A 465,234-nucleotide genomic window follows, 5' to 3' on the forward strand; every position below is an offset into this window, starting at 1 on the left:
ATAGAGAAATTTAAAAAGTGAACTGTGTGGTGAAATCGAAGACGAGTAAAGCCAGAAACATCTCAGGGGTGAGAGGGTTACAAATTGAAAGAGTGGTAAGGAAAGGCCTCACTGACAAGATGACATTTGAAGATTGACATTGGCCTGAAGGAGGTAATGGTGTGGACCAAGAGAAGGCCATGGTAGTCCAGGAAACAGCAACAGCACATGTAAAAGCCCTGAGGCAGAAGATTGTCTAGCGGACTCTAAGAACACCAAGGAGGCAGAAGAAAGCAAAGCCAGGGAGGCAGCAGAGAGCCAGACCATGGAGGGCAAGTGTTAGCCAATTTGTTCTGTAAAGGGCCAGGTAATAAATGTTTGAGGCTTTTGGGACCATGTGGCCTCCATCATAACTAGGCAACACAACTATTGTAGTGTGAAAGCATCTATAGACAATATGTAACATATGAGTGTGGTTTTGTTCCAATAAATTTTATTTACAAAAACAGCTGGCTAACTTGCCATCCAGCTACTTACTGTGTGTCAGCACCTGATGTATGACCCTGCAGGTCATTGTATGGATTTGAGCATTGACTCTGAGTGAGATGGGAGGAAGGGAGACAAAGATTTTGAGCATAAGCTCTAAAAGGACCCCTTTCCCTGTTGCAGTAAGAATAGAGCTTGAGGCCAGGTGCGGTGGGTCATGCCTGTAATCCCAGCACTTCGGGAGGCCGACGGATCACCTGAGGTCAGGAGTTTGAGACCAGCCTGGCCAACATGGCAAAATCCCATCTCTACTAAAAATACAAAATAAATAAATTTGCCAGGCATGGTGGCACACACCTGTAATCCCAGCTACTCGGGAGGCTGAGGCAGGAGAATCGCTTGAACCCAGGAGGTGGAGGTTACTGTGAGCCGAGATTGCACTATTGCACTCTAGCCTGGGCAACAAGAGAAAAACACCTAAAAAAAAAAAAAAAAAGAATAGAGCTAGAGCTTGGGGCACACAAGGAGGAAAGCAAGAGAGGAAGCAAGGAAAACAGAAGACTGATGCAGTAATCCAAGGAGAGATGATGGTGGCATGGGTCAGTGTGTTAGCATTGCAATTGATAAGAAATCGTCATATTCTGAATATATTTAGAAGGCTGAGCCAGCAGGATCTGCTCATGGTAAAGATGGTAAGGTACAAGAGAGGAAGAGTCAAGGGAAACTCTGAGGGCTTTGGCCTAGCAACTGGCAAGATGGAGGGGAAAGAGTAAGAGTTCAGTTTCAGATGTGTAAGTTTGAGATAATATTTAGATATTCTTGTAGACGAAAATCCTTGAATTGATTAATCAAGTCAGGTCAGGATGGAAATTAAATTTGGGAGTTGTTGGGGTTTAAATGGTATTAATATATGGGACCAAGGATTGACTGTAAATAGAGAACTAAATGGTGAGAAGACTGAGCATTCCATAACAAAAGGCAGGGCATTGAGGAGGAGCCTGCAAAGGAGACTGAGCTGGTGCAGTAGGAGGAAGAGAGAGTTGGCAGCCGGAAAACCAAGTGACTGAGGTATGACAAGGACTGAGGGGCATCAGATGCAGGCAGAGAACTGTCACGAGGTGGGGACACAGCAGAGAATGCCTTCACAGGCAATGCCCAGAGAGTCATTGGAGCAGGGCCACCCCTGAGACCCTGGACCTCTAGAGCCACCGGTGTGCAATGCCAGCCTGGGAAACCTACAAGCACAAGACCAACCAGTGAGAGCCAGGGCACAGGCTGCACCCAATAAAGCTATGGGGTTGGGGCCACCTGGACCCCTGGGGAGCCAACCCTCACCCCATTGTGACTGGAAGGTGAGACATAAAGTCAAAGATTATCCTCAAGCCTCGAGATTTAATGTTGCTTGCCCTGTTGGGTTTTGGACTTACTTGGGACTAAGCTATTCCTTTCTTCTTTCCTATTTCTCCCTTTTAGAATGGGAATATCTACCATATGCCCATTCCACGATTGTATTTTGGAAGCACATAACTTGTTTGATTTCACAGCTGGAGGGAAATTAGGCTCAGGATGAATCATACTTTGTCAGTCTTACCCATATGTTTACGTGAGACTTTGGACTTAGAATTTAAAGTTGATGCTGGAACAAGATAAGATTTTGGTGGCTAGTGGGATGGAACGAATGTATTCATTTAAGAACATGAATTTGAGAAGCCAGGGACAGAACGCTATGGTCTGAATGTGTTCTTTAAAATTCATGTGTTGAAACTTAATGGACAGTGAGATATTAAGAGGTAGGACCTTTAGAGGATTAAGTCTTGAAGGCAAAGCCCTCATGGATGGGATTGGCATCCTTATGAAAGGCTTGACAGAGTGAGTTTGGTGGTTTTTGCCCTTCCACCTTCTACCAAGTGAGGACATGACAAGCAACCATCTCAAAGCAGAGAGAGCAGCTCTCACCAGACACTGAATTTCCCAGCACATTCATCTTAGACCTTCCAGCCTCCGGAACCATAAGAAATGTTTCTGTTGTTTATAAATGACCCAGTCACAGGTATTTTGTTATAGCAGCACAAATGGACAAAAACCAGTGCTTAATTTAGCCCCGTACAGCCTACCTCTACCCTGCTGCAGCCAGCTTCTGCAGTAACAGGAATGCAGAATGCAAACTTCCACAGGCTCTCCTTGACTACTGTGACTGATCCCTTGTGGATTAAAAACCAGAAGGACTTTACCTATTACTTTGGTGGAATCTTAGTCCACATTGTCTACCCATCTGGACTAAGGCTTACCACATTTCCATCAAATCAATATGAGAGCCTATCAGGCAAAAGGCAATTTTCCCTGGATGGGGAGGTTGAAACAATGAGCACTTGGTGGTCACAGAATACTCTGCAGACTGCAGTCTACATCCCTGGATGTATTGAGCTTCTATTGCTTCTAGATTCACTTCATCATAGCTGTCCTCTGCATCTGGTTGTGGATAGTGCTTTATAGCCTACACTAAGCCTGTGTTCAGGTGACATGAGATCATTTCCCAAAGGGGAAAGAAGTAAGGCACAGGCATAAAAATGCTATTGTTTTGTGAAATGATAGGGCAGTGGGAGAAGGAAATCAAGACCCCAGAGAGTGGGGCCTCTGCTGTTGTGAGGGGGTTGGCTAGCTCTGTCCTCTTCCCAGCCTGCAAGCCAGTGCTTGCTCACCATCCCACATGGGCAAGCTGGCCTGGCTTTCACACTGGCCCGGGCCATGGCAAGAGCACAGCAGGATCAGCTCAGGCAGCGCCTGAACAGGAAGGGCCTGGGGAGCCAGGTCCTGCTTCACACCCGGTGAAAACCAGCCGGGCTCTGTAAAGAGTTTGGAGTTTGTCTTTTCACACCATGGAATTCTCAAATATCGGCCACTGATGCAAAGAATGGTTCTCAATCATTTTATTATAAAACAGAACGATGATAAAATATAAGCTTACACATTAATATTTACATTATGTTCAAAATATATTACAGCTTTAATTTATGAACAAAGACAGGAAATATCCTGTCTTTTCTTCTTTGTCTTTTCTGTTTTCTTTCCATCACTGATTTGCGTTTTTACTTGATCTTGTAATTTAGAAAAGAATGCTTGACAAGACTTTAAGGCCTTGTCTGTACCTTCATCCTGCAATTAAAAATAACACATGCTTATGCTGTAAAATGTACTGTTAAGTGAAAAAAAAGCCAAAAATGTATTAGTACGTCATTATTATTACAACAATGTACACAACTATAAGTATGAAAAAAGACTAGAATTACAGAAAACTAAATCAGTCAGCATAGAGGCATTCTATACATTTTATACTGCTACAGTGTGTCTATAATTTAAGCGAAAAGGGAGTGGAAGAAAAGCTGCTGCCAGGACCCAGGTGATTGGGAGGACCCTACCTGAAAAACTCCAGAACGTTTAAGGCTGTGGTTCCCGCCAGTCAGCAGCATGCGTCTCCATCCTGCAAGTGGGCTGGTGTCTGGCTCAGACATTCCAGTCACCCAGTACTGTCCCCTCAAAGGTCCCCTTGAGCAGTTTTCTTTCCCTTGTCCTCACCTTTCTGAAGGAAGCTTTGCCAGTTTTGGTCAGCTGTTTAACTTTTCCAAAGCTAGTGCTTTGTGTATTTCCCTGCTTGATCTGGACTGCTCTTTTCAAGCAGTTTTCTCTGCTTCTCCTTCTCTTTTATTTTCATATGCTTTAGTATTTATTTTTCCTCCGCTCTCGTTTTTTGTCTGTAGCTGTTTTTTCAGGAGCTGTTTTTATATTTCCAGCTTTATTTTTCTCCTATTAAAAAATAACCACCAACATATTTGACTTTTTTTTTTCTTTTTTTTTAAAACAGAGTCTCGCTTGGTCGCCCAGGCTGGAGTGCAGTGGCGCGATCTCAGCTCACTGCAAGCTCCGCCTCCCGGGTTCACGCCATTCTCCTGCCTCAGCCTCCCGAGTAGCTGGGACTACAGGCGCCCACCACTATGCCGGGGTAATTTTTTGTATTTTTTAGTAGAGACGGGGTTTCGCCGTGTTAGCCAGGATGGTCTCGATCTCCTGAACTCATGATCCGCCCGCCTCGGCCTCTCAAAGTGCTGCGATTACAGGTGTGAGCCACTGCACCTGGCCGATATTCCACTTTTTCAACAACGTCGCGGAACTGGAACGGAAGAAACTGCACAGTAGCTAGTGAGTGGGCTGCTATGTCTATGGCCAAATGCATGAAGACACAGAGCAAACCCCACCTGCATTCCAGTGAGCTTTGGTAACACAGCACTTCACAACCTGGAATGCATTCTTTGACAGCACAGACTCTTAAAGTGACGGTTTAGTTCCCAAACTAATTCGCAAAGGTAACACGGAGAGCTGGGTTCTCAAGCTAACAGCTCAAGATTAGATTCTAATAGGCTTCCGGGACATGCCAGAGGCAGCCTCAGCTCTGAGCTGCTAATGACAGCAACCCCGCCTTGGAATTTACAGGGAACTACTGCAGGTTTGTATCCTGAAACAAAGTAAAGAGCTATCCGAAAGGCTCAAAGCTATTAAGGTCACCCTGCTCTAGCTACACAATGAACTGTTAACACACATACTGGTTTAGGGATAAAGTGGCAGTTTGAGAGGGCATCCAATTTTAAAAAGAGGGAATCCATCATCTGAATTTCTGTGTATTCTGAATTTTCTTCTTCCGCTGTTTTTTGCTTAGGAAATAAGTTCAACAACATCAAACTATGAAGCTTTATATATATCACAGGACAAAACACTAAAGGCAAATCAGGGTATTCCCAGTTTCTCATCACCAAAGCTTCAGCTACAAAGAAACATTCCACAAGGAAAATTAAAAGTAGCAGCACCAGATGGTTCCAGCGCCTACCAAAGGAAGAATGTGATGTGCATTTTAGGAGCTACAGTAACCATTACCTATAACATGCAAAATTTAAAATTTAATTCCCTTGGTATTTACTTCTGTAGCAAACTAAGCTATTCCCCCCTAGGGTGGCTACAATTTTTGTTAAAAGAAAACAGCAAGTGATAACAAGTGCTGGCAAGGATGGAGAAACTGGAACACCTGTGCATTGTTGATGGGGCTGTAAAATGATGTAGCCACAATGGCAACAAGCTTGGCAGGCAGTTCCTCAAAAAGCTAAACAGAGAAGGCTGGGTGCGGTGGCTCATGCCTGTAATCCCAGTACTTTGGGAGGCCGAGGCAGGCGGATCATGAGGTCAGGAGATCGAGACCATCCTGGCTAACACGGTGAAACCCCGTCTCTACTAAAAATACAAAAAATTAGCCAGGCATGGTGGTGGGCGCCTGTAGTCCCAGCTACTCGGGAAGCTGATGCAGGAGAATGGCGTAAACCTGGGAGGAGGAGCTTACAGTGAGCTGAGATGGCACCACTGCACTCCAGCCTGGGGGATAGAGCGAGACTCCATCTCAAAAAAAAAAAAAAAAGAAAAGAAAAAGAAAAAAAAGCTACACAGAGAATTACCATCCTACCCAGCAAGCACTCCTGGGTGTAAAACCAAGAGAATTAAAATCAAGTACTCAAACAGCTACATGTGCACAGCACAATTAGCAGTCAAAAGGTGGAAACAGCCTGAATGCCCATCAACGGATGAACAGATAAACTGGAGTACATACACACAATGGAAAACCATACAACCGTAAGAAAGAAATGAAGCACTAACAAATGCCACAGTCTTGAAAACATGATGCTAAATGAAAGAAGTCAGAAATGAAAGGCTGCATGTTGTAAGGCTCCATTTATATCAAATATCCAAAATAGGCAAATCCACAAAGATAGGATGCAGACTGGGGATTGCTGGGGCTGGGGCTAGTGTGGAAAGGGCAGCAACTGCTTCATGGCTATGGGACTTTACTGTGGGCTGATAAAAAAGAACTAAAGTGTTAATATAGACTTCATAAAATTATCCAAATATCCATTTGGATTGTAGGGACTTTTTTTTCTTTTATTTACATATAATATGTTAAAGGTTTATTCTGACAAATCACATTGAAAAAATTGACAGCAATTTTAACTCTACCGAAGAGAAAAAGTAAATTTCATACTTCTCTCTCTGCTCCCCTAGGACCCAAATGCTTATTCTAAATGGCTAAGAGGCCTTTTTGTTTGTTTGTTTATTAAGACATGGAAAAAAACAAAACACACACAAAAAAACCCAGAACTGGGAAGCAACAGGCTAGCTGCTTCCTGACCCTCATGCCAGAGATGCATCCAGGTCTGTTCCAATGTCCATCGTCAGCACTCACCTTCCAGGCATGGCCAGGAATTACGCTACTACTGCTTCTTACTATTTTAACTTACACCACACTGAAAAAAAATCCTAACCGTGTCCTTTCACCTCATTCTAGGTAATAATATCTGTAAAATCAAATATTTGCTTGGCAACATTTTTCTGAGCCACATTACATACACAAGTGTGAGTAAAGGCTCCTACATGTACTGTTTACCATCATTTCACATCTAGAATTAGCCCAGTTCATTAATACACTAGAACTCCACGTCCATCCTCAAAAACTTCCGAACTGGCTATTGACTTCTGCGAGAGAAATGAAACTGACGTCTAGAGCAGGCACAAGCTGTTGCATTACGTATTTAATTTTCAACTCTCGTGGTCACCAAATGCTTCCCGCATCTACTGGATCTACTCAAAGATTCAAATGAAACTGTATGCATTCTCCTTCAGCTATTATCTTGGATTGCCAAGGCAGCCAGGAAGAATTTAAATTCGAATCTTTTCAGTTTTTCAGCTTCACGGTGGCATCAGGGCAATTTGCTGTTGCTACCTGACTGGCATTCATTAAGAAAATCTGGTAGGAATCATAAATGGTTTTTGAAGAATAAAAATGCCATCTGATCTCCAAGCACATATTAACCACATTCCCAATAAATCAAATGTGAAGGAATAATTCAATTATTATATCAGAATATAATATTCCTGGAAATATGACCTTGCTCTGCTATTTAACCAGAGATTTCTTTAAGTGAAAGAAAAAACAGACCTAAAATGATAATGAATTCATAATCATGTAAAACATACCAGTAACTTCAAAATATCAATGAGAAACAGCTTTAAACTTGCAGCACCACTGTAATAATTGCTATAAAGTTAATAATTAGTTGTAAAAGTGTCAGGTGACCACAGGCTAATTGCAAAGCAAACTCCCCCAACCCCTCACATTCAGTGGGACCATTATAACCCTTCTATTCCTAGCATGTTCGGTTTTATACTTAAACGAGGTAATTGAAGAACTCAAGATTCCTGTTTCATGATTTCAACAGTCACAAAAAGCCTAGTTCTCTACTTCTACTTCTTTAATAATAATCGTTTTGCCTTACAGGCTTTCTCACCTGGTTGAGTTTGGTGTCCTCCTGTTCAGAAATTTCAGCAATGCTCAATTTACTCTTCTCATGGACTAATGTTAAATGCTTTTTATACTAATATGCATCCTCTTTAGGTTTTTCTTTACGAACTACATCATCCCAAGCCTGAAACATAAAGGGCAGGTAGAACATGAGTTAACAAAACCTATAATTTCTTTCTAGGTTCACTTAAGAATATTCCTCTGGAATATTTACTGTTATTATTATTATTAAGGAATATTTATTATTACAACAAATATCAATATATTAATAAACTATCATCAATATATTATGAGTAAATTATTATAACTATATCAGAATTAATATTTGTTATAATAAATAATAAATATTTATTATCATTATTTATTATTCCAGAGTAAGCAAACTGTAGCAAAAAGAAAATTTTCAACTTCTGAAATAACTATTCAAGTCACCAAGAATAAGCATTAGGAAAGCAAAGAATGCATTACTCAAATATCCTTTTCTGTTTTTGTTTTAAATGAGTACTCCTCCTGGTTACCAACTTTAATTCTTCATTTCCCCATCACAGTTTGTTTAAAAGTCAAGCCTTGAGTTAGTTTATCATGTTTCATTTCAAATTTTAAGATATTCTGCACATGATACTCATCTTTCAACCCCTTTCTATTTTAGACCCAGAAGTGTAGGCAAACATTACATACACGTTATAAAGCCATCTAGTAAGGTACATGCCATATATCTGAGTTTTATTCTAAGTTTACAAAATCAGATCAATTCTTCAGCAAAAACCACTAGGTTTTTAACATTTGAAAAAAATACACCATTGAGAAATGGTTTGAAAATCATAGCACTGGCTGGGCGCAGTGACTCATGTCTATTCGTAATCCCAGCACTTTGGGAGGCCAAGGAGGGTGGATCACGAGGTCAGGAGATTGAGACCATCCTGGCTAACACGGTGAAACCCTGTCTCTACTAAAAATACAAAAAAAATTAGCCAGGCAAGGTGGCAGGCGCCTGTAGTCCCAGCTACTCGGGAGACTGAGGCAGAAGAATGGCATGAACCCAGGAGGAGGAGCTTGCAGTGAGCCGAGATTGCGCCACTGCACTCCAGCCTGGGCGACAGAGCAAGACTCCATCTCAAAAAAAAAAAAAGAAAAAAAAAGAAAAAAAGAAAATTGTAGCACTATCACAATGCTATGGTCCGAATATCCCCTCCAAAACTCATGTTGAAACTTAATTCCTGATGCGGCAATACTGAGATGTGACTGGATCACCAGGGCTCTGCCCTCTTGAATGGCAGTCCCATTTATGGATTAATGGGTTATCGTGGGAGGGGGAAATGGTGGCTTTTAAGAAGAGGAAGAGAGACCTGCATGTTAGCATGCACAGCCCTTTCACCATGTGATGCCCTGTACTGCCTCAGGATTCTGCAGAATCTCCACTAATAAGCAGGCCCTTTGACCCTGGACTTCTCAGCCTCCATAACTGTATTCCTTTTCTTTATAAGTTACTCAGTTTCAGATCTTCTGTTATAAGCAAGAGAAAAAAGACTAAGACATATACTGAGTGATTTGCCACACCAGATACTGAGCCTAAGCCAAGGGTCCTGGGTGTGACCACCACAGGTCAGACACCAGCTTCATCGGATACCACCCAAAAGGTGAGCAAGACTCATGAAAAAAGATCGTGGTTTCTGGCTCCTTGAGGCACAGTTCTCATCTTTCCTGGGTACTAGAGAAGAGCAGCCCCCACACAACAAAAGTTGACTGGGCAGCCTACACTTAAGGCTTGTGAACATTAAGTGAAAATAAAAAGCAGTAGTCTACTCTCAAAATACTGTCTTTTTTTTTTTTTTTTGAGACGGAGTCTTGCTCTGTCACCCAGACTCGAGTGCATCCCTGTATATTCTTCTGGATTTTCTGTATAGACAATCATACGGTCTGCAAATACAGGTAGTTATTTTCTTTCCAATTAAAAAATTTTATGTCCTTCGTTTCTTTTTTTTTTTTTTTTTTGAGACAGAGTCTCGCTCTGTCACCAGGTTGAAATGAAGTGCAGTGCAGTGGCATCATCTCGGCTCACTGCAGCCTCCACCTCACAGGTTCAAGAGATTCTCCTGCCTCAGCCTCCTGAGTAACCCACCACACACAGCTAATTTGTGTGTGTGTGTGTGTGTGTGTGTGTTCTTTTTTTTGCTTTGTTTTATTTTGTTTTTAGTAGAGATGGGGTTTCACCATTTTGACCAGGCTGGTCTCTAACTCCTAACCTCAGATGATCTGCCTGCCTCAGCCTCCCAAAGTGCTGGGAGTACAAGCGTGAGCCACAGAGCCTGGCTGATTTCTTTTCTTTTCCTTTTTTTTTTTTTTTTTTTTTTTGAGGTGGAGTCTCGCTCTGTCTCCCAGGCTGGAGTGCAGTGGCACAATCTCTGCTCACTGCAACCTCCACCTCCCAGGTTCAAGCAATTCTCCTGCCTCAGCCTCCCAAGTAGCTGGGATTACAGGTGTGTATAACCACACCCAGCTAATTTTTGTATTTTTAGTGGAGACGGGGTTTTGCCATGTTGGCCAGACTGGTCTCGAACTCCTAACCTCACGTGATCCACCCGCCTTGGCCTCCCAAAGTGCTGGGATTAGAGGCGTGAGCCACAGCGCCCGGCATCTCATAACCTTAAAAAAAATGGCAATTTCATATGTATTAGCCTAACACATTGCCTAGGACCTCCAGTGCCATGTTCAATAAAGACAATGATAGAAGGTACCCTTGTCTACGTGCTAACTTTGATGAAAATTGCTTCTAAAAATTTACCAGTAAATATGATAGTTGCTATACACTAAGGGAGATAGGGCCAGTGTGGTCATGCACTCCTGTAATTCCAGCACTTTGGAAGGCTTGGGGGTAGGATTGCTTGAGCCAGGGAGGTGGAGGTTGCAGTGAGCCAAGATCTTAACACTGCACTCCAGCCTGGGTGGCAGTGAGACCTTGTCTAAAAAAAAAAAAAAATATGCTAGCATGCTAATAGTGCATTATCTGATGTTGACTCTGCCCTTGCATTATTGTGATAAAACCTAATTCACGATGATGCATTATTTGTGTGTGTGTGTACATTGCTGTATTTGACTTGGTATTATTTTATTTAAAATTTTGGAATTCATGTTCATAAAAGTCAATAATAGCTAACATATTTTTTCTATGTTCTGAGTATTGTTAAGTTAGTTTCCTTGAGTTATTTCATTTCATCCTAGAAGGCTTATTGTAAAGGTTATTTCCCCCTTTATCTACCAGGGAGTTAAGGCACAGTGAAGGCAAGTCATTTTCCCTAAGGTCACAGGAGAGATAAGCAGTGGCAGCAGGAGTACAAATCCGGATTGCCTGGCTCCAGAGGCCGAGCGCTAAGCACTGCCCTGTGCCCTCTCCCTGTGACAAAGACTCGTCATTCAGACTGTTCTACCGTGAACTGTTCTTGTACATCCTTGTTCCGGTTTCATACCAAGATTATATTATTCTCGATAGATAATTAGATCGCTCTTCTTTTACTTTTATTTTTAAAAAAGTCAAATTTTTATAAAAACCTATTTCATCCTATCCCCTTTGCTAGACTGACTTTAACAGTTTTGCAGTGGCCTCCAGGATGTACAACATTTGCAAGCTCCTGTCCTGGGGACATTGGGGAGGTATACATCCCATAAAGCCGGGGATACAGACCACGGATCAGCAGCAGACTCCCCCACCCTCCAGCATCCTTTCTTTTTTTTTGAAATGGAGTCTCATTCTTGTTGCCAAGGCTGGAGTGCAGTGGTATGATCTCAGCTCACTGCAACCTCCGCCTCCCGGGTTCAAGCGATTCTCCTGCCTCAGCCTCCCGAGTAGCTGGGTTTACAGGCACCCGCCACCACACCTGGCTAACTTTTTTGTGTTTTTTAGTAGAGACGGGGTTTCACCCTGTTGGGTAGGCCAGGAGTTGGCCAGGCTGGTCTCCAACTCCTGAGTTCAGGTGATCCACCCACCTCAGCCTCCCAAAGTGCTGGGATTATAGGCATGAGCCACCACTCCTGGCCAACATCCTTTCAGTTACTGGGGTACACCCAAGTTCCCAGCTTCCAGCTAGGAGTCATTTGGTCCCTTTATCCCAAAAGACCTGGCATTGTCTTTGGTTTCCAAAGCCCAGCAGGGTCCAGGCTCTTCAGCCTACAACTACTTTGCATTTCTTTTCTGCCTTTCATTCATGGAGATTATTAACTTATTTTCCAGCCTGGGCTTGTCTTTTTAATTTTTAATTTTAATTTTAATTTTTTGAGATAGAGTCTCACTCTGTCGCCCAGGCTAGAATGCAGTGGCAGGATCTCGGTTCACTGCCAGCTCTGCCTCCCGGGTTCAAGTGATTCTCCTGCCTCAGCCTCCTGAGTAGCTGGGACTACAGGTGTGCACCACCACGCCAGGCTAATTTTTATATTTTTAGTTGAGATAGGGTTTCACTATGTTGGCCAGGCTGGTCTCCAACTCCTGACCTCAGGTGATCCGCCTACCTTGGCCTCCCAAAGTGTTGGGATTATAGGCGTGAGCCACCGCACATGGCCTTTATTTACTTTATATATCTCATCTATTACTGCTGCAGTTTGCAGAGGAGAGGATGCCCTCAACCCTAACTTCTCCAAACCATCCCAAAGGGGACGTCTGCTCCATGTCAACAGCGTTGTTTCTTTTAAAGACCATCTGTCTGTCTACATGCCAGATTATAGCAAAAGGATGTCAAGGGAGCGATATGAAAGCAAGCCTGAGAGTCCTGGAGAGAAGGTGGCCGAGCGGCCCTTTGAAGGTGGTCACTCCCTCAGACCCTGCCCTTCCTGCCTTGTTCCTCCAGTTGTCAGATTTGCTGTTGGGGCCCTCACTGGGGAGGAGGGGGGCTGGCCTTCGAGGGAGATGGAGAAGCTACTAGAGGTTCTTTTGGATCCAGAATGGAGGCAGCAGTTCCAGCCAGGTCTGGAGGTGGGGGCTGCCCTCCAGCCCCCAAGGGAATGGTACTGATTCCAAAACGTGGTGAGAACTCCCTGGCTGGGAGAGGGAGGTGCTTGCTCCCTTGAATCATCTGAGCCCAGGCTGGGAGGCCCAAGGAGGACGATGAGGCCAGATCACTCCAGCTCTATCTCCTCCCCTTAACCCTGAGCTACTCACCCTCTCAGATTGCAGTCCCTTTTCCTAAGTGCCCTCCCTGCAAAGTCGGCACCGAGCAGCCCTCCCTCGCGCCAGCTCACCCCACGCTGTCTTTTCTTTCAGCAACCCCATGGGTATGAACTTGAGATGATTCATTTCCCTAAAAGCCTCTTTGGGCTGAGGGAAGGTGTGGGTGGCTCTGTGAGGTTTGGAGTGAGGGCCGCCTCTTCTCAGAGCCACTGAGATGGCCAGGGCCAACGTCCCTGGTGGGTGTCTGTGTCCTGGGCAGTGGCACTGGATGGCACCGGCTTTTCAGGCAACCCAGGTCATCCCCAGTGGTCTGGGAGGCTGGGGGTGCACTGGCTCCTGTTCCCAATAGGGCTGAGGCTCCTTCCTCACCTAATAGGTGACTGTCTTGGAGAGTGGGCACAGAGGAGCCAGCAACCTGGGCGGTGTGGGCACCCGGGAGAACATCTGCAGCTCAGTCTCAGAGAGAAATCTCCTCCAACACAGCTATTGTAGAGATGGGGAAACGGGGCTGGGAGGGAAGGGGGCGTGCCCAAATCACCAGCCCTGGAATGTTTTGGACTTTGTGGGTGGATCTCCCAGGAAACGTGTTTTATGGCACCACCGCCTCTGGTCACCCACCCCGAGGTGTGGCCCGCCTGGACAGCCAGATTAACTGAGGGCCAGGCTGGTGAAGCCAAACCTACCACTCAGGAAGGGGACCCAGCCCTTCTCCAGACAGACTTCAAATCTGAAGACTCCCTTCTTTGGGCCTCAGTTTCCCCACCTGAATTCCAAGGACCCTTCTAGCTCCTACACTCTGGGCCAAGCTTTTCCTCTGAGCCCCAGTCAGCCTAGAGGACCAGGGCTACATCTTCCTTGGACAGAGACCCACCATAGGGGCAGCAGGAGGTAGGGGTGGGGGTGGGCAAGGCTCCTGAAGGGAGGTGGAGCTGTCATCAGAGATGGTGTCCGCAGGCAGTGGGTGTGTCGTGGCTCTGCTACTACTTGCTGGGTGACCCTGTGCCATTTCTTTCCCCACTCTGGACCTCAGTTTCCCTATCTGTTCTATGAGATGAGATGCCTGCGTACATATTTGGGGACTTGGATGTGTGTGGGGGGCAGTTGCAGTGTTTCTTAGGTGTGGTCCTGGGGCAGCCTGCACCACCCCATAGAGATTTCCGGGCCCCACCCTAGGCTCACAGGACCAGAGTCTCTGGCAATGAAGCCTGGGAATTTGCATTTACCCAGGCATCTGGGTGATTCTGACATGATTGAAAAGCACTAGTAGTATATGGCAAGCTTTTTATAAAAGGTAAATTCATAGCTGCCTTTCACTAAACTCATCCTTCCGCAGTAAAGGACACACACCCCAGGTGAAAGTCACTGTGCCTTTCCAGATGTAGAATGTGACATTTCCAACAAGATTCTGTGAACTGTTGCTTTCTGTAGTTTGTATTCCAAAACAAGGGGAATAGCTTTCCATTTTTTCAATATAAATGTTGAAGTCGGATATGCTTTTTCAAACTGGACACACACTCACACAGTTTAGAATTTCAGCTATGGCTTCCTCTCAAATTATCAGCCCATTTCTGCCAGGGAGCAGTTTTTCCAGACAAGACCCTGGACAGAGGCTGGTGGGGCCCCCTCCTCATCAGAATCACTAGATCATGACTGACCCCTAGAGGCGGCTTCTCTGCTTAACTGTCAGCCTGTGGGCTGGGATGTGACCCCCAAAGCTGCAGCAGAAGCTTCCGCCCATCCTGGGCCCCCCTGTCATCTGTGGGGAAAGGCCTCTTCCCTGTCTTCTGAGCCCATCCAGCCTCAGAGTCATTCAGCAGATTGGAAAGTGGAAGCATGTGCTGTGCTTGGCTGGGCTCTCCTGCGCCCCTTTTTGGGGTGAGGCGGAGTGCATTCCAGCCCCAGCATCCCTGCCGTTTATTCCCACCCCTCATCCCCACCCCCATACCCACTCACAAGTAGAAACACAGGCACAGTCACGGGCACACACCGCCCTGGACAGCACCATTTCCAGCCTCAGCAGGGCAGTCTCCTTACAGGGAAGTTAATGAGGCACTAAAAAAGGCTCAGGGGACAGGGAGAATCTCTGTTGAGAAGAGGTTCCTAGATCCGGTTCTGCCTCTGACTTGCTGGGAGTCCTGGAGAAAGTTGCTTCCCCTCTTTGATCTCAGTTTCCTCAGCTGAGAAATGGGGGAGGGGGCCAAATGGTCTAAGGTTCTGTGAACCTCTAAGTCAGAGCCTGTAGCTGGTGGTCAAGATGAGGGAGGGGCCCGCGGGGTCAACTGAATGCTTGAGAGGCAGGACAGGCCCAAAGGTGAGCAACCTGAGCACATCAGGTGGGCGCAGAGCTGATGCATGAGCCCCACAGCCTGCAGAGCAGGCCTGGACTTGGGAACCCACTCACACCAGCCCGGTGGGACTTCAGAGATGTGGGTCCAGCCTCTCCTACTATTGCAGGGCTGGGGGCTGGGAGCTGCAGATTCTGACTCCACAGCTGCTTTAGACATGCCAGATGAGCTGGGGCAAGACATACCCCTCTCTATGAAATGACCAGTCAGTCCAAATAGATGCACTAAAGAAGGGCTGTGGGATGGACCCAGCTGTAGCCTGGGGCTACAGACTGGCTTCCAGGGTACTCAAGCAGCTGGCCTCTGGGGTAGCAGCCCCGGGTGTGAGAGGCAGGACTCAGAATCTAGGCCAAGCCTCCACAGGAATCCCCTCTGGAGAGCCCGGGCACTCTGCAGGAGGGGCAGCAGGCAGCAGGTGCACCAGGAGCACGTTTCACAAGGTGCCCAATATTGCATCTCCTCAGATGGGCAGCGAGTTGGAAAGTGGACACAGTAGGCAGGGTGGCGGCTGCTCCCCACGGCCAGGAGTCCAGCCCAGCACCCACCTGAGTCCACCTCTGTCCTGATCAGTTGGGTCATCTGTGCTCTGGGCCCTCTAGTCTCACCTCAAAAAGGGAGGTCTTTGGGGCGACCAGGTGAGCTGGCCCTTGTGGGAGGATGTAACCGACTCCTGAGCCTGGCAAGCCAGGAAGCCCCTCGCCAGCATCCCTACCCCCACCTCTCCAGCCCCCTCATTCCCTGATCCTCCCATCCGCTCCCCGCCCCAGCAGTTTCCTCTGCTCACGCTCATCTCTTTTCCTGCTCCCAGGCTCGCCTGGTCAGTGTCCTTCACTCTCCTCTGGGTCTCCCTCTTTCCAAGCCACCTCCACTCTACTTGACACATTCTCCATTAAGACACCAGAGTACACAAGCTCAAGTCCCTGCACCTCACCTTTACTCCCGGACATGGGAGGGAGATGACATGAAGAACCAAACGCCACTTGGCAAGGGCTCTGGGGTATGCAGAGGGGCAGATCTGAGGCTGTGGAAGCTCCAGGAGCTCCCTGCAGGAGGCTGCATTTCAGCTGGCTATTAAATGTGGCTCTGAGCTGACACCTCTCCTTGAAACTCCAGACCAGGAGCCAGCTGCCAGCTGGACCCTCCATTTGGTGTCTCGGAGAAACCTTGCACTCTGTGGGTCTAACTCTGAACCCAGAAAAGCTCCGCATCTCAGTCCTGTCTCTTCTTAGGGAAAGCCTATGACCCAGTTGTGCACCACACCCACATTTGAGTCAGGGGCTCCTGCCCCGCACTGTGAGCGCTCTGGATAAGCCAGTGCCGAGGGGGAAAGAGCTCTGAATGCCAAACCATGAGTTTCAACTCCACCTCCAGCTCTGAGAGCTGTGCGCAGGGAAGGGCGCTAGTCCAGTGTGCTGTAGAAAGACCAGTCTGCCACTGTATGGCACATGGATGGCGGGGACAGAGTGCGGGTGGGGAGACCAGAAGGTGGACAGGGCGGGGGAGGCAGGGACATGGCTGTAGCCGTGGAGATGGGAGGACAGACAGGACTTGGTGGCCACTTGGATGAACTGAGGGAGGAGTCTGGAAGAGACACCCAGTTTTGTCTCAGATGTGTGGAGCGTGGGATGCTGTTCATTGATCGAGGGAGGAGGAGGAGGAAGAGGTGAGGCATGGGAGGAGGTAACTGAGCTCTGTCATGAATGTCATTTGAAGTTCCCAGGGAGGGCCAGACCCCCCAGCATCTTCACTGCTTCAGCCGGCCCTTGGGGTACCTGTGCTCCCTGGCCCTCTCAGCTCCCGCTTCATAGCTGTCAGCTGCAGTGGGGGACAGTTGCACAAGGGCCCAGCATGTCTGTGTGTTTAGCCAGGGGACTGCTGCATGGTCCATGCCGAGCAGAAGCTGATGGACGACCCTCTGAACAAAACACATTACAACAACCTGATCCGCCCAGCCACCAGCTCCTCACAGCTCATCTCCATCGATACGGAGCACTCCCTGGCCCAGTGCATCAGTTGGTAGGTGCAGAGGACACGTGTGGCTCAGGCTCAGGTGAAGAGGCAGCTCATGCCCAAGCCCCAGGCAGTGTCCAGAGGAATGAAATGACTAGAGTTGACTTAGATTCACCAATACATGGCGGGGAGGCTGGAGGAGGGTCCATGAGGTTTATAGGTGTCCAATATTTAATGAGTCCACGGTTTTGTTAACAAAAAAGAAGTGAGGGTGGGAGCGGGATCACCACTGGCTAGGCAGCCAATGGGCCTGCATAGACTCTGGTCCACTGAGTCTCCAGCATGACTATAAGCTTCTTCTCCTCATCCTCCCAGCCCCGCCCTACTCTCTCCCCCAGCTTGCTCAGCAGGTGACCTTACAGGCTCCCTACTTGTTGGGGGAAATAAGAACCAGACTGGGGGAACTGATGGGTACAGAGGCCCAGGTATAGGGGCAGGACCCCAGGCAGTGCAGCCCCTACTGAGCCAGGTGGGTGAGGGTCTGGAGAGTGGGCGTGGTTGCTGCAGGCATGGAAAGGAGGCGCAGGTGGCGGCACTCCCAGGGACCACCGTCAGGGTCTCCATATGTGGATGTGTGCAGAGGTGGGTGCTGAGGGAGGAGGTGCAGGGAATTTCTCATCTTCTCTCCACTGCCTCTGAGTTGGAGATGTCAGAGGGAGCCATGGCCCACTGTAAACTAACACAGTGTCCCCACCCACAGGGTTAGAACGCCTCCCCTGGAAGCGGCTCTGAGGGGAGCAGTCATATGTGGAGAGTGCAGGGCGCTGTGTCCAGCCAGGGGAAGGAGGTCACCAAGGGGGTTGACCCTCCTCTGGCCAGGTGGCTGCCTTCTGACACACCAGCCTCTCTCTCTAGCACGGTGGCCCCCACACACCCAGCCTGTCAAACCTACAGCCCTCAAGAAGGCTTTGGCCAAATGAATGAACAGCTCCGTCTCCCAGGAGGAAGCACAGCTGAAGGATGCGGAGGGCAGTAGAGTTGTGGATGCTCCGCCCCCTCTCCCCACAGTCAGACCAGAAAGAAGGGGGCTTTCAGCCAGGCTCACCCAGGCTGGGGTCTGAGTGTCACTGTCCAGCTATTGGCTTCTTGCTTAACGGGTCAGCCCAGCTGCTCCTGTACAGCTGCCACCCTAGTGAGGGTGAACCAGCTGGCGAGTGACATGTCTGATAGTTTGGGATACAGGAAAGATTAGGCTGTGGCTGCTGGGCCAGGAAGGGGTGTTTTTTTCAGGGTTTGTTTATCTATTGACTTAACGAGGGAGGGTTATAGGTACAACCAGTTTAAAGATGGAAATCTTGAGAGAGCAGGCAGGGACTTAGTGCTGGGTAAGGCAAGCAGGTTTGTCAAAGCAGCTCTTTTGGGGAGGCCAGAATCCTGTACCAATGTCCTCAGCACATTCATCAGCTGCTGGGGGAGTGCCGGACGGGGTTAAAGCACAGGAGAACTTTCTGGATGATAGGAATGTTCTATATCTTCAAAGGAGGTGGGATACATGGGTAATGCATTTATTAAAATTGATGAAAATATATACCAGATCTGTGCATTTCACTGAATATAAATTATACTTCAAATTTAAAACATTTTTTAAAAGACAGATGGGCCAGACACAGTGGCTCACGCCTGTAATCCCAGCACTTTGGGAGACTGAGGCGGGTAGATCACCTGAGTCAGGAGCTCGAGACCAGCCTGGAAAACATGGTGAAATCCTGTCTTTATTAAAAATATAAAAATTAGCCAGGCATGGTGGCACATGCCTGTAATCCCAGCTACTCGGGAGGCTGAGGCAGGAGAATTGCTTGAACCCAGTAGGCGGAGGTTACAGTGAGCAGAGATCACGCCACTGCACTAGAGCCTGGGCAACAGAGCGAGACTCCATCTCAAAAGAAAAAAAAAGACAGATGACGGTTTTCAACTTTCACTAAAGGCAGGTAGCTTGTTATAGATTAGCCTCCCCATAAAAGCAGTTAAGAGAAACTGGACAAAAATGTTCCCCCACCACCAAAAACAACTGTTTGAAGGTAATTGGAGACCTCAGTCAGGACTTGAGTGACCAGGCCTAGGAGGTGACCCCGACAGTCTGTAGTACTTTTCCCACATTGGAGATTGGTGAACAGTAGAGGGCTAAGAGGTTAAGAAACTGAGTCTGAAGTGGTGGTTAAGAGGCTGGAGAGCCTAGCTGAATGTTTGGCACTCACAGGGCTGAAATGACCTCATGAGAATTTGGGTCCCAGTAAGGAGATGGGACCTTGGTGGGGACCCTGGAAGGGCCACCCCTAGGAGTCCAAATGAATAAAAAATAGACCAACCGTCACAAAAACTAAGGCCTGCTTTGAACCAGCTTAGTCCCAAACTACACGAAGGTGATCTGCGCTTACTCCAATTGTGTGCCATAAAGTCAAAGTCAATACTCTCTGGAGGCAGATAAAAGTTTACTAGGAACGCCGTAAGACAAGACAAGACTAAATGAGAAAGAACAAGAAAAAAAACAATAGAAATATACAAGAAAAAAACCAATAGAAACATACATGTAAGGAAGATAAGGAAGAAATATTTTTTGTTATTTTTTTTTGTTTGTTTTTTTGTTTTTTTGTTTTTTTTTTTGGAGACGGAGTCTCGCTCTGTCACCCAGGCTTGAGTGCAGTGGCACGATCTCAGCTCACTGCAACCTCTGCCTCCCAGGTTCGAGCAATTCTCCTGCCTCAGCCTCCCAAGTAGCTGGCATTACAGGCATGTGCCACCATGCCCGGCTAATTTTTGTATTGGCCAGGCTGGTCTGGAACTCCTGACCTCAGGTGGTCCATTCACCTCAGTTTCCCAGATTGCTGGGATTACAGGCATGAGCCACCGTGCCTGACCAGTATTTTGCCTCAATTTAAAATAAATAAATTTTTGGTTTTTTTTTTTCAGGTTTGGGCTCAGACTATATTCTAAACAGTCACATGGCAGCTGACTCTTCTCCAGGCCTTGCTGCCGGGTTTTACATGTTTATTGTTTTTGCCTTCTTGTCATGTGCTCGGTAGATGGCAGCTTCCAGGTGCTCCTAAGGGGCCAGAAAAGAGAGTGAGAAGGCACGGAGGCTGCCAGGTCATCCCCCTCGGGGTCCCACCCTCATCAGCTCCTTCAACTGGGTCTCCTGCAACTATTGGGGGGCCACCTCGGCCACCGCTTTGCCCTGAGCTTCCTGCTGCTGCAGCTGGGCAGAGCCTCCTTCTCAGAGGCCAGCTGCTGATAGGCGGCCACGTACTGCTGCAGGGGACCCAGGGAATGGTCTCGCTGCTGCTGCAGACTCTGAGCCTCTTGGCTCTTCAGCTAAACTTGCAGGATAGGCGTCAGGGTAGGTAGTGGCTGGCTTCCAGATTCTGGGCCCATAAACAGGGTGGCGAGGGCACTGTGGGGTTCTGTCATCTGCCCAGGACCCTGGCCCCTGGCCCCTTCTTCCAGGTCTCTAAGTGACTGCCTCCCTTGCCTAGAGGCCCATGCCTCCCTCCGCAGCCTCAAATGTCACACCCTTCTTCCTGCCATTTAAACTGTAGGCCACAGACTGGTGGAAAAGCAGAGGGAGCCAACCACCATCTGCTAAGTTGTGGTGAGTTCGCTCTGTATGATCTCCAGGGTTTGCACCCACCTCCGCCTGCTCCCCCAAAGCTCGGCCTTCTGCCCCAGCTCCCCCAGCCTCTCCTCCAGCTCCTGTAGCCTCACCTCCTGCTCCTGCATCTTCTTCTCCTGCTGCCACAGCCTCGACTCCTGCTCCCGCATCTTCTCCTCCTGCCTCCGCATCTTCTCCTCCTGCCTCCGCATCTTCTCCTCCTGCCTCCACATCTTCTCTTCCTGTTCCTGCATCATCTTCTCCTGCTCCCACATCTTCTCTTCCTGCTCCCGTAGCTTCACCTCCTGCCTCCACATCTTCTCCTCCTGGTCCTGCAGCTTCTCCTCCTGCCTGCACATCTTCTCCTCCTGCTCCCACATCTTCTTCTCCTGCTCCCACAGCTTTTCTTCCTGCTCCTGCAACTTCTCCTCTTGCCTCCATATCTTCTCCTGCTCCTGCGTCTTCTCCTCCTGCTCCCGGAGCTTCTCTTCCGGCTCACACATCTTCTCCTCCTGCTCCTGCATCATCTCTTCCTGCTCCTGCATTATCTCCTTCTGCTCCCGCAGCTTCTCCTCCTGCCTCCACATCTTCTCCTCCTGCTCCCGCCTCTTCTCCTCCTGCTCACGTATCTTCTCCTCCTGCTCCCGTATCTTCTCCTCCTGCTCGTGCATCTTCTCCTCCTGCCTCCACATCTCCTCCTCCTGCTCCCGTATCTTCTCCTCCTGCCTCCACATCTTCTCCTCCTGCTCCTGCCTCTTCTTCTCCTGCTCCCGTATCTTCTCCTCCTGCTCGTGTATCTTCTCCTCCTGCCTGCACATCTTCTCCTCCTGTTCCCGCTTCTCCTCCTCCTGCTCACATATCTCCTCCTGCCTCCACATCTTCTCCTGCTCCCGTATCTTCTCCTCCTGCTCGTGCATCTTCTCCTCCTGCCTCCACATCTTCTCCTCCTGCTCCCGCCTCTTCTCCTCCTGCTCCTGTATCTTCTTCTCCTGCTCCTGCCTCTTCTTATCCTGCTCCCATATCTTCTCCTCCTGCTCCCGTATCTTCTTCTCCTGCTCCCGCATCTTCCCCTCCTGCCTCCACATCTTCTCCTTCTGCTCCTGTATGTTCTCCTCCTGCCTCCACATCTTCTCCTCCTGCTCCCGTATCTTCTCCTCCTGCTCCCGTATCTTCTTCTCCTGCTCCCGTATCTTCTCCTCCTGCCTTCCACATCTTCTCCTCCTGCTCCCGTATCTTCTCTCCTCCTCCCGTATCTTCTCCTCCTGCCTCCACATCTTCTCCTGCTCCCGTATCTTCTCCCCCTGCTCGTACCTCTTCTCCTCCTGCCTCCACATCTTCTCCTCCTGCTCCCGTATCATCTCCTCCTGCTCCCGTATCTTCTCCTCCTGCTCCCGTATCTTCTCCTCCTGCCTCCACATCTTCTCCTGCTCCCGTATCTTCTCCTCCTGCCTCCACATATTCTTCTCCTGCTCCTGCCTCTCTTCTCCTGCTCCTGTATCTTCTCTTCCTGCTTGTGCATCTTCTTCTCCTGCTCCTGTATCTTCTCCTCCTGCTTCCACATCTCCTCCTGCTCCCATATCTTCTCCTCCTGCCTCCATATCTTCTCCTCCTGTTCCTGCCTCTTCTCCTCCTGCACATGCATCTTCTCCTCCTGCTCCCACATCTTCTCTTCCTGCTCCTGCCTCCTCTTCTCCTGCTCCCGTATCTTCTCCTCCTGCGTGTGCATCTTCTCCTCCTGCTCCCTTATCTTCTCCTCCTGATCATGCATCTTCTTCTCCTGCTCCCGTATCTTCTCCTCCTGCCTCCACATCTTCTCCTCCTGTTGCTGGTACAGGCGGTTCCACAACTCGTTCTCTTCCACCTGGGCTTGGAGCTTCGCGGACACACTCTGCAGCTCCTTACCCAGGTGGTCAGCCTCCTCCTGCAGCTGCTGCTGGAACAGTGAAAGTGTTGGTTTGAACCTCAGAAGGAAACAGACTCATGGGATAGTCATATAAATGTAATCTATAAAACAATGGTTTTCACCCATGATCCTTTAAAATATGTATTTTTAAGCCCTAACTCTGAGATTCTGATTCCCAGGCAGGGCCCCACTTTGTAGATTTTTAGCACACTCTAGAGGATTCTATGGCAGGACCAGAACAAGGACCCCAATTTTCTAGCTCTTGACTGGAGCCTCCCCATACCCTGCATGATCCTAGACCATGGTCCCAGCCGGACGGGGATCCCACAACCCCCGGGGCTGTAGCTGCTTGCCTGTGGCAGCAGGAGCTTGGCCCTCTCCAGCTTCCTTTCTAGCTCCTTTACATTGAGCTGGATCTCAGACTTCTCAGATTCTACAAGTCGAAGTTTTTCTTGTAGTTCGGCATTTTTCTCCTTCAGCTCATCATCAGTTATGCTATGGCCAGAGGCAGTAGATAAAGCAATGAACGAAGAACAGAAAGGACCGCTTTGGTGATCAACCCTCTACTTTCACCCCACAACCACAGAACCATGGCATTTGAAGGGACTCCAGGAATTAAAAATCACAGGTGGCAGGCCAGAGAGAAGACATGAGTTGCCTGAGGCTACCCCATGAGTCAGTGGCACAGCTGGCACTAGAGCTTCCCTGTGCACACATGAAAACCTGTATGAGCCTCTCACCATGCTCACCTGTACCCCCACCTCCCAGCACACCCCCCACGCTAAGAGCCCCCAGACTTCCCATCCCACCATCCCCCATCCTACGTGTTCCTGTACAGTTCCAGACTCAGGGCATCCCTCTCCTTTGTTAACTCCTCGATGTACTGCAAATAGAGAAAGGTGAAGTCAGGATAGAGCAGGCAGAGGAGCGGCTGGCCGACCAGGAACAACAGCCACCGTGACCACTCCACACACCACTCCCCACTCCCAGTCACACCTGACATGCTCTCAAGGCACTTCCAAGCCCAGGGTCTCCTTTGGTTTTCTTTTTTTGTTTTGAGTCTTTCTTACTTTTTTTTGTTTGTTTTCAGGCAGATTTTCAGTCTTGTTGCCCTGGCTGGAGTGCAATGGTGCAATCTCAGCTCATCACAACCTCCGCCTCCCGAGTTCAAGCGATTCTCCTGCCTCAGCCTCCCAATTAGCTGGGATTACAGGCATGTGCCACCACACCCGGCTAACTTTGTATTTTTAGTAGAGATGGGGTTTCTCCATGTCCGTCAGTCTAGTCTTAAACTCCTGACCTCAGATGATCCGCCCGCCTTGGCCTCCCAAAGTGCTGGCATTACAGGCATGAGCCAGAGCACCTGGCCCTCATTTGTTTTTCAAAGAACTCAGTAAAGGTAGAAGAGACAGGGAAAGAGACTGAATTCATAGCTGGCTAGCAGGGGCCCAGAGACATCAGATGGTATTGCTATTGTTCTTACTGTTATTACTACCACTGTTGGAACCTTTACTGAGTGCTTCACCAGGCACTGCGCTAACAGTCCCATTTAATCCTCACAACCTCCATAGGAGACGGTTACCATTATTACCTCTATTGTGTAGATGAAAAACATGGGGTATTAAGGGTTAAGTGCTTGCCTAAGATCACTTACAGCTGGTACTTCAACACCCAGGTATATCTGATTCTCTAAGCCCATTCTTTTGCTGGGGTAGGGACACAGATAAGAAGGAGGAAATTAATCATTTGTTGACTTTTTGAAAGGATGATACGTTTGAATAGTCCAAAACTCGGAAAGTACGGAAGGGAAATATTTCCCCCCACATTCTTCCTCTCTCCTGATATTTTTATGATCCTTACAAACATGTTTTTTGTATGTTACCATAATACACATACACACATACACACACACACATGTTCTCCTTCTCTCAACACAGATAACAACGTACTCAACATACTCTTCTGTACCTTTATGGTACCAGTATCCTAACCGCCACTTGGGACTTGGCCAAGGCCACAGCCAAGTATGGGCAGGGCGGGCACTTGGCCTGCGAGCTCTATGTCCAGTGCTCACTCCCCACAGCACCCCCCAACTCACCCACAGCAGCCGACTCAGCCCCAGGCTGCCTCTAACCACCACACACAAAAGCAGCAAGAAATGGCCATGCTGTCTTCTGGGCAGGACACTCCATCCTGCAGAAGGGACTTTTAGGCTCACTCCTCCATCTGTGAAGCCGGGTTCCCAGGGGACGGGGCAGGTGGTTGGACTCACACTGTCAGCCTTATTCTTCTGTGTAGCGACAGCAGAGAGATCCCGCTCTAACTCTCCGGCAAACTTCCATGAATCATGGAGGCGGCTGACCAGATGCCTGGACTCTCCTGGAATGAGAGACATTCAGATGCGGCCCAAAGGACTCCCCATAAAGGCCTGTCAAAGTGCCAAGTTGAAGGATGACCGGGTGCCAGATTCCCACCTTCCAACTGCTGGACAGCACGCTGGCTGTAATAGAGTGCCGTCTGAAGCTCAGTTTTCTCACATGTAAGGATTCGTATGGTATGAACCTGGGCCTTTGGGAGAAAAGACAAGCAAGTGCTGAAAGAGAAGCAAAGAAACCTTCTCCAGAGGACAGGAGGGAACTTCACACCCTCCACTCACCTCTAGCTCCCTCCTTAGGGCTTCCTGATGTTGGTGGCTTGCCTTCTTTTCCTATAGAAAGAGGAAGACAGAGCTCTTACCAGGGGGAGGCAGAGATGGCACAGCAAGAGACATGCCCCCAGAACGGCACCACTGCCCCAGGACAGGCCCACCCATGGGACCAGGTTATCAGGGACCCTGTGTGGATGGGGTGGGATCCGGGGGGTGAGCCTTCTTCCCCAGGCTGGGAGTGGGCAAGAGGAGACTGGGGCCTCTATGGCTGAGTGTCCTCCAAACCCAGCAGACATGTGAGCAAACAAAGAAATCACATTACTTCTTCCAGCTGAGCTCGGTTCTGTTGTTTCTGTGGGGAGAGTCAAAGGAAGGTGACTGAGGGTGGCCCCTTCGACTCTATTCCCCAGGTCAGGAAGTGGTAGGCAGGGGCCAGGGATGGATTTTAAAGGCAAAGTTCTCAGACTCAATGGGAACACGAGCTGATAAACTCTCCTCAACTCCCAAAGATAAAGGATTTTGGTCTTTGTTGGGTTTTGCCCACAGTCACAGAACTGAAAGTCTGAAACTAGATTCTCTCAAAAAGACAGTCACAGAAACCTTCAGAGATGGAGTGTGAGAAGAGGCCACCCTTCTGCCAGCTTGTGATTTAGAAAGGTGCATTCATTCAACAAACACTGACTGAGCACATACGGGCCAGGGACGGTTCTTGACAGCGGGAGTATAGGACGGAAAAGGCAGACAGGAGTCCTCAGTCCCAAGGTTTCCATTCTAGTGGGCCTTTAATTCTCAGACTCTCAGAGCTAACAGAAACCTCTGATACTCTCTAACTCTGCCTCAGGAAATGCAAGCCCGAGAAGGAGAGTTTACAGCAGGCCGTGGACTAGGGATTAACATAAAAACTGCAATGACGAATCTCATTTAAACTTCACAAATGTAAGTAAAACCACACCACTCCTATTTTACAGATGTGAAAAATGAAGCCCAAAGAGCTTAAGCAATTTGTCCTAAATCATATCACCAGCAGAATGGAGAGGATTCAAACCCAGAATTCTTAAGCAGTGCCTGGGAGTTCTTCCACAATCTTAACAATTACCCTCCACCACCCCTTGGGCCCTCTGTCCCCAGGAGCCTCCCAGCCAAGACTCACATCCTCAGGTGAGTGGCAACCACCAGAAGTGGTTGTCTCAGGGTTAGCACCATTATTTATGTTCTTCGTTTTGGTGTCGCTTGCTCCTGTACCAACACTAGGGTTGGCCTGGGGATGGTAGTCTCTCAACTGTGGAAAGGAAGAGCAGTGATACTCATGAGAACTACAAGCTCCTACAGTCACATCCCGCATTACAGTTTATACAAAATACTCTTATGCACCATCTCATTTAATGCCACCAACAACTGTAGGAAGTGTTGTCACAATCACTTAGTGACTGAGAGGGATTGATACCATGGCTGAACAAAAGGCAATAATGGAACTTAAACTTAGTCTTCTGGCTCTGAGCTCTGTGATTTTGCCACAACTCAGCAGCTGCCAGGGATGAAAACCAGAGGCAGAGGTAAAAAAGCAAATATTAAGTAGGCAGGAATGGTTTAGAGTCATACACCCTCACACGTCTGTTAGTGTGAAGAAGGGCACCACTACCTCTCAAACTTTATATTAATGTATCCTCATGGCAGAAGGCAGCCTTTCTGTGAAATCTGGGAATTTAACAGAAAGAGGACAACCCAACCCTCCTCTCAGAGAGAAGTCTTGTATACTTTTATAAATCTAAGTAACTGTCATCCCTAAGTACATTAATGTTTTGTCTCTCAGTAGACTCAAAGGAAAGTGATGCTTCAGAAAGATGCCCCACATTTATCCTGTGGCACTCAAAGTACCCCAGGTGGAGATGAGATGAGGAAGATTCAAGCTGTCAAGTTCAGTTTCCCAATATCTGTTCCACAGAAGATAGGCAGATCTCACTGCAGCAACCACTGACTGAGGGGCACTCTGGTCCCAGAACAATGGAGAATTCAAGTCTGAGGTGGAGAACTCAGAAACAATGTTAAAGTCTCTCTGGAGAGTAGAAGCCTGGGAGAAAACCAAACCAAACCCGTTCTCCCATTGACACTGTCAATGTGTTGAACTGATGGGGGAGGTGTAGCCTTTTCACACTGTGAATGTCTGTGTTAAGGAAGTAAGGCAGCCTGAAACCTCTCTCCCCTAGGTCCCATGGTCCCCATTCCCCATCCAGCTGGAAACCTGTGCTACAACAAGAGGAATCAGAAATGGGCAAAAATACTTAGGGGACCAGGTCCTAAGACCAAAGGCAGGTCTCGTGGCCATAATGATAGTTCCTAGGGGGACTGTGAAATCACTACATTCCACTCCTCAGTGGAGTGGCAGGGGGGACACATGAGAGCAATGCCCAAGTTGTCGCTTTGAGATTGGGGAGGGAGTCGCTGGATTGGGACCCAGGTACTTGGAGACAGGAGCCCAAAGAGCCCAGTGAGGTCAGGCTTGAGGTGGTGGGAGGTGAGGGCCGAATGTGGAGCAGGGAGCCCAAGGAGTCACATGCCCAAAGTCACCCTGGGGCAACTGATGAGGGCAGGTTCTGGGGCACCCAGGTCCTTGGAGACATGAGCCCAAAGAGCCCATGGAGGTTGGGTTTGGGATAGCAGAAGGTAAGGGCAGAGTGTGGAGAGGGAAGCCCCAGGAGTCACCAGCTCAAAGTCGCCCTGGGGTGACTGGCGAGGGCAGGGGAAGGACTCATGAGGGGAGTGGGCTGGCTCACAAGATTTTGGTGTGGGGAACCCAGAGGCACTTGGGAGCACCCAGCCCAGTGTGCCTCAGGAGTGACACAGACTCTGGCAGCAGTTCAACTGTCAGAGGGGACTTGGGGCTGGGTTGGGGTGCTGCAACCTGGCGCGTTTTACCTTTTACTTGGCCTCAGCCAATTTGTTCTGTCGGGTTTCTTTTGGACATCATGGGATGGGTAGGGAGGTGGGGTTGGGGCCACATCAGCACGATCTAGGCAAGGACAACTATACACCTCCAGTCACCTACCAGGTAGCTGTGTGACTGAGCCAGAGGAGGCGTAACCAGGGCCACACTAGAATGCAGAATAGGGGCGTGGCCTTAATGCTTCAAGCCCATTGGTCAATGAGAAAGATGAAAGAGAAAGGATGCGTGTCATGAAGGACCTGTGGTGTCACAAGGAAAGCTGTCCCTGCAACCGCTGTCCCCGCCCACTCCAGGAGAGGGGTGGGCTGGCTTTCACTTTAAAAACTTTAAAACTGTATTACCTCAATTGAGGTACAAATCCTATGAAAATGGAATTTTATAGTGTGCTTGATAATTGATAAAGCAGACTGTATTATCCAACATTCCAATAAGATAATATAATCACAATGATTTCTCTTTTTTGGAAAAGCTTACTCTCGTACTTTATTGTTAAAGTTTTTTTTTTTTTTTAAAAAGAAACATGTATAATATCTTTAAAAACACAAAGCTTTTGAGCCAGGCGCAGTGCCTCATGCCTGTAATCCCAGCACTTTAGGAGGCTGGGGCAGGTGGATCACCTGAATTCAGGAGTTCAAGACCAGCCTGGCCAACATGATGAAACCCTTTCTCTACGAAAAATCCAAAACTAGCTGGGCATGGTGGCAGGTGCCTGTAATCCCAGTTACTCGGGATGCTGAGGCAGGAGAATCCTTGAACCTGGGAGGCGGAGGTTGCAGTGAGCCAAAATCATGCCACTGCACTTCAGCCTGGGCTACAGAACAAGACTCTGTCTCTAAATACGTACATACATATACATACATACACACATACACACACACACACACACACACACACACACACACACACACATACACACACACACATACACACACACACACACACACACACATACACACACACACACACGGAAAGCTTTCCATTTAATAAACACTCAAAGGTCTTTACAAGTTTAAAACAAATACAGGATCCTCTAAAGTAAGGCTAAATGCTAAGTGATGGGGGAGTGAAAAAGGACATAAATAACTCCTACTCTTATGAGGTTAATCACTAAATCCTATTTTTCTAGAATCACCTGGCCTCTCTAAGCCCTGAAAATGAAACTGAATTTCTCTCTCAGTGATTGGCTATGACTTGCAATCATGAAAACCAAGAGTTGTGTTCTGTCACTGTGTAGTGCTTGCTACCTGGGATCAAGGGTTGAGTTTTTCATGATTTGCTCCATTACCTGTGTGCTGCTTATGCCAGACGAAACTAAGCTTTTTTCTAGAGTTCTACAATTTATAGTTAGTATATAAGAGTGGCTCTCAAAACTATAGTCTCTGGACCAGGAGCACCTGGGAACTTCTTATAAATGTAAATTCTCAGGCCCACCCTAGACCTCATGAATCAGAAACTCTGGAGTAGGGCCCAGCAATCCATGCTGCAATAAGCCCTCCAGGTGTTCAGGAACCGCTGGCATACAGCAGATAGAAAAATGTGTTTCCTTCTGTAGGTCCAAAGCCAGGGATACTATATGTTCTGTCTCGATATGAAACAATGACGTGCAATTAAAAGACATGAATCTCCTTCCTACTTCCACCCTCCAGCCAATGTGTTTTACTTTTATGAGTTCAATAAGAAAGCGAGTGGCAATCAGACATTTCTTCTAAAACATATATTTACAGATATCAGTTCTCATCCAGCCTGATCTCATCCAGTATCATTTACATCCTCTTACATCTAAAGTTTTAGAAAAGGATCTTCACAATGTAAGACTCAGGCACACTAGGAGTTCTATGATAAAAGACCAACTAGATCTGAATGTCGAAACTTACTAGAGAAGAAAGGTGGAATCACTGGCTATATTTTCACATTGCATTCAACAGGAAATTAAAGTTTTGAATTTGTTTCACCTTCATCCTTCCAAGTTAATAGAATTAAACCAGAACACTCCATTCTCCCAAAGCTTCTAGCCAGGCAAAGTTTTACTGTATCACTTCTTGCTTTCAATGGATATAAAGCAGAGTCCTGGTAGGCACATTTTGTTTACCTGCAAAGATGCAACACTAAACAGGTCCTTCTGTTCAATATTAAAACAAAAGTCCTGTAAACCTCAGATGGTGAGTGTAATACTTCAGCACTAGCATGAAAGCCTCAGATATAAAAAGATACCAAGAACACCTCTAGCAAAAACAGTAAGCTCTTGGCTGGGAGCAGTAGTTCACGCCTGTACTCCCAGCATATTGGCAAGCCAAGGTGGGGTAAGTCAGGAGTTCAAGACCAGCCTGCGCAGCATAGCAAATTCACATCTCTACAAAAAATTTAAAAATTAGCTGGGCATGGCGGCACACACCTGTAGTCCTAGAGCTACTTGGGAGGCTGAGGTGGGAAAATCACTTGAGCCCAGGAGTTTGAGGCTGCAGTAGCTATGATCAAGCCACTGCACTCCAGTTGGGATGACAGAGCGAGATCTAGATATTACATTCTGTCCTGCTCCTGTTTCCAGTAAAATCACTAAGTTAAAATTTTTTCATGCAGCAGGATAAAAATTAAGTGAAATGTGACATTGGTGCTTGGCTAGCAAAAAATAAAGCGAAATGACAAATTACGTACTGGGAGAAAGTCTTTGTAACCTCAATGACAGATTAAAGGTTTGTATCCTTAGCCGATAAAGAAAAATTTTAAATTACTCAGAGAAAAAAATGATTTCCAGCAGAAAATCAGCAAAGGAGAAACTGGCACTTCCCACAGTAATAAAAATGGCCTATAAGCATATGAAAAAGATTCAAAAGCACTAGAAATCAAAGAAATGTAATGAAAACAATGAGATTTTCTGCCTAAAGACCAGCAAAGATGACAAATGGAAGGGGGAACCTGGAGCTCTGTCCCTGTTGATGGGAGTATAAACTGAACCAATTTTCCTACAGGATAATTTGAACATTTCTTTTAAAAATCTTAAAACTGTTTTACATTATTTTCCTCTAGAAATTCTACTGTATGAATTCAGTGCAAAAATACTTACTTGAGTCCATTAAAATGTACATAGAAGGAAATTCAGCTCTGGGGTGCCAATGATTCACTTAACATACACCCAGATATTAAAAATGATGATGCCAGGATATATTTCTGCCACAGAAACATGCTTAAAATATAGTGAGTGACAAAGGACCATATATTATGATTCTACTTTTTAAAATGTATATAACAAGTGTAAAAAGCAACAAACCAGAATGTTTTGAGTGGCAAAATTAAACTACAAAACAGATACAATTCTTAGAAGATACATACAAAAAGCTCTCCTAAGCAGATGGCCATAGAACTAGAACATTGATAATTTTACTGGGGATGTCAATAGGACTCCAGATATTTCCAAACTCAACTTGAACTCTCATCTTAGGCTTGTTTTGTATTTTGCTTTTCCAGTTTCACTAATGACACAAACATGCTATAAAATGAAAATCCAGAAATTCACATTAAATAAGTATATTCTGAAATGAAAGGCAAGAACAGCATTTTACATATAAGACACTGTTATGACCAGATTAAGAAAATATGGCACATATACACCATGGAATACTATGCAGCCATAAAAAAGGATGAGTTCACGTCCTTTGTAGGGACATGGATGCAGCTGGAAAAAAAAAAAGTAAGAAGCAGTCAATTTTCACATCAAGGACAGCATCTGAGAAGTTTTGTTCTGTGGAATAAAACTATGTCCTGGAATTATTTTAGTAGTGTTTCAATAGTGTTGACTGTATTTTCCAACTTGTTCAGATTATTACCAGTGAATCTTTGTCAGCAGTTCCTTTTAAATGCAAATCAACAAATTCCCAAAAATTTATTGCTTTTTGAATTCTTCAATGTAAAAATCCTTAAAATAAGGTCTGTCTCTTTAAAAGAAACTATGCAGTTATCATTTTGAGAGGTGACAATGTGCTAGCAGCCCTCACTCTCTGCGACTCCTCGGCCTCGGCATCCACTCTGGCTGCACTTGAAGAACGCTTCAGCCCATCACTGCACTGTGGGAGCACCTCTCTGGGCTGGCCGAGGGTGGAGCCAGTTCCCTCTCTTTGCAGGTGTGGAGGGAGAGGCCTGGGCAGGAACCTGGGCTGCACGCCAACCTCACAGGCCAGTGCTAGTTCTGGCGGGGAAGGCAAGGCCACACTTGGAGTGGCTGGCCGGCACCGTCGGCCCAGGGCAGTGAGGGGCTTAGCATCGAGGCCAGCAGCTGTGGAGGTTCCCCAGCACTGGCGGCCCACCAGCTCGAATTGTCGCTGGGCCTCAACTGCCTCCCAATGGGGCAGGGCTCAGGACCTGCAGCCCGTCATATCCAAGACCCTCCCCACTCCCCACCCCGACGGGCACCGCCCCCACACTCTGTGGCACCTGGTACAATCCACCGCGGAAGGGCTGAGGAGTGCAGGCACGGCTCAGGACTGGTGGGCAGCTCCTCCTGCAGCCCTGGTGCAGGATCCACTAGGTGAAGCCAGCTGGGCTCTTGAGTCTAGTGGCAGAGTTGGAGAACTTTTACATCTAGCTAAGGGATTGTAAACGCACCAATAAGCACCGTGTCTAGCTCAAGGTTTGTAAATACACCAATCAGTACTCTGTAACTAGCTAACCTAGTGGGGACTTGGAGAACTTTTCTGTCTAGCACTCTGTCTAGCTAAAGGATTGTAAATGCACCAATCAGCACTCTGTCAAAATGGACCAATCAGCTCTCTGTAAAATGGACCAATCAGCAGGATGTGGGTGGGGTCAGATAAGGGAATAAAAGCAGGTTGCCCCAGTCAGTGGCAACCACACAGCGTTTATGAGCCATAAGGGTGACTGCAAAGGTCTGCAGCTTCCCTCCTGAGGCCAGTGAGGTTATGAACCCACTGGGAAGAATGAACAACTCCAGATGAGCTGCCTTAAGAGCTGTAACACTTACCGCAAAAGTCTGAAGCTTCACTCCTGCAGCCAGCAAGACCACAAACCCACCAGAAGGAAGAAACTCCAAACACATCCGAACATCTGAACACGCCATCTTTAAGAACTGTAACACTCAGCGCGAGGGTCTGCGACTTCATTCTTGAAGTCAGTGAGACCAAGACCCACCAATTTCTGACGCAATTTCTTTACAAATTAACCTAGTATAGTTTTCTGTTGGTTCCATTTTCCTTGTTTTAGTAGCTAGTTTAATTGTAATCTTAATGATTATGTGGTAGAACAGGTTGGTGGAGCTATAAAAATTTCCAGCTACTTAAGAGACAAATTTCAGACACATGGTACGCTTTAATATTACACTTTGCTATAACATGGCTGGAATTGTGTTCAGTTTTTCAGATTGTAGTCTCAACTACATCTCAACAGTTTGTTCTCAGATATGTCCTATTACCATCTTAGTGTAATAGGTATTTTATTGACCAAGAACAATGGCAACAATGTGTATTGTTTTTTGGTAGCAGGAGAAAAGTTTCAAGCCAAAACTTTTAATTGCTTATCTGTTCCATGTGAGGTATAAAACTCGCAACCTTGTCAGCCATCTAGCTTAGACGCATTTCTTAAAAAGTTTGCTGGAGGCCAGGACTACACTCATACCTGTAGTCCCAGCACTTTTGGGAGGCCAGGATGTGGGATCGCTAGAGCTCAGGAGTTTAAGAGCAGCCTGGGCAACTTGGTGAAACACGGTGGTTGCTCCAAGGGAAGGGGGAATTTTTCAAACCTGAGCTGTCCAAGCTCAGCATGAAGTGCAGTGGGCTGCTGACTCAGGCCGGCAGAGGCAGCCAGGAACCATGCAGATCTGCAATCCCTTCTGCCAGGTCTGTCCCAGCAAGTGTCACTAAAAGGCAGTGCTGTGTGCTTCTGTCACTGTGGCAGCCTTGACAAGGAAGGTGGAAGGGAAAAGAGACCCAGTGCTGAACTCCAAGCAGAGATAGGGCTTTTCTCTCTGCGTATTTTCCCTCACCTCCCAGCCTGCATTTGCAATAACATACTGATTTATATTTCTATTATCATGTAACAAAAATGGTTGTAAGCAGCTGTTATTTCATTTTACACACAATGTTAGCTCCTATTTAGATTCCTAACTGAACAATGTCTAAAGAGGTACTTAAACTGACATGAAACGCAGACGATCTTGTGAGCAAATGGCTTACTGCGAGAAAAAAACTTCAAATTGCCACGAGGAGTCCCTCCAAATATAAAAAGGACCAGTGTTTTCAGAAGTATGTTAACTAAAATGTGGCAATGTAAGGAGCGAAGCAGGAAGAACCTTTAAGTCAGAAACTTACAAGTAGTCAATTTCACAGTCAGTTTCCTGGTCGTTCCACAACAAGCTTTGGCATCTGTTTTCTCTACAATGGCAGTAACAGCTATTTCAGAGCAGGAAAAGGCTTAGAGCAGTGCTAGAATATGGTCGTGGCTATATAAAGTTTAGCTATTTGTATATTGTAACAAACCTACAATTTTTTTAAATTGGCTGTCAGTAATAGATTTCTTTTGGAAAAGTAGCAGCCTCCAGTCCAGGGAACACCTGCAGTTCCCACTAAGTGAGCATTGGTGTCTGCTAACCTTTGCCTCTATTTCTCTCAATAATATACTGTCAAGCTGTTCCTTGATGTAGCCATTTTATTTAGTTTTTCTTTTTTTCCCTTTCCTGACACAGAGTCCAGCTCTGTCGCCCAGTCTGGAGTGCAGCAGCGCCATCATATCTCAATGCCACCTGGACCCCCAGGCTCAAGCAATCCTCTGGGACCACCCGCGCGGCCCACCATGCCTGGCTAATCTATGGGTTTTGTTTTGATTTTCCATAAAAGGACTGAGTTTCAGGTGGGCGCGGTGGCTCACACCTGCAATCCCAGCACTTTGGGAGGCAGTGGTAGGCGGATCATCCGAGGTTGGGAGCTCGAGACCAGCCTGATCAGCATGGATAAACCCCCTCTCTACTAAAGAAACATCCAGAATTAACTGGGCATAGTGGCTCATGCCTGTAATCCCAGCTATAGGGAGGCTATGGCAGGAGAAACACCCAAACCAGGAGGCGGAGGCCGTGGCGAGCCGAGACCGCGCCACTGCACTCCAGCCTGGGCAACAAGAGCGAAACTGCGCCTCAAAAAAATCAATAAATAAAAGACACCGGGTTTCACCATGTTGTCCCGGCCCCTCTGGAACTCCTAGGCTCAAACCATCCGCCGCTCTCGGCCCTCCAAAGTCCTGGGATCACAACCATAGAGCCACCACGTCAGGCCGATTCATTCCTTTGGTTAATAAACTGGGCCGGTGCAGTGGCTCACGCCTGCAATCCCAGCACCACCGGAGACCGAGGCGGGCTGATCACCCGAGGTCAGCAGCTGGAGACCAGCTCGACCAACATGGAGAAACCCCCTATCTATCAAAAAAAAAAAAATATATATATATATATATATATATATTTAATGGTGTATATATGGTAATGGTAATATATGGTAATAAAATACAAAATGAGCGCTGCATGGTGGCTCACACCTGCAATCCCAGCTACTCGGGAGATGAGGCAGGAGAAGCACCCAAACCCGGGAGGCGGAGGCTGCAGCTAGCCCAGACCGCACCACTGCACTTCAGCCTGGGCAACAAGAGCGAAAGTCAGTTAAAAAAAAAAAAAAAAAAAGAGACCAGGTTTCAACCATGTTGCCTATGCCAGTCTGGAACTCCTAGGCTCAAGGGATCCCCCACGCCAGCCCGATCTACTCCTTTCTGGTTAATAAACTGGGCCTTGCGCGCTGCCTCACGCCTGCAATCCCAGCACCCCAGGAGGTTGAGGCGCCCTGGCGCTGGGGGTGGGGGTGTGGGGAATCACCTGTGGTTGGGAGTTTGAGACCAGCCTGACCAACATGGAGAAACTCCATCTGTACCAAAAAATAATACAAAATGCACCGGGCAGGGTGGCTTACGCCTGCAATCCCAGCCACTTGGTAGGCTGAGGCAGGAGAACCACCCAAAGCTCGGAGGCGGAGATTACAGTGAGCCCAGACCACGCCACTGCACTCCAGCCTGGGCAGCAAGAGCAAAACTCCGCCTAAAAAAAAATAATAAAATGTTTAAAAAAAAAAAATTCCCTTCTGAATGCTGGAAAGCACCACAAAGTTACAAGTCAAGAAATAATTTGGAGAAAAGAATTAGTAACTTGTTGGACAGACAAAAGACTTTAATATAAACAAATACTTTAAAAATACACATTCGAAGACATCTTCATAGAAAAACAGGCAAAGGACATAAATAGCAAAGTGAGAAGACAGCTTGATGTGGCCATTTTATCCAGGGGGACATTTTGGTGAGCCCTATGGACACAGCTGCCATGATGCCACCAGTGTGACAGCTGTCCCCTTCAAAATGTGTGAGCCCCAGCTCTTCCTCTCCCCCCAACCTCCAGTCCAAAGGCCCTGCATTTTCTCTTTTACAAATACGTTGTCATGAGAAAAAAGAAACAGGATTAGCTCCTTAAAGGGGAGCAACAATCCCCTTCCTACAAGAAATTTTATGATACAGTATTTGCATATACAAAATGAAGCCTAAGAGAAAAGTTCAGTTGAGTATTTCCTCTGTAGTCTGGAGCTAAAACTAAGGAACCTTATCGTGTCCTAAATCTTTTCCTTCTTCCACCCAGTGTCTGTCTGGATCGACATTATTCATTCAATAGCAATTCACTCAGGCAGGCATGGTGCTAGGCCTCGGTATCTCGCTGTGAACCAAAAACAGTCCCTACCTCCAGGATGCAGGCATTCTCCTGGGAGTTGGAGGAGGAACAGGTAAAAAATAATTATATATTCAGATTAACGATATATTGTCAGGTTTGAGGATTGAGGAAAGTGTGTCCACAATTGATGGGTTCTTGGTCTCGCTGACTTCAAGAATGAAGCCACAGACCCTCACAATGAGTACAATACAGTTCTTAAAAATGGTGTGTTCAGAGTTTGTTCCTTCTGATGTTCAGACATGTTCAGAGAACATAAGAGGGAATTAGCACACGCACATACACAGTCAGAGGAAAAAGACAGCCCACCATCTACCAGCCAGTAAGGCAGACCTCAGAAGAAATGAACACTGCCTGCACCTTGATCTTGAACTTCTAGTTGCCAGAACTGTGAGAAAACAAATCTGTTGTTTAAGCCAGTACCCAGCATGTGGTACTTAAGGCAGCCCTAGAAAACTAATACACTCACTGAATGAGGCAGGTAGCTGTATCTTTTCTTTTCTGAGACAGGGTCTCATTTTGTCTCCAAGGCCAGAGGGCAGTGGTGTGATCACCAACTCACTGCAGCCTCGATCTTCCAGGCTCAAGCCATCGTCCCACCTCAGCCTCTCAAGTGGCTGGGACTACAGGCACGCACCAGCACGCCCGGCTTTTTTTTTTTTTTTTGTAGACCATGTTGCCCAGGCTGGTCTCAAACCCCTGAGCTCAAGCAATCTGCCCTCCTTGACCTCCCAAAGTGCTGGGATTACAGGGGTAAGCCACCGCGCCTAGCCCAATTTTCAATAAAAAATTACAATCCATAGTAAAAGGCAAAAAACACAGTTGAAGAGACAGAGCAAGTATAGAACCAGACTCAGACATGCAAAGGATGTTGGCATGATCAGACTGGGAATTTAAAACAACTGATTAATATGTTAAAAACTCTAATGGAAAACGTAGACAACCTGCAAGAACAGATAGGTAATGTAAGCAGAGAGAGACACTTCTAAGAAAGAATGAAAAAGAAATGCTACAGATCTGATATGGTTTGGATATTTGTCCCCTCCAAATCTCATGTTGAAATGTGATCCCAGTTGTTGGAGGTGGGGCCTGGTGGGAGGTGTGTGGATCACGGGGGTGGATCCCTCGTGAATGGCTTAGCAACATCCCGTTGCTGATGAGTGAGTTCACAAGAGATCTCATTGTTTAAATGTGCATGGCACCTCCATCCTTGCTCTCTTGCTCCCACTCTCACCGTGTGACGTTCCTGCTCCATCTTCACCCTCTCCCATGAGTCAAAGTTTCCTGAGGCCTTCACTAGAAGCGAGCAAATGCCAGCATCACACTTCCTGTAAAGGCTGCAGAACCATAAGCCAATTAAATCTCTTTTCTATATAAATTACTCAGCCTTGGGTATTCTTTAAAATAACGCAAAAACAGCCTAACACAAGATCAAAGCCTGTTAACAGAAATGAAGAACGCCTTTCATGAGCTCAAGGTGATAACGACAGGAGGCAGCCAAATGCCTAGGCAGATAGGGGAAGGTCCCCAGTGAAACCCCACCTCCAAGCCAAAGAAAAATTTATTTTATTTTATTTTTTTATTTTATTTTTGAGATGGAACCTCACTCTGTTGCCCAGGCTGGACTGCGAAGGTGCAGTCTTGGCTTGCTGCAACTCCATCTCCCCGGTTCAAGCAATTCTCCTGCCTCAGACTCCCAGGTTGCTGGGACTATAGGCACACGCCACCATGTCCAGCAAATTTTTCTATTTTTAGTAGAGACAAAGAGACAAGGTTTCACCATATTGGTCAGGCTGGTGTTGAACTCTTGGCCTCAAGTGATCCACCTGCCTTGGCCTCCCAAAGTGTAGGGACTACAGGCGTGAGCCACTGCACCCAGCCACCAAAGACAGTTTAAAGCCTGAAAGCCAAGCTACAAGTTAAATCCTTGGACCAGCTTGAGAATTTGTCTTCCTGTTTGGTGTGCTTTCCTTTGCTTGATCTCCACCCTTCATCTATTTTACATATACCTGCCCTTTCTGTACCGTCATGCCCACCTTTAAGTGGTGTCTTTGCTTTAACCTTTTTTGCATATACACAAACCAATCAGCATCCACTCCCCATCCTGTGCCTATAAAGCCCCCGACTCAGTAGAGGAGGAGACTGCCTGACTTCAGGGAAGAGACAACCTGACTTCAGAGAAGATGACCTGTCCTTCCCATCCCCTCTCCACTGAGAGCTGTTTTCATTGCTTAATAAAATTCTTTACCTTCATTATCTTTCAGTTCATATGAGCTCATTCTTCTTGGTCACTGGACAAATGCTCAGGACCCACTGAGTGCGGACTCCCAGAAAGGCTGTCACACCAGCCCTTTGCCCTTGCCAGCAGAGGGCAACTGCCCTTGGATCGAGGCAAGGGGCTAACCAAGCTGCTAACACACCACCGTCCACGGACAGTGGAACTAAAGGAGCACTGTAACACTCCCTCTTGGGCTTCAGGGTTGTGAGCATCCTCACCTGGGCGCCACTGTGTTCCCCTTGAGGTAACATGCCTCGTCTGGCTGTGGGCCCTGCATGGAGCTTGCTCCTGTGTCAGTGCCCGGAGCAGCCAGCCAGATCCCACCCTCGCTCGCTTGCATGCTCCTCCCAACAAAAGGTTGACCACGACAGGCTGAGATGAGGCACCCCTTCCATGAGTCTGGTGAAGGGGCCGAGAAAAATCCTGCCTCAAAGGTAAACTGAATATGGCTGAGGAAGAAATTTCTGAACCTGAGCATATGTCGATAGAAATTTCCAAATCTAGATCTTGGATGGTGGCTCACGCCTGTAATTCCAGCACTTTGGGAGGCCAAGGCTGGGCTGGTCATATGTGTTCAGGAGTTCAAGACCAGCCTGGCCAACATGGTGGAACCCTGTCTCTACTAAAAAAAAATACAAAAATTAGTCAAATGTGGTGGTAGGCAACAGTAATCCCAGCTTCTCAGGAGGCTGAGGCACGAGAATCACTTGAACCTGGGAGGCAGAGGTCACAGTGAGCCGAGGTCACGCCACTGCACTCCAGCCTGGGTGACACTCTGCCTTAAAAAAAAAAAAGTTTCCAAAACTAAATAGAAATTTCCCAAAAAAAGACATACAAATGAACAACTGGTATATGAAAAAAAGCCCAACATCACTAATCATCAGGAAATGCAAATCAAAACCACAGAGATGTCACCTCATAACCATTAAAATAGCTACTACTGAAAAGACAAAAGATAATTTGGCGATGTGGAGAAAAGAAAACCCTCGTACACTTCTGGTGTGAATGTAAATTAGTACAGCCATTATGGAAAACAGTATTAAGGGTTCTTCAAAAAATTAAAAATAGAACTACTGTATTGTCTTAGTACATTTGTGTTGTTACAAAGGAATACTTGAGGCCAGATAAATTATTTTATTTTTTGTAAACACAGGATTCTCGCTATGTTGCCTAAACTTGTCTTGAACTCCTGGGCTCAAGCAGTATTCCTGCTTCAGCCTCCCACAGTACTGTGATTACAGGTGTGAGCCACTGCTCAGCCGAGGCTGGGTAATTTACAAACCAAATCTGGCTTAGAGTTCTGTAGGCTGGACAAAACACACAGTACTGGCATCCGCATCAGACTGCTTCCACTCATGGGGGAATGCAAATGGGAGCAGCCATGTGGAGATCACATGGTGCACGAGGGGCCAAGAGAGAGAGGAGGGAGGTGCCAGGCTTTTTTTTGACAGTCAGTTCTGTGGTAACTAATAGAGTGAGAACTCATTCATTACCTTGAGGATAGCACCAAGCCATTCATTAGGGATCCAATGACCAAAACACCTGCACCACGTCCCATCTCCAACACAGGATCAAATTTCCACATGGGACTTGGCAAGCTCAGACAAACCATATCCAAACCATGGCACATACGATCCAGCATTCCACTGGGGTATGTACACTTGGGGGTATATACAAAGGTAATGAAATCAGTATGTTCAAGAAGTATCTGCACTCCCATATTTATTGCAGCATCATTCACAACAACCAAGACATGAAATCAACCTAAGTGTCCACCAACGCTTGAATGGATAAAGAAGAGATGATACCGCACCAGAACCTGAGACAGCAGGAGCCCCGCCTGGCCCGAAGCCGTTTCCGCCGCAGCAGGCAGAGGGGCTGAACAGGCACTACCAGTCAACGTGGGGTTCCGGAAGACACCCCCTCCGGGCACCCAAGTGCCCCTTCTCAGGGCTCAGTCTGACCATGGCCACGTCCTGCCTCACGCCGCCCCTTAGGCCTGGCATAGAAGCTCGTCAGCTCAGTCCTTGTCCTTAGAGCTGGGCCCAGACCCTGGGTTCTGGCCAAATCCCCACCCGCAGGGCAGCGTGTTTGGTCTGCCACCTTCAGGAAAATGGCCATGGCCTCGGCCTCCCTTCGGGCACCCAGGAATGGGGGGTCTGCTCCGTCCCCCAACTATCCACACTCTGAACCCCGGGGGCTGCGGAGCCTGCCGCCACTTCCTGCGGGTGGGGACGTTCTATGCAATACAAGGTTCCACTTTCGAGAAGTGCAAGCAGCTGTGCTGGTGGGCACAGGTAGGGTCATGTCCTGCCCTTCCCAGCCCTGCCCCCGAACTCCACGCCTGGGGCAGCCCCTCTGGCTTCTAAATCCACGGTTGGGGATCCTTAGGTCATGTTACCTTTTTTTTTTTTTTTTAAAGGAACAAATACACAAACACATTGGTTGACTTTGCTTCCCTGTTCTCGAATACTTGAATGTTGGGGGGATCTGGGAGGTGTGGGGGCCCCCAAGACACCGTCTGCCCAGCCCTGCTGCCCCTCCCAAATCGCGTACAACGGTCACAGTCCGGTGGCCAAAGGGCTGCTGTGCCCTCCCTGGTCCCCACTGCCCTTATCTGTGGACTGCCCCTTCCAAAGACCCCTGGAATAGGGCGGACGGGCAGGCTGCCCTTCCCCCCGCTCCTCGTCAGTGATTTTACGGGGGAATTCACTACCTTTTTCTATAAAAGAACAAGCAAACGGACACCCGCCCTCTGCAGGCACCCAACAGCCATCTAGTCTCCAAAGGTGAGCGACTAGCAGTTTTTTTCCCCCCCCAAAGGTGGGACTGTCATTTCCTTCTCCCTCCCCACCCCTCACATACCATCTGCGACGTGGAAGACTGGTCAGAACTGTTACTGTGCATGAGTGAAGATCCCAGAGCGCCGTGGGCCCCAAGCCAGCTCCCAGCACTGGAGGACGGTAACAGCCATGTGTCAATGCTAAGATGTTTTTAAAAGACAAAAAAAAAAAAAAAACCCAAAGTTTTTCAAAGTGGGAGGAAAACATCAAATCACTTTAATCACATCATACCAGGTGAACTTGTGTCCAGAATTTGTGGGCTCTTGGTGTCACAGAATTTAGGAACAAAGCCACAGACCTTCGTGTTGAGGGTTACAGTTCTTAAACATGGTTTGTTTGTACTTTCTCCCTTCTGGTGGGTTTGTTGTCTCGCTGGCTTACACGAGTGAAGCTACAGACCTTTCTGCTGAGTGTTACAGCTCTTAAAACGACACGTCTGGGGTTGTTCATTCCTCCCTGTGAGTTCATAGTCTACACTGGCCTCAGGCGTGGCAGACATTTGTTCGCAGTGTCACAGCTCTTCAGGCAGTGTGTCTACAATTGCTCATACCTTCCTGCAGATTCATAGTCTATATCAGCCTCACTAGTGAAGCTGCTGACCTTTGCAGGGACTACTACAGCTCACAAAGCACAGCACACTCAAAACAGCAAAACAACAAAGCTGCCACACAACAGAAGAAAACCAGGACTCATTACCGACTATTAGACTGGGCCAGCGTGCTTTTATTCCCTTATCTGGCCCCACCCACATCCTGCTGATTGGTCTATTTTACAGAGAGCTGATTGGTACATTTTACAGAAAGCTGATTGGTCTATTTTTCAGAGAGCTGATTGGACCGTTTTGACAGGGTGCTGATTGGTGTGTTACAATCCCTGAGCTAGACACAGAGTGCTGATTGGTGCATTTACAATCCTCTAGCTAGACATACAAGTTCTCCAAGTCCCCATGAGATTAGCTACACACAGAGCACTGATTGGTGCGTTTACAAACCTTGAGCTAGACACAGAGTGCTGATTGGTGCATTTACAATCCTTTAGCTAGACACAGATTGCTAGACAGAAAAGTTCTCCAAGTCCCCACTAGGTTAGCTTGATACAGAGTACCTATTGGTGTATTTACAAACCTTGAGCTGGACACAGGGTGCTGATTGGTGTATTTACAATCCCTTAGGTAGACATAAAGGTTCTCCAAGTCCCCACTAGACTCAGGAGCCCAGCTGGCTTCACCTAGTGGATCCGCAACTGGGGCTGCAGGCAGGACTGCCCGCCAGTCCCAAGGGAGCTGTGCCTGCACGCCTCAGCCCTTGGATGGCCAATGGAACTGGGCGCCACGGAGCAGGGGGCTGCGCTCATAGGGGACGCTCAGGCTGCAGGAGCCCACCGCCAGGAGTGGGGAGGTTCAGGCATGGCGGGCTGCAGGTCCGGGGCCCTGCCCCATGGGGAGGCAGCTGAGGCCCTCGGAGAACTGGAGCACAGCTCCAGCGGGCCGGCACTGCTAGGAGACCCCGCGCACCTAGGCAGCTGCTGGACCGGGTGCTAAACCCCTCACTGCCCTGGGCCAGCAGCGCAGGCGGTGGGCTCCGAGTGTGGGGTCCACGGAGCCCGCTCCCGCGGGAACTCATGCTGGCCTGTGAGTGCCTGGCAGAGCCTTGGTTCCCGCCCATGCCTCTCCCTCCACACCTCCCCGCAAGTAGAAGGAGCCGGCTCCGGCCTCAGCCAGCCCAGAGAAGGGCGCCCATAGTGCAGCGGTGGGCTGAGGGGCTCCTCAAGCACCACCAGAGTGGATGCCGGGGCCGAGGAGGCGCGGAGAGTGAGGGCTGCTAGCACACTGTCACCTCTCAAACTGATAGAATACCCGTAACAGTATTACGGGTTCCTCAAAAAATTAAAAATAGAACTACTGTATTGTCTTAGTACATGTGTTGTTACAAAGGAATACTTGAGGCCAGATAAATTATTTTATTTTTTGTAAACACAGGATTCTTGCTATGTTGCCTAAACTTGTCTTGAACTCCTGGGCTCAAGCAATCCTCCTGCTTCAGCCTCCCACAGCTGCTGGGCCGAGTGCTAAATTACTTCTCAGCCCAGGCTGGGTAATTTACAAACCAAATCTGGCTTAGAGTTCTGTAGGCTGGACAAAACACACAGTACTGGCATCCGCATCAGACTGCTTCCACTCATGGGGGAATGCAAATGGGAGCAGGCATGTGGAGATCACATGGTGCACGAGGGGCCAAGAGAGAGAGGAGGGAGGTGCCAGGCTTTTTTTGACAGTCAGTTCTGTGGTAACTAATAGAGTGAGAACTCATTCATTACCTTGAGGATAGCACCAAGCCATTCATTAGGGATCAAATGACCAAAACACCTGCACCATGTCCCATCTCCAACACAGGATCAAATTTCCACATGGGACTTGGCAAGCTCAGACAAACCATATCCAAACCATGGCACATACGATCCAGCATTCCACTGGGGTATGTACACTTGGGGGTATATACAAAGGTAATGAAATCAGTATGTTCAAGAAGTATCTGCACTCCCATATTTATTGCAGCATCATTCACAACAACCAAGACATGAAATCAACCTAAGTGTCCACCAACGCTTGAATGGATAAAGAAGAGATGATACCGCACCAGAACCTGAGACAGCAGGAGCCCCGCCTGGCCCGAAGCCGTTTCCGCCGCAGCAGGCAGAGGGGCTGAACAGGCACTATCAGCCAACGTGGGGTTCCGGAAGACACCCCCTCTGGGCACCCAAGTGCCCCTTCTCAGGGCTCAGTCTGACTATGGCCACGTCCTGCCTCACGCCGCCTCTTAGGCCTGGCATAGAAGCTCGTCAGCTGAGTCCTTATCCTTAAAGCTGGACCCAGACCCCAGGTTCTGGCCAAGTCCCCACCTGCAGGGCAGCGTGTTTGGTCTGCCACCTTCAGGAAAATGGCTGTGGTTTCGACCTCCCTGCAAGCACCCAGGAATGGGGGGTCTGCTCCGTCCCCTAACCATCCATGTTCCGAACCCCGGGGGCTGCGGAGCCTGCCGCCACTTCCTGCGGGTGGGGACGTTCTATGCAATACAAGGTTCCACTTTCGAGGTGGGCACACAGCTGTGCTGGTGGGCACAGCTAGGGTCACGTCCTGCCCTTCGCAGCCCTGCCCCCGAACTCCACACCTGGGGCAGCCTCTCTGGCTTCTAAATCCGCTTTTGGGGATAAGTTTTTTTTTTTTTTTTAAAGGCACAAATACACAAACACATTGGTTGACGCTGCTTCCCCATTCTCGAAGAGTACTTGAATGTTGGGGGGATCTGGGAGGTGGGGTTGCCTCAGACACCGTCTGCCCATCCCCGCTGTCCCTCCCAAATCTCGTACAATGGTCACAGTCTGTTGGCTGCAGGGGTGCTGTGCCCTCCCTGGTCCCCACTGCCCTTATCTGTGGACTGCCTTTTCCAAAGACCCCTGGGATAAGGCAGATGGGCGGGCCGGCCGGCCAGCCTCCCCGCTCCCATCTCACTTGTCAGTGATTCCACATTTTGCAATGGGGAATTCACTGTCTTTTTGTATAAAGGAACAAGCAAACAGATACCCGTCCACTGCATGCACCCACAGTCATCAGGTCTCCAAAGCTGAGTTAGCACTCTTTCCCCAAAGCTGGGACAGTCACTTCCTTCTCCCTCCCCACCCGTCGCATACCATGTGCGACCTGGAAGACTGGTCAGAACCGTTACTGTGAATGAGTGAAGATCCTGGAGCACCTTGGGCCCCACACCAGCTCCCAGTGCTGGGGGACAGGAAAAGTCATGTGTCAATGCTAAGATTTTTTAAAAGAAAAAAAAAGTTTTTTTGAAGTGGGGGAAAAACATCACTTTAATCACATCATACCAGGTGAACTTGTAGGTCTGGAATTGGTGGGTTCTTGACTTCACTGACTTCAAGAATGAAGCCACAGACCGTCCTAGTGTTAACAGTCCTTAAAAGACGCTGTGTCTAGAGTTTGTTCCTTCTGACGAGTTTGTGGTCTTGCTGGCTTACAAGAGTGAAACTGCAGACCTCCGAGGTGAGCATGTACTGGAACCATTACATTCCTCCCTGTGGGTTCACAGCCTATGCAGGCCTCAGGCCTGAAGCTGTGGCTGTTTGCGATTAGTATTACAGCTCTTAAGTCGGCGTGTCTAGAGTTCATTCCTTCCCGACAGCTCAGTCTACAGCGGCCTCAGGAATAAATCTACAGACCTTTGCAGACAGTGTTATAACTCATGAAAGTAGTGCTGATCTAAAGACTGACCAGCAACAACCACCACCACTACAAACAACAAAAGAGCAAACGCTCCACAATACAGATGAGAACCCAAACTTATTGTCACTGGCAGGCTGGGGCAGCCTGCTTTTATTCCCTTATCTGACCCCACCCACATCCTGCTGATTGGTCCATTTTACAGAGAACTGATTGGTCCATTTTACAGAGAGCTGATTGGACCATTTTGACAGGGTGCTGATTGGTGCGTTTACAATCCCTGAGCTAGACACAGAGTGTTGATTGGTGCATTTACAAACCTCTAGCTAGACATAAAAGTTCTCCAAGTCTCCGTTAGATTAGCTAGACACAGAACACTGATTGGTGTATTTACAAACCTTGAGCTAGACACAGAGTGCTGATTGGTGCGTTTACAATCCCTTACCTAGACACAAAAGTTCTCTAAGTCCTCACTAGATTCAGGAGCCAAGCTGGCTTCACCTAGTGGATCCCCCACTGGGGCTACAGGCAGGACTGCCTGCCAGTCCCGAAGGAGCTGTGCCTGCGCTCCTCAGCCCTTGAGGGGCTGTGCCGGGACCCTGGGGCTGCATGGAAGCCCACCGCGTGGTGGGGAGAGGTACAGGCATGTTGGGCTGCAGGTCCGGGGCCCTGTCCCATGGAGAGGCAGCTGAGGCCCTGGGAGAACTGGAGTGCAGCTCCCCTGGGCCCGCACTGCTGGGGGACCCGGCTGCACCTACCGCAGCTGCTGGGCCGAGTGCTAAGCTCCTCACTGCCCTGGGCCGGCAGCCCCGGCCGGGGGCTCTGAGTGTGGAGCCCATGCCCACGGGAACTCGCCTAGCCTGTGAGTGCGTGGCACACCCCTGGCTCCCGCCTCCGCCTCTCCCTCCACACTTCCTGGCAAGCAGAGGGAGCCGGCTCCGGCCTCAGCCAGCCCAGAAAGGGGCGCCCACAGTGCAGTGGTGGGCTGAGGGGTTCCTCAAGCACCTCCAGAGTGGAGGCCAAGGCCGAGGAGGCGCGGAGAGTGAGGGCTGCAAGCACACTGTCACCTCTCAAACTGATAGAGCTCAAAAGTTTGCCCTTACACCAACTGTCAATGCTGGAATTTTGTATTCTGTTTTGTAAGGATTTAATGTCAAAAAATCTGCCCAAAAAAAAGAGAAAAGGTGATACACATGTATGCGCACACACACATGGTGGAATACTACTCAGCCTTAAAAAAAGGAAATCCTGTGATTTGTGACAAAATGGATGAATCTGGAGGATGTTATATATTAAGTGAGGTAAGCCAGGCACGGAAAGAAAACCACCTCATCCTCTCACTTACACATGGACCCTAGAAAGGTCCCTAGAAGCAGAGAGTACAATGCTGGATACTGGGGACTGAAGAAGGTGGGGAGAAGAGGGAGGTGTTGGTCAAAAACTATGAAGTTTCAGTTACAAGGAAGAAATTTTGGAGATCTGTTATACAGCATGGTGGCCATAGTTAATAATAATGTATAATTGAAAACAGATTTTAAATGTTCTCACAAAAAATGGTAAGTATGTAAGGTGATATATATAACTAGCTTGATTCGTTTCCAAAAAGGCAATACAGTGAGGCTTCAACTCTACAAAAAAAAAAAAAAAAAAAAAATTAACTAAGTGTGGTGTCTTGTGTTTGCAGTCCCAGCTACTCGGGAGGCTGAGGTGGAAGGATTGAACCCAGGAAGTGGAGGCTGCAGTGAGCTGAGATTGTACCACTGCACTCTCGCCTGGGTAACAGAGTGAGACCTTGTCTCAAAATAAAAAATAAATAAATAAATAAATACTTCTAAGCCAAGAAATACTTCTAAGATTTAGTAAGTTAATTTCTGAAAAATGCCTGACATTGCACTAGCATCTATTTCTACTTCTGTTACTATTTCTATCACTAACCAGATATGCTGGTTGATTACATATGGGATGTAAAAGAATGAAAAGGGTCAAAAATGTATCCTAGGCCTGAGTAATTGGAAAGATAGAAATTGATGGGGAGAGCTGAGAGGTGAGGGACTGGAAACATATGCTACCACACTTGGTTAATTTTTTCTTTTTTTTCTTTTTTTGGAGAGTTGAAGCTTCAACTAGTTATATTTATAACCTTACATACTTACCATTTTTTGTGAGAACATTCAAAATCTCTGTTTTCAATTACACATTATTATTAACTATGGCCACCATGCTGTATAACAGATCTCCAAAATTTCTTCCTTGTAACTGAAACTTCATAGTTTCTGACCAACACCTCCCTCTTCTCCCCACCTTCTTCAGTCCCCGGTATCCAGCATTGTACTCTCTGCTTCTAGGGACCTTTCTAGGGTCCATGTGTAAGTGAGAGGATGACGTGGTTTTCTTTCTGCACCTGGCTTACCTCACTTATTATATAACATCCTCCAGATTCATCCATTTTGTCACAAATCACAGGATTTCCTTTTTTTTAAGGCTGAGTAGTATTCCACCACGTGTGTGTGTGCATGCACGTGTATCACTTTCTTTTTTTGCAGGTTTTTTGACTTTTATTAAATCCTTACAAAACAGAATACAAAAATCCAGCATTGACAGTTGGTGTAAAGGCAAACTTTTGAGCTCTATCAGTTTGAGAGGTGACAGTGTGCTAGCAGCCCTCACTCTTGCGCCTCCTCGGCCTTGGCATCCACTCTGGCGGTGCTTGAGGAGCCCCTCAGCCCACCACTGCACTGTGGGCGCCCCTCTCTCGGCTGACTGAGGCCGGAGCCGGATCCCTCTGCTTGCCAGAAAGTGTGGAGTGAGAGGCGAGGGTGAGAACCAGGGGTGTGCCAGGCACTCACAGGCCAGCGTGAGTTCCTGCGGACACGGGCTCCGTGGGCCCCACACTCGGAGCCCCTGGCTGGGGCTGCCGGCCCAGGGCAGTGAGGGGCTTAGCACCCGGTCCAGCAGCTGCAGTAGGTGCGCCTGGTCCCCCAGCAGTGCTGGCCCCCCGGAGCTGCCTCCCCATGGGGCAGGGCCCCGGACCTGCAGCCCGCCATGCCTGAACCTCCCCCCGCCTCACGGTGGGCTCCCGCGCAGCCCGAGTGTCCCCTATGAGGGCCACCTCCTGCTCCGTGGCACCCAGTCCCATTGGCCACCCAAGGACTGAGGCATGCAGACACAGCTCCTTTGGGATTGGCAGGCAGTCTTTCCTGCAGCCCTAGTGCGAGATCCACTAGGTGAAGCCAGCTGGGCTCCTGAGTCTAGTGGGGACTTGGAGAACCTTTATGTCTAGCTAAGGGATTGCAAATACACCAATCAGCACCCTGTGTCTAGCTCAGGGTTTGAAAATACACCAATAGGTACTCTGTATCAAGCTAACCTAGTGGGGACTTGGAGAACTTTTCTGTCTAGCAATCTGTGTCTAGCTAAAGGGTTGTAAATGCACCAATCAGCACTCTGTGTCTAGCTCAAGGTTTGTAAACGCACCAATCAGTGCTCTGTGTGTAGCTAATCTAATGGGACTTGGAGAACTTGTATGTCTAGCTAGAGGATTGTAAATGCACCAATCAGCACTCTGTGTCTAGCTCAAGGTTTGTAAACGCACCAATCAGTGCTCTGTGTGTAGCTAATCTAATGGGACTTGGAGAACTTGTATGTCTAGCTAGAGGATTGTAAATGCACCAATCAGCACTCTGTGTCTAGCTCAAGGTTTGTAAACGCACCAATCAGTGCTCTGTGTGTAGCTAATCTAATGGGACTTGGAGAACTTGTATGTCTAGCTAGAGGATTGTAAATGCACCAATCAGCACTCTGTGTCTAGCTCAGGGATTGTAAACGCACCAATCCGCACCCTGTTAAAACGGTCCAATCAGCTCTCTGAAAAATAGACCAAACAGCTTTCTGTAAAATGGACCAATTAGCTCTCTGTAAAATGGACCAATCAGCAGGATGTGGGTGGGGCCAGATCAGGGAATTAAAAGCAGGCTGCCCCCCCCCCCCCCCCCACCAAGGCCATCAATGATGATTAGTTCCGATTCTTCTCTGCCCTGTAAGAGCTTTGTTTTGCTGTTTGGGTGTGCTGTTTTTTTATGAGATGTAGTAGGCCCTGCAAAGTTCCGCAGCTTTGGTCTTTGGACCAGCGTAGACTATGAATCCACAGGGAGGAATTAGCAACTGCAGACACGCTGCCCTAAGAGCTATGGCACTTACTGAGAACGAACGTTTGCAACACCTGAGGCCAGGGTAGACTATGAACCCACAGGGAGGAATGAACAACTCTAGACACGCCGTCTTAAGAGCTGTAGCACTCACCGCAAAGGTCTGCAGCTTCACTCCTGTAAGCCAGCGAGACAACATACCCGCCAGAAGGAAGAAACTCCCCACACGTGCGAACATCAGAAGGAAAAGACTCCAGACACAGTCTCTAAGAATTGTAACACTCACCACAAGGGTCTACGGCTTCATTCTTGAAGTCAGACCAAAAACCCACGAATTCTGAACACAAGTTCACCTGGTATGATGTGATTAAAGTGATCTGATGTTTTCCTCCCACTTTAGAAAAACTTTTTTTTTTTTTTTTTTTTTTTAAACCTGTTAGCATTGATACGTGGCTACTGCCAGTCCCCCAGTGCTGGGAGCTGGTCTGGGGCCCACAGTGCTCTAGGATCTTCACGCACAGTAACGGTTTTGACCAGTCTTCTAGGTCGCACATGGTATGCGAGGGGTGGGGAGGGAGAAGGAAGTGACTGTCCTGCCTTTGGGGGGGAGAAAAAAACTGCCAGTCACTCAGCTTTCGAGACCAGATGGCTATGGGTGACTGCAGAGGGCAGGTGTCCGTTTGCTTGCTCTTTTATATACGAAAAGGCAGTGAATTCCCTGGTTGCAAAATGTGGAATCACTGACAGGTGAGGCGGGGAGCGCAGCTGCTGGGCCCGCCCTATCCCAGGGGTCTTTGGAAGGGGTAGGCCACAGATAAGGGCAGTGGGGACCAGGGAGGGCACAGCCCCCCGGCGGCCACGGGACTGAGACCATTGTATGAGATTCGGGAGGGGCAGCGGTGCTGGGCAAACGGTGTCTTGAGGCCCCCACACCTCCCACATCCCCCCAACATTCAAGTATGCTTCGAGAACAGGGAAGCAAAGTCAACCGATGTGTTTGTGTATTTGTTTCTTTTAAAGAAATAAAACTAAACACGACTTATGATCCCCAACCACGGATTTAGAAGCCAGAGGAGCTGCCCTAGGCATGGAGTTCGGGGGCAGGGCTAGGAAGGTCAGGACATGACCCTAGCTGTGTCCACCAGCACAGCTGCATGCACTTCTCGAAAGTGGAACCTTGTATTGCATAGAACGTCCCCACCCGCAGGAAGAGGCAGCAGGCTCCGCAGCCCCCGGGGTTCGGAACATGGATGGTTGGGGAACTGAGCAGACCCCCCCATTCCTGGGTGCCCGAAGAGACGCCGAGGCCACGGCCATTTTCCGGAAGGTGGCAGACCAAACACGCTGCCCTGAGGGTGGGGATTTGGCTAGAACCCGGGGTCTGGGCCCAGCTCTAAGGACAAGGACTGAGCTGACGAGCTTCTATGCCAGGCCTAAAGGGCGGCGTGAGGCAGGACGTGGCCATAGGCAGACTGAGCCCTGAGAAGGGGCACTTGGGTGCCTGGAGGGGGTGTCTTCCAGAACCCCACGTTGGCTGATAGTGCCTGTTCAGCCCCTCTGCCTGCTGCGGCGGAAATGGCATCGGGCCAGGCGGGGCTCCTGCTGTCTCAGGCTCTGGTGCGGTATCATCTCTTCTTTATCCATTCAAGCGTTGGTGGACACTTAGGTTGATTTCATGTCTTGGTTATTGTGAATGATGCTGCAATAAATATGGGAGTGCAGATACATCTTGAACATACTGATTTCATTACCTTTGTATATACCCCCAAGTGTACATACCCCAGTGGAATGCTGGATCGTATGTGCCATGGTTTGGATATGGTTTGTCTGAGCTTGCCAAGTCCCATGTGGAAATTTGATCCTGTGTTGGAGGTGGGACGTGGTGCAGGTGTTTTGGTCATTGGATCCCTAATGAATGGCTTGGTGCTATCCTCAAGGTAATGAATGAGTTCTCACTCTGTTAGTTACCACAGAACTGATGGTTAAAAAGAGCCTGGCACCTCCCTCCTCTCTCTCTTGCCCCCTCGTGCACCATGTGATCTCCACATGGCTGCTCCCATTTGCATTCCGCCATGAGTGGAAGCAGTCTGATGCGGATGCCAGTACTGTGTGTTTTGTCCAGCCTACAGAACTCTAAGCCAGATTTGGTTTGTAAATTACCCAGCCTCGGCTGAGCAGTGGCTCACACCTGTAATCACAGTACTGTGGGAGGCTGAAGCAGGAGGATTGCTTGAGCCCAGGAGTTCAAGACAAGTTTAGGCAACATAGCGAGAATCCTGTGTTTACAAAAAATAAAATAATTTATCTGGCCTCAAGTATTCCTTTGTAACAACACAAATGTAGTAAGACAATACAGTAGTTGTATTTTTAATTTTTTGAGGAACCCTTAATACTGTTTTCCATAATGGCTGTACTAATTTACATTCACACCAGAAGTGTACAAGGGTTTTCTTTTCTCCACATCGCCAAATTATCTTTTGTCTTTTCAGTAGTAGCTATTTTAATGGTTATGAGGTGACATCTCTGTGGTTTTGATTTGCGTTTCCTGATGATTAGTGATGTTGGGCTTTTTTCATATACCAGTTGGTCATTTGTATGTCTTTTTTTGAGAAATTTCTATTTAGTTTTGGAAACTTTTTTTTTTTTTTTTAGGCAGTGTCACTGAGGCTGGAGTGCAGTGGCGTGACCTCGGCTCACTGTGACTTCTGCCTCCCAGGTTCAAGTGATTCTCGTGCCTCAGCCTCCTGAGAAGCTGGGATTACTGTTGCCTACAACCACACTTGACTCATTTTTGTATTTTTTTTTTTTAGTAGAGACGGGGTTCCGGCATGTTGGCCAGGCTGGTCTTGAACTCCTGACCTCATATGACCAGCCTTGGCCTCCCAAAGTGCTGGAATTACAGGCGTGAGCCACCATGCCCGGCTAATTTTGGATATTTTTTTTAGTAGCGAGGGGGTTTATCCATGCTGATTGGGCTGGTCTCGAGCTCCCAACCTCGGATGATCCACCCACCTCTGACTCCAAAGTGCTGGGATTGCAGGTGTGAGCCACCGCGCCCACCTGAAACCCAGTCTTTTTATGGAAAATCAAAACCCATAAAGATTAGCCAGGCATGGTGGGCCGCAGGGGTAGTCCCAGTTACTCTGACAGCTGATATAGGAGGATTGCTTGAGCCCGGGGATCCAGGTGGCATTGAGATATGATGGTGCTGCTGCACTCCAGACTGGGCGACAGAGCTGGACTCTGTCTCAGGAAAGGGAAAAAAAGAAAAATAAAATGGCTACATCAAGGAACAGCTTGACAGTGTATTATTGAGAGAAATAGAGGCAAAGGTTAGCAGACACCAATGCTCACTTAGTGGGAACTGCAGGTGTTCCCTGGACTGGAGGCTGCTACTTTTCCGAAAGAAATCTATTATTGACAACCAATAAAAAAAAATTGTAGGTTTGTTACAATATACAAATAGCTAAACTTTATATAGCCACGACCATATTCTAGCACTGCTCTAAGCCTTTTCCTGCTCTGAAATAGCTATCGTTACCACCATTGTAGAGAAAACAGATGCCAAAGCTTGTTGTGGAATGACCAGGAAACTGACTATGAAATTGACTACTTGTAAGTTTCAGACTTAAAAGTTCTTCCTGCTTTGCTCCTTACATTGCCACATTTTAGTTAACATACCTCTTAAAATACTGGTCCTTTCTATATTTGGAGGGACTCCTCTTGGCAATTTGAAGTTTTTTCTTGCAGTAAGCCATTTACTCATAGGATTATCTGCGTTTCATGTCAGTTTAAGTACCTCTTTAGACATTGTTCAGTTAGGAATCTAAATAGGAGCTAACGTTGTATGTAAAAGGAAATAACAGCTGCTTACAACCATTTTTGTTATATGATAATAGAAATATAAATCAGTATGTTATTGCAAATGCAGGCTGGGAGGAGAGGGGAAAATACGCAGAGAGAAAAGCCCCATCTCTGCTTGGAGTTCAGCACTGGGTCTCTTTTCCTTTCCACCTTCCTTGTCAAGGCTGCCACAGTGACAGAAGCACACAGCACTGCCTTTTAGTGACACCTGCTGGGACAGACCTGGCAGAAGGGATTGCAGATTTGCATGGTTCCTGGCTGCCTCTGCCGGCCTGAGTCAGCAGCCCACTGCACTTCATGCTGAGCTTGGACAGCTCAGGTTTGAAAAACTTCCCCTTCCCTTGGAGCAACCACCGTGTTTCACCAAGTTGCCCAGGCTGCTCTTAAACTCCTGAGCTCAAGCGATCCCCCATCCTAGCCTCCCAAAAGTGCTGGGACTACAGGTATGAGTGTAGTCCTGGCCTCCAGCAAACTTTTTAAGAAATGCATCTAAGCTAGATGGCTGACAAGGTTGCGAGTTTTATACCTCACATGGAGCAGATAAGCAATTAAAAGTTTTGGCTTAAAACTTTTCTCCTGCTCCCAAAAAACAATAGATGTTGTTGCCATTGTTCTTGGTCAATAAATCACCTATAACACTAAGAAGGTAATAGGACATATCTGAGAACAATCTGTTGAGATGTAGTTGAGACTACAATCTGAAAAACTGAACAGAATTCCAAAAGAAAGCCGTGTTATAGAATAGTAAAGTGTAATCTAAAGTGTACCATGTGCCTGAAATTTAATGTCTCTGAAGTAGCTAGAAATTTTTATAGCTCCACCAACCCGTTCTACCACATAATCATTAAGATTACAATTAAACTAGCTACTAAAACTTAGCAAACAAGGGAAAGGGAACCAACAGAAAACTATACTCGGTTAATTTGTAGAGAAATTGTGTCCAGAATTGGTGGGTTCTTGGTCTCACTGACTTCAAGAATGAAGTCGCGGACCCTCGAGGTGAGTGTAACAGTTCTTAAAAGATGGTGTGTTTAGAGTGTGTTCCTTCAGAAGTTCAGATGTGTTTGGAGTTTCTTCCTTCTGGTGGGTTCCTGGTCTTGCTGGCTTCAGGAGTGAAGCCTCAGACCTTCGCAATGGATGTTACAGCTCTCAAGGCGGCACGTCTGGAGTTGTTAATTCTTCCCAGTGGGTTCATGGTCTCACTGGCCTCAGGAGGGAAGCTGCAGACCTTTGCAGTGAGTGTTATGGCTCATAAACACTTGGTAGTTGCTGCTGGCTGGGGCAGCCTGCTTTCATCCCCTTATGTGACCACACCCGCATCCTGCTGATTGGTCCATTTTACAGAGAGCTGATTGGTCCATTTTGAGAGTGCTGATTGGTGCATTTACAATCCCTGAGCTAGACACAGTGCTGATTGGTGCCTTTACCATCCCTTAGTTAGACATAAAAGTTATCCAAGTCCCCACTAGACTCAGGAGCCCAGCTGGCTTCACCTAGTGGATCCCGCACCAGGGCTGCAGGAGGAGCTGCCTGCCAGTCCTGAGCTGTGCCTGCACTCCTCAGCCTCTGGGCAGTGGATGGGACTGGGCGCCACAGAGCAGGGGGTGGCGCCTGTGGGGCGGGGCAGGGGAGGAGGGGGCGGGGGGAGGAGGGGGCGGGGGGAGGAGGGGGCGGGGGGAGGAGGGGCGGGGGGGGGAGGGGCGGGTCTTGGACATGGCAGGCTGCAGGTCCCAAGCCCTGCCCCACGGGGAGGCAGTTGAGGCCCGGGGAAAATTCGAGCTGGTGCATGGGGGCCGGCAGTGCTGGGTGAGCAGAGGCAACCTCTGCAGCTGCTGGCCTGGGTGCTAAGCTCCTCACTGCCCTGGGCCGGCAGTGCCGGCCAGCCTCTTCAAGTGTGGTGCCCACGGAGCCTGCACCCTTGCCCACCAGAACTAGCGCTGGCCTGTGAGGGTGGCGCAGCAGCCCCAGTTCCCGCCCACGCCTCTCCCTCCACACCTCCGGCAGGGAGAGGGAGCTGGCTCCAGCCTTGGCCAGCCCAGAGAGGTGCTCCCACAGTGTGGTGGCGGCCTGAAGGGCTCAAGTGCCCCTAGAGTGGATGCCGAGGCTGAGGAGTCGCAGAGAGTGAGGGCTGCTAGCACATTGTCACCTCTCAAAATGATAACTGTATAGTTTCTTTTAAAGAGACAGACCTTATTTTAAGGATTTTTACATTGAAGAATTCAAAAAGCAGTAAATTTTTGGGAATTTGTTGATTTGCCTTTAAAAGGAACTGCTGACAAAGATTCACTGGTAATAATCTGAACAAGTTGGAAAATACAGTCAACACTACTGAAACACTACTAAAATAATTTCAGGACATAGTTTTATTTGACAGAACAAAACTTCTCAGATGCTGTCCTTGATGTGAAAATGGACTGCTTCTTACTTTTCTAAACACACGGTGGTATAATTAACAATACTCAATTACTTCTGTTCTTTCCTGCATATATAAAAATTAAAATAACAATTTAAAAACTAATGTATCTTCTTATTTCTTATGGATAAGATTCAATGTTTCACTCAATAGCGGTGTGGTTTAAAATATTTTTTTTCATTTACAAGTTAAACCACAATCCACCCAAAGGTAACTGACAGTCTATAGGCTCGTAGTGCAAATAAGCACTTTAGGAATGCAGCAACTGACATTTCTAAACTACAAAACAGATACAATTCTTAGAAGATACATAAAAAAAGCTCTGCTAAGCAGATGGCCACAGAACTAGAACATTGATAATTTTACTGGCGATGTCCATAGGACTCCAGACGTTTCCAAACGCAACTTGAACTCTCAACTGAGGCTTGTTTTGTATTTTGCTTTTCCAGTTTCACTAATGACACAAACATGCTATAAAATGAAAATCCAGAAATTCACATTAAAAAAGGTATATTCTGAAATGAAAGGCAAGAACATCATTTTACATATAAGAACACTGTTATGTTGCCAGGGTTCTTACTAAACAAGCAGATAGTACTACTGTATTTTCGACCAGTAAAGTTTGGGGAGTGTATCTTTGACAACAAAGCAGTAGTCTATCCCATTATTTTATTTTGTTTTTTTGTCCTAATATGTAGTTTTTTTTTGCGGGGGGGGTGTTGTTTAGTTTTGTTTGTTTTTTTGAGACAAGGTCTTGCTCTGTCACCCAGGCTGGAGTGCAGTGGCGTGATCTTGGCTCACTGCAGCCTCTGCCTCCCAGGTTCCAGTGATGCTCCTGCCTCAGCCTCCCAGGTGGCTGGGATTACAGGCACATGCCACTGCACCCAGCTAATTTTTGTAATTTTAGTAGAGACGGGGTTTCACCATGTTGACCAGGCTGGTCTCGAGCTCCTGACCTCAGGTAATCCACCTGCCTTGGCCTCCCAAAGTGCTAGGATTACAGGCGTGAGCCACCGCAACCGGCCTCAATATGTAGTTTTGAAAGACAAATAAAGTAGGGAATTTTAAGCATATCAAAATGGGAGGCCAGGGTAAGCGGCGGAAAAAGATGGAGTAAAAAACCTGCTTTAGGTAGTGTGCTGTTGCAGTCTTCCCAAATCTTCCTCAACCATGTTCCCACATCCATGGGACTCCTGCCTCCAGAGTAAGAGGCAGGTATTCAAAGGACAGTGAATTAAAAGACTAAACTCGATCATTTATTTCTTACTTATGGTCACATTTATCATCTGAAATAATAATGCAACAGTTACTGTATATTAAAGCTGTTCCAACTATTTCAGTCAACAAGAAGTGTCACCCTAGCCTGGCCAGGTTCCAGTTCTAAGGACGTCAGTACTAGACTACAGCTTTATCTGACTAATGGGAACCATCAGTCTGTTCAAATTACGAGGTGCTGGAAGGAGAAAACAATTCTCTTTCCTAAATTTTTATGCGGGTTTTTTAAAATGAGTGAGGAAAAATAAGCAGTTACTTACATTCAAATCCCTGAAGTCTTCATTAGAGTCAATTCCAGTTGTCTGGAATTTCAAATCCAACAACTGAAAAGAATCATAATTCATCATTTAGATACAGAAAACATCACTTTTAAATCTAATACTGGCAAATGCGCCTCTCTACAAATATTCTCTAAGCAATTATAAGCCATTTCACATAAAACTCTTGCAGCTTAAAGATGGTTAAATGATTGACAAAAAAAAGTAATTCTCTTACAGTCTGGCCTATAGCCAATACCTCGTGGGGTCCTTTTCACCAGCAAGCTGTTAATTACAAAATGTGACATATGCAGAGAGACTACAGGGCATTACAAAAGAGAAGATTAATGTTTCTAAACACCGTTTCATTTCATCCATGCTGAGTGTGCCATGGTCACTGTTAACACACCCAAGGACAGTCTATGAGATGGAGAGCTAAATTGTGGGGATTACTAGGAAGGGGCAGCAATGAGTTGACACTGCAGACAAGGGCCTTGGTTGATCACCTGGAGCCTGAAGGACAGTTCAGAGACCTGCACCGTGACTACCCATGTGTCCATCGAAGGGGAGCTAATCAGGAGGATGAATGGGGATACAGTGTCAATGAGCAAAGATATAAAGATAAGGGTTCTCAGTCCAGAAGCCTTGGAAATACAATCCCTAAACTGTAAAAAAGTGTGGGAGAGGCGAACATCACCTTTCGTCACAGCATTCTCTGTTTTTAAAGAGTCGAGTCTCGCTCTGTGGCCCAGGCTGCCATGCAGTGGTGTAATCACAGCTCACTGCAGCCTTGACTTCTTGGGCTCTAGCGATCCCCCCACCTCAGCCTTTCGAGTAGCTGGGACTACAGGTGTGTGCCACTTCGCCCTGGCTGCATCACAACTTAATAACTGGCTTACAAAGAGGAACTTTAGGCTAAAACCATGAGTGTGCCAAAAGAACCATATTTATTTTTGAGAGCAAAAGCTGCAGGTGGTATCAACTCTACAAGAAGCTATTTTTTTTTTTTTTTTTTTTTTTTTTTGGAGACAGAGACTTGCCCTATCACCCAGGCTGGAGTGCAGTGGGGCGATCTCGACTCACTACAAACTCTAGCTCCCGGGTTCAAGCCATTCTCCTGCCTCGGCCTCCTGAGTAGCTGAGACTACAGGTGCCCGCCACCGTGCCTGGCTAATTTTTTGTATTTTTAGTAGACATGGGTTTTCACCATATTGGCCAGGATGGTCTCCATCTCCTGACCTCGTGATCTGCCTGCCTTGGCCTCCCAAAGTGCTGGGATTACAGGTGTGAGCTACCACACCCGGCCACCAAAACCTAATTTTATAACCCAAATGCTGCCTGTTGAATAATATTCAGCCATTTAAAAAAGCTATAGAAGCTGCTTTGAAGCCTTTATAGATATTAAAGGCAGTCTCAAGAAACTTACACTTTCATACCTTCCTAGATAAATTCATGTGTTTAAAGAGCTGGAAAGGGCCTAAAGTGATTCTCAACCTGGACGGCACATCAGAATCACCTGGTACCATTAAAACACAACCCAGGCTACCCAGTCCACAGCACTGACCAATCACCTCAGAATTGCTGGAGATGAGAGGCAGGCTGCCCAGGCCACAGCCCCGACCAATCACATCAGAATTGCTGGAGATGAGATGCAGGCTACCCAGGCCACAGCCCTGACCAATCACATCAGAATTGCTGGAGATGAGACACAGGCTGCCCAGGCCACAGCCCCGACCAATCACATCAGAATTGCTGGAGATGAGAGGCAGGCTGCCCAGGACACAGCCCCGACCAATCACATCAGAATTGCTGGAGATGAGACACAGGCTGCCCAAGCCACAGTCCTGACCAATCGCATTAGAATTGCTGGAGATGAGAGGCAGGCATAAGGTGTCCTGGTTTTTGTTTTTACCTCTCAGGTGATTCCAATGTGCAGCCTAAGTAGAGAACCACTGACCTAAGCTGTAGGCTCCAAGGGATCATCTAATCATGTCCCTCGTGACTCTTCCAGTAGATGGATAGTGGAGACACTTCAATTCCATTTCCATTTAGAAAGAACATAACGAACCAATCACAGCCAAAACCCTTCCCTCTACCTGAACTCAGGAATGCTCCAGAAAAGGTTCACTAAACTCAGTGCAATCTGTATGAGGAGTTCAGGAGAACCCAGCACCTCATAGGCCTACAGATCTGAATGTTTAATAAAGCTCCATCTCTAAGGCATGACTAGAGTTGCTTCTGAAGCATTTTCTGTACTGTAAATGGGTAGCCACTCCTAAGAAGATATATGCAAATGGCCAATAAGCAGACGGAAACATGTTCACCATCATTATTCATCAGAGAAACACAAATCAAAACCACAACGAGATACCACATCACAGCCACTAGGATGGCTATAATAAAAAAGACAGTAACAAGTGTTGTCAAGGATGTGCTGATATGGGAACCCTCATATATTGCTGGTGTAAAATAGTACATACACCTTGTTAAACAGTCTGGCAATTCCTCAAAATGTTAAACGTAGAGTTACCATATGACCTAGCAATTATATACTCCTGAAAACAGGTATCAAACTTGTACCCAGACGTTCAAATCAACATTATTTATAAGAGCCAAAAGGTAGAAACCCAAATGTTCACCAACAGATGGATAAACAAAATGGGATATAGTCATACAATGAAATATTATTTAGTCAAAACAAGGGATGAAGTACTGATACACGCTCCAACCTAGATGAACCTTGAAAACACTATGCTGAATGAAAGGCAGGATATTGCACGAGTCCATTTATACGGAATGCCCACAATACACAAATCTGTACGGACTTTCTATAGAAAGTAGATTAGTAGTTGCCAGGGGCTGGGAGAAGGGAGACTGACTGCTAATGGGTACAGGGTTTCTTTTGGGGGTGATGAAAAGATTCTAAAATGAAATGGTGGTAGTAGATGCACAATTCTGAATATACCAAAAGCCACTGGATTATACAACTTTAAAAGAGTAAATTTTATGTGACTCATAGTTCCGTTTAAAAAAAAAAAAGAGTATGTTTATGTTTCCAGAACCAGCTACATATATAATATGCTAAAAATCTTGTTATCTTCCCTACATTCTAAAAGGCACAATTAGCAGTTAGCCAACTGCTCACTACAATGAGATCAGTCACATTATAACACTGAGTGAAACAGTGTTTGCAGTTAAAAAGATTTTTAAATATATTATCTCCTTGACATAGTTTCCCTGAGAAAAAGATGTTAACAATCATTCCCCTTTAAAGATGAGTAAATACGTTCAGAGAGATTAAATATGGAAGCGTTTCTCAGGGTAAGTGGCAGTGAAATGCCGGACTAAACTCCCACATCCGTGTCTTTCTCACTTTACTGCTCTGCCTAGAACAGGAAAACAGGAACTGGGTGGGAAGAACCTTAGAAGTCATCTAGGCCATGCATTCTCTCTTCTCTCGATCTCTCTCTCTTTTTTTTTTTTTTTTTTTTTTGAGACAGGGTCTCGCTCTGTGGCCCAGGCTAGAGTGTAGTGGTCTGATCACAGTAGGCCACTTATTCTCAACAGAGGCAATATCACCTCCAAGGAAGCCACAACTAATTCTCAGCGGGGAGACATTACAAATCTTAGACATTACAAGATTTGTGACTCTCCAAAACTCATCCCTACCCAACACTCTTATTCCTTAGTGTTGAATTTCTCTCTGAGTATTCTATAAGCAGCTGATGTGGAATTTATGGAAGATACATGAAATGTATGCAAGATCAGTGCTACAAAACTGTGGCAAATAGATGACTTGCGTCAACAAATGACCCAAGTATTTTTTGAGCGTGTCCTACCTGTGGCAACACAAAATCTCTCTCTCATGAACCAGTGTATCTCAATTCCACAGCATATACAGGAAAGAACAACAAAAGAGTACCCAGAGGATTAAAGTCTATGCCACGGTAGGTTGACATTGAAAGCCCTAAAGAGCAGGTAGAAAAAGAAGCAAGTGCACTGGTAAGTTTCTATTAGGTTGGTGCAAAAGTGATTGCGGTTTTTGCCATTTCATAGGATACTACTTAGTGTCCTATAATGCATCGCTTATATACTCTCATAGTGTCTGTCTCAAATCTATTTAAAAGAAAAACTGGCCAGGCACGGTGGCTCACACCTATAATCCCAGCACTTTGGGAGGCCGAGGCAGGCGGATCACGAGGTAAGGAGATCGAGACCATCCTGGCTAACATGGTGAAACCCCATCTCTACTAAAAATACAAAAAATTAGCCAGGCATGGTGGTGGGCGCCTGTAGTCCCAGCTACTCGGGAGGCTGAGGCAGGAGAATGGCATGAACCCGGGAGGCAGAGCTTGCAGTGAGCTGAGATTGCCCCACTGCACTCCAGCCTGGGTGACAGAGCAAGACTCTATCTCAAACAAACAAAAATAAGCCCTCAAAGGATCACTAGTGGTCAGCAACTATACGCAAAGAAATAGGAAAACCTACTAAAAATGGATAAATTTCCAGACACATCCAGCCTACCAAGATTGAACCATGATAAGATCCAAAACCTGAACAGGCCAATAACAAATAATGGGATTGAAGTGGTAATAAAAAGTCTCCCAGCAAAGAAAACCCTGGGACCTGATGATTCACTGCTGAATTCTAGCAAACATTTAAAGAAGAACTAATACCAACCTTACCCAAATGATTCCAAAAATAGAGAAGGAGGGAATACTTCCAAACTCATTCTGCAAGGCTAGCATTACCGTGATACCAAAACCAAAGATGCAAACCAAAAAAGAAAACTACAGGCCAACATCACTGATGAATATTGATGCAAAAATCCTCAACAAAATATTAGCTAATTGAATTCAACAACACGTTAAAGTTGGGGTGCAGTGTCCCAGGTTCACTCGACCCTTCCCGTTTTCCTCTCTGTGTGTGTCTACTTTGCCGTGTTCCCTGGTGGCAGCGGCGGTGGCAATGTTGGTGCATGGGCCTCCCAAGACAAGGGGAAAGTGAGTATGCCCTTTTCTTGCCTCCTGCCAGATGTCTGCAGCCTGGCACAAGCTCTGGCCAGGTCTTCAAGCAAGGGACCTGGAGCTGTTCTTTTCCAATTTCTGGATTGGTAACTTGAGGCAAATTCTGAGTACTAGAGTCAAAACTAAGAGGAGAGTGAATCAGGGGAGTCTGGGGTCCTGAGAGGCAGAGACCTGAAACCATCTAGAGTGTGTAGGTAGCTGGGTGTGTGTTCAGGCCAGTTGCTTCTCTCTAAGCCTCAATGTTCCAGGTACCCTTGGAGGGGCTGAGATCCTGGGGATTCCTGGAGCCTGGCTGCATGACCTGGCCACCCTGATGCCTTTGTGTTCTCCTTGACAGGACAGCAAGGCTGAGGAGAATGGCTCCGACAGCTTCATGCACTCCATGGACCCACAGCTGGAGCTGCAAATGGAAACCACCCAGTACCTGGAGGACTCCTACATGGCCATTGTCAGCAAGACCGTGTGGGAACTCATGGTTGGTGTCATGCCCAAGACCATCATGCACGTCATGATCAACAACGTGCATGCACCGCCTCATGGGGGTGGGGGCTTCTGTAGCACTAGGGATGCAGGTGGCCATGATGGCCTGGGGGAGATGCCGACCAGCCCTATGGGACCAGGTCCAAGGAGGGAGGCATTGTCCAGACCTGAGCTGTCTCATAGAAATATAAGGTGGGACTGAGCGCAGTGGCCCATGACTGTAATCCCAGCACTTTGGGAGGCCCAGGAGAGAGGATAGTTTGAGCTCAGGAGTTTGAGACCAGCCTGGGTAATGTAGTGAGACCTGGTCTCTACACAAAAATTTTTAAAATAGCTGGGCTTGGTGGTGGCACGTGTCTATAGTCCTAGCTACTCGACAGGCTGACATTGGAGGATCACTTTGAGCCCAAGAGGCTGAGGCTGCGGTGAGCGGTGATCTTGCCCACTGTACTCCAGCCTAGCGACAGAGCGAAATCCTATCTCCAAAAAACATTTATTTAAAAAACTAAGTAGACAGGTGTGCTGGTGGCATGATAGGTCCTGGGTCCCCTCCCAGACCTGTGACCTTGGACAGGTGACTTTTCCTCTGGACCTCAGTGTCCCTATCTGAGTGAGAAAAGGGCGGTGGGGAGGCAGATCTTTGAGTCTAAGCGGTGTAGAAGCTGTGTAGAAGCCATACTCAGGGCTCCAAATCCAGCACACAGTCCCAGAAGGGCCCGGCAGGAGGCCAGGGCAGCGCAGGCATCAGGTCCCAACCTCCTTCCCTCTTTGCCCACTCTCAGACCAAGGAGTTCATCTTCTCAGAGCTGCTGCCCAACCTGTACTCACGTGGGGACCAGAACACGCTGATGGAGGAGTCGGCAGAGCAGACACAGCGGCGCGACGAGATGCTGCGTATGCACCACCTGCTGAAGGAGGCACTCAGCATCATCCACGACATCAACACAACCACCGTCAGCACTTCCACAGGGGCCCGTGGACAACTCCTGGCTGCAGGTGCAGAGCATCTTTGCCGGACCCAGGTACCATGGCTGGCCCCCACGGCCCCAAAACCCCCCAGCTGCCATGGCTGAGCCTGGGGCTCTTGGAACGGGCTCCGTGCCCAAGCTGGCAGACGTGGGTGCTCTCTGGAACCATCAGAGAGCTCACAGTTTACGGTGTCAGGGCTGAGAGCTGGGAGGGGGTTGTGTGTGGGGCTGCACTCTGAGGCCACCAGAGGCCTAGGAATGTCATCCTGGGCACGCCGTACCTGTTGTGCAGTCCGAGTCATGCTGCCAGGGCAGAGTATCCAGCTCCCAGCCTGGGAGTGCTGAGAGCCAAATCCACTGCAGAGCAGGGTGAGAGTCAGGGTCCCACCTCCTCTATCTGTCGGCAACCCAGTGGTGATCCAGGATAAAACCTCGAGAGTCCCAAACACACAGTCAACCCACAACACATCTCACAGGCCAGGCGGGGACACACAGCCCCTTCCCTCCCTCCCAGATCCCATCATAGCTGCCAGCGTGTGACTGAAGGCAGGGTCCCTGGTCCCCGCTGAAGCACTATCTCAGGCCAGCAGGCTCATGCACCTTGGCCTGTTGCTCCTTGAGGTCGCCTCTGCTATTCAGACAAGGGGACCACAGTGCCTGCTGGCCTGGCTGAGCCCACCCACCTCCCCTGCCATGGACTCTCCCTCTTCAACTTTTCCCAGCAGGAAGGGCCCAGCCTCACCTATGTGACCTGCAACCCCCAACAAGCTGAGGCTTCCCTCTTAGACTTACAAGTCTATAGCCAGTGGCATCCAGCTGCCTGCCCTCCCTGCCTCCCCCAGGGTCCCTTCAGAGGATCCTGGGCGTTCCGACCACCCAGAGGGTTCTCCGGTGATCACTCCAGACATCCATCCCTTTTAGCTTCATCATCCTGGTTGAAGCAGTGTTCCTTCTCTGTCAGGCCTGGTGGCTGTTACGTTGGGCTCCCCAAGGCAAGAGGTGACCCCAGACCAGGGGTTGGAAGACCGAGTGACCAGAGAAGAGGGAAGCCCGAGGGGGTGAGTATTGGTCTGAACAGTGGGTGCACTGCCTGGGTGCCGTGGACGAGGCCAGCGTGTGTGGGGTGGGGAGGGTGGCCACAGCCCCCAGGCACTACCTGTGAGGCTCCTGCTCCTCCCTCCATCTTCCTCCCCTTTCCCTTCCAGCCCCTCTTTTCCAGGAACCTTGCCACACCCTCACCTGCGCCCTCCCCTCCCCGGCCCTCCCACAGCTGCAGTGGCACACCTGTGCTCTGCACTTGCCTCACCAGCTCTCTGCTCACTTTTCTCTCTCCTGTTTTCTCTCTGCTTTCTCTCCAACTGCCAGCCGATCGGGTCCAGCAAGTCCATCCTGGCCCCGCTTTGACCTCTAAACAGATCCGTCCTCTTCTCGGAGACCTCCCTTTCCAGGCCTGCCTGGGCGGCTGTTCTGTGATTTGACAGTGGCTCCCCCGGCCCCAAAGCCAGCCCCCTTCATCTGTGACTTGGTCTGCTGTAGTGGTGAGCTGACACCTCCAGGTGTGACTGTGGCTGAAAACATGTGCCCCCCTCTGTGGTATGTACCTGCCCTGTTCTATAAATATCTATAAATACATATATGTACATATATACACATACATATATACACATACATATATACACATACATATACACACATACATATACACATACACATACACACATACATATATACACATACATATACACATACATATACACACATACATATATACACATACATATACACACATACATATATACACATACATATATACACATACATATACACACATACATATATACACATACATATGCACACATATATACACATACATACATATACACACATACATATATACACATACATATATACACATACATATACACACATACATATATACACACACATACATATACACACATACATATATACACATACATATACACACATACATATATACACATACATACATACACACACACACACACACTCTCCTACATGTGGCTGGCCGCCTCGCCTCTAGCACTGGGAATCAGTCACCGTGCTGTCCGTCTGGAGTCCTGTGTCCCAACAAGAGAAAGCTGTCCCCTGACATCGCCCCTCCAAAGTGCAGAACCTCCAGTGAGCCTCCCTGTCCTGCCCGGCCTGCGGACAGCCCCCGCCATCCCTCCCGCCCCCACCAAGCATGGGAGTGCTGTGCAGGCAGCGGTGTGGCCTGACAGTCCCTACCAGTCCTGCTGTCCCTCGGCTGAGAATCACACCCATTTCTGGATGGCGGGGAAATGTGTCCTCTGCTGGCTGTGTTCTCTGTGGAGCTCAGGGGAGGGGAAAGGCCAAGCCATTTCTAGGGTGCTGTCGGGAGCGGTGAAAAGGCCATACCCTTTCCAAGGGACACTTTTCCTGGAAAGCCCCTGGAGCTTCCCTGGCTCTTATCCTGTGAAGCCGGCTCTGGCCACCAGGGGGCAGGGCCATGAACGCAGCCTGGAGGGAGCCTGCGGGGCAGCCGGCGCTCTGGAGGGACAGACAGGAGAGGCCACCAGGTGCAGACAGGAGAGGGAGGCACGGGGACGGAATGGAAGACGCCTGGGCTGGGTGGAAGTCAGTGCCCTTAGGTGCTGATACCTGTCTTCCCGGCCACCGCTAGATCAGGCTTCTGAGCCTGTTGGCTGTCAGGGTGGGACCGCGCCCAGTAGGCGCCATGGCAGTCCCTGTGGAATCCCCCAGGCGCCACCAGGCAGCATACAGGTAACAGGCCTGGAAGGTCCCCAACAGCCTAGCTGGACATGCTCAAGACACTCTGGGGCTCCTCGTTCGGTGGCACAAACTCCAGGACCCAGTGAGGGAAACGGGAACACACCAGGCCGAGGAGTATGGCTAAATCCGTTTATTCCAAAATAAAAAGCAAAATAAACAGGAGTCGCATCACCAGGGAGCCACGACCCCATCCCCGCCTCCTTCCTCTGTCCTATGCTAGCAATAAATAAGTTTCCCAGCCACAAATAATCATTAGAACCTCCTGCCCATGTGCCAGCTCCAACCACCGCTAGGTCCGATACAGGGATAGCCCTACCCTCTGGAATATACAAAACGTTACACAGACACAGTATGTACACCAGGGAAGGGGGCCACCCCAGCAGGCCGTACCCTCACCTGGTCCACAGTTAGCCCCACTGTCCTGCCTCAGTTACCTCTCTGAATAAGAAGCTGGGAGCCCTGCTGAGGGAAAAGTTGCTATGGTGAGAGAAAGGCCATCAGGCCTCCAAACAAACCAACTCCACCAGCCTGTGGCTCTTAAATAACAATCATCGTCATCTGGAAATTTAAAGACTCAGCCCTGGTCAAGGTGGCAAAGGGTCTGTTTGTCTTTCCCCATTAGACAGAGGTCTTGTCTTGCTACCCTAATTGTAAAGGGGTGACTGGGAAGGAGTGGCAGGGACATGGTGGCGGTGGAGACTCCAGCCCCATTTCTCCAGGCTTTGCTGACAGGGGCCGGTTTTTAATTTTTATTTTTATCTCATGACTTTTTTATCCCATAATTTATTTTTCATAACTATTTTTGGTAACTTTTCATAAAACTTTTTTCTACTTTTTTGTCACAAGTTTTTTTGCCATAAGTTTTTCACCCCATAACTTTTTTAATCCCATAACTTATTTTGTTGCATATATTACACTTGCATATATTACAATTTTGTAAAAATGAAACAGATTATCTCATGCCAGGCATGCCCAACATTTGCACACTTTCAATACCTTTAATATTATAGTTTTCGAGACACACAAAATAAAATTTTAAGGCAAAAAACAGCACTTTGCAACAATTTAAGAATTTATTACATTACAGTAGCATCACACCAGCAGTCCATGATGCCACTTTAGGCAAAAGTCTTTCAGTATTTCCATTATACATTCTGTTTACAAGAATTCATAAATCGGTAAAATTCATTCTAAGAAAGCTTGGCAAATAAAACTTTGGACTGGAATTGGCATTTCTTTCTCTACTTTTCCTTCCCACCATCTTTATATTAGCAACAGTATTCATATTTTTAAATGTTTAAACTTATTTCAGAACATTAAGCTAGCAGTTACATTTTTTAATAGTTATATTATTTTAAAATGACTCTTTAAGATAAAGTTTTAGAGAAATTTCATTATGGATAGGGCTGATTAACATTTTCAATTTTCTAAAAATCTGCTTTGGTTTTAGAGCTGATTTTTTTTCATTTCTGGAAAATCTATCAAGTTTAATAAATACTTTAAAAACAATTATTATATATTGCGGTCTTTAGGTGTTTTGATTCTTCCTACAGAAATTCAAATTTATTCAGTTGAACTCACATTGTAAAATTCCATGTTTCTGGTGAACTCTAACCTTCCAACGTTGCCTCCTAAGCAAGTTGAAAGTTGCGTTATACTGAATGAGGAAGAGCACAAATACTTGGCTGAATGAGGTATCGCAAAAGTCTGCATGCACTTTGAAGAAAGACTTACGTTATTGTCATACGATTTCCATTCTTTGTAATTTTTTCTTAAATATATGACAAATACCTAAACAAAGAGTGGTATTTCAATTAATATAGTAAATTTATTTTCCAGACTGACATTCAGCTTAAATATGCCAGTATGTGATTTAATCCATAGGCAGCTGAGGAACACATTATTGTCAGATTAGGTACAGATGCTAGCAACTGTCTTTGAACTCAAAGAATGCAAAGTGGCAAGTTCAGAAAATAAAAGGCAGAACAGGACTTTAAGTCCATTTTAAAACACAGGCTAAAAATCGTACCACTGTTAATTAGCTGCATTATTTGGTCTAATATTTTTTCTTTATCATTCTGAAACTGGGTTTATCTGATACATTGATACATTCATACAATTTGGAAGAGTCAGTTGAAGTCACAAGGACCCAATATTTAGTCTTTCAGTGAATGCAGGAAATCCGTTATTCCATCGGTAAAATCATATTGTTGCTCTTCTGTTAACGTCATATTTATAAAAGTATCATGAGGATGCCAAATGCTAAAAATGGAGATGGTCTAGTAACTAGAAATCCCCACCCCAGGGAGCACACGTACGTATCTCCCTACGTCCTAATACTGTGATGTGTTTTGGACACAGACATTAGAACCTCATGAAGTTTTAACTGTTGATTCTTTCCCAAGCATCATCAAGTTATGATTTAGACAATGTGTGACTGAAATTCATTCATTCCTCATGCATAGGCACAATCACATAAATATTGCACAAAATATGCCCCTAACTGAAACCGAGAGGTATAAAAACATATTTCACTCTTCGTAAAGAAGTTTGTGAGGAAATATACCTGTGATTGTATAGACACGTTTCCTGATAATACATTGACATTCACGAACAGTAGATTGCACTGCAGCTTGTAAACATTTTAAGTTGCATAAACTTCTCCTTGATTTTCAAAGATAGTATAATACTGTCTCCTAAAACTCCTTTTTGTTTCAACTAAGTACTCTCATATATTAGTTTATAATAATGTTTGTTATTATTTTTTTTAAGTGTTTTCAAGGAAAGAAGTAAATTCCTATGTCAGAGTAACTAAGGTGGTTGAAGAATAGGTATTAGCCAGAGAGGTCTAGATGGTAAAATCAATCTTCAAGCCTCAAAGAAGCTCCATGAACAGAGAGGAATGCCAGGTGTCACATGGCTTTCCTTCACTCTAATTCATTCTGGACTAGAGCCTCTATGCCTGTTCCAGGGACATTTAAACTCTTAAAGGACTTCTCATGCTTTTTACTAAATACATTAAGAAGAATGCTAACCAGTGCCCTTTTGTGAACTGGGACATGTAGTCATGTGATTAAAACAGGTAATATGAACTCTGATTTTCAAATGTATTACAGATACCAATGCTCTAAGCTAGGAAAGGTTTTCCACATCCACAGTCAACGATGGGAGCCTTTCATTCCTCAGAAATAGTCCCTTTTTAGGTGACGGATAAAGAGTACAACTGCTGCAGCTCCTGATGCAATATCTTCATGAGCCCAGAGCACACATGAATCCTAAGGGAACTACCATAGTACAGCGCTCGTTCTTGGCACCGGAACAAAGGAAACACACTGTATCCCGCACATTCCTGCCGGAGCAGGCCACTGTCCTCTTCTGTGAGATTTAAAAAGCTTCCCCAAAACGTTATTACTCCCATCACCAGTACACAGAAAATGGGGGAAAGGCTGTTTCCAGTTCTCGGCCTTTAAACAACTCTAATGTCAGTACTCACGCTGGCATATAGTACAAAGTAATCAACAGTGCACACTTGAGGGCAAACCGCATATTGAGCTAATGAAAGGCTCACTGTGATTAAGATTAAATCAAACATAATAGCAGAACATAAGCAAATTTTATCTGAATTCTGTAATGAACATACATGCTGTAATAACATTAAAAAAGCATGGCAGCCTATTCCAAACCAGCGAGAATAGTTTTGTGCAAACAGTGGGTCTTTGTGTGTTTGAACTCCCACCACATAACGGCAAACTTGATATACATGCTAATGACCTACAATTATGAAATTAAAACAGAAAAATGCTAAAGGATGCCAGAGTGAACCTCAGTGAAGGCCACAGAGACCCACTCTCTTACAACTTTTTACAAATAAACTTAAACTATAAATTGGAAACAAAAATAATCAAGCGTGGCTCTAACATTCAAAGGAAGGAAATGAATTGTGTAGGAGATTCACCCCATAGCTTTGTTTCTTGTTTTAAAATGTCTTGACCAGCTCTTTGATGATGGTGATGTTTATCTCCTTCTTCTCCGCAGCCAAGCCCAGCAAAAGAACGGCACGCAGCGATTGCTGCCCAAGCCTGGGTGCTCCTGGTGCTCCTGGTGCTCCTGGTGCTCCTGCGCGATGGGCTGTGCAGTGGGGTTGTCGTGGGGAGACCCCTCCGTGGCTTCTCCTTGCCCAGTCTCGGCGCTGACGCTGAGGCTCAGCTCACAAAGATCTTTGGAGAGAGGGAGGCGGGGATCTGAGTGCAGCGCCAGCACCCCCTGCTCCTGCCTGCCCGCCCTGCATGAGGGCTCTATTCACCGCCATGCTTGTGGGCAGCCCCAAGCTCCTGGGGGGGTGGGGCTCCTGGACCGGGCTCATCAGCTGGGTTCTGGGAAGAAGTCAGGAGTTTGCTGTGCTCGTTGATGTGGTCAGCACAAGCCGTAACACCATCTCCTGAAGCTCCAGCAGCTTCACCTGGAGGGAGGGGTGCTCAGCCATCACACCGCTGCCGGCGCCCACCCTCACGCCCACCCCACCCCACCCCCGCAGAGATGTTGCACACGCTACCTTCATCTCCTCCCTGTGCTGGGCCAGCCTGATGATGTCCTCTCAGTGCCACATCTTTGGCACTGCCCACTGGCTCATTTATAAGGTGACGAATTTTCCTGCAGGAGGACAGGGCTCAGACGCTGGGGCCCCTCTGAGGGCCCTGCAGCTCCCCCTGCCATGCCCTGACCTCCCACTCACTGATGGCATCTCTCCCTCCAGTACTGGATGAACTGAACTTCTAGTTTCTCCACACGCTCCCTCAGGTCCGCCTTCTCCTCCAGGAGGTCCATAAGGCCGCTCTGGAGCCAAAATAATGGGGTCACATCTCGGCAGTGACCTGCCCCACCCCTGCCCTTCTTGGCCCATGCCAGCACTCACTCACCTCCAGCTTCTCCATGACTTCCCGCAGGCCCCGCTGGGGCTCCCCGATCACAGACTCGCCCCCAGTCCCTGGGGCTGGGACCACAGAGGAAGGTGGTAAAATGGGTGCGGGGGGAGTCAGGCTCACCATGGCCTCCCAGCTCTCCTGGTCCTCTGGGACGCTCGGCATGGGCCGAGGTCCCTCCTCCTCCTCACTGTCCAGATGTTCTCCTCCATCTCCTGTGGGGAGTGGCCAGAGGGCTCCTCAGACAACCCAATAAGGGAGGTACTGTGGGCCCAACTCTGCCTCCACCCTCACTGGGTAACCCTGAGCCAGCCCCTCCCCAGAGAGGAATGAGCTGCTGTTCTTTATTTTTTCTTTTAAGAACCAAGATCTTGCTATACCGCCAGGCACAGTCCCACTACTGGTCAGTGCAGGAGTTCTGACCTGCTCCGTTTCTGACCTGGGCCAGTTCAGCCATCCTTAGGCAAGTTGGTGGCCCCCCCGCTCCCAGGAGGTCGCCATATTGATGCCGAACTTAGTGCAGGCACCCGGTCAGCATAATGACCAGCTGTTCTAAAGGTCTCTTCCAACTCCTCAATCCTGTGCTGCTAACAGTCCCCCCTTCCTCCTGGGGCTCTGTCCTCTTCCTCTGAGTGGTCTCCGGTACCTTCCCCAGGGAGACCCGTGAGGCGCAGCTGGGCCGTTAGCTGCTGCTTCTGCTGGCTGGCAGCCTCCAGGTGCTCCTAAGGGTTCAGGAAAGAGTGAGAAGGCACGGAGTTTGCCAGGTCGTCCCCCTCATGGTCCCGTCCTCAGCCGCTCCCTCCCCTGGGTCTCCTGTAACTTTTGGTGGGCCATCTCGGCCACCGCTTTGCCCCAAGCTTCCTGCTGCTGCAGCTGGTTCATTAGCTGGGTCTGCTGCAGTAACTGCCTGTGCAGCGCCTCCTTCTCAGAGGTCAGCTGCTGATAGGCGGCCACCTGCTGCTGATAGGTGGCCACGGACTGCTGCAGGTGACCCAGGTAATGGTCTGGCTGCTGCTGCAGACTCTGAGCGTCTTGGCTCTTCAGCTCCACCTGCAGGAAGACCCGGGGCATGACGGCACGTGGCGGCTGGCTTCCAGATTCTGGGCCCATTAATAGGGTAGTGAGGGCACTGTGGGGCTCTGTCACCTGCCCAGGCCCCAGGCCCCTTGCTCCAGGCCTAAGTGACTGTCTCCCTTTCCTAGAACCCCATGCCTCCTTCCCCAGCCTCAAATCTCATACCCTCTTCTCACCATTTAAACTGTAGGCCACAGACTGGTGGAAAAGCAGTGAGAGCCAGCCACCATCTGCTAAGTGTGGTACAGGCCTAATGCTTTCCATGTATTATCTCATTTAATCCTCAGCACCTCTGTAAGGACAATGCTAACTTCCTTTTGAAGTTAAAGAAATAGAGAGAGCCAGGTGTGGTGGCTCACACCTGTAATCCCAGCACTTTGGGAGGCCGAGGTGGGTAGATCACGAGGTCAGGAGATCGAGACCATCCTGGCTAACACAGTGAAACCCTGTCTCTACTAAAACATACAAAAAATTAGCCGGGTATGGTGGTGGGCGCCTGTAGTCCCAGCTACTTGGGAGGCTGAGGCAGGAGAATGGCGTGAACCAGTGAGGTGGAGCTTGCAGTGAGCGGAGATCGTGTCACTGCACTCCAGCCTGGGCGACAGAGCGAGACTCTGTCTCAACAACAACAACAACAACAACAACAACAAAACAGAGACTTAGAGATGCAAAGTACTTGAACGGTGACCAGTGGAACTGAGGCTGGAAGCCAGTTTTAATCTAAGGGGGCTTTTTGCTTTGTTTTGAAACAGAGTGTCACTGTAGCCCAGGCTGGAGTGCAGTGGTGCAATCTCAGCTCACTGCAACCTCTACCTCCTGGGCTCAAGCGATTCTCATGCCTCAGACTCCTGAGTAGGTGGGATTACAGGCATGCGCCACCATGCCCGGCTTTTATATATATATATATAATATTAGTGGAGATGAGGTTTTACTATGTTGGCCAGGCTGATCGCAAACTCCTGACATCAAGTGATTCTCCTGCCTCAGTCTCCCAACATACTGGGATTATAGGCATGAGCCACTGCCCCTGGCATAAGGAGCCTCTTATCCCACTGTCTCTTCCCCTATGATTGGGGGGCTCTATGCCTCTAGCTGGGATGATGATGTCCAGACCTGGGAGGAGCCCAGGGCTACCCACCTCTAAAAGTCAGAGGATAGGAAGCAACAAACAATCACAGGACTGCCCTGGAGTGTGCTGGGGTCACCTGCCCCCAGGCTGGAGCTGCCTCTGGCCTGGCACCTCCCCTCCCCAGAGTTTGGTGCCTGCCTCCCTGCCCTTCTTGGATGGGGCAGAGGTTACCATCTCCTTCACCTCGTCCAGCTTCTCCTGTAGCTCCTCCACTTGCTGCTCCAACTGCAGTGCGCTCTTGTTCTCATTGTTCTGGACAGAGAGAAGCAATCAGCAGCCACCCACTGAAACTGGAGACCCCAGAACTCGGTGTCTGCCTCCCATGGCACCGGGAAGGGTGGAGGCAGGTTAGAAAAATCATCCCCTCTCTCCCACAGCTACCAGAGCAGGGCTCTGGCTCACAGGTGCCTTTAAAAGTAACATTTCATGTGAAGGCTACACTGTCCCATTTTACAGGTGGGGAAACAAAGGCCTGGAGGGCTAGGGAGGAGGGCAGGCTCCCCAGGTGGGGCAACACACCAGCTCCTCGACGCCGCTCTGTGGCTCGGGCAGCTGCTGAAATCTCTCTTCCTGCTCCCGAAGCCTCTCCTTTAGTGTCTGGTTCAGGAGACTTACGTGTTGATGGTTTTCCACGTGGGCCTGGAGCTCTGCTGACACCCTCTCTAGTTCCTTCCTCAGGTGCTGCAGCTCCTCCTCAGGGGGCACAGCTGGGCGCTCCGGGGGCAGGGGTTTAGCTGAGAAAGGAAGCAGACAATAAGGGCCTCTGGATTCTCAAACAAAACAAAACAAAACAAATAAACAAACAAACAAAAACCCCTCCTCTTGGTGCACAGCTCCTCTCAGCCTCCCCAAACTTGGCCTCACTGCTAATGATTCCTCGCACCCAGATGGTAGCCAATCTTCCAACCACTTTCAGATACAGAGCACTGTGGGTGGCTGACAATGGGCCCTCTGTGCTGATGGGGACACTGAGGCTCACACAGATGACAAGACTTGCCGTCTCCTGGCACAGACCTCTTTCCTTCTGCCTCAAAGCTCTTCCATCCACCCACCTCCCTGGGGCATTCTAAGCCCCCCACAGCCCTCTGATGCCAGGCCTGCTCCCAGGTCACACCAGCCCCATCTTACCCATCCGGTTCTTGAGTTTGGACAAGCTCCTCTCCAGCTTCTTCACCCGACGCATGTCATCCTTCTTCTCCTTCTTCAAGGTGCAAACCTGCCCAAAGCACAGGGGGAAAGGGCCCTGGAGAGAGGGGCTGGTGACTGGTGGCTGCCATCTCCCTCTCTGCCCCCACCTCCACAAAGCCCAGACCCATGACCACCTCTTGCTGTACTGTTCCCATGTTACAGATGCTTAGAAAGATCCACTGACCCATCTAAGATGGGGGAGCTGAAGGGTCAGACCTCACCTCCTGTGACATTTTCCTCATCCTCTGCTGCCACCGGGCCCTCTCTCCTTTTAGATGTTGAGCATATTCATCTCTCTCTAGATGGGCTTGTTTTAGCGACTCCTTCAACTGCAAGAATGGGCACAGAAGTTAGGAAGGGCTGTCACTGGTCCTCACCTGCTCCTGGCCACCTGGGGTCATCTTCCTTCCATATCCCTCCCTCTGCAAAACCCCACCTGGGTCAGCTGTGCTTTCAGAAGTGCCTGCTCCTGTATGGACCGCTCTAACTTCCACTCCATACGTGCTTTCCTGTGGCTCGAGGACTGGATGGTGAAGAGTGAGAAGTTTCAATCTGGGGAGCCCGGGCCATTCCACACAGTGCCCCTTAAAAGAGCTACGGCTAGACTCAGTATACAACTCAGTCAGTAAAGATCAACGCACTTCCAAGTCCATGGTCTGGTTTTTAAAAGAACTCAGTAAAGTTGGAAGGGACAGGGAATGAGATGGAATTTACAGCTGGCTAACAGAGGCCCAGAGAGAGCAGATAATATTGCTATTGTTATTACTGTTATTACTACCACTGTCTGAACCTTTATGGAGTGCTTCACCAGGCACCACGCTAGCAATCCCATTTACTCCTCGCAACCACCATAGGAGACAGTTACTATGATGACCTCTATTGTGTAGATGAAAAAACATGGAGTATTTGAGGTTAAATGCTTGCCTAACACCACGTAGGCAGAGCTGGGATTTGAACACCCAGGTCTATCTGATTCTCTAAGCCCATTTTCTTGCTGGGGATGGGGGTACAGATAGGAAGGGGAAAATTAATCTTTCGTTCAGTTTTTGAAAGGATGATACGTTCGCATAGTCCAAAACTCAGAAGGTACAGAAGGGAAGTATCTCCCAGCCACCTATGGCTCTCTCCTGAGTTTATTATGAACCCTTGCAGACATGTTTTATGTATATTATCATAGTATGTACACACACACACACACACACACACACACACACACACACACGCAGGTTTCCTCTCTCTACAGAAATGGTAACATACTAAAGGTAATCTTCTGTACCTTCACAGAACAAGTACCCAACACCCCACCTAGGACTTGGCCAAGACCCCAGCCAGGTAAGGGCAGGGCAGGCACTTGGCCTCCAAGCTCTGTGTCCAGTGCTCCCTCCCCACCGCGCCCCCCAACTCACCCACAGCAGCTGACTCAGCCCCAGGCTGCCTCTAACAACCAGACACAAAAACAGCAAGAAATAGCCATGCTGCCTCCTGGGCAGGCCACTCCATCCTGAAGAAGGGACCCTTAGGCTCACTCCTCCATCTGCGAAGCCAGGCTCCCAGGGCACAGGGCGGGTGGTCAGACTCACTCTGTCCTCCTTCTTCTTCTGTGTGGCGGTGACAGCAGAGAGAACCTGCTCTAACTCTCCTTTACGCTGCGATGAACATTGCAGGCGGTCGGCCAGATCCTTGGACTCCTCTGTAATGAGAGAGTTCAGATGGGGCCCAAAGGACTCCCCTAAAGACCTGTCAAAGTGCCAGGCTGAAGGATGACAGGGCGCCCAGATTCCCACCTTCAAAGCATCTGAGCGAGCGTTTCGTGCGATACAGGTCCGTACTTAGTTTCCCTTTCTGCATGTTCAGTGTCTGGATTTGAACCTTTGGGAGAAAAGCCAAGCAAGTGCTGGAAGAGAAGGAAAGAAACATTCCCCGGAGGACAGGAGAAAACTTCACACCCTCCACTCACCTCTAGCTCCCTTTCGGCTTTCTGTTTCTCATTGTTTGCCTTCTTTTCCTATAGGAAGAGGAAGACAGAGCTCTTACCAGGGGGAGGCAGAGATGGCACAGCAAGATACATGCCCCCAGAATGCCACCAATGCCCCAGGACAGGCCCACCCATGAGACCAGGTTATCAGGGACCCTGTGGGGATGGGGTGGAATCTGAGGGGTGAGCCTTCTTCCCCAGGCTGGGAGTGGGCGAGACGACACTGGGGCCTCTACGTCTGAGTGCCCCCCAAACCCAGCCATCATGTCGTGAGCAAAGAAATCGCGTTACTTCTTCCAGCTGATGTTCCACTTGTTTCTTCTGTTGTTTCTGTGGGGAGAGTCAAATTAAGGTGAGGGAGGGTGGCCCCTCAACTCTATTCCCCAGGCCAGGAAGCGGGAGGCGGGGCCAGGAATGGATTTTAAAGGCAAAGTTCTCAGACCCAATGGGAACACGAACTGGTAAACCCTCCTCAAGCACCCAAGGACAGAGGATTTGGGTCTTTGTTGGTTTCCGCCCACAGTCACAGATCTCAAAGTCTGAATCTGAAATCTCTTCCGAGGACAGGAACATAAACCTCTAGAGATGGAGTTTGAGAAAGGCCCCCTCTTCCACTGACTTGTCATTTAGAAAAGTGCGTTCATTCAATAAACATTCACTGAGCACGTATGGGCCAGGTACGGCTCTTCACAGCAGATATAGGCAAGAAAAGGACAGTCAGGAGCCCTTCGCCCTGGGGTTTCTGTTCTGGGGGGCTTTAAATCTCGGACTCTCAGAGCTAACAGACACCTTTGATACTCACTACCTCCTCTGGAAACATGAGCCCAAAAGGAGAGGTGGCTTGTCCAGAATCGAAGAGCAAATTAGGGACTGAGTCACGGCAGAAATACGGCGCCCCTGACAACCAGTCAGGCTCGCACTTCCCCGAGAGGCCACAGCCCCAGGGCGTGTGTAGCAAGGACTCAAGCAGAGGTGTGTGGAGAGGAGACAGTCGGCAAAGAGGGCAGCAAAAGAAGAGCCATGGTGCGTGCTCTGGGGTCCCTCCAGGTGAGGTCTGGGCACCCCAGATCCCTATTTGTCCTTGGCACCAGGTCCGCCAGCCCCTTTCTTCAGGGCCCCAAGGGGAAACTGGAGCCCAGGATTGGCAGCGTGGAATCAGGGGACCCCACTGGACTCTTACCAAAGATTTGATGGTGTTCTTCAGTTTTGACAGACCTCGAGTCCAGGACTACTGCTAGTTCTTGGGACGGGCTCTGAGGCACATGCAGAGAGGAGGAGGTGGAGGAGGAGTCGGGGGAGAGGTAGAGAGAACAATCATTAGGGCTGGGGTGTGTGTGGGCTATCTCAGCTGGCAGAGGGGCACCCAGTCCCCGCTGTGGGAGGAGGTTGGAGGGCTGGCCTGCAGAGTCACTGTACCTCCGCCCAGAGCCTCTTACCTCCAGATCCTTGAGGGGTGCAGATGACGTAGGGCCCTCTCCGTCGATACCTGTTGCTGACTACAAGAGGTGAGAGTGCACATGGAGATGTTCTCTCCCCCTCAGTGTCTAAGCCCTCTGACTTCCTTTCTTCCCCATCAATGGGCAACATTTTCTTTTCTGCCTATCTTGGACCCTTTGCCCCATAACTCCTTTGTGCCAACTTCTCTCATGGTTCTTATCTCCCCACCATCCCACCGTGGGGCCCTTTCAATGACTCCTGATGGCAAGTGGCTGTTCTCATTGTCCTGGCTTCCCCTTAAGACTGGGGATGAGAAAAATCAAACAATGACCATATCCTGGGTGTCCTGAGTGTTTACAGCAGACCATGTACTGGGGATTAACATAAAAACAACAGTAACAAATCTCATTTAAACTTAAAAAATGGAAGTCAAACGATACCACCTCTATTACACAGATGTGAAAAGGGAGGCCCAAAGAGCTCAAGGAACTTGCCCTAAATCATATCCCTAGCAGATGGAGAGGCAGGATTCAAATCCATAATTCTTTTTTTTTGTTTGTTTTTTGAGATGGAGCCTTGCTCTGTCACCAGACTGCAGTGCAGTGGTGCGGTCTCGGCTACTGCAAGCTCCGCCTCCCAGGTTCACGCCATTCTCTTGCCTCAGCCTCCTGAGTAGCTGGGACTATAGACACCTGCCACCAGGCTCGGCTAACTTTTTTGTATTTTTAGTACAGACGGGGTTTCACCGTGTTAACCAGGATGGTCTCAATCTCCTGACCTCATGATCCACTTGCCTTGGCCTCCCAAAGTGCTGGGATTACAGGTGTGGGCAACCATGCCCGGCCAAATCCAGAATTCTGAACCAGTACCCAGCAGTCCATCCACAACCTTAACAATTACCCTCTACTGCCCCTTGGGCCCCCTGTCCCCAGAAGCCTGGTCAGCCAAGACTCACATCCCCAGGTGAGTGGCAACCACCAGAAGTGGCTGTCTCAGGAACACTGCCATTTGTTTTCCTGTTCCTCTTCACTCTTGCGGGAACACTAGGGCTGTTTCTCTGCCAATATTCTTTTAACTGTGGGAAAGAAGAACAGTAATACTCATGAGAACTATCAGCCCCTACAACCACATCCTCCTTTACAGTTTTTACAAAATACTCTCATACACTATCTGATTTAATGACGCCAACAACTATACAAGGTGTTGTCACAATCATTTAGTGACTGAGAGGGATTGATATCATGGCTAGAAAAAAATAAGAAAAAGGCAAAACTGGAACTTTGAAACTCAATCTTCTGACTCCAAGCTCTGAGGTTTTGCCAAGAATCAGCAGCTGCCAGGGATAAAAACCAGAGGCAGAGGTAGAAAACTAAACATTAAGTAGGCAGGAGCTGTATGCCATGTGGTTTAGAGTCATACATCCTCACACGTCTGTTAGTGTGAAGAAGTGCACCAGTACCTCTCAAACTTTTATATCAATGTTTCCTCACGGCAGAAGGCAGCCTTTCTGTTAAATCTGGGAATTCATCAGAAAGAGGACAACCCAAGCCTCATTTCAGACAGAAGTCTGGTATACTCTTAGAAACCTATGTGACTGTCATCCTTAAGTACACTAATGATTTTTCTCCTGATCTCAAGAGAATCAAGGGAAACTGATGCTTCAGGAAGATGTCCCACATTTATCCTGTGACACTCAAAGTACCCCAGATTGAGATAATATGAGGAAGATGCAAGTCATCAAGTTCAGTTTCCCAAGATCTGTTCCACAGAAGATGAGCAAATCTCACTTCAGAGAACACTGACTGAAGCGCAGTCTGGTCCCAGAACCATGGAGAATTAGAATATGAGGTGGAGAACTCAGAAAAAAAAATGTTAAAATCTCTCTGGAAAGTAGAAGCCTGGGAGAAAACCAAAACCAAACCCATTCTCCCATTGCCACCCAGAGATACTGTCAACGTTTTGAGCTCACGGGGGAAGTGTAGGCTTTTCCCCCTGTCAATGTCGATGTTAAGGGAGTGAGGCAGCCTGAAACCTCTTGCTCCTAGGTCCCATAGTCTCCATTTCCCTTCCAGCTGGAAATGTGTGCTGTGACCAGAGGAACCAGAAATGGGTTGAGAACGCTTAGGGGACTTTAACAATAAGATCAAAGGCCAGTCTTCCAGTAATGACAGTTACTCAGTGGACTGTGACATCACTACATTCCACTCCTCCTGGTTCGGGGGAGGGACCACATCCGCACGATGTCTGTTGCTGCTTCATGATGGGGGAGGGAAACACAGGGTTGGGACCCAGGTCCTTGGAGACTCCAGTGCAAACAGCCCAGGGAGGTCGACCTTGAGGCAGTAGGAGGGGAGGGCAGAGTCTGCAGCAGGGAGCCCCAGGAGTCACCAGCCCAAAGTCACCCAGGGATGACTGGCAAGGGAGGGGCCTGGGGCTGGGGAACCCAGGTCCTTTGAGATGAGAGCCCAAAGAGCCCAGGGAGATCAAGCTTGGGGTGGCAGGAGATGAGGGCCCAGTAATGGAGTGGGGAGCCCCAGGAGTCACCTGCCCAAAGTCAACCTGGGGTGATTAGTGTGGGCAGGGACTGGGCTGCTTGCTGAAGGGGTGGGGCTGACTGACAAAACTTTGGTGGGAGTAGCCCAGAGGTACCGGGGTTAGGGGGCCCAGTCTGGTGTGCCTCAGGAGAGGTATCAACTCTGGCAGAAGTCTTGTTATCAGAGGGGATCTGTGGCTGGGTTGGGAGGCCATGACGCAGTGCGTTTTTACCTTTTTCTTGGCTGCAGCCAATTTGCTCTGTTGAGTTTCTTCTGCCATCGCAGGGTGGGGAGGGAGGCGGGTTTGGGGCCACATCAGCAAAATCCTAGTGAGCACTGATGAACACCTCCAGTCACTGACCAGGTTGCTGTGCGACTGAGCCAGAGGAGGCGCAGCCAGGGCCCCAGTAGAATGCTGAATAGGGGCGTGGCCTTAATGCTCCAAGCCCATTGGTCAATGAGAAAGATGAAAGGGAAAGGGGGCGTGGCCAGACAGCAGTGTGTCCAGAGGGACCTGTGGCTCACAAGGAAAGGTCCCCATGCAACCGCTGTCCCAACCCACTCTAAGAGAGAGGAGAGGCCATCCACTCTGGGAGAGGGGAGGGGCTGGCTTTTGCTTTAAAAGCTTTAAAACTTTAAAAATAAAATGTGTGCATACTTTATATATATGTGTGTCCATGTGTGTGTATCTATGTTTTCCTCCAGAACTGTCTTCATTATCCAGCTTCTATGCAAGGTCTATGATTTTGGCCTATATTTTTCATCTTCAAATACAGTACAAAAATTACCAGTGTTACCTTAACTGAGATACAAATTCTATAAAAATGGAAAATCCATAGCATGCTTGATGATTAATGAAGCAGACTATATTATCCAATATTCCAATAAGACAAAATAATCACAATGATTTCTCTTTTTTGGAAAAATGTTTCTCTTATTCTTCTACGTTTTTGTTAAGATTTTTTTTTCTTAAACAAGAAACATGTCTAATATCTGTAAAAACACAAAGTTTTGGGCTGGATGCAATGGCTCATGCCTGTAATTGCAGCACTTTGAGAGCCCGAGATGAGTGGATCACGAGGTCAGGAGATTGAGACCATTCTGGCTAACACGGTAAAACTCCATCTCTACTAAAAATACAAAAGAAAAGCCAGACATGGTGGTGAGCACCTGTAGTCCCAGCTACTTGGGTGGCTGAGGCAGGAGAATGACATGAACCCGGGAGGTGGAGCTTGCAGTGAGCCAAGATCGTGCCACTGCACTCCAGCCTGGGCTACAGAGCGAGACTCCTTCTCAATAAATAAATAAATAAATAAATAAATAAAACTTAATAGAGCAATTTGAACAAAAGCAGCAATAAAATAATTTAGAAAATACAAGCTATTAAAAAATAATTTTAAAACTTGTGGAACAAAGACAAACAGCACTCAAAGAAAATGTACACCCTTACATGTTTGTTTAAAAAGTAATTTAAATTACATTGATCTACTAAACTAGGAAAAGCAAAATAAACAAAAAGGGTAAATAATTAAGACATAAGGAAAAAGTAGAAAAAAAAGATTTTAAAAAAATACGAAATGAGGATTCTTTCAAAAGACTAAGATAATAAAATAGTGAAGTCTCTGATAAGTAATCAAGATAAAGAAAACCTTGAAGAGAAAAGAGCATATAGCCACATGTGAATATGATGCAAAAAGTGAAAACTACACATCTTTACAACACCTTAGAAGTATGGAGGAAGTGTTCATTTGTTTAAGAATCTACAGTTATGAAAACTAACTGAGGAAGTGGAAAATCTGGAGACCAATATGCAGAAGAAGGAAAAAAGACAAAGACTCATCCTCCAAATTAGATATTTATTTAAACCAGAATTTGTTAGCCTCAGCAATATTGATATATTGGGCCAGACAATTCTTTGTGGAGGGTTCTCCTGGTGTGTTGCTGGATGTTTAGAAACATCCCCTCTACCTACAGAATGCCAATAAGACCTCCCAACCATGACCAGTTGTGATCATAAAAATGTCTCCAGATATTTCCAAACGTCCCATGGGAGGTAAAATACTCCTGCAGTTGAAAATTACTCTGTAAACTAGATCTACATCCTAGATCTTAGAAAAAAGATGTTAAGCTTCCCAAGTCAGCCCTGCATACCCTTGACACTGAAATGAAATAACAGCCTTAAAGGAAACAAACAGAACTATAATCTTATTTAATACAGAAGTAAAAATGTAAAAATAAAATATTACCATAGCCATTCTAACAGTGTTTATTATAGGAATGTAAAGATGACTCAAAATTAGGAAAATTTCATCAGGCAAGTCACAAATTATATTTCTACATGGAATTGAAGGCACAACCATGAAAAACAAAGTAGCTCTATATGCATTAAGTCCATGATCTATTCCAATTTGCAGATATCTTACAGAAGGAAAACTGAACACTGAACACATATTTTCACCATCTGCTCTTTGTCCTGAGGCTCCAATAGAAATACAGTGAAGAATAAACATTGTATAAACACACAATTACAAAAAGGAATGGGGTTACCAATAGAAGAGAATTCATCTCCGTTAGACAACGATAGTAAATGGAAAATGGTTAATTAATGGAGCAAAGCTAACAAAGGTGGAGGTCAGGGGGATACTGAGAACAAGGAGGCTAATTTGTCCCACAGCAACCTGGAAAGGTTTTAGACTCAGATACGAGGTACCCCCGAGAGTGGGACTGATAGGCAAGACTGAAAACAGAGATTAACCAAAAGCCTGTATAGAGAACACATGTTACAGGCCCTGAAACACACTGTTGCCCCCATGTCCTTAAGCAGAACCCAAGCAAATATACCTACCTCAGACAAGAGAATGTAGATTTTACATCCAGAGGAATGGAGTAGTTCCAGCCATCATTTACGATTGCACCAGGAGATAAGATAGAGGGGTGGAGGATAACAATTAGGAATCAGCCTACATTCCCCTAAAAGCTATCAGTTGACAAGTCTTGGCCACAAAGAACTCCCAATCAATTTTTATTTATTTTTATTTGTATTTATTTATTTATTTTGAGACAGGGTCTTGCTCTTTCACCTAGGCTGCAATGCAGGAACGCAGTGGCATGATCACAGCTCACTATAGCCTCAACCTCCTGGGCTCAAGCAATCCTCCTGCCTCAGCCTCCCATGTAGCTGGGACTGCAGAAGGGTGTCACCACACCTCACTATTTTTTTTTTTATTTTTTGTAAAGATGAGGTCTCACTATGTTGCCCAAACTAGTCTTGAGCTCCTGGGCTCAAATGATCCTCCAAATTTGGTCTCCCACAGCTCTGAGATTATAGGTGTGAGCCACCACACACTGGCTCCCAGTCTTTTAGCACCTCTCTCAAATATGAATGAACAAATAAAGGAATTAAAAAAAAAAAAAAAGACTACAGGTCAGGCACGGTAGCTCACACCTGTAATCCCAGCACTTTGGGATGCGAGGTGGGTGGATCACCAGAGGTTGGGAATTCAAGACCAGACTCATCAACATGGAGAAGTTTCATCTCTACTAAAAATACACAAATTAGCTGGTAGTGCATGCCTGTAAACCCAGCTACTTGGGAGGCTGAGGCAGGAGAACCACTTGAATCTGGGAGGCAGAGGTTGTGGTCAGCCGAGATCTCATCATTGTACTCCAGCCTGGGCAGCAAGAGCGAAACTTGGTCTCAAAAAAAAAAAGAAAAAAAGACTACAAGTGATAAGCAATGTAGAAGAGATATTTAAGGAAAGGCTTTAAAAAGAAAAATAAGACCAAAATAAACTAAGAAAAAAATGTATTAAAGAACAAAGAGATGCAAGGGAGAAGACAAAGAGTATCAAAATCACTTCATAAAGACACTTGTGAATATATTACATGTATAAAACAAAACAGAATATGAATAAGAAATAATCAGAGAAGAAAAAGTTCTTAGAACTCAGCGTTCATCCTGGGAGTTGGTCTGCAATGAGCCACACCTCCCGTCATCACGTCCTTGGACAGGTCCATCCCACAGTGAATCTGGGTTGGCCCCAAGACTCACTTTAACCTGTAGCATGTGGTAGAAATGACGCTGGAACTGTTCCAGGTCTAAGCCTTAAGAACGCCTGGCAGGTCCACTTCTGTGCTTCTGGAAGCCAAAACTAAGAATTGACTACCCTCTCGGAGAAAGAAAAGCCACATGAAGAGGCCCGAGAGGATGAGGTGCTATGCGGAGAGAAAGGCCACAGGAAGAAACACCAAGGCAGCAGAGTCCCGTGGGTGAAGACGTCGTCTCAGACATTCCACTACAGCTGAGCATCCAGACGACCAGTCCCTGCCACCGTCTAACCGCACAGTGAGAGCTGCCAAATGAGACCAGCAGAAAAACTGTCCAGCTAGCCCCAGTTAACCCATACAGTAGTGACAGATAGACAAATGTGTAGTTTGATGCCATTACGTTTTGGGATAATTGGTTAAGCAACAATAAATAACCAAAACAAAACTTAAAGTTATGACTCTCCAAATAAAATTTCCTCAAAGTTGAAAGATAAGAAAAATATTCCGGAACTTAAAATTTTTTTAAAAATTAGAAATAACGTGAGATACAAGACTCAAGGCAAGAGGTCTAAAATCCAATTAACAGACACTTCAAAATGAACAAATAAAATGGAAAGGAGAAAGTTAACAACAAAAATATGACAAGATTCAAGACTCAACTTTGAAAGAGCCTATCCATAGGCCGATCCATTTGGTGTACCCAGCGCAATGAATGAAAAAAGACCCACACTAAGTACACTGTTGTGCTATTTCAGCTCACCAAGGAAAAGACAAACTCCTAAAAGCTTCCAGGGAGAAAGTTCTGCATAAAGAAGTGAAACTCAGGATGGCATGAGGCTTCACCACCACAACTGGTTAGAAGACAACAGCACGGACTTTGGAATTCTAAGGTAAAATTATCCTCAACCTAGAAATACATAATCAACCAAACTATCAATCAAGCGTGAGGGTAGAATATGAGAGACGTGAATACTGATGGGGATGTGGTACGCACCAGGCAGTGTTCTAAATGGCTTACATGTACCAATTCAATTAATCCTCATAGCTCCCTAAAAACATAGGTACTACGGCTATTACTGGCTCCCCCATTTTGCAAATGGAAAATTCATGCATAGAGCAATTAGGGAATCATCCCAAGGGCATACAGCTAATAAGTAGGAGAACCAAGATTCAAACCTATCTCGGACTGGCTCCAAAACTCAAACACTGAGTCATATTTTTTTGGAAGATAGAGCTCAGAAAAGATACCACTCCATGCTTTCTTAGGGTTTTATTTGAGGACATTGTCAGGTAAAATGAGAAAGGGTAAGCCAAGAACGATGACATGGGATCCAGGAAACAATGTAGCTACTGTAGGAAAGCAGATGAGAAAACCCTCAAGATGGCATCTGCACAGCCAACTGAAAGAACAACCTGCCAAGATGGGCACAGAGGAGCCAAAGGCTTCAAAAGATAAGGAGATCTCACAGAAAGGGCTACAACAGCATTTTTTAAATGAAAAATTACTACTATGAGGAAGACCTGCAAAACAAAAAGCAGTGCCAAGAAAAGAAATACCCTATCCTAAATAGTCTAGAAAACTTGGCTTTACTCTCCAAAGTCCTAATGATAAGAGATTACTTGTATGACTAAAGATAATGTTTGAGGAAGGGGAAGTGGGTGGTATAAGAGCTAAATTATCATGTATTATAGTAAAAAGTAAATAATTGATGCCTAAATAGGTAAATCCAGGAAGAAGTTAAGGGTGGTTGTGAGCTAGCGGAGATTTCTGTTGCTTGCAGGAGATGACATTTGGGCAAGTCCTTAAGAAGCATAGACAGACGTAAGGAGATGACATTTCTAGGTGAAGGTAACTGAATAAGCAAAGACAAAAAAAGAAAGAAGCAAGAACATTTATGGACACCAGGAATATTAACAACGAAAAGATGGTGGTAGGGAGAAGGGCAATTGTTTGCCTGTCATAGTAAATACCATCAGCTCCAAAGAATGAAAGGTTATTTTTAGTACCTAAAACAGAACAAAGCAATTCAACAGGAACAAAAAAACCTAACTTCTAAATAAGTTGAATGATAAAAAAAAATCATCCTAGTTTGACTTTTGCTTGAGACAATTTATTTTAATCTCTTGAACACTAGAGAATTTTTACTTTCCCTGTAAATAATTCATTACTACTACTACTACTACTACTATTATTATTATTATTATTATTGAGAGGGAGTCTCGCTCTGTTGCCCAGGCTGGAGTGCAGTGGCGCCATCTCGGCTTACTGCAAGCTCCGCCTCCTGGGTTCATGCCATTCTCCTGCCTCCACCTCTGGAGTAGCTGGGACTACAGGCGCCCGCCACCACACTTGGCTAATTTTTTGTATTTTTAGTAGAGATGGGGTTTTCCCGTGTTAGCCAGGATGGTCTCGATCTCCTGACCTCGTGATCTCCCGCCTTGGCCTCCCAAAGTGCTGGGATTATTATTATTATTTTTGAGACGGAGTTTCACTCTTGTCGCCCAGGCTGAAGTGCAATGGTGTGATCTCAGCTTGCTGCAGCCTCCACCTCCCAGCTTCAAGCGATTCTCCGGCCTCAGCCTCCTGCGTAGCTGGGATTACAGGTGCTCGTCACCACACCCAGCTAATTTTTGTATATTTAGTGGAGACAGGGTTTCACCATGTTGGTCAGGTTAGTCTCAAACTCCCGACCTCAGGTGATCCACCCGCCTAAGCCTCCCAAAGTGCTGGGATTACAGGTGTGAGTCACCGCCCCAGGCCTAATTATTTTTATTTGTCTACTTGACTTTTTTTTTTTTTCTATCCCTACCCGCACCTCTTTCCTGGAGTAGGAAAATGTAGGACTCCATGAGTCCATCCCAACATGGACTCCAAGATGCTCCAGGCTGTCTCTCTTACTCATCATGATTCTGTATTACACACCCAGCACAAAGTGGACCGTCAAATAAAGAAAATCTTAGAGTAAAAATGGCCTGCAACAAAACTATGGAAATAGTGAGAAGATCAGGCACTGCCAGGGGTTGAAGGGAGGGACAAATGAATAGGCAGAGCATAGAGGATTTGGGGGCAGTGAAACTACTCAGTATGATACAGTAATTATAGACACATGTTATTATACTTTTGACCAAATCCATAAAATGTCCAACACACCAAGAGCGAACCCTAATGTTAACCATGGACTTTGGGCAATAAAGGTGTATCAGTATAGGTTCATTGATTGTAACAAATGGACCACTCTGGTGCCCATGTTGGTAGTAGGGAAGGCTGTAAATGCATAGGGGCAGGAGCTGTATGGGAACTGTCTGTACTTTCCGCTCAACTTTGCTGTGAACCTAAAACTGCTCTAAAATTGATCTATTTAAAAGAGAGAGGAGGCCAGGTGCAGTGGCTCATACCTGTAATCCCAGTACTTTGGGAAGTCGAGGCGGGAGGATCACGAGGTCAGGAGTTCAAGACCAGTCTGACCATCATGGTGAAACCCCAATCTCTACTAAAAATACAAAAAATTAGCCAGGCGTGGTGGCGAGCGCCTGTAATCCCAGCTACTCAGGAGGCTGAAGCGGGAGAATCGCTTGAACCCAGGAGGCAAAGGTTGCAGTGAGCAGTAAGCCAAGATCATGCCATTGCACTTCAGCCTGGGCTACAAAGGAAGACTCAGTCTCAAAAAAAAAAAAGAAAAAAGAAAAGAAAAGAAAAGAGAGAGAGAGAAAGAAAATGGCCTAAAAGACTACCAAATACCACCAGATGACACTCTTTCTCTCAGAAGCTCCAATGAGGGCTGCATTTGTAGAAACTGCTGCTGCTGAAGAGTGTAGCAGGGATTGTGACTGCCCCTGGCCCAGTTATTCGTGAAGTTCATGAAGTTCATGAAGCTCAAGGAGCTTCACAGTGTTGTCCCAGCCCAGCTCCAGGTTTGTACTTTCCATGGGTGTTATTAAAGATAGGTATTGTTAGGATTCAGGTGTGATGAGGCCAACAGGTCAGGAGATGACTGCCGCTGGAAAGAGAGTTTTTTACTGTTCCCAAGAGGAAGGGGTACCAGGTAGGTCAGGAGATAGAGCAGGAGCAAAAGGAGGGCAAGGGCCTTTCTTATGGTTTCCACAGGAAGGGACAGGTGAAGCAGGGTAAGCAGACTTAGCATTGACTGGTTTGAATAATTTCTGGGGCATGATTGACTGGGGCATAGGGCTGTCCGTAGTATTCTGGTAGCTGGTCCTGGGGTGACTAGGGCAGGTAGATCCTGGCCCAGAGTATAAGAGCCTGAGAAAGGAGGGGGCTGGGGTATGAGAACTGGATTGCTTGAATTTTTTTATTTTTTAGACGGAGTCCCACTCTGTGGCCTAGGCTGGAGTGCAGTAGCGTGATCTTGGCTCGCTGCAACCTCTGCCTCCCAGGTTCAACAGATTCTGCTGTCTCAGCTTCCCCAGTAGCTGGGATTACAGGCATGTGCCACCATGTCCAGCTAATTTTTTTTTTTGTATTTTTAGTAGAGACAGGGTTTCACCCCGTTGGCCAGGCTGGTCTGCAATGGATGGGTTGATTTGTGTACGAAAGGCAGGCTTTCAGGCAAGCTCTTTGCTATCTCTAGGAACTGGCTAATCCTGGGAAGCACAGTCTCTCTCTCCAGAGTCACCAAGGCTCCAAAATGCCAAAGCGTCTGAACCACATGGTTAATAAAATGGAGTATAGTGACGCAAAGTTACAATCTCCAGTTCACAAGTGAGGTCAGAAGCAATTCCAGGAAAATTAGTTTCTTATGGTTACTATTATCAGGCCACTCAGAGGAGTTTTGATTTCCTGAAAAGGAAATCTTCCACGCTGATGCTATAGAAAAAGATCTAATTGCTTCTATAAACTGGCAAGAATATTACCATAACCACAGAATTTTTTGCCAGTTTCCCAACTGGAAAAAACTAAGACGTATTTGAGCTCCTTTAAGTCACTCCTGTTTACCTGCATGGTCTTAAGGTGACTCAGAGAGAGGACACAGGCAATGAGTGGGAGAAGGGCCCAGGTGCCACACCTTACTTGTACTGGCAGATGGGGAGGAACAGCACAGACCGCACATCTGAGAGAAGAACTGGTTACCCACAGACAAGGCCAGGAGTGTCCTGAGGTTACTCCAGGGCCTGAGAGCTTCCAGGCAGATGTAAACATGAAGGGTGGCTTGGAGCAACTGTATTATAACTGCACAATCTGAAGTGAGGCATTGTCTGTGGCAGCAGCCTCCCCGAGCCGGCAATAATCCCTTTTTCTAATCTGGTTTAATTAAGTGGACACCAGGCGTGGATCAGAAGAGAAGGGTCATTTATGGGATTGCATTATTTAACCAGGTGATCACTTAGAAGGTTTTGAGTTTCCAAAACAAAAAGAGACTGTGCTACTAAGAACTGGCATGCAGTGGGCAGTTTAATAAAACTGAAATGCCAGCCGGGCACGATGGCTCACGCCTGTAATCCCAGCACTTTAGGAGGCCAAGGTGGGTGGATCACCTGAGGTCAGGAGTTCGAGACCAGCCTGGCAAACATAGTGAAACCCCCGTCTCTACTAATAATAATACAAAAATTAGCTGGGCGTGGTGGCACGCGCCTGTAATCCCAGCTACTCAGGAGGCTGAGGCAGGAGAATCGCTTGAACCTGGGAGGCAGAGGTTGCAGTGAGCTGAGATCGTGCCACAGCACTCCAGCCTGGGCAACAGAGCGAAACTCCATCTCAAAAAACAAACAAACAAACAACACACACACACACACACACACACAAAACAAAACAAAAAAACAACTAACTTTTCTTTACTGTGTATAGTTTTACTGCAATTCCCTGCCTAACCCCGAACTGCATGGTGGGAAGTGCAGGGATAGGTGAGCAGCGCAGTTCCTGATAGGACTTCCTGCCTATGATGAGACCATTGAATACAGACTGTGAGCCTGTTATTTCCATAATGTTGAAAATGATCATTTGAGGGTGTGGGGAGATGCGGAAATGACTATTTGGGGATCAAGGAGGAATTTAAATTGATCAGGGGTTAGCCAGACTGCATCTCTTTTCATCTTTTGAAGTTTACTGCAGCAAGGTGTTGATTAGTGCAGCATAATGGTCTTGGGACAGGACAGTCAGCATTGTGCAGCTCCTGGCTTTAATCTGAAGCCTACCTTCCTCCCGCAGATCTGTAATAATTCCAAGTGGCAGTATGGTTTTGCTTACAGGTGTCCATGCGATGTGGACATTGCCCACGGAGGGCACAGAGCAGCAAGACCCAGGAGGGAGATATTTCCCCAGTTCTCCACACACCAGGATGTTTGAGAGAAGAGCCAAGTCTTGGTTTTACGACAGTGAGACAAGAACAGAGAGAAAAGAAGAGGAACAAGTGGCTCTCGGATACTGATGAGTTATAAAGAGAAGATCCTGAAGGAATTCAATGTGAGTCAGCTGCTCCCGCACTTGGCGTCTGATGGCGTGTTCTCCTTAAAGGAGTACCCAGAGATCCTCCCTCAGGATTGCCATCCCAAGAGAGTGGAGGCTTTTCTCCTGAAGCTCTTTTTCAAAGGTGCAAAAGCCTCCTGTGCTTTCTGCTCTCATCTGGAGGAATTCTGCCTTCCCTACTCACCTACGTTTTTCTTCATTACGAAGGTAAGGACATAGTTTGCTCTAAAAAGTAGTAAGCTTAATTACGATCTAACCAAAATATCAGGTACCCAGCCACAGTATGTTATCATGAGTTTCAACCCTGCATTGATCTTTACTTTAATGAAAATACCCACTGCTTCTCTCTAAAATCTCATGATGTAGCAGGACGAGCCGCAGACAAAACTCCTCAGACACCAGATTAAAGAAGGAAGAGGTTTTTTTATTCGGCCGGGAGTGTCAGCAGACTCACGTCTTAAGAGCCGAGCTCCCCGAGAAAGAAATACTTGGCCTTTTTAAAGTCTTACAACTTTAAGGGGTCCACGTGAAGGGGTCGTGATAAATCGAGCAAGCGTGGGAAACGTGACTGGGGGCTACGTGCATCAGCTAACAGAACAGAAAGTTTTACAATGCTTTTTTCATACAGTGTCTGGAATTTACAGATAACACAGGTAGTTTAGGCCAGGGGTTGATGTTATTATTATTACTTTGTTTAACTTTTAGGACTGGGTGATGGTGCCAAGGTTGTCTGGCTATTTATCTTACTTTTGTTTCTTTCTCACTCTCCTCCTGTCCTGTGAACTAGGCAAGGTGGGGGGAGGAGGGCAGCAGGAGTAGTAGTGGTCTCCTTCCTTAATGATATAGAAGTAAGCATCTGTGATGCCCAAGAAAACTGTATACAGCTCCTAACACAACCTGAGGGATGATTTCTAATCATCTAATAGAAATATTTATATCTTTCTTGTTTTAATGAGGATTTTTAAGTGCAAGACATAAAATATTAATAGGTTAAGGAAGCTGGACTTAGCTTTCATTCTGCAGGTAGAGGCACAAAAATGATCATGGTTCTTCAAAATGTTAGAGTTGATGTATGATCTATGAATTCCATTCTTAGTTATAAACTCAAGATAAATGAAAATGTGTCCATGAAAACCTGGTCTAAGAAGGTTCATAGCAGCATCATTCATAATAGTCAAAAAGTAGAAACAACCCAATTACCTATCAACCAGATGGATAACAAAATATGGCCTCTCTACACAACAGAATATTATTTCATCATAAAAAGGAATGAATTACTGATGCATGCTACAACACAGATAACCTTTAAAACTATGCTAAGAGAAAGAAGCCCATCACAACATGTACATCTGTAGGTTTCCGTTCCTATGAAATGTCCATAAGAGGAAAATCAACAGAGACAAAGTAGATTAGTGGTTGCCAGGACCAGAGGTCGTGGGTGAATGGGAAGTGACTGCTGACGGTACAGTACTTTTTTTTGAGATAATGAAAATGTTCTGAGATTAGATTATGATTGCATACATCTGTGAATATGCTAAAAACTACTGAACTATATATATTTAAAAATTAAATATGTTAATATTTAATATTTTAATATATTAAATATATGTTAATATTAAATATAAATGTTAACATTTGATACAGTAAATATTTAAAAACATATTAAATGTTTAAATATATATTTAAAAGGGTGATTTCTGTGGTATGCACATTACATCTCAATAAAGCTGTCATTTAAAAAAATTGGCACAGGGACAAGGTGCGGTGGCTCATACCTGTAATCACAGCACTTTGGGAGGCGGAGGTGGGTGGATCATTTGAGGTCAGGAGTTTGAGACCAGCCTGACCAACACGGTGAAACACTTTCTCTGCTAAAAATACAAAAAAATTAGCTGGGCGTAGTGGCACATGCCTATAGTCCCAGCTACCCAGGAGGCTGAAGCAGGAGAATGGCTTGAGCCTGGGAGGCGGAGGTTGTAGTGAGCCAAGATGGCGCCACCGCACTCCAGCCTGGGCAACAGTGTGAGACTCTGTCTCAAAAAAAAAAAAAAAAAAAAATTGGCAAGGAAGTCTTCTCAACTGTTTCTCTTCTCCCAGCCTTCCAAAGAGAGATCTGTAATTGCCTGTTCTAATTTTCCAATCTCCTTCCTTCTCAAGAGAAAGGGTTCTTTCTTGCTAGGAGAGGGTTTGGGTTGGCTGATGTCATAAAGAAATGAAGGCCGGGCGCCGTGGCTCACGCCTGTAATCCCAGCACTTTGGGAGGCCGAGGCGGGTGGATCACAAGGTCAGGAGATGGAGACCATCTTGGCTAACACGGCGAAACCCCGTCTCTACTAAAAATACAAAAAAACTAGCCGGGCGAGGTGGCGGCGCCTGTAGTCCCAGCTACTCGGAGGCTGAGGCAGGAGAATGGCGTGAACCCGGGAGGTGGAGCTTGCAGTGAGCCGAGATCGCGCCACTGCGATCCAGCCTGGGCGACAGAGCGAGACTCTGTCTCAAATAAAAATAAATAAATAAATAAATAAAAAGAGAAGAAGAAGAAGAAATGAAGAGTCGGGGGAGGGAAAGAAGAGTAGGAGAGAGAAAAGGTGAACAGGGCTGGTCAGAAGAGAAAGGTTTGGGGAAGGTAACCGCAGCAGATGTTCTGGGAAAGTTGCAGGAGTAACGGGGACAGATGCAAGAACAGGGGATTCCTATTTTGTGATACCATGGCCTGTGTGCATGTGGACCTATTCAGGTTTCAGAGAATTGCAAGAAAAGGATTTGAACTATTTTGAAGTAGCATTTGGTTGCTGGTCTTCATTTGCCTACGTTTCTCCAAGACAGAACCATAACGGCCCAGACTTATATTTTAAGCGTTTGTAATACAGTCAAGCTTTTATATTTTACAATATATTGAAATAATATATTTTAAGGTTTGTCTCTGGAAAAATTGCCTTTGGCTTTTAGGATAGTTGTGGCAAATTACAGGTTAATTATAAACCCCTCCATTCCACAGTCTCCGTAACATTGAGTAAAATAATCAATCCCCTGAAAAAGTCAAGTTGGTGAAAATGAATATTTATGAACGACTTCTTATGTTACTTTAGGCTTTCATGTAATACAATTTTTTTCTGAGAAGTATTTATTCATCCATGTAGCTGAATGAAAGCTACATGTTTTTGCAACTTCCACGAGAATCTAAAACTACTTAAAAGTTGTATTTTTTTAAAAAATGATATAGCAATTATATTATCCAAGTTTAACTGAAGAGATTGTTTTTGAGGTTTTTTGTTTGTTTGTTTGTTTGGTTTTTTTTTGAAAAATAAAATTTAGGCTGGGCGTTGTGCTCACGTCTGTAATCCCAGCACTCTGGGAGGCTGAGGCAGGCGAATCACCTGAGGTCAGGAGTTCGAGACCAGCCTGGCCAACATGGTGAAACCCCATCTCTACTAAAAATACAAAAATTAGCCAGGCATGGTGGTAGGCGCCTGTAATCCCAGCTACTTGGAAGGCTGAGGCAGGAGAATCGCTTGAACCCAGGAGGTGGAGGTTGCAGTGAGCCAAGATCGTGCCATTGCACTCCAGCCTGGGTGATAAGAGCAAACCTGTGTCTCAAAAATAATAATAATAATAATGTATTATTACTGTAATACCTTATAATACCTGTGTCTCAAAAAAAGAAAAGAAAAGAAAAGGGAAGGGAAGGGAGGAAGGAAGGAAGGAAGGAAGGAAGGAAGGAAGGAAGGAAGGAAAGAAAGAAAAGAAAGAAAAGAAAGGAAAGAAAGAAAGAAAAAAAGAGAAAGAAAGAAAGAAAGAGAAAGCAGAGAAAAAAGGAAAATTTGAAAATATTTGTTCTTTTGCCACCTGAATGTCATAGCAGTGGTTAGAATTTAGGCTTTTAATGTTTGTAAGTGATTCCCTGGGTAATAATCAATCCCAGGCTATAAAGCAAGTACTTTGCAAGAGCTTAAGCCCCTCCCAGCACTGGGCAAGCCATCTGTGCTCAGTGGGGCTCAGCCTCTGTGGGTGCCCCCAAAGAGGCTGATTTATGATCGGCTATAACGACATCCAACTTCAGAAGGAAATCCATTTCTTCTCACTGTATGGGGTAGACTCAGCTCATATAAATTCTGAGGAAGCCCTACAGTTCTGTGATACAAAAACAAGCAGCTGCCGTCATTAGAAACACAGACTATTAAATAACTGCATCCTAGGGTAGCACAGCAAGGAAGTTCCAAGTTAGCAGTGCTGCTGCAGAGTGCTCCGCAGAAGGCAGGATTATCAATTCAGCACAAAGTTGAAGGCAAGAACTCGTGGTATTTCGCTATCATTGCTAGTGATATTCACGGGGCCTGGAAGTCCTATACTGTCTCTTCATGTTTTATATCCACATTTTAATGTTGTTTGTGGACAATACTGGTTGTTACAACAGGTCACTTGTACCATAAAAAGAATGACTGGCACCTCTAGTTACAGGGGAAGACCCACCTCACAGGGACCAGGGAGTAGGGGCAAGAGGCTCATCCCTGCAGCACTTCCCACCTCTTTGTTTGTTTGTTTGTTGAGACGGAGTCTCTCTCTGTCGCTCTATCTCCCAGGCTGGAGTGCAGTGGCGCGATCTGGGCTCTCTGCAAGCTCCGCCTCCCGGGTTCACGCCATTCTCCTGCCTCAGCCTCCCGAGTAGCTGGGACTACAGGCACCCGACACCACGCCCGGCTAATTTTTTGTATCTTTAGTAGAGACGTGATTTCACCGTGTCAGCCAGGGTGGTTTTGATCTCCTGACCTTGTGATCCACCCGCCTCGGCCTCCCAAAGTGCTGGGATTACAGGCGTGAGACACTGTGCCTGGCCCACTTCCCACCTCTTAAAGTGGCCACACATTTCTTTTGTTCCTGACCTTCTCCCATTGGGAAGATGGGCAAGAGCTAGAGCTAGAAGGGCAACTGAAGTGTGAACATACCAGGAAAGCTCAGGGAAAGTGGCCCCCAAACCATCTTTCCCATAGCTCGTCTCTTGGGGTGGGCTTTTCTGCAGTGACGTGATTCAATGTGACTGCATGATTATGTGTTCACAACCAGCAGGCACGGGGCTGGCACTGACTACATGATGATGGGAGGATGGGCGCCGCCTTCAGGAGCTGGAGGAGCAGAAGACATGAACAAAGGTGGCGGCTGATATGCGCAGGGGTGGGTGAAGAGGTGCAGGAGGCGGGCTTGGAGAGTTAAAGAGGATCCACAGAAAGTTTCAATCCATGTGCCGTCAGCTCTTTGCTGGGGACCATTGCCTCTTGGGCCTGATGGGAAGCAGGGCGGAAAGGCCTATGAGGGAACCAAGTGGCTGAAGTGTTCAACCAGGTGTGCGGGGAAGGTGCTGTCCAGGCAGAGGCAGAAATCATGGTCACATCCCGAGGAGGAGCAAGACGAGTTCAACTGGTGAGTCTTAGAAGTCAGCCAGAACCGCCCTCTGACTCTGGTTCCCAAGCTCAAGAGGGACCAAGCCCAAACCCAAGCCCAAGATGGGGAAGTCGTGCGCATCACCGGTAGGTGGCTCAGGAAGAAGCCATATTTGAAAGGGATTCTGGTGCCTCCTTTTCCTTCTTCCCCTGATTCCGTGAAACCCGTTTTTAAATATTGCAAAGAATGTAGGTATTTCCTCTCAAAGCCCCATGTTCAGAAAAATAGCAGCATGCACTTTTGAAAAAGGGCCACTCTATTCCTAGCTGAGACAAGCACTTATTTATTTTGAACAACTGGTAATGATGTATTTTTCAATGAATGAATGGATGTTTGTTTAGAGAAATGTAAACTGAATAATGTTGGTTCTTTTACATACAATTTGAGATAGCTAAATCTCTAGCAACATATTGTTATAACTTTAAAAAAGATAAGCAACCAGTGGATGAGCTTGCCAGAAATGTGATACCCACTTGTGTTATAATGCAGAACAATCCCATAGGATCTTACAAGATGCATCTGCTGCAGAAGAAACAGCAACGGTTGGAACTCAACCCGATCCTAGCAGTACCCTTGGAACTGAAGATCAAGAACAAAGTCTCCAATGATGTAACAAGTATGTTAACATTCTCAGTGTGTTTGCAATCTTTAAAAAGGCCTATCTTTTTACTTTTCATTTTCTTCCTCTCCTCATAGTTCTTGTTCCACCACGTCCTTTGGCTACTTACATACCGTTTTGCTGATGCTAATATTTTCTAGGACATACTTAGACCACTGTGTGATTTTTTTGGTTGTTCCACAGTATGAAAAGAATGGTATTTGGAGGCCTCCATTTGACTGTGGGGACTTGATGCTGTTGAAGTGTGTGCCTGGTGTCTGTTCTTAGTTTTTGTTCAAGCCTAAAACAAGATGATGCAACTCATTCAGAACATTCCAGATAACTCTGCACTTCAGTAGTAAACTTCTAAAGTATGAGTAAGAGGTTATAAATTAAGCAGTCATTCTCTAAAATGTGTGCCTAATGCTCCTCCGAAAGGAAAGAAAAAATAGTCTTAATTCCTGGTGAGACATTCTGAATTTGCTCCAACATAAATGGCCTCCAGCTTCTCTTTTGGCTCATAAATTACATGTTTTGTGGGCTAGAGTAAAACTTGAACTGCGGTAAGCCTTCATGGCTATTCCTTGCAGGTACAGACTGTCTGATAGGAAGAATTTGCATAAAATGAGAACACAAAGCAGCTATCCAAATGGTCCCTACTCCATGCAGTGTCCTTCCCACCTCAGAGGCATGAATGGAGGCTGGGCACGGTGGCTCACACCTGTAATCCCAACACTTTGGGAGGCCAAGGCGGGCAGATCGCTTGAGGTCAGGAGTTCGAGACTAGCCTGGCCAACATGGTGAAACCTGATCTCTACTAAAACTACAAAAATTAGCTGGGTGTGGTGGTAGGAGCCTGTAATCCCAGCTACTTGGGAGTCTGAGGCAGGAGAATCGCTTGAACCTGGGAGGCGGAAGTTGCAGTGAGCTGAGATTGTACCACTGCACTCCAACCTGGGCAACACAGCAAGACTCTGTCTCAAAAAAATAACATAAAATAAAATAAACAATAAAAAAACAAAGGCATGAATGGAATGTCAATAGTTGGTGTGTACGCCATTTGTTTCCTTCAACTTGCTTATGGCGTATAAGTATCCAAGGTACAACCATCAGTAAGTATTGTAGAAAAATATAATACACAGGTCAACATTTACTATGTTTAAATAGCATATATAATTAATTTTACCTTTAATCAGGCTTGTTATTAGAAACATGTACTTGGGGCCCCCATTATCACAGTGTGTTCATTTAGAAAGCACACAGCTTTCCAACTTTTCTTTTGCTGGATAGAGACCCATGTAATCTCAGGACAAAGCCCTCCAAGGTCCCTGAGCCTGACTTAGGTGGACCTGGGTTCCCTGTGATGGCAGGCTCCTGAAGAGCCAGGAGGCTTTTGCTGGCTGGAACTGAGCTGGTGGTTCTGGGGTGGGCCCCCTCCGTGGAGAATGAAGTCCTGACAGCCCCATCCAGGAGGTAAGGTCTGCCCTTCCTAATACAAGATTCTGGACTGCAGGTGCCTCTGGGATTTAACAAAAGTGTGATTTCTGTTTATTTTCCCCTCCTACTTCCTGCTTTCAGTATGGAAAGAGAGACAGAGCCTCATTTATATGTAATTCTAATATGCACACATGCCGAGAAAAAGAGATCTATTTTAAGGAATTGGCTCGCACAACTATGGGGACTGGCAAGTCCAGAATCTGTAGGGAAAGCTGGCAGGCTGGAAATTCAGGTAAGAGTCAATGTTGCAGTCAGTCTTGAATCTGAATTCCATGGGGCAGAAGACTAGGAACTCAGGCAGAGTTTCCATGTGACAGTTTTAAAGAGAATTCCTTCTTTCTCAGGAAACCTCAGTCTTTGCTCTTAAGGCGTTCTACTGATTGGATGAGGCCCACGCACATTATGAAGGGAACTATGCATTACTCAAAGTCTACTGATATAAATGTTCGTCACATCTGGCCAGGTGCAATGACTCAAGCCTATAATCCCAGCACTTTGGGAGGTCGAGGCGGGTGAATCGCCTGAGGTCGGGAGTTCGAGAGCTGCCTGACCAACATGGTGAAATCCTCTCCCTACTAAAAATACAAAAAAAAAAATAGCCAGTTGTGGTGGTGGGCGCTTATAATCCTAGCTACTCGGGAGGTTGAGGCAGGAGAATCGCTTGAACTCAGGACGCGGAGGTTGCAGTGAGCCGAGATCGTGCCATTACACTCCAGTGTGGGTCACAAGAGTGAAACTCTGTCTCAATACAAAAAAGTTCATCACATTAAAAAAAAAATACTTTCATAGCAACATATAGGCTGATATTTGACCAAATAACTGGGCGCCACAACTTGACTAAGTTAACACAAAATTAAGCATCGCAAGTATTATGCAGCCTTGGGCAAACTGCTAAACCTTTCTATGCCTTAGATTCTCATCTGGAAAATGAGGATAATGAACAGTACCTGTCTCATAAATTTGTGGTAAGGATTAAATGTACAAAAACCTGTAACCTCCTCTGATCCATTCTTCTGTGCCCCAAACTACTCTATGCCTGGCATATCTTTGGCACTCAAGTCATGCTAAGTGGTAACTGACTCAGCAGCTTGTAGACTGCGTCTTTCTGCTTACCTCCTTTTTTACTCTGAAGACAACCATCAGGTCCAAGGCTTCCAGTACTTTATGCAACTAGTCCATGCATACCAGGCCTGCTGACTAAGCTAATCCCAGCACTACTTCTGCACCTTCAGTTTGCCTGGGACTGGCCCCCCACCAGCCCCCAGAAATACCTGAGGCACATGCATTGAATTAAACAGTGCTGCAGATCTTTCTAGATTTTTACTTTCTTTCTTGTGTCTTGTGGAAACACTATCTTGATTCTTACTGCTTGATACATCCTACCTATCCTTGGGTCCTAGCTCCTTCTTTCTTCTGTCTTTTCTTTTTTAGTCTTCTACGCAGGGACAGTGTTAAGATGGTGTGATAATTAATTTTATGTGCCAGTTTGGCTAGGTCAGGGCCCAGATCTTTGGTCAAACATTATTCTGGATGTTTCTGTCTTTTTTTTTTTTTTTTTTTTTTGGATGAAATTAACATTTAAATTGGTGAACTTTGGGCTAGGCGCGGTGGCTCACGCCTATAATCCCAACACTTCGGGAGCCTGAGGCGGGTGGATCGCCTGAGATCAGGAGTTCAAGACCAGCCTGGACAACATAGCAAAACCCTGTCTCTACTAAAAATACAAAAAAAAATTATCCAGACGCGGTGGCACACGCCTGTAATCCCAGCTACTCAAGAGGCTGAGCAGGAGAATCTCTTGAACCTGGGAGGTGGAGGTTGCAGTAAGTTGAGATTGCGCTGCTGCACTCCAGCCTGGGTGACAGGGCAAAACTCAAATAACTAACTAACTAACTAAATAAACAAATAAATAAACAGGTGAACTTTGAGTAAAAGCAGATAACCATTCAAAATGTGGGGGATCTCACCCAATCAGTTAAAGACAATAGAACAGAGACCGACCCTTCCTGAGAAAGAAGGAATTCTGCCAATAGACTGCATTTGGAATCTAACTGTAACTCTCCCCTGGGTCTCCAGTCTGCTGGTCAACCCTGCGTAGTTTGGATCTACTACTGCTCCACAGGCTCATAAGCCAATTCATTAAAATACATTTCATTAAATTTTATATGTGTATATAAATGTACACACATATATACTGAGATGTTTATCTCAATATCTTTTGCATGTTTGTGTGTGTGTGTGTGTGTGTATTCTGTTGGTTTTGTTTCTCTGGAGGAATTCTAACTAATACAGATGGAAAGAACAGTCCTCAAATCCATAGCTCTATGTTGGCCCTGAGAGCTAAAGTCTGGGATCCAAGTAGCCCCCCTGCTATAGCTTTCTTTCTTTGAGTTTCTAAGGCTTTTGGGCTTCTGATTCCTGGGGAGGATCAGCACCTTCTCTTTTTCCTGCATTTTCAAGGTCCATGTCTGCTGCCAACCTTTCCCTCAGAGTCTGTTGATACAGATGCCCATGGGGTAAGATATGTACTGGAGTAGTCTAGGAATAAAGACCTGAGTCCTTTCCGCCCACATCCCCCAGCCTAAGTTCCAGAGCTATTTCCTCTTCTGGCTTTAAAACGAAGCCAACAATGTTCCCACACTTCCATTTCCCAAGGAACTGTTATAGCCAACCCTGCCTGCATCCTTAGGTTGGCACCCCTCTCTGTAGCCATGATCTGTTCACTAGCACAGGGAAGAATGGGTGGCCCCTGGTCCATTCTTCCCTTTCTGCCCAGGCTAGTCTTCTCTCTGACTTCATTGCCCTTTTCTGGTCTGAAAATCTAAAGAGAGTATTCCCAACCCTTCTAGGAAATGCGGAAAACACGCCCTGCTGGGGCCATATCTGGACTTTCTGTCTGTATTGGTTTATCTTTATATCACCACTACCTCTGTGTTCACTGCTTATTGCTAACAATGTCTGCATACTTCCCCGCATGCTCCCTACTACTAATAAATCCCGCCATGAATTCAACAGTAGAGTTCAAAGTTCCCTACCTACTGAATAAATTACAATAATGTCTGTTAGGTTAACCTGCAAGGTGCATAAAGTCGATTTTGTTTATTAAAAACAACCTGCAACTTACACATTTTTCTGCATCAGTGAAACTTTGGTCTAAAAATATAATTAACATAATCATCTCATACTCATTTGAAATATAGTCCTGTGGAAAATGCACCTTATTGTTATTTTATCACACTAGATGTGACAGTATGGTATTACTAAACACCTAGAATGTCAGCTCTTTCTTTTTTCTTTTTTTTTTTTTGAGACAGTCTTTTTCTGTCGCCCAGACTGGAATGCGGTGGTGAGATCTCGGCTCACTGCAATCTCCACCTCCTGGGTTCAAACAGTTCTCCTGCCTCAGCCTCTCCAAGTAGCTGGGATTACTGGCACGTACCACCACACCCAGCTAATTTTTGTATTTGTAATAAAGATTGGGTTTCGCCATGTTGGCCAGGCTGGTCTCGAGCTCCTGACCTCAGGTGATCTGCCCACCTCAAATAGGCCTCATGGAACGAGCAGGAATATGGATAATGTCAAAAAACAATTTCTACTTGGGTTGTGAGTCAATGAATGGGGGAAAGTTTTTCTCCTTAATGGGTTTTGCCATATTAACATCAAAATCAGTTGTGACTCCACTGGCCGTCGAGGACACGTGAACTGCACACACATCTGCTGTGGTAAAAGCCCCTCCCCGTGACCTCGGGATGGGACCATGTGCCATCCCAAATCCTTGAGCTCAGCACTGGAGGACAAGGTGGGATGGAATACGACCGCTACCACACAACATGTCACAAAAGCCGGGCTGGAAGGAAATCCCTCAGAGTGGCACATTTCCACTCAGCAGTTGCGACTGATTTCAGAAAATGCACGGTGATTGCTTTGTGATTTTTCTGTCTCCATGCCATGAATGGCTAGAGAGAATGGAGTTAACTGGGAAACTGGGACACAGCACACTTTTGCTTTTAAAACCTCCTTTTTCTGTTCATTTGGCTGTCAAAACAGACAACCTTACTCACTCACAGAAGCATACATTGAGGAGAACTACAACAGAGGAGACAGAAAAGCATAACCGATTTTGAGCTTCATCATGGGATAAACTCAATCTGTAAGTGCAGAGAATAACTCGGAGGAGCTTCTGCACCTACCCACACACATCACTGTGCATTCACCAAGGCGACAGCATCCAGGACCTCGGATCCACCAATGAGAATCCCACAGCAGCAGCCCGGAGGACAGCTGGTGGCTGCCGGAGACATAGGTGACACGCCATGTCCAGACAAGTCTGCAGCACGCAGGGAGAAATGAAGCCCGCATTGTGCTTCGGCTCAAAAATATTTAATCCGTTGAAAAGGGAGTCGTACGGGAGAAGTAGAAAGAAATGCTGGTCATGTATTCTACCTAGAATTGTTCACTCCCTGGTCCCATGAACCCCAGTTCCCCAAAATGGCAGGCTTGGAAACTGAGGCTCTGAGCTGAAGTGACTTGCTCCAGGTCCCATGTTCTGTGCTCTTTCTAGATCCTGTGGCTTGCAATGACTTGGTGCATCTCACCCACAGGATGCGTGTGCCCAGACACAAACCTGAGATAGGCTGGCCTGGTTCTTAAGCTTAAGGATGGAAACACGGTCCTCCCACCTACCCCGGCCCACCAGGGCTTCTGCCTTGGACGGGAAACAGCCAAACTACCACCAACCTGACTCCGCCCACATGGGCATGGTCACCATGGCAACAACGGATGGAGGGTCCAGGCTCTTTGGTTGATTAAATCCTTGGGCATCTTATTTTCAAACTCCCCTCGTCCTCCACCGAACAGACCTGGGCAAATGGGATGGGAGCCTCCTCTGTTTCCATACACGCTTGTGCCGGCCCCTGTTTTCATGCTTATCAGAATGTATTGGTCATTTTTGTTTCATTCCTCGCCTTCTTCCAGCAGCCCTCACCCTCCACGCCCTCCTACCCCGGCATACACACAAAAGGGGAAGGAACCTTTTCAATGCGCCTTTTAATTTCAGAGCCCAGCACAGCCTGGGATGGAGCTCTCTGGTTGTCCTGCAGTGAGCAGAGGTGAAAGTCTCACTGGCCCCAGACCGTGCTCTGCGGGGACCAGTTCTCTGTCCCAAAGCCAGGGCCTCCAAGAGCTGGATTTGACTTCCTCACTTCACATTCCTTCTTGAACCTATTCTGTACCCCCACTCTCTGGTTAAGGTTGCCAGTGAGAACCTTCTTGGTTGTCATCTTTTGGCCTTTCATTAACATTTCTCTTGGGTTCCAAGACCCACACTTCCCCGTGTTCCTCCTTGCTCTCCTGCCCAGCTTTTCCTCTCTTTTTCTGAATCCTGGATCCCGTATCCTTATGTTGCTCCAGGGCCCCACGTCTTCGACATTGCACACTCTCTGAGTGCTTTCCTGATGATCTCATGGGCCTCTACCCTGTAAGTACCATATTTGCCTCTCCAGCCTGACCCTTCCCTGAACCCCAGACTCTCCAATTCGCTGCTTATTCACAGAAGCCACTTGCAGTCTAATAGGCAGCCCCAGCAACACATGCAAAACCAACTGGGGGCTGGGCGCTGTGGCTCATGCCTGTAATCCCAGCACTTCGGGAGGCCGAGGAGGGTGGATCACCTGAGGTCAGGAGTTCAAGACCAGCCTGGCCAACAGGGTGAAACCCCATCTCTACCAAAAATACAAAAAATTAGCTGGGCATGGTGGCGGGCACCTGTAATTCCAGCTATTCAGAAGGGTGAGGCAGGAGAATTGCTTGAACCCAGGAGGTGGAGATTGCAATGAGCAGAAATCGCGCCATCACACTCCAGCCTAGGCAACAAGAGTGAGACACAGTCTCAAAACAGAAAAGAAAGAAAGAAAAAAAACCTCGGAATTAGCGCCCTGCCAAACCCACTGCTTGCTCAGGTCTTAGCAAATGACCATTCTGTCCAAAGACTTGAATCCTTCTCCACTCTTCTCTTGCCCTCACCCCACATCGCAGCCACCAGTATTCTACCAACTTCACCTTCAAACTGTGTTCAGGATCTTACCACTCTTCACCACACTGTCTTCCTCTGAGTCACTGTCCGGACCCTGGATTCCGTCTTATCACTGTACCACCATTACCCCATCACCCCGCCCCTCAAACCCTGTAGACACATCAGCCTTCTCCTGGTTCTGGCTCAGGACTTCACGCTCCCTGATGGTCACATACTGTTCAGAGAGCCTTTTCTTTTCTTTTTTTTTTTTTTTTTGAAATGGAGTCTTGCTCTGTCCCCCAGGCTGGAGTGCAGTGGCGTGATCTCGGCTCACTGCAACCTCCGCCTGCCAGGTTCAAGCAATTCTCCTGACTCAGCCTCCCGAGTAGCTGGAACTATAGGCTCGCGCCTGGCTAATTTTTTGTATTTTTAGTTGAGACGGGGTTTCACCATACTGGCCAGGCTGGTCTCAAACTCCTGACCTCATGATCCACCTGCCTTGGCCTCCCAAAGTGCTGGGATTACAGGTGTGTGCCACCACCCCCAGCCCAGGAGCTTTTCTTACCATCCTCTCTAAAACTGTACCAACCCCTACTCCAGCGCCCTCTATCTCTTACCCTGCTTTGTTTTCTTTACAGCAGGTATCACCCTTGAGCATGTTTTTTGTTTTTTCGTTGTTGTTTTTGTTCTTCGTGTCCTTATTGTCTGTTTTCTCAGAGTACAATGCAACCATCATGATGACAGTGGCTTTGTGTTATTCACTGCTATGTTCCTAGTACTCCTAGTTCCTAGAACAGTGCCTGGAACATAAAGGTCTTTAGTAAATATTTTTAAATAAAAGAATAAAATATTGGACTGAGGTTTAATAACATACATCAAAATACCAATTTCCCCAGTGATACAGAAATCAGATTTAGCAAAGTATGGCAGTGGACCAAACCCAACCCGCAGCCTGTTTTTGAAATAAATTTTTAATGGAACACAGCCACATCCATTCATTTACATATAGTCTATGGTTGCTTCCATGCTAGCCACCAAGATTGAGTAGTTGCGACAGACTGCATGGCCCCCAAAGACTGAAATATTTACTATCTTGCTCTCTACAGAAAAAAATTTGCCAACCCATTATATAGGTAATACTTCCCACCTCTTCTTACGGTTTAAAAAGTAATAAAATAATGAATGCAATAAACAACTATTGCATTGTTAATCCACTCATACATACTTACTGAAAAAAGATAAAATTGTACAGAGTTGTGTAGGGTAAAAAGTGAAAGCCCTCTTTCTCCAGCCACTGTCCCAGCCCTGTAGGAGGTAGCCTGCTAGCATCTGGATTATTTCCAGGCCTTTTTGAAGCATTTCCATGCAAACTTCTGTACTCCTTGAGCGCAAATTAGTTTTGTTTTGTTTTTGTTTATTTTTTAATTGACAAATAAAAATTGCATATATTTGTGGTGTACAACATGATGTTTTGATATATGTGGAATGGCTAAATCAAGCTAATCAACATATGCATTGCTTCATATACTTATCGTTCAAATGAGTTTTGTTATCAAGATTTTGCTAGACTTGGAAGGAGAAGGAAAACTTCCCATCTGTTCCTTTGCTCTGACAGTTTGAATAATGGGAATCACACGCTCCTTGAAGGTTCACTAGCATCCCCCATAACACTACCTGAATCTGCAGCCTATTTCAGGGCTGTATCTCTGACTACCTTTTCAGTTTCTTCAACAGAACCAGCAAGAATTTGGGTCTTCTGACTCTTTTGTTAATTGTAGTAATTTACATTTTTATAAAAATATTCATTTCTTACACATTGTCCAATTTATTTCTATAGAGTTGATTACAAGTTTTAAATCTCTTCCCTATTTATAGTTATATTTCTTTTATAATTCTTCTTTTTTTCTGGATCAGGTCTGCTAGTAGTTTCACAGTTGTATTAGCAATTTTCAAAGAACTCGATTTGGGGCTTATCAAATTTTGTTGTTTGCCCTGCTTGTTTGTTTCATTAATTTCTGCTTTTTTATTTTAAAATTTCTACTTTCTATGCTTTGTCTCCTAATATTTAGAGTTCATTTATTTTCCCTTGTCTTCTTACGTTTTTTGGCCACACCCTGCTGGCTTTACTACACTGAGCCCTTGTCCCAGTATAAACTGTTGGCAATCACAACCATGATTTCCTGGTTTACACATAAATAACAGAACACCTCTCTGTTTTGTTTTTATCTCCAGATACATATAACTTTTTCTTTCTTTTCTTTCTTTTTTTTTTTTTTGATTGGGGATATTCTTTTCTTTGTTATTTCCATTTTCTGGTTTTATTGCATGGTAGTTAGAAAATTAGCCTCAGTGTTTTCCGCATTTGGAAATTCATTGAGACGTTTTGGTTTATTACGATGTCAATTTTTGTAGATAGTGTATGTGTACTTACAAAGAGTGTATATTCTATCCTGAGTTCAAAATTCTGTATATTACTATCGAGTCAGCTTTGGGATCTCAGTATCTAAAACTGCTTTTTGTCTATTACATCGGTTATTTTCTGAGAAAGTTACTAAATCCTTTCATTTTGACTGTTAACTTGTCAATTCATCTTTCTTTATGTATTTTGATAGCATGTTGTTCAGGCATAAAGATTCACTGCTGTTCTAGTGTCTTCATATTCTTATGTGTAAATATAAAATCTGTCCTATTGAATATGTTTGGCTTTAAATTCCTTTTTTTATTTCACATTTCTCATCTTTCACTGATTTTGTAAACAAGTGACTACCTTTGTCATTTAATTTTCAACATTCCTGAATAATTTTATTTTAGAATACTTTTGTGAATGTTAATATGGTTGTGTATTTTATTTACTTATTTATGTTTTTAGTGACAGGGTCTCCACTCTGTTGTAGGTATTTATTTTTAGCACGTCTGATGGCCCATTAGTAACATTAATAGTGATAGAAATGTAGCTAAGCAATATTGAGTCCTACTCAATTCAAGCAATCTCCTGAGCACTTTACCCATGTTATTTCATACAGTGCTCAAACCTATCCTATAGGTAGTTCTTCTGGTTGTCCCCAGTTAACAGCTGAAGAAACTGAGGATTTGAGTGGCTCCATGACCTACCCAAGATCAGAAAGCCAATAAAGGATTGGGCAGGATTTGAACCCAAATACTCTATGAGCACTACATATTGGTCATATTAATTATAATTGCTGACTTATTCAGCTTTATCCCTATCATCTTGTTTCGCACCGTATTCTAAGAGAATTCCTCTGTTCAGTCTTTAGCTCTCTGATAAGATCTTTGGTTAGGCCCATTCTTTGGGAAACAGTCATTCGATTTTTTATTTTAGAATGTGTTTTTAATTTTCTAGAACTGATCGCTTTTCTGACATAGCAACGAGTTGACCTGTGACTAGACAGGCTGACATTTAGATTCTTCAGGTTGCTTGACTTCTTAGTTAGGTATCCTCCTTGTCCCCACTCCATGCAGCTGTAACCTGAAGGTACTGATTCTAGTCTCCAGCTCCAATATCCTCTTTCTCTCTCTCTCTTTTTTTTTTTTTTTTTGGAGATGTAGTCTCGCTCTGTCACCCAGACTGCAGTGCAGTGGTGCGATCTCTGCTCACTGCAACCCCTGCCTTCTCCTGCCTCAGCATCCCAAGTAGCTAGGATTACAGATGTGTGCCACCACACCCAGCTAATTGTGTGGGTGTGTGTGTATTTTTAGTAGAGATGGGATTTCACCACATTGGACAGGCTGGTCTCCTGATCTCTGGTTATCTGCCCGCCTTGGCCTCCCAAAGTGCTGGGATTATAGGCGTGAGCCACTGCACCCAGCCCTCTCTTTCTCTTCAGCACTACCTAAACCTTTAGTGCAATTTCCAATTTTATTTTGGAGCAATGCTAGCAGGTTTATTCTGGACCCAAATTCTAGAACTGCCACCAATCTTATTCCATCTACTTTATATCTTCAAGAATGTTTTGTCTCTTCTGATCTCTTAAAAACATCCTTTCCAAATATTTTTCCCATTCTGTAGGTTGTCGTTTTACTCTGCTGATTATTTCTTTGCAGTGCAGAAGGATTTTAGTTTAAGTCCTATTTGTCTTTTTTCATTTTTCATTTTTGTTGCATTTGCGTTTGAGGTCTTAATCGTAAATTCTTTGTCTAGGCCAATGTCCAGAAGAGTTTTTGTTAGGTTTTCTTCTAAGATTTTTATAGTTTCAGGTCTTACATTTAAGTCTTCAATCCTATCTTGAGCTAATTTTTATATATAAGTCCAGTTTCATTCTTCTGGCCAATTTTCCCAGCACTATTTATTGAATAGGGTGTCCTTTCCCTGCTGTATATTTTTGTTTATGTTGTTAAAGAGCTGTTGGTCGTAGGTATATGGCTATATTTCCGGGTTCCCTATTCCATTCCATTGATCTATGTGTCTATTTTTATACTAGTACCATGGTGTTTTGGTTACTATAGCTTGTAGTATAGTTTAAAGGCAGGTAATGTGATGCCTCCAGCTTTCTTCTTTTTGCTTAAGATTGCTTTGGCTATTCAGGCTCTTTCCTGGTTCCATATCAATTTTAGGATTTTTTTTTTAATTTTGTGAAAAATGACATTGGTAATTGATATTATTTGGATCTGTATCCCCACCAAATCTCATGTGAAATTGTAATCCCCAGTGTTGGAGGTGAGGCCTGGTGGGAGGTGATTGGATCATGGAGGCAGTTTCTTGTGAATAGTTTAATACCATGCCCCTTTGGCACTATATACTGAGTGAGTGCTCATGAGATCTGGTTGTTTAAAAGGGTGTGGCACCTTGCCAGTCTCTCTTGCTCCTGCTCCCACCATGTGAGACTCCTCACTCTCCCTTTGCCTTCCACTATGATTGTAAGTTTCCTGAGGCCTCCCCAGAAACTGAGAAGATGCCAGAATCATGTCTCCTGTCAGCCAGCAGAACTGTGAGCCAATTAAACCTTTTTTCTTTAAAAATTACCCGGTTCCGTGTATCTGTAGCAATTCGAGAACAGGCTAACACAGTTTGATAGGAATTGCATTGAATCCGTAGAATGCTTTGGGCAGTATGATCATTTTAACAGTATTAATTCTTCCAATCCAGGAGCATGGGATGTTTTTCCATTTGTTTGTGTCATCTACAATTTCTTTCATCAGTGTTTTGTAGTTCTCCTTGTAGAGATCTTTCACTTCCTTGGTTAAATATTTTCCTAGGTATTTTTTTCATAGCTATTGTAAATAGGATTGAGTTCTTGGTTTGGTTCTCAGCTTGGTTGTTATAGGTGTATAGAAATGCTACTGATTTTTGTACCATTGATTTTGTATCCTGAAACTACTGAAGTAATTTATGAAGTCTAGGGAGAAAATATTTGCAGACTATGCATCCAACAAAGGACTAATATTCAGAATGTCCAAGGAACTCATACAACTGTACAAGAAAAAAAAACCCATTAAAAAGCGGGCAAAGGACATGAACAAACATTTTTCAAAAGGATATATACAAGTGACCAACAAACATATGAAAAAATGTTCAACATTACTAATCATCAGAGAGATGCAAACTAAAACCACAAAGAGATAAAATCTTGGCAGGGCGCGGTGGCTCACGCCTGTAATCCCAGGACTTTGGGAGGCTGAGGTGGGCAGATCACGAGGTCAGGAGATCGAGACCATCCTGGCTAACACAGTGAAACCCCGTCTCTACTAAAAATACAAAAAGAAAAACAAAATTAGCTGGGCGTGGTGGCGGGCGCCTGCAGTCCCAGCTACTCCAGAGGCTGGGGTGGGAAAATGGTGTGAACCCGGGAGGCGGAGCTTGCAGTGAGTTGAGATCGCGCCACTGCACTCCAGCCTGGAGGACACAGTGAGACTCCGTCTCAAAAAAAAAAAAAAAAAAAAAAAAAAACTTAAGCCTGTCAGAATGGCTATGAAAAGCCAAAAAGCAACAGATGTTGGCAAGGATAACACTTATAGACTGTTGGTGGAAATATAAATTAGTACAATTTCTATGGGAAACAGTATGGAGATTTCTCAAAGAAATAAAAGTAGTACTACCGTTTGATATAGCAATCCCACTCGTGGATATCCACCCAAAGGAAAATAAATCATTATATAAAAAAGACACCTGCACTTGTATGTTCATTGCGGCATTATTCACAATAGCAAAGTCATGGAATAAATCTAAGTGTCCATCAGTGGATGACTGAATAAAGAAAATGTGGTGTATATATTTATATCATGGAATACTGCTCAGCCATTAAAAAAATGAAACTATGTCTTTTGTAGCAACATGGATGGAACTGGAGGCCATTATCTTCAGTGAAATAACTTAGAAACAGAAAGTCAAATAGTGCATATTCTCACTTATAAGTGGAGCTAAACAACGTGTACCCATGGACATTGAGGGTAAAATAATAGATACTGGAGACTCCAAAAGGTGGGGGAGGGTGGGAAGGGGCTCAGGGATGAGAAATTACCTAATGAGTATCATGTACACTATTTGGGTGATAGTTGCAATAAAAGTCCCCGACTTCACCACTATGCAATATATCCATGTAACAAAACTTCACCTGTACCCCTAAATCTAATTTTGTACCCCAAATCTATTTTCAAAACACAGAAAGCACCCTTTCTAAATTTCCAATGCTGCTACAGAATTACTCTCCTTTTTATATCCCTGTGGTCCCTGAAGTAGGATTTAAACAGGCAGGAAGGGTAAATTTTCATGTTTAGTCAGTCACGTTCAACTGGAAATCTTTTCATTTTTTCTTACTCACTAATTATGGCTGTCATTAACTAAGATATCAAAAGGGAATTGCTCTGTTTTCCTTCCTTTCCTCTGGATTATATCAGCTGAATGTCACCTTTGCAAATGGAAACCAAAACCCATCCCACACTCTTGTCATATGGTGGACAGGAACAGTGTCACTCCTCACAGCAGTAGTGTCCCTAAAATTGCTAAAATAGACTAGACAGTAAGAGTGCCACTCTCACACATGTGTGGCCTGTAAACTACCACCCCAGGGGTTACATCACCAATGATGCTGAAAGGTAGGTCTCAAGTGCCAAAACTGTTCTCTTTATATTTTCTTTTCTTTTCTTTTTTTTTTTTTTCTGAGATGGAGTCTTGCTCTGTTGCCCAGGCTGGAGTGCAGTGCGTGATCTCAGCTCACTGCAACCTCTGTCTCCTGGGTTCAAGCAATTCTCCTACCTCAGCCTCCCAAGTAGCTGGGATTACAGGTGCCCACCACCATGCCCAGCTAATTTATGCATTTTTTAGTAGAGACGGGGTTTCACCACGTTGGTCAGGCTGGTCTCAAACTCCTGACCTCAAATGATCTGCCTGCCTTGGCCTCCCAGCGTGCTGGGATTACAGGCGTGAGCCACCGTGCCCGGCCTTCACATTTTCTTTTTAAATTTTAACTATTTTTAATTTTTAGATAAGCAAGTATTCACTTGGTCCCAAAATCAATGGGTTCAAAGTATAAATGGTGAAAATTCTCCCTTCCGACTTCTCTCCTATCCAGTCCCCTTCCCATAAACAGTCATGATTAACAGATTTTTGTACATACTTCATTCTAGAGATATTTTGTTCATGCAAAAGCTATACATATTTTCCTCATTTAAGAAAACCACAAATAGTAGTATATCGTAGACATGCTCTACAACTCACTGTTTTCATTGAGCAATATGCCTTGGAGATGAATCCATGTCTGTTCATAAAGAGCTTCTTTATTCATTTTTACAGCTACAGAATATTTCATTGTCTGACTGTTCTGTTATTTATTTAAGCAATCCCCTACTGACTACTGTTTAGCTTATCTTGTCTTTGCTGTTACAGTGTCACCATGAAGAGACTTGTGCACATGTCATGTCGCATATCTATAAATATAAATGAATTCCTAAAAGGGAATTGCTGGTTCAAAGGGTATTTGCATGCAAAATTTTCATAGATGTTGTCAAATTGTGCCCTGTAAGGGTTACAACAATTTAGACTCCCACAAGTAATTTGTGATTGTTCTTGTTTCCCTGTTTCCTCAGTAATACAATGTGTTATCAAATTTTGAAATATTTGCCGGTCTAGTGGGTGAAAAATTATATCCCATTGTAGTTTCAGTGTGAAATTACTTATTATGAGTGAGACTGAACATCATTTCATCTTTGAAGATCCATATGCATTTTTTTCTCTCTGTTCATATCCTTTTGAGAAAAGAAAATCACTTTTATCTGAGAAATGCACATCTTTCTAATTATCAGGTCCAGAGAGACATTAACATGAGACAAGGCCAGATGCAGTGGCTCAGATCTGTAATACCAGCAGTTTGGGAGGCCCAGGCAGGTGGATTGCTTGAGCCCAGGAGTTTGAGACCAGCCTGGGAAACATGGCAAAACCCCATCTCTACAAAAAAATACCAAAAAAAATTTGCTGGGTGTGGTGGCACGTACCCTTGAAATTAAATTGCCATTGTAACAGTATTAAGAGGTGAGACTTTTAAGAGGTAATTAAGCCATGGGAGCTCCGCCCTCATGGGCGGGGTTGATGCTGTTATAAAAGAGTGAGTTCAGCCCCTTGCCCTCTCTCTTGCCCTCGGCCTTCCACCGTGGGATGACGCAGCAAGAAGGTCCTTGTTAGATGCTGACCTCTCAGGAATTCCTAGCCACCAGAACTGTGGGTTAACACGTTTCTATTTATTGCAAATTACCCATCCCAGGTTATGGCAGCATAAATGGACTAAAACATACAGCAAAGAAATTATTTTTATATGTGATTTGATTTGCAAATACTCACCAGTTTACTGTTTGTCTTGTGACTTTGCTTAGGGAGGGTTTTTGCATGTGGATTTTTCTTTTTTATTTTAGAATAATTAATCTATCAACCTTGTCTTTGATGGTCCCCCAGTTTTATGTTGTATCTAGAAATGCCCTCCCCAGCATTTGATTCAAAATAAGTATGATGGTTTATTCTAATATTTTATATCTTCTTTTTTTACATTTCATTTTTTAATCAACTAGAATTTATCCTGGAGTCAGGTGTGAGATCTGAATTTAATTTTACATTTCTTTAGAGTTTTTCTTTGCACATTAACTTTAGAATCAGATTGTTTTGTTCTCCCTCAAAAAAGAAAATCCTGTTGGGATATTTATTGGGATTGTATCAACTTTATTATTAACACACTCTCTACTATGGATACTGTTTTGGTCATGAATGTTGCTTTCCAAGATTACAGATTTCCACCTGTTTAACTTTTCTTTGTATCTCTCAGGAGTGTTTTGAATTTTTCTTTTTTCTTTTTTTTGAAATGGAGTCTCACTCTGTGGCCCAGGCTGGAGTGCGGTGGTGCAATCTCAGCTCACTGCAAGCTCCGCCTCCCAGATTCACGCCATTCTCCTGCCTCGGCCTCCCGAGTAGCTGGGACTACAGGCACCCGCCACCATGCCCTGCTTGTTTTTTGTATTTTTAGTAGAGACTTGGTTTCACCGTGTTAGTCAGGTTGGTCTCGATCTCCTGACCTTGTGATCCACCTGCCTCGGCCTCCCAAAATGCTGGGGTTACATGAATTTTTCTTTATATGAATGATACACCTAAGAATAATATTCCATTGAGATATATTGCAATTTTAAAATGAAGGAAAGAAAGAAACCCTAACATCTCAGTAGGCCAGCATAGCAATGCTTCCTTCTTGTTCATGCAAAGGCAAGTTGGCAGGTGGTCTCCTCCATCCTGTGGTTCATGTATCCAGGTTCTTTTCATCTTGAGATGTTCCACTGAAACACGTGGCCTCCAGAGTTCCTGCAGCAGGGGAAGAGAGCCTGGAGTAGCACCCAAGCTATCAATTCTCTGGGCCTGCAGGTCATATACTTCCTTCTTCATTTTATTGGCTACACTCATCACAAGACTACCTAACTGCAAAGATGCTGTTAGTCCTTTGCAAAGGTCATGCACCCAGGAAAGAAAGGAGGACAAGAGATACGTTCCACTGGCAGTCTCTCTCACACCAGCAAAACTATTAAGCACAAGGGTAAACTAAAGAAACATTTTGGTCGTATAAAGTCTCAAAATATTTCATTCCAAGGTAGCTTCTCTCAGGAAACCTGTAGAGTGGAGGCTCCACCACAATAAGAGAGCAAACCAAAGAAGAGGAACATATGGCATATGGAGACAAATAACCCAACCCAAGATTGAGTCAAAGTGAATCCCCAGGATGGTGGTGAAGAACATCCCAGGAGGCAGCAAGACTCCACCTAAAAGCGTGTACTGTCTTTGCCTCTGCAAAGGAAAAAGGAACCAACAGAAAGGAAGCTAACCAAGAGCCAAGAAGCAGCACCCAGACCAAATGATGCAGATAAGCAGCCTGTATCCAGCTCTGCCTGAAGCTGGGTCTATTCCTAGGGAGTTTAGTTACATGAGTCAGCGACTTACCTTTGTGCTTTGGCCAGTTGAGGGCTGGTTTTCACTTATAACAATTCCAGTCTGAGACCAGGAGACCACAGAAATGGAAGAAATAAAGCTAGTTCTCAGGGAATTTTATTCTTTTTTGTGTGTTCTCTAAAAAAAAAAAAAAAATGTGTTTAGGCTGGGCGCAGTGGCTCACGCCTGTAATCCCAGCATTTTGGGAGGCCAAGATGGGTGGATCACGAGGTCAGGAGATAGAGACCCTCCTGGCTAACATGGTGAAACCCTGTCTCTACTAAAAATACAAAAAATTAGCCAGGTGTGGTGGCGGGCGCCTGTAGTCCCAGCTACTTGGGAGGCTGAGGTAGGAGAATGGCATGAACCTGGGAGGCGGAGCTTGCAGTGAGCCGAGATAGTGCCACTGCACTCCAGGCTGGGCGACAGAGGGAGACTCTGTCTCAAAAAAAAAAAGTGTTTATATTTGACACATAATAATTGTACACATTTATGGGGTACAGTGTGATGTTTCAATAGATGTATACATTGTATAATGACCAAATCTGGGTAGTTAGCATATCAATCGCCACAAAATTTACATTTATTTGTGGTGGTAACTTTCAGGATCCCCTTTATCAGCTCACTTGAAATATACTCTACATTATTATTAGCTGTAGTCATCCTACCATGGACAGGAACACCAGCATTTATTTTTCCTGTCTAACTGTGACTTTGTGCCTATTGACCAACCTCTTCCCGTCCCTGTTTCCCCTCCCCAGGCTCTGGTAATCACTGCTTTACTCTCTACTTCTATGAGATCAACCTTTTTGATGCCACATGAGTGAGATCATGTGGTATTGGCCTTTCTGTGCCTGGTTTATTTCACTTAGCGTTATGTCATCCAGGCTCATCCATGTTGCTGTGAATGACAGGATTTCATTATTTTCCCAAGGAGTTTTTAACCTTGTTAAGGACATTTGAACTGTCATTAACTACAGTACATTGTCTCTGCTTCTGGACTGTCATCTCCTCAAGGACTATGTGTTTTTAGCTAAATTCCTTGCATGCAATAGAAGCTGGGCAATTTCAGAAGTGAAAATGACACCGTGAAAGTTATTCACAGTTTAGTATTAAGTGAAAGAAGTTAAGTGGGAAGCTAATTTGCTCATTTTTAAAAATGGGGCTATTTGGGAAACTATTTTAAATGGCATTTAAGTGTTGGGATTTCAGGTGAAATTTCTTATCTTATTTTTGTTTTTTGGTTTTCTTCATTTTCTGCCATGAATATTATTTGCTTTATAATGAAAAGGTATATATAAAAACTTGATTGTGAGTTCAAACAATGCTATGTGTCAGCATTAAGCATGAAAGTACACTGAAGAAACATTTTGGTCTTGGTTTGCTGCTATTTTACAAAAGCATTCACTATTTAAATACTGTAACATTTTCCCAAGAAAAGATGAGAAAATTAAAATTTTTAAGAAAATTAAAATTGAGGGTAAGAATTTCTCTCATCTTCAATAAATCATATCACTATGTGGCATAAATCATATCACTATGTGGTATAAATCATATCACTATAATCTATGAAGGTTTTCTTTAAAGATTTGTTAATTCAGTAAGCAAAACAGGACAGACACATTATGAATTTAAAAAAATAACTGAGGCCTAAACATTATTTATTCTTCAGATCCTTTATTATTGAAATATGACGTCTACTAGATAAATCTACTTTATTGTTGAGATATGACATCTACTAGATATGCTATCTACTAGATCGAACCTAGATTCTTAGGTTTACACAGGCCAAACAAATCAGTGTTGCTTCTGTAAAATAATACTTGAAGCAAGAAAAAAAATAAAGAGATTCACATTGAATCTGGTTTATGTTTAAACTAGACATACTCCTATAAGTCCGAAAATGTGCTTATAATTACAAGTATTTGTAAAATGTGTGTAAGTGCCTTTATATATTTGAATTTGATCTAAAAGTGCCTACATTGCCTGTAACACTCTCAAGTTTTCATAGCAGCAATAGTTCCTTAAAAAAATTTTTTTTCTCCACACTCCATAAATCTCATTAAAGACAATTGTTTTCCAATAACATGTACCATGCTAAAGGTATTCATTTTCCAGACTGCATTTACTGGAAGAAATGCACAAACCACTATTGTTCAGAATAGGAAAAATATAAAATAGTGCTTAGAATCTTACGGTAGTACCCAAAACTACCCAAATTGCTGTAATTATTGTGAAAAAAGTAATCACAGTATTTGTTCAATATTTAAAAACACAATTTATTGAGAATCCATATCTGAGTTCTGGGAACATTTTAAAATTTAATATTGTCATATGAGCTACTAATACTTTGTTTACATTTTCTGTATTAACTCACCCTTCTAACAGCTTTACAGTTAAAGTGTTTGTAGTAGACCACTGACCTGGCTTTGCTGGCTTCAGGCTACAGTAAACCACAGTCCTCACTTAACACAAGGGTAGAGATAGATCACCACTAGATGGTACTATGAGGTAATTATTAAATTCCACATTATTTCAACTTAGCATTACAGTGATTTTTTTCTGCAAAGAATAAATCACTCTTACTAGTCTTATCATTCCCATTAGCACCATCTCCTCCTAACTTTAATTGCCTAAAACAGCCCAGTAGGAAGAAATTACAGCCTTTGATTCATAACAAAATATTTTACATGAAGTTTTTGAAGTTAAATAAAATGTGGCTCTGGGAAGTGATATTAATTCCCCGTTTTCTTTCACAATTACCTTGAAGCTCAACAACATGTAAAGGAATGTAAACAAGAGTTTTCATAGTCAACTGAGTGATTAAAAGACAAAAGAGCATTAACAAAAACCAGTTTTGCCATTCTTCATGATATAGACAGTTGACAGCTAAAGCTTTTGTTTATTTTCATTGTCAAGTCTTACATGGAAAGAATGTTTTGGTGGATAGGGTGAATTTTGTCTTTATCAGTGTGGTTCGAGCAACCAGCCTGTGGTTAGAGCAACCAGCCTGTGGTTAATACTCTGTTTAATCAAAGCACTGCAGTTCCCATCAAATTCTCTGATGGGCATTAGCACTGGGCTCAGTCACCCAGGAAAACACAACGGTTTCACTTCAGAGAGTATTTGAAGCCAACTGCACTCGGTTCTGCTAAATGTTGCCATTTTTCACTGAAAAGAATTCCACACCAATCATGTGTGAAGGTCATTTTGATTCTGGTTTGTAATATGTAGATACTGTTCCTGTCTGTTTTTGTGGTCAATTGGTAAGAATGGTAATTCTCCAAGGCCTAAGTCAGCTCAGCTCACAGTAACTCCATTAGAAAACTGTTTCCCCTTCAACCAACTCAGCCTCTGAAAGATTCACATCAGGTCAGAGAGCAAAAATAATATAGACAAAAATGTGTTAAATAGGAAATAGGTTGACTTGGAAAATCCCCAAATTAAATAACTGAAAACTTATGTTTAAGTTTATAAATCTTTTCATCTTTTCATTATGAAAGAACATGTTCCAGTAATGATTAATCATTTAGTTCAGTACTCTCAGAATTAAAGAATGCAGCCAATTCATAATAAGGAAATATTTCATTGTTGTCTAAATAAAAATTTGAAATAAAAATTTGAAAATTGAATGTTTACTGAACATCATAGTGCAAAGTGTTGTGGGGAATGTAAACATGTTTTTACATTTTTTACCTCATTACCTCAAAAGGTAATTCTTACCCTCAAGAGCACATGTGCACGCATCCTCATTAAAGCAGCCAAGCATGAATTGTTTAAAACAGTACAGGGCCCCATATCGCTAGATATCGGACTGTCAGTCAGCAATGAGGAAGGTGTTGGATAAAAGAAGGTTCTTGGTGAGCGAGCATGAAGAGACGCTCTTCCTGGAAGCAATGCGACTTGAGCAGCTCACGGATGGCTGCTTCTTGCCCTGGCTGTGTATTGGCATTGCATCAGGAACATCAAAAGACACCGACGCCTGAGCCCTGCCACAAGGGATTCTGATTTAGTTTATCTGGGTGCTCCCAGGTGAATCTAATAAACCATTACCTTACTGTTGGTCACATGTCTGGCTGATAGTTCAAGAATAGAGCTTGGGCCGGGCGTGGTGGCTCACGCCTGTAATCCCAGCACTTTGGGAGGCCGAGGCGGGCGGATCACGAGGTCAGGAGATCGAGACCATCCTGGCTAACACAGTGAAACCCCAAAACTACGGAAAAATTAGCCAGGCGTGGTGGTGGGCGCCTGTAGTCCCAGCTACTCAGGAGGCTGAGGCAGGAGAATGGCGTGACCCCGGGAGGCAGAGCTTGCAGTAAGCCAAGATTGCGCCACTGCACTCCAGCCTGGGCGACAGAGCGAGACTCCGACTCCAAAAAAAACCAAAAAACAAAAAACAAAACCAAAAAGGAGCTTGAGCCAGAATGTAAATCAACCACGTCACTTAGCCCAGTGTTTAGTTCTGCTGGCGATGGTCTCATGACATGTTGTGAGCCATGAAAGAGGCAGTTGGATGACTTCCCTTCTGGAGCAGGATTCTCCTCTTCTTGGGGCCACATGTTGGGGCCAGCATGACTTTCTATTTATTCCACGTTTCCCCCTTTTCAACACACTTTATGTCTGTAAGTGAAAAATCAGTCTTCAGGCTGCGCACAGTGAATGATGCTGTAATCCCAGTAACTTGGGAGGCTGAGGTGGGAGGATCGCTTGAGCTCAAGAGTTCAAGACCAGCTTGAGCAACACAGCAAGATCCCATCTCTAAAAATAAATGTAAAAAAATAAATTCCATCTTCAATTTTGTTCTTTCTGTATTCTGCAGCCTTGTCTTCCTGTGCGTGTCCTTTAGCATAGGACCTGGTGCAGAATATGTGCGCCATGCAATTTTTTTTGGCTCTTTATTGTGGAAATTTTCAAACATATACAAAATAAACAGAATAGCGTAATGATCCCCTATGTGCCACATACCCAGCTTCGACATTCAGCATTCTGCCATTCCAGGGGCTTCTGTAGCTCCCCTCACTCCCCTGCCCTCACTCAACCATTATTTTTACAGTTTTATTGGAGGTAAAATTGACATATATCAAAATACCATAATGACAAAGTAGCAAAAATTAAGTGTGTATAATACACTTATATATATTAAAATTATATATATTTATATATTAAATATATTAAATATATATTGTATATTAAAATATATATTAAAAATATATATATATTAAAATATATATTAAATATATATATATATTTTTTGAGATGGAGTTTGCCTGCGACACCCAGGTTAGAGTGCAATGGCGTGATCTCAGCTCACTGCAAGCTCCACTTCCCAGGTTCAAGTGACTTTCCTGTTTCACCCTCCTGAGTGGGATTACAGGCGTGCACCACCAAGTTCAGCTAATTTTTGTAATTTGAGTAGAGATGGGGTTTCACCATATTGGCCAGGCTGGTCTCAAACTCCTGACCTCAAGTAATCCACCCACCTTGGCCTCCCAAAGTGCTGGGATTATAGGCGTGAGCCACTGCACCCGGCCTTATTTTAACAAACACACACACCTCTGTAACTCACACCCCATCACGATACAGAGCATTTCCATCACTCCAGAAAGCTCCTTCATGTCCCTTTCCAGGTAACTAACCAGGGGCAACTAGTATGACCTTTTTAATCCACTTTAGATGAATTTCGCCTGTTCTGAAAAGTCATCTCAGCGGAGCAGTCTTTACTTTTTTGTGTCCAGATTCTTTAGCTCCTCATAATTTCTATGAGGCTCACCCATTTCTTAATAATAAATATTTTTGGCTGGGCACAGTGGCCTGTAACCCCAGCACTTTGGGAGGCTGAGGTGGGTGGATCACTTGAGGACAAGAGTTCAAGACCAGCCTGGCCAACATGGTGAAACCCCGTCTTTACTAAAAATAAAAAATTAGCAAGGCGTGGTGGCAAACGCCTGTAATCCCAGCTACTTGGGAGGCTGAGGCACAAGAACTGCTTGAACCTGGGAGGCAGAGGTTGCAGTGAACTGACACCACACCACTGCAGTCCACCCTGGGTGATGGAGTGAGACCCTGTCTCAAAAAAAAAAAAAAAAAAAAAAGGAAGAAGAAGAATAAGGAGAAAGAGAAAGAGAGGAAGAGGAAGAAGAAGAAGAGGAAGAGGAGGAAGAAGAAAAAGAAGAAAAGAAGAAGAAGGAGAAGAAGGAGAAGGAGAAGAAGAAGAAGAAGAAAAGAAGAAGAAGAAGAAGAAGAAGAAGAAGAAGAAGAAGAAGAAGAAGAAGAAGAAGAAGAAGAAGAAGAAGAAGGAGGAGGAGGAGGAGAAGGAAGAAGAAGAAGAAAAGAAGAAGAAGGAAGAAGAAGAAGAAGAAGAAGAGGAGGAGGAGGAGGAGGAGAAGAAGGAGGAGGAGGAGGAGAATTTTTAAAAATAAAGATTTCTAAACTAGAAAGTGGCAGTGCGGGGAGCAGAGGGCTCACAGTAGAGAACAGATTGGGCGAGCAGGCTGGCATCAGTCTGTGGAAGTCCTTGGAAGTCAGGAAGAGGGACCTTTACTCTATTTTCCTGGTACCAAGTTAACAGACTCCTTCATAATTGCTGAGCAGGGCCTGGGAACTGATTTTCTGCCATCATGTTCCACTCCCCACTGCTTTCATGAGTCACCACTGTGCCATTGAGTAGCGGTGCCTATTGCCAACTCTACTTGGAGCTGGTGCATGCACATTCCCTCCTGAAGAGCTGGCATAACTCCAAGTCCCATCCCACACCCCCTGGAAGGATGTGAAGAACAAGTTCAGAACTTGGCAACATGCCTTTGAACGATCGTTCACGCCTCCTTGAGGTGGTGGAGCTGGAAAGGCAAAGGTCAGGAAGATCAGTCAGGAAGCCATGGGCCAGGGCTGGGTGCCAGGAGCATTCAGGACCATGATTTGGTAACTTTGGACCTGGCCCTATATTGCTAGGGAATGGAATCAAATGATCTTACAGGGCTGCCAAGGCTGTTTTGATTTGTGTGGGTGCAATGCAAGGTCAGGAATGCCACAATCCAACTATCAAATGCAGGAGCGATAAAAAATTTGCTGACCAGATCAGCTTAGACATGCAGCATTTAGGTTCTGAAATAGAAATCCAGGTCAGGGACACCGAAGAATACAGTCTGGACCCACGCCAAGTTTGGGAGCACAGGAAGTCCAAGGAGAAAGAGTGAGGGGAGTGTTATTTCTCAGCAAGAAGCTAGAGCAGGATTAGACTGGAGAAGCAGTTGTCCAGCAGGAGAAAGGGTGTCAGGAGGCATGTACCGAACAATAGCTTCCTCCCTAAGTGGCCCACTACCTTCTCTCAAATTCCAGAAAAGCTTTAATTTTGAGGCCTTGGAAGGGTGGGAGAATTTCTAGGCGCCTTATCCTAACTGATAGGATCGAAGAGTTGGAAACTGCATGTATTAATTATCTGTTGCTGCAAAACAAATCACACCAAAACGTAATGGCTTGAAAAGCACATTTATTATTTCATAGTTTCTGTGGGTCAGGTATCCAGCCACAGTTGAATTGGGTTATCCAGCTCAAGACTTCTCACAAGGCCACTGCCAGTAAAGAATCAAGAACCTCATCCTAACATCTTGCAAAGAACTGAATCCTGCCAACAAACATGTGAGTCAGGTTGGAAGTAAATCCTTTTCCTGTTGATCCTTCAGACGAAAACACAGCCCCGTCTGACAGCCCTGTAGCAGACTTATTTGTTTTGCAGACATGTGCAATGAAGCTAAGAATACATGTCCTGAACATGGTCAAAATAGGATGCTTCCTAATCCATGTCCATGGCTTGCCTTCTTTCTAGAGCTCTCCCATGGCTCACATGGCTGTGGATTCTGGTTCTGATACCATGCCATTAGCTCGTACACCATGATTACAACTGAGTTCATCCTCTGGGTCCTAAATGATTTTCATCCTCCTGTCCTATTTTAGTCAAGAGTATTGCTACTTCTTCAGTCCCCTAGCGTGGCAGGCAGCTTTCAGCATGGCTGTCAATGATCTCCATCTCCTTATCTTCATGCCCATGTGTAGTTCCTTCTCCTTGTGTATATGGGCTGGGCTCAGTGACTTGGTTTTAATGAATAAAACACAGCAAGGGTGTTGGATGCCACTTTGGAAATTAGATTATAAAAGACAATGACTTCCATCTTTTTCAGACTCTTTTCACATCTTGCTCTGAAAAAGCAAGCGGGAGAGATTCACATGGCAAGAAGCTAAGTCCTGGAACCAGCATCCCTCGGATGCCAAGGGATGACTGTTTTGTTATTGTCATTATTGTTGCTTTAAACAATTGTTCATCAGAAGAGATCAAAGCTTCGGAGACCACTTTGGCTCTTCCCATTCCTTCTGTTTCCAGTAGAGCTAATTCCTCTGTCGTCTTCCTTGTGACTGTGAGATTCTCATCTTCATCTCACTCTCCACACCCCTCCTAAGTTCAGGCCTTGCTGTCCTCAGGCCAGGGGCACATCTAGCCCTCATGCTTGTCTCCATGTGCCCCTTTGTTTGCCAGATCTCCCTTATAAAACACTTTTTGTCGCCTCTGTATAAGGCACTGTTTAGGGTCACTTTTTGTGTAAGGCACAGAGCTCTCGCCCACCCTTGGGGGCTCCTAACGCCACCCCTTTGTCTTTCCTGATCAAGCCTCACCCAGCCAGCCCATGGTCCCACTTCCATGCCCACTGCCCCGCTGATCTCTGCCCCGTGTCCTTCTCCTCTCATGTACGTGGAAGCTGTGCCCAGTTCCCCTGTCTCTGAGACCTCCCATCCACCAGGATCGTTGACTGTTGACTTTCCTCAGCACTTTTGTACTTGATATTTCCACCCTCTCTTTCTGTCTTAAATATTGACTTGAAATCATTATCTAGTCATTTTTTAATCATAGATATCACTTACTGAAGATACAGTTAATCTTCACAACTGCCGTGCGAAGTAGGTGTGATGATCTCCATTTTATGACTGGGGAAACTGAAGTTCAAGGCCACACAGCTAATAAAAGTCACTGCCAATATGCAAACCCAGGCCCATATACTCTTTCCTACCCAGGGCTCCACTGACTTCTCCTCCATTTGACTGAGAAACACCTTGTTCTCCAAGTCTTCTGAATCCCCACAATAATTGGGGATTTTACTCTAGGGTAGAAAACAAAGTGATATGTGCAAATTTCAACCACAATTTATTAAATATTGACCAAGTTAAATGGAGAGCAAGGTTAATTTATATTTTATTAAAAAAAGTAATGGAAATGTTATATTTTTGGTAACGCTGCATGTCTGTATCAAATATAAGTGTTGAAAATTTTCCATTTCTGGTCAGTTAAGTCTGACTCTGTTCCATTAAATATCTACATTAAATGAAGTACCATACTGTCTTAAGATTTATGCATTTACATGAATAGACTCCAGGGTGTAACACTTTAATCTATAAAAAGTACTAACTAAAAGTAACCGTTGCCATGGCAACACACTGCATGCATTAGTAGCCTTCAAAGGCAAAGTACTTTTGGAAATGAGCATTTACTGATGCCCCAGACTAACCAAAACTCAGTGGAATGGATTTTAAATCACCGTTAACACTTGGAGCTTCATTCCTAGGTTTAAAGTAGATCACAGAGCTTCCCAGCACATATATTATTTTTCACTTAAAGGAGAATACTTCATTAGTGAGCGACTGCTGATTTTCTATACACATTTTGAGAAACTCAAAAAGATGGATTTTAAAGTGCATCTAGATGAGCAAGGTCCCAGAAGAGCTATGAACATTTGGCAACACAAGAATGAGGGAGAATAGAGCACTCTCCCTGCATGAAGTCATTGCACAAAGTCAGTGAAAAGACAATTTGGTCCTGGCTGAGGAAACATAAAGAGATGGATGCAGCCTTCAAGAGCCCAAAATTGCCCTCATGGACCTTGGACGGGCACAGGAAAGCAGTGGCACACAAGACCTGTGGGGAGACGATGGATGTGTAGATGAATCTGTTAACAGCAATGATGGGGAAACCCCCTCACTAGATGGAAAGTATAGAGTTGGATCCCTACCTCACACTGTGGAACAAAGGCAAAGTCCTATTGGATTCACTACCCACATATGGGAAAAGTAAATCCACAACCCAGATACCAAAAGGTGAGGAGAAATGTCTCTGAGACCTTAGGGAAGAGATTTCTTAAACAAGACTCCAAATGTACATATTACAGGGCAAAATATGAAGAACACAACCATATAAAAACTAAACATTTATGATGTATTAGTCCATTGTCACACTGCTATAAAGAACTGAGGCTAGGTAATTTATGAAGAAAAGAGATTTAATTGACTTATAGTACTATAGGCTGTACAGGCAGCATGGCTCAGAGGCCTTAGGAAATTCACAATCATGGTGGAAAGCGAAGGGGAAGCAGGCACATCTTGCCATGGTGAAGGAGAGAGACAGCAAAGGGGAAAGTGCCACACACTTTTAAACCATCAGATCTCATGAGAACTCCCTCACTATCCCTAGAATAGCAAGGAGGAAATATGTTTCCATAATCCAATCACCTCCTACCAGGGCCTTCCTCCAATTTGACATGAGATTTGGACAGGCACACAAATCCGAACCATAACATATGGTCAAGTGCAGCAGCTCACGCCTGTAATCCCTGCATTCTGGGAGGCTGAGGTAGGAAGATGGGCAACACAGAGAAACACCATCTCTACAAAATTTTTAAATTGACCAGGCATTGTGGTGCTTGCCTATAGTTCTAGCTACTTGGTAGGCAGGAGGATTGCTTGAGCCCAGGAATTCAAGGTTATAGTAAGCTATGGTCGCACCACTGCACTACAGCCTGGACTACAGCCTGGGCAACAGAGCAAGATCCTGTCTCAAAAAAAAACTATAAACGTTTCTATTCAGTGAAGCCATCTTAATCAAAGTTAGCAGAAAATAATTTTCTGGAAGAAGATATTTGAAGTGAGTAAAATTGACAAGGGATTAATACACAGGCCAACACTATCCAAGAGAATTGGCTGTGATGATGGAAATGGTGTCAGTCTATGTGGGCCACTGGATAGTTGTAGCTACTGTGCACTTGAAATGTGAGGAGGGTGACTGAGGAGCTGAATTTTTAATTCTATTTAATTACTATTTTTTTATTTTTATTTTTTTAGATAGGGTCTTTGTCACCCAGGCTGGAGTGCAGTGGTGCAATCACAGCTCACTGCAGCCTTGACCTCCTGAGCTCAGGTGATTCTCCCACCTCAGACTCCTGAGTACCTGGAATTACAGGTGTGCCACCACACCTGGCTAATTTTTGTATTTTTAGTAGAGATGGGGTCTTGCCATGTTTCCCAGGCTGGTCGTGAACTCCTGAGCTCAAGCGATCCACCTACCTTGGCCTCCCAAAGTGCTGGGATTATAGGTGTGAGCCACCATGCCCAGACTAATTAATTTCAGTAGCCACATGGGACTAGTGGCTAACGTATTAGCACAGATCTAGAATATACAAGTAACTCCTACAAATCAGTAGGAGTTAAAAACTCAAAATATGAATAGGCAAAAAGAAAAAAATGACTTCATCTTAATTCCTCACCTTAATTTTCCTCTTCTTCCTCCAAGTCTTTTCTTATTTTATTTTTATTCTGTTGTATGCATTTCTTTCTTTCTTTTCTTTTCTTTTCTTTTTTTTTTTTTTTTTTGAGACAGAGTTTCACTCTGTCACTAGGCTGGACTGCTGTGGCATGATCTCGGCTCACTGCAACCTCTACCTCCCAGGTTCAAGCAATTCTCCTGCCTCAGCCTCCCCAGTAGCTGGGATTGCAGGCACACGCCACCACACCCAGCTAATTTTTGTATTTTTAGTAGAGACGGGGTTTCACCATGTTAGCCACGATGGTCTCGATCTCCTAACCTCATGATCTGCCCACCTTGCTCTCCCAAAGTGCTGGTATTATAGGTGTGAGTCACCGCGCCTGGCCCCTGTTGTATGCATTTCTATAATCCACCCCAAATCCCTCTTTGGCAGTGAGATGGAGCATAAATATATGTAACAACAACCCCCACTCATGGATGGGCTGATCTGACTGAGGCTGGTCTCACTGGGTCTTTGAGCTTTTATGAGTTGGGCCAGCACTGGCTTGGGGGAGGAAAGGGGGTCAACATCCTCACATCATGTGCAGAGGCCCTGTCATCATGGCAAACTGTTTATGCAAGTTCATTATCGAGAAGAAATGGATTGATCAACAGAAATCCCGAAGACTTCTAAGACAGTGAACAAAGGACTCCGCTATTTTTTCAGCTCCACATAGGCTAACACCTAGAGGACATGTTGCATTCTTTTGTGATTTTTACACAACTGAGAAGAAATTTTAACCTTGTTTAAAGCTAATACATCTTTTACCAGGCGTGGTGGCTCATGCCTGTCATCCTAGCACTTTGGAAGGCCAAGGTGAGAGGATCACTGGAGCTCAGGAGTTCAAGGCCAGTCTGGACAACATATTGAGACACTATCTCTATTTAAAAAATAATAATAAAGCTGATACATCTTTAGTCAAAGAGAAAATGGAAGAAACAGCAATTTATTACTTAACTGAACAAGAACAACATTTCATTTTATTCTTGTCATTGCACCCTCAGAGAAACATAATTGAGGTGGAGGGATCCAGAGGAAGGGAACCAGTGACAACGAGGATGGAGGGCTCTCCACGGGAAGGTGTGAGAGAATTTAGTTCTCCGTGCCGTGAAGATGGGATTGGAGCCATACATGCGAGGGCGTCACACAGGTGACTGAGCCCTGCAAGTCCCTGAATGATACAAGTGAATGAAGGGGAAATGTGGATAAAACAAACACTGTTTTGCTCAGACAAATGCTTTCAGGAAGTAACGTTGTTTCCTCTGTTGGACAACAATAGGTAGTTTCTACGCCAAAGGTATTAAATTTAAGGATATGAAATTGTCAGTTTTGCAGGACAAGAACGGCTAACAAAAATGGTAACTTCACCTGGTTCAACACGGTCCTCAACCAGAAAAGGCGTCAGAGCCTGCCTGAGACATGAGAAAAGAGGTCACAATCTCTCATTACAGTGAGGTCTGAGGACCCCAGCCCGGAAAGGAAGGGAATTGGTTAGCACCCAGATCCGGAGTCCACGTTTCAGGGAACCAAAATACAGGCAAGCCTCAAGTCCAAAAGGGTGTAAACAGAGAGGCCAGGACCCGACCTTCAGCCGGGCGTCTGCAGAGGAAGTCAGCCACGCAGTGAGGGCTACTGAGCAAAGAGCCTTCAGGTGTCTGTACCATAAAAGAAAAACAAATGAGCTAGGAAACCCCCAAACTATTCAGACAATAGACAATAGAATCCATTGATCTTTAAAACTCCAAGCCCAGTTTTGAGGTTTACATGTATTTTTGTCGAATTGCTGCATCTTTAGACTAAGTGAAGGCAGTTATGAGAACATGCCCCAGTTTTTTTAGGTAACTCCATGGAAGACAATGCATCTTCCTCAGAGACGTCCCCACCCTGACCGTGCAGGAGCTCCATCCAGATGGGCCACAGTGCTCAGAGGTGAGGTGTGGGTGCTCAGAGCTCAGGTTGTGGGTGCTCAGAGGTGAGGTGGAAGCCTTGCAGAGGAAGGCGGCTTTGAAAGAAGTGTGGGGGAAAGTGCAGGAGGATCCAATTCTAAATTCCCATTTGATTGGCTGTGAAATCTCTTCCGTTTTATATTTTGTGATGCAAAATAATGGTGTCTGTTTTTCTTTCATTCAAAATGCATCATAGGCCAGACACGGTGGCTTAGCCTGTAATCCCAACACTTTGGGAAGCCAAGGCAGGGAGATCGCTTGTGCCCAGGAGTTCAAGACCAGCCTGTGCAACATAGCAAGACCCCATCTCTATAAAAAAAATTTTAAAAATTAACTGGACATGGTGGCATGCACCTGTAGTCCCAGCTACTTGGGAGGCTGAGGTGGGAGGACCACTTGAGGCCAGAAGGTCAAAGCTGAAGTGAGCCTTGTTTGAGCCACTGCACTCTAATCAGGTGACAGAGTGGGACCCTGTCAAAAAAAAAAAGCATCATAAAGGCATCCAAACCAGAAAGGAAGAAGTAAAATTATGTCTGTTCTTGGACATGATCTTATATGTAGAAACCCCTAAAGATTCCACAAACTATTAGAACGAATAAACAAATTCAGCAAAGATGCAGAATATACAAAATATAAAATCAACATATAAAAATCAGTTGCATTTCCATACACTAAAACGAACAGTCGGAAAAGGAAATTAAGAAAATAATTCCATTTCTAATAGAATCAAAAATAATAAAATACTCAGAATTAACCAAGAGGCAAAAGACCTGTACTCTGAAAACTATGAAGTGTTTCTGAAAGAAATTAAAGAAGATACAAACAAATGGAAATACAGTACATGTTCATATATTTAAGGACTTAATATAGTTAAGATGTCCATACTATCCAGAGCAATCTACACATTTAGTGCAATTCTTGTCAAAAATCTCACGGGTGTTTTCACAGAAATTAAAAAAAAAAATTGATCCTAAAATTCATATGGTATTTCAAAGGATCTTGAATAGCCAAAACAGTCTCGAAGAAGAATAACAAAGTTGGAGTTCTCACATTTCTTTATTTCCAAATTTATTACAAAGCTATAGTACCTTTAAGGCATAAAGACACACATGTAAATCAATGGAATTGAATAGAGAGCCCAGAAATAAACCCTCCCATATATGGTTAAATGATTTTCAGCAAGAGTGCCAAGATCATTCAAAGGGGGAGAACAGTCTTTTCCACAAATGATGCTAGGAAAACTGGACCACATGCAAAAAATAATGAATTGGATGCTTTCTTTATACTATATACAAAAATTAACACAAAATGGATCAAAGACCCAAATGTAAGAGCCAAAACTATATAAGCCTGAGAAGAAAATACAGAGGAAAATCTTCATGATACTGAGTTTGGCAATGATTTCTTGGCTATGCCACCAAAAGCACAGACAACAAAAGTAAAAATAGGTAAATTATATCAAAATTAAAAACTTTTGTCCGTCAAAGGACACAGTCAACAGAATGAAAAGGCAACCTATGGGATGGGAGATATTTGCAAATCATACATCTGACAAGGGGTTAGTATCCAGAATATATAAAGACCTCCTACAACTCAACAACAACAAAAAGATAACCCAGTTTAGAAATGGGCAATGGACTTGAATAGACAGATATCCAAATAATGTATGTAAGTGTGCAACAAGCATAGTCAAAGATGCTCAACATCGCTGGTCAGTAAAGAAATGCAAATGAAAACCACCATGAAATACCACCTCATGCCCATTAGAATAGCTGCTGCAAAAAACCCCAGAAAATAACAAGTATTGGTGAGATTGCAAAGAAATTCAAATTTGTGTGCCCTGTTGTTGGCAATGTAAATGTGCAGCAGTTTTGAACAACGCTATGGCAGCTCCTTAATAAATTAAATAGAGAATTACCATATGATACAGCAACTCCACTTCTGGGTATGTATCCAAAGAACTGAAAAGATCACAAAGAGATATTTGTACAATCATGTTCATAGCAGCAACGTTCACAATAGCCAAAAGATGGCAACAACTCATATATCTATCAACAGAAGAATGGATAAGCAAAATGTGGTCTGTGTATACAATGGAATATTATTTAGCTTTAAAAAGGAGGACAATTCTGACACATGCTACCACATGGATGACCCTTAAGGACATTATGCTAAGTGAAATACGCCAATCCAAAAGGACAAATACTGAATGATCCCATTCATATGACCTCTCTAGGGTAGTCAGCTATAGAAACAGAAGGCAGAATTGTGTTTGCCAGAATCTGGGGAGAAGGTAAAATGAGGAGTTGTTGTTTAATAGGTATAGTTTCAATTTTATGAGATAAGTCCTAGAGATTGGTTACAGTTTTATGAGATAAGTCCTAGAGATTGGTTACACATTAATGTGGATATACTTAGCACTAGAGAACTGTACACTTAAAATGGTTAAAATGGTAAAGTTATGTCATGTGTATTTTACCACAATTAAAAATTTTTAAAGCATATATCATGAAGAAATATCCTATTTAGTTCTCAAACATATTTAAGTGATTTAATAATTGTGGTAACACATGGTTTAAATGTTTAACATGAGATTACATTTATATAAAGCTTCTTGTACAGTCATTTGACTGAATTTGCCAATCAAGTTAGGTGAACTACTCAATGATTTTCTTGTAGAAACTGCAAAAATCACCCCCTTGATTTAGACATCCTCATGGTATAATTTACAGATTTGAGTTAGTTGGTGGGAATGTAAATTAGTACAGCCACCATGGAGAAAACTATGGAGGTTCCTCAAAAAAGCTAAAAACAGAGCTACCATATGATCCAGCAATCCCACTGCGAGTATATACCTAAAAGAAAGGAAATCAGTATATTGAAGAGATATCTGCATTCTCATTTATTGAAGTGTTATTCACAGTAGCCAAGATTTGGAAGCAACCTAAGTGTCCATCAACAGACAAATGGATAAAGAAAATGTGGTACACATATACAATGAAGTACTATTCAGCCATGAAAAAGAACGAGATCCCGTCATTTGCAACAACGTGGATGAAACTGGAGGTCATTATGTTTAATAAAACAAGCCAGGCACAGAAAGACAAACTTGACCTGCTCTCGCTCATTTGTGGGAGCTAAAAATGAAGACGATTAAATTCATGGGGATAGTAGAATGATGGTTACCAGAGGCTGGGAAGGAGGAGAGGAAGCATGGTTAATAGATACAAAAATATAGTTAGATAGAATGAATACAATCTCATATTTGATAGCACAACAGGGTGACTACAGTTAACAATCATTTACTGTACATATAAAAATACCTAAAGTAGTGTAATTGGAATTTTTGTACCACAAAGAAATGATAAATGCTTGAGATAATGGCTATGCCATGTCCCCTGATGTGATTATCATGGATTGCATGCATGTATCAGAATATCTCATGTACCCCATAAATATATACACTTACTATGTACCAACAAAAATAAAAAATACAATACAATAAAAAGATTTGAGACCAGGTGCAGTGGCTCACACCTGTCATTCCAGCACTTTGGGAGGCCAAGGCAGGTGGATCACTTGAGCTCGGGAGTTCACAATCAGCCTGGGCAACATGGAAAAGCTTCATATCTACAAGAAATACAAAAATTAGGCCGGGCGCGGTGGCTCAAGCCTGTAATCCCAGCACTTTGGGAGGCCGAGACGGGCGGATCACGAGGTCAGGAGATCGAGACCATCCTGGCTAACACCGTGAAACCCCGTCTCTACTAAAAATACAAAAAACTAGCCGGGCGAGGTGGCGAGCGCCTGTAGTCCCAGCTACTCGGGAGGCTGAGGCAGGAGAATGGTCTAAACCCGGGAGGCGGAGCTTGCAGTGAGCTGAAATCCGGCCACGGCACTCCAGCCCGGGCTACAGAGCAAGACTCCGTCTCAAAAAAAAAAAAAAAAAAAAAAAAAAAAAAAAAAAAAAAAGAAAAGAAATACAAAAATTAACCAGGTGTGGCGGTGCACACCTGTGGTTCCAGCTACTTAGGAGGCTGAGGTGGGAAGAGGGCTTGAGCCCTGGAGGCAGAGGTTTTCATGAGCCACGATCACGCCACTGCACTCCAGCGTGGGGAATAGTATGAGACCGTGTCTAAGATAAAAAACGATTTGTGTTAGAATAAAATTCAAGCCAGCTTCAGCCACCAAATTGTGGTCTTCAGCAAGTCTCTTCACTTCCATAAATCTCAGTTTCCTCATCTGTAGTGTGGATTGCTTTGAAAATTGAGTGAAAATATGAGTGTCTGTTTTCTTTTTGCATCAGATGTTCATCCACTTTCCCCTCCCTTTCTTATGCTGGTTCAGGATATTGGGTTCCATGATGCAATCCCAAAGTACAGAGGAAGAAGTGAGCCAGAGTCTTCATCACAGGCCCATTCCTGGGCACAAAGCAATTCTGATAGAATCTTCTAGGGGAGGAGCAAAGAAGTGAGGCCATGAGCAGGCAGGTGGAGCAGCAACCCCAAGGCCTTCCCTGACGCTGCAGCCCACCGGGACCCCAGCCAGCAAATTCCGGTGGGCTCTGTTCAAGGTTCTCCACCGTCCTCCAGATCTGGGTTGTAGTAGTAATTACGGTGACCTTCATTTTCAAAGCCTGATCTCCAAGGCCCTGGAGGTCATGGTGAGGTGAGAAAGGGAAAGTCTTGCCCCTCTTTCCAGGGGTTTCCTGAAACTCAGGGGGAGAATTATGCTTTAAAGTTACTTTACAGCAGTAGTTTTAAAGTGCTTAGTTTTCCTTTGCCTTTGGGAAGCAAATTTCTTCTAAGAAATCTTGAAATATTTTTGCTCATCTTGTATCTTTGAATACAATGATTTTCTTTGTTTTTTGTTTTTGTTTTTTTCTTTCTTTCTTTTTGAGATGGAGTTTCGTTCTTGTTGCCCAGGCTGGACTGCAATGGCACGATCTCAGCTCACTGCAACCTCCACCTCCCAGGTTCAAGCAATTCTCCTGTCTCAGCCTCTGGAGTAGCTGGGATTACAGGTGTGCACCACCATGCCTGGCTAATTTTTGTGTTTTGTTTTGTTTTGTTTCAGTAGAGACAGGGTTTCACCATGTTGGCCAGGGTGGTCTTGAACTCCTGACCTCAGATGATCTGCCCGCCTCAGTCTCCCAAAGTGCTGTGATTACAGGCGTGAGCCACTGTGCCCAGCCTGGATACAATGATTTTCTTTAGTATACAATGCAATGCAATGTAATGACATAGAGGTTGTTGATGCTCGGAGATTCAACAACCCACTCACAATGTAGTAACTTTCCCCAGCCGCCTGTTATTTGCCTGGAGATAAAAATAGGTAGAGATTTCAACGTCAGAGCAAAGAGCCGCTTATTGTATCTATTTAGTGTGTTATAATTAAAACTGTTGTGAATTCTGCAGCTTCATATTGCAGAGGTTGAGAAAACCTTTTTTCAGTTTGGTTCAAGTAAATTCACACTTCCCGAATCCCATTTTGTGTTTTAGGGTCTAAAAAAAATGAACCTAAGATTAAAAAGAAAATGCGGCCGGGCGCGGTGGCTCAAGCCTGTAATCCCAGCACTTTGGGAGGCCGAGACGGGCGGATCACGAGGTCAGGAGATCAAGACCATCCTGGCTAACACGGTGAAACCCCGTCTCTACTAAAAAATACAAAAAACTAGCCGGGCGAGGTGGCAGGCGCCTGTAGTCCCAGCTACTCGGGAGGCTGAGGCAGGAGAATGGTGTAAACTCGGGCGGCGGAGCTTGCAGTGAGCTGAGATCCGGCCACTGCACTCCAGCTTGGGCGACAGAGCGAGACTCCGTCTCAAAAAAAAAAAAAAAAAAAGAAAATGCAACCACACCATTGTGGTGTGCCTGGCCCTGTGTAGAAACTGGAGGGGTGTGTGCAAAGCCCAGCAAATATCCAAATGACACATTCATAAGCTCAGCTGAAGCTTTGTAAGTAAATTCTAAACCAAGGATGTTGTTCGTCACACGTACTTTTCTTCTCAACTTTCGATTGAGGTCAGCTCCCTGATCCCATCATCAACTCTACTCTCACCTTTGAGATTGAGTTCTTTTTTGATCAACTGAACTATTATAAGAAAAAAGAGAAAGAAAACATTGCCAGTGAGGGGAGATCACTAAAGGGGATTCTGTCTATTTACCACCCAGAGGGTTTGGAGCTGGCTGGAGCCTTAGAGACGGTGGGGACATTTGCCCTTGGGGTGCCCTAGAACAGCAGCTCAATCTCTATCTTGAGGAATCTTCCATTGGGCAACAGGGAGCACCTCCTTTTCTCTCTTCCCCAGTGTAGTCCAGAGATCAGCCCACTTGCTCTGAGGCACTGACTCTTGAGGACGTGCTAAAAGGACCTGGGCACAGCTGGCAGTCATATGGCTGTGGCAGTTACGGCCACCACAGTGGATCATGTGGGCACTCTTCCTGCCTCTCTCCTGTGTCCTGACCTCCCAGAGCTTCCTGGTCCTGCTGCTGCTGAGGGTAGCGTCAGCACTAGGCATGCATCTGTGGGCATGAATGCCTTCAGCCAGAGTGTCCCGTAGTTTGGGAGAAAATAACCTTGATATTTAAATAAAACCAATCCAATTGTCCCATAGACAGTTTTTTTTTTTCTTTTGATAAACATAGAAATTCACCCTTCTAGTCTTAAAGCTTGAAACTTACATTTGTTTTATCTGAGTTCCTTCTTCAGGAAAGAACCTTCAGACCTCTCAAGAACTGAAATTCACCAGACCGTCACATCCGACAATAAGATGTAGGACCCCTCATTCGCCATGATTGCTTCCTTGCCCCTCCCTATTTTCCGTTTTCTTTCACACGGTTACATTTCTTCCCTGCTATATGAACCCCTAGTTTTAGTTAGTCAGGGAGATGCATTTGAGACTGAGCTCCCATCTCCTCTGCTGCAGAACCCGATTAAAGCCTTCTTCCTTGGCAATTCTCACCATCTCCATCATTGGCTTTCTGTACCGCAAGCCCCAGGACCCAGACCAAACTCCCGGTATTTCGGTAACAGAAACAAACTTGGGGTTGGATTCCAGTTCTGCCTCTTACAGGTTATGTGTCCTTAAACAAGACTTTCCCCTCCATGTCTTCTTTTCCTCATCTTTGCAGTGGGCACAGAGGCCCTGCTTGGCATAGTTACTCTCAATGAAACCTGAATGTGGGAGCACTGTTTGTACTGTAAAATGCTACACATCAGAGAATTGATTTTACTGTTGTAAACCAAAAGCCTTCAAGCCATACCAGACTTGGATTTGAAATGGCTTCACTGACTTGTGACCTCACCCTAGACTGCTAACAGTGACATCACCCATCCTTCCTCTGCCTGAAAGGACAGCAGTCGAGCAGGCTTCAGGATTGGCTTAATCCAAGTGCTCTAGTTTCTTCTGGGCCATTCCTCAAGTATCTGCCCCATCTTTACTTCCCCCTATAGTGGTGTCCAGAGGAGGCAAAAGAGACTTCTTCCACAGCTCTCTCAGGAGAAAAAAAAAATTCCCTGGAAAGCCCAGCAAACTTCTCAGCATGTCCATTGGCCTGAGTTGGATTTCATGCCCCTTTCTGAACTGACCTCTGGCAAAGGGAATGAGTCACCCTTTGAGCACCTACTCCCAGATCTGGGGGTGGAATCCACTTCCCCTGAGTCACATGGATTCCATGAAGTGCGTTTGTGGGTAGGTAGGTAGGGGAAAGGGTGTGGTGCTAAAGAACTGCACAAAATCGGAGTTCTCTTAGAGAAGAAGCAGTGGTGAAGGGATAACATATGTACATAGAAGAGTCTAGGTGAACACACATATGTTCAGTGTATGACCAGTTTTTGTTAAAAAAAAAAAAAAAAGGAGGGGATGAGAAAGGGAAATATATAAATATACAAGGGAAATATGCAAATATTTTATAAATACAAATATACATATTTGCATATGTAAAAAATATATTTGGAAGGATAAAGAAAGAGACTGTTCATGTGGCTTTCTCATGGACAGGACCCAGATGTCTGGAGACAGGGATTGGAGAGAAACTTTTCATTCTACACTCATTCATATTGCTTAAATTTTGAACCATGTGAATATATTGCTAATTCAAAAATAATTAATCAGTCCATTATTTTTTTGAGATGGAGTCTTGCTCTATCACCCAGGCTAGAGTGCAGTGATGCGATCTCGGCTGACTGCAACCTCCACCTCCTGGGTTCAAGCGATTCTCCTGCCTCAGCCTCCTGAGTAGCTGGGATTACCACCGCACCCAGCTAATTTTTGTATTTTTAGTAGAGATGGGGTTTCACCATATTAGCCAGGCTGGTCTCGAACTCCTGACTTTGTGATCTGCCCACCTTGGCCTCCCAGAGCACTGGGATTACAGGCGTGAGCCACCGTGCCTGGCCAATAAGTCAGTTTTTTTAAGTGGAATTCGGAAGCGTGAAAGTGTGATGGAACATTAGGCACTGCACATCTGGACCCTCTCAATGACTTTGTCAAGAATAAGGTGAATCTATGCTTCCTTATTCATCCTAGGGCCCAGTGGATAACTGTTAGCTCTAATATGCTCTCACACACACACACACACACACACACACACACACACCCCAAACATTAATTTTCAAAGGTAATGCAGTCTGAATTCATGCTGAAGAAGGGAAATCATCTAACTGGTTCATAATCTGAACTACGGTCTCTGCTTCCAATGGGAGAATCATTTTTTTTTTCCATTCCAAACCTCTAAAACCCAGTGATCCTCAACCAAGGGTGATTTCACTCCCAAGGGACATTTGACAATGTCTGAAAACATTTTTGGTTGTCAGAACTTGGGAGCATTTAGTGGATCAAGATCAGGAATGCTGCTAAACATCCTACAATGGACAGCACGGCCCCCCCACAACAAAGAATTATCCAGCCCAAAATGTCAATAGTGCCACTGTTGAGAAATTCTGCTTTAAGACAAAAAGTACCAGAAAAAAGCACAGGAATCAAGCCTTCAGTGGCCACCATCTAGTAAAATGCCTGTCTTTGAAATGGTCACTTGCCTTGCTCTCAGCTGGCTAAAATTCTTACACATGAAAAAGGAAGCAACGTGGAAAGTGATGCTGTCCTGCAACATGAGATGCCCCAGGACTTAATGAAGTAAAGACTTCAGTCTCCCAGTCAGAGAGAGGTTTGCTGCATTCACTTTCAGGGAAAGCCATCCAGCTATGAGGCCAAGCTCTTCCTTCTTAGCACTCTACCGGTGAGCAGTTGGATGTTTTCTTTAGATTAATGTTCCAATGACTGCAATCTCTGCCAAGCATTTCTCTGAAGTGTATAAATATATCAAATCCTCACACCAGCATTTTGAGGTAAAAACATACTTATCTCCACTTCCCAGGTAAGGCTCTTAGCTTGCCACAGTCACATACCTCGGAAGTTGCTGAGCTATTATCTGATCCCTGGCATCTGGCTCCATCCTCCGAGGGCTCTACAGCCTCCATACACTCAAACCATAATACACCTTCATGTACTTTTGTACAATAAATTACTAAGTGTAGATATTGCAAAATTGTTCTCCAAAAAGATTACTCTGATATATTTTCCAATGAATGATCCATGGGAGTGACTGTCCACATCCTCACCAACATTGGGTATCACCAATTTTTTAAATCTTGTACTCAGCCATTAGTTCTATTTTTCATTTCCTCAGAATGAGGAATGAGGTTGAGGTTGTGCATCTTTTCATGTGTTCATTTGTTCTTAGTATTTCTTTTTTCTGTGAGATACTTACCCAGATTTTTACCACTGTTGATCGTTTCAGATTTATGACTTCTTTGTTCACTAGGAACACTTAATCATTGTTCATCATGTATCACAAATATTTTGCTCAAATTATTTTTTATATTTTTGTATTGTACTTTTCTTTTTCTGAGTAAAGGATCTTGATTTCTGAGTAAAAGATCAAGATCTGAGTAAAGGATCTTGATCTGAGTAAAGGACATCTTCACATTTATCAGTCTTTTCCTACTTGGTTTCTTGAGTCTGATGTCATCTTCAGAAAGTTTTTTCCTATAAAAGATAATAGAGAGATCTGGCAAGATGGCTGAATAGGAACAGCTCTAGTTTGCAGCTCCTAGTGAGACCAACACAGAAGGTGGGTGATTTCTGCATTTCCAACTGAGGTACCCACTTCATCTCATTGAGACTGTTTAGGCAGTGGGTACAGCCCACAGAGGGCAAGCAGAATCAGGGTGGGGCATTGCCTCACCCAGGAAGTGCAAGCAGCCGGGGACCTCCCTCCCCCAGCCAAGGGAAGCCATGAGGGACTGTGCTCTCTGGCCCAGGTATTATGCATTTCCCACGGTTTTTGCAATCCACAGAATAGGAGATTCCCTCATGTGCTTACGCCACCAGCTCCCTGGGTTTCAAGCACAAAACTGGATGATTGTTTGGGCAGACACAGAGCTAGCTGTAGTTTTTTTGTTTTGTCTTGTTTTGTTTTTTCCATACCCCAGTGATGCCTGGAACCCCAGCGAGACAGAACCGTTCACTCCTCTAGGAAGGGGCCTGAAGCCAGGAAGCCAAGTGGTCTTGCTCAGCAGGTCCCACCCCCACAGACCCCAGCAAGCTAAGAATCACTGGCTTGAAATTCTCGCTGCCAGCACAGCAGTCTGAAGTTGACCTGGCTTGGTAGAGGGAGGGGCATCCACCATTACTGCGACTTGAGTAGGCAGCTTTCCCCTGACAGCGCTAAGGAGGCCAGGAAGTTTGGACTGTGGAACTCACCACAGCACGGCAAAGCAGCTATGGCCAGACTGCTTCTCTTGATTCCTCTTCACTGGGCAGGGCACCTCTGAAAGAAAGACAGCAGCCCCAGCCAGGAGGTTATTGATAAAACTCCCATCTGCCTGGTACAGAGCTCCCAGGGAAGGGGCGGCTGTCAGGGGCGCAGCTTCAGTGGACTTAAACATTCCTGCCTGCCAGCTCTGATGACAGCAGCAGATCCTGACAAGGAGGATTCTCCCAGCACAGTGCTCAAGCTCTACTAAAGGAGAGACTGCCTCCTTGAGTGGGTCCCTGACCCCTGTGTATTCTGACTGGGAGACACCTCCCAGTAGGGGCCAACAGACACCACATACAGGAGAGCTCTGGCTGGCATCAGACTGGTGCCCCTCTGGGACGAAGCTTCCAGAGGAAGGAGCAGGCAGCAATCTTCGCTGTTCTGCAGCCTCCGCTGGTGATATCCAGACAACCAGGGTCGGGAGTAGACCTCCAGCAAACTGCAGCAGACCTACAGAAGAGGGGTCTGCTAGAAGAGAAAAACTAACAAACAGAAAGCAATAACATCAACATCAACAAAAAGAAGCTGCACACAGAAACCCCATCCAAAGGTCATCAGCCTCAGAGATTAAAGATCATCATTTTTTTTATTGTGTCTATTTGATTTTTCTCTCTTTTCTTCTTTATTAGTCTAGCTAGTGGTCCATCTATTTTGTTAATCTATTTTGTTAATCTTTTCAAAAAATCAGCTCCTGGAATAACTGATTTTTTGAAGGGTTTTTCATGTCTCTATTTCCTTCAGTTCTGATCTGATCTTAGTTATTTCTTGTCTTTTGCTAGGTTTTGAATTTGTTTGCTCTTGCCTCTCTAGTTCTTTTAATTGTGATGTTAGGGTGTCAATTTTAGGTCTTTCCAGCTTCCTGTTGTGGGCACTTACTGCTATAAATTTCCCTCTTAATACTGCTTTAGCTGTGTCCCAGAGATTCTGGTAGCTTGTCTCTTTGTTCTCATTGGTTTCAAAGAACTTCTTTATTTCTCCCGTAATTTAATTATTTACCCAGTAGTCATTCAGGAGCAGATTGTTCAATTTCCATGTAGTTGTGCCGTTTTGGGTGAGTTTCTTAATTCTGAGTTCTAATTTGATTGCACTGTGGTCTGAGAGACTGTGTTATGATTTCCATTCTTTTGCATTTGCTGAGGAGTATTTTACTTCCAATTATGTGGTCAATTTTAGAAAACACGCTGTGTGCCACTGAGAAGAATGTATACTCTGTTGATTTGGGGTGGAGACTTCTGTAGATGTCTATTAGTTCTGCTTGATCCAGATCTGAGTTCAAGTCCTGAATATCCTTGTTAATTTTCTGTCTCATTGATCTGTCTAATATTGACAGTGGGGTGTTAAAGTCTCCCACTATTACTGTGTGGGGGTCTAAGAGTCTCTTTATAGGTCTTCAGGAACTTGTTTTATGAATCTGGGTACTCCTGTATTGGGTGCATATATATTTAGGATAGTTAGCTCTTCTTGTTGCATTGATCCTTTTACCATTATGTAATGCCCTTCTTTGTCTTTTTAAATTTTGGTTGGTTTAAAGTCTGTTTTATCAGAGACTAGGATTGCAACCCCTGCTTTTTTTTTCTTTCCATTTGCTTGGTAAATATTCCTCCATCCCTTTATTTTGAACGTATATGTGTCTTTGCCTGTGAAATGGGTCTCCTGAATACAGCACACTGATGGGTCTTGATTCTTTATCCAGTTTGCCACTCTGTGTCTTTTAATTGTTGCATTTAGCTCATTTACATTTAAGTTAATATTGTTATGTGTGAATTTGATCCTGTTATTATGACGTAAGCTGGTTATTTTGCACATTAGTTGATGCAGTTTCTTCATAGTGTCATTGGTTTTTATATTTTGGTGTGTTTTTGCAGTGGCTGGTACTAGTTTATCCTTTCTATATTTAACACTTCCTTCAGGAGCTCTTGTAAGGCAGGCCTGGTGGTGACAAAATCTTTCAGCATTTGCTTGTCTGTAAAGGATTTTATTTCTCATTGGCTTATGAAGCTTAGTTTGGCTGACTATTAAATTTTGGGTTGAAAATTCTTTTCCTTAAGAGTGTTGAATATTGGCCTCCACTCTCTTCTGGCTTGCAGGATTTCTGCAGAGAGATCTGCTATTAGTCTGATGGGCTTCCCTTTGTAGGTAACTTGACCTTTCTTTCTGGCTTCCCTTAACATTTTTTCCTTAGTTTCAACCTTGGAGAATCTGATGATTATGTGTCTTGGGGTTGCACTTCTTGAGGATTATCCTAGTGGTGTTCTCTGTATTTCCTGAGTTTGAATGTTGGCCTGTCTTGCTGGGTTGGGGAAGTTCTCCTGGATAATATCTTGAAGTGTGTTTTCCAACTCGGTTCCATTCTCCCTGTCACTTTCAGGGACCCCAATCAATAGCAGGTTTAGTCTTTTCATATTGTCCCATATTTCTTGGAGGCTTTGTTCATTTCTTTTCATTGTTCTTTGTCTAATCTTGTCTTCATGCCTATTTCAGTAAGTTGATCTTCGATTTCTGATATCCTTTCTTCTGCTTGATCAATTTGGCTATTGATATTTGTGTATGCTTCACAAAGTTCTTGTGCTGTGTTTTTCAGCTATATCAGGTCATTTATGTTCTTCTCTAAACTGACTATTCTAGTTGGCAGTTCCTGTAACCTTTTGTCAAGGTTCTTAGCTTCCTTGCATTGAGTTAGAACATGCTCCGTTAGCTCAGAGTTGTTTGTTATTACCCACCTTCTGAAGCCTATTTCTGTCAATTCATCAACGTCATTCTCCATCCAGTTTTGTGCCCTTGCTGGAGAGGAGTTGCAATCATTTGGAGGAGAAGAGGCATTCTGATTTTTGGAAATTCAGCTTTTTTATGCTGTTTTTTCCTCGTCTTCTTGGATTTATCTATAAATTTTATTGTGTCAAATAGACACAATAAAAAATGATAAAGAGGATATCACCACTGATCCCACAAAAATACAAACTATCATCAGAGAATACTATAAACACTTCTACACAAATAAACTAGAAAATCTAGAAGAAATGGATAAATTCCTGGACACATACATCCTCCCAAGACTAAACCAGGAAGAAGTCAAATCCCTGAATAAACCAATAACAAGTTCTGAAATTGAGACAGTAATTAATAGCCTACCAACCAAATAAAAGCCCAGGACCAGATACATTCACAGCCAAATTCTACCAGAGGTACAAAGAGGAGCTGGTACCATTCCTTCTGAAACTATTCCAAACAATCAAAAAAGAGGGAATCCTAACTTATTTTATGAGGCCAGCATCATCCTGATACCAAAACCTTGCAGAGACACAACAAAAAAATAAAATTTCAGGCCAATATCCCTGATGAAGATCGATGAGAAAATCCTTTAAAAAAACACTGGCAAACAGAATCCAGCAGCACATCAAAAAACTTATCCACCACAATCAAGTCAGCTTCATCCCTGGGATGCAAGGCGGGTTCAACATATGCAAATTCTTACACCTTATACAAAAATTAACTCAAGATGGATTAAAGACTTAAATGTAAAACCCCAAACCGTAAAAACTCTAGAAGAAAACCTAAGCAATACCATTCAGGACACAGGCACGGGCAAAGACTTCATGACTAAAACACCAAAAGCAATTGCAACAAAAGCCAAAATTGACAAGTGGGATCTAATCAAACTAAAGAGTTTCTACACAGCAAAAGAAACCATCATCAGAGTGAACAGTCAAAATACAGAATGGGAGAACATTTTTGCAAACTACCCATCTGACAAAGGTCTAATACCCAGAATCTACAAGGGACTTAAACAAATTTACAAGAAAAAAGCAATCCCGTCAAAAAGTAGGCAAAGGATATGCACAGACAATTCTCTAAAGAAGTCATTTATGTGGCCAACAAACATGAAAAAAAGCTCATCATCACTGGTCATTAGAGAAATGCAAATCTTTTGATATCATGAAATTTTCATGCAAATCTTTTTGATACCATCAAATTTTATACCACAATGAGACACCATCTCATGCCAGTTAGAATGGTGATTATTAAAACGTCAGATGCTGGAGAGGATGTGGAGAAATAGGAAAGCGTTTACACTCTTGGTGAGAGTGTAAATTAGTTCAACCGTTGTGGAAGACAGTGTGGCAATTCCTCCAGGATCTAGAACGAGAAATACCATTTGACCCAGCAATCCCATTACTGGATATACACCAAAAGGAATATAAATCATTCTGCTATAAATACACATGCACACGTATGTTTACTGCAGCACTATTTACAATAACAAAGACATGGAACCAACCCAAATGCCCATCAATGATAGACTGGATAAAGGAAATGTGGCACATATACACCATGGACTATCATGCAGTCATAAAAAAGAATGAGTTCATGACCTTTGCAGGTACATGGATGCAGCTGGAAACCATCATTCTCAGCAAACTAACACAGGAACAGAAAACCAAACACTGCATATTCTCACTCATAAATGGGAGTTGAACAATGAGAACACATGGACACAGGGAGGGGAACATCACACACTGGGACATGTCGGGGGGCAGGGGAGGAAAGGAGAGAGAGCATTAGGAGAAATACCTAATGCCTGTCGGGCCTAAAACTTAGATGATGGGTTGATAGGTGCAGCAAACTACCATGGCACATGCGTACCTATGTAACAAACCTGCACGTTCTTCACAAGTATCCCAAAACTTAAATAAAATTTTTTTAAAAAATTCCCCAAACTCACTAGAGAGGCTAACATTAGAATTCAGGAAATACACAGAACGCCTGTGAGATACTATACAAGTCAATGATCCAAAATCACATAGTCAATAGATTCTCCAAGATCAACGTGAAAGAAAAAATATTAAAAGCAGCTAGAGAAAAGGGGCAGGACACCTGCAAAGGGAACCCCATCAGGTTGACAGTGGGCCTTTCAGCAGAAACCCTTAAGCCAGAAGAGATTGGGGTCCTATATTTAGCATTCTTAAAGAAAAGAAGTTTCAACGAAGAACTTCATATCCAGCCAAACTAAGCTTCACAAGTGAAGGAGAAATAAGATCCTTTGTAGACAAGCAAATGCTAAGGGAATGCATTGCCCCCAGACCTGCCTTACAAGAGGCCCTTAAGGAAGTGCTAAACATGGAAGTGAAACACTGTTACTGGCCACCACGAAAACACACTTAAGTAGATAGAACATTGACACTATAAAACAACCATACAATGAAACAGCTAACAACACAGCAGGATCAAATCGCACATATCGATATTAACCTTGAATGTAAATAGGTTAAATCCTCCACTTAAAAGGCACAGAGTGGCAAGGTGGATAAAGAAACAAGACTTTTTTTTTTTTTTTTTTTTTTTTTTTTGAGACGGAGTCTCGCTCTGTCACCCAGGCTGGAGTGCAGTGGCCAGATCTCCGCTCACTGCAAGCTCCACCTCCCGGGTTCGGGCAATTCTCCTGCCTCAGCCTCCTGAGCAGCTGGGACTACAGGCGCCTGCCACCTCGCCCGGCTAGTTTTTTTGTATTTTTACTAGAGACGGGGTTTCACCGTGTAAGCCAGGATGGTCTCGATCTCCTGACCTCGTGATCCGCCCGTCTCGGCCTCCCAAAGTGCTGGGATTACAGGCTTGAGCCACCGCGCCCGGCCAAGACCTAACTTTTTGCTGTCTTCAGAGGATCCACCTCATATGCAATGACAACCATAGGCTTAAAGTAAAGGGATAGAGAAAAACCTACCAGGTAAATGGAAAGAAAAAAGAGCAGGGGTTCCTTTTCTAATTTTAGACAACACAGATTTTAAATCAACAACAATAAAATAAGACAAAGAAAGGCATTACTTAATGAGGGTTTAATTTCAACAAGACTTTACAGTCCTAAATATATATGCATCCAACACTGGAGCACCAGATTCATGAAACAAGCTCTTAGAGACATATTTTGTTAGATAACCTCACAAAAATAGTGGAAGACTTCAACACTCCACTGACAGTATTAGACAGATCATCAAGGCAGAAAACTGACAAAGATATTCAAGACCTGAACTCGACACTTGACCAAATGGGCCTAACAGACATCTACAGAACACTCCAGCCAACAACAACAGAATGTACATGATTCTCATCTGCACATGGCACATACTCAAAAACCAACCACACGATCAACCATAAAACAATTATCAAAAAATTCATAAAAAACAAAATCATACCAACCACACCCTCAGACCACAGCACAATAAAAATAGAAATCAATACTTAGAAGATTACTCAAAACTATACAATTACATGGAAATTAAACAATCTACTCCTGAATGACTTTGGGTAAACAATGAAATTAAGGCAGAAATCAAGAAATTCTTGGAAACTAATGAAGACAGGGATACAACATACTGGAATCTCTGAGAAACAGCTAATGCAGTGTTAAGAAGAAACTTTATAGTGCTAAGTGCCCACATCAAAAACTTAGAAAGATCTCAAATAAACAACTTAACACACCTAGAGGAACTAGAAAAACAAGAGCAAACTAACCCTAAAGCTAGCAGAAGAAAAGAAAACAAAAATCAGAGCCAAACTGAAGGAAATTGAGACACAAAAAACACACAAAAGGTCAACGATACCAAAAGTTGTTTTTTTGAAAGAATAAATAAGATTGATAGACCACTAGCCTAAACTAATAAAGGAAAGAAAAGATCCAAATAAACACAGACAGAAATGACAAAGGGGACATTAACCACACAAACTAGAAAACCTAGAAAAATGGATTAATTTCCTGGAAATAACTTCCCAAGATTTAATCCAGAAGAAATTAAACCCAGAACAGACCAGTAACGAGTTCTGAAATTGAATCAGTAATAAAAAACCTACCAACCAGAAAAGGTCCTGGACCAGACAGATTCTATCAGACCTGTAAGGAAGAGCTGGTACCAATTCTACTAAAACTATTCCAAAAAATTGAGGAGGAGAAACACCTCCTTAGCTCATTTTATGAAGCTGGCATCATTCTGATACCAAAACCTGGTGGAGACACAACAAAAAAGGGAAACTTCAGGCCAATATCCCTGATGAACATAGATGCAAAATCCCTCAATAAAATAATGGTAAACTGAATTCAGCAGCACATCAAAACACAAATCCAGCACTATCAAGTAGGCTTTACCCCTGGGATGCAAGGTTGATTCAACATACACAAATCAATAAATGTAATTCATTACATCAACAGAACTAAAGACAAAAACCACATGATCATCTCAATAGATGCAGAAAAGGCTTTTGATAAAATTAAACATCCTTCATGTTAAATGCCCTCAACAAACTAGGCATTGAAGGAACACACCTCAAAATAATAAGAGCTGTCTATGACAAACCCACAGCCAACATCATATTGAATGGGCAAAAGCTGCAAGCATTCCCCTTGGGAACCAGAACAAGACAAGGATGCCCACTCTCACCACTCCTATTCAACACAGTACTGAAATTCCTAGCCAGAGCAATCAGGCGACAGAAAGAACTAAAAAGCATCCATATTGCAAAAGAAGAAGTCAAACCGTCTGTCCTTGCAAACAGTATGATTTTATATTTAGCAAACCCCATAGTCTTTGCCCAAGAGCTCCTAGAACTGATAAACTGACAAACTATTTCAGCAAAGTTTAAGGACATAAAATCAATGTATAAAAATCAGTAGCATTTCTTTACACCAATAACACCAAATCAAGAATGCAATGCCATTTACAATAGCCACACAGAAAGTAAAATACTTCAGAATACAGCTAGCCACAGAGGTGAAAGTTCTCTACAATAATAATTACTGAATTACTGAATAATTGCTGAAAGAAATCAGAGATGACACAAACAAATAGAAAAACATTCCATGCTCACGGATAGGAAGAATAAATATTGTCAAAATTGTCATATTGCCCAAAGCAATTTGTAAATTCAATGCTATTCCTATCAAACTACCAATGACATTATTCACAGAATTATACAAAACTATTTAAAAACTCATCTGGAACCAAAATGAGCTCAAATAGCCAAAGCAATCCTAAGCAAAAAGAACAAAGCTGGAGGCATCACATTACCTGACTTCACACTTTACTACAAGACTGTAGAAAAAACCAAAACACCATGATACTGGTACAAAAACAGACTCAAAGACAAAAGGAACAGAACAAAGGACCCAGAGATAAAGCAGCACAGTTACAACCATCTGATCTTTAACAAAATTGGCAAAAACAAGCAATAGGGAAAGGACTGCCTATTCAATAAATGATGCTGGGATAACTGGCTATGCATAGGCAGAGATTGAAACTGGACTCCTTCCTTTCACCATATATAAAAATCAACTCAAGATGAATTAAAAATTTGAATGAAAAACCTAAAAATATAAAATCCCTGGAAGAAAACCTAAGACATACCATTGTGGACATAGGCCCTGGCTAAGACTTCATGACAAAGATGCCAAAAACAATTGAAACAAAACCAAAAATTGACAAATGGGACCTAATTAAACTAAAGAGCATCCTGCAGCAAAATAAACTATAAACAGAGTAAATAGTGGGGGAAAATATTTGCAAATTATGCATCTGGGAAAGATCTAATATCCAGATTCTGTAGGGAACTTAAATTAAGCAGAAAACAAAAAACTCCATTAAAAAGTTGGCAAAGGACATGAATAGACATTTCTCAAAAGAAGATATCTATGTGGTCAACTAGTATATTAAAAAAAAGAAGACAATCTTAATTATAATGGCACCAAAAAGAATAAAATATTAGGAATAACCCTAACCAAAGAGGTGAAAAACCGCACACTGAAAACTATGAAGCAATGATTAAATAAATTAAGACAGATACAAATAACTGGGAAGACATCTCTTGTTCATGAATTAGAAGACTTAATGTCGATAAGATGTCCATACTACTCAGAGCAATCTACAGATTCAATGCAAGCCCTATCAAAATACCATAAACATTTTTAACAGAAAGAGGAAAAAAATCATACAAAATATAGAACCACAAGAAATCCCAAATAGCTAAAGCAATATTAAGAAGAAGAACACAGCTGGAGGCATCATACTTACTGATTTCAAAATATATTATAAAGCTACAGTAATCAGTGTTGTACTGGAATAAAAATCAGGCAGACCGACCAATGGAATAGAATAAAGAGCATAGAAATAAATCCACACATCTATGGTCATCTGATCTTTGACAAGCATGCCAAGAACCCACAATGTGGAAAAAGATAGTCTCCTCAATAAGGGGTACTGGGAAAAGTGGATAGCAACATGCAAAATAATGAAATTGGACCTTATCTCACACCATATGTGAAAATCAACTCAAAATAGATTAAAGATTTAAACCTAAGACCTGAAACTGTAAAACTACTAGAATAAAACCCAAGGAAAAGCTTTTGGACATTGTTCTGGGCAATAATTTTCTTGGATATGACATCAAAAGCACAAGCAACAAAAGCAAAAATAGAAAAGTTTGATTACATCAAACTAAACAGCTTTTTCACAGCAAAGGAAACAATCCACAGGGTGAAAAAGCAGCCCTGCAGAATGGGAGAAAATATTTCTGCATTCCTGTGTTCACTGCAGCATTATTTACAATAGCCAAGATGTAGAAACAACCCAAATGTTCATAGACAGATGAATGGATAAAGCAAATGTGATATAAAATGCAACACAACGTGACTCAACCTTTAAAAAGAAGGAAATCTTAACATTTGTCACAACATGGACACACCCGGAAGACATGATGCTAAGTGAAATAACTCAGTCACAGAGGGATGAAGACTAATGATTCCTCTAATATGAGCATCAAAAATAGTCAAAAGTGTTGAATTAGACAACAGAATGAGGGTTACCTGGAGATGGCATGAAGGAGAAAAAGGGAGTTGTTATCCAGTGGGTATAAAGTTATAGTTAAACAAGATGGCTGAGTTCCAGAGATCTGCTGTACAATAGAGTGTCCGTAGCTAACAACAAGATATTGTGTCGTAAAAACAATTGTTAAGAGGGTAGATCTCATGTTAAGAGTTCTTATGAAGAAAAAAAAGAGGGGACACAAGGAAAGTTCCAGATATGTTTATTACCTGGATTACAGCAATAGCAACATGAGTATATACATATGTCCAAAATCATCAAATTGTGTACATAAATTGATATGCAGTTTTTTGGGGAGTTTTTTGTTTTGGATTTTTTTTTAGAGACAGGGTCTCTCTCTGTCATCCAGGCTGGACTGCAGTGGTTTGATCATAGCTTACTGCAGCCTCAAACGTCTGGTCTCAAGCAATCTTCCTGTCTCAGTCTCCTCAGGAGCTAGGACTACAGGCACATGCCATCACACCCAGCTAATTTATTTTTAAAATTTTTAATAGAGACAGAATCTCACTATGCTACACACACTGGTCACAAACTCCTAGCCTCAAGCAATCCTCCTGCCTCAGCCTCCCAAATTGCTGGGATTACAGGCATAAGCCCTCATGCCCGGCCATATGCAGTTTTTTGTATACCAACTATATCTCAACAAAGTTGGAAAAACAACAACAAATAACCTTCAAAACAGTAAGCACCAAGCCCAGATGGGTTCATTAATTGAATTCCATCACACATTTAAGGAATAAATATACCAATTCTTTACAATCTCGTCTAGAAAATGGAAACAGAGGGAATAGTTCCTAAATCATTCAATGTGGCCAGCATAATCCTACTACAAACACCCCAGACACAGGCATTACAAAAAATGAAAATCACACACCAATGTTTTTCACAGACATAGACGGAAAAATTCTCAACAGTCCGGGTGGGGTTGGTTCACACCTGTAATCCTAGCACTTTGGGAGGCTGAGGCAGGCAGATCGCTTGAGCCTAGAAGTTTGAGACCAGCCTGGACAACATGGCAACACCTCATCTCTGCAAAAATACAAAAATTATCCAGGCATGGTGGCATGTGCCTACAGGCCCCAATATCCTCTCTTTCTCTCTCTCTCTCTCTCTTTTTTTTTCTCTTGATATGGAGTCTCACTCTGTCACCCAGACTGCAGTGCAGTGGTGTGATCTCGGCTCACTGCAACCTCTGCCTCCTACGTTCAGGCGATTCTCCTGCCTCAGCCTCTCCAGTAGCTGGGATTACAGGCATGCATCACCCCAGTTAATTTTTGTATTTTTAATAGAAATGGGGTTTCACCATACTGGCCAGGCTAGTCTCAAACTCCTGACCTTGTGATCTGCCCGCCTCGGCCTCCCAAAGTGCTGGGATTACAGGTGTAAGCCACCACACCTGGCCATCTTTTTAACAAAAGGTGCTTAACAGCTATACAAATGCAAACAAAAGTGCATCTAGACACAGATTTTATATCCTTCGCAAAAATTACCTCAAAGTGGATCATAGGCCTAAATGTAAAATGTGAAACTTAGGAGCAAACCTAGGTGACCTTGGGTATGGTAATAACTCTTTAGTTAGAACACAAAGGCATGATCTATGAAGGAACGAATTAATAAACGGGACTTCACTAAAATTATAAACTTCTGCTCTGTGAAAGATACTGTCAAGAGAATGAGAGACTGGGATAAAATATTTGCAAAAGACATATTGAATAAGGGACTGTATCCAAAATACATGAAGAACTCTTAAAACTCAACAATAAGAAAAGGAACAACCTAATTTTTAAATAGACAGAAGATCTAAACAGATGACTCACCTAAGAAGATATACAGACAGCAAATAAGCAATGAAAAGACGCTCAACATAATGTGTCATAAGGAAACTGCAAATTAAAACAATAATGAGCTACCACTACACACCTATTAGAATGCCCAAAATCCAGAACACTAACAACATCAAATAATAGCAAGTATGTGGAACAATGGGAACTCTCGTTCGTTGCTGGTGGGAATGTAAAATGGTACAGCTATTTTGGAAGACAGTTTGACAGTTTCTTACAAAATTTAACATACTCTTACCATATGATCCAACAATCATGCTACTTGGTATTTACCCAAATGAATTGAAAGCATATGCCTACACCAAAACCTGCACGCAAATGTTTATAGCAGCTTTATTCATAATTGCCAAAACTTGGAAACAACCAAGATGTCCTTCAACAAGTGAATGGATAAAAACTGTGGTATATTCATATAGTGGAATATTATTCAGTGATAAAGATAAATGAGCCGTCAATAGCTATTACAAAAACATGAAGGAAACTTAAATGTATATTGCTAAGTAAAAGAAGCCAGTCTGAAAAGGCAACAATACTGTTTGACATTCTGGAAAACGCAAAATCATAGACAGTGAAAAAGATCAGTGGTTGCCAGAAGCTCAGGGAGTGGGGAAGGGGAAGAATGAATAGTTGTACCAGAAGGCATTTGGGGGATGGTAAAACTACTGTGTACAGTACTGTAATAGTGGATACATGACACTATGAACTTGCCAAAACCCATAGTACCACACACCACAAAGACTGATTTCCTAAAGTATGCACTTAAAATTTTTTTAAAAATTAAGTAATTCCTTTGTGTTTAAATTTTCTCTGATATTAATACAGCCACTTTGGCTCTTGCAAAGTTATTGCTTGCATGAGATATCTTTACCATCCTTTTATCTCGAAACCCTTTGAATCAAAGTCATGTCTCTTGTAAAGAGCACATATTAGGTGGGTCTTGTTTTTTTGTTTGTTTTTGTTTTTGAGACGGAGTCTCGCTCTGTCGCCCAGGCTGGAGTACAGTGGCACGATCTCGGCTCACTGCAAGCTCCGCCTCCCGGGTTCACACCAGTCTCCTGCCTCAGCCTCCCGCGTAGCTGGGACTACAGGCGCCCACCACCACGCCTGGCTAATTTTTTGTATTTTTAATGGAGACGGGGTTTCACTGTGTTAGCCAGGATGGTCTCGATCTCCTAACCTTGTGATCCGCCCACCTCAGCCTCCCAAAGTGCTGGGATTACAAGCGTGAGCCACTGCACCTGGCTAGGCGGGTCTTGTTTTAAAAAATCCAGTCTTGGCCAAGCGCGTTGGCTCATGCCTGTAATCCCAACACTTTGGGAGGCCGAGGAGGGTGGATCACGAGGTCAGGAGTTCAAGATCAGCCTGGCCCAGATGGTGAAACCCCGTCTCTACTAAAACTACAAAAAATTAGCCAGGCATGGTGGTGAGCGGAAATTGCGCCACTGCAATTCAGCCTGGGCAACAGAGCAAAACTCTGTCTCAAAAAAAAAAAAAAAAAAAAATCCAGTCTTACAGTCTCTATTGTTTGATTGGGGTGTCTAATCCATTCACATTTAATGTTATTATTTGTATGGTTGAAACTATATCTGCCATTTCAATATTTGTTTTTTATGCTCATGACTTTTCATTTTGTTAGTCTCATGACTATTCCTTTTCATTGTTTTCTTTTGTAATAAATAGATACTTTCTAGTGTATTATTTTAATTCTTGTAATTTTTGATAGTTTTAATTTTAGTTCTTTTCTTAGGAGTTGCTTCATATCTGAAGCACTTAGGGAGGCAGAGCTGGTATCAAAGCAGTCAGTTACCTTGTGGATGAAAACTGCTGTCTGCTCTCTCTCCTCTGCTGCAGCCACTGGCTTCTGCTCCAATCTTCCTTTTCAGGGACTGATTTTGCCTAGAGGACCTCCTAAGTCCCAATTTGGCCTGTTGCTCAGGTTCCTGATTTCAATCTGAGCCTGAGGGGCTTAGACTTCTTGACCTGGGGTCCTTTATGCATCACCAGCTATGACCCCAAGGCTTCCTGATCTTTGAGAAGTCCTACTCATCTGCCGGACGCCAGTGACTAAGCTTCTTTTTAATTACAGAAGGCAGGAGCCTGAATCAAATAGATTGGAAAGGTTATTTCAAATGCTGTTATTCTCTTATTGCTTTAAAATAGTACTGGAAACAAATGTCTCAGCCCCTACGTTTCCATACATCATCTCATTAAATCTCTACAAAGTATTAGTTGTGTGCTTTAAATACCCTTGTGCCTGATTTAAGATAAATTATTACTGAAATTGAAACCCTGTTATGATGTGATTATTTAGTGTTAGATTTTTGCTCTATAAAACTACAGAATATCTTAAATATGTTTTCTGATAGATCTAGGGCAGCAAATCCCTTCTGGATATTTTTCTCTGAAATTACACTGAAAGAAATAAACAGCTGTCAGGAGTATGAAGGCTAAACCGTTAGACTGCTGACTCAGTGCTCTGGAAGTTACAATATGTCCTAGAGTGCGAGTCACACGCCTTAACATTCAAGTACTCATTTTCTTTTTTGAGGGTCAACATAAATTAGCTGTGTGAGGTTGAAAGGAGGAAGACACACAACTGGCAAATACAAATGCATGTACAATCGCCAGGCTTCCGGTTGTCCAGGAATAGTCAAACATATAGTTAATACTCAAAATATGGTTAATGCCTCATTTTCTAATTGAGAAAGCCTATTCTTTTAATGGTTCTCTTTATCCATCGCAGCTACTGAATTATATAATTATTTGTTGCTTTGTCTTGTTTTCTCCTCAGGACTCTATAGAACAGTGGTAATGAAGAGAATAGTTACAAATATTTAACCAGTGTCTTTTGTCCTTATACCACATTTCCTTCCAGACTCTTTCATCTGGAAGTCAAGTCAAGGGGTTTATTGCCTGGGGCCAAGAGCAGGTATGTTCTCTCTTGTCAAGAGGCTAGGCTTGAAATCCATGCTTTGTGGATTTGGTGGATTCTTTCAACCGCTATTTGAATGGTCTCGGTATGCCTTGCAGCTTAAACCATCTCTTACAGTGGAGATAAAGAGAGTCCTTCCATCCATCTGCTGGGCCTGCTGGGCCTCAGGGCTTTCTCCGAAGTGGTAGGAGGAAGATGTCACAGAAAATGTAAAGAAAAGTCTACCTCGGCAGTCTACAGGGTGGTGGATAAAAGAAGAGCAGGAACAGTCTGGCGTGGCAATCAGCCTGATGTAGGTGCTGAGTGTTCTTCACAAAGCCCCAGCATGAAAGGGGTGGCTGAGAGCAGGCTCCAAGTCCATGGTGCTAGAGCGAGGCCAGACTGAGGCAGGGCTGGAAGTGGTTGCATGGATGGCACTACAGGTTCTTAGAGGGGTCTAATCTGGGTCCGTTGGGGGCTATGCCACACAAGAGTGGTTCCTGTGCCCACAGGTCCCACCATGAACCTCCCAGCCCCAGGCCTGAGCTCATAAGCAAGCAGGGAGTCCAGAAGCCAAGCAGCCAAGGGCATCCCTGACACCCAAAGCAATGCCACCACATGCAAGGACAGCCAGGCAGATCCAAGCTGGGGGCTGGACAGTGCCCACGGAGCCATTTAAAGTTTTGTGTATGTTTTTTTCCCTCATTTTTAATTTCGTTTGATTCTTATGTACAATGAAGTATTGTGTATGTCTAAAGTACACAGTACTTTAAATCACACGGGCCATTTAATTGGGTTCTGTTGGTTTGTTTGCTTTGCTTTCCTGCTAGTAATAGAAAGTAATTGAGGAAGGCAAGAAAGGATATAAACAAAATAAGAAACGACACTTTCTTTGCACATCCAAATTGTGGCAAGGATTATTGCAGGTAAGTTCCAGGTGGACAGGAAGTACATTCACACACACATGTGCACACATCCATCTGCTGGGAGCCTCTGATTTGTGTAGTTGAGGTACAGAACTTAAGAGAAGTGAGAGTTGAAGTAGGGCAAGAGAACATTCACAAATGTCCAACTAGCTCCTGGTTCTTTTTTTTTTTTTTAACAGATGGTATAGCCCACAAGACCCTAAGATACTTATTATCCGGCATTTAACAGAAAATGTGCCTACCAATTTCAGAAATAATACATCATCATTATCAACTTTATATGCAGAAATGTTCATAATCATATCTTAACAGTTTTGAATAAATGGTCCTAAACATAGTGACTTGCTCTTTCATTCTACAGACCAGCCCAAGATATACAAGATATTCAAAAAGACTCAATGTATATAACTGTCCCTGCATGTACAAAAAATAAAGGATTTTTAACATATTCACGATCAAGCATGACCTCGAGGAAGGGGGCTGGGAGGTTAACACTTGCAACAACACGAGCATTCTCCAAACTCACAGAAAACAAATTTACCTCAGTAAATAGTCTACATGTACTACAGGCTCTGGAAAAATCTGCTCTAAAAATTCTTCACCTTCATCTCCTTTTGATTTCAAATATTCACAAAGAGCACACCCATGCACAGCAATTTCAGGAGGTAATGTTTCCACTGGAATCCATTCCTCCACTCACAAGAAAGAGCGTAAGAGAGGCTGGGCGCGGTGGCTCACGCCTGTAATCCCAGCACTTTGGGAGGCCGAGGCGGGCAGATCACGAGGTCAGGAGATCGAGATCATCCTGGCTAACACAGTGAAACCCCGTCTCTACCAAAAATACAAAAAATTAGCCGGGCGTGGTGGCGGGTGCCTATAGTCCCAGCTACTCGGGAGGCTGAGGCAGGAGAATGATGTGAACCCGGGAGGCGGAGCTTACAGTGAGCTGAGATCGCGCCACTGCACTCCAGCCTGGGCGACAGAGCGAGACTCCGTCTCAAAAAAAAAAAAAAAAAAAAAAAAAAACCGTTTCGGATGCAGGGCTTTAGAGAACACCCTGGACAATCTCAAGACAACTTGTTGTAGTTGGACTTTTTCCCCCTTGGTGGAACAAATGTTTTGGATCCTAACCCCAAATGGTACAACCCTTCTGATTTGCACTTTCCATTTGTAATGAAAGTGGAGACTTTTCTATCAAAGAGCCATCGTGTTCCAACAACATCAACTGGGCTGCACTCTAATTATGAAAAGGCAGGAGGCCAGGCACAGTGGCTCATGTCTGTAATCCCAGCACTTTGGGAGGCTGAGGCGGGTGGATTACCTGAGGTCAGGAGTTCTAGACCAGCCTGGCCAACAAGGCGAAACCCTGTCTCTACTAAAAATACAAAAAATTAGCTGGGCGTTTTGGCACATGCCTGTAATCCCAGCTACTTGGGAGGCTGAGGCAGGAGAATTGCTTGAACTGGGGAAGTGGAGGTTGCAGTGAGCTGAGATCACACCATTGCACGCCTGAGCAACAGAGCGAGACTCTGTCTCAAAAAAAAAAGAAAAGAAAAGAAAAGAAAAAGAAAAGGCAAGAATATCAAGTGATCTTAATAGTTCCTAGTAGTTATTCCTATCAGCCAATGACAGTCAAGGCCTGGAGCTGTGCCCAGTTGCTTATATTTTAGAGTAAAGGCTGGAAGCATTGGCTCAGGAGCTGTACTGCCTGAGGTTGCCCACCTTTCCTATTTGTCACTGTTGTTATTGTATTTTTAACCAGTTATTCTTCCCAGTCTAATGAAAACCCTGTTTATAACACCCACCCACACCCATTTCCCATTAACTGCAGCAACAAAAGTCCCAAAAGCCCCAAGAATACAAATGTGCAAAGGGAACATATAAAGCAGGGACTGTTGCTCGGCGCTGCTGGCAGGACTCTCGCCAGCATAAAGGGCTGCTTGTGCTGGCTGTGTTCATGGTCAGCTGACTGCTGGACAGTAAGCATCAGAAACTCTTGAACCTGCCTGCTCCTGTCTGCAACTGGAGCAACAGTGAACTCAGACCAAAAGCTCCCCGCACATACGCCTGCCTGGGCCCAAGTGAACGTCACTTCTTTGTTGATTGTGCTGACTGAACTCACATCTGCCCAGAAGTTAGCAAACCATTTGTTAAGTTGTCAGCAAAGAAAAGGTGGACAATCTTAACAAATTCAACTTGGGGTTATCCTTTTTTAATTCAAATCCCAGGTTTTAGGTTCCCCGCAAAGTAGATTTTCAGGCATATTTAGGTGAACTATGGGTGTTTTTTGTTTGTTTGTTTTGAAAGGTTATTTCTGGCTGGGCACGGTGGCTCACACCTGTAATCCCATCACTTTGGGAGGCAGAGGCGTGCAGATCACAAGGTCAGGAGTTCAAGACAAGCCTGGCCAACATGGTGAAACCCCATCTCTACTAAAAAAAAATACAAAAATTAACCGGGCATGGTGTGCACCTGTAATCCCAGGTACTGGGGAGGTTGAGGCAGGAGAATCGCTTGAACCCAGGAGGCGGAGATTGCAGTGAGCCGAGATCGTGACACTGCACTCCAGCCTTGGTGACAGAGCAAGACTCCATCTCAAAAAAAAAAAAAAAAAAAAAAAAAGAAAGATGTTTTTGTTGTGATGGTGATTAAATATACACAACATAAAATTTACCACTTTAATCATTTTAAGTGTACAATTCAGAGACATTTAGTACATGCACATTGTTGTATACCACCACTCTCTAGTTTCAGTATACCATTTGCTCACTAAAGATGAAAAATTAATGTAGGGAAATATCTGGAACTATCTTCAAATTAAATATAGCCAAAAGACTATTGTGTTAGGCCATTTTCATTGCTATAAAGGAATACCTAAGGTTGGGTAATTTCCAAAGAAAAGAGGTTTTTCTGGTTCAGTTTCTGCAGTCTGTACAAGCACAGCACCAGGGTCTGCTCAGCTTCTGGTGAGACCTCAGGAAGCTTCAAATCAGGGCAGGCAGGGTCACACAGTGAGAGAGGGAGTGAGAGAGAGAGAGAAGGGAGGAGTCCCAGATTCTTTTAAACAACAAGATCTCATGTGAACCAACTGAACAAGAACTCACTCATCAGCAAGGGGTTGGCACTAAGCCATTCATGAGGGATCTGCTCCCATAATCCAACACATCCCACCAGGTCCCACTTCCAATATGGGGGATTACGTTTCAATATGAGATTTGGAGGAGATAAATTATTCAAAAAATACCATATTTCTTTCCCTTTCTCTCTCTCTCTCTCTCTTTCTCTCTTTCTCTCTTTCTCTCTTTCTTTCTTTCTTTCTCTCTCTCTCTCTCTTTTTCTTTCTTTCATTTTTGAGACAGGATTTCACTCTGTTGCCCAGGCTGGAGTACAGTGGTACAATCAAGGCTCAATACAACCTCGACCTCTTGGGCTCAATGGATCCTCCCACTTCAGCCTCCCAAGTAGCTGGGACCACAGGTGTGTGCCATCACCTCCAGATAATTTTTTTACTTTAATTTTGTGTAGAGACAGGGTCTCACTATGCTACCCAGACTGGTCTCGAACTACTCGACTCAAGTGATCCTCCTGCCTTGGCCTTCCGAGGTACTGGGATTACAGGCATGAGCCACCACACCTGGCCAAAAGGACTATTTTCTATTCACTAACAATCCACATTATTTCTTTATTATTACATATACAAATTGTTTTCTACTATCAATAGCTTTCTTACTAAGCCTGAACCATCTAAGCAAGTATAATACAAATAGAAAAGTCATTAATTATATATGTGTTATTTTTCATAAATTCAAAGCAATCATTCCACTTATTTTAATGTTTTTAAATCACTATCCAACAATGAATGTTTTTAAAGTTCTTAACTGTGTGGTGAGATAAATACTTTGCTCCTTTCATATATCCTCAAATGTATTTCTATTTATAGAACTTAAACACACACATTTTAAAGCTGTCTGACTTTATCAAAAGGTTAGTCTTTGGAAGCAAAAGACCAAAATATTGGCACAAAAAAATTGCTGCTGGAAAATTTGGGGTTGTTATCTTAATAGCATAAGACATAATTAAGGCTATTTGTGGACCCCTGGTTGTGGGTCGATAAGGCTGTGATTAAGTTCTCATTTTTTTAAATTGGTCATAGGTTTTCATTATTCTTAGCTTTTTATAGCCACCTTCCCCTACCAGTAAAAGCCTCACTCTGGTTTTGGGTCTGAGGTATCTTCTTCCATAAGCACCATCCACAGGAGAAATGGTCCTTGATGGTTGCTTGAGCACTTTGCTCCAATCAGCCACAGTTGAAGAACCACTTCTACTTGTGGATGGTGCGTATGGAAGAAGGTGCCTCAGGATGCAAAGGCATAAGAATGATACAGTGGACTTTGGGGACTCAGGGACAAAGGGTGGGAAGGGGGTGAGGGATAAAAGACTATACATTAGGTGCAGTCTATACTGCTCAGATGATGGGTGCACCAAAAACTCACAAATCACCACTAAAGAACTTACTCCTGTAATCAAATACGACTGGTTCACCAAAAACCTATGCAAATAAAAAATTTTTTTAAAAAAAAGAAGATGCCTGAAACCCATAATTTTCATTCTGGCATAGAAACGTCAAACAGAGAGTCTGTTGTACCTGGGCATTTTTGTCATTTATAAGAATAAACTTTGCTTTCAGCTTTTCTCAGAATTGATGTATTGCTTTTCCCCATCACCCACTGAATACTAACCAACCGCAGAGGACACTACATCTAGACAATTATTCAGGTAAGCAGTGACTATGTTATGAACAAGTTAGGACAAGATAAGTTCCAAGCACTGGATTTCCACAAGATCAAACCGAATGGTTAAGCCAGAAATAAATGTTTAACTCACTCATTTGTACCACCAGATATTTTGAAACTTTCAATAATCTATTGCATACTTTTCTTTCCTTTTAAACATACTATTCTGGGCAAAATTTATTCTATGGATTGTATGTGTTATACATAAACACATGTTTCTGGGAAATAATGACTTTACATGATAGACAAGTAAAGAAGTTGGGAAGTGTTGAATCTTGAGTCAAGAGAAGTATTGAAAATATTTAGATTTAAATGAATGCCATGTTCAGAAGGGAGCAGCCTGCCTTTCGGTGGCCTCGGAGGGCGGATCTGACCATGGGAGGAGTCACAGAAAGGCAGCACTGAACTTTGCAGATGGAAGATTGTTACAGACTTTAGAGTTATTCAATTGTGGAGTAGGTGTCCTTCTGAGGCAGTTTCTCTCTCAAAATGCTCGAGCAAAGACCAAACCACTATAGATCAGACTCTTGTAAAAGCAGGCTTGTATCAATTCATTGTTGCTTTAACTCCCTTCTGACCTCAATTTGCTTACATAGCCAGAGAGCGGAGCTTGAACTTCAGGTTTATTGCTAGATTATGAAATAGAGATGGTCTCAGAGTATTTCAGTTCGTGAATTTTTGCCTCTTTCTGAGAAGTAGGTCTTTTCTAAAAGTGGTCCACCCCAATCCATCCTATCCTGCATGCTCTTTTGTGTTGTATTATTTCCAACAAAGAAATGAAATATCTTTCCCCTTCCTTTGCATATAGATTGGCTTCATGACTTTCTTTAACCAATAGAAAGCTTTGGAATTGGCATTGTGACTTCTGGGCCTAGGCCACAAGAGGCCTAGCAGTTTCCGTTTCTGCCTTCTTGGAAGCCACCCGGTGTGTAAAGGAGTCCAGAGTGTCCTGTTGGAGACGCGGCATGGAAGGAAACAGGGCCTGGATGATGAGAGGCCACAGACAGGAGAATCAAGGTGCCTGAGCCGGCCGATGGCTTGGATCTTCCCCCGTTAGCACCACTGGAGCTGAGATGAGCTGTTGCCATCAGCCCTCACCCAAATTTCTGACCCACAGAATTGTGAGCAATAAAATGGATATTGATTTAAGCCACTAAATGCTGGGCTGGCTTATGACACAGAAGTAGATAATTGAAACAGAAATTGCTATCTGGAAGTGGGATACTGTCATAACCAAACCCTAAGACATTTGTCATTGGCTCTGATACTGGGAGGCAGCAGGGGCTGGAAGGGCAGTGAGGAAATTGTTAGGAAGCCTGCAATAGCAGTGAGAAAATTGCTCTTGGAAGTTCTACAAAAGATGTTACATAGTAGTGAGATTTTTGGTCACATTGTCACCTGTAATATCATGAAAGACAGGAATGAAATGTAGTTAATGAACTTGATCTGAGTAAGGAGATTTCTAGGTAAAATATTGAAAGTACAATTGGCTTCTTTTACCCGTGTTGATAAAGTGCAGGAAGAAAGAGATAAATGGAAAGAAAGGACCCTTAAGCTTTAGGCAGCAATAAGAAGAAATAGAGGGCCCAGGACAGCGTCTCTGGCCAGCAAAACATTTTCAAAGTAAGAAATGGCCAAGGTAAGTAAACATTAAATCAAAGGTTTGACTACAAGATCCCTTATTAGTATTACTATTTTAATAACGTCAAATGCCCCTCTTTTTTTTTTTTTTTTTTTGAGTTGGAGTCTCATTCTGTTGCCCAGGCTGGAGTGCAGTGGCATAATCTTGGCTCACTGCAAACTTCGCCTCCAGGGTTCAAGCGATTCTCCCGCCTCAGTCTCCTGAGAACTGGGATTACAGGCATGTGCCACAACGCCCAGCTAATTTTTGTATTTTTAGTAGAAACGGGGTTTCACCATGTTGACCAGGCTGGTTTCGAATCCCTGACTTCAGGTGATCCACCCACCTCGGCCTCCCAAAGTGTTGGGATCACAGGCGTGAGCCACTGCACCCGGCCAAGATCCCTTATTAAAACTTCTATAAGATTTAAGGCGGCACCTAGACTTTCTCAACTAGACAGTTGGACTTCTAAGAATCTTAAGGGCATTTTACCACAGCAGCCTCACATGTGGCCCAAAGTACAGAAAAGCCCATCTTAGAAAGAATTATGGATGTAGTCCTTTTGCCATGGTGTGATCCTCAAAAAGACTCAGTGAGAACTCAGAACATTTTTTTTTAATTTTTAAAATGTGTATACATTTATGCAGTATAATTTTGTTATGTGAATACATTGTATAGTGGTGGAGTCGGGGCTTTTAGGATACCCATCACCCAAATAACATATATTGTACCATCAAGTGATTTATCCTCCTCTCCCCCTATCTCACCACCTTTCCTAGTCTCCGCTGTCTATCATCCGTACTCGATATCCATGTTTACCCACCGGTTAGCTCCCACTTATGAGAGAGAACATGCAGTACTTGACTTTCTGTTTCTGAATTGTTTCACTTAAGATCATGGCCTCCAGTTCTATCCACATTGCTGCAAAAGACATCATTTCATTCTTTTTTATGGCTGAATAGCATTCCATTTAGTATATAGACAGATATTTTCTTTTCCCAATCATTTGTTGATGGACACTTAGGCTGATATCTACGCTATTGTGAAGAGTGCTGTGATACACATGAGTACAGGTATCTTTTTTATAAAATAATCTCTTTACTCTGTGTAGATACCCAGTAGTGAAACCGCTGGATCGAATTGTAGTTCTAGTTTTACTTCTTTGAGAAATCTCCAGGTTGTTTTCCATAGAGGTTGTACTAATTAACATTTCTACCAACAATGTGTAAGCCATTCCCTTTTCTCCACATCCTCGCCAACACCTGTCATTTTTTGTATTTTTAATAATAGCCATTCTGGGCTGGGCGCCATGGCTCACATCTGTAATCCTAGCACTTTGGGAGGCCAAGGCGAGTGGATCATGAGGTCAGGAGTTCGAGACCAGCCTGGCCAATATGGTGAAACCCCATCTCTACAAAAATGTAAAAATTAGCCAGGCATGGTGGGGCACGCCTCTGGTCCCAGCTACATGGGAGGCTGAGGCAAGAGAATTGCTTGAGTCTGGGAGGCAGAGGTTGCAGTGAGCCAAGATCGCCCCACTGCACTCCAGCCTGGGTGGCAGAGCGAAACTCTGTCTCAAAAACAAACAAACAAAAAAGAAAGTGTAAAAATGCCTATTCATGTCCTTTGCCCACTTTTTAATGGAATTATTGGTTCGTTGTTGTTGTTGAGTCGTTTGAATTCCTTCTAAATTCTGGATATTAGTCCCCTGCAGGATACTTGCTAAAGCCAGCTCTAACTAAATGGAGCAGAGACATTTCAAACTGATATGAACTCTCTGGGCCCCCAGTTTTTAGGGGCAAGAAGCAGATTGTGAAAGCTACTTCTAATGAAAATTAAGGACAACTTGGAGGGCAGAGCCAAGAGCACAGAGGATGAACTAAACAGCCTCGAAAAAGGAATGAATCAGGGAATCACTTCCAGCAAGCAGTACCAGACCCTGACTAAGGAACATTTTCTATCTCGGGTAAATATGCGCCTGGCTGGACTTCAGAACTGTAATGGACCAGTGACTGCTATGTGCTTCCCATTCTTTGTCTTAGTTTGTATAACTCAGATGTCGGGAGGTTCAGATAAAATTTTCTGAGCCCTTTGCTGTGGGTGGTAGAAGACACACTCCTTAAAGTCCTTGAGGAGCGTGAAGCAGTCCAGTTCCTATTCGCTCTGATCACCTTCACTGCTGAATCAGGTCAGGGGAAGGAATTTCTCACTGCCCCACATGCGCTGTTCCTATCACACCCTGCGTCGCGTAAAACACGTTTCTTTTTCTCAAAAGCAGCTTTCACACAAGGTGTGTGTTTATGAAGCACATTATAAGAAAGATCTGAATTAATAGTGAAGATGGAGTCACCTCAAGTCTCCAGTCTTTGTTCTTAAAAAGTCTTCTGATCCTACCTAGCTCAGCTTCCAGCCTCCTGCCAAACTATTTAGCCCTCTCTCCCCCACACCTTCAAATCCCGGTCCATTCCTTTGGAGAATTCAGCTCTGGGACACAATCTGAATATCCAAAGGCGCTGCTAGACAGGAATCTCAAGCCCTTTTCTCTCTCCCACTAATCTCTCTGTTAGGGGGTGAGAAACAGTCATAGAGAGGTTTTTACTCCACTGAAAAGAATCACGTTGCCTTCCTCAGAAAGCAGAGGCAGTTATGGGTAATTGGGACTCCATTTTTTTCCCTTTTCCATTATAGTTAGATAGCACTCAACGCAAACAACAGTTGAGATAAGAGTTTGCCCAATAACACTGAGGGCTAGAGTGGAAATCACTAAGGAAGGTATGATGCTGAGAATCTGAAGTTTTATTCCACATGAAATTTAGTACTATTTTAAACTGTTAAGATTGTAGTTATAAAGAAAATAATAAAATTTTAACCTGAGATAAATATCTGCTATTAAGGACAGAAATAGGATGGAATGAAAGAAGAGGCTGAGCTGCTGCAAGGTCACCACCCACGGGCGTCAGATAATTGCTTCCCACGCTGACCATTGATTTCAATTGCTCAAGAGCTAAGTCCGTACCAAACTGGAGTGAAACTATTTTTTAAACAATTGGCTTGCATGCTTAGTTTAATTACACAGTTTTAATTACAATATTTAAGGCTAGTTACAGCTGTATAATTTAGGCATATTTATAATTTTGACATTTGTATATGTACATATGAAACGCATTGTGCCATATAGACTAAGCTGTTGAAAAATTACCAAAAGGTACTTGATATTTCAAAAACTAAGCACAAACTATAAAGGAGAATACGAATCAATTGAACAAGATTAAAATATAAAACTTCTACTGATCAAAAGACATACTAAAAAAAAAAAAGAAAAGTGAAAACTCTGCATAAACTAGGAGAAACCATTTTCAACACATGTAACTCTCCTAAGGGACTAATCCAGAATACATATGTATAAGAAAAAGACAACAGAAAAATTATCATAAAAGACAAATGGAAATTTCACTAATAATCAGGAAAAGTCAAGTCAAAATCACCATGAGATACCATTTTATTTATTTATTTTTTTTCTGATGGAGTCTTGCTCTGTTGCCCAGGCTAGAGTGCAATGGTGTGATCTCAGCCCACTGCAACCTCCGCCTCCCAGGTTCAAGCAATTCTCCTGCCTCAGCCCATCAAGTAGCTGGGATTGCAGCTGGCTAATATTTGTATTTTTAGTAGAGACAGGGTTTCGCCATGTTGGCCAGGCTGGTGGCGAACTCCTGACCTCAGGTGATCCACCCACCTCGGCCTTCCAAAGTGTTGGGATTACAGGCCTGAGCCATCGTGCCTGGCCGAGATATCATTTTATAGTCATCAGGTTGGAAACAAGTAGAGAGCCTCACACCATCAAGTGTTGGCAGACTATGGAATGTCTGGTGTGTGGTGGGGTTCCAGTGGAAGGGCTGGAGAACAATTCAGAACTTTCCATCCAAGCTGGAGTCATACACATATGACCCAGCAATTATGCTCTTAAATCTAGAGCTAAGGGTCTTTTTAACCTGATAAAATTCATACTTTAGAAAATTTTTTTTTAAAGTATAATCATTATTATTATTATTAATTAATTTTTTTTTGAGATGGAGTTTCGTTCTTGTTGCCCAGGCTCGAGTGCAATGGCGCTATCTTGTCTCACCACAACCTCCACCTCCCAGATTCATGCAATTCTCCTGCCTCAGCCTACCGAGTAGCTGGGATTACAGGCATGTGCCACCAAGCCCAGCTAATTTTGTATTTTTAGTAGAGACAGGGTTTCAGCATGTTGGCCAGGCTGGTCTCGAACTCCTGACCTCAGGTGATCCACCCACCTCGGCCTCCCAAAGTGCTGGGATTACAGAAGTGATGTTTCATGTTAAACATCATTTGCATATTTAACCAATCAAATTCCCTTGGCTATTTCAAAATACTATTTTAATATAACTCCCCCTCTCAAACATTTCAAATATACAAAGGGAGAGTTACAAATGTAAGAAATCTTCCTCTTATCAATCTACTAAATTAGCCTTATAAATTTTCTAGAGAGAAATCCTTTTAAGCCTTTCAAAAATCATTTAAAACATTAACATAGTATGCACAGGACATCATAATGGTTATATTTAAACAGAAATTACATAAGAGTACATTGGGTTTTTGTACTATCCAGAGATTATAAATTATTCATTCAGCTAAAGGGAAGTAAACAAGTATGTCAGACCAACTAACAAGGTCAAAAGCACAGGACAGTGATATGATCTCCAGATGAAAGACACCGGAGAACCTTGGGACACAGGACCCAGCATCTCTGAGTTGGGCATCTTCTTAGGAGCAAACTTTGTCTGCCATGGCATCCACAGTTGCCAAATCCATGACTATCAATTGTATCAAGTAGTCCGTTGAAATTAACCAATTTCAATTTCAATTTCACAATCCAGTGATTCTCCTGCCCCACCCAACCCCTGCAAAATAACCTGCCCTTAAATTAGTGAGTGTCTTTCAGGTCTTCGTTTTAAATTTCATTTTCTCTAACTCTTGTGTAAATTCCTATACTAACGCTTAAAATATTCTAATGGAATTTTGAGCCGCTTAGCTATAATTGCATCGTCTTTCTTATCTTATTCAGAATAGTGGCTATCCAGGAGGCCTTATTTTAACATTATGCCATTATGCCGTGTAAGTGACTTGTTCTATTTCTTTTCTTTATTCATAAAGATTGTCTAGTTAATACATGTCAAAATCCCATATTAACAGTCCCTGCTTGAGTCTTCTCAGAATTTCTAATTTAATTTTGTGTGGCTAAAAGAGAATTGCAAAATGCCCAAGCTTAGTTTCTGCTATTAATTTTCTGGCAGACTTTCTGGGATTATTGGTCTATGAAAGCTGATTTCAGGTTATCATCTTATTTTCCTGCTGTTCATTTTAGCCTTTCAACGTATCTTTAGCTCAGAAATGTCTACATTTTTAAAAAACTCTCATTTATAGCTCTAGCAGCTAGCACAATGCCTGGCAAATAGTATATGCTCAACAATTACTGATTAATGGAATGGATGATTAAATCGATTAATTATTATCTTTAGTAATCATTTGTACATTAGTAATCCAAATAATTTCTAAGAGAAATTTAACATATATGGAAAGGTAAGCTAAGAATTAGCACACTATTTCTATAACTGCCTCTCTTATGGTCTTTTTGAAATTTTAATACTTCCTCTCAGCCACAACATCAATCTGACAATTAGCCTCACATTCTGAGCTTCCAATTGATGATGATTAATAGAGCAGAATTTTATCAAAATCCTGCAATGGATATTTTGTTGTGCAAGGAGAAAATGTTATAACGAAGGGGTTTTTAATTACCAAGTGATTTGTGTCACTAACCCATGCCTGACCCTGTCCCTTCCCACCTCTTGATTAGTCTGATGATGCCAGACATGGCTCTGGGTCAAAAGCAGAAAACACCAGATGGTGTCATACCACTTAGAGATAAAGGAAAAACAAACGAAGCTCATTTGATGGGGTAGGAGGAGGGGTAGCATTGAGTAGATGGTGGAACACCAAAATCCCTGGATGTGAACGCTGGGATCTGGATAAATTTCAGTGATTTACCTATAGATTTTGAAGAGAAATTTAAAATCTTAAAGAAACAATTGACATTAAAAAAAAAAAAAAAGATCATACTTACTGATGAATGATTAAGATCCTTTATGGCAAAGACCGCAGGCTGCTTACCCAATATCCTCTCTCTCCTTCTGCCTTAGAAACATAACTCAGATTTTTCTTAGGGGAACGTGTGCCAAGCTAAAAAGCTTTACTCCCCATCTTCCCTTGCAGTTAAGGGGCTGGTCAATGAAATTTAAATACAAGTCTTTGATTGGTATTTCCTGCAACTCTCTTTACAGGAGGTTTTTCATGCCAATGAGAGAAGAGCTTGCTTGCCCCTTGTCTTTCCCTTTCTATTCTCCTAAAATGCAGACCCACTGGCTGGAGCTCTGGCAGACATTTTGTGACCTCGAAGATGCAAGCAACATGTTGAAGAACGCAGAGTGGAAGGAAGTGCTTGGGTCCCTCATGGCGTGGTGAAGCTACCTTACCCATCCTGGACTGGCAAGACTAATATTTATTTATTTATTTATTTACATCACAGAAAAAAAAAAAAAAGGCTTTAATTTATTGAAGCCTCTATGCTGGGTTCTTAGTCACTAGCACCAACATGATTTCTAGCTGATAATAGCCTAGAATTTTGCATGTTTGCTACACAACAAATCAAAGATCAGTTCACTCCTAAGACAAACATTTATTAAGCACCAAATGTGTGTGAGGAACTGGGCATGGCATTATGGGACTCGAAAATGGATCAGACAAGGATCTGTCTTCCAAGTAGTCACTGTCTACCGAAGGAGATCAGACTTGTATACTTGCAATGGTAACACAAGATAGAATCACAGAACAGCTGACAATAGGCCTTCAGCCTAGGAGGCTTCCTGAAGAAGGTGAGGTGTGCAGATTGTGAACTGAGCAAACTTGAAAAAAAAATGCCATCACAGTGTATAGAAGAGAAGAGGAAGATGGCACATTCTCTTGAGAGGAAGAGGCACATATGATTGATAGTTCCTTCTGTTTGTTTCCTCCACAATTCGTCTGTACTTAAGAGCCACCAGAGACCAAAAGTGAAAGATGCCACCAGGAGCTTTGCCAACTCTTGGCAGTGCTTGAACCAAGCACTCCATGGAAGAAATTCCTCATTCACGTCAATGGAAGGAAACGATTAAAGTGGTGAAAGAGCTGTTACCTCCACCAAATGGGTGCTGAACAGTTTAGCCCTGGCACTGACAAGTGCCAGAATTAACTGCCCTGCTCCTCACGCAAACCCACCCTTGCAGGACGTAAGCAAGTATGTATTCCCGCATTCCCCAGGATCGCTGGGTGACTCTCCTCCATTAAATTCCTGTTTATATAATACAAAGGCTATTTCCTGTTTTTTTTTTTTTTTTTTTTTTGAGACGGAGTCTCGCTCTGTCGCCCAGGCTGGAGTGCAGTGGCCGGATCTCAGCTCACTGCAAGCTCCGCCTCCCGGGTTCACGCCATTCTCCTGCCTCAGCCTCCCGAGTAGCTGGGACTACAGGCGCCCACAACCGCGCCCGGCTAGTTTTTTGTATTTTTAGTAGAGACGGGGTTTCACCGTGTTAGCCAGGATGGTCTCGATCTCCTGACCTTGTGATCCGCCCGTCTCGGCCTCCTAAAGTGCTGGGATTACAGGCTTGAGCCACCGCGCCCGGCCTATTTCCTGTTATTATATACAAAAATAGTCTCCCAGCCTTTTGAGGTCTGAGATAGCCTCTTTCCTTTCTCCTTTTACCAGCTTTTCACTGCAACAAGTGTCATCAAACTTCCCTGATCTTTCTCTCAGCAGGTGCCTGTGTCTATGGAGAGGGGAATGTGACATATCTGAAAAGGCACTTAACAGGTATCAGAACATGTGTGCTCTAGATGGGACTTTACTGTTATCTGTGACTTGGTTTACATCCTGGGGCTATGATTTTCATATCTTTCAGCAAAGGGAGTGTCACTAGTAAATCTATAAGGCCACTCTCACCTCTAAATATATCACTATATCTATAATTGCTTGGAAATCATCACTCACCTGACATTATGGCTCTAGGCAGCTCCAGTTTCCTGTAAAGGCTCCTTTGAGGCCAATGCCTTATGAACTATTATACAAGAAGATATATTTAATTTCAATGACCACATATTTTATTTCTGGAAGTTCAGTCCAGTTTTTTCAAATTAATTTTTTCTTGATACTAAGATGTTCTTGTGCTATGTGACTCCTTGTTTTATAATCTTGATATTTTACTAATATTTATTTATTATATTTTCTGAAGTTCTGAGAGTCTAACCTTGTTGACTATTGTGTCTGTTGACTCTTGGCATGGGTGAATTGTTTCCTCATGTTCTCGTACTTTAGGTTTGTGAGCTCCCATTTGGTGGACGTTCCATGTGATCTGGATACAGGTGTATTTCTCTAAAGAGGTTTTGTGTTGCTTCTGCCAGGTGCCCAGCAGTAGTATCTTCCTACAGTCACTAATTCTTATGCTAATATTTCTACCTAGGGGTTACTGGCTTACAAGGGTAATGTAATTTAGAATACTAGACCAACATGAGGTCCAACCTTGGATTATCAAGATTATCAGTCTTCTCTGGGAACAGTTTTCCCCTCGTTTTATTCTTTTCTTTTCTCTTTTTATTATTTATTTATTTATTTATTTATTTATTTATTTATTTATTTTTGAGATGGAGTCCCACTCTGTCACCCGGGCTGGAGTGCAATGGCGCAATGTCGGCTCACTGCAACCTCTGCCTTCAGGGTTCAAGCGATTCTCCTGCCTCAACCTCCTGGGTAGCTGGGATTACAGGCACATACCACCATGCCCAGTTAATATTTTGTACTTTTATTAGAGATGGATTTTTGTCGTGTTTGCCAGGCTGGTCTCAAACTCCTGACCTCAGGTGATCCGTCCACTTCAGCCCGCCAAAGTGCTGGGATTACACCCCTAATTTTATTCTAACTGGAGTGCAAACCAAAACACAAAAGCTTTATTTTGTCTCCCTGTGTCTGCAAATTTTTTTTCTAGTCTATCATGTCTCTGTGGTATAGCTTTATCCAGGGTCTCAGTTCAACCTTCCCAACTCCCTGAGGCCCAAAACCTCTCCTGGACAGCAGGTGACCATTAAAATCCAAGCTGCCTAACTACTGAGACCAGTACATCACTACTACCCTTAAAGCAACTACAGCATCAGCTTCCCATATGTCTGCTTGTTGATTATCTCTTTGTTGTCCACCCTGGGAATTCACCATACTTTCTTGCCAGCTGGACAATGCATTTTTAAAATGTTTGTCACATGTCATTGTTCCAAGGTCTATTCTAGCAGGATTGCAGTCCAAAGATATTTGTTTAAAAAATGAATTGCAGGGCAAGCACAGTGGCTTATGCCTGTAATCTCAGCACTTTAGGAAGCTGAGGCAGATGGAACCCTTGAGCCCAGGAGTTTGAGACCAGCCTGGGCAACATGACAAAACCCCATCTCTGCGAAAAATAAAAAAATTAGCCAGGTGTAGTGGCACACCACTGTCGTTCCAGCTACTTGGGAGGCTAAGGTGGGAGCATCACTTGAGCTCAGGAGGTCAAAGATGAAGTGAGCCATGATTGTGCCATTGTACTCCACTCTGGGTGACAGAGCAAGACCTTGTCTCAGGAAGGAAGGAAGGAAGGAAGGGAGGGAGGAAGGGAGGAAGGGAGGAAGGGAGGAAGGGAGGAAGGGAGGGAGGGAGGGAGGGAGGGAAGAGAGAGAGAGAGAAAGAAAGAAAAAGAAAGAAAGAAAGAAAGAAAGAAAGAAAGAAAGAAAGAAAGAAAGAAAGAAAGAAGGAAGAAAGAAAGAAACCCTGCTATCTCCATCTTAAGTGATTCCACGTTTTCTGTTTTGTTCTTTCTCCCCATAAGTTTCATAAAGGCAGAAACTGTGTCTTTGTGTTGTGGTTATTGGTTTACATAATTGCAAAGCCTTTAATAGAATGCACAGAACATATATGCATAAGTCAAAGAGGAATTGTAATTCAAATACTTATGTAACCACATCCGCATGACAAAGAGGGCACCCCAAAAGCAACCTTATAAAGGTAGCCACTATTTTAACGTTTAAAATATTCATTTCCTTGCTTTTCTTTACAGTTTTACTATATATATATTTTATATATATTTTTATATATATACAAACAATGTAGTTTAGTTTTACATAAAGTTGAACTTTAAATGGGATCAATGGGATTGTATAGTAAACACCAACGTGCAACTTGCTTCTTTCACTGAGCATTAAGTCTGTGACGTTCATCCATTTTGTTCTGTCTAGCTGTAGCTCACTGATTTTCATTTCCTTGTAGGACTGTAACAATTTAATTATCTGTTCTCTCTTGATGAACATTTGAGTTATTTTCAGAATTTGGCTTTTATGCAAATTGCTGCTATAAACGTTTTGGTTCCTGTGAATTAATGCACGTGTGCAAAAGCTCCTCTAGAAAAGATAATTAGAAGTGGAATTGCTGTGGAATTGTATGGCACATCCTCAATACTTAGCAGGGTGGATCCAATCAGAAGATAAAAACCACGTAATTATTTTAAACACAAAGGGTTTAGTTTAATATAAACTCCTCCCGCAAAGGGAGAGTTTAGTATAAAGAATTATTAAGTTGGGATAAAGGAGTAACTATAGAAAATAAGAAAGGCTGCACGGTGCCCTAGAGCCAAGAGGCAGTTACCCAAGGAAGAATAAACTTGCAAGGGGCTCCCTCTCCAAAACCGTGGTTCTGACTTCGTTGGAGAAGGCGTAGTTGAACCAATTGGATGGCAGAGAAATGTGTTGGTTTGCAGTGGTGGACAAAGAAAAACAGGAAACAACCCTCCAAAGTGCAGGCTGGGCAGGGGAGCCGCAGCTGGTGGCCTGTGTGTGAGTGTGCAGCAGGCCTGACCGTGTTGAGCAGACAAGGGGGCTGTGAGGTCGCTGAGGGACTTCGCCGTCTGGGCATGCGGAAGGGCGGAATCCACTCGACCCCCTTCCCACCCGCACGGTTGACCCACTGAGCCTCCACCAGAAACGGCAGAAGCGCCCCTCCCTCCTGCAACACCTGCCTGGCGCCCTCTACTGAGAAAGCTCAACATCGCGCTCACTTTAGAGGAGAAATGCTTAAAGAAATTCCCTCATCTCAAAGCTTGTATTGAAAAGTGAATTTGAGCTGAGAAGCAATACACTGACAACTGTGCCATAATGTCACACTGTTTTCCAAAGTCGTTTTGCCAATTTGTGCTCACGCTAGCAAAGCATTTGAGTTCCCAAACTTATTTTAGATTTCATAGTTTTAGCCAGCCTGATGAGATTATAGGGTATCTCACTGTTGTTTCAAGGTGCATTTCCGTGAATGCAAATGAAGATAACACCTTTCATATGTTTATCAGACATCTGGAATGCCTCTTTATTGAGCTGTCTATTCAAATCCTATGTGCCTGGGTGGTTTTTTTTTTTTTTTTTTTTTCCTTTTTTTATTGAGTCGGAGTCTTGCTCTGTCCCCCAGGCTGGAGTGCAGTGGCAGTGATCTCGGCTCACTGCAACCTCTGCCTCCCGGTTCAAGCGATTCTCCTGCCTCAGCCTCCGGAGTAGCTGGGACTACAGGTGCCTGCCACCAGGCCCGGCTAATTTTTTGTATTTTTAGTAGAGACAAGAGTGCACCGTGCTAGCCAGGCTGGTCTTGAACTCCTGACCTAGTGATCCGCCCGCCTTGGTCTCCCAAAGTGCTGGGATTACAGGCGTGAGCCACCGCGCCCGGCCCCTATGTGCATGTTTCTACTGAGTTGTCTGCCTTATTCTCAGTGACTAGCAGGCATTTTAAAAACTATATAAACATATATATATATATATTCGGATATTAATCCTTCAACAATTATATTTATTGCAAATATATTCTCCCAGCCTTGTGTCTTTTCATGATGAGAAGTTCTTAGTTTTAATGTTGTCTTATTTATTAATCTTTTACTTTATGGCTAGGTGCTTTAATGTAATATTTAAGAAATATTTCCATATTCCCAAGTCTTAAAGATATCTGCTATATTATCCTCTAACAGCATTATAGGTTGGCTTTTCACATATAATTTACCTATAAAAGATTTTTGAGTGTAATGAAAGGTATAGGACCATTTTTTGTTTTATTCTTTTATTTAAAAATCCCAATTGTCTCAGCACCTTTTCATGAGAAAGTCATCCTTTCATCACTTATTGGCAATGCTAACTCTGTCGTATATCAAGTGCCCATATGCGTCTAGGTGTATTTTGGGGCTCTGTCTCTGTACCACTGGTCTGTTTGTCTATCCCTGAGCCAATCTTATACCTTCTTAATCATTCTAGTGATGTATTAAGTCTCAACATCGTACAAGGCAAATATTTACTTCCACCTTGCTTTTCTTCTTTAAGAATGTCTCAGCTGGGCCGGGCACGGTGGCTCACGCCTGTAATCCCAGCACTTTGGGAGGCCGAGGCGGGCGGATCAGGAGGTCAGGAGATCGAGACCATCCTGGCTAACATGATGACACCCCGTTCCCACTAAAAACACAAAAAGTTAGCCGGGCGTGGTGGCACATGCCTGTAGTCCCAGCTACTCGGTAGGCTGAAGCAGGAGAACGGCGTGAGCCTGGGAGGCGGAGCTTGCAGAGAGCCGTGATCCCGCTACTGCACTCCAGCCTGGGCGACAGAGCTAGACTCCGTCACGCCTGAGAACTTTGGGAGACGAAGGCGGGCGGATCACTTGAGGTCAGGAGTTTGAGACCAGCCTGGCCAACATGGTGAAACTCCGTCTCTACTAAATTGCAAAAATTAGCAGGCATAGTGGAGCGTGCCTATAGTCCCAGCTACTGAAGGCTGAAGCAGGATAATCGCTTGAACCTGGGAGGCAGAGGTTGCAATGAGCCAAGATCGCACCACTGCCCACCAGCCTGGACGACAGAGTGAGACTCTGTCTCAAGAAAAAAAAAAAAAAAGTCTTAGCTATCAGTCCGTATTAACGTTAGAATCAGTTTGCCAAGCTCAATAACTTAAACGAGTATGTGTTTGTTGTGTTTGCACCGTATCTATGGGTTGATTTGGGAAATTTTGATATGCTTATAATATTGAATCTTCTAATCCAGGAACTTGTTACAGTAGTCTCCCCTTATCCGCTATTTTGCTTTCCACAGTTTCTGTTACTTTTGGTCAGCCACAGTCCCAAAATAGTAAATGGAATATTCACCAGAGATAAACACTTCATAAATTTTAAATTGTGCACCGTTCTGAGTTGGGGGATGAAATCTCATACTGTCCTGCTCTGCATGGCCCAGAATATGAGTCATCCCTTTGTCCAGAGGATCCACGCTGTACATGCCCCCCACCCATCAGTCACTTAGCGGCCATCTCAGTTATCAATACCAACTGTCGCAATATTGCAGTGCTTGTGTTCAGGGAACCCTTATTTTATTTAATAATGGCCCTAAAGCAGAAGAGTAATAATGCTGGCATGTTGTCATAGTTGTTTTATTATTAGTTGTTTTTAATCTCTTGCTGTGCCTAAATTATAAATTAAACTTTATCATAGGTTTGTGTGTGTAGGAGAAAACAGAGTATATAGGGTTCAGTACTATCTGCAGTTTCAGGCATCCATTGGGGGTCTTGGAACGTATCCACTATGGGCGAGGGGTGACTACTATATATGTCTCTATTATATTTTCTTTGATATCTCTCGATAAAGATATATTGTTTTCTCCATAACATTTGTGTTAGATTTTCTTCCTAGGTACATTATATGTTTTGACACTATTGTAAATGTATATATTTTTTCCCATTTTCCAGTGCTTTGATGCTGGTGTAAAGAAATGCAATTTTGATTTTTTCATATCCAGAAAAATTGTTCATCTTTCATTAATTCTAATAATAATATATATGTAGTTTTAATTAAAATTTTCTATTATAGAAGCATATTAGTCACTAATATTGGTGGTTTTGTTCTTCCTTTCTGGTTCTTACACAATCTTTTTCTTACTTTATTGGCTGGGACCACCATCATAATGTCAAATAGAGGCGATGATAGTAGGAAGCTTGTGTTGCTCTGATCTCCTCCTAATATCACCATTAAGAGTGATATGTGCTGTATGACATTTGAAGATAATTATCAAGGAAGTTCCTTTTTATTCTCACTCTGATAAGAGGTTTTAAATCATGAATGTATGCTGAATCTTATCAAATGCTTTTTTCCATAGCTATTGAGAAGATGTTATGATTTTTCTCCTCTCATATGGTAACGTGGTAACATGGTGGATTATTTTAGTTGATTATTTTTTTAGAGACAGGTTCTCACTCTGTTGCCCAAGCTGCAGTGCAGTGGCACAATCATAGCTCACTGCAGGCTGGAACTCCTGGGCTCTAGTTATCCTCTCACCTCAATCTCCTGAGTAGCTAGGAGTACAGGCACACGCCACTGCATCCAGCTTTTATTATTATTATTATTATTATTATTATTATTATTATTATTATAATAAAGAGGGAGTCTTGCTATGTTGCCCAAGTTGGTCTCAATCTCTTCAAATGGTCCTCCCATCTCGGCCTCCCAAAGCATTGGGATTACAGGTGTAAGCCACCAGGCCCGGCCTATTTTAGTTTATTTTATAATGTAAAACCAACTTTGAATTCCTGGGATATTGCCAACTTGGTCACAATTTATTATCCCTTTAGTTACTGCTAAATTCAGTTTGCAAATATTTGGATTACGAGTTTTGTGTCTGTGTTCGTGCGTGAGATTGCCTGTAATCTTCTTTTCATGCACTGTCTTTGCCACATTTTAGTAATAAGGTTATACTCATCTCAAAGAGTCAGGAAGTATTTCCTCTTTTTCTATTTTGTGAAAGAGTTTGGCTAAGATTGAAATTATTTCTTCCATGAATGTTTGGTAGAACTGGTTGGTGAATTGAGGCCTGGAATTCTTTTAGGAGAAGCATTTGAGGAACATTTTGGACTACGGATTTAGTTACTCTAATTATTATAAACAGGCAGGATAAACATATGGCTTATCCTCCAAACTGGAGCACTTTTGAGAATTAAAGGGGTTATGAAAATAATTAATGGACATTAATCTATAATAGGCATAAACTGGGACTGTTCTGGGCAAAATGGGATGTATGGGTACCATAATTGTAACATTTTCTATCTCTTATTATAGATATTCTATTTTTTTCCTGAATAAACTTTGGTAGGTTATATATTTATTAGATTATCCATTTTTTCTAAATTTTTCAAGTTCATATTAACCTTGTACTATCTTTTAAATATCTGCAATATGCCTAAGTGTGTCTCTTTTCTGTTTCTAGATATTGATTATTTGTGCCTTCTCAGGTTTTTTTTAATCATTCTTGACCGATATTTCAATTTTGTTAAAATCAATGAAGCAGCTTTTGGCTTTGTCGCATCTATTATATATTTGCTTTCTATTTCAAAGACATCTCCTTTTATCTTCATTGTTTCCTTCTTGCTCATGCATATCTAACTTCTTGAGATGAGTGTTTACCTAATTAATTTTCAGATTCTCTGAATATACTTATTTTGAAATTGTCATAACTTTTATATGCAATATTTTGCTATAATTCTGTTCAAAGTACGTTCTAACATTTTTACAATTTTGTTTTGAAGCATGATTGTCTCTTAATCCCTAACATATTAATTTTTCTCATTTGAATTTTTGCTGATTTCTGGCTTGTCTTATAATGTAAGAACACACATTGTATAATTTTAAACCTTTGAAATGTATTGAGACTTGCTTTTATTTGTTCATTTGTGTTTAATACTTGTTTTGTATGTTTGATATATATATATATTCTCCAGTAGTTAGGTGGAGATCTCACTATGTCAATCTTATTATCTTATTCAAACCTTTTATGTCTTCACTGATTTTTTTTACTATAATTTTATTTTCTTTAAAACTATATTTTTCTTAATATGGCTACACTAGTTTTCTTTGGCTTAGGCTGTGGTATATATATAGCCTTTTAACTTTTCTATATTCTTATATTTCTGAAACATGTTCCTTGTACATAACATGAAGATAGAATTTGTCTTTATCAAGTCTGAAAATCTTTTAACTGGAGCATTTAGTTTATTTACATGAAATGTAATTAACACTACATTGTTAAGGCCATGACATTGCACCATTTCTAAAGGCACAACTCACATTTTATATATATTTGCGTTTAAATCTGCAAACATATTTTGTGCTTTCTTTTTTTCTTTTTTCTTTTTTTTTGAAACAGAGTCTTGCTCTGTCACCCAGGCTGGAGTGCAGTGGCGCAATCTCGGCTCACTGCAGCCTCCACTTCCTGGGATCAAGCAATTCTCCTGCCTCAGCCTCCCGAGTAACTGGGATTACAGGTGCGCACCACCACACCCGGCTAATTTTTTGTATTTTTAGTAGACACAGGGTTTCACCGTGTTAGCCAGGTTGGTCTTGATCTCCTGACCTCGTGATCCTCCCGCCTCGGCCTCCCAAAGTGCTAGGATTACAGACGTGAGCCACTGCTTTCTATTTGACACACCCATTCCATATTTTTCTCTTCTCCTTTTTTACCTTATTTTGGATATACTGAAACTGAGTCTTTTAATCATTCCAATGTTTTCCCGTTTAAATAGTTTAAAAGCTATGCATTGTTCATTTCTTTTAGTAGTTGCCTTAGAAATTATAATATGCACACTTAATATAATCAAGCCTAAAGTAAACAGATCCTTTAACTTTCTCCTCATAAAAAAAGAAAGAACACTGGGCCAGGCGTGGTGGCTCAGGCCTGTAATCCCAGCACTTTGGGATGCCGAGGTGAGTCAATCACCTGAGGTCAGGAGTTCAAGACCAGGCTGCTCAAGATGGTGAAACCCCATCTCTACTAAAAATACAAAAAATTAGCCAGGCGTGGTCGTGGGTACCTCTAATCCCAGCTACTTGGGAGGTTGAGTCAGGAGAATCACTTGACTCCGGAGGCTGAGGTTGCAGTGAGCCGAGATCATGCCATTACACTCCAGCCTGGGCAAGAAGAGTGAAAATCTGTCTCAAAAAAAAAAAAAAAAAAAAAAACTTCAATTCTTTTTACTTAATTCCCAATTTATGAATTAATATTCTATGTATTTTATTATTTTTAACCCATTAAGACATTGCTATTATTATTTTATTAATCAGTATTTGCTTAGATCCATCCACATATTTACCACTTGCTTTACTCTTCATTCCTTGTTTCTCAAACCTACCTGGTGGGTCAAACATTATTCTGGATGTTTCTGTGAAGACAATTTTTAGATGTGATTAACATTTAATTTATGGATTTTGAGTAAAGCAGATTACCGTCCATAATGTGGGTGGCCCTTATCCAATCAGTTGAAGACCATAATAGAATAAAACTACTAACTTTTTCTGAGCAAGAAAAATTTCTGACACCGACTGACTGCCTTTGGACTCAAACTACAACTCTTCTGTGGGTCTCCAGGCTGCCAGCTACCCTGCATGTTTTGTATTTCGCAAGCCTCCATAATCACATGTGCCAATTCCTTAAAATAAACAGCTCTTTCTCTCTCTCTCTCTCTCTCTCTCTCTCTCTCTCTCTCTCTCTCTCTGAACTGGGCTCAAGCCCCAGAGAGCACATCTGTACAGATAAGATAATCACATGTGCCAATTCCTTAAAATAAACAGCTCTCTTTCTCTCTCTCTCTGAACTGGGCACAAATCCGGAGAGCACACCTGTACAGATAGGAGCAGCAGGATGGAGGGCTTCAGAGGGCTGAGTCTAAGAAAAAATGAAATAGATAGACTCTCTGTCTGGGTTGAGTGTGTGGAAAACTGTATTGCAGGCATTTGACATTACTCTTGCGGATGTGGGACGTCATGGGTTTTAGGAAAACAACAAGTTGAAAACAAGGCAATTATTAACTCCAGGTAAAATAAGAAATTGTATAAGTCAGGAAAATAGAATCACAGCACAATACTAGATTCGGTACTAAACAATGCTTAGTCACAACAGTGAAAGCTATGGATTTAACAAAAAATTGTGATGGTCTACATGGGGAGATACGGAAATCTCTTGCCTGAGGTTGCCAGCATTCTGGATCTGGGTGCCAGAAAGGAGCTTAGCATCTCATCACTCCATATACAACTTGCCCGTAACCTTCTTCTTTTCAGTCTATTGTACCGAATGCCACTCTCTAGTTCTTCTCCTGAGAATATATTTCCATTTCCGCTGAAGTGAGAGAGGATACCAGGGGGACTAAGAGTTTCCTATTCCACATTTTAGATCAATCTCCTACTTTCAGTGGCCGCCACTTCCTTCCATTTCCATTTGTCTTTCGTGGTACCTGGAGCCTCCAATTCATTCCTGAACATTTCTGTGCTTCTGCAGTGCAATGAGCTTGTTTCTTCATGGCATTGCCCTGGATAGCCACTTAGGTTGGTCCCCTCCCTTCTGCTAAGTCACTTACTATATCTTCACTGTTTTCTTTTTTTCTTTTCTTTCTTCTTCTTCTTTTTTTTTTTTTTTTTTTTTTTTTTTTGGAGACGGAGTCTCGCTCTGTCGCCCAGGCTGGAGTGCAGTGGCGTGATCTCAGCTCACTGCAAGCTCCACCTCCCAGGGTCACGCCATTCTCCTGCTCAGCCTCCCGAGTAGCTGGGACTACAGGCGCCCGCCACCACGACCGGCTAATCTTGTTTTTGTATTTTCAGTAGAGACGGGGTTTTGCCGTGTTAGCCCAGATGGTCTCCATGTCCTGACCTCGTGATCCGCCCGCCTCGGCCTCCCAAAGTGTTGGGATTACAGGCGTGAGGCACCACGTCCGGCCAAATCTTCACTGTTTTCTAACTTCTGGAATATCTCCACGTTTCAAGGAAGATATAATTTAATTTTCCCTTTTTTTTCTTCTTTTGAGCTGATTTTTAAGAGGGGAAATGTTTTTTAATGTCACAATATTTAGACTGAAAGTCCATATTGTTGCTAATATGTAAAATTTGCACATATTACCTGTGCACATGACAACCTGTGTTTCCATGAATTGGAAGATGTGGAAATCCTGGTCTAGCATTTCCACATGACAGCTGGCTGCAGCTGAGTGGTGGTCACTCCTTTCTAAAAGAGAACTGTGGCACCAGGCAGGGAGGTCACAGCTTCCACTATTTTCTGCTGACTAACATCTGGCCTTCTTCGCTCATTTGTAGTAAGTGCCTTACCCTACTGGCATTTGAGTTTGTGAGCCCAGGTTTAAGGTCTGAGCACACGAGTGCAAGGCTGAAGCAGAACAGGGAAAAGATCTGTAAAAGAGATGGGGCCAAGGAACTGAGAGGCAAGAGCGTTGGATGGTCCACCCACATGAATGTTGAAGTCATTAAAAAGTATGCCAGGAATGAAAGTGGATAGGAAGGCAGCAAACGACAGTGAAGAAGAGGGGAAAAGCATAGGTAGCATCGTCTAAGGGCACAAACTACAGGGCAGCCAGTTTTTAGTTTTTCTCATTGTTTAACCTCATGCCCATGATTTGGGCATGAGAAAGAGCAATGAATGGTTTAGAAGGGGCAGGACCACCAAGGAAGAAACTTACCCCAACCTCTGGCCTTCCTTTAGATGTGCGGGGTGCAAGAGATTAAACACCTCCTGTCGAGGGCTGCCGAGGGCATCATTGAATCAGGGGACAGTCCAGCTTCAAGCAAAGATAGGAGCTGATGAGAATGTTCCAACAAAATGCTGAGGATGTAGAGTGGCTTGGTGTTTGCAGATGGCATTCCAGAGGGCACAGAGATAGGTCTGGAAAAGATGGAAATTGGATCACTTTAACCAGAGATGAACACAGCAGTAAGTATGGATATTACTAGTTGACTGGAGGGGTTTCACTCTTATTGGTGGCCTCTGGGGTAGACAAGGATGTGAGGTGCGATGGCATTAGTCACAGCACTTCTTAGGGCTGTCCTTTAGAACACAGGTTGTGATCTACTAAAGAGTCAAAAAATAGGCTGGGTGCAGTGGCTCACACCTGTAATCCCATCACTTTGGGAGGCCGAGGCGGGTGGATCACGAGGTCGGGAGTTCAAGACCAGCCTGTCCAATATGGTGAAACCCCGTCTCTACTAAAAATACAAAAATTAGCTGGGCATGGTGGCACATGCCTGTAATCCCAGCTACTCAGGAGGCTAAGGCAGGAGAATCGCTTGAACCTGGGAGGTGGAGGTTGCAGTGAACCAAGATCATGCCACTGCACCCCAGCCTGGGCGACAGAGTGAGACTCTGTCTCAAAAAAAAAAGTATATATATATATATACACACACACATATATATATGATGTTATGATTAACATTTAAAACAATTGTGATTAACATTTTTAAAAATTAAGTAGAAGAAAACATAAAAGTTCTACCTAGGTAGTAAGGTAAAATATTGTTTTCAGAAGCTTTTGCTTCAATCGTGTGTGTTCGTGTGTGTGTGTGAGCCTGTATGTGTCTGTGTGTACTGTGCCACTATTTAAAATGTACTTCTAGCCAGACACGGTGGCTCATGCCTGTAATCCCAGCACTTTGGGAGGCTGAGGCAGGTGGATCACTTGAGATCAGGAGTTCGAGACCAGCCTGGCCAACATGGGGAAACCCTGTTTCTACTAATAATACAAAAATTAGCTGGGCCTGGTGGTGGCCCCTATAATCCCAGCTACTTGGGAGGCTAAGGCAGGAGAATCACTTGAGCCCAGGAGACAGAGATTGTAGTGAGCCAAGATAGCACCACTGCACTCACACCTGGATGACAGAGCAAGACTCCATCTAAAATTAAAAAATAAATAAAATAAAATAAAATAAAATATACTTCTAACTGTGTGTGGTAGTCAAAATAGGTTGGAAGGACCTCGTCTTTGAGGAAGGTGGAGCAACAGGCTCAGGTGCTGTAACCGTTGAGGTTGTAGTCACTGGGAGGCAGGTTGGAAAAACACTCCCTTGGACCTCGCATAGTGCCAATAGTAGCAGCTCCCACATTTTCCTTTGAAGCATTGGCTATCCTCTGAGAACTAATAGCAAATTTTTATTTCTTTGACTACATAAAATGATGTCAACTTTCCAGCTGTAATATTTATCTACATTGCATGCAAAACTCTGTTCTTCAGAAAAATGATATGCTTTATGACAAGTCATGAAGTCTTTCACTTTGTATTAACATCTGGTCTCAAGTTCAACAAATATTTATTGGTTGCTTATGATACACCAGGGCACTGTTCTGGGTGCAGGAGATAAAGGAGTGAACGAAACTGATAAAGCCATTTTTCTTGGTGGGAAGTTTTTCTTCTTACCAATTTAATCTCCTTGCTTGCTATACTTCTATTCCGATTTTCTGTTTCTTCTTGAGTCCATTTCAGTAGTTTGGTCTTTCTAGGAAGTTTTCAAATTCACATAGGTAGATCCTTCCTTCCTTCCTTTCTTCCTTCCTTCCTTCCTTCCTTCCTTCCTTCCTTCCTTCCTTCCTTCCTTCCTTCCTTCCTTCCTTCCTTCCTCTCTTTCTTTCTCTTTCTTTCTCTCCCTCTCTCTCTTTCTTTCTCTCTCTCCCTTTCTCTCTCTCCTTCTCTTCTCTTCTCTTTTCTTTTCTTTGACAGACTCTTGCTCTGTCGCCCAGGCTAAAGTATAGTGGTGCAGTCTTAACTCACTGCAACCTCCACCTCCTGGTCTCAAGTGATCTTCCCACCTCAGCCTGCCGAGTAGCTGGGACTACATAATTACCCACACTATACTCCTTACAGTCACTTTTGTTTCTTGAAGGTTGGCAGTTATGTCCCCTCTTTCATTCCAAAGTTAGTAATTTGAGTTCTCTCTCTCACTTGGTCAGTCTAGCTGAAGGTCTGTCGTCTTTATTGATATTTAATACTTCCTAAGAACCAACTTTTGGTTTTGCTGATTTTCTCTCTTTTTTTATTCTTTATTTCATTTATTTCCACTCTTAATCCTTATGATTTCCTTCCTTTTCCTTGCTTTGAGTTTATTCTGCTCCTCTTTCTGGTTGCTCAAAGTGGAAGATTAGGTTATACAGTTAAGATCCATTTTACCAATCTCTGTCTTTTGATTGGAATGCTTAGTACCTTTACCTTTAATGTAATTAGTGGTAAGGTAGAATTTATGTCTGCCATTTTGCTGTTTGCTTTCTATGTGTTTTATATCTTGTTTTGTTCTAGTCTTCTGTTACTGTTTTCTTTTGTGCTCTATATTCTCTACTGTATCATTTTAATTTCCTTGTTATTTCTTGTATAACATTTTGAAAAAATCATTTTCTTAATAGTCACCTTGGGGATTACAATTAGCTTCTTAACTTAAAATAATCTAAGTAGTATTAATACTAACTTAATTTCCTTTCTTTTTTTTTCTTTTTTCAAGACAGGGTCTCCCGCTGTTGCTCAGCCTGGAGTACAATGGCACAATCATGGTTCACTGCAGCTTCCGTCTTCCAGGCTCAAGTGATCCTCTCACTTCACCCTCCCAAGTAGCTGGGACTACAGGCACGTGCCACCATGCCTGGCTAATATTTATTTATTTATTTATTTATTTATTTATTTATTTATTTTTGTAGAGACGAAGTCCCACTGTGTTGCCCAGGCTGGTCTCAAATTCCTGGGCTCAAGCAATTCTCCCACCCAGGCCTCCCAAAGTGCTGGGATTATAGGCATGAGCTACTGTGCCTTGCCTTAATTTCAATAGCATGCCAAAACTATGCTCCAATATACATCCATTCTGTCCCTCTTATCTTTGTGATATGATTGTCAAACAAATTGTATGTTTATATATTAAAAGCCCATCAATACAGCTCATAACCATTGTTTTATGCAGTTGTGTTTTTAAAAAGAGTGTTCAAACACATTTTTTAATTTTAAAAATTGTCAGCCAGGTGCAGTGGCTAACATCTGTAATCCCAGCACTTTGGGAGGCCAAGGCAGGCGGATCACGAGTTCAGGAGATCGAGACTAATCCTGGCTAACACGGTGAAACCCCGTCTCTACTAAAAATACAAAAAAATTAGCTGGGCTTGGTGGTTGGTGCCTGTAGTCCCAGCTACTCGGGAGGCTGAGGCAGGAAACTGGCATGAACCCAGGAGGCGGAGCTTGCAGTGAGCTGAGATCATGCCACTGCACTCCAGCCTGGGTGACAGAGCGAGACTCTGTCTCTAAAATAAAATAAAATAAAATAAAATAATTTTATACTGTATTTTATACTCAATTATGTAGTTATCAGAATCGGTGCTCTTATTTTCTTTATGTGGATTTAAATTTCTAATGTTCTTTCATTTCAGCCTGAAAGATTCCCTTTGGTAATAGTGCATATCTGCTAGTGATGATTTCATTTACTTTTTGTTTACCTGGAATGCCATAATTTCTCTTTCATTTTTGAAGGATATTTTTCTTTCCTCCCTTTAAATACATCTTCCCTCTACCTTCTGACCTTCATGATTTATGATGAGACGTCAGCTGTTAATCTTATTGAGGATCCTTTGTGTGTGATGAGTTGTTTTTCTTTTGCTGCTTTCAAAATTTTCTCATCATCTTTGGCTTTCAACAGTTTGACTATTATGTGTCTAGGTCACTACTTCAAGTTTTTTGAGCTCCGTGGATGGCAGATTAATGTTTTTCATAAAGTATGGGAAGCCTTATTTCTTCCAATATTCTTTGTGTCCTTTCTCTCTATCCTTTCCTTCTGGGACTTCTGGGACTTCTGGACTTTAGAAGTGTATGTTGATATACTTCATAGTTTCCCATAAGTCTCTGAGACATTGTTCATTTTCTTCATTCTTTTTTCTTTCTGTTTCTCAGCCTGGATAATTTCAATTGAGCTGTCTCCAAGTTCACTCCCTTTTGTTTCTACCAGTTCAAGTATGTTGTTATTGAGCTCCTCTAGAGAATTTTTTCATCTCACTTTTTGTACTTTTCAACTCCAGAGTTACTATTTTCTAAAACTTCTGTTTATTGCTATTATCTATTTGGTAAGACATCATTCTCACATTTTCCTTTAGTTCTTTAGACATGGTTTCCCTCAGTTCTCTGAACATATTCATAACGGCTGATTTAAAGTCTTTGTTCAGTGAGTCCAATGCCTGGGGTTCCTCAGGAATGGTTTAACTGCTTTTTCCTGCATATAGGCCATAATTTTGGTTTTTTTGGATGTTGTGAATTTTTTTGCTGCGATCTGGACATTTTGAACAATATAATGTGGAAACTCTAGAAATCATATCCCTTCCTCTCCACTGAGGTTTGTTGCTGGTTTAGTGACTTTCCTGGACTAATCTAGAAAGTCTGTATTCTTTGTTGTGTGCAGCCATTAAAGTCTCTGCTTGGATAGTTTAGTGCCCATCTAATGACTGAACGGATATTTTCTTAAATGCTCTGAACCAATAAATCCCCTAGCTTTTGCTGAGAGGCTGTGTGTGCTGGGGCATGCCTTGCACATTTTGGTAGATAGGTTACGATTCTTCCTTAGCCTTTATTTTCTGCTTGCACTGAAACTCAAGGTCAGACAGAGGTGAGAGATTAGAGTCTTCTCAGGTGTTTTCTGGGTGTGTTCACAGTCCTGCACGTACATGCATGTCCTGCATGACATTCTGGATTCCTAGGTATATGTCAGAGCTTTTCAAGGAACTATATGGACTCTCATTGCCCATGTTTTTTTGTTTGTTTGTTTGTTTAACTTTTTTGGTTAGCCTCTTGTTAGTACCAAATGGTTTCACCACCTCAGGTATCTGTGATGTTAAACAATTGCAACTGATTGTTTTCAACAAATACACTGGGGACAGGGCTGTTTGCGCAGAGCAAGTTCTGAACCAGGTCAAATAAAGACACACCCTGAGGATGGAACTTTTCAAGGTGCTTCCAGACAGGTCAAATAATGACAGTTTACTTAGTATGGGGCTTTTGAGAAGATCTAAACCCATTCTGCCCCATCTAGTGGCTGCTTCAAAGCTACTGTAGTTGGAGGCTGTTGGCTTCCCAGGCTACTGTAGAGCTGGAGAGAAGGAGATGAGAATCGGGCAGATCAAAATGCCGTAAAGCTCATCATACTCACCAAGATTCAGTAATTTTTCTTGAATAAATGCTCCTTGGATTGTTGTGTTTGGTTAATTTCTGGAGTAGGTTTTAACCATTTTTGCCAGTGTGCTCCCTTTTATGGAGAAGCAGATTTTCTACCACTCTCTAGAAGTGCTTCTCCCAGGTTTATTTTTATTGTTTTTGTTTTTGTTTTTTTTGAGACAGAGTCTCGCTCTGTCGCCCAAGCCGGAGTGCAGTGGCCGGATCTCAGCTCACTGCAAGCTCCGCCTCCTGGGTTTACGCCATTCTCCTGCCTCAGCCTCCGGAGTAGCTGGGACTACAAGCGCCCGCCACCTCGCCCGGCTAGTTTTTTGTATTTTTTAGTAGAGACGGGGTTTCACCATGTTAGCCAGGATGGTCTCGATCTCCTGACCTCGTGATCCGCCCGTCTCAGCCTCCCAAAGTGCTGGGATTACAGGCTTGAGCCACCGCGCCCGGCCTATTTTTATTGTTTATTATCCTGAATAGGTCCCTTATCCTCCAGGTGTCTAAATCTTTGAGCACAGTGTAGTATTTTCATCAAATATCTTACAAGTATTATGACAAGGTAATGCTAAAGGCCAAACATACGTTTGATATGGTGAGTATATAAGAACAGGCCTTGTTGTTTCTTAAAAGTTCTGCTCCAAGGATGTCCTCCCCCGGGGGGTATATATCCGAAGGGTCAAAAACCTGCCAATTCCTCATTTTATGTGAGAGCTAAAATCTCTGGGTAAATGAAAGTGAAATATGTAGACCTGCTTTCCTACTTAAGTGACTGTGAAATCATGTTGGGAACCCAAACCCCAGGAAGATTGTGTTGTTTTAATCTTACATGCTAATTAATTTGAAGATGAAGTGTTTAAATAGAGGTGCAGGAGAGGTGAGCTGTGGAGGGAGGGGGTTAACACTTCTGCCTGGTGGATGCATAGGTGCTTATTATTGGTCCTCTTCATGGGGATACTATATATACACCCACATATATAGTATGCATATATCCAAATAGGCATCCTTTGCTTTGCAGGTTCAGATATGACTGATGTCAGCTATTTAGTTAAATAACACCAGAATCTCAACAATACGGTTGAAATTTTAGTTACTGGATGGGGCATGGTGTCTCATGCCTATAATTGCAGCACTTTGAGTGGCTGACGTGGGAGGATCGCTTGAGCCTAGGAGTTTGAGATCAGCCTGGGTGACATAGTGAGATCCTGTCTCTTCAAAAAATAAAAATACAAAAATTAGCCAGGCTTAGTGGTGTGTGCCTGTAGTTCCAGCTACTTGGGAGGCCCAGGTGGGAAGATCGCTTGAGCCTGAGAGGTAGAGGCTCTAGTGAGCCATGACTGTGCCACTGCACTCCAGCTGGGCAACAGCATGAGATCCTGTCTCAAAACAAAACAAAACAAAACAAAAACAAAAAAACAAATTTCAGTTATCACGCCATTTTAACTGTGAACGCATATAGTACAATCTTTGCTTCTAGCTGTTTAGTCCCCAAATCCCTATATAAACAATAGATGTCCATAACAACCAGTGACCAATCATAGCAGTTCTTTCAAAATCTGTCAGTGATGGGTCATTGCACTGCTAGTTTAGGCACTGGCAGCAAAGTGTGCAATCGTGTTGCTTCCTTTTCTCCAAGTGTTAAACTCACACAGCATTGCATAAAAATGGATAATTGAAAGGGAATTGGTCAACAAAAATGAAAGTGCAGCAAAGAAATAAAAAAAAAGATAAAGATGGAATTGAAGTGAAATTCAAATTGAATGCAAATGAAGTACTATAGAAGACATAGACAACTGTGGGAGTGCTGACTTTCCAGAGACTAGATATGCAGTCGGTGAAACTTACTCAAAGCACACTGAATGAGGAAAGCGGCTGTGACAAAAAGGATGAGGATGTCCCGGAGGAAGTGAGGTCCACAAAAAATTTTACATTAAAGGAACTCTGAGACATTGCATGGCATTGGAAGTGCAAAGGATAAAATACTGCGTGTAATCCAAATGTGATGTTTTGCCAAGGCACAGAAAAGGTGTTCTCTTGGTATATAAGAGTTACACTAGAAGAAGACAAGCACTGTTCAAGTTATTCTTAATAAGTTTTATTTTTACAAAGACATAAAACACTTTAATTCTCAATGTTCGAATGTTTTAAACTGTTTTTATTTTTCATTTCCATATACAGTGTATTTGTAACCATCAGTTAAGCGAGTTTTGAATGGCTCTTTTGTTGTTGTTGTTTGTTCTTTCCAAGACAAGGACTTGCTCTGTCACCCAGGCTGGAGTGCTGTGGTGCGACCTTGGCTCACTGCAGCCTCGGCTTCCCCGGCTCAAGCGATTCTCTCCCCTTATCCTCCTGAGAAGCTGGGACTACAGGTGCACACCATCACGCCTGGCTCATTTTTTTTATTTTGTAGAGACAGGGTCTCACTGAGTTGCCCAGGGCTGGTTTCGAACTCCTGGGCTCACGCCATCCTCCCGTCTGGGCCCCCCAAAGTGCTGGGATTACAGGCGTGAGTCACCGCGCCCGGACTGCTTTGAATGTTTTGAGAAAAACTGTCTAAAGTCGTGGAACTATCTTAATTTTTCCCATTTATTATTAAGGTAGTTTTGCATGGTTCAGTCATTTCCAGGGTCCAGAATGACCGTGTAAGCGAGGACTGCATGTGCGTGTAGTACGTATTCACAATATGCATTATGTCAATGTGAAGTCAACCACTTTGGGGTAGAACACATCAATTGATGGTTACAAACCAACAGGCGGTGCTTTTTTTTTTTTTTTTCTTTTTTTCCATCTGTGCTGTAAGTGTGCTGTTGGTATTCTCTTTGGGTGCTAACGGTTGAAAAGGAGCTCCTGCCAGCCGCTGAAAACACCGCGACACGCGGGCGCAGGGCCTGGGCAGGGCGGCCGGCGCGCAGGTGGCCCGGCCTCGCCCAGCGGCTCTGGAGCGGGAGCCACGCCAGCCCGGCCTCCCGCGAGACCCGCACCCGCCCGCCGGAGCGCGCCGCGGGGCCACGGCCTGCAGGGGTGGAAGGGGCGGCGGCGGCGGGAGCTGCGGGCCACGCACGGCGGCGGCGGGAGCGGCCGGGCACGCACGGCGACGGCGGCGGCGGGAGCGGGAGTCCGAGCCACGCACGGCCGCAGCGGCGGGCGCGGCGGTCGCGGGAGCGGCGGGAGCTGTGGCGGCGGCGGATGGCCCAGAGCTGATCTATGCGGCGCCTGGAGGGGCTGTGTCTGCGGCGGCGGCGGCGGCGGCGGGGCCCTGCCCGCGAGCGGAGCGGGGACAAGATGAAGTACCAGAAATACCTGACGGTGCTGCAGATGGCCATCGGCGTCACTCCCTCCAACCGCGGCAGCCTCCTGCCGCTCAAGAGGAAGCTGTGGTGAGGCGGCCGCGCGGGCGCGGAACCGCAGCCGGGCCAGGCGCGGGCCGGGGCGGGGACCGGAGTGGGAGCGGGGGCCGGGGCGGCCGGGGGGGCGCGAGGCCGAGGCTGCCGGGCCCGACGGGGCGCGGGGCGCGCGGGGCGCAGCAGCCAAGGCCGAGCGCAGGGCCGACTGCCGCCTTGTGCCGCGTGCCCGCTGGCTGGTTTCGCCGAGACCCTCGCTGTGCCGGCGGCGTGTACGGCGGCGGGGAGCTGCCGGGACCCCTGGCACCCGCACCCGGGCGTCGGCCTCCCGCCTCTGTCTGTCCTTTCTGCTCCATTACGGCGGGTTCTGGCTCAGAATTTCCAGCCAGGCTCTCGCGGAGACAGCAGAGAATTCATTAGTATCACGGTGTGCGTTTTCAGTTATTTTTCAAAAATTCATCTGCTGCTGAGTGCAGAGTAGAGGACGAGTAAGGCAAGGGGAATAAGTTGGGACATTATTATTGCATTGTCGGGGACTGTATTCTACCTGCATGCGTTCCAGTTCCTCCGACCTGGAGACTGTTACTGAGGTAATGAAGAAAAAACACCTTTCAAGAAAAATGTCTGGACCTTACTGGTTTACGTTGCTGATTATCTACAGGATTGTATATTGCATTTTATTAATCATATTCCGTAATCCAGACGGAATCCTAGGAGCCTCCTAGGTATTCCACTGGCTTGAGATTTAGGCTTAAGGTTCTTTTGCAAAAGAAGTAATCTAGTAAAGGGAAGATGACTACAGAAAAAAGATGCCAGTTGTCATGACAGTCAGTGGTCATTTTAATTTTAGAATTAGTGGTCAATGTAGCTCATAAAGGTTTTATTCAATTCAACTGAACACAGTCTTATTTAATCCTAAGGTTATAGAGAAAGGAGATGAGGCTGCTTTTAGGTAATGAGGAAAGTAATTCCTGCTGTGTAAGACAGTGTGAAAGAATGATCCTTACCAAAGTCTGTAGTGGTCAGCCAAGAAAAAGATGGGTTAAGAAAAAGAATCCTAAAAGTGGAGAATTTTGAAGGTAAGACGAATATGGACAGCAAAGTTCAGATTTCAGCTGTGCCACGTTCTGTGTGACCTTAAACAAGTTCCTGGAGTGTCTGTTTCTTCCTCTGTGAAATGAGAATCTTGTTATCTCCCTCATGGGGATATATACAGATCAACTCTGATAATGAATACGAAGGTGTCTACTACCACTGTGCCTGGCTTAATCATAGGTGCTTAGTAAATCTTAGTGTCTTTCTGCCTCCACCAATTTGTTTTTTAAAAAAATAAATTTATTCTGCAAAAGATATTTTAATGTGCCGGATGCAGTGGCTCACGCCTGTAATCCCAGCACTCAGGCATATGGCCTGAGGTCTGGAGTTCAACACCAGCCTGATCAAGGTAGTGAAACCCTGTGTCTACTAAATAAACAAATAAAACAAACAAACAAATACAAAATTAGCCGGGCGTGGTGGTGCATGACTGTAATCCCAGCTACTCCGGAGGCTGAGGCGGGAGAATCACTTGAACCCAAGAGGCAGAGGTTGCAGTGAGCCAAGATTATGCCACTGCACTGTAGCCTGGGCAAGAGTGAGACTCCGTTTCAAAAAAAAAAGAAAGATATTTTAGTGTGATGAACAGCAAGTGACAACACTTAGAAGACAAGATTAGCCACAGTTGAATTAAAACATGTCTGTGGGAGATGTTAGCAAATAAATGAAGACTGTCACTAACTACAGTGAAGGAAGAAGGGGTAACACTTGAAGATCGCTTCTCAGATTGATGGTATATGGGGGTATGGGAGATACCAGCACCAGTAGTCATATCTCCCATTTTGCTTTTCTCCTGAGCACTTATCAATAACTAACACACTGTTTATTTTACTTATTTTTCATATATATTCCCCCTCTCCTCACTAAAACGTAAGTTGCATGAGGGAGAGCTTTTGTCTGTTTCATCCATTGCTGTAAAACACCTGCAGCTGATATCTGGTTCAAAGGTATCAGAAAGCTTCTCAATAAATATTTGCTGAATAAATGGATTCTTAATAATTTGTGACTGGGAAATAATATGTTAGGGAAATCTGTTTTTTTTTTTTTTTTTGAGACTGAGTCTTGCACTGTTGCCCAGGCTGTAGTGCAGTGGTGCGATCTCGCCTCACTGCAAGCTCCGCCTCCCGGGTTCACACTGTTCTCCTGCCTCAGCCTCCCAAGTACCTGGAACTGCAGGCACCCGCCACCATGCCCGGCTAATTTTTTGTACTTTTAGTAGAGACCGGGTTTCACCGTGTTAGCCAGGATGGTCTCGATCTCCTGACCTCGTGATCCACCTGCCTGGGCCTCCCAAAGTGCTGGGGTTACAGGCGTGAGCCACCACGCCCAGCCAAGGGAAATCTATTTTCTAAATGTTCAGTTTTAAATTATTTATTTATTTATTTGAAATAGTTTTGCTCTTGTTGCCCAGGCTGGAGTGCAGTGGCAGATCTTGGCTCATTGCAGCCTCTGCCTACAGGGTTCAAGTGATTCTCCTGCCTCAGCCTCCTGAGTAGCTGGGATTACAGGTGCATGCCACCACACCCAACTAATTTTTTATATTTTTAGTACAGATAGGTCTTTACCATGTTGGTCAGGTTTGTCTCGAACTCCTGACGTTAGGTGATCCACCCACCTTGGCCTTCCAAAGTGCTGGGATTACAGGTGTGAGCGACTGCGCCCAGGCCAGTTTAAAAATTAAGACGTGAGAATACTATTGGAGGAATTATTAGACATCAATATTAGCAGCATTTGGTCACAAAGTTAGGAAACCAGGTTTATTCTTTTCCATCATTGGGGTTCTGCTTCTGAAAACACATTCTCAAAGAATTTCTGAAGAGAGGACACAAGGAAATAAAATCCAGGTAACTTTTATATCCAAGCAATTCATGTTTGAGGTAGGCAGTGAGTTAGGGCCAGGGATAAAAGCCATCTTACTAAGAGGTGGCCTTGAAAAGGCAAGGGGCTTTTGTTGAGCTTTTCCATGATCTTAGATAATCATTTCATAATTTCCACTCAGTGTTAACTTGCAAACATTCATGTAATTCTACAGTGGCAAAGGGAAGAGCATGCTCTGTGAAGACTCTGGAGTGAGTGGCTCTTTTAAACAGAGATGTAGAATACTTCATATTCTTAAGTTGGAGAACATTGTTCTGCCAGATTCATTTTTCTCTTATACACTTTGGATTTATTTTCTAGATAATGTTTCATTTTGCTAGTTTCATAGCAACCGCACGTGGAGCATTTGAGACATAAGGTACCATCATATGTCTAGAAGATAGTAGGATGTAGGTCCTGTCTCTCGAGTGGTGGGTGGAAACCAACAGCAGACATCAACGATGCTTATAAGACCTTGGAATGCACCAGCTTGTGCCTATTTACAAATGCGAGGACCAGACGTGATGGCTCATGTCTGTAATCCCAGCACGGTGAGAGACCAAGATGGGTGAATCACTTGAGGTCAGGAGTTCAAGACCAGTCTGGCCAACATGGGGAAACCCTGTCTCTACTAAAAATATAAAAATTAGCCAGGTGTGGTGGTGTGTGCCTGTAATCCCGGCTACTCGAGAGGCTGAGGCAGGAGAATCGCTCGAACCTAGGAGGCAGAGGTTGCAGTGAGCCGAGATTGTACCATTGCGCTCCAGCCTGGGTGACAGAGCAAGAATCTGTCTCTAAATAAATAAATGTGAGGATGTATTACGAAAAGTGGTCAAGGCATATGTGGAGATTTACATGAAGGTATTTATATATCTGTGTTTCTCTGTCTTTATTGCAGTGTCTATGGAAAGGCTCCTGCCAGTGTAAAGGGCAGCGTTGCATGCCTTATTCCCACACTTCCATCTCGTTGGGCATTTGTGCCTGTCAGTTTTTCTTTGTGCAATATCTTCTGTCTTTCCGATTGGCTCTGCAAATCTCGTAAGGAGAATTATATTTGCAGACCAACTTAGGTGGAAACTAAAGCAGTCAGACCGACCCACATCAGTGGAGCCTGTAGGAACCCTCTTCTCCTTATCCCCTTATCCGAGAAATTTAGGAAGCAGAAGCGTTTGCAGTGTTTGGTTCTGAATCATTACTTAGGAACCCAGAAAAAAGCCTGGTTACCTCTACCTGAGGTAGGTACAAGTTTGCAGAGCCTGCTGGCTTCCTTTGGGGAACCTCCTGGAATTGCCAGTGATGAAAAGAAGCAGTGGGGCTTTGTGTTTTCAGGGGATGCTGTAACAGATCACGTAAACTTGGTGGCTGAAAACAACAGAAATTTATTTTCTCAATTCTGAAGGCTGGAATTCCAAAATCAAGGTGTTGCAGGGCCACGCTCCCTCAAATGCTCTCGGGGACGATCCTTCCTTGCCTCTTTCGAATATTCTTTGTGGCTGCATCAGTCCATTCTTTGCTTCTGCCTTCACATGACCTCTGTATCTCTGTGTCTTCTCCTCTCTCTCTTTTTTTTTTTAGAAGACTAAAACTTTTAATTTTTAATTTATTTCAAATTATAAATTAGAAGCTCATAAAATAAATGCTCCATTGTATAATATGATGTATACATATGCAGATGGATTCTTCTGCAGGCCATATGAGAATCTCCACTGCAACTAAAACAGCTCTCCTCTGACATCCTTGAGACTGACTGACTTATTCCTCTGTCTCTTATAAGGACACTTGTCATTGGATTTAGGGCCCACCTGGATGATCCAGGATGATCTCTTCTGGAGATCTTTAACTTAATTACATCAGCAAAGACTCTCTTTCTAAACATGGTAACATTCTAAGTAAGGTGACATTCATGCTGCTGTTCTGCAGGTGTGAGGCACAAATAATAGTTACTCTTTTCTAATGTATGCAAAAAATATTTTCATAATTTATTGCTATCAGCAGTCTTGAGTTTTGCACTACGTGCTTTCATAGTATTTACAGTGGGCTGGGCACAGTGGTTCACACCTGTAATCCAAACACTTTGTAAGGCTGAGGCGGGCAGATCACGAGGTCAAGAGATCGAGACCATCCTGGCCAACATGGTGAAACCCTGTCTCTACTAAAAATACAAAAATTAGCTGGGCGTGGTGGTGTGCGCCTGTAGTCCCAGCTGCTTGGGAGGCTGAGGCAGAAGAATCGCTTGAATCCAAGAGGCGGAGGTTACAGTGAGCCGAGATCACGCCACTGCACTCCAGCCTGGCGACAGAGCGAGACTCCATCTCAGAAATAAAAATTTTTTAAAAAAATATTTACAGTGCGCTTAGGGAGAAGAAGCGGTGTCATTTCATTTTCTTTATACTCTGACATTTCCCCAGTTGTTTGATTCGGTGATTATTTAAGGCCATGCACTATCAGTATATTCATTCAAGTAGTCATCTAATAATCAGATTCCAAAAACACTAAGTTGCTATTCATTGAGCTATTACTTGCCAGACTCTGTATTAGTGCTTTCCAAGTATCCTGTCATTATTTAACTTAGAGCACCCTTACGAGGTAGGTGCTGTATTTTCCTAGTTTTACAAATTAGGTCATTGACTTGCTCAGACTCAATTCATCAAGGTTTAAAAGACAATTGATCAGTGAGATGAGAGTCTAGAAGGAGAAAATAACTGAAAACAGATAATAAAATGAATGACTGGTAAGTGCCCCATAGAAGGTTGTTTCTCCAAGGGTGGTCCCCCAGCCCACTGATGGATCACTGAGGTCCTCGTTGGGAGGTGAAGGGCTCCAATACCCAAGTCCTTTCGTAATTTATTTATTTATTTTGAGACGAAGTTTCACTCTCGTCGCCCAGGCTGGAGTGCAGTGGCGTGATCTCAGCTCACTGCAATCTCCGCCTCCCGGGTTCAAGTGATTCTTCTGCCTCAGCCTCCTAACTAGCTGGGATTATAGGCGCACGCCACCACACTTGACTAATTTTTTATATCTTTAGTAGAGACGGGGTTTCACCATGTTGGCCAGGCTGGTCTCAAACTCCTGACCTTCAGGTGATCCACCCCCCTTGGCCTCCCAAAGTGCTGGGATAACAGGCGTGAGCCACTGTGTCCAGCCCATAATTTTTTAAATGACCTAATTATTAGCAGTTGTACACATTATTATTTCTAAGTTCATCAAATGACTGTTTACTATTAACTTATTACGTGAGTTATTAAGCTTTCTGAAGTCCAATGCTTATAAACAAAAATTAGCATTTTACTAGCTTTTCCTGAAGTATCCTTCAGAAGGATTTAGCAATTTTTTTTTTTTTTTTTTTTTTTTTTTTTTTGAGACGAGCCTCGCCGTCTCCCAGGTTGGAGTACAGGGACGTGATCTCGGCTCGCTGCAAACTCCACCCGCTGGGTTCACGCCATTCTCCTGCTCAACCTCCCAAGTAGCTGGGACTACAGGTGCCCGCCACCACGCCTGGCTAATTTTTTGTATTTTAGTAGAGACAGGGTTTCACCGTGGTAGCCAGGATGGTCTCGACCTCCTGACCTCTTGATCCACCTGCCTCAGCCTCCCAAAGTCCTGGGATTATAGGTGTGAGCCATTGCACCCCGCCGGGTTTAGCATCCTTTTGAAGCCAGCTACCCTCCTGTACTTAGCAGTGTCTCGCGGCTCCTTGGCTCACATTATTGTCTGGAATTCCCCTCAAGTGGAGGAAGGATGCTTTGCTGTCACTCATTAGCATTCTCTTGAGTTGACTGTGGCTGTCAGTTGCCGGGATCTTGAAATGAATATCTTGTAGAAGGATTATTAGATGTTGCTTTGTTGATAGACTTGTCCTTGTGTAATTACTTTGTTTTTACCGTCTTGATTATTGTTGCCCGATTCTGTGTTTTTATTGAGTTCTTTTCCGCTGAAAATTAGAAATGGGTGGTGTAGATGAGCTTGGGAGTTGTTTGTCCTAGGATGGTTGGAAATATTTGTAGCCAAAGCTCCTGAGTTGGAAACAAAAGGAGTGAATACCTATAGGCTCCCTGGGAAGGTCGGGCTTTCAGGGCTGGGGAGTAGAAAAGCACTGCAGCAGAGGGAAGGGTGTGGGAGGTGTGCTTGCAGAATGTCAAGAAGTTGTGCTGCACTGTGGTGCATGTATTTTGAACTAGTGAAAATTTGTATGTCTGTCAGATTTAAATGACTTTGCTAAGGACCGTGTCCCGTGTCAAAGATGTAGCAGTCCACATTTGGCCTGTAGCTAACAGCCCAACAGAGCTTTGTAGGTGTGACGTAATGGGTAGAGTTGGATTGGTGTATGTCTTTCTCCTGCATGTTCTTGACCAGGGAAGATATATTCAAGGAACAAGAACTAAATGTTGACAGTTTTCTGGGTTGTTAATAATATTGGGGCAGGTGCTGGCTATCACCCAAATGAGGGCCTGTCTAGGAAGCTGTGCTGGAGCCTCTGAGGGGATGCCTCCTCCCTTACCTTGGGAGCTATGACAGTAGAGGCTGCAGTGCAGACCAGACCTGTTCTAGCAGTGTCAGGTGAAGAGAAGGGAAATGGGCAGGGCAAGTGGGGGACTGCCTCCAGGGGCCAGGCCTGTGGTATGTGTTCATCGGGTGGGGGTAGGAAGTGGAAAGAGAGGGTGGGCCCTGGGCTTCTGCCTTTGATGCATGTCAGCCATGCCCACAAGGAAAGCACACCCTCATGAGGGAAGTTACAAAGGGGATGGAGAGAGGCAGGAATTTTCTCCCCAGCTTCCCTCTAGGGAGGATAAAATGGAATTAAGAACTAGGAAAAGTAAAGCCTCCCTGTAAGCTAAATATTGATTTTCCTATAGATCAAGGGGAAATGTGCAAGGTGCTTATACGTCAGTTCCTAACTTTATTTCCCTGTCATCAAGGGCCATTCCCCTAAATATGTGGGGAATCATCCCCACAGTCTGAGTTACTCAGCGCAGATCTGCACCATCATGACTGGGGAAGAGTGGTACCAGGCGATTAAAATAATTTATACTCCACGTCAAATGGAACTGTCCTTGGTGGGCTCTTAGTATAGCTCTTCTCATGTGAGTTATAGATATGCAACTGTGTTCCTGTGAGTGTCCAGAAAAAAATAAAACACACACATACTGCTCCCCAAGACAAATATTCTTAAAGACAGTAATAAACGAAAGAGAAGCATGTCTAAAATTCACCTATTCCTACAAGAACACTTCTACTTACACCAGGGTTAATATTCTACATTATTATCTAGATCATTATTTTTTCTTTTCTTTATTCCACACCAAACAAAGTGGTCATTATTGAGCCGTATCCCTTTTAACAGTTTACCTCAGCTTCCCAAAGATCTGGTCAAAACTTTAAAGTTACTCTGTAGAAGCCTGGCTAAATTCTTAGACAGGATACCATCTTCCTGTGGAGTCTGTGGGCAGGTTGGGTCCAGAGCTGATTTTCACCTGGTGTATACCAGTTTAGCGCTAGTGATTATTACATATATATACACATATATTTTGAGACATATCCTGGAGCCTCTGAGGGTATGTCTCCTCCCTTACCTCGGGAGCTATGATGGTGAAGGCTGCAGTGCAGTCCAGACCTGTTCTAGCAGTGTCAGGTGAAGAGAAGGGAAATGGGCAGGGCAAGTGGGAGACTGCCTCCAGGGGCCAGGCCTGTGGTATGTGTTCATCGGGTGGGGATAGGAAGTGGAAAGAGAGGGTGGGCCCAAATACACACACACACACACACACACACACACACACACAGACAGACATATATATTGAGACGTGGTCTCACTGCATTGCCCAGACTGGAGTGCAGTGGTGTGATCACCGCTCACTGTAACCTCAACCTCCTGGGCTTACGTGATCTTCCCACCTCAGCCTCCCAAGTAGTTGGGATCACAGGCATGTGCCATCCCGCCTGGCGAATTTTTTGTATTGGTTTTAGAGACAGGGTCTCTCTATGTTGCCCAAGTTGGTCTCAAACTTCTGGGCTCAAGAGATCCTCCTGTCTCAGCCTCCCAAAGTGCTGGTATTACAGGCATGTTGTTATTATGATCCTGGTAGGGAGGGCAGTGTGGATCTATTCTTCTAGTTATATTTATGGTCATTTTATTTTTCTGTTTTAATTTTTCACTGGATTTAGTATTACATTGAGTTAACCCTGATGAATTTCCTCGCTATCTGCCATTTATAAAATTTGGTAGATATGAATTTTTATTACAGGCTCTTTTAGGCTTCTAGATTTGGCATAAAGGGAGAATAGTGATGCCTTTCTAAGTCAAATGAGAGAAAACTTATGAAAAACGCTAGACAGATTTATTTATTTATATTAAATGTTTGCATTAATTTTCTAAAATATGATCACACCTACCAGCGCTATCAAAATAAAGTGAGAGAAATAAAGAGTTGATTTGTATATTGTTTTATAACTATTTTTCTTTCCCATATGTCCTCTTTTGAATAAAGCTCATTGTTTTCATGGAAGCTTTTACCCTGCAGAGAAGAGAACAAAGCTGTACAATGTTTCTTTTTATCCTGAGAATCATGAAAGTGGCACCAGTAAAAATTTTACTTTGGGAGGCCAATTGAAAGGAAGATGCACTAGAAATTCAATGAAAGAAGAAAATTGATTTTTAAAGCTACAACAAAATTGCTAATGGTCTGAGTAAACAATAAAGAATGTCATCAGTGGACGGTATTTTTGAGGACTCTCTGAAATGTAACTAGTAGATAGGGATAGATCTGTTGAGAGAAGAACCTTGCAGTTCTCTGGAACGCTGGGGTCAGAGAGGCAGGGCTGTCCTAGAGGTAGCTACTGGCTTACAAACGAAGCTGCCTCACAGACCTGGCAGCGTATGTATCCCATCTCTCTGCCAGAGTTACTGAAGGCAGGCCACAGTAGTCGCAGTGGGGAAATGGGTGTTTTCCAATACCAATGTAAGTAGACATTAAATCACCAAACAGTTCAAGAAAGCTGGTACCCAGAGAATTACCAAATTAAAACACAGAAGAACTAATCCCTGAGAAAATGGAAAAAACTAGATGCTTATTTTCACAAAAAAAAAAAAAAAAGAATATTTTTGGAAAGATGCATAAGAATATTGCATTAATTAAAAAAAAGACTAGATACAGGCTGGGCGCGGTGGCTCGCGCCTGTAATCCCGGCACTTGGGGAGGCTGAGGTGGGCAGATCATGAGGTCAGGAGATTGAGACCATCCTGGCTAACACGGTGAAACCCTGTGTCTACTAACAATACAAAAAAATTAGCCGGGCATAGTGGCGGGCACCTGTAGTCCCAGCTAGTCGGAAGGCTGAGGCAGGAGAATGGCATGAACCCGGGAGGTGGAGCTTGCAGTGAGCCGAGATTGCGCCACTGCACTCCAGGCTGGGTGGCAGAGCAAGACTCCGTCTCAAAAAAAAACTGAAAAGAGAGAGAGACTTGGAACACTTGGAAAAAGATAAATCAGGAAAGGATTAATATAAAATTGTAGATGGGGAAAATTATCAGACAAAATAGCATTTAAGGTAAAATCTTTAATTGGTATAGTCTTTTTATATGATAAAGGATTAAATCCCTAAGAAGATATGTGTCATAAACATCAAGGCATCTAATAAAAAATAATAGAAATATAAAAACAAAAACTAAAAGACATGGATTAATTGACAAATCCATGTTCATGGTGGGAAATTCTATAATAGTCCTTTATACAGAATCAGCAGTTCAACAGACAAAAATATCATGAAGGACATGGAGAAGTTGAGTGATAAAATAATGAAGTGATAAAGTTGCCCTTGTCTTTAAGGACTCCCCCAAATGGATATTCTCATGTACTGTTGATGGAAGTGTACATTTGTAAAGCTTTTTGGAGCGGTATTATCTATCAGCATTTAGAAAAGTCCCATCTCTGACTGCATTTCTACTTTGAGGAATCTTTCCTAACTAAATAATGCATTTGTACCCAGAGATGTTGCCAAGGATGTTCATCACTGTATGGTTTGATAACAAACATATGAAAACAAACTAAATGCCTATTAGTAGGGGAGTAGTTGAACAAATTATATTACATCTATATTATGGGATACCATTTAGCCATTGAAGAGAGTGAATTGGTTCTGTGTGGATTATTATGGGAAGAACGTTAAGATATATTAAGTGAAAAATACAAGGTACAGAACAATGCACGCAATTTGGCCACCTCACTAAAAAAATTTCAAAAGGAAATAAACACATCTTTATATAAGCATGAGCATTTGCTGGGAGATTATACAATACAAAGAACTGTTAATAGTGGTTGGTTTTGGAAAAGATATAGGGGTTTGGGATGAGGGGGAAAAGGGCAGCTTTTACTTTCCATTTTTATATCTTTTTATGCTCTTCAAATGTTTTAACTATATGGATGTATTACTTTTATTCTAAACTGTAGCCATATCTAGTCTATTTTATGATATTTACTGTGTCTAAATGTATATGTATGAACATGTAGTCCAGTGTGCACTTTATAGATGGCTTAGATTATTTACTACTACTTTTTATTTTATTTTATTTATTTATTTATTTTGAGATGGAGTCTTGCTCTGTCGCCCAGGATGGAGTGCAGTGGCAGGATCTCGGCTCACTGCAAGCTCCGCCTCCCGGGTTCACACCATTCTCCTGCCTCAGCCTCCCGAGTAGCTGGAACTACAGGCACCCGCCACCACACCCAGCTAATTTTTTTTGTATTTTTAGTAGAGACGGGGTTTCACCGTGTTAGCCAGGATGGTCTTGAACTCCTAACCTCATGATCTGCCCGCCTCGGCCTCCCAAAGTGCTGGGATTACAGACGTGAGCCACCGCGCTGGCCTGTTTACTGCTTCTTGTTGTCTATGTTTTCGTGATTCCATAATTATGCTGAATTAAGTGTTGGCTATCATGTTTAGATTTATGTTATTTTCATGCTTAACAAAACCATTCTGAACAGTATCTGTGACGGACACAATGATAGCTCACTTGTACTGGGTGTGAGTGCTGAATAAATACCCGCCCAGAAGGAAGCAGATACCTCCAATTTACCTAGGAAACTTCAGTGTAATATTAATGGCTTCTTCAAAGGTTATAGGATTGATATTTAATGAATATTTTTTTAAAAAAACCTTATTAATGAGACAGGGTCTTACTGTTGTCTCTCAGGCTGGAGTGCAGTGGTGGCTCACTGTAGCCTTGACCTCCCAGGCCCAAGCAATCCTCCCACCTCAGCCTTCCAAGCAGCCAGGACCGCAGACATGCACCACCAGGCCAGGCTAATTTTTTAATTTGTGTGTATATATGTAGAGACAGGGTCTCCCTGTATCGCCCAGGCTGGTCTCAAACCCCTGGGCTCAAGTGATCCTCCTACCTTGGCCACTCAAAGTGCTGAGATTACAAGGTGTGAGCCACCACCCACAGCCTAATGAATCGTAATGTTGTACTATTTGAACCGTGTCAGGATGTCTAAACTAGCTAAGAAATACTTAAAAAGGGTATCTGATAGAATGTAGCTCCGCTGTGGTTCTTAACTTTTTGGCTGGAAAAAGGAGTGTGACATTTCCAAAGCTACCCTTGAGTAAATGCTTACCGGAAACTTGAGAAATGTGTTCACCTGTAAACCTGTCTTTTTAATAATTTTTTTCTTTCTTGCAGGGTAACCCCATCCTCTGAAAATCCTAATGGTGCTACTTCTAGTGTCAGCCAAGGAAAACCCTCTTTAAGACGAATTAAAGGGAGATTACACAGAAGCAAAAGCCTTGATAGCATCGATTTCTGCGAGCTCACTGTAAGTGGACTGATCAATGCTTTTCTTATTTTTTCAAAGAGTATGAAAGTTTTAATTTTATTATTGTCATAAAAGTGCAACAGACTTATTTTGTGGCAGGCATTTTTAAATTTTGGAAATGGTTTACCCAACAGGTTGCCAACCAGAATGTTTTCTTAACTAGCATGGATATGACACATTTATAAAATGGTTCATAATGATGATTCTGATACAAAGAGAAGATAGAGAAATGCTTCGTGAACTCCACTAGAAAAATTGATTTAAGTTCAATAGAGTATTAATGGGAATATCTTATAAAATCACAAATCCACATGTTAATATAAGTAGAGACTTAAGTGTCTAATTAACCCCAAGTGCCAGACAATAACTACTCTGATATTATTAGGACAGATCCCAGTTCAGTTAATGATGGTGCTTTCTTTCTATTCTTTTTTTTTTTTTTTTTTAAGAGCCAGGGTCTCCTTCTGTTGCCCCGAATGGAGGGCAGTGGTACAGTCATGGCTCACTGCAGTATTGAACACCTGGGTTCAAGTGATCCTCCCACATCAGCCTCCCAAGTAGTTGGGACTATAGGCGTGTGCCACTGTGCCTGGCTAATTTTTTAATATTTTGTAGAAATGGGGTCTCACTATATTGCTCTGGCTGGTCTTGAACTCCTGCCACTTTCTTTTATTCTAAGTGGTTACATTAATGGTCATATTTGACACATTATTATTTCTCATATGGGAATGTGGTAAATTCATGCATGTTTTTGGAGGAACACTGGCACTTTCAGGCCCCACTTGAATAAAAAAGAAACTGTAATGCCAATTTGTAAAACAAACACTAGAATTTTCTTTGTAAAAAGGTTTTATTTCAATTAATGTATCATAAGTTTCAATGGTAAATTAATGAATGTTTAGGTTATTTGGTAGACCTGATATGTTCATTTCTGTCCTTTTTGAGTTTTGAAAAATTTTGAATGATAAAGGTACCATTCGCCATTGTTTCAAAAAATGGTATCAAAATATGAAACTAAATTCTGTCTCTTTCATCTCTTACCTGTAACTGCTAAAAATAAAAGCTCAGTAAATGTGAATACTCTATTATTTACTCTTTTTTTTTTTTTTTTTTGAGATGGAGTCTTGCTCTGTCGCCCAAGCTGGAGTGCAGAGCCACAATCTCAGCTCACTGCAACCTCCGCTTCCCGGGTTCAAGCGATTCTCCTGCTTCAGCCTCCTGAGTAGCTGGGATTACAGGTGCCGGCCACAACGCCTGGCTAATTTTTTGTATTTTTAGTAGAGACAGGGTTTCACCATCTTGGCCAGGCTGGTCTCAAACTCCTGACCTTGTGATCCACCCGCCTCGGCCTCCTAAAGTGCTGGGATTACAGGCACGAGCCACCGTGTCCGGCCAGTACTCTATTTTTTTTTTTACATGTATTTTTACATTTATTTTTATTTGTTTACATTTATTTTACATGCATTTTTACATTTATTTTTTCATTTTTACTAAAATAATTTTATTCAAGCATTTTACTTTAAAATGTTCTTGAATGCTTTATGACATAAGACATAAATAGGTAAAATGTGACCTATCAGAAGACATTTAACCAAGAACAGAAAAAGAATAAAAAGACAGTAAATTCTTGCTGAGTAGACCTAACAGTTAAAGTAACTAAAGAAAATGTAAATGTACTTCAAAATGAAGTGAACTGCTTTTCGAAAGTGAAACATTGAATTCATCAAGAAACAAATTTAAATTATTTGTTGGAGTATAAAAATGGAAATTTAAATTTTATCAGCTTTTTTTCTATTGTGTAAAACATTGTCATTACTGAAGCATAATCATATAATTAATTTTGCATGTCATAAAATATATTTCTTTGCATAAACAGAATCATTCTGGTTGGGGGAGAGATTATAATGTTTCTGGAATGTAACAGACAAAAAGCTTTATGGAGAAAAAGATTGCCTTCAGTTTTCCACAAATAGAAATGACAAATAGAGTTACCTTTTTATCATAATAAATATGTTTTTAAATTATTGAGAGTTTATTGTCTGCTTCGCTTCATGAAAGAATTGAGCTGGTTGAAGTTAGTACACCCTCCAAGCAAGGAAAAAATACTGCTACCCAGGTGCGGAATTACTTTCTTTCTTTTTGATGGTTTTCTATTTGACTCTATCTCAAAAGTGAAATGTCTTAGTATCCCTGAAGGGAAGGCATTTTGACATTGATATTGAAAGAGAGGAAAAGTTGAGGTTCATAGAAGGCTTATTCCGGGGAGGAGCTGTATGTTCTGGTGTAATGGTTCACTTGGCTTCATGGGCGATGTTGTTTTAAATTTCGGTTTTCTACTTCTGAGGAGTGCATTGAAAAGCCATGGACTTGGTATGCTGACATTCCATCCCTCAGCAGTGGGAATATGTTAATGAAGTCTAATTTCTGCAATTCATTTGAGTTTTTTGCAACTTGTGTTCATTTTCTCTCTCAGGTTTTTGTGGTCATTTGTGGTGGAGCAACAATTTATATTTACTGTATCTTACTCTGCATGTTTTTGGATTGTTAGAAGTTTTTACAATGAGCATGTTTCATTTTTAGAAAAGCAATAACTGATTTTCCAAGCAATAAAAAAATAAATAAAAAGAAGAGCTTAACAGCTTGGCTCCTCCCACTTTCTACCATAAGATATGGCAATTAATACTGTAATATCCAAAATATGTAGGGGCATATAGCATCTCTGGCATGGGGCAAAAAACATTTTTTCCCTACACTTTAAAGATTCTGTCCTTTTGGCCAGGCGTGGTGGCTCATGTCTGTAATCCCAGCACTTTGGGAGGCCAAGGTGGGTGGATCACCTGAGGAGACCAGCCTGGCCAACATGGCGAAACCCCGTCTCTATTAAAAAGACAAAAATTAGCTGGGTGTGGTGGCAGGCGTCTGTAATCACAGCTACTCAGGAGGCTGAGGCAGGAGAATCGCTCGAACTTAGGAGATGGAGATTGCAGTGAACCAAGATTGTGCCACTGTACTCCAGTCTGGATGACAGAGAGAGACTTGGTCGCAAAAAAAAAAAAAAAAAAAAAATTCTTCTTTTTTGAAAGAAAGAAGGGAGGCTACACTTTTGAAAAAAAAACATGGGTTCGAAAAGGGTTTCATCGAAGATGAAAGGTGTTCAGAATTGTTTTTCTAAGGAAGTTGACTTTGTAATATAATCATGTAGGACCAACTTAAAATCTTAGCCATGGAAGTCTGCAGGGAAGGTATTTGGTAAAGGATCTGTAATGACTTCTAATTACGTAGGAATAGAAATCTTTATTTCCTTTAGGAAGTACCTTAGCCACCATAGTTACCTCTTTGTAAATGTTCTTACAGTTCAAACAACTATGAAAACTTTACACACTATTTAAAAATTTTATTTAAAAATTCTGATTAAATGTATGACTCCCTATGACTGCCAAAGTAAATAGAGAACCTTGAAATAGGAAAACTTGGACTTGCTAATAATCTCCTGGCATATATACATATCAAATTTGTATAACCAACAGAATATTTCTATTTTTATGTTTTACTTTTAATTTTTTCCAAATTTGTCTGAGAAAAATGTACAACTTTTATTGCTTTTAGAAAAACATAGCAAGTGGAGCAAGAGATGCACTTGCTGTAGTTTCCTGGTCCCAGTTTCTGGCAGAGAGGCCCCAGGATCCAGCTGAGCCTGTTGGCTTTGGTCCCGGGCACCATCAGAATGATGCCATTTCACTCCTGGGGAGAAGTGATTGTTTCAGCTTTCTCTGTGGGGATTAAATGGGATGGGCATTCTAGTTCATTTTGTAACCCTACAGGATAATTGAATGGCATCCTAGTTTACTGGCGGGGACTGGAATCCATCCAGTCTCCCTGGTTCCTTGAGGCAGTGTCCCAGAGATGCTTGGTAAAATTCTCTCAGGCATAGCCTGGACTCGACGGTTCTGTTCTGTGTATGTGTTTTGCCTGGAAAACCTGAGCCCTTCTTCAATGTTTTAATGAGTAAAATGGTGTATAAACCAGATGGCAGGTTCTTTCCCCCCCCGCTTGGGGTGATAGACATATAACAATCCATATGAAAAAGAAAAGTGACCTTTTGTCTTTAGATTTAGTGAATGATGTTTACATTCTTAGCTGTTTCGTTTCACTTTGGTGTTATTGCCTGTTTAGGTTGCAAATCAGGTTGCATTTTTTAATTCTGCCCCTTCCTTTCTCTTGGATTCTAAGTGTATAGTCAAAGAAGTGATAATTTAAAAATTTAAGTGATAATTTAAAAATTTAGCAAATTGCTTGAAATTTTGCAGCTTCTCTTATCAAACCTGCTTCCTAAAATAGGGGAATGGAGCCAGTTGGGTGAAGTTCATTCTGTTTGGGAGGAAGGTATTCTAGAACATAAACTTAGGCAGTTTATTTCCTGTTTTGTGGATGTAAATCTAGATTGCAGCTTATCTCTCTGCCAGCAGAAAAACAAAAAGTTTTGTGCACAGTAAATAGAAACAATGATCCAATTAACAATTTATGGTGATGTTCCGTCAACTTTGAGTGACAGAGGATTCAGTCATCACTGATAATCACTAGGCAAAAGTGATACATGTTTCAAAAGCTTTAGAGGAGTTTTTGTCTGTAGGGGGCAAAATATGTGAGAAGATATTATTTGGAGTGTTACATTTTAGTACGTTTTTGGGTTAATAAATCACATGTCACTGCTCCCTGAATAATTGTTTTTTTGTTTTTTTTTAACATCAGTGATTTTTTTTTTTTTTTTAACATTTGAAGAGACACTTCTTTCTCCTGATATAAAAAAGTATCTGGCCAGGCTCAGTGGCTCATGTCTGTAATCCCAGCACTTTGGGAGGCCGAGGCAGGTGGATCACCTGAGGTCAGGAGTTTGAGACCAGCCTGGTCAACCTGGTGAAACCCCATCTCTACTAAAAATACAAAAATTAGCTGAGCATGGTGGTGGGCACCTGCGATCCCAGCTACTTGGGAGGCTGAGGCAGGAGAATCACATGAACCCAGGAGGCAGAAGTTGCAGTGAGCCGAGATCATGCCATTGCACTCTAGCCTGGGCGACAGAGCAAGCTCCATCTCAAAAAAAAAAAAAAAGAAAAAGAAAAAAAGAGTATCCATGCAGACTGACAGGAAATGTCTGTAACCCTGTGAAGATATCCATGATGAAAAATTTCTCCGCCTCCCTCTACCCCTCAAGACGTTCTACTATGAGACCAGTGGGACCCTGAGAGGCCTCAGGGACCTGTTTTGACACAAAACTACCTTTTGACTTTGAACACATCCTAAGTTGTTTTTCCACCTTGGGCACCTGGCTGGTGAGAGAGGAGCTAGGCATGAAATGGTGAAAACACCGTGGAAGGAGAGCCCTGGAGGAACATGGACGCCACTTCTGGGCTTCCCAGTTCTGTGGGAGGAACTGGCCCCTTCCCCCGTTCTCACTCCCACTCTTATCACCAGTTCTCCCCTCACCAGTACGAGAGCCTGGAAGAAACTGCAGGGAGCATCATGGGCTCCTCTGCTCTGGGCACATGGTGATGATTGAGTGGTTATGGTGGTAGAAGTAGTGGTAGTGGTGGACGTGGAGGTCATGGTGGAAGTGGAGTTGGTGATGGAAGAGGAGGTAGTGGTGAAGATGGAGTGCTTATGGTGGTAGAAGTGGTGGTGGTTATGGTGGTGGAGGTAGAGGTGGTGGTGGTAGTGGTAATGGAGGTGGAGGTGGTGGTACAGGAAGCGTTGGTACAGGAGGTGGTGGTGGTGGAGGTAGTGGTGGTGAAGGTGGAGGTGGAGGTGGTGGTTGTAGAAGTGGTGAAGGATGTGGTGGTGGTGGAGGTAGCAGTGGTAAAGGTGAAGGTGGAAGTGGTAGAGGTGGTGGTGGTGGAGGTGGAGGTGGTGGAGGTGGTGGTGGTGGAGGTGGTGGTGATGGAGGTTGTGGACGTGGTGGTAGTGGAGGTGGTGGTGGTAGAGATAGTGGAGGTGGGAGTGGTGGAGGTGGTGGTGGGGGGGGGTGGTGGTGGTGGTGGTGGTGGTGGTGGTGGTGGAGGTGGGGGGGGGTGGTGGTGGTGGTGGTGGTGGAGGTGGTGGTGGTGGAGGTGGTGGTGGTGGAGGTAGTGGTGAAGGTGGAGGTGGAGGTGGTGGTTGTAGAGGTGGTGGTGGTGTAGGTAGCGGTAGTGGAGATGGTGGAGGTAGTGGTGGAGGTGGAGGTGGTGGAGGTAGTGGTGGAGGTGGTGGAGGTAGTGGTGGAGGTGGAGGTGGTGGAGGTAGTGGTGGAGGTAGTGGTGGAGGTGGTAGTGGTGGAGATGGTGGTGGTGGTGGTGGAGGTGGAGGTGGTGGAGGTAGTGGTAGAAGTGGTGGTGGTGGAGGTAGTGGTGGAGGTGGTGGTGGAGGTGGTGGTGGAGGTAGTGGTGGAGGTGGTGGAGGTAGTGGTGGAGGTGGAGGTGGTGGAGGTAGTAGTGGAGGTAGTGGTGGAGGTGGTAGTGGTGGAGGTGGAGGTGGAGGTGGTGGAGGTAGTGGTAGAAGTGGTGGTGGTGGAGGTGGAGGTGGTGGAGGTAGTGGTGGAGGTGGTGGTGGTGGAGGTAGTGGTGGTGGTGGTGGAGGTGGAGGTGGTAGAGGTGATGGAGGTGGTGGAAGTGGAGGTAGTGGTGGAGGTGGTGAAGGTGAAGGTGGAGGTGGTGGTTGTAGAGGTGGAAGTGGTGGAGGTGGTGGTGAAGGAGTAGGTTGTGGTGGTAGAGGTGGTGGTGGTGGTGGAGGTGGTGGTTATAGAGGTGGAAGTGGTGGAGGTGGTGGTGAAGGAATAGGTTGTGATGATAGAGGTGGTGGAGTGGGTGGTGGTGGTGGAGGTGAAAGAGGAAGAGGTGGTGGTGGATGTGTTATTAGTAGTAGATGTGGAGGTGGAGGTGAGTGAGCCTTCTTTTCTTACAGTGGGCCAGGTCTTTCATGTTTTGAGGTCGTTGAAATGTTCCTGTTTACAAATAACAACACTGACTCAAACTGGTCTAAATAATAAAGATATTAAGTTATATACTAGAAGTTCTGCAGTAGGATGTTCTTTAGGGCTAATTGAATCCTGTGGGTCTAGTTCCATTTTCCTGGGATATTTTGCATCTCCCCTCCTCTGCGTAGACTTCCTCGGTAGGCTTGTGCCATGCTGTGGGCAGCAGTTCAGGCCTCATGTCCACACGGATAAAGGCAGGAAGGGGCAGTGTCTCTTTCTGTGGCTCTATATCAAGCATAGAAAACTTACCCTAAAGTTCTCTTTCCTACTTCTCATTTCTGTCTCACTGGACCTTATGCCGGACCAGTCTCTGGCTTGGTGAATGTCATGTATTGATTTTCTTAGCTGGGTTCTTTGACCAAAGGAAAAGTCTGAGAATCCATAAATAATGACTATAAGAATATAAAAGATAAAAGACATGGTATTAATAAAGTAAGACTGTTTAGGACAGGAGCAAATAAATAGTCCTCAAATATCACTCAGTGCCTTTGGCTGACTGATGATTGTCCTTTTTTTTTTTTTTTTTTTTGAGATGGAGTCTTGCTCTGTTGCCAGGCTGGAGTGCAATGGCACCATCTCGGCTCACTGCAACCTCTGCCTCCTGGGTTCAAGCGATTCTCCTGCCTCAGCCTCCCGAGTAACTGAGACTACAGGCGGGTGCCACCATGCCCAGCTAATTTTTGTAGTTTTAGTAGAGACAGGGTTTCACCGTGTTAGGCAGGATGGTCTCGATCTCCTGACTTCGTGATCTGCCCACCTCAGCCTCCCAAAATGCTGGGATTACAGGCGTGAGCCACTGTCCCTGCCCAAATGATTGTCATTTAAAGTAAAGTAACAGGAGCGTTTTTCTCTTGTAGCAAGGAGTGTGGGGGCAGGCAGCCCAGGGTTGGCACAGCTGTGCTGTGATGTTCTCAGAGACCAGCCTTCCCCACTGTTCCAGGCTGCCCTCGTTTTATAGGCCTCAGCCCTCATTCGTTCAGTCTCTAGGTGGCTGCTGTGACTCTGCCCTCACATCTTGTATTTCCAACAAAAATAATGGGGCAAAGTAAAAGGTCAGAAAACTTTCTCCTAGTGAAGCTTTACCCTTTTGTTTCAGAGGAGATGCCCTCCCCAGGAACATCCTTCTACATCTGCTTGTCAAGAATTGCATCACATTGCCATTTCCTGTTCTAAGGGAGGGTGAAAAATGGGGAGTTTTGGTGGCACAGGCTCCTAGGGATGAAAATGGGGTTCTGCTAGTAAGGAAGAAGGAGGAAATGGGTACTTTGTAGATAACTAGCAGGGTCTGCTCTGCCAGCACCTCCCAGCAAGTCTTCAACTCACAGTACAGACCAGAAAATTAATACCACAGTAAAAGCCAACTCATAAATAGGTTAAATTATAATTGCTATCATGGCATTATGAGAGATATGTATCTGAGGTGTCTGCATAATTCAAAATTCCTATGATTCTGAGACTATTTTTCCCATAGGACTCTCAATAAGCTACAAGAATGGTGGCTTATTTCTGTTTTCAGATAAATTGGTTTGCCATGGACCAGTAGTAGACACCCAGGTTAATTCACTCTGCCTGCCAGTTTAAAATTATGTAATTCCAGGTGCCTAGTTTTAATTTGGGACATTTGCATAATTTCAGATGTGTTCATGAAGTGAGACTTTATTAATGTTTTATGTTGCATGATTTAGATTGATACAACTAAAATTTGCATAAAATAATGACCAAATTGTGTTCAGTTTAGGAAGGCAGGAAAGTGAGTAATATATTTTACAACAACAAGAAAACGCAGCCAAATGGTTAAAATACAAAAAGATTTAGTGCCTGAAGTAGCATTTTTAGTTAGACTTATGAAGACTTGTCTATCTAGGACAAATTGTTCCCCGAATTATCCCCCATTCAGGAAGTCTTTGTTTTACTGTGCAACCTTACAGGATCCCTCATGTTAGAATTTGTGTGTTCATATTGCTTCCCCAATTTCTGACAGCTTATGTGCCGTAAAACTAGATTGCTTCATAATACCTGGTGTAATGTTAAGGGTTTAGTGCAGCTCAGTATAAATATTGTCAAATGAATGAATAGATATGATTAAGTGAATCAATGGCCTTGCTAGCAGCTAGGCCATGAGAGGGGCGCTGAAAATGGAAACAGAAATCAGCCTTTCCCTGTCCTTCATGGCCTTGGCAAATTTAAAGAATCTTCAGCCTGGGTCCATCGAGTGTTTCTTCATGAGCAGATTCAGGTCATGCATCCTTGGAAGAAATACACACACTGAACATTTGGCTCCAGTGTTAGGGCCGAGACCTTTTGGTCTTAGGGACATTTTGACCTGGCCCTTGTCTCCGTGACCATATACATGAGACACCAGAGGGGAATTGCTCACCAGTGAGGAAGGTTAGTATGAGATCCCAAGTGATCACACGTGTATAAGTATATGGGAGGGTTGGATTTTTATTAAAGTAGACCAGTCCTGTAGACTATTTCATAATGACAATTCCTGGTAGAAACAGTCAACATAAAACAAGACGGACACTGGTTTAAGCGGCATAGTGGAACTTGATACAGTTGAAAAGCTGACAGAAGAAATGAAGTTAAAATTGACATTTGCTGATACTTAATACAGTAAAATTTATTTTTGAATTCAGATCAACAAAAGAATGAAATATTCATGACAGATTTAAAATCTTCAGACTTTGATCCAGGATATTGGACTTTATAAAATAAACAAAAAGCAGTAACCAGTAGAGAGAATTCATAATGAATGAAGCTATAATTGGTACACATTTGAAGTATTTCTGATCTGATTGATTTAAAATTTACCTAGAAAAGCCTTATCTCAGTGAAAATAATTGCAGGAAAAGATCAGTTGAAGAAAGAAAAAATTAGCCATTTCATGTACTTTAGAGAAAATTGAACAAGGGATTATATTGGCTTTATGAAATTAAAATATTTTGTCAATAATATGTTGCCAGGGTTGGTATAATTCCAATTCACGTTTTTGTATTTATAAACATAGGGTCTAAAATTCCTTGGTGCCCCCTCCTCCACCGCAACAAAAGCTGGTCACAGTATTCACTAGGTCAAAATTGTGATATTAAAAGGTCAAGTACCTGTTTTCAAATGATTTTTAATTTTTACATACAAAGTATTTCCTTTAAGTACCTTACCAGGTAGAAAATTTTTGTTTAGTGTTATTCATTGTGTGTGTGTGTGTGTGTGTGTGTGTGTTTAAGACAGAGTCTTGCTCTGTCGCCTAGGCTGGAGTGAAGTGGCATAATCTCGGCTCACTGCAACCTCTACCTGCTGGGTTCAAGCAATTCTCCTACCTCAGCCTCCCGAGTAGCTAGGACTACAGGTGCCCGCCACCATGCCCAGCTAATTTTTGTATTTTTAGTAGAGACGGGGTTTCACCACGTTGGCCAGGCTGGTCTCAAACTCCTGACCTCATGATCTGCCCGCCTTGGCCTCCCAAAGTGCTGGGATTATAAGCATGAGCCACCGCGCCTGGCCATGTTTTTAATAAATAGCAAAAGAAACCAAAACTCTAACTTGTAAAGTAGTCATTAGGTTTTCCCTAATTGTACACTTAGGGAAAGAAGGATTAGCTACATTCATGGATTTGACTGTAAATTCATGTTTTAAAAAAGACCTTCTCCATCATCTTTTATGTCAAAAGAGGATGCCCCCCCACTGTCTCTCTCACACATAGAAAATCCCTTGCGGCGATCTTCTAGCGTTACTTGGTGGGCTGGTGGTCTTGGTTTCCCCAGCATCTTATCACAGCTTGCAGTTATTTTACTTGTTCTTTCGTCTGTCTCCAGGAAAAAGTGCGCTCCATCAGAGCACAGGCCAGGGTAGTTTCGTTCCTTCTTGTATCCTTGGTGTGTATGCAGCGTATTGTTTTGTCCATAATGCGTGCTAAAGATTGTTGATTAACCAAAATACAGAGAGTACGCACTTGAAGAAAAAAATAAAAGGAAGAAAAGAAAAATGACTTGGGAGTTGGTTCTTACAGGTGCTCATGAACAAGTCCCCTCCCTGGCAGGTCCCCCAGGCCTGCCCTTGCCAGTCCCAGTTTACTGAGCGTCCTGCCTGTGTTGCTCACCTGCGTGTCAGCGAACTGCACAGGACGTCAGAGCCCGCTCCCAGCCCTCGGTGGAGGTACGCACCGCTGTATGGTAAAGGAGTCTTCCAGAATTGTCACCGTTATTAATCTTCCAAATGGAGAGGAGTCAGAGAGACTTGAGGCTCTTTTGCAGAAAAAGGAATCCAGCTATTTTTATAACTTTGGGAGTTCCAGAGGCCAGTCTGAATGCAGTTTGCCAATTGACAACTAATGGGTAGGAGGTTTTTACCCTTAATGGATACTTTCTTCATTAAACTGGGAGTGTTCACATATTTCTAAAGGACTCTTCCAGACAGCCTTGCAAGAACTCTTGTTTTAAAAAATGGTTGCAAGTACAGAGGCTGCGAACACTCCGTTCTTGTAAGTGGTACTGGCCTTCATCTCCACCTGCTAGGCTTTCTGCATTGGTTTTGCAGCTCGGTATTTTGTCTCCATTCCAGTGGACCTGTGCCATCATCTCCCATCTCTTCAGAGTTTCTTTTCATTAGCAACTGCTAGTTCGGGAGCTTATTGAGTCTGACTTTAGGCAGAATTTTATTCATCAGAACTGAGAAGAAAATATAGGCCTTTTAGAAATTTGGATCTTAGTGAAAAGAATAGAGAAAATGTTATTTCAAAGAAGAGAATATGATGCATTTGGTATTCTGCTTTAACCAGTATTTCATGAAGTCTCTCATGAAAGCAGCTCCTGGATTTTGCTTGACCCTCTTCTCTAGGGCTTAGACGCAGCTCTGGTTGGCTGGCATGGAGACCTCAGCCACCACTCCTCCCCGTTTCTCCAGTTCCTTCCCTCCTCACAGCCTCTTCATGCAGATCCATGCACCAGCCTCACAGCCAGAACAGTGTAAGCCTAAATTTAGGTTCAGCTGGGGACTCCCCTCTCCCATCACATGCAAACACATACACGCACACACACACATTCACGCCGTTGTCATCATCTTGTCTGCCTTTAAAATGATCACAATCTAGTGGAGCCGACAAAAATGTGAGCAAACACGTGATACATGTACAACAGTGGAGGTGGTACAGGGTGCCTTGGGGGATAATGAAGTGCTCAAAGCTACTTTGTACATAAAGAGTCACCAAGAAGGTGGCTGGGAAACTGGATCTGGAAGGACACCAATGACTTTGTTGGGCAAAAGGTGGGGAGGTGTTGAGGGAGCAGGGTGGGGACCAGAGATGGAGCTCACACCAGCTGGTTGAAGGAAACTGCTGGTGGTTCCTAACCCTGGAGCTCTGTAGAGATTCCCCGTGAGGGTGGCCTCAAGCCCGCATGCCCCTTTACAGCCAGAGTAGCTCTGCTTTTATCTGTTCTACTGGAAGGTGAGAAGCACAGACCGTTTTATTTGGGGAAAAAAGATTTTATTGCTAGGATGGTCTTGTGAACAGAGAGGGCTAAGGCAGGGCCAGGGAACCTCACCAGTGCATAGGCAGTTGGAAGGTGAGGGGCCAGCAAAGGAAACTCCTGGGTAGAGGCTGAAGAAGCAGAACAGGGGAGTTTCTGGAAGGGAGGAGTGGTCCACAGAGACGTGTGTGGCCTCAAGTAGGTAGGGAAGGCAAAGACAGCGTGGGCCTGCCAGCAGTCATAGGAGGTCATTTGAGGAGGCGGAAGTAGAGTTCATCTTTTTGCTAACCTTGAAAGGAAGGATAATGTTATTTTTTTAATACATTCACAGAACAGAGAGCCATCAGTGCTCCAAAATCTCCAGAGCTGACGGCATGTATTTTTGACAGTTTTCATGTATTTCTGACAGTTACAGCTCCCTTCATCCCCCATCTGTGAAAGTGGCACAGTGCAGTGGACTCATCTCTGCATGCTGTGGTTGTGGTGGTCATCGGGGCAGGGGCGAGGGTAGGGGTCACTTAGAGGTGATTGGTAACATAGGCCAAGGGCAGTGGGATGGCAAGCAGGCCAGAGAAGGTTGAAAAATACAGAAATATAAAGATAGAATGTTTTCGTGTGTGTTGAATGAGTCAGTTTATGGAAGTCTTTCTTTTTTATCTAATGTGGATCTGTTTCAGCTTTTCAGAGATGATCTTAGATGATTTCATTACTTTTCAGTCAGTGAAGAGAATCATTTGATCACCACGTTTGTTATGGAACAGTAAATCATCCCTGAGGAACATAATAAATAACATAGCGTATCTCTCTGTGTGCACACACATGTAATTTCAAGCATAGGTAGAAAATTGGTTGTATTTGTCTTGAGACAGATACCATTCTGTTCCCACCAGTCTAAATGAAAGCAGCTTAGGTCATCTGGTTATTACATGACTGCTGAGAATTAGAATGAAAAATGGACGTTTCAGAATATGTTGTTTTCTATCTCTACACATGTTCCTTTTTGGGTAAGTTGTACATTCTGTAGCAGCTAATGTTTTGTGAGGCCTGACTGGGTACCTGGTGCGGAAGGGGAGGGCCGCCTGTGACATGGGCACACACTCTGTGTGCTGGCTCTGGGCAGGCTTTATAAACCGAGAGGAAAGGAATCACTTTGTCTCTTCCATGATTTACTCTTTTCTCTCCTATGGCAAGTGGAGAAATGAATGTTACAGTTATGACTTTAGTTATGACTCTGTAGGTTATAGGAAGGCACATTCCTCCGGACCTGACTTGGACGCTGTCATAAGCCCCACCCGGTCTTCCCCAGAGTATCTTGTGGCCTGCTTATTCTGGAATTCTCACAATGAGAGTCACTACTAGGCTTGACAGTGGCTCTGTTTCCAGAGTTTGTTATTCAAATGCATGGTGTCTTAATCCTTTTTGGCTGCTATAACGTAATATCATAAACTGGGGGATCGGGGGATTATAAACAACAGAAGTTTATTTCTCGAGGTGCTGGAGCCTGGGATGACCAAGATCAGGCCATCGCAGATTGGGCGTCTGGTGAGGCCCGCTCCCTGGTAGACAGACATCATCTCATTGTATACTCACATGGTGAAAGGGCAAACAAGCTCCCTTGGGCCTTTTTTGTAAGGGCACTAATCCCATTCATGGGGGCTCCAGCCTCAGCACCTAATCACCTCCCAAAGGGCCCACCTCCTAATACCATCACTTTTGGGGTTAGGATTTCAACAAATGAATTTTGGAGGATGCAGACATTCTAACCATAGCACATGGTGTGTAGCTGGGTGGTATTTTTCCTTCCCTTCTCTTATGACTCACCAGCACTGCCGTCAGCTTTCACCTTCAGAGGCACTGAGAGCCTGCAGTAGGGGTTGGGGAGCAGAGTACAGGCTTGGGAAATGGCTAATGGTGGGTAAACCAGGTGTGGGCTCTGTTTTGGGCTGTGAACCAGAGGGAATTGAAGCATTCCCAGAGGACTCCAGGCAGCTGGAGTGGAAATGGAGGGTCACAGACTGCAGAGTGTGTACCGGGTGGAGAGAGAATAGCAAAAGCACCAAGTGCCAAAATGCATCCTTTGCCCCCAGTACACACAGGGCACTATTATTTAGGAATAGTAACTAAAAGATTGTGTGTCATGAAGCATTACCAGGAAAATAAGAGTTGTGAGCAGGAAAGATGCCGTTTTTAAATTGAGCCTCAGCAGCATCTCAGAACTTGAATGTTCCGTGTTTGCTGCATCCGTGGGAGGGAACCTTACATAAGGCATTATGCAGATACAAGCTGTTGTCTCCATAGTTCAGCAGTTATTAGTTGTGTGTTCACATTGTCCAAGACACTGAGCCTGGGAAAAAGGTATCCTTTCTGCTTAGTAGACGGCACCCTACATCTTCCAACAGCCAGAAGTGGGCATTTAACATGGCAATTTCAGAGAGGCACCTTCTCCCTTATGCCCCAGGGCAAGCTGGCCAGCTGTGCAAGCCTTTCAGCCACATGGGGGCAGGACTTTCTAGCGTGTGCAGTTAGGAAGCCTTGCCAGATCCCCCTGTTTGGGTCTCCTGTGGTTAAAATACTTTACTTCATTCTTGCTACGTCTTGCCCACCATAACTCTACTTAAATTTATGATGGATGGACTTTAATGTGGAAATGAAAGTGGAATAATCTTTCTAATTTAAAGTTATTTTCATTGTTTGAATTGCTGGAAGCAATTGATAATTTGAATGGTGCTACTTAGGGCAGAGTGGAAATTTCAGCCGCCTCGTGCTTATTTGAAAGTGATTTATATACCAAGAACTGTGATAACGGGGGGGGTGGTAGTTGAGTGACATAGTGCTCTGTTTTATTCTTTGGAGTGAAGGTGAAAGTGCTTCTGCCCTTTCTTAAGGACTTCTGTGCTGTCAGAAAGAAATCAAGCTTTTTTTCTTGTTTACTTTCTGAAAGTAAATTGGTCAAAATTCTTTATTTAAAACTAGCTATATACTTGTACTCCAAACATGATTTTTGATGATTTCAAAAATCATGTTTTGATATCATTTTCACGTTTAATATAACATAAGCCATCTTTGTAAGCATTTATTAACTTTGTTTCTCCATTTTCTGTTGTGTATTAAATTTTAAAAGATTTATTATAGAGAATTAAAACCATAAATTAGTTTTTAAAATGTTTTTATCTTTTTTCTTTTGCTCTAACTATATGCTTTGACTTACTGCATTTTATTTAGGTGACTCAGTTACCGACCTTCCCATACTATTGTGGCATGAAAATTTTTCAGTGTTTTGGGACTTCCATAATTCAATATATTCATACTGCTGTTTACATTTTAAAAACCTATTTTAATCTTAGGCTTCCACATAAATGTGATTCTTTTTATATGTCAAGTAGAACAAGCATATTACAGGTCCTGTATTCACAGCAGAATGTTGAAGATGGACTATTTAATTTTAAATGTTTCAATTTCTTTTCCTGTTGAGTGTGTTAAGTGAGATACAATAAGATTGGTAAGACATGCTCTGCTTTGAGGCAGGCCACATTTTGATTCATCTAATTTTTTTTAGTGTAACCTAGATTTAGCATTTGATAATTGAACTTCTTTTCTAGTGGATGGGAAATGCTCGCCTTTGTACTTTTCCATATCTAGGTATGTTTTTAACCAGGGCAAAAGAACAGCCCAGCTGGAGCTCCTCAGTTATCAGGGGTGTCATTTAGGAAAAGCCTGGAGGCTCGCGCTGCTGCCCTTCTTGACTCATTTTCCCAGTGAGGATTGTGTGAAGCACGACTCTGCATGTCACTGCATATCTTTGAGTGGGTCCGTGTTGTCTGCTTTAGGTTGGATACTTGTTCTGTCCTTGGTATCTGATGTTCAAATGGGCATTTCATACGGTTTTTTAAAGCTATTAAGTGCTCTGCGTGGTACATTCATGAGGTTACTTTAGAACTCGCTGCTTTTAGCATGCTTTTTCCCTGTAGTTTTCGTTACAGAAGAGAAAATATATAAATTTACTGCTATTTTGTTCTCAGTGTTTTCTCAGATTAGTTTTAGATTATGGTTTTTATTTTAAAATATAATTTTCAGTTCCTTTGTCTGGATGATATAAAATGAGAAGACCAAGACTTTACCCAATAGAAACCAATACATTTGTAAGCCTGGGGATCCCCAAATTTTTGTTCAAGGTTTGGTTTTCTGGTGTATTACTATCTGATATTACTCTTTTTACATTTCTCTTTTCCTGATTGAATAGTTTTACAAATACCATAGGTGGGACTCTTAAACAGAGATCTTCTCTCAGCATAAATCATATAGTACTCATGTTATATATAATATGTTGTTATGGAACATAATAGTGTTTATAATAGTAATATGGTTTGCTAGCCACTGAAAGAGTTGTATAAATTTCAGAACTTATAAATTTCATAACGCTTATAAATGTTATGGTTATAACACTTACCATAACTTAAGATAAGTAGTTAATGAATTGCTTGTTATAACATGGGTGTTTGCCCATAGGTATGATGGGAAATTGGTTGGAGAAGGAAATGAAAGGAAACCAGAAACAAGGGATCCCAGGGTTAAAGCGACGAGCTGTGTAGCTGGACTCCACTGGGCTGCCAGCATTCTGAGTATATTTTCTAAGGGAACTTGATAAACCCAAGGTGGATCTTATCAACCCAGTAGAGCAGTCTGTAAGCAATAACAGTACTTTCATTCCACTAGTTAGTGGTAGTGACATGAATTTGGGAGCATGGGGACCCCTAATAATTTGCGGGATTGAGATAAGGTTAGCACCCCCAGGGAAAAGGAGCTGGTCTCTTGTCAGGACACTGATTGGACATGAGTGCAATAGGTGGGAGTTTAGTCAGACTGCAGTACCTGGAGTACTAATCTGACACTAAGCCAAGAGTTGAGCAATCAGAGTTGCAGATGTGGTGAAGAGAGCCTCAGTTTGGAGAGCCAGCGGGTGGCCCTCTAGATCCAGACATAGGAAGCCCGAAGGCTTGGTCAGGATGGCTTAGGAAGGTTCTGGGGCTGAAGAAATAAGGAGTGAGCACAATATCTGCAACAGGCTGGACTGGGGAAGGCAGGCACTGGCAGGTGCTGACAACATAGAGGAGATAGATGATGAATACTGAGTTCAGTATTTAGTGGCATATTAATGTTCTCTATAGAAGTCTTTAATTTTTAACACGTGCCTTTTTTTTTTTTTTTTTTTTTGAGACGGAGTCTCGCTCTGTTGCCCAGGCTGGAATGCAGTGGCCGGATCTCAGCTCACTGCAAGCTCCGCCTCCCGGGTTTACGCCATTCTCCTGCCTCAGCCTCCCGAGTAGCTGGGATTACAGGCGCCCGCCACCTCGCCCGGCTAGTTTTTTGTATTTTTTAGTAGAGACGGGGTTTCACCGGGTTAGCCAGGATGGTCTCGATCTCCTGACCTCGTGATCCGCCCGTCTCAGCCTCCCAAAGTGCTGGGATTACAGGCTTGAGCCACCGCGCCCGGCCGCCATTTTTTTTTTTAAGTGGGAGAGTGTTGAGTATCTTCAGATGGCTATGGAGAGTCTTTGAAGATACCAGAGGGAAAGGGAGAGTGGAGGGCCCTGGTGCTGTAGGGATGGGACAGATGGATGGACTCTAGTGCATGGGAGTGGGGGGAACCCCCAGTGAGGAGGGAACTCATATAGAGATCAGTTTGGGGTTGGGAGGTAGTTTCATTCCCTGAGTGGTCATTGAGATTGCCAGTTGAGGAAGAGGGAGAAGGTGGGGATGCTACAGAGAGGTGATGATGTAGGATTGCTGCTGAGGACCAGAAGGAGAGGGAACCCTGGCTAGGAAGATGTTGAGGACAGTACCAGGGCCAATCTGGTGTCAGTCTCTCCAGCAAAGCACATCTGCCTGGGGGTGGCAGTGGAGAGCTAGCACTGCTAGTTTTAAAGTGTGTATGTGGAGAAAGACAAAGGAAGGAAATAGTTGTGATTAAAGGTGAGAGGGTGATGGAAATGATGGCCCAGGGGACCAGATTGTTGATGCAAGGAGGTAAAGTCAGCAGGGACTGGGGTGTAGGGGACCTCTTGTGCAACACAAGAGCCTTGGCCTAAGCATTAGATGTGAGCATTTAAGAGATTGGCAGGGGAACTGTGGTGAGAAAGACCATGTATGGTTTGGGGATTGTGCTGTAGGAATGGGGCAGGGATCAGGGTCATTCCAGGACTGGGAAAGCCAGGAATTTTGAAGTCCTTTGTAATGACCATAGGTGGTGAAGCCGGCATGAGAGTCTTCAGCAATTCCTGACTGTCCTGTCCTAGCCATGGCTAGTTTTGCGCTGCTCCGGCAACATTTCTAAAGCTCCCAGCACCTCTAGGGAGGTGTAAAAATTTTAAGAAAATGCCTGGCAGTGATTACTACAAGAAACAAGGGCTTAGAGAGTTGTTACTGTTTATTGGAACAGAGAAGGTGAATACAAAGTTTAGAAGGTAAATATAAGGAATTTAAATTTGGTTGAAATTCAAGGAACATTTTGAGAATAAGGAACGCTTGAAAGAAGAAAAAGATGTTCTGTGGAGGCAGTTCGAACTGATCAAAGAGTTGAATGCTAAATGTTCAAATGACCTAGGAGATCTACAAGTATTGCTGGTGAGTGTGAAAACAAAGAGAAAAGAGTTCATGTGAGCAATAGAAGCAACATCTGTGGAACGAGGAAATGTGAATGTAGTAATTTCTTTGTGACTTGATTTTTGACAGTCGCTCTCCAGATATTTCAGAGTGAAATAATTCTTAGTTTCCCTCTGATGGCCTTGCTTTGTTATTACCTTAATGACTTCCACATTTAACTTACTAGTTTATTTTAACCTATATTAACTATTTCAGGAACTGAAATTGTTACACATTTTGTAAATCTACAGTCAAATGAAAATCTTTGCAAACTTTGCTTCCTCAAGTCACATCAACTCTTCACACTACTCATAACAGAGCTAATTGGCTTTTGTCTCTAATATAAGTTTGTATTTGAAGTTGAAAACTGCTTTAGAAGTTCCAGATATTTCAGTTGTAGGCTTTAGTTATGCATATACATAGAAGGTAAGTGTTCTTTTTAGAATTTTATTACTCATAAATTTTAGATCCCTTTTTAAGAAGTAGTTAAGGAAGGAGGTCAATAAGCATTCTTGTTTCTCTGGTTTGTTGGCTTTATGACAGAGGATGTCTACCTTAGTGTTTTAACTTGGCGTCATTCAAAGTGGGGCTGAGAAGGGAAGCGAGGGTTTGGATGTGGAAGGGATTGGGAAGATCACAGTGACAACCCAGCCCTACTTCTCGGTTACAAAAGAGCAACCTCAATATAAACTTAATGCAAATACTGTGAATCATTATATTCCTTGTTGAATCACAGATGTGTAGGAAAACATGGGTGGGGTATTTCACTGTGAATTGTTTTGCTCTTAATGCTGTACCTTAAACTGGCAATTATGCAATTGACCACGTAACACAGAAACATTCAGTACATGTAGTATGCACCCATATTTATTGACTAGCTACTAAAGATGGACACTTGTATCATCAAAAAATAGTATTAAAATAAATGAATATTTTGCTTATTTTAAGGAAACCAGAGTTTCTCAGTCATTTATGTCAGTGCTTAACTAGTCTGAAACATTCTCCATAGTTTCAGTTGTTTTGAAGCTTCACCCAGATGCCAGTCTTGGTTCTAATGTCATGGGTGAGTTGAAGCAAATACGTAATGAGGGATTTTTTTCTGTCTCTTGTAAGCCCTTAGATATAGTTTAGTGTGGATGCTTCTTGATTTAAGTTGAGTTTTGTCCCATGACGTACCTTGGTACTAAAATTACTAAGTTTACCTAGCCAGAGATTTCTCCTCTCCTCATCAGCTTGAACTATGTCTATTGTGACCCCAGTTCTTTTCTCCTATGTCAGATGACAAGTCACGATCCAGAACTCTTTTAAAGTCCATCCTCTCCCTCTGCTTTCAGGCCTTTGTGTCTTTGTTTACTTCTCTCTTCCCAGTATCTTTAGTCTTTCAGTATACTGGGCTTCTCACCCAGAGAAGGTAGACAGATAACAGATCTCTAATATCTCGGGAAAAAAACTTGATTTGCCACCTTTCTTTCTGACTAGATTTGTTGACTGTATGGTATAAATATGTACATATCCATATCTCTTTCAGTCTGTTTTCTTTGCATTCCTGTAATCAGACCTTTACTCCACAGCCGTTTCTCTCAACTGCTAAATATGTTGGCCTTTTCTTAGGATTCATTCTCCTTAACTTCTTTGCAGGATTGGCGGTTGATTATTATCTTCTTCTTGACATTCTTCCACAATATCCTGATTCTCCTCCTACCTATCTAATTGTGCCTTCTCTTTTTTCAAGTTGTTTTTCCCAACATATTATTCTGCTCCTTACTCTAATATTCTGTCCTCACTCTTATTTTCTTCCTACAATCTCTTCATCCAAGACTTGAGTCTTAACTTTTATTGCTCTAAGAATGACCTCCCAAGTCAACATCCCCAGACCTCACCTCTTTCCTAAGCACTAGCTTGCATCATCTACTGACTGATGGGTATCATCACTTGAATAAGCCACTCTCACTTCAGACCCAACTGGTTGTGAATATATGTGTATGTATTTATTAATAGAAACAAAGTGTAGGAAAAAATCCAAAATGTTGACAAAGATGTGTGTGTGCAATGCATGAGGGATTTTTAATGATTTTAATGCTTTTTACATTTCTTTTTAATTTTAACATTTTAATTAAATATTTCAAATGTATATTTTGATATCTTTACAAAATTCATAGTTATAAATTATTTTATAATCATAAAAACAGTTCAAATGTATTAATCATTAAATTGTTTTCAGTAGTTCTAATACTATTCAAAATCAATGTTAGAATTCTCTGTTAGAAATGACAATAAGGAAAAGAATATTCTCAGTGAGCCTAAATAATTCATTTTTCAAAATAAAAACAAAAATGGAGGCTTTTCACACTTTTGAAAATAGTTATTTGGAGAGAAAATTGTGGATTTGTAGGAGTTCTTTGTATATTCTATTATTAGTCCTTTGATGGTAATATACACTGGAAATGTCTTCTTGTCAGTAATTTTACCTTTCATTTTCTGCTTCTTGCTCTTAATTTTAATGTAGTCATTTATCAGTCTTTTATGATTTATTTTATTTTAATGTCTTGTTTAAACAAACAAACAAACAAACAAAAAACCTGTTTTGTCCAGGTCATAAAGATGTTCTCCCATATTTTTTTTAAAGTTTAAAAGTTTGCTTTTTACATTTGAGTCTTTCATTCTGAAATTTAATTTTTGGATGTGGCAAGAAGTAGAGATTGCCTTGTTATTTTCAATATGGATTACCCGTTGTCTCAGCACCATATTTTGGGTGTTTCATCCTTTCCATACTAATCTATAATACCATGTCTGTCAAATGTCAGGTTTCCATAGATGTGTGTGTGGATTTGATTCTCTCTAATTTTCCCTTGGTCTGTTTACCTCTCCCTGTGTAGAAACCACACTGTCTTAGTTACTATAATTGTATAACAAATCTTGAAAACTGGTAGTGTCAGAGACATGTGAACCAGAGCAACTCCATGTTGAATAGGGGCTGGGTAAAATGAGGCTGAGACTTAGTGGGCTGCATTCCCAGATGGTTAAGGCATTCTAGGTTACAGGATGAGACAGGAGGACAGCACAAGATACGGGTCATAAAGACCTTGCTGATAAAACAGGTTGCAGTAAAGAAGCCACTAAATCCCACCAAAACCAAGATGGCCACAAGAGTGACTTCTAGTGGTCCTCACTGTTACACTCCCACCAGCACCATGACAGTTTACAGATGCCATAGCAATATCAGGAAGTTACCCTACATGGTCTAAAAAGGGGAGGCATGAATAATCCACCCCTTGTTTAGCATATATTCAAAAAGTAACCATAAAAGTGGGCAACCAGCAGCCCTTGGGGCTGCTCTGTCTATGGAGTAGCCATTCTTTTATTCCTTCATTTTCCTAATAAACTTGTTTTCACTTTACTCTATGGACTCACCTGAATTCTTTCTTGTGTGAGATCCAAGAACCCTCTCTTGGGGTCTGGATCGGGACCCCTTTCCTCTAACAGTAGGGCAAGTACTTTCCCACGCTGGTTCTTAAAAGTTGCCTTGGTTGTACTTGGCTCTTTGATCTTCTTTATACATTTCATAATTATCAATCTGTCAGATTCTACACAGAAAACCCTAGCAGGAGTTTGGAATTACATTGAATGTATAGAATTAGAATGGGGAAAATTAATAACTTTATAATTTGGACTCTTGTTATATGTGAATAGAGTACATCTCTCTATTCTTCTAAAATTACTTTCAATAAAATTTTATGTTGTGTGACTAGTTAAATTTGTTACATAGTTTTTTTGCTGTTGTACATGACTCACAGTTGACCCTTGAACAATATGGGTTTGAATAGTGCGGCTTCACTTACATGCAGATTTTCTTCTGCCTCTGCCACCCCTGAGGCAGCAAGACCAACCCCTCCTCTTCCTCCTCCGCTGCAGCATACTCATTGTGAAGTCAATAAGAAAGAAGAGACCTTTATGATGATCCACTTCCACTTAATGAAAAGTAAATATATTTTCTCTTCTATATGATTTTTTAACAACATTTTCTTTCCTCTAGTTTACTTTATTGTGAGAATACGGTATATACCTATAACATACAAAACGTGTTAATCGACTATTTATGTTATTACTAAGGCTCTGGTCAACAGTAAGCTGTTAATAGTTAGCAGTTTTAGGGGGAGTCAGAAGTTATAGGTGGGTTTTGGACTACATGAGGGTCAGTACTCCTACCCCTCACATTGTTCAAGTGTCAACTGTATATTTTTATTTTTATGCTCATGTACATGTAATTGATTATTGTATTTTCAGGTTATAACCAGGAACCTTTCATTTTAATTCTAATAACTTACAGATTTTCTTAGTTATTCTGTGTAGACTTTCCTATTCTCTGCGCATTTTGACAGACTTGCATCTTCTTTTCCAATCCTTATGCCAGTCCTTTTTGTCTTACTTCCAAGTCAGGCACTTCAGCACAGTATTGAATGGAGGCTGTGATTGATAGTGAGCACGCTTATCTTAGTCCAGATTTTAAAGGGACTGCTTCTAATGTCTCATCAGTAAGTATGATATTTGCTGTATGTTTTTGTAGATAGTCTTTATCAGGTTAGAGAAATCCTCTGTTGGTCTTGGTTTACTGGGTGTTTGTATCAGGAATGAGTGTTGAATTTTAAAGAGTGATTTTCCTGTACCTGTTAAGATGATAATGCAGTTTTTCTCCTTTAGTCTGTCAATGTGGTGAATTAAATTATCATACTAAAGCATTTTCTAGTATGATATTGTTTTGTGTTACTTGGATAACTTGTACTTGACAATGTTGTTGCTTAAGATTTTGTAAAATTGGATTTTCTAACATTTTATTCAGGTTTATAAAATCTATGTTAGTAAGTGAGATGTTCATGCTGTACTTGTTTGGCTTGGTTTTTGGGTTTTCCTAGCTCCATTATATGAGTTGGAAATAATTTCTTTTTCTGTCATCTGTAATAGTCTGTGTAAATAGAGGTTATCTGCATTTTGAGTGTTTGATATGATTTGCTGATAATACCATCTAGGGCAGGTGTCCGGGGTTTTGTTTGTTTATTTTTAATTTATTTTGAGGGAATAGGTTTTTAACTACTGGATCATTTTTTTTAGTAGATTTATTCAAGTTTTATATTTCTTCTTGACTGAACTTTAATGTTACTTGTTTTCTGAATTGTCCACTTTTCCCTAAATTTTCAACTGTATTGCGTAAAGGTGTTCATAGTATTCTTTTTCAAAAACGTCAGCTGTATCTGTAGTTGTAATCATTTTTTCATTCCCATTTATACCTTCTCTATTTTTCTATAGTTTTTCAAAAAGGCAGCTTTCAATTTTGCTGCTGTTTTAAAAATCAGGATTTCTTTGTTTCAAGTTTCATTAATTTCTGCTCCTGTTATCTTATATTATTGTTCTTTTTCTGACTTCTTTAGTCATACATTTATTTATTTATTTTTAATTTTATTTTGAGACAGAGTCTCGCTGTGTCACCCAGACTGGAATGCAGTGGCGCCATCTTAGCTCACTGCAACCGCCACCTCCCTGGTTCAAGCAATTCTTCTGCCTTAGCTTCCCGACGAGTAGCTGGGACTACAGATGTGCACCGCCACATCCAGCTAACTTTTGTATTTTTAGTAGAAATGGGGTTTTGCCATGTTGGCCAGGCTGGTATCGAACTCCCGACCTTATGTCATCTACCTCCCCCAGCCTCCCAAAATGCTGGGATTACAGGCCTGAGCCACAGCGCTTACCCTGAGTCATACATTTAAATTATTGGTTTTCAGGTTTTCTTCTTTTCTAATATACACATAGAACTCCACATTTCTCTCTAAGTAGTAGTTTAACTGAGTCCCATATATTTCAATAGTTAGTGCTTTCATTGTCATTAAAGTTGTAAGTATTTCCTAATATCCTTTATGGTTTCATTTCTGACCTATGATTTTTTTAAAACTATGTCCATAAATTTCCAAGAGGGGCACAAATTAGTTATTTTTTTTGTCCTTGATTTCTGATTTTATTGGGTTACAACAATGTAATTGTATGATAAAAATTCTTTGATCATTGTTGAAATTTGCATTTTTCTTTTTCTTTAATGACTGTGGAGTTGAAAATAATGGGTTCTCTAGTTGGATCTACATATTTCCTTTAGATTGGGTTTACTGATTGTTATTCAGCTTTTCTCTACTTGACCAATTAGTTTACTTAGACAAGTGTGTATTTTAACGCTACTATTGTGAGAGTAAGATTATCTATTTTTCCTTCTAGTGATCTGATTTTGCGAGTAGGAGTTATCTTGTCTATGTCTCTTGGTGTAGATGTGCACTTTGTGTTGGATCTGTAACCTAGCCATAGAGTCACTGCATCATAGGTTACACATATGTTCAGTTTTATTAGATATTGCCAAACAGTTCTAAAATGGCTTAAACAATTTATAGTTGTACCAGCAGCTCATGAGAATTACTCAATATATTTAGCAACACTTGTTGTCGTCACTTAAAAACAATTTTTAGCCATCATAGTTGGGATGTACTAGTAGTTTATTTTAGTTTTAATATGCATTTCCCTAACTACTAATGAGATTGAGCCTTTTTGCATGTTTATTGGTTTGTCTTTGGTTTACAGTTCTCTGCCTAAACAATCAATCTCGTCTTTTATCTTGTTGAATATAGTAAACATAGTTCTTTTGCTCTAAATCTAGACCAATTATGGGTGTGTTTCTGTTGCTTGTGGTGTCTACTAGTGCTTTGTTTTGTTTTGTTTTTGTTTCTGTTTTCATATAATCTTGCCTGTTTGTATGCCTGGTTATTTTTGATTGAGTTCTCTAAAGATTGAAAAAGTGTAAAAATAAATTGAGGTCTAGGGTGATACATATTTCCCTTCCGGGATGGGTTTGTGTTTGTTTCTGATGGGCACTTGGCAGCAGTAGCAATCTGGGTTAACATCAGTCCTGTTTCAAGGACTGAGATGATTCAGAACTAAGCTGCAGTGCCTATGAGGGCCTGCCAACTTCTGGTTGGCCTTTACTTATAAAGAGTACCCCTTCAGGATCCCAATCCAAATTAACCAAGCTCCCTGTCTTTGGGGGGCCTTGGATTCCGATTTATGTCCCTTCAGCCCTGGATGGAGTCCTTATTGCTCAGCGATGCTCTCCAGAATCAGAGGATGCCCCAAGGGGAAGAGGGCCTCATGTGCATGGCTCACCTTCTCAGACCTGCATTCTTCCAGGATCTTGGCTTGGCCGTTCGTTACTATCTTATTGGTTCTATAATGCCTTCAAGAAAATATCCTTTATATTTTTTCCAGTTGTGTTCAGAGGGGGAGTTAGTCTGAATTATCTCATCCTTCAGTCTCAGCATCTAAATTCCTCCAGTATATTTATTTTTTCCTCTTTTTCTCTTAATCTCTCTGTATCTGCATGTGTCTCTATGGATTTTGTGGAGTTTACTTTTCTTTTTACATGGTCTAAATTTTCATCTAGTTAAATGGACACATTTTATTTATTTATACTTGTGATTTGTGATGTACTTGGAAATATTTCTATCATATTTTTCTTTCTTTCCTTTTTTTGAGACAGAGTCTTGCTTTGTCACCTAGGCTGCAGTGCAGTGCGACAATCTCGGCTCACTGCAACCTCTGCCTCCCAGGTTCAAGCGATTCTCCTGCCTCTGCCTCCTGAGTAGCTGAGATTACAGGCATGCACCACCACGCCCAGATAAGTTTTGTATTTTTAGTAGAGATGGGGTTTCACCATGTTGGCCAGGCTGGTCTCAAACTCTTGACCTCAGGTGATCCACCTGCCTCACTATCATGTTTTCCTATGCTTTGTATTTACCTTTTGTTCCTTGGGATTTTTATTTCTTTGGGTCTTTAATAATTTTAAATGTACTCATTGTAGAATTTATATCTGATAATTATATGATCTAGAATTTTTTTTAATTTCTGTAATTTACACAAGTAGCTTGAATACTAGGGTAATTTTTCAGGCAAGAGTTTTTCTTTTTATCTTTTTAACATTTATTTCAAAACATGTCAATCATTTTCACTACTAAAATCCAGAGAAGACACCAAAGTGAAGGCAGGATTAGAAAATACGACCAATGAAAAATAAATGAGAAACAGAAAATATATCTTGAAAATATTCTTTATAATAGGAAGCAATCAAAAGTAGAAATCAAGATGAAGAAAGTAGAACCAGATTAGGTATTATTAAGTCATTGTCCATCACACGTATTAATTTATTTCTTGTCCCCAAATACTTTTTTTGTTATTGTTGTTGTTTTTGAGATGGAGTTTTGCTCTTTTACCCAGGCTGGAATGCAGTGGCACAGTCCCAGCTCACTGCATCCTCCACCTCCCGGGTTCAAGCCATTCTCCTGCTTCAGCCTCCAGAGTAGCTGAGATTACATGCATGCTCCACTGTGTCTGGTTAATTTTCTGCATTTTTTGTAGAGGCAGGGTTTCACCATATTAGCCAGACTGGTCTTGAACTCCTGACCTCAGATGATCCACCCGCCTCCGTCTCCTAAAGCGCTAAGATTGCAGGTGTGAGCCACCACGCCCAGCTCTTGTCCCCAGATGCTTCTTTACTATTTGATAGGTTCATGTGGTTGTGGGATTTTTGACTGCTTGTGGGAATAAGGATAAAGATTATACAGTAAAGCTCTTTTTAAAAAAATTTCATCTTTTGCTTATAAACTCTGGACTTAATTACTGTACTTTAAAAGTTCACAAAAACACTTTTATTTCTTTCACCTCATTTTTATCCTTGTTTCTTTGGTTTTCATAAAATCTGTTGTCTGAGCATAGAGCTTATTCCACTGGGGGGAGTGTGGGTCCTGGCGTGGTGAGCTAACTGCTGCACTCGCTGGCAGCTCCCTCCCTCCAAGGCTTGCTGGCCACCAGGAGGTGCTGCTGAGGGGTCTGAAAGTGGCTGCAGGTTAGAGGGGATGCCCAGGAAAAAATTATTGGAGGGAAAGATTAAGAGATGGCAGGGAACAGAGGATGCAGGCCACTAGAGAAAGGAGCTAATTTCTTTTTTATCTTTCTCTCTGTGACAGTCAAGATCTGCCTGTCAGTAATGAAAACCATTGAACTTTGCCCTTTCAATGTTGAGTTTTATGGTGTGTGAAATATCCTTCCATAAAGCTGTAAAAATGAAAGATCTACCTGTCAGAAGAGCTGAAGGAGAATGTGTCAGAGACTGCTGACCTGCCTGTGGACCCAGAAGCCTGCTGACTCAGTGTGACACATACCTTTAAGAACAGCCCATAGTAAAAAGGGTGCATGTATTTCTAAGGATAATGTCCCAGCCTCTTGGTGAATGCTGTGGCTTAGAGGGTGTAACCTCCCTTTCAAAGATGAGGAAACTCAGGTATGGAAGTACTAAGTAGCTTTCTTGAGGAACCAGGAGAAGAGGAGGAGTAGTGCCTGAGTGTCTGCCCTCATGACCTCACCACACACCTGGTGGCAGAGTTGTTAGGGCTTCCCAGTGCCCTGTCCTCAAAGATGTGGGTGCTGTCACACCCTGGGCTGGAGAGTGCTTGCTTCCTCATGCTGTGTGACATCTGGAACATGCTGTGAGAATAGAATAAGAATTCCAAGTGAAATTGTACAGTATATTCTGAAAGAAAGGTACATTTTGCAGACCCAGCCTGCAGAAAGTGTAACAGCTTGTGGTGACCAGAACTGGTTGCTGCCTCTCTGAATCACGCTTTAGACAACTGGTTGGAAATCGTAGACTGCCACAACCCCTGGTTGTTTGCATAGCAGAATCAGCTGTCTGATTATTTCCTATGACTGGAGTGGGTGCAACAAGAAGATGCTACAGGGAGCTGCTGACACAGGTAGACACAGCCACCATTCCCATGGGATTAGCCTTGCTGTTCACAACCACTGCATTCTGGAAGACTTCCTGCTCCAGCATTCCAGCAAAAGCTAAGAACCTTGGAATTTAAGCACAGGGACTATGGGGAGGAGTCAGAGCTGCCCCGTGGGCCTAGCCCCTACCAGCATTCCCAGCATTCCTTAGATAACAGCTAACTGCAGCCAACTTGCAAACCGGGCTTAGGTTGAGATCTCCGTTTAGGAGAGCAACCAAGTTGAATCTCGTGGCTGAGATTTCTGGGAAAGAGCCTGTCATTAGCCCACCCCACCCCCAGATTAGCCCCTGCTGCTGAGACTAGGCAGTGTGGTCACTTTACCCAAGACAGTGGCTCTCAAGGAAGGGGATGGTGTTCAGAGAAGGCAGTAGGTGCTCCCACATCCATGTTGTTGTAGAAATGTATAATATACATAACAGGGATCACATTATATATACACTTTCGTGTTCTGCTTTATTCTCTTATAGATCATGAACACTCTTTATATTTCATATTCTTTGAAAACATTTTAATGTCTTTTTGCTATCTCTTGTATGGCCATATTATGGTTTATCCATTCTTCTACTGTTAAACATTTAGATTTTTTGCAGTTTTTTCCAATTATAAAAATTATTGGCTGGGCATGGTGGCTCATCCGTTGGGAGGCCAAGATGGGCGGATCACTTGAGCCCAGGAGTTTTGAGACCAGCCTGAGCAACATGGCAAAACCTTGTCTCTACAAAAATTAGCTGGGTGTGGTGGCATGTGCCTGTAGTCTCAGCTACTTGGGAGTCTGAGGTGGGAGGATCACTTGAGCCCAGAGAGGTTAAGGCTGAAGTGAACAGTGATTGTGCCACTAAAGTCCAGTCTGGGTGACAGATTTAGTTTTTGTATTTCCTCATGAAAGGTTTCAAAAAGATCACCTCTGAATTAAAGGATAAGAAATTTTAGCTGTCAATATGTACTGTCAGTATGTCAGATGGCTTTTTAGAAAGGTGGAGTACCAAATAAATATAAAGCTGGTTTGTTGCATGCCAATGGTGAAACTCACACACATATTAGAATAACACATAGGCATGTTTAGCTGTAAGCATGAGGGTACTGAGGTGGCAGGGGTCATGCAAACATTCCACATATGGGAGAGCTTTTGGTTTTTAACAGCTTTATTGAGAGAATTTATATGCCATACAATTCACTCATTTAAAGTGTACAATTCAGTGGCTTGTAGTATATTCACAGAGTTGAATATATTACTACATGCATAGAGTTGAATATGCATCCATCACCACAGTCATGTTTAGAATATTTTCATTACCAGCTATCACCCCCTACTACCTCCATCCCAAGTCTGCAACCACTAATCTACTGTCTTTATAGATTTTCCTATTTGGGATATTCCATATAAATGGAATCATATAATATATGGTCCTTTGTGTCTGGTCTTTCACTTTGCACGCTGTTTTTAAGGTTCATCCATGTTGTAGCACATATCAATACTTCGTTCCTGTTAATTGCTGATAGGAGAGCTTATATCACACCAGCAGAAGGGCCTATGAGTCTGTGGTTAGAGAAAGGGAATCGAGGACCCATTTGGGAGCAGGGATCATGAATTATAGTGGCACTGATTTTCTTTATTATGTGACTTTCTCCAGCATCCTTACATTTTCAATGACCGTAGCAGTAGTCATTTTTGTGAATGTACCGGTTTATTTACCGTATCCATTATGATAAGTCTTTCCTAATCACCACTCTTTTGAAAACTGCTTCAATAGATAGATCTTTGAACATTTATGTGATTGTCTTTTGTGGGTGAATTTCTAGAAATAGATTTGGTGGGTGAAGGGGTATGGTCAGTTTACATTTTGACACAGAGTGCCACCTTGCCTTCCCAAAAGCTGAAAGGAGCTTGTCTTCATCACACTAAAAACATCAGTCTTCTTATCTGTGGTGGTTTGCAGTGTGAAAACTTGTTCATTAGTGTTATTGTTAGCATTTTTTTGCACTGTTCAGATTAAATAGTTTTTTTTTTTTTTTTTTTTTTTTGAGACGGAGTCTCGCTCTGTCGCCCAGCCCAGGCTGGAGTGCAGTGGCGCGATCTCGGCTCACTGCAAGCTCCGCCTCCCGGGTTCACGCCATTCTCCTGCCTCAGCCTCCCGAGTAGCTGGGACTACAGGCGCCCACAACCGCGCCCGGCTAATTTTTTGTATTTTTAGTAGAGACGGGGTTTCACCGTGGTCTCGATCTCCTGACCTTGTGATCCGCCCGCCTCGGCCTCCCAAAGTGCTGGGATTACAGGCGTGAGCCACCGCGCCCGTATTTTACCATGTGTTTTTTCTTTTAGAATTTATAAGGTTAGAAGTGTGTAAGTAGAAGTGTACATTTTTATGTAGTTAAGTATTTTATTTTTCAGTATTTCCTCCTGCTGCTTTAGGTTTAATTAAAATTTTAACATTATCTTGTTACTGTTAATTATCATTATTGCACTGTTAACCTGTTCATTATCCCATTATCCTTTTCTTTGATTGTTCTGTTACCATTTCCTTTCCACTGTTTTTCCTGTGGCTTGGAATAACCATTTAATTTCTTTTAAAAATGCCACCTTCAATGTTACTCTTCAAAATATTTATTCTTCTCAAGATAGAAGAAACTTACAACCCTCAATTAGACATTTTCCCACACAGCTAACCCTTGCATTTTCACACCAATTATTTCTTTCTACTTTAATTTTAGAAGACTCTAAACTGCTAACTGAAGATTTTCTTAGAAACTGAAAAACATAGCCCTTTACAAATACATTTATTTGCAGTCTAAGATTTAGTTAATTTACAAATGAAAACTACTAAATATCAAATTAATAGACTGCAACTTTAGCTGACCTTTGCATTCTTACATTTTTATATGGCTTCTTTTCCTGATTTCCCCAACTACTCTCTTCAGTTTTCCTAATTTTCTTCTTTCCCTCTTTGGAAAGAGGGAGAGGTTACATTCTTTTTATTCTCCCTAGAAAATTTTTTTTAATTCCATGCATTGCTTTATCATGAATGGACGTGGGGAAAAGAGCCTGTCTTTGGAATCAGAGGTAACTCCAATTCTGAATAATAATTCTGGAATTTTTCAGTTGGAGGCCACAGTAAATATATGAGTGAGAGATAACTAAGAATATTATAGAGGTATTAGTATAAAGAAACTCTTGGAACAAAAATAAACTGTTGGAACAAAACTACAAAACTTTTGAAATACTAAAAGAAATACCAAAGAAAAGGAGGAGCAAAGAAAATGGACCTCATATTATACCATAAGTATTATGCAAATCTGTCACACTGATAAATCTAATTTGGATTAAGCTTCTGTGAAAAGTTAAAATTCTCAGATTGACTGATAAAGTAAAATCTAACTCTGTGCAGCATACAAGGACACCGTTATGTTTCTTTCTTCGAAGTTTTTGACATTCAGTTATATCCATGACATGAACCCTTGAAGAGTCTTCACATGAATTCGCAATTTTCATTAACATTCAAAGGCAATACTAACATGGATGTCAAGAGGGAAATGCAAAAAGTGGTCACAAGATTCTAAAGTCTTCTGCTTTAAAGCTTAAGAACAGGTGAGGAGTTGCATTTTGCTTCAGTGCCAATTTATTCTAAATAGAAAATAGACATAATTATCACTGACAGTGCATCTGTAGAATAGAATTCAGGCCTAAAATGAACCTTAGAGTCAATACCCTACTTAAACAGATGAGGCTGTTGGAGCTCAGAGAGATTACTTGACTTCCTTGCAGGTTGTACAGCTGATTAGTAATAGAGCCAGGATTTGATGTTGTTTTGTGTCAAGAGTGGTTACTAGAAGTATAACATCTTTGGAGTAAAACTAGTAGCACTAGAAGAAGAGGGCTAACAACACACAAAGAAAAAGATAAAACAAGTACAAATAAAAACGAAACTTTCTTACAATGTGTAAAATTACAGAGTGGAATAAGAATGCCTATCTGCTCCAAAGTGTACAATCTTAAATACTTACTTTATTCATTTAAAAAAAAAAAAAAGTCCCCTTGTCTTAAGTTTTTTTTTGGGCTGCTATAACAAAAATACCACAGACCAGGTGGCTTATAAACAACAGAAATATACTTCTTACAGTTCTACAGACTAGAAGTCTGAGATCAGTGTGCCAGCTGATTTGGTTTCCTGTGAGGACTTGCTCTCTATTTCAAAAATGGCACCTTTTTGCTGTGTCACCACATGGTGGAAGGGGAAAGGCAGCTCTCTGGGGGCTCTTGTAATCCCATTCATGAGGCTCCAGCCTCATGACCTAGTCATCTCCCAAAGGCCCCACCTCCTAACACTATCATATTAGGGACTAGCTTTCAATGTACAAATTTTGAGGGGACACAAACATTCAGACCATAGTACCCTTCAATTTCCAAAATGTAAAAAGTCTATTAAGCAATTTTTGGATCATAAGGAAAATATGAACAAGACTACAGAATTCTGAGAAAATGAGTGAAAACATGACATATCAAGGTCTCTGGGATATACTTGAAACAATGCTTAGGAAGATTCCTAACATCGATATCTATAAAAATAAAAATGTTAAAAATGTTATCAAAGTGAACTAAACATCAAATTTAAAACACTGGGGGTAAAAGCAACACAGTAAACTAAAAGAAGACAGAAATAATAAATATAAAAGCTGGAGTTAACTAGTTAGTAAATGGTAAAACAGAACAACTAATAAGTAAATAATTTGACTACTGAGATACAGATCAAGAAAAGAGGCAAACTCCTAACCCTCCTAATATATATCCAAATAAGGTATGACAAGAAAGAAGTAACTATCAACACAGCAGAAATTGAAAATTAAGTAAGGGATTAAATTGCACAACTCTGCAAATACATTTGAAAACAGTTTAAAAATTTTCTGTAGAGATATGACCTCACTGCATTGATCAGGCTGGTCTCAAACTCCTAGATTCAAGCAATTCTCTTACCTCAGCCTCCCAAAGTGCTGGGATTACAGGCCTGGAGGTTAAGAGAGGCGCACTGAAGAAGTCTGAGTCCTTTAAAATACTTGAGCAAAGAATGAAAAGAAAAAGGTCAGGTGTGGTGGTTCACGCCTGTAATTCCAGCACTTTGGGAGGCTGGGGCAGGTGCATCATCTAAGGTTAGGAGTTTGAGATCATCCTGACCAACATGGTGAAACCCCGTCTCTACTAAAAAAATGGAAAAAATAGCGGGGCAGGGTGGTATATGCCTGTAATCCCAGCTACTTGGGAGGCTGAGGCAGGAGAATCACCTGAACCTGGGAGGCAGAGGTTGCAGTGAGCCGAGATCACGCCCTTGTACTCCAGCCTGGGCAAAGAGAGCAAAACTCCATCTCGGAAAAAAAAAGAAAAAGAAAAAGAAAAATGGGATAATGAAGCAAATATGCCAGACTCTTGATACTGTTGAGAATGGGTATATGTGGGTTCATTATACCATTCTCTCTTCTTTTGGTTATATTTAAAATACTTCATAATAAAAATTGTTTAAGCTGTTGAAAAATATGATTCATCAAAATGAGAGTAAACTGAGCTATCTGGGAAGATGCAGCCATGGAAAAGAGGGGATCCAGCAGGGGAGAGAAGCACAGGCAAGCCCGCAGGAACCATGGCAGCAGAGCCCCCGTGAGAGCTGTGCCCATACATCTCCTCTGTCCCTACTCTCAGCTCCAAATGTGCTCGCTGCAGGCAGGGGCTGTGAGGTTGTTTCCTGCCCCTGTGTTCCTCTTCCCTGACAGTGGCTGGCCCTGCAGGTTCACGGGGAAGGTGCTGAGGGGACTGATACATCTCTGTTGGATACAGAAGTAGCAGAAGTCATGGGGAAAGGGAGGGTTTAGTGGAAGCACCTATGAGGGCAGTGAGCTGGAATGAAAGGAATCTGGTCTGAAGAAAGAGCTTAAGATCAAGGCAGGACTGTTTTAAGTGAGGTAAGGTCCAGGAGGTGAGGGGAGAGTCCTGGTATCCAGAGGGCCAGGAAGCTTGAGGCTGGGTTGTTGAATTCGTCGTTCACATGGATATTGAAATAATCCAGGATGATGGGAGAATCCCTCCCTCCCACTCTCCCTGACATGTTATTATGAAGATTTCAAAACTACAACAAAGCTGAAAGAATTTTACAGGGAACACTCATCTATCCAATACCTGGATTCTACCTTTACTCTTTTACTTTGTTTTATCATGTGTCTGCCTATGCATCAATCTGTCCATTTCCCATGTTTCACTCATTTCAAGTAAATTGCAGGCACCACTGTGTTTCCCTCATGCAGGAATTTTGAGGGTTAAATGTGGGGGTATTTTTTGACTGTTAGATATTATTGAAACACAGTGTTTTAAATCTGAGAGGTTCCTTGACTTCAGGTTGCGAATGATGACTCAATTCCTGAATCAGCTTCGGGAATGGAGCCAGACCCAGGTGGAGACTGGGCCACTCTAGTTCCCTTGCTCAGCAGGAGCAGCAGGGCTGTCACAGCAGCTTCCTCTGTGGGCATGCAGTGGCCGCTCCTCCCACCCAGCACCTTCACTGGCAGGTGCAAATGCTCCTCTGCTCTTAGAACAAAACTGCAACCCGGAAGATAGGTAACGGAAAGAAGAGTGCAGCGTTTGGAAGGGAAGGCTGAGGTGGCATATTCTGGTGGGGAACTAGTGTAATGCTAGTTATCCAATCATTGAAACATCTTCTAGGTAGACTCTTCCATCCTTCAGTTTGCTTTTCTTTTCCTGAACCGTAGTTGCTCCTAATCTGACATGGAGTAAATCTAACCAAGTTCTAGTGCCTGTCTCTGACCCATGGGTAGCTCGAAAATGACAGCTCAAGGTGAAGTCTCAAGAGGAGTAGCCTTATATTTTATGAAATGCTAAATAAAAAGATCCTCTGTTCTCAGGAACCACTTACAACTTGAGCTTTATTTTTACCTGTATGGAGAACATGAAAAGTAACAGGAAAAACATGTTTACCTTTGGTTTTGACCTAGCACTGGTCTCTGAAGCAGGCCCCAGTTAGAGTTTGGACAGTAACTAACACGCTTTGTGACCCTGGGCAGGTTCCTTACCTGGCAGTGCCCCAGTTTCGGCATCTGTGCATGATGATGGTACCTGTTCTTCTCTCTTTTGCTTGTGAAAATGCACAGAAAGAGCAGTAAGTGTCAGATGTTGTGTCTGCCTAGATGACTTCAGGGCCTGGACTTACCACCTTAGCACTCAACCACTTGCGTCCTTTCTGTCTTCTGGCGTCCCATCTCTCTTGCAGAGTCTTGTGTCATCTCCCCACTGGGAAGGGGAAAGAGGACTGGCCCAGTAGGGCCCCAGCCATGTAGTAATTGGGGCTGCTTAGCCCTGCCACCGGGCTTCAGGCAGAGTTGTTTCCCAGAGGGTCCAGAAGAAACGAACAGGAGCAAGAGAAAATCTTGTTCATGGAGATTGCCTGTCAGGAGGCCAGGCTGATGAGGGCAGCTGGTCCTGAAGTCCCTCTGCCTAAGAGCTTGCTCTCCAGACCCCCAAACCCCCAGGGCTGTCTCCCGCACTGCACTCAGTTCTCCAAGGTCACCTGTAGTCTTTCCAGCCTAGCACTCCCCCGGTCACACTTTATCCCTTTTGCCTGCTTATTTTCCTCATAGAACATTGCCTAACAAGCTATGTTTGTTTATTGTCCCTCTCCCCCTTAGAATGAAAACTACACCAGGACAGGAACTTTTGTTTTTTTCACCTCTGTGTTCCCAGCACTTAGAACGGTAGTGCCTGATACGTAATAGACAAAAAACACTGTTGTATGACTGAATTAATCAGAAACAAAGCTACAGGTCCATAGTGTGAGGTCAGAAGCTTTTACCCCCTGTGCCCTTGTACCCACCAACCTAATGCTCTCTGGGCCTGCTGCCTGTGTTCCTGGGACCTGTTCCTCTCCTCTGATGGAGACCTTGTTTGCCTCTTTTTTGATTGATGATTTGCGTAGGTACAGAGTTCTAGCTTAAAACGTATTCTTCTCTGAATTTGAAAAAAACATTGTTTTCTCTAGCATCTGAATGTTGCTATTCAGACCTTTGATACTATTCTGTGTCTAGAACCTTGGCATGACCTGCTTTTTGCTCTGGAAGCTTTTAGCATATTTATTCCTGGTATGGTGACATTTCACCATGATGTGCCTTGTATGGTCTATTTTCATCTTTGCAAGCCTCTTGGAAGGCCCTTTGAATGTGGACACCAATATCGTTTTGGGAGGAAATATTTTCTGTAGCTTATTTAATAAACCCTTTTCTTCTCTCTAGAAATCCTATACATTTGCTGTTGGACCATCTGTTGATTGTCATCTTTTCTCTGCTATGTTTGATCTCTCTTTTTACGCTATTTGCTGGGAAAGTTCTATGACTTTATTTTCCAACCCATCTAACTTTTTTTATTTATAATTTTTTTTGAGATAGGTTCTCACTCCATCACCCAGGCAGGAGTGCAGTGGCACAATCTCAGCTCATGTCCGCCTTGAGCTCCCCAGGCTTAGGTGACCCTCCCACATCAGCCTCGCAAGTGCTGGAACTACAGGCATATGCCACCATACCTGGCTAATTTTTCTGTATTTTTTTGTAATGATGGGGTTTTGCCACGTTGCCCAGGCTGGTCTGGAACTCCTGAGCTCAAACAACCCATCCGCCTTGGTCTCCCACACTACTCGGATTACAGGCAGGAGTCACCGCACCTGGCCTATACCGTTGTTAATTTTCAAGAGCCCTTCCTCCTTATTTATTTTGGTTTCTGTCTTTAACATTGGGAAGTTTTCCTAAAAAGTCCTCTGATCCTTAGTTATCTGTTCATATGTAAGAGTGAGTCGCTAGAAAGCAGGGATATAAAGATCTATCTGTATACCCATGTTCATAGCGGCGATATTCACAATGGCCAAAAGGTGGAAGTCACCCAGGTGCCCACTGATGGACGAATGGATAAACAAAATGTGGTGTATTCATACTACAGTATTCAGCTTTAAAAAAGAAGGAAACTCTTAACACATGCTACAACATGGATGGACCTTGAGGACATTAGGCTGCGTGAAGTGAGTCAGTCGTAAAAGGACAAATACTGGATGATTCTTACATGAGGTACCTACAGTAGACAGAGTCCTAGAGAAGAAAGTAGAGTGGCACGGGTTTGGGGGAAAGAGGGAGTGAGGAGTTAGTGTTTGATGAGTACAGAGTTTCAGTTTGGGAAGATGAAAAAGTCCTAGAGATGGATGGTGGTGATGGTTGCACAGCAATGTGAGTATACTTAATGTCGCTGAACGGTTTATTTTAAAATGGCTAACGTGGTAAATTTTATGTTATATGTATTTTACCACCAGAAAACCCAGTGAGTCACTAGGAAGCAAACTGGAAGCTCTTGAGCAAGCCAGCTGTTTTCCTGGGAGAAACGCTGTCTGCAGGTCAGGGGAGAAAGTACCTGTGTAGGATCTGGGGATCCAACTGTTGCATATGCTGGCATTCTTTGACTTCCCTGTTTTCAGCCCTGCAGCCACCCTGCTATTCCCTTTGTGGGTGGGTCCCGCTCCCCTAAGCCTGGAGCCTGGGTTGCAGAGCAAATTTGTTTCTGTGTGGTGTTCCCCTCTGTAGCCTCTGCTATTTCTTATCCTGTAACCACTCCTGTATTCATTTTCCGTCTTCTGAAAAGTGTTGCATCTCTTGTTCACTTGAATCTTTTTTTCTTTGTGGCCTTATATTTTTTTTGGCAGGGATTCAGGAAGGAGAGGAGGTAATATACGTGTACTATCCACCCTTTTAATTAGAAGTTAGCTTAGGTATTTTTTAATAGTAGTGAGCATGTAATTATGGATATAGCACTTTAATCTTTTGAATCCACTCACATACAAATGAAAATTCAAAATGCTTATTTCAGCTAGCGATTCAGTTTATCTTATTGTCCACATCAGCGCAGCCACCACCTGGGAGCTGTGATCAAGATGTGGAGTCAGCATCTAAAACCAGTGAGCTATAGACACCTTCAAGGTCATATCCTTTCGTTTACAGCTGAGCTAGCATAGCTCTGGGTCCTGATGGGACGAGACAGTTCTTAAAGAAAGCAGAAAACAACAATAATGAAAAGTTCATGGACCTAAATCTTAAATGTCTTCTATCCTTGTCAATTCTCTAAAGGGGTTGAAAAATACACCATGAAAGGTCGGGGGTCGGGGGGTGTCTGTGTGCGTATGTGCACACGTGTGTGTGTGTTGGCAGGTGGAAGTGTGGATTAAGGGTAGGGCTTGAAAGGAAATGGCTGTATGATGTCACAGCTCACTGTTTTGTAGTGATTTATCCCAATTGTTTAGTTAATACTGTATAATGACACACTAAAATTAACTTGAGTTAGTTTTAAATCTAATTTATGATGAACATATTAACATTTAGGTACATTTGTTGTATAAATGTGGGATCCATAAGAAAGAATCCCGTCTTTGAATCACAACCAAATATTCTAGAACAAGTAGATCAGGTCGTATGGAGCTAACACAACTTGAGCAAAACTTCTAGGACTAGAGGAAATTGCGTTTGTGCAACAACATTTGTGTAGGACTTTAAAATTCATGAAGCTCTGGTAGTTTCCATTTTGGCTTTCTTTTATAGGAAGTAAATGTAATTTTAATAGTACCATTTTTTTCTTTTTTAGTGAAGGATGATGTTAGCCTCCAGTGGATTAAATGTAAGGGAGCTCATTACCTATTCAGGAAATCCAGTTCTGTCTTCTCAAGTTGCTCTGTTATGTTGAATCCTGTGTGTAAAGATCAAGTGCCAACCCAGAGCATTTCATAGTGCTTCTGAGACCTTACAGAAATGCTAGAGATATATTGTATACTAATATATTGATATTTTAAGACACTGTGAAGAAAGAGTGATGATTTTTTTTTTTTTTTTTTGAGACAGAGTCTCACTCGTGTCGCACAGGCTGGAGTGCAGTGGTGTGATCTCACTGCAACCTCTGCCTCCGGAGTTCAAGTGATTTTGCTGCCTCAGCCTCCCAAGTAACTGGGATTACAGGTGCCCGCCACCACGCCTGGCTAATTTTTGTATTTTTAATAGAGACGGGGACCTCAGGTGATCCGCCTGCCTTGGCCTAGTAATCTTTTCATAACGTGGATTTTAAAGCATGAGTTTTTTTTTTTTTTTTTTTTTTTTTTTTGAGACGGAGTCTCGCTCTGTCACCCAGGCTGGAGTGCATTGGCCGGATCTCAGCTCACTGCAAGCTCCGCCTCCCGGGTTCACGCCATTCTCCTGCCTCAGCCTCCCGAGTAGCTGGGACTACAGGCGCCTGCCACCTCGCCCGGCTAAGTTTTTGTATTTTTAGTAGAGACGGGGTTTCACTGTGTTAGCCAGGATGGTCTTGATCTCCTGACCTCGTGATCCGCCCGTCTCGGCCTCCCAAAGTGCTGGGATTACAGGCTTGAGCCACCGCGCCCGGCCTAAAGCATGAGTTTTAAAAAGAGGACAGCTCCTCCAACTGAATAAATTTTTCAAAAAACATGAATAAAGTAAATATTCAATAAAAGGACAAGTTTCTTATCAAATTTAATTTCAGTAGTTATAACTTGAATGTTTTAGTTCTCTAGTATCTTACATTGGCATATACCAAAACAAAGAAAGTAGCCACTTACTTTGCATTCAAATTTTAATTTTAAAAGTTTTTTGAAATGATCTTCAATATCTGAAATTCTGCAACTGGAATATAATTGATGACAAACTCTAAGAAAATGCTTTGCCAGAGCACTTCATATATTTATTCAGGCTCTAAATTCATTTCTAGGTTGTATGGAATCTTACTGGGCAAGTTGAAGGAAGATTTGGCTGTGGTTAAGGTTTAAATCTTAATGTAAAATCCTTTTTAACAAGTAAAGCTAAATCTACATCACAGTAAATGAGATTGTATGGTTTGGAAATCCTCTTTGATAAAGACGAGTAACAGAGCAATGATTTTCCAGTTGGAAGGGAGTTTAACTGGTAATGGGAGTGACATGGGGTGGCAGTGGGAGGTTGTTAAATTTATGTAGAAGAGGAATTGGGGAATCACTAGGTTTTTGGTTAATTCCTATAGTAGTTGGCCAGTTGGCCAGTAAACAGAATCTAAAAAAAAATGATCCATACGTTCCTTAAACAGTTTATTTTAATTAAATATAAATAAATACACATTTGTTCACCAGTCACTTGACATAAGTCCCAAGCTATTTCTTTTCATATGGATCTGCCTTGTTCCACATCTTTGTTTTTCTGTTAACCACAGCCATATTACAGTTGGAAGGACTTAAGGACACCTGGAAATCTAGCAGAAGATTTTTTAAAACAATTTTCCTTCCCCCTTTTTACAGATAATGTCTTTCGCACCTGATTTGGCAGCATTTTTTTAGCAGTCTGCCTCCATCAAGCATTTCCAGAACATTCATTGAACAACAGTATTTTTGCAGTCATTCGTTGGTTACAGTAATAAGTACAAATGAAACAGTACAACTGACTGAGGTTGTATTGTTCACAGAGCTCAGTTGGTGAGTGTGTGCCTGTGTGTGCATGCATGTGTGTGCATGTGTCTGTGTATGTGTCCGTGTGTGTGTGTGTGTGTGTGTGTGTGGCAGGGTGTGGGAGAGGGGCCAGATGGCCCGAGCGTGCTGTAGTTCTCAGTGGGTGTGCTTGCTTTAGTGAGGAGACCCAGCAGAGCAGTGTGAGTGGAATTCAGGTGACAGCACTCTGCTATAAGTTGAGGGATGAGCATTTAGGAAGCCTCAGATACTCTCCCCGAAGGTCTTTCTTCTCAGCCCTCTTGACTCCCTGTGACAGCCATATGCTCCCCGGAGCCTCCCTCCCTGGCCGTGGGGTTCTTCCTGCCCAGGGCTGCTCCTACATGACTAAATCTGACAATCTTGCCCTGCCCTGATCACTTCATTACAGACAAGCTGAGAGCCCCTCACATCTTTGTATTTTCTGACTCCCATTATAGTATCTGGCTATGAATACAGATTTGTTGAACAAAATCTCACTGTCCTGCCGCTGCCTGGCTTTCTCCAGGCTTCCCGAGGTGGGGGTGCAGCTCTTTGGATCCCAGGGCCTCTGGAGGTCAGATGAGCTAACAGAACAATCAGGGGAGCTCTGTAGAGCATCCGCTTTCATCTTCAGGCAGATGTTTGTTTAATAAACAAATGTTTACCAAAGAAACATAAATTTGCCTCATGATGTATGAAAACACCAGGGAAGAAACTATATTTATTTAAGGTGTAATCCATGCTAGTGAGTCAGATTCCTAACTTACAAAAATCCTCAAGTCATATGAAATGTTTTCTATGTTTAAAACGTATTAATACTGTTTGGATGGCTATCTTCAGCTTATTCCAATCCTATATGTTGCATTCATTCCCTTGTGTGACAGAGGCAGATACCATCCCCCTGAGGTTTCCTGATGCCATGAGAATGTGGAAAGCAAGCCTGCGGAGAGCGAACTCACTCTGAGAAAGGCTTTGAAGATTGTTTTCTCATCTGCTTTTTATTTTTATATGCAAGTACGGTCCTCTGTAGTTCATCTTCTCTCTCTCTTTAGCCAGAAATACTTTGGCCCATAAAAATAGAAGAAAATCTCCAGCTAAGAGTGACACAAGTGCAGAGGTTAAATATTCAGTTCTTTGAAGTGAAATCTTTTTTTTATTCTTAGTGTAATGATACCCCTTTTTCTCCCTCTCCCTTCGTCTCCCCCAACACTTCCCAGGTCAGCAAGCTAGAAACTTTGTTGTCATCTTTAGATCCTCCCTCTCTCACCCTCACTCACTAGGTAATTGGAAGTCCAGAAATGCAATCTTTATGAAGTGTCTCATGAATTTATTCTGCTCACTGCAAACTTAACTCCTGCTGCATCTTGATGCACTTGAACATTATAGTTCTTAACCCTTTGGAGGTTATGAACTCCTTCAGTAGCTAATGAAAACTATTGACCCCTTTCTAGAAAAAAATGTGTGTTTGTGCAAACATGTGTGCACATACACAATGTTGCGACCATTTTAAGGAATTCACAGACCCCGATTAAGAAACCCTTATAGGTCATTCTCCTGCCTCTGATACCTCCCACAACAAATAAATCCTCCATATTTTTATCAAGGTTGTCTTTCCAAAATAGATTTAGTCATATCAGTCCTTTGTCTAAACACTTTACTAACTTGCCATTGACTATAGAATAAATTCTAGTCTATTTAACCTGGTCTTTTAAGTCCTACGTATTCTACCTCCTTATTTTTATGATGCCCCTGCTTTCATGAACTACCTACTGCTCTATTTGCTATTCTCCACCCCTGCTGTGAGTTTGTAGAACTTTGTGCCTGCTTGTGCTGTGCTATACTTGTCTCTAGGATATTTACCTTCTTGCCCTCCTTTTCTTCACTGTTGAGGGCTTCTTTATTTTTCCAAGGCTCTGATGAAGTGGTTGTTGTTCATGAGACTATTACTCCTCTATTAATCTCTGCTAGTCTCTGCTTCTTGCAAACCTGCCGAACTGTCTGCCTGAGCTGACGCATCTACTGGATTAAACCATAGGAAATTACAGATATTCAGCTGCTTTTAAAATTTAGTTTTAAATTTACATACAGTAGAATTTACTCTACTCAGTGTACAGTTTCTGAGGGTTTTGATAAATGCAATAAGTTATGTAACCACCACCACAATCAAAATTCATAACAGTTCCATCACCTCCCAGAATATTTTTCCAAGCTACCTCTTTTTTTTTTTTCTTTTTTTGAGACAGGGTCTTGCTCTGTCTCCCATGTTGGAGTGCAGTGGCACAATCTCAGCTCACTGCAACCTCCGCCTCCCAGGTTCAAGCGATCCTTCTGCCTCAGCCTCCCGAGTGGCTGGGATTACAGGCATGCACTACCACATCCAGCTAATTTTTGTGTTTTTAGTAGAGACGCAGTTTCACTATGTTGGCCAGGCTGGTCTCAAACTCCTGACCTTGTGATCCACCTGCCTTGGCTTCCCAAAGTGCTGGGATTACAGGTGTGAGCCACCTTGCCTGGCCCCAAGCTACCTCTTCGACTACAAATATTTGTGTTTTCCACTACAATGAACATAATTTTGTATAGTTCAACCTAATATTTAATTCAAAACTAAATAGCTGTTTGCTTGTGGTTATGGACTGCCTATTTGTGTTAAAAATTCACAATCCTAACCCGCCAGTGTCATGGTATTAGGTGGTAGGACCTTCGAGAGGTGATTAAGCCATGAGAGTGGAACCTTCATGAATGGGCTTAGTGCCCTCATGTGAAGAAGGAGACCAGTGCCTTTCTTTTCTCTCTCCACCATGTGAGGACACAACAAAAAGCCACCTACAAAGCAGGAAGCAGGTTCTCCAGGCATCAGATCTGCCAGAGAGCTGTGATGTTGGACTTCTCAGCCTCCAGCCTCCAGAGCTGTGGGGAATAAATATTTGTTGTTCAAGCCACCCAGTCTGTGGTATCTTGTTATAGCAGCCCAGGTGACTAAGACACTTATTTTCTCCTCATTGGATTGCAAACTCCTCAAGAATCCAAATCATGCCTTCGTTTTCTATTTCCCCATAACTCCTAACATAGATAGAACCTGATGCATTTTAAGTTCCCAGAGCCTGAGTCTTAGTTGAGTCAACAGAGGAATTCATGGTTAACAAAAATAATTATGAGATTTGCTTTCATTAGGAGATTGAACTTCCGTGATATGGTTTGGCTCTGTTTCCCCATCCAAATCTCATGTCAAATTATGATCCACAGTGTTGGAGGAGGGACCTGGTGGGAGGTCATTGGATCACAGGGGTGGATTTCCCCCTTGCTATTCTCGTGATAGTGAGTTCTCACAAGATCTGGTTGTTTAAAAGTGTATAGCACCTCCACATTTGCTCTCTCCTGCTGGCCATGTGAAGACGTGCATGCTTCCCTTTGCCTTCCACCATGATTGTAAATTTCCTGAGACCTCCTTAGCCGTGCTTCCTGTACAGCCCATGGAACCATGAGCCAATTAAACCTGTTTTCTTTTTTGTATGTGTGTGTTTTTAGTAGAGACGGGGTTTCACCATGTTGACCAGGCTGGTCTTGAATCTTTATAAATTACCCAGTCTCAGGTAGTTTTTTTATAGAAACATGAAGACAGGCTAGTACATTCCCCCTTCTTATTTTCCTGCCTCTTCCTCCTTCTGCTGAATTTACTAATGGGTTCCATTACGCCTTGCCCAGTTCTTGAGATAGTCATTCTAGAAACAGCAACTCAGCTCTGTCAGCCTCTGGGTTTTGGAGTTAAGTTCTGAGACTGAGCAGATCTGGTGTGCTGTATGCCAGTTCTGAGCCTGAGACTTTGGGACCACCTCTCAGCTACAGTGGGCACCTGCTGACACGACTGCATTTGAGTAGGTTTCATGAGAGACACCAGTGCAGGTAAATGTATTGAAGAGGAAGAAGGTGACTGAATCTTTAGCACCTTCTTTATTTGGCTCTGCTCTCCCTGAAATTATCATAGTACAGCTTAGTGCCTCCAGTGGTCTGAAAGCAACAGAGCTATCTGAAGCTAAAAGTATCAGCTAGTGAGTGGTAGAGGGGCACCCGTTGTTGCACTCTTACCTTACAGGTGTATGTTCTCCTCTCCTGTCTTTGAGGGCTCACTGATCATTTAATTCCACCTCAGATAATCTCTTACTCTCTTTTAGTTTACCCCATCACATATAATTGACGATACAGAATCCATGTCTAAGTTGGTACTTCTCTGTGCTTGTAGTGTGTTATTTTTAGGAGAGGAGGTGATTACTCTCATATCTTTAGAGTTATTGGGAAAGCAATTTTGTTAGTCATTGTGCATAACAATAATTACACAAACTGATTTATGAGTACATTTTTATCACTAGTGTTATTAGCACAGTTGTTAGAGCTAAACCACAAATATAATTACTTTCAACTTTAATGAAATATAGAATAATCTACATTCAGATAGTAAGACTAGTATTAATCACTTGACAATAATTAAAATTCGCTTCTCCATATAAACAGTGTTTAAAATGTAAAAGTAAACATGATACCAGAAAATATTTTTAAAGTGGAAAGGCTAAGGGAGTGGTGAAAGTGTTTAAAAACAGGCCTGTGTTTAGGACTTCCTAGTGATAGGCTAAGCACCTTGGCAGAGAGTCAGGTATTGTAGCAATGAACTTGGGTGGAGTGAACATAATAAAGTCACTCTTTCCACTTTAGTGTTTAAAAATATAAACATGCTTTGATGTTAAAGGAGAAAGTGAGTGTACATAGAAAATAAGTACTGTATTTATTTCTTCTCAGGTTTCTATAACATTTCTTAGTATGAAAGGTTCTGTCTCTACTGCCGGCTATTGTTTTGCAAGGAAAATGGGTGTTAGATGTCAATTTAGATTTGAGGAGGTGAGTAAAAGTTCAAACTATTTTTCCAGATAAGGCATTTTCTCCAGTGGTTTTTAGTAGTACAAATAAACAAATATCACATTGCCTTTTAGAGTGTTTTCTGATTTCAGTGCAGATACCCAGTCCTTTGCGGAGCATAAATCTGGATCAGCCTAGAAGCTCTGCTTTGACTGAGATAAGTGATGAAGACTTAAAGGATAATTAAAATTAAAAGCTAAGTTAGTTTCCCACCTCTGCCTCCTACAATTTAATTGATGGATGGGTTCCATGTGAAGTCCTGGAAGGGTTTAGCTACCCTATTCCTCAGATACCTGGGTTCTAATCTACAGACTCCAGCTTGGCCCAAATGCACAAAGACATTCTACTTGGTGGGTGGGATGCTCAGCTCCCCTCAAAATCGTGTGTGAGCATGGTGTGAGAATTGGGGTTGCCAGGGAGCAATACCCGAAGGGCCGCAGCAGGTCTTTGCACAGTAGGAGACCAGTCTTTCTCCTGTAGGTGCTGAGGACTCAGGACTTGGGCATCAAGAAAGCGAGCTTTGTTTTTGACTCATAAGTCTAGTGTTAGGGCTGGCTACAGGGTAGGTTCAGTAATATTTCCAAGGACTTAGGTTCTTTCCAACTTTCAAGTCTTTCTTTGAGCCAACTTTCAATTCTTTAAGGTAAGGATTTGGCTTCATGGGATAGCTGCAAGGTGGCTGCCATGTCACCGGAGTCATATGCAGACCACAACAGCTGGAAGTTTAAAAATGAACCATTTTCTCTGGTGAGCCTCTGTTTCTTCTTCTTCTTGGAAATGGAGTCATGCTCTGTCGCCCAGGCTGGAGTGCAATGTCCTGATCTCCACTCACTGCAACCTCTGCCTCCTGGGTTCAAGTGATTCTCCTGCCTCAGCCTCCTGAGTAGCTGAGACTACAGGCATGCACCACTATGCCCAGCTAATTTTTCTATATTTAGTAGAGATGGGGTTTCACCGTGTTGGCCAGGCTGGTCTTGAATTCCTGACCTCAGGTGATCCGCCCACCTTGGCCTCCCAAAGTACTGGGATTACAGCTGCCGTGCCTGGCCGAGCCTCTTTTTAAAAGCCAGGAGATTCTTTTCTCAAAACTTCCTAGCCAACTTCACATCTCAGACCATATCAAAGGGATTGAAATTGCCATAACTGGCGTCTACTAATAAATTCACCCTCTTGGGGCTGGTGCCCCACCTCCTTCAAAACAGATGGCCACTTAATATCAGAATAAATTTAGAGTTTGTTAGCAAGAAAGAATGAGGGTGACTGCAGGGGTGGCCATCAGTAGTGGCTACTGTAGTGTCAAGGGAGGTACAATGACTGTTTGAGAATGTCTTTATATCACCTGCCCACTTGATAGCTTGGTTGGGTATAGCATTCTAGGTTGGAAATTGGTTCTTCTAATTTTGTAGGCATCATTAATTGTTTCCAGTTCCCAGAGTTGTCACTAAATCCAATGCTATCCTGATATCCCAGTCCTTTACACTTTCTCAAGTCTCTTCCCTCTTTGAAAGTTTTTAGGCTCTTCTCTTTATCCCTGGTGTTCTGATGTCCGTGGAGTAGGTCTTTTTAAATTCATTGTGATGGGTACTTGCTGAGTAGGCCCTTTCAAAATAGAAAATGTCTTTCAAAATTTGGGAAATGGTTTAGTGGCATTTTCTTCGTCTCACATTGGATCTTTTATCTCCTGTCTCCTCCCCTTTAACTTTCTTTCTTTTTTTTTTTTTTGCTTTATAGGGTGATTTCTTAACTTTATCTTACAAATTTCTGTTGGTGTTTTCCCCCTCTATGCCCATATTTTTAGTTTCCAAGAGCACTGTTGTTCTCTGTTTGTTTTTCTAAAGAGCAGAAAATGATAAGAGGAATGGAAGAACTTGTGGTTGAAAATTCTGAGGAACTTTGTTATGCAAGCAAAGGAATTAGGGATTGTTCAACACATCTGCATAGGGAGACAGGTTGCCAGGCAAAAGAAAAAAAGGTCACGGGAACCTGGGGGAAGCTTGGGAGGAATAGAAGAGGTTACAAAGGCCATGATTGTAGTCGTGATGGGTAAGTTAAAACAACAAAGCAGGTGGCATTGATAGCTTAGTTGAAGAGGTTTGTTATTTTTCAAATTAATGTTCTTAGGTTTCTTAGACCCTTGCATTTGTTATTGCTTTTAAATGACATTAACTCTATGTTCCTGATTACAAACATGTTTATTGTAGAAATGTTGGAGAATGTAAGAAATCACACAAACCTCCCAAATTGTGCATAATCTCACCACTCAGAGATAACCAATTATTAATAGTGTAGTGTTTTCTATGCCTTGTCTAATGGCATAGGAATACATGTATGTACCACTTTTTTTCAATTCTTTTTTTTTTTTTTTTTTCTTTTGAGACAGAGTCTTGTTCTGTTGCCCAGGCTGGAGTGCAGTGGCACGATCTTGGCTCACTGCAACCTTCGCTGCCCAGGTTCATGCCATTCTCCAGTCTCAGTCTCCCAAGTAGCTGGGACTACAGGTGCCCGCCACCACGCCTGGCTAATTTTTTGTGTTTTTAGTGGAGGTCGGGTTTCACCATGTTAGCCAGGATGGTCTCGATCTCCCGACCTTGTGATCCCCGCCCGCCTTGCCCCGCAAAGTGCTGGGATTACAGGCATGAGCCACCGCACCTGGCCTTTTTCAATATTTTACTTTTTATTTTGAAAAAGTTTCAAATCTACACACAAGTAGCAAGAATAATACAATGAACTCCTATGTACTTTTTCATCTAGATTCACCAATTGTTAGCTAATATTTTGCTACCATATACTTTTTAAAAACAAAATTAGAATCATACTGTAGGTTATATTTTTATATTCTGCTTTATCCAGTTAACAATACATCACATATCTTGAATATTCTTACCATCAAATACTTTTTCAAGGCCAGGCACAGAGACTCACACCTATAATCCCAGCACTTTGGGAGGCTGAGGAGGGCGGATCACTTGAGGTCAGGAGTTCGAGACCAGCCTGGCTAACATGATGAAACTCTGTCTCTACTAAAAATACAAAAATTCGTTGGGTGTGGTGGTGCACACCTGTGGTCCCAGCTACTCAGGAGGCTGAGGCACGAAAATTGCTTGAACCCTGGAGGTGGAGGTTGGAGTGAACCGAGATTACGCCACTGCACTCCAGCCGGAGTGACAGAGTGAGACTCCATCTCTCAAAAAAAAAAAAAAAGTATTTTTCATGAACATTTAAAAAAAATTTTTTTTTAGATTAAACTTTATTTATGTATTTATTTGTTTATTTATTTATTTATTTTGAGATGGAGTCTCACTCTGTTTTCCAGGCTGGAGTGCAATGGTACAATCTCGGCTCAACCTCTACCTCCTGGGTTCAAGCGATTCTCTTGCCTCAGCCTCCTGAGTAGCTGGGATTACAGGCGTGCGTCACCACACCCGGCTAATTTTTTTATTTTCAGTAGAGACAGAGTTTCACCATGTTGGCCAAGCTGGTCTCGAACTCCTGATCTCAAGTGATCCACCCACCTCGGCCTCCCAAAGTGCTGGGATTATAGGCGTGAGCCACTGCACCCGGCCTAACTTTATTTTTAAGAGCAGTTATAGGATCACAGCAAACTTGAGTGGAAAGTACAGAGAGTTTCTGTATACGCCTTGCACCCACGTAGGTATAGCCTCCCTCGCTATCAATATCCACACCAGAGTGGTACTTTAGTTACTACTGATTAACCTACATTGACACATCATTGTCATGCAAAGTCCATGGCTTACAGTTGGGTTCACTCTTGGCATTCTACCATCTATGGGTTTGGACACGTGTAATGACTTATATCCACCGTTATAGTGTCATACAAAGTAGTTTCACTGCCCTAGAAACCCTCTGTGCTCCACCTGTTCCACATACCTCCCCGGAAGCCCCTGGCAACCACTAATCTTTTCACAGTCATAGTTTTTTCCTTTCCAGAATGTCAGATAGTTGGAATCAAACAATACGTAGCCTTTTCAGATTACTAAGTAAAAGAAACCAAATATGTATTTAAGTTTCCTCCATGTTTTTTGTAGGTGACAGCTCATTTCTTTGTATTGCTGAATAATATTCTAAACTGTGGTAAATAAATGTACCACAGTTTATTCATTCACCTGTTGGAGGACATCTTAGTTACTCCAAGAGGTTTTGGCAATTATGAATAAAGCTGCTATAAACATTCATGTGCAGATTTTTGTGTGAACATATGTTTTTGACTCATTTGGGTAAATACTAAAGAGTGTGAGGGCTGGATGGGTTGCTAAGATTATGTTTGGTTTTGTAAGAAACTGCCAAACTGTCTTCCCATCATGGTACTTTGTTGTAAGTTTGCACCATAGTTTTTTTTGTTTTTGTTTTTTTTTTACTTATTTTAAATTTTTGAACATTTAGATTTTTTTTTTCCAGTTTTAACCCTGCGAGGAACATTCTTTTAAAATCTTTGCACATGTTTCTAATTATTTCCTTAGAATAAACTCCTCACATTGGAATTGCTGAGTCAGAAGATCTGGTCATTTACAATTGTGGCAAGCATTGCCAAATTATTTTTCCCAAAGGCTGTTCTGCTCATCTCTGCTTTTGCCAGCAGATCTGAGGATGACTGTGCTTTTCACACTCTCAGTAATACTGTCAATTATTTTGTCAGTGTGCTAGGACTGCTGTGACAAAGAACCACAAACTTGGTGGCTTAAAACAACAAAAATGTATCCTTTCACAGTTCTGGAGGCCAGAGGTCTGCCCCAAGGTGTAGCAGGGCCATGCTTCCTCTAAAGGTTCCAGGGGAGGATCCGTCCTTGCCTCTTCCTAGCTTCCGGTGGCTGCAGTTCCTAGTGGTGTTTCTTGGCTTGTAGCTGCATCGCTGCAGTCTCTCCCTCTATCTTTACCTGGCTTTCTTCCCTGCCTGTGTCTCTCTCTCTGTCCTCTCCTCTTCTTATAGGGACACCAGTCATTGTGCTGAGGGTCTACTGTAATCCCATCTGACCCCATCTTAACTAATTACATCTGCAAAGACTCTCACGGTCTGAGGTTCCAGATAGACATGAATTTTGAGGAATGCTATTCAGCCCACTTCAATTATCTTCCATTTTTTTTTCTAATAAGACAGGGGAAAGCATTCTAGTTTTTGGTTTAGTTTGCATTTCTGTAATTAGTAGTGGTGTTGAAATATTTTGATGTTGTCATTTGCACATACATCTTTTTTTGTTGTTGTTGTAGATTGTTTATAGCGCTTGCCATAGTTTTCCTTTGATTGATGTATCTTGACTACTGGAACAGTCTGTAGTTTATTTTTGTGAAAAGTGGTAGAGATTTGACTTTCTCTTCCTCTGCCTCCTGCATCTGACTGACCGTCAAGTCCTGTTGGCTTTCCCCTCTAGCTGCATGCCAGATTTGATAACTTCTCACTGCCTGCTCTACTGCTTGTTGGTCCAAGCCACCTTTGTCTCTCACAAGGATTATTGCAGTAGCCAGTAGCTGGTTTCTCTGCATCCACCTGTTCTCATCTCCGCAGAGCAGCTGGAGCAGTCCTTTTCAGATGTAAATCATCCTGTCACTCTCCTGCTGATCACATTTAGAAGGAAATCCTGAACCCTCATGGTGGCCCACAGCACCCGCCACCCCTTTGCTACCACTCTGCCCACCCCTGGTCTCCCTCCTTTATCCAAACACATCTATGGATCCAGGACTTTAGGTGTTAAGGCCTGAAGGAGTTCAGCTGGTGAACTAAGTTTATTTTTAGCCCTCACACCCAGTTGCAAGAGGTCAAAGAATTGATGATGGGGCTGCCTCAGGCACCTGTGCTCCTCAGTTCTGCAGTTCATTTTGTATGAGCATGATATTTTGCCTTCAGGTTGCCCTCTACAAATACATGTCTTTATTTGGATTTTTACAAGCTAATTTTCCATAAAGGAATTTCTTATTGCTGTGGTCTACTTAGATTGCTGCTTTTCCCCAGAAGTTCCCCTGATTTCAGAAAAAGAGGACAAATATCTAATTTCCTAATGTTTTAAGATTCTGAAACTCGGTAAGATTGAACATGTAATTTGTTCACTTAATAGTTTCTCAGTGAGTTGGGCTTTAATTTTTACCCACTGTGTTGCCAAGTGACAAGAAGATCCTTCTAGATAAGTATTACATGATATTATAAGTACATTTGATCACGTAAGAAAACTAAAACATTTGTGGCGTGCAGGGTTTGTGCCTTTGTAAAATATCCATCTTGAGCTTCATGTGGAGCTTAAAAACGATGACACATACATCAGTTGGAAAGTTTTGCTTCCTCCTGACTCACCCTTCTCCAAGCCAGAAGCTACCAAGTGTATGTATGGGGAGGGTGGTAGGTCAGACAGGCAGCCTGGCAAGGGCCCTCTCCTAGTGTGTTTTGTGAGAACAGCCTCATTTTGTTTATAGAGGCTGGGCTTGCCTGTAATCACTTAGGTCAAAACTTGGCATATTAGATAGAAAAGATAGTTTTCTTACATGAGATTGACAATTTCCACCTTCCAGGTTGAAGCAACTCTCCTGCCTCAGCCTCCCAAGTAGCTGGGACTACAGGCGCGTGCCACCACGCCCAGCTGATTTTTCTATTTTTAGTAGAGATGGGGTTTCACCATGTTAGCCAGGATGGTCTCGATCTCTTGACCTCATGATCCATCTGCCTCGGCCTCCCAAGGTGCTGGGATTACAGGCGTGAGCCACCACACTGGGCCTTTAGTGTTTTTTTCTTTAGAGGTGAATGACATATAACAACTGAGATGTTAACTTGCTGACTTGATTTCCACTTCTCTAGTCCTTATTTATTTCCGTTGGATCACAGTAATTCCATTATGACTGAGCAAATGATACCTTAGTGCAGTTTATTAAATAAAGGAATTTTGTTCATACAGAACTTGTTCATGACCAAAAAAGGAACGTCAGTAAAGAATAGTTCCTGTTTTCTTGTTCATTTTTAAAGGTGTTTCTACTAGGACTTGACCTTTGTAAACTTGAGTGCGTGTTGTGATTTAATGGAAAGTTTCTTTTTAAAATGAAGCCTGACTGTTGATTGATTTTCAGATAGTTGAGTTTACTTTACCTTTAGTTTGCTGATGATTTCTTCCTCCATCTGTACCACAGTTAGAACAAACTACAAACTGATGATACTGGGCGCGTAACCTATATTTTTTCCAAGCAGTTGAATCTATAACTTTCCCCACCAAGAGGAAAAGAATGCAGTGGAAAGGTTTTAAAAAGTGCATTTCTTTATGAACTATTTCTGTTAGTTTTTAATTTTCCAGTTTTCTCACAAAATAAACTTTCAGAGTTCTTCATGATTCAAATTAAAGAATCAAATATGACAGTAAAAATTTCGTTTAATATCTGGATTTTTTCCCCTGTCTTACTATTTGCAGAAATAGAGTTGCATTCAGGGTTGATGACATGAACTAGAGGGTTAATATTTGTGGGTTTTTCATATTATTCTAAATGTTTGTAGTCCTTTTATTTCATCTTACTAAGAAAATCAAAGCAAATGCAGAATTACGGGCTGGTACGAAGTACATGAGAACAGTATGAAAATACCTGAATCATAATTGATGATGATGCAGACATGTCCTCAATTGAGTAATGTTATTAAAAGTGACACTTTTTTTTTTTTTGAGATGGAGTCTTGCTCTGTTGCCCAGGCTGGAGTGCAGTGGCGCGATCTTGGCTCCCTGCATCCTTTGCCTCCCAGGTTCAAGCTATTCTCCTGCCTCAGCCTCCTGAGTAGCTGGGATTACAGGTGCCCACCACCATGCCGGCTAATTTTTGTGTTTTTAGTAGAAATGGGGTTTCACCGTGTTGGCCAGGCTGGTCTTGAACTCCTGACCTCAGGTGATCTGCCCACCTTGCCTCCCAAAGTGCTGGGATTACAGGCGTGAGCCACCACACCTGGCCAGAAGTGACACTTGTTTACTGCCAAGGATCATTGGCAGAACGCACCAGAGGCATCTGTGGTTTTTTGAATCTATGGATAGAGAAGGCCCCAGGGAGTGGAGATCAGGACTCACCTCCTCAGGCAGCTATACTTTTGCACAATTTTGCTTTGGAGGTGTACAAGGTGAAGTTATATTGCTGACTAGAGTTGACTGAACCAAATTATAATTGTGAAAGCAAGAACAGTCAAACCAGATAACAACTATGTAGTTGAGGAATATTTACAAGAAACTGTGTATGCATTGCGATCTTCAGGATGTCGTGCCTACATCTCAGGATTGTGGTGTTACAAGAGACAGTCTCTATCTTCAACAATAAGTGATCATTCAGTAGCAGGTAAGTGTTCCGTCAGCACCCCTCCCTAGCACCTTTTTCCCAGCTGTGCTGTTCTCATCGATTTTCTTCTTGAGAAGTCTACCCACTACTGTCCTCTTTATCACCTTTTTCCCAGCTGTGCCAGTTCTCATCGATTTTCCTCTTGAGAAGACACCACTACTCTGTTGTCACCTACTCCAGGCAGCCCTCCTAGGTATCCTCCCTCTGAGTCAATCAGTCCCTTCCCTGCTGACATCTGACTCTTCTACTCACTTATGTGGCTGCTGGGGAAGCTTGTACTATAAAGGATGATTCTTTGTCTCATTAGATCATAAACTCCTGAGGGTGGATTTAACATCTTACTCATGTTTATATTTCTGGACCTAGGAGAGTCAGAGCGAAGCACAAAATAGAAATTCAGTAGGGTTTGTAAACTTGAACCTAAGCATAACGCACAAGCCCATGTGCCATCCACTGGGCTATGCCCTCGTGTATACTGATTACTTATCTAGTCCTCAGGGTCAGAAATCAAGTTTGTGTGCAGTTTATACAGCTAGCAACTTGTGGAGACCAGAAACCTTGGGGTCATCCTTGACTTTTTTCTCTCAGCTCTGCATGTATCCAGTCCCTCAGCAAACTCTGCTGAGGCTGCACTTTCGGAATAGATCCGGTATGTGACTGCTTACTGCCCTCACCTAAACTCTTATCATCTTTCACCTGGACTGTTGAAGTAGCTTCCTAGTAGCATCTGCTGTCACACTTGCCCTGTTGCAGCCTGTCCCCAGTGCACCCCTCCGAGAACCAGAAGGATTCTATTAAAGGTAAGCTGCGTTATGTTACTTCTCTGCTCAGAACTTGGCTTGCCGTTTCATCTCAGTCAAAGCCAAAGGAAGGCCTGTACCTCTACCGTCTCACCATCTCCTTCTTTCCCCTATAGCTCGCTCCAGCCACCCTGGCTGTGTGCACGTGCCCAGCACACTCCTGCCCCAGAGCCTTTACAGGTGGCTCCTTGCATCTGAACAGCCACATGGCTCCTCACTCACTACTTCCAGTCTCATTTCCATGTCACCTTTGCCTGAACCCCTTGTAAGATCACATTTGCCATCCCCCCACCCTGAGTTTCTTTCTTCTCTTTCTCTAATGACACTTGACCACTGTTTAATATACTACACATTTTGCTCATTCGTTGTATTAGTAGTGTTTTCCCTACTAGAATAGAAGCTCTACGAGAGCAGGAGCTTTTGCCTGCTCACTGCTGTATCCTCAGTACCTATAACAGTATCTGGCATGGAGTAGACCAAAGTGTAAATAAATATCTCCTGAATAAATGAATCAGTTAATCCAACTTCCTGCTGTTGGACGACTATTTTGTGTTAGTGTGTGGGTGGGTGGGTGGGGTCCTTTTTGCTTTATGATGGTCTTCAGGGACTAACACATTGATTAGGAGGTAAAAAGAAAACTGACAACTTTATTATGATTATTGAACTCCTAATGTAGAATAGCTTTAAACTTTATAGCAAACCTGTGGTGATGTAGATGTAGCTGTTCCATTTTACTGAAGATGAGGTTGGGGTTCAGAGGGCTCCACAGTTGCCTGTGCTCACACACCTGGTGAGACAGGCCTCGACTCCCTGTCAGGTGGTCTCCAGCCAGCCTGTGCCCCTTTCCCTGCCACCACATCTTCTGCCCATCGGAACAGCTGACAAAACTTCCCAAAGACAATACTAAGGAAGCAAATGAAGTAGGAAGGTAAATTGGAGGATAACCCATGATTAAAGGGAAAATGGTGACTTAATTGAGAGCAGAATAGAGAATGAGCTTAAATTGCAATAGGAAAGGAATCATTGAAGTAGAAAACATAAAATAAAGATTTGAAACTTGTCTCTCCATATATAATTAAAAACAGAAGAGACGGTTATTTCTTCATGCTAGTGGAGGTCCACTTTTACCTAACAGTTGGGAGGATCGTGGCTTTGTGGGGGCTTCTTTCCTCAGAAGTCACTTTCTCACTTATGAAACATTGGCTTTATCTTTTCAGGGCTACTGATTGAATGTATAAAATAATAGAGATTAACCTAGTTGGATAATTATTATAGTCCCAGTAATGTTCCACATTCCCTTCCTAGGGACCCACCATAACACTCCTTATCTTTGTTCTTATTTCATCTGTTTATACTTCATTTCAACCATCCATATTAGCTGAAACTGAATCAAAATGAACCAAAAAATCAATACATTTTGGTTTCTCTGTTATGTATAACCTATGTATTTCCATTTAATAAGCATTTTATTCATTGTTTCCTCACTCCAAAGAGAATTCAAGGCGGGAATAATTCTTCAAGATTATACCTTCTCCAAAATGCTTGTGAAAAAGTATTTTGAATTTTAGATATTTTTCAGATTTTTGAATATTTGCAGATACTTAACAGGTAGAGCATCCGTAATCTGAAAATCTGAAATCCAGAATGCTCTGGTGAACATCCTTTGAGCATCATGTTGGCACTCAGAAAGTTTCCAATTTTGAAGCATTTCAGATTTCAGACTGGGGGTGTTCCACCTGTATTAGCATTATGTAATAACCGTGTTGTGTTCATTTATCTAATAGATTTTATATGAAACATTCTGAAATATTATGACTAAATATCACTATTGATTAAAATTAAATAAATTGTTGCTTTCAAAAAACTGAGGGATTCTATATAAATGTTTTCTATTGTCATGATTTGAATGTTTGTTGTATTCATTTGTTTTCACACTGCTGATAAAGACATATCCAAGACTGGGCAATTTCGGAAAGAAAGAGGTTTATTGGACTTACAGTGCCACATGACTGGGGAGGCCTCACAATCATGATGGAAAGTGAAAGGAATGTCTCACATGGCAGCAGACAAGGAATGTCTCCCATGGCGGAGAGAGTTTGTGAAGGGAAACCCCCCCTTTTAAAACCATCAGCTGTTATGAGACTCATTCACTATCACAAGAACAGCACAGGAAAGACCCACCCCCATCATTCAGTCACCTCCCACTGGGTTCCTCCCATGACACGTAGGAACTGTGGGAGTTAGAATTCAAGATAAGATTTGGGTGGGGACAAAGCCAAACCATATCATTCCGCTCCTGGACCCTCCCAAATCTTGTGTCCTCACATTTCAAAATCAATCATGCCTTTTCGACAGTCCCCCAAAGTCTTTTTTTTTTTTTTTTTTTGAGACGGAGTCTCGCTCTGTCGCCCAGGCTGGAGTGCAGTGGCGCGATCTCGGCTCACTGCAAGCTCCGCCTCCTGGGTTTACGCCATTCTCCTGCCTCAGCCTCCTGAGTAGCTGGGACTACAGGCGCCCGCCACCGCGCCCGGCTAATTTTTTGTATTTTTAGTAGAGACGGGGTTTCACCATGGTCTCGATCTCCTGACCTTGTGATCCGCCCGCCTCGGCCTCCCAAAGTGCTGGGATTACAGGCGTGAGCCACCGCGCCCGGCCCCAAAGTCTTAACTCATTTCGGCATTAACTCAAATGTCCACAGTCCAATGTCTCATCTGAGACAAGGCAAGTCTCTTCTGCCTATCAGCCTGTAAAATCAAAAGCAAGTTAGTTACTTCCTAAATACGATGTGGGTAGAGGCATTGGGTAAATACAGCCATTACAAAGGGGAGAAATTGGCCAAAACAAAGGGACTACAGGCCCCATGAGAGTCCAAAATCCAGCAGGGCAGTCAAATCTTAAAGTTCCAAAATGTTCTCCTTTGACTCCGTGTCTCACATCCAGGTCATGCTGATGCAAGTGGTGAATTCCCATGGTCTTGGGCAACTCTGCCTTTTCAGGGTACAGCCTCCCTCCCAGCTGCTTTTATGGACTGGTATTCAGTGTCTGCAGCTTTTCCAGGCACATGGTGCAAGCTGTTGGTGGATCTACTGTACTGGGGTCTGGAGGACAGTGGCCCTCTTCTCACAGCTCCACTAGGCGATGCCCCAGTAGGGACTCTGTGTGGGGACTCTGACCCCCCATTTCCCTTCCACACTGCCCTAGCAGAGGTTCCCCATGAAAGCCCCACCTCTACAGCAAAATTCTGCCTGGACATCCAGATATTTCCATACATCCTCTGAAATCTAGGCAGAGGTTCGTAAACCTCAATTCTTGACTTCTGTGCACCTGCAGGCTCAACACCACATGGGTGCTGCAAAGGCTTGGGGCTTACACCCTCTGAAGCCACAGCCTGCGCTGTACCTTTGCCCCTTTTAGTCACAACTAGGATGCAGGGCACCAAGTCCTTAGACTGCACACAGCATGGGGACCCTGGGCCTGGCCCACAAAAATCATGTTTTCCTCCTAGGCCTCTGGGCCTGTGATGGTGGGGACAGGGGCGGGGAGCTGCCGTGAAGACCTCTGACATGCCCTGGAGACATTTTCCCCATTGTCTTGGGGATTCGCATTTGGCTCCTCATTACTTATGCAAATTTCTGCAGCCAGCTTGAATTTCTCCTCAGAAAATGGAATTTTCTTTTCTATTGCATTGTCAAGCTGCAAATTTTCTGAAATTTTATGCTCTGCCTCACTTATAAAACTGAATGCCTTCAAGAGCACCCAAGTCACTTCTTGAAAGCTTTGCTCCTTAGAAATTTCTTCTGCCAGATACCCTAAATCAGCTCTCTCAAGTTCAGAGTTCCACAGATCTCTAGGGCAGGGGCAAAAGCCTGCCAGTCTGTTTTCTAAAACATAACAAGAGTCACCTTTGCTCCAGTTCCCAACAAGTTCCTCATCTCCATCTGAGACCACTTCAGCCTGGACCTCATTGTTCGTATCACTATCACCATTTTTTGTCAAAGCCAATAAGTCTCTAGGAAGTTCCAAACTTTCTCCTGTCTTCTTCTGAGTCCTCCAAACTGTTCCAGCCTCTGCTTATTAACCCAGTTCCAAAGTTACTTCCACATTTTCGGGTATCTTTTCAGCAGCACCCCGCTCCTGATACAAATTTACTGTATTCGTCCATTTTCATGTTGCCGATAAAGACATATCCAAGACTGGGCAATTTAGAGAAGAAAGAGGTTTATTGGATTTACAGTTCCACGTGGCTGGGAAGGCCTCACAATCATGGAGGAAGGTGAAAGGCATATCTCACATGGTGGCAAGACAAGAGGAGAGAGCTTGTGAAGGGAAAGTCCCCTTTTTAAAATCATCAGATCTCATGAGACTCACTGACTATCAGGAGAATAGCACAGGAAAGATCCACCCCCGTCATTCAATCAACTCCCACTGGGGTTCTTTCTATGACACGTGGGAACTGTGGGAGTTACAATTCAAGATGAGAATTGGGTGAGAACACAGCCAAACCATATCATTTGTGCTCTCTCAAAATTCATGTGTTGAAATCCTAACCCCTAAAGTGATGGTGTTAGGAGATGGGGCCTTTTTGGAGGTGATTAGATCATGAGAGTGGAGCCCTAACAAATGAGATTAGTGCACTTGTAGAAGAGGCCCCAGAGAGCTGCCCTGCCTTCTTACATCATGTAAGGACAGAAGAAGGCGGCACTATATAAGAGAGAGTGGGCTCTCACCACACACTGGGTCTACTGGCACCTTGAACTTAAACTTCTCAGCCTCCAGAGAAATAAACAACTGTTGTTTATAAGCTCCTTGGTCTATGCTATTTTGTTATAGCATCTGAATGAACGAAGACAGAAACCAGTACTAGGAATGGGGTTGTTGTTATAACAAATGCCTAGAAATGTGGAGGTGGTTTTGGAACTGGATAATGGATAGAGACAAGAAGAGTTCTGAGGTGCATGCTAAAAAAAGCTTAGATTGCTGTGAATGGACCCTACAGGGCAATTCTGGTGAGAGCTTAGGAGACAAGGAGAACTGTAGAGAAAGCCTCCATCTTCTTACGGAATGCTTAAGTGGTTGTGATCAGAATATTGTTAGAAATATGGACTGTAAAGGCAATTCTGATGAGGTCTCAGAAATGAGGAACATGTTATTAGAAACCACAGGAAACATGATCATTGTTATAAAGTGGCAAAGAACTTAACTAAGTTGTGTTTGGGTCCTCACATCTTGTGGAAGGTAGAACTTATGAGCAATGAAATAGGATATTTGACACAAGAAATTTCTAAGCAAAGTGTCAAAGATGCAGGTTGGCCTCTGTTGAGCGCTTATAGTAAAATGTGAGAAGAGAATAATGATTTAAAGGCAGAATTTTCAATGAAGAGGGAAGAAGAACTTAAATATTTGGACAATTCTAAGCCTATCCATACTGTAGAAGTGTGTTTGGGAGAGAACCGCAAGGGTGTGGCCAAGCAACCCTTTGATGAGATTGGTGTGAATCCACCAGGTGCTAGTCATTGAGACAATGGAAAAATGACTTTGAAGACATTTTGGAGTTTATTGGGGCTACCACTGTCATCACAAGGCCAGAATGCAAGGGCCTTGGTAGCATAACAATTGGAAAGGATGGGCCAAGGATGAACTGTGGGACCCCTGTGCTTGCTGTACTACCAGGTACTACCTCAAAACTCTGCTCCCCACGTTCTAGGGCAGGGATCCTCAGCTACCCCAGGTTTGGCTTTAGTAGGCCCAGATGTGGCAGTGGCTGCCCCTGCAGAAGACATAGTCAGTAAACATTGTCAGCCCCCAGGCAGTGCCATTTCTGCAGGTATGCAGAGTGCACAAGCTGTAGGGGTGTTGCTACACCTTCCCGGATTTTGAAGAATGTAGCAGCTGGAAGTCTTGGTCAAATGAGCCAAGCAGAGACTGCTGTGAGGGTGAACCACCCCATGACTCCAGACCAGTAGAGCCACTGGTGTGCAATTCCAGCCTGGGAAAGCTGCAGGCGCCTGACTACAACCCGCAATAGGTGTGCTGTGTGCTGTGCTCAGCAAAGCCATGGGGTTTGGCTGCCCAGAGCATACTCAGCCTATGGGATTTTGTTATAGCCGCACAACAGGCTAAGACACCTATGTTCATATTCCTTTATGTATATGCTTTTATCAATTTTGCGTATATAGTTTTTGAGACAGAGTCTTGCTCTGTCACCCAGGCTGGAGTGCAGTGGCGTGATGTTGGCTCACTGCAACCTCCGCCTCCAGGGTTCAAGTGATTCTCCTGCCTCAGTCTCCCAGGTAGCTGAGACTACAGGAATGTGCCACAACACCCAGCTAATTTTTATATTTTTAGTAGAGACAGGGCTTCCCTATGTTGGCCAGGCTGGTCTCAAATTCCTAACCTCAAGTGATCTGCCCACCTCAGCCTTCCAAGGTGCTGGGATTACAGGCGTGAGCTACCATGCCTGGCCAATTTTGCATATTTTAAAATCTCAGATATGTAGATAGTGCACATTCTTCAATGTATATCCCTTAAGTGACTTCATTTCTATCCATGTGGTCCCATACACACTTAGTGAAATCACTAGCAAAAACTAGATCCAGTCAGATCGAATTTCCCAACCTTTTGCGTAAAAATCTACCTGTTACATAAATATTGCTTCCTAGTATCTAATCAAAACACAAAGGAAAACAGGGCAGCAAAGAGCATGATTTTATGACTCTTCAGCACCTTATTTCACAGGGGAACAAGTGTAAACCTATTACTTCAGAAGTTTTGGTTTTTCTCATTTATAGGGATATCTTGGGGGTATTGGGGGTTAGATTCCAGACCACTGCAATAACTCAAATATCACAATGCAGTCAATCATACTAATATTTTGGTTTCCCAGTGCGTATAAAATATGTTTGCACTATAGTTTATTAATTGTGCAATAGCATTATGTCTGAGAAACAATATATATACCTCAATTTTAAAATATTTCATTGTTAAAAATGCCAGTGATTATCTGAACCTTTAGCAAGTCATAATCCTGTTGCTTGTGGAAGGTCTTGACTCAAGGTTGTTGGCTGCTGACTGATCAGGGTGGTGCTTGCTGAAGGTTGAGGTACTGTGACAATTTGTTAAAAGAAGACAACAGTGAAATTGGCCACGTGGATGGACTCTTTCTTTCATGAAAGATTTTTCTGAAGCATGGGATGCTGTTTGATAACATTTGATCTACAGTAGAACTTCTTTCAAAACTGGAGCCAGTCCTCTCAAACGCTGTCACTGCTTCATCAGCTAAGTTTATGAGCATTCCAAATCCTTTTTTGTCATTTCAACAGTGTTCACAGTATCTTACCAGGAGTAGACTCTATCTCGAGAAACCACTTTCTTTGCTCATCTACATTAAGCAGCTTCTTGACTGGACAAGTTTGATAATGAGATTGCAGCAATTCAGTCACATCTTCAGGCTCCACTTCTAATTCTAGTTCTCTTGATATTTCTCCCCACACCTGCAGTTCCTTCCTCCACTGAACTCTTGAACCCCTCAAAGTCATCTATGAGGGTTGGAATCAATCAACAATGTAGATATTTTGACCTCCCATGAATCAGTAATATTCTTAATGGCAACTAAAATGGCGAATCCTTTCCAGAAGATTTTTAATTTACTTTGCCCAGATCCATCAGAGAAATCACTATCTATGGCAGCTGTAGCCTTCTAAAATGTATTTTTTAGATATTAACACTCAAAAGTTGAAATTACTCCTTAATCTATGGGCTGGGTGCACATGGATAGTATGTTAGCAGGCATGAAAACATTAATCTCCTTGTACATCTCCATCAGAGCTCTTGGATTACCAGGTGCATTGCCAATGAGCAGTAATATTTTGAAAGGAATCTTTTTCTGAGCAGTAGGCCTCAACAGTGGGTTTAAAATATTCAACAAACCATGCTGAAAACAGATGTGCTGTTATCCAGACTTTGTTGCTCCATGTATAGGGTATAGGCAGAGTAGATTTAGCATCATTCTTAAGGGCCCTAGGATTTTCAGAATGAAATCTACATTTGTAGATTAAGGCTGCCGTCTTATATGGGCAGGGTTTGTGGTGCCCCAAAACAATTGCAGTGGTAACATCAGATGTTGCTGCTCACAGATCACCACAACAGATATAAGAACGATGAAAAAGTTTGAAATATTGTGAGAATGACCAAAATGTGACATGGAAACACAAAGGCGGCACATGCTATTGGAAAAATGGTGCCAGTAGACACGCTCGACACAGAGTTGCCACAAATCTTCAATTTATAAAATACGCAATATCTGCAAAGTGCAATAAGATGAAGCACAATAAGATGAGGGCTGCCTGTACTCTGCAAGATGGGAAGAATAGAAAAACAAACTACCATTCAGGGAATCCCCTTTTTTCAGTTCACATTTTACATTTTTACTGCAAGGAAAAGATGATGACCAAAAAGGATCTGAGTCAAGAGTTTCCAATTCAAACTCTGGTCACAGAATCTCAGAACTGGAGAACAGGAGAACTTCAGAGATGTGTTCCCCGTGGGGATTTTCCTGTGATGGCACCAGGCACTGCATTTGATGCTCCTTCTACCTGTTGACAGTTAGTCCTCATCATCAATCTGGAAGGCCACCTCACATCCATTCATAAGGGACTGCAGCCCAGGGAGAGTTTCAGAGTATTGCATGGAAGAAGGGGGATTTGAGCTTCCAGCTCCTGACTTCATTCAGTTGTTCACAGGGCCACAAAAAGTATCTTCAGAAAAGATGCTCCTTTAGGAGAATGTGCGCCCTGCACCAAGGTACCTGGCAAGGAGGTAGAGCTTGGCCTGTGCCAGTGCCCTTGCCTCCCGGGTACCTTTGTAGAGAGCATGCACTGATGCAAGCTCTAGAGTGCAGGCTTCACCGGCTACACTGGAACAAGTAGACATCTCGCTGGCAGAGTCTGTCGTTTATAGCTTTCACTCTCTGGCATGGATTTTCTAATGATTCTACTTTTTTTAACGGTAGATGCAGGTAATAAGATTACCTTTCCCCCATTAGCAGTTGTATAGAGAGGTACTGTCTCACCAGGTTCTCTGTGAAGGACTAGAGGGTAGCCTAATCATTTTTCAACATATTTTTTATTGAACGTACTCTATTCCTTTCACAACTGAACATTCGTCTAACCGTCTGTCCTAGGATTTCATTAGGATTCCAGGCCATATTTGCCAGTGTGTGGTTTCCAGAACATTACTCTTTGCTCTTTTTGGAAAACCGAGAAACATTCCTCTGGCTTCCGTTTCCTGACAGTCGTCCATTTTTTCCCTTAGGAAACCACACCAACAATGGCTGCACAAAAACATATGTAATTGCTTTTCGTTGCAGTGGGAGTAATTCACTGCACCTTGAAGTTGTTGAAATGCTCTGCCCGGTCTCCAGCCTTTTCCAGTTTAAAGATCCTTACTGGTGGTATGAAGAGTTAAGCAAAATGGTGAAGTGGCTCGGCTTCTGTTCCCTTCAGATGGCCTGTTTCCTGCTATCTCTTATTTCACTTCAAGTTATATATAACAATCATTTCATTTTAAATGATAGGAGAAAAATCTCATTTCCTTGGCAGCAGGATCCCACCCCGTCCCCTCCCAGTTTCGTTGGGCTTTCACACACCGCGTTGGGTGTTGTGGACTCAAGGTGGGGGTGGATGGCTTCTCTCTGGCCCATGATGGAACTTTTGTTTTGCTGAGATGCCATTGACAGCCAGATCTGAATCTGAAGAGGCGGGTGGAAGAGGAGAAAAGAGAGACAGTGAAGCTGGTGGGAAAGGCAACTTTTCAGCAGAAGAAAGGACATAAATAATGGAAGAAATTAAAATGGTTTTGCTATGTGGTATATGGGAAAGATATTAATTCTACTAACCATTTCCCTATGGTTAGCAGTTTAGTGAAGTTGTTTACCAAAGACTTAGTCGTTTACTAAGTAGTTTAGTAAGTCATTTTCTAAATTACTTTTGTAAAACCACTTTGACTGGATGATGCCTCACAGCACTGGGTCTGTTCTAGAGGATGGAGTGGATTACTCAGTGCCAGCTAAAAGTGGGAGAGGACTGAGGAGAGGCTAGGGACTGCCATGACATTCACATCAAAGTTTCCCGTAGGTGTGCCTGCTCCGTGGAGCCCAGCTTACATCTCTGTACCCTGGCTGCTGGAGAGGTTGGGGTGAGTTAATGCTAGTTTGTAATGTCCAGAACTGTTGTAGTTACTGGTGTTCAAAAATAACATTCAGTTTACTGAAGTTAGACTTTTTAAAAGCTAGTTTTTCTTTTCCATTTCAATTTATAAGACTTGTTATTCTATTAATGAATCTAAATATTTTTGCATAAAATAAGACTATTGATTAATTTAGCTAATTGGATTTCCCACGCCTAAAATAAGACTGATTGTTGATTAATTTTAGCTAATTGGATTTCCCTCAAACATTTAAAACTACATTTGTAGGTTTCATATATTTTATTTTAAATATTTAAAACGTCTGAGAGGCAAACTTACCATCTTAACAGAAAAAAAAAGTGTTTCATACAAAATAGATTAAACTTTGCACTAATCAAGTGATCTCAAACATAGCAGTTTTCTTTACAAACTTAATGTAGTCCTGATATGTCTTTCAGCTTGCAGATGATAAGAACATTATGACAGGACCCCTGGAATATTATAAACACGTGAAATGACAACCAGTCAAGGATTATCTTGGATTTAACATTAAAACGTTATGCGCACACGCTGTGGGTTGATTAACTTGGAGGCCTGCTCACTTATTTATCTTCCCAGAGCTGTTTACTCAACTAAGGGAGCAGATTTGCATCTCTGTCTTGGGGAGCAGGAGTCCCTGGCCTTCCACAGAGCACATTTCCTGGGCATTTTGCAGCTATAGCACTAGATTAGATCCAGTCCATCCCTGCTGCCTGAGAACACAGTCCTGCGTTCTCCTGTGATTCTCACTGGGCTTTTAGCCCCACTCTTGAGCACTGCTGATGCCATCCCACGTTCCTCCATGCTGCAGTCAGGATGTGCGGCTATACACTGGGGTCATTCTAATAGCAGGGGTGAAAATGCATGAGAGCTGCTGGAGCTCTGGGGACACTGAGCCAGAGCCACTCCTTATATAGAGAGAGAATATAGGTTCAGGATGTACGCTGGTGGAAGTAGAAACAATAAAGAACTTTTATCCAGAATGCTTATGTGTTGCTCACCATTTTAGGAAACTAAATCATTATATTTGTATTTAAATGCCTGATAGCCTTAAATATGAGAAGGACTCTTTAATATACATTTAATTCATTAACCAAATGTTTCTTTTATGACTTTATTTTGGTGGGAAAAAATTGGAACTTTAGGATGCTCTGAGAATTAATTATATTACACTTTGAAATGAATGGTAATAATACATTGATGTCTTAGCCTCAATGCCTTCTTTCTTGAATAGATTAAAGGCATTAAGTGGATGATCTGTGCGTGTGTATATATGTGTGTGTATATTCCTATCACATATATTTCTGTCCTTATAGTACCTAATATATTTCTACATATGTATAAACATATGACATGCACATATATATGTACATACATATATAAAATGAATATAACAGTGTTTAAATATTTTAATACTTTTATATATAAATCTATATATTTTTTAAAAATTGTATTTTTATTGAATATGCAATTTAGTATCTTGATTTTTTCTTTGACATTTTATTATAAACACTTTGAAATACTATTATATACGCTAAGCACTATTTAAAATTTTTAAATAGTTTACTTAACTGTTCTTTAATATACTTTTAGATCGCTTCAGTTTTTTTCTCTGTGAAGAGCATCTTTGTACACAGAGAATATTTATTATACGCGGATTGTTTCCTTAGGCTAGATTCCCAGAAGTGGAATTGCTGGGTCATAGATACAAATATATTTAAGGCTCCAGTTACATGTATTGCCAAATTGCCTTCCCCAGAGCTTGTCCTAGCTTACTGGGCTACCAAAAATCTTATACAAATGTTATAGCTCTGTTTATTGGAAAGCGATTAGTCTTTTGATGATGACTTTTGCCACAAATACTTTTTCCAATTTGGTGTTTGCATTTAAGTGTATTTTTAAAATAAAAATAGAAGTTTTAAGATTTGCAGATGGTAAAATATGTTACTCTGTTCTTTTTAGATTCTTCTATTATTTTTTAGCTTAGAAAGTCATTTTTTTTCTAGAAGCGTTTTGAAATATCTGATATAGGCGAGGCGCGATGGCTCACGCCTGTAATCCCAGCACTTTCGGAGGCCCAGGTAGGCGGATCATCTGAGGTCAGGAGTTCAAGACCATCCTGGCTAACATGGTGAAACCTCATTTCTACTAAACATACAAAAATTAGCTGGGCGTGGTGGCACACGCCTGTAATCCCAGCTACTCGGGAGGCTGAGGCAGGAGAATTGCTCGAACCCGGGAGGGGAGGTTACAGTGAGCCAAGATTGCGCCATTGCACTCCAGCGTGCAGTGGGCAACAAGAGCAAAACTCCATCTCAAAAAATATATATACATTTTTTTATATTATATATATACAATATGTTTTTCTACCTTAACAAAATTTTTGTTGCTAAACTCGAAATTCATGTGGAATATATTTCACCACATAGAATCAGGTGAGGGGCTCTTGTTTTTGGTCTGAATTGTTACCTAGTGGGTGCCATCTTTTCTCAATTTTATTTGACGGATTTGTGGTGTCTTCTGAATATGGGTGGGTGTTTCTTCTGGGTTGTCTTCTGTGGTCCATTGTTCTGCTTGCCTGTCCTCCTGTCTGTGCCGCACGGCGTACATGATGCGACATCTTACGGGGCCAATCCTCTGCCGGGCTCTCCTGCAACATTTTCTTTGTCGTTCTTTCCTGTTTGTTTTTTCAGATGAACTTTGGAAATTTTATGTTGAACTTACAGATTATTTTGGGAAAAACTGTTTATCTAAAAGGTTTTAGTCTTTACCACCAAGCCCATGACATGTACTAAGCATTTATCCAAATCTTTCTTTTTATATTTCTCACAAAATTTTCCAATTTTCTCTAAATAGGTCCTATATATTTCTCATTATGGTTATTGTCATTACTTATTTTATAGTTTGTGTTTTGATCTGTTTTATTATATTTTCAAACTGGTAGTATCTGGTAATTTGGTTTTGTATATCTGGTATTCACCTACTTTTTTTTTTAGTACATGGTCTCTCTCTATGGCTCAGGCTGGAGTGCAGCAGCTAATCGCAGGCACAGTCGTAGCTCACTGTAGCCTCAAAATCCTGGGCTGAAAGAATCCTCCTGCCTCAGCCTCCCAAGTAACTGTGACTACAGGGACCTTTAGCTGTAAATTACATTTAATTGTTTCCCATTTGATTCCTATAAACACATCATCCAAAAATACATATTTTATCTGCCTTTTTAATATTTAAGTTTTGTTTTCTGCCTCATATCTTTTAACACTGGCCTGAATCTGAACATTAAATAATAAAAAAAGTGTAAATGAAAAAATAAAAATTTAATGACTGATGGTAATGGTGGCATGATATGCTTTTAAAGCTCATGTTAAGTTTTGCAGAGACATTTCTTAGTACCTTAAACAATATGTTTTGATATAATGTGGTTTTTCTACACTGCTGATGTTTAAATTTATTTAGATCACACAGTATTTTTAAATTGGTATCTCATCCAGTTTGGTTCTGTTGGCTCAAACAACAGGCATAGCCTGGATTACAGATGATGAGGGGTTTTAAAATCTGAAATTGTCGAGTGGAACTTTATGCTTGTTGGTACATCTTGAAAAACCCTAATGCTTTTGCTCTTTCCTTTCCCGTCCCAAGCCTTCTTCCCCCTTCTTTTTTGAGTCTCTGAGCTATGCTTATAGAAACTTATAGAAGCTTAAACAGCCTGCAGCTGTTTCTAAGTACTACAGATGGGGCCACATGATGCAATTTTTACTAGTCCAGGGAAAAATGATTTTTAAAAACAGTTAAAACATCATATGTTTGTTTTTAATAGTCTGAATTTACTCTACTTAAAGAATTGCTCTTTACTGAAGTAGAGGCTTTTCTGTTTTGCTTATTTTACAGATGTTCTTAGATGCCCAAATAAAAGGTTGGCAATTCTAGGTCAGTTCTCTGTTTTCCTTCCCCTCCTTCTTTTTTAAAATTACTCATCCAAGGAAGCAAAGAAAAGCTGGTTGTTTATCAGTTTTTAGTGTCTTTGTTTTTTAAATCTTAAAAGCACAGGGAAGTTGTCTGCTGACTGTACTGCCACACGGCATGGCCATAGCCCAAGCGTGGTTGGGGAGCTCTTACTGGTAAAGGAAGAGGAAAAGGAGCCAGGAGCAAAGCCTCACAGCCTGCAGTCCCGCCCCACAGCCTTCAGAAGTCTGCTCTGGATTCCCTTTCCTCTCCCAGATACTATCTCCATGAGTTCCCTTGCCAGGGAACTGTGCAGTGGTAGGAACACTGGCTCAGGCTCTGGGTGGCTGCATGACCCTGGTAGCTGACACGTACTCATTTTCTGACCCCAGGGAGATTGCCAGTCCCCTCAAAGGATATCCTCCTAAAAGGATAATGTATTATCAATGGTGAGGGTTAGGCTTCCCTATCATAAGTTGTAGGGGGAGAACAGGATCCAGATCTACAATAGAGTCCGAAAGGGAGGAGTATTTGAGGCAGGGAGTCAGGGAAAGCAGGGTTAGAGATTCCACACCTAAAATGAGGATCCTGTTTTCTTTCGCCTCTAATTTTTAGTTTGTATAAAGCACTTCCTTTGAAGTCTGCAGCCCCAGGATGACAGAAGCCTTTAATGTTTACACTTGCTAGTGAACAAGAATAGTAAGGTGAGTGTATCCCTTGTCCATCCCTCTCTGTTGCTAGCTCCGCCATGGCCAGAACAGCCCCTCCTCTGTGAAGTCATCTGGGTCATCTGAACCAGAGGTGAGGGCTCACTGCTTAGAACTTTTTGATCCCTGTAGTTAACGTGCTCCTGTGGTGTTTGTGGCAGCCTTCCTTGAACTGTACCTCTTTGTATAATGTCTCATCTCCGCTCAGTTGTAAACTTAAACTGCTACAGCATCGATGCCTTAGGTAGTGTGGGCATTCAGTGAAGGTTTGTGGAATAAAAGAATGAATGAGAAAAGCCTAAAATATTACTGTAAGTTGCAGAACTTTAAATGTAATATTAATATAATGTAATATAATGTAAATATTATATTAAATAATATAAATATCTGCTTTTCTATAGTTTGGTTTTTAGTAAATGTTATATTACAGAAGAGCAGTGTGATATTTTTGCTGTTGAATGAAGTTCTGCCTGCCTCTGCCATCTATCTTGGACAACCTGGGTAAGAGTTTCTTTGTTGGAAATGGAAAAGATAGGACAACAGAGGTTCTCAAAATTTAGTGTATGGAAGAATGAAATAAGGTGCTTGGTAACACTGTAGATGTCTGGGCTCTACCCTCTAAGATTCACTGGGCCTGGGGTGAGGCTGACAGCCTGCACGCTCAATATATCCCCAAGATGGTCTTGATACAGGTGGTCCAGGGAGCATCTGTTGAGAACCGTTGAACACGATGATCTCTAATGTTTCTCCAGCTGTATTTTAAAAGGATAATATATCTGTTTAGTTTACTCAAAAGATATTTCAAAAGATGTTTATTTTTTCTATTGTGAGTTCAACACAGCAACAAGTGCAAATTAGGACCACTGCATAATTTAGTAGGAAAAGGTGTGCTTTCAAATTCTGTTAAAGGAGAAAATAATCATTAGGATTGTTTTAGTGGGGATACCCTAGTATAGCTTTCAGCCTAAAATCGTTTTCCTGGAAATTTTTACCTTCTAAGAATTCCCATACTTGTCATAAGCATTTTGTTTATTAATAGCATTGTACGAGTGGATATGAATTGTGATAATTTCACCACCAGATACCTGAGACTGTCAAACCCTGGGTAAATTTTGTCTATTCCTTTATAAACTTGAGGGGTAAATATTTTATTCATAAAATACATCCACAAATTCTACAGGATTTATAAAAATATAACCATTTGTTGAAAGACAGCTCTCTTATCACTACAGGTATTTTCTTTTCTTTCTTAAAGCCATAGCCTCACAATTAAAGCCAGAAATGCAAAAGGCAACTCTTTACTCAAAACACTCCTTTTTCTTCTTTGTCGTCTGGTCATTCCATTAAATGGCCTTGATAGACTAAATGATCCTGAGATTCAAAGGAAAAACAAAGGACATGTACCACTTCACTGCTGAAAAGTTGTTTGTGTGTGGAAGGAGGTAGGGAAATGGTTGCTGTGAGGACTGTAGGAGATTATACTTATTTATTTTATAATTGTATACCTCAGTCATGATAGAGAAGGAGCAAATATAAGTTATTTGAGCAAGGATAAACAATGCAGAGTGAGAAGGAACACAGAACACCATGCCACATTCCCTGCATTCCCGGTGCATTTCACCCAACACAGTCAACAGGGCTCCCTGAGAGCCTCGCTTTGCAAGCATCCCAAGGCTGCAGGAAGCAGCCCCAGCGTCGTTTAAGTCCCAAGGCAAGCTGAGAGTTTGGGAGAAATCTTTTACTTTGTAAAAGATATAAAGGAATAGACAAAGTAAACTTCTTTGACAATAGTTGGAGGAAGCAGACAGATTTCCAGTGGGCTTCTGGTCGTACAAAATCAAAGATCTCCACAGTTTAGCGTGGGAAGATTATTAAAGGTTCTTCTGTAGCAGGAACAATTGTCCTGAAGTGCAAGTAAAGGCATTTTTTTCCCCCCTGTGAATGAGGTTAGCTCTTTCAAACAACCCTTTTTAAAGAATTTAAGTGATGTAGGGGTTTTTGTATTCCTTTCATGTAGAAGTCCTAAGAGTGGCAGAATCAAAAGGGGCAGCGAGAAGACACAGGGAAGAGTCTGGAAGGCATTCCGGAGTAGGGAAGCCATCGCGGTGGCTGAAGTGGGGAGCAGTGGGAAGCGGCCAAATCTTGGGCCAAATCTTTTTCTGGTTACTCTCTAAATCGCCCTCCACCAGACTGATCCAACAGCTTATTAAAAAATCTTTACTGATAACCTGTAGGGAAGCTCAAACTGATTGGACCAGTGGCTCTTCGTTTGGGGAGGGTCATTACAGAAGGAACTTTTCTGTCTTACACGTGGAGATGCAGTTGCTCTTCATTTGCCCAACACGTTCAATCCAGGCACCTACGTCAGTTAGGAATTTTGCACTTAAATCTCATAACAAACTGAATTTTGTCCCCCTTCTCTCTCTCACTGTGTATGATATCATGTGCCTCCTGGTCATTTTGTGGCCCATTTTCTGCAGTCTATCAAATGATGTGTTTGCCTAGCCATTTAGAATGAAAGTCACAAAATCATTTTTAGAAAGGTTACTGATGTCTCTAAAATCTCCAAGTGTTGCCAGGAAGTCCTTGGTTGTTGATACTGGCAATGAGATGAAGGTATGTAAGCCGTTTCGTATTTAAAGTCTGCTCTGTAGTTACAGCTTTGAGCCTACTGACGTGTCTTCTCCCCTTCACCAAAACCAAAACACAAACACAAAACATATGGTGAAAACTCTGCCAGTTCCTTGCTAGTGGGGTAAGTGTGCTGATGAAGGGCCCACTTGGTCTTTTCAGTCAGTGCACTTGGGGGATTTAAGATTAGCTTGAGCTGATGTGAGGACAGAGGTTTGTAGTCTGACTTCTCAGTATCCAGCACAGCAACACATTCATTTGAAATTGTGTTTACTGCTATCCCTGGGTTTAATGTTATAAAATAGCACAGAAATAAGAAAAACTTCAAATTTCGAAACCACCCTAACAATGATGAACTCAATAATTAAAAAAAAAAAAAAAGAAAAAGAAAAAAACCTTGATAAGCTCAGCTGTATCTGTCAGACTCTTTGCAAATAAACATCCTTGAACACTTCGCTTTCTCTAGCACAGATCATATTTTAGGACTGGTGTATATAGGTAGTGTTAGGAAATAGACCACTCTCAAATACATTGTCATGGTTTTATTGTCCAGAAGTACTTTTTGAAGCTCCGTGTCGCTGAGTATATGGAATTACTGATAAGTATCCACAAAGCTTTCAGAGTAGAGGTGAAAAGTATATATCCAACATGTGGTTCAAATTGGAATCTGCTGAACGTGATGAACATTAATTGGATAAAATTTTAGTGGATGTGAACCTGTCATGTTCAGTTAATATTATCCTAGATTAGCAAATGAGGAAACTAGGCCTAAAGAATAAAGTGTCTATCAAGGTTAAACAGTGACACTGGCGGGATTTAAACTCAGGTGATGGGGCTCTAAACTTCACCTCCTTACTACCGCAATGGACTGCCTGTCTCCGAAAGGACACATCAACAAAGAAAACAGTGAGCAGAGTGAAAGGGCAGCCTATAGAGTGGGGAGAATACATTTGCGAACCGTGTATCTGATAAGCGGTTAATTTCCAAAATATATAACACATTCCTACAACTCAATAACAAAAATACAAATAACCCAATTTAAAAATGGGCAAAGGACTTGAACAGACATTTCTGCAAAGGAGACATACAAAAATGCCCCAGAAGTATATGAAAAGGCGTTTAATATTACTAATCATCAGGGAAATGCAAATCTAAACTGCAATGAAATATCAGCCTACATCTGTTAGGATAGCTGTTATGAAAAAAACACAAAAGGCAACTGTTGGAGATCATGTGGAGAAAAGGGAGCCCTTGCATTGTGCACTGTTAGTGGGAGTGTAAAATGCCACAGTTATGGAAAACAGCTGGAGCTTTTCAAAACATGAAAACTAGAACTATGTGATCTAGCAATCTCATGTATAGGTATATATCCAAAAGAAGTGAGAACAGTATCTTGAGGAGATATTTGCACTCCCATGTTTGTTGCAGCATTATTCATAATAGCCAAGATATAGAAACAACCCACCTGTCCATCAACAGAGGAATGGATAAAGAAAATGTGATATATACATACAATGGAATATTATTCGGCTTAGAAAAAGAAGGAAATCCTGCCATTTGTGACAACACAGATGAACCTGGAGGACATTATTCTAAGTGAAATAAGCCAGTCACAGGACAAATACTGCATAACTCCATTTATTTGAGGTATCTGTAAATATAGTCAATCTCGCAGAAGCAGAGAATACAGTAGTGGTTGCCTACTGCAGTAGGGGCTGCAGTGTAGGGAAAATGGGGAATTGCTGTTCAGTGGGTATGAAAGTTTCAGATATGCAAGATGAGTGCTAGAGAACTGCTGAACAACGTGGTATCTGTAGTTAACACTATGGTATTGTGTACTTCAAAATCTGGTAAGAGGGTAGATTTTACCACAAAAAAAAAAAAAAAACAAAACAAAAAGGACATTAGGAAACTTTGTGAGGTGCTAGATATATCTATCCTTGATTGTGGGGATGGTATCATAGATGTTTGCATATGTCCAAATTCATCAAATTACACACACTAAATATGTGCAGTTCTTTGTATACCAATTTTACCTGAGTTAATCTAAATTTTAATAAACTAAACAAAGGACACACCAGAACAAGAACAAGGATGTTTATTGTTATTACAGCTTCAGGTTTAAACACCAAAAATAAAAACCCTCAAACGTACATACACAGAGAAATGATTGAATAAATTGTTGAAATAAATTGCACCAAGAGAGAAATTATTGAAGATGTGGTAGAGAGGAAAGCAGTAAATATTATACAGTAAAAGCTTTCATAATTTTAAAATTAACTGTATTCTAATGATAATTTTTTTTGAGGTGATACTCAACATATTTCAGAACAGCTAACACGGTTGCAATATTCTCCATTGCCCTTCCAATACATTTATCTAATGTTATAAGTTGGTCCTCAGTCTGGCTGACGTGGTGAAACCCCATCTCCACCAAAAATAAAAAAAATTAGCTGGCGCGGTGGCACACGCCTGTACCCCAGCTACTTGGGAGGCTGAGGTGAGAGGATCACCTGAGCCTGGGAGGTGGAGATTACAGTGAGCTGAGATCACACCACTGCCCTCCAACCTGGGTGACAGAGTGAGACCCTGTCTCAAAAAGAAAACAGAAAAAAAAAAAAAGAGTCTAAGCCATATGCGGAGGTGCGCACACCTGATGTCACAATTCCATCACTACGGTACCAGGTGGCCAGAGGAGTGTGACTGATGGTGGTGACCACAGAGTTGCTGTCGCTAGGGTAGCTAGTTCCTAGAATACACAGACTTAGCTTTAAAACCACTGTAAAAGTTCTCCCGACTAATAATCATTAATGTAGCCTTAGAAATATAGACCTAAGAAATACTCAAAAAAAATTTTTTTTTTTTTTTTTGAGACGGAGTCTCACTCTGTCGCCCAGGCTGGAGTGCAGTGGCCGGATCTCAGCTCACTGCAAGCTCCGCCTCCCGGGTTCACGCCATTCTCCTCCCTCAGCCTCCCGAGTAGCTGGGACCACAGGCGCCCGTCACCTCGCCCGGCTAGTTTTTTGTATTTTTCAGTAGAGATGGGGTTTCACCATGTTAGCCAGGATGGTCTCGATCTCCGGACCTTGTGATCCACCCATCTCGGCTTCCCAAAGTGCTGGGATTACAGGCTTGAGCCACCGCGCCCGGCCGAAATACTCAAAATTTAAACTAAAAAAGGCCATTGGAGAATTGGGCTCTCAGGTCTTAGCTCTGGGGAGGCTCCTGGGCAGCAAGCCCTGGAGGCAGCTAGAGGGAACGGGAGGCATCTGTCCACTGGTGGTGAAAACCAGCTCAGGGGAGGAAGCACTGAGCCTTGCCATCCATCTCTTCCCAGCCTCAAGACCGCATGGCATTGCCTTTCCTAGATGTTCTTCCCCACGGAAGCTGTACTGATCCTCTCTTTAGCCTGTTTTAACCACTTGCACATGAATGTCAGGGAGTGGAGGAAAGGGAGCCGGAGGAGGCATGGGTGTTAATTTTTTTTTTTCTTTTTTTTCTTTTTTAATTGAGACTGAGTCTGGCTCTGTCTCCCAGGCTGGCGTGCAGTGGCACGATCTCGGCTGGCTGCAAGCTCGGCCTCCCAGATTCAAATGATTCTCTTGTCTCAGCCTCCCGAGCAGCTGAGACTACAGGCGCCTGACACCACGCCCGGCTAATCTTTGTATTTTTAGTAGAGATGAAGTTTCATCATGTTGGCCAGGATAGTCTCGATCTCTTGACCTCGTGATCCGCTTGCCTCAGCCTCCCTAAGTGCTGGGATTACAGGCATGAGCCACCACGTCCAGCCAGCATGGGTGTTAATTAATGTGCAAGTCACTTTTTCTCCCATACTCATCCCAGGCCATCCTCTCCTCCCACATGGGCTTCCCTGATGGTCCAGGAACAATGGGAAACAGATACATATAAAAGGGAAGTTGCTTTTTCTTTCAGCCGTTTACATGCGTAATTGGATGTTTTACAGAGCTATGAAACTCTAAAATTGTAGAGACACCTTTGAAAGATGCTTCTGGGCTTCTCGAGGCTTCCTTTTTTTAAATTTTGCAGATTTCTATTCTAAGAACAGATTGTTGTCATATACTGAACTATGGACTGTGTTTCTAAAATAAGATTATATCAGAATTATCTGGCTTATAAAAATGAGGTATTTATTTGAGAATACATTAGCTGCTTCCCAGGAATTCATAACAGCTCTGGGGAAAGTCCAGAGGCTACTCAAGGAGATCAAGTCAGTTTAGGTTGTACTTGATTAGTCACAGTTAACCTGCTTCTTAAAAACTATACTTTTGGGGAAAACAGGCAAATTTCATTTTTTAAAAAGTCGAACTATTTGTTTTAAACAATGAAATAATCGGCCAGGCAGGATGGCTCACACCTGTAATCCCAGCACTTTGGGAGGCCCAGGTGGGCAGATCATGAGTTCAGGAGTTCAAGACCAGCCTGGCCAACATGGTGAAACCCCATCTCTACTAAAAATAAAAAAAAATTATCCAGGCATGATGGCACACACCTGTAATCCAAGCTACTCGGGAGACTGAGGCAGGAGAATTGCTTGAACCCAGGAGGCGGAGGTTTCAGTGAGCCGAGATTGTGCCACTGCACTCCAGCCTGGGCAACAGAGCAAGACTCTATCTCAAAAATAAAAAAAAGAAAAAGAAAAAGAAATAATCTAGGCCAGGTGTGGTGGCTCATGCTTATAATCCCAGCACTTTGGGCGGCCAAGGCGGGAGGATCACTTGAGCCCAGGAGTTTGAGACCAGCCTGGGCAACAAAATGAGACCCTGTGTCTATGAAAAATGCAAAAATTATTCAGATGTGGTGTTGCACATCTGCAGTCGCAGCTACTCAGGACCCTGAGGCAGGAGGATCCCTTGAGCCTGGGAGGTCGAGGGTGCAGTGAGCCATGATCACGCCACCGCACTCCAAGCCTGGATGACAGAGCATGTCTCAAAAAATAAAAAGAAATAATCTTCCATTTATATCTTGGAGTCAAATGTTAAAACCAGTTTTCTAAAATCTTTTGCATTTGTTAATTGGTTTACATGAAATTATAAGAACGATGAGTTTTAATTAATGTAACATCCTCATTTAGTTAACGTTAGCTATAGAATACTGCCCTATCAGAGAAGCAATGCAGACTGGCATGTTACACAGAAAATTTTGACAAAAGTGAGGACAAACTGAGTCAACCCTGAGCTGATATTAACTGAAGTAACTTCTATTTCTTGAGCATTTTTGCTTTGCCGTGTTCTCATAATGTGTGTTGTATGCACTTAGGAGGTATAAATCTGTCACAGGAAAAGGTTTGGAACAGTTTCAGGATATGGTCAGGAGTGTGCTAGGTCCTTAGGCTTCTACTCACAGCACTGCCTGGTATTACATTGCCCCCGGATTCTTCAGAGGAATGGAGGGCTGCAGCAGTCCACGTGGTTTTTACTCATTTGAATATTCTCAGTTGAATGTGTACTGGTAGAAACTGTTCTATACGAACCAGGATCACAAGCAGACCCATCTTGCCTCATGTAGAGCAGGGATGTCCAATCTTTTGCCTTCCCTAGGCCACGTTAGAAGAATTGTCTTCAGCCACACATAAAATACACTAACACTAATGATAGCTGATGAGCTAAAAAGTCACAAAAAATCTCATAATATTTTAAGAAAGTTTATGAATTTGTGTTGGGCTGCATTCAGAGCCATCCTGGGTCACATGCCGGGCAGGTGTGACGAGCTTGATGTAGAGCAGTGCTGCCCAACAGAACTTTCTGCACTGTTCAGTATCATTGCTACTAGCTACATGAGACTATGGGTCGCTTGAAATGTGGCTTTTGTGTGTCTGAAGAGCAGATTTTAAAATTTTATCTAATTTTAATTAAATAGTCACATGTGGCTAGCAGGTACCATGTTGGACCAGGCAGGTATAGAGTTTTGACTTAAGTAACAACTACATTTGGTCATTGGAAATGCCACCTCACAGGGAGCCTGGTGACAACATTGAGGAGAACTGGCCAGGTGCGGTGGCTCACGCCTGGAATCCCAGCACTTTGGGAGACTGAGGCGGGCAGATCACGGAGTTCGAGACCAGCCTAGCCAACATGGTGAAACCCTGTCTCTAATAAAATACAAAAATTAGCCGGGCGTGGTGTCGGGCACCTGTAATCCCAGCTACTTGGAAGGCTGAGGCAGGATAATTGCTTGAACCCGGGGTGGAGGTTGCAATGAGCCGAGATCGTGCTATTGCACTCCAGCCTGGGCAACAGAGCAGGACTCCATCTCAGAAAAAAAATAAAAATAAAAATAAAAATAAAAAATATGAAGAACCAAAACCCACAACATGTATTCGGGGATTTGAACACCACATCTTTAGGGAGAAATTAGTCCTCAGACACTTGCACAAAAACAAATGCATGGCTTTCTTTAGGAATAGCAGTTGGAAAAGGGGACGCAAAGGAATTGAAGACAATAAGGCTGGCTGTAATTTTCAGTGGCAACAGGTACTTGAGTAAAATGAAATAAAACCAGTGAAAACAAGGTCAGTATCACTCTTAAAAAGCCTCCCAGGTATTGGTTGAAAAGTACAGATTAAGAGGCTTACCTTCTGCCTATCCTGCAGATGGTCACAGTGCCTCATAGGGCTGCACACTTAACAGGACAGAGTAGAAGGCTTTGCTTGAAGTCTCCAGTGAGTTGCCAAACTTGGATTTCACACTCCTTATAAGGAACTGCTAGGTAACTGACGGGTGTGGGTGTGTGGAGAGTGGGCCTACACTTAAAATAAAAAATCTTTATGTAATAGGATTTCTCATCCTTTAGGCAAGTCACTTTTCTGCTTACTACAACCCTAGCCACAGGCAGATGTTCAATACATGCTTCTTTTTGATGAGGAAGAAAATGAAAATCTAATACCCTTCAAAAATGGTTTTAATTGGTATTATTTGCTTCTTGTAATTATTAGCTCTGTATTTACCTGAATGGTCTTACTTTATGTATGTGCATGTCAGAATCAATTAGGCACCACGTTTTGTGTGACATTTGTCAATTTACATAATATTGATACAGCTATGCATTAAGTTGTGGTGTTTTAAAGCCATTCTTCATTACATAGGAAATGAGACCTTTTTGTTCTAAAAGCTCACAATCAAGTTTATAAGCAAATAAAAATAAAAATTTCTAAATGTGTTTAAATGATGGTTTTGCTCATTTTTCTGGACTTAGAGAATTTCATTAGCATGGATTTTGAGGGACTAGCTACCCTTAGTTCATGGTAATACCATTTTATCAGCTCAGAGAACATAGACAACAACTTGCTGAGGTTTCTTCTATTTCATAATGGGGTAGATTCCTTTTTTAACCCAGGGTATTGTTTCTGACTGCTGTCTGCTGTAGGCTTATCTCATATGGTTGATGATGCCAGCCCCAATCATGTCCTCCAACTGAGATGTGTCATTTGCAAGGTTTGCCCTCCGCCCTCATTGCTGAGGGGACAGAAAGCCGAGTGCCTGATTGACTCTGACAGCCCACAGTGGGGACCGCGCAGTGCTCTGCAACCTCATCTCTGATACACTCCTTTACTGTCACCCTGCAGGCATTCTCTTCTGTCACCCTCCTTCTCAGGAATAGAGGAAGCCGTGACTCAGGCCCTGCCTTGCCCTAGAACAGCCCTCATGTTATTAATGTGACCGCACCTCCCTTACTGTCATTTGGCTTAATGGTGGTGACAGCCTTAAATGGGAAACCTGAAAAAGTACATGGAATATCATCTCTGCCTGAGCCCTACGCTGTGCAACTCCCGTGGGTGGCACATTTTAGGGGAGAGGAGGAGGAGGTGGAAGAGAAGAGAACTGCTTTTCTTTCTGTCCCTTTGTTTTCTTTTAATTTAGATGTTTGAGCCTATTGGGTAAAAGCTATGCCTCATGCTATAATTTGTGCAATATCTCACGTACTTCTTGTTCTCAGCAAAATGCAAAATAATGATCTGCCGTTCCATTTACAGAAGGATTTCTCGATTTGGAGAGAAATACCTGTTTGTGTTGAAATGGCAAGGAAAAGGGGTACATCATTAGTTTGACAGTTCTCCAGCTCTCAAGTCTCCCCTAAGAAATCCCAAAGGCCACAAAGCCCCATGCCCAGTCTGAGCAAGTGGAGTCTGTCTACTCATACCCTTGTTGAAAGAAAAGGGGAGGTCAGTGCTTGAAATCTACCGGATGAGAATGTTAAAATAGGAAACTGTAAAAGAATATCAAGCATAGCGAAAATTATCTTGATCATAAAAGAATAGCTCTCCATATTTTCTTAACATTTCTGTTTTGATTCAAAAAAGAAACTGACTCATCATAAGAAACAGTTTGCTCTTGCACACACAGTTGTGGCGGCTAGACTTGATCCCTGGGAGTAGGGACCGCAGGAGTGCGAGCTCCTGCAGCAGGGCCTTGTCGGTTTCCAGGACCTGTGTTAGGTTTTAGCTGTGAAGGATGGCACCTTTGAATTTGGGAACAGCTAATAATCCAGAATCAATTTTTAAAAATCTGAATGGCAGAGAGAATTTCCCACAAATGTTTAGTGTATGTGGCAAAATATAAAGCGAGTTCTCTATGTAATAAGAAATTCTTTTGCTAAACGCACATCAAAAGAAATGCTTGAAGCTCCCAGCACTCACTCTGCCCTTTGGGGACAGAATTTGCCCTTCTCCCACAGCAGGCCCGTGTGTGTGTGCTTGCTGAACGAATCCATGAGCCTATGCCGTTTTCTTCTACCAGTTTTCATCTGTGAAATCCCATTCATCCTGCAAGACCCATTTCAAACGCAGCTTTGAATCCAAAAATGATTTTCTGTGGAAATGAATGGTGCACATGTGTGTTTGTTCCAGCCTTCTGATAGCTCTTGGAGGCAGGGACCTGGCCCTATTCCCACATGTATCTCTGGAATGCTGAGCCCACAGTGCAGGTAATACCTTGCAGAGTGAAAGGGCATTTGAGATCCCCTGTGAGACTCACTCAGAGTGGATGTGCCGCACAACCCCTTGCTGGTGACTGGATCTTTCTGTGTGGTGGCTTCTCCAAAGAGGGGACACCAAGCCCTCAGTGCAGGGCCATGACGAGGATTAAAGGAGGTTTGTATGAAGGGGCCTCACACAGGGTTTGCATGCAGTAATGCAGTAGATGCCTCTAACGTTCCAGCTCCTAGTTCTGACTCACTCTTTTTCCATCGTTTCGCTTGAAGCTCTTACCTAGAACTTCGCCACCATTGAGGATCACAGAACCATTTTTTCTTCCCAATGCAGAAATAGTTTCAAGACAGTTCCGAAGATCTCAAGTCTCAAAGAGGTTATGTGCCGTAAGGCCCTCGGCTTGTTAGAGGGGAGGCCTCCGTGGAACATGCTCTATTGCAAAGGACCAGCTTTGTTCAGTATCTGAAATATGTTTTTGTTATACTATCCTTGAATTGTGTTTTTGATTTTCTGTTCTAGTCTGTGCTTTCATCTTTGTTTTACATTTGAATTTGAGTTTAAGGCTCTTCATCATCATGTCTGATTGAAATATCAGATGACAAATATAAGGAAAATCAGGTTGCCACATAATCTAGCACAATGATTTGCACATGTATGCTTACAATGTAAGTACCTCTCTAACCCTAGAGCATACTAGAGTTTGTAAGAGAAAAAACAAGCAGAGCTAACTGTGTTTTGGATTGGTGATGAAATGGTATCAAGGAGTCTTCCAGCTGACAGCCTCCTAGGCCTTCCTGCAGTCACCATTGTGTCCCCCTCTGCCTACGAGGTTTCTTCTCCCACACTCCACCCTGTGTAAATGCCTGGCCTTCCTTCTGACAGTTGTGTGCTATGTGTTCAGACCTGCACTCCTTCAAAATACCTCAGAAAATATGGAAGTATTTCTAAGGCCTTCCATTCAAAGAAGAGACATAAGCACTGTATAATTGTTTAGTAACTTTTTTTGTTTATGCTTCTCATGTCTTATGGCAATAAATCTATTTTAATGCTTTTTGACAGCTTGGCTAGCCAATGGTTCAGTTATCTGTTGCCTTGCAAGAAACTTTGTGGATTGTTTATGATTGTCCCTCTTGGTTCTATGAGTGGGCAGTTCTCCCTCGCGTCTCTCTTGGGGCTGCAGTGCGATGACGTTAGGGCTGGACTCCCGGGAGTGCCCAGTGGGCTGTACGCCCAAGATGGCTTTTTCACGTGCAGGTTGGCGCCTCGGCTGGGTGGCCGGGCCAGCTGGGGCCCTCTCCTACGTGACTAACACACTTCCTCATAGGAAGGCCTCTCCGGGCGGTTGCACCTCTCCCACGGCAAGCTTTCCAAGAGGCGCAGGTGGCCGCAGCAAGGCTTCTGATGAGCAAGTCTCAGAAAGCCAGTGGCCTCGCTTCTCCTGCGTACACAGAGGGAGGGGGAGGGAGCTACACGGGGCAAATCGTAGCAGGTTTTGCCCACAAGGGCACGGTGGGAGTGGGGGGAGCTGGAAGGAGATGTCATTTTTGGAGATTAGCTACCACAGCCAGAGAAACCAACTGTATACATTTTCACATCTTGTAACGCTTTTACGTTTATTAATATGTCTAATTTTATAGTTACTCTCATAATTTTTGAGGTCTCTTTTATCTCACTTCCTGCTTTGCATACGTTTTTAGAACTGTACGGGAAATATCCCAAAAGTTGATTAAATGAGCCTTGAGTTGCTGACAGAGGCTTCTGTTACCGTCTCTAAATAAGTATTCAGTGCCGTCTTTAGAGGAGTATCTTTCCTTTCCTTTGTCCAGTGAGAACACAGCGCAGTATTCAGAGCTTGCCTCTGGGAAATGCCTCCTCCCTGCTCCTCCAGCTAGCGTTGAGGAGGTGGCTGGAGGAGGGAAGCCCTCTGTGTTCTGGGGCTGGCCGCCAGTTCCCTCATGACCTTGGGCCCGTGATCACACATGCTCAGCCTCGGTTTCCTCTCTTTGAACATATCAATCAACTTGTTAGCTTTATTAATATCCTTTATCTTCTCTTCTCTTTGCATTGGCCCTCTGTTTAAAATTGGTCTTTCTAGTCCATAAGCAGGTGTAAGGGAGAAGCTGCTGTTTTGCAGTAGGCTCCTGGGAGCACAGGTTGTATTACTGAGACAGAATCGTTAGTCTTCCTAACATCCCTGCAGGGACAGTTCTCCTGACAGGAATTGATAAGGGCACGTTATGTAAAATCTGGAGGGCAAGCCTTTCCCTTTTAGGTCAACACTCACCCGCAAGCTAAAAAGGCTAATCAACAGAAGCATTTTCTGTGTTCATTCCAGAGAGTTTCCCAGGGGCACAATAAATCTAGCCTGCCTGTTTACAGGAACATTGTTATTTAACAAGCTAGTTTCCAAGCTTAGGAGTTTTCGGTTTCATCAAGTCTAACCCAGCCTGCTAAATGCCTGACATTCATTATTGTCTGCTCGGGTTCCTCTATGTATTATAATATAATTTTGTATCCTTAATATAAAGACAGTTTTTACACACAGGGCTAACCTTAAATGTATTAGAAACTGTTCTAAACTCTTGGGTCCCTTTCTCTTTTTTTTCTTAACCATTTACCTATGATTCCATCCTGTCTTTAACCTGCCCACTAGTACTTCTAGCTAGCTAGTTTATCTGATTTACACATTCAGTCATTTATTTGTTCATGCATCTCATGTTACTTTGAGCCCCTGCTCTGGGCTATATAAATGTGATATTAGAAAGAAGAAAGGGACAGGCATGGTGGCTTACGCCTGTAATCCCAGCACTTTGGGAGGCCGAGGGAGGGGGTGGATTGCCTGAGGTCAGCAGTTTGAGACCAGTCTGGCCAACATGGTGAAACCCCGTCTGCACTGAAAATACAAAAAAGTTAGCCGGACATGGTGTGGTGGGTGCCTGTAATCCCAGCTACTCAGGAGGCTGAGGCAGGAGAATCACTTGAACCAAGGAGGTGGAGGTCGCAGTGAGCTGAGATCGCGCCACTGCACTCCAGCCTGGACAACAGAGCGAGACTCCGTCGAAAAAAAAAAGGAAAAGAAAAGAAAATGTTAAGAAAGGGGAAAGGACATCGTTCTGCCTTCAAGATGCTGGAATCTAGTGAGGAGGCACAGACCTTGGCAGGTGGAACAGGGCAGCGGGTGATGCCGTGTCTGTAAGGTGCCTGTCTGATTTGGCTTCAAGGGGCTGATAAGTCGCCTCAGCAGTCACATCGTGGGGTGTGGGGTTTAACCTTGACCACAGTAGGAAGGATGAACTTGGCATTGCGTTACTTCTTCTGGAACCTGGGCCTTGGTGCGGAATCTTGGGTAGTGGGAGTTTGGGATAAATGATTTGTGGCTCAGGGATTGCTGAGATACATGTTTTCTAAATTTTGATAAACATTGCCAAATCTCCCAGAAATGTTAACTTCTAACACACACTCCCTCCAGTAGTATCTCAGCAAATGTTTTCCCAGGCCCTCCCCAGAGTTTTGCCAGTGTGATGGATGAAATAAACAGTGTCTCTCTGAATTAAGGAAGCCAGCCCTTTGTAGCTGTGCTGCAGATACTTTTCCTGTTTGTTGCTTGTCTGATTGTTGTATCCTGCATAGAAAGAGACCATGCCCCTTTGAGGTTATTCACACATTCACTGTTCACCCTTGCTTTCTCTTACGGCTTCATTTTCACATTTGGAAAACTTGATTCATCTGAAATTAATTTTGGTATAAGGAATGAGATCGGAATCTGGCTTTATTTTTCTCAGATGATTACCTAGTTGCGTGAAACACATTTATTAAGCAATCTCTTTTCTTGAAATGCTGCCTTTGTAATAATATAATATACCTTTATTGTATACCTTTATAGTAAGTGAAATTCCCTTATATGTTTTTAATTTGTTGCTGTGATCTGTTGATCTGTGTCGACGATTTCTTCTCCAGTTCCACACCTTTAATATGGAAGCTTCAGAATGTGAAGATTTATTATCTGTTAGGGCTAGTTTCTACTCATTATTCCTCTTTTCAGGTTTTGCCTGTGCCAAAACCTTTCTTTTCAAAGTTTTGCAAACTTTGTTAGCAGTAGCAAAATCTTTCTCTTATGTCCCCAGGACTGGTCTTTAAGGGAAATTTGAAAAAACTTAAAACTTGGGCTATTTTGCTTAGAGGGTTCATTTTCTCAAGAAATATGGGAACCCAGTGGATACCAATGCCATTCATGATCTAACTGTTTGATTCTCTTGGTTTATTTTTTCCTTCCCTTTCTGCCTTTCCCTAAATGTTTATTTGACATTATGTGGCAGACACTGTGCTTGACCTGGGGGTTGAAAGAAGAATTCAGCAGTCCCGATGCATTTATATTATAGTGAGCTTAGCCTTGGCCTCCAGGACTCGCGGAGCCACAGAGGCGTGCATAGACCAGTATGAGAGCTCACGTGTAGGTTTTATGTGAAACCACTACTGCAAAGGGAAAGAAGCCTCCTCAGCTCCTGTTTCTGTATTTTATCCTAAGCTTTTTGCACAACCATTGAGCAGAGTTAGCTACCTCCTAACTGACCAATTATTTTTAATGCCTGGAAAATTACAAAGAGGGAATTAGGAGCTATTGCCGCTAATCCTCTGCTGATGTTTCCATTTATTTATTTATTTTGAGACAGGGTCTCACTCTGTCATCCATGCTGAGTGCCGTGGCACGAGGCATGACTATTAACTTTGAACTTATAGGCTCAAACAATCCTTCCACCTCAGCCTCTGAGTAGCTGGGATTATAGGTACATACTATCACATCCAGCTAATTTTTTTTTTTTTTTGAAACAGAATCTTAATCTATCACCCAAGCTGGAGTGCGGTGGTGTGATCTCAGCTCACTGCAACCTCTGCCTCCTGAGCTCAAGCGATCCTCCCACCTCAGCCTCCCAAGTAGCTGGGACTACCAGCATGCACCACCACACCCAGTTAATTTTTGTACTTTTTGTAGAGATAAGGTCTTACTGGGTTGTCCAGGCTGGTCTGGGACTCCTGGGCTGAAGCAATCTGCCTTATCTTGGCCTCTCAAAATGCTGGAATTACAGGCGTGAACCACTGCGTCCAGCCCTAACTTTTAAAATGTTTTGCAGGGAAAGGGTCTCACTGCATTGCCCAGGCTGGTCTCAAACTCCTGACCTCAAGCTACCCTCTTGCCTTGGCCTCCCTAAGCCTCCCAGAGTGCTGGGATTACAGACATGAACCACCACACCCAGCCAATTGTTCTTTAAAATGTTTTTAAAACAAATTTTTTACACACTGACATAATTTTTAAGGGAATATACACACCCAAGGAGCTCATGGAGAGTGGAGAACTGTATTAAAAGCTCCCACATAGTGGCAAGGGAAAGAAATACTTCCCCAACATGAGCACACATGGGCCACGTTGGAGCCAGTAAGGCCCAAAATAAGACAGGAAGCAAGTTACCTTCTTCCAGAGAGGGCTGCTTTTACTTGAACAGTTTTACAGTTTTGCCCTTGTTGCCTTTTGTGATGGTTATGACCTTATCAAAACCATAAATAATTCATTTTTTTTCAGTTCATTTCTTGCTCATAAAGTGCCATTTGCTTTGACAGTTAAATGACTTCTAATATTACCCACAAACAGCACGTCTGGTCTGAGTCTCGCTCAGCGTCGATGGGTTGCATTTTCCTGTGTCCAGGAATGTTACTGCGTCGGTCAGAAATTGCTCTTTCCACCTTTTACATTGTATATACTGCATAGTCAAGTCCAGTTCAATGGATTCTGCAGGAGAAGACAGAGAACGCAGAAACAACTAGAAGCACAGGCATCTTTGAGTAACCACGTGGATGAAGCTGGAACTGAGCAAAGACGCGCTCAGGCTAAGTCTGAGTATCCTTTCTGAGTGCTCAGGGTGACGGTGGCTCTTGTGCGTCCTTATGTACTGGGGGCTGCCCCGCTGTCTTCCTGGTTGTCTCAGGTTAGGGCGGCCCCTGGAAAGAGCCTGCGGCTCCAGGTTCCTGACAGCTCAGTCTCCAGCCAGAAGGCCTCGTTATTTTTTTATTTTATTTTTTTTGAGACGGCGTCTCTCTCTGTCACCCAGATTGGAGTGCAGTGGCCGGATCTCAGCTCACTGCAAGCTCCGCCTCCCGGGTTTACGCCATTCTCCTGCCTCAGCCTCCCGAGTAGCTGGGACTACAAGTGCCCGCCACCTCGCCCGGCTAGTTTTTTGTATTTTTTAGTAGAGACAGGTTTCACCGTGTTAGCCAGGATGGTTTCGATCTCCTGACCTTGTGATCTGCCTGCCTCGGCCTCCCAAAGTGCTGGGATTACAGGCTTGAGCCACCGCGCCCGGCCAAGCCTCGTTATTTTTAATTAAACATACCTTACCCCTTCAGTTAATTTGTTGTTGTGAAAGACAAATTATATTTTTTTAATGGATCAAAAACACTGGACTACTTTCCAGACATTCCGGGGTATTATTTTCTGATGTGACATTTGACTTACATAAAAGCAGCCTGTTTTTTCCTGCATAATTATACACTAAGGACAGCGTTTGTGATATAGTAAATAAGATCCCACACAAATTCCACATGACATACTGTGTGGGGAGTTCACATAATAAAATGAAGAATGCTGCCTGTTTGTTTTCCAGTGAGTGTGGAGTTTTCATCCTTCCCTGCATCTGCCAAAGCTGTGTTCAAATACAGAAATGATGTATTTCAGCAGACTGATTAAAAATGGACATTTTTCTTCATAAACAAAACACACTCTTTATTGCAACCATCCTTTATGTTTCAGTAAGGATGAAGACAAGCTCTAAATATAGTTAATGACTTAAGCTAATGCTAAATTTGTTAGGGAAAAATGTGTTGAAATTTGGGTGGGTGTTGCCAGAAGGAACAAGAATGCAGGGAGCAGGACCAGGTGACATGGGGTAAAGTCATGCCAGACATAAACGCAAATTTCAAAGAAAAGATTTAACAGAGAATTAATATGCTGCTATTTTTGAAAAGGAGAAGGTGCCATATCACTGAAAGAAAAAGAAAAAATGCTTAAAGCTGCATTTACATCAAAGTTTGTGTCAGCTCTCTGTTTCCTTTCTTCCACGTGCCCAAGATGAAAGTATGCCTTTGAGATTGTTAATTGCAGATTTATTTCTGTCTCATTACAATCAAGGGCAGAAAGCTTCTCTTAAATAGCTTGTGTTCCCTGTCTCCTAGCACAGTTCCTGGCGATTTCAATTGATCTCAATAAGACTGGGTACATGTTTCTCTTAAACGCTCTACTTCTGTTTCTTTAGCTTTTCAACTTGTCTAACTCATCCCTCACTTTCCCACATTTACCTCGCTTTATGTAATTTTTTTCTCCAGCCAGCTTTTAATGGACCCTCTGATTCATTTGATATTTGTCATGGTGTCCAGCCCAGACCCCGCACATTGCTGAGTGCATGCCCGTCTTTGCTAGGCCTGCCTGCTCCAAGACTCCTCGGGAGAGTAGGATTCCTCTGGATGCATGTGAGGGGTTTTCCGATGTTCTACATATTTATGCACATGAATGCAGTTCACTCATCTGACCAATGTTTGTTAAAATAATTTTTACAAATCAAAAATGCACTTCTTCGGAACTTGATCATATTCTAAACTCCCCTGGGGTCTTACAGATACGGCAACTTTCCTTCCTTGTAATAATCACTCTGGAGAAGTTAAAAGAAGCAGCCCTTTACGCTGGGAAGAGTATTATTTTGAGGTTGCAGTGGGCCTGGCAGGATAAAATTTTTAACAATGTGGAGTGGAATAAACTGCAGAATTTACATTAACATTTGTAAGAATCGGCCGGGCGCCGTGGCTCAAGCCTGTAATCCCAGCACTTTGGGAGGCCGAGACGGGCGGATCACGAGGTCAGGAGTTCGAGACCATCCTGGCTAACACGGTGAAACCCCGTCTCTACTAAAAAATACAAAAAACTAGCTGGGCGAGGTGGCGGGCGCCTGTAGTCCCAGCTACTCGGGAGGCTGAGGCAGGAGAATGGCGTAAACCCGGGAGGCGGAGCTTGCAGTGAGCCGAGATCGCGCCACTGCACTCCAGCCTGGGTGACAGAGCCAGACTCCGTCTCAAAAAAAAAAAAAAAAAAAAGAACATTTGTAAGAATCACCAGCTGCATTCCCCATGCTCTTAGCCTTTAAATTGGTGCTGTTTGTTAATATCTTCATGGCATTTGCTACTGTCAGTAACTGCTGAAAGAGTAATTCTCATCTTATCAGAAGGATTGGTGTTGATCTGTGTAGCTAAAACCAAGAAAAACAATCTATTCTTGTCCTTGAATAGTTTCCTGGTCCTGTTACAGATTGCTTATCCTGTTAAAATTCACTCGTAGATTTCCAACTCAAGCAAATTATAAAGCTTTTGGCTCACAGGAACGTTCGTGGTTTCTTGAACCTTCAAATCACAGAACTGGAAGGGTCACTCCTACAGAAGAAGAAATGTAGCTGCACATTTGCCTTTTGGTATAAGTAAATATGTTTTAATTTTAGAAAACAGTTTTGCCAACAGAATATAGGTGTTTATAAAGCAAAATATTTAAAATAAATAGTAACATACAAATATTCACCCCTGGTACTCAGTAAGGCCAAGAAAAAAGTGTGCCAAGTATAAAGGATTTGTAGGAGAGAAAGCCCCCCACATAGCTAACTGATAAGAAAGGTGGAGATAGTGATAAGACAGACAGGAACTGGAAGCCGGTTCCTGCCTGGCCCACAACATGCCAGCAGCACAAAAAAGATCCTGAAATGTGCAGAGGTCAACTTCCAGGTTCCTTCCTCTACTGCCCTTTTTCCTCTTATATGGGGGAAAGCCCTTTGCAGTTGAACCCGTCCCAGATGCCTGCAGGTAACTGGAGCTGAAAAGAGCTGATAGATAACAGTGTTGACAGTAGGAAACCTGTACAATTCTCAATAAGCCCCTGCCATGGGTTAGCAACTTTGTTAAGCTCTTGGACTACTAAGCTAAATGAGATGCACAGTCCCCACCCTCTAGGAACTTACACTCTGAGTAAAGACTTGAGTGAATGAAGTTCAAAAGAAAACAAAATATTATCTTGGAACTAAGGTACAGCTTTTTTTTTTTTTCTTTTAATTTGAGACAGAGTCTCGCACTGTCACCGGGCTGGAGTGCAGTGGCGTGATCTCAGCTCACTGCAACCTCTGACTCAGGGGTTCACCCAATTCTCCTGCCTTAGCCTCCCAAGTAGCTGGGATTACAGGCACACACCACCACACCCGGCTAACTTTTTATTTTTTTATTTTTTATTTTTTTGTATTTTTAGTAGAGATGGGGTTTCACTATGTTGGCCAGACTGGTCTCAAACTCCTCACCTCATGATCCACCCATCTCGGCCTCCCAAAGTGCCGGAATTACAAGTGTGAGCCACTGCGCCCGGCCGGGTACAGCTTTTTAATTATGAGAAACATAAACCTTTTGAAAGATACCAATTTAAGACAAAAGTAATACTGTATCATTGGCTAGCACCAGAATCCTTGAACAACTTTGGGAAGTTGAAGCCTATGGTTTAAAAGAAACTGGGCTTCCTAGAGAATTGGAAGGTCTACTTTACAAAGCTTCAGCAGGAAAGAAAACACAGCTCCCAAGACATTTTAAGAGATTATGTATTTTTTATTATTTCCATGAGAGGCCCTGAACCAGGAGTGCAAGCTGTTCAGAGTAGCAAGTTCAGCAAAAGCTTTATCATTCTGGGGGATGGGGTGTGGGTTAGGCACATCAAAGTCCAGAGATGAACATCACCCTATGTTCTCTACCACCAAAAAGCAGCACTGCCAACCCACTTTCTAGATTGTACTGAGAGTACATGTGCTCTTTTCTGTGTCTGCATCATCACTGCTGTAGTTTAGGCTTAGGTTGCGACTGAAATGCTCACCAGGGCCAGGCTGGTAACATAAATGGGTGCCTCTGCCTGGGCGAGCCTAAAGAGGGAGTGTTGTGGTTGTGACACCCCAGAGAGAGCTTGCCTCTGCCTCCTCCCCAATCAGGAATTCAAGATGCTTTAAAAACACTGTTCTAGCCAAACAACACATATCTGCCAGCTGCATCTGAGAACTGGTTGTGGGCCGAGGACTTTGTTTTTAGGCTCTTGTCATGACCTTTTGCAAGAATCACCTAAACCCTTCCTCCAGCCTCTACCTCCTGCAAACCATCGTCCATATTGCAAGCAATCAGATTTCTTTATTTTATTTATTTGTTTATTTATTTATTTATTTTATTTTTTGAGACAAAGTCTCACTCTGTTACCCAGGCTGGAGTGCAGTGGCATGGTCTGGGCTCACTGCAACATCTACCTTCTGGGTTCAAGTGATTCTCCTGCCTCAACCTCCCAAGTAGCTGGGATTACAGGCGCCCACCACCACACCCAGCTAATTTTTGTGTTTTTAGTAGAGTTGGGGGTTTCACCATGTTTGCCAGGCTGGTCTCGAACTCCTGACCTCAGGCGATCCACCCACCTCAGCCTCCAAAAGTGCCAGGATTACAGGCGTGAGCCACCGTGCCCAGCCAAGCAATCAGATTTCTAAAGCATAGATCTGGTGGTGTCATGCGTTGTTATAAAAACCTATCGCTGGCCGGGCACGGTGGCTCACGCCTGTAATCCCAGAACTTTGGGATGCCAAGGCAGGCGGATCACGAGGTCAGATCGAGACCATCCTGGCTAACACGGTGAAACCCCGTCTCTATTAAAAATACAAAAAAATTAGCCGGGTGTGGTGGCAGGCGTCTATAGTCCCAGCTACTCAGGAGGCTGAGGCAGGAGAATGGCATTAACCCGGGAGGCGGAGCTTGCAGTGAGCAGACATCGCACCACTGCACTTCAGCCTGGGTGACAGGCGAGACTGTGTCTCAAAAACAAACAAACAAACAAACAAAAGAAACGAAAAAAACCTGTTGCCTACCTCGGAAGGGCAAATGCAGCCTGGTGTTTGGCTCCAAGTCTGCCTCAGCTTTGGCTCCGATCACTCCCCTTTCCTTTTGCTTCAACTTAAGATCTTGCCACATGTACGTTTCCCAAACGTTCCAGCTTAGAGGCTTTTGTATATGAGGGTTTTTGTTTGTTTGTTTGTTTGTTTTGCCTAGAATGATCCTCCCTGGTGAATCTTAGCTTAAGTCACCAGGCAGTTAGTCAGTCTTTTCTCTATGATTTCACCCCCACTTTGTATATTTCTGTGATTTGTCCTGAACATCCCATGTTGTACTGTTTACCTCTGTCACTGGACTTAGAAATTCTGAAGAACAAAAAGTTTTCTCTTTCTCTGTATGTTCTTTTTTTGTTGTTGTTATTATTATTGATTGGGTATATCTTCTTTCAGACGTATTTTCTTTTATTCTCAACACAAAGTAATTTTGACATGATCTTTCTGGGCCAAAATTTTCTTATCTGTAAAATGAAGATGTTGGACTAAGATTCAGTGCTTCTTAACTAGAGAATTCAATAGATGATGCTGGAACAACTGTATATCTTCCTCTAAAGGAATGAAGTTGGACCCCTTCCTCATACTCATACTGTGCACAAAAATTAACTCAAAATGGATCATAGACCTAAACATAAGAGCTAAAACTGTAAGACTTTCGGAAGAAAACACAGGAGTAAGTCTTCATGATCTTGGATTGAGGAATGGTTGCTTAGATATGACACCAAAAACATAAGTGACAAAAGAAAAAAAATAGGTACAATGAGCTTGATCAATATTTAAAACTTTTGTGCTTTCAATAATACCATCAGTAAAGAGAAAAGGCATTCTTGGTATTCCCTAATCTCCCCGCTCCCCACACATAAAATAAATAAATTGAAAAGACAACCCACAGAGTGGGATAAAATATTTGCAAACCCTATATCTGAAAAGGGTCTAATATCCAGAATATATAAATAACTCTCACGAATCAACAATAAAAAGACAAGCCAATTAAAAAGTGGCAAAGGACTTGAGTAGACATATCCCCAAAGATAATAAGCACACGAACAGATGCCAGCACTATTGAATCCCATTTATGCCTAGTGTTCCACTACTGGAACGCTAAACCTGTGGGAGTTATTTATATCCTACTGCTCAAGGTCATCACCAAGGTCTGATTTTTCACACATGTCTGCAATTCAAAAAATTGCAACCTCCAGTATAAATGGGTTAATCATCAGGAAATGCAAATCAAAATCACAATGAGATACCACTTCACATCCACTAAGATGGCTGTAATCAAAAAGAAGAGCAGAGAGAAATTGGGATCCTCGTGCATGCTGGTGGGAATGTAAAATAGTGTCGTTGCTGTGGAAAATAATTTGCAGTTCCTGAGCAGTTTGCAGATCTGTGTTAAACACAGAGTTGTCATATGAACCGGCAATTTCATTCCTAAGTGTATATACCCAAGAGAATTGAAAACATATGTCCATACAAAATGTGTACATGCATATTCACAGCATGACAGGCATACCTGAGATATTGCAGGTTCCATTCCAGAACACCATAATAAAGCAAATGTTGTGTTTTGCAATAATGTGAATCACACAATTTTTTTGGTTTCCCAGTCTATATAAAAGTTATGGTTACACTATAGTGTAGTCTATTAAGTGTGCAGTAGCATTACATGTAAGAAGAACAATGTACGTACCTGAATTTTAAAATTTTGCTAAGAAATGGTAACAAGGTGAGTACAGGCAGTTAGAAAAATGGTGCCTGTCGACTTGCTCGATACAGGGTTGCCATAAACCTTCCATTTAAGAAACTCAGTGTCTGCAAAGCTCAGTAAATCAAAGCACAACAAAATGAGATATGCCTGCATTTCCTAATAACCAAAAGATAGAAACGGCCTAATTGTTCATCGACTGAAAAATAGACAAACAAAATGTGGTATATCCATAGTATATTAGAATATCGTTCACCCATAAAAAATAATGAAGTATTAATACATGATACCACATGGGGGAACCTTGAAAACTTAGGGTAAATGAAGGAAGTGAGTAACAAAAGACCACATATTGTATCATTCCGTTTATATGAAATGTTCAGAATGAGCAAATTTGTAGAAACAGAAAGTAGAGAAATGATTGCCAGGGACTATGGCGTTCAGGGGGTTATCCTAGGGCAAGGGCAAAGTGTCTTCTAGGTTTTTAAGTATAGCTGTGCGAATCCAAGGGTACCTCTGGACTACCTAAGGATGGAGAGGACAGCATAGGTGTCTTGTAATTACATTCTGCCCCCTGGAACCAGGGAACAGGAGTGCAGAAGAGGAGGTACAATAATACTAAACAGTGAAACAGGATTCCAGGGGGAGGGAAAGAAAGCACTTTCTCCTGAGTCAGAGTCTGGGATGTGGTCAGGTCTGGGCAGCAGACTCTGTGGGCTCTGACTCCCAGACAATCCACCAAAACTCTAGGCAGAAGATCTAGGCCTTCCTGCCCCTTGAATAGAGGTAGCCCCAGTAAGAAGGCAGAGACAGTCAGTGTGGAGGCTCCCACCCACAGCTCCTGTCTGAGAAAGTGGCTGTGAGGCTGCGTTCCTCAGAGCTGTTGGGTTTCACAGCAGCACAAGGCCTCCTCTTTCCTCTTCTCCCCTCTTTCACTTTTATCCTGAGTATACACAGGAGATTTCATTTGAGGAAAACATCCCGGTTCCTAAAATATCTGAAAATCATGGAGGTGATTCAGGAATTACACATAAATGCTATGGATGGTGCCTTCCAGTCAAGGGATACTAACAGCGTTAATGAAGACAATTCTCTAGAGACCAAGAACAACGCTTGGAAGAAACTGCTTGTATTTTCAGCTTAGAGTTTGTGGAAAGCTACCTGTGATGGAGAGGACCAGGCTGAGAAGGCAAAGGAAGCCGGACCCCTATTTACCTCCTCCAGCCACTCCCCACCCCAGATTACCTCCAGAGAGCCACGATGGCTCTGAGGAGCCCATTTGTACCGCCACTTCCTGACAGGAGCTGTGGGTGGGAGCCCCCACATTGACTGTCAGCCTCTCTACCTTCTTACTAGGGCCACCTCTGTGTGTGGGGCAGGAAGGCCCATCCCTGTTGCCTGGAGTTTCTGGTAGATTGCTGTGGGGTCAGAGCCCGAGACTTTATAATCAGATGGTGGATACTTCTCTGATGCCTTGCACTTTGGGTTCTGTTTTCCCAAAGCTCTTCTTAATTTTGACGTTTTATTTTTTTCTCCAAAGTAGGTTTGCTCATGATAGAAAATTTGGATATTTTCTACAACTGAAGATACTACCATAGTCTCTCATCAGTCAAAGATAATAGATGGCAACACTTTTGATCCTTGCAACCTTTTGTTCTATATATAGTTTTAAAATGTTTTATATAGTTATGATTAAACTGTAAGTTAATTGTTTCTTTCGCTTAACAAAATAACATACTTTTTCCTCATTATTACAAATAGCATGTTAATGCTCAAGTAACATTAATGTAACTAATGTCACTTAAATAGTCCACAATCGATCCTCAGTTATTGGACATCCATCTGTCTAAGAGGTTTCTGTTACTAGAAATAATTCTTCAGGTTGGACACAGCGGCTCATACTAGTAATGCCAGCATTATGGGAGGCTGAGGCTGGGGGATCCCTTGAGCCCAGGAGTTGGAGACAAGCCTGGGCAACATGGCAAAACAAAAAACAAAAAAACAAAAATTAGCTTACCAAAAATACAAAAGTGGTGGCATACGCCTGTAGTCCCAGCTAGTTGGGAAGCTGAGGTAGGAGGATCCCTTAGACCCAGGAGTTTGAGACCAGCCTAGGCAACATGGTAAAACCCTGTCTCTACACAAAAATACAAAAACTAGCTGGGTGGGCATGGTGGAGTGTGCCTGTAGTCCCAGCTACTCAGGAGGCTGAGGTGGGAGGCTTGATTGAGCCTGGAAGGTTGAGGCTGCAGTGAGCTATGATTGTGGCACTGCACTCCAGCCTAGGTGACAGAGCGAGACCCTGTCTCAAAAAAAAAAGAAATAATTCTTCAGTGGCTGGCTGTCTTCGGAAGCACTGCATCACATGGCCTTAAACAGTGCCTGGCACATATTAGGGACTCAGTATATAATCATTGGATTAATATTTCTACCTGCAGCGTTTCCATATTTTTAAATTTTATTTTTGAAATGAGGTCTGGCTCTGTTGCCTAGGCTGGAGTGCAGTGGTGCAATTTCGGCTCATTGCAGCCTCTGCCTCCTGGACTCTAGCCATCCTCCCACCTCAGCCTCCTGAGTAGTTGGGACCATAGGCGTGCACCACCACATCTGGCTAATTTTTGTACTTTTTGTAGAGACGAAGTTTTACCATGTTGTCCAGGTTGGTCTCAAACTCATGAGCTCAAGGAATCCATCCACCTCGGCCTCCCAAAGTGTTGAGATTACAGGAGTAAGACACCACAGCCGGCCTGTGTCAGTCCTGCCTGCCTTAGTCCTGAAGGCAGTATTACTGAGTTAAAGAAATTGAGTCATCTTTGGGCTGGGCAGGGTGGCTCACACCTGTAATCCCATCATTTTAGGAGACTGAGGCGCGTGGATCACCTGAGGTCAGGAGTTCGAGACCAGCCTGACCAACATGGTGAAGCCCCGTCTCTACTAAAAATACAAAAAATTAGCCAGGCGTGGTGAAGTGTGACTGCAATCCCAGCTACTCCGGAGGCTGAGACAGGAGAATCGCTTGAACCCAGGAGGTAGAGGTTGCGGTGAGCTGAGATCACACCATAGTACTCCAGCCTGGACAACAAGAATGAAACTCCATCTCAAAAAATTGAGTCATTTTAAATGTAACAAAATGTATTCATTTAAACATCTTTTACGTAAGAGAAGAAGAAACCCATAGAGGAATATTGGAGGGTCTCCCAGTCCCCTAAGGCAAGAATGCATATTGGCCTTGGAAAAAGGCTGGAACAGAAAATTTGCATGACATCGGTATTCAGTTCTGCATCATTTATGTCTGCCCTCTTCACATACATATTTTATTCTTGCTTGTCTGTAAAACGGCCTTCCCTGTGCTTCTTGTCCATGTGGCAAGAAGAAACATGGCCAAGGCCTGAGGCCCGATCCATGTGATGTAAGAGAAAGGATGGTTGAATCAGGAGACCACCCAGCAGGTGTCTATTACATACATAGGCCTTTAAACCCATTTCCCATTTGCCCTGAGAAATGCACGCTGGCAGTGAGCTGCATTTTTTTTTTTTTTCTAAACAGGAAATGGGTAAGATATGTAAATAGAAACATCCTTTAAAAAAAGAAAAAAACAGTATCCATTCAAGAAGCCTCTCATCTTGTGGAAGCTTTTGCAATATTTCTATGCTTAAGTCTATGTGTCTTTTATAACTTCTCTAACCCATGCCATATTTAGACTGGACTCCTCAGTATAGGATTATAGAAATATTATTCTTTACTTTCTTATAGTACAGTTGTCCCTTGGTATATATGGGGGATTGTCCCAGGACCCCCTTCAGATATCAAAATCCATGGATGTTCAAGTTCCTTATATCAAATTGAATAATATTTGTGTATGACCTACACATACACCCTCTGGTATATGCTAAATCATCTCTAGATTACTTATAATATGTAATACAATGTAAATGCTCTGTACATAATTGTGATATTGTATTATTTAGGGGATAGTGACAAGAAAAAAAGTTTGTACGTGTCTGGTACAGATGTACCCTTTTTTTTTTTTTTTGAGATGGAGTCTTGCTCTGTCACCCAGGCTGGAGTGCAGTGGCACAGACGTAGAGACGGGATTTCACCGTGTTAGCCAGGATGGTCTCCATCTCCTGACCTCGTGATCTGCCTGCCTCAGCCTCCCAAAGTGCTGGGATTACAGGCATGAGCCACCGCGCCTGGCCGCACCCACATATTTTTTTAAGAAATATTTCTGATCTGTTGTTAGTTGAATCCACGGATGCAGAACTCACAGATATGGAGGTCCAGCTGTTCTTTCAGGACTTTATTTTCTATTTTTAAATCTTTACTCCATCTGAAGTTTATTTCTTGACATGATACAAGGTAAGAATATAACTATAATTCCAGAAGACTTTCATCACACCCAAAAGACTTTCATATCCATTAGCAGTCACTCCCCATTCTCCCTTCCCCCAGTCTCTGGCAACCACTAATCTACTTTCTGTCTCATGGATTCATCTGTTCTGAACATTTTAATGAAATAGTGCAATATATGGTCTTTTGTGTCCGGCTTCTTTCACTTAGTAGAATGTTTTCAAGGTTCATCTATGTTGTATTGTATTATGTATCAATACCTGTAGAAGTAAAGAGGAAAGCCTCATTTTTTTTTTAAAGTGACAGGGTCTCACTGTGTTGCCCAGTGCTCAAGTGATCCTCCCTCCTCAGCCTCTTGAGTAGCTGAGATTACAGGTGCATGCCACCTCTCCTGGCTGCATTCATTTTTATGACTGAATAATATTCTATGGTATGGATATGCCACATCTTACTCATCCATTCATCAACTGAAGCACAGTTGTGCTGTTTTTGCTTCTTGGCTCTTATGAAATAATGCTGCTGTGAATGTTTGCATACAAGTTCTTATATGGACATATGCTTTGTGCAGCTGTGTGTTGTTCCTTATGTTTTAATAAGTGTACCTTTATATCCTGTTTTAATGTTTAGCAGACTCTGTCATCACTATGCCCATTAGTTTACTTTATAAGTCTTTTTTATTTTATTCTTTGAGATGGAGTTTTGCTCTGTCACTCAGGCTGTAGTACAGTGATGTCATCTCGGCTCACTGCAACCTCCGCCTCCTGAGTTCAAGCAATTCTCGCGCCTCAGCCTCCTGAGTAGCTGGGATTACAGGCGTGTGCCACCAGGCCCAGCTAGTTTTTCTGTTTTTAGTACAGACTGGGTTTCACCATGTTGGCCAGGCTGGTCTTGAACTCCTGACCTCAAGTGATCCGCCTGCCTTGGCCTCCCAGAGGGCTAGGATTACAGGTGTGAGCCACCACGCCTGGCTATAAGTGTTTATAAATCTTTTCTTTCTCACTTTATTTTTTAAAAAAATTATGATATGGAATAGTTTACATATTTTGGAGATACACGTGCTATTTTGATACATGTATACAATGTGTCATGATCAAATCAGGGTAATTGGGATATCTCTAACTTCAAACATTTATCTATTCTTTGTGTTGTGATCTCACTAGATTTTTATACCAGTTCTACTTTGGAGTCATTTGATTAAATTCACTCAAAAAATATATTTGGGACTTTTTTTTTTGCGTGTGTCAAACCTGTCAGCATCTTGAGACTAACTTGTACCTTACAGTTACTCAATCTTCTACCCAACAACCAAGCAAGTTCCAGTTGTTCAGGTGTTCTTGAAGATATAAAAAATTAATGACTAATAAAAGCTTTTTATTCTTTTTTGTATATAGGTCCATGTAAGGTTGGTTAAAGTTACTTCTTGAAACTATGTTTCATATTTTTCATTACTTTTGTGAAAGGAGTGTTTTTTCCATTATATTTTAAAGTAGTGTTTCTGGTATACAGTGGATGTGTCAAATTAATTCATATTCACAATTTTATGCTCATTCTTTGCAGATTGCTTATTAATTAAAGGAATTTTTTATTTGATATTTTGATAGTGCTGCTTCTCTTTGAACAGAATTAAAAATAAGAATTAGAACTTTTTTTTTCCCCTCCTCAATGATAGCTTTCTATTTGACCATTTCTTGTTTGTTCTGAATTCAAGGCCAGTTTGAAGGTCTTATGGTTACATAAGCTAGTATTTTTGAGGTTTCTTTTGTCTTGAGTTTTTAAAGTAGTGATTTTCATACTTTGTTGCTTTGATTGGCAGGTGCGTGGATTGTACTCCGGGTGAAGGGAGTCAACCATGCCTGTGGCTGCCGTCATAAATTACCACACACTTGGTGACTTTAACAATAGAAATCGTTTTTCTCACAGTTTTGAAGCCTGGAACTCCAAAATCTGGCAGGGTCACACGCCCTGCGGGAGACCCAGGGGAGAATGTGTTCCTTGTCTCTCCCAGCTTCTGGCGATGTCCTGGCATTCCTGGGCATTCCTGGACGTGCGGCCGCATCTCTCTAATCTTCGCCTCCATCTTCACATCACCTTCCCCTCTTTTGTCTCGGACCAATCTTCTCTGCCTCCCTCTTATAAGGATACTTACCATTGGACGTAGGGCCCATCTGGATCGTCTAGAATGACCTCCTCAGCCCCAAATCCTTAACTTACCTCTATAGAGACCCTTTTTTTCCAATAAGGTCACCTTCCTAGGTTCTGAGATTAGGACATATCTTATTGGAGACCACACCATACAGCTTATTACAGAAGCCATCCCGCAGCTACCGGTGCATAGAATCTCTCTCGTGTCTCACCTTGTTTTGGTACCACCAGATGTTTTTTGGTGTTTTTATATGATGTATAAAAGACTACATTTTGCACATGGATTTAGAGTTTGCTGAAAGGTAATTATTTCTAGATAATTTTCTTTGGAAATAACATGGCAAGAGACTGACCTTGTCATTTTTGTGTGTACTGTAAACTAAGTGAAAAAACTGACATATCAATCACAGTTTTCTCATGCGGGATTCGTGGAAATCTAGTGGTGATGCGGTGAAAGTATAGCGACTGTCTGCTCTAACTGCAGGTGCGTCATTGCTCCTGGATATGTTCTCTCTTGGAAAAAAACCACCCATCATTTTGTTACCATGTAATGCAGAATAGCTTTGTGCAAGTCATTCTCAACAAAGGATGTGTGGGTTTTGATACAAGGAAATTGCCTTCAGGATTCTGAAAACAAGCACATTCAGTAACCTTGTAAAATTGCATTTTATAGAGCTTTGAAATTTTAAAAACTATGCTTGTATTTATTTTACTTTAGATATGTTGATAAGTAACCCTAGGACATCAGTTCCTCTCATTCAACTTTTATAGCTTGGCCATTGTGTTAAGTATGACTCCTGTGGGGGTGGGGGAAATACAGCCACCTAAAAGTGTATATCTCTGTTCACATCATCTTTAGTATTTTTTATTTATAGTTTCACATGCAGTTATGAGAACTGTTACAGAGAAGTCCCTTGTATACTTTGTCCAGTGTCCCCAAATGGTAATGTTTTACAGAACTATAACCAGGATATTAGCATTGATGTAATTCACTGATCTTATTCAGATGTCCCCAGTTTTATTTGAATTTGTGCATATTAAGTTCCGTACAGTATCACCTGCATTGGTTCACGTATCTACCATCGGATTGAGATCTGGAACGTTTCCAGCACCGGGAGACTCTCATGTTGCCTTGTTATAATCACACCCCTGTTCCTCCATCCCCTCTACTGGTCCCCAGACACTGGAAGAACTGATCTATCCTCCATTTTAAAAATGTTATCACTTTAAAATGTTCTGTAAATGGAATTTAAAATCCAAAACAGAATGAAACTTTTGGGATTGGCTTATTTTACTCAACATAATTTCCTAGAGATACTTCCAAGTTGTTTCATGTATCAATAGTTTGTTCTTTTTATTATTGAGTAATATTCCATGGGGTGAATACCACAGTTTAACCATTCACTTGTTGAGGAACATCTGGGCTGATTCCAGTTTGGGGATATTATAATTAAGCTGCTATGAATATTTGTGTACAGGTTTTTGTGTGAACCTAAGTTTTTATTTTGCTGGGATAAATGCCCAAGCAAAAGGCTGTCCTTCTTCTATACAAAAGGCTATCCTTCTTCTACTGAATGGCTGTTGCACCTTTATGAAAAAAGAGTTGGGGCGTATATGATATGGGTAGAAGGCAGGTGCCACCACCATGCCTGGCTCCCAGGCATATTTGTGTAGGATTCTTTCTGGGTTCCACTGATCTTTGTATGTATCCCTTTGCCAACACCACATAGTCTTAACCATAGCTATATAATAAGTCCTGAAATCTGGAAAACTGATTTCTCCCATTTTATTTTTTCCAAAATTGTTTTAGCTAATCTAATTTCTTTTCCTTTCCATATAAACTTTAGGATAGTCTTGTCTATCTCTACAAATATCTTGCAGGGCTTTTTCTCCTTTGGCATTATTCTTCTTTAAATGTTTGGTAGAAATCTCTAGTGAAACCATCTGGCCCTGAAAACTTATCTTTTGGGAGTTTTTAAATTCGATATTGGTTTTTTAAATTGGTAATATGGCCATTCACATTGTCTGTTTCATCTGTGTTGGCTATTTGTGGTTTTTGAGGTATTTTAGCCCATTTCTTCTGCAAATTTCAGAGTATAAAATTGTCTGTTGTATTTGGTTATTATACTAATAATGACTGTACGATCTGTAGTGATATCCCTTATTTTAGTCTTAATTTTTTTTGTGTGTTTCCTTGCTTTCTGTTTCTGTCAGTCTTGCTAGAGGTTTATCAATTTTATTGATTTTTTTTTCCTAAAGAGCTGGCCTTTTCTATAATTTATTTTTTTAATTTTTATTTTATATATATTTTTTGAGGCACAGTCTCACTCTGTTGCCCAGGCTGAAATGCAGTGGCACAGTCTTGACTCACTGCAACCTCTGCCCCCTGGGTTCAAGTGATTTTCCTGCCTCAGCCTCCCAAGTAGCTGGCATTACAGGCAAACACCAGGATGCCCAGCTAATTTTTGTATTTTTAGTAGAGACAGGATTTCACCATATTGGCCAGGCTGATCTCAAACTACTGGCCTCAAGTGATTCACCTACCTCAGCCTCCCAAAGTGCTAGGATTACAGGCATGAGCCACTGTGCCCAGCTTATACTTTATTTTATTACTTATTTGTTTTTTCTTGTAGAGACAGGATTTTGTTCTGTTGCCTCCAGCCTGGTCTCCAACTCCTGGGCTCAAGAAATCTGCCCACCTCAGCCTCCCAAAGTGCTGGGATTACAGGCATGAGCCACGGTGCTCAGCCTATTTTATTTGTTTATTTAGTGCTATATAACAAAACTTGGTGGCTTGAAACAATAAGCATTTGGCTGGGCATGGTGGCTCATGCCTATAATCCCAGCACTTTGGGAGGCCGAGGCAGGCGGATCACGAGGTCAGGAGTTCAAGACCAGCCTGGCCAACATGGTGAAACCCTGTCTCTACTAAAAATACAAAAATTAGCTGGGCGTGGTGGCACGTGCCTGTAATCCCAGCTACTCAGGAGGCTGAGGCAGGAGAATTGCTTAAAACAGCATCTGGGAGGCGGAGCTTGCAGTGAGCTGAGATGGCACCACTACACTCCAGCCTAGGCTACAGAGAGAGACTCCATCGCAAAACAAAATAAAATAAAAAAAAAAATAAACATTTATTATTTCACAAAGTCTCTAAAATAATATTCCTCACAATAAGTAGGACTCCAGAAGCAGCTTAGTTGAGGGGGTTCTGGTTCAGCACTTCTTATGAAGTTGCAGTCAAGACGTCAGCCAGAACTACGGGCACCTATACTTAAGTGTCATACATTTTTGAGTTAATTTTTGTATAAGGTGTGAGATTTAGATCCAGGGTCCATCCAAGGCTAGAGGATCTGCTGTCAGGTTAACTCCAACACGTGGCTGCTGGCAGGAGGCCTTGGTTCTTCCCCACATAGACCACTCCAGGGTGCTGCTTGAATGCCCTCATGACAGAGCAGCTGGCTTTCCCCAGAGCGAGTGATCCAAGAGAGAACAAGGAGGAACCCACAAGGCCATGCATGACCAAATCTGCAGGACACGCCATCACTTCTGCCTTATTCTGTTTGTTAGAAGTGAGTCACTAATGACCAGGCGTGGTGGTTCACATCTGCAATCCCAGTACTTTGGAAGACCGAGGTAGGCGGATCACTTGAACCTAGGAATTCAAGACCAGCCTGGACAATAGGAGACCCTGTCTCTTTTTTTTTTTTTTTTTTTGAGACAGAGTCCTGCTCTGTCATCCAGGCTAGAGTGCAGTGGCATGATATCAGCTCATGGCAACCTCTGACTCCTGGGTTCAAGCAATTCTCCTGCCTCAGCCTCCTGAATAGCTGAGATTACAGGCACATGCCACCACACCCAGCTAATTTTTTTGTATTTTTAGTAGAGAGCATTTCGCCATGTTGGCCAGGCTGGTCTCAAACTCCTGACCTCAGGACTGCCTCAGCCTCCCAAAGTGTTGGGATTACAGGTGTGAGCCACCGTGCCTGGCCTTTTTATTTTTTAATAAAAATTTTTTAAAAATGAAGTGTGCCACTAAGCCCACATTAAAACAGTGGGAGATGGTGAGTGGGGGGAATAAGCTCCACTTACTGAAAGGGAGGAGTATCTAAGACTTTGTAGATGTATATTTTAAAACCAGCATATTGTATGTGTGGCTGTGTACAAACAATGTAGTAATACTATTAAAACAACCATACATGTAACTATAACACAAAAAGAAATGTGGCGAGTATAAGAAAGGTAAAAGTGCTGTATGTAGATTTCATGAAGAAAATTAATTTTTAGCCAAGGGTCAAGCCTACTAGTTGTTCCACGAAACGTACTCAAAACATTAATTTTAATGTAATTAAATTTTAAGTTTCATTTTGGTTCTACTCTTTTTTTCTCTTATTTATAAGATCATGTTTCAGAGATGTTACAGTATCATTTAGAAGTCTTTACTGATGATATGTCAGCAAGTTATTATATATTCTATTTACCTTACCTGAAAAAGAGTATTTTATAGAAATGTAACACCATCAGTTCTCCATATATTTAAAGAAAAAAAAAACACTGAAAATAATATGTTGGGATAATAGTTTCTTTTTTTCTTTCTTTCTTTCTTTTTTTTTTTCTTTTTTTGAGATGGAGTCTCACTCTGTCGCCAGGCTGGAGTGCAGTGGTGTGATCTCAGCTCACTGCAACCTCCGCCTCCCGAGTTCAAGTGATTCTCCTGCCTCAGCCTCCCGAGTAGCTGGGACTACAGGCACGTGCCACCATGCCCAGCTATTTTTTGTATTTTTAGTAGAGACTAGGTTTCACCATGTTGGCCAGGATGGTCTCGATCTCTTGACTTTGTGATCCACCCGCCTCGGCCTCCCAGAGTGCTGGGCTTACAGGCATGAGCCACCGCACCCAGCCAATAGTTTCTACATTATCTATACTGAAAGTTTTATTTTTAAATTAGTCTCTAGTCAACTTCCTCTGTTACTACTATAAAATGTATCAGTCTGTCTACATAGATAATACCTAGAAATAGAATTTTCAGCATTTTAAGATATGCTTAACATAACTGATACTTAAAATATAAGTGTTCATATACACCAAACACCATAGCCTCAAAAATGCACAAAACAAAAATTGGTAAAGCTGAAAAGAGACCTAGACAAGCCCACAATTATAGTTGGGGATCACAGCACCCTCTCAGCAACTGAGAAATACTAGGTAGTAAACCAGCAAGGAGAAAGAAGATCTGAACAACACAATCTAAGAGGATCTGATTAACATCTATAGAACAGTAACCCAACCCTCAGCACAAACTTTTTTTTTTTCAAGCCCTCATGGAACATTCACCAAGAAAGACCATATTTGATCATATCTTGGGTCATAAAACATGCCTCAGAAAATTTAAAATAACTGTGATCATGTGAGTATGTTCTCTGCCACAGTGAAATCAAACTAGGAAACAGTAACAGAAAAACACAACTGGAAAAATCTTTAAACATGGAAATAAAACAACACTTCTAAATAATCAATGGGTCAAAGAGAAAGTTTTCTCAAAGAAAAAATAAAAATACACGTAATTGAAAATAAAAACATATGTTGAAAACATATTCAAAATATGTGGGATGCAGCCATAGCAGTAGATCAGAGGGAAATGAATAGCACTAACTGCTTACTTTTTTAAAAATTTATTTTATTTTTATTTTTATTTTTTTGAGGGGAAGTCTCACTCTGTCACGAAGGCTGGAGTGCAGTAGCGTGATCTCAGCTCACTGCAACCTCCGCCTCCCAGGTTCATGCATTCTCCCGTCTCAACCTCCCGAGTAGCTGGGACTACAGGCGCCTGCCACCACACCTGGCTAATTTTTGGTATTTTTAGTAGAGATGAGGTTTCAACTTGTTAGCTAGGATGGTTTCGATCTCCTGACCTCGTGATCCACCTGCCTTGGCCTCCCAAAGTGCTGGGATTACGGGCGTGAGCCACCGTGCCCAGCCCAACTGCTTACTTTAAAAGTGTAGAGTGGCATCAAATCAGTAACCTAACTTACTACCTCAAGAACCTAGAAAAAGGGCCGGGCGCGGTGGCTCAAGCCTGTAATCCCAGCACTTTGGGAGGCGGAGACGGGCGGATCACGAGGTCAGGAGATCGAGACCATCCTGGCTAACACAATGAAACCCCGTCTCCACTAAAAATACAAAAAAATTAGCCGGGCGTGGTGGCGGCGCCTGTAGTCCCAGCTACTCGGGAGGCTGAGGCAGGAGAATGGCGGGAACCCGGGAGGCGGAGCTTGCAGTGAGCCGAGATCGCGCCACTGCACTCCAGCCTGGGCGACAGAGCGAGACTCCGCCTCAAAAAAAAAAAAAAAAAAAAAAAAAAAAAAAAAAAGAACCTAGAAAAAGAAGAGCAAAGTCAGCCCAAAGCAAGCAAAAGAAGGGAGTAATAAAGAGCAGAAATTAATAGAATTAAAAATAGGAAAACAAAAGAAAAAAGCAAAAAATCAAAAGGCTGGTTCTTGCCTGGGCATCATGGTAAAACTCGTTTCTACAAAAAAATATGAAAATTAGCCAGGTGTGGTGGTGCGTACCTGTGGTCCCAGCTACTCCGGAAGCTGAAGGGAGAAGATTGCTTGAGCCCAGGAGTTTGAGGCTGCAGTGGGCCAGGATCACGCCACTGTACTCCAGCCTAGGTAACAGAGCAAGACCCCGTCTCAAAAAAATTAAATAAGTCAACAAAAACAAACTATGTATCATTTTGTAACATGTTGCTTTGCACATAGTAAGTGTTCCATAAATATTTACTGATTTGTTCAAAACATTACTTGAATCAGGCACTTATATGTATTCAGACCGTTTTCCTTGATCCTAGCCCTTGTTTTGTTCTGTAGGACTGATATGTTGATCCCTGGCTCTTTAAGATTTCCACTGCCACAGTTTACCTGGACCTCCCTAACCTCTTCAGTATGTCTAGAATGAGTGAATAAACTGATCATTTTGCTCTCTCTGCTTCTCATTTCCCCATTTTATCCAGATCTCCCTTCTCTGTGTGTAACTCCCTCATAGTTCTGACATCAAATCAGCAAGTGAATAGAGAAATAGTTATTAACCAAAAGCTTTCTAACTATCATGTACCATGTCAGGCACTGGTGAAGAAGGCAATGAAAGGCGCCGCATCAGTGCAAGGCCTGAGTTGGGAAGGAGCATGGTGCCATCCCAGAACTAGCGGGACCCTCACTGGGGCTATCCCAGTGAATGGAAAGACGTCGGACAAGGCTGGGAGGAAGGTCCAATCTGCAGGACCTGTAGGCCATGGTAAGGATGTGGGCTTCAGGTTTGCAGGATTATGAGCAGGAGAGGTTATGGTGAGGTGTCTGTTGAAGATCAGTTGAGTGCAGTGTGGAGAATGGATTGGAGGGGTCAGGAGGCAAGAGAAGAAAGACGAAAAGATAGGAGTTCAGTGTGTGTGGCTGGAGGTGTGAGCGCAGTGATTTGGGGGAAGAGGCAGTTTGGGATGATGGAGAAGGCCCTTGTGTGCACATGTGTAGCTGAGAGGGAATGGAGATAGGTAAGACTGGGAATTGAGAAGCTCGTGTAATCCATGTGAATGTTGACCTCCCCCTGGCCACTGGTGAGCCAGCACTCTCTGCTGCCTTGTAACAGAATAGTGAAAACTATGTTAGATTATGAGTACAATTTTTTTGTTCTGTGGCCCAGGCTGGAGTGCAGTGGTGCTGTCTTGGCTCACTGCAAGCTCCGCCTCCCGGGTTCACGCCATTCTCCTGCCTCAGCCTCCCAAGTAGCTGGGACTACAGGAGCCCGCCACCAGGCCTGGCTAATTTTTGTTTTTTTAGTAGAGACGGGGTTTCACCACATTGGTCAGGCTGGTCTCAATCTCTTGACCTTGTGATCTGCCCACCTCTGCCTCCCAAAGTGCTGGGATTACAGGGGTGAGCCTCCACACTCGGCCAGTACAATTTATTTTGTAAATTGACATTTGTCTTCTTTATTCTCTTGACTTTTTACTTGTGTCTTCTTGTCACTCTACCTATATTGTTGTCTCCTCACAAACCTGCTGGAGTCCTGGGAGGTTTCGTATTTCCTTTTGTATCTCTGGGGCTTCCATTCCTCTGGATTTCCTGGGATGAACAGTCAGTTTAAGCTGGAAAATCCATCTTTGAATTGATCCCAGCATCTGTTTAGAGTTTAGGGAAGAGAGAGGAAGAGACATAGCCTGACCAATATTGTCTCTTTGTCCTTTCTTATTTTTAGGGTCATTTTAGTGAGATTTAGGAGAGGATATAAATATTTGTGCAAATTCTCATCTTAAATTTAAGACCTTACTAAAACATTAAAAACTGCTTTAGCATACTTTGTTTGAGGGCTTGGGAGTATCCATTTTGGTCATTTTTCTGTTGTTATTTTCTTAGCCTAACAATAGCATTTGACACAGGTTATAGTCAATCAGTTCCTTCTTCAAATATGTTCTACAGTTGGCTTCTAAGACGCCATACTCTCTCTTACTGTCCACTCGAACTTAGTCGCCATTGCCACTTCTCCCGAACCTCTTACCATTGGCATGCCCAAAGCCTGGTCTTGGATCTCTTCTTGGTATCTACACCCTGCTTTGTGAGCTAGCCCCTCCTCATGGCTTCAAATAGCATCTTAAATTGATGATTATTGGTACCTCCCACCTGAACATTTCTCCTTAAGTCCAGATTGATCTCACCAGTTGCCTACTCAACATTTCTAGGTGGATATGTAATACATGACTCACATATAACATGCCCCAAACTTGCTCCTGACATCAGCCTCCAAAACCTGCTTTTCCAAGAGTCTTTACCGTCTTACTAGATGACTGTGCTGTCCTTCTAGTTGCTCAGATAAAAAATCTAGACTCCCCGCTTTCTCTGTACCCTGCATCCAATCTACCCTCGCATCTTGTCAGCTCTGCCTTCACAATGTGTCTGGAGTCCAGCAGCACCTCCACTGATGCGGTCTGGTCCAGGCTGCTATGATCTCATCTCTGGGTCACTGCTGGTGCCACATCACTGGCCTGTGTCCACCCTTGCTCTTGCCTTCCTTCTCTGCACCGCAGCAGCTTTTCCATTAGAACAAACACTCTGAACCGGGTGCAGTGGCTCACGCGTGTAATCCCACAACTGTGGGAGGCTGAGGAGGGTGGATCACTTGAGGTCAGGTGTTCGAGATCAGCCTGGCCAACATGATGAAACCCTGTCTCTACTAAAATACAAAAATTAGCCAGACGTGGTGGTGCATGCCTGTAGTCCCAGCTACTCGGGAGGCTGAGGCAGGAGAATCTCTTGAACCCGAGATGAGGTTGCAGTGAGCCGCGCACTGCAGCCTGTGTGACAGAGGGAGACTCCGTCTCAAAACTCCAGCCTGGGCAACAGAGCAAGACTCTGTTTCAAAACAAAACAAAACGAGAAACAGTCACTCTGGTTCTCTGCCCACCACTAGCCCAGCTCTGCTGCTTCCTTGGTCTCCTCCCCTTCAGTTCTCACTCTGCTCCGGCCCACTGACCTCCAGTTGTTCTCAGACATACCAAGTCCTCTCCCACCTTGTGGTTACTGTCCCTTCTCCCTGGAAGCATTTCCCTGGATGTCCATGTGACTCACTCCCCGGCCTCTTCCAGCCCTGTGTTCCGATGTCTCCTTAAGCCCTTCCTGAATCCATAGATTGAGCTGTCCCCTGCCTTCCCCACAGATGCCCTATCCTCCTCTTTCACTTTCTTCACTTAGTTTTTCCTCTCTAGCACTTACTACCATTGAACATTTCACATATTTTTCTTATTTGTTTTATTTGTCGTCTGTGTTTTTCTAGTACAATGGAAGCTGTGGGGCAGGGGAAGAGGATTTTTTGTCTGCTCCTTACTGCTGAAAATTGAATTTGGTCTCGAAGATAACTTTCTTCATCTTAGGAATGGTTGCTTAACTCCTCCAACTTTGCATTGATAGAAAAATCAAAGATAGGCTGGGTGCAGGGGCTCACCGCCTGTAATCCCAGCACTTTGGGAGGCCAAGGCGGGCAGATCACCTGAGGTCAAGAGTTCAAGACCAGTATGACCAACATGGAGAAACCCTGTCTCTACTAAAAATACAAAATTAGCCGGGCATGGTGGTGCACGCCTGTAATCCCAGCTACTCCGGAGGCTGAGTCAGGAGAATCACTTGAACCCAGGAGGCGGAGGTTGTGGTGAGCCGAGATTGCACCATTGCACTCCAGCCTGGGCAACAAGAGTGAAACTCCATCTCAAAAAAAAAGAGAAAAAGATAAAAGAAAAGAAACAAAAAGAAAAGAAAAAAACAGAAAGAAAAGTCAAAGGAACAGCAATCAATAGCAAATAGCAGGACAAAATAAAAGGGACATAAAGAATCGTTTGGTTAAAAAATGAGCATTTTTACTCATATTTTTGAGTGGTTATATATACTTTCTCATGCAGGGGCTCATTTTAATCTTTATAGCAGCAACTTTTTAAAATATCAGTGATTATCCCCATTTTGTCCACCTGTAGAGAGCATGTAGCTGGCAAAGCCAAGACCATTATGCAACTTTGCTTGTGTGAAAACAGGTTAATTCAACATTTCAAAAGTGAAATTTCCTTCTTATATGTGGAGAAGAAAGGGGTAACTGAAGGAAACTTACTGTTGTTACCTATGGGCAGCAGGGTTAAGGGAACAGCAAAATGGCTCTTCCTGATTTCTTCATTAGAGATGTGCACTTCTGATCATACACTGGCCTTCCTTTACAGCAGGTTCTTGAACAACATCATTTCATTCAATGTCATTTTCTTACGACATTGACTAGAAAGCAATTCCTGGCCTGGGGCCACTGTCTGTGTGGAGTTTCCATGGTCTCCCCATGTCTCTGTAGGTTTCTCCAGGGACTCTGGTTTCCTCCCACACTGCAAAGCCGTGCATGTGAGGTGAACCATCATGTCTGCGTGGTCCCAGTGTGAGTGTGGGTGTGTGGGGGTGCACCTGTGGTGGGGATGGCATCCTGTCCAGGGTTGGTTCCCTCTTTGCACCCTGAGCTGTTGGGACACGATCTGGCAGACTCAATTAATTATTCCTGAATATGGAAGAATTGAGTAAATGGCTATGTTGCTTGTTCTTATTAATCTTTCTTAAATGTATGTATAGCTCACATTTATTTCAATGCTTAATAGTTAGAATAGCATTTGGGGCTTTTATTTGGAAGTTTGGTGATGTTTTTCTGGCCAGAAATATGCTCTAGGAACTTAATTCTTGTTTATATCAATGAACCTATGATACAACTGCTTTTGTTATACGTTGTTTCACTTAAAGTGCCAGTTTCTAAGATTCTATCAGTGATGTTAAGTGAGGACTTGCCGTATCTGGAAGCTATCATTTGCTCAAATTTTCATCTCTCTTTCAAAATAAAATAGCCTAAGTGGGTATCCCCGTCAATGTTTACCAGCAGATCAGAAAATCTTACTGTACCCACCACTTCTGGAAATGCTCCTACTTACGGGAATCCTTAACGGGATTCTGGCTTTAAAAAGCCCTAGTTATGATGGTGAACCAACTTTATTATGTTTAGTACATACAAGATATTGGAAGACAGAGACCACAAACTCTAATTTGATGCTTCTCAATCACATGTAAGTTACGGTCAAGAAATATATAAGTTGCATTTTTTATGATAAATGTTACTAAAAATCAGGGAAGGAAGGAAAGGAAGGAAGGAAGGGGAAGGGAGGGAGGAGGAGGAAGGAAGGAAAAAAGTGAGGGCTACAGTTTTGATCTTTTAAAAATCTTGAGAATTTACTAATCCTGCTACTCTGACTGGCAAGTTGAGAAACAGCATCAGGACTTTATAGCCTATACATGACAAAACATCACTAAATCAGACTAATTGAGGACAGAGAAAGTTAGAATCATCACAAAGTAAAATTATAGCATATAAAGAAATGCAGCCTTTTCATATTTTTGCTTATACTGTATCTCCAATTAAATGGTAACTAAGTGTTGCAAAGTATAGGTCCTGAAGGGTGGGCCTCCTTTTAATGAGTAGTTAAGAGTCATTTTAATCAGCAGGTTGTTTGTAAACATATGAACAAGTATAAATTATTTTCAGTGGGTTAAATATTTTTGCTGAAATATTTTCCCCCTGAATTTCTGCTTGGTAAGCTTTTTGCTATAGCCTAGCCCAACTAAATGGCAGCCTCGTCTAGGTTACATAAGGACACGGGGTTTCAGCTTGAACCCTAGCCTTTCACATTTGCTAAGGCCCAGACTTCCAGGCTGGTGGGGAGAATGTCAGGCTCGCTTCCCCTTGTTGTCAGCCTTATCCAGTCACATTCCACCTTCTTGTGAGTTCTTGTTGCTCGTGGGAAATGCCAATGTCCTATTTTTAGAAGAGCAGCCCTCAAACTGGTACCCTTTGAAATTTACTTCAAGGACTTTGAAATGCAGGAACTCTTATTCTCGGGTTCATAGTTTGCAATTTCAGATAGCCACACAGCTACAGTACCATCTCCTGGAGAAGCCTTCCCCAAGTCTCACTTACGCTCCCCTCTTCTGCTCCTCTCTCCTACCTGTACCCTTAGCCCTTGCTGTCTTCTTTCTTATTTTGTGTCCTTCTCTGGACTGTAGGTTCTTTGAATACTGAGACTTTCCAGTTATTCTTCTATCCCAAACACCTGGCATAGGGAGTGGCATCCTATCTAAGCAAACTGCTGGGACCCACTGGAGACAGCAGCTGGTGTCTTTCCAGAAGCTGAAGCTGACAAACAACTACCTAGAGCCCCTTTGGCCACATAAGGATGGAGGCTGCCTGGCCTCAGGAGGCGAGTCCTGGGGCAGTGTTGTGAGCGGGATGCGGGGGGATGGGGTGGGGAGAATCCATGCCCAAGATTCAGCTCCTGGAGGAACGGGATGTTGTCTGGAGCATCTCTTTCATGGGGAAAGTTTGCTGAGCCTGTCTTCTATCGCCCTTTCTTTCTTTCATTATTTATTTATTTTTATTTATTTATTTATTTATTTTTGAGATGGAGTCTCGCTCTGTTGCCCAGGCTGGAGTGCGGTGGTGCAATCTCGGCTCACTGCAAGCTCCGCCTTCTGGGTTCATGCCATTCTCCTGCCTCAGCCTCCCAAGTAGCTGGGACTACAGGAGCCCAACACCACGCCCGGCTAATTTTTTTGTGTTTTTAGGTGACACAGGGTTTCACCATGTTAGCCAGGACCATCGCCCTTTCTTGTTGCCCCTTCAGCTGTCCTCACCTACGTTTCTTCCCTCTTGCCCAACCTGAGAAAGAAAGGTTTAACTTAACAACATCTCTTCAGAGTGTTTAAAAATGACGGACAAACTTAAATGTGAAACTATAAAACTTCTAGAAAAGTCATAAGAGAGAGGACCTAGGACTGGGTGAAGACCTGTTAGACTTGATGCCAAAAGCAATCCATAAGAGGAAAAATTGATCAATTAGAACACATCAGAATCAACCTTTGCTCTGGGAAAGAGCCTGCTGGGAGGATGAAAAAACAAATTCTAGACGGGGAGAAAATACAGCATTCGCAAACCACATATTCAACAAAGTCCTTGCACATAGATACATAAAGACCTCTCAAAACTCAGTAGCTTAAAAAAATCTAATTAGAAACAGGATAAAAGACACACACCTCATCAAAGGGGACATACAAGTGGCAAGTAAGCCCATGAAAAGCTGTTCAACGTCATTAGCTATTGAAGAAATGCAGATTATTAATAAAGCCACAAGGTATCATTACACACAAATCAGGATGTCTAGAGTGAAAAAATGGTGAAAACATCATATTTTGGCAAGGCTGTAAAGAAACTGGATCCCTCCTGCATTTGTAGTAGGAATATAAAATGAGACAGCCACACTGGAAAATAGTTTGGTAGTTCCTTTCAAAACTAAAAATGGATTTACCATACAACTTATCATTTCAATTCTTAGGCATTTATTCCAGAGAAATGAAGAGTTATTTTCACATGGGGATTTGTACACGAATGTTCATAACATTTTCATGGTTTTTGTATAATATTTTTCTTGTTATTTTATTATTTATTTTTATTTTTAGAGACAAGGTCTCTCTCTGTCACTGAAGCTGGAGTGAAGTGTCACAGTCATAGCTCACTGCAGCCTCTACCTACTAGGCTCAATCCTCCCACCTCAGCCTCCTGAGTAGCTGTGACTACAGGTGCACACCACCACACCTTGCTAATTTTTAATTTTTTAAATGTAGAGATGAGGTCTCACTACATTGCCCAGGCTAGTCTTGAATTCCTGGGCTCACGTGTTCCTCTTACCTTGGCATCTTAAAGTGTTGGGATTACAGGTATGAGCTAATGTACCCAGCCACTATTTTCATAATGGCAAGAAATTTGGAAACCACTCAAATGTCCTTCAGTAGGTGAATTTATACCATGGAATACTACTCTGATAAAAAGGAAGGAACCATTGATACATGCGACAACTTGTATAAACCTCAAGGAAGTTACAGTAATGAATAAACATAATTCCAACAGGTTACGTACTCTATGGTTCCATTTATGTAATGTTCATGAAGTAACATAATTATAGAGAGGGAGAACAGGTTAGCAGTGGCCAGGGGTTAGGGACTGGGGAGAGAGGATGGGTGTAGGCTATAAGGAGTAACATGAGAGAGTCTTGTGGTGAAGGCATAGTTAAATCCCTTGGTGGTGGTGGTGGTGGTTATGGTTATACAAGAAAGACTACATTGTGATAAAGTTACAGAGAGCTATGCACACACTACACACACACAGACACACACGAGTGCATGTATTAACAGGTGACATCTGAATAACATGTTTGGAATGTACCAATGTCAATTTCTTGGTTTGAATATTGTTCTAGAATTGTGTAAGGTATTCTTCACATTGGAGGGGCTGGGTGTGGGTAGCTTGTATTCCCCTGTACATTTCTTTGCAACTTCTTGTTTTATTTTGTTTTTTTGAGACAGAGCCTCACTCCGTCACCCAGGCTGGAGTGCAGTGGTGCAATCTCAGCTCACTGCAAACTCTGCCTCCTGGGTTCAAGCGATTCTCATACCTCAGCCTCCCGAGTAGCTGGAATTATAGACGTGCTCTACCACGCCCAGCTAATTTTTATATTTTTAGTAGAGACAGGGTTTTGCCATGTTGGCCAGGCTAGTCTTGAACTCGTGGCTTCAAGTGATCCACCTGCCTCAGCCTCCCAAAATGCTGGGATTACAGGCGTGAGCCACCGCGCCTGGCCAACTTCTTGTTAATCTACGATTGTTTCAAAATAAAAAGTTTTATAGAACAGTGGATATTTTATATATGAATAGCCTATATGATGAATTTATACATGCTAACAACCTAATTAACAAAGGGATGGACATTTTTGGAGACCTGGAAGTGAATCCTCAAAAGTCTAAAATCCTGTTCTTGCTAAGAACTAAAATTGTAGGTATTCCACGCTCAGATGCTTTTGAGAGGATATTTAACTTGAGGTCATCACATTGGATTGATACCAGGAATCAGCATATTGTGCGCTTGAGAAGAGCAGAGGTGCAAGTCAAAAGAGATATGTCTTACCACTGCAGGCCGTGCAAAGAAACGTTACTGGAAAAGGAAGCAGAAAGAGTAAAGATACCCCCCTGTGTCACCGGGCAGAAAGAAACAGGACGTGGTCTTTTGCTGTTGTTACTAAATATAGGTAGTCTTTTAAATTAGCCGTGTTGTTTTTATGTTTTCTTTATAAAAGTCTTACACGTATTTGTGTTAAGAATACACAACATATAAAGCCTACAAAATTTAAAGAGCCAATAAAGACTTTTTTTTTTTTTTTGAGATGGAGTTTCACTCTTGTTGCCCAGGCTGGAGTGCAACAGCGCAAAACTTGGCTCACTACAACCTCCGCCTCCCGGGTTCAAGCAGTTCTCCTGCCTCCGCCTTCTGAGTAGCTGAGATTACAGGCGCACACCACTATGCCCAGCTAATTTTGTATTTTTAGTAGAGACGGGGTTTCTCCATGTTGGTCAGGCTGGTCTCGAACTCCTGACCTCAGGTGATCCGCCCACCTCGGCCTACCAAAGTGCTGGGAAGATTTTTTAAAAAAATAGTTAAACTCCTGTATCAGAGAACAGAACGAAACATTTAAAAGTATTGTTATACTTTTCTCACACATTGCTTAATTTGTTCTACTATTAATTACTATCATTAACTAGTTCTATTGTTCTGTTTAAATAATAACATTTATGTTACAGAAAGGTAAATAGTACAGAATAATATATTTCACCACCACATCTTTTCTGAGTTAAAGCAGTAACACGTGTATAATTACTTATTTCATGTTTTTCTTAGTCCATTTGTGTTGCTATCGCAAAATATCACAGACTGGGTAATTTATGGACAATATAAATTTATTTCTCACTGTTTTGGAGGCTGCAAGGTCCAAGAGGGCTGCACCAGTGGGTTTGGCGTCTGTGAGGGCTGCTTCCAAGGTGGCACTTCGTTGCTGTATCCTCTAGAGGGGAGGAAGACTGTTTCCTACATCGCAGAGGCAGAAAAATGATGGATGGGCAAAAAGGGATGCTCTCTCTCCCTCCAGTCCTTTTATCAGGTCAATAATCTCATTCATGAGGGCTCTGTCCCGTGACTTAGTTACCTCTGAAGGCCCCACTTCATAATACTATGACATTGGTGATTAAGTTTCAACACATGAATTTGGGGGGATATTCAGACCATAGCAATATTATGTTATTATGGGTTTTGTCATTATCACTGTGTCCCAGGTTGACTCTTTTAAAAGTTGATCATCCCGACCAGGCGCAGTGGCTCACGCCTGTAATCCCAGTACTTGGGAGGCCGAGGCAGGCGGTTCACGAGGTCAGGAATTCGAGACCAGCCTGGCCAACATGGTGAAATCTCGTCTCTACTAAAATACAAAAAAGTAGCCAGGTGTGGTGGCACGTGCCTGTAGTCCCAGCTACTCGGGAGGCTGAGACAGGAGAATGGCGTGAACCCAGGAGGCAGAGTTTGCGGTGAGCCAGAATTGCGCCACTGCACTCCAGCCTGGCGACAGAGCAAGACTCTGTCTCAAAAAAAAAAAAAAAACAGTTGATCATCCCACAAATAACAATAGTGTCACCAAGAAGCAGCAGTAAGTCCAGTTGAAACTGGCTTCCTGATCCACCTCTGTATTTCCTTTGAGGTGAGGATAGTGAAGAGTGTACCACGCTGCTCACACATTTACTTCCTCCTCCTGACACCACAGTGATTGCGTTTTCTCCCTGTTAAGAGAGCGCTCTGAATTTAGTGCCACAATTTAAATGCATTCTTGAATAACAATACCTGACAGAGACGGGAGTGAGACAAAGGGAGTATGAAATTAAAGAAGAAAAAAACTGGAAAATTTTTAAAAGAAATTGTTTCTGGCACGTAGTAAGAGGTATCTATCTCCTATCTCTCTCTCTCTCTGTCCGTGTTTCTGTCTCTCTCTCTGTCCATCCGTCTATTTACCTATTGAACAGATGAAAAAAGAATGAATGAGTAAGTGACCGAAAGTATGCTAAGTGTTGCTAAGTTTTCCAGTCCAGCTAATTGTGGAGACTCTCTCAAAAGGATTTAGAGAATACAGATTTGAAATCTTTTGGGTGTTTATCACATTTCTTAGTTGACTTAAACTGATTCTACATGTGAGAATATCATGTTTTGTGCTTTTTGTTTTGTTTTTTTGCAGATAGGGTCTCGCCCTGTGGCCTAGGCTGGAGTGTAGTGGTGCAATCATAGCTCACTGCAGCCTCAACCTCCTGGGGTCAGGTGATCCTCCCACCTCAGCCTCACCAGTAGCCAGGACTACAGGCAATTTTGTGCTATTTTAGGCACCAGTTCCTTGCTGCATTCAGGATACCAGAGAAATGAATTTGGCTTTGTCAGAATGTTTCCAAACAATCCAGAGACAGGAAGCCCCACCCTTTGAAAACACACACTCTGGCAACCATATATTTAAGCTGAGCTGGGATTTTGTATGGTTTTAAATGTGCCCAGCTTTTATACAACTTTTGATTTTCATATAATGTGCACTCCGTTATGGAAATATTAATCGCATTTAAAATTACACACTTAAAATTAGAGCTTTTCATGGAAGCAAAGTATTAATATATCGTTTTATAACAAGCACTGTGAGACCTACGAAGAACCGCATCCCACACTGGCCTCCCAGGCAGGGATGAGGAAGGTCAGCTTTTCACCTCGATCACCCAAAGCTATAGCTATAAAGGATCTTGGAATTCATCCAGCCCACTTCTCCTGGCCCCCAACAAGCCCTTCTCATCACCCCGCCCCCATTCTGCAGATGAGGAAACTCCATGCCCAAAAGACCTTTTCCAGATTATTTCCATCAGGTTCTTCCTGATGCCTTCACCATGTGTGTCCACACTTTGTTAAGAGAACATTATTTTATTATTAGGCAGCATGATAATGAACCTATTGGCTTGTCCTCGGCCCTTTGTGTTGCCTTTTCAGAAAGACAAACAGGACAGAACAGGAGCAGGAGAACAGCAGTGCTCCCCAAAGCGCAGAAGCCCTGTGGGGCCCTGGTTTCCGCCGGGTTCTGCTGCACTTTAAGCTCAGCTGCAAGTTTTCATTTGTCCCCTTCAAGTTTAGTTTCACAAATAATGAAGCTGCCACCAATTTTTCTTAGCTTTTACTGTCCATTCCTTCCATTCACCACATTTAATTATCTTTTTGTGTCATTAACCTTATTGAATAATGTTAACTCCAAAGTCATGGTTCAAAAAAGTATTTGACACATTTACTGGATAGTAGTTTGCTACTGCAAAATAGTATAAAACATCCTCAAGCCGGGCGCGGTGGCTCACACCTGTAATCCCAGCACTTTGGGAGGCCGAGGTGGGTGGATCATGAGGTCAGGAGTTGAAGACCAGCCTTCAAGACCAGCCTGGCCACGATGGTGAAACCCTGTCTCTATCAAAAATACAAAAATTAGCTGGGTGTGGTGGCACCCGCCTGTCATCCCAGCTACTCTGGAGGCTGAGGCAGAGAATTGCTTGAACCTGGGAGGCAGAGCTTGCAGTGAGCCAAGATCGCAGCACTGCACTCCAGCCTGGCGACAGAGCGAGACTCCATCTGGAAAAAAAAAAAAAAAAAAAAAAAATCCTCATTTACTCACAAGATTCTTAGACTTTAAAAAATACACTTACAAAAATTATATTGCATCTTTAAAAATATAAATGAGGAGGTTGGATAAATTAGCATGTAAATGTGGGTGGCATTTTGTGAATAGTCATTTTAATGTACTGAAAATAGCTATATTCATCAAAGATTAAAGTATCAATTAATTTAAAAATACTTTTCAAGTAGGCTGAGTGCAGTGGTTCACACCTGTAATCCTAGCACTTCTGGAAGGCCAGAGCAGGCAGATCACTTGAGGTCAGGAGTTCAAGATTAGCCTGCCCAACCTGACCAAATCCCATCTCTACTAAAAATACAAACATTAACCAGATGTGGTGGTGTGCACCTGTAATTCCAGCTACTCGGGAGGCTGAGACACAAGAATTGCTTGAACCCGGGAGGCAGAGGTTGTAGTGAGCTGAGACTGCGTCACTGCACTCCAGCCTGGGTAACTGAGCAAGACTCTTGTCTCAAAACAAAAAATTTTCGAATTAAATAGCTACTATTATGGAGAAATATTTAACTATCTTGAATTTTTCTTTTACAAGTACAGTATTTTGCTAATGATACTAAGATTACACAACTCTAATACATATATTATTATAAATTATGTGATTCTGCTAAATTGATCAGATTTACTTGAGCTTTTTAAGGTGAAAATGTTTTGATATTTTCTTTTAGTAAAAAATACTTCTACTAGAAGATCCACGAGTACCTCCGTGGCTTCTCTATAGACCTTTTGTTTGTGGCACTCTAAATATTCCCTCATGAATCCTTATACCTGGATTCAACATTTGCAAGCAAAAACCTTTGGTAAGGAGGAAACATGATTTGTTCTCAGAGTACACAGCGTGGAATCTGCTTTGCTGGAAAGTGTGCCAGCCAAGTTGATGTGTGCTAGCGTGGCCCAGTGTGGCCTTCAGGGGAGGAAAGGCTAGGTGGCCTCTCACGGGGATGTGTGCTCTCTCCACACACTGGCCACTTGGGTTGCAGAATTGTATCAGGGGAGAAAGGCCAGGCCATCTGCCAGCAATCTCAATGCAGTAATCTCAATGACTGTTTCTGTAGTGTCTGGTCATAGTTGACCAGAGGCAGAGCCAGACCTTTTTAGTCTTCCAAGGAAAAAAAGTCCTACATAGCTTATCTTCCCACGTCTGCCTCTAACAGTGGAGTAACTACTTGGTTTTATAGCACTTCATATATACAAAAGGAAGTAGTCTACCTAAGCCTTCCATTGCCTTTAGACGGTTTCCATATATACCATTTTCTAGTGACATGGCATTCCCATTCAGACACCCTTATTGAGTACATGGCATGTCCCTCACAGTGCTAAGAAGCTAAGACAGTCTCTGCATATGTGTATAATACTTCTATAGGTTTATCCTTATATATCAGTCAGTCGTTGCCATGTAACAAACTACCTCAGTATTTAGCATATTAAAAAACAATCATGATTCTGTGGATAGGCAAATCTGGCTCAGACAGCTAGACTTGCCTGGGCTCGCTGTGCAGATGCAGTCAGTTTGTGGCTTGGCTGGGGCTGCGTGGGCTAGAATTCCCTCACTCATATGTCTACAGGTTGGCAGACCCTCAGCCAGGGTCTCTCATTTCTTTTCCACATGACCTCTCCAGCAAGCTAGTCTGAGCTTCTCCTGTGGTAGGCTCAGGACTCTCAGCAGCCCCAGTGCCGTAGTGCTGTTCGAGCCTCTGCTTGTGTCATGTTTACCCTTTAACTAAAGCAGTTCTCACTGCTGACCAGATTCAAGGGATGGAAGACTCCATCTGTTGATGAGAAGAGCCCCAGTGGCATATCCAAACAGGGTCAGGAATAATGTATGGCAATTATTTACGATCTACCTACTTCAGCTGAGAGAAATAGTTCAGTTTTTATGTTACTGTTGATTTGTGTGATTAAAAAACTGTCAAATGTACACCAACATTTAAACATACTCCAAAGAAAGATGAATAATACAATAAACCCTCCATGTGCTCATCTCTTGATTCACCAATTTTCCATATTCTGCTACATTTGCCTCCTCTATTTTTTATTTTTCTCTTTGCTAAAGTATTTAAAAGCAAATCCTAAACATGTCATTTCAACTTTAAGTATTTCAACATGTATCTCCTAAAAAGGGTCCCTTCCTTATGTAGCCATGATGCCATTGTCACATCTAGGTACCATCTAACACTCAGTCCATAATCAAATTTCTCCAATTGTCTTTAAAATGCCATTTTACAGTGAGGAGATTTGAAAAGAAATCCACATAAAATCCACAGCAGTCCCATTTTTCTTTCTTTTTTATTAACTTGTTTTTAAAATGGGGTCTTTTTTCCTAAATAGACCTTCCTACATCTGTCTGTTAAGCTTGCCTTTGGAGTCATTTAACGTGCACCTTCTTCCCTTGTATTTGTTTATGCACATTAGCCCTGTAGACTGAATTTCATTCAGGTTTCACTTTTTGGCAGGAATCCTTCGTAGATAATACTTGTGTGCTTCCAATTGCCTCACATGGGAGGTATAAATGTTTGCTTGTCTTGTTTTTAAGATGTTTATAAGATTGATCATTTGATCCTTTAATGATCACTGCCTGAATCTATTATTTCATTAAGTGGTACAGGATGATGATTTTCTATAATTCCTTCCAGATTTATTAGGAAAAACTTTCCCTCAGCAATTAGAGTTATTTGGCTATCTGAAATAAAGTTCATACAAAATATATTCTCCCTTTTTAATTGAGAGCTTACAGAGTAAGGACTTGGTTTTATTCAATAGGTTATTGTTTGTTTGGGGGGCTCTCTTGCTTTCCTGCTCTTTTCTGTTAATTGTGAATTAATGGGTTTTAGATATTCAGGGTGTTTCAGTCAGGTGCATTCTTTTTCTTTTCTTTCTTTCTGTTTTATTTTTGAGGATCACATTGTATCATCTTTGGCCAATAGGAGCTACTTGTTGTCAGCTTCTGTATCCTTTTGACTCATTATTCTTTGAGAACTTCCTTGCTTTCTGGCCCCAAATGTCCCAAGGTTATCTGATTATCTTGTATATTTCTTGCTCCAGACCTGTAATCAGCTGTTCCTTGTTGGAGATTACAATACGGACATAGGAGTGCTCCTTGCTATTGAGTTTCTGTTACTCCCAGTCCGTTTCAATGGCCAGAGCTAGGAATTATATTAAAAATATATATTAATTCTGAATTTTTCAACTTAAACTAGAACTACAAAATTTTTACTTAACTTTTTTATTTTATACTTGTTTCTCTTTTCTCTTAAACAGAAAATCTTGGTTTCTAACAACATTAACATACATTAATATATATTAGTGTAATAATATGTAATAATATTAGCATTATTATATACTAGTATATAATAATGTTAATATTACTTTGAAATTCTTATATATTTATATGTAGCCTCAAAACTATTATATACATAGTATGGTAATGTTCATATAAATTGATGTGTGTTAATTGCTAATAGATGTAAAACATAATATATATTACATCATATATTAGACAATACATTATACATATTATACACTTACATAAATATTATTCTGACATGTATAATTACATATTAGATGACATGCTAATGAATATGTAACAGTTTTATATTAGTTAATGTTCACATACACATATAGAGCAGTTTCAAAGTAATAATGTTATTACTAAAAGACTGCTGAATTAAATTTAAGATTTTTTTACAGTGCTACTTTCATTAGAATATGCTAGTGTCATTGGAAATAATTCTTTTATCTGTATAGTTAGGTCACTGATTTAATGTATATGAATTTTCTTGCTTCAATTTTTTTTCAGCTTTTAAGAGACTGCTTTTTTTTTTACTTCATTGTATTTTTTTTTTAATGTAAGATATGTTTGTTTCCAGAGCCAAAGTGGTTTATAATAAGGGAATATCTAGAAAAGTCTCGTATCATTGCTGCCCTGTCTCCCCTAAAATAACCATTATTACTTGTTCTTAGTTTTCCTTCCAGTGTTTCTTTTTACAGATGTGTATTTATCCTTCTTTAAAATATTTTAAAAATAAATATACTTACCTGTTTTTAAAATGCAGTGTTTTACAAAGTTCTACTGATGTTTCTGTATTTTACATTTATTTGTTTTGAAAGACTTGTTATGAAGGTTTTATAACCCACACATTGAAAAAAAAATGCCAACAGTATACTTTGGGGGAGTCTTCTGCTGCTTTTAAGAAATCTTTTTTTTTAAGGCAATGAATTTGGCACTACCTGCCATTTTGGGAGGACAGACTCTAATCTAAAGAAATGTAAATTTCTTCTAATCTCCCCTTAGGGTTTGAGGCTCAGAAATGTCTCACAGCAGTTCTTTCACAAAGGTGAGCATGAGGAAAAAAGTTTCCTGAACTGAATCAGAAATGTGACACTCCACGTGGACCCTCAGTGTGACTTTGTATTTATGCTCTGCCCCCTCCTCCAGGCACCCTGACACACCTAAGCTTATGAAACTCCAGAGGCTCAAAAGTAACATGTCCAAAATAGTTTTCACAAGATTTGTAAAGTAGGAGGAATTGGCAAAATTGGAAGCATATAGGAGAAATTAAAGAGTTAAAACAGGCAGAACTTGATGCAATTTAAGTATACTGTACCCATGTGAATCTTTTAGTTTTCAACAAATGTCTCATAGTTATGCAAGATATTAATATTAGGGGAAGTCAGGTAAAGGGTGTACAGGAACTCTGTGTACTATCTTTGCAACTTTTCTGTAAAGCTAAACTTATTCTGAAATAAACTGTACTTAACACACACACACATAGAACCAGCCAAGAGCCAAGACTTAGAATTGGGGCCCAGCATGGTGGCTCATGCCTGTAATCCCAGCACTTAGGGAGGCCAAGGCAGTGGATCCCTTGAGGTCAGGAGTTCAAGACCAGCCTGGCCAACATGGTGAAACCCCATCTCTACTAAAAATACAAAACAAAACAGAAACCTAGCCGGGCACTGTGGCAGGCTCCTGTAATCCCAGCTACTGGGGAGGCTGAGGCAGGAAAATCTCTTAGACCCATGAAGCGGAGGTTGCAGTGAGTAGAGATCAAGCCACTGCACTCCAGCCTGGGCAACAGAGCAAGACTCCACCTCAAAAAAAAAAAAAAAAAAAGAAGACTTAGAATTCATTCAGTTCAAAAGAATACATGTTAACAAATCAAAAGAAATAACCTGATAGAGCAAAATGGGTAAGTGATGTAATAGGCAAGTGATACACCATTGTTGTCTACCAGAAAGGTGAAACTACAAAAGATTAATATTATCAAGTGTTCATATGCGGGGAGGGGAGGAAACAAGATAAGTTGATCTGGTTTTCTTAAAGGGCAATTTGGCAGTATCAGTGAAAATGTTTTTTTAAGTAAGCATATATTTTTGTTTGTTTGTTTGTTTTTTGAGACGGAGTATTGCTCTGTTGCCCAGGCTGGAGTGCAGTGTGGCATGATCTTGGCTCACTGCAACCTCTACCTCCCAGGTTCAAACGATCCTCCTGCCTTAGCCCCCCTAGTAGCTGGAATTAACAGGCACACGCCACTATGCCCGGCTAATTTTTGTATTTTCAGTAGAGACAGGGTTCCGCCATGTTGGCCAAGCTGGTCTCAAACTCCTGACCTTAGCTGATCCACCTGCCTTGGCCTCCCAAAGTGCTGGCATTACAGGCGTGAGCCACCACGCCCGGCATAAGCATATTCTTTAACCTAGAAAATTCCCTTTTGGATGTCTCTCCTAGAGAAATACTTATACATATGTACAAAAAGATATATATGTATTTTGTTGTTGTTGTTGTGACATTATCATAGAAATCATCTTAGTTTGATAAACTATAATGCACCCATATTATGGAATACTAAACAGCCATTTTAAAATGATGAAACAGATTTTCATTATTTAATATAATCTCCAAGGTGAAATATTACATTAAAAAGTTACAGAACGTAAATATTGTCTATCATTTAGAACACACAAAACCATATTCTTATATTCGTATATTCTCTCTCTCCTTCTCTGTCTCCACACACACATATCACATAAATAAATAAACAGAAAGTGATCTGGAAATACACTCTCTAGTTAGGCTTAGATCATAGTATTCCTGGGTAATTATAGGAATGGGAATGCAGTGGGTGTTGTTCTGTTGGACTTTAAAAAACATTTCAATTGCATGAATCTTTCACAGAAGGACTATATGCCAGTATTACTTGTGAAATTAAAGTGGGGAGGGGGAAGAATGTCAAAAAACCTGGGCATGCATTCACAACAGAAAGACCTAGTTGTGACAGACGACTCTCGAGAAGCTTGTCACAAACTGACAGAACAGTATGTGCAGGAAGAGGTGGACTCAGAGCTGCCTCTATAATCTAGGGGCCCTTTGTTTCAAAGGGAGGAAAAAAGTGTCTGTCATTAAAGGTACACATAAAGCTTTTTCTTTTCTTCCAGGGTTTCCATCCTGACTTGTCATTTTTTAAATGCACTATTTCACGTTCGGAGTAAAGAACAATTAAAAATGTGAATTATCAGCATGAATTTTACTGTTTATATTGTGCAACACCAGTTTTAAATGCAAATTTCAGAATATTTAACTCATATGAGGAGTCACTGAAATTACACAGTTTATATTTTGTGGCTTGTCCCTGGAGGATGCCGCAAGCTGGCTAGAAGAGACTGAACACAGCCAGACTCGGGAAGGTTGGAAGCAGGGGGAGGATCCCATCCCCAGGCAGGGAGACAGCCCAGGGAACCCTCTGGCCCTGAGGCCCCAGGGGATCGGGGGTGGGTAATGAGGCAAGTACAGACCCTCATAGGGCCCTGGGGTCCCACTAATGTGTGCTGGACCTGATACCTTGCTGTGATGACATTCAAGCATACCTCCTGACCTAAATGCCCTGCTGGGGACAGGGTCTGGGGACTTTGAGCCACAAGACTATTGCTGCAACCCACAGCAGATGGTAACCACCAAGAATTCTTAAACCTCCATGACTGGATCTGGAACTCAGGCTGGACCAACGGTTCACCCCACCAAGACATGGTCTCCAACCAGGCAGCCACCACACAGAGTGATACTGCCTGTTTGGGGCTTTTGTGCACTCAAGACGCTGTGGGTATGCATACTCAAACCCCACTCCTTGCTTGGATCCCTTTCAGCAGTGGCAGTGGAGCAGAGTGGGAGAGGACCAGCAGGGGTATCAAGAGCTGTGGGAGCGGGCAGCTCAGATACCCTCCTAGGAGGCGACAGGACCCTGTGAGAGCAGAGGCCCCAGTCCCCCAGTGTGTGCCTCATTTTCCCATTGACCTTCACTTACAAAACACAAATCCAAAACGAAAAGTCCTTACAATTCAAGACAGCAACCACATTAAACCCAAACTGCAAGCCCTTCTGCCCTGGGGTCTTGTACACCTGCAGTAGTGCACGCCTTGGTAGGTAGCCTGGGGAGCCCTGTGTTTAAGATGGGGAACACTAGAGGAAGCTTGAATTCTCAGAGGTAGAATTCATTAGCTAATGACAGGATGAAGATGATAGAGAAAGAGGACACAGCTGAGAGGGTCAGCCCCCCAGACGGGATTCGTAACCCTTGGGGGGAAGATGGAGAGGAAAAGCAGATGCCCAGGGTAGGCTCGTCAGTGTTTTGGCAGGAAGGGAAGGGAGTTTCTATTCCTTAATGTCTGTTTTCTCTATGGATTATGAGATGAGATGTTTTGCCTGGGCTGGGGAGGGAGTCTTAAAGGAATCATAGGAAAGTGTAGCTCAGAGTGGAGGAGCTGTGAAGAACGGAGGAAAAACCTCTGAGAGATGAGCCAGAGGCCTATATGCCAGCCTGCCTGGATTCCAGTCATGGATTTACGGAACTTCCGACCTGCCTGGTTGTGCAATATTTAGGACCCTGAATAAAGAAAGCTCCACCTTGCCCCAAGCAGAGGAAAGGGTAGCCCCAAAGGAGGAATTCTTTTGAGGGATAACTTTCTGTATACTGAATTGAATTAAAAAAGACTTATTTTTTAGTGTTTATGTGTTCTTTAAAAAAAAAAAAAAAAGAAATGGTGTTGGTAATAGCTTTCTTTTTGTATTTCTAAACTGTGGTAATATGTACATAATATAAAATTTGCCATTTTAATTATCTTTACATATACAGTTTATAATGTTTGTTTTAAAATGTTTTTACTATGTAAGATTAAAAAGTTGGTACTCCTATAATGCATCTCTAAGATGTTTTTAAAATTTTTATTGGTCTATGAAATTTAGAAACATTATGAGCCTTAAAAGAATTTTTCCCCCATTTAACATTGTTACATGACTTTATTGGCAGAGGAAAATTCTGTAACAATTTGTAGAATCTTTAATGGTATGGCCTAGGAGTGAGATCAGGATTACTTTTGGTTGTTATAACATCTTGGTAAAGTGCTTCTCCTAATATTTTGTATATATTCTCTTCTGTGACATTATCGAGATTGTCTCATGCTCTACTACCGTAAATAAATACTTCCTCTTTGTATGTCAAACGTAAACTCACAGTTCATATAAAAATAACATAAATATGCTTTCATAAGGATCTTTTTTTGCAATTAAAACCATCAATATACATATACACAAATTAGGCGTGGATATAGTTGTTCATTTGGTCAAGGCTGTTTTATTAAGTAGTTGTATCTAAAATGTGTAAAGATTTTGCACACATAATGCTTTTTTCATTCTGAGCCGCAGACACCAAAAATCCCACAGGAAGTTGTCTTTTAAGTGTTGTGGTTTTTTAGTTTCCTGTTCAGTTGCAAAAATGATCAGAAATAAGATAAATCCGTACAATCGAAAGAGATTTGTGGTTAAACATTATTGTAACTCTAAATGAGAATCCTTAATTAACTTGTATTTCTTCCCATATTGATCTAGAGGAGCTATGATGACATGCATATGTAAGCATAAAAGTCAGAAAATACTTTTTTGGTGTTCCATGGATAAACTCTTTAATTGTTAAAAGGGTGATTCTTTCAGATAATGCTTTATGCTTTCCACTTGTTATCAAAGCACCTACCCAAAAAATAAACTGTAGGAATAGAACTTTGTTTTTAATTGTTGGCAACAGTATTTTACCTTTATTTTACAGCTGATAAAAACCTTCTCTTGTTTATCTAGAGAAAAGAACAGACTTTATGGAGTTTAATTTAGATATTAAAAATACCATTGAAAAATTTTAAAGTGATACTATTAGTCACTGAAATACTAAATATAATTTTTAAAGAACAGGATTCTCATGATGAAATATTTTTTCTTGATTTCATTTTTTAAACCATGGCAAAGGTGAAACTGTTAAATATGTAACTATTTTTAATTAGTGACAAATAGTTGCAATCTAGCATTTAAATTACACATTGGACAACTTGTAAAAGTGACAAAGAAGGAAAAGTGAAAAAATGTCAGTGTATTTGTAGATACGTCTCTCGATTTAGGTGCTATTAAAGACACCACACCTAGTTCTAGGCAGGTTATGCAATTGCACATCGTAAATGGTAAAGATAATGTGAAGGTCTTTCATCACCACCTTTTAAAATTAAAAAATACCTCCCAAACCTTTTTAAATGGTGTTTGCACATGAGGAAATTTAATCACAATCTTTTTTTTTTCTTTTTTCTTTTTTTAAATAGGGTCTCACTGTTTCCCAGGCTGGTCTCAAACTCCTGGCCTCAAATAATCCTCTGGTCTTGGCCTCACAAAGTGCTGGGATGATGATGATGATGATGATGATGATGATGATGATGATGATGATGATTTGAGGCAGAGTTTTGCTCTTTTTGCCCAGGCTGGAGTGCAATGGCTCGATCTCAGCTCACTGCAAACTCCACCTCTCGGGTTCAAGCGATACTCCTGCCTCAGCCTCCCAAATAGCTGGGATTACTGGCGTCCGCCACCATGCCCGGCTACTTTTCTTTTATATTTTTAGTAAAGATGGGGTTTCACCATGTTGGCCAGGCTGGTTTCAAACTCCTGACCTCAAGTGATCTGCCTGCCTTGGCCTCTCAAGTGCTAGGATTACAGGCGTGAGCCACTGCGCCCGGCCTCAAGTGCTGGGATTATAAGCGTGGGCTACTACGCCTGGCCACAATTCTTTTTTTCTTTTTTTTTTTTTTTTTTGAGACGGAGTCTTGCTCTGTCACCCGGGCTGGAGTGCAGTGGCGCGATCTCGACTCACTGCAACCTCCGCCTCCCGGGTTCACGCCATTCTCCTGACTCAGCCTCCGGAGTAGCTGGGACTACAGGCACGCGCCACCACACCGGGCTAATTTTTGTATTTTTAGTAAAGACAGGGTTTGACTATATTGGCCAGGCTGGTCTCGAATTCCTGACCTAGTGATCCGCTCGCCTCGGCCTCCCAAAGTGCTGGGATTACAGGCGTGAGCCACCAGGCCCGGCCCACAATTCTTAAAAGAATAAATACTTTGTCCAAAACCAAAACAATTACAACATGACTTTAAAACAAAAATGACTTCAACCATTTTTATTGAGAACAAAATGGCTCTTTTCTAGTTCAGATGGCTTTGAATTGCAAGATGTGTGGCATTTTACTTCGAAGACTTAATTGATATTTATGTGTCATCTACACGTATTTCTTTGTCAAATTTGTTCTTTTCATACAGTTGAATTCTAAAGAGAAAACCATTGTCTAAAACCTGATGTTTATGCTTTCTTCCATTTCTTCTGTGCCGGTTGTGGCACTATACCAGATACTTTAAATATGTTATCATTATGTTACTAAGACTTTCTGGCATTTTTGAAGACCTTTACATTTACAAGTGTAGATTAGTGAGGCTAGGAATGGTTTCTTACCATGTCCCTTGGTGTTTAGCACAGCCGTCAACATTGTGGGAAGTTTGTGTAGTGGCTGATTACACTGAACCATGGACTGCACGTTTTACACCCTTTTCTGCCCAACTTTGAGTTGCAGGGACAGCGTTTGGAATGCAGGGCAGCTTGACCCGTTCAGTTAACAAGAATTTCAGCAATCTTGATGGTCAAAAATAAACTTTTGAGATTCCTGTCTAGATGGGCGGGAAAGAGACTTTGGATATATCTTGAGGTCTAATGTGGGGTGTGGGCCGAGATGGCACAGGTCTCTAGGGTGTGTCTCAGGCTGCTGCCTCCGGGTGCCCATGACCTCATCACCAGTTTCAGCCTTGGCAGTCGGCGCTGGTGAACGAAAGCAATGCTCTGACCCTGCTGGAGCTCCTCGGAGATGAAAGCCATGACGCGCCTTGCAGAAAATGCATTCCGCCTTCCGTGGAAACAACGCCCAGGCACGCGGTGACAGCCGTGACCATGCTGTTTGCCCAGTGAAGGAAACAACTGTCGGGTATCGGCTCTGCCGGCCTTTCCAGCCGCACTCATGCCTGGGGCTCATCCAGCGTGGCTTGTCGAGGAGCAACTGGACAAGTCTCTCAAGGAAAGCTTTGGTGCACAGGCGCTTTCTCCTTGGGGCGAATTCTGCCGGACCTTGGATAAAAACAAACAGGAAGACTCGCACGGCAGCGGAAACTGTCTTTCCAAGTTACTTGGGTTACCCGGCTTTTCCTTCCGCGCCTGGGGTCGGACCCCGGCCGCTCGCCCCGCCCCCTCCCCCGCCGCGGTCCCGCCCCCGCCCCGCCCCGCCTTGCCTCGCCTGGTCCAGCCCCGCCCACGTCGGGCCGGGCATGCTCAGTGGGCCGGGCCGGCAGGTTTGCGTGGCCGCTGAGTTGCCGGCGCCGGCTGAGCCAGCGGACGCCGCGTTCTTGGCGGCCGCCGGTTCCCGGGAAGTTACGTGCGGAAGTCGGCTTCCGAGGAGACGCCGGGAGGCCACGGGTGCTGCCGAGGGGCGGGCGACCGGGCGGGGCCGACGTGGCCGGGCTGCGAAAGCTGCGGGAGGCCGAGCGGGTGGCCGCGCTCGGAGGGAGGTGCCGGTCGGGCGCGCCCCGTGGAGAAGACCCGGGCGGGGCGGGCGCTTCCCGGACTTTTGTCCGAGTTGAATTCCCTCCCCGTGGGCCGGGCCATTCCGGCCGCCCCCGCCCCTGCCCCGCTCGCTCTCGGGAGATGTTTATTTGGGCTGTGGCGTGAGGAGCGGGAGGGCCGGCGCCGCGGAGTTTCGGGTCCGAGGAGCCTCGCGCGGCGCTGGAGAGAGACAAGATGTCCGCCAGAGCTGCGGCCGCCAAGGTGAGCGCCTCCGCGGCCGCCAGGGCCGGACCGAGCCGAGCGCCGCCGCCCGCCTGCCGGCATCGGGCCGGCGTCCCGCCCTCCCTCGCCGGCGGCTACCTGGGCCCCGGGGCGGCGGGGTGGGCAGGGCTGGCGCGGGGCCGCGGGCCGCGGGGAGACCCTCGGGCGGGGGCGGCGCGGGCCGAGCTGGGGACGGCCGGGGAGGGGGCTGCGGGCGCCCGGCCGCCGTCCCGGGCAGGTGCATCGCTGCCGGCGCTTGTTCCTGGCTGCGGTTCGCCGAGGGCGGGGACGCGCAACAGGTCCCTCGCGGAGAAACTCGGCTCCGGTGAGGGTTCTGCGGCGGCCGTGAGCCGGCCCTCGGTGGGTCGGGGCTTGGGGTGCCACCTCCAGCTGACCGGGAGCTGCTGTCTTTGGAGGAGTGGTTGGTCCCCGGCGAAACCTTGTAGTTTCGATCTGATGTCACTCCCTGCGGTATGCACACGCCAGCGATAAGGCTTTGAGACTGCAAAACACTCCACTCAGCCTGTGAGGCGTAGTAGGTCGCGTTTCTTTCATGCCGTGTGACTTAAGGTAACTTTGAAAATAACCTCTTTAACATTTAGTAATTTAACTTGAATTAAACTTTCAAAAGTAATACAAAGTATTCCTACGAATGGATAATAGGATGAGCTCTTAAAAATTAGTAAAGACCGGTGAGTTCAGCCAAAAAAAAAGTAACATTCTTCCTATCACTTTTCCCATGTGCTCTGAAATATTATTCCATTTTCCCATTGCTTGGAAACTGACTTGTGTATTACATTAAAAAGCCAAAATTCCTGAAAAACAGAATCCTTCTCCCATTTTGTATATTAATTTTTTTATAAAGTAGTACTTGCTATTTCAAACAATTAAAGGAATACAGAAATGTGAGCAGTAAAAATCTGCCTTTTAAAGAAAATCAATTCATTACTTAAAATAGTGTCGAGATACTTGGGCAGATAGTGGTTTTATGTGTGCAGTTTTGTTTGAAATGCTTACTCGTAACATCTGCGAGCAGGAATAATACGCCTCTGAAACTGTTGAACTCTCACAGAAGCTTGTTTGCTGGCTGGGAGAAGCTAGAGGTTACACTTATTAATGAATAGATCGTTTTAAGGGATATACTATTCTTCGTTTAAGAAAAATTTAACTTGTACCTTTTTGACCTTATATAGATGAAGAACAAGCTAAAGGTAATACTTTATCCAGAGATTTAGGATAAAAGGCAACATTTTGCTTTGGTTTTAAAATAAGCTCCCATTATTTATCTTTTCTGGGGCTTCCTTTCCTAGGAGGAAAGGCTTTGTTTCCGTATTACACAGAATGTCACTTTGTTCCTGAAGTGTGATCTCTGCTACTTAATATGCAAGACAACACACTTTTAAGAGGTTATTTCAAGTATGGAGAGAAATACGTTTTCAGTGGATTGCCGCAGTAAGGTGATTTAGAAGGAGAAGGAGTACTTGTTTTCTTGAATTATAGTATTGAGATTTGTATGGCATATTGAAAATATTACATTGTAGGGATGTTTTTTGCGTTCTAAATATTTACGAGTAAAATGCAAGTTGAAAGCTTATTTTTTAGGATGCTGTATTATGGAGCCACCTCAGAATTTTATATAGAGCAAAACAGGCCATAAATAAATAGATGAAATGAAATAATATTTAGTGACCTGTTTCCCTAAGTCACATTTAATTTTTGAAGGTGGTTAAAATGCTTACTAAGAGCCAGGCTGGACTCAGTGCTTTACGTATGATGCTTTTGTTTTTTGCACCCCCGCTCAGTTAAAAAAAAAAAAAAAAAAAAAAAAGCAGCAGCAATATTAATTTGGGAGCTTGTTGTTTTTTGTTTTAGCGTAATAGTTTGGAAAACTCCTGTCTAATAAGCCCGTGCTTTTGATTCTTTTTTTTTTTTTTTTTTCGTAATGGTTGAATAGTTTGTCATCCTATGAATATGCTGCTGTTTAGACTATCTTTGCTTTATTGATAATTTGTTTCCAGGATTTTGCTGTTGGTATAGTAGCTTTTTTATATCTGTGCACATATATTAGTGCATATCAGATTCTTAAAAATGGAATTACTGAGGCAAAGGCTATGTGCAGTTTAAATGCTGATATACACTACTAAATCTTTCTCTATAAAGACTACCTAGAAATAAATATAACAAATATTGGTGAGCTACTGGAATCTTAATGAAGGACATAAAGTGAAGTCTGAAAAAACGAGATGAAACAATATATTTTCCAGATGGAGACGGTCACTGTTGTAGAATTTACTAATTTTCCCCAAGTCAGTGTCTTCTAGTGTCGTATTGTAGAAAACTTGACATATTGATAAGAAAACCTACCTGATAAAATGATAGCCACAAAATTCTGGAAAAAGAAGGCCCTATCAGGAAACTTGTTAGAAATTCACATTTAAAGCAGCCCGTCAGTTCAGGAACCAGGGAGTCCAGAAACATCTGTGCATTTATGGACTTTTAGTAATTATGATCATTGGTATTAATGCATGTCAGGTATTGTTCTAAGTGCTTAATTTATTTAATTCCTACAGTAACCCTATGAAGTGAACTATTATCTCTACTTTTTGGTGAAGAAATTGAAACACAGAGATACAATAACTTTTAAGTTCACTTAGCCAGCAAGGTGGCTAAATATGTGGTAAAAGTATGTGGTAAAAACAACATTGTAGTCTGTTGGAGAAAGTGTGGCTTGTTCAATACTTGGTGCTAGGACTACTGGTTATCCATGTTTTAAAAATGTTTTCTGCCTCATAGGCTAAAAAAAACAGAGGAAATCTAAATGACAAAGAGCAATACAAATTATAGTAGAAGAAAATGTAGAATACTACTTAATATACATATATGTATGTATGTACCTAGATTGAAAAGAAGATACTAAAGAAGTAGTAAAGGTGGGCAGATCACTTGAGTTTGAGACCAGCCTTGCCAACATGGTGAAATCCTGTCTCTAAGAAAAATGCAAAAATTAGCTGGAGGTGGTGGCGTGTGCCTATAATCCCAGCTACTTGGGAAGCTAAGGCAGGAGAATTGCTTGAACCTGGGAGGCGGAGGTTGCAGTGCGTTGGGATCGGGCCACTGCACTGCAGCCTGGGCAACAAAGTGAGACTCGGTCTCAAAAACAAAAAGTAATCAAGGAAAAAACGTGGCTGGGTGCGGTGGCTCATGCCTGTAATCCCAGCACTTTGGGGGGCCAAGGGGGTCGAATCACGAGGTCAGGAGTTCAAAACCAGCCTGACCAACATGGTGAAACCCCGTTTCTACACACACACACACACACACACAGCCGGACCTGTAATCCCAGCTACTGGGAAGGCTGAGGCAGGAGAAACGCTTGAACCCGGGAAGCAGAGGTTGCAGTGAGCCAAGATTGCACCACTGCTCTCCAGCCTGGGCCACAGAGCGAGACTCAGTCTCTAAATAGATAAAGGAGAAAAAGTTTTCTGTATGTGTGATATACATCTGCATTTGCAATCAGAATTTTGTTTACTGGTGTACTTAATATAAGATTATTAGAAAGTTGAAAAACAAGAATTAAAATGGTTCTCTGCGTCACCAAAGAATTGTTTAAATGTGTAAGAAAATGCTATGAATCATTATAAGAAACAGTTTCATTGGTTGAATCACAGAAAGTAGCTGAAGGAAGTTTCAGTGACTTCTGTGTTTTCAAGCTGTTTCCCTTTGGAGGAAGCAGTAAAATTTAATGTAAGATTGTGCTATTGTATATGCTTATTAGATTTTGCTGCATACTAAAATGTTTTTGTTAAGTATCAGGAATAGTAGTATTCCCTGCTGTGGCTATCTGAAATTACAACGTAGGTTAGTACGAAAATGGTTTATGTCACTTTTTACTGTTACACTGATTTACATGATTCCCAGGAATTGATTTATTGTATCAAGTGGAGCACAGTGGGCTTTTTTTTTTTTTTTATAATTTTACTTTTAAGTTCTGGGATACATGTGCAGAATGTGCAGGTTTGTTACGTAGGTATACGTGTGTCATGGTGGTTTGCATCACCTGTCAGCCCATCATTTAGGTTTTAAGCCCCACATGCATTAGGTATTTGTCCTAAATGCTCTCCCTCCCCTTGTCCCCCCACCCCCCAGCAGCAGGCCCCAGGCCCTGGTGTGTAATGTTCCCTTCCCTGTGTCCATGTGTTTTTATTGTTCAAGTCCCACTTATGAGTGAGAACATGTGGTGGTTGGTTTTCTGTTCTGGTGTTAGTTTGCTGAGGATGATGGTTTCCAGCTTTATCTGTGTCCCTGCAAAGGACGTGAACTCATTCTTTTTTATGGCTGCATAGTATTCCATGGTTTATATATACCACATTTTCTTTATCCAGTCTATCATTGATGGGCATTTGGGTTGGTTCCATATCTTTGCTATTGTAAATAGTGCTGCAGTAAACATGTGTGCATGTGTCTTTATAGTAGAATGATTTATATTCCTTTGGGTATATACCCAGTAATAGGATTGCTGGGTCAAATGGTATTTCTGGTTCTAGGTCCTTGAGGAATTGCCATACTGTCTTCCACAGTGGTTGAACTAATTTACATTCCCACCAACAGTGTAAAAGCGTTCCTATTTCTCCACAGCCTCGGCAGCATCTGTTGTTTCCTGACTTTTTAATAATCACCATTCTGACGGGCGTGAGATGGTATCTCATTGTGGTTTTGATTTGCATTTCTCTAATGATCAGTGATGATGAGCATTTTTTCCTATGTTTTTTGGCCGCATAAATACCTCCTTTTTTTTGGCAGCATAAATGTCTTCTTTTGAGAAGTGTCTCTTCATATTCTTTGCCCACTTTTTGATGGGGTTTTTTTTTTTCTCGTAAATTTGTTTCAGTTCCATGTGGATTCTGGATATTAGACCTTTGTCAGATGAGTAGACTGCAAAAGTTTTTCTCCCATTCTGTAGGTTCCCTGTTCACTCTGATGATAGTTTCTTTTGCTGTGCAGAAGCTCTTTAGTTTAATTAGATCCCATTTGTCAATTTTGGCTTTCGTTGCAATTGCTTTTGGTGTTTTCGTCATGAAGGTCTGCCCAGGCCTGTGTCCTGAATAGTATTGCTAGGTTTTCTTTTAGGGTTTTTATGGTTTTGGGTTTTACGTTGAAGTCTTTAATCCATCTTGAGTTATTTTGTGTATACACTGAGCTCTTCTTGATATCGCAACATTTTTGAAACCTTAAGAACTGCAGAAAATGGCCAAGCTAATGAACAAAAATTAATGACACAAATCAGTCATTACATATAGGAATTGTTTTTTGAGTGAGTGATGCAATGTAGTTTTAATTATGATAGTTACTGATCAGTGCATACTTGCTTCACACTGTTTTAAAAGTAAAAAACGAATTGTAGTTTATGAGAAGTCACTGAAGTTCGACTGCAGCTTTTAATGATCCTCACTGTAGCAATACTTTTTGTATGTGTTTGGCATTTTAGACCGTCATGGTTAAAGGTTTAATTTATATAGTTGGCTGATAATCCTAACTGCATTTTACCACTCTTAAGTTTGTTTCAGGACAGCTTCATAAGACAGTTATGTTTCAAATTACAGTGTTTTTTCCCCCTCAGGTTATATATTGGCACAAATTACATTATATTATTAGGAAAGACACCAATTTGCCAGGCTTAAGCATGTAATCCCTGCACTTTGGGAGGCTGAGGTGGGCGTATCACCTGAGGGCAGGAGTTCAAGACCAGCGTAACTAACATGGCCAAAACCCCATCTCTACTAAAAATACAAAAATTAGCCGGGTGTGGTAGCACATGCCTGTAATCCCAGCTACTTGGGAGGCTGAGGCAGGAGAATCATTTGAACCCAGGAAGCAGAGTTTGCAGTGAGCCGAGGTTGCGGTAAGTCAAGATCACACCACTGCGCTGCAGCCTGGGCGACAGAGTGAGACTCCATCTCAAAAAAAAAAAAAAAAAGGAAAGACACCAATAAATAATGAGGTAGAAACCAATCTGTGGCTTTGAGGGCTGTAATGCAGTATATGTAGTACTGCTTCCAGTTTGATTTGAAGGGAAAAAAAGTACAGTAATTCCACTCCCCTTTTTCCCCCCAGTCCTGGAAACAAGGTCTGGCTCTGACTCTCACTTGCTCTTTAATCTCTTTTCTATTTAGAGACCAAATGTAAACTCTGTACAGTTCTAAGAATAAAACTGTGTATAAATATGAGAGATCACCATGCTGCTAAGGAAAATGTCTTTAAAAATAATAGTTTTCCTGGAAATTTTGGAGATGCAATTCTGTTTCTTGACATACCCCTGATATGATAAAAATTCACTTTACTGAAAGACCGCGAGTCCAGCTATAAATTCATGTGTAGTGCCACCCATCTCTGACAGCCGTTGCTCATTTCAGGCCTGTCTGAAAGCATTCACGTGCTCAGCGTTGTGTATGACTGAGTGTTGTAATAGCTGAAGACAAGCTAGTGGAATGAGCACAGTTATTTTTAATTAGCAAAGTTTTGATCATATGTTAAATGAAAAGATAGTTTATGTCTAGAATGTTCCTCCTGGAGTATTTGACTGGAACTTGCTTTGCACCTCTGAATTTTGAAAGCAAATCTTGAAAAATCTTTTTACTTTAACAACTTTTAGTCTTGTAGAAAGAAATATACATTAGGATAGTTTATAGATTTTAAAGTTAATCCTATAAAATTGGTTTGTTTCAGTATTTCTTGCATAAACCAGCAATAAAAATAAGACTTTTGCTGTCTCTGACCTAGAGTGCATCTTTATTTATTTATTGCAGAGAAGAGTGGCTTCAGGTTGCTCCTTTATGGGTTAGCCAGGTGCTTTATTTCCATTCCTCTTAAACAGATAAATTCTTAATAATGAGAAGTATGTGGGGAATACGTGGGTAGGAAGTTTTATCATATCCTAAACATGGATGAAAATAAATGGACTCTGAATGATTGCCTTTACCACAAGAACACAGCTTTAGATCATGAGAACACCAACGTTACCAAACTTTGTACTATAAAACACCATTTGAAATGTGATAACAAAATCCTGAGTGTCATATATGTAGTGCTCAATACTGAATCTCAGGTGGCCCTCACTTTGGGATAGATCAAGAGATAAGGTTTTATTAGTTTTTGTTGGGGGTATGTTTCAGTTGTTACACTGGGAATACTGGGAAGTGAGTTAATTGATGAATGATCTCAATTCTAGTTTATGTCCAGAAAGGATGTAAAACAGAAGCTCATCTGTGGATTCTAGTTAGGAGCATAAGATTAGCATATACCTAGTTTAATTAATTTTTTTTTATTTACTGAAATGTTTTTTGCTTTTTAAAAAAATGTACATTCCCAAAGACTGAAAAGTTCATTTTCCTTCTTGGTTATCTTAGGAATTTTCACTCTTTTGGAAGTGTCACTATCTTAGAGATTGTACAACAGTTTCTGGCAACTGAATATCACAAGTTAAGATTAGCTCACTTAATTCAGTATGTAATTTTAAAATTCAGGAGGATACCAGTAATGACTAATTATTTTTGTTAGCTTAACAAATATTAAGTGAGTACATTTTGTTTGGGATCCTGATCTGGAAATTTACAGTTTTCAACTGCTGTACTCTGTAATGATGACCTTGTGAATTGTGTAACTCATTGTTCAAGAAACAAAGGATTTGCATTGTTTACTCTTAAAAAAAAATGAGCAAACTTATGGTCATCCTGTAATAACAGAGCAATCTTGTGTGCTTTCTTGGTTGGAGGAGGTGGCAAAGTCATTATCTAGAACCTGGGCTTGCTGTTCAGCAGTTTGTGTATTTTTCCTTGTTAATATTTTTAAATGTTTGAATTGAATCTGGATACATTCATGTAAGTGTTTTCTGCATATGTTTGGTATCAGTATCTCAATAGGAGGGACACATTAAGAATTATAAAGTAATTGGACTTATATGCTTAACAACTTGTTGAATATACTGACAAGGCAAATGGACACTGTAGTACTTGTTACTGTTAGATTTAGGGTTCAAGAAGCTGTGAAATATGTAACAATTTGGATTCCTAAAGCAGGCATTTTTACATTCAACAGATTTTTGTTGGTTACCTTGTGTGTACCAGTCACTGTTGTAGGTGCTGGAGATGGAGCAGTGAACACATCTCTGTACTGATAGGGCTTTTTAATGGTGTGGGTAGAGGGCAGCAAATAAAATTCTGTCCGTGATGGTAAGTGCTAGAATCCCTAACATGCCTTCTCTGGTCATGTTCTCCCTCCCTCAAAGATTACGTGTATCTTCTAGGGTTCTCGTTTTCTTGTTTTTCTTTATAGTTACCACCCAATTATGCATTCTGAAAGCACTAGTTTTGACTCTCTCTGAACTTTGCACATACAGAATCTTCTAGTGTGAATTCTGTTGTGTGTGGCTTCTTTTGCTTAGCAGTGTGTTTGTAAGATTATATTGTGGATAACTGTAGCTCATTAGTTTTCATTCTGTTCTTGTATTTCGTGGTATTCCCTTGTATGAGGACTTTATTGGTTTTGGGAGAAGAATAGTTTCAGTTAGACTTTTGTGGCTTTTTGAAGAAAAATATTGTGTATGTGTGTCTGAGGGGCAAGAATTAGATATGCGTTATTAGGCAGTCATTGGAGTACTAACAGCTGAGTAAAAGGTAGTAAGCTTCTTTTGGTGTTCCTGTGATTATCTTGAAAAATCAAGTTGGTCATAGTTTTGAGGATGTTTTATGACTAAGATCTTAAATCTGTCATACTAAAGTATGTTTTATTAGTAAGATATCCACTTGCCTGACTGATCAGACCACCAAAAGCCACAATCAGGGGAAATACATGAATTTGACAAAAAGAAGTCTTCCTTTCAAAATGCAATTGTAGGAAAAATTTCCTGGTAATGTCATTTGAAGGTATAAGGAAGATTTATTTACTGATTTTTTTTCTAATGGTGGTAATTATTGGAATATTAATACTTACTGGAGTATTAATACAAAAGTATGCTATTTTGATGCTATATCAACTATAAAAATCAAGTCAGTAGCCGTGGCAAGTAGGCTTACATTTTAGTTGTAAGTGTGAGAAATCTGTGTCAAAACAAACAGTAGCCCCTAACATTGCATGCTGACTCTGTGACAGATACTGAGTGTTTTATGTGCATTACCCCGTTTAATGTTCACAATTCTGTTAGATACTACCGCTGTCTCTGTTTTTACAGGTGAGGGATCTGAGGTTAAATTTACTTGCCATAGGTAATCATACATCTACTTATATGTTCTGTAACTCACACATTCACATCCTTACATGTTCGTGTGTTGTAAGAGAGCGCCAGGGAGAAGAGTATGGAATGGTGTTAGGTGAGTCTTAGACCAGACAGGCAGCACGAATCGTGAAAGCCGGAGGAGAGGGCACTGGTCCATCAGAGCACAAGCCAGCTCGTCTAAAGGAAGCAGCTCTTGCTCAGCCCCAGCTGATTGTTGTCTTAGAAGAAGACAGGCCAGATCTCCCAGTTTTTCAAAAGAGGTTGTAAATCCGGATTTTCATGTAAATCACCCTGACTTAAGTCTTGCTAGTTGACTTAGTTTTTTATATCTTTTTATTGTGAAATATATTGCCATGTGTACAGAAGTACATAGAGCAAATGTACATTAATGAATTATTACAAAGCGAACACCCATGTAAACACCATTCACCTGTCAGCAGGCCAGATCCTGCACAGAGAGGTCAAGTAAAAGAAGTACTGAAAAGATTATCATTGAGCAACTCTTAAGTTTTACTTACTATGTGAGTTTAGGCTCTGGAATCTGAATCCTGAGTCTGCCACTAAATGGCTGTTTTCTCATCTGTACACAAAATGCAAATGTAAAAAGGCAAACAGGACCCATCTCAGGGTGGTTGTGGGCTCAGCACATACTAAGCTATTATGTTAGCCATGTCTTCTAAAAACATTTTAAGTGAAGCCCATTTTAGTATCAGAGAGGAGGCATATAGGAATTTTATTTATTTACTTGTTTATTTACTTATGGACAAAGGTTGGCCTGTAGATTATATAGGACATTCATTCATTCATTCATGCATTTTGAACAGAGATCAGTCTGTAGGTTAGTAGTTTTCAGCCCAGCAAGATGTTTTGTGGTTTCAGAAGGAGGATTCATTTATTCATTCATTTATTTATTTCTGGACAAAGATCAATCAGCCTGTAGGTTAGTAGTTTCAGCCCAGCAAGATGTTTTATGGTTCCAGAGGAAGGTTCCCTGGGTTCCTGAGATACTTTTGAAAAAATTATTACAATGGCATTAGGTAAGAGATACAGTCTTTAGTCTGATGGATTAGGCAATAGAGATGAAAGACTATTCCAAATCCAGGGTACCTGGCTCAGTTTGGATGTCTACCTAGTGTGGTGAATGGTTGATTAGGAAGTTCCATTCAGCTTTGATCATCTGAGCATCTCAGGTCTTTCTACTTGTTTTATCTCTACTTCGAACCATTTACATTCTCCCTCCTCCCCCCTGCCCCCACCAAGTAATCGTCCCTCTGGATTCCTGTAATAGCCTCCTAAGTAGTATCATACCCCCCTCTTCCCCTTACAATCTGTTTTTCTAAAATAATCTTCTCAAAATCCAGGTTTGATTAGTTTCTCTCCCTTCCCCCCCACTACACACAGACATACGAACGAATACTCATCCTAGAATTCCTAGGCTGCTTAATTGTCTTTAGAGTAAAAGATCAATTAATCCCTAATGTAGTCAGTAAGCTCCTAGCGGATTATTTGGCCCCTGCCTACCCCTCTAGCCACATCTTGGATCTTGTTCCTCCTTGCTTCTTGTTCACAAACTGTACTTTCCTCTTTTTAGTTCCTAGCAGGTGTACTTCCTATCAGCTTTCTCTTTGAGTTCCTCATGGCACTGTTTTTCCTTCCTTCATAGTACTTATTTAAACTTGTGATTATATATTTAGCCATGGAGTTTTTCGATCATCTCGTTCTCCTGCTAGACTATAAGCTCCATGAGAACAAAGGTCATACTAGTTGTGTCTGGTTATTCGTGTGGTTTAACACAGTGTTTAGCCTATAGGAAACTCTCAAACATTATTTGAACAAATGAGAGATGCTCTTTCCTACACCAGGCTCTTGCATGTGCTGTTTTTTCTACCCGGAAAGCTTCCCACTTCCATCCCTCATGCACCTCATAGCTATCCCTCATTCTTCTCCTCAAGGACTTCGCCCAGAGCCCAGAAACTAGGTCAAAACTCTGTGCTTTGAACTGTGTATCCCTTTATAGCACTTACGACAACCTGTACTTAGTTCTCTGCTATTATTTGATTAATATCTGATACCCCTTCCAGACGAAAGTTGCCTTTTTAATTCTGTTATTCACTTTCTGGTAATGTTAGACCACCTTAAATTCAGCTTAGAAAATCAGCAGAAGGTACTAATCCATCCCCAGAACTAGTTGCATTTTTGTTACTATTTCTGAAAGAGGAATCTGTTGCTGGAATAGCCAACTCATGGAAATACTGCTTAATGTCCTGGCATCATGGTAGCAGCATTCTTGGTTTTGGTCTTTCCTAAATCAGTAATTAATTTCTAGTCCTCTCAAGTTACCTTCTTTTAAGTGGAAAATTTTCAAACCCATAGAAAAGTGGATGTGGGGAATATAATGAATTCCCACGTTACTGTCACCCAGTACGGTTAACAACTTAAGAGCCAATCTCATTTCATCTATACTTCATTCATTGTGTCTTCCCTTCCCCATTAGTTTGAAGCAAATGCCAGACATCTTTTAATCTGTTAATACAGGGTGAGCATCCCAAATCTGAAATGCTCCAAATGTTTGAGCATTGACATAATGCTCAAAGAAAATTCTCTTTGGATCATTTCAGATTTCAGATTTTCGGGTTTCGGATGTCCATCCTGAAATCAGAAACACTTACGGTTCTAAGCATTTCAGAGAAGAAAGAGAATACTCAACATGTATCTGAATATATATCTCTAAAAGATGTCTTTCTTTTTAAAGTACTGTAATTACATTATCATTAGCACACTTTTTAAATAAACTCCAAATACTTAAGTGTGTTTTTTTGTTTGTTTGTTTTGTTTTGTTTTGTTTTTTAAGACAGAGTTTCACTCCTGTTGCCCAGGCTGGAGTGCAATAGTGCGATCTTGGCTCACTGCAACGTCTGCCTCCCTGGGTTCAAGGGATTCTCCTGCCTCAGCTTCTTGAGTAACTGGGATTACAGGCGTCTGCCACCATGCCTGGCTAATTTTTTGTATTTTTAGTAGAGACGGGGTTTCACCACGTTGGCCAGGCTGGTCTCGAACTCCTGACCTCAGGCGATCCACCTGCCTTGGCCTCCCAAAGTGCTGAGATTACAGGTATGAGCCACTGCGCCCAGCCATATTTAGTGTTTTCTGATTGTTTTAAATGTCAGCTTTCCTTAATGAGATTCTCTTATTCTCTTATTGAGATTCCTTATTTAACATTTCTCTTAGGCATATGTGGTCCGCCACTTCTCTCTCTCTGTTTCCTCTCTTCCCTTGCAGCTTTATTGGTTGAGAAACAGAATTGTTTGTAGAATTTTTCACAGTATGGATTTTGGTGTTTGCTTCCTTGTGGTGATTACAGTGGTGGTTGGCCTACCGTATTTCCTGTAAATTGGTTAACTGAAGCTAGAGCAATTCTTTCTAATAAAAATACCACATGAGCCATCTGTATAATGTAGCCACACCAAAACGTTTTTTAAGGTAAACTTAATTTTCATATTTTATTTAAAACATATATCCAAAATATTACCATTTTAGCATGCAATGATATAAAATTATAGGTGAGATATTTTAAATTATTTTCCATATTCAGTCTCTGAATACTGTTGCAGGTATATTTTACATGTCATATGTATATTTTACACATAGCATATCATAATATATATCCTATTTCGTATCATATATGTCGTTCACATATACCATATCTCAGTTTGGACCAGCCACATTTTACGTGCTGAGTAGCCCCATGTTGCTGGTGGCTTCTGTACTGGATAGCACAGAATGTCGATCCAGAGCCTTGATCAGATTCAGATTTGATGTTTTTGTTTTTACAGTTCTGCTTCATAAGTGGCATTCAGTGCCAGGGTTTTTTCTGTTGTTTTTGGATGATGTCTGCAGCCACTGATGATCAATTTTAGATCCCGTAGTTCACTAGGTGTTATAGAATGATGATACTCAATTTTTATTATTCCTTTTTCACTGGTTAGCTGGAATGCTTCTAAAAAATAAACTTCCCGGCCGGGCGCGGTGGCTCAAGCCTGTAATCCCAGCACTTTGGGAGGCCGAGGCGGGCGGATCACGAGGTCAGGAGATCGAGACCATCCTGGCTAATACGGTGAAACCCCGTCTCTACTAAAAATACAAAAAACTAGCCGGGCGAGGTGGTGGGCGCCTGTAGTCCCAGCTACTCGGGAGGCTGAGGCAGGAGAATGGTGTAAACCCGGGAGGCGGAGCTTGCAGTGAGCTGAGATCCGGCCACTGCACTCCAGCCTGGGCGACAGAGCAAGACTCCATCTCAAAAAATAAATAAATAAATAAACTTCCCTTCGTCTACTATTTTGATCACCCACTGGTACTGTTTGTATAGGAAAGGAAGAGTAAATATCTTATTCTTTTCCTAGATGTACAGTTTCTTAAAATAATGAGTTTTGCCAGCACTTATCGTTTTTTAGAATCAGTATGAGCATATGAATGGATGGAAGCATATTTGATTTATTTTAATCCATTGCAGTCAAATTATTTACCGTTGTGTCAGATTACTTTATTCTGAATTTTTAAATAACGTAATACATTAAATCATAGGTGTACACAGATTGATTAATTTTCCAAGTGAATACGCCTGTTTGCCCACAACTCAGATCAAGGAAGAAGATTTACTAGTGTCCCAGAAGCTCCCCCACCTTCATCCCTTCCAGTTACTACATATACAAAGGTAACCCTGTCCCAACTTCTAACAGTGTAGGTCAGTTTTCCCTGTTTTTTGTTTATGTTTTTATTTTAAGACAAGAGTCTCACTCTGTCACCCAGGCTGGAGTGCAGTGGTGCAGTCTCGGCCCACTGCAGACTCCGCCTCCTGGGTTCAAGGATTCTCGTGCCTCAGCCTCCCAAGTAACTGGGATTACAGGCATGTGCCCCCGCACCTGGCTAATTTTTGTATTTTTAGTGGAGACGGGGTTTCACCATGTTGGCCAGGCTGGTCTTGAACATCTGGCCTCAAATGATCTGCCTGCCTCAGCCTCTAAAAGTGCTGGGATTGCAGGCGTGAGCCACCATGCCTGGCCCCTTTTGCCTGTTTTTTGTTTCGTAATTCAGATGTGACGTTTACCAGTTTTCAAGGATTATGAAATTCATGTGTTCATTGTAGAATATATAAAAACTTAAAATATACAACTCTGAAACCAAGCTTTTTTTCTGAGTACATAAATACGATTTTTTCTGAAATTGGTATCTTTCTGCATTTTTCTATACCATTATAACATTTTTCTTTAAACCTTTTATTTTAAAATACTGGATTTATAGAAAAGTTAAACTTCTTTAGTGTGGTTGCATTCTCCATCTGTAATGTAGTTAAGTTAATTTGTTACTGTTTTTATTCTGTTTTTGATTGCTTCCCTTCCCTCCATATCTTTTTGGTTTTAATAGTTTAATTTTTTGGTCTGAAGGGTAATGTTGTGAAACAATACTGTGTTCTAAGAAAGAGAGTTATACAGAAAGATATACTCAGAGAACTGTCACTCTCTCTTCATCCCTGCTATACCATTCCTTTCTTCCTCCTCTTTACCTGAATAAACTGTGAGAGGTCTTTTTATCTATCTTCAACCTTTAGAAGATTCTATACCTAAAAATAGTTTTATTTTTGGTAACTGGAAAGCACTCTAAACTTTCCAAGAATATTTGTAACTGTCCCTATTGAGATTTTCTCAATATTTAATGTACACATAATGATAACTTTTAAGCTGATGTTCTTTTACTCCTGTTTTATAGCTAATATAGCAGCTTATCTGTGAACTTACGTTTTTAGCAGACCTTCAGCTTTGATCAACCGAAAAATTACAGATTCACTATGTCTTTCTTTCCAACTAGTACTTCCTAATCATATCCATCTCATCACTTGTTTCCTAAACTGTTAGCCAAGAGATGGACACAATGATATATTTGTAAATTTAACCAGTGTTGAATACAGTGGGGTGTTGGATGCTAAATTTACTTAATTTCTATTGAGACTTTTATCCTATAGTTGTTACCTTCTTATTTTGATCATTATTTTAATTCTTATGCTTCCTGAATTTTTATCCTCTATTCATGAAGTTTGTTGAATCCCTGAATATCCTTAGGACCCTTCTTCATTTGATTTTAGAGTGATCTTTTTTACTACCTCCTGGACATTTCTATTTCGGGAATTTAAATGACAGCCCCTCAGATCAGTCCAAATATACATATTTTGCCTTACCTTTTAACACATAACACTATTCCCTTTGTAATTCGTTTGTGTTGCAGTGATCACAATTTGAGATTATGTAATTGAAACTTCATTGAAGGGCAGGGGTCATCTGTTTTATTCCCTAAAACTTACGTTGTGCTTCTCCTTAAGTTCCTGGCTCAACGTCATCTCCATAGATGATCTTGCTTTCAATCTTGATGGAAAAAAGCCAAAAAGACCAAACAGAAAGACTTTGGAGTTGAGAAGGAATCAGAAACAGTTCAGTGTGGCAGCTTTGCTCACAGAGGGAACTCGGAGGGTCACGGAGTGTTCTTAATACCTTTACTCTTCGGTTTTCCTAATGGGGAACTCCATGGCATCAAGAAAGTGTTCCTTGAAGATTTGAGGAAATTTTATTATTTTATGATGTCAGGTAAATGAGGTGTATTGATAGCAAAAATTGAGGGATCTTAGGCTTTGATGTATTCTCTGGACAGTAAGTAGTGTTTTGTATTAGCTCCATTGGTTTTCATGTATCCTCATTGTCTGCTCCTTCTCAAGTTCCTTTGGTTGTCCACAGGATTATCTTAGTCCTGACTGGGTAATTACATCTTTTCCGCTTGACTTCAGCGCTGCTACTTGGTTGACTACTCAAGAGCCATCTTGAACTCCGCCCCCACTTCTCCCTAACTTTCTAACTGGTTTCCCTTTCTCAAATCATTTTCCCATTACAGCCTTCAGAATGAATTCTGATTATATCATTTGATTGTCAAAAATTCTTTAGTGTCTTCCGTTTGAGTTTAAAGTCATTGGCATTATATTATAAAGCCCATTGTGATCTGATACCCTTGCACCTTCTCTCCTTTCCCTCTCTCCCTGTTCCACAAATTGTACAACTTAGTCATTTCAAAGCCAGCATCATGTGTAGCAGCACACAATCTTGCTGACGTGCTGTTTCTTCTGAAACATCTTTCTCCACTCTTTTCGTGGACACCCTTCACGCTCGAACTCAAAACGGTCGCTGTTTCAGGGAATAGGTCTCTGAGCTTCACAGCAGACACAGTCCTTTTGCATCTTCCATAACAGCTCTTATCTATTTGGTGCAAAAGTTAATTTATTTTGCTGCAAAAAGCTCTTATCTTTTGATGCTATTTTAATGGCAAAAGCTGCAATTATTTTTGCACCAACTTAAATACCATTTATTTAGTGTTCTCAGCTGCTTCTTTGAGCCCCTAGGCAGGAAGAGGGATCTATTTTTGGCCTCCCCAACACTTACTGTATCTGATACATGTTTGTTGAATGAATGAATGAATGAATGAATGATACATGGATTGTTTTTGAAATTACAGCCGTAAGGATAGTAAAATTTAACTGGCTGTGTATTTAGATAATGTTGAGTTCTTCATTTGGAGTATACTTTGTATCTTCTTTTGGATTTGTTCTTCCAGTTATAGGCTCATCCTGTCTTGTCAGTTCTTGTGCCCTCCTGTCTTTCCCCATTCAGTAATCAGTCCTAAAGGACAGTGAAACTGCCTAGAACTAGGATCTGAAGTTTTGGCAGGAAGCCCTTCAGAGTTGGTGATCTGAGTAGTGTCTTTGCCAGCTGGAGCTTAGAACAAAGAAACTAAACAAACTCTTGGCAGATTCTGAAATACAGCTTTTTGCTTCTTCAGAAATTGTGATTCTAGTCAGTTGATGCTTAGAAATGTGCACAGAACTCAGAATCCAGCAACCATGAATTGCAGTCACTTTTGATGCCTGCAGTGCTTCACTAATTACTGAATTTGTAGCTGTTCATTGGAATTATAGTCTAATAGAATTTTGGAGCTAGAAAGGTCTGTTCATTTGCGATAATTTCACCCATTTCCCTAATTGTATAGGTGAGGAAAATTAAGATCATGTTTCTAGTTGATGATACCTTTGGGCTCTGGTCTCCTTATGCTTGGTCTAGTTCATTTCCTGTTTACCAACATCTGTCTGAGTTATTAGGGAATGGCAGTGCTAGAATCATGCTTAGAGGAATAATACATTTTTCCCCTTGATCTCCTACAAGCCTAAATGTCTTGAGCCTGAGACTGGTAATTTACCGGAAGCTTTTTGTGCAAGTTACGCAATTATCTATCTCTTGTGTATTTTTGAAATGAGAAAATGACAAGCAAGTTTACGATAAGGATATTAAGTTTTAAAAATATTTTATAAGTAATAGATGAATGTGATTAAAAGTGCAAAGGGCTTCCAGTGAAAAAGTGCAAAGGGCTCCCAGTGAAAAGTGATACTCCTCCCACCTGGTTTTCCTTTCTCCACCCCAGAAGCCATGCGTTTCTTAGGTATTCTTCCAAAGGAACCTCCCCACCCCTTGCTTTTCTAAAGAATTAAAATTCTCAGTCGTTAGTGAACATTTTTTCTTTATGGAATGCTCATGAAAATAGTGGTTAATAAATTTACTGGTACTAAAAATGTCTTTTATCAATTTTAGCTTTGATTTCTGAGTGATTTACTAGAAGGATTTCTTAGTTTTTCCCCAGCATTTTATTATGGTCACTTTCAAACACATAGCAAGATTGAAAGAAGTCTACCATGGATACCTGAATCCCAACCACTAAGGTTCTACCATTATCATTTTACTGTATTTGCATTATTACATATTTATGTGTTTGTGCGTCTGTCCATTCCTCAGTTCATTCAGAACTCCTCATCAGGACTGTCTGGTTATAGAAACAACCATGGATAGAATTTGCTGCTTTTGCCACAGAAGCAAATGAAAGGCTAGAGAATGGAGAGAAATGACATGGTCCATGATACTGGGAATATATTTTTCTGTTGTTTTTTAAAAAAGATAAGGAGTGGTAAAACATAGTAACTCACTTATATTATGGATTAAGTTGGTTTAGTGGCTGGTCAAGAGCCTAACCACTTCTTTTGATGTTTCATTCTCAATTACTTCTACATAGGTCTTCCTTCAGGTAAATCAAGCTATATTTGATGTTTAACAGAGAAGTTTGTTGAGATGTGTACTTTTCCAGTCCTCCAAAGAAAAACTATATTGATTTTGATATGGAATGGTGAGGACAATTATGTTTTAGTATTTTAGTCTTCTCCCTTGGACAAAGTAAGTTTCTGGAGACTGTACATTAAGACCTTAATGTGCCAGGAGTGGTGGCTCACGCCTGTAATCCCAGCACTTTGGGAGGCAGAGGCAGGCAGATCACGAGGTCAGGAGATGGAGACCATCCTGGCTAACACGGTGAAACCCCATCTCTACTAAAAATACAAAAAGATTAGCCAGGCATAGTGGCGGGCGCCTGTAGTCCTAGCTACTCGAGAGGCTGAGGCAGGAGAATGGCGTGAACCTGGGAGGCGGAGCTTGCAGTGAGCCACTGCCTTCCAGCCTGGACGACAGAGCGAGACTCCGTCTCAAAAATAAATAAATAAATAAGACCTTAATGTATAAATTGCTAACAGGAGAATAAACATTTTTTATAATTAACAATAAGAACGTTAATCCTCTTAAACATTATTTGATTTTCCTAAAAGCCAAGTGAAAAACAGATACAGATGCTTCTCAACTCACTTAGAACAATGTCCTGATTAAACTCATCATAAGTTGAAAGTATTTTAAGTCAAAAATGCATTTAATACACCCAACGTACCCAATATCATAAGCTTAGCCCAGCCTACCTTAACCATGCTCAGAACGCTTACATTAGCGTATAGTTGTGCAAAGTTATCTAACACAAAAGCTTACTTTACAGTAAAGTGTTGAATATCTCATATAATTTCTTGAATACTGTAGTGGAAATGAAAAGCAATGGTTGTATGGGTACCATCGTCAAGTCAGAAAATCAAGCTGACCCATCCTAAGTCAGGACTGTCTGTATTTGAAATGTCGAATAAGAATGAGATTTGGTGAATATGGTTTGAAATACATTGCCAGTTTGTTCTGATGGGGAATGGAGAAAGGAAGATAAAACACCTGATAGAAAAATGTCACCCACAGTCCTTTTACTTTGAAGATGATAAACAGTGTTAACATTTTATCCTTTCAGCCTTTATTCCCTACTAATGTTTAAACAAAATTAGGATAACCATGTACACAGTGTTTTACAACCTGCTCCCCCCTTTATGTTAAATAATTTTTCCCATTTGATTAACATCATCTTACAAAATGGAAAACTGTATTCATTAAGACCTTAGAGAGGATGATTAACTTTCTTACCATAGAGTGTGTTATCAAGGAGAGTTAAGTGCATGTTATCACATCACTTGCGGTTTGGACTGATAGGAAAAAGATTAAAAAGGCAGTAAAACAATGTCACTGGTTAATGAAATAGATCAAGAAAAGATGAGCTGAGAGCTATGCAGGCAGTTCTCATTCTTAATATCAGCTGAGATTGGACAAACTGGCAACTATTGCAGATACTTTTATCATGTATACGTTAGTGGGACTGTTGATGTTTAGCTGATTTACTCATACTATTGTTGCTTCTCATGGATGGAAGAATTTTTTTTTTAATGCGTTATCCCAGTCAATGTTTGTTTAAAAAAAACAAAAACAAAAAAAACAGCTTTGTTTCCCGTAGAGTTCTCATTAAAGGGAGGTTTTGCTGCACTGGAAGATTGAAACAAAACGCTGGTGAGGTTGGCAATTCTTATCTATGGGAGTGAACAGAGAGATCCTTTCTCTGTCCTCTCTCATTCATCTGGCAGGATAGTTAATCTAGTCGCTTTGAATTTAGGGAAGCAGGCTTTCTTTGTAGGGGCTTACTTTCTAAAATGGCATTCATCTTCAATTAAAGTCGCTCTGGGAAAGGAGAGATTGGGCCCATGGCACCTTGATAGGCGTATTCTCATGATGCTAATAACAGCAGTAAGAGAAGACAGACCTCACCTATGAAATAGGCATTATATGGTGTGACTAGTGGTCTGAGAGTGTCATGCTTAGCCTTCTCCCATTTTACTTTACCTTTTGATAACTCTGAAGAATCTTTTTAAAATTTACTTGTAAATACATTTTAGGAGTCCCAATTTCGTAAAATGGTAACGTTAAGAGAGACTGAAATATTTTAAGTCTCCAAGAGCAGTTAACCCCATTTAAAAGAAATTTATTTTGAATTCTTTACTGCTGATTCCTTAGATCAAGCTTGTCCAACCCGTGGTTCACAGGTCGCATGCGGCCCAACACAAATTCGTAAATTTTCCTAAAACTTTAGGAGATGGGTTTTTTTTGCGATTTTTTTTTTTTTTTTTAAAGCTCATCAGCTTTCATTAGTGTTAGTGTATTTTATGTGTGGCCCAAGACAATTCTTCTTTCAGTGTGGCCTAGGGAAGCCAAAAGATTGGACACCCCTGCCTTAGATAATAATTTATTTTCCTCTCTAGTGAGAGGCTCATGACAAGAGGTAAAGCTGAAGTACACTATAATTTGGGTGGGACCTGTATTGGAGCTCATATCGCTTTTATTTTATAATGATGCTTGGGGGAGTTTGGGAGATTGTTCTTTTTTGTTTTTGTTTCTTGTGTGTGTCTGCGTGTGTGATACATACACTAGAAAAGCTGTTCTTTTTCTTTTGGTTATAAGTGAAGCTTGAGAAGGTAATTCTGTAGCAAAACTGAAACTAGGTAGAACAGTCATGTTTGTGACCTTAAAGCCGCCATTTGCCAAACCTAGCAGTGGTTTTATCTGTTTTCCTGTAACATGTATATTTATAATTACTGTGTTCAGAGGCATTTCTCTTCCTTTGTAAAACATGAGATGCTTTTAAATGTTTACATGCCGTTAGATATTTTAAGATAATACCGCTCCAGTTTTTACTCTTTTCTATCGAATATTAAGTACAAAGGTGCAGAGTTAGCTTGAATACTGATTTCAGCTTGCATGAAATGAATATAGAGCAGCTGTCCAAATTAAGTTAAAAACAAAGGAAGTTCCTGTGTGTCGTTTCCTGTCTCTTAAAAGCAAACAAAAAACTTTCCATAATTATTAAGGTCCTTTCAGGGTATCTCTAATATTAACAGTGTGAATTTTGGTATTTCAATATGCTGAATTGTTGGATGTTCTTGCTCACCTTATTAAGGACATTTTCTTAAAAGGTAAATGATTTATTTTTCTTTTCCTTTATCAGAGCACAGCAATGGAGGAAACAGCTATATGGGAACAACATACAGTGACGCTTCACAGGGTAAGTTTGTGTTGCAGTAAATAATCTGTGTATAACTCAGGATACTGGCAGCTTGGAAAACAATGGAGGAAAGCCAGATGTCAGGAAGCCAGAGGAAGGAGGAAACTTTTTCTATATTCTTTTGTTTAAAATTAGAGTTAAAATAATTTTTTATTAAGGTCAAAAGTGAGCATGATTACTTTTTCATATATCCTTTTGAGTATTTGCTGCTTTTATTCCTGACTTAAAAAGTAAGTGATATGCTTTTTAAGTTTTTGAGTGATCAGATAAAAGACTCTGTATATTAGTATAAATTATTATAAACTGCTTCAACCGGCCGGGCGCGGTGGCTCAAGCCTGTAATCCCAGCACTTTGGGAGGCCGAGACGGGCGGATCACGAGGTCAGGAGTTCGAGACCATCCTGGCTAACACGGTGAAACCCCGTCTCTACTAAAAAATACAAAAAATTAGCCGGGCGAGGTGGTGGGTGCCTGTAGTCCCGGCTACTCGGGAGGCTGAGGCAGGAGAATGGCGTAAAAACCCGGGAGGCGGAGCTTGCAGTGAGCTGAGATCCGGCCACTGCACTCCAGCCTGGGCGACAGAGCGAGACTCCGTCTCAAAAAAAAAAAAAAAACAAAAAAACTGCTTCAACCTTTCTGAGTATATATACATGCATTGTGGGAGTGAAGTTAGAAATTAAACCGGTTGTATGCATAATAAAATCCTAAAAGATACTTAATTGATTTCAACCATGTTGACCCAAGCTGTTGCTTAAACAATTGCAGACGCGAGAAGAGAGATGAGTAGTAGTGAGAGATGAGGTCTTACTTGGTGGGACTAAGAACTTTGTCTGAAGTGAGGCTGCTATCAATTTGAATTCTAGTTCTTCCTTTCTCTTGCTTTAGAAATGGGGAAGTGATTCAGTCACCTTCGAAAGCCTTGATTTTCCCAAGTTTAAAATGGAACAAATTGACACCAGTTCATGCTTTACCAATTTGTAAAGTTAAGTGCCTCTCAAAATTCTCTTTCCTCTCTTTGAAGAGAGCTGAATCTACTGATTACTCCCTTTCTTAGAGAATGTATGGAAAGAGAGAATATTTAAATATTGACCTTGCACTTTACACTTACTATTTCTGCCGGCTGTATCCATTAGTAGGAAGATGGAAAGGGAAAAGAGTCATGTTCCTGGACTCTGCCCCTGATTATCTCACGAATGTTTGGATCTGCACATAGTAGATAATGGGTAAATTAATTATTAAAAAATAGTGGTTTTTGGCCAGGTGAGGTGGTTCACGTCTGTAATCCCAGCACTTTGGGAGGCCGAGTCAGATAGATCACGAGGTCAGGAGATCGAGACCATCCTGGATAACACAGTGAAACCCTGTCTCTACTAAAAATACAAAAAAATTAGCCAGGCATAGTGGCGGGTGCCTGTAGTCCCAGCTACTCGGGAGGCTAAGGCAGGAGAATGGCGTGAACCTGGGAGGCGGAGTTTGCAGTGAGCTGAGATCGTGCCGCTGCACTCCAGCCTTGGCGACAGAGCAAGATTCCCTCTCAAAAAACTTTATAGTCAACTTTGTAATGTTTCATTATTAAATGGTGAAGAAAATCATTAAATAATACTAACCTTAACTTTCATAAACCTGCAATATGGCCTCCCTTTGTTTGAAATGTATTGATAGGCAGCATATTTAAATCAGATACATACGATTAAACATATAAAATAACTTCTTACCTTATGACTGGTGGTGATGTCAATGATTTGCTATTATTTTTATCACATTACGTTTGTTTTTATTAAGACTTTCATTGTTTTTATTGGTATAATTTACATATAGTAAAATTGACCCTTAGTGTACAGTTCTGAGTTTTGACAAGCGTACACAGTCATGTAACCACCACAATTAAAATACAAGACAACTTCAATACAAAAACTTTCCCTTACACCTATTTTTAATCATCCCTGTGCCCTCACCTCCACTTAACCAATGATATGGTTTCTTTTTGTACTTTTTTGCCTTTTCTAGAATGTCATATAAATGGACTCATATAACATGTAGCCTTTTGAGACTGACTTCTTACACGTAGCCTAATGTATTTGGGATTTCTCCATGATGTTATTCTATCAGTAGTTTCTCTTATTGCAGAGTAGCATTTCATTGTATGAATGTATAATTGTGTGTCCATTCTCCAGCTGTGGTATATTTGGGTTTTACAGTTTCCATTGATTATGAACAAACCTCCTTTAGTGTACAGATTTTTGTATGAACATAACTTTTTATTTCTTTTGGGTAAATACTTAGGAAAAGACTTGGCTGTGGGTCCCATGGTAACAAGTTTTAAAGAAATGGTCAAACTCTCTATACCATCTAACACCGCCACTGGCAGTGTATAAGAGCTCCAGTTGTTCTGTGTCCTCATCAGCACTTGATACGGGTTGAGCATCCCAAATCTGAAATCTAAAATGCGAAATTCACAACTTTTTGGTGATGACGTCTTGTTTAAAAGAAATGCTCGTTGGAACATTCTGAATTTTGGATTTTCAGATTATGAATGCCAAACTGGTAAGTGTAATGCAAGTATTCCCAAATCCAAAACATTTGAAATCTGAAACACTTCTGGTCCCAAGCATTTCAGGTAAAGGATACTCAATCCGTATTGTGAGATTTGAAAAAAAAAAAAAAAAAAAAAAAAAAAAGGCTGCGCACGGTGGCTCACGCCTGTAATCCCAGCAATTTGGGAGGCAGAGGCTGGTGGGTTACCTGAGGCCAGGAGTTCGAGACCAGCCTGGCCAATATGGTGAAACCTCATCTCTACTAAAAATACAAAAATTAGCCAGACATGATGGCCCACGCCTGTAGTCCCAGCTACTTGGGAGGCTGAGGCAGGAGAATTGCTTGAACCTAGGAGACAGAGGTTGCAATGAGCCGAGGTTGCGCCATTGCACTCCATCCTGGGCAACAGAGCAAGACAAACTGCCATTCAATATGTACCTAGTGGTATCACATGTGGTTTTAGTCTGCTTATCTCTAAAGACTCATGATCTCTTGATGTGCTCATTTGTTACCCATATATCTTTGGTAAAATGTATTCAAATCTTTTGCCCATTTTTAATTGGGCTTGTCTTATTGAGGTTTTATAACCTTGTGGCAAAATACAACATAGACTTCACGTATTCCAGTCTGTTGCCTATTTTTAAGCCCTATGTTGCTTGTTTTTTAGTTGTTGAGTTGCAGTAGTCTTTATATATTTTGGATATTAGCCAGTTATTAAATATATGATTTGTAAATATTTTTTTCCTTTCCATGGATTGCCTTTTTACTCTGTGATTGTTCTTTTTGGTACACAGAAGTTACTGAGTTTTGAGAGGTTTTTTTTTGGTTTTTGATTTATTCATTTATTTATTTATTTACGTATTCAGGATACAGGTTCTTTATCAGGTATTATTTTGTAAATATTTTTTTCCCATTCTGTGATTTGCCTTTTCTTTCTCATAATGACAGTATCTTTTGCAGTACATGCTTTAAGTTTTGATAAAGCTCTGGCCAGGTATAGGGGCTCATGCCTGTAATCCCAGCACTTTGGGAGGCCGAGTCAGGCGAATCACTTGAGGCCAGGAATTTGAGACCAGCCTGGCCAACATGGTGAAAGCCCATCTCTACTAAAAATACAAAAATTAGCTAGGAATGTTGGCATGTGCCTATAGTCCCAGGTACTCGGGAGGCTGAGGCAGGAGAATCGCTTGATCCCAGGAGGCAGAGGTTGCAGTGACCTGAGATCATGCCACTGCACTTCAGCCTGGGTGACAGAGTAAGACTCCGTCTCAAAAGGAAAGATAGAAAAATTTTTGATAAAGTCCAGTTTGTTAATTTTTGCTTTTATCAATCATGCTTTTGGTTTTGTATCTCAGAAATCTTTGCCAAACCCAAAATCAAAAAGTTTTTCCTCTGTTTTCCTTTAAAAGTTTTATTTCTGTTAATTCTGTTTGTGCCATGAGATACGGGCAGAGAGTTTTTTTTTGTTCATATAGATGTCCAGTATTTATTTTGAAGAAGCATTTTGTTTGAAAGGTTACACTTTGGCTGTTTAGTTGCCTCTCTCCCTTTGTCAAAAATAAATTGACCATGTATTTCTGGACTCCCTTGTCTGGTCCGTTGATCTGTGTGTCTGCCTTTTTTACCACCTACTTCTGTATCTATTACTGTAGCTTTATATTAAATGTGGAAATCAGGTAGGGCAAATCCTTCAAATACTTTAAAAAATTATTTTGGCTATTCTAGCTCCTTTGCCTTTCTGTATAAATTTTAGAATAATTTTGTCAACTTTTATCTTCCTTCCATCAAAGAAAATAAAACCTGCTGGGATTTATTGGGATTGCATTTGAATCTACAAATCATGGGAGAGAATTAACATTTTAACAATATTGAATATTCCAAACTCTGAATATAATGTTATCTCCTCATTGTTTTATTTCTTTAATGTATTGTAGTTTTTGGCAAATAGATCCTGCACACATTTTGTTAGGTTTATAGTTAAATATGTCATGTTTCTTGGTGCTATTGTAAATAGTTTTTTTTTTTTTTTACTTCAATATTTGATTGTTCCCTGTTACTGTGTAGAAATGCAGTTTGTTTGTTTGTTTTTTAATAGCAACCTTGCAGTCTTAAAATTACTAGTTGTAGGAACTTTCTTGTGTAGATTCCTTGGTGTTTTCCTATGTGTAGGCAGTCATGTCATCTGTGTATAGAGGCAGTTTTTTCCCTCCTTTTGAATGCTCTTTATTTCTTTTTCTTGTCTTCTTGCACTAGCTTGAACTTTCAGGATGTTGTTAATTAGGAATGGTGAGTAGGCATACTTACCTTACTCCTAATACTGGGTAAAAGCTGTCTTTCATCAGTAAGTGTTTTTTTGGTTGATGCCTTTTGTCAGGTTAAGGAAGTTCCCTTGTATTTTTGTTTTGCCATTTGTTAGATTGAGGAAGTTCCCTGTATCTGGTGCTAGAGTTTTCTTTGTGGGAAGGGTTTTCATTACAAATCCAGTTTCTTTAACTTTGTATATAAATATTCAGGTTATGTGTTTCTTCCTTGTTACAGTTTTGTTTTGTGTTTTGGTAGGTTGTATCTTTTTTTTTTTTTTTTTTTTTTTGAGACAGTCTTGCTGTATCACCCAAGCTGGAATGCAGTGGTATGATCTCGGCTCACTGCAGCCTCTGGGGTTGAAGCGCTTTTCCTGCCTCAGCCTCTCGAGTAGCTAGGACTATAAGCATGCGCCACCAGACCTGGCTAGTTTTTGTGTTTTTAGTAGAGCTGGTGTTTCACCAGGTTGGCTGGGCTGGTCTTGAACTCCTGTCCTCAGGCAGTCCTTCCACCTCAGCCTCCCAAAGTGTTGGGATTACAGGTGCGAGCCACAGTGCCTGACCAGTAGTATCTTTCAAAATATTTGTCTTTATCATGTAAGTTGTTAAAATTACGAGCATAACATTGTTCATACTATTCCCTTATTTTTAATTTTGGATTTTGGATGGTTCTGTAAGGCTGTTTTGTTTTGTTTCATTATTTATATTGGTAATTTGTGTCTTATTTCTTCGTCAGTCTGGCTAGAGGTTTGACAGTTTTATTGATCTTTTCAAAATACCTGCTTTCGTTTTCATTGATACTCTTTATTCTGTTTTCTGTTTCATTGATTTCTGCTCTTATTTTAATATTTTCACCCTTTTGTTTACCTTGAGTTTCAATTAAGTTCTTTTGATAGTTTTTTGTTTACTAGAAGTGAGATTATTCATTAGAGACCACAGGTGCAGTTTGCTATTACCACATTATATCTTTTCCCTACTACCTTTTCAGTTTTTTCAATAAGCAAAATAACATAAGACACCTTTAAATTAGCTGAAGTATGTCTTCCCTTTGTATGCTCTTGCTTGGTTTTGTTAGGAATTCATGTGTAGGAAAATAATGTATTTACCACAAGCCTGTGTCTCATTAGCTCAGGGAAAGTGAGAAAGATCCTGAATATTAAGAAAACAGAATCTGATTTTTCTGACCTTGTTAAAAAGTGTCATACCAATTCATCGTGGTAGGTAATGGCTCAGGCAAGTCTGTTATGATAATGCCTGCTTTAGATGATTAGTGCAGCTTCCATTTTGTACCTGGCTTCTTTCTGTGCCTCAATTTTTTTTTTTTTTTTGCCATGAGAGGGCAGCCCAGAAAATGTCATCAGAAGATACATAGAGATAAGAGAGGTGTATAACTAACAATTCTTTGGTTGTTAAATATACTGACTGTTGCACTAGGAAAATAGCTGAGTTTCCTCTGAGCCTTATCACAGAGAGACTATGACAAAATCAAAGTCCTCACCAGCCATCCCTCCAGGAATGGTTTTTTGGTTGTTTTTTGTTTGTTTTTGTGTTTTTTGAATTAAAAAAAAAATAGATTTTCAGTGCAAGTAGTAATAAAAAGTCTCCACTCAAAGAAAAGCCCAGGACCTGATGGCTTCACTGCTGAATTCTACCAAACATTTAAAGAAGAATTATATCACTCCTACTCAAACTATTCCAAAAAGCTAAGAAGAGAATACTTCCAAATTCATTCTACGAGGCCAGTATTTCCCTGGTACCAAAACCAGACAAAGACACAACAAAAAAAGAAAACTACAGGCCAGTATCTTTGAACAGAGATGCAAAATCCTCAAACCAAATTCAACTACGTATTTAAAAGATCATTCATTGTAATCAAGTGGGATTCATCCCAGGGATGCAAGGATGGTTCAGCATACTCTGATATGGTTTGTGTTTGTGTCCCTGCCCAAATCTTATGTTGATTTGTAATCCCCATTGTTTGAGGAGGGGCCTGGTGGAAGGTGATTGGATCATAGGAGGGGAGTTCTCATGAATGGTTTAGCACCACCTCCCCTTGCTACTGTATAGTGAGTGAGTTCTCATGAGATCTGGTTCTTTAAACCTCCCTGCTCTCGTCTCTCTCCTACTCTGGCCATGTGATCTGTGTGTTCCCCTCTTGCCTTCTGCCCTGATTATACATTTCCTGAGGCCTCCCCAGAAGCAAAGCAGATGCTGTCATGCTTGCTGTACAGCCTGCAGAATAGTGACCCAGTGAAACCTCTTTTTTTAAGTAAATTGCCCGGTCTCAGGTATTTCTTTATAGCAGTGAGAGAACCACCTAATACATATTCAGATCTGTAAATTTGATACATCACATCAAAAGAATGAAGGACATAAAACGTGTGTCCATTTCTATAGATGCCAAAAAAGTATTCAGTAAAATTCAGCATCCCTTCATGATAAAAACTCAACTGGATGTAGAAGGAACATGCCTCAACATAATAAAAGCCACAGACAGATAAACCCACAGCTAGTATCATGGGGGGAAAATCTGAAACCTTTCCTGTATGTAAGATCTGGAAGAAGGCAAAGATACCCACTTTCACCACCTTTCTTCAGTGTGGTGCTGGAAGTCCTAGCCAGAGCAATTAAACAGGAGAAGAAAAGAAAAGGCATCCAAATTGGAAAGAAAGAAGTTAGATTACTCTTGTTTGCAGACAATAGTATCTCAAATTTAGAAACACCTAAGGACTCTACCAGAAAACTGTTAGAACTGAGGTTTAGTAAAATTGCAGGATACAGAATCAGCATATAAAAATCAGCAGCATTTCTGTATGCCAAGAGCAAACAATCTGGAAAATAAACCAATAAAATAATCTTATTTACAGTAGCTACAAATAAAATACGTAGGAATAAACTTACCCAAAGAAGCAAAAAATTTCTACCGTGAAAACTATAAAAGACTGATGAAAGATATTGAAGAGGACACCAAAAAGTGGAAAGATACTCCATGGTCATGGATTCAGTATTGTTGGAATCAGTGTTTTAAAATGGCCACACTACCCGAAGGAATTTACAGATTCATTGCAACCCTTGTCAAAATACCAATGACGTTCTTCACAGAAGAATGTTTTGGGATTGGAAAAACAGTCCTAAAATTTCTGTGGAACCACAAAGACCCAGAGTAGGCAAAGCAATCCTGGGCAAAAAGAACAAAACTGAAGAAATCACATTACATACATTATGTGACTTCAAATTATACTCCAGAGCTATAGCATGGTGCTGGCACAAAAACAGACACAGACCAATGGAACAGAATAGAGAGCCCAGAAAAAAATCCACACATTTACAGCCAACTCATTTTCAACAAAGTCACCAAGAACATTGGGGAAAGGACAGTCTGCAATAAATGGTGCTGGGAAAATTGGACATCCACATGTAGAAGAATGAAACTGGACCCCTATCTCTTGCTATATACTAAAACAAATCAAAATGGATTAAACACCTGAAGTTATGAAACTACTAGAAGAAACATTGGGAAATACTGAATGTCATTGGTCTGGGCTAAGGTTTCTTGAGTAAGACTTCCAAAGAACAGGCAACCACAACAAAACGGACAGTGGGATCACGTCACGCTCAAAGCTGCTGCACAATAAACACTCAACAAAATGAAGCAACAACCCACAGAATGAGAGCAAATATTTGCATACTCCCCAGCTGGCAAGAGATAATAACCAGAATATATAAGGAGCTAAAACAATAGGAAAAAGAAATCCCATTTTAAAATGGGCAAAAGATCTGAAGCCCAAGAGCTGAATAGATGTTTCTCAAAAGAAGACATATGGATAAATGGTCAACAGGTATATGAAAAAATGGTCCACATCGCTAATCAGAGAAATACTCATCAAAACTATAATGAAATATTTCATCTCAGTTAAAATGGCTTTTATCAAAAACACAGGCAATAACAAATGCTAGTGAGCATGCAGAAAAAAGAGAACTCTTATATGTTGTTGATAGGAATGTAAACCAGTACAGTCACTATGAAGAATAGTATGGAGGCCGGGCGTGGTGGCTCACGCCTGTAATCCCAGCACTTTGGGAGGCCGAGGTGGGCGGATCACGAAGTCAGGAGATCGAGACCATCCTGGCTAACACGGTGAAACCTCATCTCTACTAAAAATACAAAATAAAAAAAATTTTTTACACAAAAAAATGGGGTGGGCATGGTGGCAGGCACCTACTAGTCCCAGCTACTCGGGAGGCTGAGGCAGGAGAATGGCGTGAACCTGGGAGGCGGAGCTTGGAGTGATCCTAGATTGCTCCACTGCACTCCATCCTGGGCAACAGTGCCAGATTCTGTCTCAAAAAAAGAAAAACAAAAATATTATGGAGGCTCCTCAAAAACTAAAAATAGAGCAACCATATGATCCAGCAATTCCACTGCCGAGTATATATCCCAAAGAAAGGCCTGGGTACGGTGGCTCATGCCTGTAATCCCAGCACTTTGGGAGGACAAGGTGAGCAGTTCACCTGAAGTCAAGAGTTCAAGATCAGCCTGACCAAAATAGAGAAACCCTGTCTCTACTAAAATCCAAAATACTAGCCAGATATGGTGGTGTGCACTTGTAGTCCCAGCTACTCAGGAGGCTGAGGCATGGGAATTGCTTGAACCCGGGAGGCAGAGATGGCAGTGAGCCAAAATCACACCATTGCACTCCAGCCTGGCAACAGAGTGAGACTCTGTCTCAAAAAAAGAAAGAAAAAGAAATCAATATATCAAAGGGATAACTGCACTCACATGTTTATTCCAGCATTATTCATGATAGCCAAGTTATGGAATCAACATAAGTTTCTCATTAGTTGATGAAGGGATAAAGAAAATGTAAATATGCTCTATGGAATATTACTCAACCATAGAAAAGAATGAAATCGTATCATTTGCAACAACATGAATGGGACTGGAGGACATTACGTTAAGTGAAATAAGCCAGGCACAGAAAGACAAGTGCCACATCTTCTCACTCATGTGGGAACTAAAAAAAAGAAAAAAGAAAAAATGAACTCACGGAGACAGAGAGTAGAATGATGGTTACCAGAGACTGGAAGGGATGGTGGGGAATTGGGGATAGAGAAGACTTGGTTAATGGGTGCAAAACTACAGTTAGAAGGAGTAAGATATAGGCCGGGCGCGATGGCTCACGCCTGTAATCCCAGCACTTTGGTAGACTGAGGCGGGTGGATCACGAGGTCAGGAGGTCGAGACCATCCTGGCTAACACAGGTAAAACCCCGTCTCTATTAAAAATATAAAAAATTAGCCAGGCGTGGTGTCGGGCGCCTGTAGTCCCAGCTACTCGGGAGGCTGAGGCAGGAGAATGGCGTGAACCTGGGAGGCAGAGCTTGCAGTGAGCCGAGACCACACCACTGCACTCCAGCCTGGGTGACAGAGCAAGACTCTGTCTCAAAAAAAAAAAAAAAAGGAGTAAGATATAGTGTTTAGTAGCACAATAGGGCAACTATCATTAATTTTTTATATATTTCACAGTAACTAAAAGAGTGGAATTGGAATGTTCGTGACAACAAAGAAATGATAAATGCTTGAGGTTCTGGATATCCGAGTTACCCTGATTTGATCGTTACACATTATACTTGTATCAGAATGTGTGACGTGGATCCCATAACAACTATTATTTACTATAATAATTAAAAATAAAAATATGTTTTAAATCTTTGGACAATGAAAGAGTCTTGCCAGTGCGAGCTGAGAGAGTTATGTCAAAGCATGATAACTTAATTGACTTCATTCTCTGAGGCTACAGAACGATACTTTCAACTGTCTCCGTCTTTTGGTGTTCTAAGATGGTGCCAAATAAAATTTAGACTGTCTAGAGCAGGGTCAGCAAAGTATTTATTTAAAGAGCCAAATAGTAAATAAGTATTTTAGGCTTTGCAGACCATAAGTCTCTGTCAAAAGTACTCAGCCCTGCAGCCGTATTGTAGAAGCAACCATAGACAACAGGCAAACGAATGAATGTGGCTGTGTTCCAACTGTGGGCCATAGTGTACTGACCACTGATTAGAGCAGTGGCCCTCCGGTTTTATTGTAAAGAGGGATCAACTGCGCAGTCCCTACCCATCAAAGATTCTTAGTCTGTCTGGGCTGGGACCCCTAACACGTATTTTAAATGGGCTTCAGTTTGAAATGAAGGACTATGGCCTGTGGCATCCCACTTTTAAGCAACACTCACAGAGGAATGAGAAAGCTCGTTCTCTCTGAGGTGAGCAAGTGGGCTTTTGGCAGTGGTAGTAACTGAAGGGGATAATTTGAAACTATATTCTCTTGGCAATAACCTGGAGTATAGATACTCTGTATTGCCAAGTAAGGACAAATTCATATTCTTTGACATCTGACAGTCAATTTTATGAAAGTTGGAGGTCATTTTATTAAAAAGCCATTTAATTGATGAGAACCTATCATTTTCTGCTATTTACTGTCTAAAATAATATATGCTTCATTCTTTCATTTGTATTTCCAGAAGGTACTTTCTTCATCTTACATTTTAGAAACCATTGAAACCCTATTCATTCTTAAAGACTAAGTAATTTTTTGGTGTTCCACTGTGTGCCAAGCACTGTTGCACTCTTGTAGGCCCTGGAATTATATCAGAAAAAACAGGCAGAATTTGCCTCCTCATGGATTCTGATCTCTCTGCTGGTCCTCAGTGACAGTTGAATATGTACATCGGATAGTTGTTTACCCCATCTTCTACTACATGATAACTTTCACAACGGTTGGAAATCTTAAGTCAGTTTTCTATCCCCTTAGTGCTTGGTACCTAGTTCTGCCCCAAAAAACTGAATTCTCTAGGACACCAGTCATGTTGAATAAAAGTCACTCTTGGGAGGTATAGAACAGCACTGCCCAGTAGCAGTATAATATAAACCACATATGTAAATTTAAGTTTTTTAGTCTTCCTATTAAAAACTGTAAAAAAAAAAAAAAAAAAAAAACAGGTGAAACTAACTTTATAATAGGTCTTATTTTAAAGTATGTACAAAATATATTTCAACATGTGATAAGTTTAAAAATTGATCAATTGAGTCCTACAAAATTGTTCACTTTTCAATGTCAGCACCTTTCAGGTAATGCTAGCCATACTTGAAGTGCTTAATAGTCACATGTCTAATGCTTATCATATTAGTGTAGGTGTGTAGCTTCAGATGGTAACTGCATGTGTTCATCTCTCCTGCAGCTGTAACACACCCACACCTTTTCAGCTTTCAGATACTCTCCCTTAGAAAATGCATACATTTTTCTAGTTCTTTGGGAAATAAAGTGAATTCCTCAGGAATGAGTTGCTCATCGTTACTCTGCTTTTTCATTTTCTTTTTTTTTTTTTTTGAGACGGAGTCTCACTCTGTCACCCAGGCTGGAGTGCAGTGGCGCGATCTCGGCTCACTGCAAGCTCCGCCTCCCGGGTTAACACCATTCTCCTGCCTCAGCCTCCGAGTAGCTGGGACTACAGGCGCCCGCCACCTCGCCCGGCTAGTTTTTTGTATTTTTAGTAGAGACAGGGTTTCACCATGTTAGCCAGGATGGTCTCGATCTCCTGACCTCGTGATCCACCTGCCTCGGCCTCCCAAAGTGCTGGGATTACAGGCTTGAGCCACCGCGCCCGGCCGCTTTTTCATTTTCTAAAATAGAATTATGTAAAGGATTAAATGAGTATTTGTTTACTAAAGCATTAAAAGATGAGTATAGAAAGCAAGGAAACTAGGCAAGAGATAATTTTAAGGGTAAGCTAGTGAGTGTTTCAACTAAGGAGGTGATTGCCTAAGAGGTAAACTTGGGACAAGGGGTGCCAAGGCAATGCACTGGAGGGAAGAACAGTCATTAACAGACCCAGGACAGCTGGTTAACCACATGCAAAATAATGAATTTGGACCCCTACCTCACAAGATTTACAAAAATTAAGTTTAAATGAACCATAGGTGTAAGTATAAGAGCTTAAACTCTAAACCTCTTTGAAGAAAACAGGAATAATTATTCGTGACCTGGGTTAGGCAGTGGTTTATCAGATATGATGTCAAAAGTGCAGGCAACAAAAAGGAAAACAGCGGATATATTGGACCCCATCAAAATCAGAAACTTTTGTGCTTCAAAGGACACCATCAAGAAAGTGAGAAGATATTCCACAGAACGGGAAAAGATACTTGCACATCATATATCTGATAAGGGATTTGTTTCTAGAATATATAAATAATTTTTATAACTGAACAATAAAAAGACAAATCAGTTGAAAAATAGCAAATGATTTGAATAGATATTTCTCAAAGAAAATGTATGAATGTGCAATAAACACATGAAAAGATGTTCAATATCATTAGCTTTCAAGGAAATGTATATCAAAAAGTATAGTGAAATACTCCTTCACACCCATTAGGATGACTATACTCAGAAAGACAATAAATATTGGCAAGGATGTGGATAAATTAAAACCTTTGTACATTGCTGATAGGACTGTAAAATGGCACAGCTGCTGTAGAAAACAGTTTTGAGAGTTCCTCATAGAATTATTATGGGACATAGCAATTCCACTCATAGGTGTACACCCAAGAGAAATGAAAGCAAATGTCTACATAAGAAGTTATACATGAGTGTTGATGGCACCATTATTCATAATAGATCTGACTATTAGCTGATGAATAATGAATAAACATTTTGGTATATACATAGAATGGAATATTATTTAGCAATACAAAGAAATGAAGTACTGATTCATGCCACAACATTGATGAACCTTGAAAACATTATGCTAAGTGAAAGATGCCAGTCATAAAAGAACATATATTATGTGATTCCATTTATAAGAAGTATTCAGAATAGGTGAATAGAGAGTTGTTAGTGGTTGCTGAGTCTAGGGGTTTGAGAGATGATGGCTAAAGGGTGCGGAGTTTCGTTTTAGGGTGATGAAAATGTTATAAAATTTTGATGGGGTCCAGTGTATGTGTTTTCTCCTTTGTTGCTTATACTTTTGACATCATATTCAATAAGCCATTGCCTAACCCAGGTCATGAAGATTTATTCCTGTGTTTTCTTCAAAGAGGTTTAGAGTTTAAGCTCTTAGACTTAAACCTGTGGTTCTTAAAACTTAATTTTTGTAGATGTTGTGAGGTAGGGGTCCAAGTTCATTATTTTGCATGTGGTTAACAAGCACCATCTGTAACCAGTGATGGTTACAACTATGTACGTACTAAAAACCATTGAATCATACACTTTAAAGAGTGAATTTATGATATATGAATTATATATCAATAAAGTGATAAAAGAAATTTTACTTATCTGTCAAGCAGCTCCAAACCGCTATCTGATAGATGTAAGTATTTAAGCTGAAGCAAACATGTAATCTACGATACACTCCCTTTATCTGTAGAAGGCTATTATTTGCACTTACAGAGTGCATTATGAGTTTTTCAGATCCTTCATTATATTTGTCTGTGAAGTAGGTGTTAACCATGTGAAATAAGGTGAGTCTCAGAAACGTCTAGTAAAATGCCCCTTAAGAGCTAGAACTTGAACCCAGGTTTGGACTCAGCATACTGTGCTCTTTATATTTCATATATATATGTCAGGTTTAATTTACAGTTTTTAAATGTGGCTGGCACAGTGGCTCACACCTGTAATTCCAATACTTTGGGAGGCCAAGGTAGAGCATCACTCTAGGCCAGGAGTTCTAGGCCAGGAGTTCAAGACCAGTGGAGGCAACATAGTGAGACCCTGTGTCTACACACCCCCCAAAAATTTAGCCAGGCATGGTCGTATACACCTGTAGTCCCAGTTATTTCAGGAGGCTGAGGCCAGAGGATCACTTCAACCCAGGAGTTTGAAGTTACAGTGAGCTGTGATTACACCACTGCACTCCAGCCTGGGCAGCAGAGTGAGACCCTGTCTCTAAAAAGCAAAAAGTTTTTGGAACGTAATTTCTGAAATTAAGAACTCATATAATTCACATAAACTACACAAAGGTCTCTCTATACAGGCAATAAAGTGAATAAAATAAAGGGTAGGTAATTTGGCAAGGGAGGAGCCAATGTTTGTTTAGAACATTGATGGTGAGGCTAATTTTATAGGGAAAATGACAGTCTTAAAGAAGGGGAATTGGAGGTATTCTGTAGGAAGCTGGAAATAGGAAAATGGAACAGGAATGAGAAATGAAAACTATGATTTGGGAATCAGAACTTAAAGAATGACAGTAAGAATAAACAGAAGGACACACACAATTTGACTAGCCAAGGGACACAAGTGTTAAAAAATCGAATCAATCTGACAGTCATAGAAGATTGAACAATGTTTTGAGAACTACCGAATTGGTAGAAAATTTGCAGTGCTTGGGTCTTGTGACTTCTCATCTGTTTGGGCTGACCACTAATTTTGAACAGGCCTTTAAAATCTTTTGAGACCCCCATGGAATCAAAGTATATTAAAGTTGATAACATTAAAATCTCTCTTATGCAGATGAGGGAACTTAAATCTATGGAGGTCTTACATAAGGTCATGATTGGCACACAGGACCCAGGCCTGCTGACTTCACCTGTAAGAAGGGAGCTGGAACAGGCAATTGCTGAGGCTCCATCTGGTTTTCAAATTCTGTGATGTCAGTGGCCACTGTGAAAACAAATGGCTAGAACAGGTCCCATTGAATGTTAATTGAAACTCCATTGAAAAGTTAATTGGAAGAATAAGAGGAGAAAAGTAAGACTGGAATTAGTGAGGAAAGTTATAAGTTAGCTGATTGTACAAGTTTGATGTGGACAAATGGGAGAATAAAACAAAAGGCAACAAGTGGAATCCTTAAGTAGGTAATTGGGCATATTCAATAGGAACAGAGAGGAATCTTCGGAGAATAAATTAAGCAGTTATTTGTGAAACAGGAGCAACTTTCAGGAATTTTTTTTTAAGGAACCAAGAAATACTTTAACGAATGAACGGGTGAGCAGACCTTTTCTGTGAAAGGCCAGATTATAAATAGCTTGATTTTGTGCACCACAAGGTCCCTGCAACTATTCAGGGCAAAAGCAGTCATAATTATATGTAAAGGAATGGACATGTCCAGTAAAACAGGACACATAACTGAAAAAATTCCAGGACCCATTTCCAAGTTCTAACATAAATTCAGTTGTCTAGCCAGACATAGACATATCAATGCAGAAGTTGTTGCTGCTCATGGTTGCTTAAGGTTTCGAAAGTTTGAAATATGGCAAGTCTTTGCCGCTCTTTCTTCCATCCCCAGAAGCTAAAAGTTATCCTGTACATTTTCTCATGTAAACATACTTTTAAAAATCAACTATCTTGGCAGAACTGCACAATTTTTACGTTAAAGATAGATGAGAAAAAAAGTCACATTTTCCACTTCTGTTGAAAACCCCTTGGGAATGTACCATGATAGTCTGTTAGTAAGTCTAAGACAGAGAGCATATTATTGCCTCGGAGTAATCTACCTCCACTTTGATTACTGGAAACAGTAAAAAAAAATTTTTTGTACATGCTATCATTTATTTCTCTGTTTTAAAATGGTTTTTACCATATCTAGATCATTTATATCATTTAACCCTTTAATCCTTGTTTAATCTAGGTATTATAAATAAGTACAGTATACATGTAATGCTTATCACCAGTCCTATCCATATATCTCTTGTCATTTTGATTGTCAGAATGTTATTCTCTATTAGATTCCTTAGGATGAGATAATAAAGACAGTATTTCCTTTGTTCTTGCATGTTGACTGGTTTATTTGTGTTTTTTGTACTTGAAGGTCAGTTTTGTTGAATATAAAATCCTTGACTCGGCTGGGTGTGGTGGCTCACACCTGTAATCCCAACACTTTGGGAGGCCGGGGTGGGTGCATCACCTGAGGTCAGGAGTTCGAGACAAGCCTGGCCAACATGGTGAAACCCCATCTCTACTAAAAAAAAAAAAAAAAAAATTTTAGCCAGGCTTGGCAGTGGGCACCTGTAATCCCAGCTACTTGGGAGACTGAGGCAGGAGAATCCCTTGAACCTAGGAGACAGAGGTTGCAGTGAGCCGAGATTGTGCCATTGCACTCCAGCCTGGGGGAGAAGAGCAAAACTCTGTCTCAAAAAAAAAAAATCATTGAGTCACTATTTTTTTCTTAAAACTCAGTCATCTAAATATATTTTTGGTGTTTAGTCCTCCTGAGTTGATACTCTCAGATAACTCACATATCCACAGTGATGTAAACTCTTTCAGTACCTAGTTTCAATTTTTTCAAAAATAGTATCAGGAAAGTTTTTTGTTTGCTTGTTTTTGTTTTTTGTTTTTTCCCTTATTTTGATTTGCTTCTTTAGGGCTCCTGCTGTTCATATATATCATGCTGCTTTTGCTTGTCTTCGGTGTTTGTAATGTTCCTCAAATCCTTTTTATAAAATCTCTTGCGTTCTTTTTTAAAAAATGTTATTTGTTTATTTAAAAACTTTTAGGTTCGGGGTACATGTGCAGATTTGTTATGTAGGTAGACTTGTGTCACGGGGTTTGATGTACAGATTATTTCGTCACCTAGTACTAAGCCTAGTGCCGAATAATTCCTTTTTCTGCTCCTCTCCCACCCTCCACCCTCTGGTAGTCCCCAGTGTGTTCCCTCTGTGTCCATGTGTTCTCATCATTTAGCTCCCGCTTATAAGTGACAACATGCAGTGTTTGGTTTTCTGTTCCTGCGTTAGTTTGCTAAGGATGATGGCCTCCCATTACACCCATGTTCTCGCAAAGGACATGATCTTGTTCTTTTTTATGGTTGCCTAGTTATACTACATTTTCTTCATCCAGTCTTCCATTGATGGGCATTTAGGTTGATTCCACATCTTAACTACTGTGAATAGAGCTGCAGTGAACATATACGTGCATGTATCTTTATGATAGAATAATCTATATTACTTTGGGTATATACCCAGTAATGGGATTGCTGGCTCAAACGGTAGTTCTCCTTTCAGCTCTGAGGAATTGCCATACTGCCTTCCCCATCGTGTATAAGCAGTGCCTTTTCCCTGTAGCCTTGCCAGCATCTGTTATTTTTTTGACTTTTTAATATTAGCCATTCTGACAGGTGTGAGATGGTATCTCTGTGTTTTTGTTTGTTTCTTTGAGACGGACTTTTGCTCTTTTTGCCCAGGCTGGAGTGCAGTGGCACAATCTTAGCTCACTGCAACCTCTGCCTCCCAGGTTTAAACGATTCTCCTGCCTCAGCCTCCCAAATAGCTGGGATTATAGGCATGCACCACCATGCCTGGCTAATTTTTGTATTTTTAGTAGAGATGGGGTTTCACCATATTAGTCAGACTGGCCTTGAACTCCTGACCTCAGGTGATCCACCAGCCTCAGCCTTCCAAAGTGCTGGGATTACAGGCGTGAGCCACCGTGCCCGGCCGCTCATTGTGGTTTCGGTTTGCATTTCTATGTTTACTGATGTTGAACATTTTTTCATATGATTATTGGCAGCTTTTTTTTTTTTTGAAAAGTGTTCATGTCCTTTGCCCACTTTCTAATGCGGTTTTTTTTTTCTTGTAAAATTGTGTATAGATGCTGGATATTAGACCTTTGTCAGATGCATAGTTTGCAGGTGTTTTGTCATATTCTGTAGGTTGTCTGTTTACTCCTTTGATGGTTTCTTTTGCTGTGCAGAAGCTCTTTAGTTTAATTAGATTCCATTTGTCAATTTTTGCTTTTGTTGCAGTTGCTTTTGGCGTCTTTGTCATGCCATCTTTGCCAGTTCCTAAGTCCAGAATGGTATTGCCTGAGTTGTCTTGCAGGGTTTTTATAGTTTTGGGTTTTACGTTGATGTCTTTCATCCATCTTGAGTTGATTTCTATGTATGTTATAAGGAAGGGTTCCAGTTTCAATCTTCTGCATATGGCTAGCCAGTTACCCCAGCACCATTTATTGAACAGGGAATCCTTTCCCCATTGCTTGCTTTTGTCAGCTTTGTCGAAGATCAGATGCTCGTATGTGTGGCCTTATTTCTGGGCTCCCTGTTATGTTCCGTTGGTCTGAGTGTCTGTCTTTGTTACAGTACCATGCTGTTTGGTTACTGTAGCCCTGTAGTTTAGTTTGAAGCTGGGTAACATAATGCCTCTAGCTTTATTCTTTTTGCTTAGGATTGTCTTGGCTGTTTGAGCTCTTTTTTGGTTCCATATGAATTGCATTCCTGATTTGGCTCTTGGCTGTTGTTTGTATATAAGAATGCTAGTGTTTTTTGTATATTGACTTTGTATGCTGAAACTTTGCTGAAGTTACTTATCAGCTTAAGGAGCTTTTGCACTGAGACCATGGGGTTTTCTAGATATAGAACCATGTCATCTGCAAACGGGGATAGTTTAACTTCCTCTGTTCCTATTTGGAGGCCCTTTATTTCTTTCTCTTGCCTGATTGCTCTGGCCAGGACTTCCAATACTGTGTTGAATAGGAGTGATGAGAGAGGGCATCCTTGTCTTGTGCTGGTTTTCAAGGAGAATGCTTCCAGCTTTTGCCCGTTCATTATGATGTTGGCTGTAGGTTTGTCGTACACAGCTCTTACTATTTTGAGGTGTGTTCCTTCAATTTCAATGCCTAGTTTATTGAGAGTTCTTAACGTGAAAGGATGTTGAAGTTTATTGAAAGCCATTTCTGCATCTGTTAAGATAATCATGTGTTTTTTGTCTTTAGTTCTGTTTATGTAATGAATCACATTTAATGATTTGCATATGTTGAACCAACCTTGCATCCCAGGGATAAGGCCTACTTGATGGTGGATTAGCTTTTTGATATGCTGCTGGATTCAGCTTGCTAGTATTTTGTTGAGGATTTTTGCATCAATGTGTATCAGAGATATTTGCCTGAAGTTTTATTTTTTGTGTCTTTGCCAGGTTTTGGTATCAGGATGATGCTGGCCTCATAGAATGAGTTGGGGTGTTGTTCGTCCTCTTCAGTTTTTTGGAATAGTTTCAGTAGGAATTCTTCCAGCTCTTGTTTGTACATGTAGAGCAGCTATTAATTCATTTGGTCCTGGGCTTTTTTTAGTTGGTAGGCTATTTACTACTGATTCAGTTTTGGCACTTGTTACTGGTATGTTCAGGGATTCCATTTCTTCCTGGTTCAGTCTTGGGAGGGTGGGTTTGTCCAGGAATTTATCAGTTTCTTCTGGATTTTCTAGTTGGTGTGCATGGAGGTGTTCATAGTATTCTCTGATGGTTACTTGTATTCCTGTGGTATTATCCCCTTTGTCCCAATTGTGTTTATTTGGATCTTCTCTCTTCTTTGTCTAACTAATAATTTATCTTACTGATTTTTTTCAAAAATACAATTCTTGGATTCGTTGGTCTTTTGAATGGTGTTTTGTGCCTGGCTCCTTCAGTTCAGCTCTTTTTTGTTATTTCTTGTCTTCTGCTAGCTCTGGAGTTGGTTTGCTCTTGTTCCTGTAGTTCTTTTTGTTGTGATGTTAGGTTAATGTATGTAATGTTGTTAATGTCGTATGTATTACTGATTTAATCTTAGAATGTTAGGTTGATTTCTTTTTACTTTTTCTCAAGATATTTTTTGGTCTGATATTCCTATCTAAAATGACTTTTTAAAATTTTGGATTTGGTCTCAAACTCTTCCACTTCATTTCTACAATTTTTCTAATTCTTTCATGTCTTGTATCTTGTGCTAATAATAGTTTTAATCCTCCCCGTTTTTTAAGCCTTCTTTCAGGCATACTTTTATTGTCTGCAGAGATGTCATTCTGCTACTCAGTATGCATTATTTAGTAACTACATAGAGTGGGGGTCGCCATCCCCCAGGCCACAGACATGTACCGATCTTTGGCCTGTTAGGAACTGAGCCACACAGCAGGAGGTGAGCGGCGGGCAAGTGAGCAAAGCTTCACCTGTATTTGCAGCCACCCCCCATTGCTCTCATTGCTGCCTGAGCTCTGCCTCCTGTCAGATCAGTGGTGGCATTACATTTTCATAGGAGTGTGAACCCTGTTGTGAACCATTCATGCAAGGGATCTAGGTTGTACACTCCTTACGAGAATCTAATGCTGGATGATCTGTCACTGTCTCCCATCACCCCCAGATGGTACCATCTAGATACAGGAAAACTAGCTCTGGGCTCCCACTGATTCTACAATATAGTGAGTTTTGTGATCATTTCATCATATATTACAATGTAATCATAATGGAAATAAAGTACACAATAAATGTAATGTGCTTGGATCGTCCCAAAACCATCCCCCCTCCACCTGCCGGTCTGTGGAAAAATTGTGTTCAAAGAAACCAATCCCTGGTGCCAAAGAGGTTAAGGACTGCTGGTATAGAGGGTTTGATTCTAATTATTTTCTTTTTCTCATTTTTGCCTGTAATTTGTGGTGGATGGGGGGTGGTGTGTGTTTCTGTTTTTTTTGGTTTGTTTTGTTTTTTGTTTTTTTGCGGAAGGCGGAGGTGGGTGGGAAGGATTTTGTTTGTTTGTTTTAGAATATGGCTTGGTTCACATGCTAAGGAAGTCTCCAAAGCCAGTTGTCTATCCCCTCCTCGTTGCGTTTTGCACTTCAAGGGTGTACATTGACCCCCTAGTTTTGTTGTAAATGTTGCACTTGGATTCTTGGTTTGTTATGGAGTTAACCTGCCTGTTTTTATTCAGTAAGATTCATTTGTGCCTACTCTCATTGCTGCTAATTTTTCCAGAATTCTGTTTCTAGTGCTGTAATTAGTGCTAGTTTGTTTTTTGTTGTTTTGTTTTTTAAGAGTGTATAAAGGGAAATAAAATTAAAGTTAAATTGAATAATCAGTCAAATACTTGTTGAGGCTCACTGACTTGGTGAACCGCTCTGTGTCAGGCTTCTGCAGGGTTGCATTGAGCTGAAAGATGTATATGGATATATTGAACTAGCAAGCCAGTCCAGTCACTGCAATGACTTGTTTTGGCAAAGAGAAAAGATTTTACTCGCAAGACTGCCAAATGAGGAGATGGGAGAACAAGTCTCAAACCCTCCTCCAAAGATGGGATTTTAAGGATGTTTTTGGAATAGAGTACCAGGGTTCTCCAAGGTGTGGGTAAGAGAGATTGGGAGTAAGGAAAAGTGAGTGAGTTAGGATCTGCATACATGCAGTCAAGTTATACAGCTCTTCATAGAATGCGTGTTTGAAAAATGGCAGTACCACCATGATCAGAGGAAGGAGGTTTTGGCCCTGGGACATCAGTCACCTCTCTGGGCATTCATGCAGGCCCAGTTGAAGGGTCGGTGGTCTTAATCAGCTTGAAGTGGACAAGAGCTGCCCACTGGTTCCTGGAAATAACTTTAAGTAACTGTTACTGTAGTGACCCACATTCGGAAGTTATCTATAAGGAAGTTCGTGGGAGTTTTTGCTATGTGACGTGCTAGTGGGGGTTTTAAAATAGATCTACTAGAAGTAAGCGATAAAAAAGCAAGGCAGGTTAAGTTTGGCAAGCTTAATCAGGTTAGCCTTCGATTTTAAATATGTGAGTTCCTCCCAAATAGGGCCTTGATGACCCAGGCTGCTTGTAGTGCTGTGTGTTAAGTAGCACAAGTGTGTACGTGTGCCCCAGCAGGTTACAGGATGGACCACTTCTGTGAAAGCCAACGGTGTTTTTATGAATGAGATGACATGGAACCTGGGTTTTGAAAGATGAGCTGAAACTTGCAAGATTGATAAGGTAATAAGGAAGTCCTAGGCAGAAAGGAGATGTTAAACCATAGTTTGATACTGCATGATCTGCTTAAGCAGGAATCAGTATTTAAGTAGGTTTAGAGCAAAGACTGGGGTGCTGGGAAGCAACTTTGAAGTTGTATTCAAAGGCATTGCATACTAAGGAATTTGAACTTATGGGCAAGGATCTATTGGATTAGGTCTTTGTGTTAGAGGGACAGCACTGCCAACACTTGTAATGCAGTGGTGAGAAATCTGTTGAAAGGGCCAAATAAGACAATTATGAAGGTAGAAGGAAGGGAACGTGGGGAAGAGTTGAACCCTTTGAAATTTTTGATGAACTGATCTTATATTCAGAAAACATTGAAAGCTGCAGCTCTCCTTCCAGGCTGCTCATTAGAATCACCTGGGGGCTATTTTTTTTTTTTTTAAGTACACCAATTCCTCTTCTCCATTTTTACTTGATTGGTATAGATTGAGGATCGTGCATCAGCAAGCAGTTTTGAAATTGTTTCCAAGTGATTCTTAAGAAGTGGCAGGCTTCCTGGATAGTCATTAAGTGAACTGTGGTAAGCACTGACGGAGCAGGATTACCTGCCCTGCTAGGTACCCGAACTACATTTACTTGCTCACAAGTGATTTTTTAAAATGTATGCTCGCATCCCTGCCTTGCTTATTGAAAGTTCCTAATGTTTTTGGTATTTCTTTAATCTTTTTATGTTTTTAACTTTTAAATAAAAGAAGAAAATAAAAGAACTACCAAACAAGATGTAAGTTCATACTGTAAAATTACATAGAGTAATTTTTCAAATTACTAAATTACAAAGATTAGTCCCCACCTCTTTGAAGGAGAAAAAAAGGGAAAGGATAATCCTTTAGTAAGGCTGGGGTGTTTAGGTTTTTTCCAGCATTTTGCAGTTACAAACAGTCTGCAATGAATAACCTTGTGCGTTTGTTATCTTGGTACTGTGAGAGAGGTATGTGTATCTTTAGGGTACTTTTTAGAAGCTAGTTTGCTCTGTCAGAAGATAGTACATTTGTAGTTTTGTTAGGCTATTGCCAAATTCCTCTCCTGAAAGTTGTAGCAATTTGTGTGCCCATCAGTAGTAGACAGCCTGTTTCCCTATAGCCTCCCTTTTCTGAAATATGTCATGCTTTAATGTTTCTGTTCTTGGCGTTCTTTGGTTTTAATTTGCATTTATCTGTGGGTTTTAACATCTCATATGTCTTTTGTAAATTGTTTGTTTCATTGTTTTATTTTGTTTTGTTTTTTCTCCCTTCATGTTTAAGTAGTTCTTGATATCAACATTTTCAAAGTATGGTCTGTGGACTCCTGAAGGTCCCTGAGAACATTTTAGGTTCAAGGGCAAAACTCTTTTTATACATTATGGAGGTATTTCTTATCTTCTTTGCTGTGTTATTATTTGAGCAAAGGTTTAGAAACAATGGTGGTTAAAACTGTGTCAAGGCAGTGGCACCAAACCTTATAATAGTCATTGTCACACACACATAGATTAAAAGAACAGTTTCAGTTTTATTTAAGAATGACTTGAAACAGAACTACGTCTTACTACTTTCCAACCCTTGAGTACACACGTTTTCAGTAGTCTAGGTATGCAAATGAGAAGTGTGCCTAAAGTAGTTCTGCCTTGTACTAAAGTACTTGTGTGATTATTTGAATTGTAGCTGTGTATTGAGTGGGGGATGGAAGGCCAGCATCACTTTTACTTGAAGGAACAATTGTTTACTTGAAGGAATGTATGGTTATCCAAACTTGAATATTTGACAAACATATTTCTCCAAAATGAATGAATACCTTGCTTCAAGGAGAACAATTCTTGATAGTATTTGTTGCTAACAATGAAAACTGATTTTTAAAACAAAAATTAAAATTAGAAAAATTTTTATCTGCCACCATAAGCTCAATAGCTTTTCAGTACTTAAAGATTCTTTTGATAATCTTGATAGTGATATTAACACGTGATTTAAAAATACACCGTGTGGTGAAATGTGGCATCGTTTGGACGATTTGCCTAACTCAGGGAACCAGTATTTTCCAAAAGACTAAGGCATGCTATAATAAAATTTTGCATGGATGAAATATTCAGAGTGTAAAATAGGCCAATAGATATTCATGCAATAATAGAGACAGTTGATTGATATGGTTTCAAACTGTACATTGTTACTCTCCTTTAGGAAATGTATTAAGTTTTTGGCATAAAATCAAGCATGAATTTTCATAATTACCTTAAAAGGCTACTAAAATAACTCTTCTTTTTCAATGACTGTACATGTGTATGAAAAGCTGGATTTTCTGTGTGTACTTTAACAAAAAGCAACATACTACGGGGTTTGTTACCATGCATTTTCACAAACTTTGTTTTCTCTTCAGCGGTGAAAACTCAAATTTTGTCAAAGCCTTTTTCAGGATCTTGGAGATAATCATATAATTGTTTTCTTTAGATTTATTAATAGGATGTATTATGCCAGTGGATTTCCTAATACACTAATCTTGCATTCCTGGAATTAATCCCTTTATCATGGAGTATTTATGTAGTGTTGGCCGTTGTTTGCTTATTTTTATTTTGTATTTTGCACTGATAACGAATAAATTATGTTGAGCTGTAATATTGGGGGGTTGGTCATTATCATGGACAGTCATCAGGTTTCAGTGTCAGTATTATACTTGCTTCATAAAAAGAATTTAGAAGCTTTCCTTGGTATCAGTGTTCTGAAACAATACATTGTATTGAGGCTATCTGGATATTGCATGTTTTGGCACAGTTCCCTTGGGAAATCATTTGTACATGGTGCCTTTTTGTGGGATAATTCCCTCATAAGTTTTGCTGCTTTTTTCTCCAGAAATTGGGCCATTTAAGCTTTTTATTTATAATAGGGTCAATTTTGGCAATCTGTATTTCCTTAAGGAATTATGTTTCATTTAGGTTTTTAAATTTCTTTGAATTTGTTCGGTAGTCTCTTAACGTTTTCTAATGCCGTACTAATAGTCATTTGTCTCTAATCATTTATTTTTGAAGTTTTAGTCCTGCTTTTAATTTGAAATTTGGATATTGTCTTTGAATTATGATGAGTGTATGGTTTTGTGTACAGTAGTCCCCTCTGAGCCGTGGGGCACATGTTCCCCCAGTCGATGCCCGAATTCACTGATAGTGTCAAACCCAATTTTGCTGTTAATTGGAGCACATTTCTGTTCCTGTCTTCCTCTCAGAAGTTTAATGCCTTTTCCATTTTAAATAAGCACTTATCATGCACTGTGGCTAAACCCTTGCAATTTTAGGTGTGATAGCAAAACTAGCACAAATTTCGTTTTCCTTCACAGCTTCACTAATAGAAGATTCCTTCTCCTAGTAGATCTTAGTAACCTCAGCATATGATTTTTTTTCCCCTGTATTAAGTGGAGGACTTTCACCTTCTCTCGAAGGAAACACTTTACAGCTTTTCTTTGGCATATCTGAATTGCCAGCATCACTACTACTGCACTTTGGGGTCATGATTAAGTAAAATGAGGGTGACTTGAACACAAGCATTGTGTTACCTCTCCACAGTTGATCTCATAACTGTGGCAGCTACTGAGTGACTAATGGGCGGGGAGCCCCTATGTCATGGAGACCCTGGACAAAGGGATGATTCACGTCTTAGATGGGATGGAGCAGGATGGCAAAAGATTTCATCACACTACTCGTAACGGTGTGCAGTTTAAATCTTACCAGTTGTTTATTTCTGAAGTTTTCCATTTAAAATTTTCAGACTGCAGTTGACCTGAGGTAACTGAAAGCAAAGAACATGAAACCGACGATAAGGAAGAACCACTGTAGTTGGTCTATTTTTGTTGTATTAAATTTGGGGAGGATATATAGAGAAACAGATTCAGATGGTTGCCATTGTCTTTAGTTACTCAGAATTTTCCCTGTTGGTTATTATTTTCTTTTTTCATATTAACTTCTTTTTGTATTCGCTTTATTGCCATATAATTCACATACCATACAATTAAATATGCAATTCATTGTTTTTTAGCATGTTCCGAGTTGTGTAACCATCACCAGAGTCCATTTTAAAACATTTTCATTGCTGGGGGGCAGGGGATGAAACTCCCATTGACCTATCACCCCCCCAATCCCTGTAACCCTAGACAACCACCAATCAAGTTTTTGTCTTTATAGATTTGCCTTTCTGAGCATTTTATATAAATGGAATAATAGAATCTATTAACCTTTGTGACTGGTTTCTTCACCTTAGCATGACATTTTCAAGGTTCATTCATGTTACACTATGTATGAGTACTTCTTTCCTTTTTACACACAATGTTTCATTGTGTGGATATATACCATGTTTTATCCATGCATCAGTTGATGGACACTTGGAATAGTTGGTATTCATTCTTAAGAAGAGTTTTTTTTTCTTTTGCTACTTCTGTAGGCTTTGGGATGGGAGGAAAGGTGGTGTATGCACTATTCGTGGTGAACATAGTCTCCTTTGTTGCGGACTGGAAAGCTGAGGGAGGAAGTTGTTACCTTTGTCCTCAGGCAGTTTGAATTGTACAGTTTTATACAAAAACATGTATTTCTGGTTTAATGATTCTATAGTCTTAAGAAAATGTATGATGTCTCGTTAGACTACTGTAAGTACTTCATATCCTTTCTAGGGAATAGTGATTTCTTTGAGATTAGGTGATTTTTTAACAACCTGAAGATATTTTGAATTTTTTATATACTGGCCTGTCCTGAGTCATTGTGGTAAAGATTCTTGGCTCTTTCAGAAGTGTGTGGCTTATTGTAATTCAGTTTTTAAAAAAGGTAATTTTACAATGTTTGTTCAATATGGCTAATGTACACCTTCTTTTGTTTAATGTGCACAAGATGTTATATTCTACAGAGATTTTTAGAAGTTTGCAGAAGTTGTTGAAATAACTAATACTCGATTTTCAAAGCAATTGATATTTTATGTAAAATGGCAAATGTTATATATGCTGGATAAGTCTGTCATCTTCTAAATCAGTTGCCAGGATGAATGATGATCACACTGGGCACTGCCAATCTCCTCAGGACCTCTTCTGATCATCAAAAATGAAGTGAGGATTTCAGTGTTAATACGTTTTAAATGTCTTTTGGTTTTTAAAGAACATGTATATAGTTGGCGATTTTTAATCTTCTGTTACGTCCAGTGGTTTTTAGAGCATACATTCTTGTACAAGGATAATTCTAACAGGTAACCATGCAGGTGAGTGTTTATCAATCACAAATGTATTAAGATTGTAATTTTTGTATTTCGACCTCTCTGGATTGTAGAGTATGATATAACAATTATTTTTATCCTTAATAACAATATTTTACTATAATTTTTACCTTAGGCTCCTGGATTTGGATTTGGCATTGCAATATCTGGTGGACGAGATAATCCTCATTTTCAGAGTGGGGAAACGTCAATCGTGATTTCAGATGTGCTGAAAGGAGGACCAGCTGAAGGACAGCTACAGTAAGAGTGCTGCTTATCGTGGGCACCTGTGCGACAAGCAGTGTTCCTGTCCTCGGGCACTGGCCTACTATCTTACACTGTCTTAGTGTTTTGCCATATTCATACACCACCTGTGCCATGGTTCATATATTTTTTCCTTAAATTAACATATGTTTACTTAAGAGAGAAACTGGCCAGGTGTGGTGGCTCACTCCTTGTAATCCTAGCACTTTGGGAGGCTGAGGCAGGGGGATCACTTGAGACTGGGAGTTCGAGACCAGCCTGGACAATGTAGTGAGAGCCCCATCTCTACAAAAGAAGTTTAAAAATCAACTGGGCATGGTGGCATGTGCTTGCAGTCCCAGCTACTTGGGAGGCTGAGGCAGGAGAATCCCTTGAACTTAGGAGTCTGAGGCTGCAGTGAGCCATGATTGCACTGCTGTACTCCAGCCCAGGTGACAGAGCAAGACCCTGTCTCCAAAGAAAATAAAGGAAGCTTTATCCCTATTAAAATTGGAAAGCTAGTATCACTCACTTTAAATAGAATGTGTAACTGTAAAAATAGTGAAAAAGAAAATTTATAACTCCGTTTTGGATAGAATCTAGCCTTCAGAAGCCTCTCTTCCCAAGTCTTGCATCCTTTTTGTTCCATATGAAGATGAGTTAGCTAAAGAAAAACACAAAATATACTAGCAAAATAATGGCACTACAATTAGAAGTATTAAAAGAAAATTAAAAGATGAAAAACTTAAAAGGTAAAAGGAAATAGGATTTCCAGCTCTATGACTTGGTATCATTTAATGCCCTGTAACTGTACTACCAAGAATCATTTCATGGATGTGATATCTGTTCAGTCTTCTGGGGAAATACTTTGTTAATGGACTTAAAAAAATTAAGGACCTGTGGTTAATTACTTGTTAAACATTCTGTGGAGAAACCTGAAAGTAAATCAGTTGACATTATTTTATTGATCTGAAGAGAAATTGATTAATTGGCTCATAATTAGAATACATTTTAGAAGTACCTATCTTGAAAATACCATCATAAACTTACCAGAATGTTTTTCTCTAACGTGTTATTTTGTGCCCTTTTCCCCTTAGGGAAAATGACCGAGTGGCAATGGTTAACGGAGTTTCAATGGATAATGTTGAACATGCTTTTGCTGTTCAGCAACTAAGGAAAAGTGGGAAAAATGCAAAAATTGTAAGTATCTTTTATCTTTAATTTAGTAAAGGTACCCCTTTACATTTCTGGTATTTGAATTTATCCTTCCCATTTAAGAAAAGGAAAACAAACGATAGTTCCAGCGTTAGTTGTTTACACTGAAGAGTGTTTCTTTTAACAATAGTGTGGTTTGTCACTAGTATGTGTATTTTCTCAGTTTAGATACCAGGAATTTTTTCAGTTGAAAAAGGAAAGGGGACAGTTGAATAGTTAGCTCTTTTAAGCTTAATGTTTCCTCCTCTTTTCCTCCTCTACAGTCATGTGCTGCATGACAATGTTTTGGTCAACAACAGCCGCATATTTGACAGTGGTTCCATAAGATTATAGTACTGTATTTACCTTTACCGTGTTTAGATACATGCATAGTTACCATTGTGTTACAGTCGCCTACAGTATTCAGTACAGGAACATGCTGTATAGGCTCGTAACCGAGGAGCAATAGGCTATGCCATGTAGCCTAGATGTGTAGTAGACTCTACCATCTGGGTTTGGGAAGATACGTTCTGTGATGTTCGCACAAAGACAGAATTGCCTAACAATTCACTTCTCGTAGTGTATCCCCAATGTTAAGTGACGCATGACGGTACTGAAGTTAGATTGGATCTTGGCATGTGTCAGTTTGAAATAGATGGCCCTATTTTCCGGTACAAGATGAGTTTACCTGGCAAGTTTTGCATTGTCCCTTGAACACATGTATGTCAGCAGCTACTTTCTTTATTACTCTGATAGTTTGAGGAGAGGGAAAGTCTAAGATTGTTTTTTGTAGAGTTGTTCAGGGTGCATTTAATGTTACTGTTTTACTGTATAGCTAGAGTCTTTGTTTCATATTTCTCTGAGAAGTCTACTTTTTATTAAGGGAAAAGAAATTTAGTTAACTCTTGATAACTGGCCTCAAATCACAGTTAAAACTTTGTAAATGTAGCACAGTAGATTTAATGTAAAAGTTTTATTTATTTTATTTTTTTGAGACAGTCTCACTCTGTCACCCAGGCTGGAGTGCAGTGGTGTGATCTCGGCTCACTGCAACCTGCACCTCCCAGGTTCAAGCACTTCTTGTGCCTCAGCCTCCCAAGTAGCTGGGAACACAGATGCGTGCCACCATGCCCGCCTGGCTAGTTTTTGTATTTTTAGTAGAGATAGGGTTTTGCCATGTTGGCCAGGCTGGTCTTGAACTCTCACTTCAAGTGATCCGCCTGCCTTGGCCTTCCAAAGTGCTGGGATTACAGGCATCAGCCACCACGCCCATCCAAAAGTCTTACTTAAAATGATACACTTTTAGGAACACAGGAGCCACTTCACCCACTTTGCTCCTCCGCTGTTTTTATCCCATCCTGCCTCTGAAAGGACTAATGAAGGTAGCCTTGAAGCCTCAGCTCAGGTATACAAAGCTGAAGAGTCTGGGTGGCTGGGTGGTATGCCCTGCTTTGTCCGTTGAGAACCTTTCTATCTCCCAGCAGATGCTCAGAACCACAGCAGACCTGATGGAAAGGATAAGGGTGGGTAAAGGGAGGTCTGCTTATGAGTTTTGGTGTCTGGGAGTGGTGGTAAAAGCTGAAAAGGGTATTCCCTGAGACTGCACCCAGCAGTTGCTCGGCCCTCCTGCCCTGTGTAGGCTGCCTTGCTGTGTGGCTTGTTTCACACCAGCATCATTGCTGGTGAGATGAGAGTTCTCTCATACTGCAGTAGGACCACTGTTTGGTTATGGCGTTGTTCCAGAGAACAAACATCTTTTATTTTGTATGTTTTCACAATCTCATTGTAGTCCATAGTTTTACAACTGTAATGTTATTTTTAAATTGCAGTTAATTAACAGACTGCCTAGTGGATGATAAAGTTTTTAAACAGTTTTTATAACAAGAGGTTGCACTGTTTACAGAAGCAAATTGCTATTTGTTTGTTTTAAAACAGCAAATTGCTAATAGTTTTTTTTGGGTGTGATCAGTTGAGTGAGCTTCAGTGTCTTGCTTTAGCTGCTGATCCTGAGCACCATCCTTATTCTGCATAGTGTTCTTCAGGTGGCTTGCTGCACATTCTAAGGCCAGCACCTCGGGAAACTTGTTTTTATCCCTTGTATCAGGTATGGTGAGTTTCATCCATACTTTCAACTTTTTAAGCGCTCCATTCCTGTGTAATCTTGAGCTGTTTTGTTTTTCCATGCAAAATATTTGGCACACATACACTACATTGATAATACATCCAAGAAAGTTGTATTGCTATACTCCAGACTTTTCCACATAGAGATGATATTATAAGTAGGTCTGAAATCAATAATGTATTTGAAATAGCACATTTTTGGCCCAGCATGTAAGGAGAAGGATTTAGGGGCTGTTCAAAGCTGTGTCAGTTGGAAAGGTGTTTTTTACTCTGTGGTTAAAGGCTGTAGGGGCTTTGGGCAGAAAGGTGTTTTAATCAGCAAAAAGCAGTTGTTGATTTCTGCATTTTGACAGTTTCAGTCATGTCATTAATTTAAAGCTTTCATTGCCGTATGACTCTTAGAATAAAATGCCTGTGTCTGAGAGTGTGGCCTTTCATTATAAGATGTCTTTTTTTAACCTCATCCCTGGACGTAACCAGAGCGTCAGAAACACTCAGGTCATGATATATGTGATGTTTATTTTCCCCAGTTCTGAACTCTACCAGATCTTCTTCCCTGCTCTCCGTTCTACTGATCTCTGTCTTCTCTCCTGTGCTCCTCCATTTTCTCTCCTCAGACTATCAGAGTAATAAGGAAAATAGCTGCTGACATACATGTGTTCAAGGGGCAACGCAAAACATGCCCAGTAAACTCATCTCATACCAGAAAATAGGACCATATATTTCAAACGGACACATGACAAGATCCAATCTAACTTCAGTACAGTCATGCGTCACTTAACATTGGGGATATATAATATATGCCCAATATCCTGTATAATTTTACTAAAATTCTGAACATAGTAAAAAAGCGTTATAAAGTGGATGAAGAGGCAAAAACACCTTCCTAGCGAAAACCTCTGTGAGCATTTCAGAACAGTTCTGTGTTGCTTCATGACAGGGATAGGTCTTGAGAAATGCGTCATTACATGATTTCATCCTTGTGTGACCATCAGAGTGTATTTACACAAACCTGGAAGGCATAGCCTCCGACACACCTAGGCTATATGGTTTAGTGTATTGCTCTCCGGCTGTAAATCCCATACAGCATGTGACTGTACTCAATACTGTAGGCAGCTGTAAAACAATGGTATGTGTCTGTCTAAACATGGAAAAAGTACACTAAAAGTATATATAACAGATTAAAAAAATTATATGCCTGTTTAGTGCACTTACTATGAATGGCGCTTGCGGGACTGGAAGTTGCTCTGAGTCAGCGAGTGAGTGGTGAGTGAATGTGAAGTCCTAGGACATTACTGTACACTACTGTAGACTTTGTAAACACTGTACATTTAGGCTGCACTAAGTTTATTTTTAATGTTTTAATATTTTTAATGTATTTAATATTTTGTAAATTTATAAAATTTATTTAAAAGTCTTCTTTCTTCAATAATAAACCTTAGCTTACTGAAACTTTTTTAACCTATATCTTTCTAACTTTTTGACTCTCGCAATAACACTTAAAACACAAACACATTGTACAGCAGTACAAAAATGTTTTTTTCTATTTAAAATTTTTTTCTTTTTGTTTGTGTTTTTTTAAGACACGGTTTCACTCTGTCACCCAGGCTAGAGTGCAATGGCGTGATCTTGGCTCACTGCAACCTCCACCTCCCTGGTGCAAGTGATTCTCGTGCCTCAGCCTTGGGATTACAGGCACCCACTACCACGCCCATATTTTGTATTTTTAGTAGAGACAGGGTTTTGTCGTGTTGGCCAGGCTGGTATTGAACTCCTGGCCTCAAGTGATCTGCCTGCCTCGGCCTCCCAAAGTTCTGGGATTACAGGCGTGAGCCACTGCACCTGGCCTAAAATTTTCTATTTTTCAGTTTTTAAACTTTTAGTAAAATCTAAGACACAAGCACACACATTAGCCTAGGGCTACCCAGGATCGGGGTCATCAGTGTCACTGTCTTCTACCTCCACAGATTGTCCTAGTGGGAAGTCTTCAGGGGCAGTAACATGCATGGAGCCATCATCTCCTGTGACAACAGTGCCTTCTTGTGGAACACCTGAAGGACCTGCCTGGGGCTGTTTTCCCAGTTAACATTTAAAAAAAAATAAGTAGAGGGAGTACACTCTGGAATAATGATAAAAGTTTAGCATAGTAAATACATAAACCACTAACATAGTCATTATCAAGTATTGTATTCTGTACATATTATATCTGCTGCACTTTTATTCCACTGGCAGCATAGTAGGTTTGTTTACACCAGCATCACGACAAACAGCACTGCAGTGCACCCATGACATTATGACCCTGTGGCGTCACTAGGTGATAGGAGATTTTCAGCTCCATTGTAGTATTATGGGGCCTCTGCAGATGTGTCGTCCGTTGTTTCACATGGTGCATGACTGTGTATGTATCCACATGGCCATGCAGCATTTCACTCTGCATATATATTTATCGAACTCACTCATTCACAGGCATTTCAGTGTCCAGTCCACGAGTTTTTTAAAATTCGGCTGCGAAAATCATATTGCTACCTACTTGCTTAGTTAATTTTTAGAATAATTTTCTAAGAGTGGCTTTTCAGAGTCAAAGGGCCTGAATGACTTTTGATGTATGTATTGCCAGTTTGTCCTTCTTCAGAAAATCAGTAGGCTATCGAGAGTTCAGTTTTCAACACGTCTTAAATCTTTGCCTGATAAAAAAGTGTTGGAAATGAAACATTTAAAATCACAAGTGGATTTGATCCTCTCATGGTGTGTTTACTACGCATTTGTTTTTTCATTTACCTGTTCATGTCCATTGCATTTATATGGTGGTGATGGTCATACTAGGGTGTTTTATGTAGTCAGATTATTAACCTTTTGTCGTACGTACCTCATGTGTTGTTATCCTCTTTGCTTTTGTGACTGTTTGTAAGTTGTTTATGTTTGTTGTTTTGTATCATTTTGTTACAACATTGAAATGTTTTCATTTTTATTTTGTCATGTCTGTCAGCCTTTCGCTTTATTGGTTCTGCCTTGGTGTCATGCTTCCAAAAGCCTTTTAATTGCAAAAGCCCCTTTCTTGTATTTTATTCTAGTACTTATATGGCATCATTTTGTTTTATTTTACATTTGAGACTTCAGTTAAGCTAAACTGTTTTGAAGTACGCATTTTTTTCCTAAAAATTTTGATTCCAAATTTTTCATAGTGTTAAAATCAAGCATAGTTGTTACACCTACTAATTATTATTCATGTTTATAACTGTTAACTCATAAGTAGAGAATCACAGTAGGACTGGATACCTTTCAATAAGTAAAGCACCTACTAGGTGCAAGCATTGCATTACATGTACAGTTAAATGCATGGGAAGGAACTTCTCAAAGAACTCGAATCTTAGTGGGCTGGATGGGTGTACATACTGATAACCGTATAATGCATGTCATCTCAGGTTAATAGGTCAGGTACAGTAGAATCCCAAAGAGGTGGCACTCTTACAGGAATGATAGGGAAAGCCTTGAGTGCTCATCTGCTCAACTTCGTTTTTGTTTGTTACTAGGGAGGAACTGAACATTAAAATACCAATACCAGGTATTGCTTCCGATATAACATGTTGGAAATTAAGTAGACGTGAGATGTAAAAGCAGACAGCTAGCATTAGGAATGCTTTACAGAAAATATTAACTGATAAGGACTTCAGCTGTGGGTTGCTCCAAGATGAGAAGGGCAGCTTTTCTCTTTCAGGTCATAACAGGACATTGGCTGTCCTCCTTTTCACATGCTGGCCTCTGCTGCTTCTCATCCTTGAGCTTCAGCGTTGTTTCCTCAGAATGGCCCTCTGCTTAGGCCCTCGTCCTGATTCTGAACCAGCACCTGATAATAATAATAATAGTAGTAATAGTAATAGGAAGCAGCAATATTAAGTGTAGAGCAGCCCTTTGAAGAAGTTTAGCCATATAGAGAAGAGATAAGGTGATAACATGCAGGTGAATAGCAAGACAGAGAAATAGAAGATGAATTGGGGGAGCTTAGTAGGTAGAGGACAGATTTTAGGTAAATAAAGCGATTGAAGTTTCAGGTAAACTGGAGTATGGTAATTGATGAAGAAAAAATCTTAGAGGTGGGTAGGGATGAGAATGAGAGCTCAAATACAAGGGTTTCATTCATCCAGGAAGAAGATCGCCTTGGTCTTTGAGGCCAAAAGGAAGGAGGACCAAATAAATGAGATACTGAAAAAATTTAGGAGGCAGGGGGAGTAAAATGGCACTGCTAGCCTTAAAGCAGGCTGAGTGGCTGGGATCTCGAAGAATGGTTGTAGAATATCTACATTAGCAAATTCCATAGAGAGGCAGCAAGATGTAGACGAAAGGATTGCTGAACAAGAGCAAGACTTCTGTAAAATGAATTTACAGAGGGCCTAATCAGCAAAGTGTGGAAGTGAAGGTAATAATAGGACTGGAGTTTGTCATGGCAGCTGATTGAGGGGTCAAGAGAAAGTCATTTAAATACAGCAGCAGGATGTCTCATGCCAACTTGGGGGAAACGTGAGTGAAACCAGGACGGAACTGATGAACTGAAAATAAGAGAGGATGAAGGAATTGGAAATAAGATAGTGAAAAGTTGCAGTAGCTCACAGTGTCTGACATAGAAGACAAGGAGTGATACACAAGAAGATCCTGCGGAACTACAGTGAGGTCAAGTGTATACTATTGTAGGAAGGCAAAGTGTAGTCCACAGATTACAGAGCCACTCAGTCAGCAGGTGTGATACATGTAGATCTTCAGCTTGCAGAGAATGAAGGAAATAAGTGGACAGGCAATACAGAGCCAGTTACCACGGTCATTGAGAAAAGAATGCCAGAGGGAAGAATTTGCATCTAGACCGGAAGTACACATTGGAGAGATCCAGAGACTGAAAGCGGTTTGTATTGGTGAAGTACAGCTGAGTTAATTAGCTCCAACATATTATTGAATGTTAGTGTGGCTGTAGAATAAATTCATCTCTTAGAAGTCTGGGGCAATGGTGGGCTTTGATACTGATACAGTCTAAAATGTTTAAGGAAGCAAGTTGGACTTGGAAGTTTGCTGTGGTTTTGGTAGCACCTAGAGTATATTTGGTGGCATTAGAGTACAGTGCTGTCCTTTTTATTCAAACCACCCAACAGTTGTTAGTTTCCCTGTAAGCTTGTGATTATTACACCAGGAAGATCTTTCTGTGTGAAGTAAATAAAGAGATTTTTAGGCCCACCCTTTCTTATTTGTGCTTGACTAGATCTGTTCATCAGGAGAGCAGAAAACACAACCTTTATAGAAATGTATTCCTTAGCAATTTGTTGTAGTGGTTTGTGTATTGTTTCTTGCTGGTTCATAAACGGGGTGAGATGTGTAATGTTCCTTTCTCTTTGGAACTGAACATACATATATGAAAATCAGTCAACTTATTTTTTAACCTTTTTAACTTGCAGACAATTAGAAGGAAGAAGAAAGTTCAAATACCAGTAAGTCGTCCTGATCCTGAACCAGTATCTGATAATGAAGAAGATAGTTACGATGAGGAAATACATGATCCAAGAAGTGGCCGGAGTGGTGTGGTTAACAGAAGGAGTGAGAAGATTTGGCCGAGGGATAGAAGTGCAAGTAGAGAGAGGAGCTTGTCTCCGCGGTCAGACAGGCGGTCAGTGGCTTCCAGCCAGCCCGCCAAACCCACCAAAGTCACACTGGTGAAATCCCGGAAGAATGAAGGTAGTTTCTGCCAACTCTTGCTGTTATTTTCACATGAAACTTTAAAACTAATTTTAGTGAGAAGTACAGTTGCTGTCTCTTCATGTCTTTGCTTTGTTGTCTTTGTGTTTGTGTTCTGTCACTGTAAGTCAAGTCCTGTTATGGCAGGCTTCAGGGACTGTTCATTTTCTCTGTTGGAACAGATAGCACTTCAAGTGAATGGTCCAGGGGTCGGCTTTCAGATTTGTCCTGATGAGAATAACCAAGTACAAATTATGCTAACAAGAAATGTCACACCATCACCAAATGGAAATTCAGTGTTTTTCTTAACTGTTAGTAATGTAATCATGGAGAGAAATCTTGGGGGAGGGTTGGGGTAGGGATGGTGGTGGTGGTGATGTTGTTGTTGTTGTTGTTACAAGGTCTGGCTCTGTCACCCAGGCTGGAGTGCAGTGCCACAATCTCAGCTCCCTGCTACCTCTGCCTCCTGGGCTCAAGCAGTCCTCCCACTTCAGCCTCCCTGGTAGCTGGAACTACAAGTACATGCCACCATGTCCAGCTAATTTTTTCATTTTGGGTAGAGGCAGGGTTTTGCCATGTTGCCCAAGCTGGTCAGCTCAAGCAATTCACCTGCCTCGGCCTCCCACTGTGCTGGAATTACAGGCGGGAAGCCATTGTGCCCTGCTGTGACTTCTTCCCCCTCACTCCAGACTGTTTTTTAAATGGAGGAATTTAAGGAAAGGAACCCCTTGTAGGGCATTTCTCTATAATGCAGTATTTCTTTGAAGTTTTTGAAACTGAAACTCAGCTGCCTTCCCTCATACCTCATTAAATTTGATAAAAAATGGATCTGACTGTGGCTTCCTCCTCCTGTGGGCATGCATGACTGATCATTTTGATATATAGGGGTGTTACAGTTGGAATATTATCAAGGCTTACTTTGATCTGCTTTACCACTTGGCATATCTCCTAGGTGGTACTCCCTACCCCCACTCTAGAGCAGACTTCTCAGTGAAGTCTCAGTGAAGTTGTCAACATTTGCTGTTTCTACTTCATTTCACCACTTACCTCTCAACCCTCTCTGGTCTGGTATCTTTTCTGCTCTGCCCCCAAAAATGTTCACACTAAATCTAGTGGAAGTTTTTCAGTCTCTAGCTTGCTTGCCTTACAGTATCATTTCACATGGTTAACCACTCCTTATTTTTAAAAATAATGTCTTCTTTTGGTAATACTGCATCTCTCTGGTTTTTTCCCCCCCACCTTTCTGTATCTTTTGCAGGCTCATTCTCCTCACCCTGCCCTTCATAATGTTCTGTCAGTTTCTCTCCTAGAATCTTTTTTTCCACTTAAGGTAATTTTTTTTTCTTTTCCTCAGGTTGAATAACAATTTAGGCAATCTCATCTGCTCCCCTGCTTCCAGTCACTGCTGGTGGCAGAACCTCTTTCTCCAGCCCAAATCTGTACACTCTTGTGTTTCAGCTGTTAGGCATATTCACTTAGATGTTCCTGTAGGTCCCTGAAACACAGCACATCTCAAATGAAACACATCTCCCTCTTAAAATGTTTCTTTGTATTTCTCATATTCAGTTGAACGTGTTCCTATTGATCCAGTTTCTCAGGCCATTCCCAGAGGACATGGTAGTTACCCTTGACATCTCTTTTTTTCCCATGCATGATGAATGTCGTCACTCCTGAATACCACTCTTATCCATCCCACTCTTTCTCCACTGCCTCCACCCTTTTTCAGGCCACTGTTATCTCTTACGTAGACTGACTTGGTCTCGTAGGTTGTCTCTTGGATCCCTTTAAGTTGATTCTGCAGATTTCTTCATAGATCCTCTGTGACACTTCTGTCTTACTCTTTTTCCCCTTTCTTCATTAATTCTCAGTCTCTGCTACACTAGACTTATGACTTCATTAGGTCCACCAGGTTTTTTTCTTCGTAACTTGGGTGCATTTGTTTTGAACTGTTCAGCCCTCACTCACCCCATGCATCCCCTCCCACGCAAACATCTTCAGGTTTAGGTCTTTCTTAGGTAAAGCTTTAACTTTAGTATTTCTTCCTCGGGGAGGCCTTCTCCTTCCCCCAGTAGGTGCAGAACCCTTGTGTTTCTGCTCTCTGAACTCATCGCATTTGGAATTGCCATGCTGACATCCTTTTTGTCACTGACTCCTGCCGGAGTGCAGGAACTATCTCGTTTGCTGCTTCTCCCTAATGCCTGGTACCTAGTTGATATATACCCCAAGAAATATTTAGAATGAACAAACAAACTAATATACAAGGAATATTTTGGGATCATCTGTGTAATGGTCATTTATATGTGTTTAATCCTAAAGAACAGTCTTTTAACCAATACCGTATCCTTCTGTGATGTAATGACCATATGGATGACTGCCTCATTCCTTGCCCAGATCTCCTAAAAGGCTGTTTTCTTTACCCTGATTCTATTTCTGGCTGTGAGTACTCTTTGTATATTTGTCTTAAGTTAAACTGTAACTCTGATGTAATTTTTTTTTTTTTTTTTTTTGAGATGGAGTCTCACTTTGTCTCTCAGGCTTAGAGTGCAGTGGTACAATCTCAGTTCACTGCACCCTCCGCCTCCCAGGTTTAAGCAATTCTCCTCCCTCAGCCTCCCAAGTAGCTGGGATTACAGGTGTGCACCACCATGCCCGGCTAATTTTTTGTATTTTTAATAAAGACAGAGTTTCACCATGCTAGCCAGGCTGGTCTTGAACTCCTGACCTTGTGATCTGCCCACCTTGGCCTCCCAAAGTGCTGGGATTACAGGCGTGAGTCACCACGCCCAGCCTACTGTTACATACTTTTTAGACACTTCAGTAGTAAGTCTTGTTAATTTATCCCATGTTAAAACAATTTTCTGTTTTCCATCTTGGTTTTTGGTTTTGTTTTTAATGCAGTAAGACTCTCCTCACAGAACCAGGGGCAGTCCTTTTACTACTGACATTATACTGATGGTTGTAGTCATTGTTCTTGTTTTTCTTAAAATATATTTTTCTGCAGCTGTTGCAGGAACCTGGGCAGTTCTCTGGACTCTGCTAGTAATTTACTCAACTTCCAACATTCCTTACCCACAGACAGAATCAGTGTCCTCACTCTTGGATACTTGGTTGGTTGTTTAAAGGAAAGGACTGGCATAATAACTCCTGCCCACATCTGCCTAGCTGGTTGTAAGCCTTTGCACTCATATTTAATACATGCTAGTACTCTGAGTATGTCTATCCAGTGTCATGGGGTGTATAGGATCAGAAATATTTTTGGTCTAGGAGCTGGGAAAAATAGAAATAGTATATGCATGATAATATTCTTCAATAAAATGGTCAATCTTTTCAAAGTTTTTCAGACCTCAAGCAGGTTACTCTTTAGAATTATCTTTCTAGCCAGGCATAGTGTGACACATGTCTGTTAGTCCCAGCTACTCTGGAGCCTGAGGCAGGAGGGTTGTTTGACCCCAGGAATTTGAGTCCAGCCTGGGCAACATAGGGAGACCCTGTCTCTTAAAGAAAATGGTATTCCTTAAGCATTCTGAAGAGCTAGTGTATCAATGCTTGGTCAAAAAGAAATGGTGTCCTCTTGGGGATTTTGTCCTTTTCAGTAATATGGGAACATGGTTTATCGGTCCTTCATTTGAACCATACACTTTCCCTTTGCTTTCACGGAGACATTGCAGATTTGCTAATTAAAGGGAATGTCTTACTTGCAGGGTGGCCAAGAAAAATGTCTTGTTATTGATTGTACTTGAAAACTCTATGCAGTGGCTATTAGTTTAGTTGTATACTTGTGAAATCTATTTAACTGTCTTAGGATGTTGCACTAAAAATACTTACTTAAATTATTTCAGAATATGGTCTTCGATTGGCAAGCCATATATTTGTTAAGGAAATTTCACAAGATAGTTTGGCAGCAAGAGATGGCAATATTCAAGAAGGTGATGTTGTATTGAAGGTACAGTCATATTCTTACTTTTTAATGAACTGAAATAGAAAACAAGTTCTAGAGTTACCATGTAGTCTGTGCTGTTGTTTGAAGCGGTTTTGCCAAAAAGAATTAAAAATCAATGTTTGCGGGAGAGGGATGTAAATTCCCTTTATGCATTATTACATGTCGACACCGATACTTTAGGTATCACGGGGTCATCCTGAGATAATTATTCACCAGCCGGTACTACTTCGTAGATAAGATATGTCTGTTCTTACACATTAAAAAATTCTGATAATTGCTTCCAGATATTATTGAAATGCTTATTTGTTTGTTTATAAGTAGTAGAAAGTGACAGCCGTTTGAGAAGGAGTTAGGGGATGCTACTTTGGGTTTTTCTGACAGCAACAGTGCAGTAAAGATTTTATCATCTCAGGAAGGTGGAATACTTTTGATAATTTGGAAAAGTATAAAGAGAATATTTTGGGTCTTACAGCAAGGAGTGGTTTGGATATTTCTGTTTATAACAAACCAAGTTAACATTTGTATTTTATCATTTACTTGAAACCTATAATTTATTTTCTGTTGCAGATAAATGGTACTGTGACAGAAAATATGTCATTGACAGATGCAAAGACATTGATAGAAAGGTCTAAAGGCAAATTAAAAATGGTAGTTCAAAGAGATGAACGGGCTACGCTGTTGAACGTCCCTGATCTGTCTGACAGCATCCACTCTGCTAATGCCTCTGAGAGAGACGGTGAGTGTGACTCTGTTTCAAGGCCCCCTCTAAGTGACCTATTTTCTTAAAAACACTAGGGAGACTGGACATCTTTGAAAGAAATGATAATTTTCTACCAGCCAAACACCTTCAAAATCTAAAAGTTTTATATATATTTTTTCCTGTAGACAACTCACCACTATTGATTTGATCGCTGGCTGATGAAATTAATGCATAAATTTTCCATTTTATATATAATTTTACTTACTAGCTTATCTTCATTATTACTGGAGTACTTTATACTTGACTGTAATTATTTTTGTGGGAAAATAAGTAGCACTCTTTTATTAACAGACATTTCAGAAATTCAGTCACTGGCCTCAGATCATTCTGGTCGATCACACGATAGGCCTCCCCGCCGCAGCCGGTCACGATCTCCTGACCAGCGGTCAGAGCCTTCTGATCATTCCAGACACTCTCCACAGCAGCCAAGCAATGGCAGGTAAGACACTGTATTTTTTAAAAAATACAGGGGTTTTGTTTGATACCAGTATCTAAAACTGCTTACAAATAAAAGATGGATTTCTTTTGATTATTCAAGATTAGATCTGTTTTTCTCAATTTAGAAATTTTTTAAATCTAAAATAACTGCAAACTTTTCCTTAAAGGGTCAGATAGTAAACATATTTCAGTCTTCCAGGCCATACAGTTCTTGTCACTGCTCAACTGCAAAAGCAGCCATAGACAGTATGTAGTGAATAGACAGTATGTAGTGAATAAACTGTATTTACAAAAACGGTTGATCCACAGCTGTAGTTTGCCATACTATTGCATTAGAAGATGCTAGCAAGCTTCAGGAATCTACTACTTGGGAAAGTTAACTATAGAAGTCCTTGAATAAACACCTTAACCTGGACTTTTTTCTCTTTTAAAAATACACTAGTGTTGGCTGGGCATGGTGGCTCACACCTGTAATCCCAGCACTTTGGGAGGCCGAGGTGGGCGGATCCCTTGAGGCCAGGAGATTGAGACCAGCCTGGCTGACATGGTGAAACTCTGTCTCTACTAAAAATGCAAATATTAGCCAGGCGTGTTGGCACATGCTTGTAATCCCAGCTACTTGCAAGGCTGAGACATGAGAATTGCTTGAACCTGGGAAGCAGCGGTTGCAGTGAGCCAAGATTGCACCACTGCACTCCAGCCTCAGTGACAGAGGGGAACTCTTTCTCAAAAACAAAACAAAACACTAGTATTTATGCCAGAGGTTCTGGTATAGTGGTAGTATGTGACCTACCTGAGTTTATCTTTCTTTAGAGTCACATGTGCATTTGAGAATCTGAAGAAAATTACGATCCTTCTCTCCAGACAATTTGCATGTGCACATACACGCAGCAATTGCATACGATTTCTGGAGACTCCCAAGGCTCTGTAGGCCACCAACTGACCCATGGTTAACTGCAGTCCACATGAAGATCACTTGAAACATGAGTCCAGGGCTGAAGAGACAGTTTAGAAGAAAAGGGAACCCTTATGTGTTGTTGATGGGAATGTAAATTGATACGGCCATTCTGGAAAACAATATGGAGGTTCCTCAAAAAATAAAACTAGAACTAGCACATGATCCAGCAGTTCCACTTCTGGGTATGTGTCCAAAGGAAGTGACATCACTGTCTCGAAGAGATATCTGCACTCTCATGTTTGTTGCAGCGTTATTCACAATAGCCAAGATATGGAGTCAACCTAAATGTCCAACACATGAATTGATAAAGAAAATGTGGTGTATATGTTCACACACACAGTGAAATATAATTCAGCCTTTTAAAAGAAGGAAATCCTGCCATTTGGAACAACATGGATGAAGCTGGAGGGCATTGTGCTAAGCGAAATAAACCAGACACAGAAACACAAACACTGCATGCCCTCACTTACTGTGGAACCTGAACAAGTTGGACTCAGAAACAGACAGTAGAATGGTGGATACCAGGGATTGGGGTGGGGAGGAATGGGGAGATGTTGGTTAAAGGGTACACAGTTTCAGTTATAAGATAAGTAAGTTCTGGAGACCTAATTTACAGTGTGGTATCGAGTAATAATGTATATGAGAGTAGATCTTACGGTATTCTTTTGACACATTAAGAAAAGTAACTGTGAGGCATGGATATATATGTTAATTAACTTGGTTGCAGTCATCATCTGAATATGTATATCAAAACCTCACTGTTGTACACCTTTAATGGATATAATGTTTATTTGTCAGACCTCAGTGAAGCTGGAAAGAAAATTTGGTCATCTCTTCTAGATCTGAAGAGAAGATTTTGGATTCGAGATGCTGAATTGAGACTTAACTTGCATAGAGGTGTTAGCAGAAGCCATAGAAGTCACTAAAATTGCTAAGAGACACAATTTGGAAAGAAGTCAGAGAACTGGATAACAGGGAGCACATTCTTTTAGGAAGTTGAAGAGGCAAGGGAGAAGTAAGAGAAGGGAGGCATACCTAGCCAGGAGAGAGCCTTTTTAAAGTTTGTAAAAAACCATAGTGACACGGTAGTTAAAACTGTATATTCACAAAAGTGTTTCACATTCTACTAAAATGGGAACTAGTAAGAGAAGAGGATAACTTGTAAGAGCTATGAATGTGGTTGCTAATTTGTATCCACTGTAGTTTTTATGTATTTGTGAAGCCGATTATTTCTAAATTTCAAACTTAGATTTATAAATTGTAAGAACCCTGGTGTTTATTTTAAGGATGTAATGATTTTTTAAAGGAATATTATGGCATATTACGTGTAAAGTTGGCTTATAACTGATGATGATTTTTAATTGCTGCAATTAATATATTCTAAAAATCTTCCTGGCACAGCATAGATGTTATCAGGAAAAGGATTACTGCTGCAACACAAATACACACAGTGATATAGCACCTTTGATGATTCATGGGAACAGCTGTAATTTTAACATCCCTTCTCAGCTAGAAACCGTACTTAAGTAATTTGGACATGATTTCCCCTTTTAAATAGAGCAGTCTTAAAATCTCAAATGTTTGGCCAGTAGTTTACATTGTAAACAAATTCTAAATCTTAGAAAATTCTTTCTGATATCTACTTTCTTCATTTAGAGTTCCTTAACACGTAGAATCTGTAACCTTAACTTAAAAGTTGAGGGGTTTTTTTCCCCCTAAAATTACTATTTTTGTATTATATTGTGATGTTTTATTTCTCCTAGGAATCTTAAGTGTTCTCATGTGTTGCACCAGTAATATGGGGACTTTTAAGAATACAAACTTGTGGGGCTTGCTTTCAGTTCATCTGAGACGGAGGCAGGCAGTACATTGACCCTCGAACAACCCGGGGGTTAGAAGGACCAGAACCTCCTCCTACCCTGACACGCAGTCAGAAACCCGCCTGTGATTTTTAACTACCCAGAAACTTAACTATTAACAGCCTACTGTTGATTGGAAGCTTACTGAGAACATAAACGGTACAAAGTTTGTAGGTTAGATGTATTATATACAGTATTCTTAAAGTAAGCTAAAGAAAAAGTGTTAATAAGAAAACCATAAGGAAGAGAAAATACATTTACTGTTCATTAAGTGGAAGTGGATCATCATAAAGGTCTTCATCCTCAATTTCCTTCACCCTTCATTTCCTTCATCCTTGTTTTCACATTTAGTTGTCTGAGGAATGGGTTGGTCTTTCCGTATCATGGTGGCAGAAGTGGAAGAAAATTTGCGTATAAATGGACCCACGCAGTTCAGTCCCATGTTCTTCAAGGGTCAGCTGTATGTTTTTTTTTTAAGCTCCGGGTATTGTAGCAGGACGAGCCGCAGACAGAACTCCTCAGACACCGAGTTAAATAAGGAGGGGGTTTATTTGGCCAGGGGCATCAGCAAGACTCCTGTCTCAAGAGCCGAGCCCCCCAGGTGAGCAATTCCTGTCCCTTTTAAGGGCTCACAACTCTAAGGGGGTGCATGTGAGGGGGTTGTGATCGATTGAGCAAGCAGGGGGTACGTGACTGGGGGCTGCATGCACCAATAATTAGATCGGAACAAAACAAGATGGGGATTTTCACAGTGCATTTCTATACAATGTCTGTAATCTATAGATAACATAACCGATTAGGTCAGGGGTCGATCTTTAACTACCAGGCCCAGGGTGCGGTGCCGGGCTGTCTGCCTGTGGATGTCATTTCTGCCTTTTAGTTTTTACTTCTTTCTTTGGCGGCAGAAATTGGGCATAAGATGATATGAGGGGTGGTCTCCTCCCTTATTCCCCCCTGTTGAGACTCTCACTCATTTTATTAATGGGAGTTCTCACTTTCATTTTCACTACCCATGTCTTTCTGCAAGATAGATCGATAGTGATTCATATAGTACACTTGTGCTGAAGCATTTTGGTAAACTAAGGTAGCGATGAAGCTTTTTATCATTTGAAGAAGTACAGGTAGCAAACAAGGGAGCAGTATTATTATTATAACTCCTATTATAAGAATTTTAAATCCTCCTAGTGCTGGGAACCATTTTCCAAACATGGCCCCAGGATCAAATCCATGCCACACTTGCACAGGCACATGTGCCAGTTTGTCATATCTCTAACTATGTCTTCAACTACTTGCCCTTGATCATCTATTTGTAGACAGCAATTAGTAAGGTTAAATTTCCCACAGACTCCTCCTTTAGCTGCTAGCAAGTAGTCGAGAGCCAATCTATTTTGATAGATAGCATTTCTAATCTGAGTTTCTTGCTGGGCCAGAATAGTCAAGGCTCTGCCGGTTTTATTAGTGATTATTTCTAAGGCAGCTTATAATCGTATGATTCGGTTGATCATGTAAATGGGGGTCCGGTATCCCCACGAGCCATCTTGTGCCCAAGTAGCAAGCCCATAATATTGTATGATTCTCTCAGGGGGCCATTCATCATCTTTCCAATTTCCTATAGCTGTGCTTCTCTTTTTGCAGAAAGCGTAGACAGGGAAACCCAGGAGTTCACCTGTTTTTATGGGCAGTAGGAAGAAAGATGGTTTAATAGTGCCAGTAACACAACTACCTGCCCACTGGTCAGGTAATTTGGCATAAGCTCTATGCCCACATATCCAGTATAATCCAGTGGGGGCTGTCCAGTCCCGGTGGGACTCCGGGTGGGTCCACACGGTTTTGCAACTTTGGGAACTTACTAAATGGATTCCTCTCTGTTTGATTTGAACTCCACCAAGTGACTGTTTTTGTGGTACCATTATACAGTTTCTGTCCCAGACAACTAAATCGTCCTACGGGGTGAGTGAATTCTTTTCCTTCACTAGCTATGCAATGTTTTCCAATAATTGAGGCTTTTAGGACCCAGAAATTATCCGGGTGATTCTTTTGAGCTGGGAATTCATCAGGAGCTGGGTCTGTAGGTACTAATTCTCGGGCTTCCCATGGCCATTGATCTCCCATTACAGTTCCTCCACATACATAACATGAAGTGACACTGAGAGACTGGGCTACATGCTCAGCAAATTTCAAAAACAAATTTCTTGTTTTTCCTGGAATTTCTGGTACTGGTACATTTAGTTCATCATAGAAAATTTGAAACACTGGTTCAGGAGAGCGTTTGTGAACTTCTCCTCGAACCAAGATATTTACTCAAGGATCCAGTCCAGCCCCATCGATTCCTAAGGTCACACGCTCCCCTTTTTTCCAGTGAGGATCAAGGGGATTGGTTATTACTAGCTCTAAGGGGTTACATTGTCCCTTAGTGCAGGAAGGGCCATTTTTTCCTTTCTGAAGGTGGACTGGACTCTTCTCATTTTTTATCCAAGTGGCCCAAATGACATAAGACCAGTATCCACATTCATTTCCATACAGTCCTAATTCATGACAAATGTACTTATTTTCGGTCATATAGCCTTTTTCCCAACTGAAAGAGCCACATCCCCTTCCTAACTTACTGCTATTAATGATGGCACAGGCATCAAATTTCAAGATTATGCGTTTGGGCCCCCTTTTTCTTCTGTTCTGCCTAATACTTTACTTGTATCATTTATGAGTCCCCACCAATCTTCAGTCCTTAATCTTATTTCAAAAACTGTAGACATGGGAGGCTCGGAGGGGTCATAACACACATCTGGTCTGTCGTTTCCTGGGCTACATACCTCGTCCTGAGTGTCATTATATAAACATGTTCCTTTTAAAGTTCCTAGGCATTCATAGTAACTATAGAACAGAAAGATTGTTTAACTTGTTGCCCTACCTCGGTAACCTGATGTATACACTGAGAGCAGTTTTCCATGCAGGGAAAATCAGTGGAAGCTTTTACTATACAAGTCCACGTTATAAGGAAAATGAGTCCCACGATGATTCTCCTCATGCTTCGGCCGTGTGTAGACCAGTCAGCTTCCAGGTGTGACTGGAGCAGGGCTCGTTGTCCTCCTCGAGGTCACTTTGCAGGGGTTGTCCGGGCTCAGTTTTTGCCTCCCAGGTTTCCTCGGCTGCAGGTTTCACATGGCTGTGGTGGATCTAGGCTGGGATTCCTTCTACCTTTACAGCCGTGGGGGAGGTCAGGATGGCAGTCTGAGGTCCTTTCCACTGTGGCCGCAAAGGGGCTACGTTCCAGTCCTTGGTCCACACACGATCACCTGGAGAGAAAGGGTGAACTGGGGAGAATAAGCTGATGGGACACCTCTCATTTACCCAAGTTGAGATTGTTTATGTAATTTTTCCTAAAGCCTGTAGCTGTCGCTGTAATTCAATGTCACCTAACTCTCAGGGAGTGCCTGGAAGCCCCCGTAGTATAGGAGGAGGCCTATGATACAGTATTTCATAAGGGGAGTATCCTTTTTTCTTAGAAGGAGTGCATCTAATTTTAAACAATACCATAGGAAGGGCCTGTATCCACTTTAATCCTGTTTCCTGACATACTTTCCCTAAACTTTTTTTGACAGTCAGATTCATTTGCTCCACCTTTCCGGAACTCTCAGGTCGGTAGGTGGCATGTAGCTTCCAAGTGATTCCTAATGCCTTTGCTGTCTTCTGTACCAAGTCAGCCATAAACGCCGGCCCGTTATCTGAGCCGATTTGTAAGGGCAGTCCAAACCTAGGAATAAGATCTCAGAGAAGCACACAGGTTACCTCGTAGGCCTTTTCAGTTCTTATTGGATAAGCCTCCACCCACCCAGAGTAAGTACACACAAGAACCAGCAAATACTTGTTACCTCCACATTTCAGCATTTCTGTGAAATCCACCTGAAGATCCTCCAAAGGAGCCGCTCCATAAGCTTGTATGCTGGGTGGAGCAGTAGGGCCTTGCCTTGCATTGTGCTGTCGGCAAGTAACGCACCGTTGTGCTACTGCTTTGGCAAGAACTGGCAAGTGTGAGACGTAGAAGTACTGGCCTAAGAGTGTTTTGACCTAGATGAATGGTTTTGTGCACCGCCAATACGATTGTGGCTCCCAGCAACTGCGGCACAGCTACCCTCCCATCTAGCAGTCTGATCCATCCTCCTCTTATTGCTTGCCCCGCTTCTGCATGGAAGAAGTCTTTTTCTTTCTTAGGATAGGTACGTACCAGGTCAGGTGTTTGAGGGAGTGAGGGGGCTACTACCAATGCTGGGTAAGGGGTAGATCCTGCTTTTCGAGCTTCTGAATCAGCTCGAGAGTTTCCTAAGGCCACTGAGGTGGAGGCTCGCTGGTGTCCCCTGCATTGCATGACTGCCACCCTCTGAGGTTTCCACACTTCCTCTAGTAATTGGTTAATCTAGCATTTGTTAGCCAATGATGTCCTTTGGTATTCATCAAAGTTACCACAGCATGGGGGCCCTTTATATTCAGATTTTGCCCAAGGGTTTATCTGCTTCTTGTACTAACAGGGCTGTTGCTGCCAGGGCCCTTAGACATGGTGGCCTGCCTTTGGAAACCCCATCTAGTTGTTTTGAGAGACAGGCCACTGGCCTTGGCCAGGGTTAAAACTCCAGCTGCCGTTTTTCCTCTTTCTGACACACAGAGTATAAAGGGCCTTGTCAAATCTGGTAGTCCTCGGGCTGGAGCCAACGTAAGTTTTTCCTTTAACTTACAAAAGGCTTGCTGTTGTAGACGCCCCCATTCAAAAGGCTCCTGGTCATCCCCCTTTGTAACCGCGTGGAAAGGTTTGGCTAGTACTGCAAAGTTTGGAATCCATAATCTGCAAAACCCCAGACAGCAAGTTAAATAAGGAAGGGATTTATTTGGCCGGGGTCATTGGCAAGACTCCTGTCTGAAGAGCCGAGCCCCCTGAATGAGCAATTCCTGACCCTTTTTAGGGCTCGCAAGGGGGTGCATGTGAGAGGGTCGTGATCGATTGAGCAAGCAGCTCAATCTGGGGGGTGCATGCACGGGTAATTATATCAGAACAAAACAGGATAGGGATGTTCACAGTGCTTTTCTATACAATGTCTGTAATCTATAGATAACAACCGATTAGGTCAGGGGTCGATCTTTAACTACCAGGCCCAAGGTGCGGCCCCAGGCTGTCTGCCTGTGGGTTTCATTTCTGCCTTTTAGTTTTTACTTCTTTCTTTGGCGGCAGAAATTGGGCATAAGACGATACGAGAGGTGGTCTCCTCCCTTAGTATCTTTCTGTGCACTGCTAGATGTGGGAACTACTGGTTAGAAAGTGTAGTATATAAAAGAAAAGGTAACTTCAACTACAGAAGGAAAAAACTCTTCAGGTTCTTTTCAGATTTTTTGTGGTAAGAATTTAATTCCTGAAAATTTAGTAATCTGCCTACAGATAAGATATAAATACCAGTTACTTAAAGGTTTCATTTCCACCCCAAAGTTTAATTTTCAAATCCTGTAACTGTGGAGTTTTAATTTAGAGCATGCCCTGCATCTTGAGAAACAACTTAGATACATTATAAGAGTAAAATGCTAGTGTAAAAAAACGCTAAGGGACTTCCATATATAGTCTTTTGTTTTTGTTATTTAATTTTGGCTGTATAAGTGTCTTTTTGTTTTACAAATTGTATGTAAATTATCTTTAAAGAATTAATTTAAAAAATGACTTGGTCTCTGTGAGAAAGGTTTCACTTGAGTGTAAAAGGAAGTCTGTTTTGGCAGACATCAGCCCTGCCCTATTCTCTTCCTAGATTTCGGAATACTTTTGTATATTTTTAGGATGTGTGATTATCTGCTGAGAATAATAAACCTCTTCATCTTCATGTTGTGAGAAGCGATAGAATATAGTGATTTCTTAGGGCTTTGGAGCCAGACTTCCTGGGTTCATGTCCCAGCCTACCATTGGTTACTTGCATAACCTTGAAACCTCTGTGTTTCAGCACCCCCATATGCAGTGAAGCAGGCAGGTCATACGTTACAGAATGGGGAGAAATTAGTTATTACAATACCTGGCACATAATGTCGCTACTGTAATTATTATGATGATTCATAGTAGTAATAATAGTATCATAAGTTAGAATTTCCAAATGTGCTTTCTTATCTTCTTGTATTTAACCATTTCTGAGATTTCCTCATTCTATAGTTAAGCAAACTAAAATTGAGAGGTTGCGATAAAGTCCAGGGTTATGTTGTTGACATGGGATTGGGGCCAGGATTAAAACTGTTGGCTCTTTGACCGAAATCTTTGACCTTCCTGGTGTAGAGAAAGAAATTCCGTAGCTTAATTACTACTTAATCTTCAGGAAACTAAAATCTACCAGAGTTCCATTGTTGTCATGACCTACTTATGTTCCTCTGTGTGATATTCTTTTCTTAGAGAGCAAACATATGGAGAGAATTCTGAGAAAAACACACAAGCTTGTTCTTCATGATAATTAGATGAACAGAGTATCATCACTGTTGTCTAGAACTGGAGTTGGCAGACTGCACCATGTGGGCTAAATCCAGCCTCCTAGTTTTGTAAAGTTTTATTGGAAACCCATTCCACAGTGGTATAATCGAGAAGTTACAGAGACTATGTGGCCAAGGGAGTCAGTTACAGAAAAAGTTTCCAAATGCTTTGTCTGGAATGTTAAAATAGTTCTGTTTTGTTTTTAAATTCAAAAAATATATATACATAGGGAAAATAATTACAGTGGTTTTCTTATATCTTAATGCTTGTTGCTGGGCTTGTTTGCTTTGTTTTGTATTTTACTTAGTAATGTTGCAGAGCCCAGGGTGGGCCAAGACTTGCACTGTAGGAGCTGGGAATACTGAGAGAGCTCACAGTTGATGGTGACACTTTGCTTCTTGCTGATTACTGAGTGGGTATCATTGAAAAAATATTTCACTGATCTTCCTGTAGTCCCTGCATAACTGCAGAGTATTTGATTTGCAGGGTATGATCTGAGCCACTGCTTGGTTAGATTTTGTTCTTCCTCATATTTATAGCTATTTTAACAGACCCATTTTATGTTTCCCTCTAGTGGGACAACAGGTGTTTACCTTTTTTGTTCTACCCTATAAAGTTTTATAAAAGCACGATTAGTCATAAGCAGGTACAATATTGAAAAAATTCTATTACAGTAAAAGTTCAGACTAACAGGATAAAATTGAAATGTGGGAAATTTGGATTGTCAAGATTGACATTTTGCATTCTACCTATTGACATTTTGTTACACTAATTCCCTGAAACCAGCAGAGTTCATCTAAGGCCTAAACTGTGTTCTAAAGTGTTTGGGGAATGTGTTTTCACAAATAGAAAAACAGTCCAGTTTATATTTAGCAAATCCATTTTATGAAAATGGTTACTTCTGAGAAGCTTAAAAGCAGTATTTTCAGAAGATTAAAACTTTGTAACAGTTATTTAATCTCTTCATTCATTGTTCCTCCTGAGAAATGCCTCTACTAAATCCTAAAGTAAACGGTGTGTCAGCATTGATACAGCTTATAATACAGCAAATACATGACAGTAAAATTGAATATTTTGAATCAGAAATTTTTAGCCTAAATTCACATTTGACCAAGTTAAGGTCATGTATTTGGGATCAAAAGCTCTTATCTATACAGTCCACTCTGTATTAGGAGTTTTCTAAGAGTGCTGAGTAAGTCCAAATATACATGCAGGTAGAGCATATAATGTGCAGTCGTGTGTCACTTGATGGGGATGCCTTCTGAGAAATGCATCCTTGTGTGAACATCGTAGAGTACTTACACAAACCTAGGTGGTGGAGCCTGCCGCACGCCTAAGCTACCTTGTGTGAACATCATAGAGTGTACTTACACAAACCTAGGTGGTGGAGCCTGCCGCACGCCTAGGCTACCTTGTGTGAACATCATAGAGTGTACTTATACAAACCTAGGTGGTAGAGCCTGCCGCACACCTAGGCTATATGGTATAGCCTATTGCTCCTAGGCTACAAACTTGTACGGCATGGTACTGTACCAAATACTTTAGGCAGTTGAAACAGCAGTTAGCTTTTGTGTATCTTAAATATAGAAAAGGACAGTAAAACTACAATATTTTAATCTTGAGGGACCACCATTGTCTTTGGGGTCCATTGTTGACTAAAATATCCTTATGTGGTCTTAGCTTTTAAATTAAAGATCTAGTTTTTTATTTTCCTCTACCTTCCATAATTGTTTTCTTCAACATTTGAGAACTATAAATATTATTTCATCTTACTGCACATAGTTTCTGTCACATATTGCTTAATTTTCTCTGAAACTTACATACAGGTTGAGCATAGGTAATCTGAAAGTGCAAAATCCAAAATGCTCCAAAATGCAAAACTTAAGTGCCAACATGACACTCAAGGGAAATGCATTTCAGGTTTTGCATTTTCAGATTAGGGCTGTTCAGTGGGTAACCAGTATGATGCACATATTCCAAAATCTGAAATCCAAAACAGTTCTGGTCCCAAGCATTTCAGGCAGGGGATGCTTAACCTGTGCAACTTTGCCAACAGGCTAAAAATTATTGTTCAAACATCCTAATATTGATGAGCATTTCTTTTTTTTTTTTTCTATTCAAATGCAGAGAGGTAACCATCTTCTGACTAGTGAATTTTTTTTTTTTGTTTTTTAATTTTTTTGACCTTTAGGTTTAGGGGTACACATGCAGGTTTGTTACATAGGTAAACATGTGTCATTGTGTTTGGTGCATACTATTTCATCACCCAGATACTAAACCCAATATCTATAGTTTTCTCTTGTTCTCGCTCCTCCCACCCTACCCCCTCAAGTAGACCCCAGTGTCTGCTGTTTTCCTTCTTTGTGTTCATAAGTTCTTACCATTTAGCTCTCACTTGTAAGTGAGAACGTGCCATGTTTGGTTTTCTGTTCCTGCATTTAGTTTGCTAAGGGTAATGGCCTCCAGCACCACCCGCGTTCTGGCAAAAGACATGATGTTGTTCTTTTTTGTGGCTGCATAGTATTCCATGGTGTGTATGTACCACATTTTCTTTATCCACTCTGTCATTGGTGGGCATATACATTGATTCCATGTCTTTGCTATTGTGAATAGTGCTGCAGTGAACATTTGTGTGCATATGTCTTTGTGATAGAATGATTTATATTCCTTGGGTATATACCCTGATTGGTGAGTTTCAGATTTTATTTACTGATCATTGGTGTTAGTATTTTGTCTAAATAAAATAGATTTCATAAATCCAATTTCATAAGTGCTTTATTCTAAACAAGAATTACATATATTGTTGGTAGTGAACGTGGTGTTGGTACTACTGCGCGTTCTTTTTTAGGCACACCATGAGGTCCTTTATCTTTGTTTTTGTTTTTTTATTTCTGTTTCCCTTTCATCTGAGAAAGATAGAAAGGATGCCAGTTAGAAAGATACGATTCATTAAGTATCTCAATGGTTCATCAACGAATCGATGACTTCTTTCCCATGGCTCCTGTCCCTTACATCGTGACCCTTGGTTCTGAGTGATCAATAGGCACCACAGTGAATGTTCCTTCTGTAGTGAAGGTTGAATGGTTTTACCAGTAATGTGGATGTTATCCTGCTCATTCATCTTTTGTCAAATACTTACTGATGTCACATTTATGTTACCAGTGTATGGCGATAAATATCCTGAGCAACCCTTTTTTTTTTTTTTTTTTTTTTTGAGACGGAGTCTTGCTTTGTCGCCCAGGCTGGAATGCAGTGGCGAGATCTCGGCTCACTACAAGCTCTGCCTCCCAGGTTCACACCATTCTCCTGCCTCAGCCTCCTGAGTAGCTGGGACTACAGGTACTCGCCACCACACCTGGCTAATTTTTTGTGTTTTTTAGTAGAGACGGGGTTTCACCGTGTTAGCCAGGATAGTCTTGATCTCCTGACCTCGTGATCCTTCTGCCTCAGCCTCCCAGAGTGGTGGGATTACAGGTGTGAGCCACTGCGCCCAGCCATATCCTGAGCAATCTTAGGTGAGATCCCTGCCATAATTTGGATATAGAGCTTATATCCAAATGATGAAAGCAAATACATAAATTTGAAAATATGAAAAAGTAAATTTTCATTAGTGGTTAAATGCTATAAAGAGAATCAGGGTAGTGTAATAGTGAAGCAGGAGGGGACAATATTAGATAACAGGCTCGGGGAAGAAGGCTTCTCTGAGGTCACATCATTTTGAGCTGGGGAAGAAAGACCCTGGCAGGTGAAGGTTGTTCTGGAATAAGACAAAGCATGTACTACTGCTCCTGAGATGGAAACTGGACCTGCTGGAAGGGCAGCAGTATAGCCCATGTGGCTACATCGTAAGAGCAAGGGAGAAGGTGATTTGGAGATCCAAGAAGTGAAATTTTTCTGTTTTAAAAAATTTGTTGGTTAGAACATGGAAATTTTTTTTAATATTGTTTATTACTTGAAATATTATTAAATGCTTTTTTGCTAATATGTTTTATCTAACATGTCAAAGTGAGTGGAATATCAGTGACATCCTGAACTTTTGTGAACCAACTGTTATTTTCAGTTTGCGGGGATTTTAGGTTACTTCATTGAAATTCCAATGTGAGGTTTCATTTCAGTGTGCTTTTGTGAGGGGCCAGAAGAGGGAAGATTTTAATTGATGAAGTTTCTCTAGTTAACGGAAACCCAAGTGTAGTCCTGGGGTATTCAGTGATTGCTGTTAGATTTTAACCCTTAAGAGGAGATCATGGATCAAATAGCAGAAAGTCAGGCTTCAGTATTTACCATATATCCCCTGTTTAAAAAGTGAAAGTAGGCCAGGCACGACGGCTCACATCTGTAATCCCAGCACTTTGGGAGGCCACTTGAGGTCGGGAGTTCAAGATCAGCCTGGCCAACATGGTGAAACCCAGTCGCTACTAAAAATACCAAAATTAGCTAGGCGTGGTGGAGTGTGCCTATAATCCCAGCTACTTGGAAGGCTGAGGCAGGAGAATCACTTGAACCTGGGAGGCAGAGGTGGCAGTGAGCCGAGATCACGCCACTGCACTCCAGCCTGGGCAACAGAGTGAGACTCCGTCTGAAAAAAAATGTATATTTAGCCGGGTGTCGTGGTGCACATCTGTGATCCCGGGTACTCAGGAGGCTGAACTGGGAGGATCGCCTGCTTGAGCCCAAGAGGTTGAGGCTGCAATGTGTCATGAACACGCCACTGAACTCTAGCCCAGGCAAAGGAACAAGGCCCTGTCTCAAAAATAAAAATAAGTAATATAAAAGTAAAAAGTAAAAGTATAAATTTCATTTACTCCATCAGCTGAGACTTGTTTTCTTCTACAAGTACAATATTTAAAAATGGCAAATTTAAAAACAGACTGCTCCACTTGTCTATATGTATAAAAATAGTAAATGTACAAAAAAATCTTATTTGCAGATTTTTAAAATGTGAGATAATTTTCTATTTATTTGAGAGAATCCTAATAAGATTTGTGACATTGGTTTCCCAGTATAAAATCTACCAAATAAACTGCACAAAGTGCTATTTTACTCATAAGTATTAGTCAAAGTACAGAATAATCGTTACACCACCAGCGAAGGTGTAACAACACAATTCTTTAAGTGAGAAAAAAGTGCTCTTGGGCTTTCCTCAGTTGTTTCTTAATAAAGTTGTCCATATCCATGAAAATTACTTTTGAACAGCAGATCTGTTTTTCTTCTAATGCGGATGGACTAGATTAATACATGAATATATAAGATGAGAAGCACTTGTACAGTAGAATAAGCTCCACAAACACATACATCTCAATTATTGCCTAAGAACCGTATCACAATGAAATACTCAGATTTTTTCAGAAGTGTGCTCATGAACACATGTATGTTTTAGAAAGTAGATTACATGTAAAGGACAGATTTACATTGTAAGAAACTAGCTTGCAAAATGCCAAAGTGGAATTAAGGGAATTATTCTCCTGCCTTCTCAGCCTTCCTGGGCAACTTGTTTACCTTTTGTTCCCAAGTACCAGCCCTGTATCTCTTGCTTTCTCATCCCCAGAATTCTTTGGGTACCAGTGCAGAGAGAGACAATTTTTTAATTGCTGTGAAGGAGGAACTTCAATGTGTGTGTATTTGTTTCCATATAAAATTAGAGGATTAGCAGTGATTGCAACATTCTAAGTATGAAACTGGAGTGTGCCTTCACTTTTCTGTCTTATATGCAATAGAGCCTTCCAGGCTGAAATTTTCCTGTCAGTGGAAAAAACTTTGGAATACAGTTAACTTAAATTCTTAGCATATTTTTATTGTTAATTGTGGCTGAGATAATCCAATACCTTTTAAAGGGATTAGTAACTAGCTTTTGTTTTCACCTAAACTGTGGTGTTCTTGCCTACCTTAGGCAATTACTGAACTTGTAAAAAGTATGTATAAATCCGTTTTTGTAGTATAAGTCTTTAATTTGTAATGGGGAGTTGGCTTTATAAAAGGATATTCTACTAGAGTGAATGTTCAGCCCTCCGTTTATTTCCTGTATTAAGGTTATTTTTTAAATAAAGCACATCAAGTTTATTGGAAAGGTGTTCAGAGAGCTAGAAGAGGGAAAACGCTATGAAATGGCGACCAGGCATATCTTAAAATCAGGAGACAGAAAGCACAGTGTTCATGAACAGAGAAAGTTGAATATAAAGAAATTAAACACAACGGGGGTAATGAGGAATTGCCTGGTAAGAGCTAAAGGGAGCTCTGAAGATTAAGAACCACAGATAGGGCTGGGCGCGGTGGCTCACACCTGTAATCCCAACACTTTGAGAGGCTCAGTCAGTCTGATTGCCTGAAGTCAGGAGTTCAAGACCAGCCTGGGCAACACAGTGAAACCCTGCCTCTACTAAAATACAAAAAATTAGCCGGGCATGGCCGCATGCACCTGTAATCCCAGCTACTCAGGAGGCTGAGACAGGAGAATCACTTGAACCCAGGAGGCAGAGGTTGCAGTGAGCTGAGATTGCATCACTGCACCCCAGCCTGGGGGACAGAGCGTGACTCCGTCTCAAACACAAAACAAAAAAGAACCACAGATAGAAGGAGCAGCTACTCTCCTTGGTGCTGAGATAGAGTGCCAAAGGAAGAGGCTCCCACCTACCCATCCTCAGGGCTGAGATCTGTCCTTCTTGGAAAGGGAACAACTGTGGCTCACTGAGTGGCCGAGAATTTGCTGTGGTGTGACACCAGACGAACTTGCATGGTATTTGTACTCCCACGTGCTGGAGAGGTATCTCATGGGAGACTTCGCACGACAGAACCGTTTCAAAGAGTCTGGAGCAGGCTGCTGGCCACCGAGTACTTTAGGATGCTGGGCACTGCAGGAGCATGCTGAGGGGGTGCACCTTCTGTCCTACAGTGTCTCCGCAGGACCCTGTACTGACCATGCTGCCTGCCCCCTGCCTATACTAAATGGCTCCAAACAGCTGCGATTTCACAACCGAAGTTTTTTACTTGAAACATCATGTTACTCCTTGCTAATCTAATTGTGTATTCATCGGCTACCCTGGTCACATATTTGATTGGGTAAGACCTAAAGAAGGCTCTGCTTACAGTGAGTCCATTCATGGGAGCTATAAAATCTCTCTCAGAGACTCCTTTCCAGTCTATCTTTGTCTGTCAGCTGTCTCGTCTAGAGCTTTCAACTAGCTCATAGCCTCTAGATAACAAGGTCATTACCTTTAGATTAATACGTGCAAGTTAATACAAAAAAAACACAAAAAAAACAGAAACCCATCTTACGCTTCTGGGGAAAAGCAAAAGTGCCCATAAGAGGGTCTTGAGGTACCTTAAAATGCCCAAAGTTTCCTTCTAGGCTACCAGGAGCTAGAATACATAAACATGAGTCTGACTCCTAACACATTATTTTTATAGAAAGCTTTCCTCATAATAGCAAAAACAAACAAAACAAAACCACAGACATTTTTTTAAGCTTAAATATCGAGAGCCATTAGGATAGAATTATGTGAGGAAGGGCTGGGCATGGTGGCTTGCACCTGTAATCCCAGCAGTTTTGGAAGCCAAAGTGAGAGGATTACTTGAACCCAGAAGTTCGAGACTTGCCTGGGCAACATAGCGAAACCCCATCTCTACGAAAAGCAGAAAACGTTAGCAGGGTATGGTGGCGTGTACCTGTGGTCCAGCTGCTCTTGCAGGCTGAGGTGGGAGGACTGCTTGAGCCTGGGAGACTGAGGCCTCAGCAAAGTATGATTGTACCACTGCACTCCAGCCAGGGCAACACTGAGAACCTGACTCAAAAAAAAAAAAATTATGTGAGGAAGGTTTGGGGAAAATATGATTCATTATCACAACCTCACCAATTTCTTTGAGTAATTGCCACTGATTGTTGACTAATTTCATGTGTAAATTCAGATTGTATCTTGACTTCATAGTCACATTTGCTTGTGATAGAACATTTTTATGTTTGGAAAAGTTGATTATTTTATTTTGTGCTGTAACTCTAGATCTGCGTTGTCCAGCACCATAGCCACTAGCCGCATGTGGCTGTTGAACATTTGAAATGTGGCCAGTCCAAATCGAGATGTATTGTTAGTGTGAAATGCACATTGGATTTGGAAAACGTAGTATACAAAAAATATAAAATACCTCATTAATAACTTAGATGATGAAATATTTTAGATACCTTGAGCTAATAAAATTTATAAATTGATTTCACCATATTTTATTTAACATGGATTCTATAAAATTTTTGATTACATAAGCAGCTCATTTTATAATTCTCTTAAACACTACTGTTCTAGTTCTTTATGTATTATTGAATAATGCCTCCATCTTTTGGTAGGTAATGGAAATGCACTAAAAAGAGCTAATATTTCAAATATTAATTGTATGAAAACTTGAACAGAGTGGTGTGAGTCCTATTTATGTGGAATGTTTTCGAAGGCTAATTGCATTTAAAGTTACAATGATTATATCACAGGACAAAAAGGTAATTAGCAATGGGGTTTACAAATTCGCCAAAGATAAAAATACGCCCAGGAGTTTTGTGTGATATATGAAGCAAGAGCTCTGCATGTATAGCCAATGACAACCTATTGTTTATCATTGAGGAGAGCATCTGAGTTAAAATACTGTAAGTTAAAATACCAAGGTGGTAATGTCTGTTAATCACATTTTAATTTTTAGGCGTTTTGCTCAGTTACAAGAAAGAAAATTAATTGGAATTGTTACCTTTTCTAAATAAATTCTGCTTTGTACAGAGCAATAGAAATCTGTAGAACTATTAAAATTTTGTGGGTAACTCATTATGCTTAAAAATACTCATTTTTAACTCATTTTTTCACTTTTCTCTTTTTAAAAATAATTTTATATTTATAATATATTATTTGTATTTTTTAATGCAAAGAATGCAGGGATAATTTACTATTTTGCACTGCCCTTTTAATCTGAGGAGCACAGCACAATTTGGGGATAGAGCTTAATTTTGTTATACTTAGCTAATTGTGGTATTTTATTACACAAGCAATAGCTAAAAATTTTTATCTTTTGTAATTGATTGATTGATTGATTCATTCATTTATTTATTGAGGCAAAGTCTCACTGTCTTGCCCAGGTTGGAATGCAGTGGCGCAATATCGGCTCACTACAACCTCTGCCTCCCAGGTTTAAGCGATTTCTGTGCTTCAACCTCCCAAGTATCTGGGATTACATGTGTGTGCCACCACACGCGACTAATTTTTGTAGTTTTAGTAGAGAGGGGAGTTTCACCATGTTGACTAGGCTGGTCTCGAACTCTGGACCTCAGGTGATCCACCCACTTTGGCCTCCCAAAGTGCTGGGATTACAGGAGTGATGTTTCTTGTTAAACATCATTTGCATATGTAACTGGCCAATCTTTTACAATTTAAAAGTAGCTCATCCTTATTTAAGTTAGAAAATATCTTGGCTTTTTTTTTCCCCCCTAAAAGATTGTTTTACTTCAGTGCAGCTCATTAAGAATGTACCAAGTTAAAAGCAGAATATACCTCCACAGAATGGTTAAATGAATACAAAAATAGAAACTGCAAAGTACTTACGTTTTACTCCTTCAGGAAGACAACATAGAAAGAAACCTTTTCCTGAAAAGAGACTGCTAATAATATACGTTAATAAAACCTAATTTTTTGTTTAAAGTTAGGCTTTATTTAAAAATAATTTTATATATTTTTTCAATCTTTATAAATAATACATAAGTAAATTTTTGTAAAAGTTGAAATAGTAGAGATAACTCTAAAATTCCTCTTGGCTACTATTCTGGCTGTTTTTCCCTCCCAGGTGAACCACTGTTGCTTGCTGGGTATCTGTTGCTTGTCTGCACATGGGCATGTGCAAACATGTCTGTTTGTATTATAGAGATAACTTTTTATAGCTATATGGTATCCTGCTGTATGTATTCTGTAATCTGTGTGTCTTACTTGGCATTTTATTTTGAAATTATTTTATTTGTTTGTTTGTTTATTTATTTATTTATTTTTTGAGACAGAGTCTCGCTCTGTCGCCCAGGCTGGAGTGCAGTGGTGCAATCTCGGCTCACTGCAAGCTCTGCCTCCTGGGTTCACGCCATTCTCCTGCCTTAGCCTCCCCAGCAGCTGGGACTACAGGTGCATGCCGCCACACCCAGCTAATTTTTTGTATTTTTAATAGACATGGGGTTTCACCATAGCCAGGATGGTCTCGATCTCCTGACCTTGTGATTTGCCCGCCTCAGCCTCCCAAAGTGCTGGGATTATAGGAGTGAGCCACCGTGCCCGGCCGTTTTAGAGTTATTTTCATGTCTGTACATATTGTTCTCTTTCATTATACCTAATTTTAATAGTCTTTTACAAACAATGTATGCTTGTTAGAACAAGTGAAATAGATCAAATCCACCAACTCCACTTCACCCCCAGTTCACTCTCAATTCTCACTCTTCTTGAATTAAGCCATTCTCCAGACTCATACTGACATTTGGTATCATATATAGGGTTTGGGTTTTTCTTTTAAAAATTAAGAGATCAGGTTTCGAATTATTACTCAGCTAAATTATTTCAGTTGAACAATACAAGGTGAACATCCAGTTTATTCTTTTGATTAAAAACTTTCCATATTATGGATATCTTGTTTCTAGGTGTTTGCCTGCGAAAACATGGCAGTAAGCACCTTCGTACCTGATTTCATGTACTGTGCTGGTGCATTTTATTTCTAAAGTCTTCAAAGAGTGTGTTTGTGTCGTTTAAAAATTTTAATGGATAGTACCAGATTACTGATATAGATGTGTTTCAAATGTAAGTCTTTATAATATCTTTTACTATGCAAGTAAAAATTTTTAATCTTGTCAGATATTACTGGGACTTTGTAATTATGTCAGATACTTTTATGGCTTCCAAATTTCTATCTTACTTGCGAAGACTTCCCCCAGTCTAAAGTTTTGGAATGTTTAATGCTCTTGTTACTGGTGTTATTTTTTCCTTTTCATTTCCATCTGATCGTTGACGATATTGACAAAAGGTTTTTTTAAATGTAATTAAAATTACCTTAATTCAGAAAATTTTTTGTAGTCTTTAATATTCATTAAGGTTTTTGGTTTTTTTTTTTTCCCAATATTTTGGGACCATTAGCTCATGATTATATTACCTGGGTCTTCAAAATCAGAGTGAATAACAGTAGTGTTCACAGGTATCACTGTCCTGTCACTGATTTTGGCGTAAGTAGTGTAAATACATTCAGCATTTCACTGTTTGATAGGGTGTTTGCTATTGGTTTTAGAAAATAGTTTCTTTCATAATTATATTGCTTATTTCATTTTTTGTTTAGGAATGACTGCAAATTTTCTTATGCCTGTTTGATATTAACACTTTTTTTCTGTAAATATTTGTGCACAGTAATGAATTGTGTCAACAAATTCCTAATGTTGAACTAATCTTGCACCCTTGAAATAACGCTGATGATAGTCTTCTAATATACTACTGTATTCTCTTAGCTAGTATTTTATTTATTTAGAATTTTTTCCTCTATTCATAATGAAAAATATTATTTTCTCTCTTTGTACTGTTGTCATCAAGATTTGGATGTTAAAGGTTCTGGTAGCCTCAGATTGGAATGCTGATGACCAGAGTATTGATAATTGTTGAAGATGAGTACATGGGGTTTTATGATACTATTGTCTGTATTGCTGTATATGTTTGGAAATAAAGGTTTTTTTTAAGTGAATTAGAGAGCTTTTTGTATTTTTCTGTGGTCCAGGATAATTAAACAAATTATTTTGTTTTTCCAAGGTTGGGAGATTACAGCTGGAAAACCATATATACGTGATACTTTGTAAAATTATAGATCTTGATTTGTCTTTTTATTAAAGATACATTTATTGGCTTCTTTTAAAATATATATTGTCTTGGTACACTGTATGATTTCTGTTTATCTGGGGAAATTATTAATGAATATTTAGTTTTATTTTGTTTCTTGCCACAAACTGATACTGGAATGAATGTTCTTATAAATGTTTTCTTGAGTACATTTGTTAGTACTTCTCTAGAATAAATATAGAAGTGGAATTACAAGGTGTGACCTAGTTACATTTTTTGTTTTGATAATTTCCATTTTGCCTTCAAATAGTCATAAACTTTTACCATCATTTTGTGAATATGTCTGTTTCCCCATATCTTTCCCTACCAGTGATGTTATCACGTGAAAGTTCTCATGGATGATAATATGATTTCTTTTTTTTTTGAGACAGAGTCTCGCTCTGTTGCCAAGCTGGAGTGCAGTGGCACGATCTCAGCTCACTACAACCTCTGTCTCCCGGGTTCAAGAGATTATCCTGCCTCAGCCTCCCGAGTATCTGGGACTACAGGCGCATGCCACCACGCCCGGCTAATTTTTCTATTTTTAGTAGAGACAGAGTTTCACCTTATTGACCAGGATGGTCTTGATCTCTTGACCTCGTGATCTGCCCGCCTCGGCCTCCCAAAGTGCTGGGAATACAGGTGTGAGCTACTACACCTGGCCGATAATACAGTTTCTAATTAATTTGTATTTCCCTAGTTCCTAGTGAGGTTAAATGTATTTGCATATTTATTACGTATTTGTGCATCCTTTTTGCTGAAAAGCCTCTTTGTATTTTTGCATTTCTCTCTTGAGTTGTCTTGATTGATTTATAGTTCTCTTTTTCTTTTTCCAAGAGACGGAGTCTTGCTCTGTTGCCTAGGCTGGAGTGTGGTGGCTCTGTTATAGCTCACTTCAGCCTCCGACTCCTTGGCTCAAGCAGTTCTCCCACCTCAGCCTCTTAATAGCTAGGACTGCAGGAGCAAGCCACAGTGCCTGGCTAAGTTTTAAATTTTTTTTACAGAGTATGGAGCTTGCTATGTTGCCCAGCTGGTCTCAAACTTCTGGGCTCAAGCGGTCCTCTTGCCTTGGCCTCCTAAAGTGCTGGAATTAGACGTGAGCCGTCATACCTGTCTTTTCTTTTTTTAAGTATCAAATTCTTATGTATGTTGCTTAGGTCAGTACATAGTCAGCATTTATATTTGGTCAAACTGTGTGAAATTGTTAACATTGAGCTGTTTGAACTAAAGAATTCCCATTTCATTTAGTTCAGCCCAGTATTTTATATTTTTCCCAATTATTTGCACGTACTTTATTTTTATGTAATCACTTTTGTTAATATACTGTGGCTTCATTGAGTCTTACTTTAAAAGGCTCCTGTTGATTATGTGAATGTTTAAACTCTTTTTTTAGGACTTGATTTCATCTGAAATCAGTTTATTTTTGTCATAGGGATTTAATTTTTCTACATTTGTGGACAGTTGTCCCAACACCATTTATTAAATGTTGTGTTTCTTCTCCAACAGTTTTGGAATGCTACTTTTATAATAAATTTTGCTATTATAGATGTATGTCTTCATTTTTGATTTTATTACATTAATCTATGTGGTTTTCCTGTGGTAATGCTATTCTAGTTTTAATTACTAGGTTTTTGTAATATTTTGGTATCTGTTAGAGCAGGTTGTCATTGTTTTTGAAGTTGCATTGCCTCTTCTTATACTGTTCTCTTACAGATGCTTTCCAGAATCATTCTTATGCTCTTGATTTTTTATTTTAATGACATATAGTCTCCGGAGTAGAGATGAAGAGAGAATTTCTAAGCCTGGGGCTGTCTCAACTCCTGTAAAGCATGCTGATGATCACACACCTAAAACAGTGGAAGAAGTTACAGTTGAAAGAAACGAGAAACAAACACCTTCTCTTCCAGGTGAGCATAACAAAACACTAAGTTCAAGAAATGTTTGCCATTAGAGTAAAGTAATTGTTAGGATTTACAGAAGATTTTAAAGATGCAATTATTATTGTTCTCATGTGTGAATTTGTCTGCGTATGACTTCCAGCGTTTTCCTTATGGGTAGCAGGTTGGCACAAATCAGTAGCCTTTCATGAATGTTATCCTTTACTTTCTAGATGGAAAATGTTTATCGTTAACAACTTCTTGCAATTAAGAAAGTTGTTTTCCAACACTGCTCTTTAAAGAGAAATATGAAATTGGCTTCAAAAAGTTTAAAAAAAAAGTTATTTTGCTTTTTTGAAAGTGTTTTCATAAACATCTTATTGATTATACCTTTATTTATTTATGGTTTTTTGTTTGGGGTTTTTTTTTTTTTTTTTTTTTTTTTGAGACAGAATCTCACTCTGTCACCCAGCTGGAGTGCAGTGGTGTGATTAGCTCACTATAACCTCAAAATTCCTGGGCTCCAGCTGTCTTTCCACCTGATCCTCCCTGCTACAGGTGTGCACCACCACACCTGGCTCTTTTGGGTTTTCTGGTTTCTTTGTGGGGTGTTTTTTTGGGAGAGATGGAATCTTGCTTTGTTGTCCAGGTTGGTCTCCAACTCCTGGCCTCAAACAGTCCTCTCACTTCGGCTTCCTAGAGTGTTGGGATTACAGGCGCAAGCCGCTGTGTCCAACCCAAGAATCCTTTTCAGGCTGTCTGTGAAGACAGAACAGAACAATCAGCAGGTGCTAAGATCGGCTGCCTGGGAGGCCTGGAGATTCTGTTTCTGATGTCTTTCACTTCCTCCTCTCAAATCATCTTTCTTGCTCTGCTTGCTTAGTGGCAGAAATATGGTTATTGAAAACCAAATTTTAGCATAATGAGGAAAGGTAGCTACTTGGGTAGTCTTAACGGGGAAATGGAGGAATTCTCTCTTCTCATCTATTTTTGTTATTCGTTCCTAAAGAATAGATTTTTCAAATTCTGATTGCTGGAACTATGGAAAACACAGGTGACTGTGTAACATACCTACTTGTTATAAAGACTTCAGAATTTATTACCATAAAATGTACTCTAATACATGTGGTAGATATGTTCCTCATCAGGTTCTCTGAACTTATGAATCATATATTGCCTGGTTGCTTGCGTTATTATTCCATGTTTTTCTAAAGTGAGTCCTACCCAATTTTTTTTTTCTTAGAACCAAAGCCTGTGTATGCCCAGGTTGGGCAGCCAGATGTGGATTTACCTGTCAGCCCATCAGATGGTGTCCTACCTAATTCAACTCATGAAGATGGGATTCTTCGGTAATACAATTTTAAAGTTGTATTGTTTTCTTTGTTCATTGTTAGGCATTATTTAGAGTAGGAATTTAATTGTAAACCATATTGCATATATTTTTTAAAATAGTACATACCACCTAATACTATGATTAGTTTTTTTATTTAACATTCTGCTACTTATATATGATAGTCAGTTAGAAATTAGACAACAGAGGAAATTTTTGGATGCATTCTTTCTCACCACTGTCTCCTGCCTAGTTTTTAAGTTAGGAATTAGAAAAAAAATATTTCTATTCAGACATCAGAATTTCCACAGCTTTCCAATGGAGCATTAAAAAAAAAAAAAAAATTGTGTTTCTCAATCTCAGCACTAGTGGCATTTTGGGCCAGGTAAGCGTTTATTGTGAGGGGCTGTCCTGTGTATTGTGGCATGTTTAGCAACATTCCTGGCCGCTGGATGCCAATAGCAGTTCCCTAATTGTGACAATTAGAATTCTCTCTGGACATTGCCAGATGTTTCCTTGGGGGCAGAATCATGGTTGAGATTGTTTGAGAACCTGTTCTAGGGTAGTTAGCAACTCAAAAGTAAGTTTTTGCTGTCTTAACACCTTTCATTACTTTACATTTTATACTTGGTAGAATTGAGATGTAAATTTGTAAACAAATTTCAAACCATCATGATCATCAAATTAGTATTTTGTTTGTTTGGTTAGTTTTTTTTTTTTTTTTAACAGGGTCTTGCTCTGTCTCCCAGGCTGGAGTGCTGTGGTACGATCTCGGCTCACTGCAACCTCTGCCTCTCGGGCTCAAACAGTCCTCCCACCTCAGCCTCCTGAGTAGCTGGGACGAAAGGACCCATACCACCACACCTAGCTAATTTTTGTATTTTTAGTAGAGATGAGGTTTCACCATGTTGCCCAGACTGGTCTAAAACTCCTGGGCTCAAGCAGTCCACCAACCTCAGCTTCCCGAAGTGCTGGGATTACAGATGTGAGCCGCCATGCCCAACCCGAATTAGTTTTTTATTGGCACCGGTAAAGGGGACATGATGTGAATAATTGAAAATTGGCAGATTTCCTCAAATGGGTTGGATCTGGACCCCTGACACTCATATTTTCATTGCTAAAGAAAATTGAGTGGTTGTCTTAGACCCAGCTAGGTAGATAGAAGTAGTTTCTGAAAGAGATGGGGCTTTTACAAGTTTAAAATTGTACAATTTTAATATTAGGTAACTGATAATTGAACCTTTTATAAATTGTGAAGGCATAGGTAGTCCCCTTCTTTTTCCTTTCTTGGGAATTGCTTGAAAATTTGCATAAGTGTTTAAGGTTTAGGAAACCGTAATGATAAGATTCCAGAGACGGGCCGGGCGCGGTGGCTCACGCCTGTAATCCCAGCACTTTGGGAGGCCAAGGCGGGTGGATCACGAGGTCAGGAGATCGAGACCATCCTGGCTAACACGGTGAAACCCCGTCTCTACTAAAAATACAAAAATTAGCCGCGCATGGTGGCATGCGCCTGTAGTCCCAGCTACTCAGGAGACTGAGGAAGGAGAATGGCATGAACCCAGGAGGTGGAGCTGGCAGTGAGCCAAGATGGCGCCACTGCCCTCCAGCCTGGGTGACAGAGCAGGACTCCATCTCAAAAAAAAAAGAAAGAAAGAAAGAAAGAAAAATTCCAGAGACCTCCTTCCCTGGGAGAACAAATACCAAAGAGGATTTGTGGATGTGGGCAGGATTAGTAGCTGTGCCAGGAAAGGTTTGGTTTTTCATTTAAAGCCAATGAATGGATTTGATGCAGAAGTTAGTGAGTCTGTTTTGCTATTGCAAGTAGTTAATATAATGCAGGCAGGACAAAGTATAAAATGTCAGTCATCGAAGGCACATGACACTGTTGGTGAGATTTGGCCTAAAGTTGTCTTCTAACAGTGGTTTTCAGAAGCCAGGTTTTACTAAAGGGTGGATACTGTGCTCAGTTTTTTTACTTTCTGAAGCACATTAGATTGGTCAGGGTTAGAAGAGGATTTCCAAAGACCTATAGTCTTTTGTTTTTGTTTTTGTTTTGTTTTGTTTTAAAGAGGGCCTCACTCTGTCACCCAGGCTAGAGTATAATGGTGCGATCATTATTCACCATAACCTCAAACTCCTAGGCTCGAGGAATCCTCCCACCTCAGCCTTCGAAGTAGCTAGGACTACAGGCAACGAGCCACGAAACCCAGCTAATTTTTTTTTGTTGTTTTTTGTTTTGTTTTGTTTTCTAGTAGAGACAGGATCTTGCTGTGTTGATCAGGGCTGGTAACAAACTCCTAGGCTCAAGCAGTTCTCCTGCCTCAGTCTCCCAAAGTGCTGGGATTATAGCTTGAGCTACCGCACCCAATTAGACCTGAAGTCTTAAGGACTTCGAGGAAATGTTTAAAGAGCTTTCAGTACAGTGGGTTTAGGAGAGGAATCTATGAGAATGCTTTTGACCTGGCTAGGATACCACTACAAGCAAGGGACTTGGACCATTTGTAGTAAAGCTGGTAAATAGTTTCATGGAGGGATCAAGGATGCCACCAGCCAGTGAGAGACCTCATCTGATTCTCAGGCTCTTACTGTTATGACAAGTTGATGTTAGTTCCAGGTCAGGTCACCCAATCAGAAGTGAATAAATAGTAAGTTCTGAAAGTTAAGATGGTCTCTTTAGTTGGCTTAAAGAGACTAGAAATCTCTCCTTCCTCAGCACATTCATTCATTTATTTGACTTGTGTTTTTTTGTTGTTATCTGTTAGTTTCTAACAATTTGGTTATTACATAATAAAGACTATAGGGATTTTTTTCTACACGTCTTGTCAGAATAGGTAAAATAGTGTATTTTCTTGGCTAGGAATGTGGGAGTACTTATGAATACCTAGAAAGGAAATATTGTGGGTAATTTTTAATTACAGTCTGTTTCTGCCCAGTCAATTCTTATAAGGCATCTTTTAGTATTTGTTTTGAGGAGTGTCACAAGGTTTCAACACTACACTGATGCTAGAGGTGGGTGTGTATGCATTATTTTTTTTCCATTCTGAGAACTAGAAAGGGACAGAGATTGGATGTGGGGCTAATCTAGAAAGGCTGAATGACTATATGATTTGTATTGTAAAACTCAGAGGGGCAGCCAAGTAAGTTAACTACTGTCAACTACTGAAAGAGTCCACCAACTGCAAAGTTTTTTTAAAAAATCACTATCTATTGCATGTAGAAATCACAATGCTTGGAGCCTTATTTTGACCCATCGTGTCAGGAAAATTAGCCAATTTATAGTTCAATTTCTACCTTTATTTTTAAAAATTTGACTTTTCAGTTATTTAATAGAAATGATGTGTGATTTGGGGTAGAAAAAATGGAAGATGTTTTTAGCCATTGGGAATGTACTGTGTATTCCCAAGACTCTTTGAGAGTTGAGAGAACATTGTTTTACAAAGTAATTTTATAAATTAGTTATGTAAAATAATACTTGCATATTAAATTTGAATATTCCAAAACTTTGTTAATCAGAAAATAGTGTTATTAAGTCTGGTTTGAATTCTAACACAAAATTTTACTTAGTAAATCAATGGTGTGTGAGAAATTTTAGAAATGATGTTTCTTTATTAAATTTTGAATGTAGTTTTCACTCTAGTGTTTGCTATAATGTTTTAAGCTCTTCTTAACTGTTTCAAATGAAATATCTGTTTTAACAGACCCAGCATGAAATTGGTAAAATTCAGAAAAGGAGATAGTGTGGGATTGCGACTGGCTGGTGGAAATGATGTTGGAATATTTGTAGCTGGCGTTCTAGAAGATAGCCCTGCAGCCAAGGAAGGCTTAGAGGAAGGTGATCAAATTCTCAGGGTACGTCAGTATTGCAACTTACATGGGTTAGAAAGTACTTGGATCACCAGAAAAAGGTACCAAACAACAAGCTTACTACTGTAATTAGATTGTAATCTGTATGCAGTCTCCATTAAGCCAATTAAACTTTCAAGTCAGAATCCATCAGGTCTACCTTATGCGTAACTTCTCACTTCCTATTCTTGTATCTTGCTCTTGTTTACTGCTATATTATGTGTTAGTAAAGAATATGACATTTCATTTCTACCACTAGTGTTCACAGAAATAGAAGAAAATAAGTCTTATATCCCGATGATAATATCTACCAGGTAGTCTTTGGAAGTTCAACTAAACGTTCAGACTGGCAAGACTCTACCATGGGCCACAACTTGCCGGCAAGCAACATCCGGTGTTCCACTCCCATGTGAGTCATCTTGAAGCAGTCCGCACAGCCTCTGGGACCTTCTTAACCCCAGATAATGGCTCAGGCACAGGGAGATGGAATTCACCTTAAAGGCAGATGTGTAAGCTGCCTGGCTTTGAAACTTCATGCTCCACAAGAGACAGGATCTGTTACACAAATCAGCAAAGCCCAGGTTAGATGCAGATTATCAAGAGAGTCTGTAGAGTCCCTTCCTTCCTTCCCCATAAACAGTGTCATCTAGTGACATAGTACCATCTTCATCTGTCTCCTGTTTCTTTTTAAAATATCCAAACCTCCATTTGATTTGCTAGATTAAACTATGTCCCATTTTAATCAGAAGGTATCTGTCCGTTGTAAGCTCCTGTATTTATTCTGCTTCTCCACCACAAAGTCTTTACCGTGGCCTCTCTGTTCTGGTCTCTCTCTGTATTCAGCCTGCCTCTTGCCAGTGTCCTGGATTCAGCCCCCGTCTGCTGCAGAATCTTGTAGCTTTCTTCACTCTCTTCTCTTTCTGTCTCCCGTGGTTCTTCATCTGTCTTCCACTGTCTTCTTTGTCCTGTTTTGCTGTTGAACTTGTTGAAGGATGTGGTTGAGGCCCTTGCCTGTTTTCTTGTCAGTCATTGTGGTCATATAGTTTTACAGCCTGGCTTCCACCTTCACCACTACTGAAGCTCAGTTTTCAATAAACCATGGCTGAGCTAATGTCGTCCTCAAGCCTCATTTTCCTTTATTTTTTAGCAGCGTTTTGACTGTCTTAATCTTTTTTGAAGTACTTTCTTCCTCAGATTCCATAATACTGCCATTCATTCTGGTACTCTAATTTTTTTATTCTTTTCCTGCCTTCTTTACTGATACTTTTAAAACTTGGGGAATGTTGGTTATTCTCTGCTTCTCTTGCTATACTGCCTCTTTCTTGGGTTTGGTTGCTCAAGTGAGCAGCTCACGATCAAAATCTTTTCACTCTGAGCGATTTCCTGAGCCCTGTCCTTTGCTCATTAAATCCTCCTCTTTTTCCCTTCAAACTTAGCATGTCAAAAAGTCAAGGCATCATCGTGACTTCAGACCTATTTCCATCTGATCTGATATGGTGATTCTTTCTGAAGATGTTTACATAGTTGTCAATCAAGTTATGTCAAAAACATTTAAATACAACATGTATAATAATGTTCACTATACCAAGGAAATTAAAGAGACCTTTTTTCTTACCTACCTCTTAATCCTGTTTTGAAATAATCAGGGCATACATTTTTTAAATGTGTCTTTTTTTTTTTTTTTCTTAAGACAGTGCCTCACTGTCACCCAGACTGGAATGCAGCGGTGTGATCGTGGCTCACTGCAGCCTTAAACACCTGGGCTCAAACGTTCTTCCCCTCAGCCTCCTGAGTAGCTGGGACCACAGGCATTCACCACCACACCTGGCAAATTTTTGTATTTTTTGTGGAGACAGGGTTTCACCACATGGCCTAGACTGGTCTCAAACTCCTGGGTTCAAGCGATCCACCTACTTTGGCCTCCCAGAGTGCTGGGATTACAGACATGAGTCACTGCGCCTGGCTAAAAAATGTTTCTTAATAGTTCAGTTTTGTTTTGTATCATAAAAGTGGTGCATGTCAGATTTTTTTTGTTTGTGGGCTTTTTGGCTTTTTTTTTTTTTTTTTTAATCTGGAAAATTTCCAAAAGGTGGAAGAAGAAAACCTGCCTGTAATCCTGCACAGAGTCACTGGTGACATTTTGGTAAGTCCATTTTGGCATTTAGAATCTTCTAATGGAAGTGAACATCTACTTGCAGACACTGAGCCTGCGTTACACAGATGCTGTTACAGGGACGCCACAGCGCAGACTGTCTTTTTAAGCCCATTTTCTTTTGATTTTTCTTCTCAGCAGCTTGTAAAAAAGTTATCTTTTTTCATCTAAATTGGTTAAATTTTACAACAGATTAATGTCAGGGCACACTGAATCTGTTTAAATAAATTTATGCCTTCAACTCACTTTATTTACTTTCTGTTTTTTTTAAATTAGAGGGTATTCTTTTCTCCACAGTAAAATAAGTTTTTTCCTCTTAAAGACGTGATATTTTCGGCCGGGGGCGGTGACTCACGCCTGTAATCCCTGCACTTTAGGAGGCCAAGGCGGGCGGATCTCCTAAGGTCAGGCGTTCGAGATCAGCCTGCCCAACATGGCAAAACCCCGTCTCTACTAAAAATATAAAAAAATTAGCTGGCCGTGGTGGTGGGCACCTGTAATCCCAGCTACCCGGGAGGCTGAGGCAAGAGAATCGCGAATCGCTTGAACCTGGGAGGTGGAGGTTGCGGTGAGCCAAGATCGTGCCACTGCACTCCGGCCTGGGCGACAGAGGGAGACTCTGTCTCAAAAAAAAAAAAAGAGTGATATTTTCAAATTAGGTAGACTGAGAGTATCTGTGTATGTTATTTTCATATTCTTAAACAGCCAAGAATGATTTATGAAATCTTATTTTAATAGGTAAACAACGTAGATTTTACAAATATCATAAGAGAAGAAGCCGTCCTTTTCCTGCTTGACCTCCCTAAAGGAGAAGAAGTGACCATATTGGCTCAGAAGAAGAAGGATGGTGAGATGCTGTCAGAAAATGAAGGAGATAAACCTGTGGAGTTTAAGGACTTACAAAGGGATTTATTCCATTTTTTAAAAATAAGTCACTCAAAGTTGAGTGATGAATGAATTTGTTAATCTCAGAGAAAGTTACATATTCTAAGTCATTTAGGGGCACAGAATTTCAGATGATTCTCATTAGCAGAGCATGCTAATAGGACTAACCTTTGTAGTATTCTCATTTAAATAAAATGCCGTCCAACCCTATACAAGTGATAGAAAGTGTTGATTGATTAGCCTTCAGAACCATACAAAAGTATATGAGAGCAGCTTTCAAATTTTGTGCTGATGTTTCTTTTTTTTTTTTTTTTTTTTTTTTTTTTTTTTTTTTTTTTTTTTTTTGAGACAGAGTCTCGCTCTGCCGCCCAGGCTGGAGTGCAGTGGCGTGATCTTGGCTCACTGCAAGCTCCGCCTCCCGGGTTCATGCCATTCTCCTGCCTCAGCCTCCCGAGTTGCTGGGACTACAGGCGCCCGCCACCTCGCCCGGGTAGTTTTTTTGTATTTTTTAGTAGAGACGGGGTTTCACCGTGTCAGCCAGGATGGTCTCGATCTCCTGACCTCGTGATCCGCCTGTCTCGGCCTCCCAAAGTGCTGGGATTACAGGCTTGAGCCACCGCGCCCGGCCTGTGCTGATGTTTCTAAGCAACACACTCAGTTGTTTATTAGCATTAATTCAAGAGAAAACTCCATTTTTTCTGTAATAAAGTAGATACAGTTTTCACTAAGAGCCAGGGTTCTCAGCCTTGGCAATGTTGACATTTTGGACCAAATAATGTGGTTTTAGGGGCTGTCCTGTGTATTGTGGATATTTAGGAGCATTCCTAACCTCTGCTCACTAGATGAGATGCCACTAGCACACACCCCCTACCCTTTCAGTACACAGATGGGACAGTCAGAACTACATATTGGCAAATGTCCAGTGTTGGATGGCGAGGGATAAAATTACCTTTATTTGAGAACTGCTGATTTAGATATGGAAATATCTATAATGTTTGCAGATAAGTTAGATGATATAATAGAAAACAAGCATGTGGCTTTTGACAAGTTACTTGATGTATTTTCTGCATTAGTTTCCTAATCTGCAAAATGGACATACTAAGAGTTTCAGTTCTTACAGTGATGAATACATGAAATAAAATACTTAATACAGTACCCGGCATGTAGTAAGAATTTGTTGGATACTGTTGTTTATATTATCATAGCATCTTTACATAATATACTCTTTGAGATTGTTATCCCACTAAATATTGATAATGTGTTTGTTTTTATTCCTTTTAGTTTATCGTCGCATTGTAGAATCAGATGTAGGAGATTCTTTCTATATTAGAACCCATTTTGAATATGAAAAGGAATCTCCCTATGGACTTAGTTTTAACAAAGGAGAGGTGTTCCGTGTTGTGGATACCTTGTACAATGGAAAACTGGGCTCTTGGCTTGCTATTCGAATTGGCAAAAATCATAAGGAGGTAGAACGAGGCATCATCCCTAATAAGAACAGGTAGGAATGCTTGGATACTTCTCATAGAGTGAATCAACTAAATAATGATAGATAATTTCAATCCCACTGGGAAATTTTGGTAATGTAAAGAATTATTTTTCATTGTATTCATATCTATAACTGGCTTAGCTTTACAAACTCCTCTTTATTATAACCATTAAGATTTAAACTGCATGTGAACTTCTATCCAGTATTGTACATTTCATTTCATTGTGGGTCTTTTTCCATTTTGCATTTTAAATGCCCTTACTTTAATTTTCTCCTTTCTTGTGTAGAGCTGAGCAGCTGGCCAGTGTACAGTATACACTTCCAAAAACAGCAGGGGGAGACCGGGCTGACTTCTGGAGATTCCGAGGTCTTCGCAGCTCCAAGAGAAATCTTCGAAAAAGCAGAGAGGATTTGTCTGCTCAGCCTGTTCAAACAAAGTTTCCAGCTTATGAAAGAGTGGTTCTTCGAGAAGGTAGTTTATTTTCTACAGACTAACCTAATACCCTTTAACGTCAATATGTTTAAGAAAGAAAAGGTATAAAATATGCTGTTTTTCGTGTGAATTTCTTTCCAGCTGGATTTCTGAGGCCTGTAACCATTTTTGGACCAATAGCTGATGTTGCCAGAGAAAAGCTGGCTAGAGAAGAACCAGATATTTATCAAATTGCAAGTAAGTAGCTTCAGGGCTAACTTAAATGAGGTTGGGAGTTACACCTCTAAAGTGAGTGAGTTCTGATTCACTCAATACAAATAAGACTTTTTGTCAGTGAAAAATTGCAGTTTATCCCATTCTTTTAATTTGGTGAGAAAACCCCAGTGACCATGTCCTTGTTCCACCAATTCTTTTAATGAGAAAAAATCACTGTTTAGGAAACTCTTGGCTTCATATGAAAATTGGGTAACATACAATGTCGTGGAATCCTCACAGTCATGCTCTGAGGTAAGGAGTATAATATCCATGTTACAGTTGAGCAGCCTGAGACTTGGATGGTGATTGTGTGGATCCTTACCAGTTTCTTCAGTCTAAACTTCCTGGTGACCCTCAGTGAACGAGTGACAAGACTCGGCTTTGACCACGACCCTTTCTTGCTCCATTCCAGCTCTTAGAGTCATTAAACTGACAAATACACAAATAGTTGAAAAGGGTAATAAAACAGTGCTACTGTTATCAGCTGTTATTATTGCAGACATTTATAACAAGATAGTAAGTATAAGTATTGAGGTTGCAGTGCTTTGTTTGCCAAATACGTTTTGCTTACAGATCCTTGTTTTATTTACTTTATTTTTTTAGAGACAGAGTCTCACTCTTGCCCAGGCTGGAGTGCAGTGGTTAGATCATTGCTCACTGTAGTCCCAAACTCATGGGTTCAAGCAATCCGCCCACCTCAACCTTCCAAGCAGCTAGGACTACAGGCGTGTGCCAACACGCCTAGCTAGTTTTTTATTATTATTATTATTATTATTATTATTATTATTTTTGTAGAAACGGGGTCTTCCTTTGTTGTCTAGGCTGACCGTGAGCTCTTGGGCTCAAGTGATCTCTGGCCTTGGCCTCCCCAAGTGCTGGGATTACCGGTATGAGCCACTGCACCCGGTTTTGTTTTATTTTTAAACTGTTTTTGTAATTATAAAAGTGCCATTCTCTGTTTCGAAAACTTGGAAAATTAATTTTTACACATATCACCACAGTATATTTTATTCCATTGTATTTTTTCCACTCTTTTAAGCATATTTTGGCAAAGTTTTATTTATACTGTTTAGAAAAGTTTATATCCTATTTTCCTTTTTCATAGGTAATGGCATATTTTCATTTTATTATTCTGCAATTTTTGGTTCATTTAGCCTTTTTTTATATCGTTTGTTTCAAATTTATATTACTATTACAAAAGATACAGATATCTGTCCATATTTTGTTTGTTTGTTTATGCCCTGCTTTGTTTCCCAAAGGATTTAAATCCTTTGTAGCTGTTTCCATAATTATGATGAAGTTCCTGCTTTCCAGAGACTTGTGCTGGGGATTTTGTTCCCACTGGCACTATATGACCCTCAGTAAGTTGTTGTTTTTTGTTTGTTTGTTTGTTTGTTTTTTTGAGATGGAGTCTTGCTCTGTTGCCTAGGCCGGAGTGCAGTGGCGCAATCTCAGCTCACTGCAAGCTCTACCTCCTGGGTTCACGCCATTCTCCTGCCTCTGCCTCCCGAGTAGCTGGGACTACAGGCACCTGCCACCACGCCCAGCTAATTATTTTTTTTTTAAAGTAGAGATGGGGTTTCACCGTGTTAGCCAGGACGGTCTCAATCTCCTGACCTCGTGATCTGCCCGCCTCGGCCTCCCAAAGTGCTGGGATTACAGGTGTGAGCCACTGTGCCCAGCTGACCCTCAGTAACATCTTTAAACTGCACAGTGTTAATTTAAAGAATCAGAACATCATCTTTTCTTTAATACATTACTTTTCATTTGATTGCCAATTAAATTGAATAAGGATATTTATTTTCTGAACATCAGAAGATTTGCAGACAAATGATTTGAGTAAAATCTGAGCAAGTTAGAAAATGTTTATTTCTATCTTTTTAGTTTATTCAGAAGAGGTTTTGTTTTATTTTGTTTTGTTTGAGACAAGGTCTTACTCTGTTGCCCAGGTTGGAGTGCACTGATGTGATCTCAGCTCACTGCAACCTCTGCCTTCTGGGTTCAAGCGATTCTCCTGTCTCAGCCTCCCCTAGTGGCTGGGATTACAGGCACCTCCCACTGCGCCTGGCTAAGTTATCTGTAGATGACATTTCACCTGAAGAAGTTGGTGGTGACCCTTATCCATAACCAAATGTAGGATTTTTAGATTTGGGAAAAGCAAGTATGATGACTTACAAAGCTCTGCCTTAAAGGGTAATACATTGGTTTAATCAGGTTTACTCCACAAAGAGGAATTCAGGTAGCTTAGTTGTATATCTTCTTTGAATCTAATGACAGTCTTTTGAATTGAGGAGTTAGTCACATTTTTTTTCCAGCCAGAATTCCCAGTTGGTCTTTCTTCTTAATTCTCCAGTGTTCACTAGATTTGAAATTCTGCCCTGCTTGCCCATGGTGCTTTGTCTTATGGTAGTCTCATTCTCTAAAACCATTTATCTTGACCATCAGTGTGACTTGTCTTTCCAGATCTCTGCCTTTGTCTGATCTCTGAAACACCAAAGCTCTTCCTTTCCTTTCAAACTTTCCTTGTGACCACAGTCACAAACGTTGCTGTGCTCTGAGATGGTGGTTGGAAACCAGTCCAAGCTGCATTTGGCACATTATACACCAGTGAAGACAGGTTGCCAGGATGAAGCCATAGGTTGTCTCACAGTTACAGATGAACAACTCGCTGCCCCTAGGTTCCCCTTCTACTGATGTAACTAAGGTCTCTAACCGAGAACTCCCTAGGCAATCTGCTATAGCACCATTACTGATGGTTGATGGACATGCCAAGGTATTGACCTCTTCAGCCAGTAGTGGCTGGTTAGAGCTTGGCAAAGGAGCAGCCTCCTCAGTTTATCTCAGTGTGCCATACAAGTAATATTTTCTCTGGATGTTACAGTGTGAAAAGGGGTGGGAGGTAGTGCCGTGTTGAGCCATGTTAGAGCCCCAGGCAAAAGAAAACAATGTGCATTCCTATATATTTTTTCTTCTTTAATGGCTAATTTTTTTCCAGACTATTAAAGTAGTTGGAAAAATAGTGAAAAAAAAAATGAGAAGTGTGCATATTAAAACTTACTTTAAGTACTGCATGCATAAGACAGTTTCCACAAACAAAGTACTGTCCAGCCCGGCATATCAGTGGTGGCCAGCAGTTGAGAAACTCTGATCTAACCAATGAAAATTTGATGTCTTATTTTTGTCCTGACATAATGAATAGAGAGTGAACCACGAGACGCTGGAACTGACCAACGTAGCTCTGGCATTATTCGCCTGCATACAATAAAGCAAATCATAGATCAAGTAAGTTATTAAAATTTGGCCTATTTCATTATGTTATTGTGGTTTTGAGTGGGATGGGATTTGGTTAATTTGAAAGTAGAAGGTAGTTTTTCTAAGACTATTACTGACATACTATAAGAAAATTAAGCCCTTACTGAAAAGCATTATAATAATTACTTTCTTTTTTTTTTTTTTTTTTGAGACGGAGTCTCGCTCTGTCGCCCAGGCTGGAGTGCAGTGGCCGGATCTCAGCTCACTGCAAGCTCCGCCTCCCGGGTTCACACCATTCTCCTGCCTCAGTCTCCCGAGTAGCTGGGACTACAGGCGCCCACCACCTCGCCCGGCTAGTTTTTTGTATTTTTTAGTAGAGGTGGGGTTTCACCGTGTTAGCCAGGATGGTCTTGATCTCCTGACCTCGTGATCCGCCCGTCTCGGCCTCCCAAAGTGCTGGGATTACAGGCTTGAGCCACCGCGCCCGGCCATAATAATTACTTTCAAGGGAATAGTTACTGTAGGCATCAGAAGATGATTTTTCATTACCAGAAAACAAGTGTATGATGTTTAGATGTAATTAACAGACTGCTTATATATTACATCAGTACAATTCAAGTTGTAGTTTGATATTTACATTCGTAAGGAATATCAGGAACATTAAATTCTTAAACTTATTTTTTTCTAACTGCACACGGATAATACTGTCAGATGGCGGTGTTAGGGCTAAGTCTTAAAAGTGAACTTCATAGAAAGGTTTTTAGAAATTTGGCTAGAAATGGAATTGAATTAACTTAAAATTAGTTTTTTAATATGTGCTCCTGAGACATTAGAATACAATTAAAGATCCGTTACCACTGAAATTTTGTTTGTTTTTGTTTTTGAGGTAGGGTCTTGCTCTGTCACCCAGGCTGGACTGCAGTGGCGTGATCTCGGCTCACTGTAGCCTCCACCTCTCAGGTTCAAGCGATTCTTGTGCCTCAGCCTCTGAAGTAGCTGGGATTACAGGCGTGCACCACCGTGCTTTGCTAGTTTTTGTATTTTTAGTAGAAACAGGGTTTCTCCATACTGCCCAGGCTGGTCTCGAACTCCTGGCCTCAAGTGATTCACCCACCTCGACCTCCCGAAGCGCTAGGATTATAGGCATAGCGTGAGCCACCGCACCCAACTGAATGTGATGATTCTTAATGAATGATGTCTTGTGTCTTTGTATATACTTTGCTTTCTTTTTCTAGGACAAACATGCTTTATTAGATGTAACACCAAATGCAGTTGATCGTCTTAACTATGCCCAGTGGTATCCAATTGTTGTATTTCTTAATCCTGATTCTAAGCAAGGAGTAAAAACAATGAGAATGAGGTTATGTCCAGAATCTCGGAAAAGTGCCAGGAAGTTATATGAGCGATCTCATAAACTTCGTAAAAATAATCACCATCTTTTTACAAGTGAGTATGTTAATAAAGGCCTTCTTTCAGCTTACAATGCCTGGGCAACATTAAGTAGGCCAAAATGTTACAATGTTCAAATACTAAAACTTATACAATCTTTTCTTGGAACGTTTCCTGTTGTGTTAACAGCTGCTGTTTGGTTAAAAGAAAATATACAGTAGCAAAATAGAAATTTCAGATGTTTGCATCCTCAGATACCATCTTTCAGTAATGACGATTTAGCTGTAAGCAGGGTTGAATTCTTCTGACTTTTGGCAGTGCTCTAACCATAAAACTACATCGTTAATTTATTTTCAGCTACAATTAACTTAAATTCAATGAATGATGGTTGGTATGGTGCACTGAAAGAAGCAATTCAACAGCAGCAAAACCAGCTGGTGTGGGTTTCTGAGGGAAAGGTAAGACATTTCCTGTTACGTTTTTGACTTGTTCAGTAAACTATGTAACTAATCAGAGATGCTTTTGAGGTACCAGTGCTTTCTAATTAGATCAACATTTTGGAGAAATTTAGGGAAAGTTAGCTTTTAGGTTTTTATAATTTGTGTGTAGGGGTTATGAAAGTTGTTTCTGATGGTAAGAGAATTCTTAAATTTTCTCACCTGTTGAATTACCACTACAGTAGGATTGTCTCCTAAAGAATCTCAAATTATAATGAAGAGCAGGTTGAGTTCTGATGCTGCCCCTGTCTGGCTATGAATGACGACTTTGAGCCTGGCTTCAGTTTCCTCCTCTGAAAATGAGGGGATTTGGAGGCCTAGATGAGCATCTCTCAAAGTGCTGTCCTCAGCATTCTCAATTCAGGACTTGCTCTGAGAGAGAAGGCACTGTGAAGGCAAGCAGCAGGTGGGAAATAAACCCTAGACCCCTTCAGGAGTATCCTGGTACCCACTGGCATTGAAAGGCTCTGAGACATCTTAAAGTTAAAAAGCCCACTACATGCATTTCCTCACATGTATTTTTCACTCAACACCTATTAACATTCTTACAACATACTGGGAGATATTGAACAAAGTACTAGATCCTTCCTGGCTTTGAATTTTGTTTTCTATATGTCCAAATGGCCAGCTTTAAAATAACTACTTTCTATTGTCAGTCTTTCTGGTTTTATAGCAATCTTTGATGGGAAGGTCTATTTATTTTGTCTGGAGAGTTAATCATTTCCTCCTAGTACACCATTGAAGGAAGCTTTTTTTTTTTTTTAAATGTCTTTTACCTTTTTCAGATCAGTGCAATAAGTTTTGGTTATTAGGGAAGATTGAGAATATCTCTGGTTTTTATTTTGTTTTTTGTACTTCTTGTTGGTTTGGTTTTTGTTGTGTTTTGCCCCCGCATGGTCCCTCTCTTCCTCTGCCTGGCTGTGGCTACAGATGGCTCTGAGAGTGCATGCTGCATGCTTAGGACCCCCCGTGTCCCTACCCAGACATACACAGCCTCTGCAAGGAGAGCTATTAACACTGAGAGGCAGTGTCTATTGTTCTCACCTATAGTAAGGTGTCAGAACTATGGTTTTTCTCTTTGTGAACCAGTCTGGGGGATGGACCATGTATATAAGAGCCTAAGACCACTCTGAATAACGTCATCTGGAACTTGATAGGAAAATGAAGGTGGAAACAAACCACACCACTTGACAGGAACACGCTATTACTAATTTCTACTTTTGCAGCACTTGAGGATTGTAGTCATCTTCATACTGATCTTCTATAGCAACACAATTCTATTAACATCCTTTGTCAGGTCCAATGTTAATAGCTTGCACTAGTGAATTCTTAAAATGAAACTAGTCTATAAATGTTTTCCCAAAATGCACAAAGTATACATGTCTACTACCTGAGAGGCTTTTTTAAAATCCACAAATCTTAATTTTTTATAATTTCTTTTAGTGATATTCTTATCTGCTTTCTTTGCTTGGTTTTAAAATAAAGGTCCAATTTTATAGCTTTTTATGTGAGGAAAAACAGGTTATTATCAGGCTAAACTGATGCATTTTGTAAGGCAGAAAACATTGTTATAACTTAAAGCTTATCTTCCTGTCCCCTTCTTTTCAAGTATATTTCATAGAATAGATTCTTAAACTAAAACCACTTCATTTCACATTGACTTTCCTGAACCAACTATTTTGACCTAATTGCTAGAAAGAGTTCCTTTTTACAAGATCTAACACAGTCTTATATGTTCCCTGCTAAACCAGGAAAAGTCATCCTGAGGCTTTCTTAACATATTTCCTAGTTCAAAGCAACTCATCGTACTTGCTCACATATGCATTTCAAACCAGCTGCAAAAACTAAGTGGATTGATTAGTTCTAAGTTCTTTTTGCCCAGACTTTCAATATTTCCTTGAGTGGCTACTGGATTATAGTATTCAGAACCCTGGCAAGTTAAAGATTAGAGTAGATAGCAAGAAGACTTTTCTTCTGCAACAGTTGTTACCGAGTTTAGAAGCCATTGAGACTTGTTCAGAGAGGTTGTGCTCTAACAGGATAGATCCCTGGATTCCCACTCTCCCCAGCCCAGGCTGGCAGATACTCTCTCGAAAACCGGAGCATGGGGAGACCTGACACACCCTAGTCTTTCTTATCAGGAAGGTCGTGCTCAAGGTCAGAGTCTTAACAAGCCAAGCTTGGGGACTGCATGGAAAGCTCCATTCAGGCAGCTTGACTCCCATGACCATGCTTCTGGCACAGCAGATGTGCAGAGCCACACCAAACCTGCTAGGTAATAGCAATACATCTTCCTGGAGGACAAGAGTCTTATGTTTGTCCTTCAGTCCATACTGAAGTGGAAGAAATACTTTCTGATTTCTGGATTCCAGATCCTTCAGCTGTCATGACTGAGCACATTGTCTAGGCAGGGTCTTCAGGGAGTGTTCTTTTTAATCCAGGTACTAGTGTCACATTAGTGTCCAGTGATAACCTGTTGATTGCAACTCTGTAGCTTCCTTTCCCTCAAATACTTCTCACTTTCTTTCTGATCTACTCAGAAGACAATCAACATAAACTATTAGAAACTGAGTTCTTAATTACTTACAAAAGAAAAGCATTACTGTATTTTTCCCTCTCCATCCGTTGGATACTGCTTCTATGAAAAATAATAAAGAATTTCTTCTTAATGTGGCAACCACCACGTAGGTGATGATTTCCATTGTGTTTCATAACAGCTTTAAGGGCCAAATGTTTAACAGGTTGTTTTAGTCTACTCTTGAACTGCTGTAAAGAACTACCTGAGACTGGGTAATTTATAAAGAAAAGAGATTTAATTGGCTCACAATTCTGTGGGCTGTACAGGCTTCTGCTTATGGGGAGGCCTCAGGAAACTTATGGCAGACAGTGAAGGGGAAACAAGCATATCTTAATTACATGGTTGGAGCGGGAGGAAGAGAGAGAAGCGGGGAGTGCTGCACACTTTTAAACAGACAGATCTTGGGAGAACTCTTATCACAAGATAGCACTAGGGGGATGGTGCTAAACCATTAGAAACTGCCCTCATGATCCAATCATCCCCTACCAGGCCCCACTCCAACACTGGGAATTATAATTCAACATGAGATTGGGCTGGGGACACAAATCCAAACCATATCATTCTGTCGCTGGTCCCTCCCAAATTTCATGTCCTCCTCACTTTGCAAAATAGAATGGTACCTTCCCAACAGTGCCCCAAAGTCTTAACTCATTTCAGCATTAACTCAAAAGTTGAAAGTCTCATCTGAGACAAGGCTACTCCCTTCTACCTAGGAGCCTGTAAAATCAAAAACAAGTTAGTTACTTCCAAGAGACAAAGGGGATTTAAGCATTGGGTAAATACTCCCTTTTGAAAAGGGAGAAATCTGCCAAAATGAAGGGCCTCCAGTCCCCATGCAATTCCAAAAGTAAGTAGATTAGTCATCAAATCTTAAAGCTCCAAAATAATCTCCTTTGACTCCTCAGCTCACACCCAGGCTACACTGATGCAAGGGGTGGGCCTCCAAGGCCTTTGAAGCCACGCAGGGCACAGCCCCTGTAGCTGCTTTCATGGACTGGCATTGAGTGCCTGTGGCTTTTCCAGGTGCATGGTGCATGCTGTTGGCAGACCTACCTTTCAGGGTCTGGAGGACAATGGCCCTCTTCTCACAGCTCCACTAGGCGGTGCCCCAGTGGGGACTCTGTGTGGGGGCTCCAACCCCACGTTTTCCTTCCACAGTGCCCTAGAGGTTCTCCATGAGGGCTCTGCTCCTGCAGCAGACTTCTGCCTGGACATCCAGGCATTTCCATACATCTCTGAAATCTAGGCAGAGGCTCCCAAGCCTCTACTATCTGCCTCTGTACATCCACAGACTTAGCACCATGTGGAAGCTGCCAAGGCTTAGGGCTTGCACCCTCTGAAGCAACAGCCTTAGCTGTAACTTGGCCCCTTTTGACCATGTCTGGAGCTAGAGCAGCCATAATGCAGAGCACCATGTGCTGAGGCTGCACAGAGCAGCAGGGCCGGGCCTGGCTCACAAAACCATTTTTCCCTTCTAGGCCTCCGGGCTTGAGATGGAGGGGGCTTGAGATGGGAGGGGCTGCCACAAAGGTCTCTGAAATGCCCTGGAGACATTTTCCCCCATTGTCTTGGCTGTTAACATTCTGTCCCTCCTTACTTAGCAAATTTCTGCAGCCAGCTTGAATTCCTCCCCAGAAAATTGGTTTTTATTTTTTACCACATGGCCAGGCTACAAATTTTCCAAACTTTTATGTTCTGCTTCCCTTTTAAATATGAGTTCTAGTTTCAGATAATCTCTTTGTGCACACATATGAACACATGCTGTTAGAAGCAGCCAGGTCGCTTCTTGAATGCTTTGCTGTTTAGAAATTTCTTCCACCAGATACCCTAAATCATCTGTCTCAAGTTCAAAGTTCCACAGATCACTAGAGCAGGGGCACAGTGCCACCAGTCTCTTTGCTAAAGCATAGCAAGAATTAATGACCTTTACTCCGGTTCCCAGTAAGTTCTTCTTCTCTGTCTGAGACTTCTACAGCCTGAACTTTATTGTCCATATCACTATCAGCATTTTGGTCAAAACATTTCTACAAGTTTCTAGGAAATTCCAAACTTTCCCTCATTTTTCTGTCTTCTTTTGAGCCCTCCAAACTGTCTCAACCTCTGCCCATTACCCAGTTCCAAAGCTGCTTCCACATTTTCAGATATCTTCTTGGCAATGTCCTACTTCTCTGGTACCAATTTACTGTATTAGTCCATTCTCACACTGCGATAAAGAACCACCTGAGACTGGGTCATTTATAAAGAAAAGGTTTAATTGGCTCACAGTTCTGCGGGCTGTACAGGCTCCTGCTTCTGGGGAGGCCTCAGGCAACTTGCAGTCATGGTGGAAGGGGAAGGAAGCACGTCTTACATGACTGGAGCAGGAGGAAGAGAGTGGGGGAGGTGCTGCCCACTTAAAAAAACATCTTGGGAGAATTCTACCACAAGACAGTGTGAGGGAGATGATGCTAAACTATTAGAAACCACCCCCATGATCCAGTCACCTCCCACCAGGCCCTTCCCCCAACACTGGGGATTACAATTCAACATGAGATTTGGGTGGGAACACGAATGCAAACCATATCAGTTGTTTCCTAAACATAAATATATTAGCTCTTGTTCAACTTTTGAACTGTTGGGTTTGTGTCATAGGTATTCTCCCATGTGCTGTTCTGTCAGTGTGTCCTTGTTTCTGTGAGCTTAGTTTGGTAATTCTCCCTCTTCTCCTTGCTTAAAAGGGCTGAAGAGCTAGTCAGTAGGTTTTATAAATCTGAGCAGTGTCAGGGTTTCTTCGTCGTCTTCCAGGGCTGGGCCCTGGAGTCTGACTTTGTCCTGGCTTACCAGCCACTGTTTCCTTCATCCATGCCCTTCAGATCTCAAGGGGTGCTCTGTGTGTCTGTATGTGTGCTTGTGCAATCTTCTTGACTTTTCCTTACCAGAAGTTTCAAGAAGTAGATGTGACTTCTCCAGAGAAAGATATCCTTTTCAATCTCCCTTATACGATAAAGGCCATCTCTTAAAGAACTACTGAATAAAATTTGTAATTTACTTTTATTTGACCCAGGCGGATGGTGCTACAAGTGATGACCTTGATTTGCATGATGATCGTCTGTCCTACCTGTCAGCTCCAGGTAGTGAATACTCAATGTATAGCACGGACAGTAGACACACTTCTGACTATGAAGACACAGACACAGAAGGCGGGGCCTACACTGATCAAGAACTAGATGAAACTCTTAATGATGAGGTTGGGACTCCACCGGAGTCTGCCATTACACGGTCCTCTGAGCCTGTAAGAGAGGACTCCTCTGGAATGCATCATGAAAACCAAACATATCCTCCTTACTCACCACAAGCGCAGCCACAACCAATTCATAGAATAGACTCCCCTGGATTTAAGCCAGCCTCTCAACAGGTAAGCAGCAAACATTCAACGTTTTGTAGATAGAGGTGCATTATTAAATTTTAGAATGTGGTGATTGAGTTAAAAATATATATGTTGTCCTTTCTCCAGATTAAGAATTAATCTTCAATTTCAATTTGAGAGTACCAAGGACTTAATTCTAAATTTTGTGTGTTTGTCTTAACACAGCAATGTACTGGATTTTTTTTTTTTTTCCTGGAAAGTTTAGGACATGAGGTCATAGTTTTGTTATTCAGCACACTTAAAATGTATGTCTACCAATCACTATAAATTGAAGTGGGAAGTTAGCAGTAAACAGAAACACTATATTTAAAATATTTTAAACACTTCACAGAAAGCAGAAGCTTCATCTCCAGTCCCTTACCTTTCGCCTGAAACAAACCCAGCATCATCAACCTCTGCTGTTAATCATAATGTAAATTTAACTAATGTCAGACTGGAGGAGCCCACCCCAGCTCCTTCCACCACTTACTCACCACAAGCTGATTCTTTAAGAACACCAAGTACTGAGGCAGCTCACATAATGCTAAGAGATCAAGAACCATCATTGTCGTCGCATGTAGATCCAACAAAGGTACCTGTGCTGCGGTGTTGCACTCATTTGTTGCTCTCCATCAATCTGGCACATGATCATTTTTGCTTTGCCCTTTAAGTGTTTCTTTTGCTTTTTTACTGCGGGCTTGTACACTGTAATGCTTTCAAATCAATACAAATCATTTCAGTTTTGTAGTTTGCATGGCTTCCATTGGTATACTGATTATTTGAAAACAGGCCTTTTAATTGAGATTTGTGCTTATTGTTTATTATTTTTATTTTTGGCTTTCAGTATCTTCCAGAATTCCTTAATACGTAATTGAAACCCATCATAAACATATTTATGTTAACACAGATTATGATGCCCATAAATTTTCTTTAGGATTTTTCAGTGTCAAAATGAAGTGTAATCAACAGTTTGGTGCATTAATTTTCTACTAAATTTAATATTTATCTTAACTCACTGTTTAGTACATGCTGAAACGTAAAAGCCCCTACCTGCATTATAAATTTTGAGCTTTCACTTAAACCAGCATTTTCCACTAATCTTGTCTATCCTGATAATAAATGGTAAAACGTACCATTTTCACATATTAAATCATAGTTTAATATTTAATCATAGTCTAATAAAATAGACTAAAATTAAAAACAAGACTTTGTCCTTAAATGTGAATTTTTTATACAGGTGTACAGAAAGGATCCATATCCCGAGGAAATGATGAGACAAAACCATGTTTTGAAACAGCCAGCCGTTGGTCACCCAGGGCACAGGCCAGACAAAGAGCCTAATCTGACCTATGAACCCCAACTCCCATACGTAGAGAAACAAGCCAGCAGAGACCTTGAGCAGCCCACGTACAGATACGAGTCCTCAAGCTATACGGACCAGTTTTCTCGAAACTATGAACATCGTCTGCGATACGAAGATCGCGTCCCCATGTATGAAGAACAGTGGTCATATTATGATGACAAACAGCCCTACCCATCTCGGCCACCTTTTGATAATCAGCACTCTCGAGACCTTGACTCCAGACAGCATCCCGAAGAGTCTTCAGAACGCGGGTACTTTCCACGTTTTGAAGAGCCAGCCCCTCTGTCCTATGACAGCAGACCACGTTACGAACAGGCACCTAGAGCGTCTGCCCTGCGGCACGAAGAGCAGCCAGCTCCTGGGTATGACACGCATGGTAGACACAGGCCGGAAACCCAGCCCTACCCTTCAGCAGGGCCCAAGCCCGCAGAGCCCAAGCAGTATTTTGAGCAATATTCACGCAGTTACGAGCAAGTCCCACCCCAAGGATTTACCTCTAGAGCAGGTCATTTTGAGCCTCTCCATGGTGCTGCAGCTGTCCCTCCGCTGATACCTTCATCTCAGCATAAGCCAGAAGCTCTGCCTTCAAATACCAAACCGCTGCCTCCACCCCCAACTCAAACCGAAGAAGAGGAAGATCCAGCAATGAAGCCACAGTCTGTACTCACCAGAGTTAAGATGTTTGAAAACAAAAGATCTGCATCCTTAGAGACCAAGAAGGATGTAAATGACACTGCCACTTTTAAGGTAAATATGTCTTTCCTGCCTTGGATGCATAGGCACATGGTTTAAAAGGCTTCTTAGCTCTCCCCTCCCCCATTACATGATATCTATTCTGTAATTATCTGTTCCTTAGGCATATTTGTCTTTTTTTTTTTCTCCTAAACAGCCTCCAGAAGTAGCATCTAAACCTTCAGGTGCTCCCATCATTGGTCCCAAACCCACTTCTCAGAATCAATTCAGTGAACATGACAAAACTCTATACAGGTGAGTGCACTTTGTGCTCTTTGTGGCATAGAACTGACCAGGAATTTATCCCTCTTAGTCAATGAGAAAACCTTTTACTGTGTTAGTAGAGGAGAGGTGTGAATAGGAGGAGTTTGTCCTTAAATAAAAACTATCAGCTCTCCTACACAGTGATTCTAAGAAAAAAAAAAAAAGTAGAACTTTATTATGCCTTTTCTGACAGATCTTTATACCTTTAGCAAACTTTCGGAAGGATAGTCTCCAAGCAGATGATTAAATAAACATTTTTAAGCTCTGACATTTGTATTATGTTTTTTAGTTTTAAAAGTGCTTTTCAACATGTGACCTCTTAGTTTCCAGTGGTGAGGAAACAGACTCAGATTGGTTAAGATAACTAAATCATTCAGTGAGCATGCATCAGGGGCTTGCCCTTGTGCTAAACACATCAGCAGAATGAGGTGACAGTGGTGTTCTGCATCGCAGAGAGAGACTGAGGCTGAGAGGGGTTAAGTAGCTTACAAGACTTCTTAGAGCTGGAAGAGAAACCTGGCCCGCTGCTCCTCAGCCTGAGCTTTTTCCCATGGCCTCATTGCACTGCCAATAAGTGACAGATTAGATTTGAATAGTTCTTCTGATTTTTTTTTTTTTTTTGCCTGAATATATGTTTGCACTTATCGTAAAGAAGAGAGCTGTCTAATATGCATTTCCTTAGTGACTTGCTTTCTTCCTCATCTGCTTTCTATGCCTTCTAGAACTTTAGACCATATAGAGTTATTCGTTCATATGAGAATCATTGAGATCCTGGACTGAGTTCTTAAAAATCCCTGTGAAAGTTCTTAAAGTCTATCATTTACTGTTCTTGACCTTCATATATGTACTTCTCAAGATGCTCACTGTCTTGGTTGCATTCCCCTTTGTCTTTCTGAGTAACTACTTCTAAACTGCTGTCCCCTAATCATATAATCATTTAGCTTATTAAATTGTGTTAAAGGACTCATGAGCCAGAAGGGGGCTGCCTTTTGAGTATACTCTGTGAGGACATGGGATTTGAAATATCTATTCTAACTGTTGGACTGCTCAGATCCTCAGTAATCACAGCAGTTAGTAATTATTGACCTTTTGGTCAAGGTAAGACTTACGTACTCTATTTCCTTCATAACATTAATATCTAAAAAGGTGTTCCATTTGTCATTCATTATCTGTTAGGATCCCAGAACCTCAAAAGCCTCAACTGAAGCCACCTGAAGATATCGTTCGGTCAAATCATTATGACCCTGAAGAAGATGAAGAATATTATCGAAAACAGCTCTCATACTTTGACCGAAGAAGTTTTGAGAATAAGCCTCCTGCACACATTGCTGCCAGCCATCTCTCCGAGCCTGCAAAGCCAGCTCATTCTCAGAATCAATCAAATTTTTCTAGTTATTCTTCAAAGTAAGCTCTTTCACCTGGCTTTTAAAAAACAGGATGCAGCATATTAATCTCGTGCAGTTCAATATATTTTGAAGAAAAATAGTTTAAATGTAATATATGATTTCTGTAGGCTCTAGTGCTTCAGCATTGTACATGGTTTTTTAGTTCTGGGATGTGTGTTTTGCTTTTAAAGTCTGCTGTTAGATGTACACAGTTTTTGCATTCACAAAGATGCTAACATCACAGGGCTTTGACGGAAGACAGTGTCAGCTACAAGGACCCTCATTGCTAGGTAATCATCAGTCTTCTGTACACACACAGAATGACCTCATGCTGGTTCTTTTTCTTTTCTGTTTTTATTTTTTAAATATAAAAACAGATGTGAGGAGGATCCTGTTTGAGGGAAATACCGAAGAGGTTTTTTGTTTTTGTAAGATTTCTGATCCAGTTTTACAGGTGAGGGAAAATGACAGGGCAGAGCTGGGACTGAACCCAAGTTTCTTGACTCCCAGTCATCTTTTCCCTGTTCTTGCTGCTCCCCTCTGTTTGCTCATCCCCGGGTTTTGTGTTAGTTTGTTCTCCTTTCTTGTGCCTGCGTGGGTTTGTGTCTCCTGCTGGTTCTGTGTCTCTGGTTGAACCCTGACTGATAAGAGCATTTGGTACTGATAGTTGGGTCTAAGCCCACACAGGCTTCATACCTCAACAGAACAAAACCCGCAAGAACAAAAACAGGTGTGGATTTGTCAAAAGAAATTGATATACACAGTTACAGGGGCTGGCTAAGCAAGTCGTATTTCAGAGGGCAGTTGGTCAGGAAGGGAAGATTTTGAGCTACTGCAGAGTGTGAGATCACGGAAGGCCTAAATTCTCATTCAGAGGGCTCTACTGATTAGGCCAGGCCCTCCCAAGACCATCTCCCCTCAACTGACTGGGGACATAAAACCTGAAAAATCCCTTCATAGAAGTACCTAGCCAGATTGACGTATTAGAATTCATCTCACATAGTATTGTGTCTAGACTAAAAGCACCTAGATTTTTCCTTAATTAGTTGCGTGGGCTTGGGATTATCTTGGGAAATTAATTACTTGTCATTTACTATTGTGTGAAATTGTTTTAGAACGTACTTTAAAACCACTAACATTAAAACCTAATTTTGGCCGGGCGCGGTGGCTCAAGCCTGTAATCCCAGCACTTTGGGAGGCCGAGACGGGCGGATCACGAGGTCAGGAGATCGAGACCATCCTGGCTAACACGGTGAAACCCCGTCTCTACTAAAAAAAATACAAAAAACTAGCCGGGCGAGGTGGCGGGCACCTGTAGTCCCAGCTACTCGGGAGGCTGAGGCAGGAGAATGGCGTAAACCCAGGAGGCAGAGCTTGCAGTGAGCTGAGATCCAGCCACTGCACTCCAGCCTGGGCGACAGAGCGAGACTCCATCTCAAAAAAAAAAAAAAAAAAAAACACCTAATTTTAATTACCACTGCTTTTTCTAAGACATCATTCGAAGTGAAGACTTAAAACATTTTTTTTCACTGTCCTATATTTAAGGCTTAATGTTTACAGAAGAAAGCAGTTTATGAGAATACAAATGCAAACTGAGAGTGCTGCAATGGGGGTTATATTAAATGCAAATCGTGTCTTGCACTAGTGTTGTGAACCACCCCTTAGCACAACACTAGAAAGGGGTTGTGGCATCTAGATGATGTCTAGACCGAAGTGAGCTAGGCACAATGTAAACCCACACAGGCGCACAGCTGGGTTCATACCTCAACAGAAAAAAACCCACAAGAACAAAAACAGATGTGGATTTGTCATTAGGAATTCGTTTACATTTACAGTGTTACAGGAGTTCATTTACAGTTATCACAGTAGCATCTAAATGGTATCTAGCCTAAAGTGAGCTAGGCACTGAGCCTTAGGAGCTCACCTTTGGGTGTACCCTTTAGTTATTATTTTTATTAAACACCGTTAAACACATTCATTCCTGTCAGAAGAAGGCTCATGGATGTAGTTTAAAGATATCTCTTATTTATCATTTTACATACTTGGTAAATAGAATACAACCTTAAAAGATTATATGGCCAGGCACAGTGGCTCACGCCTGTAATGCCAGCACTTTGGGAGGCCAAGACGGGCGGATCACGAGGTCAGGAGATTGAGACCATCCTGGCTAATACGGTGAAACAAAAATACAACTAAAAATACAAAAATTAGCTGGACGTGGTGGTGGGCGCCTGTAGGTAGTCCCAGCTACTCGGGAGGCTGAAGCAGGAGAATGGCATGAACCCGGGAGGCGGAGCTTGCAGGGAGCCGAGATCGTGCCTCTGCACTCCAGCCTGGGCAACACAGTGAGACTCCGTCTCAAAAAAAAAAAAAGGATTATATTTAGATCTAAAAAGTAAGTTGTTTTGCCAGGGAATCAATTGAAATGCATGTTTGCTTTGTTTTTCTAGAAAGAAGACTTAGCTTATTTGTGATGTATAACTTCAGGGTGTAGAACATTGCCTTGCATACAGCGGGGGCTTAATAATTGTTGAGTGAATGAAGCTCAAAACAGGGCATGGTGTACTAGGTGCATCCACCACCCTCCTTTTCATTAACACAGCTCTGGAAGGAACCTGTATTACCTGGTCATTGTTTTCACAGGGATATATTGTGAAGTAGATGACATCTGTCTTTGTGAATTTACTCGGAACTCAGTTTGATTTTACTCCCTGCTGCTGTGAGTGAGAAAAGTATAATTTGGGATGGATACCAGTATACTTTTTTTTCCTTTGTAGTGTGAAATTGAAACTCTTTATAATTGTGCTGCATTTTCCTATATAGGTATTTAATGGTTAGAGAATTGGAAAGGAGAATAAGGGTCATGGAAGATAACTAAGAGGGAAGTTGTTTCTGTAACTTTCCCTTGTAATGCTTTTTCATCCTCTTATCCGATAAGTACAACTTCATCAACTGGAAAATAGCTTAAAATATGGGACTCTGTCCTGCATTTCAAAACCATTTACTGTTTGTCACTAAATAGACTGCCTTCAGGCATTTCTTTCTTTCAGTAAAATACAGGAATGGCAAAATTTTCTTCCTCCAGATGATGTGTGCTTATGCTTCACTTAAAAACACACCTCAGAAATGGTGAGAATCAGAGACGAAAAATAATCTTTGTTAGCACAGGACACATGCCCCAGCAAGCAAGCAGATAACCCAGTCTTAAAATTCCATAGAGCTGGATTACAACTGGAAAGGTCAGGAGACAGTAGCTTAGACATTTCACCTCCAAAGTAAATTGGAAGTTTCCAGGATTCTAAGACAGTGCAAGAAGAGCAGTGTCCCTCCAGGGCTGTTCACATGTCTCCGCCCAGAGATTGAGTCAACTTCTTCAGGACAACCAGGGATTTTTTGTTATCAAATCTACCTTTCAGGACTCAGCTCACTCAGCGAGACTTCCAGGTCTCAATAAATGATGGTGGTTTTTAGCTTTTAAAGAACTAAATGTAAGAGACCGATGTTCAGTTGTTTTTGTGTTTGTGAGACATCATTAGATGAGAGAGAGACTGAGCATCAAGCATGCAGCTTCACCAGTAAGACTCCACCACCACAGGGCCCAGCTTACGATTGCCGATGCAAAAGGTCTTGCTAGAAAGGAACATGAGAAGTCTGGCCAGGTTTCAAGCCAGGCATGTTTGTATCTGTCCATTTACCATTCCCCTCCCAGGGGCTCGGTGTAGCTCTTCTGTTGTGTTACTTTTTCCTGTGTCTTCACTTGCAGTGTTTCTTTTGCCCAGCCTTTTTTTTTTTTTCTTTAATAGGACGTTTCACTCCCACTTATTCAGAACCTGCTGATTATCCTTGATCGCCACTCTTTGATTTGATAAATTTCTTTGCTCACTATTAGCAGCTGCAACAGAGGTGCAGAAGGAGCAAAGCTCAAACACATTGCTCTTCACTGCAGTACCAGTTAAAGTACATGAAGGGTGGGCCAGCAGATGGCATAACTAAGTGACTGTGTTTTATCTATCTTTAATTTCCTTGGCCAAATGAGAGTTAGTGATATGTTCCTTTATAGACCAAATTATGGTGAAATGGTGGATGTTGGTTATTTTTAAATGACATTTGAGTTCCATTTGCTGCAAATTTACTTAGTTAGATTGACCATTTTCTTTCATTTTTCCGTTGCGCTTGCTTTGCCATCACCTAGATTTCTTGGCTCTTACACTAGCTATGACTACTTGAAAAGGAACGTCAAGTGGTAAGACTGGCAATTAATGTGAGGCTGTTCCGTAAGGTGTCCCTCACTGTGTCACTGGCATTATGTGCACTTTCAGAATTTAATGTCATCATCAAGGGCTTAGTCTAAATTCATGAAAACAAGATAAAGAAGCCAATCATGAGACTTCTTCAATGAAAATGTATGAAAATGACCGGGATATTCCAAATGCGTATGTTGTTGTGGGTGCACATAAAGCTAGTGCGGCTTTGGCATTCAGCAGTAAGGTTTAGATGGCAATGTTGCAATTATGGGTCTTCTAAAAAGATTTGTGTGAATTTTGTGTTACATATTAACAATTGGCAATCTGAAAAAATAAGCATACATGGCACAATTTGACTTAAATGAACCTTGTAAGATAAAGCAGTATCTGCTGCTCCAGCAGTCATTTAACCAAAAAATGGACCTGGTAACTCAAGGGGAAATTTTAAAGTAAAAGCTCCAGTTTTTTTAGTTTTACTGAAACACAGATATGCCCGTTGTGTGTGGCTGCTTTGAGGCTATAACCGCATAGTTTGAATAGTTGTGACAAAGACTGTATGGACCAAAAGACCAGAAACATTTACTTTCTGGTGTTTCAGTGAAGAAGTTTGCCAACCCCTAGTCTACGACATCTGTTTTTGTGGTGCTCTGAGTATGCCAGATGCCAGATACAAAATCAGAAGTGGGTCTAGGGCTGGGCGCCATGGCTCATGCCTGTAATTCCAGCACTTTAAGAAGCCGAGGCGGGCAGATCACTTGAGGTCAGGAGTTTGAGACCAGCCTGGCCAACATGGCGAAACCCCATCTCTACTAAAAATACAAAAATTAGCCAGGCATGGTGGCTGGCGCCTGTAATGCCAGCTACTCGGGAGGCTGAGGCAGAAGAGTCGCTTGAGCCTGGGAGGAGGCAGAGGTTGTGGTGAACTGAGATCACGCCACTGCGCTCCACTCTGGGTGACAGACTGAGACCCTGGCTCAAAAAAAAAAAAAGAAAAAAAAAAAGTGGGTCTTAGGAAAATTTGTGCCATGATATGTTTTCAGAATATTTGCAAGACTTTCTTAAATCTGTCAATGTTACTATCTTTTGTAAATAACAATTAAATATTAAAATATACCCAAAATTTCACCTGCCTTTGGTTGCCATCTTCTGGATGTTTTACTAATATTCTTAAAGTATTTGTGTGTGTGGACATTTCTTGTACCGATAAATGGTTGAATCTGTTTTTATATTTCGGTAGAGTAGCTACCCATACTCACGAGAATAAATTGTGAAATTTCTAGTTAACTTAAGAGATACGTGCAGAAATGAGAACTTGTTTTGTAAATGTGAGTCCATTTTCAGGTGTTGGCATTTTCTTCATTTGTTAACAGGGGAAAGCCTCCTGAAGCTGATGGTGTAGATAGATCATTTGGTGAGAAACGCTATGAACCCCTCCAGGTCACTCCCCCTCCTCCTCCATTGCCCTCGCAGTACGCCCAGCCATCTCAACCTGTCACCAGCGCGTCTCTCCACATACATTCTAAGGGAGCACATGGTGAAGGTAGGAAGTTCGGAAGTAGACATTATAACACAGTAATGCTTAAGAAGTAAAATTCTGGTGGTTTCTAGGCAAAATGGTTTTTACATTAAAAAATACATGATTGAAACCTTTGGGCTGGGAACAGTAAAAACTAAGAATTTTGTTAAAAGTATGTCTCCTGTTTTTACAAGACCATTATTTTGGACAAGCCTTTTAGCTAAACAGATTTTAATCTGTTTTGTGCTAGTCTCAATCTTGTGGAAGTAGTGTTTGCCAGTATATCTAAAGATGGTTTGTAAAACGTATTGTTATGTTTCATCTTCACACACCCAAATAGAAAAGCCATGGTGTTTCACAGAAAATGTATCCCATAGCACCTTGACTTTTGCATTTACATACCAGGTAGATCACATACAGCTCCAGCTTATTCATCTTAAGAGCTGTGTAACGTTTTACCCTCAGCATGTAACACAAAGTGTTTATCTCTTCTGCCGTGAACAGGCATTCTCGTAGCACAGACTTCTCTCTTATTCCGTTAGGAGGCACCTCCCAGGACTTGAGTCTTCAAGCAGACGTGTTATAGTTCTGGATTGAGACTTACTAAGATTTTGTTTCACACACGACCATGTTTACAGATGAAGACAGTTTTAATTCTTACTTTCCAGTCTTTATGCTTTTTCTTGTTTTCTTTTTTTTTTTCCTCTCTCTCTTTTTTGAGACACAGCCTTGCTCTTGCCCAGGCTAGAGTGCAGTGGCACAGTCTCAGCTCACTGCAACCTCTGTGTCTTGGGTTCAGGTGATTCTCCTGCCTCAGCCTCCTGAGTAGCTGGGACTACGGCGTACACCACTACGCCCAGCTAATTTTTGTATTTTTTGTAGAGACAGGGTTTCATCATGTTGGCCAGGCTGTTCGCAAACTCCTGACCTCAGGTGATCTGCCCACCTCGGCCTCTCAGGTGCTGGGATTACAGGCGTGAGCCACCGCACCTGGCCTTCTTTCTTTTCTTGCTGATTGCACTGGCCAGGACCTCCAATGAACTCTGAAACATAAGTGGTGAAATTGGACCTCTTTTGCTAGTTCCTGATCTTAAGGAGGAAGGACTTCATGTTTTACCCTTAGAATGTTAGCGGTGGGATTTTCGTCGATGTCCTTTGTCGTGTTTAAGATGTTCCCCATATTCAGAGTTTGCTGCAAGCAGTTGGTCAGATGTTTTTCCTGCATGTATTAAGATGACCATATGATTTTTCTTCTCATACTGTGGTAAATTATATTGCCATGTTCATGAGGAATTTGGATTAGTAGTTCTCTTGTCTTGTAGCGTCTTTAATTATTTCACAGAGTTCAGTTGGTACTATATTACACTGCCTCTGCCGGCGCATAAAAAATCCTGTGGTTCCACTTCTTAACCAACATTTGGCATTATTAAACTTTTCAGTTTTTCCATTCTAGTGTGTGTGAAATAGTATTTAATGCTTTTGGTTGGTTTTGTTTTACATTTTTCTAATTAATAGTGAATGTCCTTATTATATGGTTATTGGACATTCTGGTTTTCACAAAGACTAGTGCCAGTCTTAGGAGGCCAGGAATCTTAGCAGCTGGACCCTGACTCCAGGGCAGCAGGGTCTACCCATGGTACCGCCTGTCCGTGCTGCCCTCATCCCTCAGCACCACACCTAGCCTCCGGGGCTCAGGAGTCAGCCTCTGGCTGTGCGACTCACACTTGGGCCTCGACTCCAGCACCAGGACAAGTTGAGCTGGGAGAGGGCTGTTACACCTTTTTTCAGAAAGGTTTTTAAATGCTTATGTTTGTTTTTCAGGTAATTCAGTGTCATTGGATTTTCAGAATTCCTTAGTGTCCAAACCAGACCCACCTCCGTCTCAGAATAAGCCAGCAACTTTCAGACCACCAAACCGAGAAGATACTGCTCAGCCAGCTTTCTATCCCCAGAAAAGTTTTCCAGATAAAGCCCCGGTTAATGGAACTGAACAGACTCAGAAAACGGTCACTCCAGCATACAATCGATTCACACCAAAACCATATACAAGTTCTGCCCGACCGTTTGAACGCAAGTTTGAAAGTCCTAAATTCAATCACAATCTTCTGCCAAGTGAAACTGCACATAAACCTGACTTGTCAAAAACTCCCACTTCTCCAAAAACTCTTGTGAAATCGCACAGTTTGGCACAGCCTTCTGAGTTTGACAGTGGAGTTGAAACTTTCTCTATCCATGCAGAGAAGCCTAAATATCAAATAAATAATATCAGCACAGTGCCTAAAGCTATTCCTGTGAGGTAAGACTTTTGCCTTTGCTCAAAGCATTGCCCCTGTGATTTTTCTCATGTGAGTTTGTTGTAGTTTATTTGACTTGGGACTTTGAAGTGATCTTTTTAACTCAACCTTTAAACTGAAGAGTGTTGTTGCAATGAATGCTGTTACATAGAAGGTCCTCCAGGAGTTACAAGATGTTGGTAAAATAATAAAGCTAACAGTCATGTATGGTTGGTAGGTATTGTCATCATCCCTGTTTTACTAAAACTGAGGTTGAGTGACAGTAAGCAGATTGCCCAGGGTCACACAGCTCGAGTGAGGTGAGCCTCGATTTAGCTGCTGGTCATCCAACCTCTGAGCCCATGCTTTTTTTTTTTTTTTTTTTTTTTTTTTTAAAAAAAGACAGAGTCTCCCTCTGTCGCCTAGGCTGGAGTGCAGTGGTGCGATCTTGGTTCATTGCAACCTCCACCTCCTGGGTTCAGGCGATTCTCCTGCCTCAACCTCCTGAGTAGCTGGAACTACAGGCGTGCACCACCACGCCCAGCTAAATTTTTTGTATTTTTAGTAGAGAGAGGGTTTCACCATGTTGGTCAGGCTGGTTTTGAACTCCTGACCTCAACTGATCCACCCACCTCGTCCTCCGAAAGTGTTAGGATTACAGATGTGAGCCACCACACCTGGCCTCTTTTTTTTTTTTTTTATCAAGACAGAGTCTCGCTCTGTCACTCAGGCAGGAGTGGCGTGATCTCAACTCTCTGCAACCTGCAACCTCCGCCTCCCAGGTTCTAGCAATTCTCGTGCCTCAGCCTTCCAAGTAGCTGGGACTACAGGTATGCACCACTATGCCCTGCTAGTTTTTGTATTTTTAGTAGAGGCAGGGTTTTGTCATGCTGCCCAGGCTGGTCTTGAACTCCCAGGCTCAAGTGAGCCTCCCAAAGTGCTGGGATTACAGGTGTGAGCCACTGCACCCAGCCGAGAACCCATACTCTTAACCAGCCATGGCCTCTTGTATTCTCCTGACCTGCTGTTAAGGGGCACGTGGAGGACATCTAAAAACGTTAAATATCTATGTTCCTCTTTCATTATTTGTTCCACAATGATGCTAAGAAGAAAAATAGAATAGCCCTGACTGTTTAAAGAGCAGCAGTTAGTAAGATGGCTGAGCAAATGAGACAGAGCAAGCCCTCCTGGAGCCTCCCTGCAGCTCCTCTTTCCTGTCTTTCATTCCGTGGCGATTGACCGGATGGATTCTGGCCACACCTTAGCTCAGCTCACCCTCCTACAGCCAGTTCCATTTTCATACCACCGTAAAGCAGAAGCACTTATAGGCAGGGAGAACCAAAGGTCAGGATGGCCACCTGAGGCTGCTTTCCGAGAGCAAGGATGGTTATGGCGGTCACTGCCTTCCTAGCTCTGCACATCCACCGGTGGTCAGGGACAGACACAGTTGACCCCTGCTATGCAGCTCAGGCTGCACTCTGCTCCCTTGATATTGTGCCGTAGGATGTCGTCCCTGGCACTCCGGTCATGCTGGAGTGAAGCTGCAGCTACCTTCATGTGATTCTGTTTTGTTGGTCTTTCTGCTCACCTTTAAGCCCTGGCTCAAAACTGTCCTTCAGGAAGTCTTGATAGCCTCTATTTTTGAAGCCGTCATTGATACCACATCCCCTTTGCCTTTGGTGTTCTGTGATTACTAAGTTAATCTACTGTCTCTCTTTTTGTGGATGTTTGGGATGTGCCCATACAAGGGTCTTCAGCTCATGGAACCTTGGAAGCCTTGCCTTCTGCAGCAGGGTGGGCACTTGGTCCTCAGGGATGCTGAGGCAGGACCATATTCATGTGCACTTAAAATCCTAGGGAGATGTTATCAAGTCTGAGATGCTGTCAGCTGTGAGATGCACCATTGTTTTGTGTCACTAAGAATGGAAGAACAGCCGGGCACAGTGGCTCATGCCTCTAATCCCAGCACTTTGGGAGGCTGAGGCAGGTGGATCATGATGAGATGAGGAGTTTGAGACCAGCCCGGCCAATATGGTGAAACCCCATCTCTACTAAAAATACAAAAATTAGCCAGGCGTGGTGGCACATGCCTGTAGCCCCAGCTACTCGGGAGGCTGAGGCAGAAAAATCATTTGAACCTGGGAGGCAGAGGTTGCAGTGAGCCAAGATCGGGCCACTGCACTCCAGCCTGGGCAGCAGAGTGAGACTCTGTCTCAAAATAGTAATAATGATAATAATACTCTCTGAGATAACCCTGTCAGTAAAATCTGTTGCCAGAAACTTATCTTGTTAAAGTAACTTCTTGATTATATGGAGAAACAAAAGTAAAATGAAAGCACGTAATACAGTAGTAGTAAAAGCAAAGCACCTGTGTACTATTAGGAATTCACTCACTAGCCATTTCTGAACTTTCAGTCCTTCAGCTGTGGAAGAGGATGAAGATGAAGATGGTCATACTGTGGTGGCCACAGCGCGAGGCATATTTAACAGCAATGGTGGCGTGCTGAGTTCCATAGAAACTGGAGTCAGTATAATTATCCCTCAAGGAGCCATTCCTGAAGGAGTTGAGCAGGAAATCTATTTCAAGGTCTGCCGAGACAACAGCATCCTCCCACCTTTAGATAAAGAGAAAGGTAAATGTGTTTATTTTTCTCCTTAGTTTTGGTAACTTAAGAGTTGCCCTGTGTGCACTTCAAAGCTTATAGTGCTTGGCTAAGGGGGTAATGCAGCACCTCTCTCTACCTCCACCCTGGGCCACTAATAATAGCATGTTCCTTTCATCAGGGAGGTCCTTTCAGATGAGTGCTGTAGCAAGGGGTGCCCTGGGGATGGTGTTGCAAGCAGGCAGGAGGTGGCCTGAGGCAAGGCTGTGGTGGCCACACTGCCTGCTTTTACTTTTGGTATGAGGTAAAAAAATGATGGCATAGGACAGGCCACGGGGTGTCTCTCACTTGTGCCTGCTGAGCAGCCTGGGCTGACCTGACCGAGTTTGTCTTTGAGTCCGTCAGCCTTTGGGTCTCTGGAGATGGGTTAGGTAACACCCACTCAGAAAGGCTTTGCTGTGTCTTCACCTGATTGGAGAGCCTAAACGTCTTGACAGGTACTGTCTCATCATCACCCCAGAACCTAGCACTAGTACATGCTCGGCAGAGTGCACGGAGTCTCAGAGGAGACGACAGTATGTTTCTGAGCTTCTTAAGGAAACTGTTATTTTCATAATCCTCCTGGATCTGTCAGGATATTGTAACGAACTGTGTCGTGATTTAGCATCTTTTAGCAGTGCTTTTACTTTCCTAAATCAGTTAACACTTTCTTACGTTTTGCCAGAATACTGATATCTGATTCTGTACTCTGATTTTGGGGATATCCTGTTTTAAAAACCAGTAGGACTGACTGTGTTGGCCCTGCATGAATCCCTTTAAGCATCTATGGAGCAAATTTTAAAAATGGAAAATATGTCACATTTGTAACAAGTACATTTGAATATGTTTTATACTATAGACCCATATGATTGAATGCAGTAGCCACTACCTGCACATGGCTACCTCGCACTTGAAGTGTGACAATTTTGGATTGAAAGATGCTGGAAATGTGAAATAAACATCAAGTTCCAAAGATACCATATATTGGTTACATGTTGAAATAACAGTGTTTTGGTTATATTGAGTTATAATACTATACTATTTGTTATCACCTGTTTCTTTTTACTTTCTAACGTGGCTACTGGGAAATTTAAAATTCCATATGTGTCTGCTGTTACATTTTTTTTGTGGTCAGTGCGATTGTAGAGAACTAACTGCATTAGGCTTTCAAGCATATAATTAGAAGCAGGGTGAGGAAAACTGGGGGTCTAGAAGAAAGACCACATCCAACCTCTCTGCCTATCCCCTTTTCCAACTCCAGGTGAAACACTGCTGAGTCCCTTGGTGATGTGTGGTCCCCATGGCCTCAAGTTCCTGAAGCCTGTGGAGCTGCGCTTACCACACTGTGCGTCCATGACTCCTGACGGTTGGTCTTTTGCTCTAAAATCATCCGACTCCTCGTCGGGTATGCTGTCTTCACTCTGTCCTTTGGGGCTTTGGGGACTGTCGTTGATTAATACCTGGGCTGGTGATGCTACCCATGCTGTGTGTTAGCAAATCTCTCCCTCTGTTCCTGTGGCCTTGTAGGCATCACCGGTATTTCCACATTTATTTATGGTGCATATATTGTAAATAAATTCCATGGAAAGATAGAAGAGTTGCTTCCTTTTAAAAATTGATCATTTGGGCCAGGCATGGTGGCTCACGCCTGTAGTCCCAGCACTTTGGGAGGCCAAGGCGGGTGGATCACTAAGGTCAGGAGTTCGAGACCAGCCTGGCCAACATGGTGAAACCCCATCTATACTAAAAATACAAAATTTAGATGTGTTGGCACATGCCTGTAGTCCCAGCTACTCAGGAGGCTGAGGCAAGAGAATTGCCTGAGCCAGGGAGGCGGAGGTTGCAGTGAGCCGAGATCATGCCACTGCACTCCAGCCCGGCCAACAGAGCGAGACTCTGTCTCAAAAAAAAAAAAAAATTAATAATTTGGCCAAATAATTGAGTATTTCTTGGTATTCAAAATGATTGATTCTGTCCAATTTTTCAGGATGCAGTGGGAGAATTGTTATTGTCCTGCACAAACAGGCATTTTTATCTTATTAAAATTAGTTCATTCCTTTCTATAACTATTTATATTTTTGGTTACTGTTGTTTCGTTTCTTTTTTGTTTGTTTTGTTTTGTTTTGTTTTGTTTTGTTTGAGACGGAGTCTTCCTCTGTCGCCCAGGCTGGAGTGCAGTGGCACGATCTCGGCTCACTGCAAGCTCTGCCTCCCAGGTTCAAGCGATTCTCCTGCCTCAGCCTCCCGAGTAGCTGCGATTACAGGAGTGCGCCACCACGCCCGGCTAATTTTTGTATTTTTAGTAGAGATGGGGTTTCACCGTGTTGGCCAGGCTGGTTCGAAATCCCGACTTCAAGTGATCCACCCGCCTTGGCCTCCCAGCGTGCTGGGATTACAGGCGTGAGCCCCTGCACCTGGCCTGTTTAATTTCTTAATCTACAAAGTATGTATACCAGAGAAATTTAAAAGAATCTTCCATTGTGATCATACTTGGCCATGGTTTTTCAGTGTAATACTCTAAATTGCTTCTTTTATACACTATTTGTAAACAACTTTTTGCTCCTAAGATCATAATTTCAAAGCTTCCATTGCATTTTCACATTTCTCACTTCCTTGAGTGACTTAAGTCAGTTAACAATTAGAATTTTATTTTAGGTGTAGATCACTTTAAGCGAACCTGATTTAAAGTCCTGCTTCCAAATCTTTGATAAATCAGACGAGCATTATTTAGTTTTAGTTTGGTACAGTATGAAATAAAAGTTTGTGGTATAAAGATCATAGCAAGAGCATATTTTAATGTTACCAAAGAAAAAAATTACTTGTAAATACATATTTCCTCATATTTACAAGTACCGCATTTTCTGGAAAAATGAAATGCTTTTGGCTCCAGATATTGCTTAGGTAATGTCTAACATACTGTAGGCAGGGTTCTCAGCTGGCACTGTTGACATTTTGGCCAAATGATTATTGTAAGGGCTCTCCTGTTCATTGTGGGATATTTAGCAGCTTCCCTGGGCCTCTACCCCTAGATGCCAGTGGTAACAAGCAAACTGTCTCCAGATGTCCCATCTGGGGCAGGGCCGTTCCTGTTTGAGAGCTATTGCTGTAAGGGGAGCAGAAATCCACAGCTGTGACTCTCAGCTTGCTTGGATACCACAGAGACACATACTCGTCCCTGCCTTCTTCACATTTAATAGAAATCACCAAGAGCTTATTAAAAACTTAAATCCTGAGATCTAACTAACACCCAGTCAGTGAGTTTCTGAAGCTGCGTGATTAATTTTGTTGTTCAGCTGGAATCAGAGCTGAGCAGCTCTGGTGCAGTCTCGTTTCTTTGTTTGTTTTTTGTAAGGGGAAAGATGGTCTTCAAGAACTAGATTCTGCAGAACTGGGTTTCTCATTTGTTGGTCTATAGTTGAGTATGAGAAATGTGTCCTCATTCTCAGCTCAAATAGGTGACCATATAATTATCCTGCAGACTTTTGAAAGGGGGAAAAAAAAAAGTGCTACTGATAATTATGTGGGCTCGGGTAAACTGGAACTGTCCCAGACATGAGATTGCCGTCACTCACTTGTATTCGTTTTTTGAAAAGTCAGTGCACTTGATAATGTAATAAAGGAGAAGTCTGAAAGTTTGAAAAAAGAAAACTGTTCTTAATGGTGTGAGTTGGAAAGAAAGTTTTAAGTATTTTTTTAAATAGAAGTGTGAAACACCTTTGAAATTGTTAGGTGGCAGCAGGTGTGCATTGAAATAAAGCAGTGAATTTTGATAACAAATACAATATGCTGAAGAAACAGAAGAAAATTATGTTTAAATATACATATTTGCCCTATAATTGCAAAGCATTGCAGATAGCAATTTACTCAACTGTAAATGACATCACCTTCTTTTCTCTCATAGGTGATCCTAAAACCTGGCAAAACAAGTGTCTTCCTGGAGATCCAAATTATCTCGTTGGAGCAAACTGTGTTTCTGTCCTTATTGACCACTTTTAACTCTGAAATATAGGAACTTGATTAAATAATGTGAAACTGGATTAAACTTAATCTAAATGGAACCACTCTATCAAGTATTATACCTTTTTTAGAATTGATACTACAGTTTGTTAGTATGAAGCATTTGTTTGAACTGATAAAGATTAGTGAGCATGCCCCTGAACCATGGTCAGAAAACACGCTACACGCTGTGTGTTTGTGATTGACGGGACTGTTGGTATTGGCTAGAGGTTCAAAGATATTTTGCTTTGTGATTTTTGTAGTTTTTTTTTTATCGTCACTGCTTAACTTCACATATTGATTTCCGTTAAAATACCAGCCAGTAAATGGGGGTGCATTTGAGGTCTGTTCTTTCCAAAGTACACTGTTTCAAACTTTACTATGGCCCTGGCCTAGCATACATACACATTTTATTTTATTATGCATGAAGTAATATGCACACATTTTTAAAATGCACCTGGAATATATAACCAGTGTTGTGGATTTAACAGAAATGTACAGCAGGGGGATTTATAACTGGGGGAGGGTGAAGTGAAGACAATGACTTACTGTATATGAAAACACATTTTTCATAGGGAAGGATACAGAAGCATGTGAGACTGGTTCCATGGCCTCTTCAGATCTCTAACTTCACCATATTACCACAAACATACTAACCAGCAGGAATGCCTTACCCTCATGTTCTTAATTCTTAGCTCATTCTCGCTGTATGTTACTAAGTTTTTATGGCTTTTGTGCATTATCGAGATACTGTATCATGACAAAGACTGAGTAAATTGTGCATCTGGTGGTTTCAGAAATGTGTTATCACCCAGAAGAAAATAGTGGTGTGATTTGGGGATTTTTTCTTTTCCTTTTTCTTTTTTTTTTTGGACAAGGGGCAGTGGTTGTTTTCTGTTCTTTCTGGCTATGCATTTGAAAATTTTGATGTTTTAAGGATGCTTGTATATAATGCGTGCATACCACTTTTGTTCTTGGTTTGTAAATTAACTTTTATAAACTTTACCTTTTTTATATATAAACAAAACCAAGTTTCTAAAGGCTACCTTTGTATTTCTCTCCTGTACCTCTTGAGCCTTGAACTTTGACCTCTGCAGCAATAAAGCAGCGTTTCTATGACACATGCAAGGTCATTTTTTTTTAAGAAAAAGGATGCACAGAGTTGTTACATTTTTAAGTGCTGCATTTAAAAGATACAGTTACTCAGAATTCTCTAGTTTGATTAAATTCTTGCAAAGTATCCCTACTGTAATTTGTGATACAATGCTGTGCCCTAAAGTGTATTTTTTTACTAATAGACAATTTATTATGGCACATCAGCACGATTTCTGTTTAGATAATACACCACTATGTTCTGTTAATCATTAGGTGTGACTGAATTTCTTTTGCCGTTATTAAAAATCTCAAATTTCTAAATCTCCAAAATAAAACTTTTTAAAATAAAGTGCTGGTTTGGTCTGTTTGCCCCCTGTTTTCTAGTTTCCTGCAGCTTTATAATCCTGTTTTAAAATCCTGCACACAAATCCTTATCACCCAGCATCACCCACCACCTCGTCGTCTGGTGTCACATGCAGAATCTGTCCCCTTGGCCGGCACGTACGGATGGGTGGGCAGTGCTCACCTGCAGGGCTCAGATCAAAGTGGGGCAGAAGGACCTGGAGACAGAGTGGGAGAAAGCAGCAGGTAGACTTCCCCCTGCGGGTAAACACACACCCCTGTGTGGGGAAACACACGTGCATTCCTGTGTGTGTGCACGCACGCGTGTGAGGGACCATTTGTGTCACGTGCGTTCCTGTGTGTGTGCACGCACGCGCGTGAGGGACCATTTGTGTATGGTTTTATTCCCCAGGTAAATAGCATGTCACCCACATTGGGGGAAGAAAATGGGTTTAATGAGCATAAATATTCTATTGTGGATACTCTACTTATTTAACTACCACCCCTGTTGATATTTAGCTTATTGCTATAGTGTTCTAGTAAACATCTTTGTGGATTGAATCCATCTAGGTGGATTTTATTTTGTTTCATCTTTATTAAGGTATAATTTACATATGGTAAGTTACTGTT

The 465,234-nt window shown here is 42.2% G+C and overlaps 5 protein-coding genes, 1 long non-coding RNA gene and 2 pseudogenes across 31 annotated transcripts; 4 read left to right on the top strand and 4 right to left on the bottom strand.

The window, feature by feature from the left end:
• Positions 1–12,554: 12,554 nt before the first annotated feature.
• On the top strand, positions 12,555–16,430 carry LOC141407360 (uncharacterized; annotated as a pseudogene).
• A 3,347-nt stretch (positions 16,431–19,777) lies between these two features.
• Positions 19,778–33,510, bottom strand: LOC135971686 (uncharacterized). The gene is given in 10 exon segments (XM_073998436.1): positions 19,778–20,405; positions 21,065–22,429; positions 22,432–22,884; positions 23,208–23,349; positions 23,679–23,737; positions 25,127–25,233; positions 25,329–25,422; positions 25,511–25,561; positions 26,652–26,780; positions 33,415–33,510. Coding segments are annotated over 10 exon segments (2,559 nt in total). The 3' UTR covers positions 19,778–20,342.
• Positions 33,511–63,239: 29,729 nt separating this feature from the next.
• On the top strand, positions 63,240–66,358 carry LOC107130166 (putative GED domain-containing protein DNM1P34). The gene is made up of 4 exons (XM_045395202.2): positions 63,240–63,500; positions 63,862–63,999; positions 64,787–65,026; positions 65,934–66,358. The coding sequence occupies exons 2-4, from the start codon at positions 63,898–63,900 to the stop codon at positions 65,973–65,975; spliced, it is 384 nt and encodes a 127-aa protein (XP_045251137.2). The 5' UTR covers positions 63,240–63,500; positions 63,862–63,897; the 3' UTR covers positions 65,976–66,358.
• A 2,461-nt stretch (positions 66,359–68,819) lies between these two features.
• LOC102143022 (golgin subfamily A member 8B) lies at positions 68,820–72,599 on the bottom strand. The gene is made up of 4 exons (XM_045395198.3): positions 72,498–72,599; positions 72,318–72,415; positions 72,069–72,224; positions 68,820–71,982 (listed from the first exon to the last, which is right to left on the bottom strand). Exons 1-4 carry the CDS (start codon positions 72,587–72,589, stop codon positions 71,780–71,782), a joined length of 549 nt encoding a protein of 182 aa, XP_045251133.3. The 5' UTR covers positions 72,590–72,599; the 3' UTR covers positions 68,820–71,779.
• Positions 72,600–73,271: 672 nt separating this feature from the next.
• Positions 73,272–76,230, bottom strand: LOC141407361 (golgin subfamily A member 8K-like). The gene is made up of 5 exons (XM_073998437.1): positions 76,183–76,230; positions 76,016–76,103; positions 75,503–75,621; positions 75,071–75,139; positions 73,272–73,406 (listed from the first exon to the last, which is right to left on the bottom strand). Exons 1-5 carry the CDS (start codon positions 76,228–76,230, stop codon positions 73,272–73,274), a joined length of 459 nt encoding a protein of 152 aa, XP_073854538.1.
• Positions 76,231–76,548: 318 nt separating this feature from the next.
• LOC141407363 (uncharacterized) lies at positions 76,549–77,580 on the top strand (annotated as a pseudogene).
• A 113,429-nt stretch (positions 77,581–191,009) lies between these two features.
• Positions 191,010–464,611, top strand: TJP1 (tight junction protein 1). 26 transcript variants are annotated; one of them, XM_045395188.3, is made up of 31 exons: positions 191,010–191,273; positions 203,863–203,995; positions 358,031–358,087; positions 385,969–386,093; positions 387,173–387,275; positions 394,826–395,102; positions 398,942–399,045; positions 399,610–399,778; positions 400,094–400,241; positions 403,536–403,658; positions 423,152–423,291; positions 424,505–424,610; positions 428,293–428,443; positions 431,328–431,436; positions 432,756–432,975; positions 433,251–433,435; positions 433,538–433,633; positions 436,851–436,933; positions 438,139–438,349; positions 438,650–438,750; positions 444,411–444,761; positions 445,105–445,344; positions 445,990–446,862; positions 447,005–447,102; positions 448,288–448,515; positions 452,689–452,739; positions 454,111–454,280; positions 456,078–456,552; positions 458,945–459,162; positions 460,433–460,576; positions 463,073–464,611. In XM_045395188.3, the coding sequence occupies exons 1-31, from the start codon at positions 191,101–191,103 to the stop codon at positions 463,165–463,167; spliced, it is 5,757 nt and encodes a 1,918-aa protein (XP_045251123.2). In that variant the 5' UTR covers positions 191,010–191,100; the 3' UTR covers positions 463,168–464,611. The 26 variants fall into 26 exon arrangements, with proteins under 26 accessions (XP_045251123.2, XP_045251124.2, XP_045251125.2 ...); XM_045395189.3 differs by having other exon boundaries at positions 460,433–460,537; XM_045395190.3 differs by having other exon boundaries at positions 460,433–460,516.
• Positions 310,943–312,729, bottom strand: LOC135971753 (uncharacterized). Its single transcript, XR_010587995.2, has 2 exons — positions 311,473–312,729; positions 310,943–311,142 (listed from the first exon to the last, which is right to left on the bottom strand). It is a non-coding gene; the product is annotated as an uncharacterized lncRNA (long non-coding RNA).
• Positions 464,612–465,234: the final 623 nt, after the last annotated feature.

Source organism: Macaca fascicularis, chromosome 7 (genome assembly GCF_037993035.2).
Source record: "Macaca fascicularis isolate 582-1 chromosome 7, T2T-MFA8v1.1".
NCBI classification, from domain to species: domain Eukaryota; kingdom Metazoa; phylum Chordata; class Mammalia; order Primates; family Cercopithecidae; genus Macaca; species Macaca fascicularis.

Excerpts from the sequence above, each read along its gene's own strand:
- LOC107130166 (XM_045395202.2), top strand. The coding sequence starts at position 63,898 with ATGCACTCCATGGACCCACAGCTGGAGCTGCAAATGGAAACCACCCAG. Across the intron at positions 64,000-64,786 it reads AGACCGTGTGGGAACTCATG|ACCAAGGAGTTCATCTTCTC; the intron begins GTTGGTGTCATG and ends GCCCACTCTCAG. Across the intron at positions 65,027-65,933 it reads AGCATCTTTGCCGGACCCAG|GCCTGGTGGCTGTTACGTTG; the intron begins GTACCATGGCTG and ends CTTCTCTGTCAG.
- LOC102143022 (XM_045395198.3), bottom strand. The coding sequence starts at position 72,589 with ATGGACCTCCTGGAGGAGAAGGCGGACCTGAGGGAGCGTGTGGAGAAA. Across the intron at positions 72,416-72,497 it reads TGGAGGGAGAGATGCCATCA|GAAAATTCGTCACCTTATAA; the intron begins GTGAGTGGGAGG and ends GTCCTCCTGCAG. Across the intron at positions 71,983-72,068 it reads GGCTGCCCACAAGCATGGCG|ATCTTTGTGAGCTGAGCCTC; the intron begins GTGAATAGAGCC and ends CTCTCTCCAAAG.
- LOC141407361 (XM_073998437.1), bottom strand. The coding sequence starts at position 76,230 with ATGGGAACAGTACAGCAAGAGGTGGTCATGGGTCTGGGCTTTGTGGAG. Across the intron at positions 75,140-75,502 it reads ACGTGGAAAACCATCAACAC|AACAATGAGAACAAGAGCGC; the intron begins GTAAGTCTCCTG and ends CTCTCTGTCCAG. Across the intron at positions 73,407-75,070 it reads TACAGGAGAAGCTGGACGAG|GAGCACCTGGAGGCTGCCAG; the intron begins GTGAAGGAGATG and ends CTGAACCCTTAG.
- TJP1 (XM_045395188.3), top strand. The coding sequence starts at position 191,101 with ATGCGGCGCCTGGAGGGGCTGTGTCTGCGGCGGCGGCGGCGGCGGCGG. Across the intron at positions 432,976-433,250 it reads ATCATCCCTAATAAGAACAG|AGCTGAGCAGCTGGCCAGTG; the intron begins GTAGGAATGCTT and ends TTTCTTGTGTAG. Across the intron at positions 433,436-433,537 it reads AAGAGTGGTTCTTCGAGAAG|CTGGATTTCTGAGGCCTGTA; the intron begins GTAGTTTATTTT and ends ATTTCTTTCCAG.